Raw genomic sequence first — 576,716 nt, forward strand, 5'->3', positions numbered from 1 at the left:
GGAATCATTTTCGAAAGAGGAGAGGGGGAAGTCAAAGTGACTTTACTTGGTGTCCTCACACATCCCAAAAGATGTCATGCTTCAGCATAGGGTGCTGCTCCTCATAGGGCTAGCACTGCAATGCCCTACAGGTTCCTCGAAGGGTCACTTTGTTGGAGATCTTTTTACTTTTCACATCGTATGAGGAGTGCGAGCTAGTGCATGGGGAGCTGGACCTTCATTTAGCTCCCTGTCCCTTCTTCTGTTTGAGTAAGGTTTTTTTATATCAAAGCCTGAATTTCACTAATATGACTGGCAGATGTAACATCCAACAGAAATGCCACCTTTCATGAAATCAATTTCAATTGCACTTCTGAATAGGCTCAAATGGAGATCATGAGTTGTGATAAGTGTTAAGCTGCCAGAGCACTGGATAGGAAGGTAAGCTCTGAATCGATCCTTCATAAACTCTTTCACGAGCCTGTTGGACCACAAAGACAATTGGCCAGAACATGGTCTGTATCTAGAAATTGACACTAGGTGCACCTTAGTGGATGCATGTGTAAGGCCTGATTTGGCGTGAAGTAGGGTCGAAAAGAAAGGATGAAAAGACTGAGAAGCACACCATGAGCAGAATCTTTTCCATTTTGCTGCATTTGAGTGTAAAGCACGAGCTTTCTGAAGGCTAGAATTGCATCCGTGAGAAATTGGTGAAGCTCCGAATGACATGTTTTCTTTGACCATCCACCAGGACAACTGCTGTCTTCATGTCAGAGGTTATCGAAATCATGTCTATGAAAGAACCCTGACATTGTGTCGAGCTGTTTCTGACCAAGTCTCATGCACAGGCAGCAAACGTGAATTAACTGGATGCAGGATGACATCACCCCAGGATGGATTTGTATGTCCTTACAGAAATTCACCCGTTTAAAGATAGTGATAGCATGAATACCTTCAAGCACAAAATCCTTTCATCTGTGGGCAATGCCTTTGACAGCTTCATATCCAGGATTGCTCTTAGAAACACAGGCAATCTAGAGAGGAGAGATGATTTTTCCCCGTTAAGGTTGAGACCTTGGGATTTGAAAAGTTGTAGACAGGTTTCTGTGGACTTCTTTGCTGACTGGAAGGAGAGACCTTCCATCGTCCAGTTAGGAGAATACCTAGTGACCAGACCGTTGGAGAAAAGCCGCCACTGGTGCCATGCTTTTGGTAAATACTCTGAGGGCTGATTTTAACCCAAAGGGGAGAACCTTGAATTGATAATGGCACCCTGCCGCTTCAAACCGGAGAAACCTTAAGTGCTTCGGATATATTGGAATGTGAAAATATGCGTCCAGTAGATTCAGGAAAGAGACAGTTCCCCTGTGTTCATCAGCTGCAAATTCTCCTTAAGAGATAGCATCCTGAAGGGTTGTTTTTTGGTTAACGTGTTCAACAGCCTCAGAGCCTACTCGCCTCCACTTTCCTAACTGCTTTTTGATCAGAAAACGTGGGAATAGAAACCTAGGTTGCACCGAATGTGCAGCACCTCCTCTATTGCTTTTTTGGAGTGAAGCCATCAGATTTCTTTTTTTGAGAACTGGAAGATGACTATGTGATGCATTCTACGGAGGACTTGGGGGCTTTTGAACAAATTCCAGGGTGTGACCATACTGGAATACATATAACACCCATTTGTCCGAAGAGATGATTGTCCATGGATTGAAGAATTTGCATAACATGTGATCGAATTGAAGTGTGACTGCGGTGTCAGGGGCCTGTGGTACTTCATTGCCTCCTTTTGGCATTCTGAGACTTTCCTCCTACTGATGGGTGTTGACGCCCCTGGCTGTCTGGAATATGTGGACGTTGTGGTTTGTCTGTAGGAGCTAAGCTGAATATTGAGAGCGAAAACACGGTTGGAAGTAGGGCTTAAACCTCTGCTGGAATTGCAGTTGACAGATACATTGGCCTCTACCCCTGCCCCGAAAGGGCTGAAACGGCCTCTGCTGCAAGTTACCCAATGACTCAGTAGTGTCTGCATCAGACACAAAGGTCAAATGGCATGTCCAGTATTTTGGCCTGTACCTCTGGGCGGGATGCAGTCACTTTAAGCCAACTTTGGCGTCTCAATACTGCCACTTCAGACATCTGCCTGAAGGCTGTGGAAATCTAGGATTTCGGAAGAGGCCTTTTCACCTTCCGCCAGGATCTTTTACCTCCTTCTTGTGTTTTTGGAGATACTCCAACAGAGATGAGATGTCAGACCACATCTGCCGGTCGTACGAAGATAGCCATGGCATTGAAGGCTTGGATTAAAGTAGCCACCACTGCGGAGAACCTCTTGCCTATATTGTCAATCCTGCGGCCTTCCTTATCCAGAGGGGCTATGCATGGCAAGGAAGGATTTTTTGCTCTACTCTGAGCACCTTGCATGATGACTGAATCTGGTAGAGGATGACCAATAAGACATGTGGGGGAACCCTCAGGAGCTGTGTACTTTTTGCGAAGAATCACAGGTGCCACACATGCTGGTGTCTTCCACAATTTTAGGCTTTCCTGACATATAAAATCCGTAATAGGGATAGCATGAGTGGTGCGTTCCTGCTTTAAAATCATAGAGGAAGCACTCTGTTTTTTAGCTGACATAGGATGGTCAAAGCGCTTACATGCTCTCTCAAGCAGGTCGTGGAAACTGTTGATATCCACAGGCCAAGAATCAGCTCCTGGTGGGGTAGGAGACACTGGCATTGGTGTGATGTTATCAACCCATTCATCATGGACATTGGGATGTCTGGAGTCACCCTCTTCTAAAAGCTTGTCATCACTGTCTGGGAAAGTATCCGGGATAGATATTGGAGGCTATATAGGTCTGTCTTTTTGAGGCCTACGCGTGCTCTGTGGTGCAGGAGTAGTGTCAGGGACATCCTGCCTCGGTGGAGGCTGCAGAGTGATGTTGGCAGCAGGGAACTGCTTGGAATTGTCATTTAGCATCATGCTTAAGTCTATGACCAATGTAATTGGAATATTGATGGATGGTTCCTGAACGTGATGTTGCTCATCCTCCTGTTCCTCATAAGGATAATGCTCCTGGAAAGTATATTCCTGAAAAGCAGGATGTCCCCTGTCAGAGAAAGAGTAATCGCCTTCAAGGTAGGCCAACAGATCAACTTCCGCTTACTCGTCCTCTGAATCGTGACACTGCACCCTTTATTGTGAAGGACTATATGCAGGGCCAAAGATACCCTCATCCTCAGATTCCTCAAAGTCCAGGAGGCATGCTCCAGGCAGTGGAGAAATCTTTGAAAAATCCTGAGTCAGAGAAGGAGTTGTACTCTTACTGTGAATATAGAAATGTCTTTTCTGCCCGTCAACGGGATCATAGACAGTGGTGCAGATAGGAATCTGGATCGACAGGACATCAGCAGGTATGGCAGTCAGAAGTGAAGTGGTTGTCCAGAATATCTTGGTTGTCGAAGATTGTCTCATCGATAACGTGGCCGGCGTCTTGATCATTAACATAGTGGAAGTCACAGTTGACGGTGCAGCTGTTCCTGGCGACACAGATGCCGTAGACGATAAGTTCTTCATCGACGGTGCTGTCTACAGTCACTTTTTCTTTGAAGAGGGCTCCTTGAATGGGGTATGAGCAGCAGATAGAGGTGCTGAATCAGACCTTTGATAAGGAGGAAGGGCCAGCCGGCTCCTTTCTTGATTTTTTTTCGTCACTAGTCGATCTGCTGAGAGACCTAGAGTTTTTAGAGTCTGTTGGAAGATGATGATTCCACCTCTTTCCTCTTTCTTGAGGAGGTATGAGCCTGAATCTGAGTCAGAGATAAATTTATTTTTCTGTAGCCACAGAAGCAGTCTACATTCCCGGTCTTTTGAGGGCTTATACAGTAAAAGTATGGTAGTACGTGCATTCCTTCGGTTTATGGTGAGGATAAAGACCGTAGAAGCATTCTTTCTGTGGCTCCTCAGAATAGAGTCTGGAATTTCTACAAGTCTTGCAAGGCCTAAATAGCCTTTTTTTTTTTTTAAGACTCAGACATTCTGTGAGAAAGCACAGCCAAACACACTCTTAAACTGTACCTCAGATGATGGTAGGAGGAGTAGAGATGAACTGGAAAACTGCAGGTCACAAGGTTAAGAGTGACAGTGTGACTGAGCAAAACTCAGGGAGACTCCCCAATACACGACGTGCGGTAAGAAATCTGAGGTATGGTGGCTCTGCAGGGGGGTGAGTGCTTCAGGGTCTGTGCTCTGGATGGCTGACTTTTGGGTGTATTAAAGTCAATGTGAATTGGCTACTAACTGCTGCTGTTTTTCAATGGAATGTAATGCTAATTCTTTAGCACTGTTTTTATTACAGTGGGAATACAACAATCAAGACGGGGAAGATGCAAGCATGTGAATCGATAAAAGATACAATACAGGAGAAATGTGGTTTATACTGTTCCTCTTTAATCAACTCTAATAAAATCAATTTTATAAAAACGTGGAATTCTCAAATTAATAGTCCATCATTTTATGACCACCATGCCACCTGAGATTAGATCCAGCCATATGAAAATCAGCCTTAACCCTGCTCCAATAGGAGCAGTCAAGCCCAAGCTGCCAAGCCACGTCCTCTGATCCAGAACAGAAGCAACGCAAGACCAGTTTCAGACTCTCTCAACCTCTGCAGTTGGGTGCAGGTTTGTTCAAGTGGCACAGTGAGCAAAGGAACTCACAAAAAGTATGTCTGGTGTCTAACAAAGAAAAAGAGAAAAATAGGAGACAACAGAATGAATCAGGGTCTTCAAAATGAACTCTTCTTTAAGGATGAGAAGCCTCACTTACCTGAAGGTGACATGCTTCATCATTGGGTTCCCTCCACACGCCAGGATCGCAAGGTACCTGGTATGGGTTACAACTCATCAATAGAGAGGACCAGAGGAGTTTTCAATCAGATGAGCAGATGTTGATATAGAGTGAGGGGTAGTGTGCACAAAGATAAAACTATCTCCATATGGGATTAATTGGATTAATTCAAATGTCCTCTGAGAGAGGGTTAAAACCAGAGAGGACAGGGGGTTTGTAAACAAATATACCCCCCTTTATGTGATCAATATGTTTCTGCCTGTCAATGACCCCAAACGCGGTTCCAAGGCATTCGTCAGGACCCTAAAGGAGAGTCACTGTGCTTAAGAAATCGAAATATTGTTACCGGCTTCACAAAAGGTTAGCCTGGCGGGCGTGGTGGCCCAACAGAACTCCGGGTCCAACGACATTGTAAATTGGAGATATAATCCACTCTCAAGCCTGTAAAACATCCTTTTCCACAGAGCTGTACAGTCACTGCAAAAAACCTCCACATCATGCCTGGCGAGAGTGGATACTCACAGTGTGTTCACTTGAGCACTTTTTCACTGTAATTTTATACTTAGTCTATTTTTTGAAGAGTAATTCCAATAGAACCTGCTCTGTTGAAAATTAACTAGTGGGTTATTTGTCTTGTTCACTACTGGATTAAGATTTTTAACTCTTTTGGCTCTTGTTCATCAAGTGATTCTTTGACTAGTGATATTACTATATTTTCTCACTTGGAACCCTTGTTGCGTACGTGCATCGTAGTGCCCCTGGTTCCAGGTACTGTTTGAGCTGCCCTGGCTGTGTATAGGTTTTGACAACCGCATGGCATTGACCTTGGTACTGCTGGTTTCAGACAATGTCAGCGATAGAATGCAAGCAGAACTTCGAGTTTTGTTTCCTACTCAACTGGTTGTCTTTCCCCACAAGAACTCAGCAGTAAATTAGAAACGGTTTATGGCTTAAGGGTAGTATACAGTCATTTTTTACCCCTGACATTGTGGTGAATCAACGTCCATGAGTTGAGAGATGCATTGGATTGTATTTGCAACTGCATATTACTTCATACATCTGGAGAGGTACCAAGGCCAATTTGCAGAAGAGTAGCACGCCATTCTGGGAGTGTGCCGGCATTGGAGTCTCTCTCCGATTTGGTCTATGAGGTAAGTGTTTTCTTTTGCTGTTGCACCCTAGTGTGCAGTGAATCAAAAGGAGTGATAGAAAGGAAATGGGCTTACATGCTATAGTATTAATGTAGATAAAGTGTAAATGTGAACACCATCCAACTACTGGACATCAGCATTACCACCCAAACATAGTAACAGCAACCGTGTGCTGTACGCCAATTGACTCATGCTTACCTCACTTCAAATGCACCGCGGTCTTGGATGTCCTGAACACATACCAATTACACCCAAGGGGTGCTCCTGAGTTGCCCATCTAGTAGCATGAAATAGACCACCACTGTTTTAGCAGCAAACTCCCGATTTATTGAAACTGATTGATTTGCGAGTATACTGAAGCTAATCCCATCACATAAAGTAAATTGATTGGACAGGCAGGCTTTTAGCGTGCCCCAGGCAGACGAGGAAACTGTGCGCTCCACTAGAAAAGAAGAAAACGTGTACGACATTTACAGAAAACCGAACAACAGCCAACTTTCTCCCACATTATTTGTCATTAGTAAAATCTCTTCCACTGCCCACCACCCCAACCCCTCAAATATTAAACACATCTCCAATACAAACACAGGTTTATAATAATATAAAGTCAGTATAATATAGAATATTCCCAGCAAAAAAAGTTGTTTTCTCAACAACGTCTTCCAAAAGTCTTTTTTAGTTTTGTAGGAGGTTTGAAAACGTGTTAAAGAAAATAAATAATATATTTATATATTTATATATAATATATGAAAGCATACACACAGCACTCTTACTGAGCATTAAATCGAAATAAAAAGTACAAAAAGGCAGATGTCGGAAACACAATAGAAAAAAATCTAAAAAGAACAAAACCATTAGTTATGGCTTTAAGATTTGCACATCACAAAGTGAGAAAAGATAGCCTTTTCGAAATATTGGAAAAAAATTCCAGTTTTTGCATTTTCATGTACATGTCAATATTTTTTGCATTTTTAGCTGTTGTGAAAGTGAAGAGTGCAGATCATAAGTCGTGCGGATTGCAGATATAGACAAGAGTACATGGACGGGTCTCCAAGAGGCCACGTGCTCCGGGACTGAGAAGCCAAATTCTGCACTTTTTTTTGGTTAAATAATAAGTCCAAGTTGCTCAGAATTTGTGAGAAAACTAAAGTGACAGAAACAACCCCAACAAAGAAAAAAAAAGTTTGCATGGATGAAGTCACAATTTCTTTCACTGCGTTTTCTTCAATGATAATTAACTTTGTAATGCATTGCTAAGATACTTGGGACTTTAACTGCTTCAAAAACATAGTGTTTATCCCCAGCTGAGTGGTACCCTCTGTGACTACCTCAACAGAACGAATGGCTTAATCAAAACCTGCATCTTGAGGTTGCGCCGGTGATTTCTATGCAACGAAACCTGTAACAGTGAGCTATCTTCACAATGATTGCAAGTACACTATATTTGATCTAGGGGGAAGTACAGCTTGTGGGCCAAATGTTTTCAAAGTACCCGTTTCGCTTCACACAAACCATAGCATGCTAACTTGTGTCTAGGGCAGGATGAGCCACGAAGATACAAGTCGCACTCCGTAACCAAGAGCCACCATACCATGTTGGGGAGCCAGAGAGTATTGCCCATAAGAACGGGAGAGGCAGTGTCTTTGAATTCTCAAAGTCCATTCACAGATGGGAACAAGCATGCATAATATGCAATGTTTAATGTAGGGGTTGCCCTGAATCCAGTGCCCAAGACCAACAAATCTGGTCTGTTTTCGATAGCCTAATAGAAAAGCAGGTTTGTCTTCTTGCATTGGCAACGAGGGACCGGATTGCTTGTAGGCACTTGTGTGAGTTAGCGAGTGCATTTAATACCCATGACAAATGGCAGATTCGAGGCACCAAAACTCGAAGCTTCCCAGTTCCTGACTTCGTGCATCCATCATGCTCTTATACAGCACAGAAAGGTCTGACGTTATGTTCATTCAGTCCTTAATTTGAGCTGGAACTGCCTATGAAATTGCCGGTAACTGTCAAATGTGTAGTGTGTTTTTTTTTAACTGGAAACTACACTTAGGGTCACTCGTTTACCTCATCAAGAGGACACACATTTGGTTAGCTCCCCAACGGATCAGAGCCGAGTCGCAGTGGTGTACCAGCCTACATGGCAACTCGGAGAATTTATCCTCAAACATGTACCTTTGAAAAGCTTGGTGCGCCGGCTTGTGGAGAAACTTCGATTCCCTGAATGCCAGTCCACCTTCCGAACCGCAGTACAAAAAACAGGTGGTAACTGCAAGACACACGTAAGGCCTGACAATTCATTGTTGCTTTCCAAAATACAAACACTGGAACCCCAGACGAGAAGATTAGGGCTCTCAGCAGCAAAGTTCTGCCATCTGATGTGCTAGGGCCCTCCCGAAGGAGTCTCGAGTGTCTTGAACACACTTGTTCTCAAAATATTCCACAGCAACACTAAGTGAGCAGGAAAGGATTCTCCAAGACAACAAAAAGCGATGTCCTCGGCCTAACTGGTGCTTGAAACAACTGGTATATTTTGCCAGAAATGCCAAACATGGGGCTCAATGGCCATTTACTTGCCAAAGAGAAAGCTTATGAAAGTCCTCACTGAGACACTAAACAGAGGCCTTTAATGACCAAATGTGACATCTGCAAAACATACAGCATCTTACAAGACCCCTTTCAGTGTGTCCCGTTGTTGAGCTCTCTTAGCTGAAGTCTCCTTAGTTGTTTTCTCTCTCGAGCCCTGACCAAGATTATCGCCATGTTTGGCCTGATAGCCCACTATCTAGAAGTGTCCACGCCACAACAATAAATTGCATTTTATAGCACTTCACACTGTGGGTCATGCCCTGATAAATAACAGGTATTGCTACTACCCTTTATAAAGATTTATCAAACTTGCAGAGGTGACACCCAAGTTTCCCAAAGTCATCAACGAGCACTTACTCAGCCATCTTGCAACAGATGTTTTTTTTATTTTTAAACTCAAATGTATTACATTGGTAGTGCATTGCCGTGTAGCAGGAGCACACGTCTAGATTTCCTTTCCTCCAAGCCATCTTTGGGATCACCAATTAAACCACACGCATTAGGTAAATTATGACAAAATGGTCTTGTTAGCGGCTGCCTAGTGCACTTCAGAGAATAACTGCCATTGGCTATCTGCATTACCCAAAGTGTTATACAGCTACCAACATTCATTTATTCAACTAAAAAGGACAAGAGACCTAAATCAATCGAGTTGAAACGTGACTAAAAGCTTCGGTGCCAGATTCCATTCCACAGAACTGCCTTGAACTAAAACTTTATTTACGTCTTAATAAATAAAACTTTTTCAGAAGTCTCTGCCATCATGTGTTCAATGCTGACATTTCCTCACATCTGTGGGCTGCTCTAAAGCGAGCAATCTTGGTCACCTTGGGTGCCTGAGGAAAGTTGTTTCAGTGCACAAGCTCCTTTTACAAGGATTTGAAAAGGAGTATCCTCTAAGCGCAGCCATGTTCCAGGGGTTGAAGATTTCCTGAACGATTACTCTAAAAGACCTTCAACCAGTCACCTATGATGGTAAAATAAATTCTGACAGCTTGATTGGTTTAATGCAGATTTCCTCTTTGATCCACTGTGCCTTGAATGCAAGTTTGATTTTTTTTCCTGCACAATAATTGGGGATTTGAATAAAATTACAAATATGTATAAAATCACAAATCAGTCTTAGGAAGTGCTAGATATAGCTACAGTTCTACTCATATAGCAATGACATCTTCGACGATGTGCTACCACAGACCTCACTGAAGTCCATGAAACACCTGGTGTCCTCCAATCAGACACCGTTAACAGTCAATATTTCTGCTCATTGCATGGACGCTCGGAGGAGGCAATGGAGTCCTGAGGTACTCCAGTTTGACAACCTTCCCACAAAGCACTTACAAAACTCATCAACTGCTAAGGACCTATACGATATTTATATTTAAGTAATGACTGTATGTCAATTATAAAGGTCTCTATGCCTGGGGGGAAAATTATGGTCTTTTCTATCAGCACACACCTACCAAACTCATTTACTCACTCAAAAAGAGACTGATAAAATATACAAAATAAATCAAAATAAAGCAGAGCACCACATAAAATACAACAGAAAATAAGTTTGCCTAAGAAGTATCTCTTCAAAAGCTACACCTCAGTCAGATCTGAAAACGCATATGCTGAAGACAGGAAGGCAGCTTCCTATTGGGGTTAAGAATGGAATGTCTTAACAATTCAAGTTTTTTTTGCTTTTTTCCAAATGTGATAACTATGCCTATAAATGTGTGAAATAAGCCTTTTTTGACTTCTCCCTAAATTACTTTCTGATGCAAAGTGTGTAATGCGGAAGTCACTTCCCCGTGCAATCATGTAATATCTTTTGTAACTTGTCACTTGGGTCTTCTCAGGAGCTTTGTAGCAAAATCTCCTGCAGGTCCAAGTGTGTACATCACAGATTACCCACAATGCACTTCGGACCTTCTACATATGCTTCTATCAACATAGTCTTTTTTCGTCTTGGCTTGGAGAATTACAAAAGAAACTTGAAAAAAATAACATTTAAATCAATATATACAAGAACAAATGATTTTAAAAGTAAACTACGTTACAGAGGTCAGTGATTCATAAAGGCAGACTTCTAGGTGTGCGGGATTTCCCTTTTGCAACTTAATACATAAAATATTAGAGCAGGATAGTTGTTGTAGGAGGGGGGAGGGAAAGCTTTAAAAGGAACTGTAACGCATTTGACTAAAAACAAGTGTGCAGGAGAAATAAGAAGACATAAGAGCTGCACCAAGTACAGGAGATAAACACAGAAGATCTGCAGGCCCACAGACGAGCAGCAGCATGTGAGAGCAGTTGCAGGCCTGGACACATTAAGAAATGATTGTGTTCTGCGCATGGGAAAAAAGGTTCAAGTTAAAAAGATTTCAATATAGCGATTAGGGTTTTCAAACAAGCTAAAATTAAGAAAACAAACCGAGCTTTCATCGTAAAAAAAATCTTTTCTGAACTCCAGCTAAGTTTTGTTTGCACAGTTTGGCCTGGAAACAATGAATTTCTCTTATAGATCAGCACCTCGGTCCCCAAAGAAGACCGCACAAAAGTAGGTTATTTCCCCCTGTCAGTAGAAGAAAATGTTGGCTGAGGGTGGGACAGAGGGGACTGACCCTTATTTTCTTGCAGGAGCTCTCAGCACAACTGGGCTGACCAATTTCAAAGTCCAGACTACAAAGCTAGCCAGCAACACCTTCAAACCGCTCCTCCAGAGAGCAGTGCAAGGCTTTTAGTAGTTAAGGAGAGCAACCTTCCACTGCTAGTTTGGAGCTGCTAGTCAAAGGGGTCTTAGAACAGCTATCAGAGCCAGTGGCCTTAATAAAAGCTGGTGACCTATGTGGACATTTACCATCCATAGCTTCAACTGTTGGGGTCCTGCTAAATCACAACAATTCCAGGAAATCAAGATTTCCAGGGTCAAAAAAAGCAGTTTGTAGGAACAATAAATAAATATATATATATTTAATTCATTGGTTGTCACTATTAAGGCATGATTGCACTCTGTTCTTTTGGCGCCATTCTCCTCCCTGCGTATCGTTCCCATTACCCAACACCGGTCATCAGACCTCAAATTCCTTTAAAGCAATCCTATATCTTGAGGGCGAAAAGGGAAGGATCTTGCACTGATGCTTCTGAACGTGAAACTGGCGGGATTCAACCCCGAGTGAAAGTTGTACGGAACAGATGAGCCTGCCCTACGTGGATAACATGACAGCAAGTCATAAGGAGGAGCAAGCACGTCTTCGTAGAAATGACATGCTTCACAACCAAGTGAAACAGTCATACCACACCGCGTTCCTGTTCACCAGTGCCTCTTGGTTCCATCACGTTTTAATATTAAACACAGCCATTAAAATGTGTGAAAAAATGGCCTGGAAGAATGCCCCACAAGAAGCTCAGATTACTTTTTCTAAGTCCGGCAAAACACATGATAAACAGAGACAACTGTAAGGCTTCTCTTCAGCAGTGTTCTCAGACTATGCTCAGTGCTCATAATTTAGCTTCCTTTCTGGTTAAATGAAACCTGTAGCGCGGCAATCATAAATATACTCTACAAGGACCATTCTCTTGGAGGGGAAAAATGAGAACAGCCATATGCCACAAGGTCTAGCCACAGAGAATCTAGGTCAGTAGCTCATCAAAAGCAGTAGGATTCTCTTTCTAATCCAAAGGGTGCAATCATGCAGAGTTAACGTGCTTGGTGTGGGAGGAAGACCGCCACTAGTCCAAATATCGGTTAGATGCACAGAAAATTGATTGGTATTCAGGGAGCATCAAAACACTGATGGACTACTGCTGCTTGAACAGGACGCAGCTCAATGGATAAAGAGACATCCCTTGCCTCCCTCAAGCACTGCAGGCTTACAGCTCGTGACATTGCACGTGGACTGCCACTTACATAAAAGTAACAGTAAAGAGTCAGGAAAGGTCAGCCTAAAGCGGACTGCAAACCCTATGAAAGTTTTTGGGGGTCTGGGATAGTTATCACTTTGGTTGATACAATGAAGCATTTGCTATTGGTCCCACTCCCAGAACAACTATTTCCTTATTCCTCATCGACAAAAAGAACTGGGTCTTCCTAGACATTCATGCCTGTAACTAAAAGTGTTCCTGTGTAGAGCCGGAGTACGATTAAAGTGTACAGTCTTCACTAAGACTGTACCTTGCTGCATTGATGAGAAAAAGACTGCAATCATTTAATTAAATCTTCTGAGTTCATTTAATGGCACACTTTGCTAAACTCAATGGCACGGAGACCATGACTGCTCACCACTCTCCTCGATCGCACGCCACCACGAATGTTTGCCTCCACATATCTAAGACTGTCCATTAGCTATCTCGATGAGATATTCACAAGGCACAGCTCCTACAAACGAGGGTTGTTCCAGCATGTGACTGACAATCCAACCTCCTGATTAGGACCAAAATGAGCAAAGACTCCTCCCAAAACACTGAAAAGAAACTGTCAGAAGCTGGTTTGCCTGTTCGTGAGCGCAGCCTCGAACACAAAAATTAAATAAATAAGAATAAGGTGATTTAATTTTATAGACGCTTTTGAGCCAATGATGGGGCAGGTGTTGGGAGGAGGAACCATGCCTCCATCCCTGGACCCTAATCACTGGTGCAGCAGTACACTCAAGTGTACCTAGCCCAATGCTGCTGGGCACATCCTGTCCCACTGCCTCACTACAACATGAGCTGGAATCAATCCATTAAGAAATGAAACACAATATGAGGCGTCCCCATCATCCCAGCAACTTAGGCGCTGACGCTCGCCACACATACTCCGTGCTTATACCTTCATAGACTTTGGGAACTGTTTGCATAAATCCAACCGGCCTCCACCTAGGCAGGCAGTGTGCAACCAATCAGATAATGGGTTGGGGAGAGCTGAAGGGAAATAAGAGCTTTTATGAAGGGAGCCCCTCACCATTTTCTTCATGGAACAGGAAAGCTTATGTTTTGTTTTAAAACAAAAAAAATCCACCAAGACTATTTTACTCGTTTGTACACGGACAACAACAAGGCTACCTTGTTTTTCTGGCTTCCATGGCGCCCCTTAACTACTCTAGCTTATTTCCCTAGGTGATCCAGGTAAAATCCTTATCGTTGTCCCCAGAGTTTTCATGTTCCTGTGGAGAATCGTCCTTGTCGTCCTCGATGATGATATCATCTTGTGAAATCTCAACGTCGTCCTTCCACTTGATGTCATCATCATCGTCATCGTCGTCCCCAAGGATTTCCTCATCCCCATCCTCTTTCATATCATCTGTGTACTCGAGATAGTTTCCCTCTCCTGGATACATCTCATCTGGCGAGCCCTCCTCCCCATTCTGATCCATGTGGCCAGGCATTCCCCTTCCAGAACAGTCCAGGCAAACACCGTGGCGTCGAGAGCCGTGCTTGATGCCCACGCTGGCTGCAGACATGAACACTCTGCTACACACCTTGCACACATACTTTTTGTCTTTGCTGTGGACCTACAAAAGAAGAACACACAATGTTACAGCAGCAAGTTATATTCTAGCACACCCAGCAGTATAACTCAATTCCCCTCTAGCTAATGTAATGCAGCAGCCTACTTCCATGTCTCCCATTCCAGACACAGCAATTAAGCAAGATATTTAGAAACATTTACCACATATAATAAATGTTTGAATTTATAGTATAAAAGGCAGTGGTTTGAAAAACCTTTTTTTCAACCTTATTTCACAGAAACCCTTGAGTTATAGAAAATATTTCATGGATCCCTGTGAAATAGGAGTTTCACAGTCATCAAGGCAGCCCAAACCACTCAGAGCTTTACTACTGTCCATTGTTTAAACAATATTCTGTTCAGAAAAAAAAACTAAACATAATTCCGATCAGTGCTCATTGTTAGTTGAAACTTGCAGAAAGCACATTCAACAAACTCTCCCTTCAGACAAAACGTGTCTTTTATTGAAAGCGGAGGGTATTTTTCTTAAACATCTACACTCCTAACTACATAATTGTTCTATTCCTTTTGTGAGTGCTAAATTTCTGTTTAATAAAAATAATGCGTTATATTTGAATTGCTGTTAATGCTGTACCGTATTTACATCGCCTTCCATCTTGTTTAAACGTCATCCTATGTCAAGTGATATTGTTGATTCTGTTTCTTACATAAAAACCTCAATAGTTTCACAAGTCAGAAGAAAACATTCTCTGAGAAAGCTTTCTGAATGTACCACGCCAAGGACAGACTCTGCTCATCCTAGTTCTGTTAACATTCTATCAGTTAAAGTGGATAGTGAAGAATCGGACAGTGAGCGAACCATAGTGTATTGATGGTGGGAAAATCATAGAATGTATTCTATGCAGAAAAGCTTTCTTTAGAGCGTTTATTAGTTTAAACGTAACACATGTGTTGCCATGGAATGTACGAATCCTATTGTCCAAAGCCCCAAAGGAGTGTGCATTTCTTTCACAAAATAGACTCCTATTCAAATTCTCAAAAGGCAACTCTATGCTGGATTGATTACTGAGCTGTAGGGAGCTCTATACTTATGATTTATAGGCTATGCTGCTAATTTACTGATGACAATCTGCATTTTAATACGTACATAAAGCATTTAAAAAAGATCTAGTGTCTGTCATTCTTATGAGAATGTTTCAGAAATATTATGTGGGCCATGCTTATTTAAAGTGACAGCTATAGTAAGGGAGCACCAAAGTCCGAGCTACAGGGACTACACCACTCCGAAGGTTGAAACTGTGGTGCTGAAATTGCATGGCTCTAATAAGGAATCTAATAAGAGCCAACACTTGTAATATAGGGAACCAAACAGTGTTTTTCAATATTTTACATACAGCTTTGGATAAACACTTCCCTATTTGAACGAAAACACCCGTTGTTAAAGCAAAATGCTATAAAACAAGTACGCAGTACACAAAAAGAAAATACACAGCAGGTAACGTGTATATTATGGTCCAATATTGCCATATTGATGGTCTGGTGACATCTGCAAACAAATTGGCTTTGTAGTTTATGATTTTACCAGAACTCCTCAATGGTAATATAGCACCATATTACCCTTCAAACATCCAAACTCCAACCTCAAAGGAACTCAGGCAAACAGGGAAAGTGGCTCATCCAGACATGGATTCTTCAGGTATGCTTTTTTACTTTATTTTTCAGGCAAAGTGCATCGTGCTAAGAAAAACAAAGGAGATATTTATATAAGAAATGGGGGTCTCTTGTTGGCAATGGCTGGCCACTGTCCAAGTAGGGACCCTTCTTCCTAAGTCAGAGTAAGCGGGCTACACCCTTTGATAACCCCTGCTCAACCCTGTGGTAACGTAGCACGAGTGGTTAGGCTTATCTCCGAGGCAGTGTGTGAAGCATTTATGACAATACACAGTAACACAGTGGAGAACACTACAAAGGGACACCACACAAGTAGTTATAAAAAATAAGTATCTTTATATATAGACTTAACACAAGACCAATAACAGTAAAAATCCACAGTACTAGAAAATAGGGTTACTCTTGAAAGGCTGCAAAAATAGTTCAAAGTGTGCAAAGAGGAGTTCAGTTCAAGGCAGTGGTCTCTGTGACCCTTTCACTCACAAGATACCTGGATTCTGTAGCAAAGCAACCAAAAGGAGTTGTAGCGATGATTTTCCTTACGCTAACCAGCGATGCGTTGAATCCTTGCCGCAAGGGAGTATGATGCGCTGATTTATGTGCAGGACATAGCGACAAACTTCCACACACGCTAAGCCGGCGATGCGATGAAATCCTTGCCGCGAAGGGAGGATGATGCATCGAGCCTGTTGCGTGTGCGATCTTCTTGCGATGAAAAGAAATGGTGCTCCGTGAGGGAGCGACGATCCTGATGCGATGCGATGAAAATGGCGAACGCTCGGCGTCCGCGCTGCGATGTCGTGAAGCGATGAACTCGATGCAATGATCTTTGGTTAGCGAGCGCTTTGAGGCCCGCAAACATGCGATGTGATAATCTTCGGGTTAGCGAGCCTTTGGCAGCCTGCAGTCAGGCGATGATCTCCGGTAGCGAGCACTCAGTGGCAGCAGCGCGAAGATTTTCCTTACGCTCTTCAGCTGCGGCGGTTCGCTAACGGGCGTTAGCGACGATTTTCAGCACTATCTACTCCACAGTAGAACTAGAGGCCCTGGAACTCACAGGAGCCTCACCTGCAGATAGAATTCCTCGCTGGGAGGAAACAGGAGGCTGGTGGTGGAGTCTGATGTGTCTGAGACTCCAGCTGGAGGCTAGCTCTCTTCTAGCCCTTGGGTGATTGATGTAGCAAAAATAAAAATTCCTTCAAAGTCCTTTTCCTCTTCTTCCAAGTCCAGTAGTAACCACTGCAGGCCAGTCCAAGAAACAGCACACAAGCACAAGGACATTCCTCTCCTGCAGATTCCTTCAGTTGGACAGAGGTTCTTCTTGTTGTCCAGAAGCAATACAAATTGTAGGGGTTTCAGCACAGATATTTATACCCCAAAAGTCTTTGTTCTAAAGAGTCACAAGTCACTGAATCCAGCCAGAACCAGTTCTGCCCAGCCCTGGAGCACTTTGTTTACCAGGCTGCATCCTTCCTTTCAGAAAGAGGGGGTCTGCCATCAGACGCACATTGGGAGGTGGAGCCAGCATTCACCTTGCCAGGCACAGCCCTATTCAGGTCCAGGAGCTACCCCTCCCCATACTCCAATGCAGATCTCTCTATTCAACCCAGGTCTGACTCAGCCTGCCCTGTCCCTCCAAAACCAGACAGCCAATACACAACAGCAGAGCACACTGGAAGGCTTAGGCAAGAAAATACCTACTTTCTAAAAGTGGTATTTTCAAACAAAGAATATAAAAATAAACTTCACTAAAAGATGTATTTTAATATTCTGAGCTCAGGCATACTAAATTCGTTTTTTCTACCATGTTCTGTGGGTCAGTTAGGACTATAGAATGTAATAGCCAAACCTCCCATTCTGGCCCGTGGAGAACAGGTAGCCTTACAGTAGTGAAAAACGAAATTGGGTGTAATTCACTACCAGGACATGCTACATACATCAGGGCATGTCCTACCTTACACATACAATGCACCCTACCATAGGGGTGGCTTACATGATGCCAAGGGAAGGTTCAGGGGCTGGGACGTGGGTGCACTTCACAGCCAAGATGGCAGTTCTAGACTGCAGGCAGACACTGCAGTGGCAGGTCTGAGACACACTTTACAAGCTGCTTCTGTGTGGTGGCGCAAACCAGCGCTGCAGGCCCACCAGCAGCATTTGGTTTACCAGCCCTGGGCACACACAGGCCACGCTACTAGGGACGAACAGGTAAACCAAATAAGTCAATCATGGATATACCAATTCACATGTCATCTTTACACAGGGAGCATTCGCGCTGTGGCACTGAATGGCAGTGGCACAGCGCCCAGAGCATCTATTACCAGCAAAAACAGAGGAGACGACAGCGAAAAATGGAAGGAAGACCCACGCCAATGGTGCCAGGTCTAACAATATACATACATATACACACACACACATATATACGCATGGTGGTTGTTAGCAAGATGCACTTTGGCTGAAAATAAATTTAAAAAGTATATATCGAACTGTGCCTTTCTCAATGTAGGTTCAAAATGAAGGATTTCAGGTCACTGGTTTTGAATATGCTTAAACCACTCCCATTGGTGGGACCATTAGTTATCAATAACAAAGGACTTCTTGTCCTCCACCACTTCTTCGCCCCGCATGCTGCCATAATTGAGTAGTTTTTTAGCTATCATATTCCACATTTATTATACCTGTGGGCGCAACAAGATATTCTGTGTGATCAAAAAGATATTTTCATATTTAGTTCCAACCCGACGGCGTATGTAAGCACATCACATGCATGCTGGCTGCTTTTCAAATATTGCCATGTAGGATTGTTCTCACCAGTGGCAGCAGGGACAAAGCCATCTGTATGGAGGCTTGACATCGCAGCCTGCTGCTGTTCTTGATCAGCCAATCAATGAGGCTGGGAAAGATTTAAAATGTCCTCCCTTTGCAAATGCGCAGCCACCAGTAGTAGTGACTTTGTAAACAACCTTGGAGCAGTGGTGAACCCCAAAGGAAGTACATTAAATTGGCAGTGTTGTCCACTTACCACAAAGAGAAGGTAATGTGGATGAGCAGGAATGATGGGTATGTGGAAACAGGCATCCTTGAAATAGAGCACAGTCGTGAACTCACCCTCTTGGAGGCAGGGAGTGACTTCCTGCAAAGTTGTCATGAGAAAATGTTCTGATAGAATGTAGCGTTATAGGGGACTTCGGTTGAGGAAAGGCCTGTGAGAGCTATCCCTCTTGAGATGAGAACGTTGAGAGAGTGGACACCATTACCTTGGTGTTGTGTGGACACCCTTTCTATTACATCCTTCTGTAGGAAGGTGTGCACTTCCCCCCTGAAGTTGAGAGAGTTATTATTTGCTGAGTGTGTGTGTACAGGGAGGGGGTGTTTGGGGGTTTGTGTGTAGTTAAGAGGCAATAACCATGTTGGACCACCACTAGAATCCACTGGTAGGATGAGATTTCCTCTCAACAAGAGAGGAAAACGTGTATCCTCCCCTGGACAGGTGATATGTGATCGGAGGGGAGGCAGGGCAAGTCAGTGTGTGAAGGTGGCAGCTCTTATAATGTAACCCCTGGTATTTCTGTAGGAGTATTTATTGTACTCCATGCCTGCTTGCTGGTGGAAGGACTGCTACTACCTCTGGTAGGAGTGTGGCTGCTCAGGTAAGGTTATTTTTGCCCCCCCGCCCTTCACTTACCGGAAAGTTTATGAAAGGAGCCCCTGTAATGTGTAGTTTGTAGCATCCATATAGACTTCGCTGTCACAGTATCTTGCTTTATCTTCTCCAGAATTCCATCCACCTGAAAAGGTGCTCCACATCAAACAGAGGTTGTATGAGATGTTGCTGGATCTGGAGCTTGAAGTCAGCGTTATGGACCAGGCATGGGCTTGTAGCAATTCTTCTAAAGACTGTTTAATGCATACTGAATGCTCGAGTTAAAGATGAGCTTGCCGCAGACACCATTTCCTCCCCTTGTTTTCTGAACCCTCTGGGAGATGTTTTATGAGTTCCTGCCTCCCCTCCCACTGTACTCTATCATATAAGGAATGCATTGTAATTAACTATTCGCCAATGTGTCACCGCTTCCACTACTACCCTCTTGCAAGACGCAACAAACGTTTTGCTCTCCTTGTCCAAAGGAGGAGGAGCATCGCCAGTGGCCTTGGCAGAGGCACCCTTGTGGGTGATGTAGACATCAAGAGAGTCGGGAGGACCCTGGCCATTGATGTATGCAGGGTCAGTAGGGGAGGGTATTTTTATTTTTTATTTTATGATCCTTTGGCTCATTACCTTGATAAACCCCTTCAATTTGGCATGGGCAACCTTTAACATGCCCTTCAACATGGTCATGAATTGGACAGTGCACTCTGCTTTGGAGAGCTTCTCCACAAGAAAGAAGTTGTATTCTTGTGTGACATGCATGTCGACCTTAGGAGAAGCTGCAGCCCTCACCTTGTGATTGGTCTTGGTGTCATCAGGGTTGGAGGTCCTTACTGGGTAGCTGTCTAAATCAGATCACTTCAGGAGAGCTACATTATAGTCAGCCTATGGATCATCAGTGGGACCTGGACCTGAGGGCTGGTTGGTGGTGGCGGTGTGGGGAATGTGTATGGATGTGGTGGGTGCGAGGAAGGCTAGGTATGGTGGTTGCGGTAGAGGTGGACTTTGTGGCAGATGAACGAGACTGATGGCTCTATCCTTCCATTTCTTTGGTGCTGGTTCGGGGAGGGAGTTTTGGAAGAAGGTTCCTTCCTCAAAGTTCAGTCTCCTTTTTCGAGAAAGAGGGTTCTGGAGGTGCCAGTGGTGGCGGAGTAGCTGAGATTTTGCTGATAACAGGGTGGATGAACAACCACTTGTCTGTCGAGTTCCTGTTGATTCTTTTGAGGATCGGAGAGTCAACCTCCTCTTGTCGAAGCATCAACAGGGGCCTCGAGGTCGACTCCAAGTCGACAACGGTACAGCAGCAAACAAAGTTTGGCCAGAAACTTATCCAGAGGCGGAGCCTTCTGTGCCTGCTTCGAGTGGGAACGAATGGTGCTAGGTGCGCCTTTGGAGTGGTTTGGGGCCTTGGTTTGGCATTTGTTCTGTGCTCAGGGTTCTAGGCCAGACTCCCGCAGGAGAGGTGCTCTACTTCACCATGGGACTTCTTATGGTGTACTGGCTTGGTGGTATGGGCCTTGGGCCGATGGCACACACTCAATCTTATGCATGGTCTTGATGTGAGGGCTACTCCTCTGTCTGCGCCACATCCTCCTCCTCGAGGTACAACTCAATCAGAGACGGTCTCCGGAGTGAGTGTCCGTTGTGGGCCAGCAGACCAGCGCTTCCTGTTCTTCGGCAGCAAGTGGATCTTCTTCCTTGAAAACGTCTGGGGTCTCTGAAGAGCTCTGCCGATACATCCTACTGGGTGCCTAGTGCATGTACTTCGGTACCTGAGGGTCTTCTTGGACCTGAAGGTGAAACGTGAAGACCAAGAGATGGCATTGTGGTCCGAGGTCAGGCACAAGTTGCACACTTTGTGGTGGCCTGCCCACAGATATTTGGAATTGCAGTTAGGGCAGTTTTGAAAAGGTGTCTGTTTCATCACACATGCAGCATTCCCTCCTCACGGAGGACTAGAGATGGTTCTTGGACCCTGGGGGGGGGTGCAAGGCTCTCGACGCTCGGGCGTCGACAAGAGGCTTCAGAGGTGGCGCCGCGGCCAGGGCTACTGACTCCAGAATCTGGGGATCACGGTTCGATCCCCGGCGGCAGATTAGCCCAGCACAACGTGACTCTGGGCAATAGCTTGCTTAATCTTCCTGACAGCCACCAGCGCCTAGTGACCATTACGGGTGATTGTTCGCGCTTTACAAATGTGGATTATTATTATTAGTGCTGCCGAAGATATTCACTGGTTGAGGAGACTAAAGGACCAGAGCTTATTCAAATCTGATGTGATCGAAAAGGAACCAAACAAAGAGGACAAATCTTGTTATAGGCACAATGAACTATGAGCTCACTCTGTAGGCTTCCTAACAAGATGGTGGGATAAAAACAATTTAACAAGGTGTGTGCCCATGCCCAATGTACTCAAAGAAGAGACGTCATGCCACATCTTGGTAATCGAGTGACTTCTTGTAAAAAAAAACAACTTGCAAACGTCAGAGTCAAACTCTCCTTGGGAGCAGAATGCTAAGAATTCACATCTACAGTCACATAAGCTACGAAAATATATATATGTTGATGTAATTGCCCAGTGGCGGCCACCACCGGGTAATTATAGTTAGGATTCCTTTTCCATTTACAAGGCACTTTTTGGTTGGCTAATAACTTTGGGAAAGTTTGGGAAGATTCATCGAACTGCGCCAAAGTTATAAAAAACACAAATTTACTTCAGTTTCTTCCTGGAAAGCATCGGAGTGATCTGCCAAGTAGGGGCAGAGAAAAAGGGGGGTCCCAAAAGTAAATTTCCCTGTGCATTTTCCATAAACTTCTTTAAGCAGCGCTACCATAAAAACTAGTAAAAACAATTACACCAAATTTGGAAGGAAGCTAGATCTTGGTACACAGAATGTGCTTTTTGTGATGGATTTGGTGTAAATCGGTTTAGTCGTTTTTGAAAAATAAAGGTACAAACATATTTGTATATCTGGACCGTTGGGTCCGAGAGACTTCCGCGGGAGCACCAATTAGAAAACAGACTTCTGACTGGCACAGGGAGTTTTTTTTGTCCCTTAGGCTACCTAGCAGGAGTCAGACTCACGCGGGAGAGCGCGGTCTGATTGGCTGCCACCAACATGAGAAAAATGTTGCTGGCAGCCATTACAGGACTGGGAAACTTAGTCCCCTGGCCTGAAGTTTAAAAGAAAAATAGTATAAGGGGGTAGGGAAGAAATACCCTACCCCTCCCCCACTCTGGCCAAAATAACATACATTTGGTAAATGTTGCTGCAAACCTGCCTAAAACCTGCTGGATCGCCGCCCAAAAAAAAAAAAAAATAATAATAAAACCACAGCTGCCTTTTTTTAATATATATTTGAGGGGGGGGGGGGGCTCATTTAGGGACACCATTCCCAGAGCCATATATATTTAAGGTGGAAGGGGCGTGCTGCCCCCTCACTGAGCAGATAGTAGCCCCAGAAACCCCCATCCTCAGGAGCTGATTTCACAAAAAAGGGGAGAGGGGTGCACAGCCCACCCTCTCTGAGCCTGTGAAGGGCTTGACAACCCCAAGCCCTGGGGCAGATTGTTTTTCCAAAAAGAGGGAGGGGAGGCCCCTCCATGAGCCTTAGATCTTGGGATCACCACCCTTCAGGGCCAAAAAAAAAAAAACAGAGGCGATGGGGCTGCGCAGCCCTCCTCCCAGGACCTTAAATAGGCCTTGGGAAGCCCCGTCGCCCAGGGCTGTAACAAATGAAAAGGGAGGGGGCCACGCAGCCCTCCTCCCTGACCCTTTAATGGCCATGGGGACCCCATGCCCTGAGGCCAGCTCACTTACTGTTACCCCGGGAGCCCACCTCCAGGACAGTTTCCCTGTCACATGCCAGGCCCTGCGGCTAACCTTGCAGCAAGAGAGTAGCTGATGCACGCCCTCCTTGCCTTAATATATATGTTTTGGCCATGGGGTCCTGAGGGCCATACCAATGCAGCGTTGCCAAAAGCTGTGCGTGGCATGGGGTTGGCAGCCTTCGGTGGGTTTGCACAACATGTGGCCTAATTAGACTAGAGAGATGCGCTCATTTTCAAAACGAAAACCGTTTTTGGGTAGTAGGGAAGGTACTTAACATTTACATCAAGACTGCCATATTTAAGAGAATAAAGATATTTTTTGACAAGTTATTATATGCTTTGCCTGTAACAATGGGCATTCGAAGTCTGTCTGCGCTAACAGCAACACGTAAAGTAGCACCTAATGGGTGAAGTACCCATAGGGCTGCAATATTTGCATCTGCGCCATACACAAAACACTTTCCATGTTTGCTTAAGTCTTCAAAAGATGCTCTGTTAGTGTGTACATGTTTTCAGTAAAGGCTAGACACTTGAATTTGAGAAACTCAAGTGTTCCGGCATCAGATTCAGCAATGGCAGGCTGGAGTGGAGTAGTCAACCCTTTCACTGTAAGTAGTGGCGAGTGCCTATTGAAGGCATGTGAAACAAAATGATGTGACGCTTTCCTAGAAACTGCTCCATTTTATTTTGATCAGTTTGCAGATTGACAGCACTCCGTGGAAAAGCACACACACAAATGTCTACAGTATCAAAAAATGCATCCGAATCAGGCCACTTAATGATTACCTTGATCCGTGCGAGCCAAGATTATTTGTTTTTGTTGAGCTATCTGAAGTTTATGTAGCAATAGAACAAATCTATAACTTTGTAGACAGGCCACGGTAAAGCCGAAAATTGGTTCACTTAAAAAATAAATAAATAAATGTTTCTCCTCAGTGTAAGACTTCTAAACAACAGCAAGCTGGGTGCAAAAACACTCCAGTCGGTTGGGTTCAGTTTTTCCATCTTCTGTTGGATTTTTAGGAGGCCCAGGGCAACCCTGAGCTTCTTGACTGGGGGAGATATTCATAGCTTGGTGCTTGCAGAAGACACGTGGGGTTATGGAGGATTCAACTATAAGACCCGAAGAACTATCACATGTGCATCCTTTCATGCTTTTCACTCTCACAGGATGTGTGGAACCAAAGACCATATCGTGTTCCACGGTCCGCTCCTACATTTCCATGGTGCAGCGGCAGAGAAGACTGGACTGGCTAGAATGGTGTGCTTGGCTGGCTATCTGTGAAAATTAAAACTGAAAGGCTTTGAAAGCAAATGATAGCAGCGCATCATCTCCGGTCTGGCCTAAGACCAGACTGTTGCAAAGGCCTTCACAAAAAAGGAATTTGGTGGCATACACTTTATGAGTTATTGGAGTCGAGAACACAATGCCCTCCGTGAGGCTATCTTTCTACAACCAAACTGTGCAAGCCCTGGGAGGACTAAAGAGTGAGTGGATCAGCAGCTAGGCAGCCTGAAAATAAACAAGATTGCTTATATGCAACAATGAGTTGCAATCGCCGGTCCTTTCTATAGATTCACAGGATCTGTAGAATATAGAGGTCTACATCTGGAAGTCCATGCAGCACATCTGTATGTCCATGGTGGCAGCATCTGCTTTTAAAATTCCCAAATCAGAGAATACCATTGAACTAACCAGTCTAATGAGGGACATTTACTAAATATCCATCACTACAAAGGTCTGCTGAGATCAGGCTGATTACAGCTTTTAGTCAGACTACAGAGCAATTACACGACCACTAAATAGTAAAGAAGAAATGGGGATTTTTTTTTTTATTATTTTGTCCAATCTAAAATGAAATTGAAGAGGAAAAAACACAAACGCAAAAGTAAAGACGGACAAAGACAAAATACACACCAGGCCCATGATATACAATTATAAGTGACAATGAAGCACATTAAATCCAACAATTCTAAGTACAAGGCAAAGGGAGAGTCATTAATGACTACTGTAGAAAGATGTATAGGAACTGCCACCATCTCACTGGAATTCCCTCAACCCCTAGGAAGATCCAACATGCATCTCTCACAACATTGTTTTTCCCTTTCTCACGCACATTTTACACCATCGATCTGTGATAACGTGCAGCTCTTTCAAAGCACCACAATCCAGACCTTCCGGCAATGGATTGTCATATGGTAATGCCAATGTCCCTGAAACATACAACAAAAACAGATCTGCCCTTCGAGCACTCCTCAGGTCGAATCTGCTGATGTAGTCATAGGCAAGACTAAACGAGCATCTTTGGCAGGAAGCCCTACTGCAGTAGTGTTGCTATTGCATGTTAGCACCTGGATGGTGCATAACCAGCCTTTAATACTCCATTGCTGTGCCTTTCGGTAGTCTGGGCTGTGACTCCCATTGCCTTTTCAAGGGACCTTGATGTCACACGTGAAAACATATTCTGAGAGGTGAGTTAACATGGGAAGTGAAAAAATAGCAGAACGCCTTTATCTGCAGCTCAATGGTACAAGAATCGAAGATATTCGAGTAAGAAAACATTCCTGGTCCAAACACATCCAAGAATGAAAGTGGGAGACAGCTCACAGAACAAAGACTTCTCCTACGTATCCGTACTCTGATTTATGAACCAATTAAAAAATAGAGGTGGGGTGCGTGTTGGGAGATCATAAGGGGGCAGAAGAGGGAGCAAGGGGTCGGTGCACCGGTGTGCCTGCAGATCCCAAAAGGGGGAAACAGTGGGGCTTGTGAAGGAGCAGGCAGCGGCAGCACCAGATGGCCAGGCAGTCACTTGAGAAGACAGACGCTTCAGGAAGGGACGGGGAGCACGGCTTTGGAGTCATGGCAACAGATAACATAAGCCCCCTTGATCATTGTAGTTTAAGTCATTTGGGCTAATTGCCCGCCTTGAACTGAAACACCCCCTTTTGGCAAGCTAAGAAATGACAACGGCATCTGTGGCCCTGGCAGACAGGCGCCTACGGCGGAGGCAGGGTGACTGCCGGGCAGGGGCCGAAGGGAAGGTGCTGCGCGTTCACTGAATACGACCCACTTGTCGCTGAATGAATCCCTCCGCATCCTGGAGGGAAAGAAGCCGCAATATCAAGTGTAAAGAGTCCCCTTTACACAACCCCTCCGGGAGGCAGACGGCGGCACACCATCTGCAGAGAGGGCGTTACGAGGCGGTCTAGCCACAGGCAGCAAACTGGACTTGGAAATTCTGAAAGCACATTTCAAACCACTGACAGACACACACACGGATCCTTAAGTGACCGCCTTCACAGGGCTGTTGCTCGGTATCTGCACCCGGGGGCATAGATACCCTCCTCTAGGGCACGCGGGAGGCGAAGGTCCCCAATTCAAAGAGTGGAAGCCGTGGGACTGGGGGGTTGGAAGAACTGCAGGGCTTGAACAGATGCGAGGGTGCTGGGAGGGAGGTGTGGAGGGCAGAGCAGAAATAAAAAGGGTAGTGGACAGTGTATAAGCGCGACTGAGGGGGGCAATAAATGTGAGCTGTTTTTAGGTAAAACGTGGCTTTCTGCGTGAACTCAATAATCAATGCCACTATTTCTTTGGGAGGGTGGGGGCTCTTCGTGGCATGGCATTTCAGCACAGAACAGGTTTGCAATTCGCTGTAAACAGGAAGTACCGGACTACCTGAGAAATAACCAGGGCCCTTTTACCGACAGTACAAGTAGGTCGCCAAAAGGAAACGGTCACTGCAGTTAACCGCGGCTTTTATGTCGAAGATCGAGCAACTGTGAGCACCCTGTCAGCAGTGGACTGGAAAGTGCGAATGAAAACCGCAGAAGCCTGCAGGCGGGAGGGATCTGGGGCTACCGGAAACAGACGAGACACTGCGGAGCCTCGTCCCGGACGCAGGAAATTCCACGTGAGGCAACGGAGAAGGCCTCAGCCCTGCTGACCTAAAGACATGGTCCGGTAGCAAAGGGCGCCAGACTTCGAGACCTCGGCCTGTGGAAGTGAGAGACCGTGCCCCATGAGAATGAGAGGATCCAACCGCGTGGGCTCAGAGGCCTGGTCAGGCAGGATACAAGCGACCTCGGCCGGTGAAAGTAAGAGACCTCGGCAAGTGAAAGTGAGAGACCTCGGCAAGTGAAAGTGAGAGACCTCGGCCAGTGAAAGTGAGAGACCTCGCCCTCTTGGAATGAGAGGCCCCAACCGCGCAGCCTCAAAGTCCTAGTCAGACAGGACATTTGAGACCTCGGCCAGTGGAAGTGAAAATACCTCTCGCCCCGTGGGAATGAGAGGGCTCAGACTTTACTACTTCAGAGGCCTGCTCTGGCAGGACACAAGGGACCTCGGCCAGTTAAAGTGAGACAACTCGGTCAGTGAAAGTAAGAGACCTCGGCCAGTGAAAGTGAGAGACCTCGGCCTCTTGGAATGAGAGGCCCCAACCACACGGCCTCGGGTCAGGCAGAAAATAAAAGACCTCGGCCTGTGGAAGTGAAAATACCTTGCCCTGCGAGAGGGCTTAGACTTTACTACTTCAGAGGCCTGGTCAGGCAGGACACAAGAGACCTCGGCCAGTGAGAGACCTCGCCCTCTTGGAATAAGAGGCCCCAACCGCTCGACTTTGAGGTACAGTCGGACAAAGAATGTGGCAAGGGCCCAGCATATGCAAACGTGCAGACCTCGCTCGTGGCTGCACAGGCTGAAAATAATATAGGAAGCAGCAGATGGCTGCCCTACAGGCTTGGCCGATCCTCCTCATGTACTTCTCTTCTGATAGATCATCCATTCGGTCAACTGGAGAAAAACGAAGGGCACTTCGCAAACCTGGCTTCTGGACGAAAGACACATGAAAACACTGAGCTAAGAATATGGCTGTGGGCCAGAAAATAAAATGGTTTATTGGAATGGGCAAGAGCACGGCGTCTCGGAATAAACAAACCTTTAGCTGAACACCATTATAAACGATCCCTTCCTTGAACCTCGCATTCTTTACAGGATTTGATTTTCTCTTGGTCACTAAAACCTATCATCACTAATTTTAACATTTCAATAAGCCCTTATCCATGGTCCGTCCACATGGCCACCACATTTTCCATGTCTAGCCACATACTAAAGTGTGCTGTGCTACATGCCTCGAGGTTTTTTTTGTTGGTTTTTTTGTTTAAATAAATCTGTTTTTATTAGTAGTATGCAGATAAGAATCAATGTACAGACATTATATTACAAACATCGATGCAATATGCTTTTGCCCGGCCGGGAGAGCAACTTGGTGTAGTTCCCTGATCATATCCTGGCTCTGTTGCAAGTGCATCTGATTCACGGAAGAGAGTCTGTTCCTCTGTTGTGGCAGAAGTACTAGAGGTCACTGTCTGCCTACTGTTTGTAGTCGCAGGGGGATCTATTCTTCAGATCGTAATGCCCTCACACACCTGTTAGGGTGTCATGCTTCATCATAGGGCGCTCCTCGTCAGACCGGCGCTGCAATGTGCAACGGGCCTGGTGGCATCTTTAGCGGAGTTCTTTTGATCTGAGATTGCAGTATGTGAAGGGTGTGTGTGAGTAAAGATTGAGTGAATCTTAGTGTATGTTCTGAGAGACAAGGTGATTTAAAATAGGCTCCAGCCCTATGAAAATTTAATTCGGGGATAAGGGCTGGGACTAAGTAAAAACAGTGGGGCTACCACAAGGACTCAAGGTATCTAGGTAGCTATTGGGTGTATGTGGTTAACATGTTTCGTGTTGTTAATGCTCCAAAATCGAGCGACACTTCTTCAGGACCAAAAAATGGATGTGAAGGGTCCCCAATGATGGAGGACCAATTACCGACTCCCCTAAATAAGGGGATGTACAAGAAGTGAACACAAGCTCCTAACTCAGGAACCCGCAATGTGTCTCCACCTCAATTAGGTGGAGAGTGAAACTTCATAGAAGAGGGGGAGGCGGCCCGACCACTGAGGCGGACCCATGAAATCACTGAGCAGGCATTACCGGAACTCCAACGCGTCTCCCCAACGTCTCAATATAGTGCAATATTCTGGGACCCTTTAAGCCCCCCCTACCCCCGACAAAATGGTCCATTTGCAATTGCATCCTGTGGTCACATTACATGCCTTGACTGTTAAGTACCTTGAATCCCCTTTATTCGAAAGTTAGAGTTGGTGGCAGGAGCAGTCCTCCTTACCAGTGAAGAGATGAACGGTACAAGGTGCCCATAAGGCTCTGGACACAAAGAGTGCTGTCCTCTAGTCCCAATGCTGTGCCTTTTCTGCAGTAAGTTCGAGTTGGACAACAGGCTGGAGTTGTGGTGGGCAGGGTCAGCTATAGGGTGGTGCCACTGGTGCGGCAGCACTGGGCACTGACCTGGAGGAGGGGCACTGACCTCAGGGGGGTGGGGCTGTAATCAGCAATTGGGTACGATTTAAAAGCACATGCTGCAGAGTTCCTGGTGTGTCCAGCTTCTAGGCAGCAATAAAAATGTCAAGATAACTCTTGTGGTTAATGTTCATGCTAGAGAGAGAGAGATCAGAATTTTGTCTAGTGGCAGTTTTGACTTGCCATAAAATAGCACCCAGGGTTAATATGCCTGTTGCAGAGAACAGATCTGTATTTTATGTAGATAGCTGAGTGGATTAGTAAAGCCAGACGGTGCTTTAAAACAAGTGAAATTAATTTGAGAGAGGATCAATGAAGAGATGAGGGACATTTTTGCGGGGTGGTAGTGAGACAATCCGAGGAGGTCGTCATATCGGGGGCGTCAAAAAAAGATAATCCCACCGGGTGCCACCAGCACTAAAGCCGGTCCTGGTGGTGGGTGCAGTTCTCCCCCTCAATGGAGATCTGAATGGTACATGCAGCCGCCATAGCTCTCGACCCAAAGAGATCTGTAATGCAGTCACCACCAAGTGAGTCTTGTCTGCAGCATGTCCGAGCCAGGCAGCAGACTGCAATTATCCACAACTACAGAAGACATGAGGTCCAGGGCGCTAAAGGTTTGTCCCACTGCATCCTCTATCAAGAGAACCATTAGCATCGCAAATTAATGTGCAGAGTCTCCTTCCTGCGTCAGTCTTTGCAGCATCTCTGCCCTGCAGCGGACATGGAAATTCACTGGATGGAATGTTGCAAATGTGTATTGATTGCAGCCCTCCTGCTCTCTCCGGTTCACTCATCTCCGGAGCAGCAAACAGCACCCTCCGACTGCAGTAAGAGGAGATTACTCCGTGCAGAAGGAAGGTGAAGGTAACGAGAGCCGAGCCATACAGAGCCTTTCCCTCATTAGTCTGAAATGTTTCGCCCAGAGCACATCCCGGGGAACAGTCAAGGTAGTAGGGGGAAAACTGATCTCTGCAGACGAATCCATGGGGTTATGAAAACAAAGCAAATGGGAATCAGGAGGACTGAGCCTACCTAGGAGTGAGGCGCCAACAGCAGCACACCACTCCCTCCTCCTACTCTACAGGGACAACAACCATAACGAGATCGTGTTGCTAACAATGAAGGGTATCAACAGAACACTGCTAGGAAAGGCTGCCAGGACAGAAAGGCTACAGGATCTCTGGTCTTAAAAACCACCAGGTATCAACTAGAGGGCGGTGCAGCTACCAGGCACAGGGCTCTGACCCAAAAGGCTTCGGGACAAGGGTACTGGGAATGAATCAAACACCAAATTCAATAAAGTGTGTATTTCTTTTTTTTTTTAGACATGTGATGTCATTGGCTCCCAACACTCCTACCTAAAATTTGTGAAACAAAGGTTATTCGGCAAACAGTATCACAAGCAAGCACAAACAATGGATTTAATCCAGATCTGTGACTGGGGGGTGAATGTTCAATAATGCGTTGCTATAGTTGCCCTAAGAGGGGAGGGTATGAGCAGGCGTGGGTCCCCACGTTCGCTATGCCACTGGATTCAAGCGACTGGCTGATGAGGTTAGATACCCCAAAACCAGTCCTAGAATGCTTGTTTTCCAGTCCACCAAGGACCCGGCCTGGCCGTTCGGACTGGACTGTTCCCATGGGGAGCAGGGTAAAAAATGATTTGCGCAGAGCCCAAACTGGGGTGACATGGTGAGCAAACACAACAATGGATTTAACTCAGATCTGTGACTGGGGAATGTTCAACAATGTTCAGCAGTCTGTCCATCTTTGCGTGTTGGTATAGATTTAAACCAAGCAAAGACACTTCCTTGAGTAAAGCTCTACTTTTATGTCTATAGTTTGGTATAATTGCATTCATCTATCTTTTCTGTATAAATGAGCAAAGAATCCTATGGGGCTTAAGAAGAAAAGTTACTTTTGGCACCCTTCCCAGAATTTTTTTGGGCCTCTTGACAATCTGAATGAAGCCTGTGATGAAGAATCAAACGTGGATGAATTTTTTAATAAAAATTCTACGCAGATTCTTCGAATGGCGCAAGCGAACAAAATATGCCTTTTAAATGTAAACTTTGACCTAACAATAATTGCATATTGCCTATTTCCAGTGTTCTATATCCCAACATTCTGCAGCTGATAATCTTGTAGCTCAGTATGTTTAACTTCAAGAATCTGGAATTCACAACTAGATGTCTGATGATACTTGAAGGGGTAAATGCATATTTTCTAGTAATTCAATTTCAAATGGTTTTATGGCAGTGGTTCAAGGACCACTTGGGGGGCTGAAAGGCTCACACAGGGTTCTGCGACTATTACAAAATCAATTAAGATTAAAATGAATGCATCAAAATTAATAAAGTAAACAAAAAAGCAAAATTGAAGATGTGAAAACTTTTTCTATATTTCATTGTGAATTAAACCAAATATTTCACTATTTGAGCATTTGTTTAGTGTACACTTATTTTTGTGCATTGTTTTGAGGATCAAATCATAGAAATGCCTTAGAGGTGGTGTCCCCAGCCTCCAATAATGACTCGTGGCGTGGTCCCAAGATTCCAGTAGTGATTTAGTGGGGGGGTACAAGGAACTCAAAATGTTAAGAACTGCTATTTTAGGGTACTGACCTTTGTACAAGCCTTGGTGGAACAAAACATTAACTAGAAATATAAATATGAATAATTTCAGCTAATTTCGGGTTGTAAGGAGTATAGCACAAACATGTAGTGTAGTACATGGTCATTGTCAAGGTGGACTAACAAAGTTTTCCCAGGACACTTCGCTGCAATGAAATTGTATGATTTATAGGCTTACTGGAAAAGAGGATATTGGTCTTTATGCTTAAGGAAAATGTTACTTACCCAGTAAGCATCTGTTCTTGGCATGTAGAGCTGTAGATTCACATGCTTTGCATACTCCTGCCATCTAGTGTTGGGTCCGGAGGTTTGCAAGTTGTTTTTCTATGAAGAAGTCGTTCCTAGTCACGAGGTAAGGTGACTCCTCCTTTCGTGATAGTGCGCATGGGCATCAACTCCATTGTTAGATTGTTTTGTCGCAGAGGGTGAGAAAGGAGATAGTAAAGGTAGAATAGAGATGTCCATGCATATGTAAGAGAAGAAATAACTACAACAGGTATAGGGACCCGGGGAGGCGGGTGGGTGCATGTGAATCTACAGCTCTACATGCCAAGAACAGACGCTCACTGGGTAAGTAACATTTTCCGCTCGAGGAATGTGAGCTGTAGATCACATGCTTTGCATAGACTATACAGCAGTATTCTCTCAAAGTGGTGGCTAACCTGTAGCTGTTGCCATTGTTTGAAAAAGTGTTTTAAGTACTGCCTGGCCTACATTAGCTTTTTGTCTCGCTAACAAATCTATACACTAGTTTTTGGTGAATGCGTGCGGTGTAGACCATGTTGCTCCCTTACAAATGTCAGCTATGGGAATACTCCCTAAGAAGGCCATAGCAGCCCCTATTTTGCAGGTGGAATGCGCTCTAGTGGGTATTGGCAATGTTCTTTTTGCTTTTGTATAACACGTTTGGATACATTTAACAATCCATCCTGCAATACCCGATTTAGAAATGGGATTGCCTTTGTGTGGTGGAAAAAAAAGGAACAATTATAATGCAAGACTCCATCACGCCTAGCAGTTTCACGAAGATTCTTGCTGGCATGATTGGATGGGCTGAAATTGAGTGAGAAGGAACTGAATACTGTGAATCCTGGCTGTACTGGGAGAGGCTAGAGCTGTGTGAGCGTCTATTGTGGCTCCTAGATAAGTTTGTGTGTTGGAAGGCTGTAGATGAAACTTCAACGCATTCACTATAAACCCTAGTTGGTGAAGTCAGTGAATAGTGGTTTGAGTGTTTTGGAGACACATTAGGTAAGTACTGGCTTTGATGAGCCAGTCACCCAGGTATGGGAAGACCTGGATCTGTTGTCTTCTCAGATGTGCTGCGACTACTGCCAGACATTTGGTAAATACCCTGGGAGCAGCAGTGACTCCAAACGGTAGTACTTTGAATTGGTAATGATGACCCGCTATGATGAATCGGAGGTATTTGTGATGAGCGCGATGAATTGGAATGTGGAAATATGTGTCTTAAGTCTAGAGTAGACATAAAATGGCCCTGCTGTAGAAGCGGGAGCACTTGAAGAAGTGGGAGCACTTGTTGAAGTGTCAACATGTGGAAATGCTCTGACAGTATGCAGAGGTTTAGTTCTCTGAGAACTAGCATAGGTCCCAAGGATCCATCCTTTTTGGGGATGAGAAAGTATAGGGAGTACAAGCCTGTCCCCTGATGTTGTAACGACACAGGTTCTATGGCTCCCTTGGAGAGGAGAGACTGGACTTCTTGCTGAAGTAAATGTAGTTCTTCTGGGGGCATTTTGTGAGAACGTGGTGGTATATTTGGGGGATTGGTGGAAAGCTCCAGGCAATAACCATGTGGGATAATTCCTAACAACCATTTGTCTGAGGTGATAGATTGCCAAAAGGGGAGGAATTTTAGAAGACATCCCCGACAGGAGTTAAATGAACAGGGAAAAGTGTTGTCAAGTAACTGCTTGTTGGGGGAGGGGGAATTAAGTGGTGTGGAACCCTTGCCTCGACCTTTGTTGTGGTTACCTCTATATCCTCCTCTAAAGAAACCCCTTGTAGAGGAAGATTGACTTTTTTTTTGTAAGAGGTGGCAGTATTGTCTAAGGACATTGTTTTTCGACCCTCCACGATAGAGGGAGCACCGATTAGAGGGAGACTGCAAAACTCCCATAGACTTGGCTACCTCTATGTCTTTTTTCATTTTTTCTAATGACTGATCGTCTTCTGGCCTAAAGAGATGTTCGTTATCAAAAGGAGTATTTAAAATAGACTGTTGTGCTTCTGATTTGAAGCCAGAAATTCTCAACCATGCATGTCTTGTTAGTAACACACTAGTGTTGATCTCTCTACCTGTGGTGTCTGCAGCATCTAAAGCGCATCTTATTGAGGAATTGGATCCTGGGATTTTGGTTTGTGTTCATCTGGGAGGTGTTGTAGCAACTGCACTATTTCGTCCCAGTGTGCCCTATCATATCTGGCAAGCAGGGCCTGGGTGTTGGCAAAGCACGATTGATTTGCTGCTGGGGCGGCTACTCGTTTACCAGAGGCATCTAATAGTTTTGGCTCCTTGTCTGGAAGGGGAGCATCACCTGTAGTCTGTGAATTGGCCCGTTTACGGGCATCAGAGACCACCAAAGAGTCTAATGGTAAAGGTCCTTTAATAAAAACTGGATCTAAGGGAGCAGATTTATATATATTTTTTTATCAATCCTGGTGGTGAGAATGCGAGCCCGCACTGGATCTTTAGAGATGTCGTCGGCATGCCTCATCATGCCTTTAAGCATAGGTAGAGTGTGACTAGCCCTTTATGTGGAACTGAGCAGTTCAAATAGGAAATCTTCCTCTAAAGATTCCTTGTGCAACTGTACCCCCCTGGAATTCTGCAGCTCTAGCAAGTAATTCTAGATATCCTACATTGTCGTCAGGAGGGGAAGGCTTTGCAGGGTAAAGATCTGGGCCGTTATCTGAAGGTGAATCTGTGTGATAATCCTTCCAGGGGTCTATTGGTAAAATATCCCCCCCCACCACCAATCTCTATCATAATCATCGACAGGTGGTGGTGGAGAATAAATTGGCGTAATCAGTAAATGACACAAATGTGGAGAGGTTGGTGTAGGGCTACGTTGTGAAAGAGATTGAGGGGAAGGGTTAATACCCACATTCTTCCTCTTGAAAGGAATAAAAAAAAGGTGTGTCCTCCGACTCAGGTTTGCGTTTCTGAGGTGACCTGGTAAGAACATGTCCTGTATCTGGATTTATATAAAGTTCCTTTTGTTTTGGGTCCAAATTGGGTGTCGGGGCGTCGAAAATCGGATCCTGCAGCTTCAGGAACAGTTTTTTTTTCTTCGGCGCCGAGGATTTCGGTGCCGGAGTAGATTCACTTTTCGGTGCTGAAGGAGGCTTTGTTTTTAGTATCAACGATTTCGGCTCCAAAGCGGTTTTCGGCTTTGAGCCTGAAGGTTTCAGCTCAGTGCCAAATTTCGGCTGACTCTATCCCAAGCGCAAGGCTTAGAGACGTGTTTCGGTGCCGAGCCGGAAGGCAGGGCGTCTGAAACATCTGGTCGGTGCCGACCATGGCTCGAAGGCGGGGGTGGGACTGAAGCCTTTTGTTTCGGCCGAGTTGGAGTTAGGGTTAAGGAGCGTTCTGTACTCACAGTACGTTGACCTTGTGGCAACTCTTCTTCCAATTCAGAGTCAGATTCTGGAATGTAGACAAGTTCCTCTTGTTCTTCGGACCCTTGTGCGTCGAATTCGTGCTCAGATCCGTCGCCGAAGATGTCCGGCGTGTATTAAACGTTTTGACTCTACACTTCGCGACGTCAAGCCTGACAATCACAGAGCATTTCCTCCGATCGGTACGATCTGCACGCATCGCAGACCTGTTTGTTGTGCTCCGGAGACAAGCACAAGTGACGCACTTCATGCAAGTCGGTGCGCGGATACTTGGCGTGGCACCGAGGGCAGAATTAGAATGAGTCCGTTCCATCCACTGGGAAGTGGACCGATGAGGTTAGGCCGGACAGACTTCCTGGAGATCTGCGATCGAAATAGAGGTTTTCCTCGATGGATATGATACGCGGATAAGTGGGATACTAGTTCGAAACAATAAAGACGCGGGTACAGTTGATTTCGCACCGAGGGGAACCCGAAGAACGGCTTTGAACCGGAGCGCAGCAATACATGTCCAAACCCGATGGAGGAAAAAAAACTATTTGAGTCGTTGCCCATGCGCACTACCACCGAAAGGAGGAGTTACCTTATCTCTTGACTAGGAAAGACTTCGAAGAAAAACAACTTGCAAACATCCGGACCCAACACTAGATGGCAAGAATATGCAAAGCATGTGATCTACAACTCACATGCCTCGAACTTATTTACCTTACGTAAAATGTAAAAATACCTTGGAAATGGACACTGCCAGACAGCAGAATTTTAATTCTTTACTAACCGCTTTCTTCCTTAGCGGGGTGATGCCTTCAGCTTACCTTGCAATTATGTCCATGTGAAATGCTGTTATGTCCACTCATAATGGTCTTTCCTGTATGCCTGACTTTAACCTCTAAACATATCTGCTCCCACACATCTTGCCCAGCTTTGACACCACAAAGATGATCTGAATTCCACATGGGCACAGAAAATGTTACCCAGGGCTGCGACTAGAGGCAGACCACTCACTGAAGGGCACGAGCCAACCCCTGACTCTGGTTCTGCTTGTGGTCCTCTTGGACCCTCGAGTCTGAAAACAAGTTGAGCCTTAATGTGGCCTCTAACTGCTATCCAAACTCTAATTTCATGCACCAACATGAAAGACAAAACATTAACCTTTGATGTGAAACAGGGACAAGAAAGATACACCAGCCCTTAATTTGAAGAGAAAAAAAAAATAAGTGCACGGGCCCTCTGCAGGAGGCCACTGCACCTTGCACCACCCATTGCCCTCCGCCAGCACTGCCAATGACAGTACAGGTACTAACCATCACACTCCTGTACGTGTGACGATTCGGTCTATTCTTATCCCATAAAGCAGTAAAAATGGATTGGTGGGAGACAGGTATTTGTCATTTTTAATGTATGTGAAATTATTAAACAACTCTGTTGTGCTCATTTAAAAATTAGACAAACAGTGCGACCATGTGGTGGTCTGTCAGAAGTGCCAGTGTTAACAATTAAGTGCCAGTGCAGAGCACCAGAACCCACTGGCTCAAATTAAGCGCTGGATACACCCATCTAGTGGCTTAACTGCAGAATGTGCAACTAGAAAACGTGGGATTGATCCCAGCTTGTCCAGTTTACCAGACTATGTGATTTTGGGCAAGTATTTTATTTCACCCTGCGCCTCCTTTTTGCTCATTATTGCATATGAGAGCACCTTGACATACTTGAGTTCAGGATGTGCACTGTACAAAATCCTCTCTTGAGTTTGATTAAAGAGACTAATCTTGCTCCATGTAGAATGAGAATGTTGGTCACATTTAGAGTGCCCATGACAACTTACTTGCCTCTTGGCTCACTGATGGTATTGGCGTTCGGGGAGGGAGAGGCATGGATGTTTCTAAGTTAATCTTTAAAAACTATCACTTTTAATTAAAGCCTCTCAAAACAGCAATATAATCAGATGTACTAAACTGAACGCTTCTGCATGTTAAAGACAAGTTTTTGAATTTTGAAGAGACTTTACCATATTTTCATACTATGTCTGTTGAACGATTTACATACCAAATATTTTTATGAATTTGCTCAGGTACAATATCTTGCAGCCAACTCAGACCCTTGGCTCTGGTTCAGGTCTGCCCATTAATTTGTTGGCTCGCCCACTTCTACCTACGACTGCATGAAAACCAAGCAGACCAGATGTATACATGTGATTTGTGGTGGCACTAGAAGGGCTTCTGGGACGGGGACACACTGGGCCACAGATAAACTTTTGGACCCACCTACAAAGGGCAATTGTGAAGAGTGTGTTAATATGTGTGTGTGTATATAGCCATATATGTTTAAAATCTGATGTGTGTGTGCGTGTGCATATATATATATATATATATATATATGACATGGAGGGTCAAGATTTAAAGGAAACATGTAGGCTCATACATTGCCTCAAATACTGCTCTGCAGTTAAAGGTAAATGGACAAATACAGAGCATTACCTCAAATACTGCTTTGCAGTGAAAAGTAAATGGAGAAACGTGCGTGGCAAGGGGTAAGTCTGTTTTCTGTGTTGCCTCTTAGCACATTCAACAGCTAGGGTCCAAAGTGGGGTGAAGGTTTAAACAAAGAACTGGGGTTGGAACAAACAGAGCTGGGGAATGGGCCCCATCTGGCCCTCTTCTAGCAACACCACTACTCGGGAGGTGACAATTGCACTTATATTTTCACACACGAGTTGCAAATATCCTGCCTTTTCTTTCCAGACCAGGTCCAAAGGGTGTCTTGTAGGTTTGCTGCTGACTTCTGGTGTCTGGCTCTAGGTTGGATGGCACCACAGCTGCATTTCCTAATTTGTGGCTTACAGTGAGAGGGTGGTCTGCGCAAACACACCCCTTGCCCATCCTGGGTCAGGGAAGCTCTGCAGTCAGTATTTAGGGGTGGGTAAGTCACTGAAAGGTCGAGCCAGGCTTGAGCCTGAAACTTGGCTATGGCTCAGCTCGAGGTACTGTTGGAACCTCTGGCCGAGCTTTCAAGTGGCTTCTGCCTGGCATCCTCCCTCTACCCACGATGTGGCCTTATGGCCAGATCTTCCAGCTTTGAGACTGGGAGAACAGGCTTGAGTCTCGACATTGTCTCCACATTGGCTTGGGATTCTGGGCTTCTCTGTGCCTATAAAAATGAATATGATCTTGTGTAATGTAACTGGTGCTCAGGTAAGGCTCTCTTGTTCCTTTGGGTCGAGTTTGTGCTATCTAAAACGTGCACAAAGAGATAAAAACGAAGTGGTAATATAAAAATTAAAGGAAAGGCAGATATATACCCATTCAGTGGCTGATTTGTACAAACTGCAGCCAGAAAACCTAGGTAAAATGCAGCTTCCCTGCTTAAATTGTGAGATGTTCGGCAAATACTTTGCTTCACCAAAACTCCTTTTCTTTATTATGCCGTATGGAAGAACTTTCAAATCAGTGAGTTCAGACTACCAGTTGTACAAAAACCTACTGTGTTAGATTTAATAGACTATAAGATTGCTCTATAATAATCTGGGCCACATACATGACAACTGCCTTGCCACTTAGTTCAGTAATGCTTTATGCTTAAAAACGATCAATTCTCGGTGCAGTGCTATAGTGTGACGTACTAACGTCAAAGCTTTCATGTGTTAAATACACTTTTTTCATTTTGAAGAGGCTTTGTCATATTTTACGCTTTGTTTGCTGTATGATTGCAAGGCAAACATTTTGGGGGTTTGGATCATGCACGGGCTCTAAGAGCAGAGGCAGACTCTTACCTCAGGGTCGCCCTGATATTTTGTTGCCTCGCCCAGGGCTTTAAGTGGGCCGGGTCTCACCGGTGCTGAGCACTGTCGGTTTTTTAAAGGAGGCTTCAAAACGGGTCTCTATCGGGCTCTGTTTTGTGCCCTGGCACAGGCGGTCCATGCGGTGACAGTCTGCTGCTCACTTCTCACTAGTGAAGAGAGTCATTTTCTCTCTGGATTTCCCTTCCCTTTTTGAAACTCAAAAGCAGCAACACCGTTGTGGTGTCACCAGGGCTTTAAGTGTTAGCTTTTTCAATATTATATACAAGTCATAGTTGCTGCTTATTTATCTAATGCAACTAACAATCATTGACAAAGTCAATAGTCCTGACTTGTTGTAGGTATGTTGTTACTTGTTTTATCGTATATCTGGAGGCAATGACAGAAACAGCAAAATACAAGTCAGGCAGCACACTATGCTAAGCACAGATTTTTAGCCGACGTGTTTTTAAACCACGTCCTTAATTACATTGGCCACACCCCTTTGAGAACCCCCCCCCCACACAATTTTTTCATCTCACTTAAAGCCCTGGCCTCGCCCACGTCTGTCCGTATTACAGTGGAGTGAGTACACAAGCTTACCAGGGTATGCCGCTTCATGTGCTCGCGCCGCGTGAACTTCTTGCCGCAGATCTCGCAGGGGTAGGGCCTCTCGCCTGTGTGCGAGCGCATGTGCCGCTTCAGGATACACTGGTGCATGGCCGAGAAGCTGCAATACGGGCACCTGAACTTCTTCCGGATCACCGTGAACTCGTTCACTGAAAAATAAAGCAGGAGATACAGGTCAACGAGGCTGCATTAACTCGAGCACGTGCACAGATAACACAACTGCATACAGGGAAGTCCCCGCAGACAACGACTTCCGCATAACTCTGCTGTTCACCCGTTAGAAGGTTCATAGCTGTACGGGGAAAGCCTCACAGGCCACACACCTCGAGACTTGAACCCCTGGCAGAAGCAGGCAGACCTATCTTGACAAGGTATTCAGCGCCTCTAGGCACGGTTATTCCGAAACAGATGAGTGCCAACCTGCTCCACATCCCTCACTGGAAGTCCACTTACAACACTCATACACAAAAGGGTTTTAGCACAGACCATCAGACTGAATGAGATTAACATATTGGCTTGAAGAACAGGAACTAGTCTGCTACAAAGAGCAGGAGACACAAACTGTGTTCACTGCAAGGAGGCTAAATCAAAGAAGCACTGGCAAAGCCAATAGTTCCTGCATTTGCTGTAAGCCTTTTGGGTGTGGAAGAAAAACTGAATGACATAATACATCAATTGATGATTAGCTACCTGTATTACAGCCAGATTCAACAAGCAACATTAACTTGCATCAGACTCTTGAGACGTCCTGGGTTATAACGGAGGGCAGGGTTGCAAGTTTCGTGAAGTCTATGGACTAAGTAAACCATTATAATTTCAAAATTCAACTGTTAAAAGGGTGGAGGGCTAGCAGTTTCACTGGACTGGGCACTACTTAGCTGCTTGTGGCAAGACTCCCAGACCAATAACTGTTTTACCAAACTAAGTTCCTCGTCTTGAAGGTATTGAAACCTACCTCAGAAAACTGATAAGGGAGGGAAAAAATCATTCTGACATCTTTACAGGTTTAAAAAAATGTACTGCCCCCGAGTTCCCAGATTCACCCCAAATCTGCCATGTTGACATCTAAAGTAATAGCATTCGTCTTTTTCACTACTTCATACTGCAAGAAACCCATGTTTGCTGAATCATTTTCTGATCTTTATTTCCTGGTAAACCACATGGACTCCAAGGAAGCCTCGACACAGGTTTTGGAGAGAGGACTTGCAATATTTCAAGTTCGTACTTTTCCAAGAACACTGGATGTGAAATTTTACTATGGTAGTTGCACGGGCCCTTTCAATGACTTGGTGTGGAGGCCAGGACCGGCTTTTCATTTGTGAGATCAAAGAGGCAAAACGTACCCACAGAATAGGATCTCTGGTCAGGAGCACCTCTGCCTGCTGGCCAGGTTAATTTCAGCATGAAGAGTCAAACGCCACAGAGGGCTCTGCCAGTCCTGACCTTCTGGAGTGTGAAGTCAGTAAAGAAGATCCTGGCCAAAAATGAAGCAGCAAGACCTGGCAGAGAAGGACCCACCTGTTAGAGCTATGCACTTGTCAGTTCTGGCACTTGTGACCAGCTCACATCAGCTCTTCTGAAAAGAGCCCCATAGCTGCAAATGCAAACTTTGAGAGAGCTCTGTCCTGTAGGTTCAGTTTGTTCTTGACTTCAGTACAAGTGGGCGTAAGTTGTAAAAGTATCAGCAAGCAATGGGGGCAGTGCTGAGCCAGTCACGGAGAATGTCGCAAGACGAGGAATTTGTTTAGGGTTGTTAAACCCAGGGTTCAGGAAGGGGCGAACACAAACTTCCTATGATACCTTAACCAGTCATACTACACAAAACCTTCAAACTCCAAAGGTATTTATCTTGCAGTTAATTCTGCTGAATTAAAGTGTTTTTTTTTTTAATTTTATTTTCAAAAAAGCACTACAGAGACAACTCACCCCAGAAGCACAATACTCTCCTTCTGAGGAGCACTAGTTGCCTTCTTCTGTCCGGCTCCCAGACTGCTGGGTAGCCGCATCAAGACTCATGTGCACAGGTGGATCAGAGGTGAAATGTCTCCTGCATTTTTCTCGAACTTCAAATAATCAGATTGGAATGGAAGATTTAGGTGGCAGTTCAAAACAGGGTTCAATCACCATCACAGTTGTACTTGGGCAGCAGATTTTCCTGACCTTAGTCCCACGCTGGTACCTTGACAGTCAGCGAGTTGGGTGGATGTTAAGTGTTCTGTTAGTGTGGGATGCTAAACTATAATGGTATATTATGCGCTATATAAATAAAGAATGAGAAAAATTGCTGATTCTACAATATAAATGTTTGATCTTATCAAGCACAAGTTTTGCAGAGAATGTCCCCTCTTTGATACGCAAGAGTCTCCCACCTGTGCTGCTCCTCCTTCAGTTTTACCAAGACTAGGTCCCACCTTTTTTCTCAATGCCCTAGCCTGCTCTAGCCCACAGGGCCCGACTGGCTAACCAAAATCAGCCTTGGCAAAAATGCTAAAACCAGTCCTGCACCCTTTGTCTCCTTCTACCATTGCCCTCTTTCTATCCATCCAGTCTCTCTCTGTCCTCTCCCCTTGCTCGATTTCTCTCTACCTTCCACCTCCCTCCATTTCACTCTCCTGTAGTCTCCTCAGTGCTTTCTACAATTAACATCAGGGAGCTGGGAAGAGTGGCAGAGGCACCAAGGGCAGCCCTGAGCCTTTAAAAACGGTCTCCAGCCCACAGGGGAATTGCCCAGCCCTGCTAGCCCATCAGCCGTAAACGACAGGAGTGCAACAAATCTTGTATAGTCTTTTGCACTCCTACTGCACTCTGAAATATCTGCATCTCTAAGGGGAGTTGCATCCCTCTTACTTCGAAGTGGTCTTCCTACCGCTTTAGGGGAAGTATTCATAAAACAGCAGTTTCCCGAGCCTGAATTTTTGTCTAGGCTCCTAAATGACTTCATATGGCCTGCGTGGTCTCCTCCACTTTGGATAATCCAAGCCACTCCTGGTTCTAAACTCTCTCCAGTCCGTAAACCCCAGGCTGTATGTGTAGAGTTTCTCTGGGTGTCTTCCATTCCATCTCAATCTCACTTTTGCTTACAAACACACAGCTGTGACTGTGTTGTCATCAGGTGTATTGTGGCTTCTACGGTTGGCCATGGTGAACCAGATAATCACTAATGGTTGTGAGGGAGACCCATAACCCCTGTGGATGCCTGGGGTGTCCTACGAGAACCATAACGGGTACCTTTGCTGAGAACAGATTATGTAAGTGGTTGTCCAGTTTAAACGTTTCTACTTTGATAGAGCTTCCCAGCAATAAAGCCTCAAGATCCCTACTAGAGCTCTGCATTTTCAATTAAACCCATTCAGGACCGGGTCTAGACTGTCCCTTCTCTTTCACCCGAGTATTTAAAATGATTTAGCTTTACCTTGAAACTCTGTTGTCTCTATAGTGCCTCACTGGTACCTGGCACTTGGAGCGGCATGGGTTACTTCCAGTTTATTGCACGGTTTGAATGCCACCTAAATTTGTATCCGTCCGTTCCAGACGCAAAGCATGCCACTTTCACATTACAACATGCGGTAATCGCCACAGAATAACCTTTTTGCAAAATACTACTGATCCCCTTATCTGTAAATATTTCTAATTTAATTAACAAAAATACATCAAAGGCATGCCTAGAGCAGGAGTAGCACCTGGTTAACATCTGTGTAGTGTTTCCAGGTCTTGCTCCCACACTTCTAGACCAGTCCCCAGGATGAGGCTGCAGAGAACAGAGGTTTTCTCACTCACCTCAACTAGTTCCTTGTGGCCACCTACACAGGAAGCCCTGCTTAACCCAGGCAAGGGGCATTTAAACAAGCTGGGTAAAGGAATCTCGCCTGCTGTTGATATACCATCCCACAATAAGTCTCGCTGCCACTCCATCTCCAGATGAACCTTTTCAGCATACTGCCGGGTGAGCACCCCGGACACTCTGGCTCCAACAACCATCACTTTCAAGTTGGTAATCTGAGTCCAGACACTTTCTTTGATTTACAACCGGAGAAGAAACTACAAAACTAAGCCATAGAACTTCTATAAAATTTGAGACAACTCAACTCGCACTGTCTGTGACTTACGGTGTAGTGCATCTTGCCGCTTATATTCTCTAGTCGCTTTATTATTCAGTTTCCAAGATGGAAAGTAAGCCCAGTAGTACTAGCGAGGGCCTCAACTGACAAAGGGATGGAGGCTGGGATGAACTTGAGAGGAATGCAGTAAAGCTAAAGTAATATTTCCTTATAATTAGGCATGTCTCCCATCTAATCCAAACGTGTGGGCAGATATCCCCAAGTAAATTAACAACGGAAAGCCAGGCCGGGTTTTGAGCTAAGAGGATTTCCAAGTGCTCCTTCGGCATTTCAGCCATTAGCACTAAAGCTAGCCTCCAGACAATACTGCTTTTAGATGGCAAGTAGCTGCTGATGTCACAAACAAGGGACATGCGTTTCCTAATCCATAAAGCTAAAAGTGATAAAAAGAGACTAAGGTGATAGGATATGCGGACTCACAGCTACCCTCATAATCCAAGAATGAAATATGCTCTTCTAGCCTGAATTTATTTCAAATCTGGAAACCCGCATTTTGTGAGAGCTTGGAAAACTGAAAACTGAGGTAAACTCAGATTTACAGGTACTGCTTGACGCTTGGTAGTTTTAACAGCCATACGCTTCACAGGCTATGCTAGAGATTCATATTCTATATTTGGTGCAATGTGCAATTGCTACCATTATGACAGAATATTTTGCCAGGGCAGATCATGAGTTACGTATGGAGAATGACTACCCACCTCAAGGAATAAAAACAATCTGTTTCCGGGTGAGCCTTCAAAGTCACTAACTTAACCTGAGCTCATCCCCCTAGTAGCTATGCCACAGAACACAAAGGCTTGACTTAGGTCAATTTGTAAAGTATTTATGCAGTACCAAAACAGTAGTAAAGTCAAATTGCAAAAAAGAAAAACATAAATCAAATTAGAACAAATGACTAAACTTTAATAAGCAAAATGACAAAAATCCAATAAGGGAAAACAGAGATTTGAAGTGGTAAGGTTTTAGCAGTAATGGTACAAAAAAGAGCTAAGCGTAAATGATAGTTTATGGACGTGGTAGACCAGGACCAAGGCACAATTTCAGCATGACCACAATGGAACACGATGTGGATACTTCAACCAGGTTCGCCCTGGTCAAAGATTTTACCTTCTGAGTTTAGTCCTTTAAGTCCCAAACTATCACAGGAGTACACTTTGTTAAGTCCCCAGGAACTAAGTGGAGGCACTTAGTGACACAGGGTGTCAGGCAAGTGCCACAGCAGGGCCCAGTTGCCACTGATTAGCTGGGAATTTGTAGGAACGACCCCTTGCAGTTTGTATGTCTGTAGCTTGAACAGGAGTTCAGCCTTACGACCGTAGGATTCCAGATCTTTGTCCTGAGTATAACAAGAGCAGAACCAGCCCTTCAGGGTTCTTCTCAGGTCGCAGACAGCAGGATCATACTCTTCTGATCTACTTCAGGCCCAGGAGTGGTCTCAAGTGGGTGCCTGGGGATTTCACATTTCTGCCTGGCACAAGCTAGTGGGTTGGAATGACTCCTGGATACACCTTAACCAATAGGGTAAAAGTTTCGAAGGCCAACCCTACCCAATTTGGCCCTTTACAAGACGGCGAAAGTCCTGGGCCACATTAAACCAGGACTGGAGGTGTCTGTGGGGAGTATACTATTGTAATCTTAGAGTCCTCCCATATCTAACACCAAAATCTAGTTTGAAGCAGCTACGGCATCCACAAAAAAACTCCAAGACAGAAGACTGACTTCACCAGTGAATTAGATTTTTATTAACTATTAAAAATAATGTAATTATTTTTTTCTAGTTAGTCAAATTTGCGACTTACAATATTAGGATTGTAATTTGTACTCTGGGTTTCTGCATAGGACAGCTAGGCCAACCAGAGCAAAAAAATAGCTTTTGGGCACTAGTCATTGTAGAGATATGGCAAAATTACATTTGTACATGTCCAACTTTTAAATACCATGCACCCTGCCTTGTGGGCGACAATCAGGCATTTGTTAAGCGCGACTACTCACCCGTAAGGGTCTCAAGGCGCTGGGGGTGGGGGGTGCAGGTTCCAGTCCATCAAGGAGGGGGTCCGTTGAAGAGCCAGGTTTTGAGGTTTCTTACAAAGATGGGAAGCAATGTTGTCTGTCTGAGGTGGAGCAGAAGGGTGTTCCAGGCTTTGGCCACGAGGTAGGAGAAGGAGCTGCCTCCCAATCTGGTTAGGTCTCCCCTGCATAGGAGGAGACCTTTAGAAATAGATTCAGTTTTTCAGGCAAAAACGTGCACGCATTGCATTGCCTCAAATGGCAACGTGTGCACGTTTGGCGATTCCCTTGCGGGAGCGAGCTTTGAAACCATCGGTTTGTAATTAACACATGGTTTCTGCTCGCACCCGCAAGGGAAACAGGCGCAGGCCCCCTCCCCCCCCCCTGCTGCCTCCTCTTCTCCTCGTCGGCTCAGTGACATCCGAGTCCTCTGCATCACGGTGTTGTTAGCAACCATTTCTATCACCTCTCGCAGGTGCGAGGACGACCGCCAACGCCAGACGTGTGAGCGCGAGAGCCGCGAGATTGGGTTCAGAATACGGGGGCGCGCTAAAATATGAGGAGACAGAGACGACCCTGCACTCAAGGGACGGAAGTGCTGCTCAGCCGGGGAAAACAGGAGCGGCTGTGACTGCTCGAATGCAAGTTGGAGGGTCTCATTTCCGGCGTCGATGCCCAGCATTTCCATTTCTCCATCTGGCATTTCTGAGGTGCTAACTTCGGTCTCCATGGTGGTACAATCAAGATGGGGTGTGGGAAGAAGCAGCACAATGGTTGGCAGGGGGAACCAGAACACTTTCACGTGGGTTGCAGATCTACAGGAAAAAGCCTGGTTTCGAGGTAGCAGCCACACGACAGACCTGCAAATAATGCATGTTTGATGGAGGAGGTGTGTTTAGCAATGCCCAATGGGAGAGGAGGGTTTGCAGAATGGTTCCTATTTTCAGAATGCTTTAGAAACTGAAAATGAATTGGCTTTCATACAGAATACCAGTATACTCTCTCACCAGGTCTTTCGAAGCAAAATACAACGAACAACGCGTTAGACAAATTTAGGTAATAAAAGTCATGCAAACTAAAGTGTAAGTCGTATTTACAGAACATTATGTGTATAAACTAAATCGTCAAACTTGTATAAACCACACTGCAACTGAGAGGAACGTGGGTCTGGCAGACCTCTTTTCACCAGTTCGCCAGGCTGCTGTGTCTTCCAATAATACTCTATGCAGAATGGCAGTGAACATCAGCCATCCATCCACACTGAGATACAGATCAAAATGGCTGCCATGAAATGCTGCAGGCTAGCCATGTCCCAGCCAGCAAGTTGGTCCATCTACCTTTGTCCCATGATTGACTATGATGGTGAATCATGGTGAATCTCGGGTACAGCACAACCAAGCAGGGGGTATGGAAGCTGCCTTCATGGACCGCCCAGCCCTCCAAGTCCCCTAGGACCTCCTGTAAGGCAGCATCCATCTATCATCGAGCTTCAAGGAAAACACTTACATTTGTAAGACTATGGGCTTGAGCCACATCACACCTTTCTCTAATACAGCCTAATAGTATTCTCTGATAGTGGTCAAATTGCTATTTTGTTATGTTGTAGTTGGTACTTAATTTGAAGAAATGCTTGAAGGGTCCCACCGTCTCTTATTTTTCATCACGTTGATCCAGAACAAGAGAGAAAGACAGAAAAGGGGGAAAGAATGGAGGAAAAGAGTGGCAAAAGTAGAAAGCAGAGAATAAAGAACAAGTTACTTACCTTCGGTAACGCTTTTTCTGGTGGATACAGTATCTGCCTGTGGATTCCTCACCTTGTGAATATCCCCTGCGTCAGCAACATTCGGAAACTTTTGTAGCAGTCCACGCCGATGAGGTCGAAGACGACGTCACAGAGGCACGGCTCCGCTCGCGACTCCGCTGACGTCACCGGCTCCATAAGAAGACCTCCTCGGCGTGATGACGTCAGTTCCGCCCCTTTTTTCCGTGCCTTCGAGGCACACGGACGGACTGACAGCAATATGTACATAAACAGTATACACAGTACACAATATGCATATCAACACACAGTGTGGAGAAGAAACATCAAAACACTAGAAATAACCCAATGCCTTTGACAGATGTAAACACATCTGAAACACCATCAATAGAATTATAGACAAAGTCACTGGTATAGAAGGACGGACAACGGGGAGGCGGGTGGGTCAGTGAGGAATCCACAGGCAGATACTGTATCCACCAGAAAAAGCGTTACCGAAGGTAAGTAACTTGTTATTCTGATGGATACATCTGCCAGTGGATTCCTCACCTTGTGAATAGATTCCACAGCAGTCCCCCACTCCCGGAGGAGGGTGTCCACCCTTCTATACCAGAAAGTCCTGAAGGACGGATCGCGCAAAATGTCCGTCCCTCCTCACCTCGGTGTCTAAACAATAATGCTTTGCGAAGGTGTGGAGGGAGGCCCAAGTTGCCGCCCTACAAATGTCCTCCACTGGAACACCTCTAGCTAAGGCAGATGTGGAAGACTTTGCTCTGGTAGAATGAGCCCTCAAACCCTCCGGAGGCTCCTTACCAGCTAGAGAGTAGCAGATCTTGATGCATAGCACAATCCATCTGGAAAGGGTGCGCTTGTGCACTGCACGACCCTTTCTGCAGCCAGCAAAGCCCACAAAGAGCTGGTCATCAATCCTGTAGTCCTTAGTCCTGTCCAGGTAAAAGCTCACCGCCCTCTTAGGGTCCAAACGGTGAAGTCTCTCCTCCTCCTTGGAAGGGTGTGGGGGAGGATAAAAGGAAGGAAGGGTAATGGACTGCCCCAGATGGAAGGGAGTTACCACTTTAGGCAAAAACGCAGCCCTGGTCCGGAGCACCATTCGTTCAGCATGCACAGTCAAAAATGGGGGTTTTGAACTAAGAGCTTGAAGCTCACTTACCCTCCTTGCCGAGGTGATTGCAATGAGGAACACTGTCTTAAAAGACAACCGTCTCAAGGGACACTTATGTAAGGGCTCGAAGGGAGAACCCATAAGATAAGTCAGTACAAGATTTAAATCCCACTGAGGTACAATAAAGGGAGTAGGAGGAAATTTATTCGTAAGGCCCTTGAGAAACCTAAGCACAATAGGTGATTTAAATAAGGACGGCTGATCCGGCAGGCATAGGAAAGCCGACAAAGCAGATAAATATCCTTTTACAGTGGCCACAGCAAAGCCTTGCTGAGCAAGAGAAAGGGCAAACTGTAAAATATTAGACAAACGAGCCTTCAAGGGATCAACTGACCTCTCTCCGCACCAGAGAACGAATTTAGACCATCTATAGGAGTATATTGATTTGGTGGAGTGTCGCCTGGCCGATAAAATAACGTCCACCACATCCGGCGGGAGAGAGAAAGAATTCAGGTTGCCCCGTTCAATCTCCAGGCATGAAGGTGTAAGCTCTGGAGGTGGGGGTGTAGAACCTGCCCCTCCGACTGCGAGAGGAGGTCTGCCCTGAGAGGGAGACGGAGCGGAGGGCACGAGGAGAGGTGGAGAAGATCTGTGTACCACACCCTTCTTGTCCAATCCGGGGCGATCAATATGACTTGGGCCCGGTCTTGGCGAATCTTCCTCAGAACCCGAGGAATCAAGGGTATGGGAGGAAACGCGTAAAGGAGTTGTGAGCTCCAATCTATCTGAAACGCGTCCCCCAACGCTCCCTGCATAGGATACTGGAGACTGCAGAATGACGGGCAGTGAGCATTCTTGTGAGTGGCGAACAGGTCCACCCGAGGAGTTCCCCACATCCGAAAGACGTGAAGAACTACCTCTGGATGAAGCCTCCACTCGTGATCGGCGGAGAACTGCCGACTGAGACTGTCCGCACGCACGTTCAGAACTCCGGCCAGATGATTTGCCATCAGACAAATCCGATGGTCCTGAGCCCAGAACCATAGACGCAGGGCCTCTCTGCAGAGACAAAGAGACCCCACACCTCCCTGTTTGTTTATATACCACATCGCGGTCGTGTTGTCTGTCAGGACTTGAATCGACTGACCGCGAAGGGAAGGAAGGCCTTGAGTGCCAAACGTATCGCCCGTAATTCCAGAAGGTTGATGTGCAACAACCTTTCTTCCGGAGACCAAAGACCCTTGATCCCCAGATCCCCCAGATGAGCACCCCACCCTAGAGTGGATGCATCCGTTATCACCGTGGCCACCGATGGAGGTAGATGGAAGGGCTTTCCTTGGGACAGATTGCCCTCCACGCTCCACCAAGATAGATCCGCTGCAGCTTCTCTGGAGATCCTCACAGACTCCCTGAGATCTCCCTTGTGCTGATACATCTGCTTGCGGAGGCACCACTGGAGTGCCCTCATGTGCCAGCGTGCATGGTTGACCAACAGGATGCAGGAGGCGAACAGACCGAGCAGGCGAAGGACCTTCAGAACTGGAACGACCGCTCCGCTGTAAAATAAAGGAATCATTTCCTGAATGTTGAGAATCCTTTGAGGAGGAGGGAATGCTCGACACACAGTAGTGTCCAGTACCGCACCTATGAACAGGTTGCGCTGAGAGGGCACCAGGTGAGACTTGGGCACATTGATCGAAAAACCCAATCTGAACAACAACTGAGTTGTATCCCGCAGATGGCACAGCACCTTCTCCGACGACTCCGCCTTGATCAGCCAGTCGTCCAAATAAGGGAAAACCGAAATTCCCGACCTTCTGAGATGGGCTGCCACCACTGCCATCACCTTTGTGAAGACTCGAGGTGCCGAAGTAAGACCAAACGGGAGGACCGCAAACTGATAATGCTGCGACCCTACCGTGAACCGGAGATACTTCCTGTGCGACTTCAGAATAGGAATGTGAAAATACGCATCCTGCAAGTCGAGCGACACCATCCAATCCTCCTGATTCAGCGCCTGAAGAACCTGCGCAAGGGTGAGCATCTTGAACTTCTCCTGTTTCAGGTAAAAATTCAGGATTCTGAGGTCCAATATCGGACGCAATCTGCCGTCCTTCTTCGGGATCACAAAATACCGGGAGTAGCATCCCTGACCCCTCTCCTGCTCCGGAGCACCTCTATCGCACCTTTCTGAAACAACTTCAGGACTTCCTCCTGTAGGAGAAGACGGTGGTCCTCCGAGCAAACCCCTTGGCAAGGAGGGTAATTTGGAGGGAATTCCCGAAAGGGAAGGGCGTACCCATTTTCTACAAGATCCAGAACCCAGAGATCTGAAGTTACAGACTCCCAATCTTGTAGAAAATGGGTAAGCCGGCCCCCCACAGGACCAGCATGATCCGGAATGCCGAATCTAGGGCTGTTTTGCGGTGGTGGGAGGGGCTGAGGAAGAGGAGGAGGAGAGTTGACGGCCACGTGAGCGACCTCTAAGTCTTCCTCTATATCCCTTGGAGCTTTGCTGCTGCTGCTGCTGCTGCTGCTGCTGCTGGTCTATAAGAACGAAAACTCGCCCTACCAAAACCTCTGTACCTCTTGAAAGTACCTCTCGGCTGGGATTGAAGGCCCAACGACCTAGCCGTAGCCTTACTCTCTTTGAAGCGCTCGAGAGCAGCATCAGCCTTCTTCCCGAACAGACCAGACCCATCAAAAGGTAAGTCCAACAAGGTTGACTGGACATCAGAAGAGAATTCGGAGGACTTAAGCCACGCACCCCTCCTGGTGGCGACTGAAGACCCCATGACCCTGGCAACTGAGTCTGCTGTATCCAGGCCACTCTGAATAACCTGGCGAGCAGCCGCCTGGGCATCCGATAGTACTTCATGGAAGCCTGCTCTATCCTCCTCTGACAGCTTCGGTGCCAACTTTTTAGCTGAATCCATAAGCGCATGGATATAGCGCCCCAATAAGCAAGTCGCATTAGAAGATTTTAATGCCATACTGGCTGATGAAAAGACCTTCTTGGCCGATTGGTCTACCTTCTTGGCCTCTCTGTCCCCTGGGACTTGAGGAAACGCACCTTTTGAACGTCCAGAACAAGCAGCCTGAACGACCAGGCTTTCAGGTGAAGGGTGTGATGACAAAAACTCAGGATCCCCTGGAGCCACCCTATATCTCCTTGCAACCACCTTGGACACCGCAGGAGCCGAAAAAGGCTTGCGCCACACATCCAACACAGGCTCCAATATTGCTTCATTAAAAGGCAACAGCGGCTCTGACACCGCAGTTGGAGAGTGCAACACCTCAGTCAAGATATTAGACTTGAATTCAACAGATGGCAATTGAAGGTCCAACAACTCTGCAGCCTTTCTGATTACAGCATGATAAGGTGCCGCGTCTTTAGAAGGTTCATCCGATGGAGGAGTGATCTCCCACTCCGGAGACAAATCAAACCCACTTGCCTCCTTCAACTCGTCAAACACCTCATCGGATTCGACCAATTCCCCCTCTTCAGCCTCGTCCATAAGATAGCGCCTCTCCTCCAGCACTCTCTGCGCTCCCTTCTGGAACGGATCCGCACCTGCGGCGTCGGCGGCGCCGTGATCGAATCCGACGGCGCCGGCAGAGGCGTCGAACGCGGATCAGCTGGAGCAGCCGGCATCGAACGAGGTCGAGCCGGCGCCGGTGAAGAGGGAACCGGCGTCGATGTTCTCGGCGCCGGCATCTGCCAAGACGGCGTCGCTGGGAAGAAAGGCATAAACGGTGCTTGAGGATAAACCTGCGGCACTCCCAGATTAAAAGCCATCGGACCCATCGGACCCATAGGTGCACCAGAGGTATACATGGCCCGAGAAAACACCCCGTACATCGCATTGAGATAATGCGAGGGGTCCTGACCTGGATTAGGGAAAGCTGGATACTGGTCAGGTAACACCGGACTCGGGCCAGCCGGCGCCGACGGTGGAACTTGCGGCATCACAGACTCACCCGGAGCCTGATCATCCTCATCCTGGGCCGGAGTCGGAGACGGAGCCGAAGGACCTGCAGGATCTGGAGAAGCCATCGGCGCCGGAGAGGACGCCGGCACCGGCGATTCAGCCGGAGCCGGAGAAGACTCAGGAGAAGGAGCAAGAGGCGAAGCCGGGTCAGGAGAAGGAGACACTGACTCCCTTCGACGCCGAGCAGGTGATTTAGACTTCGACGTCGAGGCCTTATGATGAGACAAATGCCTCCTCTTCTTCTTATGCTTCTTGCTCTTTGAAGCATGTCCCGAAGTCGACTTGGAAGCAGACCTCGACCTGGATCTTCTTCTACCTCTTTTCTCCTTTTTCTTCATCCGGGCGATAAAGAGCTTTGCCTCTCTTTCCTTAAGAGCCTTCGAGCTCATCTTCCTGCAACAAGAACATCCTTCAACATCGTGGTCCGATGACAAACACCAAACGCAGTCGTCATGCGGGTCAGTGATGGACATGTGTTTGCCACATTCACGGCAAGGCTTGAAACCAGACTTCCTTGCCGACATTCTCGAAGAAAGACAGAGAAACTTCGGAATAAACACAAAGTAACAGGTAAAGCTACCAGTAACGATTCCCGAAATCCGTTGGCGTCGTCGGCGCGGAAAAAAGGGAACTGACGTCATCACGCCAAGGAGGTCTTCTTATGGAGCCGGTGACGTCAGCGGAGTCGCGAGCGGAGCCGTGCCTCTGTGACGTCGTCTTCGACCTCATCGGCGTGGACTGCTACAAAAGTTTCCGAATGTTGCTGGCGCAGGGGATATTCACAAGGTGAGGAATCCACTGGCAGATGTATCCATCAGAAAAGAACACACAAGAGTGAGATAAAGGGGCAGGGAGTGTCTGGTGGTGGATGAAAGAGGCTTGAAGTGGAATCAAGAGTAGACAGTGTAGGTGTTCGGTAGCACTGGCCACGGGCTACTGAAAACAAGCATTGGCATAGCCAATAGGTATCGCCTTTGGGACATTAGAAGTGTTTAGTTATCCAGCACAATATCCTTGGTGCAACAACCAACTGTTGCATGGCTAAACACAAGGTCCCAAAGGCGAGACCTATTGGCTATGCCAATGCTTGTTTTTCTGGTGCGTGGGACCACGGCATAGGAGAGCTGGGCTGATTGTAGGGTCCTTTGGGGTGCGTGGAATTGGAGTCGGCTGTTCAGGTATGCTGGTCCGGTGTCGTGGAGGGTCTTGTGTGCGTGGGTGAGCAACTTGAAAGTGACTCTTGCCTCGATGGGAGCCAGTGGAGTGTGCGCAGGTGCTGGGAGATGTGGCAGTGTTTTGGCAGGTTGAGAACCAGTCCACTGGGGACATTTAACTTCCAGGCCCTGGGTACACCTTGTACCATATTTTCAGGACATATAGGTAAGCTAAATAATCCAATTAGGAGCATGCCTGTTCGACCATGTTAAACAGGGAAGCACAGGCACTTTACTACTGATTAGCATGGGTAAAGTTCTAAAGCCAGCAAAAATATAGGGTCCAGTAAAGGCAAACAACCTGAGGTGACCACGCTGAGAAAAGCAAATTTCTTGCATACATGACACCTAAAAAGAATAAACGGAGTTCCAGACCTAAAAGAACATAGCCATTAGATGTCTCAGAGACGCAGAAAGAGAGCACCATGCCCACAAACCGGCTTCCAAGATGCAGGGCCAGGATGTTCTGGGAGCTTCCGGCTCATGGCAAGCCTCCGTGGACTTTTCTGCCAAGGGCGGTTACTCTTCAGCAAAGAATAAATAACGAATTCTCTCTTCTCCAACGAGTGGGAGTTGGAAATGTCCCATTCTCACCATGTTCAACTTAAACCGCTACACAGTACAATATGATCTATTCAGACACTGAAGCCTCAGTGTGGAAGTTTTTCGAGTATCTCCTGTACAAGTTGTTTATAAGTAAGACTTATGAGCTGAAGAATTGCGAGGAGACTAAATGTTCATTTATTAAATGCATGCAAAGAGAAAAATATCAACTGGTCTTTCAGGAATTATGCCTCGACACCATGGGCTGCACTTGGCCACGAAAACTATGGACACTGGCCAATGACAAAACCACTCCAGCCTGTTAAAAATACACCACTTTAAGCCTGTCAAAGATCTAGGGAGAGAAAGAGTGGACCGTTCGGTGTCCTTATCCATATATGAAAATCAGAAACTTTCCGAGAACTTGATATTTAAGAGCGCTGAAAAGATAATGTCAAACCAGTGAAACAAAGACCACAGTTTTAATTTTATTGCACCAATTTCAACACTGAAGGGGGGAGCGCAGGATTAACTTTTTAAACCTCAGCGACTCTGGCTTGTCCTTTCCAATCGCTTTAAAAATAAGTTCTTGGCAGGGCCCAGATGCAGGAAAAGAGAGAATCAAAAATAGACAGATATATTTTTTAATGAAAGCGTTTAAACTATATTATATATATATATATATATATATATATATATATATATATATATATATATATTTCTTTTCAGCTAAACAGGTTTCTACATTGTGTACTTTAAGAGGCCTGACATAACAATCCAACTTAAAGGCTCCTTTCTAAACAGGATATTGCACCTTCATTTGAAGATTGTTATAGGCCTTTACAGGAAACAGTCAGATGCTCAATAAAAGCCATGGTGGACATCGAGGTGAAATGGATGTTTTTGTATCTCCCCGAACCATAAGCGGTTACATAACCCGATGTGCCAAACAGACAACAGCCATGATGTGTAATTGCCCTCAGCCCCCACAACATGGGCCCACATAAGGCTTTGTGAAATGTGACGCAGAGCCATCTCTTGCTTCCCTCCTTGAAGCGCTAATTTGTCAACGGTTTACCCATGTTGGAAGTTGTGCTTCCTGCGGAGCAGAAAGTCAAAGACAGCAGAGGTACACGGAACACACAACGGAAACTCTAGCGCACAAACACAGCTCAGTACACACCGTGAGGGAAGAAGATGTGTCTCTGTTCAATGCAATGGTACAGAGGACCAGACACACTAAACCACTGGCACACAACATACAGTACTTTGTAATTCTCGAAGTAGCTAGCTAAAAAACACCAAGTTCCGACCATATCCTTTCTTTTAAAGAAATGAATTATAGTCACAATGATAAAAACAAGCATTTGCAATGCAATAGGTCTCGCATTTACCAGAGTTTAAGCTATTGGTATTGTAAATGATAATGCCTTTTATTTATGTTTTAAAAACGAAAACAAAAATATAAGATATTGTTATTTGCAATGTCAATAGCTCAAACTCACGTAAATGCGACACCTATTGCATTGCAAATGCTTGTTTTTAAACTCAGCAAGGATTAAGATGTTCCTTGGGCGCTTATTGGTTTGGACACTGTGCATTCCATGATAGGCTCTTCATGTGCCAGAGTCTAGTCCCAGAAAGAACCACAGAAACTGGGAAAGAGATCAATACAAATGTAAAAAAAAATGTTTGTGAAACGTTATCAAATACAGTTACGTATTTGTGGACCCATGCGACCAGATCCTGGCCTTCAGTTTACTCCCTGCATGTAGATGTAGTACTCCCTGCATATAGATGTAGTACGAAAACGATAAAAAAAAAAAATAGTTTTCTTAGTAAATCATTGTGACTAGGATCAAATCTAAAATGTATAAAATGTTAAACATGAAATAATATTTTCGGTTTCTAAATATCGAAATAAGGCTGCAAAAAACACAGGAACAATAGGATGAGAATATACGTTTCCACCCATATGTTACCATCCATTGCAATGTGCTTTAAATCATGGGTGTCCTACGCATCCATAGGCAATAAAGCCAATCAGAAGACACCCACATTGCAAAAATAACAAGAATTTAATACACCAAGAAGTCCGGAAAATATCGGCAATTGTAGTACCGGAAAAAAACATGCAACATGAATAACAACTGGTCTGAAAACCAAAGTGACACACCCATCTCATGCAGTCTGCCCTTTCTGGAATACCAGGTTCCAAAGAACAACTTGCAGTATTCCTACTGCCTGCCCTAGATGACACTGACCACGTCCGCGAACCTTCAGTTTCATCTATAGAATGCTACCCATATAAGACTTCACCGATTTAGGAAGCCAGGCCTCCCTACCCACTGAAGCATGTCTCTTAGTGCCCCTAGTACTACCTAGTAACCTCCACCTGACTAGAAGCTGCTAAGTGGCACCACTGCATGTGTGATACTTCTTACATGTCGTTCCCTTTTGGACAAAAGACAGTACTTCGCAACGTGGTATTCTTCACGCCACACTTTCAATGTTAAAAGCAAAAACTACGAGTCCCATAAATCAACATGTTGTAGTACATTCAGGTAGGAGTGGTTGAATTACTGCATCACTCATGCCACGCTGCTGCGACCACTTGGAGTGCCGCTTCTTTCACCCAACTACACTAGCACCCCAGTGCACCGCAACGGAAGAGCAAGTCAAGGAGGGTAGACTGGCCGCGGAAACAACAGAGGGGAGGCGTGTACAAACAGGAGCTAGAGCGTCTACCTGACTAGAGCAACTAGAGAGCGATGAAATAGAGAGTCGCTCCAACGGCTAGAGCGTCTCCAGCAGAACCGAGCTGGTGGGTGGGATTGAGCGACTCCAATGTCACTCACAACTGTAGTTTGCTTTCATCCCGCTCCGTGACCGTTTACAGCGGCAGGAGCTAGTCCGGGTCTAGGGTTGCTCGAAACGACCAGCCCCCGGCGGAAGGCATGAATTCCATGGTGCTTCAGTGTTAAGTTTGCGATGGGCGCTGAGGAAACACACCCTGTGCAGGCAGGCGAGGCGCATTCAGGGACCAAGGGCAGAGAGAGAGACACAGGAGATTAGAGCCCCTGACGTCAGGGTCCCACCGCGTTGGGATTGGACCCAACCGCGGGCGTTGCCTGGTAAGGAAGGGGCCCGTCTGGCCGAAGCAACGCTGGGAGTGGAGGAGGCGCGGGGCATCTCTTGGCAACCAGGCCTCCGTGCTTCCCCCCCTGTTGCCGCCAAACACTGTATCTGGAGCCGGGGAGCAACTATACTCTTCTGGTAATAAAAATGGGATGCCAGAGCGCACCAAAGGGCCAGCCACATTGCAGGATTGGTGGACTCATCCAGACTTGGAGGAGCATCCTGGAGCTGCTGGACAGACTTTGTAGGCTTCTGTGCCCAGTCTCCGCAGTCAGAGCTGTTCTGTGTAATGGAGATGTGACGTATGTTCGCCTCTGCCTAGGTGCTCACACATGCTCATGGTACCAATTGAGACACAACACAAGAAATGGGTGTTGTGTGTGATTTACCCAATCAGAGGAGACCTACGCTAAGACAAGCGGCAGTGCGGCCGCGAAAGTGATCGCGATCAAACATCAAAGCGGCCGTGCGGCTGCGAAAGTGAAAGCGAATGGTGTGCAAGCTGCCAAATGGTGCGCGCGCCCGGCGCACATGCACTGTATTTGGAGGCCTGAAAGCACTCGTTTGCACTTCCAGATCCCCCATTTACAAAAGCTCTCGCGAGAGCAGCGCTAAAGCGCTGGCTCAGACGAGACCTAATAAAGAACACAAAGAACTGGAATGTAAAACACGTAATTGCAGTTGCACTCAAAACATTTGAATGCCTGAGCTCCTAGTGGCCAGTCCGCTAATCGCCCAGCTTACTTTGAGGGACACCTCAATCAATCAGGATTTATAAAGCGTGGCTAATCACCAGATAGGTTATCGAGGCATTTCGCGTGCAGGTCCTGGAGGCTTATCCCAACAGCCAGGTCTTGAGGGCCATTTGGAATTCCAAAAGTGATGTGATGGTCCGGTGGTGCATAGGGAAACTGTTCTAGGTCTTCAAAATTATATACATTTAAATCTGCACTTAATTTTAATCTTATGGAATTGTTTTGGCTGGATGCTTAAGACAATGATTTCTCATTTAGAACGTGACACTAGACACTGGTGACCAGCTCAAGCACTGAACTTTAACTCAACTGTGAAAAAAGAGGAGGAAGGCCCTTAAGCACAATCATGCTGTACTAACTGTGCTTAAGTAATGCAACTTTGCACTGTTGCACACATAGGGAGTCAGAGATTCTGACCTCAAGACAACTTCTGTCTAGCCAAATCTTATGTTTTTCTGACAGCTCTAACAAAAGCAAAACAGTAATGGAGCTACCTTTACTTATTCCAGGTGCCTTAAATGGTGTTTTAATCAATCAAAAGTTGTAATATTGTGACAGGAATGGTAAAATGCCTTTCTATTTTTTTTTTTTAGGCTCAGTTGTAAAGCATTTCAAAATTGAGGAAATGGGCTCATCCTATGAAAAAACAGTCTGCTAGAAAAACAAAACAGGCATTTGCGTTAGCAGGTTTAGGGTGGGTGGAGGTTTAAACATGCTCCAAATAAACTAGCAGCTCACTCCCTAAAGGCTGGGAACTGCCCAGGAGGTTCTTTCTGTTTTGCATCATTCATGTGGAACTCTAAGCTTGCAAGGGTTTGGTTGGGAGCCAGTAAACCAGACAACTAAGTTTAGCTGTCGAAAGAACAGTAGAGGCAGGTGTGTGGCTGGGTCACGCCATGTGCAACGAGAGTGGTCATCATTGAAGCAATAACATCCCCGATGTTGCCACAAGTCACCAAATTAGATTACTGACCTCGACATTGGCAGGGATAATTATGCAGCTCACTCAAATCCATTTGACTAGTAAGATAACCATTTTGAGAAAATCAATCGTGTATTTGCATTGTTTCCCTATACTAAATTTATTTTATGGCGCAGAACTGTGATGGCTAATGAATCAAAACATACAATGCATGCCAAAGAACAAATTACGGTTGTAGACCACAAATCAGTGGGTTTAAACAGATTCAAGTCATGCATCTTTTTAATGAAAAAACAGGCGTTTTTCTCGAATCGCTGTAAGTTTATTTACTTACAGTGGCCCAAGAACAGTGTGTGGCTTGAGATATTTACTCACAGCTAACAAGAGATGGGACAGCTGCATGACAAGCATTGGCAAGGCAATGGGTCTGGCTTTATATACAATGGCATTCACAAATGCTGTTTGTGAGTGATGCATGTCCAACTGGTGTTTGTTTATCACTATAAAGCCTGCCCTACTGCCTTTGCCAATGCTGGGAAAAGGGTAGCAAAAAAGGATTTATTTCTTTACAGAATGTGCACAGAAGAGAAAGAACTGAATGTGACAAGTAATGTCATGAGTGAGTATCTTTTTCAGGTGTAATATAGTCCTTTATGCATTCCAAGGTAATTACTTCCTGCAAGGCGGAAAGATGCACCAAAGAGCCAACATGAGTTGAGCGACATTGCTCCTCTGTTTGTAGCCAAAGCCCACTTTCTGTACTTTTTAAAGAAGTGGTAACAATACGTAAGAATACAGCTGCACAGTCAAGCTACATCCAAAACGTGATCGAAGGTCTACTAAAATACTAATTGGCTAATGTGGCCTCCGATGGACTAGTGCTTAACATGTGCCACTCCTGCAAACTGATGACGGCTGATTAGCCAGAAACCGGTCCCAGGATGCTTGTTACCGGTGCAGGGAAGACATGGCTTGGCAGTTCGGGCTGGACTGTTCCCATGAGGCACAGGGTCAGACTGATTTGCATATGGCCATGTCTGAACTGGGGTGGCGGAGTGAGCTAAAGAATGATGATGGATTAAACCCAGATCAGTTGACTGGGGGTGAGTGCTTGCAATGTTCAACACTCCGTCCATCATCCCCTTTGGTTTTACTCCTGCAAACAGGTTTCCTTTTTTAGTGATTTCAATGAGTGGCGATTGGAACATTTAAAAAATGCACCAGTTTTAGGAACTCACAAAATCCCACCTCTCTCATGCATGCAGTGGTATATCTCAAGCACAATCATTAACGAAAGTCCATCAAAAAAGGTCAATATGGCATCTGAAGTATTGAGAAACACTCTGGTTTGATAACATTCAGCAACACACAAGTCTTAAACGTATTAAATGAAGCAAGAGAGGATCCCGAAGCACTCACTGGAAGAAGCACCCAACTGCACATGGACAGCATACAAAAAGCAGAGCTGTGGTTTAGACTTGACTTATATTGTGACATTTCTTTCTTCGCTTTCTTCATTTTTCCAGAGACAACAGACTGCATGGAGAGAAACACGTGGGTTCGTACAAACAGAACTAAACAACTGTTGAGAATTCTTGAATGATTCACAATTGCATTAAAAATAAACCAATTTTCTAGCCCATAGAAGCACAGCTTTAAATGGATAGCTACTGTCAGGTACATAGTACCTGCGCTTCTTAAATATAACAGGATGGGTACCTGCGCTTCTCAGCATAGGTGCAATACCTATAATGGAAGAGTACCACCACCAGGCCTTAAAAAATCAGAAGCAGTTTACCAGATCTGCAGGTCTAGGGACTTGAACAACATACTGGACCCAACTGTAGTGAGTTTGACCCATAAATCTGTCTCAAACGGAGTGATCCTAGGCAAATATTTTATTTCAGTCACCTTTTTCTTCATTATCACATATGAGAGGATCTTCATTTGTGAGCTCAGCAAGCAGGTCTGCTGTACATAAAATTCTGATTTCATTTAGTATTCTAAACTATTGCTCCGTGTATAATAAAAATGTAACCCACATATATGGTACACATGGCCCCTGACTTGCCTCTTGCATCGTTATCATGGCAGGGGCAAGATTGTTTCTCAGGTCATATTTAAATACTCTGTTTTAATAAATATATTACTAAAGCATGATGTGGTAGCTCATTTGCCGACAGGCATTTTTTTTATTGGAATGGCCACAAACTTTCCTACCAACATGGAATGTGGGCAAATCGTGTTTCAGCAAATTTTTATCATTTGCACATCAAGTAAAATATCATCAAGGAAAGATTTGTTTTGATCCTATTAAAACCTTTGTTGCCATATCACTTTAGAATTACAAAAAAGTGCTTTCCTAACCAATGAAATATTTGTACAATTCATTCACAAGCTACTTAAAATGTGGTGAATCCAGCACTGTCAGACAGTTCTCTTTACAAAATCATCTAACTCTGCAGTCAGAGAAAGAAAAGTAAACATCAATCTCCAGGATAGAATAAGCACAATTTGTTAGAATACAACTGACATTTGACCCCGGTCTTTTAAGGCTCAGCAAATGTGACAAAATAAACACAAGATTTAAAAACCTCTTTATTTCACATTCACTTTCTCAATGAATAGTACTCCTGTTATTGGTCCGCTGGAGTTCTCTACCACACTGGGCCAGTAGGCCCGAAAAATAGCCAGCCCTGATAAAATCTGACTCACCATAGTGAGTGGGTGAGTAGTAGATTTCTCAAGGCCTGATCACCTTATAATAGCAAACAGGTACTCTAGGAAATCAAATACAACAAGAGGAAGGAAAGCCTAAAGAAGGCGATTAATAAGAAGTAAGCAAATGAGTAGCAATGAAGCCGACCAATGGTAAGCAATATGCGTCCTCTAAGCCCACAGTAAGATAGCAGAAGGTCTTGCAAGAAACAGACCATGTGCTCTTAGGCGAGATCTAAAAAAGGGAGAAGAAAAAACACTATTGTCCTTCATGCAACTCCTCAATACAAACACATGGACTGCTGAGTTAGAGATCCAGGCTCTTACTGTACTACACAACTGTCACGCTCATGTGGGTTCATTACATATTTAGTAAGCATTTGCAATGCAAAGGGGAGCTAGGAGGACAGTGGGAGAAGCAAAGGCAGAGGATGGATATTCAAACACTGGAGTCCAACAAAAGAAGTTTGGTTCCTAAAGGCTACCAAGGTCACAATAAATAGAAAGCAATTTAATGGGAGCGGGCTTGAATCTTCCGCAGGATCTAGTTCCACAGGATGGAGGCTTGCACTGCGAATCCACACAGTTAGTCTCAATTAACAGAAAAGACTCAGCTGAAGTAGTATACCATTAGCACACAATTTAGCAAAGATACTTTAACTTCTGCTATATCACTCTATAACCTCATGGCTGACAATATTAGCACCCACCACTAATGACAACAAACCAATGGCAAAAGCCTACTATCAGGCTTCTAACTTTTTTTCCACAGTGTAGGTGTGAAGGACTGACCATGGCTGTGATAAGCTTTACAAGCATGTGGTGACTCTCAAAGCAGATTAATGGCTTATTACCAATCGGCAAACGTTTGACTTCAAGGTTGTACAGTGTTTTATTATAGCTTTGTGTAATGGTCTTTTGTAATTGCATCTGATGTATGTAAATAAACACAAAGGCCAGAACGGAAGGCTACAGTAATTTACCACTTCCTGCACCAAGAACATGTGCCACAATGAAAGAACGTCAAAGGATGTAAAAAAAGATGTGCTTCACAGCATACTCAAAAACAACAGTTGATGGACAGAATGCAGAAAAATGTCAAACATTCACCCCAGTACAGAGATCTGGACCTAAATCCATCGTTTTATTGCTCACCATGCCATTCGAGTTTGAACACAGCCATATGCAAATCAGTCTTGACCCTGTGCCTCATGGGAACAGTCCAGCCCGAACTGCCAAGCCAGGTCCTCCCTGGACTGGAACCAAGCATCCTAGGACCGGTTTCAGGGTTTCACCCCTCTCCAGCCAGGATAGCTTGATTCCAGTGGCATGGAGAGCACGGGACTCACGTCTGAGCATACCCGTCCCGCTCGTGGTGACAAATGCAAAAACAACACTGGGCACTGGCAAAGTCAATATGTCTGGTGTTGGCAGGCTGGTACGACAAAACACAAAATGCCGTTATTCACAGTGCAAGAAAACCAATAGTTGAATTGAGCGCCATGAGACCCTTACGGGTAAGTAGCCATGCTATATCAACCCCTGATTGATTGACTGATCCATCGCTACATGTTGCAGCTGTGAGGGCTGAAATAAAGTCATTGGCGGATGAATAGACCAATAGATAGAGAAGATTGTCTAAAAGCCCCTGCATGTATGTTTATATACTTTTATTTATAAACCTTTTAGATTCCAGAAGCTAGCTATCAGCTAAATTGTCAACAGGCCAAACCTGAAAAAATTACTTTGCACAAGGTATACAATGCTTGAAGGTAGTAACAATGATCTCCTTTATACCTAGTGAGTTATGCTCACGGACCTGCAGGAGAAGTATGTTCACTACCCTGAGCTCGACATTAATTGTTCTACACAGAAATACATTTTTCTCAAAACTGAGAGAATATATGAAAGTCCGGGCTGATAACATTCACTTCTGCTCTGGAAACAAGTGGTTAGTCTGCAAAATGCAGAACCTACACGAGAATGAAGTAAGACCACGTCTACAATTACAATTCCAGTAATCATCTGACTGTTAAGTGGATGACTCCCAAGAGAGTAGGTCAAAGCCCAAATCCCCAGTAACTGAGATCAAAACTACAACCCATCCAGATGTTGAAAAGGAGAGCGTACCACCAAGGTTGCTAAAAAAAAAAAAAAAAAAAAAAAAAAAAAGACCACCAAGCATTAGCAATGCCAAAAGGTTTGACAGTGCATCTTACAGATTTGTAAAGAGCGATTAATCATCCTTAAGGGTATCTGGGCGCTGGGGCCGTAGGGGAGATTAAGTGAGCTATTGCTCAGTCACATGATGCTGAGCTGCCACCAGTGATCGAACAGTGAGCCCCCGGACTCCAGAGTCAGCCGTTCTGGCCGCTGCGTCACACCTCTCCCAACTTCAGTCACTGATGGATTTAGAAACTCGAAAAGTAATCATACATCCATGGTCACTCATACTTGCAGTCATCCATAATTTCAACCACCACTGGCTCATTCCTTAATTCACCCAGCAGCATTGAAACAGAAACTCAACAAGCATATGAAATGTAAATTAAAATACAAGTAGAAAAAAAAGTGTCACCAACTAAACTCGGTGACCAAATGCTTGCAATATAAAAAATACATTAAAAAAAATATATATACCAAAAGGCAGCCGTTTTGTACATAATTGCCCAAAAGTTCCAACACAGCTGCCGTGTTCAAAATGTTGGCCATCTATGGGAGATAAAACAAGGACAGACTATTCACAACAACATTCCATGATGGCTGGCAAGTAAACAATGCACTGGTAGCTTCAAATGAAAGCAAGCCAACATTATGCCTCTATACATGGCAGCCATCTTGCAACGGTAAAACAATAATACATTGTGGACATTCCATGATGGCTACCTTGCAGAAGAAGTTGCTGCATCGGATGCAACACACTGCAGATAAAATAGGCGCCAAACCCGTAGGACTGTGTGAGGAGTTGTGGGACACTAAAAAGACGGTGAAGGCAAGACATGAAAGCGACAGATAAACCAAAAAGATAGAAAAAATAAGGACTGCTCCACCAGTCCAGGCACTTAAGAACACTCATTTTCAAGTCGATGTGCATATGTGATCAACCAAAATGCTGCTACTCGCAGGGAAATGTCTGAAAGGCCAATGACAGAAATCGGCTAACATATTGCCCCAATGAGAAAGCTGTCAAGTGGAAAATAGAATGTGAGTGACTGTTGAACAGACAGAAACGGGCTGACCCACAGACCCTCGAGTTTTTCGTTTAACTATATCAATGGCCTGGCTCACAACAACAGTTAGCAAGGATTGTGACAGCGCAAATCATTTACTTCCTAGGTCTGTCCAAAGGGGTACCCAATCTAAAAACCCTCATCTACTACATTAATCTGTGAGATTCAACATAATAAAATCTCTCTCTACAGGCTATAATACAGTATCGTAACAATCCACCTTTAAAGGCTTATTGTCTTTAAGATACTATGTTCACAATAAAGTAAGTAAGGCTACTGGCATTGTTGCAATATTTCGTAATAAACAGGTTGGACCTAAGGTATCTGACATAACTTTTCCTAAATAACCAATCATGCCTAAAAGGCCTTTATCTGCGCTTGCAACCATGCCCAATAAAGGTCTTATGTATTGAACATAAGGTTTTCTACAACGTAACCACAATACAAGTACACTGCAAAAAAATTGAAATATTAACATAATATAAGCTGGCAAAACAATATACAAAAGCTTTAAAGGACCCAACAAGGATTTTAAATGAGCAAATATACTGCCATGGTTTTATCAGAGGGGCCAACCAACCTCGGACATCTTTCCTATTAAAGTAATCTATGAAAATCCATGTAACAAAATACCGCTTTTAAGGCTTACCACAGTAGGATAACCATAAGCTTAGCGAAAGAAGTCAATCTTACTGTCCAGGCCCCTTTCAAAATAAACACAGACCTACAGCAGTTGACAACTTTTCTCAGTGAACCAATCTGATCTGTAAACTGCATCACTGGCTCGTTCCTGTAACCTTCTCAGGCCTACTGTGTTTGGCAGATGCTTTCTGACAAGGCAACTGTAAGACATTGTCCAAAAATAAAAATGTGCAAAGCTACATTTAGCAAAACAATATACAACCCATCTTAAGGTCTAACAAGGATTATCACAGTGCAAATCTTCTATCCTCAAGTTTACCGGAGGTGTAACCAACATAACCCCCCTGCTTACTAAATTAATCTGCGAGATTCCAAGCAAGAAGCAGGAAACTACCAGTCATATGTATGAAATTATACATATATCTATATTACCTACTGGCAGTCGCCAGGAGTTAGTTCTCCTTAGAACATGGTTGCCGTAGATAAAGGATTTTTAACTAGCCTATATCTTTGGCATCGTTTGAAGAATCTCCACAACATTTTCCACAAAAAAAGTATCGTTGTGAGTCTTTTTATGCATGGAAAGTTTCGGGGTTATAGGTCAAGGGAGGAGCAGGGGGTGTAAAAAATACGATCTCCAATATTAATTCCCAAAGGAGCTTTGAACACAACTACAGCCTGAACCACTGGACGGAAATACACCAGATTTGGCAGGAAGGTAAATTTTGGTTCGCAGATCACGTTTTGTTATTTGGTGTAAATCCGTTCAGTAGTTGAGAAACTAAAGAGAAACCAAACAAGGATATCTGGGCAGAGTTTAAGCAAAGATCTCATGGTGAGATCCGATTGACTGTCAGCACCTCAACCAGAAAGTGCTGGCAGCCATCTTGGGACCAATATACAAGATAGCACCCCATTGAAATGCATTGTAGTGAGTGGTAGGCTTTGAGGGTCACAAAAATGAGAAATCATTTGTTGATGGTACCATACTAATTTTAGGAATGGTGGCGTATTCTAAGGTGATTATACCTTGTGAAAAAGCCTTCTGCTGGGACTTCATTCAATCATGTTTGAGAGAAAACAGTTTCCCCATGATTTTTCCAGAGGTTGTAGAATGTGCTCCAGAAGCTAAAATTAGATCATATTTTCTGTAAATTCACACTGTTTCTCAGCCATATGAGAATGAAGCCCGACATTGTCAATAAAACACATACTTCTAACAGGAGCAGCCTGTCAGTTGATTCCCGTGTTTTCTACTGCAGTCTCCTAGAGTGTTCTAAAGAACAACTAGAGCGCTAACACCTTAACTTATGACAAAAGTATGGCACACGTGACGCCAGCTTGATTAAATCAAACTGGTAAAACTTAAACCATTTAATTTAGAAAGCAACAAAATGAGGGGTTTCGTTTTGTCATAGAAATCATGGTTAGTGCTGTAGAAAGAAAAATTAGGACACGCTTTAAGTGAGTTCTCAAATATATTCCTTTTTATTTCATTAAAACATTCTGACATGTAGACTGAAACATGCACTTTCAACACCAGCAGCAGACTGCCAGTTAACTCTCTGGTGATCAGCAGTTTACTACAGAGCAACTAGAAAGCTAACATTCTGAATTTTTGGCAAAATTGACCACTATATTGATGGAATTGAAGTGGAAAACTGAACGTATATTCTACTGAGGATACTGCAGTAAATGAGACTAGGGAGCTTCATAACAAATAAGTCTCCCAAGATGGCCACTAGAGAGAAAAGAGCCCAAAGGTAGCACGCATCACCCAAATGTAGCCCAAGTGTAGCCTAATGTCAGAAGTGTGCAAAACACTTTTTTTGAAGTTTTATATAGCAAAGACTTGACCCGAAAGTATTTGAGTGCTTAAAATGAGCATCACACAAGGCCATATTCCTTTTGGGCTTTAGGCATGGGGAGATTAAGTGATCACAGGATGTCAAGCGGACACTGAAACTCGAACCTGGTTCCCCAGTTGCAAAGTCTGAAGCTTTGGCCGCAACGCCCCATTCTCTCCCCTAAGTGCAACATATAATCAAGCGATCAATTGGATACAAACAAAAAGAAAATCAAGATCGCAAATAATTTAAAAGTGCTTGATCACTATTTAAGAACTCGGAAAATAGATCTTCATTTCAGTTTTTTAGAGCACTAACCATAATTTATATGGGAATAAGATCCTCTCATTTTTATAATTTCTAAAGGAAAAGCTTTAGGTATTATAGTTTTGATTACATCAAGATGACGCCGGGCGTGCCACACTTTTGTAATAAATTTAGAATTTAGCAATCTAATAGTTCAATAGAATACTGTGGCGAGGCAGATGTTAGGGGAACAGACTCAGATAATTGAGTGCAGGGAGGAGAGTGCCGAGGCAACAAGTTGATCATGCCCTGGGCAGGCGAGAGGGATAGTGGCAGCACAAGGGACCAAGAAGGGCAGGGAAAAGGTAGGCAGGGGCAACAAACCAACCATGCAGGATAGGCAAAAGAGGCTGTGGGAAGATAACAGACCATTGAGGGCAGAAGGAAGAGGCAGTGGCAGCACAACCATACATGCCAACAGACCAGATTAAGGCAGGAGACTCCCGATGTTTTTAAGCCCAAAAGGGAATTATTTTAGGTCTCCTGCCTAAAATCTCCTCTTTTAAATGTAAGTCAATGGGGAAAATCAATTCCCCAGGTCTGGTTTTTCAAAATCTCCCTCTTACCAACTTCAAAATGTTGGCAAGTAAGGTACAGTGGATCACTGAGGGAAGTGGGAATGGGGTAGGGACATGGGCTTGGATAACAGAGGGAAGGAGAGAGATGGGCAGGGGCACCAAACTGACCTACAGGGCAGGTGTCAGGGGTTGCAGCAGCACAATACACTACACAGGGAAAGCGGGAAGGCAGTGCAGCACAAAGGACAATGGAAAGCAATAGGAAGGGGATAGGGACATGTGCATGGACAGCAGAGAGGAAGGAGGCAAGGGCAGCAAGCTGACCATACCGGACAGAGGGCAGGAGGTAGGGGGCAAGGGAATAACAACGGAGCAGACAAGGCAGGAGGGAGGGGATAGGGGCCTGCACATGAAAAACAGAGGCAGGGGGGTAAGTGGGCTGGGCTGGAGCAGCAAGTTGACCATGGAGGGCAGGTGATGTGGGCACTGGAAGCAGAACACACCATGGAGGGCAACAGTGAAACTATAAATGGCATACACACAAGCAAAGGTGGGATGGGGGGCCAGGGGTAGTAAGCGGACTATACAAAGCAAGTTGAAGGGGCTGTGGCAGCACAGAAGGCCATGCATGGCAAGAGGGAAGGTTAACGGCAGCACAATGGCCGTGGGAGGCAAGAGGGAGGGGGCAGGGGCATGCACACAGGACCACAGAGGACAGAAGAGATAGGTAGACTATGGACACAGTCAAGAGAGGGTAGGGACTTTACAACAGACCATGTGGGGTAGGCAGGAGGAGAAGTTACTGCACAGAGCATGGAGGGCAGAAGAGAGTGGCAGCAAAACGAAACATGGAGAACAGAAAGGAGGGGATAGGGCTTGGAACTCAGACGGGCAGGGTGCAGGTGTCAGTGACAGGCCGCAGTCATCTGACCATGCTAGGCAAGTGGGAGGGGCAGTGGCAGCTCAAAAGAAAACTCAGTAGACAGGAGGGGCAGTAGCAGGCACATGGAACATGGTGACCAAAAAGGAGGGAGCGGAGGCAAGCACACAGACATCGGAGGGCGGGAAGAAGGGTGTATTGTGATGGGCATTTTACTGAATGTTAAAAAAAAAAAATCAAAAAGTACTGAAAGTGCCAAAGGTTACAGGGACGTTCTAATTAGGTTCAGATTTTACACGCACAACAACATAGAAATTCAGCTGTTAGAGTTATTTCAAAAACCTATAACTTGTGTCCTGCCATGCACTGCCTAATTACCCCAGATATGACCTCTCCTATGATTAAGATCTCTCTCTCCAACACAATAAACCACCCTTCTGAAAAGGGTCAAACAAGGACGATCACATTGCAGATCCTCACCACTAAATGTTTGTCAGAGTTACATGGAATCTAAGACTATAATAGTCTTAGATTCCATGTAACAAAACATCTGTCTACAGACTTTAACAGCGTATTAGAAATCCACAGTTGAAGGCCTTTTAGATATAACAAAAGCTTTTCACAATCAATTGATCAGGCCTACTACAGTTGTAACTTTTGAAATAAAAAGATCAGAAGAAAAACAACAAGTAATGCATATCGACAATCATTCAACAAAGTCCCAGCAAGTGTGAAGATATGAACACTTAGGACCCTATTCTGTATCTAATACTTCCCCTCCTGTCCAACCTTTTGACCCTTCAACTGGCTATTTGATGCAGAGAGGATAAAAACAAGGAGTCAAAAACGGGGAAAATAAACAAGGTCCTTAGTAGAAGGAGTGTAAATTAAAGAGGTCTTCGTGATCCCCCTGAGACCAAGGAAAGAAAGAAATAAGTGTCAGAGCTTCCAAAGGGTGCGATTCCTGACAACATCTAATGAAAGTCCATGGTAAATTTGCAAAAAAAAGTGCCGCAAAAAAGAACTGGCAAAAAAAAAAATGGAGGGGAAGGGGGAGGAGAAACTGAAAACTGAAACTAAAACTGAAAACATTTGCTGATGCTCCTACACAAAAGAATTGTTTTCACACTATAAAAACTATTATATAAAAACTTATAGAGCAGACACACGCGGTGCGGATCAGTCACCAACATCATGGAATGGCAGTATCCGCAGGCCTTAAAACCGGGCATCCCTCGTGCACCTTACGGAGTCGAAGACTCGAAAAGACGTCGCCAAAAGTTGAGAAAAAGGTAGTCAAAAAATGACTAAGGTACCGCTCTTCCCAGATCTGCGCTAGCTGGCGCGGAAAAAGAAAGAACTGACGTCAGCGAGCGAGGGCGACGTCTAAGTAGCTGCCGCAACATCATCCCAGCGACCACGACAACGAATGCAGACCAGACAGACGCCACCTTTCGATGCGCAGAGGTACTGCAGACGAAAAATCTTTCCGGATCCAGTCTGACGCCTGGGGGTAATTCTAAGGTAAGGAATCTATAACTAACTAATGTTTCTTTCAGATAAGACATTCAACATCAATAGCAATCTAACCAACCCTAAGATTTGAAGAAACTCACTTTGTACGATACTGAAACAGTGTGGGAAAACCTACTGTCATGCCAATCCAAAATAACCAAACTATGAAAAGCATAATTGTAAATGTGTCCCTTCCCTCGCATTGCTCTGCCCTTTACTTCATTCAATCACGAACTCCAAGCACACTATATGCAGATTAAAAATTGCCTTTAGCCCAGTAAAATTTACCAAAACTGAAGTATTATTACAACTGAAGGAATGCATAGAGAAACACAGCCAACTCAAAGACCACCAAACAGTATACAGGAGAAGGATGAAAACGTGTTAGCCAATATCCGAGGACGTGCTAAGCACCGCCACAAAAAACACCAGACAACACAGATTCACCTTGACTATCTGCAGCACAAGACACAGCAGATTACAGATTCAATTAAAAGGCAAAGAAATAGAAATAAAGCCTCAGCCTTAGGTTCAAAGCAACCTTTCTTCCGCACATGCAATAAACTCATACTCATACAGAGGCTTGCCAGCACAAAAGTCTTACCTGGAGTACTGCAGGGGTCATGACTAACACTGCTACACTTAATTATACAAGTCCACTTGCGTAGTTAAATGAACACCACTACCCAACCACAATCACAGAGGTGCACAAATATCCACATCAAAAACTGATTTGGCATATAATTGAGAAGTTATAACTAACACACTAACACACACACACACACTAACACACACACACACACTAACACACACACACACACACTAACACACACACACACACACACACACACGCACACACACACACTAACACACACACACTAACACACACACACACACACACACACACACTCCCCTCCCCCCCCATAACACAGTTCTGACCACCACACTGCTGTAACCACACTTTAAGGGGGTGGCAAGGGTTTAAGAAAAAACTGGGCAGCAAAGGGATGAACAGCCAAAATAGATATCTGTAGCTGTGACGATGTCAAAGACAAACCAGCACTGGCATAGCCAACAGGTCTCGCCTTTTGGCATTTATAAGTGTGTAGCCATGCAGCACATTATCCTCGGTGCTGTGCCGCCAGGGATTGAAGAGCTATACAATTACTACACTCTGTTTTTAGGTCGAGCCTGGGCAGTGCATGCGCTGCTCTGCAAAGCATGCTGTATTTGAGTATGGACATGAAGCTCTGCCCAAATTTCTCATTGGCTTGAGTCATTGTACTTTGTAAATACTGGCTTCCGATTCGTTAATAGACTTGTTAGTCCCTCTTAGCACCGCCTTGTCTTCATTTGTAACCTCCCATGAGGACTGGCCCTTTTACTTCTGTTGTTACACGGTATGTCTTATTTAGTCTGTCGGCACTATTTTCTTTCATGAGTTTCTCCTACTGCAGGCACAACATGCTTTCCTGCAACATTTAGCACGCCATGCACGCTTTGACTTTCCAAGCAGCGGACGCTTCTTTGAAATGAAATAGTTCTCGCATTTACAAGAGTTTGAGCTATTGGCATTGTAAATTACAATGCCTTTTATTTATGTGTTAATTATCTAAACAGATAAATAAAAGGCATTGTCATTTACAATGTCAATAGCTTAAACTCTTGCAAATGCGAGACCTATTGCATTGCAAATGCTTGTTTTAGTATATCAGGGTACACTATTCCAGTGTGTGTGGCCTATGTCTGACAGCACTAAGAGCACCCAATGAATAATGCACTGTTTACATTCTGTCTGGCTGCGCTGAACTCATGAAACACTATTTACAGAGTGCGTTTTGTGTATGCAGTGAGCACACAATACCAATTGTGCAGGATTGGGCCAATAAACGTTCCACAGGTTTACAGTCTGCTAAATCTGATGGTAGCAGCAATATGACGTATCATCTAAGATACCAAAACTCCTACTGGAAATACAAGTCACATAGACCGCAACATGTAGAGTGCAAAACTGAACAGTGTTTTGCGAAGTCACACTATGCCCATCCCCCAAATGTGAAGTGTGTACAGCATCTTCCACTGGAGAAACCTTTACCTAGGTAAACACAAAAACTCACAGCAAAAAAGCAGTCTATGGTTACATCTGCACAAACCAATTGCCAACTTAAAAAAAAAAACTAAAAAAAACATCTTCATTACTGAATTCCAGTTATAATTCCTTTGGTCAATCACTGAAAACAAATACAGGTAGGGAATTCATAGGCTTGACTACTGATCTGACCGACGAGGAGCTGCCATAAAAGAGCAACAAAGGTTTTTTAAGGATGCATTCCTTGCACAACCTACGAGTCTGTAAATTAAAATGAATACCCCAAGGCCACAAGCAGAAAGAGGGGCACAGTATGTTAAGGCTACCATAACAAAACAGTGAAGAATTTCCCTGGAACCTTCCAAGCCAAACCTATTGTAGCAATTCTAATGGCACACAGTGGCATTGCAATACAGTAATGCAGAGCACGAGAATGGCAAAAGGAAGGGTTTGTGATGCTACTAAACACTTAAATGCCAGGCAGCCTCAGGCAAATAAAACAAAAAATTAAGTAAATCAAACCACAGGTTAGCAATCATTGTAAAGACTAACTCCTCGAGATTCTAGGCACGTTCTAAAAAGGTATGGTGCTTCTATGTCAAAAGATTACAAACATTAGTGCACATCAGTTCATACTAAACCGTTTGAAATATAGCTTCCAAACACAGGGACGTGACAAAAACCTAAAGATGGTAATGAGAATGTGCACCAAGGCACTGAACTTCCCAGTATGTCAAGCAAACACATGCAAAATAATTGTGAAAGAAGAGAATGGTTCGATTTTGGAACGGCGGGGAAATGTCGTCGATATGTGTGAATTTATAATTTTTTTGATTAAGTACATTTCAAATGCACAAAGTTTGCCGAGTTTACATAACTAACTTGGCCCTCCTCTGACTGGTTCATTTTGAAGAAATACGCACTTGCCACCTCAGATTGCAGTACACAGGATTCAATAACAATGGATATTTGATAACAAAGCAGACAAAAAATTCTACTACATTAAACCAAACTTTAAAATCAGAGTAAAGTCTGCTAAGAGCCAACGTGTTTGTCTTGTTAAATACGGTTTAAGAAAAAGAAGATCTCTGGAGTCCGTATATTACTAAGTGGTGACTGTGAAAAGTCATTGCCTCACAGAAGCAAGCGATTTGAGAATATCTAGGAGTTGAGCATGGTTTTGAAGCCATCAAAGCAGTGATCGGTCAATCACACTAGACATGAATTCAACAGTCCATTAAAACAAGCATTGCCATTTACAATACAAATAGCTTAAACTCTCGCAAATGCGAGACCTATTGCATTGCAATAATGGGCCTTCTCGACCGCTTGCTAGATTTTAAATATCAGAGGAAGAGACCAGCCTGCAACGTCTTCCAAGTAGTTTTAAATAGTGCAGTGAAGAAGATGTGTAAGTGTTGTAAATTACACAGACACAAAGTGTGAAGTGAGAGTTACATATGATCCGAGCTATAAACACTAACAAAGTGCTCCAACACCTTTTGCACTGTGATTACACTGTCGCGGCTCAGGTGGAAGAGCGGGTGGGGGGGCGGGGTCTAATTCCTGCCCTCGCCATGATTTGAGTGTGCAGTATGGCATTGCGTAAGGTCATTGCTATCTTTGGCCTAAAAAACACTCCAGCTGTAGTAGGGCCCTGGCTTCACTTCCTGGTGCAGGGCAAGCTGTGCTTCATGGCACACATGAAGGGAGGGAGGGCGAGCGGGATGGTCAAGGCTACAGCTCCGGCCTCGTACAGTGCCCTTGCTATTACTAGTGAGCGAGAGGCGCTGAGGTGGTAGTGGTGGTATTGGTGGTGGTGGTAGTGGTGGTACTGGTGGTGGTGGAACTGGTAGTGGTGGTGCTGGTAGTGGTGGTGATGGTGTTAATAAAACAGGCTTTTGAAAACAACCCGTCAGGCGGCTTTAGTACAGATGACATGTAACACAGATGTACTGTTGTCCGCTTCAGCCCATTAGCACACAATTATGTGCTACCTGGAATTCACATGACTTAATTCGCTAATCCTTTTTAATTCCATTTTACTTGGCCTTTTATTTATGTTTTAAAAACGAAACCAAAACGAAAACAAAATAAAAGGCATTGTTATTTGCAATGTCAATAGCTCAAACTCGCGTAAATGCGAGACCTATTGCATTGCAAATGCTTGTTAGATTAGTGAGTGGAAACGCTCCCTTTCGGTCCGTGCGAGAAATTAATTAAATAAACAAGCGCGGCCGCTATAGTGAAAGTGGACCGCGCTGCAAATTTTAAAAAAGACTAGTGCTTACCGACTTATGAAGGAGATAGTGTAACGCCACAAGTTAAAGATCCAGTTCTCATGGGAGGTAACAAATGGCGACAGGGCGGTAACAAGGAGGGACTAACAAGCCTCATTATCAATCAGAAGCCACATTTACCAAGGACAATGACACCAGCCAATCAAAAATATGGACGGAGAGAAGGCGATGCTTTCACAACATACTCGACTGCTGCATACCTGGAGACGGGAAAGCAGCGACCTGGGAGGGGTGGTGGGCAGGCACCAACAAGGGTATAAGGAAGCAACAATTATGGCAAAGCAAAACCAGCTTACACAAGCAGAAAACAGAGAAGAAAATAGTGCTAAAAAACAAACCGATAAGAAGTAAAGAAAGTGGGTAGTGAAACAAAAGCCAAAAAAGGAGGATTCCTTACCATAGAATTACTCCCAGGCGTCAGACTGGATCTGAAGAAATTTTGTCAGCAAAGGTGGCATCGGTCGGCTTCGCGTTCGTCATTGGCGTCGTGGTCGCCGGGATGACGTTGCGGTAGCTACTCAGACATCGCCTTCGCGCACTGACGTCAGTTCTTTTATACGTCATTCCACGCCAGAAGCACAGAGCCATGCAAGACACTGAGCACTGATGCACAAAACTAGGGCCCTAAAGGGATTCCCTGACCCTAAAAGTCAGTTCGCAGAATGGGGAGGATGGGTGGGGCGGTAAGGAATCTATAACTAAACTATGTTTCTTACAGATACATCGTTGCCGAAGGTAAGTAACTTGTTCATCTGGAAGAAACAGTTATAGATTCCTTACCTTAGAATAGATACCCCAGCAATACCAACCCCGGAGGTGGGTCTGCGAACCAAGTTCACACCAGAAAGTCCTGGAGAGCCGAACGGCCCAAAAAGCCGTCTCTGTGGACTTGGCTGTCCAGGCAGTGATGTTTTGTGAACGTGTGCAGAGATGCCCAAGTAGCTGCCTGACAGATGTCATTGAGGAGGACTTCTCGTCCCAAAGCAGTAGTAGTAGCCGTCGCCCTGGTGGAACAGGCGTGCAACCCCGCTGGAGGCTCCTTCTTTGCCAAGGAATAGCAAGCTTTAATGCACAAAACGACCAACCTAGATATGGTCCACTTGTGCACGGCCCCACCTTACTTGGCACCTACGTAGTCCACAAAGAGCTGGTCTTCCATCCGGAATGGTTTGGTGCGATCCAAATAAAAGGAAAGCACCAGTTTTGGATCCAGACGGTGGAACTTTTCTTCTTCTTTTGAAGGATGCGGAGGCGAAAATAAGGTGGGCAAAGTGATGGTTTGGCCAATGTGGAAAGTAACAACCTTAGGAAGAAAGGAAGGTCTGGTTCGTAGTACAACCTTGTCCGGATGAACAGCCAGAAAAGGAGGTTTTTGAAGAAAGGGCCTGGAGCTCACTCACCCTGCAAGCAGAGGTGTTTGCAACCAGAAAGGCAGTCTTTAACATAAGAAGACTAAGAGGACAGTTATGAAGTGGCTCAAAGGTAGCGCATATAAGGTAAGTCAGAACCAAGTTCAAGTCCCACTGAGGTATTACAAAGGGAATAGGAGGAAAAAGATGAGTAATGTCCTTGAGGAAGCGATTTACAATGGGGACTTGAAAAGAGAAGGCTGATCAGGAAGTATAAGAGGCTGAAATGGCCGAGCGGTAGCCCTGAAGAGTGCCCAGAGCAGAGCCCTGCTGGGCCGAAGGAACAAGAGAACCTTCCAAAGAGGGTCAGAAAGGGGATCCACAGCCTTTGCTGCGCACCATGCCACAAATTTGTTCCATCCACAGGCGTATACAGTCTTAGTGGAGGGACACCGGGCTGCCAAGATAACATCACAGACTTTCAGAGGCAAGTCAAACGACGTTAACTGCAGCCGCTCAATCTCCACGTAAGAGGGTGGAGGTTGGACAGGTTCAGGTGGAGGACCGTCCCCTGCTGCTGCGACAGAAGATCCTCCCGAAGAGGCTGTCTGATCAGAGGATCGATGGCCATGTGTAGCAGCTCGGGATACCAGACTCTTCGTGCCGAATCCGTAGCCACAGGAATGACTTGGGCCCGGTCGCGCTTGATCTTCTTCAGCACTGGGCAGAAGTGGCATAGGCCGAAAGGCGTATAGAAGACCGTAACTCCACTCGCAGCGAAAAGCATAGCCTAGCGAGTGCCACCTTGGAAATTCCAACGCAAAGAATTGCTGACATTGCGTGTTCTCTTCGGTGGCGAATAGATCTCACCAAGGCTCTCCCCACTGCTGAAAGAGACCTTGCGCCACCTCCAAGTGAAGACGCCATTCCTGATCCATCATGCACCTGCGGCTGAGTTAGTCCGCACTGGCGTTTAGGGAACCTGCCAGGTGTTGAATCACCAGGGATATGCCCTGATGTTCCAGCCATGTCCAGAGACGGACAGCCTCTTGACATAGGGTCCACAACCCCACCTCGCCCTGTTTGTTGCAGTACCACTACTCTTCCCCGGACAAAGGGAAGGAAAGTTTTTAGTGCCAGACGGATCGTCCGAAGTTCCAGAAGGTCGATATGGAGCCCAGACTCCACCGGAGACCAGAGGCCTCTGATCTCCGCCTGCCCCATGTGACTGCCCCATCCCAGAAGTGATGCATCGGTCACCACTGTGAATTCTGGTTGTGGAAGGGAGAGGGACCCGACGTCGACCCAATCCTGGTTCGTAAGCCACCACTGCAATTGGTGTGCAGTGCCCTCCGAGATCTGGATGCAATCGGACAGGTTGCCCTGATGTTGAGCCCACTGGAACTTCAGGTCTCACTGCAGAGCCTGCATATGCCATCTGGCATGGTCCACCAGAAGGATGCAGGATGCCATCAGGCCCAGTAGCCGGAGTGTCATCCTGACCGAAACCCGGGATAGAGGCTGAAAGATCAGAATCATAGCCCGAATATCCTGGTCTCGCTGTTCAGGGGGTTAGACCCGAAACTGCGTTGTGTCCAGAACCGCTCCGATGTAAAGGAGCTTCTGAGAGGGAGTCAGGTGTGACTTCGGCACGTTGATGAAGAACCCCAGCGAGTGCATGAGGTCGGACGTAGTCTGGAGGTGGGAGAAGACAACCTGGGGCGAGCCCGCCTTCAACAGCCAGTCATCAAGATAGGAGAAGACTGGAATCCCTGATCTGCGCAGATGAGCTGCGACCATCCCTATCACTTTCGTGAACACCCAAGGGGCGCTGGTAAGGCCAAAGGGGAGCATGGTAAACTGAAAAAGTGCTCGTGGCCTACCGTGAACCTCGGTTAACGCGGGAGGATGGGGGATGTGAAAATAAGCATCCAGCAAGTCCAACGCTACCATCCAGGGTCGAGGGCAGACATTACCTGAGCTAGCGTCAATATTTTGAACTTCTCCTTCCGGAGGAAGCGGTTGATGTTCCTGAGATCCAAGATAGGACGCAAGCCTTTGTCCTTCTTGGGCACCAGAAACTAGTGAGAATAGCAACCACGACCTAGTTCTGGGACAGGAAATCGCTCGATGGCTCCCTTGGCCAAGAGTGCAGAAATTTCCTGTTGGAGAAGGGCCAGATGATCCTCCGACATGCAATGGTACTGAGGTTGCATGGACAGGGGGGTAGTCTCGAAGGGGAGGGAGTAGCCCCTTCGGACTATTTGCAAAACCCACCTGTCCGACGTGATGGTGCGCCAGCAGGTGAGGTGATGGCGAATCCTGCCGCCCACTGGCGATTGGTGGCCCTGAAATGTCAGACTAGAAGGGTTTAGAGGCTGCTGCAGAGGGGGCTGTGGTGGACTGGCCCACCCGCTGGCCCCCAGAACCACAGTGGTGGTTCCCACGTCCCTGGCTGCGCAGGGGCTGAACAGCTTGCACTGGCCTGTGGCTCTGGGCAGGACGTGGCAGGGCACTCCTGCTGTAGCCACGAAAGGGGCATAAAGCAGACTGCGCAGGGCGGTTGGTGGAGAGGCCCAAGGACCTGGCCATAGCCAGAGAGTCCTTAAAGCACTCCAGCGCGTTGTCTGCCTTGTCGCCGAATAGGCGACGGCCAATGGGCATGTCCATAAGAGTGGTTTGGATAGCCCCGGAAAAACCAGTCGACCTCAACCAGGCTTAGCGTCGAAGGACTACCGACGTAGAAATCGTCCTGCCTAGTGAGTCGGCAGTATCCAGCCCACAGAGGATGGTAAACTGCTGCGTCTCTCCCTTTGGCAACTGCACGGGAGAGTACCACCTGGGCCTCCTCCGGGCACTGGAGCAGCACTTGAGCCACCGTATCCCACACGGAGTGGGTGTAACGGCCCAACAGACATGCGGTGTTTACCGACCGCAGTCCCAAGCTGGAGGAAGAAAGCATCTTCTTCCCAAGATGGTCCAGCTTTTGGGATTCCCTATAAGGTGGTGCGTTAGGGAATGCGCCTTTGGAGGTGGAGGCTTGGACTACCAAGCTCTCAGGGGTGGGGTGTTGGGAGAGGAAAGTGGGATTACCTGGGGCCGGGCAGTAGCATCGGGCAAATCACCCTATCCACAGCAGCCCCTGTGTTGGGCCTGGACCAGGTGCCCAAAAGGATGTTGGTGAGGGCTTCATTAAACGGCAGCAGGGGCTCCGAAGAGCTTGCTGCCGGTTGAAGCAACTCTTTCAGGAGGTTAGTCCTGACTACCATTGTAGGTAGCTCGAGGTTGAGAGCCTCAGCCGCCCTATGCAACACCACGGCATAGGATGCTCCCTCCGAAGCCACGGTAGGAGACAACATGTCAAGGTCTGGTGATGTATCCAGACCACTGGCTTCCTCCAGTTCCTCTCTCCAGTCAGGTTCAAAACCCAACTGGTCAGTTAAAGGGTCTCCAGACTCCTCCCAGTCCTCCTCCCCCTCCTCTGGTCTCAAGCGTAGAACAAGGGCACAAAATTACCTGTTGACGCCGGTCCGGCTCCTTGTCTACCTCGAGGTGGAGGCCAGGGTCAACGCCGGCTGGGGACACAAACTGCATCGGCTGAGGACGTGGTGCTGGTGGATTCGGCGCCGGGGGAGGTGTAATGAGGTCAACCGACGCCGATCAGATCCAGGCCTCGTTCAAAGGGGACCCTGCGGCGCTGGGGCCGGAGCCGCCGGAGCCCCAGGGCCCCCAGCCGAGTCCGCGTGGCCCGAAGGCAGGCTGGCAGAGTCGGACTGCCCAAAGATGGCATGAATCGCTTTGTAAGATTGGCAAAGCTGGGCAGCTGTCGCTCCAGGTCCCCGGAAGGGAGGGAAACTCGAAGTCGACCCTTCGGGCGCCGCATATGGAGCCACAGAAGGGGCACCACCCGCATCCCTGGTCGCGCAGTCCGACCAACGGGGAGAAGTCTAAGATCGACGATGATTCTTCAACTTCTTCTTGTGCTTCGACTTACCTGAGGAGTGCGAAGACTTGGAAGAAGACTGGTGGTCGTGGCTCCACGACCGGTCCCTCGACCACCCACGCAACCGGGACCTGGAACGGCACGGAGCTGCCTGCCGGGGCCTCAAGAAGCTTTCGGGACGGCTCCTGCAAAGAATTCGGATTAATGGTCCGGCAGTCAGAGCACGACTTGGGATTGTGGGAGTGCTCCAGGCAGAAGAGGCACACGCGGTGCGGATCCGTCACCGACATCAGTCGGCTACAGGAACCGCAGGCCTTGAAACCGAGCATCCCTCGAGCACCAGGAGTTGAAGACTCAAAAACGTTGTCGACAAAAGTCACCAAACAGTCAGTCAAAAAGTAACTGGAGGTACCGCTCTCTCCGGATCTGCACTGGCTGGCACGGAAACTGAAAGAACTAACGTCAGCGCGCGAGGGCGGCGTCTAAGTAGCTACCGTAATGAACGCAGAGCTGACCGACGTGACCTTATGACGCGCAGGGGTACGGCTGACTAAAAGATTCCCCGGATCCACTCTGACGCCTGGGGGTAATTCGAAGGTAAGGAATCTTTAACTAACTGTTTCTTTCAGATAAGGTATTGTTTGCTTGTCTCTCCACGCCCTTTAGGGACAGTCATATTAAAAATTGTCACAAACCTGGCTATAGCTTCACTCATCATATTCACCCCACTCTTCTGCATCCCAGCATAAATTATTGTGACCAGTCTGCACAGGGAGGGCTTCGTAAGGGTTGCCTCAAGTACATGGAATGTAGATGGGGCCGCTGGGAAAGATTCATGAATCGTCTGAAAGGCAGCACGCAGTTGGTAATCTATAAACTTGTCCAGTAGTCATATCAGGTCCCTGCAGGGCCTGTTGTAGTGTGATTAATGGGTCTTCTGGGAATACCGCATCCATGGTAGCCAGCTGCAGATTGCGCAGCCAAATGCGGGTCCCAGCCCCAAGGGTAATGGGAAAGGAAGGGTGTCCAATAAGTGTCACTGAAGGGGCAAATAGGCAGCTCAGTCAAGCTTGCAGTCAGAATTCATTCCATGCCCACACCTTACAAGCCAGTGTCTTACCGCCCCCCCGGGTGCTCGGGGGGGGGGGGGGGGGGGGGGGGCTGCATGATCACGTTCAGGTTATGTGTGCGCCTGAAAATGCGTAGGGTAAAGCCAATAGTGTACAAATTGTGCCTGGGTATTATAGGAATACAAATCCATATCTGGAGCCCAGCCCTCTGTTCGAGAGGGAGTGTCATTATCTCCCATGCAATTCGAGGCTGTCCACGTGTGCAAGCAAGGGATACCAGGCAATATTTGAGCTGCTGGCGGAAATATAGCAGCAGGGATAGTGGCTGGTTAATGAACAGATATACATTTTGGGAGGATCACTATCTTAACAATGGCTAGCCTCCCAGTTTGGGATAGCAAAAGCTTCTGCCAGCTCTCCACGCGCTCCTTCAGCCATGTCATTAAGCATCCATAATTAGTTTTCCACAGATCTAGGTCCCTGCTGAGTCAAATTCCTAGATATCTCACTGTCTCTTTCGTCCACTGAAGGTGGAACTCTGAGACAAACTTCACTGTCACATCTGTCAATGGGAATATGATTGATTTGGTCAAATTTATAGTGATACCCAATATACTACCAAACCTGGAGAAATCTCTAAGTGGGTCTAAATTATCTCACGGGTCTCCCTCATAAAGAGTGACATCCTCTGCATACATGGATACAAGAATTGTATGAGGTGTGAACGCCAGGCCCCGATGGTAGTGGTGCTGACACAACAGAGCAGCAAGTGCCGCTATGGCAAATATGGGCAATAGGGGGCACTCTTGCCAGGTACCTTTTGACACTGGAAAGGGACGAGTGATTGTCCAATTGATCTGAAAGTGAGCTAAGGCTGAGAATACAGGAACCAATTAATGTTATAACCTTGGGGCTCACTCCAAGGTGTGCAAATAGGGCAAAGAGATTAGGCCATTCAAGTGAATCAAATGCCTTAGTGGCATCCAATAAAACCGCGGCTGCTCTAAGGTCAGGGTCATTAGCATGGACTAGGGCAAAGAAGGTACGCAGGTTGTAGGTTGTTGGCCTACCGCAAACAAGGCCAGACCGATCCGGCAGCACAATAAGAAGCCAAAATCAAGAGTAGCTGTGAGGATTTTACTATCCATGTTAATCACAGTGCTGGGGGTTCTTGTTGGGTTTAAGTATTGTAACGATCAGTGCCTCCATCAGGGAAGGGGAAAGAATTCCAGCAGTGAGGGACTCCTCATACATGGCGAGGAGATGTGAGGCCAGGGTATGGGCATACTCTTTATAGAAGGCAGCAGAGAGGACATCCAGGCCAGGGGCCTAGTCTCCAGGCACTGCATTGATGACCAGGACAACCTCTTCCACTGAAAAGGGGTCGTCTAAGAATCGCCTTTGGCACCCCTCAAGCTACAAAAGCTGCACAGAGTCAAAATAGGAGGTGAGGTCTGGAGGAGGTGTGGCCGGGTAAAGGGTGGAAAAAAAGTTGGTTATTTCTCACTGTATGGGCTCAATACCAACATGCTCTTAAGATTGGTCATCCTGTAGCTCGACTATATAAAATCGCTTGTGCAGCAAATTGGCCAATGTCTTACCCGCCCTATGAACCTCACCATGTCACCGAGTGGGGGACTATTTTCCCAGATAATGTGTTTCCCTATGCGCTGCTTCCGCGTATTCAGCGACCTTGCCACGGATAGACGCCATTGAGGATACACTGCAATCTGCAAAATACTGGAGATCTAACACACAGGCCTCTTCTTCTAGATGCACAACCATATTGCAGGCCTGTTTCGCTACACAAATTCCGCTTATCACAACTTTGAAGGCCGTCCACAGGGAAGACTGTGACGAGACTGAGCGCTCATTAGGCTCAAAGTATTCCACAATAGCTGATCAGGCTTCCTCTCTAAACGCCTGGTCCCGCAATGCTCCAGCCGGGAGATGCTACGCACCACAATCCGTTGGGACCATCTCCTACAAACCGGTGCAAGGTCAGCAATGTCCATGGCAAGTGTGTGACACTAAAAGTCCAGGTATCAATATCGTGCGTGGTTGCCAGTAGTCAATTCGTGACCATGAGGTGTGTGTAGCTGCTATCCATAAGCCCTCAACGCTGTCCTAGTGTTAGGAACACCAAAGATCAGTGCGGCTATTGTCAATCATTAGTAGACGTGACTGTGCAGCTGCCTTTGGGTGCAGGCATCGGGAGTCTCTAAATTAATCAGCCTCTGGGTCTCAGACTAAATAAAAATCCCCGACAAACCCACCAAAAGAGCCCCAGGCCCTACTGCACCTGCATGTCTCCAAACCTCCGCAAATAAATACGATTCATCTACCATTGGTCAATAGGCAGACAGGAGTCGGAGTGTGTGTGTGGCCCTGCGGTGTGCCAGAGATCAGGACATATCTACCCTGCTGGTCACATAGGACTCAGCGCGTACGCTGTGTGCCACTGCAAACCCTTACAAATTAGTATAGCCGGCATAATTGGAATAATACGCTACATGACGTTCACCTATCCACCCCGCTTGCAGGTGCACCCGAGTGCTCTCCGTAAGATGTAGCTCTTGTGTTATACAAATATCTACGTTGTAGCTCTGCAGGTATGCAACAACAGGTCGCGCCTTCCACCTATCATTGAGGCCCCTTATATTCCAGGTCACGCCTTTCATCGACTGCATTGGAATCATTATGTTGGTCTGAAAGCTCCTGCCGCACATACATAAAGCACAAAGCGTGAGGGTTTACAACATTACGCTGAGTAGCAAGAAAGGGGAAGAACAAAACAACATTTTGCAATCTACAGGCTGCCAACAGCAACAAAACCTCAACATTCCGCCCACCTCCCACTTTGCCCCCCCCCCCGACCCTTCCCCCAATCGGGCTAAATACCACCAACCCACAATCCATGTGACACTCAACAAGCAAGCAGTCTAAATAGCCTGGGACTCATACCGAGTAGGCGAACCAGAGATACGGCACTCTCCCAGCCAGTAAAGAGCTGGGTGGACTGAGGATAACAAAGTTGAGGTAGCCTAGGCCCGCCAGGTGGGCCATCAGACGCAGCCTTCTGTGTCCGTCATGGTCACCAACCCTGCTGAGTTAGGATGTTTCTGCAGCTAGTGCCACCAGGAAGGTGTCGTAAAATGGGCACCGACGTCGTTAAGCAGCCTCCCAACAGGCATCACTCAAAGGAAGCACATCACCTGGTCAAGTTACATTCAACAACAGTTCAACTCAAGAACAACTCAATAGTCTATAGCTCAGTGAGAAATCCACGGAGGACCTGTCTTCAACCGCCCGGTAGCACTTTCACAAGCAGCATTTGCAGGAGACGCACCCCCGCCATCAATTTCGCTCAGATGCCCCAGTTAAGCATCCTGTGCAGCAGACAGTTACACAGTCACTGGAATATGTTTCGCAAATTTGGCAGCTGCTATCGGATCTGTGAAGTAGTGAGTTTTTCCTGAGTGGTGTATGCGTAGCTTGGCCAGATAAATCAGAGTACTTGGCATCTGCAAGCTGTAGTGGGCGCCTGATTGATAGAACATCCCTCTTGGCAGCCTGCACAGCAACCGTGAAATCCGGGAACATGAAGATCTCATTACCTTGATAATAGAGTGGCAGCTGAGCTTTTGTCAGTTGCAAAGCTTCATCTCTATAGTTCAACAGCCCGATTATTATCGGGCAGGCCAGAGCACCCAGAGGAGGGCATTGACCAAGTCAACTGTGGGCTCTTTCAACTGCTTCCAGGTCTTCGTTCTTGTTACAGTTGACCTCTAGAACTCCGTTTCTCACCCGCCACAGGCAGCCCATCTTCTACGTCCGATGTACAATGCTCGAGTTGGTCTATGGGTTTGTTGTGCTCCTCAACTTTTTTCTTAATTGAGGCGATCAAACCTGTCCGTCAACAGTTCAATTTTAGTATCAACAGCGGTTAGACTGTGCTTAAGGTCCAAGTGCTTAGTACCGATGTTCAACTTCAGAGTTGAGGCCTCTCCATCGCCCTAGCTGGTGATAGTCAGGAGGTGAATCAGTCGTTCAAGTCTGCCTTCGATTCTCAAAGGAGAACTTAGTGGTTCGCTGGACAACACCTGGTACATGATGGGGAAAACTGACATGAGACAGTCTAAGTCAATAGGTGGGCAAGCATAGTCGTGAGGTCTTCAGCTTGTTGTCACTACCAGCAGGGTGCCGCCTAACTCCCAAGAAAATGTAGTGGGGGGGGGGGGGGGGGGGGGGGGGACAAGCAGGTCCCAATCACACCAGCAGGGAAGTGGTATGGATCAGCTACACACCACAGATGTAAACTGGCAATCACGCCAATGAAACTGCTTTGCACAGCTGTAGCTCACAGAGAGGAAGTCTCAATATTCCGTCCGAGCCACACCTCACCCGGTTCTCCAGTCTTTGAGAGCATGAGCAGGCCAATGTACATCAACAGATCTTCATAGCTCAGCAGCAGGATTCAGCAAATGCACACTAGTCGCACACTATCAGCCCAAAGAGCTGGGGTGGGGTAGGAGGGCACATCCAAGTCCACATGTACAATCCCTGGTCTCCAGGGTCTAATTAAAGCCCCACATCGGCAGTCACTCTGGTCGAGGGATTCATTTGAGGTCCAAGTCCTTATGCGACAGTAGTTGCACCAATACAGCCTGCACCACGGGGGCAAAGCAAGGTACAGCGCTGCACCCAGGATCAGGCTGCTGTCCTGCCTCTTCACTGCAGCGCAGCCAAATGATTGCCCAGTGATCCTCTCAGGCCACGGTGAATCAGGTGGTCCGCACACACTTGGAATTAAGTCCGGGTGCTGCTTCCGACTCGTCAGTCCATCACGTGATACCTGGGAACTTCCCACACAGCAACGGGAGTGATTGCAGGGGAGTCCCACCCACCAATCCGGCCTGCCATGCCCTACTGACATCAGGCAAAGCGTCCTCTCCTACACCGGCCCATTAGGAATCAGGCTTCCCGCCGGCACATCGACACTCACCTGGAGGAGATCTGGCCAGCGCCCGCATTGTTCTCGCAGGTATAGGGCCGCAGGCCACAGCAGTTAATCAGTGAGCTCTCAAGTGTGGGCCCACCCCACGGTGCCAGCCGCAGCTCAGAGGGTCACAGCCAGGAACACAGGTCCAACGCAGTGCGTGATCCGCACCATCCACAAGGCGGTCCTCCGCTCACATTCGTGGCTTTTTTTATTCAGCAATGTTCGAAATGAGCAGGCACCCGCCGGGCAAGCCCCGATGCCTCCGATCAAGCAGGATAACTGACGGATAAAGAACTACAGCCGGTAGAGCTTCACAAAGTGGTAGCCATCTTGCGACTGGGCACTCTAGCTCCTCCCCTGTGTTCTAAGTAAACTTAGATTCTTTTATTTGGGTATGTAACGGCTATTATTTACAGGGATAGGAAATCACAGATGCCTGGTATGAAGTACGCACAAGCCACAAAAAAGCAATTACTATTTCATGCAAAAGATTACGATCCACTAAGCTCCAGCCAAGCAGCTCTGATCAGCCACTGCGTAGCTCATCTGCCAAGTTAAGTGAAAAAGAAAAACACTAGTAGTACATGGTCAAGAGCTCTAGAGAGCCCTGGCCCACAGCTGTGAGAGCTCAAGGTAGCTACCTACTCTTCAGGAAACCACTAAAAAAGAAACAGCATGACAAAGATCTCAGACACCAACATCAATGGGTTAACACTATATGAAGATTAGCTGTGTGTTGGTGATTAACACCAACTGCACACCAAACGATTACCACTACTGCTCCCACCAACAACCCTCATCCCAGGAAATCAGCATAAATGCATGAGAAGCAGTAGTTCGAGTTAAATAAACTACCAAGCTATTACACAGGAGGCAATATAATGCATACACTTGGCATTTGAATACGACCTGTATGGCATGCTGCATCTAAGTGCATGCTGGCAATAACATTACTGCCAAAAAAAAAAACCTTCAAACTTCGTCGCTTTACTGACATTGCCCCGATAAAGTCATTTCACACACAAAAGAAGTGCATGGTATTGGTAGTAACACGCTCCAGTAAAACACCATTTCTTTAAAACAATCATTCATGCTCATACATAATAAAACAAACCAATGTTCACTGTGCATGGTAGAACTGGATCAATAAATCAGTGGCCATGCACTATCATCCAAGGCAGCAAAAATCAAAACTTGCCTGAACTTACAACTGTTCAAACACATCCACGAGTTAGAATCTCACACCAAAATTAAAAAAAACAATAGCAACAGTGAAGTGGGCCAACACCCAATCCCACAGCAGCAAAAGGTGAGGATATACCATTTTGCCAGCAAACCGGTGACTGTACCAGCAGTATACTGCAGTTGGCACGCACAAGAGGTGTGATGTACTGGATCAGTGACAGGAGCGCCTGCCTACATCAGTGGGGTAGGGGCATGATGGAATGGGTGACTGCAGAGGGAAAACACATCAAACTAACCAGAAAGGATGAGAAGGTGTAAGACTAGCTCCAAACATGGAGGGACCTGTTGGACAAGTTTGTAGGGGAGAAGCGGGCAGTGCCAGATGTTTGCGGTAGAGGGTATGAGAGAAACAGAGCGCACAAAACTGGAGTCACTTATCAGCTGCATGTCTTGCGTAAAGAGTTCAAAGGCTATATCGCATTCAGGAACAACTCGTTTTGGTAATCGAATGTGAGGTGTTTTCTGCTTTATTATAATGATACAAAAATCAATAAAGATATTTTTGAAAAACCCATGTCATCAGTACTTCGTACTAAACATATCAAATGAGATCATGTAAATGTCACGTGGCCAACCAACACAGTGTGGAAATTGTCTGCAAATTCCTCGGATGAGTAACTGTGTAAAACAATTCCTCGTCCTGCATTTCACAGCGCTGCTTCATGTTGGCAATAAAATCATAATTAACATTTCTTAACAAGGACCATAAGTGCATGGCAGCTGGTTTACTGACCCATGAGCTCTGACGACCAGGTTGCATGGACCTCCAACCTCCACCCAAGACTGCCCTGCTCCAGGAAAGTCTCCAGCTTAACCATATAATACTAAATCTAAAGACCTAACACTCTACAAAGTAAGAAAGTTGAGAAAAAAACAGCCATCACTAGCACTCTGGAGCGACCAATGTACCAGGGGCTTAAACGTGTATGTGTCTGTGGCACATGCTCACTGTTTTAATTTTTATTTTTGTTATGGCTAGTAGCCAATCAGTAGTCAAATGTTGTAAAATCAACCAGATGTTGGTCAACAGATCCCATGGAGAAGCGGACTTAACCAAGCGCTAACAGTGGATTTGTAGGAACAGGACTGAGCATTCGTGACCCTAAAAACTGTAGTTAAATCACGTTACACACAGCCCTTGCTTTTACTTACCCTGCTCTAAGACGCAATGCAACTGCATCCTACGAGCAGTGAAACGCTCTTTTCATCCTTGAATACAGTGCACATAAGTTCAGCAACTTCTAGTTATTTTAACATTTCTCGGGTGATTTTCCTTAAAATGTGCCAGCAACCAGAACCTCATAAAAGTGCACCAGCAGACCGAGGGAGAAAGCGTCCAACAATTTTCATAAAGAGACCACTGAACCCAAAACAGACTGAAGTCCACGGAAATGATCACCTGAGGTCAACAGTAAATGTACATTCATTCAAAGGGGGACATTTCAGATAATGTACGTGAACCACACATGTTCAATAAGGACGTTCATTACTTGTGATGCAAGACATTTTGGAATTAACACAGCAATTAAGAATTCACTGGTCTACATGGACGAACATCAAAAGATATTCAGAATGTGTGCAGTGACAGTGACGCTTCCATGAAAAGCATACAGAACTGAGAAATGGCATTAGCGCCTCGAATACCCTCGCACACAAGCCAACAAATGCAGAATGACTATACCTCTGTAGGGAAATGCAGTAATGCATTTACCCATTAAATATGAAAACTGCCACAACTGCAGTTCTTTTAGAAAAACAGCATATCATTTTAAATTTCTAGTAGGCGACATAAATGTTCCAAAATCATTGGATGGGTACTACCCAATGAAAATACAAAGTTCAGCACTCGGTGGTAACAGAAAACCAGCCAAAGGGAGGTTACATCCACTAGGCATGCAATGGGACAGCGTCAAAAGAGAGCAGCTTTGACGAAGTGAGTATGGCATAGCCGGCACCCCGGGCACCAAATCCAGACATATTACCGTTTTTTATCATACTTTGACTTGATCCTCCCTTTACCCACAGTATTTAACTACAAGCGCACCTCCCCTCCCGTGATGAAGCTCATGGGGCCATAATTAGGCACCCAAAGTGTACGTTACCTAGAACTATGACTTTCTTAGAAGATGTTGAGAATTCGTCACATTGTGGTTTCTCTCCTACTTAGATAACATTTGATACATCGCGCTTAAACATCAAAAATGGCACTGATCTCCGTCAGCTGACAACTCGCTTAGAGTGTGTGTTTTTTGTTATGTTTTGTAATGTCTTGTACGTCTTAAAAAACAACAAAAGTGCAGCACGACAAGCACGTGAAAATAACAATAAGCAGTCGTGCACTAAGTGAAAACTATATCACTACCTAACCTTTCACGAGTGTGTTGAAGTGGTTTTAGTATATTAGAGTATATACTATGAATAATAACTATGTTCTTACTCTAACCTTCCAGATCGTTTTTTTAAAGGAGAATACCAAGTAGGTATGTGATGAATCTATGTTGACCTAATGTATATTAGCCCTCGACATTGACCAGGATGACCATATAAGGTATATAGTTAAGAGTGGTACAAGGGATCAACACCCTTCGTCCTGAAGGGAAGCTTTGGGGTAGGCTTTGAAACATGTAGACCTGAGATGAAGCTGCCCACTACAGCACCCCTTCCTCCATTCTCCCACTTTTTATTGATACCAGCTATAGGGAGTATTAAAGTTTAGTTTTTCACGTATTTTTTATCTCACTATTTACCTGACCCTTCCACTCTCACATCAAACACATAGTATCACTTCACTAGTAAGTGCTCCCACGTCTCCGGTCATAGCAAGCCCCGTCCCGCAGCGGGCCGGGAAGAAGCCGATGATGAAGCATGCCACCTTTTGGTGGGTGAGGGTTATTTTAGAACGCATATTGTTTTTCCTATTTAGGAAACCCAATAGTTCTCTTTGGTTCAATCACTTTTGTAAGGATAGTATTGTTTTCAAATTAGAGTGCAGTTTCTTTGTTTTTGCATAAAGAAGCAGATAAACGTAAATTTTCGTACCTGGTATTCACGTTTTGTGCCTGATCAGCTAAACACTGGAAAAAAGATTGATTACCTGGACCAAGCATGCCTGCCTAGGCAGAACCCTTCCTCTCGGGTACTCTGTCTTGAAGTCCCTAGTTCACATGGTGGTAACCTTCACCAGTTCCCTTCATCGGAGTAGAAGGTTTCAGAGATGCAAGAGTGGCAGATGCTTCATACAACGAAAAGGACAGCCTGTCAACTAAGAGTATCTGGAGTCACCATTATGGGAACTTTGACTCACTCTTAGGCCCTAGTTCTCTTCAATTTCCAAGTAGAGGTAAATTACATAGCAAGACCTGAAACACTGAGGAGGAAAATGCCAGCACAGGCAGCCAATCATTATTTATTATTATTATTATATAAATGTATATGGCGCACAGCTACCCCGAAGGGTTTCCTGGCACCTGCTAGAAAGGAAAGGGGCCAAGTAAAGAGATTACTGATTGAACAACCAAGTTTTTAGTCCTCTGCGAAAATGCTCACAGTGCGTTTCATTACGTAAAGTCAATCATTTAAGCAAAGAAATGTCTTGACTCCTCTAGGCCAAACTATGCAAACCCTCAAGAAGAAGCAGAGTTTAATGCCCAAACAACACATGCATGTTTGCTCATACAGCAGACTTGTATATGCAGCCAACATGCACATCCTGGGAGAATACAATGTAAGTCACTTTGACCCTGGCAACATGTGAAAGAATATTCAATAGTAGTGACACAGACAGTGAGGAATCTGGCAACTGTGGTTTTGAAGGCAACCTTCCTTACATCCATACCACCTTAAGAGGACAAAAAAAAGCCCTTCTCAAGATTGCAGATTGATGATTCTGACCAGATAGAAACCAAGGGCACGCTTGAGAGGATGCATCACATGTACAGCAAGGAGGGGTCAGGGCATGCGAAGAGACTGAACTAAATCTCCTTGATCAGTTGAACATGCTTGGAATGAAAGATGGGTATGTAGCACAACTTTGATCCAATAGATCCAACAGAAGGCTATACGGTTCAGAAGCACTTAGGGCTTGCCGCTCACTTGGACAACTCACAAAAGTAAAGCCTTTCAAAAGGCTGTTCTACCCAAGAGTACTTTTATGTCACAGGGAGCCACCAATCGTATTCTTGAGCATCTGGCAAAAGGACAATAATAAATTGCTTTTACATAGGCTTCACATAGCAGTTTTGTGGTTTCAATGAACTTTAAAATGATCTGTGTCACTATTACCCAATTTAATAGTAAACCATTGATCTCTGACAGATGGAATCATGGATTAATCATGCCAGGATTTGTAGGTGTGATGTGCACATCACACAGATGCCAACAACAAATGCATACTTTACTGAGGCATCTTGCGGACATATTAGAGTAGACTGACAAAATATCAAGAAAGCCCACGTTAAGCAGAGGCAACCATACTGCTCACAATATGCTCAGCAAGGTCTATGTAACGCCTAAAAATCATCTCACAGTCTATACTTGTGTCGCCGTTGTCTGCACCTCCATCTCCCTTTCAATGACCTACATTTCTCAGCTTTCCTCTATGAATCAGTTTCCTTCTAATTGCTCTCACGCTACAGTGTCTGCCCGACAACTCATCCCCTTTCATAGATCTCACCTACAAAACAACACATGTGCAGTCTGTTGAGAGACATAATATCTAAGCTTACAGTTGTGCTTAGAGCCAGCACCCATTGCTTACTATTGGTTGGCAATATCTATCTAACAAGCAAATAAACCTGCAAAACTTACACTTGTAAAAATCCTGGCTTTCATTCTAGTGTGAACTTGGATTCGGACTTCTCCAAACAACTGTAGACAACAATTTAAAAGATTGTGGCTTTCAATTTTTAAAAATCCAATAATGTTTTTGACATACTATCAAAGAAATGAATGAAACAACAACAGAATGAAACAGTTCTATATCTGCACTCACAAAATGTGGTCATTAATGCCAACATACAAAACAAAACATCTTGTAAGTAGGACACATGGACTTACGAGAGAGGGAGTGGGTTCCTTTGGGCAGGTACTCGAAAAGCATGGAGCTGTCATCAGCCAGCATTTCTGCTTTTAGAGACAGCAGGCTGTTTTTGCTCATGAGCGCCGCCCGCAGGTTGGCAGCAGACATTGCGTGCGGCCGAACATCTTCCTTATCCAGGCCTAGCGTTTGCGTCAGGTAGGTCGGCTCCCCTCCCACAAGCACCTCTTCTGCTGTGGCGTACACATCAGCCCGCTCCTCTCGGCTGTCTGAGCTGCCAGGCTCGATGACCGTCACATCATCATTGTCATTACCTACAGGAAAGGAGCAGAAAGGAAGGTCAGGCAGCAGAAATCCTAACATGTGCAACAAATGAGCGGGCTAAGGAAGGTAACAATTAACTTTCTGGCCTCTGGCAGCACAGAGATGAGTTAAATAAATGAGTGAAAATCCTAGTCCAACCACAAAAAGCTGTCCACCACTTCAACTGCCAAGGCGAGACCCATCCCTAGAGACAAATCTTTCACAATAGGAACGTAATCTTTTCACAGTGCAGAGGGTGGCGGCCAGGAAAGCTGCCAAGTGGCCTGATGTCTAGTGCTGCACCTTCAGTCGGGCATAACATTTTTAAATTTGAGATTTTAATTTTAGTTTTCAACATTAAAATGTATAGTCTTAAACATTCCATATGTGAGGTTATGCAACTCAATAAGTGAGGTCTGTTTGAAGATGTTTTAGTTAGTTCAAAGGTGGATCTCTGACCACACACCAAATACAGTCTTTGTATTCAATTAACTATTAATGCATCCAACAGCACTTATAAACTATTTCACACTTGTACAGCTGTTTAGTCACACGCGACAAGAAGTCACTTGACAGCAAAGGCTGGCGGGATGTGAGATTTTAGTGGGTATTTAAAGTAAACCCCGCCTGGGGGCAAAGCCGGTGTACACTGAATTTGCTGTGCATGCTTTCACTGGACAAGGATTTTCAAATTGCAGTAGATCCCCACCTGATGAGATATCCAAAGGGTAAAAAATGACACCACCTTCATCTAATTCTCTAAAGCAGTGCCAAGGTTTTGAATTCCTTCACTTCCTTACATGTTATAGCATTTCTGATTATTTTTCCCAAAATAGTTTAAAAGTAAATTTTTTTTATTTCAACAATTACTTGAGTAATTTACTTGGGAGTCGATTCTAATCTTGTATCACAAAATACCAGACTGAATATCCATATAGGCTATTTTGAGAATGTAGAGTCTGGATTCCTAAAAATTAAGATACATATTATTATTGTTAAACGTTTACTTTGATATAATTTATTGTTGTATAGAAAATCATATATCATTTTGACAAGAACTGATCTACATTGTATTTCTTTAAAAAGATGCATTAAAACAACAAAATGAAGGATGCATTGGAAGCTATCCTCTGAACAATCTGACCACAGCTCAGTTAATTCACTGTATGTATGACAATTTGGCATCTTCCCCATGTCACCCAAGCAGTTTCACTGTGGTCTACCATGGCATTACTGTCTTACTCGCAATCACAAATGCTAAATACTGGTGTGTTTCTGCCTTGCCTCACCCATAGAAGGCGAAAGGGGGTATGAAAAAGTGAATCTGTATGCAATAGGGTGGCGATGATTGAAGCTCTGCACAAGGGATCAACTATTAAAGTGAGCATCATAAATAAATCCCACAAGTACTAACTCCTTAATAAAAGAACAATACATGCGTTTACCGAAGCATGGGGGTGAGTTATAGAAGCAGGGCTACAAGGAGCTATCAATTTAAGCTAGGACCAGCACCCAATAGCCTCAATAGAGCAAATCTAGCATACCTCTTTACTCAAATGATTCCTGAGAAGGAGCCTTACAACAGCGGAAAAATCTAAATAAAGATTGTTATATCCGATACCTGAAAAGTAAAAATTAAAATACATGTTGTAAAGCATTCTACAGACTTGGCTCTGTTTTTGTATTTTAACATTTTATGGAGGTATCCAAAAAAGCCTTCAAGAAGCAGGTATTTCCTGAAAAGTGCGCTTCAGTGTCGGAGGAGGACAGATATAACAAGCACTGAAAATGCAACAGGTCTCACCTTTTATTAAGTTAAAGCCATTTGCTTTGCTATACAATACTATTAGCCAAGCAAATGGCTTTAACTTAATCAAGGGCGAGACATTTTCAATGGACTGTTTTTGAACATGAACTTAGGAAAACTGATGCCCTCCCTCCACCATGATCACAATGTCACCAGTGAATTGAGGCAGTTGTCATGGTACCCTATCTGTGGCACATATTTTTATCCGGCCCGAGCCTCCAGTGTCTCGCCTACCTCCACAAAGCATGCGCTTGAAAGAAGAATCATTGGGGGTTGTGGGCAGCAGATTCCTTCTGGAAGATTACCCTTTGATGTTCTGGGGGCAGGGAATGTAGATTGACTCTGTAGGGGCACTCTGTTGGGGTCCTGGAGGCTTGGGTTGCACCAGGTGCAGGAAGCCCCTGGAAGCCCACCCAGCTACTGCTTGAGTTGGGGTAGAGGCATTTAGAGACCGGCAGTCGGTATTAACACATCTACTTCAGGGCAGATATCGGTGTCTGCACGTTGTATCCCTTTATCAGCCCTTCTCCCTCTCTCCTCTGTGCCACCAAGTGGCCACATATCATGTTTGATGCCTTGAGCAAGTCCCAGAATGCTAAGTAATGTCCATTAAATTGCACTCGATAATGGTTGAGCTAGAGTTATAGGGCTAATAAGGATGACTGTGTTGGATAGAGTCATGTCTGTATGTGTTAAATACACTGCCGGAGTTTAAGTTTGTGTGTGTACGGGGAGGAAGTGTTAGCTTTACTGAATACACAACATGCTAGGAGACTGATTGGGGAGGGGAAGGTGTGGAGCGAAAGGGGTCTGTTTGCCTATAATTAATACATTGCTATGTGACTGGCTTAGTGCGCGGGGAGGGAGTGCACGGGTGGAACCATCTTGGTTGCTACCAATTTACACTGTCGGGAAACCTGCTCGGCGCAGGGCGGGGCAGGTCTGGCTGCCTCTAATAAACCCACATTGCCAAGGGGCTGGAAACATTTCTGTGCTTGCAGTGGCTGTGGAGGCGAGGCAGGGACATGATGTGTAAGAGTGACAGACTGCCTTTAAAAAAACACACTTCGTGAGATTGGGTGTGCAGGGTCACTGGTGCAGGTGGAAGACGAAACCCACCTTGCTTCCCCGCACAGCTTGTCCTTCCTTGGACAGCCTCCCTCCGGCAGAACCTGTGCGGACTGCAAAGCAGGCGCCCTTCAACGGACACTCAATAGGGGATTCTCCGATGTGTTCAGGAGAGGCACAGGGGCTGGGGGATGCCAGGCGCAGTCCCTGGTATCACAGCACTGAGGGCGGGATAAGTCTCCGGTACAGCGGTGCTCCGGTGCACACTGAGGCCACCCGTAGGACACACACAGGCAGCCTTCTCCGGGAGCAAAGTCAGCTGACCCCCAGGAAGTAGCAGACATGTTTCAAAGGTGCTGTAGTAGCCATCAATATAGCAATGCAAGATCGACCTGTTTTCACCTAAGGGGGCGCTGTGCGCTAATGTGCCTCTAAGAGCTTTAATATAGTTATCTTGTACTCCAGATGCCCGGGTTAGGCAGAGATGTCTAGACCATAAATGGAAATATTCCTTTTCTCGTACAGTACACGGATGTTAATTGAATACCGCATTAGCCCTTACACTAAAGGGAACAATTTTCGAGGCACAGGGAGATTATGCAACAAAGTCACTAGCCCCCACCTTCTCCTTTCCCCATGCACACAAGGAGTACAGAGTCGAGGCAGGCTCGGCCGAGAGCGGCGGAGATGGGCGGAGGAAGTTGATGGAGAAAAGAAATTGTGGCGAAAAGGAAAGGGGAGTCGGCCACACGCCGGCGAAGGAACAGACTGGACTGGGGCACACATGCCGTGCAGAGATGGGCTGTTGGAATGAGTGGCATCAGACTGAGAAAGTATACGTGAAAACTAGATGAGGGGAGGGAGCAGTGACCGTGACATCGTGAAATGGCGAGGAGGAACGTACAAGGAGCGCATTGAACAGGGTATATCGTTTACGATATGTTATTAAATGGAAGCTTGTTGAGTGAGGTAAGACCGAGTGAGCGGCAGCAGCTGGCAGGCTTTCAATCATACGGGTGGCAGTGCATGAGTGGGCGGGGCCTGGAAACATGCAAATCTTCCGGTCCTTCCCTTTACGCCCGTGAGGAGAGGGAGGACTACGCTGTTTCTGAAGTCAAACAACTGTAATACGCTGAATAAACAACAAGCGGCCGTGAAAGTAACCGCGCAGTAGTGCCAGGAAGAACAGATCGCGAAAGTGAAAGCGATCGCTTTGTGCCAAGCGGCATTTTAGTTGCTAGGACAACAAAATGGCGTAGGACTGTCCACAGTCCCACGGACACGCTCATGCTGTTTGCAATGGACAAATGGCGAGAGCAGCCATTGTTGTCCATTGCAGACGCGTGCATGAGAGCCCTTGCAGAATTGATTCCAAAAGATGCTCTCCTGGCGAGAGCAGCACATGCGCTGCTTTCGCCAGGCGAGACCTAAAAATAAGCAACTGCTATCTGTAGAAAATACGTGGACAGTTCTGGGAGACCGTGATTTGACTTTGTCGACACATAATTCTAGCCACAGGGATAAGTAGTACCAATAATTGTTAGCTAACTAAAGAAATTAATTGCTACATGCATTAAAAAGTGCACTTGTATGGGTGCGGGGCGACCCGGTGCTCAGGGGCTTTGAGTGGTCTCCATCCCGATCCGATCGCATTGCGCTATACGCAGACGATGTCCTCTTTTTCTTTACTGAAGCGTGGTTTTCGGGGCCCCGCATCCTACAGACCCTCCGAGAGTTTGACCTGACCACTGGGCTTAATACTAACCCCTCCAAGTCCATATTGTTTCCGGTGTGTGGGAATCAGGGTCGCGAAACATGGGCAGAGCAGCTATCTTGCGCTACTACGAGATTTATGTATCTCGGTATTTTTATGTCGCTCTGCCCACAGATTTCCTGGGCACACAATATTAACCAACTCACTATGAGCCTTACGGAGGAAACTGCAACATGGTCTCCCCTCTCGCTCTCATTGTATGGGTGTTGGGCGATTTTTAAAATGGTCTCACTGCCCAGAACACTTTATAGACTACAACATTTCCTATATGCTATACCGCGAACTTGGTTCGCACAAATCAACGCCATCTACAACAAATTTCTCTGCAATGGAGGCGCTGTAGGTGTTGCTTTGAGTACGTGCACGCAGTCAACATATAGCGGCTGCGGATGTGTACGCTTACTACGTGGCCTCCACTTGTTAACTGCAAATGAGTGGTGGTATAATTCACCTACGGATCCAGCGTATGCACTAGAACATATGGCAATGGAGGGCACCCCCCCTCCTTCAACTCCTGTATAGCATACAGAACCTGGACTTTCTATCCCCTGCCAGCGGCACAGTGATCCGGCTTTGGAGATCTGCAGTTAAACAGATGGCTTGGCATAGTCGCCTGACTCAGGCGACCCCGCTGTGGCACAGTACAGATCTCCGCTTGGTGTCGCCATTAGCGGGATTTCGAGGGTGAGACTTAGTGAGAATATCCACGTTAGGTGACGTAATGCGAGGTACCACCTTAACATTTTTCCAACAGTTACAGACAGAGTTTTAGCTACACAAATCTCAATTTTATAAGTATCGCCAGCTGCAACATGCTCTAACTCTGCTACTTCAGATGATTGAGAATTTGCCCGAATTTCACCCGTTGGAGAGACGTTTATTAATGGGTGATTTAGGCGAACATAAGATTCATCAGATTTACCAAACGCTGACGACGTACCCTTCCACTACCCTACACAAGACTAGACGTGCTTGGTTAGCAGACATACCAGATATGACCGATGATGACTGGACAAAGTCCATGACTAACCCTCGCAGTGCGGCGGTGTCATCGTCTCACGCAATTTAAATATATGCATCGTATGTACTATACAAGGTCCCGTCTTTGGAAGATGGGCGTCATTCAGTCCCCCTTATGTCTGAGATGTGGGATAGAGGAAGGGACTTTTATACATACCGTCTGGACCAGGTCAGCACTGCAGCCAATCTGGTGGAGGATTGTGGCATGTCTGGGTGAGGTGCTGTAGTGGGATCTCTCACTAGATCCGAGATTACTCTTGTTGCATAGCACTGATTGGATAGGTGGGAACCGGTACAAGCAACACTTGTTGTTTTTTATGTTACCATTGCTAAACTGGATATTGCACAGGCATGGAAGAGTACGTCGCCCCCGACGATCGGCAGGTGGAAAAAGGCCATTGACAACTGCATGAGTGCTGAGATTGCGGTGTTTCAAGCTCGTGGCTGTCCCCAAAATCATAGGAAAAAATGGTTGAGATGGGCGGAATATTGGGGCATAGAGTTACCTCCCCTTCTACCACTAGATCCCGGACAGGACACGCTCCTCTAATGTTACTGGTCATTGAGCAATCCGGATTATCAATTGAAACTTTTAGAATGTTCATCCAATTGGACAAATATAGATTTGTGGGATTTGGGACTTACACTGTACTGGCAGGTTTTGCAGGAGTAAAATCTTTTTCAATTGTATGTTTATGCAGCCATACGATGTCTTCAAACTGTATCCTTTGGGCCATTGCCCGGTATGTATCATGCAAACGTAATAATAAAATACATTGTTTAAAAAAAAGTGCACTGGTTTGCGCAGGATACTGTGCACATGAGTAGGAAATAAACCTAGCTCGTCACCTATTGGGTCTTCCACAAACTCACTTTTTACTGTTAAAAGGGATTTGTGAGACAAAGGTGCTAGCCAAAGTCTTGGTGAATAGATTGGTGACCGTTATCACATCGCTGGTCCACCCGGATCAATCTGGCTTTATGCCAGGAAGGAATACAGCCCTTAATATTCGGCGCCTACACAATGTGATGGCTCGTCGTAAATATATTGAGGAGGATGTGGCAGTGCTATCTCTTGATGCCTCAATGGCATTTGATTCTATCGAATGGCCGTATATGTTCGCGGTACTTAAAAAGGTGGGACTGGGCCCTAAATTCGTAGCCTGGGTAAGGCTCCTTTATACCGGTGTGCTGGGACAGGTGAGGGTCAACAACTATGCCTCCCGGAAGTTTGAGCTACGAAGGGGTACTAGGCAGGGATGCCCGCTCTCTTCGCTGATATTCTCTCTTATCTTGAAGCCTCTTGCGGCCTGGGTGCGAAGGGACGTGATGGTGCTAGGGCTGCGGTAGAAGTGGAGGACCGCATATCCTTCTACGCGGATGATATACTGTTATAACTAGCATCCCCGTACAAATCAATCATTGCGGTATTGGACATATTCACAAGTTTCTGTAAATATTCAGGATATGCTATTAACTGGCACAAATCCACATTATATATGTTGAGAGGCCCAGCCCCCCGACTCCCGTCGAATTGCAATATAGCAGTGGTGACGAAGGGGTTTCGCTATCTGGGAATCTTTGTTACACCAGACCCAGATTGTTTATATAGCTCCAACCTGGCTCCCCCTCTGGCTAGACTGCGAGCCGACGTAAAGCACTGGAGGTCGTTGCCTTTAACACTTTTGGGGAAGGCTGCACTCTTCAAGATGCTGGCCCTTCCTCGTTTCCTTTAAATACTACATAACTACCCGCATAGAGTCCCGGATTTGTACTTTAGAGCAGTGGAAGGTGAGATTCGTATGCTGCTGTGGGATGGGAAAACCTCCAGGATTGCACTGAAAAAACTGACGAAAGGGTGGTGCGATGGAGGCATTGCACTCCCTGACCTACAGTGTTATTACTGGGCTGCGCAACTGGTTGCTGTCAACCACTGGATGCATCATCCCCCCCCCCCTCCCCGACGACCCAGCGTACGCGCTTGACCGTTATCAAACTGACCGGCCCGGATATCTGAGGGCTCTATACACTGCCGATAGGAAAAAGAGGGGGAGGTTCTTCGGACCTACTCAACATACACTAGAGATCTGGCACTTAGTCAATTCCCAGCTGGGGTGGGCTGGAGTCCTCTCGCGGGCCACACCGTTGTGATTCTCCCAGAGGCTCGGCATGCTGTGCTATCAGCCCGGGTTCGACAAGTGGGACCTTATTGGGATTTCGGCGGTGAAAGACTTGGTACAGAAGGGAGCCCTACTTACTTTTGAGGACCTCCGGAGGCGCTACCATATGGCGCAAGGAGAGGTATATAGATATTTGTAGATAAGAAATGCGCTGACAGCGGCGTTCCCGTCTTTTAAAGATATACCAGAAACGTCGCCACTAGAGGACCGTCTATTAGATGGGCCTCTTAATTCAAAGGCAATATCCCTAACTTACAAAAAGTTGAGCAATAAATTACCAGACACATTTCCAAAGCTTAGAGAGCGGTGGCAAGACGACTTAGACCCTATAGATGACGAAGACTGGCAAACGGCTCTCATGTCCCCTCGAGAAGCGGCAATCACACAAAGATTCAGGCTGATTCAGCTTCGCATATTGCACCGATCATACATCACTGGGAAAGTTCTGGCGAGAATAGGAGCTAGACCTGACGACTTATGTATGAAGGGATGTGGACAACAGGCCACATTTTATCATACGTTGTGGAGTTGCCCAAAGATACGTCCACTTTGGGATGGGGCCTCAGAGCACATGCAAACCTCCCTGGGGAAAGACATAGTACTAAAACCACAACTGGGACTGTTGAACATATGGGAGGCAACTGACCTCACGGACACTGAACAGCACTTCATAACACTGGGATATACGTTGGTGAAGCGAGAATTGGCCAGAGGCTGGAGGGGAGTAGACCCACCACGCGTCACCTTGTGGGCTAACAAAATGGATAGATGCATGCTAGCAGAGACCGCAGTTTTTAAGGCTCGGGGGTGCCACAAGAAATAGGATAAAAAGTGGTCGCACTGGAATGCATATCGAGGGAATCTCTGTGTATCGCCTACTGTCGAAATGGAGATGAATAAACAACTAGGATGTGAGGGGAGGGTATAACATTTACTGAGAACTAATGGCTGTTCCTTACTATGTTGAACGTCTTGGATATGTCGCCCAATCATGTATGTATGGCTGTAATTGAAACCAATAAACAAATATAATTTAAAAAAAAATTAAAAAAGGGATTTGTAACAAGGCACCCCGCCACAGTGGACAAAAAGTACAGTTTTGTGGGTGAAGTAGATTTGTTTCTAAAACATCCTACTGCGGTGTGCCTGAAAATAACCTGGAACTAATGAAGCACCTTTTTGTGGCCAAGCTTGATGCTCACAGATCTCTGCTGCCATTTAAAATATTCCAACTCATCTAAAGTGAACATTCATGACTTTATATTTTGTGAAGGATGGTGTATTTGGTGAGGGCGTATTTCAACATGCCTACATCTACATTTGTGTACTGAGGTAAATATAATTATGCAGATTTAACCTCTTTTGCTCAGACTTTAAGAATAAAGGTACATTTAGGCTGCGATACGTGGCATCAAAGTCATACCTGCCAACCTGTTGTTTCATGAGTGGGGTTGACTTTGGTTACTTAAGAGGTTGTTCCCATTCAAATGAAAGAAGGATAAACGATTTTAGAACGCCGATGCAGGTTTCAAATAAGGGCAACCCTATTAAAGTCTATGGAGGCCTGTTGTTCTCTATGAAGGTGGGAGGGCGACACCTGTCAAAGGCGGGTAAATTGACAGATATGCAAAGTACACTGAGAATGTTTTCTTGAACCAGACTGTGTCCCTTCATTCACACCCAGAAGTGGCATCGCAGGTTTAATAGTTTACCACTTCCACACCATGTTTTGCTCTTTAGAAATTCCAAGTTAGTCAATGCCTCAAAATGGCTAACTGGAAACAGAATATAATTTCAATTTGCCTACGTGCCCTTCACCTACAGTCTTCAGATCTTTTTCCAGTGAACTGAAGACGCGCTCCTTTAGAAACAGTGCCATCTAACCATATGATCTGATAATTTCTCTATCTTCTGTTAATTGGTTCATGCTAAATTAGCATCAATTTACGGAAGCATTTTCATCGTCTTCATGTTAGTTTATGCTCTACCTAAGTTCCTACTTGTCTGCATCTCTGCTTAATCGAATGACTCTTGTTCATTTTTACTGCTCCTTCATTCACCCATAAAACTTCCTTCAGTTTGTTGATACGTTCATAATGATGCTTTGTTAAGAAAGTACCACAACTCGTCGACATACCTTCTCTATCAAGAAGCAATGTAATGAGCTCGCAAAGCTGGATGGTGGAACCTCACCTTGACTCACAATAGTCAGCACACCATGTTGTTTTGGTTATTCATTTCTTTTTAATTGTGAGTGAAAATTAGTCAATAGAAGTCCTGCTTGTTTCCAATTTGTAGCATACAAAGATTTTATACCTGGGTGAGGAGAGCTTTACAGTAAGTGTCACAGGCAAGTTATGAGTGATACTCAGCATCATTTTGGACTTTTTCCCCCTTTGAATTTGTGAGGGTTAAGCTTTGCCTTAAAACCTCACTATCCAGCTCTATTTTCATCATATTTCCTCAGTTTGCTATATACCCCATTGTCATTCCCAACCACATCATCTACTGTGTGGATTTTTCATGTTCTTACTATTATCTGCAGACACCCGCTTTGTTTGTTTAAATGCTGTCAAGTAATAGGTTTCTGACTGTTTTACATGCGTATTGGAGACCACTTAGAAATCCTTGTGGGTAGAGTTAGCACTATATTAGATAATTAAGAACACGTAAAAATATAAAAATAAAAAAAAGCAGCCTAAAGCTTTCAGTGAGTGAGATCAGGGCATTGAAACCCAGGTGCGACGGTGATGAAGGGAGTCGCCATCCTTCGTTTTAACAAGCTTATTTCATGTCACATGGCTCTGGTCAAGATGACGGCTGTGAAAGGAGTGGCGCTCCCTCACTGCAGACAAGATATCAGCAAAGGAGCCGCCGAGGGTGAACCTGGGTAGCAGAGGGAAGGCGGCGAAGTCAATTACTGGATAAAAGGCTAAGAGGCCTGGCTTTAGGTGAGCATTTAGGCCAACAGAAAGCGGATTAAGACGGGGGTGATGGCGGCGTGCTGCCCACTGCCGCTTTAGAACAATCCCAAATTATAGAAAGAGGCACTGGTAAATAAACGGCAGGGTGGGGAAATCAAATTTTATAAGAGTATCACTCAGTAAAACTGGAGCCCTTAGAGCAGCAGTGAACACACATTAATCACAATGTCTGTTTCTAATGGGTGAAATGTGCCAGCATTAAATGAAAGCCATAAAAAGCTTTACGTTGAATGACTGATTAGAACTCCTACATTAAGGAGGAACTTTCATATGAGGATGAGCGTGAAGGCGTTAATCTCAGATCCAACAGGAACTTCACCAAACATTTTTCATCGTATTTTGAGGTCAAGGTAAGAAAACAACCTTTAAAACTGCAATCACAATTGTTATCTAATGTTCACTGCTCACGAGTCTCTCCCACTAGACTGTCTACCATCATCGGCATCATCCTAAATTCAGGGGTTCCAATGTAGGGACAAGAGTTTCAGGACATCAAAATAAGATACATGTACATATACGAATCTAAATAGAATGTAGCTGTTACCCTGAAAATCTGACATGGATCCAGCCCTCCTGGGCCTACACTGAACACTTCTGCCATAGAGGAGGCATGCGTGGTTAAGCAGACAAAACTCGCCCTGCAAAGTGCTCCCTCTTCAACTATCATGGGGCACGCCTTTCCAAACCCCCACCCTCTGACGTCATTCAGGTTAGAGGAAAGTACCTAAACCAGTGAACACAGCAACAAGACAAGTGTGTTCACTGGTAAACTTACAGATTATTCGCTTCTCCTTGGAAGCACAAAACATTCTTCATGGTTCTCGTAGATCGTAAATGGTAAGACTTAAAGGTTTTTTTATTTTTATGTTGAACTTCAAACCAATGATCCATAGCTCACAAACCATTGTTTCTTGCCTTCCAGACACCTTCTCCCTCCACTCCTTGTGATTCCAGACAAAAATTCCCTCATCAATGCCTCTAACAGACTCGTACATTTAAGGCGCCAAAACACCCATTACATCACTTCCCTTATGGGGAACCTGAACACATTCGTTCTTGAGGGAGCTAAGAAACACACAGGCACCCCCGAGGTCAGGGCCGGCTTTAGGGCAGTGAGACTGGTGCGGTCGCACTGGGCGCTGACCCGTGGAGGGGGGGCACTGTGCTAAGCAATATATTATGATATAAGGGATGAGGGGCACTTTTGAAGGTGGCAGTGAGAGATGCCAAGGAGGTGTCATGGGACGTGGGGGCGCCAAAAGGGATTGTCGCACCGGGCGCCACCAGCGCTAAAGCCGGCGATGCCCGAGGTGTTAATATACCGACCTCTCAATAAACACCACTGTCAAAACCGGAGTAGGGCGCATTTAGGGGACCATGTACAGTAACTTACCTGGGTTGAGTCTGTCCAAGTTTGAGATCGTTGGAGAGGCGTGAAGAGGGCTCAGGGCGGGAAAACCTGCTCTCAACTGGCCGGTTCCTGGAAAAGAGAGAAGGCAAAATCAAGAGGTTAGGCGTGAAAATGCACTGGAAGCATCAGAAGAGAGCACAGTCTGGATAAGGCTATAATCTATGGAGGGACCCTGAATTCTGCAATAGCTGATGGGAGGTTAATTTACGGACTCAGCGTGGACTATTTCTATAAGCAACATTAAATGTAACCAAGTTAGTCTGAAGACTTTGAGGTAGCTGCCTTCAGCTCACAACCAGCTGAAAACTCACAGAATAGGGCAACCTCATCTCACAGCCATCACAACACACAAAGCTCATAACCATCGTAACACTCAAAGCATGGTGCGCATTATGCTCACTTTCACAAGACTCGAAGCTTGGTACACCATTGAACACAGAGACATGAAGCGAGAGGTGCCCTCAGGCCACAGCTGTTGTAACATACAACACTCGACATACAGTGAACCCTCATGTCACAACTATCTGAATGATGTTAGACAAAACTGCAAAACCCAAAGGAGTAACCCTCCGCTGACCACTGTTGCAAAACCAAAACCATAAGGCGTCATCGTATCACAACCATGGCAACACCTGAAGTATGATGCACCCCTAACTCACAACCGTTGACACCTGAAGCATTAGGTACCCTCAGCTCACCCACAGCAACACCCAAACCATGATGCACCCTCAGCTTACAAATATTATAAGAGCATGACGCACCCTCAAGCTCACAACCATGGCCACAGCCAAACCATAATACACCTTTGGTTCATGACCATTGCAAGAGAACGAGCATGACACTCACAAACACTGCAACACCAAAACCATGATGCACCCTGAGTTCACATCTCAAGAGGAGGAGCATGGCGCACCCTCAGATCACAACCACGGCGACAACCAAACCATAATACACCCTCAGGTCACAAACATCACAACACCAGGAGCATGATGCACCCTCGGCAACACCAAATCCAAGATTCACCCTCAGTTCACAGCCATTGGAAGCAGCACCAACATGACGCACCCCACGGTTTACAACCACTGCAACACCAGAAGCATGACGCACCCTCAGCTCACAACCACTGCAAAACCCAAACTGTGATGTACCTTTAGCTCACAAACACTGCAACACCAGAAGCAGGTAACAACTCCCACCCCTATTTGACGATTTCTCCATCGTATTTAAACAGGTTTACATTATTGCAAAGAGCACTGAAGCAGCAAACATCGTAAATACATATGGTCTAATGGTGCAATTTCCGCCAAAAGGGAGACAAACTCTTTAGATGGTTCAGCAACTATGCAAACAGCTATTCAGGATCGTAACACTTAACATTCTATCAACAGAATTGTTTTTATTCAATAGCCATCACCTACGTGATGTGATCAAAGAACAGTTCTGATTTGCGCATGTCTGTTATAACAAAAGCCAATACACCTATAAACAAGCATTGGCATAGCCAATAGGTCTCACTTTTGGGACCTTATAAGTATTTAGTTATGCAGCACAATATCCTTGGTGCAACAACATCAACTGTTGCATGGCTAAGCACTTATAAGGTCCCAAAGGCGAGACCTATTGGCTATGCCAGTGCTTGTTAAATAATTGCATTATGGTGAGATCAATAAAAGTGGACAGAGTTATCTTATTTTATACTTCTTTGAAGGAAAGCCGATAACAATGAATTTTAACTTAAAATTTTATTTTGTTGTTGATTTATTGTTCTGAATTTGTATTTTTGTTTGTATATTTTATGTGTGTGTTTTAATGGTTATGGACCGTCTTTAACTGAAATACATTTAAGTAAACTGTAAAAACCTGTGGGCATTCAAGTGCCAAAAGGAAGTAACTTGATTACTGGCTGGAGTACAACAGTATTGTGGCCATGGGAAACCATTGATAAATAACAGTATAAATAGAAGATATGGCCTAGTCCGCCCTAGTTGCCCGAGGTCCCCATGAGAAGCGTGACCATAACTTATTGGATAAACTACTGTCTGAGGCCTGGGCCTGTGAGTGAAGTTATCCAGTTTCATAACATGTACTGGTTGGAATCTATGTTTCCAAAGCTCGTTGGGCCTTGCTGTGAGAGAAAAAAAATCCCAGGACTGCATTTGTAATTGCTTTCCATTCCGAGTCCATCCATGGCGGTCCCGTATAGCGTAGAAGGAAGTAGGTTTTACAGCGTGGTATGGGTACTGTGAACATTTATTTTCGGGATTCTCTGAAGCAGATTTGACCCCTGGGTGAGCGTAAACCGAGAACAGGGGAGGCAGAGCTCGACGTGTACAGCAGGAAGGAAAAATGCCCATGGGTTATGGCAGTGTGAACGAATCCGCATGTATTTTGATGTTATACTAAAAGAAAAATGCGTGCTCCATGAAGTGTGTAGTGTAGGATAAGCAACAAAGACACACAAAAACACACAAACACAGATACAAACATGTACACACATGGAAACTAATAAAGCATCAGACAGAAACAAAGACACACTATACCAAAATGCAATAAAAACCCGCATATCAAAGACAACACACATATTTAAGAGCAGGGAAGAAATTAACACACCAATCAAGTGCGGTTAATTATCTTAAGGTTATTACACAATTACTAAGCAGTCTGCCATGCAATTTGCCATGCTATCTGTTCTATAAAGCTCCAGGAAATTGTCAAGTAATAAGCTAAGCATGATGTCCTGAGCGGTCCTTCAGTGCTCATGCAATTATGGAGTAGTCATGTGGAGGGTAATGTAGGCAGGCAGATATATGGTTATTTAAGCCAGCGCTCATATGTTTTTTGGTCATATCATGCCCTTACACGTTGTATGAGGCAGGATAATGTGACTTCACTATGTGCTGTATAGCACCAATAAAATAACAGCACTGAACACAACATTCCGCTAAATTTAATGCAGGAGAATATCTCCTCCTATGTGTAGCTCCCTAATTAAAAATAAGCAGTACGCTGACTCCCCAGCGTTTTGGGCAAATGCACTCTCCTTATTATAAGCTTCTGAGCATTAGGACCTGCAGTTGCAGTAAGTGGGAGGGTCGCAGACGTACGTATGTGCTGCACAGTTGAACACCGTGTTTTGACATATGCTTCTTTGGGAGTAGCTGAAAGGACTACACTTACCCTAACCCCCTACCTGTGCCCCTATAGCTCATTACTTTTTCCAGGATCCTGCTCTTACTGCTTCTCTACAACATTTTGAAATAAGCCAACAGTCTGCCACTCCAGTGCGTCACGGATTGGTGGATTTGGAGGCTGACGTAGCTCAAGTGGGTGGAGCCGAGCTGCCCTCAGAGAAAGGCAGTGTACTGCCTTGTTAACGGAACAGGAAGTCGCTTCATTAGTAACGAAGCCCAAGTACAACGTCAAGAACAGAACCTTGTTCAAATTTTAACACATATTCAGCTGGAGTTGGTGGTGGGGGGTGTGTGAAAGATCGTCACATCAAGTGGAACAAAATTGTGAGGCAAGCTCCTTACAGTCTCGCATCATACAAAAATGGTTCTGAATACTCGACCGCTAGGAGGTGAGGGTGGGGGGCGATGGCTAGGAGCCGAACCTGAACAGCACCAAAGAGCAAGCATGAACGAAATAAACATGAACAAAATAAAGAACAAGCAGGATGGAGCACGCCACGGCTTGCATAAGAAAAGAAAGGCGGCACATGCTTTATGCCTGGTGATACAGCAAGCCCAGGAGTTGTCTGTGTGCACGCAAAAAAGATATTAAAAAAAAAAAACACGTGAGTGGTGAGCGAGTTGTGTGCACGCGCAAAAAGGACATTTAAAAAAAACAGTGCGAGTGTTGTGCGCACGGCAGCAGCAAAAGTGAAAATGATAGCGCTCCAGATGGTACCTCGGGTGCTGAAAGCTGGCGGCTGCGCGCATGCGCGTAACCGCAAGCGCTAGGCCAGCAAAAGCGTGTGGCAGCACTTTTAAAAGCCACTTACTAAGTGTCTTGCAGCGCATGCGCTGGCTCAGGCGAGACCTAAAAAGGAGGCCTCAGCTTGCACCAACTTATTGCAAAGCAAACTTCCTACTCCATTGGAGGTTTTCAAATTACCTAATTAGATTGTTTAGCCAATACCTCCCTCCCCCGTGTAGCTTTAGTTAAATGCAATTTGATGCCTCCCTAGCACAAGTCCCACAGGGCATTCACGCCCTTTTCAAATGAACCCTCTCTCCCTGGATGCTTCGCCATCCAGTTTTCCCTCCATCCAATTAACCTTGCTCCATTTTCACCAGCGCTCAAGGAAGGCATCGCTGTCACTACTCGTATCTCGAAGCCAGCCTACCATTCACCGGGCCAAAGCCAATGGGCAACGCTCCAATTGAGATAAAACCGTCACGGCATCGGGAGAGGGCTGACGGGGGTGGTTTCTCAACCTCTTGCCTTGCACTGTCCTTTTCAAATAATGGTGAATTGAGAGGAGCAAAAGAAAAGGAACATAGAGAAAAGGTACATAATAAAAAGGACGACAGAGGGACAAAAGAGGAAGCAAGAAACAAGTAATGAAAGGCAAGGGAAAGGAAGCAGCAAACCAGGTAAGTGGATAAGGCACCGCAGAATAAAAACAGCAGCATGAATGTCTGTAGGATAATAATACACGTCAGCATTTGGAACCAGTAAAGATTCAGAAAATAAAATAAAATATCGCCGGAGTTTATGTTCCCCGTTTAGTGGCATCGAAAAGTTGGCAATTTTAGGATGGAGACAAATAAAATAAAAATTGCTTACAAAAATAAGGAGACTCTTGGCTGAATCAGGATCGCTGACCTGAATGGATAAGGTACCCCCAAATGAACACAATAAGGATAATGGAGGCCCCTGAGGAACTCCGCGGCCATGTAGCACACAGGGTAGCAAGCAGTGTGTTTTTTTAAGGTCACAAGTCTAAGGTGACTTTCAGCAGGCTTTTTAATGCATCGTGTGGGGGATGCATCCACCCCCCTCCAGTGGGTTCCCACATAGCCTCATTAATTGCCCAGAGGGCCTACAACTTGCCCCAGTTAAGGTGCAAGTATTCTTTGGATTCAGCGACGTTTTATAAAAATGTATTCAGTCTGCAGGTGCCAAAATGCAAAAAAAGTAGTTCTCTATGAATTACTCGCAGCTCTTCAATCCTGATCTTCCTTTCTAACGAGGGTTAATTTGCGTCTTCACTGCTCATGGAAGGCTAGTGCAAGCTGGCAGCACTGAGGGACCAAAAGCAAGTGAAAGTCAGCCCCACACCAACAAAAAACTATTGGCAAAGCGGGAAAATTACACAAAATGCAAATCTATAATTTAACACTATATTTTAGCACGAATTGCAAACCCATGTCAACCCTTCTCATTCTGCAGGCTAACACATGAGAGAGGGTAACAGACACATTGTCTTTTCTGGCAAAGCACACTGCTCAAGTTACAGCCCCCAACCATACCTCCTCCTGCTACCTTGACCAATGTTGCTCCAAATTGGAATGTCGGACTGCATGCTCCGGCATTCGTCCTAGATCTATAGAGAAAATCAAACTCGTAGACCTTTTAGGTCACATCTTTCGGCCCTGGCAGTATTACAGACATATATCACTTTCCCATTGTATTTCTCAGTGTTACTGCAGCCGAAATACATTTATAAAGGATTATGAAAACAAACTCTAATTGAAGTAATTTGCAAATGTAATCCGGCCAGCCTGCATTTTCTTATATTAACAGACTTCAATAAAGGGATTAAAAAAATTCTTGGAGCAGTATAAAGCTTGCAAAGGAAGAGAAATGCAACATTGTTTCCATTGACTGAGTCCCAAGGAAATTTAGCAAGATCCGATTCTCTGCCTGCAACTTTAGGATAGGAGATAATACTATCTACTATCCTAAGCTGAGCTGCGTTAAACCGAAACCTAACCAAATAGTCCCTATGACAAACATAAAATATAAATAGAGCTTCATACGATTTTTGGTGGATAAAAGTTGATAAGGAGCAATTCTCGTCTTGATACATTCTAGTGCTCTCTGTTCCTTGCTAACATAGTAAAAAAAATTCAAACTTGACAGTTGCTTTGACAAAATACATTCGGAATTCTTAAAAGGCCGCCCCAATAGGGTAAATTTCTCCTTTATATATGTCAGTCAGGGAATGTTACAAAACTTTACGTGTCGCAGACATTCTGATGACACAAGTCAGTTAAAATTTGTTTCAGGCTTTGACCAAACAAAAAGCCATAGCATTAAGGGGGAAACTTTAACATAATCCTCCAAATATGAGAAACTTAATGGCAGACACACCTAGCAGAGCTAATTGGAACAGATAAGTTCCATATGAATTTGAATAGATGCCCTTCATAGAGGGCGGATGATACACCAAACTAGCAACAGAACGTGGGAAGGAAGAAATACACTTCCGGTTGGTGACAAAGCCCACTCTGTATAGTTTAAGTAATTGATAACAATAGGTATTAAGCAATACTCTGTCTATACTTGTCATCCCTGGGCTGGAAACAGAGGAGAGTTTTTCTGGTCGATCAATAACGCAAATTGCAGAGTCTTGCAAACTACCTTCTCGTGGCAAACAGCTGGAGACTGAGCTTTGCCAGCCAGCCCTTGAAGAGTATAAGTGAACAAACCTAAATAAAACACACAGCCATTATAGAGAAAAATTCCGTGAACACCCCAGTGTGGGGCGAATGGTAGTCCTCCATATTCTTGTTGATCCTAGTTGTCATCCAAAATCTGGCTACCAAGACCTGCGCTGGCAAGATCACACAGAAAGACTCCACAAGGGGAAACTGATTTCAGTCATACAGGTCTAATGCTGAACTGATTCCACTCCTACAACATGTTACTCTACTACTTACAAGAGTTCTGTGAATTATTTTTGCATTGCTGGACGATACACACAGGTCCTTTAGAGAGGTGGATGGCATATACCTTCCTTGATCAAGCTGAGTGCCCAGTGGTCCGGAGTGTCAGACACACTAGAGAAGAAGCAGAATTTCTTCTAAGGGGATTGTTTGGTCCTAGATGTCTATCCAAGCATCTTGCAGTCCTATAAAGGATGCCAGTTTTAATGTGGATGGCCTGGATTTAGAAATATCTGCACTCTTGTTGGAAGCTTGCTGTTTTCCTTTAGACAGCAATCAAGCCTGCTGGGCTTGTCCGACCTTGTGTGAACTTTTATAACCCCCCCCTTTCGAACTAGATAGGGATACAAGGATTTTCACCACTTACCTTAAGTCCTTGCAGAGTCTCCCGCTAGCGGACAGTGGTTGCCCTGATTCTGGAACACTGTTTAAACAATCTCCATGACCAGCAGCTCTGGATACAGCAATTCAATGCTGGAGTAGGACACTACATCTATAAACCAGGGAGTCCTGTGGATATCAAAGTTTCCATGGCTGCTGCCGTCACAGGAAAATTCTATAACTAGTTGACTGATACTTTTCTACATCATGCTGTTGTAAATAAAGCTGTGCTCTTCTACAGATATACCCCTAACCTGAGATTGACATTTATTCTGTGTTAGAGATTTCCTAGATGTAGGAGAGTAGGGTCTGCTATCCTATGGTCACCCCAAATTTTTGCTTTTTGCTTCACTGGTTTTTGACATATTGAGGCTGTGGGCCTGCCAATCAGACCCCCAGCCTGCTGTTCTCTCTACTAAATTAAAACTATGCACCCTAGGTGCATAACCAATTGGAAGTGGATCACCCTGTCAGCCCCTGTACCAGTGTACACTAGGTACCCAGGGCATTGGTGTACCCAAGGCCTGCCAGGGGCTGCAGCATGTATTATGCCACCCCAGGCTTGGCCTAACAATCTGACACAACTGGCTGATCACTCAGCTGGGGTAAGTTGGTGTAATCACCTCTTACTTAGGTGTAGTATACCTATACCTAACCTTAAATGGGACACCTGGTAACCTATAAGTCACTCCTATGGCAGGCCTTAACAATCCTGAAGGCAGAGTGCTTGGTTCCATGTGAGATGGTGCTCTGGCATGAGCTGAGCCTGTCTGCAGTGGTCGGAACAACTTCCTTCTACTGTTTCCAGATATCGTCATACCATATACTCTTAAGTGCATTATGAACCTCGCGGTTAAATGCTATCTTTGGTTTGGCTTTATCAAAACATGTCGAGTAAGGTGTCATACGAATTGGAATACTAACCCCTCGCCAATTCTGGCGACGGGGTTAGCATTCCACCCTTCTAGAGGGACACGACATGTACAGTACCTGAAACCCGGGTAAAATCAGACATAGCCTCAGCTCCACAAAATGGATGCTGCCACCACAGACACAAGTCTGCCCTCCTGCTGCTGGGAGTCCTTCCAGCTTGGGAGGTGTGGACAAAGGGTTTCCTGCCAGGGGAGGTGCGTGCACCACCCCAGACAGGATTTTGTGTATTGGTCAGGCAGGGCTTGAAAGAAACCAGACATGCCTGTGGCTCACAAGGAGCCTCGGTGCATATGCCAGTTCAAACCGGTCCTGGGGCACACCAGTCCCGGGCCTGGGGCGAGCTGGACAAAGGATTGGGGGTGTAACCACCCCCCTTCCTGGTCCCACCCATAGGGAGGGACCTAGCAGGTAGTCCGGCCCCTAGAATCCGAATAAAGGTAGGAGCTGTGTCCTAAGACTTCAGACATCCTGGAATCAACTTAAAACTAAGAAGAAGACGGGAACTTCGACGCTCTGCTGCACAGAGGACTGAAGCCAATCTCCCCTGTGGTCAGGGAGTGACCACCTTGCTAACGCAAGCACCATCCAGCGAATCACCGTCTGCTTTGCCGCCGCCTCCCGCCGGAGCCCGAGCCCAGAGACTGACAAGACCTGGACCTCCAGACCTCTCACCGCCCGATCCACAGTCCCTGCAAAGAGGAGACCCGTGGAGGCACCGAGACACGTGGAGCCAGCCATCTTGGAACGACTACGACAAGCTGACCAGTGCAACAACCGAGGCTCCCTCCAAGTTGTGCTTTGGGTCCTGAGAAGCCCAACCCTCGAGCAGCATCTGCACCAAAGGTGAGCCCTCCAGCATCTCCACGATCTGCGTGGGGCCCTTCTGCATTTTGCCACTCGACGCGCCTAACCGGTTGCTGGCCCGCTGGCTAGTGGCCATCTTGGCGACGAAATCTACGACAAACACCGCTGGTCTGGTTGCTCCAGACTGGCCCTTGCTCCCCTCCAAAGGAACAATCCCTCTGACCTTGCTGGTCAGAGCCAACAGCTGATTTCCGAATCCTCCTGCAATTGCTTTTGCCAAGGCTTGTTTGCTTCGATCAAGTCGCCGACACCGCCGACAGCGAGAGCCTGCGTGGGACAGCTCGTGAGCCGACTCCTGGACGTCGTCGACCTTCAGGGACCACGTGGCTGCGGAGACAAGCTACCCCTCATCACCTGTTTGCACCCGACATCGCCTGGTACCCACCTGGTGCCACGCTGGTCACTGGCTAGTGACTGTGAACACTGTCCCCTCTGCTTACAGGTCTTCAACATCTCCGATCCACTCTTGGATCCACTGCATCTCTTCCCGACCGACCGCCTGCAGCATCTTTGTCCCAGGCTCAACGGAACAGATAGAAGAAACCCGACGCACTTTGAGGCCTATGCACCCGCTTCCTGTGGGTGAGGTAAAGCTGGTACTCCGGTGCCCATGTGTAGTAATACATCTCTAGTGCCTGTGTTCCAAATCTTAAGTTCCTAGGTCATCCGGAAGATTCCTTTTGCAGTAACTTTGTACTTTTTACGCACCCATTGAAACCTATGGGAGCACGCGTGTGACTATTTGCTCTGCACACGCCACCCGTGGACCTCCTGGTCACTAACTGACGTTAGCTCCTTGTAGGCCCAGCGATTCTAGAGGCCCTAGGCCTTTTCCCTTTTCTGTTCGTGGTACTTATACCACTATTTTAGTATATGGTTTGAGTGGCCACCAGGGCCTATCCATATAAAGTGCAACTTCTGTGTATTCTGTGATAAACTTGTTTGACGATTTGTGCTCCTGTGCTCATAAAGAGACTAGGGGTTACTTTGAGAAATAAATACATATATATTTTGAATATATATCTGTGTGGTGTCCTTTCATTGGTATAAAAGGGGGTTACTATTGGTAAAACAGCTTGCTTAACACGCTTCACGAGTTTAGCCTCAAAGACTGCTTAGCCTACGCTACCACTAGGGCAGCTAGTCCGAAAAGGTTGACTTACAACCACACCATAAGGGTTGCTTGGCATGGTACAAGGTGGTCACTAGAACTAGTGAACAGCATATACCAGGCCAACTTCCCACATTGGTGAGCAGCGGTTGGATTTGAGCTTGCTGTGTTTTACCATTGTAATCTCTTGGTTACCAATTGAAAGATCACATAGGTACCTGTAGGTACATATAAAACAAGATTAGATATACATAAGTTCTACTGAACTTAGTTGTTGTAGAGCAAAGGGAGTAGCACACCCTGACTACAACTACTAGATAGGTTTAGTAGGTAAACACAAGTGTAGGTAGATTGCAACACATCCACCCACACTTAAGAGCAATGGCCGGGGCAGAGGGGTCCACTGTACCCATCTCTGTTGAGAGTGACCCCCAGAGGGCACCATCCAGCTTTGCTACCCTTAATCAGAATGAGCTCAGGCATTTGGCAACTCTTAGAGGCCTTAAACAGCCCAAGAACCCAAACTCTGCTGAGCTCAGAGAGCTCTTACAGAATGATGAGAATCAGAGAGCACTCAAGAAAGCTTCCCAGTTAGCCCCCTTAGGGACAGGAACAGGAGGCCCCCCTTCTGAAGATGCCACTGAAGTACCCCTTCCCAATAGTCACCCCTTAGATGGGATGCCTACCACAGAGGATGAGAGTGAAAAGGATACTGACAGTAGTGAGGATGAAGGGAGAACTAGCCCAGTGCCAAGTGTTAAACTTGGCCCAGCTAAACCAAGGCTATTGGGGACTGACAGTGGGTTCAACCCACTGGATCTCCCCAGTGGACTTAACACAGGGCTGGGAAGGCAAAGGAATCGCTCAGGTGACTCCAATGCTTCCCATGGCTCTAGAGGCTCTCAAGGTCACTCCAGGAAAAGGATGACCACCCCTCAGAGGAGGGAACATGAGGCCAGAATGCAGGAAGCCCAGCTGAGGATCAGGAAGCAGGAGCTAGAAGTAGCCCTGATGGAAGAAAAACTGAACAAGGCTAGGCAACCTAGAGAGAGTGGGTCTATACCCACTGGTGGCAGCATTGTCCCTAAGGACAAAGATAGGGTTTTCGACAATAGAAACCTGTCTAAGGTTGTGCCCCCCTACAAAAGTGGGGATGACATCCACAAGTGGATAACTGCTCTTGAGAGAGCCTGCAAAGTACAGCAGGTTCCTGAAGATCAGTGGGCAGCAATCCTCTGGCTCTCCTTTGAGGGAAGAGGCAGAGACAGACTCCTCACTGTTAGAGAAGAGGATGTCAGAAACTACAGAGTCCTGAAGAGTGTTCTAGTTGATGGGTTAGGCTTAACCACTGAGCAGTACAGGTTAATGTTCAGAGACACCCAAAAGACACAGACTCAGGACTGGTCTGAATACATTGAATGTGCCACTAAGGCTTTGGAGGGTTGGTTGCTGGGAAGTAAGGTATCTGATTTTACAGGATTGTATAATCTGATGATGAGAGAACAGATTTTAAATAACTGTCAAAACCAGCAACTGCATCAACACTTGGTTGACTCTGATCTGACCTCTCCCCAAGAATTGGGAAAGAAGGCAGACAAATGGGTCAGAACCAGGGTTAAGCAAAAGAACCAGAACCAGGGCCAAGGGGGTGATCAGAAGAAAACAGACCAAAAGGGTGGAGATCAGAAACCTAAAGACCAGAAGTCTTCAACAGGGCCCCAAACTACTACTAAGGAGGGTGGGTCCCAACAGTCCAAAAAGAAGAAAGAAGGTCAGAAGAAACCCTGGTGCAATCATTGTAAAAATACAACTCACTGGACTAGTGATTGCAAAAAGGGTGGAGCCCCCAACACTGTTGCCCCTAAGGCACCTGCTCCCAGTACTACTGTTAGCAGTGTTGGTCCCCAGACAAAGGGTGTAGTGGGAATCACTATGGGAACTGAAGGAGATTCTGACTTAGACAGAACCCTGACCCAGGCAGTCTTGATCTGTGATGGGGACATTGATTTGTCCCTGACTGTGAGCCCCAGTAACCTGGGCAAGTACAGACAGACTCCTTTAATTAATGACAAAGTGGCTCAAGCCTACAGGGACACATGTGCCAGTGTCACTATGGTGACACCAGGCTTTGTGGATCCTGGACAGTACATACCAGGTGAGAACTACCTGGTGACCAATGCCAGCAATGCCACTACTTCACATAGTGTGGCAGTTGTTAACTTCTCATGGGGAGGGGTAACTGGCCTCAAAAGGGTTGTGGTTAGTGCAGACCTCCCAGTAGAATGTTTGTTGGGCAATGACCTAGAGAGTTCTCTATGGTCAGAAGTGGAGTACAGGACTCATGCAGAGATGTTAGGTATATCATCACATGTCCTTGCTGTGACCAGGTCACAGGCCAAAAAGTGCCTCACTGAACCACAGGTCTTGGATCCTGGAACAATGGACCAAGCACCTACCAAGAAGAAGAACAGGAGGGTCAAGGCTGTGCCTTCCCCCCTGCCTCAGAGTGATGATCAGCCTTCCCAGGAAGCTGATCTAGAGGACCCTGAAGGAACTGTCCCTGAAGAGCTTGAACCTGATCAGGTTGAGTTTCTGGGGACAGGGGGACCTTCAAGGGCTGACTTGAGGCAGGCTCAGTTATCCTGTCCCTCTCTTGAACCCCTCAGACAGCTGGCTGCTGCTGAGGCTGCTGGGAATGCTCAAGGTACCCATAAAGTGTATTGGGATGAAGGGCTCCTTTATTCAGAGGCTAGAGACCCCAAGCCTGGTGCAACCAGGAGGTTGGTCATACCTCTGCAATTTAGGGGCTTCCTTCTTACCTTGGCCCATGACATTCCTTTAGCAGGACACTTAGGCCAGAACAAGACTTGGGACAGGCTTGTCCCTCACTTTCACTGGCCTCATATGAATGAAGATACAAAGGAGTTTTGTCGCTCCTGTGTTACCTGCCAAGCCAGTGGCAAATCAGGTGGCACAACAAAGGCCCCCCTAATACCACTACCTGTGGTGGGGGTCCCCTTTGAAAGAGTGGGAATAGACATAGTGGGTCCCATGGATCCTCCCACTGCATCTGGACACAGATTTATACTGGTGGTAGTGGATCATGCCACCAGGTATCCAGAGGCAATTCCCCTTAGGACCACTACAGCTCCTGTTGTGGCCAGGGCCCTGCTGGGAGTATTCTCCAGAGTGGGGTTTCCTAAGGAGGTAGTATCTGACAGAGGTACCAACTTTATGTCAGGATACTTGACAGCTATGTGGAAGGAATGTGGTGTCAACTACAAGTTCACCACCCCTTATCACCCACAATGCAATGGGCTTGTTGAGAGATTCAACAAGACCCTAAAGGGTATGATCAAAGGATTACCTGAAAAGCTCAGGCGAAGATGGGATATCCTTCTACCCTGCCTTCTGTTTGCTTACAGAGAGGTCCCACAAAAAGGAGTTGGCTACAGCCCCTTTGAATTGTTGTTTGGGCACCCTGTGAGAGGCCCACTGTGTTTGGTGAAGGAAGGATGGGAGTTACCTCTCAAAAAGCCTAAGCTAGACATAGTGGACTATGTACTTGGTCTCCGCTCCAGGATGGCTGAGTATATGGAGAAGGCATCTAAAAACCTTGAGGCAAGCCAGGCCTTACAGAAAGCTTGGCATGACCAAAAGGCTGTCTTGGTTGAGTATCAGCCAGGACAGAAGGTATGGGTGTTGGAGCCAGTGGCCCCAGCAGCACTCCAAGACAAATGGTCTGGACCCCATACAATCCTGGAAAAGAAGGGAGAGGTCACCTACTTGGTGGACCTAGGAACTCCCAGGAGTCCCCACAGGGTACTCCATGTTAACAGGCTTAAAGCATATGTTGACAGGGCAGACATGGGCTTGCTCATGGCTACAGATGAGGGACAGGAGGAAGAGAGTGACCCTCTCCCAGACCTGTTGTCTCAGAACCCTGAAGATGGCTCAGTTGAAGGAGTGACCCTTGGAGGCAACCTCACTGCCCATCAGCAGACTGAATGTAGACAGGTTCTACAATCATTTTCACATATGTTTTCCTTGATACCTAGTCAAACTGACTGGTGTACCCATGTTGTGGACACTGGTGACAGTCTGCCTGTAAAGAACAAACTTTACAGACAACCTGACCACGTCAGGGACTGTATAAAGGCTGAGGTACATAAAATGCTGGAATTAGGTGTCATTGAACCCTCAGAGAGCCCCTGGGCTAGCCCAGTGGTTCTGGTCCCCAAACCTCACACCAAAGATGGCAAGAGAGAGATGAGGTTCTGTGTGGATTACAGAGGACTCAATGCTGTCACCAGGACAGATGCACACCCTATTCCAAGGGCAGATGAGCTCATAGACAAACTAGCTTCTGCAAAGTTTTTGAGCACATTTGACTTGACAGCTGGCTATTGGCAAATCAGGTTAGCTGAGGAGTCTAAGGCCAAAACAGCATTCTCAACCCCAGGTGGGCATTATCAGTTTGTGGTGATGCCCTTTGGTCTGAAGAATGCACCTGCCACCTTCCAAAGGCTGGTGAACCAAGTCCTTACTGGGTTGGATGACTTTTGCGCAGCATATCTTGATGACATTGCTGTCTTTAGTTCCACCTGGGAGGATCACCTGATCCACCTGAAGAAGGCTCTTGAGGCTCTGCAAAGGGCAGGCCTCACTATCAAGGCTACTAAGTGCCAGATAGGGCAGAGTAAGGTTGTGTATTTGGGCCACCTTGTAGGTGGGGGCCAAGTTCAACCACTGGAGAGTAAGATACAGTCCATCAAGGATTGGTCCCCTCCAACCACCCAGACTCAAGTTCGAGCTTTCTTGGGCTTGACTGGGTATTACAGGAAGTTTGTTAAGAACTATGGGTCCATTGTGACTCCTCTTAATGATCTGACATCCAAGAAGATGCCCAAAAAGGTTCAGTGGACAGTAAGCTGTCAAAAGGCATTTGATGACCTGAAGGAGGCCATGTGCTCTGCACCTATCCTGAAAAGTCCTGACTACTCCAAAGAGTTTATTGTCCAAACAGATGCTTCTGAGTTGGGTGTGGGAGCTGTGCTGTCACAACTTAATGTAGATGGTCAAGACCAACCCATTGCTTTTATTAGCAGAAGGTTGACCCCCAGAGAGAAGAATTGGTCAGCTATTGAGAGGGAGGCCTTTGCTGTGGTGTGGGCCCTGAAGAAGCTGAGGCCATACTTGTTTGGCACTCACTTCAAGATTCAGACCGACCATAAGCCCCTCTTGTGGCTAAATCAGATGAAGGGTGAAAACCCCAAACTGCTTAGGTGGTCCATTTCCCTACAGGGGATGGATTTTACAGTGGAGCACCGGCCAGGTACTGACCATGGGAATGCAGATGGTCTCTCCAGGTACTTCCACTTAGGACATGAAGACGAGACTGGTCAAGGCTAGTTTAATGTCCCAGCGTTTGGGGGGGGGTTGTGTAGGAGAGTAGGGTCTGCTATCCTATGGTCACCCCAAATTTTTGCTTTTTGCTTCACTGGTTTTTGACATATTGAGGCTGTGGGCCTGCCAATCAGACCCCCAGCCTGCTGTTCTCTCTACTAAATTAAAACTATGCACCCTAGGTGCATAACCAATTGGAAGTGGATCACCCTGTCAGCCCCTGTACCAGTGTACACTAGGTACCCAGGGCATTGGTGTACCCAAGGCCTGCCAGGGGCTGCAGCATGTATTATGCCACCCCAGGCTTGGCCTAACAATCTGACACAACTGGCTGATCACTCAGCTGGGGTAAGTTGGTGTAATCACCTCTTACTTAGGTGTAGTATACCTATACCTAACCTTAAATGGGACACCTGGTAACCTATAAGTCACTCCTATGGCAGGCCTTAACAATCCTGAAGGCAGAGTGCTTGGTTCCATGTGAGATGGTGCTCTGGCATGAGCTGAGCCTGTCTGCAGTGGTCGGAACAACTTCCTTCTACTGTTTCCAGATATCGTCATACCATATACTCTTAAGTGCATTATGAACCTCGCGGTTAAATGCTATCTTTGGTTTGGCTTTATCAAAACATGTCGAGTAAGGTGTCATACGAATTGGAATACTAACCCCTCGCCAATTCTGGCGACGGGGTTAGCATTCCACCCTTCTAGAGGGACACGACATGTACAGTACCTGAAACCCGGGTAAAATCAGACATAGCCTCAGCTCCACAAAATGGATGCTGCCACCACAGACACAAGTCTGCCCTCCTGCTGCTGGGAGTCCTTCCAGCTTGGGAGGTGTGGACAAAGGGTTTCCTGCCAGGGGAGGTGCGTGCACCACCCCAGACAGGATTTTGTGTATTGGTCAGGCAGGGCTTGAAAGAAACCAGACATGCCTGTGGCTCACAAGGAGCCTCGGTGCATATGCCAGTTCAAACCGGTCCTGGGGCACACCAGTCCCGGGCCTGGGGCGAGCTGGACAAAGGATTGGGGGTGTAACCACCCCCCTTCCTGGTCCCACCCATAGGGAGGGACCTAGCAGGTAGTCCGGCCCCTAGAATCCGAATAAAGGTAGGAGCTGTGTCCTAAGACTTCAGACATCCTGGAATCAACTTAAAACTAAGAAGAAGACGGGAACTTCGACGCTCTGCTGCACAGAGGACTGAAGCCAATCTCCCCTGTGGTCAGGGAGTGACCACCTTGCTAACGCAAGCACCATCCAGCGAATCACCGTCTGCTTTGCCGCCGCCTCCCGCCGGAGCCCGAGCCCAGAGACTGACAAGACCTGGACCTCCAGACCTCTCACCGCCCGATCCACAGTCCCTGCAAAGAGGAGACCCGTGGAGGCACCGAGACACGTGGAGCCAGCCATCTTGGAACGACTACGACAAGCTGACCAGTGCAACAACCGAGGCTCCCTCCAAGTTGTGCTTTGGGTCCTGAGAAGCCCAACCCTCGAGCAGCATCTGCACCAAAGGTGAGCCCTCCAGCATCTCCACGATCTGCGTGGGGCCCTTCTGCATTTTGCCACTCGACGCGCCTAACCGGTTGCTGGCCCGCTGGCTAGTGGCCATCTTGGCGACGAAATCTACGACAAACACCGCTGGTCTGGTTGCTCCAGACTGGCCCTTGCTCCCCTCCAAAGGAACAATCCCTCTGACCTTGCTGGTCAGAGCCAACAGCTGATTTCCGAATCCTCCTGCAATTGCTTTTGCCAAGGCTTGTTTGCTTCGATCAAGTCGCCGACACCGCCGACAGCGAGAGCCTGCGTGGGACAGCTCGTGAGCCGACTCCTGGACGTCGTCGACCTTCAGGGACCACGTGGCTGCGGAGACAAGCTACCCCTCATCACCTGTTTGCACCCGACATCGCCTGGTACCCACCTGGTGCCACGCTGGTCACTGGCTAGTGACTGTGAACACTGTCCCCTCTGCTTACAGGTCTTCAACATCTCCGATCCACTCTTGGATCCACTGCATCTCTTCCCGACCGACCGCCTGCAGCATCTTTGTCCCAGGCTCAACGGAACAGATAGAAGAAACCCGACGCACTTTGAGGCCTATGCACCCGCTTCCTGTGGGTGAGGTAAAGCTGGTACTCCGGTGCCCATGTGTAGTAATACATCTCTAGTGCCTGTGTTCCAAATCTTAAGTTCCTAGGTCATCCGGAAGATTCCTTTTGCAGTAACTTTGTACTTTTTACGCACCCATTGAAACCTATGGGAGCACGCGTGTGACTATTTGCTCTGCACACGCCACCCGTGGACCTCCTGGTCACTAACTGACGTTAGCTCCTTGTAGGCCCAGCGATTCTAGAGGCCCTAGGCCTTTTCCCTTTTCTGTTCGTGGTACTTATACCACTATTTTAGTATATGGTTTGAGTGGCCACCAGGGCCTATCCATATAAAGTGCAACTTCTGTGTATTCTGTGATAAACTTGTTTGACGATTTGTGCTCCTGTGCTCATAAAGAGACTAGGGGTTACTTTGAGAAATAAATACATATATATTTTGAATATATATCTGTGTGGTGTCCTTTCATTGGTATAAAAGGGGGTTACTATTGGTAAAACAGCTTGCTTAACACGCTTCACGAGTTTAGCCTCAAAGACTGCTTAGCCTACGCTACCACTAGGGCAGCTAGTCCGAAAAGGTTGACTTACAACCACACCATAAGGGTTGCTTGGCATGGTACAAGGTGGTCACTAGAACTAGTGAACAGCATATACCAGGCCAACTTCCCACACTAGAGTATTAGTTTCAAATTATCATCGCGTAAGTAAGCCTCGAATGATGACATTTTTAAGGCCCTGTGACTCCACTGGTAAGTTACATACACTTTAATACCTGCCCATTAGCCCTTGACTGCCAAAGGAACCAGAGAAAGCGCCTCACACATCCAACAAGTGTCATGATATGGATAATGCAAGGAAAGGGAAAACCGGCACGTAGAAATAAGTTTCTAAGATGTAAAAGAGGATGGGAAATTACAAGACAAAAAAAAGATCAAACTAAATGGTTTCAGGGAAGGCGAGGTGGAACTAGACTATGAAGCAAAAAGCTAAGGAGAATGCCATGCGGCTAAGAAATACTGAGACTAACAACACCACAGACATCAGTACAATAATACAGAATCTGATGCCACTTGCTTTCAAGTTAACTAGTTCGTAGCATGTTTCACTAAGAAGTAGGCCAGCCTTGAATTTTATGGCACGACACGGAGGCCAACATTATGCAAATCTCCTTTATTGCCACAACTCAGCAGTAACAATGAATAGAATATAGAACTCAAAGCAACATTCCATATAGTATATAGAGCATGAGCACACATCAGTCTTCCTTCTTTGTTGCTGCTGCTCACAAGATAAGTACCCTCACTTTACTCGTACTTATTTAATTATGTATGACAACCTCAGTCTCTCTTATCACATAACTGGGTCCTATTGACCCTACTATGCGATACCTTTCATTCCCTATCCCCTCTTAAGAGGTTATTGTGTGTACCAATTTACTGTCTTTTTCCCTCTTCTCATTAGAGACTTTTTAAGCTGTACTCGTATATCCTAATATACCCATGTGTCACCGCTAATCCGCTATTATCTCCGGTAATTTACGCAACGAAGATCCGCCTACATGCGTGCTTTAAAAGTATTATTATTTACCAGGTTGCCTGGCAACGCTTCAAACGCGAGCCAGGATCGCGAGGAAAACATCCCACCGCCTTCCGCCTTTAATACCTAATCCCTCACCGCATCTAGCGCGCGACGCTTCCGACCTCACCCCCGCTCCGGTCTCGGCTCCGCACCCCGCTCTCACGGCGAAGGCCTTCTCCCCTCCCCACCCCGATGCGCACTTCAATCGCGCATCACGGGGAGGGGAGGATTAAAGGAATGCACATTAGCAACAACCACGCACGCAGGAAACGTGCGTGGTTGCTATAACTACACAGCAAACATTTGGCAGTTGCTGTTAACCGGAGGAAGACTATACAGATTCAGCGTTTATAATGAGAAAACGGCCCCAAAGCCTAAAAATAACCATAATTCACCAATTTTTAACAAGAATTTAAGCCCAAAACTTAAAATATTAACAATAAATATGTATTTTTATCCACAAAATCGAAAATAATTATAATATATAAAAAAAAAGATTGATCCCTAATTAAATTTTAATTAATTAAAAAAAAAAAAAAAAACAGAAGACGACAGAGGACAATGTCCCTTGTTCCAGATACTAACCTGGAAGGTAAACTGGAATCCTTGGTCTCTAGGGCCATGGATAAAGCCATGGACTCTTTTAATGAGACCATAAATAAAAAATTCGAAATGCTGTCAAAGGCATGGCCCTCAACCAGTTCTACCCATTTTTACCCTCCTAAAGAAAGGGCAGTTAAGGCCCCAAAGAAAAGAGCCGCAGCAGAAAATCCTGCTGTTTCTGCAAAAAAGAGCAAGAAAAACAAGAAATAATTATGAATCTCGCTTCTCAGGCGGTGACCAGCACGATGCCTCGGGCATCACAGATGGGCGTCAAGGAACCCCCCCATACAAATTGACAGCGAAGAGGAGGATGAAGCAGAAATTAATCTCTCCTACTCATCAGAATTTGAGCCGGAAGATGAGATTATAGATGATAAAACACAGGAAGGCTCTGAAGAGGCAAGCAAGGCCCCAGGCTCAAAAATGAGCATTACTGACCCTTTCGGGGAGAACATGTTTGACCCCCTACTGATCAAACACCCTTTGTCCCCAGAATGGTTCCCTTCTCAACATGTCGCCGAATACATTACCTTTTGGCTCAGAAAAGAAATCCCTAAGGAAGTGAGATCAAGACTGAGGTCTGAATGCCCGCGCCCTTCACTTCCAGATAAGATCACTATGACCCCTGAACTTGACCCTAAGGTCGTGGCTTTTATTGCCAAGGGCGCAGAAGACCCTAGGAAAGGGATTGACAAGAGTCTAAAATCCCGTCAAGACCGACTCATGGACACTATCGGACCAATAACAAAATTTTTCGAACTGGCTGAAAACGCTTATGTGGACGGGACACCAATAGACCCCAAAGAATTACGCCAATGGGTCCAAAGAACAATCTGCTTGATTGGCAACGCTAACACTGCCATTTCAAATGAACGAAGGAAAGGCATCCTTTTAAAAATTGACCCCAAACTAATTGAGCTAGCGAATAAAGAAGGAGGAGCCTCTTCTCAAGGACTCCTCTTTGGAGAAGAATTCATTCGCGACATGGCCAAATATGTGGGGGCCTTTAGCTCTATTCAAAAATCTCAAAGAGAGATTAAGAAAGTATTCTTTCAAGATAAAATTTTTGGAAGGGCCGGGCGAATGCGGGGTCGATTCCCCGGCCGAGGACAATCATCTTCCAGACCCTTTCTGGGACGAGGCACAAGATTCCAACAGACAAGCTTTTATGGAGGCCAATGCTTCTTTCCATCAAGATAGAGAAGCCGGTCAAGACCTTTCCGAGGGGAGAGAAGAAACCGAGGATTCTCAACAGGTAAGAACCTCGAAAGACCCTTCAGATACCCCTATAAAGGTGAGAGGGAGACTAGCCCTTTTCTCTGGGAATTGGCCCATGATGACACAAGACCCGTGGGTTCTAGACACAGTCAAGGGTTACAAGATAGAATTCATCGACACCCCTATCCAAAAAATAAGACCCCGAGAAATATATTTCTCTCAAGAACAGAGAGAATTAGTCTCTCAAGAAGTAAAAGAGCTTCTAGCCAAAGGGGCAATAATGGAAAGTTCACAAATTGGCATTGTGAGCAACATTTTCCTAGTGGAAAAGAAAGACAAAGGTCAGAGACCTGCGATAAATTTAAAAAGCCTAAACGAATGGGTATCATATCACCACTTCAAAATGGAGGGAATACACCTCCTAAGGGACGTTTTGCGAAAGAGCGACTGGTTATCTCGTCTAGACTTGAAAGACGCCTACCTAACTATTCCAATTTGGCAACCTCACAGGAAATTCCTTCAATTCATTTGGGAAGGAAAACTTTGAGAATTTCGCACCCTCCCCTTCGGGCTCTCTTCAGCCCCTTGGTGCTTCACCAAGGTATTACGACCGGTAGTTGCGTGGCTAAGGCACAGGGGTGTAAGACTAATTATTTATCTAGTTGATATCCTCATAATGAGTCAATCCAAATCAATGGTAACTTATCACACAGATCTTACTATCCGTCTACTTCAACATTTAGGCTTCGTAATAAACTCAAAAAAATCGTGTACAATCCCATCCCAAGAGACGTAATTTCTCGGGTTCATGGTCAACACATTGAATGCAGAACTGAAACTTCCAAGGGAGAAGATAAAGAAACTTCGAAAAGAACTGAGAAAGATACTAGCTTTGAAATCTTTTTCACTCAAATTCTTAGCCAGGATCCTGGGGTTGCTTTCTTCAAACATCCAGGCAATTTTTTCAGGCCCCCTACATTACAGAGCCCTTCAGAGACTGAAAGCGAAAACTCTCAAAACCAACCTCTCTTATTCCCAAATGACTCGTCTAGACCAAGACTCGAAGAAAGAACTGACTTGGTGGCTGAAGAATGCAGAAGCCTGGAATGGCAGAGCCATCTTCGGCGAAGCACCAGATTTGATAATAGAGTCAGACGCGAGCAGAGAGGGATGGGGTGCCACTTGTGGCAGTTGTTCCACAGGAGGCCGTTGGACACAACTCAAGAAAGAACTTCATATCAACTGCTTGGAATTACTAGCAGGCTCGTTTGCAGTTCAGAGTTTCACCCAAAATTCAATGAAATGTTGCATAATGCTGCGCATGGACAACGTCTCTGCAGTGAGATATGTCAACAAGATGGGGGGACCACACTCGAAAGGCCTTACCGATTTAGCAAAAGGTTTCTGGAACTATTGTTTGAACAAGGGACTCTGTCACAGCACATTCCTGGTTTGAACAACGTCGTAGAGGATTGGTTTTCAAGGAATTTCAAGGATTCCAGCAATTGGAAACTAGACGAGAGAATATTTATGATAATACAAGACAAATGGGGTCCGTTCGGGACAGATCTTTTCGCGGACAGACTGAATACACAGCTACAGAGCTTTTTCAGTTGGAAACCGGACCCTCAAGCATCCGGGGTGGATGCCTTCCTCCAGAACTGGCAGGGCTTAAAGCCATATGCCTTCCCGCCGTTTGTAATGCTCCCTCGCCTTCTCCTACACGCCCGTCGCTACTTACAGAATATGACGGTAATAACACCTCTTTGGAGGTCGCAAGCGTGGTTCCCACTCATTTTAAAGATGACTGTGGACTTCCCGATCCTATTACCACCTTTCATGGAAATTCTTCGGGGCCCAGAGGGCGATTCTCATCCTCTCATAGACCAGGGTCTCTTGACTTTGACGGCATGGAAGATTTCAGGCATCAATGGAAAATCCCAGGCCTTTCGCAAGATGCTTTCCAACTCATATCGGAGTCTTGGGCATCTGGAACAAGAAAGGCATATCGACTGGCATGGAATAAATAGGTTCGCTGGTGTATTCAACAACACTATGATCCCGTTTCAACTGATTTAGTTCACGTAGTTAATTTTTTATCAGAACTTTTTTCTTCTGGCCTATCTTACAGAACAGTTAATATCTATAGATCCGCAATTGCTGCAGGCCATTGCTTGGTTAATGGCGTATCAGTGGGACAAAACCTTTTAACTAAGAAAATTATGAGAAGCATGCGAGTTCTTAATCCTCCAACTCCAAAATATACCGCCTTATGGGATGTTAGAAATGTCCTACAAGTTATATCCTCTTGGGGGGACAATGTTGAACTTTCTCTTAAACGTATCTCTTATAAACTTACTGTATTACTTTGCCTAGTTTCTTTTAGACAAACTTCTGATGTGAAAGCTGTGGATGTTTGCAGCAGAGCTTGCCAACCTGAGGGAGTCTGTTTTTATCTTAGGAAAAGAACTAAGACTATGTCATCTTCGATTTTCTATCCTTTCTTCCCTTTGAATGAAAGTTTGTGCGTTGTCAAATGCTTAAAAGAGTATGAAAAAAGAACCGACTCCTTGAGGGGTACTGGATCCCAATTATTGATCTCTCACAGATTCCCACATAAAGCTGTATCATCTCCCACGCTTGCAAGATGGGTGAAAGAAGTGATGAAAGAGAGTGGTGTTGATGTCTCTATCTTCGGCGCACATTCCCTCAGAGGCGCTTCAGCTTCTAAAGCTTTTATGTTAGGAGGTGGACTGCAAGATATCCTTCGAGCCGCTGATTGGTCGAATGAAAGTATGTTTAAAAAATGTTACTTTAGGCCAATTAATAATGTGATTGACAATGTGCTTAATTCACTTTAAACTTGCATAATGTTGGCCTCCGTGTCGTGCCATAAAATTTAGATTTTTCACAGCCTGGTGGGCAAAAAATCTGGATTTTAATAAGGACACGGAGGCCAAGATTATCCCACCACTCTTGACCCGCCCAGGGTTTATTCATCTTAACCTATTGTGTCTTTTTTCTTACAGAATAATCCGCCTATGCATTACTCCTGTTTAACGATAGTTCTTCAAGTCATTTTCAAGATATGTTTATTGTTCGCAGCATTGGACTAACACAAAGAAGGAAGACTGATGTGTGCTCATGCTCTATATACTATATGGAATGTTGCTTTGAGTTCTATATCTATTCATTGTTACTGCTGAGTTGTGGCAATAAAGGAGATTTGCATAATCTTGGCCTCCGTGTCCTTAATAAAATCCAGATTTTTTGCCCACCAGGCTGTGAAAAATCTAAATTATTGTCAACAATAAATGTAAGTATCAGAGTATAACTTTTTTTTTTCCTTTCAATCACAGTGCAAATAACTTGTGTGTGATCGCTATTACTTTAGTGTGGTTTAAATTTTCCAGAGTTTTTTTTATATAGCGCAAACTTGACCCGAAGGAATCCGGTATCAGAGCACTTTACACAAGCACCAGTTGCATTACACAAGGACACTTTTATTTTTGTTAGGGACAGGGTGATTAAGTGATTTGCCCAGAATCACAGGATGCGGAGTGTCATTTCCGAAACTCGAACCCGGTTCCCCAGATTGGTGGTCGACCACCCTAGCCGTTAGACCACATCCTCTCCCCATTAATAGTGAATTAATAAAAATAGTAAATTAAGAGTGAATACACACACAAGTATGTGCTTTGATATGCACGTGCAATTTGTCTTGAGATTTCAAAAAGACCCAAAGGTTACTCTTTACAGCAGCTCAGAAATTTTACAGGCAAGTGTCACAATGGAAAGGAGAGCAGAGCAGGCACCAAACAAGAAACCTATGTTAATGTGAAGCTATACACTCAGCCGCGGCCCGTGCAGGTAAGAGTGGTGAGGCAGGGATTGACAGACAACAACGATGAGGGAAAATTACTTCATTTTCCCTCGTGGTGGTCTATCGAACCCCTTCTCCCCTCCTCGCAACTCTGACCCACCGCTCTTCCCTACATGGGCAGTGGCTGTATGCACTCATTAACCAATACAGACAGTTACTTGTGAGATCCTCAAAGCTGAGAACCCCTTCCTTCTCTTCACCAAATTCCATTCACCATACACTGGAGCATGGAGTAAAGACATCCATAATTCAATAATTTGGAGACCAGTTTTTTGATGCGGTCTAGCCTTATCCTCATACTGGCACCAAATGTTATCAACGGAACACAAAACAAAACGCAGTGCACGTCTTATTATATTACATTATAGCAAATGGAAGCCAAGTAACTTTTCTACTAATTTATCATCCCCTTCTAGATAATTTTCTAAATGAATTCAGTGCTTTATGTATACAAACAAAGAATTTAATACTACTGGGTGACTGTGCTTGAAGCTTCAGGAGGCATACTGTTCTTCTTGAAAGAATTTGAAACTCTTGGCCTAAAACTTCTGCCATCTATTTGGCTGGTCACTTACATGATCCTATTCTCTAACTGGTACCTCCTTGAAGTCCAAGAAACCTTTGCCTCCAAGTCAGATGGATCATTTTGCAATCTCATTCCTTTTTTTTCAGCTAACCCCTGTGAGAAAGTGCCATCTTTCTTTTATGGTATGCCCCCACTTGTTGCTGAATTGCTGATGTACTTTGACTGAGTGTGCCCTGGGCTCCTGCCAATCAGGTGCCCAGGGCCTGTGTTCCTTCCCTAAAACTGCATTGAAGCCTAAACCCAATTCGAATCTTTGGCCACATGTCAGCCCCTGGTAAATGGTACCATAGATACCCAGGGACCTGTGACCAGAGAAGGCCCCTAAGGGATGCAGCACTTATTGTGCCACCCTTAGAGGCCCTGTACCCTGACACACACACACTGCCTTTGCAGGCTGAGTGTCTTGGTGCAGAACAAAACAGTCAACTTGGCACACATCCCTGTGTGCCATGCCCACAAATCCACTGCCCTGGCATACCTCAGTCAGCCCTCTAGCTGGGTGCACTATGCCAGTGGTGAGGGTACAGGTGCATGAGCCCTGTACCCCTACAGTACCCAGGTCCATTCCTGGGCATTGTAAGTTCCGTACTGCCATTAAGAGTATATGGTGTTGGGAGATCGTCATCACGAACTCCACAGCACCATGATGGCTACACTGAAGACTGAGAAGTTTGGTATCAAACTTCTCAGCATATTAAACCCACACTGATGCCAGTGTGGGATTTAATGTAAGATGCACGACAGAGGGCATCTTAGAGATGCCCCCTGAACCTAACTAACAACCAGTGTCCTGCCTGAGAGGCTGCCTAGACTGCCACCCAGCAGACATGTCGCTGGACCCCTGGGTAGAGAGCCATCCGCTCTCGTGGGTCTGCAACAATGCACATTCTGGGCGAGGTGCTAGGTCTCCTCCCCCAGGATGGGCAGGGGAAGCTTCAAAGGCATGCCGCCTTTGTGAGCTTCTCCAGGCCAATTGCTGTACTCAGCAACTGACCCCTCACCGGTTCTGACCCCCAATCTGGCGGGAAGATCGGCGGCAATACCAAAGTGAGGAAAGGGGGTGTGCCAGCCTCTGCCAACCCAACCCCTCAAGTGGGGGAGGCGAGGTGAAGCACAACTCCGGGCTCTCGCCATCTTGAGTATGGGGAGCCCTACCCAATCAGGACTAGGTTCCTACCCCCATCCCACTGGAAAGTGGCAGGCTAGGGGGTGTACCCACCCCAGGGAAGGGACACATTAGTCCCCGACCTCTACCTATCTGTAACGCCCCTAAATGTAATATTAAGGGGCACCCTGAACCTTCCTTCCTCAGATCCCGATTCCGAAACAAGAAGAAGAACAAGAAGAAAGAAGACCTGCCGTGCAGCTGCTAACAAGAGGACGACACCAACAGCAACCTCGAAAACCCCGGAGGACCTGACTGACTTGTGACTCTAAAAGACTGGGACTCCCACGAGCAGTGGTTCTGCTCAAAGCAAGTAACAAACCCCCTGGTGCCAGCCAGGAACTGAGACTCATGCACACTCTGCACCTGCCGAGCCCGGCCTGTGCCTGAGTGGGCAAAGACCACGAGGACGTCCCCCCGGTGACTGTGAACACGAATCCAGCACCCAAGGACACTCAACGCTCCGGACGACGTCTGCAGCCGCAGAACCAGGGATCCCTCCAACCGCGACCAGCAGAGCGTAAGATTTCCTGACGCCAAAAGGCACCCCTGCACCCTGCGTCCCCCTGTGCCCAACTCCTGGGTGCCTACATAACATAAAGCTTCCGAACTTGCATCTCGAAGTGGTGTTCGCACCTGAAGAATCTCCGTCCCCGAGCTTGCAGCCATTGTTCATCTGGTAGCTTCTCCATTGAAATCCATTGAGCGCCCGACGGCTCAAAAGCACCCTGCACCCAGCCGCCCGGGTGCCCCTGGAAGTGCAACATCTATCCTATTCTACTTCCCCACTTGCCCTGTGTAAGTGACCAGGAGCCCAGCTCCCACAGCTGCGTGGTCTGCCTGCTAGCAGCCACCCACCAAGGGCCCCCTGCCCGCCATAGGCTAACATTGGGCCTAACTCACTCTGCACCCGGCTGCCCCTGTGCTGCTGAGGGTGTAACAACTGTACCTACCTGACCCTGGGAGACCCCTGAGTCTATGCTCAGAACCTTAACTCTGCCAGTCGGGTACTTACCTGAAAGCCGATAACCTACATTTTCTCCATAAGGCAACATTGACTGGTTTCACTTGGAAACTCTTCTAAGTGTCGAGTTTTGAAACTTTAAAATATTCACTAAAAATCGCCTGATCAACGAAAACGAAATTACTCACCCGTTATCAGGAGAGCTCCCAGTGCAGGATCTTGGTGCCCAGCACTGACCCTGAAAAGTAATTACAACTGTGCTTATCGATAACTTGATTTTCCTCCATAGGATAACATTGCCTGGTTTTTGCCAGAAATTCTTCTAAGTGTCGATTTTTGAAACCTACAAATATTCCTTAAAAATCACCTGTGCAACAAAAGCGATTTCTTTCAACTGTTTACAGGAAATGCACCAGGGCTGAATCCAGGATCCAACCCTGAGTAAGAAAATCATACGTAAAGTAATTGAAATTGCATTTACTTGAAACTTGCCATTGAGCTCAATGTTATAATTGTGTTTAACTTGTGTTGCCTATTGCAACAACTGTAACCATTGCATTTAAAAGTCTATTGCTATTTGAAAGCATTCAACTAGAGCATCTTATTCTGAGAAAGTATTTTGATACCTATTGGTGGTCCTAAAATAAAACAATATATTTTATATACAAAACAATTGGCCAAGAGTTCAGTTCTTGAGTGTGTGAGATCATTTGCTGACTGAGTGTGTACAAGAAATGCTTTACACTGTCATCTGATACTGCCTTACTGCTCGACCAAGCTACCACTTTAGAGAGTAAGGTTCTATATAACTTTAGCCTCTGCCAAACCTATGGGGACTGTGGACTCTACACACTGAACCTCACTTTGGTTCAGTATATACAGAGCCACTTTCTTACATTGGTGGATCAGCGGTGGGATACAAACTTGCATTTGTTGGACTACTTGGTTACCATCTGATCACGCGACAGAACTCTTAAATGTGCCTTTAGAAATCTGATTTCCTAAATTGGTCTTTCCAAAATACTAAAAGTCTTGTCAGGGCCTTGCTTAAGTCCCCTTAGAATTTTAGAGAAATAAAAGTCACTGTAATCAAGGGTAGAGGGTTAGAACTGTCAGGTTAGAATGTCTCAAAGAAACCCAGCTATTAGTGAAAGTAATACCATGCAGGACCTGGTGGAAGAGCTCGACCTCACACCTTACTTACACTTATCTTTCAAGGAAATGAGGTCCTTATGCAAACTAAAAAGTATACCAATGGGCCTGCAACCAACCAAACAAGGGCTCCAGGAGCTCCTGGCTGAGTATGCAAAGGACCACCCATCTGAACATGGTGATGACCAGTCAGATGAGGAAAGGGAAGAGGATAAGGGGGATAGTGACCCACCTTCAGTCATCCCTAGGGAGGAGAGGGCCCCCATACCCTTAATTCCAAAAATCAACCTCTGGGGACCTAGAGACCAAATAGGTGGACTGGGTCTCAGAGAACACACTGGGGAACTCCCAAGTGAGGAGAACAGCTTTTTAGCAAAGCTGGCCAAAAGATTGGATCCAGAGTCCAGACTCCTGGCTATAGAGAAAGGAAGAAAGAAAGGAGATGGGTTTAGCACCCATCAATGGTGGCAGCAATACTAAAACTAAGGATAGGGAGGAAACTTCTGATCCTAAAATCCCCAAAGGGGTTGTCTCTAAATTTGAGGAAGGTGATGACATCACAAAATGGTTCACAGCCTTTGAGAGGGCTTGTGAAATGAGAAAAGTAAAGAAACCTCTCTAGGGGGCACTCCTGTGGGAACTGTTCTCTGGTAACTGCAGAGACAGGCTTCTGACCCTCTCTGGGTCAGATGCAGGGTCCTATGACCTCATGAAGAAGACTCTGATTGAGGGAATTTTCTTACAACCCCCTCCTCGTTACTAAAAGAGGCTGGAATAGCTTCGACTTAGGGTGTAAGTGAAAAGCTTTCTGCCCGCAGTCCACTGGAGAAAATACTTCAGCTAAACTTGATGTGCAACTATTTGAGTCAAAAGATTTAATCTTAATTTGAAGCTCACTTGTCTTAATATTACTAATGTCCAGTCCCTTGATAGCTTGCTACCTTTTAAATCCATAAAAACGTTTTTGTTGTTTTTTTAAAACGGGACGCAAAAATGTAAATCCCTGGTTCTCTGATGACCTCTGGAAAAGTTCATAGGAGGAATGTATGGCAGAAAGAGGCTGGCATCAACCTTTTGATAGTCTACTGAAATATGTCTCTCGCAAAGTTACAACAAGAAAAAAATCATTGCAAAAACTATACTTAACTAATCACCCAATTACAGCTCAAAATGAATCTAAAGTATTATTCAAAATTGTAAATGAACAGCAAGACCCGGTGGGATCTTAAACCAGCATGATACGATCTTCTGACCTTTGTGAGCATTTCTCAAGCAATGTTACAGAAAAAAATGGTTGTTGTATGGGACTAGTATTTTTTTCAGTATAAGATGACCTCAGAAGCAGCACAGATGCTAGAAGTCCTGCTCTTGGACACCTCAGCTGTGTTTCATAATATAAATCATCATATTTGTTTTTTAGACATGGGCATGAAAGGCTTGGCACTCATATGACAGAACTCCTTTCGAACTAATAGGACACAAACTATATGTATTCATCTAAAGCGCAATTTGAAGTGCCGAGGGGGTCTATTCTTTTCCCACTTCATTTTTATTCCTACATGCATCCCCTAGCACTGCTCCTACGCCACATGGGACCAAAGTTATTCATCTATGCGTATGACACCCCACTTATTTATGGAGTGTTGCTGGACCAAGCTACCACGCAGACTACATTTAATCTATCTGAAAGCCTTACAACTATTAGATGGTGTATGTTCTCTCACTACTTTAAGTTGCATCGAAGCAAGAATAAACGTCTGCTTCTGTTTATTAATAGCAATTTAAAGGCCCTCCAACAGCCGAGATTTATGGGCACATTTCCACTTCCAGCAAAATCTGTGCATAATCTTGGCATGCGCATTAACGTGGATCTAGGCACAGCTTCACATTTCAAACACTCATTAAAAGTATACTTCTTTCTCCTCAAGATACTCCATCAAATGCTCCCTTTTTTTTGTTAACTCCGCAGGGAGACTAAGACCTGTGCATTCAAGGTATTTGTGATATTGTTTTGTTGCTTTCCTCCTCTTCTGTTACAATTTATGTTGGTTAACAAGGTCACTGTTGGCATTTACATATTGCATAATCGGCTTTTTCTTCTCTGTTTGCATGAAGATATTTCATTGTTGAAATGTATATGTTTAATTATGAAAATATTAATAAAGAAATGCAAAACAAAAAAAAAAAAGACTACCGATTGTTACTGCCCCCATGCCATCAAGAATAGATTATGGCAATGGCATTCTCCTCCAAGCCCCTAGGAAACAGATAACCATCTTATAATTTGTTCAAAAGGCTGCAGTACATCTTATATGTGGGCTAAAAAATAAACAAGAGTTAGTAACAATGGCCACTAAGCATCCTCGTTGGCTTCCAGTACACTCACGTGTAAGGTATAAGGCCATGTGTATTGCGCACAATAAATCTAGTCCCAAAAACCTGTCTTTAACTAGGACAATTTTATAGTGTATCACACAACAAAATCTCAGTCCTAATCAGCAATTCCTCCTCCAAGTACCTAAAACGCAGACACTGAGACTGGGCTTTTCTCCAAGACAGTAGTGAAAAATTGGAATTCATTTCCAATAAACGTTCACAAACAGCCTGAAGCGCCTACATTTAGAAAGGCTTTAAATACTTTTTTGATTAATAATCATACATTTAATAAAAATGGATTGGTACAGCACCAAGAAACCTATCCAGATAAACGCTGTGCTCTAAAGATGATCAACATGAATTATCTGAGGATCCTGCATCTACAACATTCACTCATTAAGTACACAACAATGAAACTATACCTCTTCGGCCAGTATGTGGCCCAAGGAGCTGCATTTAAGGTCACTTTGCCACAATACCCATGCAGCTGCTACATGTTTCATGGAGTAAGATCTAATTAGCTTTGCCCAGAAGATTTTTATAGGATTGCTCTGAGGCGCCCCTTTGCATGGGATTAAACAACATCACAGGTGTTAACTATCTACAAGACAGAATCCGGAGTAACCCAACTGCCTGCAAGAAACTCCAGGAGAATATTAGGCTGGCGAAAAATAAGAAGTGGGGTTCATGATCTCTGTCGATTGCAATCCTGCAAGTCTTGCTGCAAAAACATGGTCATCAGGAACTTCAAGTACCTACCAGAGCCTAAATCAGCATGCCGTTCATTGCTATTTACACAGACCACATTTTCAGGCACTGGAATTGGCTTAAAGCACCTGTTTCCAAGCAGGCTTATTTTGTCACACACAAATAACTAGTATAACAAGGTTGACGAAAACCTGCAGTACCTAAATATAAATGGGTCCCTAGTTTCCAGGCTGGTATTAGACCATAAATAACTGGGTGAGTAGGATAGCCTACTCACAAGCTCACTCTGAAAATGTAAGAATCTCTTCTACGATGATTGCCATAAAGCATGAAACGTACAGTTTTCCATTATTTTCCAAGCAGTAGTTAACTGTGAACATTAAGGGTATTGGAAGCACTGACCAGCTAAAAAGAAAAACTACTTAGTGCAGCTAGTATTGCAGCTGTGCACGCCTGGTCTCCAATACTGTACAGAATGGTTCATGTGTTTCACACTTAAAAATGTTTGCCCCATCTTGCCAGCTACTAACGAATGTAGCTCACGCTCCAAAGCATTTCCCTTTAGGTATCCCATGTTGGGCTACTGGCCCCAAAGACCTCCTTCCATCAAGGCACTTCCCTATGCTCAGAAAGTGCGCCTATGACCACACAGTGAGAAAGCCTTTGTGAACACACTCGTGATTTTTTTTTACTTGGAATAAGTACAGGATGAAGTGATGGATGCAGCATTATGGTGCAAGAGTTCAATTAAAGGATGCTTGGCTGAGTAGCACAGATGTAACTATTCCTTTCAAGTCGTTTGATGTTATATAATAATCTGATATAACTTTTTTTTTATGTTTAAGTTACAACAAATATTGTACTATCATAGGCCACCTCTGTCCCTTCTTGCCAACTTACCGGTTTCTAAAATGGAGGATCTGAGGGGGTGGGTGGTTGATTCAGTGGGTGGGGTCACTCTAGGGGAGAAAGCAGGTCCAACATATAAAATTATAATGAACCCAATGACCACTCTACCTGGTGGAGGACTGCAGGGAAAGGGATGTAATAAGCAAGTGGGGATAGGACAAGAAGGAAGGAATAGGAAGGTCCCACAGAACTGGTCCGCCCAGTTGAGAGCACGTTGGACAGCCATTTTAGCTTCTTCAGCCTCATACCCTTCTCACAGACATTGACAAGAGGACTGAGGAAACTTTAGCATGGCTACCGCCTACAAATGGTAGGTCGAGAAGTACAGGACAGCAGTTTAGAAACTGAAGAACATCCATGATGTAAAAATGAGGCATTGACAAACACCATCAAAATTCTTAAAACCACACGGTGCACTCACATGCAGCCCAATAAAAAAAATGTATGGACGCATGTTTAATTTGAAAAAAAAAAATCTTTACATTTAAACCTAAAGTTGACAAAACGTGTAATGTATGTAATATACTGCCTGTGTCAAGAAGTGAATCATAACTACTGCAATTTTTTTTAAATTTCCACATTGCCCAAACAGAAAGGTGCACAGGAAAAAATACATATCAAAGATGGAAATTCCTGCCTTTTTCCTAAACATGTTTAATATTTAGAAATACAGACAGCAATGCTCACCAAAACTCACAGTAAAGGTCAAATAGTGAACAGAAAAATAACCGAGAAACCCGAAACGTTTCGACGTTTGCTGCTATAAGTGCCCCACACCCATTATCTACAGTTTCCACCCCAGCGTTGAGGCACAGGGAGAAGCCGTGGGTGTGTCAAGGTTACACCCAACTAACCCATTGTAAGCTTCGGGGAGTCCAGCCAGAAGTTGAGAATGGAATAATAGAAAACCCACATTCCTTCAAAGAGAACTAGAGCTGCCTAGGGCCGATATCTCTGTGCGACGTTCAAGAGCGGACATAAAAAACATTTAAACTAACCCACAAAAATAAAGGTGTACAATTTTGTATAAGTCTAACTTTTTAAGCACAATGCTACAAAGCTTCGAAAGACTGTTCTCCAATCCTAGGTTTCTCCAAACCTTTCCATCAGGATGTGGGTAAGATGTTATCATCATCTTAGGGTATGGGTCCATCCATAAAAAGACAAAAAAACGAATTACACACTTCTTAAAGCAAACTTTAGAACGGAGGTACACAAAAAAAATACAAAATGAATAAGTGACAGGCAGAAGCAGTTCATGTAGCCATGCTCTGCATATTCCAAGTAAGAAAACGCATTAGGAGATCTATATATCTGCTGAAAATAAAATACATGCGTTGAACTGTTCTCATAGTGTGTGTGTGTGTGTGTGTGTGTATGTATATATATATATATATATATATACACACATATATATATATATATATATATATATATATATATATATACACACACACATCAATCTGCAAAGTTTCACCTTTAACGAAGGATCCCAACACACGGGGTAAGTACAGCTATTGCAATTATTAATATTCAAGGCTGCAGCTTGAGGGGGTGAAACCAGCATAAGCATAGTCCATTCAGCCGACGCGTTTCGGGCCCCTGCCCTTTGTCACAGGCTGTGTTCGTAATGGTGCTTCACGCGTTGGGTGCACCTGTGTTGAAACAAGTACCCCGCCTCCGTGGGTGTTTCCGTTACACAGCCTTATGGTACTTGAAGTGTCACCTGTATTACTCCAGTGAGCCGCCTTGAAGACCATCACATTTCAATAAATGGATGCACTCCAGGACGGGTCATCTACCCACCAGGGAATATTTGTTTTATTTAAGAAGGGACAAGCAGCCCTACTTGGGGAATACTGTAGCACACTACAATACCCAGAAGGCCACGACGATGGCCATGCCCACTGTGGCAGGTATTTGAAATTCAGGATGTGCACAGGGAATCGTACTTCCACTCTTCTCACAATGCCACTGAAGAAGGGATCAAGAAATTCCTGAAACGCGTTTGGCTACTAATGAACATTGATGACCAGTACCTGGATGTTTGCCTGCTTGCAAGTTGACTAAATAAAAGACGTTTGTTACTCACCTTCCTGAGGCGTCACTCCTTTGGGGCTTACCTGTGTGATGGATATAGATATATATAGGGATATCGGATGGAAAATTGAAGGATTGTGTGTGGGGGAGGGGTATCATGTTTGACCAGCTAGCCATAGATCAAGCTATTGATCATGGAGAGTTAAAAGGAAACATTACAAATATGCCTGAAATGGGGTACTGCTAAAATACATCAAGTGCACCCTCCCTGCACACAAGTAAGGGCTGTAAACCCACTGGGCAGTAGAGGATTAACAGCAGCAACAGTGATACTGAGTTCCATAAGAAAAGGTGGCCTTTTTTACCAGTCATCTGCTAGAGAGAGGGCTACTGGTTATCTTCCACCTTTTTTTTCTATTGGTCTGCCAGTCCACGGCAATCACGTCCTTTGCTCATTTGTGTGGGAAGTGAATGAGGCATCAGAATGCATATATGATTGCACCAGGAGTGCATGGTGCTTGTGGGCTTGCCTTCACAGGCTTTCATTCTGAGTATAACAGAATCCACTGGTACATAAAATGGAGGAAGAGAAACAAATCAGACAGCTAATGTGAATTGGAGGGCCCTTTTCAGACATTCCATATATCTCTGTAGTGGGCCAGACTAGATAGCGTTTAGTAGAGGAGATAGTGCATCCCACTGCAGAAAGGAGTTCCCTTTCCTCCCTGGGCGGAAGACCTCACTCACTGATTAATAGGTAGCCGAGTGGGACAGCATGCATATCTTTAGTGTCCTTGTTTTTGGTCTCTCCTAAGTTGAGACTGCCAGTTCCACCTCACCACCCCCTTGCACTTTTACCCTTGACAAAAACCATGACTAGACCAAGTTACCTTTAAATGACTAAACTGCGACCTACCCAGAACCTGTTACAGAGGTAAACAACTGAAATACACAAAGTCTGACAGAAATATCTAGCCACAGTATCAAAATGTCCTGATCAGATGCCTGGGCTCCCACACCAGAGGAGACTGGGAAAATACTCAGAGCGTCAGGGCTTGGGTAATACTGCTACTCCCCTGGACGAGTAACTTAGGAAAACTCGACAAGTCTGCTGGGAGAGGCTGCCTGAAATTTGCTTAACAAGTGACTAACTTTTTAGAGTGGGTGATGGAAGTACCATTGGATGAGGAGGACGCTTCTGTGAAGGGGAGGGGCAGAGAAGGGTCCTAGTGAGGTGACGAAGCCACCACTGAGATATAGAGCAAGCTGCACCACTGTGCCGTGGGTGGAGCTCGGACTACTAAGCGAATCAACAGTCATCCATACCATCACCTAGATTGAAAGGTTTTGGCTGAGAATGACTGAACGGGTTCTGAAGAAGTTCTTTAGTGCCGCAAAGTACTCCAGAGCTGAAAGAAGCCAAATGCTGTCCCAGATGAATCGCAAGAAGAGACTTGCTCTAGAGATGGACATCATTGCTGCGACCTGGGGTGGGCACGTAGCTTTTCTGGGTTGGGACTGAGCCAGAGAAGAACCCAGGCCGCAAGACTGAAAGCACCCCAATGCAGCCATCTCTCATGTGAGCACTGCAGTTTCTGATCCAGAAAAAGGCGCTAGCGGAATTGACACAGAGCACAGATTGGTCAGCTGGGCCCTATCATTACACTAACCTTTCTACTCGATGGGCTATATCGGAAACCACCCTCCAGTGCAGTGTGCTCCCGTCGACAAAGATGCCAGCAGATGTGCTGGGGCTCAACATTGCTGTACAGACTTTGTGGACAGCAAAATAGCCCTTCGAACCTTATCAAGAGGAGCAGAGAGGAGCTGTTATAACGTGAAGCACTGTGAAATGCATCTCCATCACTGCCTTTAGTACCTTAGCGATTCCATAACCTCTGGGTATCTGGCAAAAATACAGTTCCTGACATAATCTGTCTCCATAGTTATTGCGGGTACTGTTCCCATAAATACCAGTTAGATTTGCTCACTGTAAATTATGTCAGTACATTAATACTGATTGTGAGTGAATGCCTGGACGTACAGTGATTTGTTAATTTTTATTCAATACTTCTTAAGTGCTGAGCTTCTAACTCCACGCCATCTCCTTGGGTAAGCCTTCGACTGCCGAATTTTGCTATCCAGAGTCAAGTGCTAATGGGGTGCACCTGGTGATCAGTTCTGTGTCCAATAGGAGGGTTAGGTCCTGGGACCCCCAGTGGTAAACAGCCTAGTCATTCAAATTGAGTGCAGTAACCCGGTCCGGCAGAAGGCTCTTGAAAAAGTACCTACAAGGACGTTAATCTAATTACTGGTGTCCCAATCACAGGAGGGGTGGGTTTGTCATTTATGTAGGTTAAAAGAGTGTGGACAAGCATTTTGGCTTTAGATATCAGTGAATTCCAATATCCAGGCAAAAAAGGGCAAAACGTTTCGGTGGTATAGAAGGACCAATTTAATTTTGCAAGCTGTTTGAACATTTTGCACTTACAAAAGACACACAGTAAAGTGTTACCATAACAAAAAGACAGCCGAGTGGAAACAAACTCACAAAAGTAGGCCAAATGTGCATGGTGCAGAACTGAGTTTAACGCTCTATTTTTTAGTGCTTGCCCCCTTCCTCCCACAAATATAGTGAAATCAATCACTTTCTTTTGCAAGACTACCCACATCCTGGCATCAGTAGAAGGTAGCGCTCACACTCTGTGTCCACAGCCCACGAACAGGCCAGATTTTCTGAATATATTTCTTTGGACACACCACTTAAAAGGAGGAGCATAGTGTTTTCAATGAATTTCACCTGCCAACTTATAAATTACAGAAGCCTGCTCTTTTCAAGCTAAAATTCACTGAGTCAAGTACGTAAGTTCAAATTTGAATAAAAATAACTAAAAATGTGAACTAATTAATGCTGCTTCTGACCTGTATATGCCGCTCATAGCCTCTCTTCTCCCTCTCTTTAGCCTCCCCAAGAGTGCATTCAGGTGATCTGGTCCTCATATGATCCTGCTCGTCTCTGGCAATAGCAGAGGCTCATATCAAGCTTTAATCAGCAAAAGACCAAGTCTAAATAAGCAACAACTAAGGAACTGGAATCAGCAGCGCAAGCATCACAAAGATTATAAGGCTATCCGCTTCTGGATATTGCAACGCTCCTTAGAATCAGGAGCAACTGAAAAAATGATTGCAGCAATCATCACTAACATTTTCAACAAAGTTTAAGGCACTAATAGTGGGTCTGATGACAGACTGGAAAGGACAGGTACAATGTTATGCTGTAGCTGCTGCCGAATATGGAAGCAGCGGCTAACTTAGAAAATGTCTGAGTCAGTCTACCTTAAAATGGTCTCACAAGGACTGAAAGATGAACTGGGGGAAGTGTGTTCACCGTGCAGCATGTCGAGTAGATGACAGCAGATTATGAGCTGCAGGTGGTTGGTTCATCGTGACCGCGGCAGCAGTTAGCCATGTTCAGCGCCAGCATGCCCCACCGAATAGAGGCTTTGCCTGCCGTCCTCTGGCTAGCAGCTGAATGCAACAAGCTTGCTGTAGGGAAGACACTTGGCACTGGAAGATGGTGTGCTTAGACCAAACACCGGAAGGTTGGGTATTATTCCAGATACTAGCACCCATCACCTAATTATATATACCCTTAGGGAAAAAAAAACACTTGCGTTTAGACAAAATGTAACATTGCTAAAACGGCAATGCTGAACGTTAACCATCAACACCGGGGACCCCTTATAAGGTTTAAGGCTGTTAAATTATTGGTTGACCCCCTTTATCGCCGCAAAAACTTTCAGGGGGGATGCAGAAAGATGGAAAGCTTAAAGTCTGAGTCTAACCTGCAGCTACGAAAAAAAGTAAGCATTGCGCTATTTTCTAGACAGGAGCAACTCTACCCAGAACCACTTGTCAGAATTGGATTGAAATATTAAAAGAAAACACACACACACCCCGATAACGGAGGATTTGTCCTTTCTTTAGACACGGCTCGTCTAAAGAAAGGGACGCGGCCGACATTAAAGTTAAAGCGCCGCACGGGCGTTTTTACAAATGAGCATTTGCAATGCAATAGGTCTCGCATTTACCAGAGCTTCGTAAATGCGACAACTATTGCATCTTCAATATGTAGGCTGAGATACACCCTCAAACAGCATGAAGAGGATTTTGGGAATTGACAGCGCTATTCTCTTCAGTCACTGCCCACTGAGCAACGACCTAACGGGGCAATCTGTTAATAGAGAACCAATACACGTACCCTCATAAATGGATTCCGTTTTTAGGTCTCGGCTAGCGAAGGCTGCGCTTGCGCAGTCTCGCTCGCGAGATTTAATGTTTTAGGAGTGGGGCTTTAACCCGCCCCTTTTTTTCCCTCTTCTCCATTGGCTGGCCTCTTAAATGCTGGTCAGCCATTGGAGAAGAGCTTTGTCTCTCTAAACAAGCCCCGTCTTTTTCGGATTCGGGGGCGTGTTTTTTCTATTCTTTCGGTCCTCTGGAATGTAAACATTCCAGCCAATGGCAAGAGGAAAGAAAGAAAAACACGCCCCCGAATCCGAAAACGCCGCTGCGTTTCTCCGAGGCATTTCTGCTTGACCTCGGAGAAAGGCGGCGGTGTTCATGGCTTAGCTTAGGGAATTTGGGATGTTTCGGGTTTTTCCATGCCTATTCTATTAATGCGGCCTTTTACCGTTATAATAGTGCGCCGTCTTGCCCGATTCAAAGTCCAGTTAACTGCAGTTGTATTTAATTAATATTTAGATCATGAAAGCTGTTCTAGAATGTTGAATGCGAAAAAGATGCTCGCCAAATAACATGCAAACGTCAACCTGCGTATAACATATTGGCTGAATGAGATGCTGTCAGCATTACTTAATAAGGTGGGAAATAAGATGCTAATTTCTGCTCGGACGCCGGGTGGTGCAATACACACATTTGTGAGTCTGGCACATTTCATGTTCCAGTTTGCAAAATATTTGATCCTGAATCGAAGAGCACTCACTAGCTTGTGTCGTGGAGCTGTTGTTGCACTCGTTCCACCTATAGCAGCCCTGGTCCGGATGAGAGTTTACACTGCAACCCGTCCACGCATCTCGCGAGAATCGCTCTTCCTGTCGCTGAGCGCTGTAGGCTGCCCGCACAGCTCTCGCGAGATCAGCCCGGACCCATCATGGCGGAAGGTATTGCTTGCTTGTTCAGTGTGCGCCAGAGCTGGGTTTCAGCGGGGTGGTGAGAGGGTGCCTGTGGTCCTGTATATGCACCCAACCTCCTGGGGTCACCCGCGTACCATTCCACGGGTGAGCGGCTGGGTTAAAAGCCAACTATTTTACGTGTACTGGTCCACTCCCTGCTGAGGCTGGAGCCGGCTAAGCGGTCATCTCATAAATAGTGCTGCTGAAATTTGTTATCGATATGTCTCTCTCCCAACTTTTACACTTGTGCTTGCATCCTCTCTCCCAGCAAAATACAACTACTTTGCCTTCAGCAAAACCTGAACTTGCCAGTTACAAACCCTGTAGTCTCAGGAGATGATAGTATGGCTTTATTCTTCGTGGTCCGCATTCCAATATTACTGTATTTTTGTCAAATCCATGAGGCATGTTTTGCCTCTGGCAGAATAAACATTGCAGTGTCTCTCACAACAGACTTGTGCACAATGTTTCAGTTGTTTTCACGTGGCCTTTATTACCTAGGAGGATCACTAATTGTAATTTTCTAAAACTGTATACTTATGATTGATGTTTAATGTTCTTCCTAGAGAGAGATCGGAGTTTTGTCTAGTGGAAGTTTTGACTCCTGGAAAGGTAGCACATAGGGTTAATGTGCCTGCATGAAAGAACATGTACCATGCAGATCACAAAGTGCACATAATGTAAAAGGGTCAGTAGGCTACTGCGTGTATGTGGCTCTATTTGTGTGTGGGTTGCTCTATGTGAGTGGCTCTGTGGGTGGCTCTGTGTGTGTGGGTGGCTTTGTGTGTGTGGGTGCAAATGCAATAGGTCTCGCATTTGAGAGTGATTAAGCTATTGACATTGTAAATAATGCCGTTTCTTTAAATGTTTTAAAAACAAAAACATAAACAAAAATAACGTCATGAGCAATGCCAATAGCTCTAACTTTAACAATGCCGAGACCGTTGCATTGTAAATGCTTGTTCAAACTGATATAGGATATTTACCGGTGAAACGAAAGCATCGAATTAAGTTGAAAGGGCTTCATATACTGGCAGAATAATTGCCAAAGAAAAAAACTTCGTTTTAACATAACTGACTAGTAGCTGTGTCAAATTACGCCAACAGCAAAAGATAATACCTGATACAAGCAATCTAAAAAAAATAAAAACAGAGAAACTTTAAGATAAAATCGCGATATTAAGAGATATACAGAACACTTTAGATTAGTCTTCGCCTTCTGACCACGAAAACATGGGTACACAGGAAAACATGGCTACACACAAACATGTATTTGTAGTAGGAGGGCAGGACAAGGTTGTGCCTTGGCACAAAAACGCGTTTTCCCTCAGTTTTCATTTTACGAGATTTGCAATTCTAATCTTTGACGCCAGGTGGCTCTGTTCCCACTGGTTCAGAAAAGCAAATACGCAACATGTAGGTCAGTTGTTCCCCACACGTTGTCTGACACAGTTTCACAAGATCACATCGGCTATTTTCACGAACGCCTGGTTCATGGATGCTGCTGCCGTAATCCAAAATGATCCCCACACAGACATAAAAAGCATGCGGCAACACACCCAATCATTTCCTCCATTTCAGCGCCAGGCAGGATAATGGCGGAAGGACTGGTCGCAAACTGAAGGGGAATTTTTTTTTTATCCATTCCGGCTGAGCCACAAACCTTCCCCCAACCCTTGCATATACTGAGGAAGGATCTTCGCGTAATGCCGACCTTGGAAACGTGCGTTTCCAGGGAAACAAGCTCAGTGCACACGCTGTGGAGTAAAATGTCAGATCTGAGGTTGTACAGTCCTTCGCGCACCTTCTGGGTCCCTTCAGAAGCAGCGGGAACCCAGGGGCTCGGGGGCCAGGGGACTCGTACAGTGAGGTCAGGAGAGGACAGGCAAGAAGAAAACATGATTTTATGTCATGCACAGCGCTCATGGTCACAAAAAATGCCTTGCAGCTCCATATATTGCGCCATATTTTTTATAGCACTTTGCATAGTGCAAACGAGACAATGGTTATTGCGAAATAAAATAGCAGCAAAATCAGAGAACGGATAATTAAATCGTTAGGTTCCAAATAGGAAAACACAACTGCTCAACATCATACTCACAGAGCACATCAAGATAGAGACTGGTTCAGTAGGTATTACTTCATCAGTAGGTGTGGTAAGTTCTTCTTGAAGGATTCAAACAAGGGATCAAACAAAGGATCAGAGTTCCTGATCTGGGGCGCCCTTCCCGAGAAAGATCAGGAGGTAGTTCTTGGTTTCTTGAATCAGGCGATTCCAAGAGAATGTATTCAAAAAGTCTGAAAGAAAGACTTCCTATATTTAGGTGTGCCACAATGCGGAGCGTCACGGGCCGAGGCTAATCGGCATAGGTGTGATCTCGTTGAAAACATCTTGCCCGAGACATCAATCTTGCGGCCACGTTGAAAGGTTCTCCAAGCGGCACCATGCGTATATAGGGGATTCCTGTGAGTAGAGTGTTCACATACTCCAATCTGAAGAGGACTAGTGGTCGGATCATATTTTTTAAGTCTAGCTCGGGAAGCAATGTTTTTGATACTTTGGAGATGTTTGAGAAAGTAGTGAGCATTCTTAGCAGAAGCGCATATACAAGTTTGTAGGTTCAAACTCCTGTACAAGTAATTTTGTACAGTCTTTGATGGGTTCTGCTTCAAGTCTTCCAGGTGGTAGGGACAACCAGGCTTGGATGTCATTTACAGTTAGATCTAATAGGAATACGCCCTCCTGAGGTGACACTTTCAGATCAAGGTAGAAGCTGCAGTGGGTTGGGTTGGTATGGATCTGCTAGGATCCCTTGCTTTATTGGGGGCAGATTTGCTGGGACTGGTTGTTATAATAAGAGCAGAAATGGCATAGGAATGCTCCCCTTATCACCATTCTCTCTTTGAGAACGTGAAGCCGGATACTGTGATTGAGCTTGTGGAGTGCTGCTGATAGGTCGAGAGGTATGAGTAGGAAGGAGTCTCCTTTGTCATGTAAGTGGATAACATTGTCCACCTTGAATAGCAAAGCTATTTCTGTGCTACAGCCAGGTCTGAAGCCAAACTGAAAGCTATTAGTAAATTGCGGTCTCTCATAAATTGTGTCATTTGAGTAAAGATGCAGCCTTAGAACATTTTGTCCAGAAACTGAGATTGGTTATATGGCAAAAGTTGTTAAAAACGTCCACATCAGGTTTTTTCAAGTTTGGGGTACCCTGTCCTGTTTTCAGGCAGTTTGCTACTGTGTACCTACCTGGAGTCAGCCGATTGACTCATCGCTGATACAGGGCTAAGTGGGTACTAACCTCTTTAATTAGTGAGAAGGTGATTAGATCTGCTTCATACAATACTTATCTTGTGTTAGCTATTGTATTACTAAGCTTGCTTTCATTCACCATACTTAACTTGCTCCAGGTTGCATTGCTTTTTGGAATTTAAAGTAGGGTATGGATTTATGTTGAGTTGATCGGGAGCAACATTTTCATTCTGTTAGTGCTTTGCATCTTTCTTAGAGGAGTTAGGCAATTTTCGTAGTTGAGCCGTTGTATTGTTTGATATTATTCTCTGGGATGTTTTGTCTCCTGAACTAGTTCTATTCTTAAGAATGCAGCTTTAGATTTGGGGTTTGAATTTTCTTCTCTCAAAGTATCGAGAAAACGATACACTAGCCTGTCCCTGTCATCCTCCAGTCCCTTTCTGCAAGCAGACCCTTAACATATGGCCCTATACAACGATTACGGCACACATTGTAGTTCCATCCAGGGAGGGAGGACGGGGATGGACATAGGAGTAGAATTAAGTCAATCCAAGTTGTCTAACTATATTGTACTGCACTGTCCTGTCAATCGCCGCCTAGTTCCTTACAGTAATGTCACTGGGTTTTGTATTTAGTTATAGACTGATCGGGATATGCAGATTTATTGCGTTTATTGGATGCATTTTTACGGTGGGGTATGTTTCCCACTCGATTTGGTATGTCATTTGCTTTGCGATATATGTCCCTTTTAGAAATTGTACTGTTTGTATGTTCATACATGTACCGAAATAAAAACAAATTAAAACCAGCATTTACAATGCAATGGTCTCAGCATTGTTAAAGTTAGAGCTATTGGCATTGCTCATGACATTGTTTTTGTTTTTAAAACATTTAAAGAAACGGCATTGTTATTTACAATGTCAATAGCTTAATCACTCTCAAATGCGAGACATATTGCATTTGCACCCACACACAGAGCCACACACACAAAGCCACCCACACACAGAGCCACTCACATAGCCACCTACACACACAGTTACCCACACAGAGAAAGCCACCTACAAAAAGCGCCACCCACACAGAGCCTCCCACACACACAGAGCCTCCCACACGCACACAGAGCCTTCCACACGCAGAGCCACCCACACACACACAGAGCCACCCACACACACACAGAGCCACCCACACACACACAGAGCCACCCACACACACACACAGAGCCACCCACACACACACAGAGCCACCCACACACACACAGAGCCACCCACACACAGAGCCACCCACACACACAGAGCCACCCACACACACAGAGCCACCCACACACACAGAGCCACCCACACACACAGCCACCCACACACACACAGCCACCCACACACACACAGCCACACACACACACACACACAGCCACCCCCACACACACAGCCACCCACACACACACACAGCCACCCACACACACACACAGCCACACACACACACACACACAGCCACCCACACACACACACACAGCCATCTGCGCTCCCTCAACCGGCTTGTGAGTGTAATGTCCCATGTGCTTGTGCTGGCGTCACTAGGATAAGCTAGTCCCCATTGTTTGGTTTGTTGCGCGACTGTATACAGATGTCGCCAGTTAAGTAAACGCACTTGCTGTGTACACAAAGATCTATGCAGCCGGTGCATCAACCCGGTGAGACATTTTATAAAGCAGACAGTTTGTGTCCTCTTAAGTAGGCCAATATAGATCCATTAACACATTTGGAATGGGCTTTGTTTCTACTTTATTTGGGGCACAATTAATAAAAATAAAAGTTAACTGTCGGACATCAGCCCTTTTGACTCTACCCCCATTCTGCTGCTACTCATTGACCCCCCGATATATGGGATTCCGGAATATATTTTCCATTTCCAGCCCTGTACATAACCATGAGAACTGTTTTGTTCGCACGTAAAACTTGTCACTGGCATTGTAAGAGTTGTTGGATAACGGCAATTTATGATTAAAACACAAAATGCGTTTCATGTTCCAAGGTGGAGAGTTTTTTCAACAGGAGAACCGTTCGTGTTCTCAATAACTGTTGACTTTCAAAGCTATTGCAGAAGGCATGCGCAACACTACAGAATAAGTTAATCATTTTACAATCCCTACAGAGCTGTTTTCAGGGCGATACAAGGGTCAAACTGATGCGAGCGCTACTGACCTGCAGAGGTTGGGAAGCCAGGAGGAGAAGGATGAGAAATTCCGGGCAAGCGTGTCCAAGGCTTTTGCAGGAGGGAGTCCACATGGCTGGGGGGTCTGTGCTTGTTTTGAGCAGGTCCAAGAGCGCTAGCTCGGTGCCACAGTTTGCGTTGATGTGTATGAAGGAGGGGTCAGCTCAGTCACCGGTGAGTCAGGCGTGCGTCTGTCAAGGGGAGGGTCTCCCCTCCGGATGATGCGAAGCGTCCCTCCCTCAGAGTCTGTCACCGCCTCTCCAGATCCCAGTGTGCGTGCGGCTCTACATTGAAAACACCCTTTGCTGCCTGGCCCCTCCTGCTCACGCCACCGGTGACTGGGGCCTCCTGACGCCAGGGAGCCTTCATCCTCCAACCAGCGACGAAGAAACACTGACTAGGCCAAAGCGGCCGGCCTTCAATGAAGGACATCTAAACTAACTAAAACATTGCTGACTGAGGGCTTCATTCATCTCATTGCTAACTGTCCGCCATCTTTGAGTGGACGATTTCACCACCAAACATCTGTAGGATAGATGTAAAATAGAGTAAAGGTATACCTAACAAGCTTTCTCTACTGACTAGGATCTCATTTAATGTATATTTCGATAGTTTCCTTCTATATTATACATACACTATTTTACACAAATTCGTCTACTAAATAAGATTTTCCATTGTAGCGTAATAAATGTATTATTTTAGCGACGGTAATGTATTTGAGATGACTAAATATTTCTTTAGAAGATATCTTTCGTCAACTTCGTGTGCTGTGGCATTCTTAAACTGTAAAGGGAATATGGTTCCGCCGGGACATAATGATCAATCGAATCCACCTCCATGCCTTTTCATTCAGTTTCATGTGGCTGGTGCAGCCGCCTTCTTTTCGCCTTCATTCACCATCTGACAAACAACAAGCACACCGCCGCCTTTCTCCGAGACGAAGCAGAAATGCCTCGGAGAAAGGCAGCGGCGTTTCCGGATTCGGGGGCGTGTTTTGCTTTTCTCTCCTCTTGCCATTGGCTGGAGGAGATAATTAGAAAAGTTGAAAAAAACACGCCCCCGAATCCAAAAAGGACGGGCCTGTTCGGAGTGACGGACCTCTTCTCCAATGGCTGGCCAGCATTCAAGAGGCCAGCCAATGGAGAAGAGGGGAGAAGAAGGGCGGGTTCAAGCCCCTCTTCTCCAAGTCATTATGTCTCGTGAGCGAGACTGCGCAAGCGCAGCCTTCGCTAGCCGAGACCTAAAAAGTATCTAGAGATTCCTGGATGAAGGATATTGTCTTCAACTACTGTCCAATAATCTGAGCTGCCTTCTTTCCTCGTTCAGTTCCTTGCTGAACCATTCAGAAGAGAACTTATTTTTAAGCCTACTCAGCTTCCATGGGGCCAAATCTTTCATGAGTGCCCTCATTTCATTGAGATGATTTGTTATGAGAATTAAGGGGAAAAATGAATGGGATTTTGCAGATGTAATTTGATATCCCCAGCCAACTCCGGGTTGTTGATGTGTGTGCCTTGTATCAATGACACATTGTTGTGATCTGACCGTTTGACCATTTCTCTGGTCTTCAGTCAATGCAGGGAGAAGCAAGCGAGACAGGGGACAGACCAGTTGACCAGTTATGTGGATTAAGAAAATATTGTACCTTTGTTTTCATTGAGGAGGTTCATGTGAGTCACCTGCCTACAGAGTTATATAAGATTGTTGGTATTGAGGCAAGCCGTTAATTGTGTTATCTTGGTATCAGACATCATTCCAGTGTAAACTGAAGTCACCTATAATGATGTCATTTGACAATAAGGTAAGCTATGGAATGAGCTCCATAAATTCTTCAACGAAATGTTGGTTTTCGCCAGGAGCGCAATAGATAATATGCATCTTGTCAGATTTGGATTCTGAACTCAGCAGATTAACTCCCAGGCATTCATAAGAGAAGTATTTTCATACTTTGAAACACCAGACTTGCATCCAGGTGCTGGTGAGGACAATGTGGACCAAGTATGTCAGGCAGCAGGATGGAGTGTTTAAATGAGGAATAGGATGTCATGGGCTAGGATTGGCTCAGTTATCTCTTTACAGTCCTTTGTGGAGGATGTGCAGTTAAATATGCACTTCAAGTTGGACTGTATTAATTCCGTGGAATGAGGGGGATCTGTCAGAGGGTAGGTTAGATTATTTGCAGTAGGGCTTCCCTCAGACTGAGGAAACGTCAACTTCATATTGCCTTCTATTACCTGGATGTTAGTGGGTGCAGAAAAGGAAAGGCAGGGGTGTTTGCATTGAAGGCCTGAAGCATGGCTTTGATATCCCCCTTAATAGAGGGATGGGCTACCTTCTGGCTGAGCGAGTTCTTTGAGTTCTTTGCTTCTCTGCAAAGTTGGCCAAAGTAGACTGATTGTGTTCGATTTTAGGAATGTTGATAAAAGACAGGTGCAGAGCTTTTCTTTCTTTATAGAGGCACCTTTTGTGGTTTTGAAATCAACCAACAGTGATTTGATGGCCAACTATAGAATCTAATTTGGTGCAAATGTTAATAGTATATAACTGAAGGGGAGACTAATTTAGAGGTGAGGCTGTTGGGTTTGTTGTGGTCCAATCCGCAGGAAATGAATATGGAGGGATGACTAGCTTGTGATAGAGCTCTGTAAATAGTTTTATAATAGTTTGATTATCTGGCATAGCTAATAAGAGACAAATGATCATCTATCTTTGGGAAGTGGTCCTTTCCAAATGTATTGTTAATGTGCCGAGAAAGGCATTGACATGTCATGATGGTACTCTGTGTGAGAGAGGGTCGCATTGGAGGTGTACTCTTCAGGTAATGATTGGTTTCATCAGCAACGTTTTGGATGCAATTTCGGGACATGTGAGGCAGCCACATTTAAGGCTGGGGCGGGGAGTTTTAGACCTAGGGATGATGGTAGCATGAGATAGAGTGCTGGTTGGGACGTTAGGGCTGGGGGTTAGAGACATTGAAGGGCCCAATCTTACTAGATTGAAAGAATGTCTATTTAGTTGGCCATTCTGTTCTGTCTCAGGAGTAGCAGTGTGGACGAAGTAACAAGTTAAAGGACTGGAGTAGAAAGTAGTCGGGACAGTAACAGAGAAGGGTACGAGTAGCAACACACAATGTATGGGTGAGGTGTGGACAAGTCAGACTGGCAACAGACAGTAGCCAGTAAAACTTTTATATTTTGAGAATGTACCAACACCAGTGGATGGTTTAAACCGTAGGGCATTGCAGCCCCGGCTCAACGAGGAGCCCTGCCCAATGATGAAGCATGACATCCTTCAGGGTGTGTGAGGGCATCAAACAAAAGTCTCCATGACTTTTATCCCACCTTTTTCTTCGAACGACCCCACCCCACACTCACTTTCTCAGGAACAGTGACTCTCCTTAGTAAACTATTGCATATGTTTGCAAAGGGATGGAAGGCTTGCTAAGGCCAGAAGTACTGGCATTGTCAATGCTTGCTTCTTTTAGTACTCCATGGCAGTTCACATGTTTTTAGGTCTCGCCTAACCCAGCGCATGCGCTGGTCTGGCGAGACATTTTGTGAGGGCTCCAAAAAGTGCTACCAGGCCAGCCTAGAGCCACAGTGCATGTGCGCGGGCACGTGCTTTACCGCGATTACTTGCACTTTCGCGGCCGCTTTGATGTTCTCCGTGAGGCTTCAATAGATTGCAGCAGTTAAAACAAGCATTGGCATAGCCAATTGGTCTCGCTTTTGGGACCTTATAAGTGTTTAGTTATGCAACTGTTGCATGGCTAAACACTTATAAGGTCCCAAAGGCGAGACCTATTGGCTATGCCAATGCTTGTTTTTTTTGTTTCTTTCCTTATCCCCTATGTGCAGCTTCCGACTTCACACCCCTGACCCCAGGACTCTGAATTTTGCTCCCTTATGTTGCTTTCCCGCCACTCCCGCCTTTTTCTTTTTATAATCCTGTTCCCCACCTTTTACTCCACCGCCCTCCCTCCTCCTCCTCTACAACTCTCCTTGGCTGTGTTTAGTTGTTCACATCGCCTCACCACTTCTCTGTTGCTAGACTGCCCTTTAAAACTAGACTAACTTTTTAAGAAAGCCGTGTGGCACCAATTTGCCATTGAGCCCCTGCATGGGCATCTGCCAACCTGGAAAGTAACATTAAAAAACAAAATGACGCTGTGCCATTATGTATTCACACGTCATCACTTAGGGGCTGCCAAATCAAGGCGACTTCAGCCCGCTTATCCACCACCGAGTTTGTTTTTTGCTGATGCTTAACTTCATTAGCAAAAATAAAACACTGGCCTCTGCAAACGTAATCAAGTATTGGCAAAGCCAACAGTGCATTCATTTTTAAAAGGTGAAACCAAATGGCTTTGCCAATGCTTGCTTAAAGAGAAGTAATTGTTATACACTTTGCTTCCGACAAATGACTAAAGATATGTTTGGCTCTTATTTTTCATTTCCAGCATACGTGGCCTAGATTTCTGCAAAATATTGGTGGTGGTCACAGGACAGTTTAAGTTCTAATGAGACATTTTAAGCAATACAGAAACTATTAACAGCTAACATGATACAGATCGTATGCCATGAGAACGTGCTTAGAGTTTTGCCTGCAGTGTCCCGATCATGATTGAATTGTCTAGAAAACACATTGAAAAGCAAAGTATTAATACATTTCTCATTTTCTCGCTGGCTAGAGAATGGTACAGTCAGAATCCAGTGTGGAAACTCGTACAAAACAGGGTGGCTTGAAGACCTGGTGGAAACGTGTGCAAGCGTTACAGCAGTTATGTAATCCGGGATACAGTTTTGCAGAAAACTTAAGATAGGACCAACATTCTTATAGATTCATAGAAGTGGCCTGCTTGTTACTCAAAGCCACAGCTAAACTTCACCACATGTATCTGGTGCACACAAATATTTAACAAGATCTATGATCAGCACACAAGGGCCAGATAATGCACACTGTTGCATAGGTTAGGAAGATTTTGATACTCCAACTGGGCAGTTATCAGAATAGGGCAGAACTGAGGACTGCTGGGCATAGGAGGAGGTGGAATCAAAATTAACTAGAGAAAAAACACACAAGTGACAGTGCACAATATTAGATCTGGGCCGTGGAAGCAAGTAAAATGTTCAAGACTCTTACGGACGTGACTAGATGTGTAAGAAAAGACTGAAGACCTAGGATAACCACTGAAAGGGAACAGGTCTGTTCATACGTGCCGGGTTCCTAGCAATACCAGGTTAAAAACAATAAAAATAACTACAGCCACCAAACAGAGCAGGGGCACACACTTAAGAGATGATACAGAGGACTGTTGCATTGGATACAGCTTTGTAAAGCGGGAGATTTCTTTTATGGATGGTCACGGATAAACTGGTAGAATTGGTTGGTAAATCCCTGTTGTGCACCCTCAATCCATCCATAATCAATGCCACTTCCATGGAAGAAAGTCAAGACCGACGACAATAAGTTTATTAATCTGGCCCTATTATTAGCAAAAAGTGAAAATCTGCTGTGGCCTGAAAGTCCTGGGGTGGTCCAACTCTGCTGGGTGCCTCTGCCACTCATCTTCGGTTTATAAAATTATAGTGAAAAGGAGACCCAAGGTAGCTCCAATAAGACATCCAGGTAAGGAGAAGATGAATGACTCGGGTCAAGCATACCGGTTTATAACACGCATTTACAATGTTACGCCTCTTTTGGGACAATTAATCCAATCAGGCGCAGATAATGGAGCCCACCCTCCCACAATGGGGTTGGCGAACAGATTTCTCAAAGTCCCATTCCACACCCCTTTACCTTTACTGAAAGCCAGTTGCTCTTACACCTTTGAAGCAAAACGTAAAGTTACTGCAATTGGGTTCTAGTCACCATACAAGAACTGAACATGTAAAGTTATTTGCCAGTAGATCAGTGCAGAATTTCTTTGGCTTAAAAAAAACAAGCATTTGCAATGCAACAGGTCTCGCATTTACGTGAGTTTGAACTATTGACATTGCAAATGACAATGCCTTTTATTTTGGTTCAGTTTTTAAAACATAAATAAAAGGCATTGTTATTTGCAATGTCAATAGCTTAAACTCGCGTGAACGCAAGACCTATTGCATTGCAAATGCTTGTTTAGGATTTGTTCCCTGCTGCAGTCTATTTACCCACTGTTGTATTATTGCCAGACTTACCCAGATGCGTCCATAAATTGGATCTTTTATCCTGAATTTTGACAGTCTTTGTCCATAATTTTGCATCTATGGCAGGTAGACAACATAGAGGTAGTGGGTAGAACTATCACTTATATCTTGACACCAGCCCCCTCCTTACATGGGGAAATATATTTTTAGCTGGTAGGTCTGGAATCCCCTAATGCTGTTGCGATTGTTTGTATATATAAATGCTGTTCTACCGTGCTCCGGATTGTATCGGAAGACAAAACGAAAGCGATATCGCGTGACACTGACTCCAGGAAATTGTAAAATGAAGTCCTTCTTCAGTTCCCGCGCCTCAGGGGTCTGATTTTAGTGATGTAGCCACATCCTAGGGCTGAGTCCTCTTTTTGTGTCTACCCTGCTTGTCAGTGGCGTGGGTTGCTGTATGCACTATCCAAGGGCACACGCCGAGTTCAGCCGGTTGCAAAAGGATGGTTCCAATACCTTCGCTTTCTTTTTGGCTTCTCAGGGCAGTGTGGCGGGGTGCGCTGGAGGCTGAACTGCGGTTCTTGCAGGTCCTGGGGCTGCACCGACCACCTGGTGAGTGTGTGTAGTCTGTGTGATAGTGATAGGCAATCATCTGGACCCAAACCGATTAACAAGATTGCTTGACCTTATTGGCCACAGTGGTCGAAGTCTCTTTCCAATCGGACTCTTCCCTTTGTAATGCTCACGGTGTAAGTTTTCACTTATTTTCTACTTCAAATAACGCGTGGAATGGGAATAGTCTCTGCAAAGTGAAAACGACACAACTGCTTCATCAGCGTGTAGCTCAGCATCTTTTTACTCACTTCCGAACTACTAAGAAATGAAGGTCAGATTCCGATGGAATACACAAATGAGAACAAAGTGTGCATCCAGTATTTTTCACTGACTAATTATGTGGTAATAAAGGGCCAAATTATACGGAAGGCTAGACCAAGTTATCTGGCAAGGAAAGGGAATTTATGTTTTTTTTGTTTTATGTTGCTACTGTAATATTTCAACACCCGCCTTGAAACCGGATGGATGAAGCTCTGTAGAAAACGCAATTGTGCAATGAGAAAGAAAACTGCAAATTCAACAGATCCCGCAAAAAATGTTTCTCAACAAATGTTTTTGTCTGTCTTGGAAGCACCTGAAAGACACCCTTTTATCACTGTGCTTTCTAACTGTTAGAGTAATAATTGGCATATGGAGCCCACACGTACTGTTTCTATAATAAACAAGCGGCTGTGAAAGTGATCACGAAAGCGATCGCTATTGTAAAACAAACATGCTTGCGAGTGGTGCTCTCGCCACAGCGAAACATGTGTTTTCAATTATCGCGCCCGTGTCTGGGCACGATAAATGAAACCACATGGCCTTTGGTGCGCGTAATAGACACCAATAGGCCATGGGCAGAGCAATGCGCCCACCTTTGGCCAATTGCATGCTGTCTTTCATAAAAAGACGCACGCAAAGGCCAATAGCGAGGCACAAAAGGAATCGCACACGCTCGTGCGTGTACAATTCCTGGCTCGATTTTGAAACCCCGTACAAGGTCTCTCGCTGCACGAGCAATGCTACGCACTGCAACGCTAGGCGCGAGACCTAAAAAAGGTAAACTATGATCTATTACATATCAAAACCCTGGTTTGAAGATGGGGAGCTATATTCTGTCTACTCAAGCTCACATCAGAGATTTAAAACTCCACTAAAGCTTCTTCACATCTACTACAAAATGACTCATTTGTTAAGCCTTGCAATTTTCTCTGCAATAACGTCCTGCCATCATTCTTCAACAAAATTGAAGCTCTAAGAGGAGCATGAACTACTCCGTCCCACTACTCAGAGACCCTCAAACCAATGCCTTCCTACCCCAATCCTGGAGATTAAACCAGCCACAGAGGACAAACTAAGAATGAACTTCAGATCCTTCAAAAAAAAACCTTCCCATTTTGTGTTGGGTCTCTTTACATCTGCTGCTCATCACCAGCCTACTCGCCAGTGGATCGATTCCTCAACCTCTCAAGCATACCATCATCACTCCCATCCTAAAGACACCTTCAGTGGATCCTAACAATATTTCCTATAACAGAAACCTCTTGTACTATCCCGTGTTACTAAGGCAGCTGAAGCAGCAATTGGTACTTGCCAACCTGCCTCTCGTTTGGAAGCAAATGGCCTTGTGAAAGACTTAGTCAGGTACTAGACCTTATAGGAGTAGGGCAGAATTACTTAACATTTACGACCAGGGAATACCCTGTAGATAGGAATTCCACACAACCTCTCATTTTAGTATCCTGGTACTGAGCAATCTTTGCAGGTGCAATCCCAAATACTCCACCCTGGGCCCTTTTTATAACGCTATCCCCAAACATAACACAATAAAAAAAGTAATACAAAACAAAAAAACTTACCGGCAGCGGCAAGCTTTTCTGCTCCTCCTTTTCTCCATGCAGCACAGGCTCCCAGAATGCTCTTTGGCCAATCCTGAAGCTGCTCTCGTGTATGAGAGCAGCTTCAGGATTGGCCTGAGCTTCCTCGATTTGCACTACAGGACAGACGGTGCCTGCTCTCTCCAACCCAGCTGCGCTGCATGGTTGAAGAGAGCTTTCAGTGGGGATGACAGTTTGGCCACCCTGAGACGGCCGGCCAAACAGTCATGTGCAGTGAAGGGTCAATGCGCATGATTGTTTGGCCGGCCTGAGACGGTCAGCCAAACTGTCATGCGCAGTGAAGGGAGAGCACCTACCACTCCCCTCACTGCCTGTCACCCCCCCCCAAGACTAGTCAGGAAAGGAACAATAAAAACAAGTGTTTAGTATTGTTTTAATTTTCGTGACGTTTATTGGAGTGGGGCGCCGTTCCTTCGCCGTAGTGGAGGAGCTACCACTGGTCTATTCATCTAAACTTAAATTGCAATATAAGCGGTGGTACTAAGTCACTGAAACCAATGAGTGCTTAATTAACAGGACGTGTAAATGTTGTGAATGAACATGTGCATTAATGTATAGAAACTGGGAAAGTTTGGGAGGTTATGGATATGTCAGAGAAGTGATTTAGAGCAATAATTCTTAGCCTGTGATCCACAGACCTCTTGGGCCCTCGACGCCTACTCAGGGGGACAACGAGTGCATGGAGTATTCAATATTATTAATAATAACGTATATATAAACATATATTGAGTAAATGGAGAGAGAATGGAGAGGTAGGGTGGACGACCGTTGTGAAGTATTGGAGGTGGATGGTGAGTAGATTGCTGGGAAGGAGCTCGGCTGTCAATCTGTCTGGGATGACTATGCTTTTATCACCTCCAACATTCCTTCACACATGCCAGAGACAGACGTGTGAGCGCCCTGGGCAACAGTAACTACTGGCCGGTTCTACGTGAGCATTTACATCTAGCAGAGCAATGCTTGACGAGTGAGTTAATTATGCAAATGACTGCACGTCTGGCAGCGGTCAACGAATTCTTAACGGTATCAGCAAAGGCCTGCCAGCTCGCGCAGCGCCACTGTGTCACGCGAGATGAGCTCTCTTCACACAGTCTCGCGATGTGCACAGGGCGAGCCACAAAGCTCTACCCAGAGGAGCTGGGATGTCCGCGGCTCTGCACTGTCCATTAAGCGTTTCGCGTCATCCCCAGGACAGCAGAGGGGGACAAAAGCTTTTGTACTTTTTGAAAGGGGAGGCTTCTTAGGTGCAACGAGCCCAAAATCGCACATCCTCTGTTGACCCACCGCTTCCATTGCCCCTTTAGGGCGTCTCAGACAGTAACCAGCAAAGCGCCTTGCCACCCTCTTCAAGCTGCTTCTCACAGGGTGAATAGGTTTTCGGGGTTGGGAATGCGGATAATCAGAGCACCGGCGTTCCTGCACTTTCGTAATACACAAAGGCGCTGCTCAGTTTGAAAAAATACCACATCTGCAGGGCTGAAAATGTTGCTCGAGTGTAATCCATCCAGGCAGGGCCGCTTCTAAAGCTCAAATAATTGCGTACGGAGGTCCGACACCTGTCATTCCAAAGATCTGCGCGCAATTTCGCATGTATTACTAATTCTACTGCTATAAGACCCCAAAATAAAGTGGTTCTTTTAAAAGAGATGTATTGGAAACGAATAAGATTCAGCGCAGCACATTTCAAGGCAACCTCTAAAAGGGTCGTAAGCAGGAGTAAAAATAGAAAGGGGTAGACCCTCCTGCTCAGACCAGCAGAGGATGAACGGAGTGCATGGACACCGGAGAGGGTGGGGAGTGAAGTGAGCAAGAAGACAAAAGCAGCTTACCAGCAACACTAGGCAGGTACCTCAGGGAGCAGAGCTCTGGGTGTCGTGTCTACTCGCTTACAATGACGACAGACACGGAGGGTTCTCTATTCATGTGCTTTATTGCGTTCCTTACACCAGCATGTCTTTCCCTCAACTGCCGACCTGACCTTCCCACTCCGCCTCTTCCTGTCATCCCAGTCCTCCCCTATCTCCGCCCATACTGCTCCGCCCACACAGCCACTAGACCCCTCATCTCTACATCTCCCCCTTTGTTAGCAACGAACGGGGTCACCAAGAGTTACATCTCCTCAATCAGCCGCTTGGGCTGACGGATAGTTTGTCGTGGACGGAGTGTGCGGCTTTCAGGCACTGTATCTGATTCGGTTCCGGGTGTCTGCCCCACTGGACTGTCACCCTTGCTCTGTGCCTCGGGTTGCAGAGTTTTTGAAGGTGCAGGTTGTGACGCTAGAGTCTCTTGCAGGGCCGGGCTGCACTTCTGAAAGTGAGACACATTCCGGGTTACACGCCTGGTGTCTGACTCTGCTGTCAGCATGGTGCCTTTCTGACGAGTGACCGTCGGAGGTTCCGCTCTGAACCTGCTGTCTGTCTTCTTGCATTGTTCTTGCTTGACAATCACGCAGTCCCCTTCGTGGAACGAGAGAGAGCGAGCCCGCCGTCTGCCATCTGCGTACGCTTTCATGCTTTCTTTGCGAGCTTTGTCGGTGGCTTCAACCTCTCGATGAATACGGTTGGGAGAAATGGGTCGCAGCGCTCCCTCCCAAGTGGGTATCCGGGTCCTGACCGGGCGCCCCAACATAAGTGTAGCAGGGCATTTGCCTGTGGTGGCATGCGGCGTCGTCCGGTAGGCTCGGAGTACATCATTGAGGGCTGCCTGTGGGTCTCTTTTGTCCAGAGCGGCCTGTTGGAATGTCCTTTTTAAAGTGGCCATGAATCTCTCCGCTGTGCCGTTGGCCTGCGGCCATAGTGGTGTGACCCGTCGGTGTCGCACATTCATGAGCGTCAGGAAATCACTGAATTCCCGGCCATTGAACGGAGGCCCATTGTCTGTTTTCACCTCCGCGGGTAGGCCCCAGGCTGCAAAGACTTCATCCAGGACGGTGAGCGTGGCAGCTGCGTTGGTGGATGGGACGAACCGGGCGATGGGGAACCTTGAGTACTCATCTATTATAACTAACACATACTTGCCCGATGACATGGGGCCGTAGAAGTCCATGGCCAGTTCTTGCCATACCCCTGGTGGCAGGGGCGTCATCCGGAGTGGAGCGGGTGGGTCTCCTTGCCTTACCACTTGGCACTGCAGACAGTCTTGTAGGGTGTGCTCTACCATTTTGTCTAGGAAGGGGAACCAGACACGTTCACGAAGCGCTCTTTTCGTCGTGACTACTCCTCGATGACTTTCGTGTGCCAGGTTGACGACTCCCTGTCTCAGTTGTTGGGGTATTACAATTCGAATGTCTCGCAGCAGTAGGCCATCAGGTGTGACGGATAGTTCTTCGCACACGTTCCGGAATGCTTGCCACTCCTGACGCCTTGTGATATCCCCCTTTTCGTCCTCCGACTCTTCGTGCCGCCACCTGTTCGTTCGGACCCTTCGGATCACCTGCTGCAGCATGGTGTCTTGCTGGGTGGCGTCCAGGATGGCCTCTAGGGGGACCGCCGGTGGCCACGCTTGGTCCACCACAAAGTGGACATACTCGTCTGCCATGGACGGTGTGTGTCGCTGTGAGTCTTCCGGGTGGCGCGACATATAGTCGGCCGGGTTGGCAGCCTTCCCTGGCTTGTGCACTATTGTGAATGTGTATTCTTGCAGACGGAGTCCCCACCTCTCGATGCGGGGTGGCATCTTGGACCGGGGGTTGCCATAGATGGTGACGAGGGCTTGGTGGTCTGTTACCATGGTGAAATGCTTCCCGTAGATGAACACGTGAAAATGCTCACACGCCCACACCACCGCAAGGCTCTCCTTTTCCGGTTGGGAGTAGGCTTTCTCCGTGTCGGAAAGGCTCCGGCTGGCGTGCGCCACAATGTGGCGGTGGTCCGTGTCCTTGTCATATTGAGCCAGGATGGCTCCTAGCCCGACGGGGCTTGCGTCCACTGTTATTTCAGTCTTGCGATCTGGGCTGAAATAGGCCAGACTTTCCACCGAGCCCACCGCTCTCTTTATGTCCTGGAAAGCCTGCTCGCATTCGGGAGTCCACTCAAAGGCCTGTCCTTGCTTGGTGAGCGTGCGAAGTGGGTGACTTATTGTGGCATAGTCCTTGATATACCTTGAACAGTAACTCGCCATGCCAAGGAAGGATCGCACATCACTGACGTCAAGTGGACTCTTGGTGTTGTTCAGAGTACTCACTTTGGCAGGGTCTGGTTGCATTCCGGCTCCTGAAAAGATGTGGCCAAAGAATTTCAGTTGCGACTGATGGAACTCGCATTTCTCCTTATTGAGCGTGAGGTTAGCCTCCAGGAGAGCATGGCAAACCCTGTCTAGGGCCGTGTCGTGGGCCTGGAGCGTCGCCCCGTAGACTAGAATGTCATCGCTGTAGTTCAGCGTATTTGGGATGTGATGTATCGTTTGCCGGATAGCTTCTTGGAATATTTCAGCGGCTGATGAAATGCCGAAATTCAGTCTCTTGTATCTGAATAACCCTAGGTGCGTTGCAAATGTTGTGATATAGCGGGAGCTCTCGTGTAGTTCCAGCTGATGATAGCCTTTGTTTAGGTCCAATTTAGAGAACACCCTCGCCCCATTGAGGGCGGCAATCATGTCACTTAAATGAGGTCCGGGATGACGCTCTCTCTCAATGGCGGTGTTGGGCATTCTCATGTCCACACAGAGCCGCACTTTCCCGGGTGTGCCTTTCTTTGGTACGATCACGACGGGAGATACCCACGGTGTGGCGCCCTCCGTCCGTTCGATGATGTCGGCGTCCAGCAGGTCTTGTAGCTCATCCTCCACCGCTTGCTGGAGGTGGAACGGAACTTTCCGCGGGTGTTGGGCAACCGGGCGGACCTGGTCATTTATGTGAAGGCGGATCTGGCCTCTGTTCATTTTTCCGAGTCCAGAAAACAGCTTTGGGAACTTGTGCACGGTGTCATTTTCACCAGTGACGCGGTACAGGATTTCCACCAGTTTCAACCGTTCAGCGGTTGGCAGACTGAGGAGACAGTCAGCTTCCGGTCCCTCGATGACGTGAATCACGGCCGGAATGGATGTTGTTCGATGCCTTAGTGTCGTTGAAAACTTCCCCAAGCATGGGAGCGGCTTCCTGGACATCCAGGTGTAGACACGCACATGTGCGGGGTCGAGCCGAGGCCGAGGGTTCATTTTCTGGTATTCAGTCACTGGGATGTAGTTGAGGGATGCCCCGCTGTCCATCACGAACTTTGTGGGATGCGTGCCAACGCAAATGTCCAACCGAGGGTATTTTTTGAGCTGATCGGGATCGGCAATCATGTTTGCATATTCTACAGAGTATTCGTGTTCACTCGAAGGTGATTCGGAGTCTCTTGAGGGTGATCTTCTAGACCATCTTGAAGACCGTGACTCCCTGCTGGACTGGGAGGATTTGGAGGAGGACTTCCGGCGGTCACGTACCGCTCGCGCGTGGTGGCGGCGTGTCTCACCTCTTGGTGACCTCGTGGAGGCTTTTTCTTTCTCCCGGCGGTAGTCACCGCACATGGTCTCAAAGTGATTGTTGCGACCACACTTGTGGCACTTCTGTCCCAGGGCCGGGCACGCTCCGATGTGTGGGAAGTCGTACCCGCATCGGTAACATCTTCTCAATGGCGCCTTCTTCCCATGATCCTGGCGCCTGCTTCTCTTCCCCGAATCAGGCCGTCGATGACCGGGGCGACGGTGGTGTCTCGATGGCGGGCGAGCTTGTCGTTCCCGCTCTCTCGACCACCGGCGAGGGCGGTCGGTGCGTACTTGACAGACCACCTCCTTGCGGTCCACGCGTCCTGCCTCCATTGTCTTGGCTTGCTCTTCAGTCTGATCATGGAGCCTCGTGATCTCTTCTATTTCATCCAGCGTGTGACTCTTTTTTAGTAACTTCCTGCGTAGCGTCTCCGACTGGCAGCCGTCGATCACCCGTAGGCGAATGGCGTCGTCCGTCGAGAACTCGTCGAACTCACAGTGGCGCGCCAGGCGCCGCAGCCTTGTGATGTATGAGCCCATGACTTCATCTTTTTCTTGTCGCGCTCTTTGGAATACGTATCGTTCATAGTCTACATTCTTTTTGTGCACAAACTTCCGATCCAGGGCTGCGCGCACGTTCGCATATGTTCCCACGTCCGCGGCGGGGAGTTCCTTTATCATCTTGCTGACATCCTTGCCCACGAGGTTTCGAAGTGCGATCAGTTGATCCTCGTCCCCTGTCACCTTCGAGCCCTTAATGTAGTCCTCAAAGTCTTCAATCCACTCTTCCCAGCGCGGGCCCATGCTACTCCCAACCACGAGCGCTAGGGGTTCTGGGGGGCGCAGGTGCGACAGCCCCATGATGATTGGCTTCGCATCTTGGTGCGCTGGAGAATGGGCTGGGGACCCCTGATTCGACATCGCGGTGTGCGCGTGATGCGCGCAGCGGCAGCGCAGAGCAGGCCCAGGGGATCCCTCGTGGAGTCGTGCGCTGTATTTAGGTAGGTCCCCACGTTCTTGTTATTTTTTTTTTTTTTTGTATTTGCCTGTGCTTGATGAAATTTCAATGTTGCCTGACTTCAAAATGGCCGCCCGGGCCTATTTGCATGGGGCGTCTGGGAGTCCGCCTGACTTTAAGATGGCCGCCGGCTGGGGAGCGTGTGTAGACGTCCCACGTGGTGCCGGGCTCTCGAGTCATTCATTCCGGGGGCAGCGCGCTGCTTGGACGGCTCCTCTCGTGGTCAGTTTCATTTATTATTATTCCTTTTCACTCACGGCTTCACAGGCGGGCGGGGTCCTCACAGTCACTGCTCCGATCCGGCCTGGGAGACACGCACGTCGGCGCTTTCACTTTTTCCTTGCCTGTCACGGCGGCGGTCCTCTTCTCCACAGAGCGCTCGCTCCTTCAGCTGCTTGCCACGGCGGCGGTCCTCTCCACCGCAGAGCACTCGCTCCTTCAGCCGCAGGCTCTTCACACGCTGTCACGGGTGGCGGCGCTTTCGCTGGTTTCTTGCTACCAGCCCCTCGCCAGCTTACTCGGCGTGCTGGTGTTTCGGGAGAGCATCCAGCTCCATCCCACCCTCGTCGCCAGCTGTCGTGTCTACTCGCTTACAATGACGACAGACACGGAGGGTTCTCTATTCATGTGCTTTATTGCGTTCCTTACACCAGCATGTCTTTCCCTCAACTGCCGACCTGACCTTCCCACTCCGCCTCTTCCTGTCATCCCAGTCCTCCCCTATCTCCGCCCATACTGCTCCGCCCACACAGCCACTAGACCCCTCATCTCTACACTGGGAGGGAGCCATCTTAGGACTGGGGAGTTGCCTGGTACCAGGCCCCAGTCTCCAACCAGTTAACGGCAGACACAACAGTTACGCTTATTCGGTCTGTGAACGTCTCTGTTTTAGAAAGACGAACTCTCCAAGATCACTACAAGCCGGCATAAAGGAAGCCTTGAACATGCAGAGTCCAAGCTGTTAATGTGTGTTATTAAATTAAAAATGGTCAGCTGAAAGAAGCTGATGGGAGGACGGAAAACAAAAGAGTACGAAAAAGACTTAGCTTTTTCAGCCCTTGGAATGTGGATTTTAGAATAAGCTGATTTGCACTCTATACGCAAGGAATCCTGGGAGTGGCATTCTGGATGGAGGGCACTATATTATATATGCATTTACATATATATGCCCCATAGGGCTGCCAGTGTGCAGAAGGTGCACAACAACCTCACTGACTATACTTCGGGTTCAAAAAAGGAACACAATGATAATTGTGCATGAATACACATACCCTCACATTCATTGAACGGCAAAGTAAGGCCAGGCAATGGGGAGAGAGAAAGTTAATATGGCAGTGGGAAAACAGTGTCCCTACCAGACAGCTCTTTAGCTAGAGGTAGGTAAGTGAACAATCTCACATCCATCCTAATTTAGACATATCCGTTTATGATTAGATATGTGTGGTTAACATGCTTTTGTAGAACTTGTCTGAATGGTCCTGATCCCTGTTGGAATGTGGGTGCTCTTTTCGGCTGTGGGTCGGACTCTCCTAGAGCCGATTCAAAGGTGTCTGCAGATTCTGTATTTACAAACATTTTATATTTTTTGGAGGAGAATCATATTGGATAGTGGCAACAAGTTACAATTCACTAATGTATTATTTACTAATGGATTACATTAGAGAACAGCTGGCTAGATACATTATGGACCTGTGTGGAGCTTTAGGCCTAGACTGCAAGTGACTAGGATACCAAGTCATGTCTTGTTCGTGCAAACACCTCATCTGCAAATGAAGTGATGGTGGGCTAGAGACCTCTTCAAGAGAAGAGACCACATTGCCTTCCGTACAGCAGGTGAAGGAAAACATCAGGCTCATTGCCTGCCTTCCCCACCCCCGCCCCAATAAGATTACCTCTTTTGTAGGCATTAATACTGGGCCAGTGGACCACCTATGGGCGCTCCCTGAAATGTCTGCATAGTGACTGTGGCGTGCAGAGCTGTGTAGGAGGGTCTGTTGGTTTCAACGCAACTTGTTTTGAAGGACCATCTGACAGCTACAATTCAGAGGGATACGGACAGAGTCTTCAAGTACAACTGTGGGTTAGAGCCAGGCTAACCTGTTCACCACACACCAGACACAACCATAGATGGATATAAAGGTACCCAACTTGGGCGATATCACTTAACTGGTATTTCCAATTGTATTGCTTGCACTCTCCCTACTCAGAACTATTTTAGGCTCAACTGTAAATAACCATTTTTTCCAAACTGCAGTGTTTGTTGGGGCCCACGTTTGGAGGAAATAGTTTAAATCCACTTGAAAATCTAAACAGACTCCTAGTGGCTCACCAGGGTCCCGAATTGTACAACTGACCCCAAGGCTGGAATTAGTGCTTGAATCTCTTGAACGTTATTGTGGGAGAGACACTGCAGACTAAGACAGCTTGGCAGAAGCTAGAGTATTGTAGCCCCAGAATGAAACAGTACCGGTAAGTACTGACCTAGGCCATTCCTCACTTGTTGGGCTTTGTCTGTACTTCGTCTTCTGCAGGCGGGTTTAAGAGATGGTAGACTCAAGCAAGAAAGCCTCTCTCAGGGGGACCTAGAAAGTGCCATCTCTGCCCCAGAGAATACTGAGATTCAATGCATCCAGTAAGGGGCCGGCAACTGCGAGAGGCAGAAGTTAAAGTTGACCAGCAAAACACTATTGGATGAGCTTGAAAAGCCTTTTTAGGTCGAGCCATGGCAGCGCATGCCCTGCTCTGCAAGGCATGCTGTATTCAGGTAGGGGCCCTAAGCTCCGCCAACTTTCCGCCAATATTTTTGTGTATTTGTCCACTGTAAACTGTGGCTGTTCATAGGTCAATAGGATATGGTCCCTCGTTAGTACCGCCTTGTCTCATTTTGTAACTTCCCATGGCAACACCCCCCGCTCCGTGTGTTGTTACTCGGTAGGTTTTAATTACAGCCTCCAAGCACTATTTTCTCAAATAGCTTTGTCGTGCCTGCTCGAGCAGGCAGGACATGATCTCTCCTAACGCTTTTTAAAATTTTTATATCACGAACGCATTTGCAATGCAATGTCTTTTATTTGTCTGTTTTAAAAACAACACATAAAAGGCATTGTTCTTTACAATGCCAACAGCTCAAACTCTCGTAAATGCGAGACCTACTGCATTGCAAATGCTTGTTAAAACATTTGACTTAAGCAAGTTTGGAACTGCCACTGCTCTACCCCGTAAGCTTCAATGCAGTGCCTTCATTGCGGGGAAATATTGACTTGTATCACTTAAGAATATTCTCTGACTCCGTTTATCTCCTCAGTACAAACAGATCTATCTCATTGCTAGCTGAAGTACAGAAAAGGTGGGAGCCACACCCAAAGGAGAAACAAAAATGGAAAAATGTTTCCCAAGCATAGGAAAGCCAGCAGCAATTGGAGCGTTTTCCCCTGCGGCAAGCAGGCGAGCTCGGAGCTCACGGTCTCTGCTGCTGACAAGACATGGGAGAAGTGGGCCACTCATAAAACCCAAAGCAAACAGTGGCCACGTTAGCCTCAGAAAAGCGTTGGATGTTCAGTGTACTAAGGAGGTGGGGTAAGCACGTCTGTGTGTGCAGACAGGCCACACTCCTGCTCCGCCTTGTAGGAAGCTTGACAGCAGTGCAGCTGGGGCAAAGGAGGAAAGAGCACTGGGGCAAGGGTGGGGAGTGAGCGAAGCAGACGAGTCCATGTTTCAAAGTCTGGCAGCCTGCTTTGAGCATTCACAAATCAATTCAATCCCGCCTTCTGAGGAAATACGCTCTTTGCTAGCACTCATGAATGAAGACGTACACTACCTGTTCTAAAGGACTGACGGGTTTTACACGTGGATATTTAGCACCGCAAACTAAACATTTAACGCAACAGTTACAGAAATAGTCCCTTGGTGGTCCTGTAACTGAAGGCATAGATCGAAAGTAGGACTTACAAAAGCCTAAATGTCGAAAAAAAAGTAATAACTGTTCATGTATTTATTATATAATGTTATATAGTTCAAACAAGATCAATGTCAACAGCACGCTTTACAATGACGTAAGCAGCCATACGAAGAATTACTTACAACTGTGCAGGTCAACATACAATATCAGTGAGCAGGTGGAAGTAGGATAGATAGAGATATATATAGTGAACATCTGTCACAAAGCCTTGCTAGAAGGTAAACGTGTGATGGTAACATATCCTGAGAAGTGGATTGGCCACACAAAACAACATACAACTTAACAGTGGGATTAGAGTCAGCCCACCGTTTAGCGCTGGTATGCTTTCTCGTCCATTGGTATGCTTTCTTGTCACTTTCATTTGCTTGTTTCTCACTCGATGGCTTTCTTTCCTCTTCTTTTGTTTGTCCCTCCCTCGGGGCAGAGCTTCTTTACCGTCCTTTTAATTAGACGACTTGCATCCTTCCACTGTTCACCTTCAGGGAACTACGTTTTTCTTTCTCTTTCAGCTCTACATGATATTACTTGATTTATTGCCGTCTCTCTTGTGTGCTACTTCCTCACTCAGATAGCCCCTCGAATGTTTCTCCATTCTCCCCTAATCCCAGACTCGTCTATTGATTTCTCCAACCTCTCTATTTAAAAAAATAAAAATGTATTCCCCTACATCCAGCTCCTCTGTTGCTTCTCTGCCTACTCTCCACTGCTCTGCCTCCGTTGACTTCTCACTCACCTTCTCCTCGGTTTGCTCCCCACCCTTGTCGTCACAGCACTTCAAAAATAGTTTTCTTTTATATTTTCATATTTTTGGAAAGCACAGAAGCTGCCATTTGCTGCCACTTCCTCAGTTTTTGAAAAGGGGGTATACACACTGAATTATAAAAAAAAATACCTTTCCAAGTGGAGTCCACCATCTTGGAATGGTAAATACAAATATGATGAGGCATACGCGCACATACATCAAGATAGGCTGCCCTAGAGGCATGACAAGTGCACGTCATCACGCTATTTTTTCATTTTTGCAGATGTTTCACTGTATCAGTAAAAACATTTCTTTGCAACTAGGTTTGATAGTAGTGGGGGGGGGACATTTGCAAATTGTATAGGACAAAAAGGAAGACCTACTGGCTTTACAAATTCTAGCTCACAGTGTTATGTAACACCACATGTGGATCTACGAAAATGACAAAAATGTACTATTGTGTCTATATGCAATGGTGCTATTACTTCAAGTGAAATGCATCCTCTACTATGAACTCGTTTATTCCGTTCTATAAGTCAGTGAAAGTGCCAGTGCTTCAAACATTCATCTTTACCTAAAGGCCAACTAACCTTAACCCATACCCACATACTGACTCCTAACACAAACTACACTTTGACTTATCCCGGCACTTAACCTATTACAAAACTTTAACGTTCTACTACCAACATTTTAACTCCCTAAATGGTTTTAATGCATTTTTCAACGTATTTAGACCACTGTTTTCAAGCTTTTTGCGTTCATACTAAACTTATAACCTTTGGGATTTCAAGTTTTTGCTCATCCTAACATTTTTCATACTTTTAACCCAGTAGCCAAATTAGAAAAAAACAGGAAATACAATAGATTATAAATAACTGCACCTGCATTCATACTGTAATTGTCAGATCTAGGGTGTTGGAAAAACTATCAAACTAATTTTGTCAAAGAAGGTAGGTCTGGATTTAAAGTCCCAATGTATATAAATGTAGGCATTCACAAATGCTGTTTGTATGCACAAATAAAGTTTCTCACGTTAAAGTCTCCACTGTCTGCTTTGCTAGATCTAGGAAAAACTAGTAAAAATGATGGCTGAGGAACTGAATATGACAAACAGCAAAATACCCAACTGCACTTTTCAAATGTTAAACAACCTCTCATTCATTTCAATGGAAGATCACTCTGAAGGCTAAATGATATACCAAACACCCATCAGCATAAGGTGAGACAGTAATAATCTTCAGTGTGGAGCCAAAGCCCTGTATGTAGATTTTAGAGAACTTGTAACAATAAGTCATGTAGACAGCCGGGCTGCCTAACCATATCTAAAAAGTAGGAAAAATAAAACTAACCATTTGTCAGAGAGGCCAGTTTTTAATCAACAATGGTTTGGAAGCATCAGTATCCACACAGGAGGAAGCTATACAGAAACAAGCATTTGCAATGCAACAGGTCTCGCATTTACACGAGTTTAAGCTACTGGCATTGTAAATGACAATGCCTTTTATTTATGTTTCGTTTTTGAAACATAAATAAAACACATTGTCATTTACAATGACAATAGCTTAAACTCACGTAAATGCGAGACCTATTGCATTGCAAATGCTTGTTTGTTAAGCCTCTATTATTCCAATGTATGCGGTTTTGGTTGCTTTATGGTGGATCCATACCTATGAAGAGGAGCTGAACTCTAACCAGAAGTACAGGAAGCAAGCCTCCGCTAAATGATGGCTGCAGAGAAGCATCTACAGGGTTGGGGAGCACAAAGAAACATCCAGAATCTTGCATACCAGCTAACCAAGACTACCTTAAGGTATTTGATTGGCCACCATGGCTGGCAGCATGCAGGAAGCATTTCAGGATTCGTAGTGAATCTGCATCTCCTTGGCTTTCTCTGGCCCATTCCCTGACTTTGTATCATGGACGCCTCCATCACCTGCATACTGAAACTGCATCCAGCCATTAACAAGTGTGTTACTTCAAGACAGGTAGGCACGCGGTGAGTACTTGCCAATTTCCAGTGCTGCTATACCTGACTGGCACTCGGGAAATCAACTAGAGTAAAGAATGATGTCCTGTTGAGATACATACAGTGTGCTTCTTCCGCAAGGATGTTCAAATTAATGCATAGGATAAAGAATGGGGACAAAAACTCCCTAGCAAAGTAAAATACTGGCTTACCAGTCTGGCACCAAAGTGCAGTCTTTTTTAGGCAAATGTGCACATTTGATCAGGCAAAATGGTGTCTTTCACAGTGCAAGAAAGCCAATGGATGGAGCATGCTACGTAAGCCACTGCCCCATGCGGCTTGCAGTGGTGGGAGGAAGCAAAATGTGAATGGCAGCTGAAAAGACCAATGGACAATGAGCACTGACCTAAAGTCACACTATGTATGCATCTTTTATTTATAATTTTTTATCACTACTCCAGACCCAAAAGGAAGGGAGTACGGATGAATCAGCAGACGGGAGGGAAGCAGAAGCGCACTCATCCAAATCTGATATTCTTAATATCACTGAATAGATACTGCAAGAGATGAGTCGGACTTTTCGGACGATACCAGGAAAGTCAAGCAGTGCACATTCCCTGTGTACGAAATCTTAAAAAGTATTTGTGTTGTTCTTGAACTATTGTTCAGGTCTAGGTGGCAAGGCTGTAGTAACCTGCTTAGACTACCATGAACGGTGACATCTAAAAATCTTTTATGGCATGTTCAGTTCTTGTGACTTTTAGCATCAGCGCTGCTGCCATAATGGTAGTCCAAAAAACGGAGTCAAAATTAAGGGTCTAGCGGTTTAGGCAGTGCCTTTCCCTGGCTTGTCCCTTGCACACAAGAGAAGACCTTGCTGCAAACTTCAGACACCAACGTTGTGCTGGGCAAAGGTCAGCGACGACCAATGCACAAAAATACCTGGACGAAGACCCTATTCAAAATAGACGTCAAGAAATACTGCAGGGAGATAAAACATTCAAGAGAGACCAATGCCAATACTTCCGTGTACTATGATCAATACGTGGAAAATGACAATTCTCGAAGCCGCGTCTCAAGAAGGAACTATTTTTAAGTTCAGGGTTCGATCATCGTGTGGCTATGGTGATGCTTCGCAAGTTCTGAAAATTCTGCCTACTTAGCCCTTTCCTGCAGGGAAAACCATACATCTGTATACTTTGAAGTATGCCACATCAGTATTCGATGCAGAAACTCGCAAGTGCCTGACCTGGTTCTGGTGGAGCCACGTGTAGAATTCTGCAGAGTTATGCAGCAAATTACTATACGAGAGGATTTAAAAATAAAATCTGTTAAGGCTCGATGAATAAACATCAGTTGCCGAAGCTTGTGGTGCGCCTGCTGTGCCAACTGTAACCGCTCTGCGCTTCTTACTGTCACATAAGCATTTTAACAAGCGCTCGCCATGACGTTTTCGTTTGGCTTTTTCTGCCGTCCCACTTGGACGGCCTCGCCTGCTAAAAAGGTTTCTTATCTTTATGGGGCCATGTGTTTGGCCCCATAAAGATAAGAAACCTTTTACATCAGAAGGAAAGCAGGCGAGGGCGTCCAGGTGGGACGTCAGAAAAAGCAGAGCGAAAACGTCACCAACAGCTCTTTCCCAATGGCTGGCCGCCGTTTAGCATAAACGGTGACGCCGGCCAATGGGAAAGAGGGGCGGAGCTTAAAGCCCTTTACTGAAAAATCCCCAAAACCTTAAATCTCGACAGCGAGACTGCGCATGTGCGCAGCCTACGCTAGCGAGACCTAAAAACGCAAGCTGCATGAAAATGAGTGAGAGGATGCACCCTCCACTAGTTGTGGAAGAAAAGGAGTTGCTCAAAATGCAAGAACAGACACTAGGAGACATTGAAGGAGTCCCTTAAAAGCAACTTAAGCGCCCAAAACGAGACATGCCTTAGCACCCAAATCAAAGGGCTACACTGTAAAAATATTAAACTGAGCTTCAAAAAGTACGTGATTTATAAGAGACTTGCCTTAACAAATCATGATGGGGAAAACGTGGTATTAGGAATTCTATAGGATACGTGTGGGTAGACAAACTGTCAATGTTTGTTTTGCAAAGGCAAAGTCAATCATTCTGGCATTGGCTGTCAGGCTTTTGGCTTTGATTGCCATTTGGCTTTATCAATGTACGGGTTGTTTTGTTAATCCTTTTGTAAATTTTTATTGTTGGGGGAGCTGCCATACCCCGCAGATATATACAAAATTTCCTATAAGCAAAAATATTTTTCAAGTCTCAAAAAGCACACAGTATGATAGTAGCCGCTATCATACAGGGATTTACTTCGTCTGTGGATCTGCTTCTTGCGAAAGAGCAGAATGCCGTAATTCACAAGAAGGTAGCCAATGGCTGGAGTGGGTTGACAAATTACCCCATGCTATGTGTTGTAGTGGGCAGAAGAAAAATGTTAAAGAGAACAGACCAATGGAATAAGAGTCTGGCTGAAAACCCCTGTAATAATTTTCAGTATATAATAATATCAAACTGTTTTGGCGAACGCCAGCCCTGAGAAGAAAATTCAACTGTAATAAAAAGCACCTCAGACAGCTCTAAAGCTCCAACAGTTTACTTCGCCAGCAAGGGGGCAGCCACCTCCCAAGGGCAAAGAAAAAATTCACAAACAAAATCTGTACCAGCCATCTTGGCTTTAGAAGCAACCTGGCTGTTTTCTGATAAAGTCACATTCTCTTGACAATCTTGGATGTGCACCTGAGCCCCAGATAAAGTTCTGACCTATACGCCAGCTGTCATCATGGAGGTCACCACGAATTCAGGCAAAATAGCTACCATGATGCACTGTGAAAGAAAGTCCTAATAGTTTAATGCAGCAACCTAGTAACAGACTGCTCATGCTCAGCGGTTATTATTGCTGCATAAAACTAAGGGGCAACAACAACATTGAGAAATAAGAACGAAAAAAAGAGGAAAATATTAAAGCCATATGCTAATACTCTACGGCAATACAAAATAATGAAGGCACTTCCCTACAGAAAACCAAAAGTGAATATGGGAAAGAAAGCGAGTATATCGAACTCTATTGGATCACTGCATTTTACTGTTATTTACTTATTGACTATCAGAAACATTGGGAAGTGGAAGCCTGAATAGTCAAAGGGGAAGCTGCGTATATTGGTTATCCACCTCGTACGTAAAAAAAAAAACAAACAGAAATTGTACGTCTTATGGCCGTAATTCAAGACATGAGAGCATGCATTTATTTTGTCTGGACGTTGCTTTTACATTTCATGACACCCTACAGAAATAATATTTGGTTTACCTGGCATGAAAGGGACCTCCATCAAGAGAGTGGTTTAAATGATACCTACAAAGAGCAAGTCATAGAGCTGCCTAAGATTAGAAGAAAGAAATCTCTTTCAGTAGTGTCCACATGCTCTCGAGGGGAGTGTGCCACTCCATCTTAAAAAGGTGACAATGGATTACCGAAGGAGATGTAAATACCGGATTATCAAAGCTAATGTAGAGGAAATCGGCATACCTAAAGCCAAAGGACAAAAATAAACAGCAAATAGGGATATTGCTCAACCTCAGAAGTCACATTAAGTACTCGTTCAGGCTCTCAGTTTTGGGAACGTTAGCTTGAAACTTTCCCTTCGTCTTTGTCCTGTTCTTAGCATAATAATTTAGGTTAGAAAAAAAATTAACAAGCATTGGCATAGCCAATAGGTCTCGCTTTTGGGACCTTATAAGTATTTAGTTATGCAGCACAATATCCTTGGTGCAACAACATCAACTGTTGCATGGGTAAACACTTATAAGGTCCCAAAGGCGAGACCTATTGGCTATGCCAATGCTTGTTTTCTTACCTATTGTTAGACATATTTTTAAGTTGATGACTTAATGGTTATCATATACACTATAATAAAATATTGGACTATGTTCTGTTCTTGCAAACAAATAAAACATAACACGAGACAAGAAAAAAGAATGGATTTTAGAGAAATACATGTATTGTTTACGGTATTTTGTTTAGAAAGGCGGCATTTATTTAACCAAGTAAATGATTTGTGCCATTGTGTCATGTTTTCCTTTCTGTCCATAGGGCATAATTTGCATCAGTCATGTGTGATGTCCCATAAAATAAATTATCGCCAAAAGTTTGGTGACCAGGGAGCAAAAAGGAAAGTTGCTCCACAGCAGTATTGGGGACCAGTGCAGTGCTTACCAATGAGATCCTGATTGTTATTTTAAGGGAGAACAATGTATGGACTTGCACAATTTAGTAAACTGTACCTAATTGGATAAAATACCGTTTACCTTTCTTAGTGCACACTGCAGAACGATTGGTGATGCTTTCTAATCTAGTCCTCACAGTGCACACTTAAAACCAGCGTTCTTTTGAAGAATTGAGATTTGCTTCACTGTTTACTGCCAACAAACCTTGCTCCGCGGGTCTTTCAGGATGCCAACACTCCAGTGTCAATTTGTGTAACTAATATACACCCAGGGGGAGTCCTACTGAAATGAGGGAAGCCTGCTTCAAACCAGCCCTGGTCTCCCTACTAAGGTCTCGCCTTTTCCAGGTTTAAGGCTGAATGATATCCCTTATGATACCGCTAATAATCCAATTTGTCAGGACAGATTCTACCATGTTATAACTTTTATTTCTTCCACATATTGTACTCATCAATTTTATAACTAGAAACAGAAGACATAACCGTGTTTTCAGAAACGTTGTAGTCTCCAGTATCCACTGCAGAATTTGTCTGACACGTACACGTTGTCGCTGCTCTCGGCTGCTCAGAAATATTGAAATTGAGTCATAATGATAACCAATTAATTAGACAATATTTCACCGTCATCCACCGAAATGCTGTGTCAAAGACATTGCTCCACCAGATATTCAACAACAAAGGGATTAATTCAATAACAAAGGGATTAATTTAGATAGGTCAGAAGTGAAATGAGGTAAGCATGTCTCCTGTAACAGTACATGCTGCATTATTGAATACAGGCGCACAGAGCCACGGGCAATCACAAGCAAGCGTACAAAACGGCTCATCCTCAGCTCGAGAGAGTGACACGCCCAAGCAGCACCCGCTGAAAAAAGAGGATTTGAACAGATGGAGAATTTTTGGATGTACCGAGAGGACTACCCGGAAGATTCGGTAAGGGCATGTTGACCATCTAATTTAGCATTGGCACAAAATGTTAATAGCAAGGGGAACTTTGCCCAGGGGAACCTCGTTTTGATGTGCTTAGATAAAGAGGAACAGCCTATCCAGGGTTGGAAGGAAAAAGAAGCCCGGCACTAAAATAAAAGTGGCCTATCAGTACATCTGGTGGCTAAATCAGTGGCCCACACTTGCAATCGGAACGGTTTTGAATTTGTAAGGACATGTTGTATAGGTGTTTGAACAGACTGCATGGATCTGTGCTTGTTGCACGAAATGGATGTATGTGCTAATAACAGATATCAACAGTAAAAGCAGTCCCACCACAACATAAAATAGTCAAACTGTCAAATCATTGACCCACACACCGGAGTCTCAGACCAGCCCCTCTGGCACTGCCAGACTGCCTATAGGCCAGTCCGAACCTGTTGCACACTAGCAATGCTTTCTATCACAGGAAGCGACAGATTAGGGTGTTCCCATAAATCAATGTGCAATGTTTAAAGAACAAAACCCCTCTATCTGCTCGTTTTCCACTGTTGTCTTCTTTGTGAGCACAAGGGCTTGAAACCCTGCCGGGCGTGCGCGCGGCGACACGTGGCGTGCTCCAGAGCCCAAGTCACAGGCAGTCTGTAGCATATTGATGGCTTCGCAGCTCTTATTGTACCCAAGGAAACCTCGAGACTAGTGCCTGGTGCAGGGCATATTGAATCGCGCGTTGCAGTCAGCTAATGTGATGCACTGGAGCTGACTTAACTAGAGAACCATAACGACAAATTAATCTGAGATCTCAGTTACCGTGCAGCAAAATAAATCATGGCAATAAAAAAAACTGTTTTAGCCAAGAAACGCAAACCAATTAGTAAAACAAAGCACAATTCCTTCGAGATTACCGCTTCAACGAGGAATGTGTATGAAGGCATATCAGCAACAATGGAGCAGCAGCTGAGCTCGTTCCCCTGCAGAGGACGTGTGAGCACGTGGCGGCGACAGGTGCACCATGCAGGGCTACCAGCACTAAAGTAACGAGCGAGTGGGGAGAGTGCGGCTGAGAGCACACACAGGGTTTCCCTTGCGGGAGCGAGCAGGGGCACCATCTGTTTGCAAGTTAATTACAAACAGATATTGAAAGCAATTCAATGCGTGCACGTTTTTGGGCGAAAAAGGGAATCTATTTCAAGAGTTCTCCTCCTATGCAGCGCATGCGCACTGCGTAGGCAAGACCTAAAAACGGTTTCCATTTAAACCGTTTAAGCTCAAGTCTTAGAAGTAATGAAGTTCGATAATGCATAGAAGGCAATTCATATTAAGAATTTTGAAGACTTTGCTTCTTCACCAGGAACTCCTTCATTTACATTCATATGTATGTGGAATAAAGTGTTCTATTAAAAATTAAAAATAAATCTAATATTAGTATTGAAGTATGGTTCTCCACGCCAGTCTGGCAGCATTCTCTGCTATGAGTGTATTATGAAACCTAATTTTGTATAAACTTGAGTTTATGACTACTGAAATCAATTAACTGGCTGAAGAGCTACAAAAACAACTGTGATATGGACAGGAAAACTATGAATTAACAACTCAAGACCTAACGTTTTTGAAACGAGGAGCCAGAACAGCATGAATGTTTGAGCCAAGATATGGTGGACAAGGTGATCAGTGTTTTTTTTGTTGTGATTGCTCTTTCTTATTGAATGTATTAGTAGGTACAGTAGAGAAGGTTCAACAGTTACAGAGCTTACAAGAAAGGTTCATGACAAACTAAAAATAGTTAAAGCAGCTGTATCTGCGTACAAACGATTATTGTAAGATATATGCTAGTATGTGAGTAAATAGTGCACAACAGTATACCTGGCTACTCCTTGATTTAACTGCTTCCCAATTGAAGCAAATGACCACTGGAATCAATCCAAATAGATCTGGTTATATATTTAACCTTTTAACATCTCATTTTATAAATCTTTTTCTTTTTTTCAGATAGTCTGGTATGAGACATACACTTGTTCATTCAAAAAAGTGAATATACGCTGGGGGTCGCGTAAATAGTTAGCATGGAGGAGTCTCATTCGTTATCAGAATTAACCAGACAAATCGCTCCACCAACTAAGAACGGCCATTCAGTATGTGAGCGAAGGCAGCAGCAAGCAGAAAAATCAAAAGGGACAAACCAACTTTTTTTGCAAACAGTAAATAATATAAACATTACTTTTTTGGGGTGCCTTAGATTCTCAGCCATTAGCCTAACATTACCTCAGAGGTGAAAAAATTACCAAAGCACAGGCTTAAATAAGATCCAAAATGACAAAAGTCCAATAGAATATGGAGTGCCAAAAATTCTAAGTGTCTTTATTTGCGCTACCGTCCACCATTCTGGCACTCCATATGCTATTGGACTTTTTTCATTTTGGACTATATTTAAGTGTGTGCTTTGGTATTATTATTTTCTAATTTTGAGTGTTCAGGAACCTGTGTTCTACATTCACCCTAAAGTGACGGAAAGTACATACCGTGTAAGCACCAAAATACTTCAAAGATTGCAAATTAATAGTGGACCCTTGTATTGGATGCTCTAAATGTGAACTTGCTAGACCACAGCTAACGTTCTAAGTTATCATTACCTCAGAGGTGGTTCAGGGCAGAACACACGAGATCTTCTAATATTTGGGGATGAAAAAGTGAAAGAGCACACACAGGATGACATGCCTAATTGCTATCATTGCTCTGAGGTCAAGATTAACATACCAAAAGAGACAAAATCCTGCTGAAGTTCAGAGTTCAAATACATTCTTAGAACTGACCGCAGATTATATCTTCTAAAGTAACTCAAACATAATCCTTAAAGAAATGTCAACATGACACCTGCTTGCAGGAAAGCTCCAAACTGAAGAAACTGGGGACAAATGGGGCACTTCTAGTTGATCACCTTAGAAATCAGGCAAACTGGCTACCCTTACTTCACCCCCAAGAAATAAAGAACATATTTATCGAGTTCTGAATAGCGCAAACTTGATCCGAAGATATCCGGGCGCCTTCAGAGATGTCAAAGCAGCAGTTACACGAGTTACATATGAGATCAATACAAATACATAGTAACAGTATTGCACAAGAAGTATACGATAGACAGTAGGATATGTGATGCATTTCCAATTCCACTAAGAGAAACTGTTCTCACATCAGAATACCGGTCACACGGAGGAACGACTAGAAACACCCAGACAGACACACTGAAAACAGAACAAAAAACTTGCAGACTAAACACACTATCTCTAGTGAATAAAGTCATCAGGTTATTGGACCAAGTGCTTACTAAGTTACTAAGGCCGATAAACATTGTGCCCTTGAACTTCAAGAGTGAGATATTTACTCATCAAAAGAAATGATCTCATGAAAACCAGTCAACCTATATTTAGCGTCTAAAAAAAAAAAAAAGAAATCAGACTTACCCAAAAGGAGACTAGAGATGGAGCATCAACATTTAGGACAGCTAAAACTACAGTTCCATCACCCAAAAAGTTAAATTCATCTGTGCATTTAACCAGGAAGATACCTCCTAAGAAACTATTGTTGCTATTAAAAGCTAACAAGGAGGACAGGAGTCCAAAAGCATAGCCCCACAAATGTAGGTACAGTAAAGGAAAAGTATGAGTGGTATTTATCCATTCATGTCAATCCATTATTCTTCAAGGATCCACTGTTTGAAAGGGATTTTAGTCTTCAAAACAAGACTTTGATGTTTGATAGACCCTCTTTCAAAACTCGCCATAGATTGGAATTCTCTTCTCTACACTCCTGAACACACATCTTACTTTAACAGCAACCATCGATTTAACTTGAACTGCCTTCACAGCAACTAGCTCTATTCTATTCTATCCTAGGTGGCTGAAGTATATAGGTTTGACTTGCACCAGCATGGTAGTTAGATCCCTGCGGCATTGCAGCCATCTCCTGCTGACGGTATTAATTCAGTGCTAATTATGGAGAGAAAGCTAAATTATGTCAGAGATGGCCAAATTCCCCATACACACATAGCTGAATGCTTTAAAATCAGTAAAGGGACAGAGGAAAAAGAAGACAGCGGAAAACACGAGGTGCGAAAGAGTCGACAAGAATGATAGTTGAAGACGATCCAAGTTATTGATCCTTTAAGATAAACTGGGGTGCACTGGATAAAAGGACAAATGAAAGAAGATCACTTCCCCAACTGCAGGACAAAGTGGCTTTGTATTATCATGACCGGTTTGCTTATATGAGGGAGTCACTTGAAGCCACTATCAGACTGAACAATTTCATTCAAATGATCGAGGTAGACAGGAAGGATAGAAAGGAGGGTAACATGGACGAGCAAACTCTTAAGGGAGATTATGAGCTTTTCCTTATATAATGTAAAGTTGTAATTCACAATTTCAACTCAAAACACAACTGACCGATCGATCATCTTTGTAAGGTTAAAATCTCACTACCAAATAAATACATTCAGGTATTAATGGGACAGCAGCTTCATCTTAACACTGAATCTGCAAATAACATGGTAGACGTGCAAGATGACAAGGTGGCAAAAAAAAAGACCTGTAGATGCACCTCAAGAATTTGTGGGGCGAGACGGAGGCGATACTGTGACAAATCCAGGTTGGTGACAAATATATTTGATAACAAGGTTTGATAATGCTTGCCTGCTGGGTTTTATGCTCTTGCTTTCGTTGGTCCCAAAGAGGTGTGTCCATGTGCAGGTTTGTTCTAAGACGTTAATATTGGTGGCTCTGCTTATCTAGCATCATGTTGCTGTATGTATTCTGTCCTCTACTGTCCTGAGGCCATCAATGGAGCCACTACACCTCCACAACTTGAGCTTCAGAGCGCTTCCTTCTCAGAGAGTTCAAGTCATCTTTGTTGAAAAGCACTGAGGTACCCAGAATGTGAAAAGTCTACAAAATGGTTCTTTCAAACTAATCCAGTTGACAGCAAAAAACTTCTTATACTGTTTTACAGTGCTTTAAATAGCCCCCTAGGTATAAAGTACCTGTGCATCCCATTTTAATGGAAGAGGAGTATGTTGCAGTGAGAATAGTATCAGAATGTCTTTTTGGAACAGCTGGTGTTATTTTCACCTCAACATTTCTAGTCCAAGCACTGTGTGACCATAACGAAAACACTATGCTGACTAAAAGTTGGTACTACTAGGCAATAACAACAGATACCTAGAGACAGCAATACACCTAATTCAAATGATTAGACTTCAATTTTTCAGGTCAAACACCGCTTCTATAGTTTGTAATACTAATACAAGGCATTCCTGCTTTATTGTTCAACTTTCCTAATTCACCTAAAATGGAAATAACAATGACTCATGGGCTTGTCCTCCTCTCTCAATACCCAAAAAGGTACTACAGACCATTTGATCATTTCTGCTGCAACCAAAGAGGCTGCGTTCCAGACTACATAAGCTCAGATATTGCAATTTTCCACATTACACAGAGAACAAGTAGAGGATTAAAATGGTCAGTATTGTTAATACTTATAAGATAATGGACCATCTGAACCTTTCTCTCGCAGGTTGCACAAGAGCTCTTCACCTACACACTGAGCTGTCTGACCAGCACTGACATTTAAAAATAAATTGAGGCGAGTACAAAACAGTGCCAGGGAAGTCTACAAAAAGTCAGCAAGCAAAGAGAAAGCGGAGAGGCTAAAGTGCGAATGCCTCGCAAAAAGACAATCTATGTTCTTTTATACACTAGCGTTATTTAGCTAGGGTCCTACTCACCTTTAAAGCATTGCCATTTACTCATGTCAAACATAGTAATTAATGACAACCCACAGTTCTGTTCACATTTTTACACTGATACCTATGGCTCTCCTCCATACATGCACCATCTTTCCAAAAAATCCAGGACCCCTATCAAGAGCTCACAGTGCTGCAAAATACACCTCACACTGAGGTGCTCACTCACCCTTTTAAGGTAAGGTATTCACCAAGTGCTAAAGAACAAGTAAATGCACGTCACACTTATCCGGCCCACAGAGCTCCTTCATCCAAAAATCAGCATCTCTGGACACGCTGTCCAGCAATAACACACATTTTATTTAAGTACCTAGCAAATATTCTCTCCAAAGAACATGCATAATAACCTTCCATAATATCACCTAGCAACACACAAACCTACACCACAATCAGTTACTGGGCAGGCAACAAATACATCCTACTTTTCTAAAAAGAAAGTAAACCCAAAAATTTTAAAGTAGGGATTTCTCAAAACACATCATTAAGGTTGAACAAAAACAGCTAGGGGAAAAGATCTAGGGGAAGGGGCAGAATTATGGAACATCAACCCCTGATTACCGTCAACGGACAACATTTTCATGTAGGTGAAAGGCAGACATTTTCCGCTACTACCATTTTTTTGTGCTCTGATCTATTGCAGAAGACAACATTTTCAAGTAAAAAACACAAACACCAAAATGTAATCTTTCACTTACATTTTCAAAAAAGGAACCATCCGAGGTTCTCATTCGGATCACCTGACTAGAGCTGTATAAAGACCCTAGGCGGCTCAAATAGTGCATAGAGCATTTGTTAATGGACAAGACGCTTTAGGTGTGCCAGAGGACCAGCTTTGAGGTAAGGGAGTTGGCTTGGGCACTTGTACCCAATTTCTTAAAAGACAAGTTGAGTCTACAAGGAGGCGAGCTACACAGTTTTAAGTGAGTTGCTCAACAGCAGTGTAGTCAGGGCTGCTGGAGATGGGGTTCACTCAACGTGGCGCTCGCTTGAAAGCGGGTGACCATCAGGGCGACATGCAGGCAATGAAATATCTAAAGGCTGGAGGCAGCGGATTAACTTCAGCAGTACATTATCTTTTTACCTACATGCCAAGGTGGCAGGCCATCTCCTGGCCCACTTAGGTAAATGAATGTAGTATGCCAGGGCCCAGGGATTTAAGAGGGAGTCAAAAACTGAGTTGTTTCTAAAACAGCATGGCCTATGTGGTTAAGGGCTTGACAAATTTGTAAAGTAAAAATCGGTGCTGCTTAAAGTGTGCCGCCCAACTGGTATTTTGCCGCTTTTGTGTTTGCAGTTACTGCATCCAGATACATAAACACAACAGATGAGATACACCTAAAACAAGCAAACAGGACTATTGGCTTGCTCAATGGTTGTTAGCTGTATAAATTAAATGACAACGATTTTGTTGTAAAGGATACTGAAAATGCTTCAATTATGAGACTGAATGAATAATTAAATGAGGTCTGTGGAGTGGGAAGTAGTCTTCAGTGTCTCCATTACTCCCGTTCATTAGTCACACCACTTTCTTCTCCTGTCTATCTTATACACCTGCACCATTTTCCTCTTCACGTCTATGTAAAATCCTCTATCTCCCAAACTCACACCCCATTTCTTTCCTCTTCAGCAGTCCCTTCACTTCCCCTGTATGTACTAATTCGTATCTCCCTTACTTCACCACCAAACAATATGCTCCCACACACCTACAAGCACTGCATTTTCTTTTATTCATCCCTTCTCAATATATTGACAACTGTGTGCTTCCTTCAGACACCTTTGCACAGAACCACAGATGCAACTGGCATACGTGACCATTGCATTGATTTGTGCTCTGCCGAGATGCCAAGGATTGGGTGACTATGTATCATGAACACCTTTTTGACCCATTGACATCAACTGTGAGGCATTCACTGCCTTCAGCTACAAACCCTTCAATCACAGTCAATTATAAGCACACGAACACAACTCAGTTCAAAGTATTCACAATAAAAGAATAATATGCTTCAATATCAAAATTACAGAAATACAACATCCAAGAAATAACATGCACTCGTAGGAAATTAAAGATTTACAAGTTACATGTAAACCAGAACTAAAGCACGTACTTGGATCCCCTTAACGTGTTCAGAAATCGACCAGAGTGTTTTTGATGTAAAGGCGAGAGAGGACATGATCATAGGGCCCAAAAGGGACACGTGTCAATGTTTTCTTTTGATTACTACCGGGTCTGGAACCAGGGGAGATCTGGCCCATTTAAAGTCTTGCCGGGACCACGAGTGCAAGATGCAAATACCTGGTTTATATCCACAAACCGACCATGAAAAGACTTTAAACGTACCTCACTGGTTCGGATAAGTTTGGACAGGTCGGCCAGACATGGCCACTACTAACCAACCCCCTTACCACATATGATGTGCCAAGTTTCACCTCTAGTAAAAAAGGATTACAGCCTAGCAAGTAGGACTGTAAATAGAATCCACAAACTCTGTTGATATTACGGGATGACTGCCATCAAAACAGAACCAGAACTCAAGCATTATGGGATAGTTGTGTCCAAAAGACATAATGCACCACTTCTTACATAATAACAAAGAAAATATTAGGTCATTTTGTGGGCAGTAGGGTACCCTGCATGGTAAACTGACATGTACCCCTACCCCGAGTGACAACTGGATGTGAAACTAGTCTCCTTACTTGTTCTTGCCCAACAAAGAAAGCATGCATGCCTAGGCCTTTCATGATAATTCTGAGGTTTGGAATCTCATCTATGAACTGGAGGGGCGCACCAATTGTACATACCCTCTTGCTTGACAGGGGTCATCTGTCCAGGTCCTCGGTTGTTGACAAAGTAGACATGGCAGTGTACCATTTTTCAGTAATAAAACTGATCACCTTCTCTTTATCAGATGGAGTGTGGTGCCTACAGGCCCCACTTGTATAAATTTGTGCTTATATGTGGCACCCAGCTCCCAGGCCGAGATCAGAGTGCATATGTGTAAGTGCAGATGGTAGCAGGACTTTGTGCTGATAAGAGTGTGTGGTTGCTGAGACCAGATGGATCCAATTTGAAATGCCCCTGGTTTTACAAGCTCAAGATGGAGTTTGGAGTGCAGCTTCCCCAGACAGTAGATGCGTAATGTCTGAAGTTGAAAGGAGGAGCCCTATATGCTGAAGTGTGGAAGGATTGAGAGGGATGCCTTTAGAAAATCTACCAGGACCTTTAACCTCTTCAGCGCGGCGCGGATTTCCGCGCCACGCTGAAGATTCCGTGCGCGGGCGGGGCCATGACGGAACGGTTCCGTCATGCGCACAGCGCAACCGACGTGCATGACGGAACCGCTCCGTCATGCGCGTCGAAGGGGTTAAGCAGAAGATTGCCGATTAGGCCTTCTGTAACACTGCCATTTGGTTACTGTTAAGGAGTTGGGGGCGAGTCCGCAGAATCTGCTGTCAGAGGGAGGAAAACGTTTTAGAAGGGCTATTCCCTTTTGTTTTTGCCAAAGTGCTACTTCATGAAGGCTGATGACAGCCAGGTTCAGCGGGTTCACAGTTGAATGTTGCCATGTCCTGGAAGCCCCTGCTTGGAGCCAGCGTAGTCACTAACCTCTGCTCTGGGAACCATCAGTTTTCACATAGACTATCTATACTGTAGCCAGAAATTGTACATTTTAGAAAGAACCCGCCAAACCGGTTCCTGGACTTTGGACAGTGGATCAACATCCCATTTCTTGCTGGAAAATCAGAATTAAGAAGAGGCCCAAACCATTCCACGTTTTTCAAGTTCCAAATTCTTCTTGCCAAGGAAGAGTGTGCTCTGATAAGTGTTTGAAGACCTAATATGGTCCAGGGCTGGTGTCTGTCCATAAGAAAATCTCCCAGAGGTGAGGGGATATCAGCTGAAGTCGGAGTAAACGGCTTGAGAGCTGTTGGTCTGTCTAGCTCCTAGAAACCAGCATGTCTGCTGAAAGAGGGACGAACAGTGCAGGTGTGGGTCACCCAAAAGAGCTGATTTGCTAACAGGAATGTAACCAGCACCGACCAGAGTTACATGTGGTCTTCCCAGCCTTCCTGCAGAGTTTGTGGCAAACTATGTAAAAAATCTGCAAACCCCCAAGCAACAGCATGGCATCCAGAATCAGCACAACATGACTAGAGGAACAAGTTCTGCCACTGCCCTTAATGTGGTGGAAGACCTGCGAGGCCCAACACATCCGTAGCAGGACACCTAAACTGTCCTGCGTTCCACAGCTGCAGAAGACAAGTGACTGCTGTAGAGGCAGGCTGTGCTGATCTGCATTCAGCATCAAGACCCGAAGAGGTAGATAACTGTACGTGCAAGCCGACTGTGTGACCATGAAGGGTTCACAACCGACCCCCAACGCTGTACACCATCCAAGGAAACGCATAACACAAGGCATGAATCTAGAAACTGAAAGACTGTGCCTTGGTCATGCAAAGATGCCAATGCACGTTAGAGAGTTTAATAATGGCAATTAAGAACTCTCTTTAATCAAGATACAATAGAAGCTGAACTGAGTAGTTTGTCGAACAGTCCAATTGTGATCTTGCACCTTTGACCTGCCTTCTGTTACAACTTGATAGTTAGGTGTGAGATTCCTGCAGAACTTGGCAAAAGTCCATAGCAACATTTTATAGAACCATATAGCTAAAACCCCATTAATAGGTGTAGTACTCTGATTTGCGGTAATATTTAAGCATGTCTCTTTAATAAGACAAGAACTGGGCTGAACAGTAAATTGTGTGTGTTATTTGAATGCTTGAGTTCTGATTCTCTATCCACCATGCTACCTCCCCGAGACGCCTTGTGACTGCTTACCTCCTTATCCCTGGGAGTAAAGTGCGGCTGGAGTGCACTTCTTCATGTTTGGAGAATCACAGAATAAAGAATCCAAGGCTACCAGGGGAAAACAACCACAACCACCCTGGAAGGTGCCTGAATCCCTTGCATCCCCCCCCCCCAAAAAACTGGGTTGATGGCGTCGCAATCACTTTATTTTAAGTTGCAGGTTGCTCGGTGTGAAATTTAGAACATGAACATTGTACAGCCCTAAAAGAATGTTTCTTGGACACAATGTTTGAGCAAGGTGCGTTCGCTACACCATAAAACAGGCTACTTTTCTCGGTGAGATGGACTTTTTCTCTTTCACTTGGAAGTGAGACATCAGTCGTTACAAAGGTTCACTGGCACAGAAGACAAGGGCTAAGAATGGACGAAATCCAAATGGGTCTCAAAGGAAGCAAATCATCCAACCTAGAAAATGCAACCCAATCCCTAGAGACAAACAGCATATGGGCACCCTTTCCTCATCTGCCAGCGCTTTCAAGAACCCTAGTCCATTACTACATGCTGAACTTGATGTGACAATAGAACGGTGCTTTTTCTTCCTATGGCTTTATGCCTGGTGGTGGGCGAATTCTCAAGACACATGTTCACTGCACCTAAACAATTCTGATAACTTATACTGGAGATAATGCGTCCTCTTACAGACAGCAACCACAACAAGAAAAAAAACTAAAAACAAGGATTAGCTGTAGTCCCTCAGTGTCATATACAATCTAAAGTCCAGCACTGTATCTACATTACCCAAACAAGCACTGGAAAAGCCAATGGGTCTTGCCTTTGCCAACACTTTTTAGCCAGTAATGTTGTACAGCATCCTAGTTGATGTGCAATACGGCTAAAGAAAAAAAAGCTCTATGGCGTGGCTTATGAATAGTTTATAGGCACGCACACACCATGTATGTGGGTGACACCTCTGAAGTGACACCACCAGTTTTTTTTTTAAACATTTACTGAGTTGGATCCGTAAATATATACACATTTCTTTTTAAGTGTGCCATGAAATGACTGAGCTAATGTTTATTTTAGCCACACTGTACAGCACCACAGATGCTGTAAAACAGGACTTTAAAAAACATAAAGGGATGAAGTGGTCACTGTCATTTTGTAGTCATGTTCATGGGTTCAATACACATGCCCACACCTACGAAAGGACGTAGGGAGAGCAAGGAAGGACAAGTGACAACGTGCAGGAAGGAGAGAAGAGGGCAAGCAACTACACTGGGTTGGGGCATGCAACAATGGGGAGGAAACAGAGGGTAAATGGGGCAAGCAACTACACAAAGGGGAGGGGGTGACAATAGACCAACACCATGGACTAGGGAAGCCCCTGTAGGATCTTGGTAAGCCCACAATATATCTTTCACAACTAGACTGCTTGCGCTGTCTTGTAAGCTCCACCTAATCAGCAAAACCATTAGTGCCGATGTAAGGCCTGGACACCGTACTTAAAAAGATATGACCTGAAGAACTAATTTCATACATCAGATGTGGACAATGCTGTCTGCAATGTCATGAACGCCCATCTGTTCTATTTAAATCTTCTTGGGTCTCCATTTCCTTTTGGAGGATGAATCGCAGTTCTTAGCACCAAGATGACCTTGGGGTGAATGTTCACGTTTCACAAGTGAACTCATTCACTCAACTCAACTCGCTCTGCACCTCCAAGTGCGAATAGAGGAATTTGAAATAATTTACAGAGGACATTGTTTGTTCTGACCAAGAAGGCGAGAGGCAGGCTAAACTGCCTAAAAGGAGGGAACGCAGGTAGGCATGTTGAGCTGCAAGCCACACCTTATTCTGTGAGGCAATACACATTTAAAGACAAACAGTATTATATTATTCCATCAAAACAGCCTCTCCCATCATTTATTCACAGGAGCTCAAAAGACAGAAGGATACACCAAAATGATCATGAGGGTTCCATTGTCATTTCCTGTGGGCACCTTGGTTTAGAAGAGGTTCATCAAAAGGCAACACCACTTTTAGAAGCTCCAAAAAAGACACAAGGTGCTCCCTCCCCCTAGGTCAATTCAGTGTTTCTAGGCCTTTAGCCACTGTGGACAGTATTCAATAGATAATTGCACTGTTTACGTATTTTGCTGTTGGCTTCTTCAGTTGGTTTGTATTGTACTGTCCAAGATAAACCGCACTGGATTTACTTAAAAGCAAGTTAAAATAATACCACATGTCTTCTGTACTTAGACTGTCTAAACCAGACGTAAAATTCAGTTTTATTCAATTGTCATACGCCTAATGCAAAACTTCAAATACTATAAAACTATATAAAAATTATTTTCCACAAGACAAAACAAAAGCAAATGCCATCACTTTTTACCTTGACACTTTCATGTGTAGCTATGAAGAATAGGATCATCTGGCCTTATCGCCACATTTCTCAAAGAGGTTGCTAAGCTGCAGATCACCGTTTACCACTTTAGTATAATGTGGTGATGGCTTTTGCCTGGGGTTCTGGACTCCAGAGCAAGTTGGGCCATACAGGCAAGCATAAAATACATTTTAACCTAAACAGAATTCAACAGGCTTTTTTTCTTTTTAACGAAGAAATAGCTTCAAAGAGGTTGCAAGGGAGGACATTTCTTTACCCAAAAACATTTTCTAAGCCAAGAGGCCAGGCTTGCATTTTGAGCACTGACTAAAAGTTTGAATCCCTTGAGTGCTATGGATGTGCTGGACATGTCCTCAGGACCAGTGCTCAGGTGCTGAGGAAATGTCTAGCACGTGGTAGCACCCACCTGTGATGAAAGCGCTGGTGCTCGCCCTGTGTGCCCTCCCACCCCAAGTCACCTGTGTCCACCAGGGATAGCACTTCTGCTGCCACACTCAATCCCTCCCTAGACGATCGGAAGATATCAGTGCGCAAAGAGCGCAACAACATCATCAACATGGGCCAGATAAGCGCTGGAAGCAATTTATTTCCTGCGACTCCAGGGAGGAGGACCTGTTTCAGGTAAGTCCTCGCTGCCGAGAGGGATCGGGGAGGGTAGAGAGACACTGGGGGAAAGAATAGAGTTTTTCCTTTCCCCCATGCGTCTCTCTAAAGTACATTCCTGCTGAGCAATCGCAGGTGGGACCGCAACTGCGCAGCAAGAATGCACCACTAGAACACAGGGAAGTTGTTTTCTGGTGTTTGGAGCAGCCAACTGGGCAAGAGTCACTCCTGTTTGTACTAGACCATCTTTTGGCACGGATCGCTGCCCAAAAATATTGGGGCATGCTTTGGCCATCACATTTTCCAACTGTTTATTGATAATGTATATTTGGATGATTTTGTGGAGCAGACTTATTTGTATGTAGACCAGTTTTTGAGGGACAACAGTGCCACACTTAAGACCCACTCTAGAGCTAGCCAATAGACTCCCACAATTCTCCTAAGATTAAGCAGTTCTAGGGTTTAACTTTGTTGATGGGATGGGGCGTGGCCAAGCCGCGGGCTGAGATGGCCGCGCGGTGTTGAAGCTCCGTGGTCGACTCAGCGCCAAATCTGTTTTTCCCGACATCCTGATGCGGGCGAAGGCTGCCCGGACCCGGCGCTGACTCCCCTGCTCTCCCGCAACAGCCCGGAGTGGTGATCCGGCCCCGACAGCGCCCGGAGCGACCAAAGAACGCCGGGGCCTAGCGGACCCGATGCCCAAGATGGCGGCCTGACTCGGCGGCCGGGGAGGTTAGTGCGGCGGTGGCGGCCGACGGTGATGCGGGTGGCCGGGGGGTAACTGGGGGGGGGTCTGGGCGCTGGGGCGGGGTCTGGTGTGGGCCCGCTTCACCCCCTTCGCCGCCGTTGGCCTGAGGCGGGTCGGGCGTTGGGCCGTTGCTCGGCGCCGCGGCCGCCTCCTCCATTGCTGGCCCCTCTCGGGTTCCCCGCGCTGTTGCGGTCTGGGGGGCCTGGGGGAGCGACGACACGGCTGACTGGCGGTGGGGGTGGGCTGGAGGGGATCTGCGCGGACCTCGGCGCCCGGGCCGCCTCTGCCCCCCTTCCCTGGGACCTTCTCGGCCGCCCCTGGGGTTCGCGGCCTGCGCCGTCCGGACGCCCTCTCCCCGGTCCTGAGTCGCCTGGCCGTGTCTGCTGTCGCCCGGATTGGTCCGTGTCTCGGACCCCCTGAGAGGCGCCCCCTGGTCTTTGGCGCGAGGAGGACACCTGGTGGCGGTGCGGCCTGTGCTGGTGCCCGGGCCCGGTTGGACGCGTGGCCGGTGCTGGCGGGGGACCGCTACGTCGCCCGCGCTGCGGGCCGAAGAGGTGGTGGAGCCGTTTCTCCTTCCTAGTCATCGTCCCAGTACCCTGGAACCGCCTGTTGGCACCCTACCCGCAACTGGCAGTCGTTCCTGGTGGGGGCATGGGACGAAAGGACCCCAAACAAAAGACTCTGCCCTTTGAGAGGCTCCACGATCAGCCTGCGGACCAACGCCCAGACATGTCGGACCCTGCTGGAGGCCAGTCCGCTGGCCCGGCGGCTGCCGCTCCACCCCCTGAATGGCTTCAAGAGATGCGTGCTGGATTCAGGGCCCTCGATGGGCGCTTTGATGCCCTGAACAAAACGTTAGAAACGATGGGAGCGAAGGTCCAGGCCCACGATAAGCGTTTGGGGGAGGCCGAGACCCGGATATCTGCGGTGGAAGATAGCGCAGCGCAGGACACTAAACGCCTAGACCGGCTGGAGCGCATACTAAAGGAAGTGGCCATCAAGAACGAGGACTTGGAATCGCGCAGTCGGCGCAATAACGTCCGAATCACTGGGCTTCCTGAATCCACGGCTAACGGCAGGCTGGATGTTTTTGTTGAGCAACTGTTATCGGACATTTTTGGGAGAGACTCCTTCACACCGGGCTTTGTGGTTGAGAGGGCGCACCGCTCACTTGGGCCGCGACCTAACCCGGGGCTCCCTCCCCGCCCTCTGATCGCCCGGATCATGAACTTCCGAGACCGGGACACGGCCCTGAGGCTGGCCAGGGAGAAGGGCGAGATCACCTGGCAGGGCTCGAGACTCTCGTTCTACCCTGATTTCACCGCCATGGTACAGGAGGCTAGGCGTAAATATGTTGGGGCGAAAGCTGCGCTCCGCAATCTGGGCCTCAAGTACGGTATGCTGTATCCGGCCCGGTTGAGGGTTGACATCGATGGCCGACCGCGTATATTTGACAATCCTACTGCGGTGCAGGAGTTCTGCCGAACATATAAACCACGCAGGGGCCCTTCGGGGGGCGATGAGGATGGACACACTCCACCGCACAGTGGTGCTGCGCTTAGCCAGGACCTGTTCTCCGGCTCTGGGCCTGGCTGAGTCGGTGCCCGCAACGCAGCTTTGACTTCTTTTTCTGTCTGTTTGCAATGGGAACGTTTGAGACACTTTGCTATGTCTTTGTTTTTTCTGTGGCGCTGGGTCGGCGGCGGGTCGTTGCCATTCCCCTTTGGTTGACACCGCCGGGAGCATTTTTGACCTACAATGCCTATTTTTTGTTTACTTGTTTATCAATGGTTTTGCTATTTGAAACTTCGCTTTTCTTCCACAGGTTGGGGATTGCCTCACGTTTGCGTGATGTGGCTGGGTGGGGGGTGGGGGGATGGGATGGGTAGTTTGGATATTCTTGACATGGCTGATCAGATTGTAACTTTGCGAATACACGGAGACGCTTCTGCTTTCCTGCTCTCATTGTTAGGGATATGGCAGCAACAGTACACATAGGCTTACATGAAGCCCCCCAGGATCTTTCACTCATGTCATGGAACGTCAGAGGCCTGAACAATCAACGGAAATGTAGGCAGGTACTACACTATCTGAATCGGCACAGGGTCGACATTGCCTTCCTGCAGGAAACGCATTTACACACCTCTGTTCCCGCTCGCTTTGCAGCTTCCTGGGGCGCCCACAGATACTTCTCCAATTTTAGCAATTACGCCCGAGGCACCGCGGTGCTGATTCACAAGAGAGTCCCGTTTCACTGCCAGCTGTTCCGGGGAGATCCTGAGGGTCGCTTCTGCATAGTACGGGGGGTGTTGATGGGTCATGCTATCATCCTGGTATGTGTGTATGCCCCGAACACTGATTCCCCGGAATTTTTCCACGCACTGTCTGCCCAGCTTGCGGCGCTTGAACCTGCGGGCCTCATTCTTGGCGGCGACTTTAACTTATTGCTAGATGCAGCTTTGGATAGTACATCTGGGGCTGCTCCTTCCAAGCCCAGGGCGCGGCGCGCTCTTGCGGACCTCTGTCAACAGTTCTCCCTAGTAGATATTTGGCGCAGGCGCAACCCAAACACCACTGACTACACACATTTCTCGGGGCAACACAACACTTGGACCAGACTTGACTATTGGCTGCTGTCCCCGGGCCTGTCCCCATGGTTTGGTGGGCTCCTTACTCTCCCTAGAACGTACTCGGACCACTCCCCTGTCTTGCTCCGCTTGGATGTCCCACGCCCCGATGGTTTTGAGCGGCAGTGGCGATTCCCTGGGAGAGCGCTGCTGGATGACTTATTTGTCCACGAGATTTCCGAAGCAATAGAGGACTACTTCACGATTAACACAGGATCTGTAGACTCACAGGCTGCGCTCTGGGAGGGGTTTAAGGCCTACATCAGGGGGGTTTGCATAGCCAAGCACTCTGGGGTCCTGAAGGCACTACGCGCAACCATTAAGCAACTGGAGGCACAGCTAGAGTTGACTGACGCTGAGGCGCAGCGCGGGCTGGACGGGGACGTGTCCGCTAGGCGGCTTCGCCTCCTGACTGACTTCCGGGAGGCTGCAGACAGGGAGATACTGTACCTTGGGAAGTACCAGACGGCGCGCAGATATGGTGAGGGAGATAGACCGGGACGCACACTGGCTCAGGCTTTGAGGCCTCCGTATGGTAGGTCCTTGATAGTTGAGGTGAGGGGCGTGGATGGCTCGCTCCGCACAACTCCCACAGCGATCAGAGACGAATTCCTGTCCTACTTCTCCGACCTATACAAGACCAAGTTGGGGGAATCCCCAGCCTCTCGTGCGGCCTACTTGTCCGAAATCGCACTTGTGTTCCTCGATAAGGGCATGCAGGAGTTCATGGCTGAGCCTATTACTGTGGCGGAGGTGCGCGGGGCGATTAAGGTGCTTCGCGGGTCCACGGCCCCCGGCCTAGATGGCTTCTCTGGGGATTTTTATAAGGCGTTCTCTGATTAGCTGGCGCCACAACTGATAGAGGTATATGCGGAGGCTCTGGAGCGCGGCTCCCTGCCGGCCACCCTCAGCGAAGCGGTGATAGTTCTCCTTCCAAAACCAAACAAGGACCCGACGTTGTGTAGTTCCTATCGGCCCCTCTCCCTTTTAAACTTCGACTACAAGATCCTGGCAAAGATAGTGGCCAACAGGCTCTCTCAATTGATGGAATTTATCATTTCGCCCGTCCAATCGGGCTTTGTCCCGCGTCGCTCTACGTCTTTAAATCTGCGAACGCTTTTTACGGTCCTCCATAGAATTAACCCTGCCACGCCGGCGGCGGCGGTCCTCCTGGATACCGAAAAGGCCTTCGACACTCTAGAATGGCCTTTCTTTCTCGCCGTCATGCAACGTATGGGCATGCCGGAGACCTTCCTTGCCACTACGAGGCTTTTGTATAGCCGCCCCACGGCCCGATTGCGTATCAATGGCACGCTGTCCTGTCCCTTCTCTTTAACGCGTGGTACGCGGCAGGGCTGCCCACTCTCACCACTATTGTTCATTTTGGCCATTGACCCCTTGATCCGACATTTCCAGGAGCGCCACCTCCACAGGGGTCTCCAGTTCCGGACGGGTCCATTGCTAGCGTCCCTCTACGCAGACGACACCATACTGTATGTAAGAGAACCGCAGGTCAACCTTGCCCCCCTGATACGGGAGATCCTCCGCTTCGGCGCACACTCCGGGCTGGGCATCAACTGGCATAAGTCCGTCATCTTCCCCTTAACCAGCAGCACCTCCCCATGGCAGTGCGAGTACCCGTTGGAGTGGTGCTCTGACTCTGTTCGGTACCTGGGTGTGCAGATCCATCTCAACACGGACGAACTTATTCGCCTCAACTATGGCCGCGCTTTGGACAGGCTGGAGACACAGGTGGAGGGATGGTTGGAACTCCCGCTGTCTATGTCGGCCAGATTTGCAATCATAAAAATGATAGTTCTCCCTAGATTTTTATACCTCTTCAATAATATCCCCGTCCCCATCACCCGGGCCTTCTTCACCGCGTTGCGATCCCAGCTGATCAGGCTGGTATGGGGCGGGAAGCACCCCCGGATTGGTTGGAAGACCCTCATGCTCCCTCCTGATAGGGGCGGCCTCGGGGTACCGGATCTGTATTTGTATTATCTGGTGGCGCAATGTGCGCACGCCTATGCCTGGTACCACCCTGACGCTCGTATTCCGTTCCTGCGTCCCGAGGCGGATTTCGTTCTCCCGGGCCGTTTAGCGGCGGTGTTGCCAAAGGGGGTCCCCCGAGACCCAGTTGATATCCAAACGGTGTCCACCACAAGTTGGGCGTGGCACCGTCTTACTCGCTATCTAGCCCAGCCCCTCCTTTACTCCTCTTCTCTTCCACTTCCTAATCCCGGCTTGCTGTCTGGCACGGGGGAGGCTCTGGTTCAGCGTACATTGACCAAGTTTCACCTTGCTACGGCCGGGGACCTCTACCCGGGGGGCCACATATTTTCGGTCTCGGAGGAGGAGCGCTTCAGTGAGGCCACGTTCATGGACAAATTTGTCCTGCGCCGGCTTTATTGTGCGGCTCGTTCAGACATTGCGGGATTCCCTCTCGAGCCAGCATCCTTTGAGCCTCTAACTCTCCTCATTGACAACGACTCGGGTGCCCATATGGTATCTAAGCTGTACAAGGCATGCGCGGCGCTGGTTCCATGTGAGGATGGCCGGTTGAGAGCGGCCTGGGAGGCGGACTTGGGTAGGCCGATCACAGATGAACAATGGACCGCTTGCTGCAAAGTCACTAACGCGATCTCGCTAAATAGTCGGCATAAGCTCCTCCATTATAAATTTCTTCGCCGCTGCTACATGACCCCAGCTAGGCTCCACGCCATTGACCCTGCGCGCCCGCACACATGTTGGAAATGCGCTGCACCACACGCTGACTTTGCACACCTGTCCTGGACGTGCCCCAGACTGCAACCATATTGGACGCAGATCCACGAGATCCTTGGCGCTATGTTGGAGCTCACGCTGGTTCCCACTCCAGAGGTTGCATTACTGGGCTATACAGTGAACTTCCCCAAGGGCGTCCGCAGGCTTGCCTCCCTGGGCCTGCTACTCGCCAAGAGGGAGGTGGCAAAACATTGGGGCGGTAGGTCGGCCCCCACGGCCGGGACATGGCTCACGTCTATGGCTTATTGCAGCACAAACAGCGAGATATATGCCAGTCTCCTCCCTGCAGTTGCGCGTCCCAAGGATATCTGGGGCCCCTACAAGACCTATATCGCTAACCTCCCGTGCGCTTCCCCACCGCGTGCCAGCTCCGGAATAGTACCCACGGGAGTGGGGTAGCTCTGATGGTCCTCCCTGCGGGGAATTGGGGGGAGTGAGTGCTCGCTGGGCGGGCTGCATTAGTGGACCTGTGCCAAAAATGGGGGTGCCCGCTGCAGATGGTTGGGGAGTCCTGACTGAGTCATTTCCCTTCGATGGGCACGGGCGGATGAGACGGGTGGGCTCTGGATGGGGGGTCTTTCTATGGTCTGCTGCCATAAAATCGAACTGCTGTTTGTATATGAGGGGGGAGTGTAATGATGTATCTCCGCACTTGTTCCTACAGATCTGCACAGCCGATATTCTTGCATTGTTATGTTTTTCAAAACTCAATAAAAAAAGTTTACAAAAAAAAAAAAAACTTTGTTGATGGGATTGCTAAGAAAGCCATCACGGTCTTTATATTGGTCTACTGGTCCCTTGATGGCAACTGTTATATTTCCAGCAACCACAATTGTTTCTGCAGGGGATGCTGCATTTTGTGAATAATGCTACAGCGTTGCCACAAGATCATCCCGACTGTGACTGTCTCTTCAAAATTCGGCCAGTTTTTGACCATTTAGTAAATCGCTTCTCAAAGATCTATGTTCCAGGGAAAGATAGATCTGTGGATGAGTCTTTGGTCCTGTAAAAGCGCAGTTTGGTTATCAGGCAATACATTACCAGAAAGAGAGCACATTATGGCATTAAGATGTATATGTTCAGTGAAAATGCCACTGAATAGGTGTATAAGCCAGGGTGTTCTGCAATTGACCCTTCACCCCCTGGTTGCCCTTCCAATTTTGAAGTTAGTGAAAACATTGTGTGGGAATTTGCTAGAGGACTTTTTAATAATGGTCACCATTTATATGTGGACAATTTCTACCCAGGAATGGCATTATTTAAGGAATTGTTCAAGGTGGACACTGTGGAAGGTGGCACAATCCAATCGAACCATATAGGTTACCCAAAAGAGCTTATGTGTAAAAAAACACACCAAGAGGGACAGAGCAGTGCCTTGCGTAGTAACCACATCTTAACTTCAACCGTTGTTTGAAATTTATGCGGAGTACAAGATGTTAATTTTATTGTGACTGCTGTTATTTCTTATCTCACTAAAAAGTCACCCTTAAGTTACATGCCTGAGGTAAGGAAATTTTTTGATTTGCGTAACCCCCACCACTTCCTGCTCATGTTATGTACTGTTCCCAGGTTTTATTTTTTGTTAGTTAAATAAATTCTAATAGTGTCCATCTGAATAGCAACAGACCCAATGTCGACTGAAGTTTTGTGGTTATAATTATGTATTTTGCTTCAAAGGGACCACTATCTCTAATAACTCACTACTACCCTTGGTCCCTTCTGACTAGAAGGGTCCCCTTGTATTGGGTTTATAGCATGTGAATCTACAGCACTGCATTTCAAGAACAGGCGCACAGGGAAAGTAACATAATCCGTTCAAGGCATGTGTGCCATAGATACACATGCTTTGCATAGAGAGTAAAGAAGTTCCTCTCCCAAGGCAGTGGTTAAGTTGTGGAGGTTGCAGTGGTTTGAAAAATAGTTTTAAGTACAGCTTGGCCGACATTAGCTTGTTGGAGCGCACATACATCCATACAATAATGTTTTGTGAAAGTAAGTGGATTAGACCAGGTTGCTGCTTTACAAATTTCAGCAATAGGTATGTTCCCCAAAAAAGCCATGGAAGCTCCAACGTTTCTAGTAGAGTGAGATTTTGGGGAAGCAGATAAAAGTCTTTTAGCTTTTATATAGCATATTTGGATACATTTAATTAACCGTTGTGAAATGCTTGATTTTGAAATTGCCTTTTCTATACGAGGAGTATAGGCAAAAAACAATTGGTTTGTCTTTCGAAATTATTTTGTCCTGTCAACATAATACATAAGTGTGCTTTTAACATCTTGTGTGTAATGCTCTTTCAGCAACTGTGTCTGGTTGCGGGAAAAAAACAGATAAATCAATGGATTGAATAATATGAAAATTGGAAATCACTTTTGGGTTAGTTCTAAGCACTAATCTATCACTATGCAGTTGAAAGAAAGGCTCTTCAAGAGTTAAAGCTTGAGTTTCACTGACTCGGCCAAGAGAAGTGATAGCAAGTAAAAATGCAGGTTACCTTGAACAATATTGCAAATGACAAGAGTGTAATGGTTCAAAAGAAGGACCCATTAATCTTGTGAGGACAATGTTTAAGTTCCATGCTGGAGCAGGTGGGATTCTAGGAGGAATTACCCTTTTAAGCCCCCACCATAAATGCTTTAATAACTGGTATTTTAAAGATTGACAAGTGCTGCCTGCTCTGCAGGTATGCCACAATAGCTGCAAGATGTAATCTTTTAGAACTGTATGCCAACCCTGCAGTTTGTAAAAGCAATAGATACAGAATACTAGTTTGTACCTTTGCATGAAGAGGGTTGATGTCTTGTTTGTGACAGAGCATTACAAAAAGTTTCCATTTTGCTGGATAACATTGCCTTGCGGTAGGTTTATGAGCCTCTTTAAGAATGTTCATACAATCTTGAGGTAAACTTAAGTATCCAAAATCTAAGACTTCAGAAGCCAAATTGCAAGAATCATTTCTTTGGGATTTGTGTGTCTTAATGTCCCATGGTTTTGTGTGAGAAGATCCGGGTTGTGATGTAGCTTCTCGTGTGGGACAAGAGGCAGTTTCATGAGTGTTGAATACCATGGCTGACGAGTCCATGTGGAAACTATTAGTATCAATGTAAGAGATGTTTGTCTGAGTTTCCTGACCACTAACTGAAGTAGTGGGGGAGGTGGAAAAGCACATGCAAATATCCCTGACCAGTTCATCCATTGCCTTTGGATTGATGGTGGTGATACCTGCTTGCAAAGTGTGGGAATTCGTGCCTTCTTTTATTGCATCATGATAGATCATGAAGTTGACCCAATGACGGAGTCCGTTGTTGAGAGACTGTTGTAGAGGTCTCATATTTAGTCTGGTATGTGCGACTATGTATATACAAGATGCCATAGTGCTCAGAAGTCTGAGAAATGTTTAGGCAGGAATGTGAGTTCCTAGTTGAAATTTTTAATTAATGTTAGTATGTTGTGTATTCGGTCTGTGTTTGGGGATGCTAATGCTAGATTTGTGTTGAGCGTGGCCCTTAGCAACGACTGGTCCTATTGCTCCTTTTTGCAACAGAGCGGTTATTTCTTGTTGCAGAAGGATTTGATGTTGCATGGATAGTTTGTGCTATAGAGGTGGAATATTTGGAGGAGTTGTTATAAGCTCCAGACAATAATCATGTTGGATAATGTCTAATACCCATTGGTCTGTGCAATTGAATTCCAATTTTTGAGAAATTGTTGAAGACGACCCCCAACAGGTGTTGGGTGTTGTGGGGAAAAGGTAAAAAAGTAATTGTTTAGTATTGGTATTTGAGGAACGGTTATTCATTCCTCTACCACTGCAGAAGGTATTTGTTGTTGAGGTTTGCCCCAATTTTAATATTGTGACCCGGAGGTATTTGTGGAAGCTGTCCTTGCCACTTGTTTGTAATTGGGCCTACGAAAGGAACTTCTGTAGGTGTGTGGAGCTCCCACTGATTTTGCTACCTCAGTGTCCTTTTTCATTTTCTCAAGGGATGGGTCCATATGAGTGCCGAAAAGATGTTACCTATCAAATGGGAGATTTAATATGGTTTGTTGTACTTCAGGTTTGAAACCAGATGCCCTTAACCATGCATGCCTTCTTATTAGGGCACTGGTATTTATACCTCTAGAAGCGGCTTTGGCTGCATCTATTGCACACAAAATTGTTGGTGATAAGCTTGCCTTCATTGACAATCTCTTGACCTCTTTTTCTGTACTCGTCTGGGAGGTGTCGGAGAAGCCCCTCCACTTCGGCCCAGTGGGCCTCGTCATATCTTGACAGTAATGCTTGACTATTGGCTATACGCGAATGATTAGCTGCTTGTGCCGCAACTCTTACCAGAGGCATTCATGAGATTGGACTCCTTTTCGGGTGGTGGTGCTTCTCCAGTTGTTTGGGAGTTAGCCCTTTTCCTAGCATTGGACACCACTAAAGAGTTTGGGTTGACCTCTAATTAAAACGGGGTCCGATGGTGGTGCTTTGTATTTCTGATCAATTCAAGGAGTAATTATTCTTGCTTTGACAGGCTGTTTATAAATTTCATCTGTATGAAGTGTCATACCTTTGAAGAGTGGTAAATATTGAGCCCCTCTTTGTGCAGTAGACAAAGTCTCAAAGAGGCAATCCTCCTCTATTGAGTCTTTATACAAAGGTATCGGATGAAAAGTGGCTGCTCTAGCTGGGAGATCCTGATAAGCTGAATCGTCATCAGCTGGGGATGGATGGCTGGGATATAAATCTGGATCAGTGTCAGCATGAGGGTCAATATTATAATCATTTTGGGGATCCCCTGGTTGTGTTTCATCTGCAATATCCTGATCATCCTCTAGTGTTGACGGAGATGACATGTTACCGGATTAGATAATAGTGGTGAGTGAGGTGGTGGAGGTATTGATTGTGGTATAGGTGAAGTAGGAATGGGAATGTGCAATGGACTATTTGCAGCATCCTCGCACTCCTTTAGGAGTTGAGCAGGAATGTCGAAAGCCTCCTCAAAACTCAACTGCTTTTTAGGAGTATGTTGTTTTGGTGGTTGTACCATGATTTTCTTTGTTCCAAGCTGAACTTGAGTGTTTTCTGTTTCGGATTGAGCTTTTGATGAAATGGCTCGATGATTGGCTCTGGGGGAGATTTCGGACCAAAAACAAAGCATTTCAGTGGTGGAAGGTTTGTCATCGATGGAGGAAGTTTTGATTCCAAAATAACAAGTCTTTTTTAAGTGCTAGACCAAAGAGTGAGGTGTTTTGGTCTTGGATGGAAGGGTTCTAGAGGCCTCTGCTGCAGGCCAAACTTTCAGAGCCGAGCCGGACGGTGCAGTTTCCAAGTCATGTTTTCGGTGCACGCCATGGCGTGTGCGCAGTGGCGACCTGTGAGCAGTTTTTCAGTGAAAGTTGAGGATTTGGTTCTCGGAGCAGGGGTAGAAGTACCCACGGTACATTGCTTCTGTGCTGACTGAAGAGCAGTCGAGTCCTCTTCTAAATGAGACTGAATCATAGATGGAAAGTGATTCCTCCTGTTCTGCTGAAGCCTCTTCTTTCTCATCTTGTTGACCGAAAATGTTGGGGACATCGTCCATTTGCTTGCCCTGCATCTCTTGTTGAATAACCCTTCGGTCTCTAAGAGTCTTTTTAGACTGGAAAGACTTACCTCACAGGTGCCTTCTCGAGGTTAGGGTAAGAGGCATAAGTTGCAAACGGGATGTTGGTCAATGTGAGGGTCTTTGGAGCGCCACTTCAGACAGAAACGTAACGGAGTGTTCCGTTAACAGGTCATTCTCGAGCTTGTTGGCAATGGAGAAGTGTTGCCCAGCCAGGCGTGGCCAGTAGGCCAAGGGAACAAGTCGAAAACCTGCTTAGAAAAGTCTAATTCTGAGAGGTAATAAGATACGGATCTAAACAATAGCATCAATAGATAGAACAGACCGAAGGTGACTCAAACCGAAGCACGAGATACTAAATCCGAACCTGTACGGGATAAAAACTAATCTGAAGATGGCGTCGATGACCATGTGCAGTATTACCAAGAGGAGGAGTCACTCAGTCTTGTGACTCGAAGAAAACTTCTTTCTTGGAACAAAAACAACTGGTAAACATCCGAGCCCAAAACTGGATGGCAGACTCATGCAAAGCATGTGCATCTAGAGCACACATGCCTCAAACATTGCTGTTTTTAGTTGTAAGTTTTATTTTTTCATATACTTGCTTTGTGTTTGTGTGTGTGTGTGTGTGTAATCTATTCATTGTGGGAGTGTTTTAAATGAAAGTGGCTTGGAGAATCATGGTGATGTCAGAGTGGCATTTGGCTGGCATGTGTGCAGACAGGCGTTTGGCTGCCAGTGTGCATATGTATCAAATCACTCCACACACAAACCGAACCGAACGTCCACACATTCCACCAGCTTCCAGCAGGGGGATTGCCGAGTCTGAACTGGCATCTGGCTGGTGGTGTGTTTGGCTTTCTGTATATGGTTGGCCTCCGGCTGGCTGTTTGTGTATATGTGGTGACTTGCTGCTGGTCACTACATACACACTGCCAGCCAAACGCTAGTCCACACACTCCGTCAATTGCCAGACGGTGTGATTGCAGTGTCAGCCCTGGGGGAATATGAAACTGATGGGCCCTTGAATGGCGCGGTTTGTTGAAGTGACTGTTGTAATGTGCTGGGCCCGGGGCTGGCAGAGTGATTGATTGTGTGTGTGACACATGAAAGGTGTGTGAATGGCCTGTAAGGTGGTTGGTGCATTGTCGTGGCTTTACAGCGAGTCACTGGTTCATTATTATATAATTATGTTTTTAACATTGATTTCTGTGTTTTCGTGAAATCTTTTGTTAATGCAATTTACATTTTGAACTTTTCACTCACCCCTCAGGCCAAATCTAATCAGTATGTGTGTGTGTACCTGAGTGGTAGAGGATTGTGTAGTAATATTTACCTTTTCTGTCTTTCTCTGACAGGCTGTACATTAGCTCTAAATCTACCAACTCTAGATATTTTTGTAAACTAGACATCCGGGGGACTCCGGGGTGGCTCGCATGGATCCCACAAGTTTTTCATACCCCAAAAGCCCTTGAAGTCCTCAAATATAGGCTAAAACAGATCTTTTCTTCATATTTCTGTGACTCAAAGTACTGGAATCTGCGGGGAGGCGCACATTTCCTGCCAACTAGAGTTCTGACATATCTCCTGATAAAAATGGTACCTCACCTGTGTGGGTGGCCCTAGCGCACACAAAAAGACGCAACATGGCATCATCAACAAAAGCGGTAGCTTGAGTTTTTGGGCCTAGGTTCGGCAGGGAAGTGTGGTAAAAAACCTTTTTGGGACCCACGTGAGGCAAACCACCCTGGTCTCCCCTGGGTGTCTAGTTTTCCATAAATATCTGGGTTCAATAGATTTCCCTAGGTGGCCGTCGATCCCCAGCCAGAAAAAAAACTTTGCTACCCCCTTACCAAATCAGATCATTTTTGTGATGGGAAATATTGACGTCTCCACACTGTCGCGGGCACTAGGCCCACCCACAAAAGTGAGGTACCATTTTTATCGTGATACTTGGGGGAATGGTAGGTGGTATGGAATTAGGTGTTCCCTGCAGATTCCAGAACTTTCGATCACAGAAATAAGAAAAATGTATATTTTTTAGTCAACGTTTGAGGTTTGGAAAAGCTTCTGGGTAGGAAACCTAGTGGAAGCCACAAAAGTCACATCACCCTGGATTCCCCTAGGTGTCTAGTGTTTAAACATGCACACAGTTATGCTAGGTTTCCCTATGTGCTGGCTGAACTAGAGCCCAAAATCCACAGCTAGGCACATTGCAAAACAAATGGTCAGTATTCAGTGGAAAAATATGTGATGTGTCCATGTTGCATTTTGGGGCTTTTCATGTCGCGGGTACTAGCAGTTACCCATACAAGTGAGGTACCGTTTTTAATCGGGAGACATATGGGGAAAAGAATAGTAGAACATTTGTTATTGCAATTTGTATTTCTTTGCATTTGTGCCGTCCACGTCTAAGCCAGTGTGTAAGAAAGAAGACATTTTAAAAAAATGCCCCCCTGAATCACGTTAGTATGGGTACCCACAAATTGAGAGATGTACAAATCACTACTAGTCAAAGACTCCGTACCTTGTGTCTATTTCAGAAATACACAGGTATCCTAGATGCCCATTTTTTAACCTTTATATTTCACCATATAAATTCCTCTACATACGGGGCTATCCAGTTGTGTACCTCAGAGATATATATTATCTACTGGCGGTCGCCAGTAGATAGTTATAGTTAGGACCGAGTTTCCATAGGAAATCTCAAAATTCTATTTTGAATAACTTTGGCGCCGGTTGACGAATCCTCGCGAAATTTTCAAAACAAATGGGGCGCTCTGTTCAGCTCCTACCCTGAAAGTCTCGCGGTGAATCGTCTAGCGGGGGCCGAGAAAAAGGGGGGGGGGTCCCAAAACGCGTTTTCCCCATGTATTTTTCCATAGGACCTTTAGTTGCAGCTACAGCCCGAACGGCTGAACAGAATTACTTGAAATTTGGCAGAGAGGTAGCCATAAGGTCAAGGAAGTGCCTTTTGCAGGTCTGGTGTAAATCTGTTCAGTATTTCCTGAGAAAATAGCATTTAAAACCATATAAATATCTATACGCGCGCACCGTGCGCGCACCCTGCCGTGCGCGAGCGCAATTCTGATTGGTTGTTAGATGTCAGTAAACATTCGAATCGGTCGAAATCAGGAAGTGTCGGCCGCCATTTTGTCTCTCGCAGTCTGAGGCAGTGAAAAGCAAAGGTGGAGAACGTGAAAAGGGGGCAGGGTGGACAGTTCCTGACATCCTCGCCTTTGTCAGGGGGTCACTGAAGGACCCCCCAGAGTGAAATTTTTCTTTTTATTTTTACGAAAAATCGCGAGGTGCGCGCACCGTACGCGCACGGCACGCACTACGCTTCGCCCACAGCGCGCGCACGGTGAAAATAAATAAATATTAATAAATACATAACTTAGCATTTAAAAAAACGTACAAATTCACTTAAAAAACCATAGGTTTCACACATGTTATAGTTAGCTGGACATTTCACTCGTAAAAAAGAAATGCAATTCCCCCGTTATAGTTCGTGCAGGCAACTATAACTCACGCGACCACAATCCTCTGCTGATGATGTCAGATATTACATATATTACAACGTGGTCAAAAATGGGCGTTTTTTCCTATACATTTTTAATAGTTTTTTTTATTTCAACAGTTAGTTTCTTTGGGAAACCCTTGAGGTGTCTACACAAATGACCCCTGGCTGAACACAGAATTCAGTCTACTTTTCAGAAATCTAAAGCTTCCCAAAATCGCCGATGGGTTTCACCCTTATTTCCACCACAAACTAGAAGGTTGACATAACAAAAATAGGAAAAATGAGCTAGCGCTTTAAAAAACGCCAAACCTGTGGTTAAAAATATATATTTTTTTTAGCTCTGTATGCTCCTGAAAGCAAGCAAGATTGTGACTTTAGCACAGCAAACCTTTTTTGGATGTCATATTTAGGAAAAGAAACACTTTTACAGAGCATTCTCCCCCCCCCCCCCCCCCTTGCCCCCCAAAAATGTAGTTATATATTGGCTAGATCTTCAGGTCCCTCCTGGGGAATCATAAAACCCTGGGTACCTCTGGAATCCCCCAGATGCTGGGGGGGGGGGGCGCGTTGAAAAAATGCTATGGAAGCCTAAACGAGAACTACTCCAAATAGCCAAAAAAAAGGACTGAGCATTCTAGGAGAAAAAGACTTCGTAGCCAAGTGGTTAAAAAAAAAATATTTAAATTAAAACTTTCGGTAAAAAGCAAAACAAAAGACTATTGATTTCTGTATGCAATGCATATTTAGATGGATAAATATTTAAACGTGATGATTCAGTGTACTTTTGAGCAGTAAACCCGTCCTTCTTGCACTGCAGAGGAAAATTGAAAACTAGACAGCATGGCAGTGAAGGGTTGACACTCCTCTGTGGAGAAAAAGCTCATCCCATTCTACATATTTTAGAGCATTAGCAAGACATAAAACGTAAGTGGCTCTGGAGTACCACTTCAACAAGTGGATTTAGCCACACTTCCTTCTCCAATATATCTGGGATTCAGCGACCACAACACGTGCATTCAATTCTACATTTAAGCTAGTCATTGCCAATGTTTCGATTTTCTTAAAACAAGGCAAACATTACAAAAGTAAAAAATATATTGTTTTTCATCACTACAAACAGGTCATGATTATGAGTTTTCAATAACATTTAGTTTAACATGATAATAAGCTCTTACAAGGTGGTTAATTATTGAGGCATCCGTTTAAAATTCACATAACGTCATTATGCTGCATAAAATGAGGAAATGCTTTTCTGAGAGAACAGCGAACAGTTCTGCTCATGAACAAGGGGCTTTACATTCTTCTACTCCGGGGGCGGCTGGGGATTTTTAGTTTTTTTTAATTTAAAGCAGCAAATCAGACTTTTACTCCCATTCGGTTTGTGGGTGTGCAGCAGGGGAAATTCTTTAGGAAACTACCCCCGACAAACACTGAGATGCAAATGGCTCGAATAATTACGTTTCCATAGTGGGCGAGGTCATTTTTATTCCAAAACAAAAAGAACAAGAGAGTTACTTGTGAAGGTGGTTCACTTTTTGCTAACTCCACCGGAATTATAACCTCATCGGAAAAGAAATAAAAATCAGTACTTCCAATTTCAAACTGAGAAGCATCATCTGAAGGAAAACATGTATGCTAAAAACCAAAAGCAACTGAGGTCCTTCAGTGACATCTCCCTTACAGTATTTCTTTTATAAAATAAGAAATAATATCTTTACCCCTCTCCTGGCCTTCAGGCAGCAGAATGTACAGTTCAAAAGTTCCAAACAGGAGTGGACAAGTCGAATACTAACGGGGTAAAAACACTTTAAAAGAAGCCAGACGTTCAGGGAAAACTCGACCAATACTGAAGTTAGTTAGGGATGAGTGTGTGGGAGTACGAGATTCACTGAATTTTATCAACAAATATTTAAAAACAAACTGTAGTGAAAACAAAAAAAGAAAAAAAAGAAAACCACCTGCTTTCTATTTAGAACAAATATTGAAAAAAAATAATGTGTGTGATGGTTCAGTTTACTTTTCGAATGTAAAATAGTCCCTCATACACCGAAAGGCAAGCACTACAACAGAGGAAGAATGACGCAAACTGCATTAACGGAGAAAGACACCTCTCTGTGCGGAGCTGAAATCCAACCGTTGTGAAAAAAAAAATTGGCAATAGGTACTGAAGACAACTGTATTATTAAACCAGACCTAAAAATAATTACAGTATACCTGGTCCAGGCAAAAACACCATTACCATAAACATACATGATGCCAGCTTTTTTCTCACTCTCATCTGTCTCTCATTTGATAAGACAACATAAATGACCGATCTAACTATTGAGCAAACATTAACCTATCCCTAGCTCAGTGCAAACTGTGGAAAGGGAGGCACAGAGATACCGTAAAGAATATATGGAACTAAACAATCTGCTTCACTATCACCAGGACTTAAGCCCTAGAAAAGACACCGCATTTGACCAGGCCAAAATCTTGGAAAAGGCCCTCTTCATAGATGGATATAAGATACATCTTCAGATTCCCCCCCCCCCCCCCCACATCTCTTTTCAGCAGATACAGCGAAGTGAAACCACACTATACAACTAGAAAGGAATATAGAATGGGATCAAGTTTGAGGCCCGCCATAGAGTAGAGACAACCCTTTCTCCCCAACCATCTAGTATACATCAGGAATGACACAACCCTTATACAATTTATTAAAGTGCAGAAGACACCTCTTTAAAGAACTGTATATCCCTGTGAACAGTCACCTAATACTCCCACAACTCGGCCTCACAATTACCTTCCTCCCACGAACTGCTCGCCAATGTCTAGGTTGCACAATGCAAGGGTGCATGCTAGACATAATGGATCGGCGTACCACAAAGAAAAATCGGGTATTAGGACACTGCACACACGGATTAGGGGCGCAATACTACAGAGCAACTGAGGGAGCCATACTGCAAGAGGCACCAGGGCTGCTATACCACACTGTGGTCAATACCGCATGGAGACACCAGCTCAGAAATTCATAGGAAGTATGAAAAGAATATGCTTTCATAAGAGGGATACTAGAGTGTCATTTAAAAAAAGACGCTAGGAAAATGTGGCATTTACTTAATCAGAGAACATATTCCATGGAAGAGAACATTTATGTAAAGCAGCAAAGAAACCATGATATTGTAATGACATACACGAGTTCCAGTGAGTAATCCATATATACCTGGGACACACAGAGTAAGCACTACATTTCCTTTAGCTAACATTTTTTTTAAAAAGTCTAAGACTACAGCAGCGAATTATAAAAACGAACAATTTAATTGCTACCAAATACTAAATTCGATCCCATGGAACACTTCTTACTTTAGGAGTAGTCGAAAGACACAGAGAATGCATTTAAGTACCTTTCTATGAGAACCATAAGTGGATCTCCATTGCTATACAGCACCCTACAGTACAAGAACATAAATAATCCCCAGTAGGGCTGCCAGGCTTTCTGTAAATGGAAGGGGGCTGCAAAGGGTCAACTGTGATGAAACCAACCACTTGTGGTCCCCTCAAGCCTTCGTGATAAGCAATGGAAAAGGAAAACACCCCAGCCCAGGAAAAAACTGCTGCCTACTCATGATGCACAATGAATTACTCATCCAAGAATGCATAACTGATACTGGTCGACAGGAGATGCAATTTCCTGCACAAGCATTATTTAAGAGGGATCAGACATTTGTAAAGAAATGTGGGAAGGATTATGTGAGATGCCGAGACTTATTTCTTAATACCAAGATAAGTTTTACTCCCTCGTTTTCATATTTGGGGGTTATGTTTTCGCAGGTCGGGACATAGAAGCACGCTATTAATGCTAGGAAATTAAACTTAGTAAAATCAACTGCTGCACCGTATAATTTTGCCCACAAACTCTGTTAATAAACCGGTTAATAAAATGTTAACTATATAGAAGACCAAGCGTGCAGCAACAGCTTTGTTTGGGACAGAGCTATGGGGACTCAGTGATATGAATTCTCTCCAAATTGTGGAGAATGCTTCATTTAGAGTTACTTGCCTAAAATTCGTCAGTCAGAACTTGATATGCCATTTTTAGTTGAAATAGCTCATACTCGTCCTATCCTGTTGTGGCACAAAGTGTGGTCCTACGCTGATTCTCACCAAAATTGCAAGGTGATGGAAGACTGTATTAAATTGACAGCATTCCTTCAAATTCAATGGCTGAAAAAAATGACAGACTTGCTAGGATTTGGGGTATCCAGAATATTTTTCAAGACCTGAAACATTGCAGCCTGTTTGCAGGAAAGAATCAAATAAGATGTGCCTTATGATGTTCGAGGAAGCAAGGTTGACCACTGAACTTATCATATCTATCGTAATTAGTAAAACTCACTTTGGTCAGTTTTGCCTTACAACTACATCTTAAGTTTGTCCATAAAACCCAGCATAAGTTTGTCCTGACATGCTGTACACTGGATATTTTTCGACTAATGACTTTGACTCCAAATGATTGGTCTAAAAACGTACCTAAATGCTCATGCGACAACACATCTACTCAAAGCACCTTAAAAACTCTGTTTAAAAAAAAATCCATTTTAAGGCTCTGAGGAATCTATACATTGTACCGATTTTACGTAATTTGAATTTTCAACGTCACCATGCTTTTGCATTTAGAAATATTACCATCCCTAGCAATGTGCTATTATGTGGTAAGTTATCTGTGTACAGTTTAATAGCGTAGAAAAATAATTTTATTGAATGATTTTAGGATTGTGAGAACTGTTTAATTTTTTTTATTTAGAAAAAGTTTGCTTTGACGATTTCTGATGAAATCGAAAAAAGTATACTTTGATTTGACAAGCGATCAGAGCCCATTTGTTGCTGCTGCAGTCAATGATATGCTGGACTATGCTTTACGACAGACCAGTTACTATGTATCGCAACCTATTCGGTTTACTTGCCACATACATTTAAAGATTACAACCTTTAAGAAATTAGCGCTCATCAAAATGCATATTTAAGAGTGCACCATGGTGCTTAGAAAGGTCTGCCATCATTGAAATTTACAAATGAACTCAAATTAAGAAGTAAAAGCTTGCTTACTGTGAACTCTATACTGTGTGCACTTCAAACCTCTAGTGCTCTAGAAATAATCAGTGATTCAGAAACGTGTAAAGCCTTAGGCGCATACACAAGGAGGCTCTGTCCTGTAGTGCCTGTAGCCGAGCACCCCCCATCTTCCACAGAATGATTAGGGACCTCCACAAAAGGCGTATTCTAAAGCCCTGGTGAACCCGAAGACTGCCAGAAAAAGAGCTCCAGGCAGAGCAACATCATAGACACCCACCATGCACCCGATTACCCGCTTGTCCCAAGGTCAGACAGTTTGGGTTGTGGTGGCTTGCCCCCACTTTCGGGCATCGAGAATTAAGCAGGCGGAAGGGTGGCACGTAAAAGGTGCAGGTCAGTAAACTCTGTTCCTTTAAAGAAAGACAACTTTTAACAGTTACTTTGCAACTTTTAAACAAAATGAACATTTGACTCGAAGCTCGGGGAATATGGTAGATAACTTTAAGATCACCTATTTTTATCTCTTCTCATCAAACAAACTCTCGGATAAATCCTGTACTCCGAGAAGCAGACACCCCACCACAATTAGGAAAAGGTTGTTGGCATTAGTATTCTTTTAAGAAAGATAAAACCCCTTCCCTCCCCACCTTGTAACAAAAAGCCAGTTGGAAGAGACGTCTCGCTAATGGCACTGCTAACACTGTGCTTCGTCCTGTACATTTACTGGGGCTCGGACCAACGTCAGGAAAACCATTATTTATGTCCTCCAACCTGCCCCTAGTACAGGCATTCTCAGTTTCCATGGCAGCCAGAAGGAGATTAAGACTACTGGGTCACGCTAACCCTCCAAGGGGCTGGTCAATTTTCTCAAGCAATTCCAAGGAACATATCTGCCAAAATCGAACGACTGAGGCCCAGCCAAACGGTTTCTGCTGACCGACTCACAAGAGGGAGTAACCGTTCGAGCGTTTACCCCCATGAATATTAAAGGTGCGCCTTGCACCGTACGCAGGCACTGGCAAACAACTCCACTGATGTGGCAAGTAAAAGGAATGGTAAAAGTAGCATCCAGTGCAGTGAAAAGAAACCCATGATTGTAAGCTCCCTAAGGTGACATATGTATATACTCTCAGCATTGTGCACTTTAGCTTCAATGGATCCAGATCCTACTCTTACTCCAGAACTTGAAAGCAACTTTGTCAGCCAAAGACAGACAGCCCTAAATGTCTTACCAAGACAGTAATGTCCGGTCTCTCCAGCCATCTATTAAATCCCATGACTTTCTGTGTACTGGTCATACTAGCTTCCAATGGCACCTAAAGCGGAGCTTTACACCGGAACATTGTGCTCAGACACAGATGAACAGCAGCAGCAATATTATTGCAGAAGCCGAGTCAAACAGGCATCAGACGGCCTATAAGGTGATCTCAGCATCAGGAGATCCACAGCTTCGGTTTAAATGCAGGTAATGTCATGCACAAGCATACGCATGCCCAAAACATCTACAGCAGGGGACAGTATAAGGTTGCCAAACCAAGTGCCACTCACTCCTGCGGTCTGCCTTTCCAAGGAATTCAAAATGACTCTCTCCTTTTCCAAGGCACCCCCCATTCCCATGGGGGTACATTTTCAAATTGGTAACATTCACAGACACGGAGATGTGCAAAGAGTGCACCAGGTAAATAAGAGCATGCCAGGGGCTACATTATGGTTATCAAGCAACCTGGCTGTGGTCAGAATGTTAGTGCTTGCTGGCACTTTATGCCACCCTAAAGCCACTTCAAAGGGGGCAGAAAAGAAGGAAAGGCAGTAAGACGACTTATGAAATGAGCGATCTTCCAAAAAGCGCTTTTACAGTAATTTGGGGATATACAATATGTTGGCACGAAATGAGCTCGAGTGTGACACCTAGACAGCATGAAGTTTCAGCGCAAAGGAAATGAATACTTTCCTACAGTGCATTTCCCTTTCACTATGGCATCAGGAGGGTGTGAAGGTGCAAGGTAGGGAAAGTGGAAAAAAACCTGAAGAAACAACTGTTTCTATATAATTTTAGACGATTGGACAACTCTTTTATACTCACCAAGTTAGGACACAAGAGGGGGGAAAAAAGCGAACATGGCCATCAGCGGAAAAGGTCTCCTAAAGGGAAAGGAATGCTGAATTCCAAATGCACCTGGATTTGGGCAGCACGTCATGCACATTTCAGCCAGGATGTGTACAAGTAAATACAGGCTCCTTCTGCTATCTGCCTTCTTAAACCTTTAAAAGGGAATGCTGACCACAGCCGCCAGGTTCCAAGAGGGCTTACATCAGGTCTACTACTGCCTGGTAAGACTGTATCTGGATAAGAGCGCAGTGATTGGTGAAGGAGTGGTCCCAGAGGCTCAAGATACCTCTGCTGTGCTCCATCAATGGCACAACACTGCAACCGAAGCAACTCGAAAATGGTCTACGTTGGGCCCTCTGTCAATCAGTAATGCCCCACAACACTACTGTGAATGTTCCCTTTCGATCGAGGATATAATCCAATGTTGCATTAACGGTGTCAGACAAACACTGGGGGTGCACTGTTGGAAGAGCAGTTTCTTTTGATAAATCAGTGAAGTTTTACATTGGGTGTTAAACTGCCATGGTCAGGCTCTGAAATGAAAATAAAACCATCAGGAAACAGAGTACCTCCCAGGAGAATCGTACCACATACTTGTCTCCAACAATGACGGTTCCCACACATTCGTTCAACAGGTTGGTGAGACAACGCTCCCACAAGCTGAAAAATATTCACATCAGCAAAACAAGCCACTGACCAAAATCAGATTCGTAAAAATGAAAGACCCTCATTCAGACTTGCCTACATCTGCGGCCACTGGTTTCCAGAAGGCTGCTGGAATTCTAGGGGCAGCATCAAGCACCACTAGCCCTCCAAAAATCAAACGTGAGGATAACTTTAAAAAAAAAAAAAATGTGGTACTCTCTATGGCATGACATTTAATTTGTCAATGTAACTGAACATCACCTTCTGAAGTACATTATCACACTGTCACTATGCATTATGTTCACGTGTAAGGGACTTCAAGACATGGAAATAACGGACCACTGCAAATTGTTCTGTCTAATAAATGGTCTAGTAGGCAAAAAAAGTGATAGCCAGTCACCACTCTAAGGGTATTAGACAAAAAAAATGACCACAAAGAGAAAGAACACAGAATGAAATGCCAGTCCTAACTACCAGCAACAACAGAAGAGATGACTTTGCATGGTTTGATAGCTTAACTGTTACATACATCAGTTTACTTATGAAAAGGTATTAATGCACAGCAGACGTTTAGACACCTTCACAACTTATGCAGAGCTCCTTCTATTGGGTCAAAACAGTTAAGATTAACCAAAGTAAACATCACACTCAAAACAAAGTGAACTCACCCGTCTCATCTGGACCGGCGAAAGACCACACAAAAGGTGGACCAGGCGAACCCGTTGTGCTGTCTCCATCCACTTGCTGCGTGATGTGCCGGACAGTCTCTTTATTTTTACGATTCTTCCGTCGTCCTCCCGATTGCCAGCCTTCCCCTGAGCCCTGTTCAGAGAATGCACCAGCAGTGTCATCTTTGACAGGCCGCAGTTCATTCCCATTATAATGGAAAGGAGACGACTCCTCATCTTTGATGCGCAGTGGTCCGTATCCCACGTCGCTGGACCACATGGACTGGGATGAAATGTCATCATGGCTGTCTGCTTTTGGCTCCTGGTCCTCCTTGCCATAACTGCTTCCACCCTCATGACAGCTGGCAATGGCCGAATCCCCAGACGAGTTGGCTGGACTTGTTCGCCGGGCCAGCCATGGAGAAATACTCCGACCGGCCACCACGGCAGAAATGAGAGCATCCGTCCCTCCACTGGAGGTAGCACCAAGGTCATATTCCACAATCTCGTCTGAAGACTCATTCTTGATGCTAATTTCAAGTGCAGCTTTGATGAAATTGTGGCAAGCTTGGACAATGTCCGTCATCTGGAGATAACTGGCAGCAGACATCACCTCTATGACATTCTTGCTGGTCAGCGCCAGGTGCGCAGAGTACATGAAGTCAATGATGGCCTTGAACCCGGCCGCAGTCACAATGTCTAGATGAGTAACTGTTGCCTGGTCAGAGGTCTTCTGAACCTGGCAGTAGAGTGTTTTGAAGTAACGACTGCTGCCAAGAAGCACGTTCTTGTGAGCCTTGAAGACCTTGCCTTCCACAATGACGCAGACGTCGCAGAGGATGCCATGCAGCCGCTGCTCGTTCAGCTCCTGGAGCAGCTGCCGGTAGTGGGAGGCAATCTCCATATCTTCTTTGCGGTTATTCATTTGCAAATCGTTTCTTAGTTTCCCTTCCACGAAAACTACAAAAGGGAAAGAACCGGAGAAAAAGGTGTTAACCAAAACAATGAGAAGTAAGTGAAGCCTATTAGGGGGGAGGCGGGGGAGGTTTAGGAAACAGCAAGGGGAAAAAAACCAAGCAGAATCTGTAGACACCCAAAACCTAAAATTACAGCCCAACAAACTTCCATCTCACCAACCAGGAAGCAGCAGCACATGCTTAATGAACCTCTCTGGCAAACAGGCAGGCACAGGGGGAGATTTTCTCTAATGATAGGGTTTCAAACATTCAAAAGGTTGTGGGCAGCTGAAGGCTAGACTATGTGCCACGCAGGAGGATGCAGCGGTGTCATGGAGGAGTACGTTCTCAAAACGCAAAAACTACATCCCACTTAATGTCGCTATCGTACAATTTCATTGTACTTTGCTGCACAATGGTTCAAGTACATTCTGCAAAAGGAATCTTCGAGGTACAGGAAAGATACCACCCCACCAAATTAAAAAATGAAGGCTATGTCATTTTAGAATTGGATGTCATTAGGTCAGATCAAAGTTGAGCATTTTGAAGTTTCCCCATATGCACTAAAAAGACTGATTTACTCACAGAAACAAATACAAATAAATAAGATGCAGAAAAGTAAGGATTGGGGATACGTTTACTATATTTTCCACACCACCTGAATGATAGACATTATTAATAAAGCATTACTGAATATTTAGGTACTGCACACCGCAAGATCTGTTGATGCTATCCCCCAGAATGGTTTCTGATTCCTTAACTAAAGGATGCAACAAATCAAAAAGATTAACAGTATTTTATCAACGATGACCCCATACTTAAGGCCGACTACAATCACATTTCTAAGCTCTTGATTAAGGCACAAAATACAGAAAGAAGTTACATATCAACTCCAAAAATCACTTGGTCTTCTACTCCTCCAATACAGCACTACGCAGTTTCATTGTATAAAATCTGCTCTCATGGACCCTTGCAAAAAACACTCTGAACTAGTTGATCGCTTGTATATCGCTTTACTGCATCCAAATGTTGCTTCAAGGTACTGAGCAGCTAAGGTGCTATGTCCACCGCTACTTTCACACTGAGCCCCACTCGCACAAGGATCTTTTGATCTCTGCTTGCAATCAACAATGGATAGCACTAAACGGTAAGAGAAGGGTTGTGGGCACTGGAGACTGGCCCTTCGAGGTCCAGATGTCATGGCTACTTTTATCATGGCCATAATCATTTAGGGATACAAAATCCAGTCCAGAAGGCAAAAACATTGGACTGATGATTAACCATATGCTGTCAAAAGTTTTACGAGAACAGCATGTGGGTACTAGAATCACCACAAAAAGTAAACTCCTAACTTGAATGGGGGTGGGGGGGAGGGACCGAGCTTACTTGATGACAATAGCAGAGGTCTCTCACTAGGCCTCCAGGAAATCTTCAGCTGGATGTCCACGAACCAGCTAAAGTTAAATGGGGAGAAGACAGAGATTCTTCTCCTGGGGAAAAATAAAGATCTGTGGCAGGACACCCACTGGCCAACATCTTTGGGCGCCTTCCCCACCCCGGCTACCCAAGCTAGGAATTTGGGGGTGTGCATTGATGATTCATTATCAATGAAACAGCAGGCCAACAAAGTCGCTGGTGTCTGCTTCACGATCCTTAAATGGCTGAGGAAGATTATCTGGATGCTGCCTGAGGATACCCAGAAGACCGTAGTCAATGCACTAATTACATCTAGGCTTGACTACGGTAACATCTTATACCTGGGTTCCAATCTAGCCGTGATCAGGAGATTGCAGCTGGTCCAGAACTCCGCAGCCAGGTTGCTGTGCAAGATTCCTAGGACAGCAAGGATCTCGAAGCATCTGAGGAACCTGCATTGGTTGAGGGTAGAGAACCGAGTTCGGTTCAAAGCCCTGACATACATGTTTAAGATCAGGGCACGAACTGCACCAAAATACCTGCAAAAATTGGTTAGGCCTCATGTTCCTGCACGCAATCTCCGTTCTTTAAATGGAGCAACTTTCGTGGTTCCCAGATTCAAACTGGCCCGAATGGGGGGGAAATCTTTCTCCCATCTGGGACCAGTTCTTTGGAATTCCCTCCCCTTAGCCTTACGGAAGGAGGAGAATTTTGCCAGTTTTAAGAAAAACGTTAAAACTTGGCTTTTCAATAAATAATTGTGGCCCTTGAAAGTTACTGCCTCTATGTTTTGCCCTCTTAGCCCTGGCGCCGGGAAACCCTTTGTGGGTATCTGTGCGCATTACAAATGCAAAAAATAAATAAATAAATAATAATAGGGTTACGGAAAAGGTTTCCTTTGACAGCCTCAGAGCTTAGACCATAACACCATGCCAAATTGTTATACAAGGCCACCAGTCTGATCTATGGTCTAAAGTCATGGGATCCAATCACATCAATTTTGAGGCTGAGAGTACAGAAAAGGGTTCTCTTCAAGATCCTGTGTCTGGTCCAAACGGCTTTTCATGGATCAGTTCACCGCCCGCTACCTCAAAACATCAACAATGCTATATAACAGTCTTTGAAGAGCTTTTGACACAATCAAGCATACATCACCTAAAGCCATTCCTCAGCCATTTGGAATTAGACCCTTGGTTAGGTCAGGCCCCAAGTTTGGGAACGTACCGCTCTCCTAGTTCCACGTTACTATGACCCACTCTCTTTTATTGACATTGCACACACCAACATGATTGCTGAAGATTTTTAGAATTTGGCTAAAGGCAATATAAAGGAGTTATCGGGAATAAGTCAGCATGTGCTCTGATGGGATCGTTAACATCCATAGGCACATTATAAATTACAGTAAACAGTTGTGGTAGGATTTAAACCTGTGACTATTAAGTTACACAAACATCTCTACATACACTACTCAACCCATATCATATGAAACTGGCCAATAGCAAAAGCCATTCAATGACGCACTGCCTAGTGTAAAATATGATTATTAGACATTACTTGAACCGCCGAAAGAGGGGTTGAACAAGAAACTCAGCATAGACATCTTTGAAAAAATAATTTTTAAGTAGAACACTTTTCAGTTTACATACAAATAAAGACTATTGCGTTGGGTCAAAATGTGTTCTGTTTTCATCAGGTGGTCAGGACAAAAAACATCTGCATTTAAATATTGTCTCACCTATGTAACAGCTATTGGCTTCGCCAATGTATTTTAGTCCTGCTTTACACCAGAATGGCTGCTGTTCAGCATGGCTAAAAGGTAGTGGCGTAGAGGAGAGTGCGGTAGAGTGTCATAGAATGAAATGCAAAGAGTAGAGGGTTGTGGTGTGGCACAGAGTGTAGTTGCGCAGAGTGGCGTACAGTTGTGTGCGTAGGCTAGAGTGGACTTGTGTAGAGTGCACTGGCGTTAAGTGTTGCAGAGTAAAGTGGCATGGAGTGCAGCGGAATAGATTAGAGCATTCCACTGTAGAGTGAAATGGCACAATGGTGAAGTGAAATGGGGTGCTGCAGAGTGCAGTGTCGTAAGGTAAAGAAGAGCGCCACAGAATGTAGTGCCATAGAGTGCATTAACAAAGAATGCAGGGGCGTAAAGTGCAGCGGAGCAGAGTGTACTGGTTTAGAGTGCACTGGTGTAAAGTGTTGCAGAGTGCATTAGCACAGAAGGCAGCGGTGCAGAATGGCGTAGAGAGCAGTGGCACAGTATGCATGGTGTGGTAGCACACTGCTCTAGGAAAGTGGGCTATTAGGTAGTGAGGCTCCACTATGCAATAACTTCACGTTACTTCAAATATGTCCTTGAATTGACAATAATAATTCCCTAGCTCGGTCCTGGTAGTGTGGCACAGAGCAGTCAGGCTTTAATAGAGGAACATGTGTTAAGCATTTCAGAGCACCTACTTGGATGATAAGTGACTGAGACAACTCAAAGGAAATCAGAAACCAATTTATGAAAACAAAGCAGATATTTATATAAATTTAAACACCAAAACGAGTACAATTGGATGAGTATAACCGGGGTTATAGATTTATAAAGGGAAAATGAAATCCGTGCATTTCACTCCTGCAAAATGTTAACATTACGGTCAATGGGGAGATGGACTAGTGAAAACGGTCACTGGCCGGTCAAGTTCCATAGAAACAACTGAGTGGTAAGGTGAGGTGGGTTTCAGGACCAGTCTCAGACAGGCAGTTGAATTTTACCTGGCTCGTAGGGCCTGGGTGCAGAGTAGTCCTGGCTATTCTTGTGCTGAAAAAGTGAGCCACAGGTGCAGACTTTGCCGCTTAAATGGTGCTGGTGAGGAAGGGGATATAAACTCTCGACAACAGGGCGTTAAATTGAAGATGCTACAAGGTTCCCTCAGGCACGGCGTCAAAAGAGGTAGTAGTAGCCTGGCTGGCCACCAACAAGCCTTAGTAACAGCAAGTTCGACCTTTGGTTGCTTTGACATCCTGGAGTCCAGGGAAAAACGGTAGCAACCTGAAACTTGCTGGAGGTCAGGACTACATTTCCCATAATGACCTAGACCATTTACTTTTGGAAATTCCCTCTGCAGGCCCGATGGCCAGTGATTCTTTGGATCCAGAAGTGCGGTTCTTGCATACAGGGGACTAGTAGGTTTAGTCCACGGGAGTTCTGGAGATCCCATCGGCTTGCGGAGGGATTCCTTTTTCCTTTGGAATCGGTCTCTTGTCCAGGACGAGTCGCAGTTGTGCAGTTGCAGGTTGGTTGCCACAGGTGCAGTATTCAGCTCCTTTTCTTTGTGCAGGTCTTGAAGTTGCAGACTCTGGTTTCTTTTTTGTCCTTTGATTGCAAGGTAATCGGATCTGAGGTTCGGGTGCCAAGGGAGCCACATAAATCCTAGATTTTTGAGTGTTAGGTGTGTTGGAGATAGTAGCCAAAGGGCTACTAGCCCCAGTTGCTAATCCTCCCCTCAGGTGACAACTTCAGGGGAGGGGGGGACGGTCACCTTTTCCACTCAGATGCCTCTATTCTGCCCGTTTTAAAAATGGAAGAAACCTCTACTCTGCCACTTTTAAAAATGGCAGAAACCTTTGGCCGTACAGAGCATGTAGCCCGACCCTAGGGGTGTGGTCAGCCTGAGGGCCTATGCTTCCCGACTACCTAATTTTCCTGCCTGCCCAGTTGCAAATGTGCCTGGGGTTGGCTTTTTGCCTTCTTGGGAGAAGCCTACTTACATATCAGAAGTAGTGAGCTTTGAAGCTCATCACTTTTATATATGCCAGTTCACAAGCCATCCTGTTTGGGGTGGAAAGGGGCAAGGTAATACCTCCCTTCCCAGAAGGCCTTTGTTTCTGATGCCTGGGAGCGTTCACACCTTGTAGCAGGGAGTCAGATTCTTGTTGTGGTAGCAGTATTTGCAGGCTGTCAACCAGGGCACAGGAAAGGCTGAAACAACCATGTGGCCTACCCCTAGCGTAGCCACCTTGGTGCATGCCACATTAAATTAGACTCTGGGAAAAAGTTGGGTTTAATGAAACAACTGTCATGTTTGGTATCAAACAACTTTTCGGTGGGTCCATAATGAAGCGGACAACTTGGGACTGTCCACTTGCTAGCCCATATTCTATGCCCCTAATGGAAGGAATCTACCATATGGACATATAAGCCTGCCCTTATATGTCCACACCTTTAATATAATGCACCCTGCCTACTGGACTCAGGAGACCTACCTTCGGGATGGCTGGCATATATTAAAAATAGTGCTGTGATTTGGCCACTCATGGTGAGGGGAAAGTAGAGTTTGAGCAGTTTGCACTGCTCATACAGTCTGCAATGGCACGACTGCCATTGTCTTTTTACTTGTGTCACTCGGGGTGGTACAATCCATGCTTTAGGAGCTGGTGACCACTTTAAACTTCTATTCCTTGGGTACCAGGGATTTATAAGGGGATTCAAGTCCTTGCCAACGGGGGGTACCAATTCACATGCATCATATTTTAGAGAGATCACTGGCGCTGGGGCCTTGTTAGCAAACTGAAGTGCTCTGTCAGAGTCAAAACCATCAGCAATGGAGAAAATACTTTGGGTGTGGCAATACAAAAAGGGTACTTTCCTACATGCCCCCTCCTGCCCAATGCCCCCAGACGAAAGACCACGCACAACTAACCTCCACCCTGGCAGTTATAATCCAAGTGGAAGAATCAGGAAATCTGGAAACGCCACCTGCATTGGCATGGGCAATCCCAGGTATGTCTTCTACTGAAAAGTCCATACACTGTAGGGGAATAGACCACCTAAACAACTAGGAGTTCTCTCCTCTCATCTGCATTCACCACCTGAGAGGTCTATAGTCAGTTTGAACCTTGAAGTGAGTCTCAAACAAGTATGGTATCAGCTTCTTAAGGGACCAAACCACAGCAAAAGCTTCCCTCTCAATGGTTCCAAGTTCAAGAGTCACTCTTATTAGCCCAAATGGACAGGTTAGGTAAACCAATTAAATAATTTGCCTTTTGTGCTACCACCTCTGTATATCCACTAGTAGTCCAATGAGTCTACACTGAATGGCTTACATTAGTTAACTCTATTATCTGTATTAACAATTAAAAATGTCTCCTTAAGTTATTAAAAATATTTATTTATATGAATTGTTCAAAAGTTCTACAATATACAAATCAAAAGATATACAATAAAAAGATTTTAAAAAATTGGGAAGAATGGAACTGTAATCCCAATATACACAAGATGGCACACCAACACTGCTCTCTAGGGAGGAGTTGCCTGTGAATAAGGTTAACTGGTTGATGCTGGCTTTCACCATTTGTTTGTGACAACACTGCTCCAATTCCACGTTCAGAAGAATCTGTTTGGACAATGAACAATTTCCACAGTCTGGGGCTTTTATGCAAGGTGCTGAGCACAGACTCTTTCAGTGTGTTAAAGGCCCTTTGTCATCCTGTAACCCAGATAACTTTCTTAGACTGCTTTCTGAAGGTGAGCTTAGTGAAAGGGGCCACACCATACCCTTTCACAAACCTCCTGTATCCCAGTCAAGCAAAGGAAAGCCCCGACTTGAGTCAGGGTCTTGGGAGCCTCCCAATCCAGGCTGGTCTGGATTTTAAGCTCGAGAGGTTGTACTTGGCCTCCACCTACAAGGTAGCTCAAGTAGACATCTGAACTCTGCCATATCTGGCACTTGCTGGTCTGGATAGTCAGGCCTGCCCGCTGCAGGGACTGTGGTACTTCCCTCAGGTGGACCAGTTGATCCTCCCAGGTTGATCTAAAAACAGCAATATCATCCAGATATGCTGCTGTAAAGTTGTTCAGACCTGAAAGAAGAACAATAGTTACTTACCTGTAATCTGTGGTTCTCCAGTATTGGTGTCTTTCATAGATTCACATGCCTGAATCATTCCCCGTCATCGGAGTGGGAGTCCCACGGTACATAAAAAAGCAATAATTATGCATATAATAACCAAAAAACCTTGGTAACATAAAGCCAGGAAGTAAAGTAGCCTAAGCTACAAGGAAAAAAAACTTCCACACCCATGACTATCATAGTCATTATGTACAGTCCAAACTGCAGCCAATCAGGCGACAGCACCCACCAGAATGTTCTCCCCAGAGGCTCAGGCTCTCAGATTTTCTCACACAGGAGTGAACCATAGTATAACAGCCTAACCAGCCTCTGAGGGGAGGAGGGCGGGTAGCATATGAATCTATGAAAGACACCAATACTGGAGAACCACAGATTACAGGTAAGTAACTACTGTTCTGCTCTAGTATTTAGGGTGTCTTTCATAGATTCACATGCCTGAATCAGAGTAGATAGCAGTACAGATCATCATGCTCATAAGACGCTCCTTATGTATCATAGTAAATACACATCACCAAAATATATAATCATATATAAATACATCTGCGCTGAACATATGCAGAACAATTTCAAGATATAGAAAAAAAAACAGTATGGAATAAGCGTCTTATAGAAAAGAGCACTGTGGAGGAGGGAGAACAGAGGCTCACCTTATTTGAAAAGATTGCGGAGAACAGCTTGTTCCACTGACGCGTCTACATCGCTTGAGGCTTCCAGACAGTAGTGCTTGGTAAAAGTGTGTCTGTTGGACCAGGTTGCCGCTCTACAGATCTGATGAAGAGGTACACCGGCAAAAAGAGCGGTGAATGAAGAAATTGCTCTTGTAGAATGCGCTCTTGGCGTTGCCTGCAACGCTCTTCCCGCTTGTTCATGGCATAAACAAATTGCAGCAGAAATCCAAAGAGCTATGGTTGGTTTGGAGACAGAATGTCCTTGGCGCAATCTACCATATGCCACAAACAGTTGGTCTGATTTACGTATTGTTGCTGTCCGTTGTAAGTAGAAGTTGACACATCTTCTGATGTCAAGGGATTGCAAGGCCCTTTCCGCAGCTGTGAGCGGATTTGGGAAAAATGTCTTTAAAATTATAGGTTCATTAAGGTGGAAATCCGCAGGAACTTGGCATGAAGCTGGGATTAGTGCGTAGCACTACAGATTTCGATGTAAATTGTAGAAAAGGTGGATGAATAGTGAACGCTTGAAGGTCACCGACTCGTTGCTGTCAGAGCCAATAGCAAAGAAACCTTCCAAGAAAGGAACTTTAAGTCCACTTTATGAATAGGTTCGAAGGGGAGCCGCATAAGTTGTGTAAGCACTACATTAAGGTGCCAGGATGGAGGTGGACGTCGAATAGGGGGAAACATCCGAAACAACCCCTTGAAGAATTGCTGAATGACTATTTGAATAAAGAGAAATAGAACCATCCTGCCGAAACCTTGAAATTGCCGCCAAGAACACCTTCAAAGTAGAATGGGAGAGGCCCGATCTCGCCAAACGAAGAAAGAACGGTAACAGTTGTTCTGGTTTTGCATGAATAGGGTGGATATTGACATTGACACCACATGCAAAACCTCTTCCATTTTAGTTTGTACGTTTTAATAGTAGCAGGTGCTCGAGCATTAGCTAAAACTTCCTGACAGTCCGCAGGAATATTTAGGTGTGCGAATTCAAGGTGTTGAGGAGCCATGCCGCTAATCTCAAAGATGTTGGGTCCGGGTGACAGATCCGTCCGTTCTGGATGGACAGAAGGTTCGGTATTGGCCGAAAATGAATGGGTTTGCACTCCGAGAGGAGGAGAAGTTCGGTGAACCAGTATTGGCGAGGCCACCTGGGAGCTATAAGGATCATGCGGCAAGGTTGTTTCTTGATCTTGCGGGAACTCGTGGAACTAACGGAATCGGTGGAAAGGCGTAGGCATATATTTGCGACCAGTTCGCATTTCCGCATGAGTCTTTGTGGGGAACCCAACTTGCAAAGGATGGGCATTTGCGGTTTTGGCTGGTCGCAAACAGGTCGAAATCTGGGCGCCCCCACTCTCGAAAAACTCTGTTTAAGGTTGGTTGATGTAGCTCCCACTCGTGGTTGGATGTTATGGACCTGCTGAGGGAATCCGCTAGAACATTGGCGACCCCTGGGACATGAATGGCTGAAAGGCTAATCTTGTGACGAATCGCCCAGTCCCAAATCTCTTGAGCTTGTTGAGATAGTAGGGCTGACTTTGTCCCTCCCTGCTTGTTCAAGTAATGCATACTTGTAGTATTATCCGTTCGAATTAGTACAGAGGTTCCTCTGATGATGGTTCGAAATAACTTCAGAGCCAAGAAAATGGCTCGTAACTCCAGAAGGTTGATATGCCACTTCTTTTGCTGGAAAGTCCATCTGCCGTTGACTGTCATCCCTTGAAGGTGCGCCCCCCCATCCCTCGAGGGAAGCATCTGTGGTTATGGTGAAATCCGGCATTTCGACCAGAAATGCACATCCTTCCTTTATGTTCTTTATTAGGCTCCACCAATGAAAGGCTTCTCGCATCCGAGGAGTGATGCGAACGATGTCCTCGAAAGACCCCGAAATCTGGAGCCATTGAAGGTTGTGTTCCTCTTGCAATGGCCTCATTCTGTAACGGCAGTTGGGTATCAGAGGGATGCAAGAAGAAATCATCCCTAGGAAGGAGCGAGCGAGATTGCAGCTCTCGAGTTGTCTTTCTTTTGAGACGAAAGCCTGAGCTAGCCTTGTGTCCAGTGTGGCTCCCAGAAAAGTCTCTCTGTGATGGAGTCAGATGAGACTTTTCGAAATTTATGGAGAGACCCAGAGATTGGAATAGTAGCAGACACTTCTGAACATGTGCGTTTACGGTTTAAAAAGAATTCGCCTTGATAAGGCAGTCGTCCAAGTAAGGGAAAATTTGAATGCCCTGTAGACTAAGGTTTGCGGTCACTGGTGCTATGACCTTTGTAAATACACAGGGTGTTGAACGAAGACCAAACGGAAGGACTTTGAATTGAAAGTCTCTGCCAGCCACTTTGAACCATAGAAATTTTCTGTGGCAGGGTAGGATTGGTACATGAAAATAAGCGTCTTGGAGGTCGAGGGTGGCCATGTGTTCCCCCGCCGAAAGCAATTGGAGTATTTCTTGAAGTGTTAACATTCGGAAGGATAATTTTTTCAGGTATTTGTTGAGGGCGCGAAGGTCGAGAATGGGGCGCCATTCTCCCGACTTCTTTAGAATTAGGAAAAATCTCGAATAGAATCCTGTTCCTCTTTGTAAAGAATGGACCTTTTTGATTGCTCCTTTCCGAATCATCAGATTTATTTGGGGAAAAAGCTCCTTCAGATGAGCAGGAGGTGGTCCTTTGGGAGGAGAGTTTGGGGGAATCTTTGTGAACTCCAGAGCGTGGCCTCTGGCCACTATAGTCAAAACCCACTTGTCTGTTGTAATTCTGGACCAGTTCGAGTAAAAGTGGGATTTTCTTCCTCCAATTTTTGACTGGGGCAACGGCAGAGATGGTGGCAGTTGGCGGATCTCATTGTTTTTTATTTGAATCCCGTCCACGATAGGATTGTTGCCTTCTTTCTTGATTGCGAGTAGGAGTTACCTCGTTGTCCGTATGATTGCTGTCTGTAGGTTTGAAACCTTTGATTACTTTGAGAGGTTTGATAAGATCGTTGCTGATTGTAACCTCCCCTACTGGAGAAGGATCCACGTCCTTTGGCACCACGAAAGGACGACTTACGAAATTGCAGGCTACCAAGAGACCTCGCTGTCTGTGTCTTTTTTAATAGCCTGAAGGGCCTCATCAACATGTTGGCCAAATAGTAACTCCCCATCGAACGGCATGTCGATAATTTTGGTTTGGACCTCCTGGCGAAAAGATGTCGATTTCAGCCAACCTGGTCTCCTCAGTACTGCTGCACCCGCTAATTGTCTAAATCCTGTGGATGCAACATCCACGGCTGCGTTGATGATTTCCGCAGAGGTATACTCTTCCCTCCTGTAAAATTTTCAAGGCCTCGGACTTGGAGGGTTCTGGCAGCATGTTAATGTAGGGGGAGATGTCGGACCACATTTGCCTATCGTATTTCCCTAATATGGCTAGGGAATTTGCAGCCCGGACCGTCCTTGCAGCCATAGTGGAAACCTTCTTTCCAATCGAATCCAACCGTCTGCCATCCCTGTCTGGCGGAGCGGGGTTCCTGGCCCGTCTCTGCGCCGCTTGGGCGATGAAAGTCAGCTTTCGGCTGGCCGATGAGGCATGCAGGTGAATCACTCGGCGCCTTATATTTTTTGTCTAACCGAGGCAAGACTGCAGGAAGAGAATTGGGTGCTGCCATGATCTTCAACCCCTCCTTCCAGATAAAATCTATGATGGGAATTGTCCTGATCTGATTTCGTGGTTGGTCTTTAAAATCATAAAGAAAGCAGTCATCTTTCTTTGTCTCCATAGGTATGAGAAACCTCTTCGTTGCCCTCTCCATAAGGAGATGAAAACCTCCGATATCCACAGGAGGAGAGTCCACGGGAGCTGGAGCAGACGGTGATGGAGTTTGAATTTGGTATTCGTCCCACTCCGACAGAACAGATTGATCATCCACCTCTCCCTCTTCCCTGTCATCATCTGTTGTATTAGCATCATGGGAATGACGAGATGGCACTGAAGAAGGTGGTCTAGGAGATTGTAAAGAGGTTACAGGAACCCTTGGCATAGGCGTGGATGGAAGAGACTCCGCCGATTCAGATGGAGGAAAACGACGATAATAGTCCTGCAACATATATTGCAAATTGTTAAGCAAGTCCAAAGGCATTTGTGCTGTGGGAACTGTGACAGGAGCTGGAGCTTGAGGCTCAGGACAAGGTTCTTCCTCCAGGTCATCATCCTGGTATTTTATAAACAATTCCGATGGACTCCTAGCAGTGCGGAATCTATCATCCTCTCCCGATTCCTCTTCTTCTTCCTCCTCAGAATCTAATAATTGCTCAGGCAACTTCAATGGAGAAATGGCTTCCAATGAGGAGCCACAACGTTGTAGTAAAGAAGCCGCCGTTGTAGACAGGGCGGAGGAAGCATAGCCGATGTTGCAGACCAAACTTGTAAATCTGAGCAGGAAGACAAAAGAGGCGTCGACGAGTGTGCCGTCGACGAGATAGTCGATGGAGCTGGCGTCAGAAAAGTGAGTGTCGACGAAGCAGCTGTTTTCGTTGACGAGGCAGTCTTCGTCGACGAGAGGTTCGCCGTCGACGAGGCAATCTTAGTCGACGAGGAGGTAGTTGACGACGAGGTAATCTTCGCCGACAAGGAGGTCGTCGACGACGAGGCAATCTTCGCCGACGAGGAGGTCGTCGCCGACGAGGCAATCTTCGCCGACGAGGAGGTCGTCGCCGACGAGGCAGTCGTCGACGACGAGGTAGTCTTCGACGACGAGGTGGCCTTAGACGACGAGGTGGCCTTAGACGACGAGGTGGCCTTAGACGACGAGGTGGCCTTAGACGAGGAAGTCTCCATCAACGAGGTGGCCGTCGACGCAGCAGTCGTCAAGATCTTTTTAACCCTTACCCTCGACGGAGCGCTGACAAGAGATGAAATCTCCTTTGTCGACGAGATGGGTCCAACAGCAACAGAGACCAGCGTCGACGGAGAAGAAGCCGATGCCATGATGGCGACGAGAAGGTAACCGTCGACGTAGAAGTAGCGTCGACGATGATAATCGTCGCCGAAGGAGCCATCGACGCCGGAACTTTCTGCGGAGGTAAATCTTGGTCAGGAACTCTTTTGATGCCAGAGACTTTCCAGTCTTTCTCGGGGGTGTAGCAGGCTTAGATTTTGAAGGTGGAGAAGCCTTTTTTGAAGAGGAAGTAGAAGGCAAGCTAGAGCCCTTAGCAGGCAGGACTTTTCTCAACACCTTAGCACCAGGAGATAAGTCTTCCTCAGCCATCCTCTTTCTAGAGGGCATAGATGAACCAGAGGCTACACTTTCCACCTCAGATAAAGGGTTATCCTTGTCCTTGATCTTGTCCTTGATCTTCTGTAGCCACAGAAGTAGGCACCCTTCTCTATCTCGGAGGGTCTTCTGAGGGAAGGTCCTGCAGATCTTACAATCCCTCACCTCATGATCCGGATAGAGGCAGTAAATGCACTTCCTGTGGGGGTCTTCAGAAAATAGCCATAGCTTCCCACAAGATTCTCAAGGCCTAAAGAGAGACCACTTAGAAGATGACATCTTGAAGATAAGCAAAAAAACAGGAAAAACTGAAGCACTGAGCAGAGCTCAGGGAGACTCCCTTCACACGACGTGCGGTAGAAAATCTGAGAGCCTGAGCCTCTAAGGAGAACATTCTGGTGGGTGCTGTCACCTGATTGGCTGCAGTTTGGACTGTACATAATGACTATGATAGTCATAGGTGTGGAAGTTTTTTTTCCTTGTAGCTTAGGCTACTTTACTTCCTGGTTTTATGTTACCAAGGTTTTTTGGTTATTATATGCATAATTATTGCTTTTTAATGTACCGTGGGACTCACACTCCGACGACGGGGAATGATTCAGGCATGTGAATCTATGAAAGACACCCTAAATACTGGAGAACTATTTACCAACCTATGGAAAGCGGCAGGAGCATTTTTCAATCCAAAAAGGAGTCACCTTAAACTGAAAGTTGCCTTCAGAAGTAGTAACGGCTGATCTCTCCTTTGCTCCCTGGGTGACCCCAATTTGCCAATAACCTGATGTTATGTCAGAGGTACTCAAGAATTTGGCTGCACCAAACTTATCGATGTGCTCATCTGCTCTTGGAATGGGGTGTGCATCTGTTTTAATGACTGCATTAAGACTCTTGTAATTCACAGAAAACCTCATCTCTTGTTTGTCACCCTTTGAGTGAGATTTGGAGACCTGCACCACTGGGCTAGCCCAGGGACTGTTAGAAGGTTCTATCTCCCTTAGCTACAGCATCCCGCTGACTTCAGCTTTGATGCAGCCCTGGACTTTGTCAGACAGTCTGCAAATTTTGTCTTTAACAGGCAAGATGCCAACTATGACTACATCATAAACACGGTGCGGAAACCTCCGTGCCTGTCACACAGTGCACTGTTTTCAAGTCCCTAGGGCTTCTTTCAATATTACAACAGTATAAACTCAGAAACTGTATTTTTCATGTAATCAAAGGTATTCATTTCTTATTTTATGAATATGCCAATCCTTAGAGTTGTTGAAAAAATTGCATTACAAACGAAACGTAAACAAAATCAATACAAAAATCACATGGGGCGTACTGACGTTATGTACACATCGTTATAATGGCGTCTGGCTATCGGATTCACACAGTCGAGGGGGAGATGGAGAGTTACGAGCACTTTTCATATTCTTGGTAAGTGACATCAGTGGCCTTCTGTGATAACACGGGTGAAGTTTTTTTTTTTTAGAGGGACAGTCGATTGACATTCTAAATGTGAAAGAGAGAAAATGTCTATCAAGTTTCTTCTTCTTTATGAATAATCGCCATATAATCAGTGGGGCAGATAATTCACTTTCACCGGAGGACTTCCGCTTTTTAAGGTTTAGATATATAATACACAGTATTACTCACACATAATACTACGTTTTGTCCACTCAGGAAGAAATTCGGCTTTGTGCTACATGTTCAGAATTTTCTGCGGTAATTGAACGTTCGGGGTTACGGTTGAGTTTCAAATGGTAATCTGGGAGACGCTTTGAATTGCATGGTTAGAGCTCACGGAGGATAACGCTTTCACAATCATTTAGGAGGGTTGCACAGTCCGGAACTATTCACATTTTTTATACACACTCAGTAACCTCGAGGTGGCTTATGTCACACGACTATGACAATAGTGCGAGATGCTGTTCTTATTCATTCACCGTTCTTTCTTTTTTTATTCACTCACTTTCCTTTCATATTTGCTACACCCTAGGTATAAGGTTTTTCACTATAACAGACTTGTTTGACAGTGGCAGCAAGTACAGATATCTGATTTTGGTCCATTGGCGGATTGTTCTTACTTGTAATACATTTTCTCTATGTTCCAGCTGGTGGCTACAGATACGACATGAACATATGTTACTAATTTTGAAACATTGAGCCCCTGAATCAGGGTTATACCCGAAATGCATTGGGTTTGGTGTTAAAATTTATCATCAGTCTATATACATTAGTTCAACATATAATTTGTGTATTGATTTTGTTTACGTTTCGTTTGTAATGCAATTTTTTCAACAACTCTGATGAGGATTTGCATATTCATGAAAATAAGAAATGAATGAATATGAATCCCTACTCTCGACCCAGAGGGTCACTGATCATCTAGCAGACATTCACTCCCTTTTGCTATCATACAACACCACATAAATGACTCTTTACCCTCGCTGGTCAATAAACAAACTATTCATTTCAACCCAGAGAGAACCCAGTCTAACCTTAGAACTATAAACAAGCATAATTTGCTACATGTCCCTATAACCCCAAGAGGCAGTTGCAACCACATCACACTTCAAGGCTATGCTTCTTAACTGCAGATAAGCAGTAAAACATGCAGCTGACATCGCCGATCTCATACTCGCACAAGACCTTTACCCCTTATTCTTAACAGAAACACGGCTCAAACCTCCTCAACCATTCTGAACATTCTTATGACTCCCAGCAATGACATCAGAATGGATAGATCTAAAAGAGCTGGTATAGCATGCATCTATAGCTCTTGCTCAAACAAACTGCTCCAGTGTCCTCCTGTGAATACCTAGGGATTGAAGTATGGAACAATGACAAGATGTTATGCTAACTTCATACGATTTACCACCCCCCTGGAATAGCCTACCTTTCATTGAACAATTAGTGGAGACTATGACGTACCCCAAACCAGATTTTCCTTGGGGATTTCAAACTTCACTGAAATTACCCAAATGGCTGCTTCAAATCCATCCTTGCTGACCTCAATCTTACCAAGGTTTGTTATTGCCCAACCCATAATAGAGGCTTCACCTATGATCTAATCAACATCAAGGAAAATGACATACAACTAGAACCCATATCACCCTGTAACTGGTCATAGCCCTTCCAAATCTCCAACTTGGATAATGTACCGATTAGACAAGGCCAAACTCGCAGAACAAAAACAATTGTCCAGAGACTTTAGAAAATTCAGCATAACCTAGCAAACTTACATTAGCAACAACCTCCTTCCTCCACCTTCAAACATGACATATATCACTATTTCCAATCCATGTCAGATATATCTGATAAAATGCTTCAAAGAAACCCAGTAGACGCTACAAACCCTGGTTCAGCGGCGACCTCAGCAAGGTAAGGAGGAAATGAAGGCTTGCTGATAGAGCATGGAGAATATCTCCTTCCACAACACACCTTCAGCACTGGAGGTAAATATGAAGCTACTATAACAAGCTCATACGTAGTTCCAAAGCAAACAACTTTAGGACGCAACTGGACAATGCCAAAAACAGACTAATAAAACTTTAAGAAATCAATCAGCAAGTTAGCTGCAGATCTAACCATCACCTTAGGGATAATGTGACACTCCCAAGTGGTAGTTAAAATGTACCTGCTCATTTAATTGAAATAACAAGGTAATCGAGTCAGATCTACAATTCGCCTCTCAACATCCACTAAACTCGGCCCAATCCAATTCCCTCCCTATGCCTTCCAGGATGTGGTCCCTCTCTCCGATTTGCCGACAAAAAATAATGCTGCATGGATTAATTTCCAACTTCCTGACGTAGCGGAGGCACTCAAAACAATATCAACTAAACCCTCAAGCCATTTTAAAGATCTAACCGCCAAACTCAAGGAGCTTAGATCTTCCATACTCCCACTTGTATCTAAATTGTCAGTGCATCTCTGTCCCAGGCCACAATTGCTGATTGCCTTAAGATAGGGCAGGTTCCCCCCCAATCCCTAAAAAGCCAAATGCGGACTTGTCTGACGAACAATTTCCATCCTATTGCTAACACTATGACACTAGCAAAACTACTAGAGAAATGTGTACACATACAACACTGCAACCACATCGAACAGTTTCAGCTCCTTGACCATTGCCAATCTGGCTTCAGAACAGGTCACAGCACTGAAACTGCTCTGATGTACATTGTAGAGGACGCCTTGAGACTACTAAATCAGAACAAACCCAGACTGCTTACACTCCTTGATCTCTCCTCTGTGTTTAATATGGTCAAACATGAAAGCATGATAGACCTTTGGAGAAAGGATGGCTTTATCTGGTCCAGTCTTAAGTTGGTTATCCTCTTTCTTTCATAATAGAGCTTAACGAATCAAATGCAATCAAACCCTGTCGGACATTATTCCGGTCTCTACTGGAGTACCTCAAGTATCCACACCCTCACCCACTCTTTTCAAGTTGTTCATGGAACAGCTTAGAGAAATTCTTGCACATTCAAATATACAGTACCACACGTACGTGGATGACACACAATTCTACTAGATCTTTAGGCAATACATTGGACAAATATAGCAATATGCAAGATCACATCAGTGCAACTTCCAGAGTAGCCAATTACCATTTGAACACTAAGGAAAATCAAACCCTTCTTACCCCTACATGACTTTCAGTTAGCAGTCTAATCCACAGTAATCTCCCGCATACACTACAGGAGAGCCACTCTTGCAGTATTACCCAAAGCGAGGCTGGCTCTGTTAAGGGCCACTCTAAATCAGCTGCAAGGCACATCATTAGATCTAGTAAACACGACCACATTAAACCTGACCTGAAGCATCTCAAATGGCTCCCATTTGAAGATAGAATTAAGTTTATGATAGCCTGCATGACCCATGAGGCTCTCTATCACAACACTACTGTCTATCTGGCAAAATAACTTGAACTATTGGGTGGGAGTCGCTCCCTAAGAAGTTCTGACTCTCTATTGATGAAGCCACAGAAGGTCAACCAAACAAAAGAATCGGCAAATGGTTCAATTGGTGGGTATTACCAGGGTTCTCACACACAATAGGTCATGACCCAAATGTGGGTTGTGGCACAAACCAAAACGGTGGTTTCACCCAGATACGACCTTATTCAAAGTAATGAGCTGTGTGATTGGTTTTATGCTCTTCTGTATATGGATTTCGGGGGTAGTTGAATCCCCAAATTCAGTTTTTCTGCATCATATATGCTGAGAAAATGAGTACTCGTCTGTGGTATTCTTTTCTTTTTATTTGAAGTCATGTGCAGAGACGGAAGGACAGACGACACGAGGGCTGACAAGCCAGGGCTTTCTCAAAGCTGAAGGCGGGGTAGTGAGGTTATAGAGAGATAGGTATGTTAAGTGAGTGGTGGGTAGATAGGGAACAGGACAGTTGGAAAGTCATGAAGTTGAAAAGAGAAGGTAAAAAGGTGTGAACGATGCAAAGGACGAGGAGAAAGAGGGTAGGCATGAGTTACGAACGGAGAGAAAGGGACAATGATAGGACAGAAATAGGATAAATGGTTGATATAGTGAGGGAGGGGGTTCGTGGGTTGTAGGTGACACATTATAAAGCCCGGAGTGTATAGATGAATGTTGGAAGTGAGAAGGAAATAGTGAGTCAGATGGCGGGAGAGTAAAGAGAGGAGGGACGAGAAGGTAAGTTGAAAGTGAGAAAGGGTACAATGTAAGTGTTAATTCAAAAACAGTTGAAGTGCCCATGTTAAAATTAAGTCATTTCAACACAAATCATAAGTGTATACATTAGATGGCACACAGTAGTTACAGGGCCGAGATGTAGTTCTGAGACAAGCAAAAGTGTTAATGCCATATTATTGAGACACATGTGGACGGAGCCATATCCAAAATGTCAAAAGATCATAATATATTAATTTAGATATTAATCATAAGTGGTACATACAAACATAGAAAACGCTACAAATCTAAAGTACATTCAGCATAAATCAATATCATACACCAGTAACATAACCGCAGTAGCAAGTGGCCTGTGTAATATAAACGGTAAGGCAGTATTAAACATAGTGAGTAGCGCAGGTAAGTACAAATGGTCACAATAAAAGATATTGAAATTATAGGAGTAACTCGATACAACAGTATTAGACATAGTGATAGCGCAGGTAATTCAAGAGGCATAATTATTGATATTGCTATTCCGCAGGAAATACACTCTCTAAACAAACAAAGTGATAGGGGTAGTCGTGGACTGCCAGTCGAGTTCAATATATCAGGATAATCATGTTCGGCAAGTGTAGAATATCTGGAAAGGGTAAAAGGAATTAGAGCAAGGGAGAAGAAGGTGGGAGAGGCAGAACCAGGGAGAAACGCAAAAAACACCGGGGAAGTTTTGCATCGCTATACTAGAAAAGTCACGCCCTATTGAAGTCGTACCCAGAAACAGTAAGTATCGGCGAAAAATGCAAAACTCACTCCGGGGGAGTTGTGCGTCAATACAATAGAAAAAGAGGGCGCGATGCCAGAAGGGTCAGGATTGTCCGGGTAGACAACAAGGTGTCCAAAATACAGGGAAAATGCCAGAGAGCAGACGAGGAATGACTGCCCGGGCCGTGCAGGAGATTCATGGCTCATGGTAACGGGGAAATCGCTTCTCCTCTGGTCTTGCCCCTAAAATATTGAACGCAATTCCTCATGAAACAAGGTCTAATCCAGAGACTACCTCCTTCAAACAGAAATTAAAATGCTGTTGCTGAATAGATACCTTTAGATGTAATCCTGATTTATGTATTCTAAATAGTTTGTTTTCCTTGTATATATTTGGTTTCTTGCCTGTTCTTTTTTGCTTTTGCTGTTACAACCTATTTGCTATTTGTACAACATACTACTAACTGTACTTTTATCTCTGTACTGCCTGTTTTTTCTGTGTTTAATTTGTTTTGCTATTTGTAAAGTGCTCTGATACAGGTCATGTTTGCGCTATATGAAACTCCTTAAATAAATAAACGAACTGCCTGGTTACTGAGCACATTACAATGCTGATTCCTGTACAACAATATACAGTTCCTTTAAGTGTCGGAGCAAGAAAACCAAACAACCTTCACATCACAGCACTGATTTAAGCCCTGAAATCACAACTCTATGTATGTATAGTAGATAGAAGTTATCTTCCAAAAGCACCACTTTTTTATTTAAAAAAAAATAATAATAATCTCATTGAAGTGTACAATGCCTCTGAGCTGGCCATCCCAAGCTACCACAAAGGAGCGAGGCGTTCTTTTTCACTACACCCTTCTCCCTGGAGCCAGGAAACACGAACCTGCATTGCATAATGCAGAGACTTCAAAAGGACAGATTACTGGCCTGAATAGGTGCATAGACTACAGGGAACAAGAGGGGGTTGAATAGGGACTCACATCGCTCCAACAAACTATAAGAAACAAAAACAACCAAGGAGGGCAGAAGCCCATTTTCTGAAGAAAATCATATTTACATTTCAACAATATCTAGAAAACTGGACGAAAGCACTAGGAGAGGCTCACATACCATGTAAAGCTAAAAAAAAAAACTCAATTAAAGGTTATTTGCTATTCTTTTAGTCTTCAGCCATAGAAAGTGAGCCAACACTGCTTGTGTGCGATTCTTCAGCCTAATTGGATCTTTTCTCAGTTCTTTCTGTGCTCAGTGACTCAACGCAGCATAAACACTTTACTACAAAAAGTGGTAAGAAAGTGCCTATTGTTCTATGATAACTCCAAAATATTTGGACTGTTGGTCTGATGCTGCTGGCTTTTTAAAATCTGAAGTGCACAGGGCCTTGCAGGCCTGGCCCCAGTGCATGTGCTCTGACCCTTAAAGTGCATGTAAAATTCACTACTCCCAGATTGGCATATTTACCTTACCTACAAGTCCCTAGTATATGGTACGAGGTGTGCACCCAAGGCTAGTAAGTTGAATGTCACTAGTGGCCAGCAGCACATATAGTTCCACCTCTGCAGTGACAAAGTGAAAACATGGCTCTAGGTCTGCTATCGCAGCCTAGTCGGGCAGCTTTCAAACTGCCAGCCCAGCCTGGCAAAATATACCCTTTTCCAAGTCAAAAACCTTCCTATTTAATATAAAAGTCACCACTAGGGAAGGCCTTAGTAGCCCACATGGCAAGGTGCTAACTATTAAAGACAGGTGCATGTTTATTTTAAACTTTAACATGCCCTGACAGTGAAAACTCAAAATTATCTTTTTCATTGTAGCAAGGTCGGTATTCCTACCATCTAACATGGAGTTTCCCTAACCCACACGCCAAGTGCTAACTTTCATTTGAGACCACCAAACCTGGTATTCCAAAGTATCAAGTACATTGTTACATTAAATCAGACTCAATTGTGAAGTTTGATTTAAATCAACAGTTACTAAAAAAAATTGACTTTTGAAAGTCATCACTTTCTTGCCCCACACTTCTAGTAGTCACTGACTACCTGGATCAGTTGCCACGCAAGACAGCCTGCTGCCACCCTGCTGAGTGGCGTGAAGCCTTCCCAGGAAGGAAAACAAAGGGTCGGCTGGTGGGCAGGGATATGACCTCCTCCTGGTAGAATGGCCCCAGGACGGTGGCCACAGATGGCCCAGCATCAAAGGGGCTACCGCCTCAGAGAGGCAAATGTGAGTCACACCTTAGCTTGCCCGCTTCCTTGTGTAGGGAGACAGGCCGACATCTCAACCAGACAGGGAAAACCGTGGCAGTACCAGTTTTCCAAGAAGGGTGGCTAATTATACTGGACACACCTCAGTGGTGTGCCATAGCTCTGATCCAGGGAATTAGAGTCCAGACATTTTGGATGTGGGCACTACAGGACTGTTTAGTGCCAACCCTACAGGAAATTAGGTAAAAATGGGCAGGGTTCCCCATGGGAATTGTACCACCATTGGCTAGAGAGTCTTCACCATCCACAAATTCGAAATTGTTATAGAAGTGGCATCCCGGACTACCATTCTCAGAAACTGCAGGACTCGGAAAGAACCGAAGAGGGACTGCCCTTGCTGAACCTGTGGGCCTCAGAGGAAAGGCTGCATCAAGGAAGACTGCATCTACTGAATCAAGACAGGTCTTCAGAAAGGAAAGTGCTGCTTCTGCCGTTCAACCTGTGGTGAGAGACACTAAGGGCTAGAGCTGCTTACACTCATGCCAAAGACCAGTGAGTGGACTCCAAGGGAAACTAGCTAGGCTCCAGCTAAGCTTCAGGAACACAAAAGCTAAAGAGACCTGCATGTGAAAAGTGCACAGCTGATCAGTAGCTACTGGATTTGATCTTACGGGCTGCACTAGTGGACTCCAGGGCTAGTCCTATCTCCCAAGAGGTGTGCACCATGTGCTGGATCTTTGGCTGGGGCTAGAGTGTACCTTTTTCTTCCCAAGAACTTCAACTTGCAAGCCCAAGGTAAAAGATAATGTTTTTGGGCACAAAGTCCAAACCTACGACTACCGTCTCTCGTCAGTTCATGGGTAGCCTCAAACACCATTGAGAACCAAGACTTCATCTGACCGCTGGACTTTGCCTGTTCAGTGACATCATGCCTAGCACCTGCCTCAAGGTGCAGAGGTCTCCACCAAGCTCACCGTCAACAAGATAAAAATTAAAATCAGATATGCTTTGGAGAGACAAGGTAAAATCCATACCGGGAGCAGCCCGGCGCACACATTGGACTCAGCCGAAAACTAAGAACTTGCCCATAAAGGCTTTCTCTCGAGGCTTACAGACTACCACCAACAGTGAAAAGCAGCAATTTACAAAACTCTTGAAAACTTTGATTGAAAAGCAGCGATTGAGGAAGATTTCGCAAAAATTATAACTCTAATTCCCTTCTTCCAATTGTCATTTTGATGATTTAAATAGAATAGATGCTATTTTTATAAATTGGGTGGGATTTTTATTGTGTCATATTTCTTACTTACAGGTTGTTTTGCTACCGATAAATTCTTTGCACTTGTTTTTGTTTGAGTTAAGCCTGACTGCTCAGCATGGGCTGAGCTAGTTTGAACCCTAACTAGACGAGACAAAGGATAGTAAAATTATTAGTCTGTGAGATCTTAAACACCCTAACTAATAATCAACTTTTCATCCCAGTCAAAAACAGATCAGAGCCAGCACAGCAAACTAAGTCTATGTGCTGGCATTCACTCACTCAATCATTATTTATATTACGTCGCTTATCACACCTGGGGGTATCCAGGCGCACAGGAATGGAGAGCCCTAGTCAAAGAGCAGGTCTTGAGTCCCTTGCTGAAGTCAACGAGTGAGGGGGAGGTTCGGCGATGGAGTGGGAGGTTGTTCCAAGACCTGGCGGCGAGGTAGGAGAAAGAAAAACCTTCACTGTGGCTCTGCCGTTTATGGGGACATGTGAGAGGAAGGCGGATCGGAGTGATTTGGTTGGCTGGTGAAAGGTCAGGTGGTGGTTGATGTAAGAGGGGCTGACGTTGTGGAGGGCCTTGTAGGCAAGAGTCAGTAGGTTGAACTGGCATCTCTTCTGGACAGGGAGCCAGTGGGGACTTCTGAGGTAGGGGGTGATGCTGGTGTGTTTGATGAGGTCGAGGAGGAGTCTGGCTGTAGCGTTCTGTATAGTCTGGAGCCGTTTGTGCAGATGGGTTGTGATTCCGGGGTACAGTGCATTTCCGTAGTTTAGTTAGCTGGTGATTAGGGCTTGAGTCACTGTTTTCCTGGTGCTGAAGGGGATCCACCTGAAGATATTATGAGGGTGTGAAAGCAGGCGGAGGCTACTGCGTTTACCAGGTGCTTCATGGAGAGATCGCTGACCACGAGGATGCTGAGGTTGCAGGAGTGGTTTGCGGGGGTAGGTGAGGGTCAGAGTGCAGTGGGCCACTATGTGTCATCCCCCGGAGAGGTGTTCTTTCCGAAGAGGAGCACTTCCATTTTGTTCATGTGCAGCTTCAAACAGTTGGATCTCATCCAGTGGGCGACGTCGGTCATGGCGTTCTGGAAGTTAAACCTGGTGGTGGCGGTGTCTTCCGTGGGAAATAGAGAGATTGAGTTGTCAGCATAAGAAATTTTGCTGACTCCGTGGGAGCGGGCTATGACGGCCAGTGGAGTCATGTAGACTTTGAAGAGGTGGGGCTGAAGGAAAATCCTTGGGGGGACTCCGCAGATGATGCTCTTGGGTTCGGAGGTGAATGGCGGTAGGCGGATTTTCTGTGTGTGCCCTGTGAGAAAGGAGTTAAACCATTTGAAGTGTTTCCTCTGATGCAGAAGTGGTGAAGTCTGGAGATGAGGATGTGGTGGGATACAGTGTTAAAAGCTGCAGAAAAGTCGAGGAAGATCAGGGATGCTGTTTTGCTGCAGTCGAGCCTGGATCTGATGTCGTCGGTTGCAGCCATCAGGGTGGTCTCAGTGATGTGGTTGGAGTGGAAGCTGGACTGAGCGGCATCAAGCAGGTTGTTTCCTTCTAGGTGATCTGTGAGCTGGCGAATGATGGCTTCTTCCAGGACCTTGGCCGTGAAGGGGAGCAGCGAGATGGTGCAGTAGCTCTTGAGGTCGCTGGGAATCGGTGGAGGGTATCTTCAGGAGGCATTTCACCTAAGCGTGTTTCAGGGAAGGTGGCAGTGGTGATGGATGAGTTGAGGATGTTGGCGAATGTGCTGCAGATTTCCTTCAGTCCCAAGTTGAAGGTGTGTTGCGGACAAGGGTCTGTCGATGCTCCAGAGAGGATGGAGGTCATGATTGATGTGATGATTGGAGTGGTGAGTGATGTCCAATCCGTGTAGTGGCTGTCGGGATTGTCAATGTGTGTCAGGAGGTGGCAGAGGCCGGTTTACTGAGGGTCGAAATTGCTGTAAATGTCTATCTTTTTTTTTTTTATAAACAATTTTTTATTAAGCAAAAGAAAAAAAGACATGGTACATTACTTGGGTAATGAGGTATACGAGTCCACTGTTAAAACATGGCAAATGCAACTTGTACAGTACAATTTGAGTACAGTCCACCACCCTGCCACCCCACAAAAGTGTGAATAACATATCTGTTAGGTCGCAATCCGCACCCGGGCACTTAATCATTTGCAATAAAGAGTCCCCTCCCTTTCGTTGACTTTCAATGGAGCAGGCATGACGCTCACATCAGGGCAGGTGTGTCCAGCAGGAGGCGTCGATCTCGCCATAGCTCGATGGTTGGGGATACACACAAGTCACCTGTATTTGTTCCACCTCCCCCACTTATGATCCCATTTTTTGGGGCACCCTCTGTGCTTGAAAACGTCTTTTTCAGCAATCATTGCCCTGTCCATGTCAATAGCCCTATCCGTCCGGGATGGAGCGGTCTCTACTCCCCATTTCTGCGCAATATTGCGTTACGCAAGTGACCACCCAGTCTAAGACCAAGCTTGTTCTGCTTGTGTAAGATCCGTGGCGTCCCACATGTTGAGTAGACAGAGCCAGGGGGTAGCCTTCAAAGATTTACCACACGCCATCTCCATCTGCTTCGTAATGTTTCCCCAATATGTTTGCATTTTAGGACATTCCCACAATATGTGGAAGAAGGTGCCTGGCATATTACAGCGCCGGTTGCACAGAGGGTCAGGTCGTCTTACCATTTTAAACAGTGTGTGTGCGTCAAAATAAACGCGATGTGGTATTTTCAGTTGTACCAAACACAGGTGCAAGGGAATGGCCACCTCCCTAGGGGACGTCAGGGCATCACGCCAGTCCTCGTCCTCGATCTCCCCCAGATCCACCTCCAGCGCTGGCGTAATCAGGTCATGGGGTCAGGTCGCTTGTTTAGAAGCTTCTTGTATGCGAGGGATATGGCCTTCGATGGCATGGGGTCGAGTAACAGTCTATCCTCCAGCGGGGTGGATGCAGCCAGAGGGCCCTCTTTAGGCAGGGTAGCAGCAATCGCGTGGCTAATCTGTAGGTATCTGTCAGCCTTTGTACGAGCTAAGTGGTATTTAGCCTGCATATCTTCAAATGTTGCTAGCTTACCTTTCACCCACATGTCGCCCACTGACGAGATTCCCATCATGTCCCACTTATCGAATCCAGGGCACTGACTAAGTTGGCCTAACATGTCAGGCTCCCAGAGTGGGGTCGCCTTGGTGAGTTTGTTATGCCAACCTCATTTCTTGTTGACCCCATGCCAGGTCTCGACTGTATGCGCCGTGGGCCCAGTAAGTTGAAGTTTGCGTGGATATGTGTAGAGGGCCCGATTATAACCGCCCTTACCCAAAAGCCAGTGGTCAGTACGAAAGTTCGGGTCATCATGCTCGCCGTGTGCCCACTTGTTGATGGCGATCAATTGAGAGGCTTGATAGTATAACTTAATATCAGGCAATGCAATGCCCCCATCATACCACCCCATCGTCAGCTTATTGAGGGCGATCCGTGGGGCACGTCCCTCCCAATGCACGTCCCTCCCAGAGCACCTCCAGCACAGTGGCCTCCAACCCAGTGAAGTAAACGCCGGGGATCGTGGTGGGGGAGTTCTGTAACACGTAAAGAAAGCGCGGTAGCGCTAGCAGTTTAAAAAGGGCTGCCCGTCCCAGGAGAGTAAGGGGAAGAGAATGCCAGTGCTTAACGTTAGAGCGGAGGAGAGTCAATGGTGGGAGCAGGTTAGACTCATGAAACATTACCCGGGTCTGGGGTGATAAAAATGATGAGGTATTTGAAACCCTGTGAAGCCACTGGTATGTTGTAGCCCCTAGGGTTACACCGTGGGTCACCACAAAGGACATACAGCTGCGACTTGGGCTAGTTGATCGTGTATCCAGAATGGGCTCCAAATACCCAGAAAATACGTAGTTTGATTGAGAGATCGCGTTGGTGAGGCTAGGTAAAGGAGGATGTCGTCCGCATATAGGGAAATACGGTCTTCATGGGCGTCAGTCCACTGCAGCCCTCTAATCATCGCATCTCCCCTGATCCAAACCGCCAATGGTTCGAGGACCAGTGCGAAAAGAAGGGGTGACAGGGGGTATCCCTGCCTGGTACCCCGTTGCAGCAGAAACGCTTTTGACACATGGTTATTGACAACCACCTGCGCAGAAGGCTGGGAATAAAGGAGTCTAACTCATTTAATGAATTTGGGGCCAAACCCCATCCGGTCCAAAACTGCGAATAAGAACTCCCATTCAATAGTGTCAAAAGCCATTGTTGCGTCAAGTGACAGCAAAATGGCATCTTCCTTTATGGTGTCGATTCGTCCCAAAACCCCATTAAGACGGCATAGGTTTAAGGCAGTATTGCGGCCTGGCATGAACCCAGACTGGTCAGGGTGTACCAATCTGGTCAAATACAGGAGAAGCCTATTGGCCAATACCTTGGCAAGAATTTTAGCCTCTGCTGTGAGGAGGGAAATCGGACGATAAGATTTGCAGTCCATTGCGGGTTTGCCTGGTTTGTGTATTACCACAATGGAAGCCAGCCTGACCTCAGGGGGGTAACACCCCAGTGTCAAAACATATACATGCTTAACAGGTGGGGGGAGAGCTTGAATGCCATTGGCTTGAAAAGTTCAATCCGGAGCCCATTAGATCCCATGGCTTTACCAGAGCGCAAGTCTTGTATGGCCTTCTGGATTTCAGTCACCGTGATGTTGCCCTCGAGAGAGTCCCTGTCATGTGTAGACAGACAAGCTACTTTGATGGTAGACAAAAGTTCTGAAGCCATGGCGGACTGTGAATCCTCGGCCGGTGTGTACACCGAGGAGAAATATGCTGCAAATGTATTAGTGATGTCCTGGTGGTCGGTGAGGAGTTCACCATCTGCACCCTGAATTGAATGTATCCATCTGGATGCTTTTTCTTTCTTTTCCAACCAGGCCAACTTCCTGCCCGTACGCGCGCCATGTTCGTATATTTTATGTCGAAAAGCAGTGTATCGAGCAGTGGTAGCTTCATTTAGAAGCTGAAGGTAGTCTAGTCTCACCATGTCCAGCAAGTGCTGAGCCTCTGCATCGGGCATCGATGCAAGGGCGTTTTCTCTTACGAGGAGATCATCCTCAAGTTCAACCACATGTTTGGTGAGTTCCCTCCTGTGCCCTACCATAAGTGACAGAGCTCTACCCTTTATAACCGCACCATATGCCCCCCCAGAGCACAGAAGGCGACGACACCGACCCTACGTTTTCATTGAAATAACAGTCAGAGTCCTTAAGTAGAGCCTCTTTGATATGAGGCACCCTAAGTGCCCACGGGTTTATTGTGATTGTGGAGCGACTCTTGGGTTGCCCCATGGCCAGTGTCGTCAGAATTGGAGAGTGATCTGAAATCCCACAGGCTAAACAATCGAAGGCTACGAAAAACAGGATATCCTGAGCAAGCGTGAATATATGGATGTCTGCTATCTTGTTTTGGAAGTAGTCTGCCAGGGAGTTGCAGAGGTCTTGGGAGGGGCAAATAGTGGTCTCTGTGGTGAATGGGCAGAAGAATTCCTTGCAGATGCTGAAGAGTTCTTTTATGTGGTTGGAGGTAGACTCGATGAGGGGGATTAAGGGGTCCATTCAGGCTTCCTTGAGATACTGGTGGTATTTGCTCAGGGCAGATTTAAAGGTAGTGAGGGGGGGGGGGGGGGGGGGACACTTGCTGGATCACCATCATCTTTCCAGCTGCTTACACTCTCGTTTGGAGGCCCGGAGTTTGGGGATTAACCAGCTGGAGTATTTGCTAGGTCTGCAGGTGCTGGCCGTGTTCATGGGTGTGATCGTGTCGGCGCAGTTTGAGATCCAGTCTGAGAAGTTTTGCTCTAGGATGTTGGTAGTGTGGGGTCTGGTGGTGTTGAGGGCGGCAGCCTAATGGGCCTCCGTGATTTTGATCCATCTGCAGTGGTGGGCATGGGGGTGGGTTGTGGTGAGCCTGCGATGGTGAAGTGGATTATGCTGTGGTCTGTCCAGGCGAGTTCAGTGGCATGGCTGAATTTTATTCTGTTGACTGCTGTAAAGATCGAGTCCAAGGTGTGTCCTGCAAGGTGTGAGGGGCCGGTGTCTAGTTGCTAGAGTCCAATGCTGCTCATGTTTTTGAGGAGGCTGGCGGAGTTAAAGTCGTTGAGGTGGAAGTTGAGGTCGCAGAGGAAGAAGAAGTGTGTGGAGTCAAATGTCAGGGAGGGGAGTTTGGAGATGGTGTCGCAAAAGCCAGGGCTGTGGCCCAGGGGTCTGTAGGCAAGAGTTCATCTGACGCTGGTGTTTGCATCAATTGGAATTTGAAAGTGGAGTTGTTCTATGATGTAGAGGATGTCCTCTTCGGGGAGGTGCTTTGGAGGGTCTCCTTGTGGATGATGGCGATACCTCCTCTGTGTCTGTTAGCGCGGTCTCTGTATCATTTTGCAACCATGGCACATTGCGATTATGTTGGGTGCTGAGAAAGGTGTGAGCCAGGTCTCAGTAATGAACATCACTTTGGGGGTGGAAGTGGTGATGGTGTCCCAGATTCCCGGAGCGTGCTTAAGCGGGATCGGGCATTGAGCAGCATGCACTGGAGCAGTTCCGAAGGGATGGAGGTCAGCTGTGTGGATGTGGCAAGGGTTTCGGTGTTGCAGGTGAATCGACAGCGGTGGAAGGCGAATAGTCCTTCTGTGGATCTTGAGGAGAAGGAGGAGATGCAGCAGTTGTTGAGGCCTCCAGGGTCCAGGGCTAAAAGCGGAGGGGCTGTAGCGATCGATGGCGGAAAAGCCATGGTTCCAAGTGCAGGGCGCAGTCCAGGCATGGATGAATGAAGAAGGGCTTGCCTGTGGCGCGCTGGCTATGCGGCCACACAGCAGTCTCCATGAAGTAGTCCTGGAAGGCGCTGGGGTAGGGAGGGCAGGCGCTGCCTAGGCAGGGAGACGGCGGTTGCTAAGGCAACAAAATACGTAGAAATGCAGGCAGGAAGCAGAAAGCAAGTGGTTGCTAAGGCAACCAGCAAGAAAAGCAAAATGCAGGCAGAGGCAGGGAGCGGTGACCTGGAGCACAGGGTCAAGGACTGCTCATAGGGATCACGCAGGGGCCTCCATGAAATAGGCCTGGAAGGTGGAAGGGACCGGTTGGGAGGCGGGAGCTGTGATGGTAGGGGGTTGCTAAGGCAACAAAATAAGCAGAAACACGAGCAGGCAGGAAGCGGAAAGCGAGTGATTGCTAAGGCAACCAGCAAGAAACAAAGCAAAATGCAGGCAGAGGCAGGGAGCAGTGACCTGGACCACGGGGTCAAGGGCTGTTCCGGCATTTAACTACAACTCCTTCTAGAGATATTTCAAATTTATAATAAAGAGAATGGACCTAAAACAGGAGAGAGCCAGCGGTGAGTACTTGTTTGATTGAGAGGATGTGTCAAACAGAGCTCTGATGGGTGCCTATTTTGATGGTTCTTATGAGCCACTGGAAAGTTGCTTCTGTACACAACAGCTGCCTGGCCAAGGACAGCCCTACAAGCAGAGCCCAAAAACAGTCCCACTGAACCATCAACTTCCAAAGGGCCCAGAACAACCACTAAAATGCATCTGTAAATACGCTTTTACAACTAACACCCATCATGCGACCCAGGAGGATCGAGAAGCACACATTCGTGTTCTGAATTTACATTGAGGTTATGGCTATCCTGAACAACCATACAAACGGACCCTTAACCTCAATTTAGCTTTCAAACACACAGGGTTATAAATCAAACTTAAAATTGAAATGTTTGCATTTTGAGACATTGTCACTGATACAGTATGCATCTTAGCAGAGCTCGATTTCTCGACATTTGGGACAACCAAATGTTTTGACATTACCTTCTGCACTATCTTCGCCCTACACCTGCCTCCAATTCCATGAACGCTTTACAAATGTTTTGGCCTAGACAAACCAACAAGACTTGCCATAATCCCTTCCAAATCACAAATATTCCAGTCATATCTCTACCCCCAACAAAAAAAATTATATACATACACATATATACACACATACATATATATATTACTTTTATGACAAAGTGCAATCCATGTACTTGTGCATTTCCAACTCATACCACGTATGGAGTATGTTATGATTATACACATTCTGCTTCCTATGCCAGGTATGTGCAATCAGAATACCCTACATAAAACTATAGACTAGTAATACCTGTGTAGAAGAAGAATTGCTCTAATAAATGGCATCTCCAATGCTTTAATCATTATGCCAGGCTCTGAGCAGATGACAGATACTGGTCAACTGACCAGCAATCCTGGTACCTTCATTGGGACCAATAACTACAGTAACAATGGAAGAACTTGTCTGTATGCCTAAGAATCCACAAATGTATTATCACATCATTGTCCGAATCAGAATAGCGAAACCTATGTAAAAGATATTCCTACTTTCCAAAGGACAATACTGGAAGGCATGATTACCCCACTGTGTGAGATATCATTAAAAAAAAAATCACTGCATGAAGTGTTTAGAATAAACAGCAAAAAGGAATACAGAGAGTAACTTCCTCGCACCTAAACTCTCCTACCACGAGGTGTTAAAAGTTCACATCACATTTGGGTAGGGTACAGGTGCAGACTTTATTGTGCCACTAAGGATTCAATTCCTCTTTCAAGTGATTTTGGCACTGTATATTCTTTCTGGTATTCTACCATAATACATTTTAAACATCAACCTTCGCTTATATTGACTCCATATTATCAACAATCACTTTTTGTTAAGATGAGCAGATGTGAAGTTAATAGTACATTTATTCTTCACCATGTCTGCTTATCTTGACAGTATGTTGGCAATCAATATTGTGGAGCAGATATCCAGGATATTCTTGACCTTAGTACGGTTACATACAACCTTCTTTTCACTGAATATTTTACCCTGCAAAGAAGATGAGACACAGAATTGTTGGCAGAGACTGTGTATCCATAACCTATTTTAGCACAAGAAACAACCTCCAGTTCAGATACTTCCATTAGAAGAGCTGCGGTTTATTATGGGCTGGAACAAACTAACTGCCGGCTGAAGCTGTAGTAGCTACCTGGAGTTACAACAGTTTCTAGTTGAAAGATTGATCAGTTTACAAACTAGGCTATCAAAAATCCAATTTCATATTCACTTTTTTTTAGGTAACCTTGTTGCCTACTGTAAGTTATGGCTAATTACTCTTTTGTGGAACATGGGTTATGATTGCGTCTGTCAAAAAAACAAATTGTGTCTGTCTAGAATATCGCTCTCTCGAATTTTGTTTTAATTTCTTTGCTATAACTGCAGTCTGAATCTAAAAAATTACAAGCAATGACAATGCCAATACGTCTGGCTTATAAGTGAAAAGGCCTCGTCGGTCACTGAAGGGTTCAGCTACTCAATAAGTCATTATAAATGCAGTCTGTTCCTCATTCGACCATCCTCCGACTCATTTGTGCATTCACCCACTTCTGCAATCACAATAAAACACACAAATTCAACAACACATGCAACAAAGTCATAAAAGTTATAAAAAGAAAACAGGATGCTGCAAAAATCTGATGTCATATACTTGCAATAACAAATCAAATTAAACATAGCAGCAGGTGGCGGTCTTGTAATCGTACTGTTCAGTGTATTGATGTATTGACATTCCAGCATGGCAGCCATGTTTATTACTAACATGCTGGCCATCTTGGAATGGTAAAACAATAATATATTAAAGACAATACCATTCCGGGATTGCAGAAGAAAAACATCCAGTTGGCACTTTCTCTGGCACTGTAGAAGGCTTTGACATATGAAATGAAAAATAAGGAAAAAAATAAAGAGTACCTACAAAAGTAGAAAATTGAAGAAGCAGGGGACTGGCCCACCAGCCCTCACACCGACACCAATTCTACTCTATGCAGATGAGTATATGTTAACAGACAAATGCAATAAATTACTAGGCGATAGAGCCAATGGCTGAAGCAGGCTGCCCCAACGGCACTATGCTGTCATCAATGAAAGTGGAGTGTAAACAACTCTCACACAGACTAATGGAACAAAAGGACTGATCCAAAACAGAGTGAGTGTATATGTATCCACACACATATATACACACAAACATACATATATACACACAACAATACATACATCTATCAATATGTAGATGAACAGCTCAGTGGCAGTTGCCACTGTGTAGTTATGGTTCAGCCATAATAAAAGTCATTTTTAAGAATGTAAATTGGAATTTTGCCTACTATGGACGGTCTGCACAAAGTCTGGCAAATGAAACGTTTAGTGACTCAAGGTCTAGCATGCAACCTACGTGCGGGGGAATAAAAAGAACAAAGACATGAACGTATAACATTAGTCAGAAAGCATGCATTTGTTGGTTATTTATAAATCAGTTCTGTAGATTAGGAGGTACACACTTAAAAAATACTGAATGGGCTTGAAAAGGTTAATACCTTTGTATATTTCTGCAGTTTAAAGTCGCATTTCAGTGAATCATGACTCGTCAACTCCATTTAATTATTTTACGCATGTGATTGGCTGGAGAAGGGTTTCGTATATATTTTTTTTTGCCATGTTGAAAATTGTTAATCTATTTCGATCCAGAAGGCATTACCCAATTGGGGTTGAGGGCATGCAGTACTTTGGGTGGAGGCCTGCAACCACTCCGCCAGTGTGCATAGCTGAAAGACGTGTACATCTTGTTTAGCGACCCGCAGCTGGTTGGGTACAGAATTTAGTTGCAGTTCAGACACTACAACCAACCCCTTTTGTGCATTTCCAAAGTCCATGCAAAGAGGGGAATAACTGCTGGTAGTGGGCTGGGTATGGCTGCAAGTGGGGCATTGCTACCAACTCCTGCTGTACCCGATCAAAGGCCTTACACAGTATGGTGGGTAGCCATGGCAAGATGGGTGCAGGTCCTAGTCACAGGCCGTGTGCAGTAGGGCTTGGTAATAAAGTGTATTATATGTTTAAAAATAGATAGATCGATAGATAGATAGATAGATAGATAGATAGATAGATAGATAGATAGAAGTTCCATGAAAAAAAAACCCAGTTAAAAACTGGCCCATGATTCTGGCTCCAATGCACAGAACCACTGAAAGATAGCCATACTAATAAATATATACCACAAAGGCCCATTTATGATCGCCTGTATTATATATTACACTGTCCATGTTGCAGAGCCAGCTCACCTCTCTAATAATCCGTTCCTCTTCCAAGGCTCACAAATCGATAAGGAGTGGAGCAAACTGAAAATCTCAACATACCCTTTACCAAAAGGGTTACATTCTTACACAAGATGAATCCTGTTTTGCTCTTTAATCAGGGACTGCTCAGTCCCTTCTTCCAAAATGCTTTACTTTTTTTTTTTTTAAAAAGACGTTTTCCAAATCCAGTTTAATTAACACAGATTACCCTACTTCGCTAAGGACTCTACTCACTACATTACTGCACCATGTATTCTTTTCTCCAGGCCTAGCTTTTGCACCTTTCAGAGACCCGTTGCCACTGAAACAAGACCCTTGCTTTAAATAAAACGTATACAAAATACACAAAGATCTGAACCAAAAAGGCCCAGTTTGCTCAGAGGCATATCTCAGTGCAATTAGCAAATCAGCCCACATCAAACATCTGACATCTCATCTCTAAGGGGCTTGGGATGAAGATGCAGCAGAAAGATGATTATAGCCTGTAAATGTGTGGCATGAGTGGCACATTAAAGTTGTTTTGGGCATCCAACAGAAATGGTTATTAAACATTTCTAACGAGGAAGAATCTTTGAATAAATATGATGCAGTCTTTTTTTCCCACCAGCTCCCATCTTTAATTCCATCTACCTACCGTTGCACCCCACCGCTCTCAGTCTGTTCTAATGCATATTGTGTGTGGTCTTACCAAAAACAGAGTGTCTTGGAGCCCGAACACTGCTTACCAATGGTTACATTTCCTGTCACTCATTGGCCTTGGGTATTTCAGAACCAATTTGTCTTCTGATACCTTCCTTCCCCCTAATGTTAGGTTCTTTTACTTGACTAGTTCAGGTTGTTCTTTGATACTCATTGGCCTGTGTCTTACTCGTGTCCGAGTTTTCCTTTGGGTTAAGCACTCCGAGTGCTTTTTTTTTATTTAGCTGTCTCCCGGGTGTACTACTCTTACTACACACTGTGTTGCCATCTGTCATCCATATGATTCTCTGAGCTCCCCTCCATGATGCATACACCTGTATAAAAAAAACAGGCCTTTTTGCAGGTTTCCTTTCCACCTTTTTGCCCCGATTCGGGCTACTAGATGCTGGTTTTTGGCTGACAGTGCACTGATGCCTGCTGACTAGGCCCCAGTTACAGTGCTCTCTACCTAAAACTGATACATGTGAATTAGTAACCCCAATCGGCAAGAAGTTTAACCCCTTTATAAGTACCCAGTACATGGTACCAGGGATTACGCAGGGCATGGGAGTTCAAGGAATCACTAGGGCCTGAAGCACTGTTTGTGCCACCCTGAGTGTCCCAATTAAACAGGATGTCATCAGTCCTGCCATTGTAGACTTCAGGAGCAGTGTAAACTGCTCAAACTCTACCTTGCCCTCATCATGTGCGGCAAAGTCAATGCACTACTTTTACTATAAGCCAGTCACTCCTAAGGAAGAACTCCTGAGCCCAGGAGGCAGGGTGCATTATATTGAGGGTGGGGAAATCTAAGCTTGCACTCAAGTGTCCCTATAGTCGCCTTTTCAATTAAGGGCTACATAAGTGATCAGCGGTCCATAGGATAAAATTGGCTGGCAACCAGGCACCACCCCCTCAACCACCTCAAATTCCCCCCCTCCCCCCACAAGGTTGGCAGCTCCATTATGGTACCTCTGAAATGGGTCACGTTTGGTATTAAACACCGTGCCTCATCGCCCCAGACAGGATTCTTGTGTCGAAATTAATGTGGCATGCACTTAGGTGGCTACCCTAGAGGTTGTTCATCTGGTTGCCTCAGCCTTTCCTGTTCTCTGGCTGCCAGCCCGCAGCTGCTGCAGTCAAGACAGCAATCTGACCCCCTGCCAGGAGGTATGAACTCTCCCAGTAGTCAGAAACAATGGCGTGGACGAGAAGGAGGTCACACCTCACTCCCTGACAGGTTGGCTAGTGAAGCAGCACATCAAGGCGGCGAGCTTCAAAGCTTACACCCCTTGTGATATGCAACCAGGCTGCCTCCCAAAGGAGGAAACTGCCTTCCCCCTGGCCCCAGAAACACTTGCACCCGGGAAGGCAGGGAAATGACGTAGTCCAGAGGCGTACACCCCCACAAGTCTTGCCACACCTCTAGGGTGAACTACCTGATCTGTACAGCTAAGAAAGGTTTGTCATTTTTAAAAGTGGCAGAATAGAGGGTTCTAGGTAGAAAAGGTGACATACCCTCCAGATGTGGTCACCTCAGGGGTGGATTAGCAGCTGGGGCTAGTATCCCATTGGCCACTTGCACCCACACCTCTAATTCCCCTAAATCAGGGATTTAAGGGGCACCCCTGGCAGCAGAACCTCAGTTCTGATTACACTTGAATCAAAGGACAAAGAAGAGACCCAGAGTCTGCAACTACAGCATCTGCACAAACCAAAGGCAAGATACTATGCACCTGTGGCACCATCCTGAAACTGCACAACTGAGACTCGTCCAGTACCAAAGACCAGTTACCCCAGTCAGAGGGGCTCCTTTGAGAGCCAAATGCAACTCCAGACTCCGCTGGATTAGTGGTACTAGACCCCTGCAGACCGCAGGTAAAAACAATGTACCAGAACGGAAGAACTGAAAGCCATCAGGCCCTCCAAGGGATTAGCCAAATGTAGATGATCCTGTGCATTGTCGGAAACGTAGTCCTGACCTCCAGCAGCTACTGTTTTCCCCCGGATGTCACAATAACTTCTTGCTGAGCTTACCGCTGCAAAGGCTTGTTGGTGGCCAGTCCAGCAACCACCACCTTTACTCGACTCTGCAGTGCCAGGAACTTTGTAGTACCTTAAGCAGACTATAGCAGAGTCCCCATTGTCGACGTTTGCGCCAGTTTCCTCACCAGCACAGTGTAACCAGAAAAACCAGTGCCCTCGTGGATCCCGTTTCAACACCTAGGACTGCCAGGACAACTCTGCACCCGGGCTTCTCGAGCCAGGTGAAATCAAACTGACTGTAGTGGTCTGGCCCTGGGAATTGCAACACCTTAACTCTCCTTGGGTGCCACGCAACACGACCTGCCAGTGACAGATTGTCACTAGTGCTTTATCCCCATTGCCCGCACTGCTGAAATTTTGCAGAATTGATTTGCGCCAATTTATTTTTGCTTCTAAAATCCCTAATTCCGCTTATACTTATCCAACTGACTTTGTTTTGGTGTTTAAATTTATATAAAAATCTGCTTTATTTTTATAAATTAGTGTTCGATTTCTTTCGAGTCGTGTCAATTACTTATCATCTATGTTGGTACTCTGAAAACACGTTTCTCTAGTAAATTCTGACTGTTCCTCGTTACTCTACCAGGACTGATCTAAGAATTAATTATTGTTAATCCGAGGACTATCTTTGGGGTACTGTGAGAATGTTACCACACAATACTCCACCTTCCAACACACCCTCATACTTTCATCCCAACCATTGCTTTCTTGCCCGTGAGCTTGTTTCCCGCCAGTTGTACGTTGCTCAATCACGCCACCCATATATTCACCCATTGCCTGCTCAACTGGGTGCTTCTTCCCGGGACTCTCACCCGTTTCTTCCACTCCAAGCATAGTTTTTACTCACCTGCTTTTTAACCAAAACAGAAAATACTGTCACACTTATTTTCTTTTCACTACCAATCCAACTCAGACCGGTAACTTAACAGAAAAAAAGCATCTATGTAATTTTGTAGGCGAGTGCACAAATGGTGTGCATGTCTACAAACTGACAGGGGCGACCTGATCATAGTCTTTTATTCTTTAGCCCTGCTGCACAGCATTGTGGATGCTCTGCAACATAGCTAAAACTACTGGCATAGTCAACAGATCCCAAAGGAGAGATCTGTTGGCTTGAACGGTACTGGTTATAAATATTCCTTCCTACTGTAGAGTCCTTGGAGCAGTCATACCTTACATCCACAAAAGGTGATTTGTTATCACTAAATAAATAGCAATTTAAATAACTGTCTTTCTCAGCAACAAATATTGGCAAGATTGGTTTTTTCTAATGAGATGATTCTGCGCCCCTTCTCCGCTCACTTGAATTGAGGAGGTCTGCTAGAGATTTACCCAGGGTCAAACCAAAACAACGATCTTTATTAAGCCAGTGATAGCTGTGACTTCGGTTTATTGCCAGAGCATAGGTGATACCCACAGTTAAAGCAAAGGTAAGTGTTAGCGCTAGCAGGGAAGTATAGCGCACTGCCAGCACTTCATGCATGGAACTGATGGCAAAGAAACACAATCCATTTTCTGAACAAGGTAAGCATTCAAAGAAGCATCACAGGTAGTGGAGGTTGTGAAGAGAATTCATTGCATGCATATGAATTTTCTGGTAAAAAGTGCAGTGCTTGGCTCAGTTACTAGTCATTGTGGACGCCATACCAGTAATGCGAGGCAAATCAGTGCCAGAGAAGTCACAAGGAAGAAATACAAGTATAAATGAACAACTCCGCCCTAAAAAGGAAATAATGGTCCAAACGATTAGATGCTACCTACGAGAACTGTCACCCAAGAGTTTTAAGCAAAGCAGTCTGCTAAGATTATGGGATACAATGCAAGTCACGATTTTAAAGTTTGTTAAACCTCAGTCTGAAGCAGATAGAAAAACAAGTACTGGCAAAGCCAATAAGTCTCACCTTCCTGATGCAAGCGACAAGCTATTGGCTTTGCCAATGCTGGTTTGTAAAGCATAGTTTAAATATTTTGTTTAAGTTAAAACATTTTACTGTACAGCAGACAAAGCAAACATTACGGTAACTCAAAACTACACACGGAATTCAATATTTTCAATTGTTATAAATGGCATGGCTTATTTTTATTAATACCTTTTACTCAGGAAACCGAGAACAGAATCGAAAAAGTATAAGGAAGAGTACGGATTTCAAGGAAAATGTTAGCCAAGGCAAAATTTACTTTCAACAGGGCTCGGTGATGAAACCAATTCACAGTCATTAAATCTGCCCCAGTGCTCCAAGGAGCAGATTTACAGGCTGCTCGGGAAGAACCGTCTCCTTTTCAGTCATACTAAGTGCCTTCTGCCTTAAGCGCCATCTGCAAAAGTGCAACAGCCAGCTCCTCCCCAGCACCAAAAAGCGTTTGTGTGCTAAGGTCTGGGAGTTAAAGCCATATGTCGAATGGGTTATCATTTGAGGGTGAAAGCATTACATAGAGAAAGAAAACACTTGCTCTCCCATGGAGTCCAGAAAGAACAAGCATTTACAATGCAACGGTCTCGGCATTGTTAAAGTTAGAGCTATTGGCATTGCTCGTGACATTATTTTTGTTTATGTTTTTAAAACATTTAAAGAAACGGCATTGTTATTTACAATGTCAATAGCTTAATCACTCTCAAAAGCGAGATTTATTATGCGAGCATTATTTGGGAAGTTTAGCAAATCCATAATTATGAGGAAAACGCTGCAGCATCGCAAAATGCCAGTGGCCCAGACTAATATGCATGATTAGTATGTGGATTCCATGCCCATTCCATCTTTGTCCTCTCTGCTGAAACTGCTGTCTGAAGTGTCAAATTTTATTAATACTAAACAAAAATCGCACTACCGTGCCAGGGCCAGACTTGGCGTTGATAATGATTGTTTGAAAAGGGAACTTTGAAAGGATACGAACTTGACCAATTCTGGTTTCAAAATATAAGAGAACACTGTAGAGGCATGCGTCTACCGACTGTTATATATAATTTGGGATATATTTCTTAATCTGTCGAGTTCAGCCACTGCATGATTATATTGCTGTCTCTTTTTGAAACTCAGGAGCAGTAACATTGTCGTGGTGTCACTAGGGCTTCAAGTGGATGCTTTTTCAATATTATATACAAGCCACAGTTACTGCTAATTTATCTTATGCAACTAACAACGATTGACAAAGCCAATAGTCCTAACTTGTTGTAGGTATCATGTTACTTGTTGTATCATTATGCCTGGATGCAATGACAAAAGAGACAGCAAAATACAAGTCGTATAGACCCCGCGCAACACCGCCCCCCACCCCCACCCATTTGTTTGTATCCCACTTAAAGCCCTGGGTAGGATACTCAACAACAGGGCCGAACTGGAACCCCAAAGTAGGCCTGGCAATTATGTCGGACCAGCTGGAGGGTAATGGGGGAGGTTAACTGTGAAGCACTTTTGCTACAGGAAACGCCCGATGCCCGGGCAAGCCAGCCCGGCCCTGCTCAACAACCCCGTTCTCTCCCGCATTTACCTGTGATCAGGCGCGCAACACCCATTGAACTCAAAGGGCTTCAGCCCCTCCCCCCCCCCCCCCCGTCGTGTGTGGCAACCCGGGATGAGACCGCTTCCCGGGCAGACACAAAGCCGCGCCGAGCACTTCACAGGTCTTTAAAAAGACCATTTGCATGTTAATGAGGCCTCGCTGTTGCTTCACCCCTTCTAAGAAGCCCCGCAGCTCCACTCTGCCTAGATTCAGCCCCCCCACCCCCGAAATCAGCGCCACTCTGCCTACTGTTTAAAGATTCAGTCCCCCCCCCCGAAATTTTCGCTTATCCCCCCCCCCCCCCCCCCCCCCCGAACATTAACTAGCAAGTGATTTCGCTGGTCGCTTTTTCACAAGCTCTGAACTTGGGCAGTGATGTTTCCCCTTGATAGAGAAGTTTCAGTTTCTGTATTTGGATTCCATGCCCATTCCTTCTTTGTCCTCTCTGCTGAAACTGCTGTCTGAAGTGTCACATTTTATTAATACTGAACAAAAATCGCACTACCGTGCCAGTGCTTGCGGCCTGAAACAACAAGCGAAGTACCAGCAGCAACCCCAGAGGACCGAAGTTGCTGCGGGACCTGGAGAGCAAATTACCCGAGTCACCTCGAGGTGCAGGCATTCAACGCTGACTCTACAGCCTCGAACGGCCGAATGTAAAGCTATCGGCTGGGCCTGCCGATTCCGGACCCGGACTGCGGAGCTTGTCGGATCCGCACTGAAGTGCACTAGGGGACAGTGCGGGGACGTGCTGGTTCCGAGTCATGTAATAACCCGGACGGATTGGCCATTGCACTCGGAGGCTGTGGTGGAAGTACGCGGTTCGTCGCAAAATGGCAGACGAGCCATGGCTGTGATTGTCGACATAGGACGGCTTGACACAGCCGTAATCTTTGGTTATTTGCCTATGTGGGATCTCCGCAGGAGCACAAAGCGGGATAGTGTAAAACAAGCCCAGGGCACCGGAAGACACCACCGCAGCATCGCCAAATGCCAGTGGCCCAGACTAATATGCATTCGCACTCACTTTAGACGTGAATAAAGTAGTGTATTCAGGTCTGCCTGGCGGGGCTTCAGAGTGAAAAACAAACTAGTAAAGAGGGCACCGGAAGACACCACCGCCTTTCTCCGAGGCACAGCAGAAATGCCTCGGAGAAAGGGAGCGTCCTTTTCGGATTCGGGGGCGTGTTTTGCTGTTGTCTCCTCCCTGAGACTTCTCGCAAAAAACACGCCCCCCGATCCGAAAAGGATGGGGCATAATCGGAGTGACTGACCTCTTCTCCAGTGGCTGGCCAGCATTTAAGAGGCCAGCCAATGGAGAACAGGAGAGAAGAGGGGCGGGTGCAAGCCCCTCTTCTCAAAGTCATTAAATCTCGCGAGCGAGACTGCGCAAGCGCAGCCTTCGCTAGCCGAGACCTAAAAAGGAGTTCCCTAAATGCGAGCAGTGGAAGGATAAAACTCATCCAATCAAACTGATCTGATGGTAAAGAAGCTTGACATTAGGGGGAGGGGGGCCACAAGCGGGAGAAGAGCCAACAAGTAAGAAGCAAGCAAATGAGTGGCAAGACAGCTAAGCAATGGGTTGACACAAAGCCCACTTTTAGAAGTTTTTGGTCCACAAAAGGTCTTCTGACAATAGAAAGCTAAAAGCTGTCTGCAAGAGAGACCTAAAAAAAGTACTCCAAAGAATCACAATCACGTTCGTCGTCTTCCAGAAACGAATGCATCTGTACAAGAAATTTTAAACCACAGACAATACTTATATTAATAAGCATTATGGTTATATGGGAGAACTAAAGGCCTCTTTCAATGATATACAGGCAAAAGACTAACTTTAAAGCAACGAGAAGTTTAATGAGGGGTTCACAGCATCTACATTAGGAAACAATTAATAAGATGCGAACATACCAAAAGGTGAAAAGGCAGTCTTCATTTGTAAAGATAGTGCTCGAAAACAGCAGGCGCAGAGTTGAGCATTTTATCATGAGATTGGTATAAGCCTCCGCTAATGTCCTTTAAACATCCTACATCGGAAGGAAAAGCAATAATACAAAATTAATACAGCATGCAATTTAGAAACTGACCAAGTTACAAATTTTTGGAGCTACGCATTAAGACATTGGTTCTGGCAGTACCCCATCCCCAAATTCAGCCACAGTATTATGGTTAATGGGATAAAAAAACGTAAATCCACCATTCGGGAAATGTTTTCTGGAGCATCATTCAGTAAGAACAAAGTATTTAGTAAGTACTAAGTAGGGACCAGATCTGTAAATACTTCTAATTTACAGTGAAAAGAAGAAAGAAAACACGCACAGATAAGCATCAGACAGGTCAGTTGGATAACATCAAAATCAAAAGCTAGTACTGACAAAGGACCCTTGGACCAACAATGAACATGTTACAAAATGGACTCCAACACTGCCCAAACCCCAAGCATGGTTTCAAATTAGTTCAGCTGGAAAGTCCCACATTTCATTTACAAAAACTTGTTTCAGAATGAGCATCACCAAGGTTTACACATCAACAGGCTCTACTGCCCACACAAGCTCCCATCCCTTCTCAGAAAAGAATGACCAGACCTAGGAAAGCAAACATCAGTGTTGATATTTTGATGTTTTTATTTTCTTAAATTGAAGCCATACATCACAAGTGATACTGAAAGACAACTGAATATTTTAAATACTGGGAGTTATTTCGAAACAACTGTGCCTTCAATTTTAATTAAATGTCTACCTGCGCCTCTTTGATTGTTTCGTACCCAGAATTTGATTACTCTCACCACGACTACACAGCGCACACCCACCTCTTGATTCCCTGGATGACAGAATGGTTCTCTTAACAGCACAAAACTAATCCTGATAAGCAATAACCACTGGGTTAACCACTAACCTTATCTTCCAAAGCACAGTGCTGCCCAGTGTATATCGCTTCAATGCCTCAATTAGAGTAGTAAGCAAAACATAAATGTGATTACAATAAAATGTAATTATGAAAGTCCTACGACAATGGTGTGCATCAAGCTAACGCTTAACCTTTCATCATGGACTCACAAGGACTTGCTGGTAAGGCCTGCAAGAACACAACAAGCATTTGCAATGCAATAGGTCTCGCATTTACGGGAGTTTGAGCTATTGACATTGCAAATGACAATGCCTTTTATTTTCGTTTCCGTTGAAAAAAAAGATAAGGTTTTGTTATTTACAATGCCAATAACTTAAACTCGCGTAAATGCGAGACCTATTGCATTGCAAATGCTTGTTGGTGTTTTGTGTCGCAAGCTTTCATTGAGATTGCAAGACTGAAAGAAAAGCCCTTTCTGAGAGCCTCCTCGGGCGGCGAAGGGAGGTGTGAAGTGTGAGGAAGCAACCATGGCCGGAGTGTGCCTGGGGCGCACCGCACTGGAGGGGGTGGGGAAGAGGGCCGGGGAAGAGGGCCGGGGAAAGGTGCCCTTTACTGGTGTGTGAGGCGGCCAACTTTAGCGAAATGTGTCCTTCAAAGGGCCAAACCTCGATGGGCTGCAGAGGAGGGGGCAAGGGATGTGACATTCACTCAGACCGTCACGAGCGCAGTGCCCGGAGAGCTTACCCTCAAAGGGCATCACAGAGCTGGGATAACCGTGCCCTTCCTTCGGTAGGAGGTGGTAGTAGTAAGAAGGGGCCAGCTAGCATCATTGCACCCTTTTCATGTGCAAAGGGTGTGATGCGTCTGAGGAAAGGGAGTGCCTTGTAGAATGACGGGGCACACAAACAAGAGCTAGGCGCTGTGAGGGTTGGGAAGGGGTCGCTGCCCGTCACTAGGGCGAGCATGACAGGAGTAGTTAAGGGCAAAGTAGCTGCCACTGTGGCTGCTTTCATGGTAGGGCAAAACTGAGAGCTTCGGGGGAGGGGGTTATGTGTGTGTTAGGTGTTAGGAGTGCAGCGTGAGGGGCAAGGAGAAAAGGGCCCTTTATTGGTACAGCTGATGTGAACGGACAGCCTGCAGGGGCCGCAGCAGGACACTTGCTCATCGGAGCAGAAATTAAATGTAAGAATATAGCGTTTTTGTCCTCCTGGTTTCAAAGCCATTCCAAGCACTCCTGCACACTCACTGGAGGGAATCTCTCACTCTGGGCATAATCTTGCTTTTAATCAGTCTCGTTGACTCAGTGGAGTTTCACGTCAGTGGTGACTGAACATGGCACAATCTCTCACCGCAGCTTCGATTTCGACATCCGCGATTTTCCAAGCAGATCTTCCTGAAAGCATCGCACAATCATGAATTCACATGAAAAGGTGCGAGCTTGTGAACAGATGTGCCTTCGCATTTAAGGGTGGGCACTGAAAATGAAAGTTATTGCGCATGAGTGTCTATGCGCACATACACAGTCCACTAACCACGGTGTCACTTCTCGAATGAATGGGTGTCTTTCATACAAAACTAAAACAAGCTCTCGGCATTGCGCTTGCGGCGGTGAAAGTGAAACCGAACGAGCTGACAGGATGATTAGCGGCTGTGAAAGTGAAACCGAACGCGCTGACACGATAATTAAAAACAAGATGGCGAGGGACTGTCCATAGTCCCACAAACACGCGCATGGACAAATGGCGAGAGCAGCTATCTTTGTCCATTGCAGACGCGTGCAGGAGAGCCCTCGCAGAATGGATTCCAAAAGGTACTCTCAATGACGAGAACAGCGCATGCGCTGCTTTCGCCAGGCGACACCTAAAAACAATGAAAATTGTCACGTAAATGCACTACACTCTGGGTAAGACAGAAGTCTTGCTTATTTGTGTGAGGTATCCTCCATTTCAAAAAGGCCATAATTAACTCTTTTTAATTTTAGGTTAACCAGACCATCAACAGGGCCTTCTATATGTAGCGAGCCTCAGGGGCAGGTGGTTCCACATCAGGTACCCAAAAGCCTTCAATCACACATTCTTTTCAAACAGGATTTTCACCAAGTAGTGAAAAAAAAAGTCTGCTACCTCTTCTTGTTCCGGAGTAGTGGACTGAGTGCCCTGGTGTTATCTGATCTTTAGAACTCTTACCATTATGATCTGCATCCCCGGTTTACATACGGTAAAGAATTGCCCTAAATTGGCTTTTACTTATTAAAAAGAAGATGAATAATGGATTGTATTGTATTGCATTCCATTCTTTTGGCATTTACACAGCGCTTTCCATACAGTTTCTTAGACCTAAAATGTCTCTTGATTCAATCTGACAACGACCTTCCCCTTCACCTCCGAACATCATCTTCTCTCCTCGAATTCAGAAAGGGACTCAAGACCTGGCTTTTCGACTGATCCCAGAAAGAACATAGCACCTGGCTACCCTTGCAGCTGCTTAGCTGTGCTCTACAAATCCAAGTTGATTGACTGATTGATCATATTGCATATGTTTTTAGCTCTTTAACCACTTGAGAGGTTATGAACTGTTCATATTAGTAACGGGTGCTCTGTGCATATGCTCATAGGGGCCAGAGCAAATTATAGTGGGGTTCCACTGCATTATCATCGTCCCCTACATTCAATGGTTGGTGCCACCAGTTTGTTTGGCTTGGCAGTTTAAATTTCAAAGGTCTCTTGTTAGGCAGGTAAGAGAGCCCAGCAGCTCCTCAGGCAGCAACAACCGGGGAATCCCTTCTCCAACTAGTTGTTGTACTGTGGCAGAAAGAAGAAGGTCAAAGTTTCACGCACACTTCCTTTCCTTAAGGACCGCTGAAGCTTGTAGGAGCTTTCTGAGACAGATCAAATACAAAAGACAGATCTGTGCATGTGCAGTCATTTTGATTTGCACGTGCCACAAGTGGCAACATGATCTCATGAGCTGTTAGAATTTGCTGTTAACATTGCTAAGTCACTTTCCTTGCTTTCGTCTTGTATACAGCGACTCTGAAAAGGGTCTGGCCTGTTATTCTTTCCAGTAACTTGAGGTTCCTTGGCTTGAAAAAGCCTGCCACATGGAAGTCAAGGAGAGGTATGGTTCTGCCATGATGTCAAATGGAGTCTGTGTCTGCATCTCAATACAGCCTACTTGTTTTCGAGAGGTGTTGCCAATGCCGGATGTTGTAGTTCTAATTACAAAGATTTTTAAAAGATCTATCATTGACTGATATAATCTGCATTGACTTATCAGTCAACTTAAACATCTGAAAGCATCACTAAGGGTTTCTGCTTGTGAAGGTTGATATATGATCTGCAAAGGTTTTTCAGGGTCTCCCACGGATTGTTTATTTGAGACACTGGTATTAGATTTCGCAGTATCCTATTTATTGGAGATGGGAGTAGGCCATGAAGGACTTTTTGGGCCCCTTGGTGGGGTGCTGTGACAATTGCTTAACTCTGAATGAATGGGGGGGGGTGTAAATAATGCCCTGGAATTTGATCTAGACTGTCTAGCTTTTCTCAAAGGTGGTTCCCCCCTCTTCCTAAAGAAATTTCTGGTACATAAATGAACAAAATGACATTTGCTCAGTTACATTTTCAACTGGATTTGCTAGCCAATGGCCGTCTTTACAGGAAACACCAGTGCATAGGAAGTTTCCATGTAATTTCATGATGCATAAAGCAAGGAGAGCGCTCCACTGAAAAACTATTAACACAGTAGCAAAGTGGTGCTTTTCAAAACTATTTCTCTAAAAATATGCTGAACAGTTATTACTTTTAACCCCGTAACTGCAGAGGTTTTTCCTGACCCAGTGCTGAACTTTTTTTTGATGTTTAGGAAACTTCATGCATAACCCTTCATAACTTTTTCCACAAAAAGGTATGCAGGACAAGTTTGTGTCCTTTCTCACTCTAACCCATACTGCACATTCTAAAGGTACCCAGACTCTGCGGATACCCCTCAAAAGAACGTAGAAAATAGCCAAAATATAGAAATGTTTCTGGAGAGAAAAAAAACACGGGTGAAAAGTGCTGTGGAAGAGAGAGTATGTTTTTTATTCTATAAACAGCATCAACAAAGGGTTTGATGTGCTAAAATTACCATCTTCCCAGCTTTTACGACAAGCAGAGTTGTAAACAATTTTTACCACAGTTTTTGGGTTTTACCTGTGTTTTTATGCTACGCATTTTTCCTAATATGGGTGGTTTCAATATACCTGAAAAGTTTGTGATGGAAACAGATGTGAAACCTGGGGTGAACCTGGATAAAGCTATACATTTCTGAAAACTAGACAAAATTCTAAATTGAGCAAAGGCTCATTTGTTTACTTCATTCATGGTTCTCCCGTAGAACCTAACAATTGAAATACAAAATGTTGAAGAATAATGAGTAAAAAAATAGGAACAAATAAAAATAGATGCAACAGTCTTAATCTGTTTTTTTCCCACTAATTGTTAATTTACGAAAGTAATGCAGTGTTACAGCCCTCAGTCACTTATGGTGGCAGGGATAGGTTATGCAAATTAGTTGTCCAAACCCCAAAGTCAACAACAGAGCTGCAGCTAACAGAGTTTCATTGTGCAATTCATATGGTAAAATATAAGGTGCTCAAGATGCAGAGTTTAGGATAAGTAGTTGTTTGTACAAATCTGAATTTGGACATGCGACTCAAACAGCATTTAGCCAAATGCGTTTTCATGCACCCTGGCTTACATTTGGAGATACAAAATGGCAAGAAATTCATTAATAACACTTGCTTAACTACTGTGTTTCCACACTTCTCCAGATAAAAACTGTATCCTATTTGTGTGGGCGGTCCTATCACCCGAAACGGGAAAGACACCAAAACATAGCGCAGGGACATCAAATTTTCAGCATTTAAAAACAAAAAAAAAAAACATTTTGGCAAATGGGAAGCAAGGTTTTTGGGCCAGTGTGCTCTGCCCCTACTAGGGAATCCTGCAAAACAGGAACTGAACAAACAAGGAACCACAGTGGTCACTGGTAGGATCCTTTCCTGCTGCAGACTGCTAGGCCCAACCACACAAGTGGGGTACCACTATCAGGAGAAGTGTGGGAACGCTGGATGGAAGAATTTTGTGAAACCTCACAGATACTAAAACTTTACCTCACAGAAATGTGGAAAATTTGTAATTTTAGCCAAAGTTTGTGGTTTTTAGGTCATCGGCTAAGAAAATGTAGCAGGATCCAAGCAGCAAGATTGGGGGAATGCCACCCTCAAATCTGCCCTAGGGAACAGAAAAGACGGTTGGTGCCTTTTTGGGGTTAGGGGACTGTCCAATGCTTAAGTGGGCCACCCACCTCCCCTCTCCGCCCCCCGCACACTTACCTCCGTCTAGTGGGATTTTTGCCCCCATCCTCCACCGTGCAGTGGGAAATGGGGGGGGGGGTGGGGACGGGGGGGACCTCAATCTGCCTTTGGGGGCTAAAAGACTGTTGGGGGCTTTTTAAGATGGCATCTAGTACGCTTTGTGGCCCTCTATGTTGGGGGTAACATCACATCATCCAATTCCCCCGCGGGAGCCAAAGAAAAGACTGTTCAAATACTAAAATATAAGGGGGGGGGGGGGTGGCAATTGCCCATACCTGGGTGCCCTCTCCCTCCGAAAGGTGTCTAGTGGGAGAAACCTTGCTTGGGGATCGTGGTCCTGCAATGATCCCAACGCACGGATCCACTCGGGAGAGGTACCACTGGAAAGAGGATGTTGGCCCTGTTAAGCAATACCTCTCCCGTACACAAACGTGCTCAGTGGGTAGAGTTATGACAATGAACAGTGATCAATGTTAAAGCAAACTGAATAACAGGGCCGTTTGTCTTCACTTTCTTTACTGCAAAGTCAGCGCAATGTGGGTCACAGCAAAAAAAAGGGAGAAAAAAAACCACCTCAGAAATGCGATCAAAGCTTTTACCTCACGCTCTACTATTTTTTAAATAAAAAAATTCTTCTGGTATAAACCCTGAAGGATTTTCAGGAGTAGTGGGGTTGACGAACCATTCACGTGCACTGCATCGGGAACACACTGTGGCACATGTTAATATTCATCCACTGCAGAAAGAGATTAAGGACGGTTGAAATAGTTTGGGTGTGCAATTGGACGACCTCCAGTTATTATTTCCAACATGTATAAGGTACCTATCTTCACTTTTATTAGCTGCATCTCTGTAAGGCCTCCCCAATGAGGATAGGAGACGTGAGGACTTTGTACAGATTTATTTGCCTCTAACCCAGGAAAAAGAGTTGCTTTTAGTGCTGGAAGCCTGCCCTCTTCCGCAACAGACATACAGCATGCACGTTTGAGGAGATATCCTGCCCTCTTCCGCAACAGACATACAGCATGCAAGTTTGAGGAGAAATTTAAGGCACGCTAGGCAGCATAGCAGGACTGGGTTTGGTATGACCAAGGTTATAAACCCGATTGATTTCCCATGAGAAAAGATGGCAATAGGCCCAACAAATATATTGCGGGAAAAACACATTTAGGTCAATAAGCATTTTTAGATGAATTATTACTACTCTGTTTTAAGGCCTACAGAGTTTTATTTCACTAGATGTAGACTCATGGATTACCATAGAACGCACGTTTTGGGGTTTGTTAGACTCTCCGACAAACAGTAGGGACAGAAGGTATGCTCTTTGATAATCCTCGTTAGACCTTCTAAGGAGAGATGGTAGTTTAATTTGACAGTGCATAGTAGTTCTAGTTAGTGTTACCTGGTTAGCGAGGAAAAGAGCATGTAACGAGGACTACTACTTATTATAATTTGAAGGCATTGGATAAATTGTAAATGAAAGTTAGAACTATAGCTTTAGAATTTTTATGTAGTTTAAACTTGGTTTGCATAGGGAAAATACGTTTTCCGAATTATAACTAAGGCTCCAGGTTTTCAGGGATTTTTACAGATAAATACAGACAGAAAACAATGAATTTTCTGTCTGCATTTATTTTTAAAAGTGGATAAATACAGAAAATTGTGCTGCTTTTAAGAGACTCTCCACGCTGTCTTTTCATGAATTATAGCCTAACAGAGGAGCAGATGGACAGCATGGGAAATCAATAAACAGGATGAAATTTCTTTAAATAAAGGCATGTTTCAATATACATTTGTGGTAGAATGCTAATATTTACCAGTGGATGTATTATGTAATAGTTGGCAGCTTAAATAACTAAAACACAACAGTCAAAGTAGGAGTATGCATCTATCAGTTAAATAAATATGGAAATGTACAGTTTTACAACTTCATTTATAGGCAAAACACAAAATAAATATGGATAAATACATATAAAGTGGCCCAAAAATATAAATACTGACAGAAATGTTAAAACTAAATATTACAACTACACACTTTACCCTTTTTTTCCATTGAATTTCAATGGTTTAAAAAAAAAAATGTAAATGTGATTCAAATCATAGAGTCCATTGTCGCAAGTGGAGAGTCACGTGGAGTGTCGTACAGTGGAGGAGAGTGCTGTAAAGTTGTCACAGACTGGAGTATTGTACACTGGAATTGAGTAGAGTGTAGTGCAGTAGCACAGTGTAGTAAAGTGTTATATACTGAAGTGGCAAGGTGTCTCGTATAGTGGAGTCAAGTATTGTAGCTTGGAGCAGCCAGTTGTGGAATGACGTGTCGAGCAGTAGAGTAGGGTGTCGTAGACTACCAGGATGGAGTACAGTGTTTTAGAGTGGAGTAGGGTGAAATAGAGTGCCACAGTAGAGTGGAGTATTGTGCAGTAGAGTGCCAGAGTGGAGCATCATGCAGTAGAGTGCCAGAGTGGAGTATCCTCAAGTAGAGAATCGTAGAGTACAGTGGAGGAGGGCGTTGTAGAGGGGAGTGCCATGTCATATAATTGAGTGGCGTGTCGTCGAGTGTCATACAGTGTAGTACAATGGCGTAGAGCGAATAGGCATAAAGTAGAGTGTCAGAGTGTAGTACAATGTTGTAGAGTAGAGATTCATACAGTGGAGTAGACTGTCAGACAGTGGAGCGGTATAGAACGGAATATAGAATGGTGGCGTAGAGTGGGATGAAGTGTAGTATTGTGAAGTACACTGACGTGGGGTAGTGTAGATTAGAATAAAGTATCCGATTTGAGTAAAGTGTCAAATTGGAATACCGTGTCATACAGTAGAGTGTAGTGGGGTGTCCTACAGTATTGGATAGTGATGTAGACTATAGTAGAGTAACAGACTAGTTATTTTTTCTAGAGTGGAGTGGTGTATACATTGTTGTGGAGTGTGGTACAGAGGACTGTCATACAGTGTTATAGAATACAATGAAAATGGAGTAGCATTGAGTGGCAGACAGAGGAGTAGTGGAGTAGAGCGGAGTACTGTGTCAGAGTAGAGTGGAGTCAAGTGGGGTGCAGTGGTATACAAAGTTGCATACAGTGGAATAGAATATTATAGAGTTGTACAATGACATACATTATAGTACAGCGTTGTACAGTGGGGTGAAGGGGTATAGACAGAAGCAAAGTATCAGAGTAGCATACAGCGTAGTAGAGTGTTGTAGAGTGGAGTAGCATGGAGAACCGTAGTGTGCGAAACAGTGGGGCTGTGTAGAGTGATTGTTGTATAGTAGAATAGAGTGAGGTAGCGACTGGTACAGTTGAGTAGGGTCGACTGGATTGGTGTGCACTGATGCGTCCTAGAGTAGACTGGCATGGAATGGAGTGTGTTGGCGTGGCGTGGGTAGTAAACTGTTATAAATTGGAGAGGGGTCTCGTACAGAAGAGTGTAGTGCTATGTCGTATAGGAAAGGGTTGTATAGTGGAATAGAGTGTTGTACATTGAAGTGTACAGGCATAGAGTGGAGTATAGTGTTTAACAGTGGAGCATACAGTGAGAGTGGCGTAGTGTGTAATAGCATACAGTGTAGTAGCACGCAATGGAGTGACGGAAACTGTAATAGTGTACAGTCGAGTGGCGTAAAGGGTATTAGTGTACAGTGTAGTTGCATACAGTGAAGTGGTTTAGACTGGAGTAGAGTATTATGGGGTGGGGAACAGTGTAACAGCATACAGTGGAGTAGAGTGGAATACCATACAGTTGAGGGGCAAAGACTGAAGGTGCGTACAGTGTAATAGAGTAGAGTGGCGTAGAGTGGAAGGGCGTCCAATGGACTATCGTAGAATGGAGAGTCCTAGAGTGGAGTACACTGGAGTGGTATAGAATCGAGAAGTGTTTAAGGGAGGGGCATACAGTGGAATAGCATAGAGTGGAGTGGCATACAGTGGAATGGCGCAGAGCGGAATAGCATATACTGGAGTAGTGTACATCAAATAAAATAGGCAATGGGAAAACAATTGGTGAAAACGCACATTTTGGGCCCCCCCCCCTTTATCTTTGCAACCCCCTTAACGAATCACCACAAAAATGATCATCTCAAAATGCTATAGGTCTGGAAAGTTTTGTTTTGATTCGTCAAATGGGTGGAAAGTCTTTTGGGAGCCTATATCCAACAAATTCCTATCTTTGAGAATACCAACTATAACTACAGAGTGGCAATCAGATTTAATGCAATTAATTTTTTATCTATGTATTTATGTATTTTGTTTACTGGTTTGCATAATCAAGTGACCATAAATGTATCTTTTTAGTTGTTCCTATAATAATTCTGAAGCGTCACATATGCAGTCCAGTTTATTTTTTGGGCTGCATTACTACCTTTAGTAGAATTGAGCTACAAATGAAGCCCAAAGTGAATGAAACCAATCGCTGTTATAAGAAAAAAAAAAAGATTCTCTGTTTTCCTAATGACCAATTACCATGTCCTCCATATAATAGATTTTGTAGCTCACCGATAGGTCACTTTTCCATTTTGTTGCACAGGAGTACATAAAAAATGTTTTTTGTTTGGCACAGTTTTATTTTGTGAGCCAGACAGCATGCAAAGAAAACTAATGTAGATTAAAATATATTCTTTGTGTACATTGTATTTGTTTATAAGTTTCCATTATCATGTGATCATAAATTGGTCTACAGTTGTTCATTTAGCAAATCTGAAACTTTAAATATACAGTCTAGTTTCTTTTTTGGGGCTCTCACTATTTGTAGTAATATTGTGCTACAAGATATTACTGTGTTAAAAACCGTATAACTTAAAAGCATACATATTCTTTTTAACTGGTATACCCAAAACAATCATCTGCGCACCCTAACATCTAATGCTGCCAAATTTCACCAAAATCCGACTGGTCATTTTCGCACAACGTGAAATACGTCTATGTAAAATACTTTGGATTTAAAGCCCATTTTGGGTACCCCCTTTTTTGCTTTGCACCCCCTTTACCAAACGCCGCAGAACTTTCAGTCCTCCGACAATGAAACGGGTGCAAGAGGTCTGCAAAGTTTCAAAGACATCCATCAAACTGGTGCAAAGTTATTTAGGGACAGAATTTCAAAACAAACCCCAACTCTGGTGACCCCAACTATAACTTAACAGTATATTATGTTTTTTTTTTTTTTTTACAGATTAACACAAAGGGTCTTTGGGCCACTCCCATTGGCAATTGATCTGTAAGCGTTACTAACAGTGTGCTTCCACCCATGACAATGAAACGTCATGAGCCAATTTTGGTCAGCCCACTTCTGCCACTGGCTCCTTTGCCCTGTCACAGCATTAATCTGATCACACGTGTACAGCCCCCTACAGCAAAAACCCTTTGGCTGCCAATTTACAGTACCACATTATGGATCAGTGTCCATATGTTAATGCTATTTGAACTTGTATTTATTGCTCATCAATGCAAAGTCTTTATTATTAGGGTGGGCGCTCTAAATAAAGGTTGTAGGCTGGGAGTGCACTACAGATAGTGGATCCAGTAAAAAAAAAAAAAAAAAAAAGATTTTACACGCATTTGCAAAGTTTAACAATATGAGGCTGCATATAATGCTCCCAGAATGCTTTATTTAGATGCAAATATTTGCAGAAGCTTGAAAGCAAGATTGTGTTAACAAAAAAAAGCAACTAGGAAAAAAAAGGTTTTGCTACATTACTGTGAAATTTTAAGTACCATTTGTTTGAAGCATCATTTAGTCAAATTAGTCAAATGTGATGTGTGCTAGTATTTCCCACAAAATATTCATAATGGAAAGTGGGAGACCGGCCTCGTGGCGTGGGCCCTCCCGACCAGCAAGCCACCCTGCAACCGCACCGATCCTCCATGTCACAGACTTCCGGCCACCATGGCCGGCCAGACCCCCAACACGCATGCCCGGCCGAGGGAGAGTGAAACCCCCCCAAGCCAGACCGAGAGGCGCCGACCCTGTCACACCTCTGGTCTATTCCCCAAGGGAGGTTTTGATCGACCACCAGGCCCCCGGTGAGCGGCCGCCTCGCCTGCTGGGTGTCTGGAGTCCCTCCCGGACCCACCTGAACAGATCAAAGGGCCGAGCGACAGGAAGCCCCGACACACCGCCCCCCAGGCACCAAGACCCCTCTCGGCGAGGACCCCGGACTTCAAAGAGGAGGGGAAGTATAACAAGGGGTGCAGAAGGGATGGGAGGCAGAGAAGACCGGGACTGACGAGAGCCTGCTGACCTGGTCGCGGCTCGATCGCTCCCCGAACCGAAGAACGCTACCCGAACTCTGAACCAACTGAGCCCTGCTGACGCGGTCGCGGCTCCCCGAACTCTGAACCATCTGAGCCCTGCTGACGCTGTCGCGGCTCCCCGAATTCTGAACCATCTGAGCCCTGCTGACGCTGTCGCGGCTCCCCGAACTCTGAACCACCTGAGCCCTGCTGACGCTGTCGCGGCTCCCCGAACTCTGAACCATCTGAGCCCTGCTGACGCCATAGCTGCTCCCCGAACTACGAACCTCCTGTGCCTGCTGAGTGACTCGCGGCCCTCCTCCAAGAGAATCGGCAGAGATTGCCGAGAGAAGCAACATCCCCGCGGCTCGAGGATTGAGAGCTGTGCGCCGGATCCTCCGCAGAGACACTGACTCAAAGACTGTCCCGCTACCCCCATACCCCCCATCACGAGATCGCCGCCACTTGTGGCACTAATTCTGTACCTGCCTTCCGGATCATAAAGGTCCCTTACGACTAACGATAAAGTATATTGTCTTACGAAGAACTACTGTGTGGTGTCCCTCTAGCAGAAGAGAGTAAGCGCAGCGTGTGCGATCCTAGGTACGAGACCCTTCCAGGAAGGGCCTCCCCGCTCTTGCTCGGCCTAACTCTGGGAAAGGTGGGTCTACGGGTGGTCAGGAACGCATTCCGCAGCCTCCCCGGTGAACGCCTTCCAACATTTGGTGGCAGGCGACGGGATCCGAGCCAACACCTAGAGATCGTGCAGAAAACGGCTGACGCACTACCAAGAAGAAATGCAAGGAGAAACCTCCCTAGGTGCCGCAGGTACCGACACGAGCACGACATTCCGAGAGGACCAGTTGGAATCTTATACGCACCGAGAACTGAAACAATTTTGCAAAGACCTTGGAATCGCTACCACCGGACTAAGCAGGAAAGAGGACTTCCAGGGAGCATTAAAAACCTGGGTCGGGGCAGGAGCTCCCCGGACACAAACAGAAGGAGAGCCGCCAAACGAACCACGAAGCACCCCGGGGAGGAACGGTGCCCCCGAGGGGGGCCTCTCCCCAGAGGAGCTAGCGGACTGAGAAAGAGGTCACCACCACGAACTAGAACTGGCAAAATTAAAGATCGAGGGAGAGCTAAAACTGGCCGGAAAGAAGCTGGCGGTAGAACAGTTACGCCTACAAGGAGAACTCGAGGAAAAGAAACGACAGAGAGAGCACGAAGAAACAAAACTCCAACTAGAGCACGAACGTAGCCTGAAAGAGATCGAGCTCAAGGCTAAGAATGCGGAGGCCAGACCCTCGGAAACCCAACCCCTCTCCTCCGCCGTGGAACCAAAGGTCCACATCCCCAAGGATGTGGAGAAGGAATACTATAAGAACGACGACATCCAGCAATGGTTCAAGGCCTACGAAGTCGCCATGACCTCCCACCGAGTCCCGCAGAAAGACTGGGGGGCTGGGCTGTGGGGCCGGTTCCTGAGCGAGGGAAAGAGATACCCTGCTGGACCTGCCCTCCACGGTGCTGAACTCCTACAGTCACATGAAAGAGGCCCTAGTAGCCAGATATGGGCCCCTGAAATGTACCGGCAACGATTTAGAGACTGCAAGAAGATACCCGGTACCACCTGGGTGGAGTACGTGAACTTTTACAGCCGGGCCTTGGACGGGTGGATCAAGGGCAGCAAGGTCTCCACCTTTGAGGAGCTGTTCGACCTAATCGCATGGGAACACTTGTCCACCAATTGCTTTGTGGAGTTGCGCCAGCACCTCCTGGACAGTAAACTCACGGAGCCTCGAAAACTGGCCGTCGAAGCTGACCTATGGGTAAACACCCGGGCCTCCCGGGGTCCCGTGGGAGACTACGGTTGCCACAGTCAGGGACCCCCCCCGCCAGAGGGGGGGAGTCACCGGCAAGTTGAAGGTGGCAGTCCGAACCTCCCAGCCCGTAGACTGCCTCCTGGGCAACGACCTTGAGAATTCCCCGTGGGGACAAGTGGAACGAAGAGCCCATCTCGAGATGATGGGCCTACCCGAATGGGTATGCGCCACCACGCGCTCGATGACTTTCAGATTGCCTTCCTCCGAGGGAGGGGAGGCCATGCCGCTGAACACCGCCACCATCCCAGAGGTCCAGGATGCACCACCCGAGCCAGACGGCCCCCTTCCGGACGAAGCGACCGTTCCCGACGAGGGGTCCGTGCCTCCAGACCCCAAACCCCTGACCGAGCTCGGGGACCTGCCAGAAATGGCCCAGTGGCACTGCGAGGGAAGCCCCTCCCGAGAAGAATTCTGCCAAGAACAATCCACCTGCCCTTCTCTAATTGGACCCCGACAGCAGGCCGAGGCCCAAGCAGCAGGCGACCGGACCGGCACCCACTGGGTATACTGGGAAAACGGCCTCCTGTACAGCGAACAGAGGTCGGCTGAGTTGGGCTCGGCCCCAGTACTGGTGGTACCCCTGCGCTTCCGAAGTCTCCTCCTGGGCCTAGCCCATGATGTACCCCTGGCCGGACACTTAGACCAAGATAAGACCTACCAGCGACTCGTCACCCACTTCTATTGGCCCAAGATGCGAGCGAATGTGGAGGCCCACTGCAAGTCCTGCCTCACGTGCCAGGCCAGCGGAAAGAGTGGGGGGAAGCGCAAGGCTCCGCTACAACCCTTCCCCGTCGTCAGTACCCCTTTTGAGCGGGTAGGAATCGACATCGTGGGACCGCTGGACCCCAAGACCGCCCAGGGCCACCGGTTCATCCTCGTCCTGGTGGACCATGCCACCCGCTACCCCGAAGCCATCCCTCTCCGCACCGTGACGGCCCCCGTGGTAGGCCGGGCCTTGATGGGGATCTTCTCCCGCGTGGGGTTCCCCCGCGAAGTCGTGAGTGATCGGGGCACGAACTTTATCTCCAAATACATGAGGTCCCTATGGCAGCAGTGCGGAGTATCGTACAAGTTCACCACCCCATACCACCCCCAAGGGAATGGCCTAGTCGAGCGATTTTAACAGGACACTGAAAGGAATGATCATGGGCCTCGAACAACCTCTACGCCGGAGATGGGACGTCCTCCTCCCATGCCTCCTGTTCGCCTACCGAGAGGTCCCACAAAAATCCCTGGGGTTCAGCCCATTCGAACTGCTATACGGACACCCCGTCCGGGGACCCCTGAGCCTGGTCAAGGAGGGTTGGGAAACGACTCTCCGGGGGACCCCTCCGGATGTGTTCCGATACATCTTGGCGCTCCGCAACCAGACCCGGAAATTCCGATAACTCGCAGAGGCGAACCTCGAGGCTAGCCAGGAAGAGATGAAGCGCTGGTATGACCAGAATGCTACGCTGGTCGAGTTTCAGCCGGGCCAACATGTCTGGGTCATGGCCCCGGTGAAACCCTGCGCCCTTCAAGATAAATGGACTGGACCCTTCCGCTCGACCACCTTGAAGAGCCAAGTCACCTATCTCGTCGATGTGCAGTCCCCGCGGAACCCCCTCCGGGTCCTCCACGTGAACCGCCTCAAACCCCACTTTGTGAGGACGGAGTTGAGTTTACTCCTGGCCACCGACGATGGGGCCGAAGAAGACACCGAGCCCCTTCCAGACCCCCTGGGGGCGAAAGAGACCGATGGTTCCGTGGAGGGGGTGAGACTGTCAACCGCCCTCACAGCCCAACAGTCCGACGACTGCCGCCAGCTACTAAGGCAGTTTGCGGACCTCTTCTCCCTAACCCCTGGTGTGTCCACGACGTGAATACTGGCGACAGCCCGCCAGTGAGACACCGGGCCTACCGGGTCCCTGATCGGGTCCGAACCTGCATCCAGACCGAGGTAGCGAAGATGTTGGCCCTCGGGGTGATTGAACCCTCCGACAGCCCCTGGGCCAGCCCGGTAGTCCTGGTTCCGAAAGCGGCTGCCCCTGGTGTCGCCCCCGAGCTGAGGTTTTGCGTGGACTACCGAGGACTCAATGCGGTCACCCGAGCGGAAGCTCACCCTATCCCCCGCGCAGACGAGCTCATCAACCGCCTCGGGGCCGCTCGCTACCTCAGCACCTTCGACCTAACTTGTGGATACTGGCAGATTGCCCTCACCGAGGGAGCCAAGGAGCGCTCCGCCTTCTCCACCCCGGATGGGCACTACCGCTTTAGGGTGATGCCGTTTGGAATGAAGAATGCCCCGGCCACCTTCCAGCGGTTGGTGAACAGGGTTCTGTCCGGACTAGAGGGGTTCAGCGCAGCGTACCTCGACGATATAGCGGTATTCAGCTTCCAATGGACCGAGCACCTCCAGCACCTCCGACAAGTCCTGCTGGCTCTGCGCCAGGCCGGCCTCACCATCAAAGCCAGCAAATGTCAAATTGGGCACGGCTCCGTAACATATCTGGGGCACCAGGTGAGAAGCGGACAGGTCGCCCCCCTCCAGCCAAAGATCGACGCCATCTTGTCCTGGGAACCCCCAACGACCCAAACGGAAGTCCGGGCCTTCCTGGGCCTCACCGGTTACTACCGGAGGTTTATTAAGAACTATGGCAGCATCGCAGGCCCCCTCACAGCGCCAACCTCCAAAAAACACCCCAAGAAAGTACAATGGACTCCCCCATGCCAGGAAGCGTTCGACACCCTAAAAGCCGCTATATGTACTGCTCCGGTGCTTAAAGCCCCCGACTACGCCCAGGAGTTTGTGGTCCAGACGGACGCCTCGGAATACGGCATCGGGGCAGTCCTCTCACAGTTCAACGACAAAGGTATAGATCAGCCCATAGCCTTCATCAGCCGAAGGTTGCTGCCCCGAGAACAGCGGTGGAGCACAATTGAAAGAGACCTTCGCAGTAGTCTGGGCCCTCAAAAAGCTACGGCCCTACCTGTTCGGAACACACTTCCGAGTGCAAACCGATCACCGACCCTTGCGGTGGTTGATGCAGATGCGAGGGGAAAACCCCAAACTGCTACGCTGGTCCATCTCCCTCCAGGGGATGGATTTCACTGTGGAACATCGCCCAGGGACGGACCACGCCAACGCGGACGGCCTGTCCAGATTCTTCCGCTTCAGCGAGGAGAACCCCCAAGTGGATGGGTAGTTCTCCCCGCCTTTCAGCTGGGGGGGGCGCGTGTGAGACCGGCCTCGTGGCGTGGGCCCTCCCGACCAGCAAGCCAACCTGCAACCGCACCGATCCTCCATGTCACAGACTTCCGGCCACCATGGCCCAACATCCCGATGGCCGGCCAGACCCCCAACACGCATGCCCGGCCGAGGGAGAGTGAAACCCCCCCCAAGCCAGACCGAGAGGCGCCGACCCTGTCACACCTCTGGTCTCTTCCCCAAGCGAGGTTTTGATCGACCACCAGGCCCCCGGTGAGCGGCCGCCTCGCCTGCTGGGTGTCTGGAGTCCCTCCCGGACCCACCTGAACAGATCAAAGGGCCGAGCGACAGGAAGCCCCGACACACCGCCCCCCAGGCACCAAGACCCCTCTCTCGGCGAGGACCCCGGACTTCAAAGAGGAGGGGAAGTATAACAAGGGGTGCGGAAGGGACGGGAGGCAGAGAAGACCTGGACTGACGAGAGCCTGCTGACCTGGTCGCGGCTCGATCGCTCCCCGAACCGAAGAACGCTACCCGAACTCTGAACCAACTGAGCCCTGCTGACGCGGTCGCGGCTCCCCGAACTCTGAACCATCTGAGCCCTGCTGACGCTGTCGCGGCTCCCTGAACTCTAAACAATCTGAGCCCTGCTGACGCTGTCGCGGCTCCCCGAATTCTGAACCATCTGAGCCCTGCTGACGCTGTCGCGGCTCCCCGAACTCTGAACCACCTGAGCCCTGCTGACGCTGTCGCGGCTCCCCGAACTCTGAACCATCTGAGCCCTGCTGACGCCGTCGCGGCTCCCCGAACTACGAACCTCCTGTGCCTGCTGAGTGACTCGCGGCCCTCCTCCAAGAGAATCGGCAGGGATTGCCGAGAGAAGCAACATCCCCGCAGCTCGAGGATTGAGAGCTGTGCGCCGGATCCTCCGCAGAGACACTGACTCAAAGACTGTCCCGCTACCCCCATACCCCCCATCACGAGATCGCCGCCACTTGTGGCACAAATTCTGTACCTGCCTTCCGGATCATAAAGGTCCCTTACGACTAACGATAAAGTATATTGTCTTACGAAGAACTACTGTGTGGTGTCCCTCTAGCAGAAGAGAGTAAGCGCAGCGTGTGCGATCCTAGGTACGAGACCCTTCCAGGAAGGGCCTCCCCGCTCTTGCTCGGCCTAACTCTGGGAAAGGTGGGTCTACGGGTGGTCAGGAACGCATTCCGCAGCCTCCCCGGTGAACGCCTTCCAACAGAAAGTCAGTGTAAGCAGTTGCAACAAGGATTATGGGAAACATGAAAATAAATAAGCATTGGCAAAGCCAATATGTCAGCATTGGTGGTCAGACTTTTGGTTTTATCAGTGAGTGTCTTTTTGGCATGGGTTTTATAAAACGTTATTGTTGTGTGAGCTGCTGGGCCGTCACTATTGTAATAAACGTTGGCAAAAGCAAAAATATTTTTGGTCTCAAAAAGCACACATTGCCATAGTAGTTACAGAAACTTAACAAAACTACTTTATTGTGCACATATGCTTCTTGTGAAAAAGTAGATTGTGATCACTCACAAAAAAGCCACATGGCTAGAGAGAGAGAGAATTTTAGTAAAAACAAAAAGGTCTTGGTTAACTCCAGACCTAATTAAGGGCCCAATTCTTTACAAAAAAAAAATCTAAAAAACGTCACCCATGGGATGATACATCTTTGCATTCGTGCATATTTACGCATTTCATGAATTCACAAGAATTCACAGTAGTAGACCAGGAAATCATATTCCTAGAAAATGTTTGTGAACTGTATTTTAGCACGAGCAAAAATGCATGCAGATTTGATCATGCTAAAATCTGTTGAGCGTTAACAAGTTAACTTTTTCTTCAACCACTTTTTTTACCAACCCCGGAAGATTTTACACTTCTGACCCTAGTCAGGAGTGAATTTCCAACCTCTCTCAGTATAGGAAAAAATGAGAAGATCTAATGAAAACCCTTAAAACACGTAAGTTAGTAAGTTTGCACAGACTAAAAAGGGGCATTCGAACCCGTGACCTATCGCTTACCGCAACCTCCAGCCCCACTATGTAGATCTGCAGAAAGGTGGCAAAATAAGGAAATTGCTAGCATTCAAGCACTATTATTGTATTAGCCCGGACATAATCAGAAAGGCTATTATCCGAGCTCTTATATAAGGAGACTACTGCCTTATTTCACTGCACTAAATGGCACCAAAGGGACAAGTAGATTTGCTTTACAAGACAAGTAAAGTTAGGAAGAAAAATGTCCCATCAACAAGTAGGTATTGTATTAAATTCCACACCCCTGGAGTATTCTTCAGCTACCCAGACAGTGCTAACAAACAGGCCACTTGCTTGCCACTCCTTTTCGTGTAAAACCATTGCCTCTAAATTGTGCGACCATCATGGAATGGAATTGTTCATAGTGTATTATTGTTCTACCATTCCATGAAGACCAACACTTTTTTTTTCTAAACACGATGCAATGTTAGAGTTTAAAACAATTACACACTGTACAATTACAAGATGGCAACCCTCTACTACGTTTAATTTGGATTTATTATTGCAAGCATATGCCTGTAAGGTTTAGTCGGCAGCATGTTTTTTTCTACTTCACCAGTGGCAGCCTTAACCTAATTAGCTAAGACTTCTGCAGAATCAATCATATACAAAAACACACTACACATCACACAGAAGACAGCCAGTAGCCACCCTCTAAGCCTCAGGAAGTGGTCTGGCCTATGAAGCCTTCAAGACACAGGTGAACGCTTCTAAAAAGGTGAGAATAGCAAATAGCCGTGCAGAGCAGAAAAAGAGTAATACAAGTAAAGGGCATTTAGTGGCCTAGGGAGCACCCTACTCAAGCATGTGAGACATAGCAGAAGCATTTGAAAAGGCGTAGCCCCCACCTATCACGAATGTATACATGCACGGCATTCGGCACTGTTATGTGATCTACAATGCAGTAAGAGGGACTTCAATGGTATAGGGAGAACTGAAAATACATATGAATTATATTCAATACCTGCTGTAACAGCTATGGGGTTGCACTGAGATATAAACGTGTCACAGTAACCAAATTCAAAAGAACTCTTTTTCAGAGATAGAAATAGAAAAAGCTCAGCAGCTTCAAGACTGATCTACTAAGGACATTTTAACCCAAAAGGGGGTCATGTTGGCATACTCACTCAAGTGATTTCCTTTAAAATGTTTACTCCATAAACGGTGGCATAAAGTATTGAGTAATCTACAATATATCGAAGTAAACAACAGCCTGCACTTCCACTAAAGCACTGGCTGTTGCCTAAGAGTTGCTGAGGTCACCCAAAGATCAATGAATACTTACAAAAGAGGTGTGTACGGAGGGTGAAGGGCAGGGGCATAAAAGGAAGTACATTTACATTGCTATCAATTCATGACTTCCAGTTGTTTTTAAGACTACGTTTTCTGATACAGCGATATACATTGGCCTCAGTGGCATTTTCTGTTGTGCTAGGATATAGCAAATAAATGCACCAATGGTAGTTCTGCCAGAAACAAAGAGGAAGCTATAACTTGCTATGCCTCTTTAGTACAACAAATATAGGGAAATGCCAATAGGACTGGCCTAGACAATTGTGTGGTGGTTATTTTGCTTTCCTTGTTTATAGTAAACATATGCCACACAAACAAATATAAAAAATAAATGCCACAACCTAAACGGGTCAGCCATATACATTTACATATCCAAAATTATCCACTGCATACAATTTTAAGAGAACAATACAAGTGTTTGCTAGCAGGCAAGTATACTTACATTAGTCAAACAAAAACACATAGATGAGTAAAAATAGATAAATAAGAAAAAATACCATCAGTAAAGTATGGGGCTACTAGAACTGATGGCGAATGTACGCATGTGAACCGGAAAAATGCCGTCACTCGGAGCAAGACAGCAAGTGACTGGAGTGGACTGCACATCTAAACAGAACAACTGAAATAGCTGACCCAGAGTATGTATATGTATATATATATTTTTTTTAATATATAGTTTTTTTTATTACATGAGGCCAGACCTAAAACAAATCATACTTTTACAAGTAAATATCGGTCCTTTCTTGTCAAAAACCTCCAGCATAAACTGAGGCGTGCTTCACCAGCCTCGCCAACCATCCGGAACTACAGTGCACAGCTCCAATAGAAAGTATTTTTGAAACATACAAGCTTTTATTCAATATTTCTACAAACGCACAGCTTCACCTAAACGGATGAAAGAACTAAAGAAGGGCAGAAAGATGCAGCTTGCCTCACACGCCAAGGACTGGAAGTCTCAGAACGGTCACTGCCTCAAGGGCGCGACGAACAAAATCAGAGTCATGTGTCTAATTACCCCACCATTCACCTTGAAGTGACTACACTTCTTGAACCTCCTTTCGAACCCCATATAAAGGCAATAAACTTCTTGAGTAAGAATCTATTAGACCCAAGTAAATTATGCAATAAAAACGTATTTCATTATCTTCGCCAGTTATAATGGTTCCTCCAACAATGATGCACCTTAACTCCTATAACGATTTTACATGGAGGATCAGCCGAAAAGCACTCCTCTCCAAATGTCCAACCTGGTTACCCAGCACACATTCAACTTTCAATCTTTTCATAACATAATTTCCGCAACGAAGTTACTTTGTGTAAGAGAAAGATAGCAATTCCACACACTATGAATAAGCACTTGAATGGCCTCGAGATACATAGCCAAGGTACTGTACCCAAACAAACTGACCCACTCCATACCATTTGGTTATTTCTTCTGCTAATCATTTCATCCTTTCAAATGTAGACGGTTCAGCAAGGTCCCTACATGTTCTGGTCTGCACCCTCTCCACTCACGACTATGGATTTCAAAGAATGCCTGCAATTGTAAAGAGCATTAAAGACTTCCCAGTAATGAACTGGCAGCAATTAATGCTTTTGCATCTTTAATCTACCAACCTGTTAAAACCCCTGTGCCACCTAACTGGCCAGCTATACACCCAAGACTGGGCCAGGATGAGTGCAGAAAAAGCAGATAGCAACACAAGAGAAATGACCATTCTTTCCCTGGCCGAAGTTTTTCATTCAAAATCTTGGGAGATCTCACCGGGGTTCTTCCACGGACTCAACTAGATGATCCATAGGCCACTACACAGAAACAGAACATTCCTGCGCTTCCTGGAGGGTTTTAGTGAGACTTAGCCTTATGAAACTATAGTGCTTGTAAGTGGCATAGACCACTATAACAAAATTTAAAAAGCTGAAGTTGATTGTATCTTTTAACCCCCAAAGATTGCACAACGCAGGTTGATTGTCTCCCTCTCCCTATTAACAAGCATTGGCATAGCCAATAGGTCTCACCTTTGGGACCTTATAAGTGTTTGGTACAACAGCATTAATTGTTGCATGGCTAATGATATTGTGCTGCATATCTAAATACTTATAAGGTCTCAAAGGCGAGACCTATTGGCTATGCCAATGGCTAATTAAAATAAAAAAAATAAAAAGAGAGCCGTGCACGCCACACGCGTGCTTTTCCCAGTAAAAGAAAATGCTTGCACGAGTGAATAACTAATGCTTTTAAATTTAGAAACACAGCTAATTTTACCTTTCCCTGTGGGAGAATACAAACCCTCAAAAAATTGACAGAGTGCGCGAACTACAGAGTTAATGGCGTTGCGTGCGTGAATGGCTAATAAAAAATAAAAAAAGAGACCCGTGCACAAGTGAATAACTACGGCTGATATTTAAAAGCAATGCGGTGCGTGCTTATTAATACATTTAACATTTTGATTTAGAGCAAGAAAAAAATAGAAGCATACAGCATGTTTATAGGACTTTGCCCTCAAGATGCCCCCTCCGACCACACTCGAACCGTTTGGCTCACTTGCAATATTTCACACTGCACTTGTATCCAGATAAAATGATAAACAACGCAATACAGTGACTTGGGTGACTAACAAAATGTAGCACATGGCTTGAGTACAAGAACATATTTTAACTTCGTGTGTGGGGGAGAGTCTATGAAATAATGTATGTAAGGGGTAGACACTAGGCATTTATAAGGTGAGGGCCACGACGTAGGCGGGCAGGACTCATGAGCGCGTTTACTATGGGGGACGTGAGGGAGTAATACAGGAACAATGAAAACACCAGTTAAACCAGTGGACCCATGAATCATCGAAGTGCACAACGTGTGACTTCAGAATCCAGCTTTGAGATGCAACTTAAGTGGAAGAAAAGCAAACTATTGTCTAATAGAGCTAAAACAAATCTAGCAAAATGAGGGTTTGAATAAGCCGCACAAACATACGAAGAACTCTCATGCCACATCAAATAAGCACTGGTGTCCACGCTAGTCCACTTTCAAGATGCCAAGCATTTTGCAGTCTACTCAAATTAAAATAGACGACCGATGTTGCACAGTAGCCCATGACTATGATGGGGGCAGAAACAATGAAAAGACGGACGAAGAGGGTGTGTGCAATGAAGGATGGCTGGGAGGGGTGGGGGAATGGTGAGCAGCACTCAGAGAGGTGGTCGGTGGGATGGGAAAGGTGCAATATAAGGCTAATATTTGTAAGCAATGTGGAAATGTTAAAGCACATTCACTAATGCAAGATTTCTTGCCCGGGAGTGTTGCGTGTGTGAATGGCTAATTAAAAAAAAACTATATATATATATATATATATATATATATATATATATATATAGTGCAACCACAAGCGTGCTTGTCCCAGTAAAAGAAAATGAGTGAAACAAAAAAAATTTGACAGAGTGCGCAAACTACAGAGTTAATGGCAATGCGTGCGTGAATGGCTAATAAAAAATAAAAAAAAGAGACCCGTGCACAAGTGAATAACTACGGCTGATATTTGTAAGCAATGCGTATATTTAAAAGCACATTCACTAATGCTGATATTTTAAAGCAATGCAGATACAAGGCTGATATTTAAAAGCAATGTGGAAATGTTAAAGCACATTTACTAATGCTGATATTTCTTTCCCGGGAGTGGTGCTATTTTAAAGCAATGCGGATATAAGGCTGATATTTAAAAGCAAAGCGGTGCGTGCGTGTATGCGTCCGCGCGCAGTGTGCTCTTTTTCAAAGCACATACTCGTGCTTGTGGCGCGCCGCTGCGCACTCCCGCAAGGCGTATGCCGCCACAAGCAAGAGTATGTGCTTCAAAAAAAGAGCTGCACGACGGCTAAAGGTTCTCCTTTGCAACGCATGCGCGCTGCGTAGGCAAGACCTAAAAATATGAATAATTCAGAGAGAAACAGACATTTTGTTTCTTGGGAGTATTAGAGGCTAAATTGCGAAATGCCCTGGAACACCCAAATTCGAGTTGAAATTAAACTTTTTTAAACCTAAGTCAAAGAAATCACCTTCCTGGAACGATTCCTCTGGTTATCAAGAAACCAAGAAGACAGATTTGAATATCTTTACAAAATAGCACTAAACGGGTCACATCAGCGGTTTGCAAAGCACCTAAATGTTATAATTAATCTTATACAGACCCTTAAATATCTAGGTATACAAATTTATCATACTGAAGAAAGACCTTAAGGAAGGAAATCTGGATATGGCCACTCCCTCCGTCTACACCGGGTCAAGTGGCAATATCCAAAATGTTGGTTCTCCCCAGTCTGCGGTTGTTCTTCGTTGCCCTCCCACTTGTGCTCCCCAGGAGTTTCTTCCGGGAACTGTACGGGTTACTGCTTGAAATTATATGAGGCTCCAGACACCGTCGGGTTCCCTTGAACACGATACAACGCCCAATCACTGAGGGAGGCTTGGGGGCACCCCAATATGAACTAAATTATACAACAAGAAATAGCTCAGCACACTTGTAACTTTTCAGTCTTGGCAACCCACAGTGAGGTACAACTATAATACAGTTGTTTGCTTTAGTAAAAAATCAATGTTATTCTGTTGGTATTGAATTTTCATCTTTTATTCATTTTGCAACCGCGAACGCGTTTCGTCCACAATTGGACTTCTTCAGGGCTACAGAGATATATAAAAAAAAATACTATTTACAATACTGAATATACAAACATTTAAAAAATTTACAAGAGTATATACAATGTTTTAATTTTTTCAAAACAGAATACCAACAGGACTTGGTTAATGATTTTTTTTACATAAAAAACGTACATTATATCCAGGGTGTGTAAAAAATATATGCAGACGCCTGTAATCCCCTGCCACTTCCGTCCAGGCTTCCTGTTGCTCCCCTCACCCAGTTACTGCGATTCCGCCGCTCCTCCCAATATCGCTTCCGCATCCACCAACATATATTGTTGTATCTGACCTGAGTTTCTCCCGTCGTGCTTCACTCCTAGAGAAGCGGAGGTTATGAGCATCTGCTTTGACAGGGCGCAGATCACCTGTACAGTTTTTGGATCAACTTAATCAAGGGAACAAATATTGCAGAGACACTTCTAAGGGGTGCAGTGGAACCAAAATCCCAGGTCACTGACAATGGTGTCACAGTGGAGGTCAAGCACTCAGATTTTTTTCTTTTTTCACTGAAGTACTTAACTCACCCCCTCTGCCATTAGACATCAGCTGTTCCCCTGCCATCTCAGAAATGCTGCAGAGTGAGTGACAAGGGAGAAAAGCGATTGCTCCTTTTTTCTGCACCACAAGTTTTACATTTGACACAAAGAGCTACAGTGTTAAAGCATCACAATGTTTAGGGCTGACCTATGAGACAGCTTTCAGCTGTCTGTAGACAAAAGCCTATTGTAACAACATCGCTTTAAGTGAGATTAAAGAAGGTGGGGGTCTCCAAAGGGGTGGCTTAAGTCATTATGGGCGTGGCTTAAAATATGTGAACTACAACCCTGTGATTTACCCAGCATGCGGCCTAGCGACCATTTAGGTGGCTCTGGGTTTTCGGCTATTGCATCCAGACATATTTCACAACAGCAAACCTTTGCCTAAAACAAGGAAACCTATTGGCCTGGAGAGTGATTGTTCACAGTTTGATACAAGAGTAATAAAGATTTGGTTGTAAATTATTACAACAGGTAATTACAAATACTAAAAATGTGACCATCAATGTGAGCACTGCAGAGAGGCCAAGGATAGAATGAGCACCTAATATGAACACAGTTATGGTCCACTGACGCACAACGAAGTAATTGCAAGTGTGTGATTATATACCACAATCAAGTTTGAGCTGTAAGTGTAAGTTTCATGTGAAAGGATTGTTCAAAAAGTGCTGTTGCATGCCAAATTATGGTCCACATGTATTTTCGAAAGCTCTAATTGTAAACAGACGGACTGCAGATCGTTTTATTGCAAATAGATGCGTGAGAGACTGCAGATTTGGATACGAATCGGACGAGGGGAGGTATAAAACTGAGTCATGATAGTTATTAGGTGTGTATATCTCTTATAACAAGCATATACTGTTTGCAATGTAATCACCTGCCTGCCTAGGTCATAAACAACAGTGACCATCGTTGCTTTGTTAAAATATGTATCATATCACATACTTCATGTACTGCATCAGTTTTATTATGATAAAAGAAACTAATAAAAATTGGTTTAAAAAAAAAAAAAAGCCCACTGACGCACAATGGCTTCCTCCCCAGCTCAATTGGGCACAGCTATGAAAAACCAGAACTCACCCGTACATCTTATGTGACTCCGCTCACATGTACCATAAAAGCACTGGAAAACTCAACAGCTCATTTTTTTTTTTTTATTAGAGTCTAGACTTTTAGCTTTGCCACTTAGTAAAGTCAATACCAACTACAATATAAAATAGCACTAAAGCAAAGTGAGTTTACAGATTCAAAGTCTTTGCTTACCTAAAATATACAATGTATATATGGCAACCTGCTGCTAAAATCACTGGTAACGCCAATGGGTTCCAAAGGCACGATGTATAGGCTTTGCCAATGCTTGTTTCACTAGCTATCGAACCTGCCACATTCCAGAAAACAGTCTAAAATTGTAGTATTCGGGTTGGAAGGACACACTATCTCCCTCTACGCTGATAATGTGCCACTGAATTTCCAAGACATGGAGAGGGATCTGGAGAGTGCGTTGGGATCTCTGAAGGCATACAGCAAAGCAACTGGGTTAGACATGAACGAGAGGCCCTGCTTATTCCCACTTAAACCAAGGCAGGAGCTATGCATAAAGAAAGAGCTTAGCTCCCATTTACTAGAGAATTTTAGACCTTTAATTATTTAATGGTCAGAATTTTTTGCAATGATACCGACGTAATAGAGAGCAACAAAACACGTGCTCTTGCCAACACCTGGACCTCTTTTTTTTTTTTTTTAAATAGAGTTTTATACTTGACCCGAATCAGGTATCAGAGCGCTTTACATGGCACCAGTTGCATAACATGAGGACACATTCATTTTTGTTACGCACGGGAAGATTAAGTGATTTGCCCAGAGTCACAGGATGTTCAGCATCATTGCCGAGACTCGAACCCAGTTCCCAGATTCGAGGTTGACTGCCCTAGCCGTTAGCCCTACTCCTCTCCCCATACCAACTTCTCTCCTCCTATACCCTATTGGAATAAACTACCATCGTTAGGGATGGGCAAGAGTGCCACTGTTAAAGCTATTTTGTTGCAGCACTTCCTCTATCAGTTTGCCACTAACCCAGTTCACTCCAAACACTGTTTTATCGAATTCGAGATAAATTTGAAAGACCCAATACGAGGCAACAGGAGACAAACTTGCTCCTGTCAAAATGCAATGCCCCATCAATGTGGGTGGTTTTGCTGTTCCCACCTTTGAGAACTACGACCTAGTCGCTCAGTTACGATGGGTAGCGCGATCGTGGCAGAGCCCACTTCTCCTGAGCCAAATACATAGAAGAAACAGTGGCGAGCAAATCAGTCCTGTCCGGTATCAGACGAACCCAAGTTCATAAGCTGAACAGCTGTATGCTACTGAAGATGCCAAACCAATGCTTGTGCAAAGTCCTATGCAAAACATTGACTAATGTGGGTGGCACTTGCCCCTAATCTACAGCTTTATGATGCTTCCCCATCACCCAAGCTTAGACAACTAATCACCCACATAAATGCGTGTGGGGTCAAACACTGGAATTCCCAATTTAGAAGATCTACATAAAGTCCCCGTGCTACACATAGTTTGGAACATTACAACAGGAGCTCCCCATCCCAACCCTGCAATTCCTGATACTCAAAGCTGATGGAGGTCTGGCGTGGCTACTGCATACGGAAGGTCTACCAACACACACTTAGTACTGGATACACTACTGGTCTTGGGGCATGCCAGGAAAGCGGCAACAAGAATATACAATGCCTTAATGCAAATGACCAAACCCAACATTCAGGCACTGAAACCTGCATGTGAAATGGAACTAAAACAGTGAAATATCAGGATAGGGGAAAAATAATAAATAAAATAAAAAGTCAACTTATTCTAAAACTTTCTCCAGAAAGGCGAGGTTCAAGTTAAAGCACTATAACAACTCTAACATAATATCTAGCATCACATCGACTACAAAAAAAGAATTCTATACCCCGAGTTGTAAATAGTCCAATGCAGAAATGCAGTGTTTCAGGAAACAAGTTATACAATCAATGGTAAAACCCACCACCATACAGCTGGATCACCTCACAGCTTATATTCCCTCATAATAAGTAAAGCAGTTTCAAAATTCAGGTTTTAGACCTGGCACTTTTATTCGACTAAGGCCATTGGCACAAAAATAGAAGCTAGATAACCCTCCAATATGGACGCGATGGAAAAGGGAACTCCATAACTGGTTAGAGGCAGAAAGAAACACGGTCACTGAGCAGCCAACAAGAAAAAAACAATGAAGTACACAAACACGAATAAGCCATAACCATGTTAAACCTCCATGGGGGGGGAGGGGGGGGGGGGAGGACAATAAACCTCACAAAAAGCACATTATCTTACTCTGGGAACCTCGACATTCTGGGGTGCGGATACAAAACTAAACTCTTAGACTACTTCCTCTATCCAATAAATACTGTACGCCACAACCCCCTTTACTTCCCCATTTCCCCCAACAGGTCTATTGTTGGTCCGTGAACGCAAGAAACAATTATAAAGTCATACCACTATCACTTGCCTTTCAGAGTCAAAAATATTAGCCTGTCAGACCCTGTAACAGCGACAAAACCAATATCACATAAACGTCAATTCTGCTTATTTGTATTTTTGGCACATGATTTACCTTCACTATAGTTATATAATATCACAAGTTTTTCTTTTCTTTCTTCAGTTATACTTTTTCTGCTCTTTCGTTGCTGGCTCTCTTTTTTTTACCCACTATAAACGTTCGGTCAAGTAGGGACTTTAATAGAGGACGGCAGGAGAAAGAGTTACCTGTCCCAGAAAATAAACTATTTAAGCCTATTTTTTGTAGAAATCAGTCGCTAATATTTGAACCAAATTAAACAAAAATAAAATTACATTACAAAAGTATGGAAAGCAAGAATATTATCACAAGGCTGCTCTTTAAACCCCACTGGTTACAAGACAAAAGAAAACATGTTGCAGAAACAAAACCGTTAGCATCCATAGCGCAGAAAAAATGAGGTGAGGGCTCCAATGGCAGATCCTTGTTCACTGATGGATATATTATGAATAACAAAAGACTCACAGCATAATAACCCTGTCAACTAACTGTGGTGACAGTGGGCTGAGCCAATTACACCATTAAAGTAGACATTAACAGCAATGCCGCATACAAGACGTAAAACACCATGATATCTGCTGTTCATACACCTTGAAGGGAGTTTAGTGGGCAGGGAAGACTTTCGAGAGCCTAAAGCGTGGCTGCTAATTCAAGCAACACATTTTAAAGATCGGCATGGTGTTAAAGGAGCTGGAAAAAAAATACACCGCAAATAGAAGTAAGATAGCCCAGCAGACCTATACATTACAGCAAAGATGGGTAAATACCTGAAGGTCAGAGGTTTGAAACCCACTGTGTGACACTAAGCCGGTCATTCGTACAAGGTTAATGAAATAAATACCAAGACTTCTGGGTACAATAAGAAAGCTTGAGATATTGAAGCACTATTCTCCTTTGGCCAGGTAACTACAAAAAGAAAGTCGACAGTTAAATGAAACGAGGAAAACCTACCAGATTAAAATGTATGATTGAAAGTAATAAAGGCAGCAACATGGACAGGCAGGGTCAGTGTTAGGAGAAAGCATTGAGGGAAAGGACAGACATACTACAGATTGATTAGAGGAGCACATGTGTTACTCCCCACTGTCACTTGCTCTCTCTACCAAAGATTACTGTGAAAGACTCATATGGTTTTGCTTCCTTGAGGTGATCACTACTTTCTCTTAATCTTTAAACTTCTCTTTTTATCCTTGCTATGCATTGCCTCTTAACATACCAATTATGCACCATACATTATGGCAATTACACATTGGCCTAGTAACTAACTGCTTTTTTAATGCTTAGTGCTAATTTAATATATTAGAATACTGACTGTTCGTCTAGTATTGACCTTTTCTTGACTCGTGACAACGGGTAGATCAAATAGATGTAAAAATTCCCATCATACTCCTTTTTTGACACTCAAAGTTTATTACACAGGCGTAATCTTGCTTAAGATCCATTTTTTGCCCACGCGTTTTTCGCACTGTGCGGAATGTTGGCTATGCATGCAGGACAGGATTATAAATACTTTGGTAGGCCTATATATTGAACGTTTGCCATTGGTTTTAGGGCGTATATTTCACCGTAAGAAGTCTTTACTGTGAATTATTTACAGTAATCTACAGGGCTGACTTCATTTGAAGGAAATTTAGCTTTGCCAAAGAAATAAAGTTAAATAAAAGCTTACCACAGCAATTCTTTCTTTCAATGCTGGTATATAAAAAAAAAAAAAAAAAAAAAAAAAAATCAAACGACAGTGATGCTACCAGAGCATTAACCAGCACACCTGACAAGCTCACCCTTGCCGGCCAAACCGTGACGCAAACACCTACCTTTGAATTACTCTTCAGTCTTTGAAAACAAAACATTATAAACCCAAAACCCTGTGAGCAAAATAAGGAAATAGTCTGCCCCACACTGCACTTTATTTTCTCATTTTCAGTCTTGTTGAATCTACTTTATTTCAATGTACTAAAAAAAAGAAAAGAATGTAATTTTAATTTCCTTACAACACAGCTTTACATATAAAGTTTGACTTGAAATAATACTAATTATACGGAAATACATTTTAAATATTAGCACATTGTCTATTTTAACAAAAAGCGAAAGGGCAGATTTAGACTTTGCCTCTGTCGCGCCGGCTCTCAGCCGGTGCAGCAGCGCCAAAACTGTGCAAACACCGCCTGCCTGATCACAAGTAAAACTCGTGCCGGCGGACCGTCTTTTAGCCTTTCCCACTGCGATGCCTGAAAAAGAGCCACTGCAATGGGAAAAATATTCCAGTACGGAATAAACTGTGAATTCCATGCTGTGCTGAAACCAGGGCTGAAATCAGACAGGGACCATTGCGGGGGGCTGCCCCCTTTGTTTCCTCACCACCAGCCTTTTCATGGAGGACTCACGCCCATGAAAAAGCTGGCAGCGGTGACATTCGTAACATGCTGGGCAGGACTGTACCAGTCCCGCTCAGCATATTGCATTGCCCCTCCACTGGGCCACCACCAGGGAAGGCGGTTCCCTGGGGCAGCAGTTGATCCACCGCCAGAACGACTCCGAGAGTTGTAATCCAGCGGACGCTGGGTTGCCAGTGGTGCGCCACCACGAGTACGGTGGTCGTAAGAAGGTCCTATGTTCTCAACAAATGGACAGAGTAGTCAGTAGTGGCAGGCAAACAATGAATACTAAAAATAAAACCGAGGAGGACACTCAAATTGTCCAAGACTTCCACAGAGTACTCAAATCAATTAATAAATCCTGCCATATAAAAATACATACCCAATAATGGCAATATTGGACCATATTACACATCATGGGATTCACATGACTTAATTATCACTTAGTCATCGGGGTTTATGATGTCATCAGAATCTCTTGATTACAATACATGCCCATACTACACAGTTATCCAATATGTATTCTCTGTATATATTTATTCACTGGCCAGGAGGGTGGGGGGAGCACACAGACAATTAAAGGTTAGTTACGGTTCTGCAAACACAAACCTGAAAAAACCCTGAAACGTACCCCTTAACTCAAGCCAACAGTTATATTTTGCTCTTTGCTAGACAGCCTACTTTTCTTGAACCCTTGTCAAAGTGATGCATTGAGCACAGCGGGCAGCATAAATGACAGCTTGTGCTCCATTGTCATTACGGGGACTCTTCTCCCTGGTGAGTATTACTTTCTTTTGTTTACTGCATTACCTCCTCGGGAACATTGTAGATTATCTCTGAATGTTGTTGTCCTGTATCTTTCCTGCTTCTATGACAAACTCCCATACTTCTTGTAATGCTTCGATGTGAGGTGTTGTTGCATGGTTGTTCCAAAGTACTACTGTCCTCAGCCCACAGACTATTTCTCACGGTCAAAAACTCAGCAGGCACCAAATAGTACCAATGACTGCAGTCTCTGTATCAGGACCACAGACTATGGGTTCTAGTTTATGTGAGATCTTGAAAAACAGCCCACAAAATGGACAAATATTTTGTTCGATTTCTTTTTCTATGAGGGTCTCTATGGGTATTCCCCTTCAGGGATCTGGAGGGGTCAGGTTGTGCTTTTTGCACTACACAGGATATTTGCCCCCACACAATCTCAGTTCAGAGACTATGAAGGTGAAATGGACTACAGTAGAAAAAGTAATTTTGTCCAATGGGAGGCCTTTACTGGTTAGGTCTCGTCTGAGCCTGAGCCAGCGCGCATGCGCTGCTCTGCGAGACTTTTTGAAAGGGGCTTGAAAAATCTGACCACACGCTCGTGCGGTCAGATTTTTGTCACAGGCTATTGGCCTTTGCGTACGTCTTTCTAGGAAAGACAGCACGCAATTGGGCAAAGGCGGGTGCATGTCCTGCCTTTGCTCCGCCCACAGCCTAATGATTGCGGTTACCCGCACGGGTAGCATCTGTTTTGAATTATCGTGCACAGACACGGGCGCGATAATTGAAAACAGATCGCTCGCTGTGGCGCGCGCACCACTCGTGTGCTTTTAGAACGTCAGTGGCCCTGTTTGTTGTGCAGAGTCTACAAAAAGGTGAGTCCTATTTGCATTGCCGATGCGCACGCACCACTCATATTTCTGGAATGTCTTGAGCTTCCCCTGAGAGGAGTGGGAGAAACCGGCGACAATAAACCGGAAGAGCAGCAAGTCCGTGAGGTGAGCCCCTTCCTGCTCGTGGTGTGTGGTGTGTGCTGTGTTTGGCTGCAGTGTTCATCCTCTGGAGTGTCGGTGTGTGGATTTGTCTCACTTCACTGCATGTGAGGTTCCATGTCAGGCTTTTCAGCCAACAGGATGCATTATAGGATTTGTAGTTTTGCTTTTAACATTGCAGGAGCTCAAAATACATTTGCCTCTTGGTTTCTCTCACTTCTCCCTGCATATCAGTTATTAGCAGCTTCATCACTGACACACTGTGTGACTTTGGGCTTTGTTCTGGCCCTCTCGCTCACGTAGCCAAGTACAGCTGTTAGAAGCAGGTGGAGTTAGCAGCTGTGTTCATTCATTCGTTCACTGTCACAATCTTGGACATAGGTCAGGAACTGTCGATAGATTGGTTAGCAACCGGTTTTGCCATTCCTTCGTGTCTCTACTTTAATATGTGCGCAAAACAGAACATGTGATGTGAGGTGTTTGTTAGCAGTGTTCGCTGAGCTTAGACACTTTGCCCTCGGCTTCGCGCGTCTTTTCATTGTACTGTCTCTCTAGAAATGCAGGTCAGCAGAGTCATCCAGGGACCAGCACTCCTGGGTGTCCGCGCCGCGCCAGTTTCTGTGACGGTGACTCCTTTCCCAATGTCTCAGACTCCCATGTGTCCGGCTCTGTCTCACAGTGTCCCAGACTCTCTTGTGTCAAGCTCTCTCTCGTAGTGTCCAAGACTGCCTCCTGTCCATCTCTCTCCCCCAGTCTCTCAGACGTTCTTCTGTCCATCTCTCTCCCCCAGTGTCTCAGACTTCCTTCTGTCCCCCTCTCTCCACCAGTGTCTGAGACTCCCTTCTGTCCGTCTCTCTCTCTCCCAGTGTCTGAGACTCCCTTGGGTCCGGCACGCATTCTTCCAGCACTTATTTTGTTCATGTCTCAGTTCAGAGCCTTTCTTCCTTTTTCCCTTCAAACCCCCGAGATGGCTTTAATAAAGAACGGGGCCGGTCTTTGCTCTCCTCGGCAGGGGGGGGGGGCTGCTTTAGAAGTTAGTTTAAGCAATACTCAGAGCCTGGTGAGAGAACACATTTAATAATGAATTGGTTACTATGGTTCTGTCCAGCTCTAGGGCAACACACTGTTCGCGGCCTGCTGATAGCTGCTGTTCATTATAGAAACGGTGGGATGTGATCAGCTTTTCCCAAACAAACATAAATCCGGTTTCTCTCCGCAGCCTGGAAATGGCCCTTTGTTGTAGCTGGAGCCATCTTCGTCTGTTTTTTTTTTTAGACCTGCACTGATTTGTGCTGCATAGCTAAACACTTATAAGGTCCCAAAGGCGAGACCTATTGGCTATGCCAATGCTTGTTTTTACATTTGGTCTCAAGACAGCCAGTGAATCTGTTGCATTTAAATGACACTTGGAACCCTTAGCGGCTGTTTGTCTATAAAGGGCCTGAGCACTTGGAGAGGAGAGACCGATATCTAGAGTATTCCTTGACTTTAAAAAGAGCTGGGTAAGAGAAGAATTGTGGAGTACAAGACCTTTTGGGACACTTGCTTTAGATGAAATCATAGTCGGGATTAGAATAATAATCTAATGAGAACTACATACCCTACAAGGTGGCATGAGGATGTATACTGAAAATAAATATTGCTTCTTACCAGATAGTTCTGTAAACATTCATGAGAGTTTGTATACTGATTGAAGATTAAAAAGGGAAGAAAATAGTACACTGCACTCTAGCCCTGAAGAAGCATCTTACAACCACAAAAAACATGCTGGCTGGAGTAGATTTTAACAATGTGCTAATACTGAAGATCATGTTTTGAAGACTGATGCATCTGAAATAAATATCAGTGTTACTGGTGTTTATTGAATGTGCTTTATATGCATTTATTGTCTAATGCTTTTAATATGTCAGTGTTTTGTTATTAAAAAAAAGAAGGGTATCTATATACTTGTTCTAATAATTATTAAGGGGTGTGGAATTCCTATAGCCCGACGCCCCAGACATATTGTTTGGAATCAAGGGCAACAAGTTTTCATGTGTATTTTGTCCTTGGGACAAGTAGGCCCAACTCCCTGCAGCACAAACCCTTTAGCTGTCAGTTTTCAGCATCACATTATGGATCAGGGAAGGGCATTGTCGGCAGTTAAGGTAATATTTTTGTCCATATGTTAATGCTGTTCAAACTTGTATATATGGTTATTTAACTGAAAGCTTTATTATTAGGACGAGCACTCTAAGTAAATGTTGTAAGCGATTGACTGCACTACTGACAGTGGTTCCAGTATAAAAAGGTGTACAAACATTTTCAAATTTTAGCAAAATGAGGCTTTGTATAATGCTCTGATTTGATGCAAATATTTGCAGAAGCTTGAAAGCAAGATTGAGTTTTTTTTGCTTTCAAAATAAAATGTTCATAAAAACACAAAAGCAGGAAAATAAACATTTCACTAAACTACTGTAAAATTTCAGGTACCATTTCTTTGCAGCATCATTTAGTAACATGTGTTGATGCATGCTAGTATTTCCCAAAAATATTCATAATGGAAAATCAGTGTAACCAGTTTCAATAGGATTATGGGAAACAAAAATAAACATGCATTGGCAAAGCCAGTAGGTCTGAAATTGGTGGTCAGCTTTTTAGTTTTGTCAATGTGTGACTTGTTTTGGCATGGTTTTTGTAAAACCTTATTGGTGTTGGAGCTGCCGGGCCCTCACCATTATAACAAACATTGACAAAAGCAAAAATAGTCTATGGTCTCAAAAGGCACACACTGCCAAAGTAGTTACTGGCACTGAACAAAACTACTTTGTGTGCCGATATGCTCCTTGTGAAAGAGTAGAATGCTGTCGCTCACAGTGAAGCCAGCTGATACAGAGAGACATCATTTTTAATAAACGCAAAAGGTCATGGTCAACGCCAGACTAAATTAGGGGCCCAATTATTAAAGAAAGCCTCTAAAAAGCACCCATGGTATATGTACTTGCATTAAATGCACCTATATAGCTTTCGTGAATTCCTATGAATTTACAGAAGTAGGACAAGAAATAGTACGCCTAGAAAATATTTGTGAACTGCATTTTAGCATGAGCAAATATGCATGTGTAGATTTGCTCATGCAAAAATCAAAGTGTTTGCAAGTTCACTTTCCCTTCAACCATTTCCCTCCACCCACCCCAACTCCAGAAGAAGGTTTACGTCTGCCATTGTCCAGAGTAAATTTCCAACATTTCTCAGTATGGGAAAAGATTAGAGAGTTGCCGAAAACCCTTTAAACGTGCAAGTTAGTAGGTTTGCACAGACTCAAAGGGGCATACTAACCCTGGAACTATTGCTAACCCCTACATTCAGCCCAAGTATGTAGATCTGCAGAAACGTGGCAATATAAGGGTATTGCATGTATTCAAACACTACTATGGTATGACCCCTGACATAATCAGAGAGGCTATATCAGAGCTCTTAAATAATGAAATTGCTGCCATAATTTGTCGCCGCACTACATGGCACCATAGGGACAAGTGGATTTTGTTACAGGACAAGTAGATTTATGAAGCAACCTGCCCCATGGACAAGTAGATATTTTATTAAATTCCACATCCCGACATTGAAAAAAAGATATACAAACGAAGACTGGTTAGTGGATTTAATTGAACTATATCTACAGTGCCCACAATGTTTGTATTTGTTTTGATTTTTAGATTAAAAGCCAGTAGGGTTTCTGATCAGTAGGCAATAGCAAGCGCAGGGCCACTTTAATCAGATAACCCACCGTAAAAGACATTATTTCATGAAAATGATTCACAGCCTACAGCAGAGACTATATAAGTGTGTGAACCCTTTCTACCACACCCTTTTTAGGTATCGCCTAGCGAATGCAGCGCATGCTCTGCTTTCGCCTAGGCGAGACTATTGTTGGTTTGGTTCGGAAGGGAGACAAACAATGTGCGCGCAAGGACAGGCGATGTGCACACGCATGGCGTCTCCTCTCACATCGCGCGCTCACCCGCTCCCACCGCACGCTCACACGCTCCCACCCGCGCACTTGTTTTAATAGCCTCTTTCTTCAAGCTCTACCCGGCCCCGTTCCACTAATACTAAGTTACGAAACAGAATGCCGCTAACTTATACAAGCATGCTTTTGATATCTAGGCAGTGCATTTGATCTTCTGCTTAAGAAAGTGAAATAGGACAGGACACTTTCCTAGGAAAATTGAAAATTAGACTGCAGTTCTGGATGAAAACTGCAGTACGAAATGTAATTTCAGTGGCGTCTGCTGGTTCAAATGGATGGGAATGCAAAACCCCTAATACCAATGACAAAATCATAAGGTGGAAACCGAGCTGAACCTGATTTTCTTTGGCTCATTTAAAGCTTTGAAATATTCTGGGGCCCAAAGTTTCTCCTTCATGAATGCCTCAATGGTGTGCGCTGAAGGCCTGGACTACAAGTACTCACTGAGCATGCTGCAAGACCCAACTAAACCCATCCCGTAAGTCTTGGACAACTGATGGGGCCGCATAAGGGAGCCATTATTTTACATTGAACTGCAATATAAAGGCTTCGTAGGATGCTTGGTAGAGAGATCCTTTTGTTATAACCCTATCCCCATAATCAATGAAGCGTCCAGGCTACTTAACCAGAAGAAGAGAACCTCAAACACAACTATATGTGGATGGTATGGTAGACCCTAAAGCCAGAGACCCACTATCTGCACTAGCATAGAATTTAACATATGCCTCAGCCAGAACCTAGCCATCAGATCTGCTTGTTCTTCCAGGACTTTCAGCTCTACCTGATGCAGTAGAGTAATAGGAGAAAATGCAGAAGGAGGTCTGCTGGCCATTGCAGAGTACACTCATCTGTACCCCAAGCACTTGTTGGACAGCAACTCATCATATAATGCTCTAAACAAGTCAAGGATTGGATACCTAAACAGAGGTCCTATCACTTGGGGTAGCCTGAGTTTGCTAACCAGCCTTTGGACACAATGAAATTTCTTTAAAGCTAGTCTGCACCTACGTTGTCCTCCTCACAGCTATGCACTGCATTCATTGATAGTTGGTGTTCTTCCACGCACCTTGCCAAGCCGAGTTTGAGTTGCACCAAAGATATGGACCAAGTGTCTGCAGTGTTGTCAATGGACAATATGAATACTGTTTTGTCCAACCTGACCTGCGCTTGACAGCTGTAGTTGGGTATCTATTGGAGACGAAGTCTGGTGAGCCCTGAATTCCCTGCTAATTTACTTCATTATGAGAATGGTCTCGTATCCTCCCGGGCATCCCAGACCATGATTTGATTGAGAACTTGAAGCCTCTTTCCAGCTCCTGCACTTTGTAGTAATAGGGACTTCGGGCCTTGAACTCATCTGCCCTCAAAATCAGGAAGGTGCAAGAATTTGTATCCCTGGATACTGAGCTTTTGATTACTAGGACCTTCTTGAGCCTAGAGAAGTTCCATAAAGTAAGCCCTAAGGCTGCCTTCTATTCTGGTAAAATATGTTTTGCACCTCTGTCTCAAAATTTGCCCCGTTGTAGGTGGGTGTTGTGATGACCAGAGACATTTCTCTTAGTTGACAAACACAAACCTTGTCAACGTCCTGCCTACTGTGCTCATGTTCTGGGTAACTCTGAATAACTACAGAAAGAGGATGGGCCAGTCACCCATGAAGTTAAAGAGTTGATATCCCCTGGTAATGCATGATATCTGCCACTACTAGCAGCACCTTTGTGAAGACCCCTGTGACAAAATGAACCTAAACACAGATTTAATATATGACCCTTCTGCTGTGATCTTCCATTGCATTATTCTGTAGAAAGCTCTCCTTTTTGTCTGCTGCTGAGGCTAAGGCATGGAGCGTACCCCTTTTTCTGCTGATAGTGACAATGTTGATGAAACCACTCAGTATGCTCATTCCTTACTTTTCAAAAATATATTTGTGCTGTTTAATGTTTATTTTATCTTCTCGCGCCTTGCATTCTCCTTGATGTAAAACATATAAATGTTATTTCTTTACGTGCAGCTGCATGGGATTTTTTGCTAAATCCCAAGCAAATATGTTTTTACTTTTAAAATGTAATATCGGCAAGACAAGAAAAAACTATCCCGGGTCAAAAATAACCGTTGAACATATGTTGCAGAAATGGGAGGGCAAAGTACGCTGGGTGCCTTCTTGTATTCCTCCATATATGGTGGGACCAGTGCTCACCTGTGGATTAGAAATTGATTCAGTAAAAGGAAAGTCCCCCTTATCCGTGATGGCCCTGCATCCCTGATAAGATTTGAAGGACTGACATGTTATAAAATAACATACTAAAGTAACAATGGCTCTGTCGGGTGAGAAAATTCCTTAAGCAATTGCACAAATCATTGGTTATTCATAGAAAACGATCAGTCATAAGCAACACACACAGAAAAACATGTAGGGTATTTTGAGGTTTTTTTATATAAATTACGCCATTCATATATAAATACCCAAGAACATTTGAAAGGCAGTCAAACCACACCGTGAAATACAGTTTGTGACAAGGTGACATGAGGTGCTCAGTGATATAGTGCGTAATATGTACAGAGTGGCTAAAAAAGGGGTTAGAGGACTCGGGAGGCCAGAAGGCGAATGTTTTTAGTAGTTCTGCGAACTGAGTCAATTCGTTTTTGGCAGACTCCTGCAATTGGTCCAGTGGATAGAGTTGACGTTTCAACCCAGGGTCTGCACTACTAGGTGCAGACCCTGGTGCAGGTCTTCATCAGGACAGGGGAGTCATTAGCGCGATGTGCTTCAAGCGTTAGTCAAATGCGTCTGGTAAAATCTTCGTGATGGATCGATGAATGGTGAAGTGTTGGTCACGGGCGCGAGTCCTGGCTCGTCAGTATGACTTCAACTTGAGAACTGCACCAGATGTCCCGAGACCTCCAAGGGTACTCGCCCCATCAGTCTAATCTGGACATTTCAACGAGTGAGGTCACTGTGGAAGATAGCTACGCTCCCAGAAAATTTACTGTCACTATGAGTCGCCTAGGATACTTTCTACAAGTCCATTTGGGCTTCTTTTAGGCTGTCACTCCCCTGTCCCTGTACTGATGAAGACCCGCACTGACTATATAGTAGTGCAGACCCTGGGTTGAAACGGCGACACTATCCCCTGGACCAGTTGCAGGAGTCTGCGAAAAATGAATTGACTCAGTTCGCAGAACTACTAAAAACATTTGTCTTCTGGCCTCCTGAGTCCTCTAACCCCTTTTTTAGCCACTCTGTACATATTACGCACTATATCACGGAGCACCACATATCACCTTGTCACAAACTGTATTTCACTGTGTGCTTTGACAGCCTTTCAAATGTTCTTGGGTATTTATATATGAATGACGTAATTTATATAAAAAAACTCGAAATACCCTACATGCTTTTCTGTGTGTGCTGCTTATGACTGATCGCTTTCTATGAATAACCAATGATTTGTGCAATTGCTTAAGGAATTTTCTCACCCGACAGAACCATTGTTACTTTAGTATACTATTGCCCAGGTTCTGAGGGATACTGGGTTACCACATTGTTACGAAGCTATGTTATAAAATAACAGCAGATAGACATGCACTTTGATATTTCAATAATACTTATTAGCAATTAAATGGTGTAATTTCCAGCCATTTTTAAACGACGGTCCTGAGCGAGATGCGTCCCACTTTGGAATAAAAATAATGAAACCCAAAATAATTAACAATAATACCGCACTTCAACAAATTAAGAGGTGATATTCGTATATATTATATGTTGTACATAGCAAATGCTGCATGTGTACGGAGAGGGGTGTAGAAGAAACAATGTATTAAGCTGAGGTTTTACTGTAAACATTCAGAAGCAAACTAATTATGGTAACACGTGATCAACTACCAGCAGACACCGCTTCAACAATGACATTCTGATCGCCAATGCATAATTAGGCTTAAAAACTAGTGGCCCGACTTAAAAACAGGATGCAAATTGCACACCAACTCTTGGTATTTGCCTGTAAGTTTACGGCGCAACCAATGTACTAATACGTTGCGCTGTAAAATCTCCAGTCGCAGGGAGTCACAGAATACCTTGCTTAACGAATGATAAAGACCCGGGAAACTAGTTTCGACCCCTCTCCCCACTATTGGCTTCAAACACAGGGACTGTGCTTCTTTAACCCATCTGGAATACACTGGGGGCGTTGGAGCTTGGAGGTAGACAGTCAGGTCCACTGGGTTATCACTTCCTTTGAGGAGTTTTTAACTAATCACTGACTTGCAATTCCAATTTCTGTCCCAAAACATGTATGCTTCTCATTGAAGTTCACACGAGAAAGGAGGCCCATTTCATGCCCCTTCATAATGGTAAACCGAAATGAGTCAGTAAACTCCTTTTGCGTTTTGGTTCGAGTTTTCTTAGTTGCAAAAGGGGTTTAGTATATTCCGAAATTTCATTTTGTTGTTAACTGTGATTTTGTGAATTGCAGGGTTTGTAGCCACAAAAACATTTTGTACTTCTGTCCTAGACCTCCTCAAGTTCCTTATACATCTTATGTTAATTCCAGAAAAAACAAATACTTTTTAGGCAAATTCTTCAGTGTCTGAAAAACATTTCCCTTTCCAGCATCATGAAGATTAGTTCAATGAAATAAGGGTCTCACCATTAGGTATTTAGATCACATTAGAGTTTAGTTCGTAAGGAGTCAAACGTTCGTAGGCATGCACGTTCTTGGATGCTTACAATGATATTTAGAAGTGTCTGCAGGTGCTCAACTCCTACCTTGATTATTTATTAGTAACCTTCATTAGTCCTACTCTTCCTCCACAGACGCTTCAATGACGAAGGTGATCTTCTGTGAAGGAAACCTGTGTTGTACCACTACTGAAAGAAACGAGCTGTGTCTACTGCATTGTATAGGCGGCATAGTAGACTAGAATATATTCTTCACTACCTGAAAATCCCCAGGACTCGGGGTCCAAATCCTTGGAGTACGCAAGAGGAGGGCAGTTGAAATGCAGAGACTGTGTTGAGAAAGAATATGAGTAATGAAGATTACATGCAAGTAATTCAGGCACTACTCATGAGTCCATTTTCCTTGCCTACGTCTTCACTAATAGAGGCAAACCAAATAACCACATGAGAGATGTCTCAGATCCATAAACTTTAATGCTAAAAGCTTTGCAAAACACCAGTGTACAGAGACCCTTTTCCTACCCTTGAAAGTACCTTATTCTCTGCCAAGAATCTCAAACAAGCATTTGCAATGCAATAGGTCTCATATTTGCGCGACTTTAAGCTATTGGTATTGTAAATGACAATGCCTTTTATTTATGTTTTGAAAACAAAAAGCATTGTTATTAGCAATATCAATAGCTCAAACTCGCGTAAATGCGAGACCTATTGCATTGCAAATGCTTCTTTTAAATGCAAACATCTCAAAAACTAATTTAAATGGTTTGACAAATACATGGTCGCTAAGAAAAAGATTTCCTTTCATGACAAATATTGTACACATTTAGTTATCATTTTTTACTGTCGCTGTGAACATTAATTTCTTTATAGAAAATAATATGGCTAACTACAATTTTGGACCACCCTCACTATTTATTTTTTTAAACTTTATTTTCTCCTTTACGGAACTGCACTAAATCCAGAATTCCAGACCATAGCTGCTTAGGCTAAGCGAGTGCCAAATTTGGTGTAGATCCATCGAGGGGTCCAATGTTATAAGCAAATCAAAAATACCCTTTCATTGGCAGGAGCAGCAGAACAACTACACAGTGGGAATCACCACTGTGGGGGGAGGGAGAGGGAACACACCACCACTGACAGTTGAAACAGTCCAGTCTCTCCTCAATTGACGGAGCCAGACGCTTGCCTGGTGGTGTAAAAATAAAAGTGTGTACTACCTTGTCACCACTCTAAGCATGTATTACAGTGGCAATAAAGAAGGGACAAAAACAAAAAGTGGTGACACATGGATTAACTTAAGGGTATGTAAATTGTGGGGGAAATTAAAAAGGACCAATGGTAAGCATCACCAACCAGGATTTGCGGGTTAAAACGGAAAATTATAATGTACATGACAAAAGCTGAGGGTGGGGCGGCATTGGAAACAATGACTGGGGCAACCACAAATGTGATTTTGAGTGATGATCAAAATTATTAGAATGAGCCAAATCCATCACTGTCAAGACTGTCATATAACGGATGCGCTTTTGTGAAGCCTAAGAGTGTTAAAGATTTTTTTTTATTAACAATTAGTACTTGCTCAATTACGTTGTTTGTGCCCTTCTTTATATAAAGAGCAAAGTGTTTTATCTTGAAACAAACAAGCATCACATGATGTTGGCAATGCGTATGGGCCATGCTTCATGTATTTTATTATATGTGCAGAGTGTATTACCGTATTTATTACTATTGTCGAGTGTGAGGAGAGGCTAGGACTTAATGGTGAAGGTTCAAGTGGGCCACATCCTCCTCCACATATTAGCAATGTTAATACATGAATGTTACTTCGTCTGTGTATAAAATGTAAGCAATGCTATTTTTCATGCGCATTTGCTTTAAATGTGAGCAGTGACAAAATCATATTAAACAGGCCTCCTGATGTTTCACAGAGTTGGTTCCTGAGGTAAGGTAACTTTAAAATGAAATCCTTGCTGCAGTTAATGTTGCTTTTCATATGTTAGTCCCACTGTACTGTGGTAATAGCATCAAATTTGACCTCTGAACTACAGTAATAAAATGTGTGAAGGAGCGCTTATTAAAACAGTTGCTAAAAATAATGTATTATTGGGTGACATTTATTTTTACTGTCATGACATGTGTTTATATACATGTATAATATATACACATGTATTTGTAAAGCGCATGTTCACCCATAGGGTATATTGACGCTGAATAAATGTTTATTTTTTACCAAACTCAATGGTACTCATAAGAACAACAGAAGCACTTACTGTTTCTTCTCCTCAGTCGCCAGTTCAAGGTGCATACCTCTGAAGTTAAATAGAACTACATAATACTTTGTCAACGCTTTCAACATGTCATGAAAGGAGGTTACACTTGTTTGCTTACTTTGACTTCGGGTTGAGCGAGCAAAATTCAAAAACTCCTTTATGCTGCTAAGATATTTTTTTCCATTTGAACAACCCTCATGACACGATCATGCATGACTTTCATAGGTGAGGTATACCATCAGATATAGTTTTTCAAGCACACCATCAGCAAAACGAGTTTTGTAAAATATGCATAATTTTTACACGAAGAAAATGTGGGAATCTGAACACCCTTCGATTTTGCTAGGTGTTCTATGGTCATTAAGTGTACCTTTTCTACACATACTTTCATGCAAAAACTCATCTGCCTCAGTTGCACAATAAGATTACACATTGATTCAAGAAGAGCTGGAGTACAAGTGCCTTGGTTGCAAATGTTATAAAGTGCAAAATCGTAGTGAGATAAACAAGCAGATCTGTTATTACAAACACATGCTACTAATTACTCACTAAGAGGTGAAAAAAAAATACTTCTGCTATTTCTGGATAATCTTGATCGACACTAAATAGTGATCGTGGGTCGACTGTTGAATTTAAAACTGTTGCAAAATAGTAAAAGCACAGAAAGAAAATAGTGTGTGTTTTATTTTCAATGCAAGGTGCTCCACTAGCTTGATTTTGTGTAAAACGTCTGTAACGACTGAACACAACAAATAATTGAAACCACTACGAAATCTAGGCTTGGGGAGGATAAGTATTGCACATTTTGACCATTTATGGGATTGGTTTCTATGGTGTTAGTTGGCGACAAGAAGCTTATTCCTTGCACAAGGTCCTTAAGAGAGAGAGAGGGGTGTGCAGAGTGTTTGACTCACAAACTTTACCCGTTTCTTGTAAACATTATGATTAAACCCATTCGTTCGTAGAGTGGGATGTGGGTTTTTAAGTTAAGAAACCTGCTTCCCTACGGCCTTTAAGATGTTTCTAGAAACCATCTTAAAAGTGGTTGGTAGCAGCCCATATAAAAAAAAAGTGCACCTCAGTATGAGGAGCATAGTCGGATCCCTAATTAATAACGGTAATGACAGAATTACCAGCTGCTACTGAATGACATCAAAGGGGATAAACACTTGATAAGAACCAGAATATTAAAAATCTATTTTCTCTCCCAATTAAGGGTCCTCTCAAACTAACATGTCCTCTTGGAGCCATCCAAACAACCGACATAAATTGATAGACAATTATTAAAAGGCGAACAATTTATTTGGTTTGAAGATTCTTCGTCATTAGCAGCACTTCACTCCACTCTTTTCCTCACTTTTCGTCCCAACTCTTTTTACAACAAGCAGCTTTGAGAACGACTCTTTCAACAGTGTTCTCTATTTACTAAAATTGTCGGCAAAACCAAGATCAAATTCATTTAACTACAATTCACCAGTGCTTAACACATGTAAAAGCTGTACTTGAATAACATGGTACATTAGCTTTTAACGTTCAAATCCGTTTCTAACATCAATCTTCTATGCGAGTACTTTATCGTGAGGCACCTGTACCTTCATTTTTAAACTTCAATAAAAATACGCTCTCTTTACTCATTTAACAATTTCTTGAGAAAAGAATTTTGAAAAATGACTGCAAATCCCCACCACTGAAGACCTAAATCAGCACACCATATTTATCTGCTAATCCCCACAACTGAAGACCTAAATCAACAAACCAAGTTTAGAAGGAAACAGAGCTTCCTCCACATAACTATGAAAAATGCAATTCAAATGTAGGACTCTGTGCAGTTTCCCTCGCATACTTCCTGTATTTTTCATGTTGAAAGCTGGACCTTTGCCTGTCTTAAATTTTGGTGGCGGGGGCGAGAATTCGCCAACATCTAACTTGACTGCAAACTATAGAGGAAAGCAGTGTTCAAATTCACTTTCAAGAAAAAAGCACGCCCATGGTAAGCACCAACTTGTACTCCCAAAGAACAGGCACTCATGAGGTAGCATTTCCAGTTTCAAATTTAAACTAGTCATATGCGTGGCACGCATAGTACGTTTGAAAACGGTCAAGTATGTGAAGGGCATATAATAAGGAAACACGCAAGATTACGCATATATGATAAAAGATTTGAATTCTGTAAATAGGAACTTTGGTAGCCCTAACAAAATACCCATTGGAGGCAACAAGAAGAGGTCAAGGAATAATAATAAATCCAGATTCAAGGCGACCACTTTTAAATTGCTTTTGTGGTTTCAACAAATTTTAGTAAAACACACAAGGTGGTTAGAGTAGAACATAACATAAATAAAAGCTGTTAGGTGACAGGCCTTCTCCAAAAGGAGCAAACTAGATCTAGTACAATTATATAAAATGATTAAGGGTCGTAAGAAAACAGCCAGCGCAAAAATCCAGATCCCAAATGATGTAATGAGTCCCAGACATCTAGATATCTACAAGTACGTACACTGACTAACAAATAAAATGAAGGTTATCGTGATGGTAAAAAATAATCAGCACACCAAATGGTATTGCACGTGTAGCTGACCTTCTGTAACCCAAAACAACTAAATAACGGGATACCGTTTCCTTCAAAAGTCAGACACGTCTGCACAAACTGCAAACTCTGTCGGAAACGCACACAGGCCACGTCGTACATTACATCTAAAACAAACTCCAGTATATCTTTCAAAAACTGTAGAACTCTAAGACAGCTAGCGGAGTTCGCAGATTTGACATTTTAAGTTTAGCTATCAGACATTTGTGGTAGTGCTAGGGAAGTTGCCATGTCAGCGACCACAGACAAAGGGAATGCCAGCCACACACACCTTTCCAGCTGCACAGTAACCAAGCCGGGGCTCCACGGCAGGTGGGGAGGGGGTGATGCTCTCTGCACATGGAACTGAAAGGGAGGATTCACAGACTGAGCACTGTAAGAGACCTGCTGGGTCAGCGCCCCCATTCCAGTCTCTAATTAAAATGGAGGCGAGGCTGGGCAGATGTGTCTGGCTTCAAGGGGAGACATTTGCCCAAGAGAGGCCTGGCAGAAAAATACAGTGCGCTGACTGCAAGCAGGAGACAGCCTGGGGATTATTAGCTCAGCCCTGCCCGCTCTAGAGAGGTGGGGGTTGGGAGTGCTTCCATGGGGTCACGGAAAGCTCTGGGGGTTGGGAAGGGTGCCAGACTACTGCTGCCCCACCCCCATTCTCTACTTACCTAGGGCGGTGGATAAGCTTCGGGTTCATATAGGCCCTAGTCTCATGGGCTGTGCCAGACTCAGACAAGGAGTAAGTGGCAGCCCCCACCTCCTTCCCAGGGCTTGGCTGAACTGAAAGCAAGCGGTAGAAGAGTAATAGCTGCCTCCATCTGCCTCTTCTTTCCCAACCTTAAATTAATGGTGGTGAGGAAGGCTCACTCTTTTCTTGTGTGCTAATCTAGGGAGAGGTGATAGGTACCGAAAGAGGGAGTTGTGCCCTTCCCTTCGGCCTTTCTGGGAAGAGAATTTGAGCCCGTCTCCGCCAACACCCACTTTGAAGCAAGGGTTGCCAATTATTTATTCCAATGGGTTAGTGTGGGTGGGGGCTGAAACACTTTACCTCTCGCCCAATCCATTCGACTGAGGGGATTGCTGGTATGTGTGGTGCTGTCGCACTGATCCCAGACACCCACCTTTGAACGAGGGTGGCTGTACCCTCACCGAATTAGAATGAGGATTATATAATACAAACTAGCCGCTCTGCTCCCTGCGGGAATGGAGTGTCTGCACCTTAATTTTAAGCAATGTAGAGTGGCACCTTAATTTTAAGCAATGTAGAGTGTCACTAGATGGTGGGTGCTCCTCATAACAGATGTACCACAGGCCAACAATCGATTTCATGAAGGGGGGGGGGGGCGGAGGTTTAGAGGGCTGTAACCCGAGAATGCTAACAGGGTCCTATTTACCCAGCAAAATAACTTCTTGGGGGCATATCTGTTCTCCGAGGAAGGGGTGGCAGTTGAATGCATATTTCAGAGAAACCAATAACACTTTCCCAACACAGGCCTCTCTACACTAAAGGGCAATGTGACGCTAGAGCACCAATAAACAACCCTTCCACACAATCCGTACAACTCTCCCGTGGACCCTAGACAAAAGCCTTCACACCTTAAAAAGCACCCACGATTCTATTCAATATCCTCGCAATGCCCACCTATGCTTTATTCACCTGTGTGGAGCCCCTAGCCATGTACACAAACCCACACCGGAAGTCCATTCACCCAAACCTCCACACCTCCACCAAGCCCTCCCCCCGCCTCACCTGCACACTCAACTCTGCCAGTCTGGGGCAGAACAGGATCTCTCTCGTTCGTGGGTGACCTCTTACAACAAAATCCCCTCTCACCTGCACCTCCTCCCTCAGCTCTTTACCCGAAAAAAAAATATATATATACATCTGTCTTCTCCCAGTCCTGTTCTCACCTGCGCCTCCCCATGGACTCCGTCGTTTCCCCTCCGAACCTCCCTCCCCCCCGGCCGTCAGTCGCCAACGCTCCTCTCAGCCTGTCCAGTCCCCACTGGGCCGTGAGCCCCCGGCGCGCACTCCCGACGCCAGAAGGGAACGCGCAGCCACGAGTGGAAAGGAGGGGAGCAGACAGTGCGCGTCACCGAGGAAGACGACGCGCGTGCGCAGAAGAGAGCACACAAGCCACAGACAGGTCACAGACATGACAGCTCTTTTGCGTTGCGCATGTGCTCAGGACCAGGTCGTTGCCGTGTCCTCAAAGGCGACCGTCTTATAGTCAGGCAGACGTCACTATGCCTTCAACGTTCTACGGAGAGTCTGACAGCGAGTCTTAACTGCAAGCCCCGTAGAATACTTCTGAGGCGTTCACATTTTGCCTGATTTTAACATGGTCACTCATTAGGACAGAACTCCGTCCATGCTCGATCACTGTCGGAGACAGAGCGTCGCCGTTTAAAACGTGGTCTGAGGATAAACGGGGCGGGGCCAAAACATACGTAAGTAACGGCTTATTGCTGTGTGCCTCAAGCCTCGTTCTCGATTATTATCCGTCTGGAAGTCTACCAGAGGTTGATGAAGCGATTGTCACGCCTTACCCTACTACTCATGCGCAGTATCTCAAAACACTCCGTAGAAAATGTGCTGGTGCCAGCTGGTGTGTTTTTTGAGCGGCTAAACCGCTCTCAAACGTCCTTGAGTTCGATGCTGTTCAAGCGTCCTTAATTCACGATATCCAGTCATAACCAATCGGCATAGATAAGAAGATTTACCCAAAATCTGACTGTCCCGCTGTCACTGTTGACGGAAGAAGCCTGATGCGCACGCCGGAAACGCACTACTTCAACACTTTCATTATTCCCCTGTCCTTCGTCCTCGTCAGGTACATGAGGAATATCAAGGAGAGGCAACAGGACAATAAATGCTAACTATACCCCCCCCCACCCTTCACTGAGGTCTGTAAATAGGTTAGTAGCATCCCCACAGGACTTATTGATTTGTTTTCGTGTTGCCAGTGAGAGATATAGGGTTGCCACCTGGCTGATTTTTTCGGCCTGGCTGGTATTTTAATGTCCCGCCCGAACTGTGCAAAAGTGAGCAAAATCGCCAATAGACACGAGTCTTTCTCCTTCTATGTACACACTTTAAACAGTAATTATAAGGAGAAAGCGCACTAAAGTGTGTTCTGGAGCTAAGTGATTCAATTACTGATTATGTAAATAAAGTCAGAAAAGCCAAGTTAAAATTAATGCAGGCAATTTTATATAAAGTTCTATTTAAATATCATGTTGTTAACGCTTTAATAAAAGAGATAAGACGGGATCGGGGTCACGTGAGTCTCAATAGATGGACGCCCCATGCCAATAATGAAAACCCTCACAGGCCAAAGTCAGAACTAGAAAAAGTTTATTCAAATTTAAAATTCATTATAGTAGGCAACACGCAGTTATTTAAATAAGTATCAGCAATTCCTCAAATAACACCAATTGCAAGAAGGAACAACATAAGGTCCAATTACAAATTTGCAAACATTCGTGACAAGAATTTTCAATTCTATTAAGGACACGGAGGCGAGGATTATGCTTCTCATTTTCTTTACTGAAAATCTCAGCAGCCAATCAGAAGTAGAAAAAACAATAAGTACTACAATACCCATAAACCTAGTGGGTATCATGTCACAACCATAGAGTAGTCCCCTATAAATGGAGCACAAGAGAATACCACTTCCTCTTTCTTTGTGTGAAAAGTTAAGTCAAAATATAGTCACAGTCTGGAATGCGAGGAAACTGGAAAAGTCCATTCAACCAAAGGAATCCAAAGGCCAAAGGCAGCAACGAAAACGTGAAGACAACTTCAAAGGAACAGCATGTCCTGGAAGACAACGAAGATCCTTCCTTAAGATGAAAAGGCAGCAGAGCTCACTTGAGATCAGAACCTGGAAATAGAAATATAAAGCCGTAATACCATATTCCCAAGAAGGGATATAGCAAAAAGGGAGGGAAAAAACATGAGCATAAATATACATTTCATTATAAAACAGTGCAAATCAAACAGTACAGTACTGAGTATGGGTGGGATAATCCTCGCCTCCGTGTCCTTAATAGAATTGAAAATTCTTGTCTCGAATGTTTGCAAATTTTAAATTCTATGTCAGGACCGGAGGCTCCGATTATGCTTGTTCAAAGCTGTGCCACCACAACAGATGCAACATTTACAATAGGTTTATAATAAAAAGTTTTAAATGTAGATTCAGAGGACCAATCAGCAGTCTTCATAATGTCTACTAAAGTGACTCTCCTAGAAAAGGCCTTGGATGCCATAGCACCACGAGCAGAATGAGCACCAAATTTGGAAACATCAATACCAGCTTCGCTCATGAGCCAACGCACCCAACGTGCCAGTGTAGCTGGGGTCACTGGACGAAAAGGTTTCTGGAGAGCAATCAACAATTGACCTGTCAAATCTTGACGAAAACCTGCAGTACTTACCTCATAATCTCGGATACATTGTACCACACACAGTTTGGGATTGTCAGGAAACCCGGGATATGTGACAGAAGTGGTGTTAGTTTTAGTGCGTCTTGTGACCAAAAAAGTAACACCCTCAGGGGAAAATCTACGACCCGCTAGATCGAGAGCGCGAATATCCGATATGCGTTTACATGATACCAAACAAAGTAGCATCGCTAGTTTGGCAGAAAGCTGTTTGCGAGACAAACTCTGATTGACAGGCCAGGAATCCAAGTAACGTAGTATAATGGAGACATCCCAGAGCTCAGAATACTTAGGACACGGAGGTTTTACCAACCGGATACCCCTAAGTAATTTACACACCAAAGGATGATCACCAATCGGTTTGCCCGTTTGCCCTCAAGGGCCACTTGACCTGCCGAGATGGCTGATCGAAAATTATTAACAGTACGATAAGCAAGACCTGAAGCGGCTAAGGACGCTAAGAAGTTCACTACCAAGGAGACATCTGCTGCAGAGGGATCCACATCCCGTGAAGAGCACCAATCACACCATCGTTTCCATGCTGAAGCATAACGTTTGTGTGTGTTGGGGGACCAAGCCTCATTGATAAATCTGGTAGCGTCTCCCGAAAGGCCAGGGACTTACCAACGATCCCCGAAATTCGCCAAGCGACCAGCCGTAGTTGACCTGATGTTATCAACGGATGTGGAGATTGGAGAGGGCCTAACAATAGATTCCAACGAAGGGGAAGAAGAACCGGAACTGCACATAACATTTCTAGAATTACCGGGAACCATGCTTGTGCCCTCCACAGAGGAGTTATCAGAATCAATTCTTAGCGATAACATTTGGTTCTGGCTAGTACCCTGGGAATCATTACAAACGGAGGGAACGCATAACACATCACTGGAGGCCATATTTGCAGAAAAGCATCCGTGGCAAGAGCCTCCGGATCCGGACGCCAGCTGAAAAACTCCGGAATTTGTTTGTTGAGTCAGGAGGCAAACAGATCGATCCGACAAGGGCCCCATAACCTGTCCAACAATCGAAACATTCGAGGGTGAAGCCGCCAATCGCTGAAATCTCGGAGATGTCTGGAATTCCAATCCGCAACTTGGTTGCTGCACCCTGGAAGGTACTCCGCCACTACAAAAAGACTGTTCTGAAGGCAAAAGTGCCAAAAGTCCTTGGCAATTTCTGCCAGAAGACGGGACCGAGTCCCCCCCAGCTTGTTGTCATACCGAACCGCCGACACATTGTCCATGCGGAGAAGGATGCAACAATTTGTCTGGCAGGGAGAGAGACAACGAATCGCAAAGGAGCCCGCTAATAGCTCCAGACAATTGATGTGAAGGTTCAATTCTTCCGGAGACCAACGGCCGCCCATCGACACTTGACCGCATCGGGCTCCCCAACCCCACCGACTGGCGTCGGATTCGATTACTACCTCCGGAGTGGTGCCGAATAGGGGTCGACCGTTCCAAGATTCCATATGTTCCAGCCACCATAACATCTCCCACCTCGCCTCCTCTGAAAGAGGAATCTGATCGGAATACTTGAGGCTTTTCTGGAGATGGCGGATTTTTAGGCGTTGAAGCGCTCAGTAATGAAGAGGACCCAGAAAAATCGCTTGTATAGAAGAAGCCAACAACCCTACGACCCGGGCTACTGACCTCAAGGACACAGTCTGCTTGTTCAAAATCAACCTCAACTCTCTCTTGATCGATCTGATCTTCTGTTGGGATAAGAGGAGTTGACAAGATAGGGAGTTGACAAGAAAGCCCAGAAACTCCACCGACTGAGATGGAATCAACATTGACTTTTGAGGGTTGATCAAGAATCCTAGATCCTGCAAGAGATCTGTGGTCCAAGCAAGATGTTGTAAAACAAGACGAGGACATTGACCTATGATGAGGATGTTGTCCAGGTAAATAATGAGGCGAACGCCCCTGACCCGAAGAAACTCGACCACAGGCCTCAGAAGCTTCGTGAAGCACCAAGGTGCTGACGAGAGGCCGAAAGGAAGGACATTGTACTCGTACCATAGACCCTGCCATTGGAATTGGAGAAAACGATGATGAGGTCCGAAGATGGGTACTGACAGATAAGCATCTTTCAGATCTAGACGGACCATCCAGTCCCCTTCCTGAAGATCGCGAAGAAGTTGGATCCCCCCCATCTTGAAGTGACGATATACGACCCATCCATTGAAGTCCTTGAGATTTAAAACAAGCCTGGATCCACCCCCTTCTTCTGAACTAGGAAGACGTTGCTGACAAAGCCCTGAGGGTGACGAACCGTCTGCTCTATGGCCCCTTTTTGGAGAAGCGAATCTATCTCACTGGAAATGAAGACCCGATCTAGATGGGAAAAAACCATCGGACGTGGGGCAAGACTCTGAGAGGGAGAATGAAGAAATTCTATTCTGTAGCCCTGCACCGTATCCAGGATCCACGCATCCTGCAAGATCTCTTGCCATTTGTGGAGAAAAAACTGGAGATGGTCCCCCAATAGAACCTCTGAAAAGGGAATTAAGCTCACCTGAAGGAGTGGCATCGCGGTGACCTCCTTGGTTGCCTCCAAAACGTCCTTTTTTGCTGGAATTACGGGATCCCCCTGTGGGGTAGAAATTGGCGGATGAAGTGGACTCCTGATATTTTCCACGGTGAACATCATAGCCTCGCTGGGTGCCTCTTTGGAAACCTCGGCCGAACGACCGCCCCCTGTATCGTACGGCCCTTCCAAAAACCGGACGGAAAGCCCGCTTTAAGGAGCCTTGTGCTTTATCCAGACCACTGAAGGTCACGACAAACGTAGTTAACTCTTTTAAAAAGGGTTGACCAAAACGGAGACCCTGAGCCAAAGGGCCGGACTCCGAGGAAGACAACTCAGCTAGTTTGGGATCAAGTTTTAAAAGGATAGAGCGGCGGCGCTCACTGGACATGGCACAGTTTGCATTGCCTAATAAACATATTGCCCGTTGGGCCCAACCAATTAAATCATCTGGGTTGATAATCTGCCCTGAGGCTTTGGCAATATAACCCAAATCCAAAATCTGTGTGAGGGGGCCGGACAAATCCAGCAACTTATCCTGGCAGGATCTCCATGCTCGATCAAGACCTCTCTTCGGATCCTTTGTATATTTTTTAAGATATGTAAGCATGGAAGGATCCACATCAGGAGTATCCGCTACCTTGTCCGCTAGGTCTGGGCGTGGACATTCAGAACGCAAACGCGCTCTAACATCCTTGTCAAAAGGTTGACGTAAGTGGGAATGGACGTAGGTCGCAACTTCATCTGAGGGGAGCCATGAAGAAGAGTTCGGATGGACAATTGTAGAAGGCTCAAAGGTCAATAAAGAGGGATGCGAGGGGGCGTCCACAAACCGCTCCTTGCGCGATTTCTTTGCTGGAGGAGGAGAAGACTCGGACTCCGACGAAGTACCAGAGGAGGTATTACCATCATCTCCGGGAGGGGAGCTAGAAGGAGTAATTTTGGACGTAGATCCATAAGAATGGTCTGAAGCCATGGTTTTAGCGAGTTTCGCGAAGTCTGAAGAGTGTGGGTTCTTGCGTTTAACCCCAGAAGAAGTGCGGGGCGATGAGGCTGGAAGCCATCCCTGCTGTAAGGCATAGTTACATAAATGGCGCTTCAACGGTTCAATAGCCCTGACCATCGCTTTATTAACGGAGTGCTGAACTCCCACATCAAGAGCTTCGACGAGCTCATACTCCAAAGACCCAGAGGGTTCCTCCTCAAAATAGTCTGTCTCATCATAATAAAACTCGGACATTGTACTCACTAAAAAGTGACAAAATCTACCCACAGGAGGAAATAAATGGAGTAATATGCACTGTCAGAGGTATCAAGCTGTAAAAATAATGACAGTGATAAATAAGGGGAGTGGCCAAACCCCAGGCAAGCCAAACAACATAGGGATGAGGAGATTCCAATGTGAAAATATGTAAATTTTTAAAATGTGGAGGGAGGGCTTGCCAAATAATGCCACTCTAGGCAGAGCCTATGCAAATTATACAGCCCAAGCCCTCTGGTGGACTTGGACGTCACTGGGGAGAAAAAACTGGCAAGTTTTGTGGGTATAGAGCACTTAAACGCTGCCCCTGCGTTCAAACACCGGTGCTGTGTGAGGAGAAAGTCGCCGGTAATGTAAATATGGCCGCCGCGCAAGCGCGGACGGCCAAAACAAGCCAGAAGAAGGACTGCATTCTCAACGCGCGCGCGTCCTCACTCCCCCTGCTCCCACTCCACTATTAAGCTAAACGGGCGAGAAGCGCCCGTAAGCGGGAGGTGAAAAACGCGCTCCCAAGGCAACCGAAGCGGCCGCAAGAAACAAAGCGGGAAGCTCAGACACTCTGCCTGAAGTGCGAAAGAGCGCGGTGCAAGCAGGCATTTACCGCCGAAGCTACAAAGTTCAAGAATAGACGGCAATGCGAGCAGCGCGCACCGCAACTACAAAGCCACAATAAGTAAGCAATTTTTTAAAAACACTCATAAGAGAAAAAAGGGTGAAAGTACTTAACTGGCTGCGGAGCAGCAAAGAAAGAGGAAGTGGTATTCTCTTGTGCTCCATTTATAGGGGACTACTCTATGGTTGTGACGTGATACCCACTAGGTTTATGGGTATTGTAGTACTTATTGTGTTTTTTCTACTTCTGATTGGCTGCTGAGATTTTCAGTAAAGAAAATGAGAAGCATAATCGGAGCCTCCGGTCCTGACATAGAACTCCAAAGCAAGTAAATAGCCAGATTAAAAGCAAAGGGACTAGCCTAAATATACTCAGTTAAAAAAATTAAGGAAAGTCTAGTATTAATCAACAAGCAGAATGAATGATATAAACTGCTTAGTTTGTAAAACAAGAAGAGTTTAAGTATACATTAGGCAGATTAGCTCAGTCTGCACAATTCGCACAAAGTGTCTGTCACATCGCCAAAATAACACATTTTATAGGTTTCAAACAGTAAAAGGCACTATCTCGACATGGCGAGATTTGACATCATGGGGCTGTATTAATAATGTAACTTACACAGAAGCCAGTATTAAAAGAAAAAAATGTGATAGATAATTTTTTTTAGAAACACCTACTTTTGGGCATAAATATAATTTGCCGACCATATGAAACAACATGACATTTGTGCAACAACTGACTGCTTACAGCAGACCCGGGAAAATGCCTTGAATATATTGCAAATACAGGAATATGCTAAACATGGCTTTCCTTTTGAGGAACAGAAGTTAATACGTTTCTGTTCAGCAGATAAGCACTATCACAAAATTAATTTTATATCACTTATTTAAAAAAAAAAAAGGAAAAACACGGAGGAAAAAAATACACGTAGGAAACTCATGGATGCAATTTTAAAAGTCACATTTTCTCCTCTAAAAAACAAATGTCAATGGAGACTAACTTTGGCATAATCATTTTAATTGAAGCCTGATTATACTAACTCAACACAATACAATCAAACATTATTTTCTATTTATTAAAGATACTCTGACAAAGTATTGACCTTTGCAGAATATTAAATTGTGAATATTTGACTGATAGTTATCCCTGGGAAATTTGGCAATCCTAGATTCAGAGATAGCAGGGCTACATCCTTCAACAATTGTGCAAAGGTTTCTCTCCCTGCTGGGCTTAGGGGAGATCTTCTGAGCATATGTGAGAGCTGCAGAACTTTGGGGCATGTCAGAAAGGAAGTCCAAAGCCATATCAGTAGGATGGTGCTACCCAGCTGTGCGTGTGTCCTATCATGGAGAAGATGAACCTTTCAGCATTCTTATGATGCCCATGAGGTGGATTTTCTTAATTCTTTTTTTGTTTGTTGGTGGTTTCGGACTTTGGTAAACTGGAACTCACAGTAGGTTTCAGCTCCCACAGGGTGACATGTTGGTTTAGTTAGTGCATGTGTGATGAAACAGTGTTCCAGAATGACAATTTTAGTTTCTATGACTGCGTCAAATGGTTTGGTCTGGGCATGCGTATACTTTCATTTCATGCATGTGGAATTGAGCGCAAGTGTTTTAAAGGTTCTATAGGGGACCTCTCCATTTAGGAGGTAAGTGTTTTCTGAGAGTCAGGATTTTTTGTTGCTTGCCAAGTAATCTTGTGGCTTTATAACCTTTCTAAAGAGAAAGCAATTAGGAAAAGAAGGAGACCGTTCTCCATTGCCATTCTTTTCTAGTGGCTCTGCGCATTTATCACCATCAGCTTAGTGGAGTAGGGGAGCAGACAAGAAAGAGAAGGATATTAAGAGGCTAATTTTAGAAACATTATCCTCTTTAAAGAAAAAAAAGTTGTGTCAAAGGCATTTCAGATCACAAATCCATGTATTCTGAGCTGTCTGAATTTGATTTGTCAGCTCAAGGCTTATTTTCTTCCCTTACTCAAAGGGGGAAATATTTTTCAAATGATATGGGCTCTCCTGTAAAAGAGATTGCAGTGTTCTTCCAGGGATACTGTCTTACACTGGTTTAAGAAACCCCTGAGTTCAAGCCTGCGATCTACTAGTATTTGATGACCAAATGGAAGGATCCAGAACAGATTATCTTCCCTGGGTTCCTGGCAAAACTTTATTCCATGCGTCTGTGGAAGAAAAGCTCCCAGACACTGTCCATGTGGAACCAGCGGTGGTAATATAGTGGGTAGATCCACCACGGCAAAGGAGAAGATCCTCAAGGATTCAGCACATCAAAAAGTAGACACTGCCCTCAAGCTCAAATTTGGCAAAGTCCCCTAGGGAGTATGGGATCTACACGTCATAATCCCTGCTATCTGATTTCAAATAACTCCGCAAGGCGATACAGAAAGGGAAGGAGTGTTCCAGACTGTTGGAGAAAACGGAGAAGCAAGTCAATTTCCTCTCAGATATTTATTTTGATTACATTAGAGCATCATGAGTAGTATCCAGATCTTTGATACTGGCAAGACAGAACTTGTTTCTGAAGGACTGGAAAACTAACTGTGCCCAGAGATCTTCAGCTTTAAGGATTCCTTTTGAAGGGACCAGGTTTTGTGGTGTAGAACTGGAGTGTAATCTGCAAACAATTCTTAAAGAAAATCTTCTTCCTTTAGAAATTATGGCATCAGGATTTTAAAGCACAAGTCTTTTTCTAGGAAGCCATCTAGGAGGCAACAACATTTTAATACTTCAAGATTTCAACCAAAATCCTTTTCACAGAATTTTAAAAAGGAACCAAAGCAAGACTCGCCCAATAAAAAAAGTAAAGGATAGGAGGGTATCACACCTCACCCCTAGATTTTTTACAACAGCTGAAGGTGATGGCAGAGGCGGGGCATGATCAGGCCAACAATATAGCCACCAATCCTCATGAAAGGACCCAAACAAAATAATCCCAGTCCTATCTGTAATGCACAATAAGTGACTGGCACAAAGCCATTCAAAAACCGCAGTAAGGCGGGCCTTGAGAGGACAGCATTTAATCTTGGCCACCTTTGCGAAAAAGTTGGGTGTCATCAGCAATAGACACTACCTGAAAGCCAAATGATTACACCAAAACCAAACAGGGGTCAAAAAGACCTTAAAAGGGTTGGACTAAGGGAAAAACCCTGGGGCACCTCAATTGGAAGGGTCTTTAAACCAAATGGAAAAAGGGCCATTTAAACAATTTGACCCTGATTTTTCAAAAATGATTCAATCCAGTTTAGAGCTCAACCATTGACTTCATGAAAATTAAGGTGCTGCAGAAGGAGCTCATGTAACACAGTGTCAAACGACGCTGCCTTCCTGCCCTGATCGAGGGTTAGTTTGATGCATTCAGACCTTAAAACTTGCTATATTAGTTTATATTGAGATATCAAGTAGGATCAGGAAGGTAACTTCTCTTTTTGTTACTTTGGGCCTTTCTGGACCGGGTAAAAAGACTTCTAAAGCAACTGGTAGCAATCACTTCACCACCAAGATTGGAGAATGTGTAGGGCTGATACTTGGTCCCCAGACCACACCTTCATAGGACATTGCAGACTTCAAAATGTAAAAGGAGTACAGAACAGCATTGTTATGGGAGTATTACAGTCGGCAATTATGTGGACATTATCTATTCTGGTTATGGGTTATTTGTTCACTGTGCAATAAATAGCAATTTACAAAATCACTGTAAATAGCATTATATTGTTACTGATTTGTTGATTTTGTTTCAATGGCCTTATGTATACTTAGTGTAGGAATGACTGAGATGATGATGAGTGACGTAGACTTAATGACCGGATTACTTAATGTTAACCTTCATTACTTTTAGCCCAGCTCGTCTTTGTGCCAGTCATTATGAAGGTTCATGCCTTTGATAGAGCTTTGGATTGCAAGAAGTGCTGGGGTATGCAAACCTATTTATGGTACTCATCTGAGGGTGAGTGCGGTTATAGTTAGCATATCTTTGTTTCCTGTCATTAGAAATGGTGACATCCCTCATTTAGTAATGACCAGGACGAGAACGAGTTGAACTAAGAGCAATGAAGATTACTAGAAAGTAATCAGATGATTACAAGGGTTTTTATTGGCTTCAGAAGTGAGGCAGCTATCAGCGGAGTTCAATGTACTGAGTGAATATAAAATGTTCTAGCTGATAGGAAGGAAAGTATCAATTCTATTAAGGACTCTATTGCAAGCAATATGCATTTCTTTCTTGGGTTTATTTTAATAGCAGTCATTCCCAAGTTCATTCCGTTAACAAACTACGTTTCCCAAGAGACAAGAAAAAGGATTTTACAAAATGACTATAAAATCCACAAGTCACACAATCCTTTCCCATATATCTCTGTGTCACATTTGTTCCTTTTTCTCTTCATGTGGGGATCCTAACAGTTATTCCTTCAGCTTATCACTGTTCTGGTCTGCACCTAGGGAATCAATGTAAGCCCTGATATCCAGTTAATTGATAACGTCATATTGTTATTACTAAAAACATTGTATCCATATTTGTCCCCTCAATTGGGACGAAAAACAGTTGAATACATCATTACCAACTTAAAATGATCAATCTCCATAAAAGTACAACAATCTGACAATAACACCATTGTTTAATACATTCTAATCTTCATGAGTCAAAGTCAACATTATCAGAAAAAAAACTTACTTCCAACAATGATTTCACTCTGGAGGTTCTGAATCATTTTCATAGAGATTATTGGCTGAGATAATCCTCACCTCTGTGCCCTTAATAGATTTGAAACTTTCCTTCTCAATAGCTAGAAAATTGTACATTCTAGATTAGGATTGGAGGAAAGGATTATGCATGTTTAAAGCCTACTTACGGCCTGTGCTGTTGCATTGGAAATGGGTTTGAAGTAGGATTTTGAAGGTTGAGTCACATGACCAATAAATCTCGGAACCCTGTTAAGTGGGGCGGGGCATCCAACAGGGTTGCCCAGTCCTGTTTGCCATGGTCATAGAACCCTTAGCTCTCACACTTTGTACCGGGCGACATTACAGAGGATTGCACATCGATGGCCCTCCTATGTGTTTCCCTGTATACCACTGGCCTGTACCTGCGGGGGAGTGCTCAGATGTAGAGCGTGCGTATGAGGCATTGGAAATGTTTGGTGCTCTCTCGGGACTACGTGTAAACTGGGGCAAGTCAAATACATACCTGGTGCACACCTCAGTGTTGCGGGACCACCCAAACCTCCCCCCCCCCGAACTAGGTCACACTTTTCATTAGGGATCGATGCCTGGGCATTAACGTCTACTTTCTGAGGTCACTCTTTTAGAGGACAATGTGAGAGCAGCAATAGCCTCTTTCGCTGTCGGTTCAGTTTTGGTTGACATTGATCCTATCAGTAATGGGATGGGTAGTACTGTCTAAAATGGTCTTTCTTCTGTGGCTATTATATTATTTCTCCACTCTACCCATCCCTATCCCTAAATCTTTGTTCCGTGAATCAGACGGTCTGCTGACGCACCTCCTCTAGGGGACGGAGATGCATAGTATCGCTTTAGACAAACTGCGGCTGCCCATAGATAAAGGCGGGATTGCTGTCCTGGATATAGAACTCTATTATCTCGTGGCACAACTCAAATGCGCAGCTCACTGGAGGGATCCATGTTAGGGCAGACTGACTCCTTGCTCCAGGTTCATCCCTACTCGCCCTGCCCTGCTGGCCCCTTTGCTTGTGCCATGCCCCAGGTGACGAGTTCACCCGGAGTGACTGTTGCTCGCGACCCTTTGCTTTACATGGGCCGTGCTCTTCAACATATGCAGATGAAAGTCTCATTTGTTAAATCACTTACCCTGGAGGTGATGGAGTAGGTAAAACAAAATTTTGTATACCTCCTCTAATTTGCATGAAATTAATTACGTAGTCATTCAAAATCTAACTCGTACTAATTGGTTTGAAGTGAAATATTACTAATCAACATTTACCCCTTGATAAACACGAGATACACGTGGGACTAAAATGCTAATTGTATGGCAGACCAATTAATTAATTAACTATGGTACGCAAACTAACTTTAGATTGTGGTGAAATAGAAAATTGCATGATTTATGTTGCTTTTGTGATGGTTTGTGCTTCCAGTACCACAAAATGGTGAGTATTATTGCTTTAAATGTTGCTACAAGCTAGGTAAATACAAATATACATTGGGATTAGTGTGGGTTTAAACATTAGAATCTCCATTTCTATATTTTAATAACTTTTTTGTCTGTTTTTGCTTAAGTTGGCATTCGGGCCTACTAGGCCGCAGCACCTAAGATGGAGTCCCTACAAAGCCGCCACCATGTGAGCGCGATGACTTCTGCCCAGAACCGGATGGCTCTGGAGATCTCCAAGTGACCTCAGCTCTGTGACACCGTGTTCCTTGTCAAGGATATGAGCGTGGTGGCCTGCTAACTGACGGACGGTGTGAACAGCAAAGGGGACTATACAGAACCTGTACTGAAATGTCTTCTCTTCCTCCAAACGTTACTTTCTAAACTTTCGCCTGGGAGCCGAATGAATAGTATAAAATTTGCACTTTTCTATGCCAAGTCTCATGGAAGAACCAGTTTACCCTGGGAAACTTTTATAAAATTACAGATAACCCCGGACTGTCCAATCAGAACATTTCTCTACCCCTAAAATGTTCCTGGCAATACTTTTACTCCGTTACTCAAGATTAATGATCATTCCTTTGGTCATGCCGTGATAGAATAACTGGCCATAAACATCTGGGCTTGAAGGCGACCGAAATCGCAGTAGTAATGTATATCTAACTTGATATATTCAGGTGGGGTCTCCCTTCACATACTGGTCTGTTTAGTCATTTGGACTCGGAAGGTAGCGCAATCAACAATTTAAAAGCCCTCACTCATGCTTACACAACCGTACGTCATCTAATAAAGACGTCTTATTAGAAAGGAGATGGTTCTCTGTTTCCAAATATATTATTAAGTAGGCTCGGTAGCTCTACACACGGGTATGCACGAAAGCCGTCTAGTCCGTCCCTATCGCAGCGATCCGGGTCCAAATGACTAAACAGACCAGTATGTGAAGGGAGACCCCACCTGAATATATAAAGTAAGATATACATTACTACTGCGATTTCGGTCGCCTCCAAGCCCAGATGTTTATGGCCAGTTATTCTATCACAGCATGACCAAAGGAATGATCATTAATCTCGACTAACGGAGGAAAAGTATTGCCAGTCCTGAAGAAGTTGGTCTCTATGATTCCATACCACCGAAACGCGTCGACACATGAGTTCTTGGTATAATTTGTTTTGGGACAAAAACTTTAGAAATTAGGGTGAATTATTCCCAGTTCTCTTTTTGTCCACATAGGTCACAAATTAACACTGCCGAGACACAATTTTGATGTCAGTTGTTGCCTTTCCTTCTACATGATGTCTAATTGTCATTTTTGTATGAGACATTGAATAATTTTTTATTGTTTTAATGATAATTTTTTGGGTGTATATTGATATGCTCTTTCATGCAAACTGTGTTTACAATATCATTTCTTTGTATCACCCATTGTTGTAATGGGACTTTTAATGTGTTAATAATCTCAATGTGATAGTTTTTTAATAAATGAAATTCTCCTTAGTGTAAACTTTCTCACATCTCATCTGGAGTGGTTTGCAGAGTGTGACAGTTTGGAGTTGATGAATCGGATTGAATGGTGTAAGTGGATAATTTAAGGTGAAATTTGTTTAATTAGTCCAAAGAGAAAAATCTATTTAACTACACATTATTATTAGATAAACAAAATTTGATTTAATAAGAAAAGAGTTTGTGGTTCTTTAATTGATCACAGAAAATAATCAAATGTTTCCTAGGCTTTAATTGTGTTTTAGCTGGTTCTAATTCACCATCAACCAGTCCAACTAATTGGTCCATCGACCAAGTGGTGGAGTGCCTTGATGGTAAAGTCAGGATTCTATAGTTTCACGTGTATATAATGTATATACTGTAAAGAAATTTAATCCTGATAGGTAATAAGGTACCCACATGTCCAGCGCTTTTTCTCCTGTGTACGGATTTGAATGAGACTAGTGCGTGTTGGTGTTATGGGCCCCACCAATGAATGAGTGTATGGATGAGTTGTTGTGATTACGAATCTGTGACATAGGGAGAATATGTAAATTTGCGCTGCATCAGATTTCTTGGTAGCAGATTGATTGTTTTATTGCATTGGTTTGGTGATTATTGATTTATGTTTAACACTTTATGTTGAGTAGTGTCTACGTTAAATGTAGTCGGAAATTTGAAGCTTCCGGGAAGTAGGGAGTGGATTTATGTGGCAAGAGAAGTCACATTGAATTGAACATTGTCTGGTTTCAAGAATTGTGATAATACAGAATTGTGTTATGTTAGGGAAATCTGTGTGTGAATGTGAGTGAGTGGTATGGTAATAGGTTCTCTTGTGACACTCTGGCCTTAATTCTCAGGATCATTGTAGTCTCCACATGTGTTTTATCCCCAGAGAAACAGTTTACCTTTTGCTTGTTAGAAGGGTAAGGTAGAGGGAAGTGCTACTTTATCGGTGTAATGGAAAATTCTGTTGTAGGGTAGAGGTAAGCGCTGCCTACTGGAAAGACAGAATTCTTGTGTAAATAAACAAAACTATCTCTTTGGTTTAGTGAAACAGGCAATGGAGATGTTTTATGTTGTTACTAACAGATTTTGATTAAAGAAAACGTAAGAAAAGTTTGCCGATAAATTTTGTAAAGGAGGGGTCAGCAAGAGCAGGATTAGCGAGAAAGGCTGACGTCAGAAAGACCGCGCTGGGATTGGTCAGCTGTAAAGAGACGAAGCTTTCACTGATTGGTGCGTCAGTGTGAGGCATGCTGGGAGTGGAGAAATTACCGGTGTGACGTAGATGCCCAGGATTGGTGCGTTAGTGTGAGTCACGCTGGGAGTGGAGGGTTTCAGGAGTGACGTAGACGCCCAGGATTGGTGCATTAGTGTGAGTCGCGCTGGGATTGGACTGAATACGGAGAAGCCGTGAAGGAAGTGATTTGAAAAGCTTAGTTGATTAAGAAATTTCCAAAATAAAAATGATGTACTACGATCCACCTGAGAAAGAGAAAAAAACATTGTTTGGGAAAATTAAAGACCTATTTAAGAAGGTTAAACCGATTGTGGCTAGGGAAGGACAGATACTTCCTCCACCGAAATCGCCTGCATCTTTTATGGTAGCGAAATACGGTTATCATACATGTATCTGGTTAGAGAATTGGGCAAAGTATACCAAAGAGGATGGAGTACTAGCATTTCCAGAAAATGGTTCGTTTAGTTTGGCAGTATTACGAAATTTAAGAGCTAGAATGATGAGGTTAGAACCGAAACCAAGACCTACCCAATTCGAGGCTTTGACTGAATGGGAACAAGAGATATATGAAAGGGAAAGGCATCAGAGTGGGAGAAGGTATAATTACATGTTTGGTAGACATTGTGGTCAAGAAAGTCAAGATGACAGAATGAGAAGATGGCAGAATGCGAATATGACTGATGGTATGTTTCCTCTGTGAAAGGCTGAAGAGACGAGTGGCAGGAAATGTACAGAAAAGAGAAATAACACAGGGTGAGAAGGTTACAGATTGGAGTGAGTGAATCAGAAGATGAAGTGCTGGAAGACATGTTTTATAAAAACCCACCTCCATATCAACCGAATTCCACGGTAATGACGCCGAGTGCACCGGCAAAGGAGACTGTAATGAATAACAATTTTGAGCAAATGCCACCTAATTTGGGAAAAATTAATCAATGTAAAGATTCTGAAATGTCACAACCCGTTAGAACTGGAAATGAAAATTCAGCAGAGTTAGCTAGAACTACACTGGAATTAACTGAGAAAATTAGAGAATTAACTAAGAATATGGAAGCAGTGACAGTACCTGTAACTATAGGACCGGTGATATCTGTTTTTGATAAACAAAAAGATAGTGAGCATTGTTTTACAGTCCCATATAATTGTGGTATGCAAAAGCAGAAAGAAAGGAGTGGTTCCGGAGGAAATGAATGGAAGGGTATGGCAGGAACATGAGGATTAAGTACCCCTAAAAATGTAACTGTAAATCAAAGTCCAGCGAGTAAGAAACCTATGACAACAGAATCAGCAACCGAAACCCCAGAGAGAATGATAGATAAAATAAGAATCGAGACAACTCCTGTAGGACCAACATCGGAAGAATTAAGTGATTGGTTAAGAAGTTTACAGAAAAAAGATACACAACCACAACCTTTAGATGTAGCAAAATTAAAAGTAACATTAGAAGAGTTATTCGTAGGAACAATTCCAACTGAAAAATTAAAAGCATATCATGATGAGGAGTTAATGTTTCTCTGCAAAAGTATAACTTGGAGAGCAAGGACTTTGCATGAAAAGTTAGAAGAGACAGTGAGTGAAATGGGAATTGATTTTGAGAAAATACAGTCATTACAAAAGCCATATAGGGTGGATTTTTCCGAAAAGGATATTGAAAACTTGAACACCACAGGGAGGTTGACCCAAATTAAATAACTGACTGCATTGCTGAGGAAATGGGTGATGTGGATCGATGGAAAAGTAGATGGTTCACAAAGAGAGAGGAAACTACAGATAAGGCCTTCTCAGCATTCCCAGTGAGAGAAAAGGAGCCAGTGGTAACAGAATGTCCCATAAGAGAAATTCCTGGAGGAGGATATGTGCATATTCAATGGACTAGACAGGATATTTTGTCATTTACCCATGATTTTCCAAGGTTAAGAAAAGAACCAGTTGAATGGTACCGGCAGGTAGAAAGGTTTGTCAAACTTTCAAAGGTGTTGTGGATAGATCTGAACGGTCTTTTTGATATAACTGTACCTGCAGATTTATGGGCAGAATGTAAAATTACAATAGATTGGCCAACGCAAGAGTATCCTAGGGATCCTAAGACGGGAGCCCCTGATCCGGAAGTAATGAAAAAATATGATCAGGTAATTACTTTTTTGAAAAAGAAAGTACAGCCGAAAGAAACTGACTGGGTAAAAATTGACAGAACTCACCAGGAGGCTAAAGAATCAGTACATGCGTATTACAAAAGGTTATTGTTGGCTTTTAAACAATACAGTGGAGATGAGAAATTAAGCGAAAAGGATTTGAGTCATTTTGTGTACCGATTTGTTTATGGTTTAAAGCCTGAGGTTAGTGAAATGATTAAACAGCATACAGTGGATTGGCAGAACAAAAAGATAGATGAAGTGTTACGCCATGCAAAATATTTTAGTGATGAAATTGCAGCTAAACAGCGTAAACTGAAAGAAAAGGCGATGTGGGCACAGGTTAAGGTAACCGAGCGACAATAAGCCTAGTTGATCGAGCAAGCTAATGGTATGGGGCAAGCAAAACAAAAACCTAATATTGGAAAAGGAAAAGGACAGATCAGCATAGAGGAAGCTAAAAAGAAATGGCCATGTCATAATTGCGGAAAATTAGGGCATTGGAAATCCGAGTGTAAATTGCCACCGAGAGCTAATGGTGATAATTCATCATTGAATCCACAGGTGCAGAATGAGGTGAGTTGCCAACCACCGCGACAGCAGCAGGTTGTTACCCAACAGTGTCAGGTGCCAATGCCACCTTTTCCACAGCACGTAAATCCTCAAAGATACAGTAATGAGACCGGATTCTACACTAAAGAACAGGTAACAAAGCTACTGCGCGCTCGTGCCGTTTCGCAGTATTGGCTGCAACGCGATGTGAGTCAGAAGAGAGTTATTGACTGTGCCTAGGAGAGAAAGAGGAGTGCGTACTTGGCGCAACTCTAGAGGTAGGCCAGACAGGACCCTTTGTGGATGGAAAGGTGAATGAAGCGAACATTACTTTCCTAGTGGATACTGGTGCTACTCATTCAACTATTAGATCAGCTGAAGTTAAAAATCTTCCTCTCTTGGGTGAAACAATTCAAGTAGTCGGAGTTTCAAACAGACAGATAAAAGCTTATCTTACTGATCCTGTAAAGGTTAAAATAGGGAAATTCACTGATATGCATCGATTTGTTGTGTGTGACACTAGTGCTGTAAATCTGTTGGGGAGAGATTTGTTGTGCAAGATGAATTGTACCATCTTCTGTACACCTGATGGTATAGCTTTTGAAACTTCTAATGAAGACATATTGTATAGAAGGACAATGGCAAACTTAGAACCTGAAATCACTGAGGGATTGGTTGTATTTGATCCGGAAGGATTGCCTCAAGGGTTTAAGGAAACAGTGAAAACCGAAGTGTGGGATTTCACAGGAGAGGATGTTGGATTAATGAAAAGTGTAGATCCTGTGAAAATAATTGTAAAAGAAGGAGTAAATTACCCGAATATTCCTCAGTATAAATTAACACCAGAGATGATTGCAAGAGTAACGCCTGTAATAGACAGAATGATTGAACAAGGAATTCTGAGAGAGATAATGAGTAGTCCATGTAACTCTCCGATCAAGGGTTTAAAAAAGCCAAATGGGACCTTTAGGATAGTACATGATTTGAGAAAGGTGAATAAAATTGTTGTTCCATGCTGTCCCATTGTGCCGAACCCTTCAGTAATTCTATATCAGATTCCCCATGATGCAGAATGGTACACAGTCATTGACTTGTGTCATGCTTTCTTTTCTATTCCATTGCACCCTGATAGCCAACTAATTTTAGCGTTCCGGTTCGGTGAACGTATTTTGGCATGGTGCCATATCCCTCAAGGGTATACAGAAAGTCCATCAATATTTAATCAGATTCTGATGAAGTCACTGGAAAATTTAAAAATGCCTGAAAGTTCAGTGCTTGTGCAATACATTGATGACCTATTGGTGGTATCGAAGACGCGAGAGGCATGCGTGGTTGACACAGTTGCACTGTTGAATCATTTGGCCGATGGAGGACTCAAAGTAACCCCATCAAAATTACAGTTTTGTCAGAAAGAAGTACAGTACTTAGGTCATAAGATTGAAAAGGGCCTGAGAAAGGTGACTGTGGACAGAATTAAAATAATAAAAGGAATGAGAGCACCAATGACACAGAGAGAAGTCAGAATGTTTCTTGGAATGGTGGGATATTGTCGACAGTGGATCAGCAACTTCTCGCTGATTGCAAAACCACTGGTACGCTTGACAAAGAGTGATGTGAAAGATCCCCTTGAGCTGAATAAAGAAGAGATGAAAGCTTTTAAACAACTGAGAGACCGCTTGTGTGAAGCACCGGCTCTTGGAATGCTTGACTACGAAAAATAATTTGAGCTCTATTGCAGTGAGAGAGAAGGGTGTTCTCTTTCCGTATTAGTGCAGAGACATGGAAGATTGAGACGACCGATTGCGTATTTTTCAGCTGTATTAGATCCGGTGGCTGTAGCTTTGCCTGGTTGTTTGAAAGCTGTAGCAGCCACTTGTAAAAGCTTGGAACAAAGTGAAGGAATTTTAATGGGGTACCCTGTGAGAGTGTTTGTGCCCCATGATGTGGCAATCCTTTTGACAAGAGGTAAAACAAAGTTCATGACGCATAGTCGTCTAACTAAATATGAAAAGGTGATTTGGGTGCTACAAATGTGAGTCTTGTAAAATGCAGTAATGTGAACCCATCGACATTACTACCTGATGCTGTGAATGTGGAAGTGAAGGATGAGGTTGATCATGATTGTTTGGAAGTGCTTGATTTTTGCACCAAACCGCGTCCGGACATAAAAGATGTGCCTCTGAAAGAGAGTGACTATGTGATGTTTGTAGATGGGTCATGACTAAGAAATGGAGAAGGGACTTTGAGTGCTGCATATGCTGTGTGTAATGTAGCGACTGTGTTAGAAGCAGCTTGTTTGAGAAGAGTACGATCTGTTCAAGTTGCTGAGTTGTTTGCACTGATTAGAGCATGCAAGTTGGGAAAGAATTTGTGAGTCACTGTGATTACTGACAGTCATTATAAGTCTGGAGTGGTGCATGACTTTGGGCAGATCTGGTCCCAAAGAGGTTTCTTGACGTCGAGTGGAACTCCAATCAGAAATGCAGAAATAGTTGGAAAATTACATGAGGCGATACAGCTGCCTAATCACATTGCTGTTATAAAATGTGCTACACATAGAAGGGGCACTGACTATGTGTCAGCCGGCAATGAGTTTGCCAATGACCTAGCACAGTATTGTGCACAAACCCAAACTTCATTAAATCGTAATAGGGAGAAGGAAATTGATTTATGTCCCTTGCTTTTTACTAACACTGTAAGTACATGGGATGAAGTGAGACAGTTACAGGAAGAGGCATGGGAAGAGGAGAAGAAAGAGTGGATAAAATCAGGATGTGCACCACGAGAGGCAGACAGAGTTTGGGTTTACCGCGATGGAAGACCAGTAAAGCCTAATAGCCTGATCTCTACCATGGCACGAATGTACCATGGGCAGGCTCACATAGGTAGGGATGCCATGATTAGACTTTTTAAACAGACCTGGTATAATGCAAAGTTTCGGCTTATAGCTGAGAGCCTTTGTCAGAGATGCCTTATATGCCAGCAATATAATCCAGGAAGGAAAACTGTAGTGAGCTTGGGAACCATAGGACGGGAGGGAGGTCCTTTCACTCTAATGCAGCTTGATTTCATTGAAATGCCCTCATGTGACAGGCTAAGATATGTACTGGTGATTGTCTGTCTGTTTTCACGTTGGGTGGAGGCTTACTCGACCCGAAGGAATGATGGAGTTACTGTAGCAAAACTCCTACTGAGAAAGTTCATTCCTAAGTTTGGTTTCCCAGTAATGATTGAAACAGATAGAGGAACACATTTCCAGAATAAAAATTATTTGTGAAGCATTGAATGTACAACAGAAACTCCATTGTGCCTACCGACCAGAGGCTTCTGGAGTGGTGGAGTGGTGGAGCAAATAAATGGCACCATAAAGAACAGATTGGGAAAAATGTGTTTGGCCACAGGTCTAAAATGGCCAGATGTCTTGCCTCTTGTCCTCATAACAATAAGGTCAATTCCTGATAGGAAGTCCCCATTAAATTATCATGGGCAGAGTAATGAGACGTTTTCATTCCTGTCAACAAACTACTGCCTATATCTGATGACTTTGTCTTGGATTATTGTAAAGGATTGGCATTCTGTGTTTATCAGGTTGGACCAGATGTGACCACTTTTGAAAAGAAGCCGGCTCATGACTTGAGTCCTGGAGATTGGGTACGCACCAAAGGACACAGAAGGAGAAATTGTCTGGTTCCACTCGGGGGAAAACCACGACAAGTGATTCTGACAACAACGATTGCTGTGAAGTGTGCAGGAGTGAAGAACTGGATTCATGCCAGTCACACTCTTCGAGTCCCAAATCCGGAAGATCAATCTGAAGAGGAACAACAAGACGCATCAGATACCAGTTCCGAATCAGAATCCGAAGAAACGAGAACAAGACAAAACCCAGAAGCAGGAGAAACGGGTTTAAGTCAAATTGTTGGGCAAGAAAATATACCACTAATGAGGTGACTTGAAATTTCTGAGACCAGCTCTGAATCGGAGACAGAACCAGTGGGAATACAAGAAAGAATAAATGAGAATACTGGAAAAACTGAACAAGTAATCTTTGGAAAGGAGGTCCCGAGTACAAGCACAAGAGAAATTCCGTCCGAAATCATAGAGATAGAAGGTGAAGAATTAGAAACAGAGAGTGAGGGTGAGGTAATTGCAGAAGACCCCTGAGGAGGTGTAGGGACACAACACACCCAGGTAGAAAAAGGGACAGTTAGCAGGAAGATTGCGTGGAAAAAACACGAGGAGGGATAGATACAGACAGTGAACCTGAAGTCTTGAGGATAAAATCCAGAGAAAGTAAAATCCAGACAGATACAGAATCTGAAGAAAGTGAAGAAGAAAGCAAAGGTGGAAGAACTTTGAGGAAAAGAGCTTGGAAAACAGAGTGAGAAGGGAAAGGAACAAAATTAAAAAGGCCGTTAAAAGAAGATATTTGGCCCAACAGAATCAAAAGAGTGAGATACCGACTAACCAGAATAAAATCTGCTAATGCTGAACAAGTGAATGAAGTGTCTAGTCAAGAAAAATAAGAAGACACTGATCAGAAACACTTGCAAAGAGCAAAGAGGATAAAGAAACCGAATCAGAAGTACAAGTCACAGGAATGGACATATGTGGCACTTCCTGATATACAAGAGGAAGCTGATAGCCAAGAAAGTCTAAGAGTGACTGTGCAGAAAGTGGACGAAGGAGAGGAAGATTCGGAGTTATCTTGTCTGACACCAGAGAAGAAACGGATGATCAGGAAGTTCTGAACAAAGACTGTGAACCTAAAGGCAAAGACGATTCATACATGGATTGAAATGACAAAGGAAATCACAAGGAATTAAAACCCGGACAAGACACGTGACCAGAAAAGAACCAAGCAGGCAATCACAGCCTTAGGTTTAGACAAAGGTAAATTGTAGAAGAAAAGAGGCTAAGTCAATAGACACTGATCATTACCGAAATGGCAAACAGAGGAAATAGTAATCCCACATGTGGGTTTCTCTGAAGATGGTGTAAAATATGTTTTTGTTGTACAGGATTACTAATGCTTGTCTGGATCATATTAGCAATAACAATTTTGTTTAAAGTAACCTTTGAAAATATAGAAGAACACACATTAAATGTAACTAATAAGGAAAAGGTTGATGAAAGTCATGTTACCAAACTGGTAGATAGAACAGAACTTCACAAAGATAAGTCCATAAATAATTTTTCTAATAATGTTTTTTCAAAGTTGTTGTACGAGTATGTAAAAACCATGGAGGTTAGAGACTGCTTCGTTTGCATGCAGTTACCTGCAACTGTATCAAAAGGTGTCACTTATCATCACCTTCCTTTGACATATGGGATAACTTGTAGTGTCTTAGCTAGTTTGTTTTTATAAAACAGGAAAATTAGAGTACTATTACACTGATGTAGATAATATTTTCTCACAGATTCCTGTAGTTCCTGAACTAAACAAGGTAATTCCTGGTAGAACACTAGGTGAATTTTTCCTGGAAACAAGACAATTAACTTTAGAAGAAGTGTTTAAGAATAACCTCGTGGTTTGAGAAAAGAAGAGAAAACTTTCCTGAACATGGTAGAGGAGTGGAGAATTAAGATGCAAAAGAAGGCGTCTGGGGAAAAGATGGAAACAACATTTTGGGATGTTGGGAAGGAAAATCATTTAAAGGGGGAAACAAATCCAGCAATGGCTTTAGATTGGCCCCAGAAAGGGAAATTGTGCATCAGTAGAGATAATACTGTATATGATAATTATTTTGTAGGTGCAAGTGAATGCCATGACTTATATAAAATCATGGGAGGATGGGGATTTAAAGGAGGAAATCATCCGGTATTTCCTGGAATATATTACATCTGTGGGAACAAAGCTTATTATAGGTTACCGGACCACTGGTATGGGACATGTTACCTAGGCCTGGTCTTATCAAAAATATTTCATGTGAAAAGGGGAGAGGACGGTTTGCACAAAATAGGTAGACAACTAACCCGTAGAAGGAGGGAAAGTTGGTCAGAAATTATAGGTGATATTTTTGGAGCACTGATACCAGCAGTTGGAATATCTCTGAATGCACATAAAATTAGAAAATTGTATACAGTTGTGGATCGTTTATCATCCAGCACAGCTGGAGCGTTCTTAATGGTGAATACCGAAATGGTTGTCATGAAAGCTATGATTATGCAAAATCGACTTGCCCTTGACATTATATTGGCCAAAGAGGGAGGAGTCTGTGGAATGCTGAAAGTGCAACATTGTTGTACTTAGATTCCTGACAAAAGTCAGAACCTAAAGAAATACATTAAGAATATAACTGATTTGCATGAAGAAATTGTTCCACTGGAGGTTGAAGGTGTATGGGAGAAACTTGGTACGGGTTTTTCTATTATAAAGAATTTATTAACAAAACTAGGTAGTTCCTTTGTAGGTAAAATACTGATACCTGTGACCTTTGTGATTATTTTAGTGTTAATATTAAGATTAGGATGTGTGTGCGTGAAAAGAAGAAAATTACAAAATAAGATAAAAAGAGAAAACAAGAAAAGAAAAGAGAAGGAAATAAGAGAAAGAGAGATAGAAGAAATAGAATTAGAAGAGTTGCAAGAAAATGTGTACAAGAAAACAAAAGAGAACCAAATGGGAAACACTATGATTTAACCTAACAAATGCAAGAGACTGAATAAAACCATTTCCGTAGAGAAATCAAAATATTTAGGGCCTCATGTAGGAAGCCAAATACCGGTCGGTAACGGCCGATTTTCGGTAATTATACCGTTACCGACCGGTATTTTGGCTTTTGAGATGTAGGGGGAGAATTTCATGATTCGGTATTTACCGAATCGGTAAAATTACCGAATCGGTAATATTACCGAATCGGTAATATTACCGATTCGGTAAATTTACCGATTCGGTAAATACCGAATCATGAAATGAGATGTAGGGGGAGTGTGTGGTGGGTGTGGGGATTCGTTATTTACCACCAACTAAAGGTTGGTGGTAAATGACGAAAAGGTGACAAAAAGCATTTTTGTGCACGTTTAAGTGTGCAATGTGGCAGACATACATGCCCTTAGGGCATGTATGTGCGCCACATGTGCACACATGGCCGAATCAGGGGTGCAACAGGGTGTCAATGTGACACCCTGCCACCCTTGCATGTGCTCCCCCATTACCGAATCGGTATTTACCGATTCGGTAATGAGGCATACCTTCCCATCAATGGGAAGGTATGCCTCATTACCGAATCGGTAAATACCGATTCGGTAATTACCGAATTTTTCCGAATCGGTAATATTTACCGACTCATTACCTACATTGCATTTACCACTTCATAAATACTGAATCGGTATGATTCGGTATTTATGAAGTGGTAAATGCAAGCCCACCTACATAAGGCCCCTAGTGATTAGTGGTGATGTTAAAATCACCAAACGTGGGATTGATGGAGCAGGTAAAACAAAATTTTGTATACCTCCTCTAATTTGCATGAAATTAATTATGTAGTCATTCAAAATCTAGCTCGTACTAATTGGTTTGAAGTGAAATATTACTAATCAACATTTACTCCTTGATAAACACGAGATACACGTGGTACTAAAATGCTAATTGTATGGCAGAACAATTAATTAACTATGGTACGCAAACTAACTTTAGATTGTGGTGAAATAGAAAATTGCATGATTTATGTTGCTTTTGTGATGGTTTGTACTTCCAGTACTACAAAATGGTGAGTATTATTGCTTTAAATGTTGCTACAAGCTAGGTAAATACTAATATACATTGGGATTAGTGTGGGTTTTAACATTAGAATCTCCATTTCTATATTTTAATTACTGTTTTGTCTGCTTTTGCTTAAGTTGGCATTCGGGCCTACTAGGCCGCAGTACCTAAGATGGAGTCCCTATAAAGCCGCCACCATGTGAGCGCGATGACTTCTGCGCAGAATCGGATGGCTCTGGAGATCTCCAAGTGACCTCAGCTCTATGACACCATGTTCCTTGTCAAGGATATGAGCGTGGAGGCCTGCTAACTGACGGACGGTGTGAACAGCAAAGGGGACAATACAGAACCTGTACTGAAATGTCTTCTCTTCCTCCAAACGTTATTTTCTAAACTTTCGCCTGGGAGCCGAATGAATAGTATAAAATTGGCGCTTTTTTATGCCAAGTCTCAGGGAAGAACCAGGTAACCCTGGGAAACTTTTATAAAATTACAGATAACCCCAGACTGTCCAATCAGAACATTTTTCTAACCCTAAAATGTTGCTTGTTAAAATGAAGTAAGAGGGAAAAAGGGTATAATATGCCCTCATCCGCCAAAGGGGGGTGGTTCATCGGGTGGATCTGTCATGGCGTTGGGTCTGCATTGAGCTGGTGAAGATTTCCATGGTTTACCTTGGGTTTCTTTGATTTTCTGGAAATTATTTTGTCTGATGGTTTGATCACTGCTGTGGGTCGGACAGCTTATCCCGGATACTATACCAGAGGATGCTGATAGCTCCTTGTTTTACTGAGAAAGTTGCAGACACGTACTAATTGGTAATTATTAAATGCGCTTTCTAAATCTATGCTTATTTACCAGATTTTCGATTTCTCTTTGAAATAAACTGAATTTATACTATGACCTGTAGTGCATAATTGCTAATGCAGAAGTAATTATTATTAGATAAACAAAATTTGATTTAATAAGAAAAGAATTTGTGGTTCTTTAATTGATTACAGAAAATAATCAAATGTTTCCTAGGCTTTAATTGTGTTTTAGCTGGTTCTAATTCACCATCAACTAGTGGTGGAGTGCCTTGATGTTAAAGTTAGGATTCTATAGGTGCACGTGTATATAATGTATATAATGTAAATAATGTAAAGAAATTTAATCCTGATAGGTAATAAGGTACCCACGTGTCCAGCGCTTTTTCTCCTGTGTACGGATTCGAATGAGACGACTGCGTGTTGGTGTTACGGGCACCACCAATGAATGAGTGTATGGATGAGTTGTTGTGATTACGGATCTGTGACATAGGGAGAATATGTAAATTTGCCCCTTTGCGCTGCATCAGGTCTTACTGCCTCTACCTCATTGGGGTGATTTGTCCAGGCTGCATGGCTGGAGCCAATGCTGTATGGCTACTCATGGAGACTGCTATTCCAATGAGTGATTGAGAATCTTTTGTGACCTCTTGGAGAAATAATGGTTATTCTGCTGTATTTCCTGCTATATTCTGCAGTTGTCCTACGCCAGGCCTGGGTGGCATGTGTAAGCAGTAGGCAGCAGACATGGGTCAAGCGTTGACAGACACCGACTGGTGTTATATTCTGACATGGGACATTCACTCCCCAGGTTTCCCGGAATCCCTGTTTCAAGCTGATTCAATACTAATATTTACACAAAGTGTACTAGACGCTCAAACGTATTAATGTGAGATTTCCGGAAGCCCATACATCCTGCCCACATTGTCGATTGGAAGATGCTGATTTTTACTATTTGGTGTGGAGCTACCCAAAATGAACACCCTATTGGGACTCAGTACTGTGCTTTATTAATGCGGCCACCAACAGACCACTGGAGGTATCTCTGGCAGTTTGCGTGCTGGGATTGTTCCCCAGGCCCAAGGTGAGGCTAATCACTACCAGGTTTGCGTACCTGGCATTGATCCTTGCCAAAAGGCAACTGTCCATGGCCTGGAAATCTCCCTCTGGTCCCTCTCCACAGGGGTTGTGGCGCAAAATGAGGAAATGGCCTGCGTGTAAGGGGCATTGCTGAGGTGGGATGCACAAGAGGGCCACTGTAGTCCTGACCATGCTCAGGCAGGGAACAGATCCTTCAAGACTGCCCCTCAGAGCAGGTCCCAGCAGACAAATGATTGGGACCGCTGGCATTTCTGGGGTATTGTTGGATCGGAGGATGTGGGTGCTAATTACTGGAACAGACTAGGGACTTTGATAGATGGTGCTGGTGCTGGATGGACTCTACTGGTTTATATGCCTCCTCTCAGCCCAAGCGCACCATTTTTGTTTTTCCTGCTTAAGCTTAATGTCTGCCCGGTGACAGTTTCTTTTGATTTTACCTTACTGGTTAATTGTAGTTTTCCTTCCCTTTTGTTCTTTCCCCTTTTTATTTTCCCTCCATGATGTCTTTGCTTCTATCCTTAACTGTTTTACACATTGTTGATATCTCCTTGTCCAGTTATGCTGCCTTTGTTTTATGCATGTCCTCAATTACTAGCAGACCATTAGTTACGATGCCAGCACTGCTGGTAGTTATAACTGCTATGGTTCGTATAGTGGACGTAACCTCTATTTCTGTTTCATTCGGCAGTTACATGTCAGTTGATGTACCATTATCATACTGTCAAGACCTTCAATAAAATGATATTTTTTTTAAGTCACATGACCAATCTGCAGTATTCACAAAGTTCTCCAGCGGTCCTCCTACTGCAGTCGATTTGGAAGCCATTGCACCTCTAGTCAAATGGGCCCTGAATCAAGGCAGATCAATTCCAGCCTCGTGAATGATCCACTTTACCCATCTGGAAAAATATGGTGATGAAAATGCTTTAAAAGGTTTCTTTATAAAGACAAGCACTTGTCTGTCTTCTGACGAGCTTGAATCCACTATCATATTCTCATATTCCTTAATACACTGAACCACAAACTGAAGGCTGGACATGACTGACCTGGTGTTCGTTTTCATTCTGCAAGCAATGATAAAAGTGACATCATCTAGCGTAAACATACATCCTGAAATATGCAGTGCCTTTACGTCAGACACACTCATGCATTGAATCATATGCAACAGCATAGCTATTTTGCTAGAAAATTATTTTCTTTGTAGGAAAGTAATATCTTCTTCTTATGGTTACCCCCACTTTTTGCTGATGTCACACTGTTTTTGGACTAGTCTGACTGGGATCCTGCTATTCAGGACCCCAGTCTATCTGCTTTCTCCCTTAAATGCTATGTATGTACTTTAGGTCCATTCCAGATTGGATACTGGGGTACCCTTATCAGTCCCTGGTATATGGAACACCATGTACCCAGGACATAGGTACCCCAGAGGCCTCCCATGGGCTGAAGCATGTATTATGCCACCCATGAGAGGCCATTCAAATTGACACGACAAGCCTGCTACAGCAGACTATGTAAGCTGGTGCTTGCACCACTTACTTAAGATATAGGTTCACTATATCTATCTAAATCACTACACTTAAAAACATATCAGTCACCCCTATGGCAGGCCTTATCAATCCTGAAGGCAGGGTGCTGGGCTTTACGTGAGAGGGTGCCCCTGCATGAGCAGAGCCCCTCTGCAGCCTTCGGAGACCATTCTCCGGAGTTGTCTGTGATACAGCCAGACATATATGTTTAAGTGCATTATAACCTCACGGTAAATGCTAACTTTAAAACGGCTGCTTAGAAACATGTTGTGTTTCATGTTAAACACCTTTGAATCATACCTCCACACCAGTAACTGGTGTGGGAGGTATGATTCCACCCTTCCAAACGGACATCTGTGGGTCACCAGTCTACCCGGTACCAACTTTCTCGACCCGGGCAGCACAAAATGGACGCTGCCAGCCACAGACACGATTCTGCTCTCCTGCTGCTGAGCCAAGCTTGAGCAGAGAAAGGCATGACAATAGGCATCCTGTCTCAGGGAGGTGTGACCACCTCCCAGACAGGGTTTAGTGTATTGGGGCTTGGTGGGTGAACTCTGAGAGTATATCCAAAGCGGGGTACAGAGTTCCTCAAGTACTAGAAGGGGGAGATGCGGTTGGTAAATGCGAGGTTCATTCACCAAGGTATGTTGGTAAAAACAAGGAGCCAGGGGAATTCCGTTAGGTGGCACTAATGCTCTCACACACCCAGCAAGCTAGGAGTCATGCTTCATCATATGAGCATTGCCCCTCGTCAAGTCGGCGCTGCAATCCTTGACGGGCACCCAAAACCGGGGCTCTTTATCGGGGATCTTTTGTTCCTGCCGATATATGCTTGGGTGTGAGGGGCCTAGTAAGATAAATGTAGCAGAAGAAGGAAGTGTGTAATAAAAAGGGTTGGTCAGTCCTAACAGTTCTTTATTCAGAAGGTAGACTACCCTATTAAAATGTGTAGAGTGGCTAAATGCTAGAAATAAGGTGTCTAGGCGTGAAGCTCTACTCTAAAATGATCGACATGTTTCTTGCCATGTTGGTCAGAAGGATCTTAGGCAATTCATCAGGATCAGGAGCTGTCTACATTAAAATGGTGATGTGTACTCTACATACCACGTCCGATGCTGCGACCTGTGAAGATGAAGTAACAACATTAACGGTAAAAACAATGGCATCTCTACCTTGAGTACATAATGTCAACAATGGTGTTTACACACAGCACCGTGTATAACGTGACGATAACAACCTGCTTCAAGGTGCACTATTTCAAAGGAAAAGTGAACAATAAGTGAAGGGGTGATTTGGTGTATTAGAACTACTAATACGTTAACGCCGTTCTCAATGGTAAATAAGGTTCACTCACCTAATACATTGACTAAATACGCTCGCAACGGAGCTGGCGGCTTTAAAGGACACCGATTGGGTCCTAGGGTAAAAAAAGGGGGGAGGAGGAGGACGGGGGAGAGAGAAAAGGGACAACTACTGACAATCAAGGTACAAGTGAAAGAGCGATCGAGGTTGTTACCTCTAGGTGCGTTCTTATGATAATATCGTTCAAAGTTGTCGACCTTGAACTCAGAACACATCTCATTTGTTACTTAGCTAAAATTGTCGAATCTAGTGGCTGGCATGGTCAGCTTCATACAGGCTGTAGCCAATCAAATTCACTCGACCACTTAAAAATATAATGAATGACAAGGGAACAGAACTTTAGCCGTACTCAACAGCGCTAACGAGCGCTTCACTTTCAGACCTACCCAAGCCGCCAGTGGCTGGCATGGTCAGCTTCATACAGGCTGTAGCCAATCAAATTCACTCGACCACTTAAAAATATAATGAATGACAAGGGAACAGAACTTTAGCCGTACTCACCAGCGCTAACGAGCGCTTCACTTTCACACCTACCCAAGCCGCCAGTGTCCGGGGTGGTAATGGACAACTGCCGCTACCATTGAGATATACGGCAAGAAGTGGGTGTGAGTCTGACGTCATCACGTCTCCTCACGTAGCGTGATGACTAGTCTGGTTGCTAGGAGACCCATTCAGACGCTAGTGCGTGTCTCTATGGCGTCTAAGGGTTAGACACTATTGGTTGCAGGATACGTAGATTTTGACGTCCCGCGGTAGTCTTATCGACCGTGTTGAAAATAATGGAAGGGGGCCTGTGTGGAGGATTGAAAGGTAGGCACTAGATTCTACTTGTAGTTGTGATCTATACACTGATTTTATTGTGTCATGTTATCGCTAAAGATAACATCTACCTGTTTGGAGGATCGCACTCAATACAAAGCTAATTTGCGATATACACAAGAAATTGTATGGCAGTGTCTGTGATTCACTGATAGTATGGGTATGATTTTTAGCAGTCCACTGTTAGAATACATCGACTTGTCACAGACCACACAGTTGAGTGTCTAGTTTATGGAAGAGCACTCCAAGGGATATCATCATTGAGTCCGATGGTGTCACATGACAGTCTATGCACCCATCTTTGTTCTACTCTAAACAGGGCATTTTTGGAAATGTGAGTGTGGGATTCTAGAATAACCCAATGTAATGAGTCGGGAGAATGGTGTGATTCCAAAAAATGCCTATAGAGTTTGGTTGTGGTGCGTTGGCAACGTATGTTGCTCCTGTGTTCTATTATACGGGTTTTGACTGTTCGCATAGTCATGCCTACGTATTTTAACCCACATGGGCATGTGATCAAATAAATGCATTGTTTGGTATTGCAATTGATATGTTTCTTGATGTGCCATTTAAAATTGGTAAGTAACGTGACCTCCTTTGTGATTGTGGTTAAATCACAGACGGTGCAAGTACCGCATGGAAAATGGCCACGAACTGGAGGTAGACACCAAAGAGTGGTCTGTGTTGGGGTAACCTTTTTCTTAGGTCTAGTGTGAATTAGCATGTCTCGGCGGCTACTTGTTCTCTTATAAGCAAATCTGGGTCTTGGTATCTGAAGATCTCCTGTATTGAGAATCCCCCAGTGTTTCAGAATGGTTTTCTTGGTCCTTGCTGAATTAGGTGTGAATGATGTAACACATGTCATGATGTCCTCAGGTGGTTTGTGGTGTACCTCTAACAAGGACTCTCTAGGATTATTGAGGGCCCTTTTCATAGAGTCTCTTACTACTTTATGAGGATAGCCTCTAGTCTTGAGGTTAGTGGCTAAGGAGGTTGCTTCTTCTTTGTAATCTTTAATCGTGGTACAATTACGTCTAATACGTAAGAATTGACCAACAGGGAGGTAGTCTCGAAGGGCTTTGGGATGGTAGCTTTGATATAAAAGCAGACTGTTACGATCAGTGGGTTACTTAAATAAGCTGGTTGAAAGCTGTCCCTCTGTTAGTCTGATGTTAAGGTCCAGAAAAGCAACTAGTGTATCCGAGATCGTGTGGGAAAACTTGAGAAAAGGGTTCTGTTGGTTTATCCACTGTACGAAGGTTCTACAAGTGTCAGTGGAGCCTTTCCAGAAGATTAAAATGTCATCAATGAATCGTTTCCAGAGAACAAGATGTTGTCGAAACGGGTTCCGGTCAGTATTGATGATTTTTGCCTCAAAGGCTGCCATATACAGGCAGGCTAGACTAGGAGCAAAGGTGCTCCCCATCGAAGTTCCTTGACATTGATGGAATAATTGCCCCTGATATTCAAAGAAGTTTTCGGTCAGTGCTATGGAAGCCAGGTCCATTATGAATGTGACCGGAGTAGGGGAAGACCATTCCAATGAATTTAAAGCCATCTCTACTACTGTGAGGGTATCACCCTGAGGGATATTCGTGTAGAGGGCCTCCACGTCTAGGGTTATTAATAGATCAATGCAAGTAGGGTCTTCTATTGAATCAATTGTTCTAAGGATGTCTGTTGTGTCTCTGATAAAAGATGGTATTTGTCTCACCAAAGGTTGAAGAAAATGGTCCACAAATTTGGATAAAGGCTCAAGTATGGAGCCAATCCCTGACACTATGGGTCTCCCTGGGACCGGACTAGTACCTTTGTGTATTTTAGGCAAGGTGTAGAAGTAAGGCGTCCTAGGTTCTATGGCGTTTAGGAATGTAGCCTCTTTTTTACTTATCCACCCATTGGCAAGTGCCTCGTGAACTAATATCGAGATGGTATTAGTGAGTCGAGGTGTGGGATCAACAGAGATGGGGGTATAGTACCTTTCATTGTTTAATTGGCGTTTGCATTCAATGTCATAGTCTTCTCTAGCCTGGATCACAGTGGCCCCACCCTTGTCCGCCTGTTTGATGATAATCGAATCATCATCAGCCAGAGTGTTTGCTGCTTGTATTTCTTTCCTAGATAGGTTGTGGAATGAGGTCGGTGAGGGAGTAAGGGCCAAATCCTTCAGTACCGCTTTCTCAAAGGTTAAGATACCATGGCATTGTGGGGTGTAAAAGTAGAGGGGATGCTCAACCCTGAGTCATCCTCCTGGTGGACAGGTTTGTCTAAGAAATATGCCCGCAATCTTATTTTGCGGAACAATTTCTGAACCTCGCAGACATCTCTAAACTTGTCAGTATTCGGGGTAGGTACAAAGCCTAGCCCCTTCTGTAGTATTGATGTTTCTAGGTCAGATAGACCACGTTGTGATAAGTGGACCACTAGTCCTTCTTGTTCTGGGTTTTGCTCCTGGTGTTCATCCCTCCCATGGGGGGGTCCTGGCAGTGGACCTGTTTTTGGGCGCCTCTTCTGTTGCGACCTCTTCCTCTGCCCCAGCCTCTGTCTAAAAAAGGGGGACCGTTGTTAAAAAATTGCGGGTGCCCTTGTTGAAATGGTTGATACTGCCAGAAGGGGGGTGGAGGAGGACCTGGGAATAAAGGAGGTCCCTGAAAAGTGGGAACATTATAGTTGTAATTGGCACGTTGTTTATGTCGGCCAATGTTGGGGCCCCAACTACCCGTGCTGGAATTACTATCAGAAGAACTTCTCCTGTCCGAGTTGTCATCGGAAGAATAGCTGTTCTTAACTGATGTGTAGTCTGACTTAAGGTAGGGGTATACTTTTTCTTTATCGAATTTTTGAATATCTTTCTGTAGCTTAGTGATTTTTTGTTTCATGAGGTACTCTTTGTTCTCAGAAATCTCTGCGTTGATCTCAGCAAGTTTATTCTTATAAGCTGAGATCGTGATGGTAGTTTTAAGTGCACCTTCAGCGATCTGTATCCTTACCAATAGGGCATCTGCCAAGCGTCTAGCTGTGTTGACGATGAGTAGTAAGAGGTCCCTGGTGCATTTCCATGCAATCAGGGACCACTCCTTCTTGAAGGTAGTGTCATCAAGAAACAGTCTGGGGAAGTTGTTAACAATCAACCCTGTGGGTGCGATGTTAGCACGAAGATATTCAGTCATGAGAGCGCCATGTAGAGTAATTTTGAGCCACTCTCTTTTCAAAGCAGTCAGTGTGTTCCAGTCCTCTGACTGGGACCCTGATGCGACACTCCCATCAGCTCCAAGGAGAGAGGGAGTTCTGTCAAGTATGTCCGAGACAACCTCGTCTCCGAAGCTGAGGCCTTGATTGTCCATAGAGGAGGAGAAGGGGGAAAACTATAGGGAAGGGGGGGGTTTTGTTATTTTTGGTCCAGGCTGGCTCTAATTGCTAAGCCGCTGGTAACCTCTATATTAATGTCCCACGGGGTCAACCGTGCAAAACCAGTAATCCAAAAAGGGGGACAGAGGGGCTATATTTAAGGAGGTCCAATGTACAGGCCCCAACAGACTATATCCAAAGCGGGGTACAGAGTTCCTCAAGTACTAGAAGGGGGAGATGCGGTTGGTAAATGCGAGGCTCATTCACCAAGGTATGTTGGTAAAAACAAGGAGCCAGGGGAATTCCTTTAGGAGGAACTAATGCTCTCACACACCCAGCAAGCTAGGTGTCATGCTTCATCATATTAGCATTGCCCCTCGTCAAGTCGGCGCTGCAATCCTTGACGGGCACCCGAAAACGGGGCTCTTTATCGGGGATCTTTTGTTCCTGCCGATATATGCTTGGGTGTGAGGGGCCTAGTAAGATAAATGCAGCAGAAGAAGGAAGTGTGTAATAAAAAGGGTTGGTCAGTCCTAACAGTTCTTTATTCAGAAGGTAGACTACCCTATTAAAATGTGTAGAGCGGCTAAATGCTAGAAATAAGGTGTCTAGGCGTGAAGCTCTACTCTAAAATGATCGACATGTTTCTTGCCATGTTGGTCAGAAGGATCTTAGGCAATTCATCAGGATCAGGAGCTGTCTACATTAAAATGGTGATGTGTACTCTACATACCACGTCCGATGCTGCGACCTGTGAAGATGAAGTAACAACATTAACGGTAAAAACAATGGCATCTCTACCTTGAGTACATAATGTCAACAATGGTGTTTACACACAGCACCGTGTATAACGTGACGATAACAACCTGCTTCAAGGTGCACTATTTCAAAGGAAAAGTGAACAATAAGTGAAGGGGGTGATTTGGTGTATTAGAACTACTAATACGTTAACGCCGTTCTCAATGGTAAATAAGGTTCACTCACCTAATACATTGACTAAATACGCTCGCAACGGAGCTGGCGGCTTTAAAGGACACCGATTGGGTCCTAGGGTAAAAAAAAGGGGGGAGGGGGAGGACGGGGGAGAGAGAAAAGGGACAACTACTGACAATCAAGGTACAAGTGAAAGAGCGATCGAGGTTGTTACCTCTAGGTGCGTTCTTATGATAATATCGTTCAAAGTTGTCGACCTTGAACTCAGAACACATCTCATTTGTTACTTAGCTAAAATTGTCGAATCTAGTGGCTGGCATGGTCAGCTTCATACAGGCTGTAGCCAATCAAATTCACTCGACCACTTAAAAATATAATGAATGACAAGGGAACAGAACTTTAGCCGTACTCAACAGCGCTAACGAGCGCTTCACTTTCAGACCTACCCAAGCCGCCAGTGGCTGGCATGGTCAGCTTCAACCAGGCTGTAGCCAATCAAATTCACTCGACCACTTAAAAATATAATGAATGACAAGGGAACAGAACTTTAGCCGTACTCACCAGCGCTAACGAGCGCTTCACTTTCAGACCTACCCAAGCCGCCAGTGTCCGGGGTGGTAATGGACAACTGCCACTACCGTTGAGATATACGGCAAGAAGTGGGTGTGAGTCTGACGTCATCACGTCTCCTCACGTAGCGTGATGACTAGTCTGGTTGCTAGGAGACCCATTCAGACGCTAGTGCGTGTCTCTATGGCGTCTAAGGGTTAGACACTATTGGTTGCAGGATACGTAGTTTTTGACGTCCCGCGGTAGTCTTATCGACCGTGTTGAAAATAATGGAAGGGGGCCTGTGTGGAGGATTGAAAGGTAGGCACTAGATTCTACTTGTAGTTGTGATCTATACACTGATTTTATTGTGTCATGTTATCGCTAAAGATAACATCTACCTGTTTGGAGGATCGCACTCAATACAAAGCTAATTTGCGATATACACAAGAAATTGTATGGCAGTGTCTGTGATTCACTGATAGTATGGGTATGATTTTTAGCAGTCCACTGTTAGAATACATCGACTTGTCACAGACCACACAGTTGAGTGTCTAGTTTATGGAAGAGCACTCCAAGGGATATCATCATTGAGTCCGATGGTGTCACATGACAGTCTATGCACCCATCTTTGTTCTACTCTAAACAGGGCATTTTTGGAAATGTGAGTGTGGGATTCTAGAATAACCCAATGTAATGAGTCGGGAGAATGGTGTGATTCCAAAAAATGCCTATATAGTTTGGTTGTGGTGCGTTGGCAACGTATGTTGCTCCTGTGTTCTATTATACGGGTTTTGACTGTTCGCATAGTCATGCCTACGTATTTTAAGCCACATGGGCATGTGATCAAATAAATGCATTGTTTGGTATTGCAATTGGTATGTTTCTTGATGTGCCATTTAAAATTGGTAAGTAACGTGACCTCCTTTGTGATTGTGGTTAAATCACAGACGGTGCAAGTACCGCATGGAAAATGGCCACGAACTGGAGGTAGACCCCAAAGAGTGGTCTGTGTTGGGGTAACCTTTTTCTTAGGTCTAGTGTGAATTAGCATGTCTCGGAGGCTACTTGTTCTCTTATAAGCAAATCTGGGTCTTGGTATCTGAAGATCTCCTGTATTGAGAATCCCCCAGTGTTTCAGAATGGTTTTCTTGGTCCTTGCTGAATTAGGTGTGAATGATGTAACACATGTCATGATGTCCTCAGGTGGTTTGTGGTGTACCTCTAACAAGGACTCTCTAGGATTATTGAGGGCCCTTTTCATAGAGTCTCTTACTACTTTATGAGGATAGCCTCTAGTCTTGAGGTTAGTGGCTAAGGAGGTTGCTTCTTCTTTGTAATCTTTAATCGTGGTACAATTACGTCTAATACGTAAGAATTGACCAACAGGGAGGTTGTCTCGAAGGGCTTTGGGATGGTAGCTTTGATATAAAAGCAGACTGTTACGATCAGTGGGTTTCTTAAATAAGCTGGTTGAAAGCTGTCCCTCTGTTAGTCTGATGTTAAGGTCCAGAAAAGCAACTAGTGTATCCGAGATCGTGTGGGAAAACTTGAGAAAAGGGTTCTGTTGGTTTATCCACTGTACGAAGGTTCTACAAGTGTCAGTGGAGCCTTTCCAGAAGATTAAAATGTCATCAATGAACCGTTTCCAGAGAACAAGATGTTGTCGAAACGGGTTCCGGTCAGTATTGATGATTTTTGCCTCAAAGGCTGCCATATACAGGCAGGCTAGACTAGGAGCAAAGGTGCTCCCCATCGATGTTCCTTGACATTGATGGAATAATTGCCCCTGATATTCAAAGAAGTTTTCGGTCAGTGCTATGGAAGCCAGGTCCATTATGAATGTGACCGGAGTAGGGGAAGACCATTCCAATGAATTTAAAGCCATCTCTACTACTGTGAGGGTATCACCCTGAGGGATATTCGTGTAGAGGGCCTCCACGTCTAGGGTTATTAATAGATCAATGCAAGTAGGGTCTTCTAACAACTTCCCCAGACTGTTTCTTGATGACACTACCTTCAAGAAGGAGTGGTCCCTGATTGCATGGAAATGCACCAGGGACCTCTTAGTACTCATCATCAACACAGCTAGACGCTTGGCAGATGCCCTATTGGTAAGGATACAGATCGCTGAAGGTGCACTTAAAACTACCATCACGATCTCAGCTTATAAGAATAAACTTGCTGAGATCAACGCAGAGATTTCTGAGAACAAAGAGTACCTCATGAAACAAAAAATCACTAAGCTACAGAAAGATATTCAAAAATTCGATAAAGAAAAAGTATACCCCTACCTTAAGTCAGACTACACATCAGTTAAGAACAGCTATTTTTCCGATGACAACTCGGACAGGAGAAGTTCTTCTGATAGTAATTCCAGCACGGGTAGTTGGGGCCCCAACATTGGCCGACGTAATCAAAGTGCCAATTACAACTATAATGTTCCCACTTTTCAGGGACCTCCTTTATTCCCAGGTCCTCCTCCACCCCCCTTCTGGCAGTATCAACCATTTCAACAAGGGCACCCGCAATTTTTTAACAACGGTCCCCCTTCTTTAGACAGAGGCTGGGGCAGAGGAAGAGGTCGCAACAGAAGAGGCGCCCAAAAACAGGTCCACTGGCAGGACCCCCCCATGGGAGGGATGAACACCAGGAGCAAAACCCAGAACAAGAAGGACTAGTGGTCAACTTATCACAACGTGGTCTATCTGACCTAGAAACATCAATACTACAGAAGGGGCTAGGCTTTGTACCTACCCCGAATACTGACAAGTTTAGAGATGTCTGCGAGGTTCAGAAATTGTTCCGCAAAATAAGATTGCGGGCATATTTCTTAGACAAACCTGTCCACCAGGAGGATGACTCAGGGTTGAGCATCCCCTCTACTTTTACACCCCACAATGCCATGGTACCGGTTGAGATCTTAACCTTTGAGAAAGCGGTACTGAAGGATTTGGCCCTTACTCCCTCACCGACCTCATTCCACAACCTATCTAGGAGAGAAATACAAGCAGCAAACACTCTGGCTGATGATGATTCGATTATCATCAAACAGGCGGACAAGGGTGGGGCCACTGTGATCCAGGCTAGAGAAGACTATGACATTGAATGCAAACGCCAATTAAACAATGAAAGGTACTATACCCCCATCTCTGTTGATCCCACACCTCGACTCGCTAATACCATCTCGATATTAGTTCACGAGGCACTTGCCAATGGGTGGATAAGTAAAAAAGAGGCTACATTCCTAAACGCCATAGAACCTAGGACGCCTTACTTCTACACCTTGCCTAAAATACACAAAGGTACTAGTCCGGTCCCAGGGAGACCCATAGTGTCAGGGATTGGCTCCATACTTGAGCCTTTATCCAAATTTGTGGACCATTTTCTTCAACCTTTGGTGAGACAAATACCATCTTTTATCAGAGACACAACAGACATCCTTAGAACAATTGATTCAATAGAAGACCCTACTTGCATTGATCTATTAATAACCCTAGACGTGGAGGCCCTCTACACGAATATCCCTCAGGGTGATACCCTCACAGTAGTAGAGATGGCTTTAAATTCATTGGAATGGTCTTCCCCTACTCCGGTCACATTCATAATGGACCTGGCTTCCATAGCACTGACCGAAAACTTCTTTGAATATCAGGGGCAATTATTCCATCAATGTCAAGGAACTTCGATGGGGAGCACCTTTGCTCCTAGTCTAGCCTGCCTGTATATGGCAGCCTTTGAGGCAAAAATCATCAATACTGACCGGAACCCGTTTCGACAACATCTTGTTCTCTGGAAACGGTTCATTGATGACATTTTAATCTTCTGGAAAGGCTCCACTGACACTTGTAGAACCTTCGTACAGTGGATAAACCAACAGAACCCTTTTCTCAAGTTTTCCCACACGATCTCGGATACACTAGTTGCTTTTCTGGACCTTAACATCAGACTAACAGAGGGACAGCTTTCAACCAGCTTATTTAAGAAACCCACTGATCGTAACAGTCTGCTTTTATATCAAAGCTACCATCCCAAAGCCCTTCGAGACAACCTCCCTGTTGGTCAATTCTTACGTATTAGACGTAATTGTACCACGATTAAAGATTACAAAGAAGAAGCAACCTCCTTAGCCACTAACCTCAAGACTAGAGGCTATCCTCATAAAGTAGTAAGAGACTCTATGAAAAGGGCCCTCAATAATCCTAGAGAGTCCTTGTTAGAGGTACACCACAAACCACCTGAGGACATCATGACATGTGTTACATCATTCACACCTAATTCAGCAAGGACCAAGAAAACCATTCTGAAACACTGGGGGATTCTCAATACAGGAGATCTTCAGATACCAAGACCCAGATTTGCTTATAAGAGAACAAGTAGCCTCCGAGACATGCTAATTCACACTAGACCTAAGAAAAAGGTTACCCCAACACAGACCACTCTTTGGGGTCTACCTCCAGTTCGTGGCCATTTTCCATGCGGTACTTGCACCGTCTGTGATTTAACCACAATCACAAAGGAGGTCACGTTACTTACCAATTTTAAATGGCACATCAAGAAACATACCAATTGCAATACCAAACAATGCATTTATTTGATCACATGCCCATGTGGCTTAAAATACGTAGGCATGACTATGCGAACAGTCAAAACCCGTATAATAGAACACAGGAGCAACATACGTTGCCAACGCACCACAACCAAACTCTATAGGCATTTTTTGGAATCACACCGTTCTCCCGACTCATTACATTGGGTTATTCTAGAATCCCACACTCACATTTCCAAAAATGCCCTGTTTAGAGTAGAACAAAGATGGGTGCATAGACTGTCATGTGACACCATCGGACTCAATGATGATATCCCTTGGAGTGCTCTTCCATAAACTAGACACTCAACTGTGTGGTCTGTGACAAGTCGATGTATTCTAACAGTGGACTGCTAAAAATCATGCCCATACTATCAGTGAATCACAGACACTGCCATACAATTTCTTGTGTATATCGCAAATTAGCTTTGTATTGAGTGCGATCCTCCAAACAGGTAGATGTTATCTTTAGCGATAACATGACACAATAAAATCAGTGTATAGATCACAACTACAAGTAGAATCTAGTGCCTACCTTTCAATCCTCCACACAGGCCCCCTTCCATTATTTTCAACACGGTCGATAAGACTACCGCGGGACGCCAAAAACTACGTATCCTGCAACCAATAGTGTCTAACCCTTAGACGCCATAGAGACACGCACTAGCGTCTGAATGGGTCTCCTAGCAACCAGACTAGTCATCACGCTACGTGAGGAGACGTGATGACGTCAGACTCACACCCACTTCTTGCCGTATATCTCAACGGTAGCGGCAGTTGTCCATTACCACCCCGGACACTGGCGGCTTGGGTAGGTCTGAAAGTGAAGCGCTGGTGAGCACGGCTAAAGTTCTGTTCCCTTGTCATTCATTATATTTTTAAGTGGTCGAGTGAATTTGATTGGCTACAGCCTGGTTGAAGCTGACCATGCCAGCCACTGGCGGCTTGGGTAGGTCTGAAAGTGAAGCGCTCGTTAGCGCTGTTGAGTACGGCTAAAGTTCTGTTCCCTTGTCATTCATTATATTTTTAAGTGGTCGAGTGAATTTGATTGGCTACAGCCTGTATGAAGCTGACCATGCCAGCCACTAGATTCGACAATTTTAGCTAAGTAACAAATGAGATGTGTTCTGAGTTCAAGGTCGACAACTTTGAACGATATTATCATAAGAACGCACCTAGAGGTAACAACCTCGATCGCTCTTTCACTTGTACCTTGATTGTCAGTAGTTGTCCCTTTTCTCTCTCCCCCGTCCTCCCCCTCCCCCCTTTTTTTTACCCTAGGACCCAATCGGTGTCCTTTAAAGCCGCCAGCTCCGTTGCGAGCGTATTTAGTCAATGTATTAGGTGAGTGAACCTTATTTACCATTGAGAACGGCGTTAACGTATTAGTAGTTCTAATACACCAAATCACCCCCTTCACTTATTGTTCACTTTTCCTTTGAAATAGTGCACCTTGAAGCAGGTTGTTATCGTCACGTTATACACGGTGCTGTGTGTAAACACCATTGTTGACATTATGTACTCAAGGTAGAGATGCCATTGTTTTTACCGTTAATGTTGTTACTTCATCTTCACAGGTCGCAGCATCGGACGTGGTATGTAGAGTACACATCACCATTTTAATGTAGACAGCTCCTGATCCTGATGAATTGCCTAAGATCCTTCTGACCAACATGGCAAGAAACATGTCGATCATTTTAGAGTAGAGCTTCACGCCTGGACACCTTATTTCTAGCATTTAGCCACTCTACACATTTTAATAGGGTAGTCTACCTTCTGAATAAAGAACTGTTAGGACTGACCAACCCTTTTTATTACACACTTCCTTCTTCTGCTACATCTATCTTACTAGGCCCCTCACACCCAAGCATATATCGGCAGGAACAAAAGATCCCCGATAAAGAGCCCCGGTTTCGGGTGCCCGTCAAGGATTGCAGCGCCGACTTGACGAGGGGCAATGCTAATATGATGAAGCATGACACCTAGCTTGCTGGGTGTGTGAGAGCATTAGTTCCTCCTAAAGGAATTCCCCTGGCTCCTTGTTTTTACCAACATACCTTGGTGAATGAACCTCGCATTTACCAACCGCATCTCCCCCTTCTAGTACTTGAGGAACTCTGTACCCCGCTTTGGATATAGTCTGTTGGGGCCTGTACATTGGACCTCCTTAAATATAGCCCCTCTGTCCCCCTTTTTGGATTACTGGTTTTGCACGGTTGACCCCGTGGGACATTAATATAGAGGTTACCAGCGGCTTAGCAATTAGAGCCAGCCTGGACCAAAAATAACAAAACCCCCCCCTTCCCTATAGTTTTCCCCCTTCTCCTCCTCTATGGACAATCAAGGCCTCAGCTTCGGAGACAAGGTTGTCTCGGACATACTTGACAGAACTCCCTCTCTCCTTGGAGCTGATGGGAGTGTCGCATCAGGGTCCCAGTCAGAGGACTGGAACACACTGACTGCTTTGAAAAGAGAGTGGCTCAAAATTACTCTACATGGCGCTCTCATGACTGAATATCTTCGTGCTAACATCGCACCCACAGGGTTGATTGTTAACAACTTCCCCAGACTGTTTCTTGATGACACTACCTTCAAGAAGGAGTGGTCCCTGATTGCATGGAAATGCACCAGGGACCTCTTACTACTCATCATCAACACAGCTAGACGCTTGGCAGATGCCCTATTGGTAAGGATACTGATCGCTGAAGGTGCACTTAAAACTACCATCACGATCTCAGCTTATAAGAATAAACTTGCTGAGATCAACGCAGAGATTTCTGAGAACAAAGAGTACCTCATGAAACAAAAAATCACTAAGCCACAGAAAGATATTCAAAAATTCGATAAAGAAAAAGTATACCCCTACCTTAAGTCAGACTACACATCAGTTAAGAACAGCTATTCTTCCGATGACAACTCGGACAGGAGAAGTTCTTCTGATAGTAATTCCAGCACGGGTAGTTGGGGCCCCAACATTGGCCGACGTAATCAACGTGCCAATTACAACTATAATGTTCCCACTTTTCAGGGACCTCCTTTATTCCCAGGTCCTCCTCCACCCCCCTTCTGGCAGTATCAACCATTTCAACAAGGGCACCCGCAATTTTTTAACAACGGTCCCCCTTTTTTAGACAGAGGCTGGGGCAGAGGAAGAGGTCGCAACAGAAGAGGCGCCCAAAAACAGGTCCACTGGCAGGACCCCCCCATGGGAGGGATGAACACTAGGAGCAAAACCCAGAACAAGAAGGACTAGTGGTCAACTTATCACAACGTGGTCTATCTGACCTAGAAACATCAATACTACAGAAGGGGCTAGGCTTTGTACCTACCCCGAATACTGACAAGTTTAGAGATGTCTGCGAGGTTCAGAAATTGTTCCGCAAAATAAGATTGCGGGCATATTTCTTAGACAAACCTGTCCACCAGGAGGATGACTCAGGGTTGAGCATCCCCTCTACTTTTACACCCCACAATGCCATGGTACCGGTTGAGATCTTAACCTTTGAGAAAGCGGTACTGAAGGATTTGGCCCTTACTCCCTCACCGACCTCATTCCACAACCTATCTAGCAGCAAACACTCTGGCTGATGATGATTCGATTATCATCAAACAGGCGGACAAGGGTGGGGCCACTGTGATCCAGGCTAGAGAAGACTATGACATTGAATGCAAACGCCAATTAAACAATGAAAGGTACTATACCCCCATCTCTGTTGATCCCACACCTCGACTCGCTAATACCATCTCGATATTAGTTCACGAGGCACTTGCCAATGGGTGGATAAGTAAAAAAGAGGCTACATTCCTAAACGCCATAGAACCTAGGACGCCTTACTTCTACACCTTGCCTAAAATACACAAAGGTACTAGTCCGGTCCCAGGGAGACCCATAGTGTCAGGGATTGGCTCCATACTTGAGCCTTTATCCAAATTTGTGGACCATTTTCTTCAACCTTTGGTGAGACAAATACCATCTTTTATCAGAGACACAACAGACATCCTTAGAACAATTGATTCAATAGAAGACCCTACTTGCATTGATCTATTAATAACCCTAGACGTGGAGGCCCTCTACACGAATATCCCTCAGGGTGATACCCTCACAGTAGTAGAGATGGCTTTAAATTCATTGGAATGGTCTTCCCCTACTCCGGTCACATTCATAATGGACCTGGCTTCCATAGCACTGACCGAAAACTTCTTTGAATATCAGGGGCAATTATTCCATCAATGTCAAGGAACTTCGATGGGGAGCACCTTTGCTCCTAGTCTAGCCTGCTTGTATATGGCAGCCTTTGAGGCAAAAATCATCAATACTGACCGGAACCCGTTTCGACAACATCTTGTTCTCTGGAAACGGTTCATTGATGACATTTTAATCTTCTGGAAAGGCTCCACTGACACTTGTAGAACCTTCGTACAGTGGATAAACCAACAGAACCCTTTTCTCAAGTTTTCCCACACGATCTCGGATACACTAGTTGCTTTTCTGGACCTTAACATCAGACTAACAGAGGGACAGCTTTCAACCAGCTTATTTAAGAAACCCACTGATCGTAACAGTCTGCTTTTATATCAAAGCTACCATCCCAAAGCCCTTCGAGACAACCTCCCTGTTGGTCAATTCTTACGTATTAGACGTAATTGTACCACGATTAAAGATTACAAAGAAGAAGCAACCTCCTTAGCCACTAACCTCAAGACTAGAGGCTATCCTCATAAAGTAGTAAGAGACTCTATGAAAAGGGCCCTCAATAATCCTAGAGAGTCCTTGTTAGAGGTACACCACAAACCACCTGAGGACATCATGACATGTGTTACATCATTCACACCTAATTCAGCAAGGACCAAGAAAACCATTCTGAAACACTGGGGGATTCTCAATACAGGAGATCTTCAGATACCAAGACCCAGATTTGCTTATAAGAGAACAAGTAGCCTCCGAGACATGCTAATTCACACTAGACCTAAGAAAAAGGTTACCCCAACACAGACCACTCTTTGGGGTCTACCTCCAGTTCGTGGCCATTTTCCATGCGGTACTTGCACCGTCTGTGATTTAACCACAATCACAAAGGAGGTCACGTTACTTACCAATTTTAAATGGCACATCAAGAAACATACCAATTGCAATACCAAACAATGCATTTATTTGATCACATGCCCATGTGGCTTAAAATACGTAGGCATGACTATGCGAACAGTCAAAACCCGTATAATAGAACACAGGAGCAACATACGTTGCCAACGCACCACAACCAAACTCTATAGGCATTTTTTGGAATCACACCATTCTCCTGACTCATTACATTGGGTTATTCTAGAATCCCACACTCACATTTCCAAAAATGCCCTGTTTAGAGTAGAACAAAGATGGGTGCATAGACTGTCATGTGACACCATCGGACTCAATGATGATATCCCTTGGAGTGCTCTTCCATAAACTAGACACTCAACTGTGTGGTCTGTGACAAGTCGATGTATTCTAACAGTGGACTGCTAAAAATCAATCAATCAATCAATCAATCAAATGATCTTTATTCGGATATGTTAAAAACATCCATAAAAGTACATAAAAGTTATTTCATACATTCTCATACAAAAGTGCAAAGTCAATGTGCAAATATGCAAAGGATACTTCTGAAAGCTAACAGGCCAAATCCATTTTGTTCACATCAGAAGCTCAATAAAATACATCTTTAAAATATATAAAAAGATCATCCCAATGAATAGTAAAAAATAAAAACATATATTCGACACATATTGTCGTACACCTAATGGGCAGAAATGCAACATACAAATAATAAACAGGCTATCAGGCCACATTCATTACAATATGTAAACAGCCGTTATACAGGTATGTAAGATAATAGACACAATTCAAATCGTATTCATTGAGGCACGGGAGCGGACAGCAGTTTGGAGAAAGTGACTGACTCTATAAATTACATCCTCATTGCTTAGTGTCCGCAAAATTCTAAAGGCCTCTTTGAAATCTGTCAGGGCATTGACTTTAAAATAGGGAATGAGAAAATATTTAGTATATTTTTTATAAAAGCCGCAAAACAATGTAAAATGCATCAAACTTTGCTTACCGCCTTGGTTACATGGGCAGGGTAAGTTTCTTAAATTATAGGAGTAACCTAGGGGGAAACAGAGTAAGTTTACCACGCTCCCGTCCCTAAATCTAAACAACAGGCTCCTGTTCCATCTGCCCAGTACCTCACACAAATAACCTTGGGGTTTGTTAGGTGGCCTAGTACAATGTTCTTGTATGTGTAGGTACCCAAGGATGGCTGGCTTTCTAAATTCAATATTTTCTCTATTCGTTCGATACAAATCAAATAGGCCCTTTTCACTATGAGCTTATGTGATGGGTTTATTGTGTCAGGTGCAGAGAAAAGATGCCCCATTTCTACACTTTCTAAGCTCATCTGTACCGCTTTAAGCCAAGGGATGTAATTTACCCGCTCACATTTTAAGCAGTCTAAGATTATGTCGCGGGTCAATGAAGCAGCTTGGTTACGCCAGATTTTTAACCAAAATAAAGCGGGTCTTGATTTTATAAAATCCTCTATGTAGGGGAGGTTCAGTTCTCTGTGGCATACGTATGACGGAGCCGAAATGACCCCCCCCAGTACCTTCCTACAGAATTTATTTTCTTCTACCTGAATATTGGTGCAGCTCGAGTATCCCCACACCTCGGCGCCATAAGTTCCTGTAGGGACGCACTGGGTTTTATAAATTTGTAGTAGTGATGAGGTGACCTCGGCGTGCCTTGGTTGGCGTAGAGTGATTAAAGAATTAATGGCTTTACCCAGTTTGTTCCTCCCTCTGGCAACATGTGGTTGCCAGGATCCAAAATCAGAGAACAGCAAGCCCAAATAAGGGAAAGTGCAAGTGCTATCTAGGATATTATTCCCTGCCATTATATGTCGAATTTTATGTTTCTTTGGCCCACAAGACATTATATAAGATTTTTTAAAATTTGTACATAAGTCGAGGTCGGCCATAAAAGAAACAAAGCCTGAAATTAAAGTGCGAAGTGCATTAGGTGTACGGCCTATGAGTACCGCATCGTCGGCATAAAGAAGTACGGGTAAAGAATTGCCATTGACGAGCGGGACATCAGTAGTTAGTTTGTCTAGTGATGAACTTAATTCATTTATATATAAAATAAAAAGTAGGGAAGCCAGGACACAACCCTGTCTTACACCCCTACCAATTAAAATCTCGTCCGAAACCTCACCATCATTATTAATGCGAACACGAGCCTTTAAATCTCTGTGTAGGTAAGCCAAAAATTGGACCAGAGATTCATCTAAACCATAGCTCAGCAAGGCTGTCCATAGACGAGATCGGTTGACAAAGTCAAAAGCAGAGCTTAAATCCATGAAACCTAGGTAAAGTGGGGATTTTTTTACTATAATATATTTATCTAAAACTAGGTTTAGGTTCAAGCACTGCTCAACCGTCCCTACGTTGTTTCTAAAGCCTAGCTGGCAAGGGTGTAAGATTTTGTTTTCCTCGGCCCAAGTGCTAATCTTATTAAAAATGACCCTGCCCAAAATCTTCAGTGTATTATCAATCAGTGATATTGGGCGATAGCAGCCAGGGTCGAGTCTATCGCCTTTTTTAAAAATAGGGACGATTGTACTGTTTGACCAGGTATCGGGCAATGAGGTAATGGACAAGTTGTTAAAAACATTACACAGTAATGGGGACCATAGGTCGGGCTCTGATTTTATTAAGTCGATGGATACTCCATCAGGCCCTGGCGCCTTGTTTCCTGCGCTTTGAAAGATTGCATCCTCCACTTCTGTTATTAAAATATCCGGGAGCTTAAAAGGTTGGCGGTTTTCAGTGGGAGGAGTCGATGCCATATAGATATTTGTGAAGTGCTTCACCCATACGTCCCCTGATATACTACAATTTATGGGGGTAATATTGGAACCAAATGTTTTCAGGTTTTTGACCTCTTTCCAAAACCCAGCAACATCCTTTGTTGCTGCAGTGCGTACAAGTGATTCCCAATGAGTTTTTAGTAGCTCTTCAGATCGTCTTCTTAAGTTGCATTTATAACTAATCCTCAGGGACCTCACCAATGCTAGATTGGGTGGATCAGCTTTTAGAGCAGCTCTCAAATCTCTGTTTGCTCTAGAGCAGGAGTTATCGAACCATCTATGATTAGTATCAGAATTGATTATAACTGGCTTAGATATCTCCTTTTTTATGGTCCTACACAGCTCCGTGAATGCTTCTATGATCGCATGATCAGGACACTCGAAAGATAGACAGGTGAATACTAATCTGGATTCGGATTTGATGACTCGGGCTAGCACCCCCTTGTTGTCAATCCCCTTCCAGACCACCCTGAGTTTGTCTGTTGATGCGACTAGGTTTTTTGCCCCTATTTATATCCGATTCGCCCTCTTATGGGGGAGTTTCAGAGTGGATAGAATCGGGTGATGGTCACTGTGTACAGACCTAGCTACTTTAGCCTCTAATAAAAGATCCACAAGTGCGGAGGTCATGAATACATAATCAATTGTGGATGCACTCCCATGCCCGACATAGGTGGCCACGGGACAATTATTTTCCATGATGTTGGCCTTTTCCATAACATTAATTAAGTCCCTTGTGGCCAAATGATTGGATAATTCTTTGCCTCTTTTACAGGGAGGGGTTTGACGGTGAATGTGTGCATTAAAATCACCTCCTACACATATCCCATCAAGTTTACCGCACTTTTGTCCTTCTAAAATATCATCAATAAAATTAAACAACCTAATAAAATTCATATTGGGATGTGTTTTAAAATCATTATTATAAAAATTTATTAAACATATTCTAACGCTACTAATGTGAAGCAGTGCCTGGAAGTTCCTGTCATGCGTTTCCAATGCGCCTATTTTAACCCATATGGATAGTCCCCCACTTGGTCTGCCCAACGCAGGAATAGGTGCGGTTTGGTTGAAACAACGGTATCCATCAAAAAACAAAGGAGTGGTGCACCAGGTTTCCTGAAACATCAAGATGTCAATTTTGGAGACCCAGTCCACCCAATCCCCGTTTGTTACTTTAGCATTTAAACCTGCTATATTCCAGCTCAGGATTGTCAAGTTATTAATAGGTGTTACCAAGGGGGAGACATAGCTTTTATCCTTAACCGCCTTGGCGGCATTAGCAGTCGTTTTGGTTGGATCCAAAGATAGATCCCCTGCTGGATCAAGTATATTAGATTGGTTTCTACTCAATGGGTCAAAGGAGATAATTGATGGTCAGTCCAGAGTACCCAGGTCAGACAATGCACTATACCTATTATGTAAGGGAAGAGGTGGTAAAGTAAGGCTAGGTAATCTATGATGCGGTCTATAAAAATAGCCCAATGGCAAAGAAGTTATGTCACTGGGAAGGGGGAAACGCATGTTAGTACCACCAAGGATAAATTTGACTGTAGAGGGATTTCTAAAATTGATGACAATACAGTCCCCTTCTATATTCTTGGGTGATGGCCCAACCCAACTCACCCGTCTAGTGGTCAAAATTTCTCTCATAATGTTAGGGCCTACCCCTTTATGTTTACATAGCCAGTCTGTGCATTTGTTGTTTAGTTGCATCCATGACTCGCTCTGCCCCTCCCTTAACTGTGGTACGCCTGCCAAGATTATTACATAGGGGCAGGCGTCGGGGGGGCAGATGAAGGACAGGCCCTAAATGCATTATTGGCCTAATGGTAGTTGTGTGGCCCTTATCTAATCCAGTGGTAGTAGGTGCCTTCCTCCCTCTGGATGACAAAGTGGAAGCATCATTTGACGTATTACTGACCTGACTAATGTGGCGTGTTGGTTCTACCTTCCTCCCTAAGGATGACAAAGTGGGAGCATCATTTGACGTATTACTGACCTGACTAATGTGGCGTGTTGGTTCTACCTTCCTCCCTAAGGATGACAAAGTGGGAGCATCATTTGACGTATTACTGACCTGACTGATGTGGCGTGTTGATTCTGTAGCTTTATTAACGCCTCTGGGTACAGTGCTAGGGGTGGTCGTTTTATTAGAAGCATTTTGTCTTTCAATCAAAGTGCCCCTATTTACAGCTTCTAGGTCTTTAATAAAGCGCTCACCCCTTGTTAAGTCAAGACTGATAGCCCCCTTCCTTTTTGCGTCTTCATTTTTTTTTTTTTTTGAAAACCTTTATTGACAGTTCAATAGAGAACAAGTATGGGCCTACAACCCCCCGGGGCCGGCCGCTAAGCAATCAGAGCAAAAACAGGCAAGTGTAAACACAGGCAGCACATCGGGGAGTAGAATCGTGATGCTAATACTGTGAACAGCGTAGGTAGGGCACCAGGAGAAAAAGGTTTTCGTTTTATAATGAAACGAGGCAGAAGGATCAGGTGCCAGACAATTTTCAAACAGCAATTACAGGTATGCAGAGTAATAGACGTAAACGATTTACAGCAGTCTATTAGGTCAATGGCGCAAACACAAGAACATCAGGATGAGGAAGAATATCATAAGCAGGTGCGCCTGCGGTCCCCCGCCAGAACTCCCGGAGAGCACCCCGGAAATTGTGATACACATGGAGCGGCAACGAGTCATAGCAAAGGAGGTGTATCACACTGATCCCAGAAAAAGAAAAACAAAAAGAATCAGAGAAGAAAAAGGAGGCCATAGAAAAAGAGATAAAAGACGAAAGAATCCTCTCCCCCAACCCCCCACCCTGCACCTCTGCAGATGAGTACGGCCCCCCCCCCCCAGCAGTGTGCCTGTCGCCCTGGAACCAGACCCGAAATATAGGAGAATAGGGAAAAAGAAGTAGGAAAAGAACCCCACCAGACGGGGGGGTAGAGAAAGTATTAATAAACTGGAGGAGGGCCTTCAAAACATACCCCCGGCTTCTCCTTCCCGCACGGTAAGTTTCCCCCAAAGTGAATAATAAACAGCACAAAAGCGATCTTCTCAGTGAAAGATGGGGAGCATTATGCACCTATTATGCTGTTAGCTATGCCAGGAGAGCACGCAACCCCTGAGCCCGCTCGTCCACTAGATGACCACCCCTGAAGGATCAGCCTTATCCCTGACCACTCTTTGGAATTCTGCCCATGCCTACCCCTCGACTCAGCACCATATCCGACGTTCCAAGGTAGAGGATTGTCCAAAAACGTCCGAGAAGCGACGCACACAGGTGGGGTGGAAGTCTCTGAGCATCAACACAGTCCGCAGCGTGGAGAAACAGGCTTCCCAGTGCTGCCCCAGGATATGCACTGCACTCAAGGTCCAGGAAGGCAGAAGCAGCCAAAGCAGACAATAGTTGCTGGAGTTGTCCCTGGGTCGCAGGAGGGCACGTACGGGACGAGGCTACCACATCCCACTCAGGTCCAATGCCTCCAGGACAGATCAGGCCCTCAGCTGGACGAACACACTGTAGCGTCCTGGCCTGAGTGTCCAGCCGTGCACTAACCTCAGGGGTGGCCGCCAAAGTGTCCTCCTGTGCGCAGTGTGGGTAGTCCCTGTGTACGTGCGGACAGGCGGGCCGCCATTGCCCCAACGCTGACGCCACACCGTCGAGCTTACCCCCCAAGACCCCGACACCATGAATCAAGGAGGAGTGAAGAGCAGCAAGGGCCTCGAGGAGGTCGCCGTACCCCGGCACAGCTCTCTGCGATCGCGCCGCCACACTCCCAAAAGTCGCACTCTCACAAGCCCGCTGCGACCCAGCGGACAGGATGGTAGGCTTCATCGCAACAAGATGGCCGCCAAGTATGCCCGACCCTCACCGGGGCCGGGACCCTGGGACAAGCGTCTCGATGGCCACGTCGCTGGTGACCGGGTTCCGGGGGCAGGCGAAAAGTTATCCGTTGCGTGGTCACGGGCAACAGTCGTCCCCACTACGGACCCGCTCCCGTAAAAATCCGGGGGTGGCCCGCAATGATCAGGGCAGGATACGGGCGGCGGCCGGGCAGCTCACCATCAAAGGCAGGGGCAGCCACCGGAGGATCTGAGAATTGCACCCACGGGCATGCACTCGGTCCACTACACTTGACAGTAGAAACGACCACGACGAAATGTAGGCCGAGTTTGGCACCGCTCCGGTGGACCGCCTCCGCCCAGTCACAACAGGCCGCTGTTGTTGAACTGCCACCCGGCCACAGCGTCCACTTGAGGTCCCGGCTCCAGGGCCGCGCAGGCCGCAAAGTTCAAATGAAAGTTTCTCCGGCGATACCGCAGCCAGAAACCTCGGAGTCACACAGTCGGGTGCCACTCTCCTTCAGAAACACGACCGCGTAGCACAGGTTGAGGATCTCGTGCAGGATATCCGTGCGGGATGCGGAGGTTCACGGAGCCGGGAGTCTACGCTGCCTTCCCGGTCGCCATCTTGGCTCCTCCACCTGCGTCTTCATTTTTAATCATGGTTTCAATGCGATCTAATCTTTTAAAAATATTATTAAACTATTTGATCATTTGAGATTCTAACTGTTTAAAAATAGTGTCCACAATAGTTTCCATAAAATTAACATTTGACTTGTTAAGTGTGGAGCTTTCACTAACTGGATCAGTCTGTGTACATGTACAGTTTATGCCATTTCTGAGGGGGGTAGTGTTCAATGGTCCTTCAGCCAAGTGCACTTGTTCAGTCCTGGCATTACTACCCTCTATTGTTTTTTGTTTCCCTCTGGTCCACATGCTCTGTGGTGTGGGTTGATCCTTATTGCATGTGGCTGGTTTTCTTTTGTTAGTTGACTGTTTTGTGGGACCTTTTTTCCTTGTCCCTCCAGTGGGTTTAGTTTTCGAGGATGCCTGGGAGATAGGGACATATTCAGTGATATCAAGCTGAGAATCAAGGATAATAGTGTCACCTTCCTCCTCAGGGGTGATAGATGGTGGATGAAACATGTTGGGCTTAGTAACTATTACAGTTGGGGATAGGGGTGAGGTATATTCTGTACTGGTGTCTCCGGGCTCAGAGTGTGTGCGTAGGAGCCCCAATGACATCCGTCTCTCAGTGCTCGCGATTTCATTTGCGACCATATTAAAGGCATTATCCAGCATGCTTTCTAATGATGAAGGTATGATGGGATGTGTCATTGCCGATTTGCCAGTTTGATTTGCAGGGCACTTCCCACTGATAGACATTTTCCGTTTCTCTCACCTGGTGATCCCCGATAAGTCAGCTTAGATGGGTGGCCCGCCCGACCACTGTTGACCTCTGAGAACCTCAGAGGGCCCGCCCTTTGCCCGGGCTTAGCCCGGCGCCGCCCGCGTGCGTCCCGCGACGCGGGAGGAGCCGCGGTCTTTTGTGCGCCTCCGGGCGCGTTTGGCGGCGTCCGAGCGTGAAGGACCGCAAGGCAGGCTGGGGCTTGTAGTCTCCCCCTCTCTCTCGGCCGCTAGATGCTACGGCGGCGGGGGGGGGAGAGGCAGCTGACGAGACCCCGGTGTTAGCAGCAGCGGCGGTAGGGTTACTGACTTCCAATTTCAAATTTCCCGCTCTCAGGAAGGAGCCGCGGTCTTTTGTGCGCCTCCGGGCGCGTTTGGCGGCGTCCGAGCGTGAAGGACCGCAAGGCAGGCTGGGGCTTGTAGTCTCCCCCTCTCTCTCAGCCGCTAGATGCTACGGCGGCGGGGGGGGGGGAGAGGCAGCTGACGAGACCCCGGTGTTAGCAGCAGCGGCGGTAGGGTTACTGACTTCCAATTTCAAATTTCCCGCTCTCAGGAAGGAGCCGCGCTCTTTTGTGCGCCTCCGGGTGCGTTTGGCGGCGTCCGAGCGTGAAGGACCGCAAGGCAGGCTGGGGCTTGTAGTCTCCCCCTCTCTCTCGGCCGCTAGATGCTACGGCGGCGGGGGGGGGAGAGGCAGCTGACGAGACCCCGGTGTTAGCAGCAGCGGCGGTAGGGTTACTGACTTCCAATTTCAAATTTCCCGCTCTCAGGAAGGAGCCGCGGTCTTTTGTGCGCCTCCGGGCGCGTTTGGCGGCGTCCGAGCGTGAAGGACCGCAAGGCAGGCTGGGGCTTGTAGTCTCCCCCTCTCTCTCGGCCGCTAGATGCTACGGCGGCGGGGGGGGGAGAGGCAGCTGACGAGACCCCGGTGTTAGCAGCAGCGGCGGTAGGGTTACTGACTTCCAATTTCAAATTTCCCGCTCTCAGGAAGGAGCCGCGGTCTTTTGTGCGCCTCCGGGCGCGTTTGGCGGCGTCCGAGCGTGAAGGACCGCAAGGCAGGCTGGGGCTTGTAGTCTCCCCCTCTCTCTCGGCCGCTAGATGCTACGGCGGCGGGGGGGGAGAGGCAGCTGACGAGACCCCGGTGTTAGCAGCAGCGGCGGTAGGGTTACTGACTTCCTTGATCTATTAATAACCCTAGACGTGGAGGCCCTCTACACGAGTGTTTGATTGGTTCTGATGCTCCGTCCATCACCACCCCCTTTTGTACCGCTTTGTACCGCTTTGTTCGCCATAAGTTGGCAGGGTATGCTCAGACGTGAGTCCCTTGCTCACTTTGCCACTGGATTCAAGCAAGCCTGGCTGAAGACGGCTGAAATGCCAGAAACCGGTCCTAGGAAGCTTGTTTCCGGTCCAGGGAAGGCATGGCTTGGCAGTTCGGGCTGGACTGTTCCCATGAGGCACAGGGTCAGACTGATTTGCATATGGCCATGTCTGAACTGGGGTGGCAGAGTGGGCTAAAGAACGGTGATGGATTAAACCCGGATCTGTTGACTGGGTGTGAGTGTTTGATTGGTTCTGATGCTCCGTCCATCACCACCCCCTTTTGTACTGCTTTGTTCGCCATAAGTTGGCAGGGTATGCTCAGACGTGAGTCCCTTGCTCACTTTGCCACTGGATTCAAGCAAGCCTGGCTGAAGACGGCTGAAATGCCAGGAACCGGTCCTAGGAAGCTTGTTTCCGGTCCAGGGAAGGCATGGCTTGGCAGTTCGGGCTGGACTGTTCCCATGAGGCACAGGGTCAGACTGATTTGCATATGGCCATGTCTGAACTGGGGTGGCAGAGTGGGCTAAAGAACGGTGATGGATCAAACCCGGATCTGTTGACTGGGTGTGAGTGTTTGATTGGTTCTGATGCTCCGTCCATCACCACCCCCTTTTGTACCTCCTTGTTTTTACCAACATACCTTGGTGAATGAACCTCGCATTTACCAACCGCATCTCCCCCTTCTAGTACTTGAGGAACTCTGTACCCCACTTTGGATATAGTCTGTTGGGGCCTGTACATTGGACCTCCTTAAATATAGCCCCTCTGTCCCCCTTTTTGGATTACTGAACTCTGAGAGTGCCAGAAAGTCTGCACTGGGGGCACATTTGGTGTCCCTGTGCATAGTCCAGCTGAAACCAGTTCTGGGAGCCATTGGCTCCTGCTCTGGCGTGAAACTGGACAAAGGACATGGGAGTAGCCACCCCTATGTCCTGCCCCTTCCCTAGGAGGGTCCCTAGAATCTTTCCAACCCCTGCCCATGGATATAAAGTTGGTTACCTGGCTACAGGACTTTAGATTTTACCTGGACAAGATTCTGCTAAGAAGAAATCAAGTACTTTGACTGCCTGCACGATGCTGGATGACTGAAGAATCTCCCTTGGAGTAAAGGAGTTACTCCCCTGCAAAAGCAGGCACCTAAATGCATCTGGCCGGTTTGCTTCTCCCGAGCTCCTGAGGACTCCGAAGATTTCAGCAACACAGGAGGTGGGTTCCCGAAGGTCCCTGAGGTAGATCTGACCTCTCAGCGATTCTGAGACCAGTATCCCTCGTGGGGGCCGTGCAACCCAAACCCCTGTGCACCATGTACATTTGCAATTGCATATGCTTGTTGAGGATTCCCGAGCTTGTGCATTGTACTCCGTGTAGTCCTGACCCCGAGCAGTAATTGCACGGAAGATATCCGGCCTCCACTCACCGAGTGTCCTGTGGGCTGGTACTTTGCAAACTAACTTGAGGTCTCCTCGCGATCCCTAGTCCGTTGGTCTGTGGGTCCTGGCGAGGGTCACCTTGTTTGTTCTTGGGCTTACCTGGTTGCTCCAGATGTGCCCTGACTCTCCATTGCTTAGGGAGTCCCCTGGACCTTGCTGGTCCACACCGTAACCTGTTTACTCTGACTGTGTGGGTTGCATTTGCCAAGGCTTGTTGGTGCTCCAGCCGGATAGCGACCCCTCAGCACTCGACATCCTTCGTGGGACAGCTCACCTCCAGATCCTGGTTGTCCTCGATGTCTCCTGGTCCTCGTGGCTGCAGAGTCAAGCAACCCTTCTTCGCACCTGAAGCATCCGACATCGGTGGGCATTCGACTACCGAGCCAGTGTTCAGCTGAAGTGACCCAGACTGTGTACCCTGTGCTTTCAGGTTCCTCTCACCTAGAATCCAGGCTTGGATTCCACAGGACACTCTTCGCCCTCCTGGCAGCAGTACTTCTTTGCAACTCTCCATTGAAAACGACAAAGGTTTCCGACCCCACTTGACCCCTATGCACCCGGCTCCTCTGGGATAGGTAACAAGGGTACCTCGGTACTCACTGGTGGGTTGGCCTTAGAACCTCCCATGTTCCAAAGGGTTTGCTCGAAGTCCTCGTAGAAGTGTCCTTAAACTGTAACTTTGCAACCGCAACTTTCCCATAGAGTTGTACGGAGCACGCGGTCGTGTTTCCTCACTGCACCCGTCCTCCATGGGCTCCCAGTGTCACTCCTCTGGGTGGTTCCTTGGGGTCCCAGAGATTCTACGTGCTCTAGGCACTGTGTCTAGTCAAATCGTTATTCCATGTTTTTAGTATATGGTTCGGTCTCCCCCTGGAGCCCGCTGTGTAATTTGATACTTACAAATGTTCTATTTATTCAGTATTGTGTACTTTGTGCCCTAGTCTCGTATAGAGACTAATAGAGAGTGTTATATTAATAAATACATATTTTTACACAACTACTGTGTGGTTCACCTTTCATTTAGTCATTCAGGAGGTGATATTCTGGTAAAACAAGCTGCTTTACATTCCTTCAAGATTAAGCCTGAAGGCTGCTCTCCACAGCTACCACTAGGATAGCTTTCTAAAGGTTATCTTTGACCTCATACATCATAAGGGTCGTGTGGACTGGTACAGGGTGCCCACTTTAATTAGTGGACAGCATATACCAGGCCATCTTCTCACATTCTTGATTAAAAAAATCATTATCCTGACACAAGAGAAACAGATTCGAAACCAAATCAAGTCCCAAAGACTGGAATACATTGTGGAGGAAATCCACCTTTCCTGCGTAGTCATCCCAGATTTTTCACATTTTTCTGGACCCTGTTTTAGCTGGAATCAGAACTCTGTGCATATTGCCTGTGCTAATCAGGAGTAAATTGTGTGCGCTCCCCCGGTAAACATCGTTAAATTGGCTTCTCCCTAATTGACTTATTTAACTTGCCTATGGGTCTCTAGCGTATGGTATGGAAAATGTACCCACGGCCTGGAAGTTAACTGCCACCTGTGTACTGCTGCACTTATTGTGCCATCCATTACAGTGGCAGTGGAAACATGGCTTGAGTCCTCCCTTTTGTAGACTGACAGCAGCAGCTTAAACCCTGCTGCCCAGAACTATCAAAATCACCCTTTTGCACCTGGTAGGAAAACACGATTTAAAATATTTAGGGTATGGTGCATAGTATTCAAAAGTGGAACGAGTCTGACTTTAGACATGACATGTTACCCCAGTGACTGGGCCCAAAACAACATTGTCACTGGTCAGGTTGTAATGGGCATATAGGAAAAGTCAAAATATAGATTATACACGTCTTTCTATAATCTTTGACCTGCATCACGTACAGACTCCATTCAAATGCTTACTTTTATATTTAATAAAATGAACATGTAACGTTTATATAGTTACCTTTACTCTGCCTGAAGGTGCTAAAGGTTAATTTGCATTTGCTCTCCAGCCCCTACCCATCGTGCACTTGGCTTGAATAAGGTGTGAAAGAGGTGGTAAAACTCCTCTCAGAGCAGAGACATTGGCCTGGAGTGGTGTGTTGCTTTTCGTCACCTGGTCTCAGAGACCAGTTGATTTGGGCCCAGGAAATTAACTTCAATGGGTACTGCCCTTTTTTCCCCATAGTCAGGCTGGCACCAAACCCAGTAGGAGGAAAGCTACCCCAGAAGCGGTTTTGAGTGACCACAGTGGAATGGACTGCTCATTACTGTGGCTACACCTCTGAGCGCGCACAAAGGCTCTGCACCAGGGAAGAAGGATTTCTCTATCTTGAATTTTGAGAGAGGGTTTTTACAGGTTTAGCTGTAGTGATCATCTAAATAAGGAAAAGGGTATGACAATGATCTTTTATTTAAGGATATAAGTACTAAAGTGTTTCTTCAAAACAAACGTAAATCCAACATTTTCAGTTCTTGTTTTCTTAAATTTTCTGTTTGATGCTACAGATATCTTGTTGTTTGTGTTCTTGGTATGGTTTCTTCTCACCTTTGTTTTATACCTTCTTCCCAGGTCTTTGTGGATGGACAGTTTGTGGTAACTCCCAACCCTAGAGGCAGAAAAGACACGCCTTACGTGATTATTATCACCCTGTCTTTGTATACCATTCCTTTTTCTCCATTTTCTTGTGTTTTTCCCTCTCTCTTACTAGTCTTTTGGTCTAATTGAATTTTCTTCTCATGTAGTTCTTTGCTCCTCAATGTCTCTTATGTTTTTCCCTGTCTTTCTTTGTCTGGACTAGTTGATGTTACCTACCGGAATATATATATAAAAAAATATATGAAGTCTTATTCACCACCTTGCTGGCCAGTAACACTTCCCGGCTTTCTCTGTGTTTTTTTTTATAAACTGACATTTCTCTAAGAAAAGAAAGACATACAACAGGTGACATCACCCTGTCTTCTTATTCCCAGCCTTTTTCTCTCCTTTTCCCCCCCTCTCTCTCTCTTGCTAGTCTTTTGGCCTGCTGAGGTTTCCTTCCCATAGATATTTATTTATTTTTAGGTTTTATATAGCGCTAGCTAGACCCGAAGGTATCAAAGTGCTTTAAATATAATGCAGGATTGTTCAATTGAAGTACAAACATATATACAGACCAAGAAAAACATTAGGCATTCAAGTTAGTTACAATAGGAGTACATTAGAACAGCATACGTTAATAGCCAAATGACATAGAGGAAGCTTTAACAATCAAATGACCGCCTCAAAGGGTCTAGTAGGCTTGGGTGTGATCTTTGGGAACATAAGTAAGTTTGTTTGCATACTAAAGTATTTGTTGAGCAGTAGGTATTTAGGGCCAGTTTGAAACAGGAAAAGTATGGGTTACAGCGGAGATCTCTAGGGAGTGAGTTCCAGATCCTAGTGGCATTTCCAGAGAATTAGCGTGTCTATGAGGATTTATTTTTCAGTTTGGGAGGTATGAGAAGAAGTGAGTTGGAGCTTCTCAGGACCCTGATTTTGCTCCTCAACGTCTCTGCTGTTTTTTTCTGTCCTTCCGTGCTCAGACCGGTTGATTCTTCCTAACACTATTTTCTAAAACAAACTATAAAATCAAATTTTCCACCTTCCGGGCCTGTAACACTTTCCAGCTTTCTCAGTGTCGGTGGCCTTTTTCTTAAAGTTTTTATGCTCTCCTCCTTTTACATTCTTTCTGCCCATCTGATTCTTTCCCCCCAAATTAATTAAGATGAACTGTGAGAAGTTGGCCTGGCATATGCTGGTCACTAGTTATAGTGCTCTCCTCCTTTTAGATTCTTTCTGCCCATCTGATTCTTTCCCCCCCAAATTAATTAAGATGAACTGTGAGAAGTTGGCCTGGCATATGCTGGTCACTAGTTATAGTGGCCACCTTGCACCAGTCCAATTCGACTCTTATGGTAGATAGGTTTAAGACAACCTTTTAAAGAAAGCTATCCTAGTGGTAGCTGTGGAGAGCAGCCTTCAGGCTAAGTCTCAGAGGAATGTAAAGCAGCTTGTTTTACCTTATAATCTCTTGAAGTACCAAATGAAAGGACACCACACAGGTATATATATCAAATATGTATTTATTACTAGACACACTCTACTAATCTCTTTATGAGATTAGAAGCCAGATACATATTTAAATGTCAACGTTTCACAATAAATTAAGCACAAATATGGCTGGAGCCCTAGGGGCGTATCAGACCATATAAAAAAAAAAATGGTATAAGAATGTCGACTTGCAAAATGTCAATGCCTAGGGCCTGGGGAATCGCTGGGGCTTCACTACTGCAGTGTTAGCAGGTAAGTAGCAGGCCCACGGGAGACGCGTGCAGTGTGTGAACACAGCCGCGGGTTCCCTATTGATTATAATGGTGCAAGTCGCAGTTTGATTTTTAATGTTCTAGGGTACTTCGAGGAAGTCTACAAGCAAGCTACTTACAAGGTAAGTTCTTCGAGGGCCAACACACACTAGGGCACCGGAGTGCACGAGTTACCTCACCCAGGGAAGCCGGGTGCATAGGTGTCTTTTGGTGTCGGGTCGCGTCGCTGTTTCTATGGAGACCAAAGAAGACTTGCTGCTTGCGTCGACTGAAGAAGTGTCCGGTGGAATCCAAGAGTGGATTCAAGATGCTGAAGACCTGAAAATTGAAGGGACAGTGTTCAAAGTCACTTGCCAGTGACCGGTGGCCAGGAAGATGGCTGACCACGTATGTCGGGTGATTTCAGGTCGTTGATGGTGTATTGACTCTTCGTTCACGAGGTCCAGGAGGGATCGACGATGACCAGCAGCTGGATTCGGAGTGTCCCACGACGTCTGCAGCTGATGGCGGTGTCAGCAACCGGATTGGAGCCAATAAGCCTTGGCAACTGCAAGTCTCGTGTAGACTGAAGAAAGTCGATGGTGCAGACCAACAAGGTCTGAGGGACTCACCCAGTGAGGGTGAGTGAGGGCAGGCCTGGAGCAACTAGGGGAGCCCTTTTAGTTGATAAGAAAGTCTTCGGGGGACCCACAAGCCAACGGGCAAGGGATCGCGAAGGCGCCTCTTCAGGAAATGCTTCACAGGAGCCCACGGTCACTCGGGATGGGGTAAACCTCTGATTTTCGCTGCCAAACCTGCTGGAGGCTTGGGCCTCAAATGGTCCAATGCACAAGTTCGTGGAACGTCGTGAAGGGTTTGCACTCAACAATAGTGCACAGTCCCCGGGTATTGCTGTTCCTCGTCACTCGTGGGGTCTACTCACCACAGCTCTGCTGGGGACTCACAATGGCCGTCGAGAAGTCAGGAATTCCACTTCCGGGGCAGCAGGGACTTCGAACTCCGGCGGGAGTGGGAAAGTTTGCAACCGTTGATTAAGATTTTTGGTGCCTGCCAAGCAGGGGAGTCACTCCTTGACTCCAAGGGAGATTCTTCTGTCTTCCAAAGGTAGTGGAACGTCGAAGGGCCAGGATTCTTCTTTGTAGAGCGTCGTCCAGGGTTATCTGATTTGCAATGGCAAAGTTTGCTATCTTATAGTGAAGATAGGGGAGGAACTAGCTCTATGACCACTCCTCTAGGAGGGTCAGGGGAGGGGGTGGTTACACCCGCATCCCTTTGTCCAGTTTCACGCCAGAGCAGGGACAGGTAGCCCCTGAACCGGTTGGAGCTGGCATATGCACAGAGGAGCCTACTGCTCCCCCATTGCAGGACTTCAAAGCACTCTAGGAGTTCACCCACCCAGCCCCAATACACTAAATCCTGTCTGGAAGGTGGTGACACCTCCCTGTAACAGGATGCCTTTTGTTGGGCTTCCTCCACTGCGAGTTTCAGTCAGCAGCAGGAGGGCAGCCCAGTGTCTGTGCTGGTGGCATCCATTTTGTGATGCCAGGGCTCTATAGGATTTCTATCGTTTTACATGTCGTCCCCTGTAGAAGGGTGGGATCATGCTCCCACATCATGGACTGATGTGGGGGTATGATTCCAAGTTGTTTGACACCAAACACAACATGTTTTGATGTAGTCATTCCAAAGTTAGCATTTTAATGCACTTAAGAGTATATGGTTTAACCGCATTCACAAACAGCCATAGAGAATAGACTCTGGTAGCTGCAGAGGGGCCCTGCTCAGGCAGAGGCACCCCCTCACATTGTAAACCAAGCACTCTGCCCTCAGGATTGATAGGGCCTGCCATAGGGGTGGCTGATAGGTTTATATGTGTGTGTATGGTGAGATATAGAAACCTATATCTCAGTGAGGAGTGCTAACACTATCTCACACAGGCTGCAGCAGCAGGCCTGTGGTGTCAGTTTGTGAATGCTTCCCAGGGGTGGCATAATACATGCTGCAGCCTCTGGTAGGCCTGTGAAGTGCCTATGCCCTAGGTACCTAAGGTACCATATACTAGGGGCTCATAAGGTACCACAGTATCCAATCAATAGTGCATCTAATATGCACACCAAGTCGTTTAGAGAGAACAGAGAGACTGGGGCCATGATTAGCAGGGACCCAGCCTGACTATAGCCAGAAACCAGTGTATACATCAGAAAAAAAGTGGGTGCAACATAAGTGCAGATCCTACTCTCCTACACACCCCCCCCCCCAAATGCAGGGACATTAAACTAACCTTGACCAGTTGAGTCTTCATGTTCTAAGTGTAAACACCTTGAGAGTCCATCTGCATTGACATGTTGGGTCCCAGGTCTATGTTCCACTGTACAGTCCATCCCCTGTAGGGAAATGGACCACCTGAGCAATTTAGGATTTTCACCTTTCATCTGTTTGAGCCATAGGAGGGACTTGTGGTCAGTCTGAACTATGAAGTGAGTGCCAAACAAGTATGGCCTCAGCTTCTTCAGGGCCCACACCACAGCAACGGCCTCCCTCTCTATAGCTGACCAACGTTTCTCTCTAGGGGTCAGCCTTCTGCTTATGAAAGCTACTGGCTGGTCTTGACCTTCATCATTAAGTTGAGACAGTACAGCTCCCACACCCAGCTCTGCAGCATCTGTTTGAACAATGAACTTCTTTTTGTAATCTGGACTTTGCAAGATGGGGGCAGTGCGCATTGCCTGCTTGAGGTCATCAAATGCCTTCTGACAGCTAGCTGTCCGCTGAACCTTTTTGGGCATTTTCTTAGAGTTCAGATCATTTAAGGGGGTCACTATAGATCCATATCCCTTAACAAACCTCCTATAGTACCCAGTCAGGCCTAAAAAGGCTCTAACCTGTGTCTGGGTGGTTGGAGCTACCCATTCCATGATGGTTTGGATTTTGCTCTGCAATGGTTGAACCTGGCCTCCACCCACAAGGTGGCCCAGGTACACAACCTGACTCTGCCCTATCTGGCACTTAGTGGCCTTGATAGTGAGGCCTGATTTTTGCAGGGCCTCCAAAACATTCCTGAGGTGGACCAGGTGATCCTGCCAGGTGGAACTAAAGACAGCAATATCATCTAGATAAGCTGAGCAATAGGTTTCCATACCAGTCAGAACTTTATTCACCAACCTCTGAAAAGTGGCAGGTGCATTCTTCAAGCCAAAGGGCATTACCACAAAGTGATAGTGCCCATCAGGGGTTAAAAATGCTGTTTTGGCCTTGGCGTCATCAGCTAACTTGATTTGCCAGTAGCCAGCTGTTAGGTCAAATGTACTAAGATACTTGGCTGAGGCCAAAGTGTCTATAAGTTCATCTGCCCTGCGAATGGGATAGGCATCAGTCTGCATTGAGGCCTCTGTAGGCCTCTGTAGTCAACACAACACCTCATTTCTTTCTTACCACCCTGCGTATGAGATTTAGGTACAAGGACTACTGGGCTAGCTCAAGGGCTATCTGAAGGCTCAATAACACCTAGTTCCAACATTTTCTGGACTTCCGTCCTAATACAATCCCTGAGATGGTCAGGTTGCCTGTAGATTTTACTCTTCACAGGCAGACTGTCTCCAGTGTCCACCTCATGGGTGCACCAGGAAGTCTGACTTGGGGTCAGGCTAAACATATGTCTAAACTGGTGCAGCACTTGTCTGCATTCAGTTTGCTGATGTTCAGTGAGGCTGCTTGCCAAAGCAACACCATCAACTGACCCATCATCAGGGTTCTGTGAGAGCAGGTCAGGGAGAGGGTCACTCTCCTCCTCCTGGTCCCCATCAGTTGCCTTGAGCAAGCCCATGTCAGCCCTGTCCACATATGGCTTAAGTCTGATGACATGGAGCACCCTAAGGGGGCTCCTGGGAGTTCCAAGATCCACCAAGTAGGTGACCTCTCCCTTTTTCTCAACAATTGTATGGGGGCCACTCCATTTGTCCTGGAGAGCTGCTGGGGCCACAGGCTCCAACACCCACACTTTCTGGCCTGGCTGATAAACAGTCAGGACAGCCTTTTGGTCATGCCAAGCTTTTTGTAATTCTTGGCTAGCCTCAAGGTTTTTAGTTGCCTTCTTCATGTACTCTGCCATCCGGGAGCGGAGACCAAGTACATAGTCCATCACATCCTGTTTGGGAGGTTTGAGAGGTAAGTCCCATCCCTCCTTCACCAGACATAAGGGTCCTCTGACAGGGTGCCCAAACACAAGTTCAAAAGGGCTGTAGCCAACCCCCTTCTGTGGAACCTCCCTGTATGCAAACAGAAGGCAGGGAAGTAAAAGGTCCCATTTTCGCCTAAGGTTTTCTGGGAGGCCTTTAATCATTTCCTTTAGGGTTTTGTTGAATCTCTCAACTAACCCATTGCATTGTGGGTGATAGGGAGTAGTGAATTTATAATTGACACCACACTCCTTCCACATTGCTTTTAAATATCCTGACATAAAGTTTGTATCTCTGTCAGATATGACCTCCTTAGGGAAACCCACTCTGTAGAAAACTCCAATGAGGGCTCTTGCTACCACAGGGGCTTTTGTAGTCCTGAGGGGTATAGCTTCTGGATACCTGGTGGCATGATCCACTATCACCAGTATAAATCTGTGCCCAGATGCAGTTGGAGGGTCAAGGAGAACAACAATGTCAATCCCTACCCTTTCAAAGGGAAAGGGAACCCCCACCACAGGTAGTGGTTTCATGGGGGCCTTTGTTGTGCCACCTGACTTGCCACTGGCTTGGCAAGTGACACAGGAGCGACAAAACTCCTTGGTGTCCTCAGACATGTGTGGCCAATGAAAATGAGGGACAAGCCTGTCCCAGGTCTTGTTTTGGCCCAAGTGTCCTGCCAATGGGATGTCATGTGCTAGGGTCAAGAGGAACCCCCTAAACTTCTGAGGTATTACCAACCTCCTGGTGGCTCCAGGTGTAGGATCTCTAGCCTCAGAATATAGGAGTCCCTCATCCCAATAAACCTTATGGGACCCACTAGCACTCCCAGCAGCCTCAGCAGCAGCTTGCTGTCTGAGGGGTTCAAGAGAGGGGCAGCACTGATGCTCTTTGCTCAGATCTTCCCTGGAAGGCCCCCCTGCCCCCAATAACTCCACCTGACCAGGCTCAGGTTCCTCTGGGGGAGTTCCTTCTTCAGGCTCTGCTTCTCCTCCCTCAGGAGGGGAATCTGAGATCTGAGACAGAGGGGAAGGCACAGCCTTAACCCTACTGCTCCTCCTCTTGGGTAGCATCTGGTCCATAGTTTCAGGATCCAGAGCTGGTTCAGCTTTATGCATTTTGGCCTGTGACCTGGTCACAGCAAACACCTCTGCAGGTATGCCCAACATCTCAGCATGAGTCCATAATTCTACTTCAGACCAGGCTGAAGTCTCCAGATCATTGCCCAACAAACATTCGACAGGGAGGTCTGCACTGACTACTACCTTTTTGAGGCCAGTTACCCCTCCCCAGGAAAACTCACAACTGCCAGACTATGGTTGGTCCTGACATTGCGTGCATTGGTCACCTGGTACATTTCACCCAGGATGATCTGTGCAGGGTCCACTAGATACTCTGCCACCATGGTGACACTGCACCTGTGTCCCTGAATGCCAAAGCCTGTTTGCCATTAATAATAGGCTGCTGTTTGTACTTGCCCAGATTACTGGGGCTCACTAGGAAGGACATATCAAGGTCTCCCTCACAAACTAGGAATGCCTGTGTTGGTACTCTGACTAGGCCAGAGTCCACATCAGAACCCAGGGTCAACCCTACTACACCCTTATTCTGGTTACCACCTCCACCAATAACTGCACTAGGGGGAACAGGTGCCTTAGGGGCTGGAGTGGTGGTGGTTTGGTCTTTGGACCTGGTACAATCAGAAGTCCAGTGCCCTTTCTGTTTACAGAATTTGCACCAGGGCTTCTTTTGGCCTATTCCCTTTGTAGACTGTGAATCCCCACCAGATGCAGATTTTTGGGGCCCTTGTGAAGACTTCTGGTCTTTTGCCTTATCCCCACCTTTATCTGAGCCTTTAGGATCTTGCTTCTTGGTGTCACCCCCTTGGTTCTGGGTTTTCTGCCTCACCCTGGTTCTGACCCATTTGTCTGCCTTCTTTCCCAATTCTTGGGGAGAGGTCAGATGAGAGTCCACCACGTATTGATTCAACAACTGGTTTTGGCAATTATTAAGGATCTGTTCTCTCATTATAAGATTATACAATCCCTTAAAATCAGTAACTCTACTACCAACTATCCAACCTTCTAGAGCCTTGGTTGCACAATCAACAAAGTTAGTCCGATCCTGAGCCTGTGCTTTCTGGGTATCTCTGAACTTCAACCTGTACTGTTCAGTGGTTAAGCCAAACCCATCTATTAATGCACTCTTCAGGGCTTCATAGTCATTAGCATCCTCTTCTCTAACAGTGAGGAGCTTGTCTCTTCCTTTATCAGAAAAGGAGAGCCACAAGATTGCTGCCCACTGTTTCTGGGGGACCTGTTGAACTTTACAGGCCCTCTCCATAGCAGTTATCCATTTGTGGATATCATCCCCACTCTGGTAGGGAGGAACAACCGTGGACAGGTTTCTATGGTCTGGAATATATTCTCTACCTCTAGGGACACTGTTGCTGCCACCGGGAGTATCTAACCCCTCTTTTCTAGAAGCTCTCTGGAGCTCAAAGGCTTCTCTATCTAAGGCCAATTGCCTAGTTACAAGGGCAAGCGTAGCTTCCTCATACTGGAGCAACTTGTACCTTCTTTCAGAGGAGGTCTCTCTATGTAAGTATGAGTTCATCTGATGGACAGATTCTCTGTTAGAGTGATATGAATGGTCAGATTCCCTTGAATGGGACCTAGGCCTCTCTTCCACTCTGTCAGTCCTCTTAGGGAGTGTGAGAAGTTGGCCTGGCATATGCTGGTCACTAGTTATAGTGGCCACCTTGCACCAGTCCAATTCGACTCTTGGTAGATAGGTTTAAGACAACCTTTTAAAGAAAGCTATCCTAGTGGTAGCTGTGGAGAGCAGCCTTCAGGCTAAGTCTCTGAGGAATGTAAAGCAGCTTGTTTTACCTTATAATCTCTTGAATTACCAAATGAAAAGGACAACACACAGGTATACATATCAAATATATATGTATTTATTTCTAGATACACTCTACTAATCTCCTTATGAGATTAGATCCCAGATACACATTCAAATGTCAACACTTCTCAATAAATTAACCTCTTCAGTGCCCCGCCCTTTCCCCGCCCTGTGCCGGGCGTTGAATTAGCGGGCGGGGTTCATGACGAGATAGTCTCGTCATGGGCACAGCGCAACCGCGCTCCATGACGAGACTATCTCGTCATGGGCACTGAAGGGGTTAAGCACAAATATGGCTGTAGCCCTACGGGCGTACCAGACCATGTACTAAAAAAATGGGTTAACAAACTCGACTTGCAAAATGAAAAGGCCTAGGGCCTTGGGAATCGCTGGGGCTTTACTTCTGCAGTGTTAGCAGGTAAGTAATCAGCCCGGTTTGTATTTTAAAGTTTTAGGGCACTTCGGAGAAGTCAACAAGCAAGCCACTTACAGGGTAAGTATTTCGAGGGCCAACACACACTTGGGCACGAGTTACCTCACCCAGGGAAGCCGGGTGCATAGGTGTCTTTTGGTGTCGGGTCGCGATGCTGTTTTCAATGGAGATCACTGAAGACTTGCTGCTTGTGACGACTGGAGAGGTGTCCGCTGGAATCCAAGATGGATTGAAGTTGAAGAGGACCTGAAAATTGAGGGGACAGAGTTCAAAGTCACTTGCCAGTGACCGGTGGCCAGCAGGATGGATGACCACTGATGTCGCGTCACTTCAGGTCGTCGATGATGGGTTGTCTCTTCGCTCACGAGGTCCAGGAGGGATCGACGATGACCAGCAGCTGGATTCGGAGGGTCCCACAATGTCTGCAGCTGATGACGGTGTTGGCAACCGGATTGGAGCCAACAAGCCTTGGCAACTGCAAGTCTTGTGTGGAGTGAAGATTGAAGATGGTGCAGACCAGCAAGGTCTGATGGACTTACCCAGCAAGGGTAAGTGAGGGCAAGCCCGGAGCAACCAGGAGAGCCCTTGAAGTTGATGAGAAAGTCTTCGGGTGAGTCACTAGCCAACGGGCAAGCAACCGCGAAGACGCCTTTGCAGGAAAAGTTCCACAGGAGCCCACGGTCACTCGGGACGAGGTAGGCCGCTGATTTTCAGTACCAGACCTGCTAGGGACTTGGACTACAGATGGTCCAAAGCACAAGTTCGTAGAACGTTGTTTAGGGTTTGCACTCGAAATCAGTGCACGGTTCCCTGGTATTGCTGTTCCTCATCACTCGTGGGGTCCAGACGCCACAGCTTCGCTGGGGACTCAAAATGGCCGCCGAGAGGTCAGGAAATCTGCTTCAGGGGACGCAGGGACTTCGGACTCCGGCGGGAGCGGTGAAGTTTGCAACCGTCGATGAAGAGTTTTGGTGCCTGCCAAGCAGGGGAGTCACTCCTTGACTCCAAGGGAGATTCTTCAGTCTTCCAGAGATAGTGGAACGTCGAAGGGCCAGGATTCTTCTTTGTAGAGCGTCATCCAGGTTAATCTGAATTGCATTGGCAATGCTTGGTATCTTATAGTGAAGATAGGGGAGTGATTAGCTCTATGACCACTCCTCTAGGAGGGTCAGGGTAGTGGGTGGTTACACCCACTTCCCTTTGTCCAGTTTCGCGCCAGAGCAGGGGCAGGTAGCCCCTGAACCGGTTTGAGCTGGCATATGCACAGAGGAGCCTACTGCTCCCCCAGTGCAGGACTTCAAAGCACTCGAAGAGTGCACCCACCCAGCTCCAATACACTAAATCCTGTCTGGGAGGTGGTGACACCTCCCTGTGACAGGATACCTTTTGTTGGGCTTCCTCCACTGCGAGTTTCAGTCAGCAGCAGGAGGGCAGCCCAGTGTCTGTGCTGGTGGCATCCATTTTGTGATGCCAGGGCTCTATGAGATTTCTACCGTTTAGTACAGTGGGTACATGTCGTCCCCTCTAGAAGGGGGGGATCATACTCCCACACCAGTTACTGGTGTAGGGGTATGATTCCAAGTTGTTTGACACCAAACACGACATGTTTTGATGCAGTCATTCCAAAGTTAGCATTTACCGCGAGGTTATAATGCACTTAAGTGTATATGGTTTAACCGCATCCACAAACAGCAGCAGAGAATAGACTCTGCCAGCTGCAGAGGGGTCCTGCTCATGCAGAAGCACCCCCTCACATAGTAAGCCAAGCACCCTGCCCTCAGGATTGTTAGGGCCTGCAAGAGGGGTGACTGATAGGTTTATATGTGTGTGTATGGTGAGATATAGGAACCTATACCTCAGTGAGGAGTGCTAACAATACCTCACACAGGCTGCAGTAGCAGGCCTATGGTGTCAGATTGTGAATGCTTCCCAGGGGTGGCATAATACATGCTGCAGCCCCTGGTAGGCCTGTGAAGTACCAATGCCCTAGGTACCTAAGGTACCATATACTAGGGGCTCATAAGGTACCACAGTATCCAAACTCTAGTGCATCTAATATGCACACCAAGTTTAAGGGAGTAAGCAGATAGGCTGGGGTCCTGGGTAGCAGGATCCCTGCCAGACTAGTCAAAAACCATTCAAACACCAGGAAAAAAGTGGGGGCAACCATATAGTCAGATTCCACCTTCCTACATAACCCCCCCCCCCCCAAACAAAAGGAGATAAGGCTAACCTTGACCAGTTAAGCCTGTAGTTCCTGAGTGGCCATATAAGGAAGAACCTGCACTAGCATGGTTGCTCCCTGTCTCATGGTCCACTTGGGAAATCCTACCCCAAGGGGTTTTACAGTTTCTCCAAAGTCTAGGGAAATTACCTGTATTGTTTTCTGGTACAGAAGTAGGCTGGTGGGATGTCTGAGTCTGGAAGTGAGGCCCTATTTGGGGTGGTCTCAACCTCCTCAGGACACTGGTCACCATGGACGCCTTTCTGTCCATGACTGTGTCATATCTGGCCCTAAGGGTCAACCTCTGGCTGCCTACAGCTGGGGGTTGGGTCCCTCTGGTTGGAATAGTGGAGGGCATTGGAATGTTTGGGGCAACTATGCCCCAGGTTTCACTGTGCCCAACAAAGTCCATCTGGGGGGTACCTGTACCTAGGGGTAAGGGGGATCCCTCAGTGTGTAGAGGAATATTCACCTGGCTAGAATTACTCTGCTGGGTGTCCCTAATCTGCTGATGAGGGGGTTCCTCTGGACAGGGGCCCACTAGGGGTCCACTGACCTCCCTGACCTCTGCAGCCCTGGGCTGACTGAGGCAGGGTAGAGAGGGGCAGGATACCTGCTCCAGACTGGGTGCCCCCTTGGAAGGATCCCCTGCCATCAGAGTTGTGGCCAGGACAGGCCTGACCACTTCTGGTGCAGTTACTTCACAAGGGGCAGGGGCAGTTACCTTAGAAAGCTGGCCCTTACCTTTAGTCTGGTGGGGGAAGGACTGTTCCTCACCCCCTATGCTCTCTGTTTGTGTGAAGTGATCCAAAGTTTCAGGCTTCACTCCCCTTAATTTCTCCTGGGGTGGAGGTGAGACCCTCAGGGTCTCATCCACTCTCCCAGGGATGCCTAACATTCTTAAATGGGCATTGTGGTCTACCTCAGCCCAGGCTGAGATTTCCAGATCATTCCCCAGTAGACAATCCACAGGCAAGGTTGGGGACACTGCCACTCTCTTTGGGCCAGTGACCCCTCCCCAGCTGAGATTTACCACTGCCATGGGATGGTCTGTCCTAATTCCATTAATATTGGTCACCTGGTAGCTAAACTCAGGTAAACGCTGTTCTAGGGGCACTAGTCTCTTTGTCACCATGGTGACACTAGCCCCTGTGTCCCTGTAGGCCACAGCCTTCTGACCATTGATCATGGGCTCTTGTCTGTACCTGCCCAAGATATTGGGACTCATGGTAAAGTTGGCAAACCCCATGCCACCATCACAGACTAGAGTTGCTTGTGTAAGGGACCTGGTTAGGCCAGAGTCCACCTGAGTTCCCCAAGAAAACCCAACTAAGTTTTTGGGTGCACTCCCACCACCTGGGGGATTACTACTGGTAGTAACAGGAGGTGTTGGAGCTACAGTGGGAGGAACATTTTCTTTATTGCCATTCTTTGGACAGCTGGAGTCAGTTTTCCAGTGTCCAGGTTGCTTGCACACATGGCAATATGGTTTCTTATTGGAAGAGGAAGGATTTTGGGACCTATCCCCAGAACTGGGTTTTTGGGGCCCTTCAGAGGACTTTTCTGTTTTATTATCCCCACCTTTCTCTTTGGGCTTAGTGGAATCCTTCTTCTGGTCACCACCTTGGTTCTTGGGCCTAACCCTGGTTCTGACCCATTTGTCTGCCTTCTTTCCCAATTCTTGGGGAGAGGTCAGATCAGAGTCCACCAGGTACTGGTGTAAGAGTTGGTTTTGACAATTATTAAGGATCTGCTCTCTCATAATCAAATTATACAATCCTTTAAAGTCAGTGACTCTACTGCCAACTATCCAACCCTCCAGAGCCTTGGTAGCACAATCTACAAAGTCCACCCAATCCTGAGTCTGTGCTTTCTGGGTGTCTCTGAACTTCAACCTGTACTGTTCAGTGGTTAAGCCAAACCCATCTATTAATGCACTCTTCAGGGATTCATAGTCATTAGCATCCTCCTCTCTAACAGTGAGGAGCTTGTCTCTACCTTTATCTGAAAAGGAGAGCCACAAGATTGCTGCCCACTGTGTCTGGGGGACCTGTTGAACTTTACAGGCCCTCTCCATAGCAGTTATCCATTTGTGGATATCATCCCCACTCTGGTAGGGAGGAACAACCTTGGACAGGTTCCTATGGTCTGGAATGTAATCTCTGCCTCTAGGGACACTGTTGCTGCCACCAGGGGTATCTAACCCCTCCTTCTTAGAAGCTCTTTGGAGCTCGAAGGCTTCCCTATCTAAGGCCAATTGCTTGGTTCTGAGGGCAAGCCTAGCTTCCTCATACTGGAGCATCTTGAACCTTCTTTCAGAGGAGGACTCCCTGGGAAAGTTGGAGTTCCTCTGGTGAACAGATTCTCTTCCAGAGTGGTATGAATGGTTAGAGTCTCTTGAGAGGGACCTAGGCCTTTCTCCCACTTTGTCAGTCCTCTTAGGGAGAATTCCTCTGTTCTTTTCAGACCCATCTGGGCCTGGCCCTTCAAACGCAGACTCCAGGTCATCTTGATTTTCATCATCAGACCCAGAGACTATGGTTGACCCACTCCCTGATGCAGACCCACTAGCTCCTAGAGCTTGTCTCAGGTCATCTGCTACTAACAGATCTATCAGGTGTTGTGATGAGGGACTCCTGCCCACCCTCAGTTGTCTTTCAAAGCATAAGGCCTTCAGGTCAGTGTAGGCCATGTCTTTGTACTGAGATGGGGTGGACCCACTGGCTCCACCCTGGTGAGACATACTAGTGTTATGCAGTGTTGTACTACCTACACTAGTTGAGGCCTACTGAACCTAGCTTGAGCTGTAGCAAGGGTGTGCTTAGCCCTTCACAAACAGCTCTAAGTTCAGTAGAACTTATTGATACTAGCTTGACTTTATATGTACCTTGAGTACCTTAAGTGGTTTTCAGTTAGTAATTCAAATAGAGATTTTCTGGTAAAACAATGGCAAGCTGGAATCCCACACGCTGCCCACCACTGTGAGAAGTTGGCCTGGCATATGCTGGTCACTAGTTATAGTGGCCACCTTGCACCAGTCCAATTCGACTCTTGGTAGATAGGTTTAAGACAACCTTTTAAGGAAAGCTATCCTAGTGGTAGCTGTGGAGAGCAGCCTTCAGGCTAAGTCTCTGAGGAATGTAAAGCAGCTTGTTTTACCTTATAATCTCTTGAATTACCAAATGAAAAGGACAACACACAGGTATATATATCAAATATATATGTATTTATTTCTAGATACACTCTACTAATCTCTTTATGAGATTAGAGCCCAGATACAAATTCAAATGTCAACACTTCTCAATAAATTAAGCACAAATATGTCTGTAGCCCTACGGGCGTACCAGACCATGTACTAAAAAAACTGGGTTAACAAACTCGACTTGCAAAATGAAAAGGCCTAGGGCCTTGGGAATCGCTGGGGCTTTACTTCTGCAGTGTTAGCAGGTAAGTAATCAGCCCACGGGAGACGCGTGCAGTGTCTAAACACAGCCGCGGGTTTCCTACAGGTTTCAATGGCGAAAGTCGCGGTTTGTATTTTAAAGTTTTAGGGCACTTCGGAGAAGTCAACAAGCAAGCCACTTACAGGGTAAGTATTTCGAGGGCCAACACACACTTGGGCACCGGAGTGCACGAGTTACCTCACCCAGGGAAGCCGGGTGCATAGGTGTCTTTTGGTGTTGGGCCGCGATGCTGTTTTCAATGGAGATCACTGAAGACTTGCTGCTTGTGACGACTGGAGAGGTGTCCGCTGGAATACGAAGATGGATTGAAGTTGAAGAGGACCTGAAAATTGAGGGGACAGAGTTCAAAGTCACTTGCCAGTGACCGGTGGCCAGCAGGATGGATGACCACTGATGTCGCGTCACTTCAGGTCGTCGATGATGGTTTGTCTCTTCGCTCACGAGGTCCAGGAGGGATCGACGATGACCAGCAGCTGGATTCGGAGGGTCCCACAACGTGTGCAGCTGATGACGGTGTCGGCAACCGGATTGGAGCCAACAAGCCTTGGCAACTGCAAGTCTTGTGTGGAGTGAAGATTGAAGATGGTGCAGACCAGCAAGGTCTGATGGACTTACCCAGCAAGGGTAAGTGAGGGCAAGCCCGGAGCAACCAGGAGAGCCCTTGAAGTTGATGAGAAAGTCTTCGGGTGAGTCACTAGCCAACGGGCAAGCAACCGCGAAGACGCCTTTGCAGGAAAAGTTCCACAGGAGCCCACGGTCACTCGGGACGAGGTAGGCCGCTGATTTTCGGTACCAGACCTGCTAGGGACTTGGACTACAGATGGTCCAAAGCACAAGTTCGTAGAACGTTGTTTAGGGTTTGCACTCGAAATCAGTGCACGGTTCCCTGGTATTGCTGTTCCTCATCACTCGTGGGGTCCAGACGCCACAGCTTCGCTGGGGACTCAAAATGGCCGCCGAGAGGTCAGGAAATCTGCTTCAAGGGATGCAGGGACTTCGGACTCCGGCGGGAGCGGTGAAGTTTGCAACCGTCGATGAAGAGTTTTGGTGCCTGCCAAGCAGGGGAGTCACTCCTTGACTCCAAGGGAGATTCTTCAGTCTTCCAGAGATAGTGGAACGTCGAAGGGCCAGGATTCTTCTTTGTAGAGCGTCATCCAGGTTAATCTGAATTGCATTGGCAATGCTTGGTATCTTATAGTGAAGATAGGGGAGTGATTAGCTCTATGACCACTCCTCTAGGAGGGTCAGGGTAGTGGGTGGTTACACCCACTTCCCTTTGTCCAGTTTCGCGCCAGAGCAGGGGCAGGTAGCCCCTGAACCGGTTTGAGCTGGCATATGCACAGAGGAGCCTACTGCTCCCCCAGTGCAGGACTTCAAAGCACTCGAAGAGTGCACCCACCCAGCTCCAATACACTAAATCCTGTCTGGGAGGTGGTGACACCTCCCTGTGACAGGATATCTTTTGTTGGGCTTCCTCCACTGCGAGTTTCAGTCAGCAGCAGGAGGGCAGCCCAGTGTCTGTGCTGGTGGCATCCATTTTGTGATGCCAGGGCTCTATGAGATTTCTACCGTTTAGTACAGTGGGTACATGTCGTCCCCTCTAGAAGGGGGGGATCATACTCCCACACCAGTTACTGGTGTAGGGGTATGATTCCAAGTTGTTTGACACCAAACACGACATGTTTTGATGCAGTCATTCTAAAGTTAGCATTTACCGCGAGGTTATAATGCACTTAAGTGTATATGGTTTAACCGCATCCACAAACAGCAGCAGAGAATAGACTCTGCCAGCTGCAGAGGGGTCCTGCTCATGCAGAAGCACCCCCTCACATAGTAAGCCAAGCACCCTGCCCTCAGGATTGTTAGGGCCTGCAAGAGGGGTGACTGATAGGTTTATATGTGTGTGTATGGTGAGATATAGGAACCTATACCTCAGTGAGGAGTGCTAACAATACCTCACACAGGCTGCATAGCAGGCCTATGGTGTCAGATTGTGAATGCTTCCCAGGGGTGGCATAATACATGCTGCAGCCCCTGGTAGGCCTGTGAAGTACCAATGCCCTAGGTACCTAAGGTACCATATACTAGGGGCTCATAAGGTACCACAGTATCCAAACTCTAGTGCATCTAATATGCCCACCAAGTTTAAGGGAGTAAGCAGATAGGCTGGGGTCCTGGGTAGCAGGATCCCTGCCAGACTAGTCAAAAACCATTCAAACACCAGGAAAAAAGTGGGGGCAACCATATAGTCAGATTCCACCTTCCTACATAACCCCCCCCCCCCCCAAACGAAAGGAGATAAGGCTAACCTTGACCAGTTAAGCCTGTAGTTCCTGAGTGGCCATATAAGGAAGAACCTGCACTAGCATGGTTGCTCCCTGTCTCATGGTCCACTTGGGAAATCCTACCCCAAGGGGTTTTACAGTTTCTCCAAAGTCTAGGGAAATTACCTGTATTGTTTTCTGGTACAGAAGTAGGCTGGTGGGGTGTATGAGTCTGGAAGTGAGGCCCTATTTGGGGTGGTCTCATCTCAACCTCCTTAGGACACTGGTCACCATGGACGCCTTTCTGTCCATGACTGTGTCATATCTGGCCCTAAGGGTCAACCTCTGGCTGCCTACAGCTGGGGGTTGGGTCCCTCTGGTTGGAATAGTGGAGGGCATTGGAATGTTTGGGGCAACTATGCCCCAGGTTTCACTGTGCCCAACAAAGTCCATCTGGGGGGTACCTGTACCTAGGGGTAAGGGGGATCCCTCAGTGTGTAGAGGAATATTCACCTGGCTAGAATTACTCTGCTGGGTGTCCCTAATCTGCTGATGAGGGGGTTCCTCTGGACAGGGGCCCACTAGGGGTCCACTGACCTCCCTGACCTCTGCAGCCCTGGGCTGACTGAGGCAGGGTAGAGAGGGGCAGGATACCTGCTCCAGACTGGGTGCCCCCTTGGAAGGATCCCCTGCCATCAGAGTTGTGGCCAGGACAGGCCTGACCACTTCTGGTGCAGTTACTTCACAAGGGGCAGGGTCAGTTACCTTAGAAAGCTGGCCCTTACCTTTAGTCTGGTGGGGGAAGGACTGTTCCTCACCCCCTATGCTCTCTGTTTGTGTGAAGTGATCCATAGTTTCAGGCTTCACTCCCCTTAATTTCTCCTGGGGTGGAGGTGAGACCCTCAGGGTCTCATCCACTCTCCCAGGGATGCCTAACATTCTTAAATGGGCATTGTGGTCTACCTCAGCCCAGGCTGAGATTCCCAGATCATTCCCCAGTAGACAATCCACAGGCAAGGTTGGGGACACTGCCACTCTCTTTGGGCCAGTGACCCCTCCCCAGCTGAGATTTACCACTGCCATGGGATGGTCTGTCCTAATTCCATTAATATTGGTCACCTGGTAGCTAAACTCAGGTAAACGCTGTTCTAGGGGCACTAGTCTCTTTGTCACCATGGTGACACTAGCCCCTGTGTCCCTGTAGGCCACAGCCTTCTGACCATTGATCATGGGCTCTTGCCTGTACCTGCCCAAGATATTGGGACTCATGGTAAAGTTGGCAAACCCCATGCCACCATCACAGACTAGAGTTGCTTGTGTAGGGGACCTGGTTAGGCCAGAGTCCACCTGAGTTCCCCAAGAAAACCCAACTAAGTTTTTGGGTGCACTCCCACCACCTGGGGGATTACTACTGGTAGTAACAGGAGGTGTTGGAGCTACAGTGGGAGGAACATTTTCTTTATTGCCATTCTTTGGACAGCTGGAGTCAGTTTTCCAGTGTCCAGGTTGCTTGCACACATGGCAATATGGTTTCTTATTGGAAGAGGAAGGATTTTGGGACCCACCCCCAGAACTGGGTTTTTGGGGCCCTTCAGAGGACTTTTCTGTTTTATTATCCCCACCTTTCTCTTTGGGCTTAGTGGAATCCTTCTTCTGGTCACCACCTTGGTTCTTGGGCCTAACCCTGGTTCTGACCCATTTGTCTGCCTTCTTTCCCAATTCTTGGGGAGAGGTCAGATCAGAGTCCACCAGGTACTGGTGTAAGAGTTGGTTTTGACAATTATTAAGGATCTGCTCTCTCATAATCAAATTATACAATCCTTTAAAGTCAGTGACTCTACTGCCAACTATCCAACCCTCCAGAGCCTTGGTAGCACAATCTACAAAGTCCACCCAATCCTGAGTCTGTGCTTTCTGGGTGTCTCTGAACTTCAACCTGTACTGTTCAGTGGTTAAGCCAAACCCATCTATTAATGCACTCTTCAGGGATTCATAGTCATTAGCATCCTCCTCTCTAACAGTGAGGAGCTTGTCTCTACCTTTATCTGAAAAGGAGAGCCACAAGATTGCTGCCCACTGTGTCTGGGGGACCTGTTGAACTTTACAGGCCCTCTCCATAGCAGTTATCCATTTGTGGATATCATCCCCACTCTGGTAGGGAGGAACAACCTTGGACAGGTTCCTATGGTCTGGAATGTAATCTCTGCCTCTAGGGACACTGTTGCTGCCACCAGGGGTATCTAACCCCTCCTTCTTAGAAGCTCTTTGGAGCTCGAAGGCTTCCCTATCTAAGGCCAATTGCTTGGTTCTGAGGGCAAGCCTAGCTTCCTCATACTGGAGCATCTTGAACCTTCTTTCAGAGGAGGACTCCCTGGGAAAGTTGGAGTTCCTCTGGTGAACAGATTCTCTTCCAGAGTGGTATGAATGGTTAGAGTCTCTTGAGAGGGACCTAGGCCTTTCTCCCACTTTGTCAGTCCTCTTAGGGAGAATCCCTCTGTTCTTTTCAGACCCATCGGGGCCTGGCCCTTCAATCGCAGACTCCAGGTCATCTGGATTTTCATCATCAGACCCAGAGACTATGGTTGACCCACTCCCTGATGCAGACCCACTAGCTCCTAGAGCTTGTCTCAGGTCATCTGCTACTAACAGATCTATCAGGTGTTGTGATGAGGGACTCCTGCCCACCCTCAGTTGTCTTTCAAAGCATAAGGCCTTCAGGTCAGTGTAGGCCATGTCTTTGTACTGAGATGGGGTGGACCCACTGGCTCCACCCTGGTGAGACATACTAGTGTTATGCAGTGTTGTACTACCTACACTAGTTGAGGCCTACTGAACCTAGCTTGAGCTGTAGCAAGGGTGTGCTTAGCCCTTCACAAACAGCTCTAAGTTCAGTAGAACTTATTGATACTAGCTTGACTTTATATGTACCTTGAGTACCTTAAGTGGTTTTCAGTTAGTAATTCAAATAGAGATTTTCTGGTAAAACAATGGCAAGCTGGAATCCCACACGCTGCCCACCACTGTGAGAAGTTGGCCTGGCATATGCTGGTCACTAGTTATAGTGGCCACCTTGCACCAGTCCAATTCGACTCTTGGTAGATAGGTTTAAGACAACCTTTTAAGGAAAGCTATCCTAGTGGTAGCTGTGGAGAGCAGCCTTCAGGCTAAGTCTCTGAGGAATGTAAAGCAGCTTGTTTTACCTTATAATCTCTTGAATTACCAAATGAAAAGGACAACACACAGGTATATATATCAAATATATATGTATTTATTTCTAGATACACTCTACTAATCTCTTTATGAGATTAGAGCCCAGATACAAATTCAAATGTCAACACTTCTCAAAAAATTAAGCACAAATATGTCTGTAGCCCTACGGGCGTACCAGACCATGTACTAAAAAAATGGGTTAACAAACTCGACTTGCAAAATGAAAAGGCCTAGGGCCTTGGGAATCGCTGGGGCTTTACTTCTGCAGTGTTAGCAGGTAAGTAATCAGCCCACGGGAGACGCGTGCAGTGTCTAAACACAGCCGCGGGTTTCCTACAGGTTTCAATGGCGAAAGTCGCGGTTTGTATTTTAAAGTTTTAGGGCACTTCGGAGAAGTCAACAAGCAAGCCACTTACAGGGTAAGTATTTCGAGGGCCAACACACACTTGGGCACCGGAGTGCACGAGTTACCTCACCCAGGGAAGCCGGGTGCATTGGTGTCTTTTGGTGTTGGGCCGCGATGCTGTTTTCAATGGAGATCACTGAAGACTTGCTGCTTGTGACGACTGGAGAGGTGTCCGCTGGAATACGAAGATGGATTGAAGTTGAAGAGGACCTGAAAATTGAGGGGACAGAGTTCAAAGTCACTTGCCAGTGACCGGTGGCCAGCAGGATGGATGACCACTGATGTCGCGTCACTTCAGGTCGTCGATGATGGTTTGTCTCTTCGCTCACGAGGTCCAGGAGGGATCGACGATGACCAGCAGCTGGATTCGGAGGGTCCCACGAAGTGTGCAGCTGATGACGGTGTTGGCAACCGGATTGGAGCCAACAAGCCTTGGCAACTGCAAGTCTTGTGTGGAGTAAAGATTGAAGATGGTGCAAACCAGCAAGGTCTGATGGACTTACACAGCGAGGGTAAGTGAGGGCAGGCCCGGAGCAACCAGGAGAGCCCTTGAAGTTGATGAGAAAGTCTTCGGGTGAGTCACTAGCCAACGGGCAAGCAACCGTAAAGACGCCTTTGCAGGAAAAGTTCCACAGGAGCCCACGGTCACTCGGAACGAGGTAGGCCGCTGATTTTCGGTACCAGACCTGCTAGGGACTTGGACTACAGATGGTCCAAAGCACAAGTTCGTAGAACGTTGTTTAGGGTTTGCACTCGAAATCAGTGCACGGTTCCCTGGTATTGCTGTTCCTCGTCACTCGTGGGGTCCAGACACAACAGCTTCGCTGGGGACTCAAAATGGCCACCGCGAGGTCAGGAAATCTGCTTCAGGGGACGCAGGGACTTCGGACTCCGGCGGGAGCGGTGAAGTGTGCAACCGTCGATGAAGAGTTTTGGTGCCTGCCAAGCAGGGGAGTCACTCCTTGACTCCAAGGGAGATTCTTCAGTCTTCCAGAGATAGTGGAACGTCGAAGGGCCAGGATTCTTCTTTGTAGAGCGTCGTCCAGGTTAATCTGAATTGCATTGGCAATGCTTGGTATCTTATAGTGAAGATAGGGGAGGGACTAGCTCTATGACCACTCCTCTAGGAGGGTCAGGGTAGTGGGTGGTTACACCCACTTCCCTTTGTCCAGTTTCACGCCAGAGCAGGGGCAGGTAGCCCCTGAACCGGTTTGAGCTGGCATATGCACAGAGGAGCCTACTGCTCCCCAAGTGCAGGACTTCAAAGCACTCTAAGAGTGCAGCCACCCAGCTCCAATACACTAAATCCTGTCTGGGAGGTGGTGACACCTCCCTGTGACAGGATACCTTTTGTTGGGCTTCCTCCACTGCGAGTTTCGGTCAGCAGCAGGAGGGCAGCCCAGTGTCTGTGCTGGTGGCATCCATTTTGTGATGCCAGGGCTCTATGAGATTTCTACCGTTTAGTACAGTGGGTACATGTCGCCCCCTCTAGAAGGGTGGGATCATACTCCCACACGGTATGATTCCAAGTTGTTTGACACCAAACACGACATGTTTTGATGCAGTCATTCCAAAGTTAGCATTTACCGCGAGGTTATAATGCACTTAAGAGTATATGGTTTAACCGCATCCACAAACAGCAGCAGAGAATAGACTCTGCCAGCTGCAGAGGGGTCCTGCTCATGCAGAAGCACCCCCTCACATAGTAAGCCAAGCACCCTGCCCTCAGGATTGTTAGGGCCTGCAAGAGGGGTGACTGATAGGTTTATATGTGTGCATGGTGAGATATAGGAACCTATACCTCAGTGAGGAGTGCTAACACTACCTCACACAGGCTGCAGTAGCAGGCCTGTGGTGTCAGATTGTGAATGCTTCCCAGGGGTGGCATAATACATGCTGCAGCCCCTGGTAGGCCTGTGAAGTACCAATGCCCTAGGTACCTAAGGTACCATATACTAGGGGCTCATAAGGTACCACAGTATCCAATCTCTAGTGCATCTAATATGCACACCAAGTTTAAGGGAGTAAGCAGATAGGCTGGGGTCCTGGGTAGCAGGATCCCAGCCAGACTAGTCAAAAACCATTCAAACACCAGGAAAAAAGTGGGGGCAACCATATAGTCAGATTCCACCTTCCTACAGGGAGGATTCCTCTGTCCTGTTCAGACCTTTCTGGGTCTGGCCCTTTAATCACAGAGTCCTGGTCATCCTGATTTTCATCATCAGACCCAGACACTGTAATTGACCCATCCCCTGGTTCAGACCTGTCAGCTCCTAGAGCTGACCTAAGGTCATCTGCTATTAACAGATCTATCAGGTGTAGGGCTGAGGGACTCCGTCCTAGCTTCAGGTGTCTTTCAACACACATGGCCTTCAAGTCAGTGTAGGCCATGTCCTTGTACTGAGGCTGGGTGGACCCACTGGCTCCAACTTTTAAGGACATTCTAGTGTTGTGCAGTGTTGTACTACCTACACTAGTTTGTGGCCTACTGAACCTACCTTGAGCTATAGCAAGGGTGTGCTATCCCTTCACAAACAGCTCTAAGTTCAGTAGAACTTATTGATACTAAGCTTGACTTTATATGTACCTTGAGTGCCTTTAGTGGTTTTCAGTTAGTAATTCAAATAGAGATTTTCTGGTAAAACAATGGCAAGCTGGAATCCCACACGCTGCCCACCAATGTGAGAAGTTGGCCTGGCATATGCTGGTCACTAGTTATAGTGGCCACCTTGCACCAGTCCAATTCGACTCTTATGGTAGATAGGTTTAAGGCAACCTTTTAAAGAAAGCTATCCTAGTGGTAGCTGTGGAGAGCAGCCTTCAGGCTAAGTCTCAGAGGAATGTAAAGCAGCTTGTTTTACCTTATAATCTCTTGAATTACCAAATGAAAGGACACCACACAGGTATATATATCAAATATATATGTATTTATTACTAGACACACTCTACTAATCTCTTTATGAGATTAGAAGCCAGATACACATTCAAATGTCAACGTTTCACAATAAATTAAGCACAAATACGGCTGGAGCCCTAGGGGCGTACCAGACCATTTACTAAAAAAATGGTATAAGAATGTCGACTTGCAAAATGTCAAGGTCAAGGGCCTGGGGAATCGCTGGGGCTTCACTACTGCAGTATTAGCAGGTAAGTAACAGGCCCACGGGAGACGCGTGCAGTGTGTGAACACAGCCGCGGGTTCCCTATTGATTATAATGGTGCAAGTCGCGGTTTGATTTTTAAAGTTTTAGGGTACTTCGAGGAAGTCTACAAGCAAGCTACTTACAAGGTAAGTACTTCGAGAGCCAACACACACTTGGGCATGAGTTACCTCATCCAGGGAAGTCAGGTGCATAGGTGTCTTTTGGTGTCGGGTCGCGTCGCTGTTTTCTATGGAGACCAAAGAAGACTTGCTGCTTGCGTCGACTGAAGAAGTGTCCGGTGGAATCCAAGAGTGGATTCAAGATACTGAAGACCTGAAAATTGAAGGGATAGTGTTCAAAGTCACTTGCCAGTGACCGGTGGCCAGGAAGATGGCTGACCACAGATGTCGGGTGATTTCAGGTCGTCGATGGTGTTTTGACTCTTCGTTCACGAGGTCCAGGAGGGATCGACGATGACCAGCAGCTGGATTCGGAGTGTCCCACAACGTCTGCAGCTGATGGAGGTGTCGGCAACCGGATTGAAGCCAACAAGCCTTGGCAACTGCAAGTCTCGTGTAGACTGAAGAAAGTCGATGGTGCAGACCAGCAAGGTCTGAGGGACTCACCCAGCAAGGGTGAGTGAGGGCAGGCCTCAAGCAACCAGGGGAGCCCTTTTAGTTGATTAGAAAGTCTTTGGGGGACCCACAAGCCAACGGGCAAGGGATCACGAAGGCGCCTCTTCAGGAAATGCTTCACAGGAGCCCACAGTCACTCAGGATGGGGTAGGGCTCGGATTTTCGCTGCAAAACCTGCTGGAGCCTTGGGCCACAAATGATCCAATGCACAAGTTCGTGGAACGTCGTGAAGGGTTTGCACTCGACAATAGTGCACAGTCCCCGGGTATTGCTGTTCCTCGTCACTCGTGGGGTCCACTCGCCACAGCTCTGCTGGGGACTCACAATGGCCGTCGAGAAGTCAGGAAATCCACTTCCGAGGCTGCAGGGACTTCGAACTCTGGCGGGAGCGGGAAAGTTTGCAACTGTTGGTTAAGGTTTTTGGTGCCTGCCAAGCAGGGGAGTCACTCGTTGACTCCAAGGGAGATTCTTCTGTCTTCCAAAGGTAGTGGAACGTCGAAGGGCCAGGATTCTTCTTTGTAGAGCGTCGTCCAGGGTTATCTGATTTGCAATGGCAAATTTTGCTATCTTATAGTGAAGATAGGGGAGGGACTAGCTCTATGACCACTCCTCTAGGAGGGTCAGGGGAGGGGGTGGTTACACCCACTTCCCTTTGTCCAGTTTCGCGCCAGAGCAGGGACAGATAGCCCCTGAACCGGTTTGAGCTGGCATATGCACAGAGGAGCCTACTGCTACCCCAGTGCAGGACTTCAAAGCACTCTAGGAGTGCACCCACCCAGCCCCAATACACTAAATCCTGTCCGGAAGGTGGTGACACCTCCCTGTGAAAGGATGCCTTTTGTTGGGCTTCCTCCACTGCGAGTTTCAGTCAGCAGCAGGAGGGCAGCCTAGTGTGTGTGCTGGTGGCATCCATTTTGTGATGCCAGGGCTCTATAGGATTTCTATCGTTTTACATGTCGTCCCCTCTAGAAGGGTGGGATCATGCTCCCACATCATGGACTGATGTGGGGGTATGATTCCAAGTTGTTTGACACCAAACACAACATGTTTTGATGTAGTCATTCCAAAGTTAGCATTTTAATGCACTTAAGAGTATATGGTTTAACCGCATCCACAAACAGCCATAGAGAATAGACTCTGGTAGCTGCAGAAGGGCCCTGCTCAGGCAGAGGCACCCCCTCACATTGTAAACCAAGCACCCTGCCCTCAGGATTGATAGGGTCTGCCATAGGGGTGGCTGATAGGTTTATATGTGTGTGTATGGTGAGATATAGAAACCTATATCTCAGCGAGGAGTACTAACACTACCTCACACAGGCTTCAGTAGCAGGCCTGTGGTGTCAGATTGTGAATGCTTCCCAGGGGTGGCATAATACATGCTGCAGCCCCTGGTAGGCCTGTGAAGTGCCTATGCCCTAGGTACCTAAGGTACCATATACTAGGGGCTCATAAGGTACCACAGTATCCAATCACTAGTGCATCTAATATGCACACCAAGTCGTTTAGAGAGAACAGAGAGACTGGGGCCCTGATTAGCAGGGACCCAGCCTGACTATAGCCAGAAACCAGTGTATACATCAGAAAAAAAGTGGGGGCAACATAGGTGCAGATCCTACTCTCCTACATGAACCATGCCAGCAACAAAAGACAGGAAAAATGAACAAATAAACCCAATACCTCTGTGTGCGGGCTCTTCCTTATTTTCCTCTGTCATTCCAGTTAGGATCTTTTCTCTGCAAATCCCTTCTCCTTTTCGGACATGTCTTTCCCCCCTGGATCAACCCTGCATCAGATGGTGTGATTACGCTCTTACCCGGGCACCCACCTGAGTAAGCCACGCATCACAAGGAACATGTTCTAAGAAGGTGGAGTATTGTGTGGAGATGCCTTGGATTCACAATAATTAATCCTTAGCTCAGTTCTGGTAGAGTGGCAAAAAGCAATCAGATTTTACTAGAGGAACATGTGTTAAGCATTTCAGAGTACCAACATGGATGATAAGTAATTTACATGACTCAAAAGAAATCTGACACCAATTTATAAAAATAAAGCACATTCATACCTTTATCTAGACACCAAAACAAACAAGATCAGATACATATAAGTGGAGTTATGGATTTTAGAAGGAAACATAAATCATAGCAATTCACTACTGCAGAACTTTTACAATGCGATTAATGGGAAAAAGTGGTAGTGACAATCAGTCACTTGCAGGTCAAGTTGCGTGGAACTCGAGGTTAAAGGTGATGTGGTTCCTAGGACCAAGCCACGACAGTCAGTTAAATTTTACCTTGCTCCAAAAGCCTAGGTGCAGAGTATTCCTGGCTGTCCTTGATCCTGAAGCAGGAGCCACGGAAGAACTGGTTTTACAGCTTACATGACACTGGTGGGGAGCAAGGTGAAAAAAGTCGACAAAGACACTGCTGACATCTGATCAAGGTTTTGCAGAGTTCCCTCAAGATGCAGTGTTGAGTAAAAGTTGGTGGTTGCTTGACTGGCGACCAACAAGCCTTGAAAGCGATAAGCACAGTAGAATGTTAACTCGGCGTCCAGAGGAACACGGTGGCTGCCTGAAACATTAAGGAGGTCATGACTGCATTTCCCACAATGAGCAACTAACCTATCCCCTGGTAGTTCTCATAGTCTAATTGGAAAAACCTGGAAAGGCCATCTGCTTTGGCATGGTCAGTCACTGGTCTGTGTTCCACTGAAACGCCCATACACTGTAGGGAAATGAACCACCTCAACTCTCCTCTCATCTGCCATCTGAGAGGCCTATGTTCAGTTTGAACCTCGGAGGGAGTCCCAAACAAGTTGGGTCTCAGCTTCTTCAGGGACCAAACCATAGCAAAGGCTTCCCTCTCAATGGCACTACAATGCTGCTCTCTAGGGAGGAGCTGCCTGCTGATATAGGCAACTGGTTGATCCTGGCCCTCGTTGTTTGTTTGTGAAAACACTGCCCCAATCCCATGTTCAGAAGCGTTTGCTTGGACAATTAACTCCTTTCCATAGTCTGGTGCCATCAAGGCAGGTGCTGAGTGCATAGTCTCCTTCAGGGTGTTAAAGGCCTATTGGCGTCCTGTGGTTCATGTGACCATCTTAGGCTGCTTTTTATTCAGTGAGTGGAGCCACAATGGTACCATACACATTTACAAACCCGCTGTAGTGCCCAGTCAAGCCAAGAAAAGCCATGACCCGGGTCTGGGTTTTGGGAGCCTCACACATCAGAATGGTTGGGGTCTTGGGCCGGAGAGGTTGGACTTTGCCTCTACCTACGAAAAGGCCTATGTACACAACAGAACACTGCCCTATCTGGCACGTACTGGCCTTGATAGTTACGCCTGCCTGGTGCAGAGCCTGTAAAACATCCTTTAGGTGGGCCAGGTGATCCTGCTAGGTGGAACTAAAGACAGCTATAATATCTAGATATGCTGCACTAAAGTTGTCCAGGACTGAGAGAACTCTATTCACCAACCTGTGGAAAGTTGCAGGTGCATTTTTCTGACCAAAAACCATCACTTCAAATGGAAAGTAGCTCTCTGGGGTTGAAAATGCTGACCTCTCTTTTGCTACCTGGGTGAGTCAAGTCTGCCAGTACCCTGATGTTAAATCAAAAGAACTTAAGAATTTGGCTGCACCCAACTTGTCAATAAGCTCATCTCATCTTGGTATGAGGTCTGCATCAGTTTTAGTGACTACATTTAAACCTCTGTAATCCACACAGAATCTCATCTCTGGTTTTCCACCTTTGGAGTCGGGTTTGGGAACTAGTACCACTGACCTAGCCCAGGGACTGTCAGAAGGTTCAATCACCCCTAGCTCTAATATCTTGCTGACCTCTGTCTTAATGCAAGCCCTGACTTGATCAGACAGTCTGTATATTTTATTTTTGGCGGAGGCTGTCACCAGTGTCCACATCATGGCTTCACCATGTATTCTGACCAAGAAAAGAGATCAGTGAACTGGCCTGGGACTTGCCTACAGTCAGCTTACTGTCTGTCAGTCTGAGAGTATGATACCACAACACCCTCTTCTGAACCGTCTTGTGGGTTGTTTGACAGTAGGTCAGGAAGGGGTTAACTTTCCTCCTCCTGGCCTTCATCAGCGGCCATGAGCATGGTCAAATCAGCTCTGTCCTGTTGTGGCTTTAGGCGATTTACATGGAGAACTCTATAAGGTCTCCTAGGGGCGCTTAAGTCTACCAAGCAGATAACATCCCCTTTCTTCTTCAAAATGGGAAACAGACCACTCCTCTTGTCCTGGAGGGACCTGGGAGTGACAGGCTCCAACACCCGCACCAGCTGCTGACTTCGTTGGTACTGAGCCAGTACTGACGTTTGGTCATACCAGTGCTTGATAAGCTCATGGCTGGCCTCCAAATGTTTGTTTGCTCACTTCATGTACTCAGCCATGTTGGAATGCAGGCCCAGTACATAGTCCTCAATGTCCTGTTTGGGCTCTTTGAGAGGTTTCTCCCAGAGTTAGAGGACCCCTTACAGGATGGCCAAACAAAAGTTCAAAAGGGCTGAATACATCCCCTTTTGTGGCACTTCTCTGTAGACAAACATGCGACATGGTAACAGACATCCCATCTCCTTCTGGGTTTTTCATGGAGGCTCATTATCATGCCTTTCATGGTTTTGTTGAACCTTTCAACTAAACTGTTTGTCTGAGGATGATAGGGTGAGGTGAACTTTTAGCTCAAACAACATTCATCCCAATAGGGTTTAGGTATGTAGACACAATATTTGTCCCTCAATGAGAGACCACCTCTTTAGGAAACCCTACCCTGGTGAAGATACCAAGGGGGGCCTTTGCCACTGCAGGGACAGTGACAGGCCTAAGGGGAATTGCCTTTGGGTACCCAGTGGCATCATCCACTACCACTAGAATAAATCTGTTCCCAGATGCAGTTTGAGGGTCAAGGGGGCCATTGATGTCAATCTCTACCCTCTCAAAGGGAGTCTCAACCACTGGAAGTGGAATAAAGGGAGCCTTTGGTTATGTCCCTGTCTTACCACTGGCTTGACAGGTGACATAGGAGCGACAAAGCTCCTTCACTTTTTCAGACATCTGAGGCCAATAGAAATAGGCAACCAACCTGCCCAAGGTTTTGGTTTGTCCCATATGTCCAGCTACAGGGATATCATGTGATACGGTCTGAATAACCTCTCCTGGCTGCCCCTGGTTTGGGGTCCCTGGCCTCAGTGTACAGAATCCCATCTGCCCAGTACACCCTATAGGTACCACTGACATCTCCCTCTTCTTGCCTTGCAGCTCGCTGCCTAAGGCCTTCAAGAGTTGGGCATGTATTTTGCCATTGGCATAGGTCCTCTCTGGATGGTCCCCCTGCCAGGTCAGGCCAGGCTCCTTCTACTGCAGTTCCCTCCTTAGGCACCAGGGCATATCCCTCAGGAGAACTCTTTCACTGGTCCTTTGACCTTTTTGGAGATGATTTAGCAGTGCTCTTGCCATTTCTCTTGCTTTGAGTGCTTTGGTCCACTATTTCAGGATCCAGGCTCCCATGACTTCCCTGATGTGCTTCTTTTGCTCTTTTGATAACACACACCCACTCAGGAAGACCCAGCATTTTAGCACACATCTTCCTTTCAACTTCTGCCCAAGAAGAAGTCTCCAGATCATTTTACAACAGACTCTCCACTGGGATGGCAGTGGACACAACCACCTCCCCACTCTAAGCTTACAAAGGCGATTGGATGGAACTTAGTCTCATTGTCAGCATTAGTATCTTGGGCCAGATGTATTAACGGGTTTTACCCATTCTGTGTCTATGGGAAAATATGTTCATACATATGGCCCCTGGTGATTAACACCATGTATCATTTATTCTGGGGAAAACAGTCTACCAGTCACCATAGTGACACTGGCACATGTATCCTTCTGAGCTTCTACCTCAGTCCCATTGATTTTAGGCCTTTTTCTATACTTCTCTAGGCTTGGAGGTAAGACAGCCAGTGCTTCAATATCTACCCCACTTAGGGAATCTAAAGTAGCCTCAGTGTATCCTCTGCCACTCTTAAGTACACTTCCACCCCCACTCCTTTGCTAGCCAATCCTTTGGATTGTCCACCACTAGGGGACATTTTGGAGCATGTTGCATTTATTTGTTCAGTCCGGCTTGATGACAGTCATGACATAGCCCAGAAGCCTTTGCTGGGTCTTAGTTCTAACCCTGATACCCTTTGCCTTTGGTCTGGGAGAAGTCTTGAGGCCCACTCTCACGAGAAGAACTTGGAGGGCTGTAGTCGCGAGGGCTGCCGGGAGGGCTTAAGGGACCACAGGATGCGGTAGTGTGCAGAACCTGATTTATTAGTGTTCTCAGAATGAATGAGGATTATCAGGGTTGTAGGTATTATGTCCAAACAGAAGGGTAACATAAAGATGTAGGAGATGGCTTCTCTCCAAAAGTCCTGGTTCTGGTCCGTCAGGGTCGAGATCCTCTGTGTCTCTCTCTCTCTCTCTCTCTCTCTCTCTCTCTCTCTGGTATGCGGCGGGCAGGGAAGGGAAAAAGAAAACAGGTCGGGGTCAATAACTGGTCTTGTGGCTTGTTTCTGGTCTTTACTACCGTCACCAGTCCATACGTGCAGGAAGGGTTGTGCAGGATTTAGAATTATAAACTATCGTCACCGATGCCCTACCTCCCCGTACCTTACCACCACCCCACCAGAACGATCCCCTGAGGGGTACTTGCCTTATGCCACGGCCTGTCTCCAGGGCCGTGGCGTCAGGACCCGGGGCGTCTTCTCCCTCTTTCAACCCGCCGGGTATGGATGCAGTGTAAAATAAACTCTTCTGACACCGTCTCCTCTGTTACTCTCCGCCGTCCTCTGCCTCTCTGCTTTTCTCCACAAGCTTCGTCCGTCTTCCTCCGATATCGCGTGGCATTTCCTCGTCCTCCGTGCCTTTTGTGCGACTTCCATCCGCCTTCGTCAGAGACTCCTCCCTCCTCACTTGGGCCAACACTAGACCGCTACCCACTTCCGCTATTGATGGACTCGGCACGTTCATCTCCCACTTCCGGTCCACCCCGGCGCCGTCCTCCTTACAAGGGCCTTTTTAGAACTCCTTTTTATCTTTTTTGTTGCTCACCTCCTTCCCCTCCTGGGAAGTCTGAGCACCCGTCTAGTGGTCGCTCCCACCTTGGTGGGTCTGACCTATTTGTCAACTATCCTTCCCATCTCTCTGGGAGAAGACAACTTGGAATCCACAAAATGCTGTTGCAATTTTTCTGTGGTGCAGTTAGTCAAAATGTGCTCCTTCATAATGAGATTATAAAGCCCATCATAAGGGTGTATCTCATTGCCTTTTATACAGCCTTCTAGTGCTTTGACTGAAGAGTCCACAAAGTCCACCCATGTCTGTTTTTGACCTTTATGGGCATCCCTAAACCTCAATCTATACTCCTCTGCGGTGAGTCCAAATCTTTCTAGCACGGTCTCCTTCATATGCCGATAGGACTCAGCCACATCCTCGTTAAGGGTCAGCAGTCTATTTCTGCCCTTCACTGAGAATAACTCCCACAGTAGAGAGCCCTAGCGCTGGTGACCTATCCTCCTCATTTTGTAGGACCTCATAAAGGATGCAAACCATTTGTAAATGTCATCACCATCACTAAACCTGGGGACCATGCCTTTGGGGAACTTAGGGTCAAAAGATTCCTCCGCCCTATTAAAATTGCTGCCACCATTATCTTTGGACTTCAAGTCTATCTTGACCCTTCTTTCTTCAAGGCTAGTCTCTTTCCTCGAGTTCAGTCTTTTTCTCCTCTAGTGAGGGGAGATCAAGCTCTTCCTCAAGGCTTGCTACCACCTTCCTGTCACTTCCCACTGGTGAAGGGGGTTTGGGAAAGGGTGGAGAATTGGGGTCTTCATCTTCTTTCCCATCATCATCAATTTGGGCTAGGACCTCATCCTCACCCTCTTAAGGGTCTTCTTCGGAGGAATGGCCCTCCCTTTGAAGACTTTCCTTCTCGTAGGTAATGAGGGCTTTTTCAAGTTCCTGCTATTTAGCTGTAACTCTATAGCTAATGCTCCTTGCTTTGCACAAAACTCTCAGATCACTGATCCTCAGGGCCGGGATGACTGCGAGGTCGAGATTTTACTAGCCTCTATTGTGCCTAACATTTTACTTGGGAGTTGGGAACTTTTTAAAATTTCCAAAAACTTTAAAACTTTTTGCTAACTTTCCTAACCCTTTTTAATGTACTATTGGGATGAGGGTCTAGACAAAGCCCTTGCATTCCAATTTAAACAACAACAAAAAATAATCTGAAAAAATAATTTTTGAGTGTAAAGTCAGTTCAGTTCATAAGGCTTTATTCGGAGCTTAACACAAAGTCCATAAAAGCACATACATTACATTTTAAAAAAACATCATTTAAATACAATCAAAAATGATAGACCCTTAAAAACATCCTTTATGCTACAGGGTCAAACAAGCAATTAAAATACAGTTGAATAACAATTAAAAAATAATACTAGGCCTTGCCTTAATGGCTTGGAGAAGAAATGTAGCAGTAAAAAAGCAGACATCAGGTGGGGGGTTAAATAACAATTTCATGGTGTCTTTAACTGTCCTAACTCCATATTTCTTAAAAACAGGTTTTAAAAAGGCTATACGAAGGTTGCCATAGAGTGGACAGAACAATAAAAAGTGCATGGTGCTTTGTGCGGTAGTGTAATCACAAGGGCAAGGGCCAATCGGGTGCTTTTTGATACTTGGGAACGCCACTAAATGGTGAACAATCCCAAAACGTAATCTGGTCAGAACGAACCGATGGGAGGGTCTGGTTACGAAGCTCAAATACGGTTGGTAACCTATTGAATCGCAACAACTTCCGTAGAGCATACAAGTAGTTAGGTTACTACTGGCCCTCTCACGTCGCTCAGACTTTTGGGTCATAAAAACAGATTTCATCTCGCTTTTGGTCAAACTAGAGGCGGCATAACTATCCTCAAATAAGTTAAGACCATAAATCTCCAAAAAACTACTCGTGACAAAATTAACCCATGGAATCTTTAGATGGTTATCAATCGTGAAACAATCCTTAATAATATCTCTGTTTAAGGAGGTCTCTTCCTTTACCCAAATTGCACGCCACAACAGAAGTGGTCTAAGGGCGACAGAATCTGAGAGATGTTGGATTCCGAACTCCCTGTGCACCAAATCCGTAGAAACTGAAATGGGTAAACATAATAATCTTTTTAGGAAGAGATTTTCCTCCACTTGTAGACTCCCGGTCAAAACGTGCCCCCAAACACCCGCTCCATAAAGAGCAATTGAAAGACACCTCATCTGGTAGATTTTCAACCTATCTCTAAGCCGCTTATCCCCAATTTTTTTGGAAACAACTTTTTGTTTTATTAAATGGAATGGAACACTCCAGCTTCAATACACAGCTTGTTCGCCTACAACCACAAGAGCCGGCAGCAACCTTCTTCAAACAACCAAGGGCGAAGGCCCGAAAGATCAAGATTACATGCCATGTCTTAAGCACAAGCACACATGCAGTTCCGTCATGTAAAGGGACCCCCGCTCCCGCCATTCAAAACCCGACAGCAGTAGCAACCCTTACAGTGGGGGTAGGTTCCTGCAGGATGTTGAAATCTGGAACTCCCTCTTGGCTTCTAAGTTTCATATATAATGGCATTAAATGCGCCGAGGCCCCGGCCTCTGAGGCAAAGTTTTGTCCAAGCTGTCCAACCCCGGGCGAGTGCCCCACCATTCCCGCCTCGCATCAAGCAACCCATGCTCACACAGCCGGCATGCAAAGACCGGGGTGTTGGTCCATGCATGCCCAGCATCAAACCCTAGGGACCTAAAAGGTACGGGGAGGCAGAACCGCTATCAGGCAAGCCACGGCTACGTAAAGCCAGCCCCCAGGCATTTCAGATGCGGCAGTAATAAGGTGATGCACGGGGTCCCGGGGGCAGACCCTGATGCCAGGAGTGTCCATAAGGCGGTCAACTAACTGAGGGGGAAAGTGAGACAACAGTGGGAGGGTAGGGAGGGCACCGCCTAGGCGGAGGGGGGGGGGGGGCGAGGGAGGGCAGAAGGCGAAAGAGTCAGTAACGCTACCACTAGGCTAATCGGCTGAGGCCGCAAGATCCCGGGTTTGCAGGTTCGGGGCCCCCTCTCCATGGGGGTGGGGGGCGGCATCCGGCCCCCCCCAGTCCATCCTCAGGCAACCCCCAAAGACCTCCTGGATCCGCCGGGCAAACAGCGTCCTCAAAAAACCTCAAGGCCCGCAGCCGCGGCGGTTGCATCCGAGCATGCTCCAACCGCCCTAAATGATCTACCAGGGGCTTCCAGAGTTTCCCATATTGAGTCTCACGGGATTGAAGACGGGCTGTGAGCAGCTCCATTGCCACCACCTGCCACAAGCGGGTAAACCAAACGTTTATGGAGGGCGTCTCAGCCTTTTTCCAGTATAGCGCCACCGTCTGCCTGGCGGCGCCCAACATGTGGAGGCTAAGGTGCCGATCCCGCCCCGTCATAGCTTTCACAGCCACTGGCCTGAGGCCCAGAACAACCACCAGTGGATCCGCAGGTAGGGGGTACCCCAGCACCCGTTTGATATGACTGAGGATCTCTTTCCAAAAGATCGCTAGGAGGGGACAGGTCCACCAAATGTGTATAAAATCTCCCGGCGCCTGCGTACATCGCCAACAAAGAGGAGACGTCTTAGGGAACATCTTCTGGAGCCGAACCGGGGTGTAATACCATTGAGTCATCACCTTATAGGCTGACTCCTGCTGAGGGATGCTGCGTAGAATTTCAGGGATGTCCCTCCACAGCCTCGCCCATTGAGAGGGGGTGGCACCCGAGCCAGAAACAGTCTGCCACCTCAACTGGTACAGATGGGGAGCCGGCCGCTGTGCGTGTTGCAATACCTGGTAGATACGCGAGATCAGCCCCTTATATGTGCCGAATGTCCGTGCTAGTTGTTCGAACGGTGTGTAGGACCGTGTAGCCGCCTGCGACAGGGAGGAGCCCTGGATCCAGTGTCGGAGCTGGATGTACTGGAACTTGTCGTTCTCCGAGAGCCCAAATTCGTGCTGGCATTGCGCGAAAGACTTAAAGCCCCCCCCTGTGAAGAGGTCCCCGATCGTCCTACAGCCAGTCTCCGTCCAATTGGCAAAGAAGGGCGGACGACATGCAGGGGGGAACTGCGGATTGCGCGCAATTGGGGTGTGCGGAGATGGGAAGGAGGTGAGACCCCTGCGAACCGCCACCTTGTCCCATATCTCCAGGACCGTTCGAGTGGGGACAGCCAGATAAGCGCTGCGATGGCGCGTCTCCCGAGGTAGCCAGGCATGGTCCCACAAAGGGCGGCAGGTGACTGCCCGATCCATGTGGAACCACACCTTTTCGCTCTCCCACGCCCCCCATTCCAAGACGTAACGAAGATGCGATGCCCAATAGTATTCAAGAAGATTCGGGCACGCGAGGCCCCCCCTGTCACGGGGGAGCATCAAGAGCGTGTTAGAGAAACGCGGTTTCTTCCCACCCCATATATCTTTGGAAGAGGTACAAGATCTTTGGGAGGATGGACATCTTCACCGTGTTGAGTCTACCCAGCCAAGATAGCGGCAGGGTTTTCCACGCACGCAGGTCCGTCTGGACCGAACATTTATACTCCTGCCAATTGGCCTGCGTCCAAGTGGCCAGGTCCGGGGTCAGATTCAGGCCGAGGTAGCGCACCGACTCGGTCGCCCATTGATAGGGAACACAGGACCGGAGCGCCACGAGATCCCCATCTGGGATCGTTATATTGAGGGCCCAAGATTTCGCATGGTTGATTTTGAGCCCGGACGCCCGTTCAAACTCTTGAAGCAGCAAATGGACCGCCGGCAGGGAATGCAGCGGATCCGATAGGGTGAGAAGGAGGTCGTCTGCGAAGAGGGCAATCTTATGCTCCATCCCTCGGAGGGAGATGCCATGGATATCGGGGGACCGGCGTATCATGATGGCCAGGGGTTCCACCACCAGGGCGAACAGTAGGGGGGACAGGGGGCAGCCCTGCCGGGTACCCCTACAGATGGGAAAGGCCTGCGTAAGCTGACCGTTCACTCGTACCCTAGCCACTGGCGAGAGATAGGGGGCCATAATGCGCGCCACCATCTTCGGGCCCAGACCCACTCGCCGTAGAACCTCCCGGAGGAACATCCAGTCCACCCGGTCGAACGCTTTCTCCGCGTCAAGCGAGAGCAAGCATGCCGGTATCCCCCAGTGTCTGGCTTTTCCGACGATGTGCGCTACGCGGCGCACATTGTCGGCCCCCTGACGGTGTTGGATGAACCCCACCTGGTCCGGCTCGATGAGATTGGGCATGTGGACACTGAGCCGTTTTGCCAACAGTTTAGTGTACAACTTGAGGTCGGTGTTTAACAGTGCAATAGGCCGATAGGAGGAGCAGAGAGTATGATCTTTCCCGGGTTTCGGGATAAGAGCGATTTCGGCCATTGCCATATCTGTCGACGGGCCCGTCGCCTCATCAAACGAGTTGAAAAGGCGAAGAAGATACGGTTGAAGTTGCGGCCAGTAGGCACGGTAGAAGGATACCGGCAACCCATCCGGGCCTGGCGCTTTACCCAGCGGAAGATCCAGCAAGGCGCCAGCCATTTCCTCCGACGTGATGGGAGCCTCGAGGAGGCCCGACTGGTGCTCACTTAACGAGTCCCAGACACAGTCCCCCATGGCAGAGGCTATCAAATCCGGCGCTGGGGTGTCAGCGGTGTAGAGTGCCGCGTAGAAGTCGTGGAACATTTGGAGCTTGGCCGACTCCGTGGTGGCCCAGGAGCCGTCCACCCGTTGCAACTTAGCAATGTGAGCCTTGGCCGCCCGCGTACGCAGGCGTCGTGCCAACACGGCTCCCACCTTGTCCCCGCCCGCATAGTAACACTGCTTGAGCGCCAATAAGGCACGCTCTGCCTTATTCGTCCTGTGTGCGCGGAGCTGGCCGCGAAGGATAGCCAGGCGGCGTTTGCGTGTCATCATCGGACTTTCTTGATCCATCTTCTCCAGCAGTTTGACCTCCCTCTCGAGCTTGTGCTCGTACAGGCGAGACTCCCGTGCTCTCGCGGCCGCAATAGCGGTGAGAGTGCCCCTTATGGTGGCTTTAAAGGCATCCCACAAAAGGGGAAGGGGAGTCCCTGGTAGGTCGTTGTCCGCAAAGTAAGCTAGGATAGCGGCCTGGACTTCCTCCCTGTCTACCGGGTCCCGGAGTACGTGGTCTGGAAACCTCCACCGACTCGGACGCGGGGGACCAGTGCAGCGCTCGCGGAGACTCAGTTCCACGTGGGCGTGGTCAGAGATAGAGATGCTGGAGTGTGTTGCCGTTACGGTGTCTTTAAGCAGGGAGTGCGAGACCAACAGCAGGTCTATACGAGAGTAGGAGCGATGCGCATGCGAATAGTACGTGTAGTCTCGCAGGCCTGGGGAATGGTAGCGCCAAACATCCACTAAATTGAGGGCACTGAGGGAGCTCTTCACTGCCGCAGACATGGCCCCCACTCCATGAAAGGTGCCCCCGCAGCGATCCAGCCCCGCATCCCACACCAAGTTGAAGTCCCCCCCAACTATGAGATCAGTATCAATCTGCTCTAAATGATCCCTGATCAGCCTGCGTAGAAAGGAATCTTGGCCCTGGTTGGGAGCATAAAGGTTACATAGGGTGAGAGTGCGATGACCCCTCATGACCTCAACCCTCAAGAATCTACCCTCGCTGTCCCGTAGCACCTTAGAACCCCCCGGGGTAATTCCCGCCCTGCAGAGGATGGCCACCCCCGCCGTCTTGGTAGTAGCCGAGGCCCAGAACTGTCGGGGATATCGAGGGTGGGCCATACGGGCCACGTCAGCCTTAAGGAGGTGGGTCTCTTGTAAGAAAATGAGGTCAGGTTTCTGGAGCAAGAGGTAACGCCACACTTGGCGACGCTTATTGGGCGAGTTGAGCCCCTTCACATTAAGGGAGAGGACCTTCCAGCACGGCTCAGTAGTCATAGTCCCAGATCCCCCTGGCATGCTGCATCCCTCTCATACCTCCGCCCGCCCGCCCACCCCCCCCGCCACAGGGGTACCAAGGAAGGAGAGAAAGAAGGGAAGGGGAAAACCAAAGAAAACCACATCCAGTCTTAACCGGCCAACCTGGCCAACATGTCCTAATCCAGTCTAAGGAGTAGCCAGGCCTCGCGGCACAAGCTGTCCCAGAGATGTCACTCTCCCATGGATAGGCGTGGGGGTTTGTCATCGCCCGGCCAATAGATCACAGAACCAAAAGCCCGCTCCGGGCCACCGCCTCTCCTGTAGGGACGTCGTGTCATGCCGGATAGCAGGCCAAATCAGGAGTGGAGCACCCCAGGGAGTCTCATTTGAGGGGCGAGACCTGTGAGCCCATAAGCGGCGAGCCGCCCTCCAAGGATTTGATGTGCTTGATAATGTCCTGCTTGTCCCTTGATGATCTGCTGCCAGCTGGAGAGGAAGGGCGCCGGGATCGACGCACCGTGGACCACTGCGGTCCCCGAGGGGCCCCACGATCAGCAGCACTGCGCCGCGCCGGACTGGCCGAAGGGGAGTCCGGGATCTGGAGCAGCTGGGCCGCCTCCCGGTAGGAGCGGAGCACTCGGCGCTTGGATTCCCACTGGAAGATGAGGGCGAAGGGGTGGCCCCACTGGTAGCGTATATTAAGCTCTCGCAGCTTATCCGTAATGGGCCGAAAGTCCCTGCGACGTCTGAGGGTCGTAGAGGCCAGGTCCTGGAACAGTTGAACCGGCGCGCCTTTATAGCGGATTTCAGGCTTGTCTCTGGCTGCTTTGAGTATCGCTTCCTTCTCCACAAAGAAGTGGACCCTCGTCAGAATGTCAGGGATGAGTCCAGGTCTCCCAGGCGGTCCTGATACCCTATGCGCTCGGTCCAGGGCTGGCGGCGAAGCATCGTCATCCCCGCGGATCTCCTGAAGCAAGTCCGCCACAAATGTCATTATATCCTCCCCTTCGGCCCCAATCGGAACACCCCTGATGCGAATGTTGTTTCGGCGCCCCCTATTTTCCAAATCTTCCTGTTTGATCTGGAGCTCGACATGCTGCTCCAGGGTCGCCAATCTCTGCCAAAGGTGTTCCTGATCCTCCGTGTGGGCGTCCAGAGTTTTTTCCATATCATCTACGCGATCGCCCAGATCTCCTACCTCCTTCCGAAGGTCCTTGACGCAGGCCTGGACTTCCGTGCGAAGGGACCCAATCTCAGACTTGAGTTCCTGCATGAATGTTGCCATGAAGGACTGTGTGACTGGTTCCGCCGGGGATCCCCCCCTGACGAGTTCGCGCCCGACTTCCCCCATAGGTCGGCGACTGAGGTGTCCTTGGTCGCCGGGGGTTCCTTCCCAGGCTTCGTGCGGGTCATGCTGTACACCGGCCTGTGTCAGACCGCGCCGGGCAGGCCAGGTCCCCCGGCTGGCAGGCCGCCCCCAGGCAAACACCGCCGAGCGCGCCGAAGCGGGCAGTAGGGCAGAAACCCCGGATCGGCAACCTCTCGCTCCCAGGGGCCCCTCCACAGGCCCCGTCTACACACTTCCTAGGCGGTGGGGTCCCCGCAGTGAGCCGCGTGTGGGCAGTCTCCAAGCCCCGAGGTCAGCACCAGTGTCCCGGCTCCCGTTTAAGTCTAATCAGGGAACCCACAGCTTCCTCCGGCCGTCCAGGCCCCTCCCCCGTGGGCGCGGAGACCCCCGCGGGACACCCCAGTATCGGCAAGGCGGTCAACAGTCTAGGGGTCTGCAGATCACCCCCCGGAACAACTCACTGTGCGTTAGCCGTCGTTGCAGGGCTCCGTCGTCGGTCTTCTACGGGCTCCTGCCCCCTTCGAGCCAGCCACGAGGCCCAGCGCGGACAGATCAGCAGCCGCCGGTCTCTCCTCGGGTCCCCAGCGCCGACCCAGGGCTCCAGCGGGAGCGCAGCAGGCCCCCAGCAATCACAGGGGCACAGGCGGGAGCTCCAGGACACGGCTCCCAGCCAGCTCGGGGCAGATGCAAGCTCCCAGCGGGACTCAGGGCCTCTACGCACGCCCCCGAGGACGCTCCCAGGGCCCGGCCCCGGTTCTCCACTCAGACTTGCCTCAAACCATCAATCCCTGGAGGCGGCGCAGGCCAGGCGGCTGACCTTCGTGCGAGGCCCCAGAGACCTCAAGGATCCCAGGAATCACCAGCGATCCAGCAGGGGGCTCCCGGAGATACGGGCCCGTCACCCCACCGGACTCTCCTAGGGGCCGACCTCGACCTCCGCTCCCGCCTCAGAAAGTGGCAGCCCTCTTCAGCAGCGGTTGGCTATTCCGGGTGAGCAGCTCCCCTCCGGAGTCCACGGCCCGGCTCTCCTCGCGGGCCCCTGCCCCCGTCTCACCCCTGCGTGTGCTGTCTCTGCGGGCCCGGCCGTCGCGCCGCTGCCCGCCGCCTCTCCAATCCGCGCCACAAGCCGGCTGTCAGTCGGGAAGGGAGGCCAGTCCGGAGGAAGATGGTGACCGCCACTCCGCGGCTCCGCCCACGGAGACCCCGAGACCTGTATCCCAGGCGGTCTGGGGCCCGCTGCACCACAAGATAGTTCCGAGGCTAGAATAGGGCCGCTCACTGCAAATCGCCCGGCCCGCCGGGCCTCCGACCTCTCCCCCTCCTCAGATATCGGGCGCCATAGGCTGTTGGTGTTCGGCGGGCCAAATGACGGGCAGGACAGTGATCTCCGGGCCTTCTCCACCTCCGAGTCCCGCGCCCTCTGGTACCGCCAGCACCTCTGAGCCCCTCACAGGGTGCCCCTCGCCTTCAGCCCCACTCGGGCATCGATCAGAGCTCCGTCGCTGCCGCGCAGCCGCTTTAAGAAGGCAAATTGTCGCGGCGGCGGCCCGGAGACGAAGCAATGCACGTCTCACTCCATTCCTGGCGAGACCACGCCCCCTTCCTATCCCCAATTTTTTAAGCGAACGTAAACACCCCGTGGGCACATTTCGCCATTCTAGCCCTAACATGGTTGATTTCACTGGACCAGCTACCTGTCTTGGAAAAGGTTATACCTAGGTAGTTAAAAGTGTCAACCGTTTGGACCTTGTGCCCTTCGATAAAATAAGAATGCGGTTTTTTACGGCCCTTACCACATTCCATAACGAAGGTTTTTAATTTGTTAATCATCAGCTTCCTTTCCTTAATGAACAGAGAAAACCTGTCCATTAGGCGTTGTAGGCCGATAGGGGTCCTAGAAAGAAGAACGGCATCGTCCGCATAAAGTAAAACTGGAACATGAAAATCGAGGATTTTTGGTGCGTCTGCCACAACAGTCTTTAAAACAGAGTCAACCTCATTAATAAAAAGTGTGAAAAGTAGGGGGGCGAGCACACACCCCTGTCTGATACCGCGCCTAATGAGAAACTTTGGGGTGCACTCCCCTCCAGGGCCGTATCGAACACTTGAGCTAAGGTTAGCATATAACCTAGCCAGGAAATAAACAATGCCCTCCGGTGCCCCCATCTCAAGTAATTTCTCCCATAGGATCTTGTGGTTTACCATATCGAAGGCACTGCTTAAATCTGCAAAGCAAAGAAAAAGGGAGCCTTTCTTGGCCTTCGTATGTTTCCCTATGAGTAGTTCTAGGTTGAGGCACTGTTCTACTGTCCCTCGTCCCTTCCTAAAACCGTATTGGGAATTTGCCAAAATGTTATTCGATTCGGCCCATTCTTCTAATCTGACAAGAAGCACCCGGCTCATAATTTTCACGGAGGAATCTAGAAGGGAGATTGGACGGTAATTCTTAGCATCCCTTCTCTCCCCCTTCTTATAAATAGGAATAATAATAGATTCCTCCCAGGTATGCGGGACACCGTAACAAACAGCTGCATTAAATACTTTGGTTAATAGCGGGCCCCATATCTCAGGTTCTTTTTTATAGACATCTATGGGCACCCCATCAGGTCCCTGGGCCTTCCCTCCTTTACTAGCAGAGATGCAATCCTGAACTTCAGATGAAGATATATCTAAGGGAATGATTGGCCAGACACCTCCCCCTGCATCCAAAGGTATAGCTGAATCAAAGATCAAGGAAAAGTGAGAGACCCAACTTTCCGCGCTGACGTTTGCCGTCAGTACAGGCATCTCCTCGTTCTTTAAGAAGGGACAATTGACTGTCGCCCAAAATAGGGAGGAATCTGATGTTTCAGCAGCCTGATCTAGCTTGTCCCATGCCTCTTGTCGTAGTTCAGCCTTTCTGTTAGTAACTGCAGCCTGGTAGGTGGCTCTAAGCTCCCTGATCAGGATTTTATCCCTTGGTTTGACTGCCAGAGCCTCTTTAAGGCCCTTAAGGGCGATGGTGCTAGCATGGTCGAACCACCCCCTTTGCCGGCATGACTTACCCTTAAGAGGCTCGGTAAGTTTAGCTTCTATACTGAGATTAATATTAATAAACTTATGCAAGATTACATCAGTTAATTCTCTGCTCTCTAAAATAGAAACAATTTCGTTAACGCAATTGGTAATAATGGAGTTGGACAGGATATCCGCCTTATCCCCCTTCCACCTGATTCTGGTTCCGTTGGGTCGATGTGGTTCGATATTAACTACTATATTTGGTTTAGGGCCATATTTTGCCTTCCAGAGGACGGCCTCCATAGTCAGGCAGTTGTGATCACTGATTAGATTATCAACTACCAGGGGGACTGTACACCATGGGTTAAGGCTAGAAGAAATACAAATAAAGTCAATAACAGTATTAGCATTTCGGCCCGTGAAAGTAGGGAGGGTTTCGCCAATAGCGCCTTTCTTATTACCCAACATCTCCATGTCATAAGTCATCAGAATTTTGTTTAATGAATCACCATAGGGATTATGGGGAAAATGAGGGACGCCCTCCCCCCAACAATTTACAAAACCACAGACCCTATTTGCAGAAAATGGGCAAGCAGAAGTATTAAAATCCCCAAGCCAAATAAAATCAAAGACAGTATCATTTCCCGAGACAATGTTTGCCAGAGCAGACTCTAAAGCGAACACTACCTGTTGCCTAGTATTATCGAATACATTATTATAAAAATTGATTAAAAGGATATTTCTATCCGGCTCCTGACAAAGCCATAGAATCTGGGAATGGGCCCCAATCAAAACATATTTCTTTACAGTAAGTGGTACTTCCACTGAGATCAGTGTCAAGAGCCCACCCTTAGCTCTTCCCGAGTTGGAAGCCACAGCCGGCAGTTGGTAAGAAACAAAACCATTATAATTGATGGGGTCCACACTCCAGGTTTCCTGAAAACATATTATGTTAAAAAGATTGATAAAATCAAACCAACCTAAACAAGCGTCCTTATGTGAGAGTCCCGCAACATTCCAGCAGGCAATTGAGCACGGGCCACAGTTAGCTGGAGGGGTCAGGTTATTTAATACTGTCCAATCCCTATCATCGGAGACCTGTCTTTCGGACTCACAATCCACTGGAGAATCAATAAGGCTACCACAAGTACCAATAATATTGATAGGCTCGACAAGATCAGGTACCCCGGGAACCATACTACGCCTCCCCTTTCCCAGGGAAGCGTCCTCGATCCCTATATCAGCTAAAGGGGATACCAGTCAGTCGTTACAATCAAGCCCGCTCAGGGGCTGGAATCTGTTGAACGTAGGGATAGTGGGGCCAGCACACAAGTTCGGGTCTCTAAGCCTCCACCGGTGACACTCAGCATCAGATTGGGTAACAAGGTCTCTATAAAAGTACCCAAGGGGGCGTAGAGAGATACCTTGGTCACTTGTAGGGAGAGATGCGGCTTTAATCAATACAGTGGAGGTAAGTTGTGGGTTTCGAAAATTAATGACAATACAGTCTCCCTCACAAGTCTTACGGGATTTGCCAACCCAATTGGTTCTTCTAGTGCTTAAGATATCCCTTGATAGGGCTACAGGGAAGCCACACCGTCGGTGAAGCCAGTCCACAGTCTTATTCTTTAATGACGAGTGGGATTCACCAAAGCCATAATTACTACCGGACTCTCTAACTGGGGGAACATTTGTCAAGACTGCCACGAAAGGTCCACATGTCGGTGGCAAATCCGGTTGAGGGCTACTAAGACTGTTAGTATTTACATTGGGGCCCATCTGCTTCCCTGGTACTGAATCAAAGGGTGGTTTAATGAGACCCGGCCGCTGGGGGGCAGTATTGGGGACAGCAGATGGTACTTCACAGACATTCCCATTACAAAAATTAGAGTTTCTGCTACCGGCCGTTAATGGGATTGAATTAGAAGTGATTGGGATTACCTCTGCAGGTCCTTGTTCATTAACATTAGTTTTGGCTCCTGTACCAGCCTTAATAAAAGAGTCCAATAAACCTCCCAGTCTGACTACTTCATCTGTGATTGTAGCGAGTGGGGTTTAACCAATAAATCAAACTTGACATCTATGGCGTTAATCAGGAAATCAAGTTGCTCATTATCTAGAGTGATCTTAGTACCATCCAATGATGCTAATTGATCTCGTTGAATATTGGATGGTATGGGGTCAGCTCTCTTAGTGGGGCGGTTCCCCCCTCGTTTAGGCTGGATAATTTTACTATAATTCCTACATGAGCGTAATAATCTTTGTGGCCTAGGGGCCGTCAAGCAAGGAGTAGGTGAAACAGCTTGGCCAGATTCCGGGTCATTAGAAGGGCCGGGGGTATCCCTAACCACGCTTGTGATATCCGTTGGAACACCCAGAATCGAACAATCCATAGGATCTAGAGATGTAGTAACATCTTGATTGATACTAGACTGGGGGACCAGTCGGTTAAGCGGGGGAGGACTCGTGCATTGTGACCCTGACCGTCCTAGAGACTTCCTACGTTCATGGTTGATTTTGTCAACCATCTTGACCAAATAATTATCCAGAGTAGTGGACACAACTGCAGGTTTAGCTTTAGACATTGTGGCTGGGCCTGGCCGGTACCAAATCCTCACAGCAAACTGATACCACAGAAAGCGAGAAACTAATGACTTTCTCTAAGTGTAGCTGCCTGTCCCAATTAATTAATCACGTAGTACGGCCAAACACCTTATTACCCGATCCTGATAACAATACTGTCTGGTCGGGTCCAACAGCAAAATAAGCGAATTATTAACATGCAATAGACCAGTATGCGGCCCCCTCCTTCCCCCTCCTGTCCCGGACTGTCACAGACTGTCCGCCCTTTGTCCGGGCTTCGTCCGGCGCATCCCGCACGCGTACCGCGTAGCGGTTATCGGTGAGACTTTAATAAGATGAGTGGGCGGGGAAGCACAGGTGTTGCGCCGCAGGGGCTGGTGGGGGACTGAGTCCCGTTAGGCTTCCTTTCCTTTCCCCTCTCTCCTCGATGGCGGCAATATGGGCCCCTCCTGAGGCGGCAAGCTACAGGCAACAAACAGCGTCCTGAGGTGAGGATACAAAGCGGGACCCGCGGCAGCGGGTTCCGCGAGCTGTTATAAGCCTTCACTGCAGTAGATGGGCGGGGAAGCACAGGTGTTGCGCCGCAGGGGCTGGTGGGGGACTGAGTCCCGTTAGGCTTCCTTTCCTTTCCCCTCTCTCCTCGATGGCGGCAATATGGGCCCCTCCTGAGGCGGCAAGCTACAGGCAACAAACAGCGTCCTGAGGTGAGGATACGAAGCGGGACCCGCGGCAGCGGGTTCCGCGAGCTGTTATAAGCCTTCACTGCAGTAGATGGGCGGGGAAGCACAGGTGTTGCGCCGCAGGGGCTGGTGGGGGACTGAGTCCCGTTAGGCTTCCTTTCCTTTCCCCTCTCTCCTCGATGGCGGCAATATGAGCCCCTCCTGAGGCGGCAAGCTACAGGCAACAAACAGCGTCCTGAGGTGAGGATACGAAGCGGGACCCGCGGCAGCGGGTTCCGCGAGCTGTTATAAGCCTTCACTGCAGTAGATGGGCGGGGAAGCACAGGTGTTGCGCCGCAGGGGCTGGTGGGGGACTGAGTCCCGTTAGGCTTCCTTTCCTTTCCCCTCTCTCCTCGATGGCGGCAATATGGGCCCCTCCTGAGGCGGCAAGCTACAGGCAACAAACAGCGTCCTGAGGTGAGGATACGAAGCGGAGTGTAAAGTCAATAGAGGATTTCTCATGCAAAAATCACTTATGACCAAGTGGTACTGCGAAACTTCAGGATCCGAACATGGTAACACCATAACACCAATGTAGGAAGGCAGAGATGCTGCTTAGGCTTCACCATGCAATACTCTCACAATATCCCAAGATGCTCATTCGATTCAACTTAGCTTAGTCCTGGTAGAGTGGAAAAGAACAGTCAGGCTTTACTAGAGGAACTTGTGTTAAGCATTTCAGAGTACAAACATGGACGATAAGTAATTGAAACTACTTCAAAGAAATCAGATACCAATTTATAAAAATAAAGCAGATTTTCTTAATTTAGACACCAATATGAACAAGATCAAATACATATAACCAGAGTTATGGATTTTAGAAGAAAACATAAATCACAGCAATTCACTACTGCAGAATGTTTACATTGTGGTCAATGGGAAAAAGTGGTAGTGACAATTGTTCACTTGCAGGTCGAGTTGCGTGGAACACAAGGACGGTAAAGGTGATGCAGGTCCCAGGACCAAGCCACGACAGTCAGTTGAAATGTTACCTGACCTCGAGATGCCTGGGTTCAGAGTTGCCCTTGCTGTCCTTGGTGCTGAAGCGTGAGCCGCGGGAGAGCTGGTTTTACTGCTTAGATGGAGCTGGTGGTGAACAGCGTGCAAAAAGTCAACAACGAAAACATTGCTGATGTCGGCTGAAGGTTTTGCGGAGTTCCCTCGAGGTGCAGCATCGAGTAAAGGAGGTAATTGCTGGACTGACCAACAAGCCTTGGCAGCGGAAAGCACAGTATAATGTTAATTCGACATCTGGAGGTCCTGAAAGCTTCTCTGGGAAATAAATCTTCCCCTATGGAGCCCTTCCTACGCATCCTGTTCAGCTCGGTTTGGATATCAGTGGGTTCAGTGAAAAGGTATAACTCTGTTGAGTTGGTTTACAACTACCCTGTGTGGTTCTATCTTGTTGGATTGGATCTTGCCCCTTATCCTACATAGGTAAAGGTGAATGATACATTTTACTTTCTCGAGGACTACCTCTTGGGACTGATAAAGCTATCTGCGCCTACCACGTATGGGATCAACAAGTAAACATAACATGACCTGGCTGATGCTTCGGAGCCGACTATGGTCATGTGTTGGCACCTGGTGTTATGTGTTATGTAAAAGGGTGCTGCGCAGCGCATGTGGGATGCTGGTGTTCTGTTTAGTGTAATTGTAAGTGATATGCGAAAGGTCCCTACATGGGCGCTACAGTTCCGCATTAGTGAATCTTTTTCTAATCGGCAGTTCCTCGGCAGTCCTCAAGTGTGAGACAACCCATAGTAGGCAAAGTGTAGATAAACACAGAAATATATATAACTTTTGTTGTGATATTGTAGTTTGAGGTGTAGGTCCCTTGGGAGTCATTTGTGCCCCTCCAGTGGCAGTGCCTCTGCTGGACAGTTTGAAAATGCTCGCAAGTTTTAGTCCAAAGGTGTCTTCGTCATGGAGGGAGTTTGACTGTGCGTTAGGAAAGTGCACACACGCGGAGGTTAAGCAGACCCCTTGCTGAGGGCCTCTTGATTTTCTCTCCTTCCATAGATGCAAGTTTGAAAATGTCGTTTTTCTTTTTGGGTTGTTGAGGCTGATGAAGAAAAAGCCATTGGTGCACTTATTGTTTTCGTTGTTACCTGTTTCGAAAGAACTTTGTTTGGTAATTCAGTTAGTCAAATGTGCTCCGTTATTGATAGTTTCCAGAGACCCTGTATTTTGCTTCAGGGTGTGGTCCCATCAGCCCACTAGTCGGAATCTAATGTGGCATCAGAAGGCAACCCTTGTTAAAACATCTTTCAATGGTTTATGGAGTGAGGATTATTGTTATCCTCTAGACCAATCTTACTATTATAAGCCGTTGAGCCCCCACCCCCCCAATCCTACTTGGGTAGTCTTTTGGGTAGTTGACAACTCTAGTCTGCGTGATCGGACTGATGTTAGGTGTGTTTGTGAGGTGGTTCTCAGGAGGACAGGGAGTGATGGGACTGTGGTTTGTAGTAGGAGTACTATGGGTAAGGCTCAGTATCGCTGTAGGTGCGTGGAAGAATAAGAGGAGAGGGTATGTTGTCGTTTGGTATTGCTGGTGTGCGCCACATGCCCCGTGAACACGTTTGTATGCCTGTGTATCTCTCTATTGCCGGCACGTGGTGCATAACGTGGCCTCCTTCGTGGTCTCGGATAGCTAGTTGTGCTGATCTCGACTCCACCTTTGATCTAGAATATTCCGTTTGGGCTGCTTTGGGCGTTTTTTTACTTTTAGTTTAGGGCATTTTCCTTGAGCTGCACCACTCATTGTTTCCCTTGCCCCGTGGAGAGAGGGTCCAAGGCTGCTCTGTGGTTCTCCCCTCCTCCCTATACTGCTCCCAGTGGTAGTCAGCAGTTAAGGCCAACTGTTTCCTGGATGGTGCTTGCAGGGTTGGAGCAACATAAGTGGAATATGCCTGGAAGGTGGTTGAATCCGGACGGAGGTGTACCCGATCCCCTGCGATCTCTCTGAAGCGGGGGTAGAGACTGGCATTCCCCTCGGGCTATACCCCTCCTTGGAAGGCTCAGTGAGCCCCCTAATGGAGTCACAAGCTTGTCATTACATTGTGTACGTGGTGACCAAAATATGGAAATTGTTTCCAAAAATGGGAGTAGGAATAACATTTCGTATGGTAGAGGAGCGCAGAATGCCCGTCAGACGGTACTCACCAATGGAGCCACCACTGACCTTTAGGCGTTCCGGGACAAAGACTAAATACGGGCTAAAAATGCCAGCCCTGTGGGGGCCCACTGTAACCCTGGAAAGATCTGCTGAGATGGAAAAAAACAGAACTGTCCGCGCAAATCTGAGATGTGTGGTCACCCTACACTGAGGCTTCTAGGTTTAATGACTCCTGCATGTGGGGGGAACTGCAGAGTTTTATAATCTTACCATTCTTGGTGCAAGACGAGCATTGGTTCCCGTCACAGAGGATGGCTTTGTTCATAGCTGAGTGGGAGGCCTCCATTGCATTGGAGACTTTTGGAGACATTTGGGGACGTTGTTGGAACAGCGCGCCATGAAGGAAACATCAAGTTTGGACTTGAGGCCCAATGAAATGGGAGACCTTTTGACTTAGTAATTGGAGTGCGTCCCAATAGACTTAGGCTGCGGGACCTGGGTGTTGGCCTTTTAAGCAGACCTTTTAAGCAGATTGCTTTCCCGCCCTCTCGTCAGATAGCCCTCGGGTGTGGCCAGCGAACCCTGCCCTGGGGAGTCAGCCAGCAGAGTTGGGCTGTAAAGGATCGCAGGATTTAAAGTCATGAGACCGGTTTTCAAAGTAAAGTATGCCCTTATGTTCAGATAAGCCTTAATAGCTCAATGTTTCTTTCTTCTTCTTTCTTCTGGGTGTTGGGGACTTCCGACCTCCTGGCAGGAACATTCCCTCAAAGAAACGAAAAGCCAGTGGTGAGTCCTTGCATATATACTTAGGAAGGTTTTAGGGGGGTTAGCCATGTTGGAACACTGGGTGATTTAGTATTGTCCCACCACCAACACCAGGAGTGTTTATTCAATCTACTCGGTGACACCCAGTTACTTCACTAGATGTCTACTGCTAATCAAATGGGCACAAAGTAAATAGTGTATATTCAAAGACAAGTGAAAACACAACATATGTACTTAGAAATTGCCATGCAGAGGTACCTTGTCAAACCTTCTCATTTCCATCCTCCACCCCTTATGAACCTTCTTCCTGCCTAGTATGCGAGTGTGTACCTGACTAAGCCACATCACTTCTGGAATGTGGCGGGCAGTACGCAATGCCGGGGCCTCTCTGCTCCTTCCCGTCTTGGTTCCAGGAAAACAGTAGTAGTTCCACTTAATTCTACGGGTCCTGGGAGGGTTCTCCAGACTTCTTCTCTTGTATCCCTGTCACACATGGAACAATCCTTCTGTCGTGAATGGCCTCCAAATGCTGCAACACGTTAGTCTCCTCCGGTGTGCACCAACCAGATGCCTTCTCCCTGTTCTTTTCAGCGCGGGCAACAATGTCGGCGTGTCTCTCTCAGACCGCTCTACTTCTGAATCTCTCTTATATTCGTGAATATTGTCTCTCTAAAAAGGACAGAGTCCCATTCCAATTTGTGGATTAGCCAGTACATATCCGTCTTTCCGCGGGGCCCCGGAAGTATAAATGGCCTGCCCGTCTGCATCTACTCCTCAACAATGGGTTGTAGGAGAAAAGAGGAGTGGGCAGGTAAGGGTTCATTTAGAACCACGTGCCAAGGGATAGGTTCCTACTCCTCACCCTTTACAGGATTTGTCTGACAGGGGCCTACTTTTCTATGGGCACTTTGGGCAACCTAGCTATTCTGTATTCCCATGGACTCATCGTTGATACATGTACTCGAGGTGGATATCTGATTGACACGACCCACAATAACCCTGAGTTACTGGAAATAAGTAGAATCTTTGGACCCAAATTCTGTCTGTGGTCTTTTCTGGAAAAGGAGGTAGAGGGATGCTGTTTGTTTTTACTATCGAGGTGAACTACTGGGGTTTACTGTTGCTATTATTATTATTATTTCCTGTCTTCGTCTACTGAGTGGGGGACCTCCTTTACTGTTGATTTTGGCTATCTGATTGCAAGAAGGCGCTACCTCCCCACACTGTCACCCCTCCCTACTGGGGTTGTGGCCCCGGTCCCTGTTGTGCTGGGTTTCCTGTCTGTGGCTGCTGCTGTCACATGCTTGCCCAATTCCTAGACCCCTGCTGTGGTTGTAAGGCAACCGCTGGACCTCACTGTGGCTGAGTGTAGGGCATGTTCTGTTTACCGTGGGCTTGGCACTGAGGAGCGGCGTTTGTGGTGGCTTGCCATGATTCACTGGCCTCTGCTGTTTCTGCTGCCCATGGTAGGCTTTTATCCGGCACTTGTGTTGAACAAGTTTTGCTGTGTCTCTTTGTGCCTGCTCCTCTCTATCCTTCTCTTGCTTCTTCTTATGGTAGTGCAGTAGACAAGCTTGTATATCCCTCCAGGGTTTGGTATCTAGCCCAACTACGCTGACTAGCCTGCTTGGTATCTTAGTGAGTAACCCTTTCTTAAGTATATTGTAGAAAAATGTGACTTCTGGGCTCATATCGGTCCACGGCTGTCCAGTTTCTTGTTCCCATCTCTCCCTCATTCTATCCAGGACATCGTACATCGTTTATGCTTTCCTCTGGCTTCATGGTCTCTGCCATTAGCCCTCCTACATCTGAGGGGTCTGGGAATATTTCTCTCAAGGTGGCCAGATCGGTGCTGATGCGTATTAAATGCAGCCCTGTTGTGCTGGGTATCTGTTAGAGTGATTGCTGGAATGCGAGCTTGGGCAAACACTGTGTTTGTCTGCTTTCAAATTAGACTGATTAGCAGACTCTTAATGTCTCCTATCATTAGATTGACACCTGCTGTGTTTTTCTCAGAGCACGTAATCCACTTCCCTCACACGAGTTATGCCCAGTTTCCTGGGTCCAGGTTTTCCCTACATGAATTCTGCCCTGTAGTGCCCAGGGTCAAGCTAGATGCACCTCCCACATTCCTTCCAGCTACTACAGGTGTTAAGAAACCACTTTAGCACTAGGAAACAGTTGAACTAAAAAAACTTTGAGACTGAGGTGTCAACTCTGCCCAATTAGGATTAGCTATGTCACAAGAACCAGACGCCCGGGAGTTATCAAGGGCTATACATATTATTACACTATATTCACCTTAGGTAGCGATCAGCTATCGACTAAAGGTGACTTTCACAGAAACGCCTCCGAGGCCGCCTTATGACTGATACAGTTGGGATATATAAAATAAGAAATATGCCAGACCCTGTCAGTGGCAGAGAGCTCAGGTTATCTTTTTACGCTTCTCCCTAGTTTGCCATACGCAAAATGCTTTACACTATGTTTTAGGTTTGGATGTAGTCTCTTACCCTCTGTGACAGCTGCTTCAGGATGGACCTCCGCCCCAGGGATTCAGTAGAACTTCCAATCAATTGCGGTGTCTGCCCACCTTTCTCGTTGCACAATGTGAATCTGTCTGGGAGGGGTCACCTTCCTTCAGCTGCAGTCGGGTACAAGGTCCCTATCCTCCTGACGGGCTCACCAAAATGTTGTTAGAATCAAATTTCCTTAAAAAACAGAAGACAAGAGGCGTTTGGCAAAACAGGAATAGTTTATTTAATTAAACAGTGCAGCCGGGAGAACAGTAAAAGGCACTAGGTCTCAGGACTGTCTCCATTTTCATCAGGTCTTTCTATATACAATATAACAACAAGCAAAAAAGGTTTCCAGAGTAACATATATGGTGAGGAATGTTGATTGCTGCATTCAGACTCATAAATTACTATTCGCTGATTACTACAAGTGGGTCTTGACCTGTGTGGACACAGTGTGGCCAGTGGTGAATGTGTCCAGATGTCCGGCATGGGGAGCGCATGATCACTATGTGTCCTAGGCAATGATTGGCTATGTGTTCCTAACTCATGTGGCATCTGACTTCATCCTGTTTTTAGGAGCGAGTACTCCCACCAGCCATGTGAGCTTTATTGGGGCAATCTCCACTGACCATAGTAATGTCGCTGCGCCTATATGTGGAATTGATCAAGAGTACCCTGCCCAAGTGTTTGTCTGCCAGCTATGCACCCTCCCACCTGTGACACATCAATCAGTAATCCTGGGCCTAGGTCGCAGGGCATGCCTGACTACGTTCTTGCATGTTGAGGTAGATGTGGGGTTCAGAATGGGCTATTCTATCAATAAGGATTATAGTTCGTTTTTATTGATGAATGCCTCGAAATCCATATTAACAAGACCTCTGTCTGAACTACACTGGTAGTTGATTGTGCAACCTGGATGCAAACAGATTTATGTCGCAAGTACCCAATCTGACCACTAGGTCTTCTAAAACCACACAAATCAGCTTCCAATTGCTGGTGTTTGAGATGCCTCTGTAATTCCAATCCACCATTTCGTTCTGATGTCCCAGAAGGTATTCTGCTGTCACTGATATCTGCTTTTCTCAAGTTCCTTGAGTTCACACCTCCCAGTCGGTTGATATACCTCACTGCTAAAACGTTGTCCATCCTCAGAAGCACACAGCAAGTCACCTTGTCCTTAGTCAGGGATTTGATGGTGAAGGAACCAGCCAGGAGTTACAATCAGTTTATGCGAAGTTTCAGTTACTTTTCTGACTATCTGCCTGCCATCGAGGCTCCACAGTCCTACCGGCTAAAATCCAACTCTTATTACCATATCTGGGGAGTTTCTGAAGATTGCTGTCCCTTTCCAAGACTTCACGTGATCGAGCCACCAATGCTTCTCTGCTCTGGCATCTCGTGATAACGGAACTTGCTCTGAGTAGGTAATTTCTCTTCTCAGGTGAGACACCTCTCACCTTTGAAGGGTCCTATAGTGTAAAAGATTGCTTGTTTTGATGTGGATAAGGGACCCACTATCCTCCCTAGACATTCTTTGCCTTCTCATGACCAGCTTGAGTTCTTTTAAGATCCTCAACATCTTTTTCTCTGGAAGACTCAAGGTAGCCATCACCAAATCTAGTATGAACCCCGAGAAAATACATTGCCTGAGTCGGATCCAGATCTGACTTTGCTTGGTTTAACATGAAACCTAGTGTCTGTAGTAAATCAATAGTGCTACCGACATTTGTTGATCAGAAGAATGGCATCCAAGTAAACTATCAGTGTGATGCCCCTTGTTCTCATACATTCTACCATTGGTTGTAGTAGCTTAATAAAGCCTCACAGGGCCAATGACAGACCAAACAGCAGGGCTAGAAATGTGTACACCAGATCCCTCCATATAAACTGAAGGAAACTCCTGTGTGGGGCAAACATAGATAATGTTAAGTAGGCATCTTCAATTTGAGTCTGACCATCCAGTTCCTGGAGGAAGACATCTATTAGGAGGTGGATCTGAAGTAGTAGTAGATAAGCCCATTGTTGAATTCTTTGAGATTTATCACTGGCCTAAACCCCTTGTCTTTTTTCTCCACCAGAAAACGTTTGCTTGGGAAACTCTTGGGCTGGGGTACTACTGACCGGTAAATCTCTGCCTTGTTTGCCAGTTCCATTATTTCCTTGTCTTAAAGGTCCATTTCAGGTTTGAAAACTTCAGAGGCCTAGGTTGACAATCCTGTAATGGAGACCCATAAAACGCTATGTGGAATCCCTGTATCATTTTCAGTATCCACAGGTTGGACATGACTTCCCTTCATTTGTGCGTGAACCATTGCAACCTCCCCTCATCTAATTCTAGAAGGGGAAAACAGATAATCCTTACTGGAATATCCTCCGGAGGCATTTGCTCCAACTTTGAAGTTTCCTCTTTTGAGTCTGCCTCTGCCAATTCCTGTGGAGGGAAAGGAAGTTTCTGACTGACGTGCCAACCATTGTTCCTTTTCACCTGTCCCCGGAAGAAGGCTTGTTGAAACGGATGCAGGGAGGAGTGGCCCTTGCCTTCTCTGGTCCTGGAGAAAACCTTCCTGGTGAAATCCATCTTTATTAGATATTTGTGCCTTAGCCCGGCTGAAAAGGTTGTCATAAACATCCCCAACTCTTTAATCAAGGGGTCTCCAAATAAGTTGTTCTGGACAATGGCAGCTGCTGCAGACATTGAGGAATCCCCTAGTTTCAGGTCAATTTTTTGATCAATGGAGACCTGTGTTGCTCTGCTAAGACGGCACAATTGGAGTTACCTAGCAAGGACACTGCCCTCCTCACCCATCAACGCACCTTATCTGTGGACATGGTTTGAATTGAGGCTATTGGCTCTTCACTAACTCCAGGATCTTCATTAGAGGGCCCACCACATCAAGATACTTAGTTTGTAGGACCTCCATGATCTATTGATTTCTTTTTGGGGGGTACTTTGTGAAGAAAATACATATTTTAGGCTCAATATCAGGCTTGCAAGTCACTTTGTCCCCAAAGAGAGTCTGGGGCATTCCACTCATCTCGCCCTAACATTCTTCTTTAAAGTTTGTCTGATCTTTTTGGTGATGTGGTCTTCCACTTTCTGGTCCAGAACTTATTCCGTAGATCTCAGGTGATATATTTGGTCGGGGTCAAACATATCAGATTGGGACACTTTCTCCATCTAACAAATTAGGGGCTAGATGTACGAAAGTTAGAAATAGCGATTTCCTAATTCCCATTTCCTGCGAACCGCAATTAGGAAATTGCTATTCCTTATGTATGAAACTCATTAAGATTCATTTAGCAATTCAGAGTGAGTCGCAAATAGACCTACCTCATGCATATTAATGAGGTAGGTTGCAATTTCGACCCACTACGATTCGCTGCCATCACAGGGATGGTGGCCTGCTGGTGTCAGCAGACCACCATGTCTGTGATTGCTTCTAAATAAAACATTCTTTTTTTTTTCAAATGCAGCCCATTTCCCTTAAAGGAAACTAGTATATGTTTAAAAAGAAAAAAAAGTAACTTAGAAGTTTCATTTTAAAGAGTAGGCAGTGGTCAGTGGGGCCACTGCCTGCTCTTAAAAATATTGTTTCCAACCATTCTAAAAGGGGAAGGGGTCCCTTGGAGACCCTTTGCCATTTGCAAATGGGTTACCACCATTTTTCAAATGGAGGTAAATTGCAAATGTTTTGCGACCACATTTTAGTCGCATATTTTAGTCGCATAGCATTCATATGTACCATTTACATTCGGTATTAGGAAGGGACGCCCTCAACACGCACCTTCCAAATACTGAATTGTAAAACCCAAATTGTAATTCAGCAACAAGATACCTAATTGCAATTTGGGCTTTGTACATCCCAAAAAGCATTTTCGTGGTCACAAACGGCCTGATTCTGTTAATTGGGCCATTTGAGACCACAAAAATGCTTTTTGTACATCTATCCCTAGGTTATTAATTGTGAAGGGTGTGAGTCCTTCACAAATAATAAATCCACAACTTTTTCTTTAGTTAGAACAAAGTACCCCATTGTAGCACGTGACTCTCTCGGTGTAATTGTATTTGCATTTATAAAGCGCTTACTACTGCTGACAAGGCTGTGACAGCTGCTTCAGGATGGACCTCCGCCTCAGGGATTCAGTAGAACTTCCAATCAATTGCGGTGTCTGCCCACCTTTCTCGTTGCACAATGTGAATCTGTCTGGCTGGGGTCACCTTCCTTCAGCTGCAGTCGGGTACAAGGTCCCTATCCTCCTGACGGGCTCACCAAAATGTTGTTAGAATCAAATTTCCTTAAAAAACAGAAGACAAGAGGCGTTTGGCAAAACAGGAATAGTTTATTTAATTAAACAGTGCAGCCGGGAGAACAGTAAAAGGCACTAGGTCTCAGGACTGTCTCCATTTTCATCAGGTCTTTCTATATACAATATAACAACAAGCAAAAAAGATTTACGGAGTAACATATATGGTGAGGAATGTTGGTTGCTGCATTCAGACTCATAAATGACTATTCGCTGATTACTACAAGTGGGTCTTGACCTGCGTGGACACAGTGTGGCCAGTGGTGAATGTGTCCAGATGTCCGGCATGGGGAGCGCATGATCACTATGTGTCCTAGGCAATGATTGGCTATGTGTTCCTAACTCATGTGGCATCTGACTTCATGCTGTTTTTAGGAGCGAGTACTCCCACCAGCCATGTGAGCTTTATTGGGGCAATCTCCACTGACCATAGTAATGTCGCTGCGCCTATATGTGGAATTGATCAAGAGTACCCTGCCCAAGTGTTTGTCTGCCAGCTATGCACCCTCCCACCTGTGACACATTAATCAGTAATCCTGGGCCTAGGTCGCAGGGCATGCCTGACTACGTTCTTGCATGTTGAGGGAGATGTGGGGTTCAGAATGGGCTATTCTATCAATAAGGATTATAGTTCGTTTTTATTGATAAATGCCTCGAAATCCATATTAACAAAACCTCTGCCTGAACTACACTGGTAGTTGATTGTGCAACCTGGATGCAAACAGTTTTATGTCGCAAGTACCCAATCTGACCACTAGGTCTTCTAAAACCACACAAATCAGCTTCCAATTGCTGGTGTTTGAGATGCCTCTGTAATTCCAATCCACCATTTCGTTCTGATGTCCCAGAAGGTATTCTGCTGTCACTGATATCTGCTTTTCTCAAGTTCCTTGTGTTCACACCTCCCAGTCGGTTGATATACCTCACTGCTAAAACGTTGTCCATCCTCAGAAGCACACAGCAAGTCACCTTGTCCTTAGTCAGGGATTTGATGGTGAAGGAACCAGCCAGGAGTTCCAATCAGTTTATGCGAAGTTTCAGTTACTTTTCTGACTATCTTCCTGCCATCGAGGCTCCACAGTCCTACCGGCTAAAATCCAACTCTTATTACCATATCTGGGGAGTTTCTGAAGATTGCTGTCCCTTTCCAAGACTTCACGTGATCGAGCCACCAATGCTTCTCTGCTCTGGCATCTCGTGATAACGGAACTTGCTCTGAGTAGGTAATTTCTCTTCTCAGGTGAGACACCTCTCACCTTTGAAGGGTCCTATAGTGTAAAAGATTGCTTGTTTTGATGTGGATAAGGGACCCACTATCCTCCCTAGACATTCTTTGCCTTCTCATGACCAGCTTGAGTTCTTTCATGATCCTCAACATCTTTTTCTCTGGAAGACTCAAGGTAGCCATCACCAAATCTAGTATGAACCCCGAGAAAATACATTGCCTGAGTCGGATCCAGATCTGACTTTGCTTGGTTTAACATGAAACCTAGTTTCTGTAGTAAATCAATAGTGCTACCGACATTTGTTGATCAGAAGAATGGCATCCAAGTAAACTATCAGTGTGATGCCCCTTGTTCTCATACATTCTACCATTGGTTGTAGTAGCTTAATAAAGCCTCACAGGGCCAATGACAGACCAAACAGCAGGGCTAGAAATGTGTACACCAGATCCCTCCATATAAACTGAAGGAAACTCCTGTGTGGGGCAAACATAGATAATGTTAAGTAGGCATCTTCAATTTGAGTCTGACCATCCAGTTCCTGGAGGAAGACATCTATTAGGAGGTGGATCTGAAGTAGTAGTAGATAAGCCCATTGTTGAATTCTTTGAGATTTATCACTGGCCTAAACCCCTTGTCTTTTTTCTCCACCAGAAAACGTTTGCTTGGGAAACTCTTGGGCTGGGGTACTACTGACTGGTAAATCTCTGCCTTGTTTGCCAGTTCCATTATTTCCTTGTCTTAAAGGTCCATTTCAGGTTTGAAAACTTCAGAGGCCTAGGTTGACAATCCTGTAATGGAGACCCATAAAACGCTATGTGGAATCCCTGTATCATTTTCAGTATCCACAGGTTGGACATGACTTCCCTTCATTTGTGCGTGAACCATTGCAACCTCCCCTCATCTAATTCTAGAAGGGGAAAACAGATAATCCTTACTGGAATATCCTCCGGAGGCATTTGCTCCAACTTTGAAGTTTCCTCTTTTGAGTCTGCCTCTGCCAATTCCTGTGGAGGGAAAGGAAGTTTCTGACTGACGTGCCAACCATTGTTCCTTTTCACCTGTCCCCGGAAGAAGGCTTGTTGAAACGGATGCAGGGAGAAGTGGCCCTTGCCTTCTCTGGTCCTGGAGAAAACCTTCCTGGTGAAATCCATCTTTATTAGATATTTGTGCCTTAGCCCGGCTGAAAAGGTTGTCATAAACATCCCCAACTCTTTAATCAAGGGGTCTCCAAATAAGTTGTTCTGGACAATGGCAGCTGCTGCAGACATTGAGGAATCCCCTAGTTTCAGGTCAATTTTTTGATCAATGGAGACCTGTGTTGCTCTGCTAAGATGGCACAATTGGAGTTACCTAGCAAGGACACTGCCCTCCTCACCCATCAACGCACCTTATCTGTGGACATGGTTCGAATTGAGGCTATTGGCTCTTCACTAACTCCAGGATCTTCATTAGAGGGCCCACCACATCAAGATACTTAGTTTGTAGGACCTCCATGATCTATTGATTTCTTTTTGGGGGGTACTTTGTGAAGAAAGTACATATTTTAGGCTCAATATCAGGCTTGCAAGTCACTTTGTCCCCAAAGAGAGTCTGGGGCATTCCACTCATCTCGCCCTAACATTCTTCTTTAAAGTTTGTCTGATCTTTTTGGTGATGTGGTCTTCCACTTTCTGGTCCAGAACTTATTCCGTAGATCTCAGGTGATATATTTGGTCGGGGTCAAACATATCAGATTGGGACACTTTCTCCATCTAACAAATTAGGGGCTAGATGTACGAAAGTTAGAAATAGCGATTTCCTAATTCCCATTTCCTGCGAACCGCAATTAGGAAATTGCTATTCCTTATGTATGAAACTCATTAAGATTCATTTAGCAATTCAGAGTGAGTCGCAAATAGACCTACCTCATGCATATTAATGAGGTAGGTTGCAATTTCGACCCACTACGATTCGCTGCCATCACAGGGATGGTGGCCTGCTGGTGTCAGCAGACCACCATGTCTGTGATTGCTTCTAAATAAAACATTCTTTTTTTTTTCAAATGCAGCCCATTTCCCTTAAAGGAAACTAGTATATGTTTAAAAAGAAAAAAAAGTAACTTAGAAGTTTCATTTTAAAGAGTAGGCAGTGGTCAGTGGGGCCACTGCCTGCTCTTAAAAATATTGTTTCCAACCATTCTAAAAGGGGAAGGGGTCCCTTGGAGACCCTTTGCCATTTGCAAATGGGTTACCACCATTTTTCAAATGGTGGTAAATTGCAAATGTTTTGCGACCACATTTTAGTCGCATATTTTAGTCGCATAGCATTCATACGTACCATTTACATTCGGTATTAGGAAGGGACGCCCTCAACACGCCCCTTCCAAATACTGAATTGTAAAACCCAAATTGTAATTCAGCAACAAGATACCTAATTGCAATTTGGGCTTTGTACATCCCAAAAAGCATTTTCGTGGTCACAAACGGCCTGATTCTGTTAATTGGGCCATTTGAGACCACAAAAATGCTTTTTGTACATCTATCCCTAGGTTATTAATTGTGAAGGGTGTGAGTCCTTCACAAATAATAAATCCACAACTTTTTCTTTAGTTAGAACAAAGTACCCCATTGTAGCACGTGACTCTCTCGGTGTAATTGTATTTGCATTTATAAAGCGCTTACTGCTGCTGACAAGGCGTTGAAACCGAGCGGAGGCTGCTCTGGAAACCCAAGATTAGTGGTTAGTCCTGTATTCTTGGTTATTATTTGCTATTCAGATTAGTCCTGTGTGCCCATGAAACAATTCCATGCATCCACTCAAGTTTCTTTGTGGTGGATTAAATTAATGGAAGTTATTTGTGATCATTAATAGGGTGTGGTTGGAACATGCACGTTTAGTGGGATTAATAGATGATCAAGAGACGGTTAGGAACTGTTAGATTACAGGGGTATAACTTTCAGAGGTGGAGAGGTTGTGATCTTGTAAATAAATTGTGAGTAGTTTGCAGAAATAGAATAATAGAGTTTATGGCAAACATGCATTTGAGAGAATATTTTGTGTTCAGAGAGAAGAGACATGCAGAACATGGAAGGGAAGGAGTTGGCAAAAGAGAGGCCCTAATAATACGTTTTTCATGCCAGATTTTAGGGATATAGCAGATCTATTTTGAAAAATCATGCAATTGGAGGATGCTGCAAGAATGTAGAAAAGTAGAAACAAACATTATTTGCATGTGAAGATAGTGCTATATTCGGAATTTTTGATTGCCACTAGAATCAGGCAGTCTGTCCACTACTAAGCTACTGCTAGACCACCACTCCAGCCAGGTCAGGTGATGAGCTCAACGGTTGGAATGAAAAGTAATGGCTGGACGCATGTGTAGTGAATATTGAGAGCTTAGGCTGTGCTCAAAGGAAGCAATGAGCTAAAAATCAGCAGTGCAGGAAAATACATGGGTAACAAATGCACATATTGAATGTGTTGGAGAAAATGTCTTCTGATGTTCATCCGAAAGTTTGGCTCTCAGTATTAAATTACAAAAAGCAAAATGTGATCCATTTGGATGCGTCTGGTTTGGCATGGTAAAAGTACAAAATATAGGGCGAGTACAGCTTCCCTAGACAGTGGAAGTGTGATGCTTGCACTTCTGTGGCTGAAGGTTAGAGATCCGGATTTTGAGGTGTGGGAGATGGTAATTGGACTCCCTTTGCCAAAAAAGGCATTATAAGCAAGGGGCTGCTGATTAGACTTCCTGAAGCACCACCCTTTGGTTAATGGAATCTGTTGTCCTGGGTGAGAGGTACCCTTCATCTTACACAACAAAAGACCCATTCTATTGTCTTTCTTGATCACACTTTCAGTGCAGAAACAATGCACCTCTTTTTGCCTCTGTTTTGGGTGCCCCAGGCCAAAGACCACTCTGCTGTGAGGAACATCACTACACAAAGACTTTGGTTAGCAGCCTAGAAGGACATTTGAAAGGAGGACCACATTCACCATAATGAAACATCAACATATTTTAGCCTCAAACGTGCTAAAAAGCAAGATTTCAGGAGACAAATTGCAAACAATCAGCCATTATTGCTTTGTAGCACTGGGTTGCCTTTAAGGAAATTAACTAGCTTTTTGTTATTTTGACACTCTTTATTTGCACATTTCTGTGGCATACGTGTTTCCCAATAACAAAAGTGTCTGCTGAGTCTCTGTTCTCGACGAGCAGACACTACACTTGTCGATGACCCACAGTGCGTCCCTCTCTCCTTGGACCATAGAATCTTTTTTGCCCAGTGGTCGAAGGGTGGCTTTCCTCCACATACAGCACCTCTTGAAGTTCTTCAGGGAGATGCCCGTGGCAGCTGCGACATAGGGCACCAGGATAACTCGCGAATCTTGACCATAACTATGGCGCTTTATTCACAAAGAAGAAGATCCTGTGTGCCGCAGTGTCTCTTTGAGTAGCCCAAAAGGAACTGTGCCTGTGCTAAGATTGTGAAACACTGAGCACTAGGACTTTGATCATTTGTGAAGTTGGCTTGTAATGCTATACCATCACTTTTGTAATGTGCACCACAAATGTAATAGTGAATGTGTTGAAAATGGAGCATAGTGAGCACCAGGATTGTGATTGTGTGAGCATTGGTGGTGTGATAATGAGCGATTCAAAACGGTGATGTACCCCAGAATTTGAACAGTGGGCACCACATAGGCTTGTGCAGCAGTACTGGGGCCTGTCCCACCATAACAGTGAACATCCGGATTGTGGAAAAGTGTGCGCAATAGGATCATGACAGTATGGGCACCGAAAGTATATTGATGAGTGGAGCAAGACTGCTCTAATGTGGGCACCATGGCAGTGAGACTGCTTCATCTGGCTTATTATACGGAGTACCAGGACTTGGATGGCTTGTGCATTAAGAATGGTAAAGTGTGCGCATTATGATTAAGGCTCAAAGTTTTCAATTTTTACAGATAAATAGAGACAGAAAACAATGTGTTTCCTGCCTGTATTTATTTTTAAAAGAGGAATAATATAGAAATGTGTGCCTCTTGTGGCCGACTCTTCATGCTGTTTTTTGGTGATTTCCAGGACAACAGCTGAGCAGATAGACAGTATAGGAAGTTTAAAAAAACAGGTTGAGATTTCCTTAAATACAGACATGTGTTAATATATATGTATTATAATGCTGATATTTACCTGTGGTTGTAGTGTTTCGCTATATTTGGTTGCTTAATTTGCTAAAACGCGACTAGCAGAAAAGTATGAGTGCATGTTTATCAGTTAAATAAATGTGGAAATATACCATTTTACGACTCCATTTATTTGCAAAACAAAATAAATACCAATAAGATGCCAAAAAGTAAATATGGATAAATACAGATGGAAATGTTAAAAAAATAAATACCATAAAACCGGAAGCCCTAATTGTGATTGAGATACTGGGTGCATCAGGATTGCAAAATTCTGAACATCAGGGTTCTGACATTGTGTGCACCAGGATTGTTATGGAGCACCATGAACATGAACCACACGTGCATCTTTATACCCCCCTTACTGTGACAGTGTATTGGTGCTTATGTGTTATTATATTGTATGTACCACAGTTGTGAAGTAAGTTGTTTAAAGAGAACTAAGGCGCAGAACGTACTATGATTTTGATACTGCATGCACCAAGTTGTGAATATACACAAGGCCATTTATGTGTTTCTCACTAAAACTGTGAAAGTTTATTGGACCAAGATTCTGATACTGTGTGTACCAAATAAGTGATACTTCGTACAGTAAGAACGTTATTTTGAAAGCTCAGGGCACAGTTTGGCGTTAAAAAGAATTGAACGCTAAACCGTGACACTCGTCTCACTGGTGACAACCACGCACCAAGCGAAGCAGAGTAGGCAAAGGCCTACTCAGGGGAGATGCTGTGTATACAACAACAACACACAATAAATAATTGTCCAGTCAATGCTTTTCCTTTTTAGGTCTCGCCTAGGCAGCGCCTGCGCTGTCTCTTTTAGACATGCTGCATTTCGATATGGACTTTAAGCTTTGCCCATTTTCCACCCATCTTTTTAATTGGCTCCTATTACTGTCCTTTGTAAATGGTAGCTTTTGATTTGTGAATAGGTTTAGTAGTCCCTCCTTAGTCCCTCCCTCTCGTCTGTCTTTACCGCCCATGAAGACAGACCCTTTTACATGTGTTGTTACTCAGTATGTTTTATTTACAGTTTGTCAGCACTACTTATTTATTGACTTTCTCCTAGCTGCTGTTGCAGCGACAACACGCTCTCCCACTCTTTATTTCTGCAACACGTCGGAATTTATAACTCAATAGTAAATATTGAATGTTTATATTAATTTTATGCGAAAGACCATCGTCTAGAAAAATCACATTCTTATACAAAAGTTGTTTAAACTTTCTGTAATTATCTGGCATATATTTCTGCATCAATCAACAAAAGAACCTGACCATTTTAGGACACAAAAACTTTCTTAGTAGACGGAAGGGTACTCTTCTAGTATCCTCCCCCAACCGCTGGTTTCAATCAATTACCAGTCATGTCCGGTCCGAAATGTCCCATGTAAAAAAAGGTAATCCTTTCCAAATGTATCTATCCCTTAGAAGGTGTATAAGAAGGAAAGAAAAGAAAAAAGGGTGTGAAGGAAAGAAAGTACCTCATGTACGTAAGTCTAGTCAGGAGTTGAGGAGGAACTAAAACTTGGAAACTACTTAGGAAAGTCGTCTATTGATTTACAATGATTGTTTTTACCCGGTAGGTTTAAACGGGACACAGTGAGGCTTTACGCATGTCCCCAGAACACAGAAATTGATTACGGTCACGATATTCCATTTTACCATGAGACGATATTACGGTCGTACTGACGTGCACCCATTCGGGCAAAGAGGTGAGCTGAATTAACTTCTTTGGGTCCAGATGCTCACTATTATTAAGGGCAGCTAATGATTAGATGTTTTTTACCTACGGGCCTTTTATACTGGCATTTCTTTAACCGGCTGTTACATTCAGAAGTCAAGCGAGTAATTGATGAGCAGGAATTTAACATTACGTCATTTGATAATATAATGAGACTCTGAATCAGATCCTTCAGGGGGTTGTCATTTCTCATCTTGTGCTGTTATTTTTTTCCTTGTGGCTGTCTTTAGTATTGATTGATGCAAAACCAGTAAGTGCTATTTACACTACACACTTTTAAATATCACTGTGGTGAGGGATGTACGAAGTGTTTAAGAATTTCACCAGTGCAACATTTAAAATTACTAACACCGATCCCAAGGTGCATCTTCTGAAATGTTTTCCTTTTCTTCTTGCAGAATACCCCTGACGAAGGGACCAAGCGTCCCGAAATGCATTGGGTCATGCAATTTTTTGTATACAACAATTCTGTTACACCTTAACGTTGTAAAAATATTGTTTGTTTTTATGTAAATAACTAAATATTTGATTTTACAGAGCATACTGTGCTTAACTGAATTGAAAAGAAGTTTAATTAAATTTGTGTTTAATGTACATATTGTCAAATCGATAGTGCGTGTTGTAGCCCTAGCCGCCATTTTGGGTCTAGGCCACTTCTTTAGTTTCATAGCATATGCTCCGCAGGCATATTTTTCAAAACAGCACACATATCGAGATACACTGCTTAATTTCACAAACAGTATGCGCTCTACACCAACATTGTTCATTATATTTCTCCTGCGCACGTGGAGAGCAACACCTTTAGAAAGATGTCTTTTGAATCCATAGCAAATATAACAGAAAATCATGCTTCCACTAAAGCTTATACAGCAGAAGAGGCAAATTAAGTTTACAACTTGATCAAGGAAACAAAATCATTCGATGCACAAAATGGCTCGGTCACTCAACAATTACGCCAACTAGAATATCCACAAGGAGGGAATTAAACCAACGCCTACACGCGTCAACACTCATTCAATACCACTGTGTGAAAAGGATCCCCCGTGGCCTCAGACTAGCAATTCGACCTATGCTATTCAGACTTCACAGCAACCAAGAATTTATGGAGAAATGGTACTCCATATTAAATAAATGTTCGCTGGACCTGATTCTGTTAATAATTGAGGAATTGTCAAAAACTATTCACGATTTGGAAGAAGAAAGTTTTACTCTTAAAAACAATTTGTCTGAAAGAATGGAGGAGGAACCGTGGGGAAAATTTCTTGAAGACCTTAACCAAAAACTAGAAAAGTATGTCAAAGAATTACAAGAGACAAAATTGAGAAAATTCAAAAGGGATACTATTGATTATAAACTTAATGAGGCCTACACATGGGCAGAGGTATATGCCCAGAGACGATTTTCAAAAAGGAATACACAAACATCTTCTGAGGAAAGCGTTGTCTCTGAACACGACACTGACACAACAAGAGTACCTTTGAAGAGCACTGAAGGATCCAAAATTACAAGCAAACAAACAGAAGAGAAAATCTTAGCAACAACCTCTAATGCCTCTTTTTTAGAAGGAAACAATGGCTCGTGCGGATTAATATTTACCAATACAATGTATAATACATGATAACGATCCAAAAAAGGGTGAGGTGTGATGTCAGAAAGAAAGGCACAGCCATACACATTAGGTCTTTTGTAGAAAATATTTTTCTTTTATATAACAAAAAAGTTTTGTAGGAAGTGGACATAAATTCACAATACAAGTTGACAATATTCATACAATTTTCAAATAGTGTCCCAGTGAAAAAATTAACCTAAACAAACAAATAACATAAAGTGCAACATACAAAAAGGTTTCAATTTTTCATTACGAAGGCAATCATAAACAATTAATAAATCCAATTATCAACACTCAAACATTCTGAGTGTCGACAGAATGATTTGCCTTTCACGTCAACGGCGTTTCGACCCTATTCCAATTAAAGGGTCTCGTCAGGACAGTCTAATATAGGGACACCTACGAAGGAATAATAAAGAAAAATACTTGTAAAAAAAAAGGGCTCTTTTATCTCTAAAAAAAGGGGGGAATTTTTTAGAGGAGCATTGATATTAAGTCTCTCTACCTGGTCGTCTTGGATGATATTTAACGTTTTAGTGTTCAGTGACACCGTGCTCAATGTGAAATAAAATACTCACAGGAACCCAGCCGGGTGCTGCGTGAGAACAATAAAAAACTATTAATGTCAAACTCATTATCTAAAAATGATTATCAAGGTGCTCATGCTTTCCTCTTACCCCTGTGAGAGAAGACTCACGAAGAGGCAGTAGCCCACTGGTTGAATGTCTAATGTTGAATGTGCTCAGCGTAAGGGTCTGATAGCATACGATCACACACGGGGGCTGCAAACGCGAACTGCTAAATAGCTGTCGCTTATTTTCCAAGAGTCCAATCAACTGTAACAAGATGTAAAAAGGAAATATAATCGGCTCCTGGGGTTGGAAACTGACCAATTATTTGCAGAAATAGCCTGGATGCGAATCATTGTTTGAAAATCCTGGGCGATATATTGATGCCTATTTGCAACTGTTTGTCCAGAGTTGGAAAACTTACGTAGAAGATACATCAGACTTTTTGCGGAGTTTGAGTGCATTAAATGAGGAGGTAACCAAAGATTGGATTCTCTGTACCATCGATGTTGTTGCATTATATACTTCAATACCGCATGCAAGCTGTTTGGAACCTGTGGAATGGGCATTACTTAGACAAGAAAATCTGGTTGCACCTAAATGTTTTATTTTACAACTATTGGAGTTCTGTTTACAGAACAGCTATTTTACATGGAACGAGAAGTTTTACATTCAGTTGAATGGAACTTCTATGGGATTTCCGGGAGCGGCAGCCTACGCCAACACGTATATGGTAACATTTGAAAATGATTACATTCTTTCGGACTTGACGTGGCAAGAAGGTCTGGTATTTTTTCGCCGGTATATTGATGACATCTTCCTCATTTGGAACAAATCAGAGTCATCGTTGATCAACAACATACACACACTTAATCTAGTAGATTCGAGGATACAGTTTACACATACCATCAATAAAAATGCACTCTCTTTCCTTGACGTCTGGATTGAAATAGAATCAGGTCAAATTAACACACGTGTGTTTAAAAAACCTACTGACAAAAATAATGCTCTACTATATAGTAGCTTTCATCCACCATCTGTGTCTCAGTTTCTAAGAACTCGACGCATTTCATCCAATAACAAGGTATGTGAAAACACATGGCAGCAACAAAAAAACAACTACGTTCAAAGAGGATATCCTGAAGATCTCCTGGAACAACAATTGAACAAAGTCATACAATTTTCCAGAGAACAACTGCTGAAAAAGGTGACAAAAAAAATCTAGTAAACGAATGGTGTTCGTGTCAAAATATTCTACTGTGTCGACAGAGATAAGGACTACCATTCATAAATGTTGGGATCTACTAGAGTCAGAAACAGATTTCAATAAGCTGTTTTGTGAGAAACCCATGTTTGCGTACACAAGAGCGCATAATCTCAAAGAAATTCTATCCAAAAAGAAACTGCAAATAATGACGCAATCCACAATAACAAAAAATGGAACACGTAAGTGTTGGAATTGCATTCACTGCAATAATATCATCCCTGGTGAAATTTTGTTTACATCCCAGAACCGGGGCAAAAATTAAACTACAAAGTAGTACTAATTGCAATTCTGAAAAAGTTGTTTACGCAATTAAATGCCCATGCGGGCTGTTATACGTGGGAAAAACTGAGAGAAAGATGAAAATAAGACTAACTGAACACAAAAGTAAAATTCGAACAAAGAGTACCACCTCCAGTCTTGCAGTACACTTGGGAAGAACAACGTCACACCATTGAGCAACTCAAATTTCAAACTATTGAACAAGTTAAAAAAACTCCAGGCAGAGACAATTCTAAACACCTTTTACAGAGAAAAGTTTTCTGGATTAAGAGACTCCAGACCATGATGCCCCAGGGTCTTAATGACAAATTGGAGATGGCATGCTTTTCTTTAGAAATGCACATTAGCATTCTGATGTATCACTAAGGGATCCACACTAGGTGGTTATTCAGAACACAACCACACCACTGAGGTTTATTCATATCACTATAAATAGAGACATACACAGGGGGATGATTTATTTGTCAAATAGGCTTTATGCTAATAATGATGTTCTTGAATGTGATAACCAGCAGATTTTGTGTTTATGTTAATGGTTCAGACAAGAGCCTCGCCAATCCAGTGAATTAAGGACTTACAATAATGGTCTAGTTATATCTTCATCTCTCTAACTACCCTTATTTATTGTGAATACTCATGCTGCATGTATCTCTTATACTATTATGTTCGGTTCATTGACAAACACACTAATGCACTATATGCACAACCTCGTCTTTGTTCGCAGCACTTGTATGCCGAGGAATCGTTGGCTGTATTATTATTATTATTATCGTTGTAATTTATTCATTGTTTACATTGTTTCGGGTTAGTTATTGAATTGTCTGAGCTACATACTTGTAGTCCGTTTTCAGTGTACAGATTTTCCTCGTAATCACGTCATCACGCCGCTACGACTACCAGGAAGTCGAGTCTAAATGCAACGGGTAGACGGCAGCAAGTTATAAGATGTGAAGTATACCACGTTTGCGTTAGCGTTTTGTTTGTTGAATTTGGCGGAAGGAGAGAGTTTTGAACGGTGAGCACTGTAGATGTATATCTAATCTGAGTACGTAAGTCTAGACAGGAGTTGAGGAGGAACTAAAACTTGGAAACTACTTAGGAAAGTCGTCTATTGGTGTACAATGATTGTTTTTACCCGGTAGGTTTAAACGGGACACAGTGAGGCTTTACGCATGTTCCCAGTAATTGATTACGATCACGATATTCCATTTTACCATGAGACGCTATTACGGTCGTACTGACGTGCACCCATTTAGGCAAAGAGGTGACCTGAGTTAACTTCTTTGGGTCCAGATGGTCACTATTTTTAAGGGCAGCTAATGATTAGACGTTTTTTACCTACAGGCCTTTTATACTGGCATTTCTTTAACCGGCTGTTACATTCAGAAGTCGAGCGAGTAATTCATGAGCAGGTATCGTTATTACGGGATTTGATAATATAATGAGACTCTGAATCAGATCCTTCAGGGGGTTGTCATTTCTCATCTTGTGCTGTTATTTTTTCCCTTGTGGCTGTATTTAGTATTGATTGATGCAAAACCAGTAAGTGCTATTTACACTACACACTTTTAAATATCACTGTGGTGAGGGATGCACAAAGTGTTTAAGAATTTCACCAGTGCAACATTTAAAATGACTAACACCGATCCCATGGTGCATCTGCTAAAATGTTTTCCTTTTCTTCTTGCAGAATACCCCTGATGAAGGGACCAAGCGTCCCGAAATGCATTGGGTCATGCAATTGTTTGTATACAACAATTCTGTTACACCTGAACTTTGTAAAAATATTGTTTGTTTTTATGTAAATAACTAAAGATTTGATCTTAGAGAGCATACTGTGCTTAACTGAATTGAAAAGAAGTTTCATTAAATTTGTGTTTAATGTACATATTGTCAAATTGGTAGTGCGTGTTGTAGCCCTAGCCACCATTTTGGGTCTAGGCCACTTCTTTAGCCTCCAAGACTGAGCCAGATCCCAGTCTTTGGGTCAAAGAGGAAATATCCAGTGTAGTGTGACAGAGGGCACGTCACCACTGAACAAAGAGAATCCCAAGTCCCAGTAAGTCAATGCGTAAACTGATGAATGGGTCCCCAGCTTCCTACAAAGTGCCTGGCTCGAGGAAAGACATTTGCTAAGTGTGGCTAGGTCAATGACTTTGCAAGGGTGTGCTGCAGTGTGGAAAAGGCAAAAATATGGGTCAGAAACCAATTGCAACATAATCAGTGAAAAACATATTTAAAATGCTGGCAAGAGAATGAAATCTGGTCAATGAATGCAAGTCAGTGCCTTGTGAATCTTTGCGTCATGGACCAGGCTATAGGAATGATTGCGTGTTTTGTATAAAACAGAGGGCACGGAGTTTGGATGGCACCTTTATCCTTAGCCACCAAATCACTTAACATTGAGGTGCCACAGGACTCATCTCTGACCCTCACAAAATGTAATATCTACATGGTCACCATGGCCCTAATGGTTGAGTCATTTGGATTTAAAGTAGTTTCCTATACGGATGATGCCCACTGGTCCTTTCTTTTGAGAAAGGGTAGGCTGCTGATCAGGGACCCTTTAAAGCCTTTTTAAGGGTAGTTCTTGGCTGGATGTGCATTAGTAACCTGAAACGGAATTCTTATAAAACCTAAATTCTTCTGTTCGGATCCATCCAAGCTAAGTGGTGGGAGAACTGCTGTCCCAAGACTCTACCCCTCTTTTCCCTAGCCTGACCTGGGGGCTAAATTTGACAATACATTTTTTTTCTAATCCCATGTGTCTTCGGTGGTGGGTTCCTGTTTTGCTGTAGTCCGTCGTGCCCTAAAATGTAACATTTTCTTCTTCCATTGTATTCTCGGAAGACAGTGGTCCATACGGTCATCACTTCGAGATTGGACTGTGTATTAACTACGCAGAGAAGGTAAGTGGTTTCTTTCTTGTACTTAATTTCTTGTGGCTATATGGTTCAGGAGCAAGAATGCTCCCACAACGAAGCTTCAACAACAGTCCTGTATTCAAACCATTACATTCCAACATCCCACATCACAAGGATAATAAAACATTCTAATACAAATACATAATGCAGCATCATAGAACATAAGTTATCAATACCACATATATTCCCTCCTTCCCCAAACAAAACAAAACACTAAAAAACAAAAGCTAAAATAAACAAATAAGAATTAATATAATAACACATAAAACTCTACGTGCCAAGACGACTGGGAATAATTTTGACTCTGGAACTTCTCCTTGCACCACCCTGTTGAGGAGATACTAAAGACTCATTACTCACCCCAGGCTCACTCATCACCTCATCATCAGGCTCAGCAAACTTCAAGCTTGGTCTCGCTTTAACAGTTCTTTCAAGATTCCACAAATGTCCACAATCAACTAGCACAGCATTCCCTTTGATTTTTAACAATCAGACCATCTCTCCAAATGTACTTCTCCCCTTCTTGACATGCACAGGAGACTTAATTTTAACCATCTCCCCAGTGGTCAGGGGAACCAACTTGGCACCTCTTTTTTGTCAAACCAACCGTTTTGTGTTACCTGAGAAAAGGACATGTTCTCCTTCATCATGAGTATCAACCGTTTCACTTGAAAATCAGACTTTAGCCACTTTGACATCCATCCAGGCCTGAAACTAGCCCTCCTCCCTCTCAAAGGGAGTCATCTTCGTAGATTAGTGAAAAGGAGTTCTGTAGAACCAAATCATGCTATTCAATGCCTTGGACACATCATGGTTATAATTCTTAGCCCATCTAATGCACTCTCATACCACTGGGTTCATTGTCTCAACGAGGCCATTGGTTTGTGGGTGATACAATGAACTCTTCAAATGCACAATCCTACAAGATTTTTTTTTTAAAACATACATCCCTCTGCTCAGAAATTGAGTCCCATTATCCGACACCAGAGCTTCAGGAAAACCCTCCCTCAAGAATATCTCTCTTAGAAATTGTACTACACATTCAGTATTGGGTTCTTTCACCATTTTTATCTCAGGCCATTTGGAAGTATAATCCATGAGCACCAAAACATATTTGTAGCCACCAGCCAACACATTATAAGGCCACATAACATCAATGCCTACCCATGGTCTGACAGGGCATTCAATGGGAGTAAGAGGAGGTGTCACAACCTTAAAACCTTTTTCAGCCGCACCACACAGAACACAACTGCCTACTAGTTCATCAATTTCGCTGTCCATACTTGGCCACCAAAATGACTCATGAAAACACGCCATTTCATCAAGGTCGCTCCTAGATGACCGTTATGAGCCTTTATAATAATGACGTGCCTGAACACATGAAGAGGCTCAGCGTATCAGCACGTAACAGCAAACCATCTTCTAAAGAAATCTCATCCTCAACTTTACAATTTGGTTGGAGTAATGGAGGTAAAACCTTTTCACGAGGCCACCCAGCCTTGACCAAGTCACACACCTGCAGTAGAATCTGATCCTCATTGAAAGCAATCACCCATTCAGTTTTAGAGCACATCTTAAGCTCTGGAATCTCCAATGCGGCAACTAAACAGTCCTCACAGTCTTCCTCAAGCAAATCACCTAACCGAATGTCATCACATTCATCACCTCCAGAAATATGAGATACATCAAAATGGTATTGGAGAAGTTTGGAGACCTTTTTCAAAATTCTGGGGGTGCAACACTTGCTCATACCACCGCCTAAAATGCTGACCAGGGGTTTGTGATCAGTTTGTAACGTGAATTGTCTCCCCCAAACATAAGGACACAACTTCTCTACGCCCCATGGACAAGCTAACAGCCCCTTCTTGATAACTGAGTATTGCAATTCTGCTTCCCTAAGTACCCTAGAGGCAAACATGATAGTATTTTCCACTCTATCAGCATTTTGTGTCAAGATAGCCCCTAGTCCCACTTGGCTGATATCTACAGTGATACAACACAAATAATCTGAATCCAAGGGCTTCCAGATCTTGCTGTGCCTCAACATAGACATGATCAGATCAAACTTTTCCACGCAGTCATCATTACATACAAACTTGACTCATTTTTTTATAAGTTGCTGATAGGGTGAACTTTGCTTTCAAAATCAGGAATAAACATGGAATAAAATTGTACAATCCTAACAAGGATTTCACACCCGGTTTATCTGTTGGAGGTGGAGCATCAACTATGGCATCCACTAGACCTGGCCTGGGGCTGATAACCTCTCCTGAAATGAAACGACCCAAGTATTCCACCTCAGAGCAACAACATCTGCAGTTTATTAGCCTTAAGGACAAAACCCTTTTCCATAAAGATGTCTAGGACCTTCTGTAACACATTGTCATGTGATGCATTATCTCTTGCAAAAACAAGGACATCATCTTGGAAAACGAGGACGCTGTTTACATCTTTTTAAAAGTTAAACATAAACCTTTGGAAAACTAAAGCTGCTGAAGCTAGACCAAACGGCATGCAACAGTATTGGAAAGTGCCCAAAGGTGAGGTAAAAGCAGTAAGGTGGCGAGATTAAGGATGAAGCTCAATCTGGTGATAGGCTCTGACCAGGTTCAACTTGGTAAAATACTTATCTCTCTTTATGCAAGCAAAAAGATCACTTATTTTTGGTAATGGATGGAGTCTACCCAGATCTCCTTGTTAAGAGCACCTACAAGCACCCAGTTGTCCACACCTTTTACGGGCAACTACAAGTGGAGAAAGTCACAGGGAGTATTCCGTGGGCTCAATTATGCCCTTAGCGCAAAGACACTCTAGATCTTTGTTCAAGTCCTCCCTAATACTAAAAGGAACTCCCCTTCGTTTGTGCTTGATAGGAATCACACCCTTCTTCATGATGATTTTATGTTTGAATCCAACATTTTTTCCTGACTTGTTTCCAAAAACAGTGGGAAATGTTTCCTTTCACTTCAGACCACTTTCATCACAGTCAACAACGAGAACTTGTTCCTTGGTCCCTGGTCTCAAAATCACTCAAAAAAGACCTTGGTGGAACCATCCAAGAATATTGAGTCCTTTGATGGCCACATAGATCTTCCCCTTTGAACATCATTCATCTTCTAAGTAGCTCAATAGCACAACTCTGCGAACCTCGTAGGAAGCAGGAGAACGATCAGGAGGAAAAAAGTTGTCTCTCACCCCACGTTTCTTCAAAGATTTTTTTGTATTATCATTGTAATCCTGGCTCCAGAATCAACAAGAAGCTTGAGGGGCTTCCCCCACAACTACCTCTACTATGGGTTCAACACAACTTGAAGGATCACTTTCCAAAGGTACATCACCTGAAACATCACACACCACAGATATGATTTCAGAGTCAGACTCACCTTCAGACTCAAGTACACATACAACACTTTTCTTGTCCGATTTCTTCTTTATACAAACTTTTGCAAAATGATCAACTTTTCTGCAGTAGTTACAAGGTTGAATGCAGGACACCTCCCACCTTTAGGATGAGGTGAATTTCCGCAACACATGCTCTTACACACACCACCACCTGTGTTGTTGATCCCTTCGGAGTCTGCAGGAGCTTGGGATCAGCAGACAGGTCAGCAGTGTTGAGGTGCCTGCAAATGCAGGGATATGACTCCTTCACTTCAAGAGAGATTATCTTCAAGTGTCTTGGATGCTGCACAGATCCTGTATTGTGCACAGGCACAGACGATGCAGCAGACTGAAAGGAAGACAAAGTCAGGCCCAAACTGTTGTGTTTATTATTGTTCCAGTCTCGCGTCCAGCCTCGCGCTGTCTCCTTGCCGCGCGCCCTCGCCCATGGCACTATGACGTACCCCAGTTCCATTGTGGAACCTTGGGTGAGGGTGGCAGTTGGTGGACAGTTGAAGGAGGACTGTTGTACTGACGAGACGCCTACTGGTGTCAGGGCTTATACTTCAATAAAGACTTCTGCACTTACCTGCCATTCTACATTTGGTCTTTACAATTTTGGCGACGAGTGCCCTGACACCACGACGGACCTGCGTGTGTCCTCAGCACACCTCTGCCTGCCTGAAGAATTGTCCCCTACGTGGTCATTTCTTCGAAGGCGTCAGGAATTCATATGCTGCGTTACTGTACCTTCACCCAGACATCCACATGTGTAAAGGGATCGGATGCACCTACTTCCACTTCTTTATGTTTGCACGGTGAGATCCATGCTTTGTGCGAGTCGCTTCGTATTTGCGCTGTTGCTTCACTCTTACTCCGTCAGTGACTCTGTGGCTCTGTCCCGCTCTGTTCACGCATCAAAGAATTTGATTCAGCGCAAAGGAGATATTATACTCCTGTTGTAAAACCGCCTCTCTTTCCAACGCTGCTCCTGTTGCTTCAGTCACTCAGCGCCTGTTATTCACCTCAGAATTTCATCTGTGGGTTCAACGCGAAGGAAATGTAAAACCCCTGTGGTGAGACTGTCTCCCTTTCCGACGCTACTCTTGTTGCTTCAGTTACACGGCGCAGGCGATTCCCTCAGGATTTCATCAGTGCACACTTGTGACGTCACTGGTACGCAGGAAGGGTCGGACATTTTCTCTTGGGCTACTAGTGCCACCTAGCGTCCATTTTGGGAACTATTTTACCGACGTCCATATTATCCTTCATTGGCAATTGCACTTTCCTTTTATCCTCACAGTGCGCTTTACACAAACGAAGTCCAGAGAAGTCCAGAGTGCCCAGACAGTAGAAGTGCAGTGGTTTCAGTTCTGAATCTTGTCCACGATGAATCTAGGGACCTACACCCAGGTGTGCCATTAAGTACTCTAAGGAAAGGGTTGGGAAGATTCAGGGGACCCTCCCAGGGGAGGGTCTGGACAGGGGGGAGGTTACTCCCATGTCCTTTGTCCAGTTCCGCGCCAGAGCTGGAGCCAACGGCTCCCAGGACTGGTTTGAACTGGACTATGCACAGGGACACCAAATGTGCCCCTCATGCATACTTTCAGGCACTGGCAAGCGCACCCACCCAGCCCTAATACACTAAATCCGGTCTGGGAGGTGGTAACACCTCCCAGTGACAGGATGCCTATTGTTCTGCCTTCCCCTGCTTGGGCTTGGCTCAGCAGCAGGAGGGCAGAAATGTGTCTCTGGTCGGCAGCAACCATTTTGTGCTGTCCGGGACTAGAAGGCTCGTACCGGGAACACCGACAGCTTAACGGAGGGCTCTTCCAGTGCTTGGAATCATACCTCCCGCACCATGTACGGTGTGGGGGTATGATTTCAACATGTTTGATACCAAACATGATAGGATTTGTTGCAGCTGTTTTCGAGATGGTCATCGTGCGGTCACGCGATGCCCCTCTATATAGCATATGGCTGCTCCACTGACAACCCGGGAGAATGGACTCCGTAGGCTGCAGGGGTGTCCTGCTCGTGTGGGGGCACCCACTCACTTAGAACCAAGCACCCTGCCCTCAGGATAATAAAGGCCTGCTAGAGGGATGTCTTTTAGGTTTTAAGTGCAGTGACCCTTATATAGAGTAAACCTATAACTTTTGTAAGTGGTGCATGCACCAGCTTACACAGGCTGCAATGGCAGCTCTGTAGTTCCATTTTGAATGATCTCTCATGGGTGGCATAATACATGCTGCAGTCCATGGGAGACCTCTGGGGTACCTATTCCCTGGGTACATGGGCACCCTATACTAGGGACTGATAGGGGTACCCCAGTATCCAATCTGGGGTGTACCCAAGTACATAACACAACAGTTTAAGGAGAAAGCAGATAGACTGGGGTCTCCATTAGCATTAATTCAAGTCAATAAGAGGCAGATCCTACTTTAATACACCCACACTTTGGGAATTAAAACTTTCTGGTTTTCTGGGTTTAGGGTGTCCAGCCTTCTGTTTGATTTTGTGCCCCCAACCACACCCACACTCTCTAAATTCTTGTCCTCCAATTCCCTCCGGTGTAGGGACTGGGCAGGAATGGTTCAACGTTCATGTTTAAAAACTATCACTGCTAATAAGTACTTCTCAGTGCAGTGCTATAAAGTCAAATAATAATGTCAAAGCTTTCACATGTTAAGAAATATACTTTTTTTAATCTAAAAAAGTCTTTATCATACTTCCCCCTATGTTTGCTGTATGATTTACCAAGCAAACATTTGACAGGGCTCGGCTCGCCCACCTCTGGTTGTATCTGGGGCTTCCTAGCTGCCTGATTAAATGGCTGCAAGTTGTTAAGAATCCAGAAGTACATCCAATCCTGATGATCCCTCAGTGCTCTTCTGTCTCGTCCCATCTCAGGACTCTGCATTGGCTGCCAGTCAAGAGGAGGATTCTTTGCAATTCCTTGATGCTGGATCATAGGGCCTCTCTTAATTCATTGCACCAAGAACAATTCCAAAAACTAACACCAGTGCTGAAACCGAGTCCCACCGAGACTCAAATTTACAACTGCGAGGGCGTTCCGCCTACACAAGTACAACACTAAGGGCAGTATGCAAATGTAATGTTTTATGTTGTTCTCGAAGGTACAGGGACATTGATAATCAGTAGAACCATGTAAGACTTGGGTCTCATGTTCTGTTTTGAACAAGTAAGGGATTGTCTCCTCAGGAGCAAACTGACAGATTTTGAACTTTTGTTCCAAGAGCTAGGATGTCTCAAAAATACCATAAACACTCTTCATATAGACAGAACTCAAAAGGCAGTAGCTGTGAGACACTGTCAGTGTTGCCTCTGTCCCTGCAGGGCAGCCATGGATCGGCCAATATTCTCTTGTTAATTCAACCACCCAGAGGTCAAGCTCATTCTGGTCAACATGGCCATGCACAGACTGATGTTTTTAGGAAGACACCGCCATGCAGACGCCAATCTTCGTCAGGTCAATACAGCAACACACAGACCAATCTTCTGTGTAATCCATCCACAGACAGGCAGATCTTCTGGGAAATACGGCTATACATAGCCTGTTTCAGAATCAGATACCTGCCTGATGCCTGCTTCGGCGACCTCAGGACGAGTCGTTATGGTTCTTGCCAGGAACCATTTTTGGAGAGACTGTAGGCCAGAAGACACTGGGGCATACAGATCTCTGTCTGCAGTCGTCCTCTTTAAGTCCAACAAGCACTGGAGATACACTTTACATCACTCCCCCTGGACAGTCACTCCTCTTTAGAGTTGGAAGGCTCCTTCATTCTCTCAGCAAGCAGACTGATTTCTAGGCACTTCAGGACAGGTATACCGCTCTTCCATCAAGGGGTCAGACTCAGGTGATGTCCATTCCCCTCTCGGAGATTGGCTCTCAGGCAGACACTATCCCTGGCTAGGCAGAAGCCCTCTAAGTACCCTGCGGCGCACTCCCTTCCTTGGCCATAGAGGAATTTGAGCTTAAACAACCAGTGGTGCAGTGGAGTCCCACTTTTATACAGCAAAAGCAAGGCATGACTTGTGTCTACTCTGAACTTTCAGAACTGGTTTGGGATGATTCTACTTTCAAGTGTCCTTTCTAGACTACTCCCCAAACACAGCCTTTGCGTAGTTTTGCTTCTCACAGCAGAGTTCTCCTGCCTTGTGCACCCACAACAGAGGCACAAGGAGGTGTGCGTTGTCTGCACCTGGTTGTCATCAGGCAACTGAAAGCGTAATCAGAGAAAGACAAAAGAGTGGCCACACCTACGCCTTGCACAACAGATTCTGCAGTCCCACCCTTCACCCCTATCACCAACCAACTGGCAGTTCAGAAAGACTAATCAGCAGCTCCATGCTCAACAAAAGGTCTTATTAAATGTCTAAAGAAGCCTTGTAGCCTCTACCTTGACTTAAATGTTTAGGTCTCTTCCCTCCATCTTCGGGCATGTCAGCAATACAATTCCATTTTTTGGGAAAACAACCTCATTTCCATCTTTTGCAAAATGCCAGGCAAGGGTGTCCAAAATGGATCTTACAGGCCTCCGTTACTTTGGCTCACCCACACATGGCATTCTCTACCACGCAGGCTATATACACAACCATGCACTACATGCGCGTGGGATGTTAGTGTTAGGATTTGGGTAAGTGTATAGAAGCAAAACTTCATGAGTGGGCTGAATGGGTCTGCTGTAGTGACACAGACACAAAGATCTGGTCATAAATATGTATGCACAAAACACAGTACACCAGTGCTGTATGTATTAAATCCATGACAGGGTAGTGGCCCACTACCTGTGAAATAAGGGCACACTGAGTGAGCCCTTCTGGGTAACAGGACAGTTCCAGGACCTCTTTCAAGTACAGGGACAGGTCTAGCTAGGCCTTTGCACATGCTCTACATTAGGGTGACCAAACCAAAATCAACAAGCATTTGCAATGCAATAGGTCTCGCATTATTGAAAGCTAGAGCTCTTGGTGTTGCAAATGGGAGTGTTTTTTACTTTTCCATTTTTTGTATTTAGTGTTGAAGTTATGGTTTTCAGTAAGTGAGGAGCAGCAAGACGAAGAGGAAGAAAGAGGGGGAGGGGCAGCGCAGGAGAAGTGAACACTGTCGTTCAAAGAAAGAAGAGAAAACGAAAGTAGCGCTTCACTGGCAAATTGTGTAAAGTGGCGCTCATGTGTTTCAATAACCACCTGCTCACCTCTTCAAGTTTCTTGGCATTGTCGGTCACGAATACAGTGCTCTCTTGACACAGGATGCCATGCTTCTTGTGGGGTACAGTTTTCAAGGAAATCCAACCATATCTACTCTGTATAGCCAATAGATGTAGATCCCAGCTGCGGCTCAAGTCTCATCTTGAACCTTATCCCGCCAACGTCGAACAAGGAACAGTCTATAAATTTGCTCCAACGCGGCAGCCATGGTTCACCATTTTCAGGCATAATTCCACCAATACCATAGCTTCATGAAGTGGAACGCGGTAGAGCGTTAGTTTCCGATTAACTGGAATGATTGTGTAGCCTGACTTTCACACACGAAAAGCTGTAGTATATATCGCAGTACAACTTATCACGAATATTGTGATAAATGTCTTTATGAAGTTTTCTGCCTGCCTTTTTTCTCCGCCTGTACTTGCCATTTTGAGAAATGCATAAATACATATCTATGCTAAATGGCTGCACCTGAAATGAATTCACAGCAGAACTGCTGATGTTACTAAAATTCGACCAGACTTTCTTTTGCTTCCTTGCCAGTGTAGTCCATGTATTGTCAGAGTTCCGTGCTTTTGATGAAATGTACTCGCTTGCCTTCCTTGTGTATTTCTGTGTTTCCCGCTGTGGAGTTGCTGCCCCATAGCTCGCAGTTCGCCTCAGCCAAATACTAGGAGCGTTTTTTTCCATCGCCGAGGTACAGGTGCCTTTGAGTGGTATGGCAACTACACTAAGCTTTGCGGTGTGCTGCACAAGTACATCAAAACAAAGGGCAAGGTGTGCTCTGCTCTAACCCCAGACACTTTTGTATCGCAACTAAACCAAGAGTGTTTTGAACAGGGTGAAAGGGCAAATAGTGCATGTATGAGGGACAGAGGTACAGGGGAGCGTGTGTTTGTGAGTAAAGGGTTTCCGAGATAGAACAACTACTGCTGAATGTCCCTTCTTTCACGACCCTTCAGAGTGCAGCCTCTTCCACAGTTTGGTGCTTGACAATTTGGCTGGACTTCAAGATAAGCGACCTCCCTCGGGTCCGGTGTGCCGCGGCACCCTCTACAATGAGTTATGTTGCAAATGATCATCCGGATGCATTGATACAGGGGAGCTGACTGCGAGTGAGGAGACCGGCATGACTTGTGTATGCCTTAACTGACTGAGCCCGAGAAGAGAACTGCTCAGTGCTGATTCCAGGCTTTAAAAATCGGGATTCCCCGCCTGAATCTGGGCTATTGGCATGTACAACTAGGGTGCTTATGAAAACATCCTAACTAGGCTGCAAACCTTCCTCGGAACACGCTTGTAGAGCAAAACCTTTGCTTCTGTTAGCTGCAGTGCCAACCATTCGAAGTTGCAGAGCCTCCGCCCCCATGCATTTTAGCATTATTTTCCCTCCCACCACTGGCAGGGGTCAGCCTCCCTGTCAACACAGGCCCTGACCTCTGCGTCAAAATGTGATAATAGTAGCGGGCTCTAGGTGAACAGACAGCCGCATCCAACAATACGGGTAAACAAGGCCCGGATGCGCGCTCCAGGTGCATCGCCTCAGGCTGCGCGCTCGGAGAAGGCTTTCCGTAAACCCATTTTCCGGGGCAGAAGTGAGGCTTCCATCTTGTTTAAAAATGTGTTTTGTCCCTCTTTTCCCCCCGCCTGCCCTGCCACTGTGCTCCGATATCACCCGCGACTTAAGGGATCAACATGTGGGCTGCACCAAAGACCCTCTCTCACTAGTGCTTGCAAAGGTGCTTTATCTGTTGTTCACATAAGGTCTAGCGATAGCTGCACTGTCAAGCCAGATAAAAGGCATTTTTTCTTGTAAGCCAAACTTACACATGCAAATAGTTTTGCGACCCTTGCCCTCCGGGTGGAATACAAATCCCGCACACCCTCCCTCCCCTGTGGCTAATACAGGCCCTTCTCAAATCAACCATGATTCTTTATTTTAAATTGTATTTATTATCGCTGCTTTCTGTCCCTTTGGAAAATGTTGGGTTTTGTTTTATTGTTAGGTGGGTAAGGAAGGCAACAGATTATATGGACAGAATTTATAATTAAGCAAACAAACCTAGCTGCCGAGCAGTAGAAAGTGTTCTCACCCATGGAAAGGAGCTCAGCTGTGGCCCTTGGGGAGAAACACTGGCCCTGGTGAGGTGAGCTGCGAGCAGGCACAGCATGGGTGACTAAAAGATAATCTGCTCTGCTTAGATGACCCATAACACCCTGTTGAAACGCACATAATTTATAGACCCGAAAAGGCTGGATTTATGCTCCGATCACAGGAGAGAAATGCAAGCACACAGATTGGCAGTACGTTTTCTGTATATTCCTAAATCTCTAATTTTTATAGCAGCGGACAGAAAAACAAGCTGCATACAGTGTTCGCTATGCAGCGGGGACGTAAATCACTGTTCATTTTAGCTGCAGAGTGCGTGTCCTTCCCAGGAAGAGTGCGGCTGCTCCAGACTTCCACAGATTCAATCACATTTTACGGGTCAAAAGTGAGGCTTCCATCTTGTGCGTGGCGTCGCAGGGCATAAATTAAAGACAAAGAAAGTCACTTCAAACAAGCCCACGAATGGTGCGCGCGAGATGCGGGAGCTGCTGGTGTGCGCGCGCGGTTGCGAGCAGCAGCATATGTTTCCAATTATCACGCCCGTGTCTGGGCACGACAATTGGAAACATATGCTGCTGCTGCGCGTAACAGACACCAATAGGCCATGGGCGGAGCAATGAGCCTGCCTTTGGCCAATTGCGTGCTGTATTTGTGAAAAAGACGCACGCAAAGGCCAATAGCGTGGTCCAAAAGGAAAAGCACACGCTCGTGTGTGTGCGATTCCTAGGTCAGTTTTGAAACCCCCTACAAGAGGTCTCTCGCTGCGCGAGCAGTGCTGCGCACTGCAACGCTAGGCGCGAGACCTTAAAAACCTGGGTACCGGATATTCGCACTGAGGGCAGGAGAACACGAAAGCACACTTCATCTCAACAGATAGGATTTCCTCTATCATGGGACGAATGTTTTTGAGGTATTATCTTTGACAAAAATAGACTCAAAAATGTGTATATTGAATATTTTATTTGTTTAAGAGTTTTTTTTGTGAACTGACAATCCAAAGATATAAGGAAGTATGCACTTCCATTAACAATCTGTGCACAAGGACATACCAGTCAATAGGCAGGAAAGGCAAGCCATCATGTTTTACCCCATTGAGTAAACAGTCGCTTCTCTAGGGCTGAAAAGTCCAATATTTGGAGTCCATAATTAATCAAAAAGAAACCCGAGATTTGGAAATGGAAAAAAGAAGACTGACAAAAGGAACAGAAGTGAGAAACAAAATTAACAAATATAAATATAACTGTAAAGACATAAGTATTACACACGATTACTACTCAAATTCACTTTGGTAATTTGATCCTACCATTCTTCGATTCATTGTATTATTTCTAACTTCCTATTAAACTACAATGAATCAAGTAATCCCCCTTAAATAAACCATAGTAGGCTACTGCACACCCTCACATGGGTTCAGCAACTCAGGGACTGGAATGAGAAAGTATTTTTTGACAGATTAGCCATTACAAAAATATACGTGCATAATGCATCATTCACTTCTCCCTTTCTTCTTTTGTTGCTTTCACACCCTTTTCTCACTCTCTGCCTTCAACTTGTTCCCTTCACTCACTCCTTCTCTGCCAGTTACTTGTTCTCCTCTCCATTTTCTGCCCGTCTCTCCTCCATCTTCTATCTCATCTATTCCCCATCTCCCGACTTTCTTTGTTTATCCCACTTTTTGCTTTCTCAACTTCCCTATTCTTCTTTGTCCCTCCCATTGTCTTCTCCTCCTCTTTAATTTCATCCCTCTTTTTATTTTTCTCCTACCCGTCTCATATCCTTTCTCTTGCCTCACGCTCTCCTGTCTTCTTCTTCCTCCTTTCTTTCTATCTCTTCCCCTCCTCTGAGTGTCTTTTCATCTTTCTCCTCCAATCATACCCCTTTCCTTTGGTCTCTACTCTCCGTTCCATCCCTCCTACGTTTGTCTCCCACCCTGCGCCTTTCCCTCTCCTTCCTCTGTCTTTATCCTTCCCACACCAAGCCCCGTTTGTATTTTTTCTTTCTCTCCATCTCTCACTCTCTCCTTCTAGTCTCTCCCCTCTAACCCTCTTCCTCCTTTTTGTCCCTCTCTCTCTTCTCCCCCTCATTGATGCTGAATTCATTTCATATATGGTGATTTTACCTCTTGTAATGTGAAAAGCTCGCTGTTACATAGTGTCATGTATGTATGACCTGTTATGCTAGTCATGGCTTTTTAACCAACTCTGGGGTTGCACTAATGGACATGCACACTCACTTTTCCAAGCAGGTGAGAGGCATTCGACACCTCTGCTCCGATGGATAGACTGAGCATCGAAGCATGTACATGATCCAGGACATCTGCTTCTAAGCACTGCCATCAGACAAGAGGGCCAGACCATCGTCTGAGAGGGGGACAACATCGGTACAGAATCCTGATATCACGGAGAGTTGTCTGAGCCAGAACAGACCTAAGTTCGCTACAGCACACCCTGGTGTGAAGAGTGAAATAAACTATGAATGGATGGTGTCAGCCTTTGTGCCCTATGACCCTTGGTAGCAAACGAGTCACAAAACAGCATGGAGGAAGGAGGGGGCTTGCAGACCAGGGCATCTACAGGCAATGTTGTCTCCTCTGGCAGGAAGCACTGTGTGATTCCAGACATGCAGATTAATACATTCTTTGAATTGTGCAGAGATCAATGTACCACCAGGTGTTCATGGGGTGGGCAATAGGTTTCCTCGTGTTTCTTTCTCCCTTGTTTGATCCTGGGCTTTTCACCTGATTATATGAAAGGCGACCCTGGAGAGGTTCTTGACTTGTACACAGATATTTGTGATGGGCCCAGCTGTTGTTGTGGTTTCCTACACCTGGCAGTCTGGTGTGTCAAGGGTCTCTGAGCTCTTCCAACTAACTCTGGTCCTTGTGAACTCAATTCATTGTAAACTTTTTCCAGGTTGCTGAATAACAAGCTTGCCTTTTTAAAACATACATAGATCTAGTACAGCCACAAAGCATGCTTGCTCATTGGGCTGTGAGCGGTGGCTAGTTTAACTTGGGGTGGAGTAACAGGGACATGCTCACCGCTGAGACGAGGTAGGCCCTGAAGACCATGGGTGAAGTGTCAGAGTAGATAAGTTGGGAGGGACTGAGTTGTCTTTCACTTAACTCCATGGTCTGGTGGCTGGCCGGTGGTAGCTCAGAACAAAGCCCGCACGCTCTCATGCCTTTGCTGGGAGAAGTGCACTTGTGCACCGGTGCTGTCACACTAAATTTCAGGAGAGTGTCCGGCCAGCTCCAGGATAACATTTGATGATTGATGGGAGAGGTTTGGACGGTGAACACACAATGATGTCAGAGCCCATAAAGTACCCTGTCACCTAACCTGCCCTACTTGAGAACCCACCCTCTAAAATATGGGTACTCGCAAGAACTTTCCAATGGGCCAAAAAGTATAATTGGTGGTGCAACCAAGGGCCGTATTGATGCCAGCAAGTTGTGGGTCAGATGGGTGGGGAGAGGAGGAGAGGGGGTAAGAGGAGCAAAACTTGTACATGGTGTGAACTGTGAGTCTTGGAGTTAGTTTGATGTTTTTTTTGCACACTGCCCTCTAAAGTCCCTAGGAGACACATAGGATTGCCATAACTGTGTTCTGTTATATCTGAGTTGCTATCCCTCTTCCGCACCCTGGAGTAAGCCTTCTCTGCTTGCTATTCCTACCAATGGCGAGTCAAATGTGCAAAGGAAGTAACCTAATCATTGAATTGGAATTAAAGAGAATCTTAGACCTCCAACTCTCCTTATGACTTCATTCTTAGTGCTTAGGCTCAGTTAAGGTTGCCAATGCTATAAAATATTATTGACAAAGACCTCCAAACAAGGTGTGCAATTCACTGAGATGTGCAGACACAAATATCCAACCCACACCACTAGACATGGGACAGTGGGAATGTTTTAGATATGGATCCATGAGACTTGACATTTAATCCCGGCTTTACCACTCTGCCAAAATGTGCGGGTTGAGAACTCTGTAGAAAAGGTCTGGGCAGGTTCCACAACACAGTGACGTTTCTTCGGTGACAGTAGTCATCAGTCTCACCAGCAGAAGCGCTCCCACCCCAGTCATCGTGTAATGAGCAAGATGGAAACTATAGCACCAGAAGACATGGCTTTTATTAATCCCAGTCTCCCCTTGTGACAAATTGTGTGCTCTTGGGTAATCACTTTTTGAACATATTTCTCTGTTACTTTTCTCGCAGAGATAGGAAGAACTTAAATAAAACTAAACTTTGGCAGTAAGTATGTGATAAGAAAACTGGACTGTAACCCGACAATCTTTGTAACCTAACAATTATTTGATGTTATCCATGGCATAGAGAACACCCTGTCTCATAGTCGACTCTCTAAAATATGGTGTAGTTAGAAAGTCATAGGCCTTGAAACATGGAGTTTTGCACTGTTATGTTGGTATTCCAACTTCACAAAATTGTTTGATCATGGCAAAATCATGTCCTTTCAGATGTCTTGGTCCCTTAATTGCCATTATATGGTAGAGGAGGGTAAGCCACCGAAGGCTCGAGCCAAGCTAGAGCGAGATACCTGGCTCTCACCCACCTAGAGATTCTCTTGGATCCTCTAGGCCAAAACAAGTGAAGCCTTCATGTGGCTTCTGTCTGCAAACTTGCTCTAACCTCATGTGCCAAGTATTAAAGATAAAGCTATTGATGTAAAATAAAGATAACCTTTGTAGTAGCTGAATTGCACAATGTGAATCTAGAAAACCTATGATAAATCCTGCGCTCCTTGCTTCATCAAACTGTGTGATCCTAGGCAATCGTTTTATTTCAGATTGCCTGCTTTTTCTTCATTATTACACATGAGAGCACCATAAAATGCATGAGTTCAGGGCGTAGGTTGTACAAAAACATCTTGTGTTTGTCTTAAAGTTTATAAAGTTTTCCATGTATAACAACAACCTAGGCCACATAGAGTTTGTACATGGCTTACTCTTCTTGAGCCACTAATGGTTTTGTCAGCAGAGATGCCTGTAGGGCATTAATGTTTCAAAGTTCCTGTTTGAAAACTATCACTTCTAATAAATGCCACTCAATACAATGGTATATGCTGATGCACTACGATGAAATACTTCCACAGGTTGGAGAAATACTCTTTTTGAAAATACTTTATCATATTTTACATGTTTGCTGCATGAGGCCTTAAAAGTTGAAGGTGTTTCTAAAGATACATACTGCAGGACACCTACTGTTCTCCTTTTCTTTTTGTTTAAAATGTTTATGAACATTAGTGCTGTTCACCAGGGCCACATGCAAAGGTCAGGAGGGCTGCAATGAGTAAACCTGCTGTAAATAGAGGGAGAGCCAACTAGGGCATTGCTGAGCCAGGCACTGCTGAATAAAGCTTAACACCCAGTTTTTATTTGCTCAGCTGTGCCAGTCTTGCCAAGTGTCGTGTTGCCTGACAATGTCATACAACATGGCACTTGGCAACAGTTGAAGAAATTGCATTAGTCTAATACTAGATGCGTGGTGCTTGGACAAGTTCCCTAAATTGTAAAGTGCAAATTTGCAAATGGCTAACCGACATGGCTAACCTGAGTGCTATTAACAGCTGGAGTGTGGGGTCACGATTAATCCTTCATTTATAAGCAGAACCCAAGGCAAAAATAAAAGAAGATTGGATCAGAGAGCAGAATTTTGGTCTCAATCCTGATGACCTACCCTGGCGTAAAATCTTTAACTCTCCACCTCCATTGCGGAAACTAGATTTATACTAAAATAATAAAAATAAATAAAAATCCATGAATTAATAAATCCATGTAGATTTCAAAGGGTCTCTGTTTACTAAGTTAAATCTACATGTGTAGATTTTCTACAAGTAAATTTACTCTTACACTTTTGAGTAGCTTTACTACTTTTGGCTATTCATAAGTGTAGAGTTACATGTTCACAGCCTCAGAAATATGGGGTGTGGTCAGTAATAATTTCAAAATGATCATGTTACTGCTAGTAGTGACTTTAGGACCGTATTTGGCATCCCACACACTTAGAAGAGACCTCAGCAGTCAGGGAGGAGTTCTTTCTATGGTAAAGTATAGGGAAAATGTAAACATTTTTTTTTAAATTAGAAAAATATTTTTATGTTACATTTCCAAGTGAATTTTATATATTAATTTTACATTTAAAACAATTAAAAACATGTTGTAGCTTCTGTTAATTCTCCTGAAGGAAGGTCTAGACCTTCCCCATGTCAACTTTTTCGCTACCTTCCACCAAAATGTAAATGCAAGGATCAGAATTTCCCGAACGGGGAATGTACTGAGCCATTTAATTTAGAAAGAAGAGTCCATCAAGGATGTATTATAGCCCCCATCTTATTTATCCTTTACGTTGTGTCCATACCTAACGTCTTGTGGTCAAGATGTCCCAGTGATAGATAACCTCCAAATACTAGCATTATTATTCGCTGATGATGCGGTACTGATTGTGCGCACGCTCTTGAGCTTGTCCCATCTTTACAAAGGTTTTCAGTATTTATGAGGGACTCTTGATATGGATATACTCTAAATCTCATGTAATGGTTTATGGCCCCAAGAAGTCCAGCATTAACTCCATGTATGTCAGCTCTAATTTTTTATCTTCAGTGGCCGGTTTCTCTTATCCGGAAATTATACACTAGCACTCACATACATTTTGAAGAAAATGTAAATTCATCCAGTCAAATGGCACTCTTTTTAACCTGTCTCCCCGTTAGGTGGGATACCGGTGACTGCTTTTTTAAACATTTTTAAATTACAATGTGTCCCAATAGCAACCTACAGGGCTGGCATTTGGGGTTATGTTGATGTTAACAGTATCCAGATAGGAGGAAAACGATTTTGCAGGAGGCTTTTATCTCAGTTGTTCCAATTTTGTATGTCTTGAGGAGTTAGTACTTTCCTACATCGAAGACAGTATTAAGCTTGCACCTTTAACACTCTGGATATCTGTATAGAGTAATCCTTGTGCCCAGTTCAATCATCAAGTAATACATTATTGTCTTAGATGTGGGCAGGGGCTGAACATTGCCTGACTAGCTTCTGTGAAAAAAATCCTTCTCCCAACTAGATAACCCGGATCTCTTTTCTAACCCTACTGGCATAATGAAGCTGGATAATTCCTGGATTAAGCACACTTTCATGGATGCCAGGTGTCAACATCGAGATCTTAGGGAAACCACAAAGGAAATTTAAAAAAATAGTACCTTCTCTTACAGACAACTATAGGCATTGAACCCTACTTATTGTATAGTTCAAGTCAATGAAAGAAATCCCTTCTGTTGAGATTTAGAACCTGCTCTGTTTGCACTTTGTTATGTTTTCCATATGGCTTCTGTGGGAATGCTAACCGCCCACCTTGTCCGTGTGATCAAGTCTCAAGTCACATGTTACCGCACTTTAATTTTTTTGCAAATTTTATGGGAAATTTACAGGGTTGTTTTTATTGCCTATCTTAAAAGTTTACAATTTTAGGTCATGTAGGACAGCTCTTATCTTCCTTCAGAATCTTAATGATGCAAAAATATGCTTTGCGGTTTCCAATTTTTAAAAAGTGCTGTTCACTGCCGTAAGTCCCTTTTTTGAATATTTTTATATTTTTACTCTTTGTATGTTTTACACAATTGCTGTTGTAATTAGTTTTGTGTTTTTATGATTAAGTTTCTTAATCAAATAGAGATTTTGATACATTGATAACATGTTGCAACATTTATAACTTAATATTACATTAAACGTAATTATTTTGGATAAATTAAAATACAATTATTTTTCTGAGGTATACATTTAAAAAAAATCCCCCAAAGGTAAAAAAGTTATGTTTCTTTATTCCATTTTAAAATTATTAAAATTGATGTAAAAAATGACGTATATAATTAAAGGTAATTTAATTCTTTTAAAAGATGAATAAAAAATTTAAAATAAAATGTTTTCTTCATTTTATTAACATTAAATAAAATTAGCATTTGTAAATAGTTTAATTAATTTTAGCATTATTTCTAACGTCTACATTCATAATTTTCAATGGGAAGGTGTTGCAGTGCTAATGGTTGGCTATATGTGGTCCTGGACTTAGTCCAGCTATGAGCTTTAGTACATTTATGACTGTTTTAGTTCGAACCTACTGGATAGTGTATGCGATATCTGTTGGAGCCCGTCTATTGCTTAAAACTGGTTGGTTTCCTATCATTTGCCTACTTCCTATTCTTGTCCCGGGTTGTCAATCTTGTGTGTGCATTGCCTTTTTACCACTCTTTTGATTGGCAGGCATCTCTGCTTCCACTGCTCGCTTTTCAAGCACTAATTTTTAGGTTTCAACAGCACAGCACTTACGAAATCTCTTGTAAATAAAAATAAATCTTAAAAGAGGCTTAGAGCCCGCCCATGACTTATCTGTACTTACCATTGGTTGGCTCCCATGTCACTCTCGTTTTCCTTGCCACCAATTGGTTAGCGCCTCCTTGTCACCTTCGGCTTTCTCCTGGGCTTAGAGTCTTCATCCCTGCTATGGAACAAGGACCAAGTACAGCTTCCTGTGGCCAGTGTCCTTCCACTGGCCGCAGGCTCCTGCTGCAGGTACTCTTTTTTATTTTTCGACTGCACTCTTTCAAAGTGCAGGTCAGCAGTCCCTCTACCATCCCTCCTCCCTTTCTCTGTTATTTTGAACCCATCCTCCTTTGTTTTTAACCCACCACCTCCGTCCGCGCTCTGCCATTGTTTTGAAACCACCCTCAGGCATCCCTGTCCTTCTCCCGCTCTTCGTTACTTGTTAATCCCAGCAGGAAACCCTTATGACTGTGACTGTCTGATAAGGTTGTGTGTGTAGACACGATAATCCATTTACGCTGTCACCACCTTTTCCACGTGTGTCCGTGGAGCTTCCACCCTTACACCAAAGCGTTTTCCATTTCAGTGGAAAATGGGGCTGAAAGGGAGCAGCAGCATCTATGGCATGAAGATGACCTTGTTCAGTGCTGCTGGGAACCACCCTCTCGTCCTCATCATCTTCCCCTTGCTTTCTATTCGCCTCATGGGAATACTAAAGCTTAGGCAAGAGGCTCACTGTTCTAGACACCACTGGAGAGTCTTTCATAAACAATTGATTGACACGTTTTTCCTGGGCCTGTGATCAGAGGGCTGGGACAGGGTTTTCACCCAGTTTTGCTTGACTCGCTGCTTAGTTTATATTCAGGTTTGTGATGTTTTTGTCTTTGCAGTAAAACGTCACTGAAGCATTATTCCCGGCACTTTACAAAACCTCCCAGTTTGTTGCCATTGAAGGCACTTGCGTTTTTAGCAGGCCATTATGAAGCCTACCCCATAGAAAAACGTTGGAGTTTCAATAGCTTTGTAAGCAGCTAATAAAAGCATTCTTTAAAATAGCTGATCACAGTTGAGGAGTGTTGCAGACGCCTCAAGACCCACAGTCTTGCAAGCCAACTCTCTGTATGTGGCAGTAACTTTGCTTTAGGTAAAATATCGAAATTTCAGTTTTTTCTTCCTCCCAAAGTAGAATTGTGTCACAGTGCTTTTTTTTCTTTACTTCAAGCCATGTTGCACAGCAGCCTGCGCTGCTGTGCAGCAGTCTAAAACTACTGACAAAGCCAATAGATCTCGCATAGGCAAAGCCTGTTGGCTTTCCCAATGCTTGTTTCTTTTGTGTTCAGCACTCCGTGAGAGTGAATGTGTTTTTGAGCTGTCTCCCCTGCACTCCATGTTTCACTCTGTCACCAGCGTGCTTCTCCCTGCCCGCTTCCTGTTGCGCTCCCCATTGTGCTTCTCCTAATTGCTTCCCCCAGTCAGTTTCATCCTTTTCCCTCCCCATTGTTGCCTCCCTCCACCCGCGCTCTCCAGGTTGCTCTCGCCAACCCCTGTGTTGCTTCCATCCCCCCCTCCACTGTGTTGCTTCCCTGTCCGGTGTTGTTTTCGTACCCCGCTGCCCTTCACCGTGTTGCTTCTGATTCCCATGTTGCTTCATCCACCCCCATTGTTTCCACTCCCACCACCTGCTTTAAAAAAAGAACATTTTTGCACACTTTTTTTTTCTTTTTAGTTACTGATCGAATTGAGATTAGAGAAATTGGCCCAGTGCATTCGGAGAACCTAGATGTGACATGAGCGACATGAGATGCGTCTGCTCCTCTCCTGCCTGGTCACAGTAAGGATCCGCTTGGTGCTCCCTACCGGGGCGCCCAAAGGGCATGGCGGTCTTGGTGTTAAGCCAGAGAGGCCAGACTGGAAGGCCTAGAGGCTCATGGTCACGGCAGTGGCTAGGGCGCTCGTACCACACATCCTTGGACATGCGGAGCATGCCGGCTTTCCCCCTGGCTTGATTGCTGTGCCCCCCCCTTGCCCTGGCTGCATGCTCTGCTCCTCCCAGCCTGGCCCTTCTCAGGACCCAGCTCCTGGTGTAGGTCACTGGTGAGCCCTGATGGGGGTACGAGGAGCAGCAGCAATGTAATGTAGTTTATAGGTCAGGGAGGCAGGCTGAGGGGGGCTGGCTTCCTTAGTGCAGCTTCCAGCTGAAGGCCTAGGATCCAGGGCTTGACGAGGAGGTTTTGAGGAGGCCATAGGCCTTGAGGAAGGAAGCACTGTGTGGAATTAATTTGAATGGAGCTGCACTGAGCTGTACCTAAATTAATGCACACATGACTGTTTTCATACTACTGTGACTTTTTCAACAGCTTGGTAAAAATGTTGTGTAAATTGAACCGCATTATATCACATTTGAGTAATCTGAACGAATCCACCCCCCAGCCACGTGTTTTGGATGTGTAGTTTGGTGCCACTGCCCAACAGGGTTTTCTTTTATGAGCCCTAGAGAGTTGAGGACGGAGTGTTTTGTACAACACCGACCCACTTGGCCCCATTGGACTATTTCCAGCTTTAGGACTCAATTAGCTCATACTGTGGTCACAGAGACCACGCCAACCATTGTTGGCATTTAGTCTGTGGCAGAAATTGTACAATTCTTGCGGTTTCTTTAGCGTGAATAGGCTCCACCTCTACTGTTTTTCAGTGCATGTCCTTTATAGTTTTAGAATGCCCCCCGTAGTCAGGGATAATTTTAGGCCTGATTTACTGTTTTGGGTTCCCCAATTCATTCTCTCCGTCAATGTAATTCCCAGGTACTCAAATATAGAAACCCTCTCTAGAGGACTTCCGTCCAGAGAAGGGCTTGGGCGAGTGGTGTTGCCTACTTTAAAAACCATATACTTTTTTTTTTTTAGGTTGATTTCCAGTCCCCGCTGTTTACAGAAGACGCCAAAGTTGTCCAGGGTTCTCTGGATTCCCATAGGGGATTTGGCTAACAAAAGGGTATCATCTGCAAACATGAGGGCTGGAATGGTGCGTTTCGCCAACCTGGGAGCATCGAGTTTTGCCCCGGCGTTCAGGAATTCTACTAGGCCATTAATATAAAGGCAGAAGAGAGTAGGGGCCAGGACGCATCCTTGCCTGACCCCTCTCTCAACAGGCAGGGGAGATGAAAGTTCGCCATTTTTACCAAATCTAATTCGGGCAAAGTTATTCTGATGTAACCCTTTAAGCTGATGGCAAAGATACTCTGGGACACCCATATCTAATAAGAGTTGCCCAGAGTTTGTCCCTTGGTACCAGATCGAAAGCTGACTTAAGGTCTACAAATATAAGATAGAGGCTGCCACCCTCGATACTGACTGTTTTTCAGTATATCATCTGTAGTCTTAGAATCTGGTCAGTTGTTGATATCCCTGCTCGAAAACCGGCTCAGAGGGGAGTAAGGATGTTATGTTCCTCCATCCAGTTTTGGAGACGCCCCAATAGGACACGTGCAAATATTTTTTGACTTACATCTATCAAACTAATCGGACGATAGTTTGTAGGTAAAAGCGGAGAGCCCTTTTTATAGATTGGTATAATTTCGGCTCCTACCCAGGTGGTGGGAATTGCCGTACCTTGGAGAATAGCGTTGAACAGGGAGGATAAGTAAGGGGCCCAGACAGTCGGCTCAGAGCGGAAGAGATCACCAGGGATCTTATCCAGCCCTGCGGCTTTTGCTGGTTTAATCATGCCCAGAGCCTCAGAAACTTCTCTTAGCGATCGGTGGGGTTTCTGCAAATGTTGAGCAAGGGGGGGAAGTGGTCTGTGCACTTGTCCTTCTCCATCATCAAGCCTCGTGTAAAGTGATTTAAAATGGGCCTTCCATACTTCTTCGCTGATATTAGGTTCTATGGCTGTTTTTCCCTCCTGGGACCCTGAGTTAATGATATTCCAGAAGGTCCTTAAGTCGTGATTTAATAAGGCACTTCTGAGCTTATCCCACTTTTGCGATTCCCAACTTTTTTTGGCCCTGGCAATGGCATTCTTGTATTTTGCCCTCGCAAGTTTAATCGCTGGCCTAGCATTGCTTTTGATGGCGGTGACAAGGAAGTCCTTTTGCCTCCCGGCAATTTAAATTAAACCATGGGTGTTTGTTTTTTTTGGTCGCCCTAGATTTTTTATTTAGGTAAAAAAAAGCGGCCATGGAGGTTAACAGCTCTTGGTGATATTTTGCGATTATTAAATTTAAATTCTAGGTAGACGTACCCTTTCTCTCTGCAACTTGATATACAGCTATGAGATATGGGAGGATTTGTTGGTAAAGCATGGCCAGTTTATCTTCTGACTGAGAGAATTCGCCCCAGCGGACTCTCCTACCTCCATTGGCCTGGATCCGGCCTGTATCTGGAGCTGGCAAATTAGCAGATGATTTGTTAACAAACGGTGTAGTTATTACTAAAGTGAGGGCATTATGGTGGCTATCATAGCGAGGACTGATTTTAAAATCTAACACTTTATGCCATGATTTCACGTCTACCATGATGTAATCGATAATGGAAGTATGCCCCTGTCTATTAAAAGTATGAATCCCGGGCAAATCGGATAAAGTACAACCGTTACAAGCTCTCAGTGAAAAGTTTAATGTGAGGGTGCTTATCTGTAGAGCTAAAGGAGTCCATACCCTTATAGATGGAATATTATGCTCTGGGATGGACCAATAGCAATCCTCTTCACAGAGCGTGCCGGGGACTAGACCATTCAGGGGTTCAAATTGGCAGTTAAAGTCGCCGCCAATAATTACCCCACATTTTGCGGAGATAGTTGTGAGACAAGTTGTTAATTGGTCGAGAGTGGGGGACTCTTTCCCTCTTGGTACAGGGCAGGAATATACGTTAATTGTTACATTGTTTAGCCCCGAGTGGGAGGTAAGGAGTACACAAAGGATGTCACGAGAGAAGCTCTCTAGCTGTTTTGCCTCACAGCCCAGATGTACTGCAACCCAGGTACATAGGCCTCCAGATGGTCTGCCCTTCCCCACATGTGTAGCTGGAATACTGAATGATGCATAACCCAATCTATGTATATCATTTTTGGCCCATGTTTCTTGGAACATGCAGACTTCATGCTGCTCTATAAAACAACCCCAGTCCGGACTATCCAATTTAGAGGGTAGTCTAGCTACGTTCCAAGAAAGGATTTGTAAACTAGCGTGGCCTTTTTGGTGTGTTGTGCAAGAGGGAATTGTAACTTGGTTCTCCTGACTACCCTGAGGGAGATGGTAGTGCACCATTCGCTGTGCTATACTAAGTCCATTAACTGGGTCGTGCGCGACCTTTGGAGTACATGGGGTATGTGCTACATCCCTCTGAGCTGCAATCGAGGTTTGAGTATCCTGTTGTGTGGGATCAAGGGTTGGTGCGTTATTGCTAGCTATCTCGTGTCTGCTCCTGGTTGACCAACACTTTCCTTCCTCACTTTCTGATAACATCCCCAGGTTCTGCTTTGGAAGTCTTTTCCTGTATGCCCTGGTCCCCTGCTCACTAGCTTGTTCAAAGGATTCTAATGGGAGCTCCTCGCTCGTGAGTCAATCTACTGCTTCTAGAGGGTTGAATCTATATGCTACCGGGATATTAAAAAGAAGGGGGAGTCGGTGGCCCTGTCCTAGTGGAGAGAGATGATTTTCCTTCAGCCAATCTCCCCTCCAATGACCATGTCTGGTTCTTACCGGTGAAATAAGGGCAGGGGGATAGAAGTAACCTAACGCTAGAGAACTAATGCCTCCCCTGTCCCTCTGTTGGAAACGATCCAAAAGGAATTCCACAAGCGCTGTGTTTTTAAAGTTTACCACAACGCAATCACCAGGAATGTCTTTGGGTCTCCAGCCTACCCAGCCCACTCTGCGGACCATAATGATATCATTTATATCTCTATAGGAGAGTTGTTTGTGGGTGGCTAGCCAATGTGAACATTTATTTTTTAGGTCACAATATGACTCTCTACCCCCCTTTTTCAGCTCCAGGACCCCTGCTAGTATAACTACGTAGGGGGTTGACTCCGGGGGAAGATTGATGAAAGGGAGAGTAAACCCTGGGACTTGTCTGTTCTCATACGGAACGTTTTTATTCGCTGGCCTCTCACTACAAGTATTATTTGGTTGGGGTCTAGGTAAGGTCAGGGCATTCTTACTTCCTGCCTGTGCCCCCTGTTTGGATACCGGGTGATTTGGACTAGGTCCTTTTCCTGGCCCTTCAGCATTTATTAAACCATATCCCCCACCTTCCTGGTTAGAGTGGCTTGTTGGATTGGGGATTAGTATACAATCAGTCGCTAAGGGTTCAGGGTTTATACCTGGGGGGGCCAGAATTGTGTTTGCAGGGTAGGCTGGTTCCTTTGACCTCAGGGCTGTCACATTCTTGTCCACCCATTGCTCCACTAAATTTGTAAGATTGTCCACCCTTTCCCAAAAGTTTTTTAGCTCATCCTTCACGATGGTCCTCACTTGTACCTGTAGGTCCACCATCACATCCATAACCCAGGCTGGCTGCTCCTGGTCTGGGTGTACTGGTGTATCCGAATCAGCTTCCCTGGAATCGCCCGACATAGCAGGGACCATGGGTAGTTTTTTGCGCTTTTGCCCCAATAAAGCCACATTTTTAAGTTTCTTTACTTTCGGGCGAGCACCCTTTCGGTGCAGGACGTCCGTATTGACCGCCGCACGTGTCTTGGGGGGGAGATTGAGAGTTCCTGGGAGATGGATGCAGGAGAACCTGGTACATCATGCAAGCTAGCAGGTAGGGCAAGATCAGGAGTTAATGACAAGCGTCTTTCAGTTAATTCAATCTCGGTAGCAACTACTCCAATTGCTCTCTGTAGCATTCTGTCTATGGAGGTTGGTTGGACTGAGGAGGTCAGTTGTGGGTGTGCTATTGTTGATTTCCCCATACCAATCCGCTTACCCATATTTATAGTCAGATTAGGCTATAAATCGAAGAAAAGGGTTCCAGGAACAGCGAACTGACCTTGCAAGATGATTCGGCTGGGATCGGGATCCAAAGCGCTGCGGGGGTCTCCAGAAAAATAAAAATCAGGAGTAGTGGCCCAGCCCAGCCTCTTTCGGCCTCTGACGGGCGCAGATGCGGGAGTGCCGGCGAAGTTTATGTGCGGCGCCGGGAGAGTGACATCACCTCCCACGCCGAGTGGAAACAGGGCCTGCTGAGGGACTGAGTCCCACCCCAGCGCCGTGGATCAGGCAGCCCCGGTCCTGCCTTCTGCTGCCGCTGTTTGTTGGATTTAGCCCCCGTGGGGCGAGAGCAGGTAAGGGGTCTTGACGGGCTCACCAGCCCAGAAGTTGCTTCCAAGGGGAATATCCCACGGCAAAGGAAAAATAATCGGATCCGTCATGATCAAGGAAAGGCAGTTCCAAACTAGAATAACACAGGAGCTACAAGAAATGAGGAACTGGACTGTATTATACTTTGACATTAAAAGTGGAGGGAAAAAAGGAAAGAAACCGATACCCCTAAATACCACTTGCTGAGGGTGTTTAAAAATTGTCCATCACTTAAGGATACATTCTGAAGTGATTTGAAACAAGTGGGCTTTATTGGGGGGGGGGGACACCAAGGAACTTACTAAGGTAACGTTGTTCTCTTTGGCAATAATGAAGACTATTCTTTTGGCAAACAAAACCTTAGCGGCACATGGTTTAACTATGGTAACATTTCAAGAAAAACATGCCCCATGTAATCAGCCTTCTTAACATGCCGCACAGGGTTACATGCAAGTCAAGTCATATTCACTCAGATTGAGTGGAGGGGGAATAGATAGATTTGAACTGCATAAGAATAAATTGGCCAGGGTTGAATTTGATCATAACGGTAGCCTTTCAAGAAGGATAAATATTAAGAACCGTCCGCCTCAAGGATGTGTGTTGGCCCCAACACTATTTGCGTTATATGTAGCAGGTCTACCAAAACCCTATTAGAATCCCAGTTTTTTTCAATCAGAACGGGGGATAAGCAGGTTTTGTGTCTCCTACATGCCTATAATATTGTAATTATGGATCAGACTCCAATTGGCCTTGAGAGAAAATTGGCAGTCTGCGAAAAAAAAACTTATTGTCAATTTAGAAAAAATGAAAATTGTGGCATTTGGTAAAAACAAACATGGACATGAATGGTCCATTGGCCGGACAAGGATTTGGGAATGGTTTTTAATAAATCACTTTTATAGACCGCGTGCAAAAGCTACCTCTTTAGTTGGAGGTTTGAAAAATTTAAACAAAATTATGGAGGGCCCTCTTTTCAGCCTGTATTAGTGGCTTATAAAGCTATGGTAACGCCACCATTTTTCTATGGGGCGGAGATTCTTAGCTTGAGTGGTTATTTGGGTTGGGAAAAAGAGGAAGGATTATATTTAAAAATCATTGTAGCTTTACCAAAAAGTGCAATAGTCTTGGCTATAAGAATGGAAACCAGTTTGATATCATGGGCCTCCCAATGCATTTCATCAGTATTTCCTAAGAAGTGGCACAATCAACCATGTTTTGATTCCATCCATCTATTTGTGGCACCATCACACTCAGCCACTGCATAGGGGCCGGTACTGTCCGGTACGGAGTACTGGCACTTTTTTATTTTGAGATGGAGAGTACCGGCATTTTTCAAGAGCGACGTAATACTCTTAATTGGAGTGTTCCGGCACTTCTCAGAAACAAGCAGGTACTCTGCTACAGAGTACCTGCACTTTAATTTTTCAATTTAAAGCACTGGCTAGAACCATACCCAGCAGTCAAACTTTCCCAGCTATTTTCCCATTCTTTTTTTGGGAAACAATCCCAGCACACACTGCCATGTTTTGGCCTTATCATAGCTTGTGTCTCATGGCCAGTGCAATATGTAAGCTTGTCCAGTAAGTCTGACCAGAAACTCTGCACTCCCGGTCATGTCCGAGCAAGATGTACAAAATCTGCCTCGTCCATCTGGCAACGCATGCAACAAGAGCACCCCAGGTAAATATTGAATACTGCTTTCTGCTCATTTAGCACATTATTTGCAAACTCAAATCTTTTCAGTAGATATGACCTGGACCATTTAATTACAAAAGATCTGGTGGTTGATGTTTCCATTCCCAGGCCTCCTCTCTTTGCAAATCCTCAAAGAACAACTGACTCTGGTAAATTACTACTTTAAATTCAAAAGATCCCTAAAGACTGGCATCTTCACCATGGAATTTGGATAACCTTATCTCTCTCCGTGATAGTCCTTTGGTTGGATCCCTAAGTCCTGATGGTCGAAGCCTAAGAGTGGATTTCCCTTTCTCACTCGGACCCTCAGGAGTCTTGCTTTTCTGCAAGGCACACTACGAGGAACTCCATCACAGCTCCTTACATGTTCTAAGGTACAGCACCCTCCGCCTGCCTTATTGCTCAATTCAGTTGCCACTGCCATCTACAGTCCCCTGGTTCCTGTTGTGCTTGTTCCTGTGAGAAATACCAAATTCCTCTAATCAGTAATATTACCCAGATATCTCTCACTCATGCCGACATTTTTCCCACTTTCCATCAGTGTTACCCTTCTTCTCTTACACTAACTGTTTTACCAGTATGTGCCACCACAGCGTATCCCCTCCCGCTGGTGAGCAGCTACCATGTCCTCTGTAGCCACTTCACTTCTTCTGTCTCCACCCTCTCTTCTCTTCTCTACCAGCCATCTCCCTCTTTGCCTAATACAATTCCACGTTAATCTCCCTTCCTAAAATGTACACTTACTGGCCCATAAAGAGACCCCGAGGATAGGTCTAAAGTCACTTCCCTTCGTGCCTCATACAAATCAGGTGTGTGACACAGAAAGCGACATTTGAAACAGGAGGCATGGCAGGATCTCATTGTGGCTATTAGTTGTATAAATAGCTCTAAATTTTGGGAGATTTTCAATCGCCCATTTTTTCCAGAATTAGGGATGCGGTTATCACAGCATATCTCCCCTGACAAATGGGTTCGGGATTTTGAAGACTTGTATGACGCTCATATCCTGCCCGCTTTGATTCTCTGTCTTATTTTGTTTTGTGATCAGACAGTGGTTTTTCTCTAATATTTGCCTGGGACAAAGTTAGAGATGCTATTCTCAGCCTTCGTAACAATAAAGCCCCTGGCCCCAAAAGGGTATTGCTGTACTTAAAAATGTAAGTCCAACATTTCCTTACCATTCACATAAATGCTGCTTTCAGACATAGACTTCCATCTCTTGGGTTTAAATCACTGGTTGTGCCTATCTTCAAAAAAGGCTCTAGTGACGACTCTTGGTGTTATTGACTCGGTGATCAATGTTATATGGAGAAGGATATTTTGCAGGCAGATGGTCTGGACTAAAGACTGTCATGTGCTATCTAAGTTACAGTATGGATTCAGACCAGGAAGAGGGACAGCAGATCACTGTTTGAACCTGTATTTACTCATGAATACCTACACTGTGACAAGATTGGGAGTGATACACTTGGCCTTCATGAACTTGAGCTCAGCTTTCTATTGAATAAACAGAGAGACACGGTGGCTCATTATGTTGGGTATGGGGATTGACAAAAACATTGTTCTCTTCCTGCATGATCTGCACTTAAACTTGAACTCCTTTGTAAGGTATGGTCAGAAGGTTGAATGCACCGAGCACTTTTTGCTTAATGGTGGGGGGGGGGGGGGGGGGGGGGTGTTAGACAAGGTTGCATTATGGCCCACTTTCTATTCACCCTATCCATAAATAGGTTGGAGCAGGTTTTAGCCGCTGGGGGTCGTGATATACCTATGCTAGGTAGGTAGTGTGTTGCAGCACTTATTTTTGCTGACAATACCATACTGGTCTCTACAACAGCCCACGGTTTAACATTTTTATTAGATACCATTGTCAGCTATATGGAAACCTTGAATTTCACTATAAATACCATTAAAACACACACTATGACAATAGAACCGAAAAATACTAAAAGTAGATCCTTTTTTCAACAATGGCAGAGCACTTAGCAAAGTGAATACGTTCTCCTACTTTGGAATGCTGTTTCATTCATCTATTGATTGGACACTATTGAGCAGGGCTAGGAGAATGCTTTTGCATGTACTGCCACTGTTTAGGTCTCGCAGACCTGCGTTGCAGCGCGCATGCGCTGCACACACTGCGAGGCTTTATGTTATCAAGCCGATTTCAGAAGTGGAGTCTCGGCTCCGCCCCTTCTTTCCATTGGCTGACGTCATCTTTCATGCTAAACACTGGCTTTCGATTGTGAGTGAGGCTTTTTAGTCTCTCCTTGTTACCGCCCTGTATCCTTTTGGCCCCGCCCACCTGTACTGGATCTTTTACATGCAGCGTTATACTAGCGGTGTTATACTGTCTCTGAAGCACTTTTTTTTGCATTCGCGCAGACTTGCTACTTTGCCACCAGCCGAGGGGCTCGCAACGCCAGTCTCGCTATTTTACGTCGCAACTCTTGTGACGTCAAGGTTATTCGAGCCGAAATAAGGACACTGTGCAGGCTTAGAAAATTAATTATGTTTGTCTCGCGTACGGACACTAGAGGTGACAGGTCACTACGTCAGGAGCAGCAAAGTCACACCCCAGGAGCCGCCGAGTGATATCGTCCACGCAGTCTCGCCGCACACCAGGCAGCCAGCCGCATTGCAAATGCTTGTTTTTCTTTACTTTTGCAGCAATCGTGGCACCCGCGCTTTACTTTAACATGGTTAAAGATAAAGCGTGGGTGCCGCGATTGTTGAAAAAGTTAAGAAATAGATTTTTTCTCAATTTCTTAACTATTGCAGCAATCGCGGCACCCGCGCTTTACCTTTAACCATGTTAAAGTAAAGCGCAGGTGCCGCCAACGTGTGTGCGTGTCTCTAATGAATGACTTCCTGCCCCGTGGATTAAGAATCAAATTTGTAAAATGTATCAGTCAGTAAATCTGAAGGTCCTGGAAAACTACGGCCCCTTGATCTGGAACTGCGTTTTCACTTCATTATACCACGCCTCGCAGACAACTCTCACCCCCAAAAAATTTGCTAAATCCCAACCCCCACCTAGCATTGAAATAAATTCCTCCACCCATCAGTCCCTAAACCAGCAACAGCCAAACTTCCGTAACATTTCTCACACCCCGGGGGTCTGTGTTTTTTTGTTGTTTTTAACACCAGCTGTCACAGGCTCTTCCTCCTCCTCCCCCCCCCCCACTCCTAAGGTTCAGCTGCGTCCTTCCGGACTCAAACTCAAGCTGTGCAGGAAGATTAACCCTTTCAGGCGGTTACTTTTTCTGCACCAACTCGGACTGTGCTTTAGTAGAAGCTGCACCTTTTCAGGGCAGCGTTACACAGCTAGGTTAATGCGAGCGCCTTAGCCGATCTAGCACCTAGTACTTATTTTAAACATGGAGCTACATGTTTCTAAAGTGACTGAAGTATTTTCATGTAAAGAATGGATGTAGAGATTATATACTGCATGCTCCCGCCCCATGCGAAAGAAAACACAACGGGCTGGGTGACAGTGGGGTGAGGGGTGTCTTTCAGCTCTGGGGTGCACTATCGCACACAATATTGGTTCCCGAGACTCGACTTGATCAGGGACACACCACAGCAATAGCTTTGCATACAGCACATCATGCGGCACGTTGTGGTTTCTAGGCATTGTAAATGTCTTCCAACCCTTCAGTGTTCCACTTCCCTTACAAAGAAGCATTTGCAATGCAATAGGTCTCGCATTTGTGAAATTCTAAGCTATTGGCATTGTAAATGACAATGCCATTTATTTATCTGTTTTTAAAATCAACACATAAATAAAAGGTTTGTCATTTACAATGCCAGTAGCTCAAAGTCTCGCAAATGGGAGACCTATTGCATTGCAAATGTTTGTTTTGACTTTGCTGCTAGGTTAGGGCATAAGTGTGCACCAGCTATGCTTTCAAATCTATAAGGCTAAGTGTGCGTCAATAGCGGCCTAAAGTAGGGACCTTTGGATGTATGCTAATTTAATGTTTTTACAAAATGTTGAAATTATTATTTGAGAGGCTTACTTGAACTCCCCGGCAGCTTACCCACGTTTATTGGCCACGAAGAGTTGAGGCAGGGCTTTGTGTCGGACATCATTCGGCTGAGCCTCTCATTTTATGGTTAGCTATTTGACTCAAACCTGATCTTGAACTCAGCAGGAAGTTTGTCAAGGATGTTTTGAGTCTTGATCATCCCCACTGGATACTGTGGCTTAGCTACGCCAAGAATGGCCCTTATGATTTAGGATGCACAGTCTTATTCAATAATCCTGAGAGCATTGCAGAACCAGATATAGCTTAGGTAAAAATGCTTTTATGAACCATCAACGTGATGTAACGGAGTCTACCGCTTGGCTGATATCATCTGTCAGGTTATTTGTATTGTAAAGACTACCTTATTTGTTGAGCCATATTTGTTCATTGAAATGCCCAATTCTCATTGATTCTTGTTAACACGTTTTAAGGTAAATATGTTTCATTTTTTTAAGTCGAGCCTGGGCAGCGCATGCTCTGCTCTGTGAGGCATGCTGTATTCGAGTATGGACTAGAAGCTCCGCCCACTCTCCGCACATATTTTTCATTGGCTTGTGTCATTGTCCTTCATAAATGCTGGCTTCTGATCCGTTAATAGGCTTGTTAGTCCCTCCTTAGTACCGCCTTGTCTTAATTTGTAACCTCCCAAGAGGACTGGCCCTTTTATTTCTGTTGTTACACAGTATGTCTTATTTAGTCTGTAAGCACTATTTTCTTTAATGAGTTTCTCCTACTGCAGGCACGACATGCTTTCCTGCAACATACTGCGCGGCATTGTGCACTTTCACTTTCCAAGCAGCCCGGGACAATGGCGGACGCTTCTTTGAAGTGAAATTGGTCTCACATTTTCAAGAGTTTGAGCTATTGGCATTGTAAATGACAATGCCTTTCATTTATGTGTTAATTATCAAAACAGATAAATAAAAGGCATTGTCATTTACAATGCCAATAGCTTAAACTCTCGCAAATGCGGGACCTATTGCATTGCAAATGCTTGTCATTGTGTGTCCTTAAGGGGATGACCTAGTGACGTGGGTCGCCCGCACTGTCTGAGATTTGACGTCCAAGCAAGGCACTCTGCACTTTACCTTGATTTGTCCAATTTGCAAACATATGTGGCTATCCTTTTTAAACCTCTTTTAGTAGGAAGAAATTTTACTCAGCCACACCTGCTCTATTGTGTTGACAGTTACTCAGCAATGCTCTAACTTGCTGGCATATTTCTTGCTTTTTAAATAGAGCTGTCAGACTAAGGAATTCTTTGCTGACTGACTGATGTAATGCTTTTCCTTTTTTTGTTTGGTGTTGCAATGGTTTTACCTGTTTCTCTGACGTTTACGGTTTTATTTTTAAATCAATTAAATTATCTGATGATTATGAAAATGCCCACTATTATCAAGTCATCATTCTTACTTCTCCTCACCCCACTTGTATCTGCTCCTCATCATTCTCGCTACCATGAATTGGCAGTTTATCTCTCATACCCTTGTTGGTCCAAATCAGGGCACCACTCTAGCCCATCACCATCCATTAAGATCAGAATGCCTGAGATACCATCGACTCCATCAACTCACTCTATCTTACCATCCCTCCTCCAGACTCTTGCCTCCCCCGAATGGGCATCCTTTAGCCCAGCCAGCTACCCAAAGACCTGAGACTGCTCTTCCTTGGAAGCCCCATACAGCATATACACCACACTCTAACTGACCTTTTTCTTTCACAGCCTTCACTTAGACCAATCTTCGCCTACCTGAATTTTCATGCAGGACTTGGCCTTCTCTCCCTCGCAAGCCGCCCCAATACTATGACCTCTTCCTCCCTTGTACTTATCAACTAGCTGAGACTCTCTGACCTGTCTGCCTATGTGACCTCTTCCCCTTGGCTTACAAATTTGCATCACCATCTTTCATCCCCACTCCTTTCCTCCAGCCCATGGGCTTCCTTCTCACTCTGATTCTACGCAGCCTAAGACCCTTCACACCTAGTGCTACTTAAAGCACCATCCACCCCTGCTCTGCAGTCACTGCACTCACCTTGTCTCATTGTGAACACTCTGTGCCATCTGCACTGCACTGCAAACATCTCCTTCACCACACAAGCAGCATGGACCTGGTGACCCTCTGCTGCATTCGCTACTGCTCATGGGGCATTCCATGGCCATTCAGTTGCAGAGACCGCCTGATGCTAAAGTCTCTTAGGTCTTGGCGGTGGGGAATGTCCTTGAGCCTTCCTGCCTGCCTTAACACGGAGCTTCTAAACAGAACAAATTTTTCTTTCAGAGCATGCCTGCCTGCTTCCATTTTTAACATGCTTGACCTGGGGACAAAGCAGCAAACACGTCATGCCATGACCACCACCACCACCGGACCTACAGACCGTCTCACTGTCCTCCCCGCACAGGACCCGCCACTGCTTCGATCAAACCATGGGACAACATGATGGTCCTCACCCCTACCCTCAATCCTCAACAAGCCTGCATCACTGAGACCCCACTACTAATTACATCAACCACCTCTTCTTTATCACTCAGTGCACACTCCGTGAAGCCATATCACGCAGTCTACTTTCCACCTCATCCCAAGTGGACAACCTCACACCCTGGCCTACCTATCCACTACCGACGGACAACAAATACCCAGTTATGCAGTGAATGGAAGAAAGAGACAGCCTTTCCGGGAACACCAAACCAACAAATAAAATATACATCCATGGCGATTCCAGACAGTCAAGGACAGAACAACCATTGGACTGCACTAACCTAGCCAAAAAGCCCGTGGAGATTATGGGTGCCCAACTCCACCAGACACCCAGATTATGGGTGTCTATATGATTCAATAGTTTGGGGGGTTCCATGCATATGTGCAGTGTATGATGTGTGGTGGGATACTTCAACACTGCATTTAGCTAATCTACAGTAAAATTGTTCATTTCTAGTTTATTGTTCTTATATGTACAGTAGTACTGCATTGTATTATACTCACAGTTTTATAATGCTACTTACCCTGAGAAGAGGTCTGAAAATATTAGTGCATGTTAAGCAGTGCAGAAATGCGTTGGTGTAAGAGGGCTAAGTTGTAGTGTAGTCAGTGGCGTAACAAAAGTTTAAGGGGCCCCCCTGCAATGTACTCAGAGGGGCCCCTGCTCTGGATTTTAACCGGAGCACTCAGACCTGAACGCTGTGCTGAGGGGGCCCCCTGCAGGGGCCTGTGTTACCCCCCTGAGTGTGGTCATGGTGGGAAGAGTTTTGGTGTCACTGCATGAGTGACCACAGTGATGTTCATATTGCGTCTTTGGACACTGTGCCAGGGCGTGTTTTGATGAGGAGAGAGGTATGGTATGGTAGAGTGAGAGATACACCGCATTCAATGCACATTCATTCATAGATTCCCCTGACTGAGCAGGTGTCTTTGGAATCTACGTACGGGCGCCTGAGGATCAGCACAGGGTATGCACTAGAAACCAGCAGTCACCAGCAGATGCCCTACAATAATACCCTGGAGCAACAGGTGAATGACCCACAGCAATGCACTGTATCCATCCAGTCAGGGCAGATGATTGAAGTCCATACAGGAGTAACGAAGAGTATATATCATCTGCTCCCTGGGGAGAAACGTAGTCTTAATGATGCTCTTTATGGGTTTTCCAGGAGTGATTTAAGGCGTGTGCTGATTACAGCCTACCAAGATAAATGCTACATTTGTTCATTCAGGAGTGATAGAACCTTACATACAACCACCCAATTTTAATGTTGATTAGGAACCACCCAGGAGTGACAGATATGCAACCCGGAGGAGTACCATGGTAACAGTCAGCCTAGAGCATAGTCAGCAGTGTAAATGCTCTATAATGTCTTACAAGAAGTGACAGGAGAGTGACAACCCGGTATTGATGGGATACAGTCAGCCGTCATAACTGACGTAATATACCTGTTCAGGTGCTTCAGAATGCTACCTGCAGGTGAGCGACTATAGTGAATGCTTGTTGGACGCTATTACAGAGCCATACAATGGCAATCTGCAGGCACGCACTGGTTACAGGAAGCCATATACACAAGGTCACAGTTGGGCCTGCAGGTCCACTAAGAAAGACTCCAGACAAGCGAGACAAACAAATGTGTCATGTTACAAATCAAGGAGAGAAAGCCACATTCCCAGCTGAAATGAATATGATCATCACTTTGGAGTTCATCAAGGAACGGGGAAGGTTAAAACTAGGAAATACAATAGGTGTCACAGTAATGGGTATATGGCATTCCCCAGAGACTGAGGGGGGCACAAGGATTACCATTGGCACATTTGTGAAAGGTCTTTTGGGCTCTTCCATAAGCGATGAAGCCATGACCCTCTGCTGTAGGTGAGATTTGGAGAATCTGTGCAAGAAATGTATCTGGACTAATCAGAAAGAGATGATCAGGGGTGACACTTAAGGGAGGATGAAGGATAAAAATAGCAGCATTTCTAGCCATATGCACTTTCCAGGCCCAATCAGGGAGACACTTCCAAAATAACGCCCTGAAAGTCATTGCTAAAGGAAGTTGAATGGTCAAAGAGATAGGGAGGGCCAGAACATTAGCAGGAATTCTCCAACTGGGAAGGAGCTCATGTACAGCCTGGCTGCAAATAGTACAAGCAAGCAAAATCAATATAAAACACAACGGTGACTTATGGCCATTCTGCACCACCAGACATCAACAGCACTTCATATCCAGAGCTTTGCAACCTGGATCCAAATCTGGCCACCATGCACAATAGCTGTGAACCTTCAAGTGAAGCATCCGGGCAAACGGAGGAACCTTCCCGCACAGTAAACTTGGTAATGGCAGGGTCTTTGTGATGTCTTTTGCCAGCGATGCCCTTCCATGTAGGGTCACTGCTAGGACCTCTTTTTACCAGCATGCCCTGTGTTTTAATGTCCTAGTCGGTACAAAATTTAGGAAAAACATCTAAAAACTGTATTTTTTCGACTTGTCAGTTCTACTTTAAACAACAAATATACAATGGAATATATAAGAAGAAATCACTTTAAAATGTGTCCTACATCTACCTTGATGATCCTTGACTCATAGTTAAAGTAAAGAAAAGCACCAGAGCCATGTCAAAAATGATTACAGGGGTTTTATATGAAGTTTATTCAAGTATCATGTCTGGGTATTTGCTGAATCATAAATGTGTAAAAACGCCTGGCATTGTCCTCAGGGAGTGGGAAAGGTGGCAACACTACTGCCATGTAAGATAGGAACTCCAAATGTGTGAGAATCGAGCTAGGGGCGGTGGTCCAGACAGGTAAAGATGCCTATGCATGGCTAGAAGTCTCCAATTGTGGGAGGTGGGCGGGTAAACATGGGAAAACCAAATGGCCAAGCAGCAGTAGTTGATCAGGCCTCTCCTAGCATAGACATATATCTAGAAGCTGCAGAAATAAAATATCTCAGCAGTGCAAACATGCAAAATCAATTTTAAATATAGCTCAATAGAGATTTATCACCAATCAGATGACTGCTGGTAAGAGACATGGGAGCATTGGACACTGCGAAGAACATGCGCATCAATGAGTGTAGCTAAGCGCCAGGGACGCCCTAAGGAGTTTGGGAGCTGTGGGCCAAATGTATTTGGGGGGCCCTTGTTCGCGACAGCTTTGAATGAATGATTCGATTTCAGCTCTTTCTTGCCCTCTTTGGCCCTGTCACTGAGAGTGCACAGGCACACTCGTCCAAATTCTAAATGTGATTACATTCAATATTCAGAGATATTGACGTGTTTTCAATATTGTAACACAGCAGCAGGTCACTGATGTTACTGCAAATATTCTCTGTGACACCCTCCCATTTCTCATATGTGAGGTCCTATTGTCATCGAAAATACACTTTTTTTTATTAGATGTTGTATGAAACAAACACATTTCTCTGTAAAATGCCTGTAATAGCCTCTCACATATCGCCCATATTAAACTACATTAAAGGAAAACGGTATTTAAAACAATCTGTTTAAGAATTATCCAAGGTCATCAGGGCAGGACTCTGCAGAACACAGCTGGCTCAATCAGGGCCCCTGAAAGGCTGGGGCACTGGGCCAGAGCCCACTTTGCACATGCCTTAAAACGCCTCTGCTAAGCGCAGCACTTACCCCGGGCTATCCCTTTGGTGCTTCTTGCACTGCCCTTGCTACTCTTGTGGGTCACAAGAATCACCAAGGAGGTGGCAGGAACTGGAAGCTAACAGGGCAGTGAGAGCCCGGCCTTCTTTTTGCAGTTTAGCAGACAACTGGAGGCTGTTGGGAGGCTAGTGGCGGAACAGGGCATCAGCCATGGGATGTCCTTGGCCTGGGTTCAAGGGTTCATGATAGCTCTTCCATTAACTCTGCCATTTTTGTGAATCTAAGTTCAAAGCTTCAATCTCTTTCCAGCACTTCCGGGCTTCTTGCAGAACATATATAACCAGTGTCGTTTTGGTCTTCCGACTTGGCATGGATTTTCACTTAGAATCATTATTACAGTTGGCAGAGGCTGACTTCTGAACAGCTTGTACTGAACAACTGGCATGGACATCAGGAATATTGGCTAGAGCCATTTTACTTAATGTGTGTTTTGAAGTCCCCGGGGAAAGTTTCCTCCACCAGAGGGATAGTATTATGGAATAAATTCAGTCAAGGGATTCGACTCCATATTTAGGTCTGATTGCAAGTTTCACAGGACTGGTGGGGTGCAAACTCTGCACACACATTTATTGTTACTGTCTGGTAACATCCTGCCAGTACTGTGCAATTACGAGTTAAACCTCTTGGAATGGGGAATGTTCCCACCGCTTGCTAGAGAAAATGTCAGGGTGAAACATTAAAGGCTTGGTTGCTACTCCAGCAACAGCTTTGCACGATTTTACTGGCCTCAATTACCAGCTGTTCAGATCGGGTCCAATGTTACCAAACCTTGGAAACTTTGCGCATAGGCACATCGGGTCAGTTATGACCAGGCAGAGCGATATCTGAACCAGAGATTCCGCTCCACCTGACTCGTTCTCATGCCCTTAGAGTTTCCTCTAGAGATTATAGGATTTCAGCTTCCTCCAGACTCTAAATAAGGCCCATAGTCTTTGCTATGGCAAGACAAGTTGAACACAGTGTATGTGGGGGCAGGACACTGCAAGTCACCAATAAGTACACTTGTGGTAACCAGCGGTAGCTCCTCCGCAATGGCGGAGGAGCGTCGCCCCACTGCTTGGCTCAGAGCCAGCAAATGTAAAATAAAACGATGTTCTTGCATCGTTTTATTTTGCATTTGCCGGCTCTTAGCCAGCGGTGTTGGGAGGGGTGGGGCCGAGGCATGTGGGGGGATTAGGAGTGATACACACACTCCACTCCCTAAGTGCTTATGTGTGTTTAGCCGGCTGCCGCAGGCCGACCAAAACACACATGTACACTTGGGTTTTCTCCAGCCTAGCTGCATGGAGCAGCCGGGCTGGAGAAACCCCCACAGATTTCCTGGTCTGAGCAGGGCGTATTTCCTGCCTGCTCAGACCAATCCCTGCACTGCTCTGCAGCGCGGGGATTGTATGGGAGTCTGTCCCATGGGCTGCTGGGACCCAGGAAGAGAGGCAGCGAATGCAACACTATGGTGGAGGCGGCCGGTGGCAAAAGGTAAGACTTTTGATTTTTTGAAAATATTAAACCCCACCCGCCCCACCACCCTTTGTTTATGGAGGCCGCCGCTGGTGGTAACTGCTTGGGACCACTGTAATGGCACATAAACACAGAAGCCCTGCAGTCCGTTTTTGTACTGGTCTGGGGCTGTTTGTGGCCTGTAATAGTAATAGTGATGAGTTACATACTGCAAATTCAGTTGCTCATTTCTGTTTAAATAACAAAATCCTTGGCACTTGAGCAGTTGACCTGTGACAGAGAAAACTTTGGACCCTGCTGAGATTTGAACATGTGTTTTGCATCTTGCACACATTTCTCCTGTGGGCCCTCATGCCACAAAGCATATCGCATATTATCCTGCCCTACTTCAACTTAAAACTTCCAGGTGGTGTTCTTGTTATGTAAAACACAACCATAAAACTGGAACATACAAGAATTTAGAGTTGATATGTACCTGCAGTGACTAGCTACCAGGACCTATTTTCACAGTAAAGGGCCATAGCATTTTCTATGAGGAAAAACAAAGGTTTCTAATAAAATACTATTTCTGCTAATTTAGGTTTGGGATAAGCTACAAAGGTGATTCAGCTACTGTTTTTCTTATTTATTAAAAAACACAATTCACTAGTGAAGTTGGATTTTTATACTAAGTATTCAGGAAAAGTAACTTTAAAAAGTTAGACTTTGTCTACCTGAACGTTCAGTTGGCTGTTTAGCTTTAACCTGGGAGCAGCTGGCCCTGCCAGTGCTTCCCCTTAACGGAATGTGAAAACTGGTCCCAGCGCAGAACCAACAGCTTAGGGCTTTTGGCAGGAAGTCCTGGGTGTGAGGTATTTGACTCATCTTATCTCAGGAAGGGCAGCTGTGGAGAGCTCAGGAACTTCATTAACTTGACAGGGACTAGGGTGGGGCCTGCCCTTTCATACTTTTTTTAATTGATATTTTTTGTTAAATTCAAAGGCAAACAATACAGTACATTTAGTATGCTCCTAAAATCAGCTGTAGAGAAAGCACAAATTTTAGCCACAGTGATCCACGGTTGCAGAATACCCCCACTCCCTCACCCCCCCCAGCTCCTTACATCCTAAACCCCCACTCCCAGCTCTGCAGAATGTAAGCATAGACGTGTCTATCCAGAGGGAGTAGATGTTGGTACATTATCAGCAGATGTGTGGGCATCTGCCCGTCCTTGGTAGGACTGGTGCCTGTTAGCGGGATGTACAGATAAATGCATTTTGAGGGGAGCCCATATATCTTTCGGCTGAAAAGATATTGGAAGCATTAGTGTATGTTTCTATATGATGATTGCAAGAATCCAGTCAGTCGCTCTAGTAGTGTTCCGACTTCGCCAATACATTGCAACCGTACACTTGGCTAAGAGTAAAGCTATTGCCGTAAAGTGCCTGATTACTTTGGGTAAGTCTTTGACATATCGTAGCAGTGTTACATGCTGGTGAGGTGATAGCTTATAGTCTATCATTTGGGCCAGCTGTGAAAGAACTTCTCCCCATTAGGATTGAAGTGAAGGCATTTCTACGCCATATTTAGAAAATCTGCAAGCTCAGCACCGCTATCGGTACAATTATGAGGACAAGATGGGTCTATAGAGTGCTGGCGAGCCAGCGAACTATAGGCCCTGTGTAAGTATTTGAAGTGTAAAGATTTATAGCGATAGTTTAGAGATGTGCGAACAATTTGGGCAGAGACATATTGTCAATTCAAATGAGATAAAAGGGATACCTAAATCGCCATCCTATGCCTGCCTGGCTGGGCACCAATCGCTCGATGTTACAACGCATTGGCATATAGTTGAGATACTCATCTTGTTGTATCTGTGGAGGTAATCAATTGAGTCGACGGAGGGAGGGCAATTGGTTCAGTGAGATAGCCTGGGATCTGTTACCATACCATACTATGGAGTCTCGCAAACCTCAAAATGTCTAACGCCCTGGGCTTTAAATTATTGTAGTGTAATGAACTGCCCCTCCATGTATAAGTGGCCCAGCTCATGGAGCGCCATCTTACGCAGGGTAGTCTGTACAGTGCTTTCTAAGGTGAGTGGCAGGTGAGGGTTATTCAGGAGGGTAATCGCCGGAGAGTATAAAAAGGGGGTCCCCATTCTATGGCACAGCATTTCCCACGCCCAGCTTGCTGTAGCAACCGTTCTCACTGCTCTCTGGGGCTTTGTCCGCTGCAGGGAAAGGATGGTCATCAGGGGTGCTCCTTCGATCTGCTCCTGTTTCAATGTCAAGTAGAGGAGGCACGCGTCAGGATGGTACCAGTAAGTCACATAGTGGCACTGAGCCACGTTATAATATAGTTAGAAATCAGGAACCTCAAAGCCTACACATTCATACGGGAGGGTCAATGTGTGACAGTTTATCTGAGCAGTCCTTCCAGCCCAGAGAAAAGTAATCAGTAAGGACTTGAGGATATGGAAAAACTGCTTGTTAAGGTGGACTGTGATATTTTGGAGAAGATATAAAAATTTGGGCAAGACCACCATCTTTAACAGTGACACTCTGCCCGCTAGAGACAATGGAAGCCTCGCCTAGGTATCGAGTTGGCGCTGTAAGGTATCTATGGCCGGACCGTAGTTTAAACAAATAATATTGTCCACCTCCCTATGTAGGATGATTCCCAAGTATTTAACCAAATCCATGACCCAGCGAACCGGGTATGCCAGCAGTCATGGCCTTGTATGGTCAGTGAGTGGAAATATATCTGTTTTGTTCCAGTCTGTGATAACACCAGATTGCTTACTGAATCTGATAATTTCTTGAATCAGAGGGGACACTTTAACGTAAGGACATCTATCGAAAAGCAGAATATCATCTGCATACATTGACAATAATAGTTTCCCAGGCCGGAAAGCAGCCCTCTATGTAAGTGTCGCTCCTGGAGGTGATGGGCCAGGGGGTCCATAGCTATTGTGAACAGCGAGGGGGATAGGGGACAGCCCTGTCTGGCGCCCCTCTGTATTTGGAGTGGTGCAGGTGGAAGGCCATTCAGTGTAACCATGGAATTAGGGTGAGTGTCCAACAGTCCGATAAGGGCCAAGAATCCGTTTGGGATCACAAATCACATAAGTACTTACATTAGGAATGGGCACTCCAGGGAGTCAAATGCCTTTTCGGCATTCAATAGTATCACTGCCGCCTGAAGCTCTGGGTTTAGTTGATGTAAAATAGGGAGCACTGTACAGAGATTAATGCAAGCGGACTGATGTGGTACAAAGACAGTCTGCACCGGGGAAACTATTTTGTCCAGGAAAGGGAAAGCCAAGAGGCAATAACTTTAGCTAGGTTTTATTATCACAGTTTAGGGTTTAGGGAGCACTAGATTGCCGCCTCACGCAGAGTTGGAAGACATTCAAGATATGATTGAGTGCTTTGTAAAAATTGATGTACAAGCCATCCGACACTGGTGCCTTGCCCCTGGCTAGGGGATCTATGGCAGTGACTATTTCCTCCACCAAAATAGCATGACGCAGTAACTGTTGGTGACCCTGGCCCAGTCAAACCAAGGCCACCTCATCGAGGTAGGCGGATATATGAGCAGCAGAGTCCGTAAGTCGAGTTTCATAGAGACGCCGATAATAAGTTACAAACCCAGCAAGGATATCATCACTGTCAACCAGAGTCGCCCCAGTTTGAGATGTAATAGTGTATATGTTCTCCTGTTGCCTGTCACGGCACAGGAGCCACGACAGGGTCTTACCTGGCTGCTCTCCCTCTCCATATTGGAGTGCTTGAGCATATTTGCAGAGGTAGCATACCTCACAGTCTGCTAAATCTCAGAACCCTTGAAGCAATTGGTGGTAGTTATGCAGTTGTTACTCCAGGTCTTTGATCTTCTGCTCTAGTGATGGAAGCTGTTTCCGTACATTATGGAAAATGCCAGCATGTTTAGCCATTACTATCCCCCCTATAAAGGCTTTAAAGGTCTCGTTTAGCATGGCATTTTTGTCAATTGTTTCTGTGTTTAACTGGAAATATTCCAGTATGGCCGTACGCAGTTCATCACTGAAGACCTGGTCTAAAAGAGAGTCTGTGGGCAAATACCAGCGTGGGTTGGATGAGCTGCAGTTTGACCATAGAGTGGTCCGAGAGCGTGTACGGTAGGTGGGATTCTTCTACAGCTCATGCTCCCCAGTCAGGACTAGAAAGCTAATAATACAGTTGAGGCAAGGAATTATGCGGATAGGAGTAATGCGTGTAGTCTGTTTCAGAGGGGTGTCTCTGTCACCAAAGGTCACAAAGCCCAAAAAGGTAGATAATATATTTTAGGACTCTCTGTGATTTAGTGTGAAGGGGGCATCATGAAGCTGAGCTGTCAATGTCTGGATTTAACACCAAGTTGAAGTCTCCTCCCCATAATATAGTATCAGTCCTTGAGTGTCGTAATATAGCAAGTATATATAAAAAGAATTGGGGCGAGTCAACATTCGGCGCATATACGTTCACTAGGGCCAACTTCACAGTTTCCAAAGAGCCAATCAGGATCAAAACCCAGCACCTCGTATTTAACAAATGGAACTCTTGTTGTATAGACATTTTTATATTACTGTGTGAAAACTTCAACAAATTCCCAAATGTCTACAGAAAGCTCATCATTCTCCTTAAGAGTAGTTTGAAATGACCTGTGTTCTCCTCTCACTGCAACGACTATGCGCGGGTTATGCCCTTCTATCCTCGGTGGCAGTGGTAGGGTCTTTGTATGGCAGACATGACCTTTGTGTCATGAAAATGCAGTTGGTGTAAATTTGCCGTAAGGGTAAAATATATGCATGATGTTTCCCTATTGAAAATTGGTATTGATGCTCTCTATTCCCAATTATGGCTTCCAAAAATATTTTCGAACATGCAGTATTAGAAAAAAATTAATTGCAAGTACGCATTTATTTCAGCTTCTTGTGAACACAGCAACTTTTTATAGCTACATTTAGTAAGCTATAAACATAAAGTAAGTGTCACAGAAATAATAAATAACCTGTTGTTTTACCGTATTTGACATAAGAGCTACTATGTCAGATATTATGAAATCATAGGCTTCCCTGCACTTTTCTACAGAAACATTCCATAGGGTATTGTACCGTATTGGCTTTCCTTCATTTTCTTTTTTTTATCTGTTTCTTTAAATTTTTTGTAGGGCCTGGTAGCTGCAATTTGCTACTGGGCTGCTACTTTTTCTTTAATTTGCTTTTGCACATATTGTTTTAATTCAGCGCCCCACATCATCTTCACCCATCTTAAAAGAGCAGATTAAAAGATAAAAAAGAAAAAAAATGGCACCCTGAAGCATTCATGTGCATGCATGCATTTATATATGTCTTCGTTGTATGTTTTTTTTTTTGCGAACCCTTCCTTCTTCTATCCATCCACTATCCTTTTCAATCCAAAAAACAGACTAACACGTCCACCGCTCAAATTAATTTCATATTTCCCTAGACAAATTCACCACTAATCCTTTTTTGGTTCCGGAGTAGATTGCTACTCGTCGAAAAGCTCTTCAACGCATCATCAGGGGTAGGAAGTGCTATATAAATGCAATTACAATACAATACAATGCTGCTGTGGAACAGCATATGTAAAGAGTTCGTCAAACACAATAAACGATACATGGGTACCATCCACCTAGATCATGGTTTGGAATAAGTTTCACAGAAGAATAGTAAATAATCTTCTGTCTCATCAGCAAGCCAACATAGAGGCAGAAATTGAATTTATCCGGAGACGACGACCATGTTGAAATAAAATTATCGATTGGCAGAATACCATCCCTAAAATGAAAAAAAGAGAGATCTTGCATGTGAAGGACTAATGGAGTTTAAGGATTCCACAGCCTCCAATGCATTTTTATGCAAACGAAAAGACCTGGTACGGCTACCCGTGGAGTTAGATAACTCAATACAGGCAGCAAATTGTGGCAAATACCTATGTTTGATGACAACTGTTGTGGATGTTGAAATGGAAAGTGCATTATATCAAAGACTGATCAACCCCAAGTTGATTTACGACTGTTTGACCAAGACTAACCATGGGATCTTACGGATACTGTGAAGGTTAAAGATATCACTAAGGGCTTCTATGTACAGTTGTAGCTCCTCTATACACCATATGCGAAGCCAATAAAATGTGACCCTTAACCTAGCCAACTCTATAATAGGCTTAAGAGCAAGATATGGCCCTATGCTTCACAAGTGCCCTTATAAAGTTGTTCTCTCAGGGGAGAGGATGTGGCATAATGGCTAGAGTGGTCGATCTCAAAGCTGGGGAACTGGGTTCCAGTCTCAGCAGGGACGCTCAACATCCTGTGGTTCTGGGCACATCACCTAATCTCCCTGTGCGTACCAAAAAGAAATAAATGTACGTATCTGTAACGTAACTGGTGCTCATCTAAAGCGCTCTGATACCTGTGGGTCGAGTCCGTGCTATAAAAAAAAAACTAAGGAAGCAGGGGAACAGTGACCCCATAACTCTGCTCCATACAAGGCAGCACTCCTAGCTTGGTAGTTGTATATTCATATATTTTTGTAGCTGGAAGAATCACATAGAAGGGAGCCCTCTTGGCAAATCTGAGAAGGGCAGAAGCCTGATGCATTATTAGGAGGCAGCTCTTGGAAATTTGGGGTGCTCATGACTCTGAGTCCAACATTCAAATCGCTAAATACTCAAATTCCATTAGTCTCTCCAGCGATTCGCTACCCAGTCTAATAATTCATCTAGTGTTTCTCTGCTTGTGGTAGATCATCAGCCCGTGTAGCTCACAAAACAGATGGAACGTGTTAACAAGGGTTTGCAAAAATTACTTTTTTGAAGGAAGAAGGGTGTCAGCTACGAAAAAACAGTGCTTGGACCCTCTGGCTAGCCATAGTTGGTGAATAATTTGCACATTTCATCAAAAACTGTAACTATTGATGAATAAAAGGAAAAGAGTCGGACCAAATCACAACCCTGGCAAACACCTTTTTTAATAGCGATTTTCTGAGTCAGTTCGCCCTTTGAGTCCCACCAAATCAATGCATAATTCCTCTCATGAAGGTGTATAATAATGTTGAGCAGGCTATTTGGGATTCCCAGGCCAGAAAGTACCTCATGTAATTTTAGTCTTGAGACCAGGTCGAAAGCTGCTCAAAGATCGATGAAGGCAACAAAAAGTGCCCCCACCACCAATATCAACCGTCTTCCACTTGGCCATCAGAAAACGGAAGACGTTTTACAGTTCCAGTCTTAGGCCTAAATCCAGCAGGTTAGAGCCTTATTTCCTTTTGCTCCACTTCAGTCACTTACCCAGAATGTGTCTGCAATTTTTTTTTTGTAGATTATCTATAAAACTTAATAGGACAGTAATTGCTAGGAAGGTTTGGGCATTCTTTTTTAAAAAAATGTTATGATCTTGACTCCTTTTCAGGTTTGGAGCACTGTAGCACCAGCAGCTATTGTGTTTGAGACTATGTTGATATAAGGTACCCATATGTGCAGATCGGATTGTAACATATCGGATTGAATCTTGTCCAACTCAGGGGCCTTCCCCTGAATCTGCGGAGAAACTGTGGCTAATGTCTCCTTGAGGATAAAATAAGGGTGAGAGTGAACTTGGAGTTTGGGCAACTCTTGACCCATTTGGAAAATGTCTCTTGGTAGACTGCTGGCCTAGGCAGGCGAGCTTGTCAAAGTGGGCTACCCGCTCACTCAGTTGAAAAGACATTTCCAAAGGTTTGACCAGGTTCTTGCTCCCCTGGCTCACTATCTGTCAAAATATGTTATGATCGCTATTAATAGAGGCTTCTAATAGACCATTCCATTTCTTTTTTTCTCCAATTTGCTTGTGCAGTCCTTATGGTAGCCCTATATAAGATTCTAGCGTCCCAAATCGGGGACCTATCTCTTTGCTTTATGATGATCACAAATGTTCCCCTTGCCACCCTGCAATTTGAGGAATACCACCTTCGCGGGCTCTTGTGTTCCTAAAAGCCTGCTTATAGTTCTTCACAAAATGATCTTTTAGCACCGCAAATAAAGTATTATGCTTATTAAGGATCACACTGTGGTTATCCCAATTTTTATGCATCTTATACAGATAGCCACATTAACATAGATGCCTTGAATAGCCCCAGGAGAACAAATAGCATTCCACTTAACATTTCAGCAGTTATTGGTTGCTGCCAAAACGTTCTCGCAAGGCAGGATACCCATTAACAGGACAGACCGTGTTAAGTCCTGAACAGTTGAAATCGGGGGGTTGTGTTCACTCTCGTCCCTATATACCACTACCATGTCCAACATATATCTCCATATCCTGACATGAAGGAGACTATAATCAATATGTCTTGTTTACGCCTCTTTCCGAAAGGTGTGGGCAGGGATGGTATTGGAGGGGGAGCAGCCATTACAAGCTTGCAGGCCATGAGAGAGGGATACATTAAGAAATTGCACAGCAACCCTATACAGGTGACTTATCAGAGGAGTAATTAACCCTGGAATACCCCAGAGTGCATCCTCGTTGGAACACAAATCTTGGATAATGCCATTTGGTTCGTAAGTTAAATTCAGGTCGCTGCATTACTAACTTAATGAGAGCTAGATCATAAGGCAAGGATCATATCCAGTAGATGGCTAGTTGGCAATTCCTTCTGGCTGCTGAGACTCCCATTGTAGATGTCAATCAACAGGAGAGGCGTACCTGTAGGAGGAGTTAGTATCATCCCCTGGATGTTTGCCGAGGAGAAAGACAACTCCGTTATAAAGTAGGCCAATGCGATATTTAACTAAATAATCAATACAAAATATTGTTGTCCCTCTTGCACATTTGCAGCTGAAGTGGAAAAACTCATAAATCCTCTACTATAAGCATTTTCTAGGGCCCATGTCTCCTGGGAAATTCAAATCCCTTGCCCATCTATAAATAGGCCCCACTCTTTAGCCCCTAATTTTGAGTTGAGCCCTGCTACATTCCAACCAAGTATTGCTAGGTTGGTTGCATGGCTTGGTAGGAGATCAGAGGAAACAGCAATAGCTGCTGCACGCCTTAATAGGAGAATCAGAGGAAATAGCAATAATTGCCAGGGACTTAAATGGAGAGGAGCTAGTCGGGCCACTAAGGTTCGTCAAGAATTTAATATAGGGAATCTAACATCAGAGGAGTGGTAGATTTTATAGCATCCAGTTGCCGACCGGTTCCCCAAGCATACAACAGTGGGAAGGTAAGATGCTGGAATATTCTAAATCATTTAAGGCACAAACGAGTCAATTGTTCTCAGGGAAGTTGTTAAGTACCGAGAAATAGTTGGCTGTGGGAGTATAATAAGGAGTGGCCGTAGGGCATTGATGTAATCTTTGGGGCTCAGGCTGAAGATGGCAGTAAAACTTTACCAGTGGAAGGAGTTTAATAGCACTTTGGCTCACAGGATATTGAGCACACTTGAACAGCAACCCATGCACAATACTTGTGAGCCTAAAATGAATAACTACACAGCCCCCCTCGAAATTCTTCTTCAAAACATCCACCCATTCAACAGTGCGAACCACAGACGCCGCAGAAACGGGGAAATCTGCTTTAGTTTAGCCAATGAAGCATCTTGGGTTTTAGATCGAGCCTGGGCAGCGCATGCGCTGCTCTGAGAGGCATGCTGTACTGAGGTAGGGACTTGAAGCTCCGCCCACTCTCCGCCTAAATTTTTCATTGGCTTGTGTCATTGTCCACTGTAAACTGTGGCTGTTCATTGGCCAAAAGGCTTAGTAGTCCCTCCTAGTACCGCTATGTCTCATTTTGTAACCACCCATGAATACACCCCGTTACGTGTGTTGTTGCTCGGTAGGCTTTAATTACAGCCTCCGAGCACTATTTTAACAAATAGCTTTGTCCTGCCTGCTGCAGGCAGGGCTGGACTGGGAACCAAAACCGGCCCTGGCAAAGAGCTCGGCCGGCCCCCCCCGTTTGCCAGGGCTGTTTTTTTCTGCTTTTGTTACATAGGGATGATATTGCAGCTATGCTGCAAAACCTACCCCAGTAACAAACCGGCCCCCCAGGGGTCCAAAACCGGCCCCCACCCTGGCGGCCCACCGGGGAAATGCCCGGCACCTGCTACAGCCAGTCTGGGCCTGGTTGCAGGCAGGACAAGCTCTCACCTAACGCTTTTTAAAATTTTTATAGCAAGCATTTGCAATGCAATAGGTCTTGCATTTGCGAGAGTTTAAGCTATTGGCATTGTAAATGACAATGCCTTTTATTTATCTGTTTTAAAAACAACACATAAATAAAAGGCATTGTCATTTACAATGCCAATAGCTCAAACTCCAATAGCTCAAACTCTCATAAATGCGAGACCTATTGCATTGCAAATACTTGTTTAACTAAGCAGGAGATACAATATATATCATTCGGAGCTAAATGCGGAAAATTTGACATCACTTACATCATAGGGACATGCCTCTGGTGGAAGGTTGATTGTGGGGGCAGGGCGTTTCCTGGTGAACGAGATTTCCTTCAGCCCTGTGATCCCTCGCCATTCCCCTCCGGAATCCTGTTGAGTGGCAGAAACTGCGGACTGGTTTGCCCTTAGTTGTGGCAGATGGCAGCCGCCTCTTCCTTTTCACTGGTGTACCTATATCTGGGGAGAGAGGAGATCTGGGCAAGGATGTATAAAGTATAACTAGGTGCAGGACGTCCTCTAAGGCTAAGGGAGTGTTTCTGTCAATGATAGGGCCCCAGGGGGTGGCAAGCAATGGGATAGAGAGCAAACCTTTTGAGCCAATGTACCAGATGTAAAAAATAACCGACGTTCTGCCAATACAATTTCTTTGCTAATTACGCCGATAGCACGCTGAGGAAACCCATCCAATGAAGTGTTTATGGGAGTGTAGGTGAATGAAAAATTGTCTAGCAAGCGCGACAAAGAATTTTCAATTCTATTAAGGACACGGAGGCGAGGATTATGCTTCTCTTTGCTTTACTGCAAAACACAGCAGCCAATAAAAACAACTTTAAACTCCAGCATACCCCGGAAGTACAACCCCCTCCAGTAGTATGCCCCAATCACTGTCAGTACTTTAGTATATAAAGTCCGAATCACAACATCACTTCCTCTTTCTTTGCATGAAAACTCTTAACACAGTCCACCAACTTGACCGTTGAACACTGGACCACCGATTTCCCCATCGACGTGCGTCCAAACTTGAACTTCGAACTTCCTCTCCGGAAACGCTGTCATCTGTCCACTGCCAAGATGAGTTGTCTCCCTGATGAGCCGTATCATCCTCGCCGATGCCAAAACTCCAGAACCTCAAGGTTGCTTGGTCTGTTCTCCTGAAATGGAAACTTACACCGTAACGTCCATACAAAAAGACGTTGAAGGCAATGTATAGGATTACCGGGTGGGTACAACATTATAGCAAATACACAATAATGCCATCATTCCAAATGCTCGGGTGGGATAATCCTCGCCTCCGTGTCCTTAATAGAATTGAAAATTCTTTGTCGCGCTTGCTAGACAATTTTTCATTCTATGGCAGTCCACGGAGGCTCCTATTATGCTAGTTTAAAGTTGATTCACCACCACCGAAGCTACATCCACAATAGGTTTATGATAAAACGTTTTGAATGTGGAATTAGCCGACCAGTCCGCCACAGTCATGATATCTTGCAACCGGGAACCCGCCCCAAAAGACTTAGAGGCCATAGCTCCCCTAAGGGAATGAGCTCCAAAAATGGAAACATCCACCCCCGCAAGACCCAGTAACCAAGTGACCCACCTGGCCAGGGTTGCAGATGTGACCGGGCGAAAAGGTCTCTGAAGAGCAATTAATAATTGTCCTGATACATCAGATCTAAATTCCCTAGTACAATCCTCATAAACCTTCAAACACTTGACCAATTTGCTGTGATGAGGAAAGGCAGGGTATGTAATACACAGAGAATGCGTTTTAGTACGTCTGGAAATCGTAAAGGAAACTCCCGAAGGAGTAAATACTCTACCTGCCAAATCCAATGCCCGCACATCCGACACTCGTCTACATGAGATTAGACACAGTAGGACTGTCAATTTTGCCGATAATTGTTTCCTAGACAGGGCTTCATTATTCGGCCAGTTCCTCAAAAAACGCGAAACCACCGAAACATCCCAAAGTACGGTGTACTTAGGTTGAGGAGGGTTCACTAACCGAATCCCTCGCACCACCTTGCAAACCAAAGGGTGTTCCCCCACCGGTCTGCCCTCCACATGCGGATGGCCCGCCAAAATTGCCGATCTAAAGTTATTCACCGTCCGGTATGCCAAACCGGATTTGGCTAATTCCGACAAAAAATTCATGATTAGATGAATGTCCGATCCCACGGGATCACTCTGTCGCTCACCACACCAACGAACCCATCGTTTCCAAGCAGATTCGTATCGTTTGTGTGTGGAGGGTGCCCAAGCCTGGGATAAGAAAAAGAGAGTGTCTTGCGAAACTCCCGGCACCTGCCAGCGACGCCTGAAAGTCTCCAGGCCATGAGAACCAACTGGTTCTGCAACACTAACGGGTGGCGAAGCCCCTGAGGATCCGTGAGAATGTCCGGAAATGAGCGAAGTCGAACCGGAGGCGCACAGACCAAGGTCAAGGCGGTTGGAAACCATGCTTGCGCTTTCCAACAAGGTTTAACCAGGACTAGTTCCGCTTTCTGTCTGCGAGTTTGTGCAAACACCCTCGGGATCATGGCAAATGGTGGAAAGGCATATAGAATGCCCGTCGTCCACAAGTGAAGAAAGGCATCCGAGCCGACCGCTAGAGGGTCCAGCCGCCAACTGTAAAACCGTAGAAGCTGACTGTTGAGTCTGGACGCAAACAGGTCCAACACACAGGGTCCCCATTTTAGATTCAACGCTTCGAAACTGCTGGGATGCAGCTTCCAATCGCTGCTGTCCCGCAAATGTCGTGAATTCCAATCGGCAATCACGTTGGATGACCCGGGAATATATTCCGCCGTCACCACCAGACGATGGTCCAGGCAATAATGCCAGAAGTCCTTGGCTATCTCCGCCAAGAGACGAGATCGGGTCCCTCCGAGCCGATTTATGTATCTCATCGCGGACACATTGTCCATGCGTAGTAGAATGCAACAAGAAACCTTCTGCGGGGCAAGGGTTCGAATCGCGAACGCTCCCGCCAGAAGTTCCAAGCAGTTTATATGTAATTTCAGCTCCTCCTGAGACCAACGACCCCCCGTCTCCATGGTCCCGCACCGCGCTCCCCAGCCCCATCGACTCGCATCTGATTCTATCACTACATCCGGGCTGGAGGAGAAAATGGCTCTGCCGTTCCAGGCATCCATATGGTCTAACCACCAATTGATCTCCGTACGAGCCTCCGCTGAATGGGCTATCTGTTGTGCATACGAGAGACCCTTGCGTAGATGCAAAATTTTCAATCTCTGAATGGCCCTGTAATGCAAGGGACCCGGAAATATCGCCTGAATGGACGCAGCCAACAGGCCTACAAGGCGAGCCAGCGTCCGTAATGATATTGTCGGAGAGGCAAGCGCTCTCCTCAATTCCTTCCTGACTGCCACTCTCTTCCTCAAGGGAAGTAGTAACTGACACGGGAGAGAGTTGATCTGAAAGCCCAAAAAATCCATCGATTGCGATGGAGTCAGAACCGACTTCTCTAGATTCAAAAGGAAACCCAGTTCCTGCAACAGTCGGAGCGTCCAAGACAGGTGACTCATCAAGAGTTCTCTCGACTGTGCCATAATTAGAATGTCGTCGAGATAAATTATCAGACGTACCCCTCGTTCTCTCAACCATTGGACTACCGGTCTCATGAGTTTGGTGAAACACCAAGGGACGGAAGACAGACCAAAGGGCATCGCGGAAAACTCGAACCACTGGTCGCGCCAGAGAAACTGGAGAAACCTTCTGTGTGGCGGGAAAATAGGAACCGCCAGATAGGCGTCCTTCAGATCTAAGCGAACTAGCCAATCCTGTTCTAGAAGGTTGTCCCTCAGTAAATGGATGCCCTCCATTTTGAAGTGGCGATACACCACCCAAGCGTTGAACTCCCTGAGATTCAACACTAAGCGAAACCCTTTGTCCTTCTTCGGGACCAAGAAAATCGTGCTTACAAAACCCCGAGGATGGGGAATAGACCTCACTATCGCGCCTTTTTGGAGTAGCGCTTCCACTTCCCTGTCGATGAAACTCTGTTCTTGTAGGGAAAAATGTAGGGAGCCGGGCACCTGACTCTGAGTCGGAGTGGCGTAGAACTCTATGTGGAAGCCCTGCACTGTTTGTAAAACCCAGGGATCGACCGTAATCTCTTGGCACCTGTGAAGGAACAACGCAATGCGACCTCCCACCATGCATTCTGTGGTATTCAAAATCGTTACCTGAATAGGAACTATCTCCGGAATTTTGTTGTCCTCTGTAGGCTCCTCTGTGGCCTCGACCTCGTCCACCCCTATTGCGGGAGGGGTAAAACTGCGACTTCTGACCACCTCTGCCTCTTTGTTCAGCACCTCGGGAGGCCTGGTTATAACCTCGGCCGGACCCTCGACCTCTGGCGCGTCCGGCCCTATCAAAAACAGCAGTGTGGAACACCTTCTTGATGTTAGCCTGCGCCTTATCAAGTGCTGAAAACGTGGCGACGTATTTGCCCATCTCTTTGACAAATTTATCGCCAAACAACATGCCATTGGCCAGGGAACCCGGTTCCGTCGTGGCCATCTCCGCTAGTTGAGAGTCTATGCGCATCAAGAAGGAGCGCCTCCTTTCTGTCGACAGCGCCACATTGGCATTGCCCAAAAAACACAGAGCCCGTTGGGCCCACTCCATAACCTCCGACGTGTCCAATGGAACGTTTTGATTCTTGGCGTTGACCGCCGCGTCCAATATCTTGGTAAGGGGGCCTGAAACATCCAACAGTTTATCCTGGCACCCCCGCCAGGCTCTATCCAAACCCTTTTTCGTGTCCTTCGCAAATTTGCGCATAAAAGTAGCCATATTCGGGCCCAACTCTGGCGTGTCCGCCACCTTTCCATTCAGTGAGGGTCTCGGGCATTCCGACCTTAAGGTGGCGCGCACCTCCTTTTCAAAACCCTGTCGTAGGTTTACCCCCACATAATGGGCCACCTCAGGACAAGGAACCCACTCTGAGGAACGAGGGTGTATAAGACTCTGAGGGTCAAATAACAGATTTTTGGGAGCCTGACTATCATCTGCCTTATAAGCAGTATGTGTCGCCTTTTTTGCTTTCTTTTTAGTCTTCACCGACTCAACTTCCGAGTCAGAAGTATTTGTAGTAGACGGAAAAGAGTCATCCGTGGTATAAGCAGCCATGGAGCCATGGTCTTTCATGACGTTTTTGGCCATGCGCGCCAAAACCTTGGCAGAGGACTGTGAAGTCCCCGCGTCACTATGGTGAGTCTTCATCTTCCTCTTGCCATATTTGAGGAGCGGCTTAATAAAAGGTTTTAGGGCTTTTATTAAAGCTTTATTAACTGAACCCTGGACGTGGGTATCCAGGGCCTCAACCAAATTCTCCTCCAATTGTTCTGGTTCCTCATATTCTTCATAAGCATCGCATTCTACCCACTGATCTTCCTCTTCGGCGTAGTACGCCATAGCTTCAAGCTGAGAGGACTGGAGGAGATTCAAGGGGGGGAGCAGCCCAGGGGTTTGTCAGAAACCTGTCCCTAAAATTTTACACCAAAGAACTGAGAACCTACAGGTTCTGAAATTATCAAGGTGGAAGGAGAAACCCCTATTTTAACTCCCCTAGAGCAAGCTCTATGCCGGTAAAACGCTCCGGTCAGCGTTCAGATAATGAGGCCAGAGATGTGTGCAGTCTTTCACCCTGTGCGCGAGGAGCCGTTAACTCGTAATAGACGAAAAACGGGTTCTCGCGCACAGACACAGCGTCCGGGGCAACGACGCGACCGCTCTCTGAGCACGAGCGTGTCGTGTCTGCCTCCTCCTTCTCCACCGCCCCCTAGCGCCCGCAAAAGGCCAACGACGCGCGCGCGCTGCCTCACGCGACGGCCCCAGAGGGAGCCGGAGACACGAACAAACACTTCAAAAATGTTGACACCGGCAGCGCCGTAACATCATAGAACAATACAACAATCCTGAATAAAAGCCTAAACCAGCAATAACATCTGTACCACAAGAAACTTCCCCACAATTCTACCACAACGAGAAAGGTAAGGAAAAGAACTTATCTGCTGCTGCAGCAGCAAAGAAAGAGGAAGTGATGTCGTGATTCGGACTTTATATACTAAAGTACTGACAGTGATTGGGGCATACTACTGGAGGGGGTTGTACTTCCGGGGTATGCTGGAGTTTAAAGTTGTTTTTATTGGCTGCTGTGTTTTGCAGTAAAGCAAAGAGAAGCATAATCGGAGCCTCCGTGGACTGCCATAGAATTGGTTGCAATCTTACTTTTCCCCGTTATTCTATTGGTATGTGATATTGAATTATGTTAAATACATGTTAAACGTTTGCCCCTTTGATCCCCTCTCCCCTACGCTTCCTTGGTTCTTTCTAGAACGTTGCGTTCTGAGGATTCTAAGGTAAGCGCCTGGGTCATTGCTCGTTGAGTAGGACGAATAAAGAAACGTCTTCCCTCGCCAGAAGTCTGTCACCTCTTCATGTTTCCAAGTCATATCACTCATTCATTTGTGAAAATTACAAAATACAAGGGGGCAAATGAGGTACCTCTAAGAACTGCGGTGAAAAGATGGCGCCAACACGTGTGGCCCGACATTTCTGGGCCATGGAAAGCGAAGACGGGCCAACCATGGGCCCGGGCGTGTCCAGCTCAGCGGAGCTACTAGTGGCGCTAAATAGCACTTGGTGATTATCTCGCCACGCCCCTTCCAAGTTAACAGAAAGGCTCCTGGAGCTTGGACTTCCTCCCGTGGAACGGGGATGCTGGTAGCCTAAATAGCGCTTGGTGATTAGCTCGCCACGCCCCCTTTAAATCAGCAGACGGTCTCCTGGAGCTTGGAGTCCCTCCCAGGGCACCAACACAGGCTTCTACTAGAATTGAACATGGCAGACGCTCCATAAACAAATGCAATAGATACAGGCACAAGTACCAACGTAATTCAGACTATTTGGCAAATAGTCTGAATTACGTTGGTACTTGTGCCTGTATCTATCGCATTTGTTTATGGAGGGTCTGCCATGTTCAATTCCAGTATGTCGAGCCGGCCCACGTTACATTTTAGGCGATATAGCCCTAATTAGGCTCTTTGTGGATGGTGGTGTTACATTGTCATAAACAATAAGTGATCGGCAAAGGCAAAAATAATACTGTACGGCAATTTTCTGTTCAGAATGGTCTCAATAGAAGTATTCTAAAACTGAAAAGACTGACATTTAGGAGATGGAGACAGCTATTTCTTTAAAGTGTAGGAGAATATCTATTTTGAACAAACAACCACCTTTAAATAAGAAGTGTTTCATTTACTAAGGCTATGACATGCAGTTGGATGAAGCAGAAAATGGATTGAAACAACAGTTTGACAGCACAATTAACTCTGCTATCCTGTAAGGCATGGGAATATGAACTGAATTCATTTTTGAGACTTTAAAAAATAGTAGAGAGACAAGAGTAGTTGTTGGCATAAATATTTCCACACTAATGCAGGTTAAGTCAGAACTAGGTCTGTGGAACAGCACGTGAATGTTCTCCTGAGTGTGTTTTTGTTTATGCTCAGAATGGCCACAAGGACTCAGAGTTCGCTTGTTCATGACATTAATGGAAATCTATTTATGTCTGATAAATCTGAAGTCTCTGTACTAAAACCTACTACCACTGCTGGAAGTCAAAATGAACATATTAAAGATTCAGTAATTACCCATGCTGACTGTCTTGATAACTTTCATTCCACCTCCTTGACAATCCAATAAATATTATAGTAATCTAGAAAAGTCTAAACATGGGAATCCATACAAGAAGCTTCTCAAAATGACTTTGAATATGGTTGCCCTCTAAATTCTACTAAAAAGTATGCAACCAGTTCAATAAATATTGCTATGGATTAGTGTTCGGTCGGTCATCTATCAATCAGCATTTGTAGAAGGCACCACTGTCACCCCTAGGTGTATCTGGGCGTGCCGTGTCTCAGTCGAAAAGCCAGGTCTTGAGTTTCTTTCTGAAGTCCGGCAGGGAGGGTGCTGTTCGGAGGTGGAGGTGCAGGTTGTTCCAGGTCTGTGCTGCGACGTAGGAGGAGAAGCTGCGGAGGATGCAGGGGTGCGTGGGCGAGAAAGGCAGAGCGCCGGTGTCTTTCAGGCAGGTAGAAGTTCAGTCGAAGGTTGATGTAGGACGGTCCTTGGTTGTGAAGAGCTTTGTATGTGTGCGTGAGGATCTTGAACTGGCATCTTTTCTGGATGAGGAGCCAGTGGAGGTGAGGGGTAATGTGGGTCCATTTTGGGAGGTCCAGGATGAGTATGGCTGTGGTGTTCTGTATGGTTTGGAGTCTTTTGCGGAGCTGGCTGGCAATTCTGGCATAGAGAGCGCTGCGATAGTTGAGGCAGCTGGTGATGAAGCTTGCGTGACAGTCTTTCTGATGTTGATTGGGATCCATCTGAAGATTCTGCAGAGCATGCAGAGGATATGAAAGCAAGAGGAGGCGACTGTGTTGACTTGTCGTTTCATGGTCACTTGGGTGTCCAGAATGATGCCAAGGTTGCGTGCATGGTAAGTTGGTGTTGGTCCGAGTTCTGCTGGCCACCAGCTGTGGTCCCATGCGGTGGTGTTCTTCCTGAAGATCAGTACATCTGTTTTGTCTGAGTTGAGTTTGAGGCAGCTGTCTCTCATCCAATTGGCTACGTCGGTCATGGCTTGCAGAAGTTGAATTTGGCGTTTGATGGGTATTCAGTGAGCGAGAGGATAAGTTGGGTGTCGTCAGCGTAGGAGATTATGTTGAGTCTGTGGGATCTGATGACGTCTGCGAGTGGGGATCATGTAGACATTAAAAAGGATGGGGCTCAGGAATGATCATTGGGGTGCTCCGTATATGATGCCCTTGGGTGCAGAGGTGAAGGGAGGCAGTTGGATGCTCTGTGTGCGTCCTGAAAGGAAAGAAGCAAGCCAATTGAGGGCGTTTTGCTTTATGCCGATGGTGTGGAGTCTGTAGATGAGGGTATGGTGGGAGACAGTGTCAAATGCAGCAGAGAAGTTGAGGGGGATCAGGGCCACAGTTTCTCTGCGGTTGAGGTGAGTTCTGATGTCGTCTCTGGCGGTAATCAGTGCGGTCTCTGTGCTTTTGTTGGCACGGAATCCTGATTGTGAGGCGTCGAGTAGGTGGTTTCGTTCCAGGCATTCAGTGAGCTATTCGTTGTTGGCTTTGTCGAGTACTTCGGCTGGGTATGGGAGCAGGGAGATCGGTCGGTAGTTTTTGAGGTCGCATGGGTCGGCAGAGGGCTTCTTTAGGAGGGTTCTGACATCTGCATGTTTCCATCCATCTGGGATGGTTGCTGTGGAGATGGAGGTGTTGAGGATGCTGGTGAGTTCCATGCTGATTGAGTTAGCTCCGAGGTTGAATAGATGGTAGGGAAAGGGTCAGTGGGTGCCCAAGAGTGGATGGACGACATGATGGCTGTGGTGGTCTGAGTGGTGAGGGGAGACCAGATGATTATCATAAGGCTGGTGTTCGCTGGTTGATTGAGGTTGTAAAGGCTGAGGGTAGTGGGTGGGAGTCGAAGTTGTTGTAGATGGTGGCAGTCTTTCTGTGGAAGTAGTCTGAGAGGATGTCGTAGAGTTCTTGGGAGGGGTGGATGGTGTTCTCTGTGGCTGCCAGATTGGAGAACTCCTTGCCATTTTTGAAGAGTTCTCTCATGTGGTTGACTGCTGTTGGTTATGGCTGCTCTCTTGGCTTCCTTGATGCACAGGTGGTAGTCACTGAGTGCTGCTTTGTGGGCGGCTCTGTCAGAGGCATCCTTGGTGACGCGCAATCGCTTTTCAAGTCGGTAGCAGTTGCGCTTTGTGGTTCTGAGCTCTGGGTGTACCAGCTGGCTTGTTTTGAGGTTTTGTCGGTTTTTGCTGGTTTCAGCTGGGCGACTCTGTTGATGCATTAGTTGATCCAGGCGGAGAAGTTATGGATGGCCTGGTTTAGGTCTGCTGAAGTTTCAGGTTAATTGATGCTGGAGGCCTAAGTCCATTGAGTCTCAGTTACCTTGCCCCAACTGCGGTGCGTGGCGTTGTTATGCTTGGTGATGGTGTGCTGGGCGTCTGTGATGGTGGCGTGGTCAATTCAGGTGAGCTCAGTGATGTGGGTGAATTTGATTCTGCTGCTGGAGGTGAAAATGGTGTTAAATGTGTGTCCGGCTTTATGCGTGGGTTCGGTGACTAGTTGGGTGAGGCCGATGTTGTTGAAGTTCTATAGGAAGAAGGGAGAGTGTGCATTGTTGGGGTAGTCTGTGGAAATTGAGATCGCTGAGCTAGATGTAGCGGTGGGAGTCTATGGCAAAGGGGCGATGAGGTTGGAGATGTCATCGCAGAAGGCTGGTCGGGGTCCCTGGGGTCTGTAAGCGAGGGTGCCTCTTATAGTGGTCTTAGCATTGGTTTGTTGTCAGAAGTTGAGGTGTTCCATGAGAAGCGTTGGTTCATCGCTTGATGATGCATTGGATGGTTTCCTTGAAGATTATGGTGATGCCCCCGCCGAGTTTGTTGGTGTGATCTCTGTGTATCATCTTGTAGCGGTTGGGAGTGGTGGTGGCGATGTTGGGGTTCAAGGCAGGGTTGAGCCATATTTCACAGATGAAGGCCACATCAGGTGAGAGGGTGGTGATAGTGTCCCAGAATTCCATGGGGTGTTTGCAGAGGGAGCAGGCATTGAGGTGGAAGCATTGGAGTAGTTCCGGGAGGTTTGAGGTCTTCTGTGCTGGGAGAAGAGCAGAGTCTCGTGCGGGCCAGTGGTTCTCTGCAACAGGAAGAGCGGTAGTGGTGGCAGGTGAAGGTTCTTTTGGTTGACCGCAGAGAGGACGTGAAGCAGCTGTTGTAGCGGCATCTGGGTTTCAGGGGCCAGAGCTCCTTGGAGGTGTAGCAGTGGATGGTGGGAGGGCCAGCGATTATGTTGCCTGACACAGTCCAGGCACAGACTGGCTTGCCTTTGGCACACCTTTGGTGTGCCAGCAGTGTGGCCACGCACCAGCCTCCATAAGTAGAGGCGGGAGGGGGTAGGGAAACGGCGTGGGAAAAGAGGTGTGAAAACAAGCAAGGACACATGAGAAATGAAAGAAGGCCAAAAGCAGTAGAAATAATGGGCACAGGAAAACAGACTATAAATGCAGCAATACAAAGCTTATAACGTAGACAGACTTACAATGAAAAGCAACTTACTTAAAACAAACACTTTACCAAATTTGACAGATGTGGGAACAGGATAAACATAGCTTACAATGCGGGCCAAAAGTGGAGTGCACTGATTACAGGGGAGACCTGGGGCTGAACAGCGGTTCAAAGAGAGCTTGGGGCTGAGGTGGTGCCTCTGTGCTACAAGGAGCAGCGGCGGGAGGCATCTATCTAGACCTTAGAGAAGGTCAAGGGCTACTCACTGGAGCCGCCCAGCAGCCTCCATAAGTAGCCTGGGAGTTGGGAGGGGCTGGCTGAGAGGGCTGGGGCAGGTGCGTAACACAGGCCCCCGCATCCCCCGCAGTGCTGGGGGCCCCCAAGCTCCAGGGGGCCCCCTCAACACTGCACTTCGACCAGGGAGCTCCTGATAGAGTGCGGAAGGGGCCCCTTCACATACCTAGCAGGGGGGCCCCCTCAATTATCGTTACGCCACTGGGCTGGGGGTACGGAAACGGCACGGCAAAAACAGCAAGGAAACAAGCAGGGACACGAGAGAAATGAAGGAGGGCCAAAAGCAGTAGAAATAATGAGCACAAATATTTAATGATCAGATGCTCTACATAACAGAACAGATTTTTGTACATAGATTAGTTCTGGTAAAACTTAGTACCAGGACATCTCCTGGGGTGGGGGGTTGGGGGATGGGGAGCAAGGAATATTGTATGTTTAAAATAGGCTCTGGAGAGTCTTTACCTTTTTACCTTGTTTATTATTGTGATGATATGAAAGACCATATTTTGTTAGAAAACAATACACCAAGGCAAGTGTGAGACAATCAGCAATGTCTGTGAATAGATCATTTCAGTTGATTTGTTTTTTATTCTCCTGCAGATGACTGATTAATAATGTAGAGCTGATCTATATTGTAGCAGATAGTTTAAGCGGAAATCATTTGTTTTCATTCAATGATCCGAATATGCTTCTTAGGTTTTTTGTAAACCTGTATCTAAAGTAACTTTAAATAGTGACTTTTTAATTTATGGATTATTTTGACAATATTTTTGTACATTAAAGGGTATATATATATATAGCACATTTATTAACTGATATTGGGCAGCGTGTGATTCATCTTAAGCAGTCTAAAATTGTGAATTGGAGCAAGCATTGAGTTGATGTCAGCAAATATGGAGAACTATTTACAGAATTATGGCAGGTTGAGACACTAGTTTTAACAAAATTGCTATTTTGCATGGAATCGACACAATTTGACTGACTGCCATCTGTGAAATTATCTAGTGTAATTCTGATAATGTTACCAATTTTCTTGCTGCCAAATATAGATGTGAATTTTAAACACAAGTATTCCGAAAATTGTTTGACTGTTTATATTCAAAATCGAACAACTTTATTTGTATTGCCGCCTACGAGTGTTTGCCTAAAATGAGGACTGTACCTTTAAATGACGAAGTCAAGTCGGGGTCAGCAACACCTGTGGGCATCAGTTAATAAAAGTGCTAAGGTCATCGTGCATATTCAGGTTGACAAAGGCTGCCAAGACAGCCGAAAAGCGTTCCTGTTATTTTAAAAATATGCTGCCAAATAAAAGGATCAATCCATGTTCGAGTGCGGGCTTCATTCAGAATAGGAGTGGAGGTGCTTACATGTAAAAGAGGCGTTTGTGGCATCTGCCTCTGAGCTGCACCACCGGCGGTTTGGAAGCAGCTAACAAAGCCAGACTGGAGTAGTATATATTGTGCTTGGGATTGAAGGTGACCTGAACAAATAAAGAAGATGTCGAATCCTGAGCCACTTCGTGTCCGTGCCTTCTTCCATGGTGCTACTGTGGGAGGTGGTCGTTTGTTTCCCTCCCTGCTCCCGCCTCCCAGCTGCCCGTCCCTCTCCCCTCCCCTACATATGCCGGCCACTGTGCGGTCGCGCAGCTGGCGCGCCAAAGGCGCACCTAAGGCAAGCCCGTCCGTGCCTCGACCGCGCCCAGCGCCAGACTCCCTGGGCCCCGCGAACCCCACAGGTCCCGACGCCGCTACGACGCTGACACCCTCCATGCACTCAACGACAGCCGAAACACCACTTGCTTCCAGGCCTCCCCGAAGATCACCCATGGACCCTTCACCTGCCGTAGCTGCAGCTTCTCCAACCAGCGCGCACCAGCTCGCCCTGCCCAAACCAACACCGCAGGCAAAAACCATCTCAGCTGCATACTGCTCAACACCCGCTCAATCCACAAGCACGCCGCCGAACTTTGGGACCTGCTCGACTCCTCCGCCCCGGACGTCGCCTTCCTGACGGAAACCTGGATGAACACCTCCTCGGCACCGGACATAGCTATCCCCGACGGCTACAAAATCACGCGCAGATACCGGAACAACAACAAACCTGGAGGAGGAATCACCATCATCCACAGGGACACCATCAGAGTCTCAACCAGCCCCGAAGACGCCCTCAACATGGCCAAACACCTACACTTCCAGATCCACATCAACAACTACACCACCCTCAGAGGAACCCTCGTCTACAGACCCCCGGGTCCCCGTTCACAGTTCAGCGAATCCATCGCCGACCTGTCATGCCCCGGAGTCCTGCCTGCCCCGGAGTCCTTTCCTGTCGAGTGTATGGGCGTGCATAAAAGGAGCGTAAACGCTCCCGAACGCGCTTAGCGTTCTAGTTCTGGGCCCCATTTCCGTCCGCAGACACTCACCTGACTTCCGGTTGTTGTTGTTTCCTGTTTCTGTAGTGTGTGCGCTTTGCCGGCGTTCCTTTCACCGGAGCGCGAGTAATCCTCCTTCGAGCCTTTCTTGTTGGTGCCATCAGTAGGACTTCAGGTCCCCTTAGTAGCAGCTATTTCCCTCCAGCTGTCTTCCCATTGCTAAGAAGAAGATATCAGGTACACCGAACGCGGAGTCGCGTTCACATCTCCGCCCACCGGGTGTTTCACCCGGAATCTCGGAGCTATCGAAGCCATCACCTTTCCTAACAGAGCTTCGTATCCACGCTCTGTTTTGACAAACAAAGAGGCATTTACTTCTTCGCCTCACATCCATTCCCCTTTTTGTTTCACTCCTTGATAGTTTTCATTTCTCTTTTGTTAGTCCTTCCTTAGCCCCGTCTAAACTTGTGGGGGTTCCTACTTTAAGACATTATTTAGTGAGAAGACGTGGGAAGACTTGTGTGAACCACTCGGTGATAACGGATGGCAGCTTCTGAATCACGGTAACGGCGCTCTGGCGCTGCCTTTTGTTTCTACTGTAATGAAATCCCCGATCTATGTGTGAAAAGTCAAAGAACTGTGTGAAGATTACTTGTGGTTCACTGACCTATATGCCTTACCTCTACATTAGGTGTAATCCTTCCACTGGCAGCTGAGGTAATCCTTACACGTTCCTGTTTCACCATATCATAGTGGGGGTAAGTGGGGAATCTTACACGTACATGAGTTATAGTGATGAAAAACAACGTCAGCCTGAATACAGGTCTTTCTTTTGTGCAGGATCCTCTTTAAGGTTGTTCTACGCATGTACCGGTCATCTGGAATAGGCAGCAGGATACAGTAGAGTTCTTACCGGCTTAGCAGTAGAATGGTATGTGAGACAAGGGGTTGGAATTAAAACATTGGAGAAGTCTCATGCTTGCAATACTGCATTAACATTTCTTTCTCTGCAGTAATATTCAGCCTCATCTGCACCAGAAGTGGAGCCCTTGGTCTTCCTGAGGTTTTCCCGCCTTCCCTTGTTTTGTTTCCCTGTTTTCCCCGGGTGTGCCCTCCGTTTCTCTAGAGTTTGATAGAGTCGGGGGGTCGCCGGGGAAGGCTGTGGTATTGTCTCCGGATTCCTGGCGCTCCTGCGGAACCTACTGGTATTCCTTACACGACCTCATCAGCACGCACACCATCGCCTCCACAGACTACATACTCCTCGGAGACCTGAACTTCCACCTAGAGAACGCCAACGACAACAACTCCATAACACTGATCGACAACCTCACCAACCTCGGACTCAAACAACTCGTCGCGACACACACCCACTCCGCTGGACACACGCTCGACCCCATCTTCTCCGCCAGCGGCCACGTCACCTTCAGCCACACCACTGAACTCCACTGGTCCGACACCCACTGCATCCATCTCCTTCATGAAACACACCACACACAATAAACCGCAACGCCTCCCGCACCGCAGCTGGAAAAAAGTCACCGAAGACCAGCTCATCACCGGACTTGCCCAAGACCCTCCTCCCGAGCCCTCCGACGCATCAGCCCACAACTTCGGACTATGGATCGATGACTGCGCCAACACCCTCGCCCCAATCAGGAAACCCTCCAACAGACACACCGACACTAGAGCCATCTGGTTCAACTACGAACTCCAGAGCTCCAAGCACACAAGCAGAAAACTCGAGAAGCAATGGCGCAAAGACCTGACACCAGACAACCATGCAGCCCTCATGAACGCCAGACGCAGACACCACCAGCTCATCAGATCCGCCAAAAGAACCTCAAGGATCGCATTGACAACAACGCACACAACAGCAAAGAGCTCTTCAACATCGTGAAAGAACTCGCTACCCCCAGCTCCGGCTCCAACGACATCCCACCGTCACAAGAAATCTGCGACTCCCTGGTTACCTTCTTCCACCACAAGATCGCAGACATCTACAACAGCTTAGACACCCAAACGCAAACGACAGATGCCGACACCCCAGCATCAACACCCACCGATCGCACCGACCTCCTGCTTTCCTGGAACAACGTCAACGACGAAGAAACCGCCAGAGTCATGAACACCATCCACTCCGGCTCACCCTCCGACCCCTGGCCCCACCACATCTTCAACAAGGCAAGCACCATCATCGCACCCCAGCTTCGAAAGGTCATCAACAGCTCCTTCGAGACCTCCACCTTCCCAGAGAGCTGGAAACACGCCGAAATCAACGCCCTCCTCAAGAAACCCACAGTGGACCCAAAGGACCTCAAGAACTTCCGACCCATCTCCCTGCTCCTGTTCCCGGCAAATGTCATCGAGAAGGCCGCCAACAGACAACTGACCCTCTTCCTGGAGGAGAACAACATCCTGGATTCCTCCCAATCCGGCTTCCGCGGCAACCAAAGCACTTAGACCGCCCTCATCGCCGCCACTGAAAACATCAGGACCATACTAGACAAGGGCGAGACCGCGGCCCTCATCCTCCTGGACCTCTTGGCCACGTTCGACACCGTCTGCCACCACACCCTTCGCACATGCCTCCACAAGGCAGAGATCCGAGGCAAAACCCTGGACTGGATCACCTCCTTCCTCACTGGCAGAACCCAAAGAGTCCGCCTCCCCCGTACCGATCCGAAGCCACCTCGATCACCTGCGGCGTACCCCAAGGATCATCCCTCAGCCCAACCCTCTTTAACATCTACATAGCACCGCTCGCCAACATCGTCCGACAACACCACCTCAACATCGTCTGGTACGCCAACGACACGCAGCTGATCCTCTCCCTCACCAAAGACCCGGCCATCGCCAAATCCAACCTCCTCGTGGGAATGAAGGCTGTCACAGAATGGATGAAGACCAGCCGCCTGAAACTGAACTCGGACAAGACGGAGGTCCTCATTCTCGGGTCCACCCCCCCGCATGGGATGACTCCTGGTGGCCGACTGCGCTGGGAGCTGCCCCGACACCCACTAACCACACACACAATCTGGGGTTCATCCTGGACTCAACACTCGCCATGACCCAGCAAGTCAACGCCGTCTCCTCCTCCTGCTTCAATACCCTCCAAATGCTCCGAAAAATCTACAAATGGATCCTCACCGAAACCAGGAGAACGGTCACCCAGGCATTCGTCAGCAGCAGGCTGGACTACGGCAATGCACTCTACGCAGAAACCTCGGCTACACTCCAGAAGAGACTCCAGCGCATCTAGAACACCTCCGCACGCCTCATCCTCGGACTCCCCCACCACAGCCGAATCACCACCCACCTACGAGACCTGCATTGGCTCCCGTTCAACAAGAGGATCACTTTCAAACTCCTAACCCACGCACACAAAGCATTCCACAAAGCCGGACCAGCATACCTCAACCAACGAATGTCCTTTAACACTCCAATCCACCAACAATGCTCCGCCAACCTCGCCCTCGCTACGTCCCACGCATCCGCCGAACGATCACCGGCGGCAGATCCTTCTCCCACCTCGCCGCAAAGACATGGAACACCCTCCCCCCATCTACGTAAGACCCAGGACCTGCTGACCTTCAGGAGACGACTCAAGACATGGCTGTTCGACCAGTAGCTGCCTATCCCCCCCCCCCCCCCCCCTTAGCGCCTTGAGACCCTCACGGGTGAGTAGCGCGCTCTACAAATGTTCTGATTGATTGATTGATATACCATTGTTTTATTGCCAATAAATCTGTATTCACAGCGAACCCGAGCGTGCTGGAGTCTGTCTAAATCTACTGGCAGGCATTTGGAGTGGGGATATATATATATATATATATATATATATATATATATATTATATATATATATATATATATATATATATATATATATATATATATAATTCACTGAAAAAAACATAGGTTTCAGGGGTGTTATAGTTAGCTGGACTTTTCACTTGTACAAAACCATTGAAATTCCCCCGTTATAGTTAGTTCAGCTAACTATAACTCGCGCGCCCGCAATGCACTGCTGATGGCGTCACATATTACATCACTCATGACATGGTCAGTGACATCACTCATGACATCACTGATGACATCTCAAATGACATCACTGATGACATCATCCAGTGAATGTGTGTTTTTCTGAAAAATAAATATGTTTTATATATGTATATCTCAAGGTCGATGGAAGAATAAATGGGTATATAAGTGTCTAAATGGATGATTTGTTTTTGAAAAATTGATTGTGTAACTGACTGATTAAGTGTATCATAGTGAATACATGGCTTAGTGAGTAATGTTTAAATATGTAAATATCTGTGTCAGTCTCTCACTTTGTGTATAAGTGGCTGCATGGGTTGGTGAGTAGCTACATGGGTGTCTATATAGGTTATTAGTTGGTTTTTTGAGTATCAGTACGAGTGTCTGAGTGTCTGCATGGTTCGGTGGGGGGTATTACGTAGTGCATAGGTGCATGAATGAGTGACTCACTCTTTGTATGTGTTGAAGACAGCATGTGTGCAGGACTGTATGGGTGGATGAGTGTGTGTATGGGTGTGTTAGTGAGTGAATGACTGTCTCAATAGTGTCTTTATGAGTAACTACATATGTTTTAAACTAGTATATGTGACTATTGGTGTATATAAGTGAGTATATGTGAGAGTGAGAGATTGAAAGAGTTCCTGTATGAATAAGTATGTGTTTCTATAAGTGATTTTTTTAAAGACTAAGTATGTGTAAGTTTCCGTAGAAGTAAGTGTGGTGGTGTGTGTATAACTATATGCAAATAAATGCATGTTTGATTCTTTATTAGCATGAGTGATTATGTGTGTGAGTAACTCTATGGATGAGTGGCATTGTGTAACAGGATGTATAGGTGTATGAGTACATATGATGAGTGAATACATGTATGAGTGACTGTATAGGACTGTTGGTGAATGAGTGGATGTGTATGTGGATCTTAGAATTACTGAAGAGGTTGTTGTAACTGGTATTGGTATGTCCATTGTTTTGAAAAGTTTAGTCTCTATTTTTGAATGTGTGTATCAAAGGTTATATTAGGGTGAGAAGAGGTCTGCCACTCTATCACAAGGATGATGTCATCAGTGATGTCATTTGAGATGTCATCAGTGATGTCATCAGTGATGTCACTGACCATGTCATGAGTGATGTAATATGTGACGTCATCAGCAGTGCATTGCGGGCGCGCGAGTTATAGTTAGCTGAACTAACTATAACGGGGGAATTTCAATGGTTTTGTACAAGTGAAAAGTCCGGCTAACTATAACACCCCTGAAACCTATGGTTTTTTCAGTGAATTTCTGAGGTTTTTTAAATGCTAATTCCTAACTATAACGTGCCTGAAACCTATGGTTTTTTCTGTGAATTTCAAAGTTTTTTTAAAAATGCTAATTTCTAACTATGCCTACAGAGATAGGACATGTTAAGAAAGAAGAAAAAATGCACAGAAAGAAAAAAAAGAAGTGCAGAAAGAAGCAACAGAAGTCCTCAAAGACGAAGAAAAGTGCAGGAAGAAGGATAACGTGCAGAAAGAACAAAAAGAAGAGCAGAAAGAAGCCTTGTTGCAAAATCATCCTGTACCCTCAACTTTTTCAGACGGATACTGGTGGTAAATGAGTCTGACTAACCAGTCCTAGAGCCAGTGCTATGTTAAAAGACACTTAGAATACAGTGAAAACACCTACATTACACTAGGGAACATTATGCGTTGGGGTCCCCCTGTGATTAGCATGACCTCCTCTGTAAGCCCCTAGTATATAATAGGGCAGGGGGATTAAAACTACCTCTTAAAACAGGCCACAGGGCGTTTTTGCACACGTTAACTCAGGCCCCGTCCCCTCCCTTCACCACTGTGTAAACAGGCCCTGTGTCCGTTTTTAGTTGGGAGATTAAGTTCATTTGAATCCTGAGGGTCTCTAGGGTCCAACTAGCCCACTAGGTACCTCCAGTAAGTGCCACAGAGCTGCGTTGCAGAGAGGTGTAAAAAGTGGCACGGCCTGGACCACCTCTCTGCAATGCAGCTCAGTGGCGCTTACTGGAAGCACTTGGTGGGCTAGTTAGCCCCCAGGGGCCCTCAGTATTGAAGGAAAATTATATCCCCAATTTAAAACGTGCCATAGTGCGTGTTTGCACACGTCACCTCAGGCCCCGTCCCCTCCCTTCACCACTGTGTAAACGCACCCTGTGGCTGTTCTAAGTTGAGAGATTAAGTCCCCTTGAATCCTAAGGGTCCCTAGGGTCAAACTAGACCACTAGGTACCTCCAGTAAGCGCCACAGAGCTACGCTGCAGAGAGGTGTAAAAAGGGGCTTGGCCTCAGAACACCTGTCTGCAGCGCAGCTCCCTGGTGCATACTGGAGATGCCTGTTGGGCTAGTTGGCCCTCAGGGACCCTGTCAAGAATTCCTGTGATACAAGGGAAACACGCCCTTATGTAAACAGGAGAGCTGTTACATAACTCAAGGGAAACACGCCCTTATGTAAACAGGAGAGCTGTTACATAACTCAAGGGAAACACGCCCTTATGTAAACAGGAGAGCTGTTACATAACTCAAGGGAAACACGCCCTTATGTAAACAGGAGAGCTGTTACATAACTCAAGGAAAACACGCCCTATAAAGGGAGGAACCGGGAGGTACAAGGCTGTCGGATATTGTGTTTACATCGACGTACCTGCTTCGTGAAGAGCAGTGTTCCGGAGTGGTGCTCCAGTAAGGCAAGAACGGAGGTAGGTCGAGTCGTTACTCCCTGGGCCGTGTCTTGCCCCATCGTCACCTGTGAAGGACCCGGAAGCTCTACCGGTCAACCATTGAGCTTCGCTTTTTGACTCGGCTGAGTCCAAGCGCAGTGGAGCTTTTGCTGGTTAGAGTCGTAACTCCCAGCCCGACCAGAGACACAGGGACTGCCAGCTGTAACGCACACCAGGAGGTGTTTGCCGCGTTACAGACTCGGAAGTCCACAGGATCGATCGAGCGGCTGCTCTCGGTTCAGTCTTCTTGCTTGTGATTGGGGTATCGGTGACGCATCACCAGGAGGTGACTCCGCGTCCCGGTGCAGTCTGAGGAAGAGGTGGAGCGGCTGCTCCCTTCAGGTAGAGACCCCGGCTGGGTGTTTCCCTGACTCCTCGATTCTCCCCAACACTCTTCGTGCCCCTCACAGCCTACCGATTGGCATTGTCGGCCATTTCATTTCTGCCCTCTGTTGGCATACGCCGGGATCGGCGTATATGCAGAGGACGGTTAGGACCATCCGTGCTGTGGGCTGGTAACGTATTTAGCCTGGAGGATTCCAGTGACTATAACTTTTGTTTGTTCTTTGTATTTTATTTGCCTTCATTAAAAGAACTAACCCTTCACAAGTGGTTGCGTCCTCATTGTCGTGTCTGTTAAACGATCCTGAGACGTTCAGGGCGTTACAGACCCTCAGTATTGAAGAGGAATTAATTCCCCAACTTACAACTCGCCAGGGGGCGCGTTTGCAGAGTGCTGCAAGGAGGGGGCGTGGCCTCCGGCACGATGCCAGTCTTTTATTTATTTTAATTTTTTAAGAAGGGGGCTGTGTGGTTCCCCTTCTTATTCTAATTTATTGGCCCTGATGACCCCATCCCCCAGGGCCTGTCTCCTAATTATATTTTTTTGACCCCGATCCCCAGGGCCGGCCACTGTTTTTTATTATTTTAAAAAAATATATATTTATAGACACACCTAGGACATGCTGGACAAACCGTACGTACCTATCACCATGACGATTTGCGTGATATTCATTAAAAGGCGACTATGCATACAATGAATCCACGTGGAATGTATTTACACCACTAGTGAAGCTCTGACATGTCTGATGCCCTACCGTGCCTAATCCCGGTAGACACCCTTGTCATTTATTTATACAAACATGGGTAGCTATTGACGGGCACATTTAATACACATGCACACCAAGCCATTCAAAGGGGATTTGACAAAAATTCGACCAAAACTATGCAAGAAACCCCCCTCACGGTTAATAAAACACACATCCACTGCCGGATGTGTAATACTTTTTATTTTACTCTCTGGAAAGGGGACGAACATCACTTGAGAGTCACAGCGCGCTCCTGGCAGAGCCCAATGCTGTGTTACACCCACCATTGCCTGCTGAGTGCCACACACCTTTGTGTTGTATTCCACTAGCTAGTGCATATGCTATGACACTCTCTAGCCCATGTGCACTGTAACACCACCCCGTGAATATGTCATGCCACACTTGTCTTCACACGGGTTATATTGCCCCATCTAACGTGCCTTCCTCGATGCCTATGTTATAACGCACAGTGCTATGCCATACATATTACAATCTGGGATCCATATCTTTGTCACAGTGCATATGCAACGTTACACTCCCCAGCACATATTTTATATTACAACTTTAGAGACTAGTTAGGTTACACAACACTGCCCTGTGCATATTACACTCCAAGGCGCATATCGCATAGCACGCGCTAGTGCCTGTGCTATCTCGCGCTCTCCAATGAATCTGTCATTGCGCACAATGTATTGCTATTATATTTCACGCCCGGTTCATCTTATATCACACTTTTTGGTGCATAGTTTATACCATACACTATATCTAGTTTTCATTTTCAATCGTGCTCTCAGGACTATGTTCTATATAACACTGTGTTCACCTACCCTTTTCACGGGCATTACATTTTGCGATAGGGGGTGGAGGGTCAGGGGGTGTTTCTGCCAAGTGAGCCCGGAGTCACAGTCACAAACGTCCTCTTCTTCCTGAATAAAAGTGAGATTATGCTGCATACTTGTTCATATTTTAAGTAGTTCGCACAGACACACGTTTTAAAAGCAATAAAGTTCCTAATACCCGCCTTCTCTGAACAGTTAGCTTGCTGCCCCATCCCCCTCCTCCCTATCCTCTGTTGTGTGAATCCATGGACTAGCCTCCTCCCTCCTGCCATGCATGGTCTGATGTGCTGCCACTGCCCTCAATTTAGTATGATGTACCAGTCCACTCCTCCTGCCCTCCATTGCCCAATTCTATGCCCCATCATTGACCTCCTGCTTAAACTCTGTGCTTAGCTTGCTGCCCCTATTCTCCTTCCCCCTGCCCTCCGATGTCTTTGTGTATGCCCCTGCTCCATCCTTTTTGCCCACCATGTTCCATGGACCTGCCACTCCTATCTACTCTGAGTGTTCTGTTGAGCTGCCACTCACCTCCCACATGCCTAGCATTGTCAGATGACTGTAACCTGTCCCTGCCACCTCCACCCTGCCTGTCCACATGCCATGCCCCTATCCTCTTCCTCCTGTCCTACATGGTCCATTGTACTGCCACACCCTTCTGCCCTCCCTGGTCTGTTGTGCTGCAACTGCTCCTCCTGCCTGCCCCGTGCGGTCTGTTGTGAGGCCCCTTCCCCTGAACTTTCTTGTCTGTGCACAGGTCCTGACCCTCCCTTCTATCCTCCATCGTCCTTTGTGCATGCCCCTGCACCCTCCTTCTTGCCCATCATAGCCATTGTGCTACCACTAACCCTCCCACTTGCCATGCATGGTCTTCTGTGCTGCCATGGCCCCTCCCACCTTCCCTGTGTGATCAGTTAGCTGCCCCTGAACCCCTCCCACCTTCCCTCCATGGTCTGTGTGTATGCCATCACAGTCTCACTGTTGCTCTTCATGGTGTGTCTTGCTTCTAGTGCCCATCCTGCCTGACCTCCATGGCTATCTTGCTGCTCCTGCCCTGCCCCCTTGCCCCCAGCCCTCTGTTTACATGTGCAGACCCCTACACCCTCCCTCCTGGCTTGTCTGTTCCATTGTAATGCCCCTGATCCATCCCTCCTGCCCTTTATGGTCTGTTATGCTGCAGCTTTCTCTCCTGTCTGTCCATTATGGTCCTGCCTCTTGCCCCTCTGTTCTCTGTTGTCCATGTGCATGGTCCTGTCCCCTCCCTCTTGCTTTCTATGGATTGTTGTGCTGCACTCCCGTCCCGCATGCCCTGTGTGGTGTATTGTGCTGCTGCAAACCCTGATGCCTGCCCTGCAGGGTCAATTTGGTGCACCTCTCCATGTCCCTCCTGTCCTCTGTTATCCAAGTCCATGTCCCTACCCCATTTCCTTCCATGATCCAATGTACCATACTTGCGAACATTTTGAACTTGGTAAGAGGGAGATTTTGAAAAAAAACTGGGGTATTGATTTTCCCCTTTGAGTTACATTGAAAAAGAGATTGTAGACAGGAGACAGATAAAATAAAGCCCATTTGAGCTTAAAAACATTGGACGTTTCCTGGCTGAATCGGGTCTGTTGGCATGTATGGTTGTACTACCATTGCCTCTTCCTTCTGCTTTGTTGCCCCTGCCCCCCTTTCCACTGCCCTCCATAGTCTGTTGTGCTGCCACGGCCCTTCCTGCCTGCTCAGTGTGGTTAAATTGTTGCCTTTGCACCCTCCTACCTGCCTTCAATTTTCAGAGTCCGTGCCCCTGGCCTCTGCCTCTCAACAGTATCCTAATGAACAACTAGATGGCTAACATTCTATATTTATTACAAAAGTGTGGAAAGCCTGACGTCATCTTGATGTAATCAAAACTGTAATACCTAGAGCATTTCCTTTAGAAATTACATATATGAGAGGGTCTTATTGGCATCAAAATTATGGTTAGTGCTCTAAAAGACTAAAATAAGGACATATTTTCTGAGTTTTCAAATAGCGAGAAAGCACTTTTAAATTATTTGTTACCTTTATGTTTTTTTATCCAGTTGACCACTTGATTAAATGTTGCACTTAGGGGAGAGGATGTGGTGTTACTTCCAGAACTGCAGACTTTGCAACTGGGGAACCAGGTTGGAGTTTCTGCTTCAGCTCGACATTCTGTGATTCTGGTCAAATCACTTAGTCTCCCCATGTCTACAACCAAAATGAATTTGTTCTTGTGTGATGTAACCAATGCTCATGTAAAGCACTCCAATACCTGACAAGTCTGCACTATATAACACTGCAAAAACACAAAATAATAAGTGTTTTGCACACTTCTGACATTGGGCTATATTTGGACTACATCTGGGTGATTTTGGGCTACATTTGGGCTCTTTTGTCTCCGGTGGCCATCTTGGGAGATGTATTTGTTATGAAGTTTCCTAATTTCCTCATGTACTGCAGTCTCCTCAGTAGGAAATGCTTTCAGTTTTTTACTTTGATTCCATCATGAAGGTATTCAGATATGTCACACATTTGCCATAAATTCTGAATGTTAGCACTCTAGTTGCTCATTAGATCACTGTAGTAAAACTACTGTTCACCATGGAAGTCTGCTCCTGGTATTAAATGTGCATGTTTCAGTCTGCATGTCAGAATTTTTTAATGAAATAGAAAAGGATTTGAGAAGTCACTCAAAATGTGCCCTCATTTTCTTTCTTCAGCATTAATCATAATTTCTATGGCAAAATGAACCCCCTCATTGTGTTCCTTTTTAAATTAAATGTTTTAAGTGTTACCAGTTTATTCCAATCAAGATGGCTTCAGGTGTGCCATACTTTTGTCATAAAGAAGACAGTAAGCGCTCTAGTTGTTTTTAAGAACACTCTGGGACATTCTGTCATTGGGCTATACTTGGGCTACATCTGGGTGATATTTGGGCTACATTTTGGCTCTTTTGTCTCTGGTGGCCATCTTGGCAGACTTATTTGTTATGAAGTTTCCTAATTTCCTCATTTACTGCAGTCTCCTCAGTAGGAAATACTTTCAGTTTTTTACTTTGATTCCAAAGGCATTCAGATGTGTCACACATTTGCCATAAATTCAGAATGTTAGCACTCTTTTTGCTCATTAGATCACTGTAGTAAAGCTACTGCTCACCAGGGAACACTGCTGCTGGTATTGAAATTGCATGTTTCAGTCTGCATGTCAGAATTTTTTAATGAAATAGAAGAGGATTTGAGAAGTCACTCAAAATGTGCCCTAATTTTTCTTTCTGCAGCACTAATCATACTTTTTATGGAAAAATGAACCCCCTCATTTTGTTCCTTTTTTAAATTAAATGTTTTAAGAGTTACCACTTTAATCCAAACAAGATGGCTTCAGGTGTGCCATACGTTTATCATAAGTAGGACTGTTAGCGCTCTAGATGTTCTTTGGAACACTCTGGGAAGCTGCAGTAGAACATAAAGGAATCAACTGACAGTCTCTGCCCTTGTTGGATGTACATGTTTTACTGAGAATGTCAGACTTCATTCTCACATGACTGAGAAAGATAATGTGAATTTACAGAAAATAAGCTCTCAGTTTAGCTTATAGATCACCTTCCAAACCTCTGTGGGAAAAGCATGAGAAAATATTTTTCTCTCAATCATGATATCCCAGCAGAAGGCTTTTTCACATGGTGAAATCACCTTAGAACATACCACAATTCCTAAAATGAGTATGGTACCATCAACAAATGATTTATAATGTAACTAAAGTCTTAAAACCTTCTATTAACTGCAATGCTTTTTAATGAGGTGCTATCATGTATATTGGTCCCAAGATGGCTGCCAACACTTCTTGGATGAAGTGGTGACAGCCAATCAGATCTCAGGATGAGATGTGTGGTTAGGCTCCGCCCACATATATATATGATTTTACTTTTGATTTTCTCAGGAACTACTGAACAGATTGACACCAGACCTGCAAAAGGCACATCCCTGACCTGAGGACTACCTCTCTGCCAAATTTCAAGTAATTCTGTTCAGCCGTTCGGGCTGTACCTTGGACTAAAGGTCCATATGGAAAATTGCATGGGGAAAACGTGTTTTGGGACCCCCCTTTTTTCTCAGCCGCCGCTTGACGAATCCCCCCGAGACTTTCAGGGTAGGAGCGGAGCGGAGCGCCCCACCTATTTTTTAAATTTCGCGAGGATTCGTCAACCGGCGCCAAAGTTATTCCAAATAGAATGTTGCGGATTTCCTATGCAAACACGGTCCTAACTATAACCATCTACTGGCGACCGCCAGTAGATAATATATATATATACTATCAAGAATAATGAGTCAGGAATAGAAGCAATGAAATTTATTTAAGGCCCACTTGGGCGTAGTACTTTTCCTAGATTTTGTTTATCATGCTAATTTATCCTTTTATCATGTTTGGGATTAGAAATGTTCCTCTTTCCATTAATTTAATTTTTTCACTAATCTTTTGAAAATATTTTTTTACCCACTTGGGTTTAATTCTGAGAAAAGAGATTTAATGTAATTAAACATTACATTAATTTTTTGACTGAGATACCTAATCTTTTCTCACTTGAGATATATTAATTTGGTACCTAAGTGTGAGAAGAAGATATTCAAAAAATGAAGAAAACTTTATTGCAAAACTTTATCAAAAGTAAATTTCTATAAGAGTAACGGTTGTTGAGGAGCAGCCACAATATAAGTAACATTGATCATGTTTTGAATTCATGCACTTGCTCGAATTTTGTTAAGCAACAAGCGTTTTCTTTCCTCTGTATGCATTACTTTATCGCATAATCAGATCAGGGTACCATTATGTTTGGTCTTCATTTACCGTTCTAAGATGGCCGCCATGTAGCTGGATAGTGATAGATACAAACTGCTATCCGCTTTTGCTGTTGATGTTTTGAACGCAGCTCCGATGTTTGTTTGTTTCTTTTTTTATGTATTTAAACTGTTGAATGGTAAACAGTCGGTTACCCGTGACCAAGACGATACGGTCGTCGAAACGCGTTGGGTATTTATTTAGCTTTCATGCACTGAATTAAATCTTGGGATTTACAAAAGACGCTGTTTGTGTATCATTGGGGAAGGAGTGCATACGTGTATGCGATACACTTGGTGGAACTGGAATCTATACAGGACTCCCTCGGACCCTGCTTTGCACCGCCGCTCTGTGTCCCGGTACCCGAGGATGTGAAAATTATATATATATATATATATATATACACAAAAAAGCACACCACAGTTTGAGGCGCCTCACACGGTATGTTTATTCACCTTTTCATTGGCAGGGTGGCGGGGAAACAACAGCACCATCTTTACAGTGCATGGCCATACGCGTTTCGGGATAGTCACCCTTGTTCACTGGCATCCGGTAGGGAGAGAGAGCAGCAAAGGTCTTTCCGCCATTCTTGCAGCGGTTTAAAATAAGTCCAGCCTCAGTGGGCGTGTCTCACAGTTGAATTCTGGTCTTTGTATTTCTAATCCATAGTGGTTTGCTGCTTTACCCCCAAGTGGCTTAAAACCTGTAGTAGGTCACTGGTCCAGCTGGGGCTGGGCCCCCGCTTATGTTGGCCCCACCAACATGGTCATACCGTTCCTCTGTAGCTCATCATCATAGACGCTTAGGAGCCGCACATCCGCAGCGGGGCGTCTCGCGATCTGGAGCCGACCGCTATAAATCCACAAAAAAGCACACCACAGTTTGAGGCGCCTCACACGGTATGTTTATTCACCTTTTCATTGGCAGGGTGGCGGGGAAACAACAGCACCATCTTTACAGTGCATGGCCATACGCGTTTCGGGATAGTCACCCTTGTTCACTGGCATCCGGTAGGGAGAGAGAGCAGCAAAGGTCTTTCCGCCATTCTTGCAGCGGTTTAAAATAAGTCCAGCCTCAGTGGGCGTGTCTCACAGTTGAATTCTGGTCTTTGTATTTCTAATCCATAGTGGTTTGCTGCTTTACCCCCAAGTGGCTTAAAACCTGTAGTAGGTCACTATATATATCCACCATCACATTTCTTTCAAGAAATAATTGGCGCGCACTCACAAAGCTCTGTATTCTTGATCCCCAAGATCTTTTATTCAGCTTATTTTCGTTTCAGAATTGAGGGACAAACCAACGCGTTTCGCTATCCACTGATAGCTTGATCACGGTTAGTGTTGCTCCTTCAAACCAACCAATAAGAATGGTGATGCAAAGTCATGTTATTCATACATTGTCAATCATCATTAAATGCTTTTACCCTAAAGGATTCTGGTCCTCGTAGTCAAAACAACCCAAAAACAACCATAAGTTAATGCATATAAATTGTAAACATTGTCTTTTTCTCATGTCTATGTGTATATACATATGTGAATGTCCTCTATTGAAATCCTTTAAACATTAACTGTGCCAGATTGCCTCGACAAAAAATATTTTGGTGTATGTCACACCTAACGATTTTTTTAAACAATAAGCATTTATATTCATGTAAAATTTGAATAAAGTTGCAACCTCATTGAGTATCACTTCAAGCCCTCCAGTGGGCTGTTATTATGATTCATGGTTGTTTCATGTTAGGGACACCGGGTTTATGCATCATGTGAGTGACTGTATTTATAACTCAAAATTGTTAACCTATGTAAAAGATATCCCAAAATCTCCTTCCTCTATCCAGGTCACATTGTAACTAGGAAACCAACAAAAAAGAAAACAATGTTTCTTACAGGTGCACGTACAGTTCCTCACTCTGGTTTAACCCCCAGGGGGTGTAAGTTCTGAAGTTCAATATTTGCCGTGATTCACGGCGTCTCAAATTCTTTTCTCTGTCTCCCCCTCTTTCATTTGCAGGGATTGTCTCCAGACCATAAAAACAGAGTAATTTCCAGTTGCTGTCATGGTGCGTCTCCATGTGTTTGGCAACGGCGTTACTTCTGTCTTTATTTACCGTTGCTCTCACATGTTCGAGTATCCTTTTTTTTAATTCAAACTTAGTACTGCCAATGTATTTGAGTGAACAAGGGCACTCGATCACATACACCACAAATTGGCTTTTGCAGGTAATCAATTCTTTTATTAGCCATTTTTTGTAGTTTTTGCCATCGTGTATTGGAACTTCTGTTGTGTTTTTGGCAATTTGATACCCTTTACACATATTCATTGAAGGATATGTAGCGGTGCTCTTTCAAATGTATCAGCAGTCATATCTTTCTGACGGACAGCTCTGTGAATCCCCCTGTTAACATTGCTTCCGCTATTGATAACATTGTTCTCTGTAAGACGGCAGCAACAGCAAATACTAAGTAGTTTCGTGTCTTTGGAGGGCAAAAAAGAGTAAAAAAGAATAATGGATAAACGTGATGCGCAACGTAATGAACAATTAGCTTCCTTTTTTGACCAGGATGCATCGTTAAAGGAACCGAATCGCAGGGAACGGAATGCAGAACCTGCAAAGACAGATGTCCGGAGCAAATTAAAATTGTGGGAAAAATTGAGCAAAAAGGAAATCAACAAGTGGTGGGAGCTGACTACCTTGAAAAAATATTTAGAGGTCCGACGTGTCCCAAGAGGACTTCGCATATCATTGATGCCTAGTCAAACAGATGCCAGCAATGAACTTTTACAAGAATGGGGTGATTATGTACTAAATTCATCACTGGGCCTGATCGCCATTCTAGTCAAACATATCGAAATAGCACTCATCAAAATCAAGGAGGAATTATCAACCTTGGAAAAAGAATTATCAAACATGGAAATGAATTCTGAAATGACTAAACTAAAAGCAGACCTTGATAAATATGTGGATAAACATGAAGAGGTGGTCAAATCAAGGAAACAGTCTAAATTTCAGCGCGACAAAGAAGATTATGCGCAGGGACGCATTTTCACATATGCTAGAAAATTCGATATATTCAAGGAGCAGCGACAAGGGGAAAGAGGGGCAGACAGCTCCGCAAGTCTAACATCACTAACATCAACAGGAGGTAGTGACATTGAAGGCGAATCAAGCGAGGAACATACAACGAGGAATTTTTTAGGAGACATGAGACTGGTCCTACAACAGAGACTCTGGGAACAGAATCAATATCAATTTCAAAACGCAAGAGGAAGAGGCAGAGGGCGAAAATGGGTACAACATACCCCAACATCAGCAACAAAAAAACAACAAGACGTGGACAAAGAAAAAAGTGGGTCAGAGGAGACAGGTACCAAAACCAGAAGTATGCGACAGAAGACCTCAAAATAGACTGGACGGCTGTCCCGGAGGATAAAGAAGAATTAGTTATAATGAATTTATCCAACCACGTACTCACAAAGGATACCATTTCTCTACTTAAACACGGCATTAATTTCTGCCCGATACAAACAATGGACTTGGCACAAACCAGAATTGACATATACAAATATGTCAGGAAGTTTAAATTGGCCAAAATGTTCAAAGATAATCAAGAGATGACAAAGATCATGGAGAAACGTAAAATTATGGAACCAAGTACAAAATCATCCTTACAAACCACAGATATGCCGGCACTTTTAACTTTAATCAATTTGGATGTCATGAATGAACCAGAAATGATCGATGAATCCACAGCATGCCCGCAACTGGGTACTGGTCTAAGTGGTAAAAAGCCAGCCTCATGCTTCTACCCGCAATTACCACCAGGGAATAAGATTGATATTTTCCAAGAGGCAGTAGTACAGGAAATCTACAACATTAGAAGTTCAAAATACAAAGATAACTTGAAAAAAGAAGAAAGATTGGCTCTTAAAACTCTGACAGAGGATAAAACCATCACCATAAAAATGGCGGATAAAGGAGGAAACATCGTTATTCAAAATACAGAAGATTATGTAATGGAAGCACATCGGCAACTGGATAATAAGGAATATTATTCCAAATTAGACAGGAACCCAACAAAAATCTTTAAAGAAAGTTTGGACAAAAACCTAATCAAATGGCGAAAACAAAACCTAATTGATGAGGATGAGCAAAAATTTCTAATGACGGAACATCCAATCATGGCAACCATATATTTCCTACCTAAGGTCCATAAAAATCCCCAGAGACCTCCAGGCCGGCCAATTGTGTCAGCAAAAGGATCTTTGATGGAACCTGTAGCCAGTTACATTGACCATTTCTTGATGCCCTTCGTGCTCAATTTAAATTCATATGTACGAGACACAACTGATCTGTTAAAACATCTACAGGAACTACCATGGCATGCGTCATATCTGTTAATCACGATAGACGTGATATCTCTATATACTAACATTGACAATAACATTGGACTAACTGCATGCAGGTTCTTTTTGAAAGAAAGAGACATCAAATTTAAACATCACAATCAGATGTTGATGGATATGATCCAGATGTGTCTAACTCAAAATGTATTTTTTTTTTGGTGAAGAAATTTACTTGCAAACCAAAGGATGCGCGATGGGTTTCTCTTTTAGCCCGGGATACGCATGCCTAACCATGGGTTGGTGGAAGCAACAGATAGCATGGCATCCCAACAATGATAAATATGTGGAAAAGATCATGAAGTGGTTACGATATATCAACAACCTTTTAATAGTGTGGGATGGCACGGCACAAGAATTTGAGGAATACTTTGAAATTCTAAACTCCACAGATGCCAACATCAAATTTACGTATAACATCAGTAATGAGAAAATCATCTTTTTAGATACAGAGATTTATGTTGCCAACAATAAATTAGAAACTACACTACACAGGAAAGCAACATCTACCAACTCAATTCTACATGCCAATAGTTTCCACCAACCAGCAGTAAAAGACAATATTCCATATGGGGAATTCTTGAGGCTACGCCGAATCTGTTCAGAACAACAGGAGTGGTTACAACACAGTCAAAATTCAGCCATCAGATTCAAACATCGCGGATACCAAATAAGTACCATTCAGAGATGCTGGAGGCGTGCTAATGAAAAAAAGAAAAAAAGAGATCAATCCTTTTGAACACCAAGAAACAAGATACAAGCATTGATTTGCATCAACTGACACCAATAAGACTCATTTTGGATCATTCCAAGGAAGCTAAACAAATAGGTGACATCTTATGCAGGAATTGGAAACTCTTACAGTTAGACCCAACAGTTAGTGAAATTATGGGGAAGCATCCTAACATCACGTTCCGTCGTGCTAGGAACTTACGCGACAAACTAGTACATAGTCACCATCAAGATTACACCAAAAAGAAAGGAACTCAATGGCTGATAACGAAGGGTTTCAAAAAATGCCACTCGTGTAAAGTGTGTCAAATTGCCAAAAACACAACAGAAGTTCCAATACACGATGGCAAAAACGACAAAAAATGGCTAATAAAAGAATTGATTACCTGCAAAAGCCAATTTGTGGTGTATGTGATCGAGTGCCCTTGTTCACTCAAATACATTGGCAGTACTAAGTTTGAATTAAAAAAAAAGGATACTCGAACATGTGAGAGCAACGGTAAATAAAGACAGAAGTAACGCCGTTGCCAAACACATGGAGACGCACCATGACAGCAACTGGAAATTACTCTGTTTTTATGGTCTGGAGACAATCCCTGCAAATGAAAGAGGGGGAGACAGAGAAAAGAATTTGAGACGCCGTGAATCACGGCAAATATTGAACTTCAGAACTTATACCCCCTGGGGGTTAAACCAGAGTGAGGAACTGTACGTGCACCTGTAAGAAACATTGTTTTCTTTTTTGTTGGTTTCCTAGTTACAATGTGACCTGGATAGAGGAAGGAGATTTTGGGATATCTTTTACATAGGTTAACAATTTTGAGTTATAAATACAGTCACTCACATGATGCATAAACCCGGTGTCCCTAACATGAAACAACCATGAATCATAATAACAGCCCACTGGAGGGCTTGAAGTGATACTCAATGAGGTTGCAACTTTATTCAAATTTTACATGAATATAAATGCTTATTGTTTAAAAAGATCGTTAGGTGTGACATACACCAAAATATTTTTTGTCGAGGCAATCTGGCACAGTTAATGTTTAAAGGATTTCAATAGAGGACATTCACATATGTATATACACATAGACATGAGAAAAAGACAATGTTTACAATTTATATGCATTAACTTATGGTTGTTTTTGGGTTGTTTTGACTACGAGGACCAGAATCCTTTAGGGTAAAAGCATTTAATGATGATTGACAATGTATGAATCACATGACTTTGCATCACCTTTCTTATTGGTTGGTTTGAAGGAGCAACACTAACCGTGATCAAGCTATCAGTGGATAGCGAAACGCGTTGGTTTGTCCCTCAATTCTGAAACGAAAATAAGCTGAATAAAAGATCTTGGGGATCAAGAATACAGAGCTTTGTGAGTGCGCGCCAATTATTTCTTGAAAGAAATGTGATGGTGGATAATTCTTCAGTGTGGCTCTACTGAGGCGTCGCACCGGATTTACAGAAGCGCCAGGGGTCCAATAACACGGAGCCAAGTCAGTGCATATATATATATATATATATATATATATATATAAATATATATATATATATATATATATGTAACTTCCCGTCTCCTGGGAAAAAGACAGAGTCGAACCACATTAGTGTGCTGCAATTGTTTTATTGACGCTCAACCACCACAACCGCCTGACGTGTTTCGGCCTGACACAGCCTTGATCACATGACGCGCTTTGTGAGCCACCTCCAATTTTAAAGTGCAAAAAATGCTATACATGTGACATGTTGGGTATAGACATAAACAAAATACTACACATTGCCTTAAAATTGAGGTTCCATCTCATACCTGTGCAAAAACCGCCATAAATATCAGGGGAGTTTACATACTGTAAATATGGTTTCAACCTTGCTAGCAGGCACAACAGATATCACTTTGCATGAAAGCAATTAAGAGTAGCCTTTGACTGGTTTAAATTTCAGTCAAGTTTGAATTTCATTTATAAATGCAGGACATGGCGAAGTGTGTTTCTCATCACAGGACAAGTCTCAAATGATCTATCTAACATGAGGTTTTCATGGTGCTAACTGTTAATATTGACAAATTATAACACCAGTGCACTGGTCAGCAGGTAGACAGAATACACTCAGACCAGGAATCATGAAATCTGAAAGTGTTGCCTAGTGCGATATTGTTTTGTGAATCGATTAGTTTATACGTATTGAACAATGTTTTAGTAGTTTGATTGTTGTTTATATAGTAGATTATTGTTGATACTGGGAAGCCGGAAATGCATTGGGAGTAAAAAAAACTGGATGGGGAAATATAACGAATCGAGACAAGAAACGGATGTAGATGAGATAATCATGGATATCATCAAAATGGATTTATTTGCATTGACTGGATCGTGTAAAATTTGCACCAATTGCGGTTGCTGACGATGGAATAAAAATTATGAATAAATTAAGAAGCAATAAAAGTAAAGATTTCTCTCACATTGGTAACTAATGAATGAAGAGGGCTAGCTGAAAGCCCCATAAATTCGCATCGTATACCGACAATTTAAGTGAATCAAAAAGTCTTGGCTAACGCCGGACCTAAGGACCATGGGGTGGGAAAAAAAGAAGACCCACTCAGATTAAAGACCTGGAAAGTTGGACAGTAACTGCAGAATAAACAATAAAATAACTGGACGAGGATGTGCCTGGGTCAGGGCCCAGGGAGAAAAAAATATGTACTTCGCCAAGTGTAAAGCTCTGACGTTATAAACGATGAGGGTGTCCTGTGATGCAGATGCGAAAATGGTATTTATTAAACTAAGTGTGAGTTGCAGCAGTATGCTGTTGAAATGTTAATAAAGGCGATTAAAAATGAGAGAAGTGATATCGAGACAGAGATAAGGTCACTGGGAAAAGCCATTTCCCTTTGTTTCTGAATAGTGAGCATTAAAATCCTCTACTGTGTCTGGGGACATTTTTATAAAAATGTAGTTTGTGATTAGTAGTGTGCCAGAGCCAGTGTCATGACCTCCTTGAACTGGTGACCGTGGGTGGTAGGGCAGGCCTGATACCGAAGCAGGTCTGTAAGTCCTACCCAGTAACAGTGTCTGTGCTCAGTCAGTACATGGCCATTACCAGGCCAAGTGCATGCGGTTTATGTTTAACCTTGTACAGTAGAGTGAACCTCCTCTTGCGGTGCTCTTTGGGGCCATGCAGCCTGCACCCCCCTCCTGCAGCAGAGCAGGAAGCGGATCTGACGCAGCGTGAGGACATGTCGTGCTGCTCCCTGCATGTTTCCTTGTGCGGGATGGTTATTTTGACTTCTTTGTTTGCTTAGTACACAGGAAGTAGTACGGGCTGCACGTTTGTGCTGTCAAGAAAGGTGGCAGGATTATTCCCACTATAAGTAAAATGAAATTCTGCTGATTTCAGGTCCATTATCTTTAATACTGGGACATATTTGCAGAGCTCAGCTACAGTCTGGTGGGTTCTGTCGCCTCCTGCTGGCGGCACCTTACCTTGTTTTATGGCAGCACTGGTCTTCACCGTTGTTGTTACAGCTTGGTGGGGGTTGTAATGTCATGCTTTGCTTATTTTCTATCTCCTACGTGTAGCAAAACTAAACATAAACGTATTGTACGGGCCACCTCTCTCAGCCATTCATGGGAACAATGGCACCCACCATGTGGCGTAAAGGCCAGAGCTGTCGATTTAGGAACTCGGGAAAGAAGTTCCACTCTCGGCGTTGGCTGACAATCCTGTGGTTTTGGGCACATCCCTCAATATCCCACGGCCTAAAAAGAAAACAACACAAATATTAACCTGTGCTTGTGTAATGTAACTAGAGCTCAAGTAAGAGAAACGCTGAATACATACCTTCAGGTGAATTCGCGATATATACATAAATAAAAACAAAAAAAGACTTCCGGGCTGGTCCGGGCAGGTTGACATTCAAAGCGGGACACAGCTGCAACGCACCCGCACTCCTGGCAACATTCAGTGGCATAGCGGGGGTGTCACTGGCCTTAATGCAAACTAGGAAGTTGGGCCCATTAGGATAGTAAAATACAGTCATAGATGGGGTGCTACTGCTCCTGTTGCACTAAGGATAGCTACTGAGAGAGTGTAGGCTCTTAAATGCTTACAGCATTGTATCCCAGATAGGATTAGGCATTCCGAGAAACAGTGGTGTGATATGGAATGGCCATGCGTTTTACTGGACACAATTCAAGCGTGTAAAACATGGGACACTTTAGGGATGTAAGAACCTGCAGGGAATTTTGCCTTCCAAAGTCTGCAGTAGAGTGCTTTGCCTGCTAAAGTATGTTAACAGAGATGCATACCTTTCTTTAGTTCAGAAGTTAATCTGTAACCAAGAGTAGTGAACCACTGAGCTAATGTAAACCTGGGTGTAGGCTACAATAACATTGACGTGCACAATTATAGATCAAAGGAAATTCATCTTGGTTTAGCCATTTGCAGAACCACACTACGCTGTGTGCATTGATTGTAGGTTGAAAGATATCCGCACAAGACCACACAATCATGACTCAACTTCTTACGTCAAAACGGATGCTTTAAAAAGGCCAGTCTGTTCTATGTCATAAAACAACCTTGCATTGTGCCCTAAGCCTAAAACACATGGCTTTGCTAGGACTTATCAACAAACTAACTCCCACCAGCCTTAAATAACACCTAATGAACTGTTGTCTAACTACTTGGCCTAAAAACTCTATCCCTATGTTCTCTTCCTCTGCTAATCTCCCTCAGTACCTCCTCTTGAGAACATCTTGGATCACCTCTCCCTTCTTGTTGCCTTTACCCTCAGCTGGCTAATCCTTGTAGACACCAAGTCAACCTTCCCGCAACGCCTAAGTCTGCCCATAACTCTGCGATCGAATGCTAAATCCTGTACTCAAAACACTTCAAAAGCCCAACTTTTTGATGAACTGTCACACCAGCGGCAATAACATGCCCACATAACCAGAAATCATGACTACATTTGTCCAGGAAACTGTCTTGGCCTACACTGCTACTTATGCATCTTCAAACTCACCATCCCTAAATACTAGTGAGGATGGATGGGTTCACCCTAATTCAATCCTCTAATTCTGCTGAGGAAAGAAAAAAGAGGAACTCTTCCCTCTCGTACCCTTACTTAAACCCTACTCTTGTTATGTTAAAACCATTTATAGAGCGCGCAGCTGCCCCAACGAAGGGGCGTCCCGGCGCTAGAGGCAGTTTCCAGGCGAGATACGGTTAGGCTGTGGAAAAGAGAAACGTTTTGATAGCTTTACGGAAAGATATCAGACACTCTAAGCTGCGGATTTTCAAAGGGAGTGAATTCCACAGCTTGGCTGCGAGGAGACGAAAGGACTTGCCGCCAGCTCTAGATCGAGTGACTATACCCCCACCTGCCTCCTGCTCCTCTCACCTGAATACCCTGGCAATAACATGGGGCTGTCCTATCTGACCGCAGGCCTCTATTGGACAAAACAAAGGGGGGAGAGGATGTGGCCTAACCGCTAGGGCGGTCAACCTCAAATCTGGGGAACTGGGTTCATGTCTCGGCAACGTGCTCAAGATCCTGTGATTCTGGGCAAATCACTTATTCTCACTGTGTCTAACAAAAAAGAATGTGTCCTTATGTAACGCAACTTGTGCTCATGTATGGTGCTCTGATACCTTCGGGTCAAGTTTTCACTATGTAAAACTCCGGTAAAAATAAAAAAGCAATAACAGCAAGCACCTTAAGATTGAAAAAGCCTCTGTAATGTGACAGGTCTGTGCTATGTCTTAAAACCAGACATGGTTATACCTTAAAGAAACCCGATCTTTGATAATACATATCAAAAATCTAATAACCCCCTCCCCGACCACCCTCTGAGCCTAATGACCTCCAAAGGCTTTGAACTCCTGTCTTCCTTAATATTGCTGTCCAATTAATTACTCTCACATTGCTTCCCCTCCTGAAAAGTTCTCTTCCTTGCCATCACCTCACATGACCTTTTTAAATATCTTCCACTCAGAGCTTGTCAGATCACCGCCACCTCTCACACGAAGTGGCTCATCTGACCAGAAACCAAGCAAGTCTTTTTTATAACCCTTCAAACTGCCAATACCTGCACACCCAGGAGCTTTCTGCCCTACCCAATACTTTGATCTGTCTCTTTACTTATCCAACTTATTGCCCCTTCTAAATTTCTTTGTCTCTACCACCACAATTATTCCCCTCACAATCGTGCTACTGTCTCCCCCTTCCCTAGCATGGTCATTACTTACAAACAACAAATGCACTCCATCCTCGCAAAACACCCCTTCGTCCCCAAACCTAAATTCGCCGTTATTAATCCTCTCTAAACCTTCCTTTCTCTATAACATTGTAATTTCCCTGTTGACACTAGCCCTAGCCTTAAGAATTTCTACTTGCATTTACACCCCCCTCCATACCTACCTAGTGGTACTGCCCTTAATCTCCCTTTTAGCTGTCTTTACAACTCTTTTAAAACAAGCATTTGCAATGAAATAGGCCTCGCATTTGCGAGAGTTTAAGCTATTGGCATTGCAAATGACAATCCCTTTTATTTATCTGTTTTGATACTTAACACATAGATAAAAGACATTGTCATTTACAATGCCAATAGCTCAAACTCTTATAAATGCGAGACTTATTTAACTTCAAAGAAGGATCAGCCATTGTCCCGGACTGCTTGGAAAGTGAAAGTGCACATGACACACTGAATGTTGCAGGAAAGCATGTTGTGCCTGCAGTAGGGGGAACTCATTAAAGAAAATAGTGCTTACAGATGAAATAAGACATACCGTGTAACAACAGAAGTAAAAGGGAAAGTCCTCACAGGAGATTACAAATGAAGAAAAGGCGGTACTAAGGAGGGACTAACAAGCCTATTAATGAATCAGAAGCTAACATTTACACAGGACAATGACACAAACCAGTAAAAAATACGGGCAGTGAGTGGGCCGAGCTTCAAGTCCATGCTCGAATACAGCATGCCTCGCAGAGCAGCGCATGCGCTGCCCAGGCTCGACCTAAAAGGCACACCTGGCAACTGAACCAGCCACAACTATGTTCAAGCAACCCCTACTCTTGTATAGCCCAGTAAGGCTGTATAAGAGGTGGCCTCAATGTAACCTCTTCTTACCTCCACCACTTCACCTGGATACTTCCTGCACTATACTCCGCTGTCCTCTGAAGAGTATTTCTCTTGCTTGCTCTGCTGTTCAATTAACAGATCAATGGCTATAAATCCAAATACTCTTCTGCCCATCTGTTGTCCATGGCACACAATCCACATGTGGGGGGGGGGCATTTGGCCATGCAGGTGTAACACACCCATCAGATATATCTCTTGCTACAATTCGATTCCCATCTTCTGATATCTCTGGCTCAAATCTATGAAAACCTCACCATACTGGCCTCTGTTGCGGCTTCAATCCTAAAAGACGGTGAACCAAACTGTAACCATAGCAGACACAACTTAATTAAACACACCCTATATACACACTGCAGCTGATAACCCATCAATGGGTGCCTGGTTGTCCCCTTGGTACCTAAACAAAACCCCTGCCCACTAACATTAATGCATTCCTGAAATGCTATACACTGACACATCATTTTAATCACATCTCCCTAGTGCTACCTTCCTTACTACTCCCACCTCACCAATCTTTGACTGTTTCAAATTATTCACCAACTTCCAACCAAAACCCCAGCATCCAATTTCCCCTTTCTTCAACCCCTATGTATCCCTACCTACTAGTAGCTCAGAGACAGTAAAAGCTCAAAAACACTCCTTCATGAACATCCTAAACAAAGCAACCGCCCTCTCTAACTCACTTACCTCCTCCCAAACTACCTAAACCCAACCCTTTAGAATTTCTAATGTTGCCGGTCTCCAATTTTACACTCTGCCATCTCTGCACCTAATCTTTCAACAGTTGTTGCCCCTTCTCCACCGCTGTATGTTAATAAGCCTGAATCCACTTACCACAGAATGCCACATTTTTTGTGCAGTCTTCACAAGCGGTCTTATCAAACCCTCTACTAAAGAACACAGTACATCATCGTGCCTCTCATCTGCCTGCCTTTCTCGCAGACCTGCTCCAAATGAATTGCTGTCATGCCGGTCTATAAGCCATTCTAGTTGACAGCAATAATGACCCTTTATCTGTTGTAGTAGCTTCACTCGTCTGGTTCCAAAAGCTCCAAAGGCATATTCATCCTGGAAAACTCTGCATCTGGCACCAGCCCATAAAACCTCTGATCCGGTGAACAAGAGAAAGCATCTGCAGTGTTATTATCCATATCATGACTATGTTGTGCCTGCAAAACAATGTTGGGGATCAGACAGCCCTGAAATGTTCCGCTTAGAGCCTTCAATTTGTCCAATGATTCCATACTTTTTGATGCAAACTCATTGATCTTTATTTTTGTTGATGATGACTACCCCAGTGCAAACTGGAAGTGGTCCCTTTCACTACCTGTTGATCTTCCTAGGCAGTGCCTGTCTGTTAGCCACTGCTTCCGCTGCCCCGTCATCTGCCTTAAAATTGACCTGTTGTATCATGGGAATCCTCAACCCACAACAGTTGGCTGCAAGTACCAACAATAAAAACTCCAGGAAAGCACAGGTTTACACCTCCCACAATGATTTATACAGCCAATTCTCCACATGCTACCTGCCCTGTCAATACATCTCTAAACTGTATGGAGCTATCTGGATTCTCCACTCCATCTTGCCTGTAATGTCACTACATTAAAATGTCTCAATCATGACGTCTGCACCTTCAAGACTTCCATGACTACTACCCTCAGCCTAATCTTGTGATGCTTTAATACGCCTCTGGTCAGCAAAACCCATCAACATACAAAAGGATCTTTTTGTTCACACAACTCTGTGAGCAAAATGTACATGTGCCAAAAACTGCACCTTCCACAGAACTAGTTGGACATCCTGCAGTGTGTCCTTAATCAAATAATGCATGACCCTGAATATTTGATTCATCATGGGTAACCTTGCTTCCATTTTCGCAGAATCCAACTTATTCTTCCCAAAAGAGATGATTTAATCTGCCTTTCCTTATTTTATGGTGCAAGCCGTACCCTATAAAACATCTGCAGCATATTTAATGCTGCGTTGTATTCTAACCTCTTCCTACAAAGAAAAAATCATCCAGATAGTGTGTTACCTGTTCCAAACATGAAACGGAACTGAAGACCTATTACACAAAACAGTGGAAATCTCAAACAAATGCTTGGAAATGGACAACCCATCTGCAATGCCTTCTCAACATACGTTTCCCCTTTAAACTCAAGACCCAGCAACTGAAACTCCTGCAGGTAGACCAGTAGTAATGTCACACTCATCCATCTCTGACTACCTACAGCATTTCCTCACAATTTGCAAAGCAGCATGTACTCTAGCGTGATGAACTGTACTGCCCTCCTCCACATGAAATTATTTACAGACTGTGCTCCCAACCAAGACAACTGATAAATTATGATAAATTATTCTAAACCCCCCTGTTGCCTTAGTGAGGACCACACCCAAAGGTAACACTTGATAACCTAATCTTCAAAGGCTCCACTACTTCACCCTCCTCTACCTCCTTCAGCAACATTTTCTTAACCACATCTGGCATGGCTAATGCCGAGCTCATATTTTCTGCCTGGTGTCGCACCCTCTGGGCCCTGTAAACCAAGCGAAAACTGTGGCCCCCTGGCCAATTCAAGCTCTTTCTTCTTAGAGCCCTTTATCGCTGGTATTTCCCTCTGCAGTAGCTTAAATATGTCCATCAAATCACCTTTCCATATTTTGTCTTCTGAAATCATAATTAAATGAGACCCCTGGGCATTGATGATCCCTATGTATAGCACTTTTTGTAGTTTTACCACTTCCTTTTCAGCATTTCAGCTGCTTTACATCACTCAGCAACTTCACTCCCTCCATCCTGGAAATACTTCATCACTGGAACCTCTGCACATTTTCCTTTCTACCCCCCTTCTTCCCATCCGTGCTATTTAATGCACTGTACCGCCATCAACTGGTTCTGTCCATAAACTTCTGAGCTGTCTTACTTTCCCATAAAACCTACCACTTCTCCGTCTAGCACTACTTCTGCCCCCCAAAACCTACAGTTCATATCTGTGTGCACTTCTGACCACTCCATCCTGGATACCATCTTAAGTCCTTCTCTGGTTCCCGTTACCTGCCCTAAGGGGTATCATCCTTTTTTCTTGTAGCTCTTATGCACCATCCTCTGATGACTCTCCACCTTTCCGCCCCCAGATGGGCTCCAACTCTGATTGCTTCTCTGCAAAACACGAGTTTGTTTCCTCTGTATTATGAAAATTACCCCTAGAACTTTGGTTCTTACCCCTGCCCCTTCTATTGTCCACCACTGCCACCCTCGACCCTGAGCCACCCTGGTCATGTTCTCCATGACTAGCTCACCCTTCTTGACCCTGACCTCCCCTTAATCCATGTCCTTCTTTTCTTCACTTGCACCTTCTTCCATCGTCTTCTCATAGTCCAGTACCACTTCCTGACTCTCCCATTAAATACATTCTCCCCCTCAATCCATTCATCACTCTTTCACCGTATCAACTCTTCCCTGGCCTATCCCCATCAACTGTGGATAGGTTAACCACTCGTGTTATTGTCATATTATTCGCAGGGGCTGTATTGGGCCGGCTCCTCTCTCCAGATTGGTGCAACCAATTGTATCAGCATTTGCTTTGGCATACCAATCAACCTTGTAGCTTTTCGCTGCCTCTCCCTGTATAATCTTTCCTGAGTCGAGATTGGAATGCATACCCAATGTTCCTATGGGCCACACTAAACCCTGCTTTCTCTACTCTTTACCCTACAGTCTCCTTACCATTCCATACTCAATTCCACCTCCCCACAGTCCCTCCTACTACTTCCCTGTCTCGTCACGTTATGTTAATTATTTGATAAAGCGCAAACAGTTGCCTGGAGGCGTCAAGGCGCTACTGAGTATCGGAGCGTGTGAGCAGAGTTAATAGGTGTTTTCAGTGACTTACGGGATGAAAGTAAGTTTGTCTGAGATTTAATATGCAGTGGCAGGGAGTTCCAAAGTTTAGAAGTCACATAAGTGGCTCCACACTCTTTCTCTTTCGTCCATCCACCATCTACAGACACTCTGCATAATTTGCTCTATGCTTCTAGCCTGCTCTCTCACCAGCTTCTCTCTCTGCTTGCATGCTTTGTCTGCTCACCCTTCAACATTCCCCTCCTTTCCTCCTTAATTGCTCTCTTTACCCCTTCTCCTGGCAGTGGCCTTCCCCATTATCAGTGGCAGTGCAATACTCCTCCTTATTGCCAGGCCTTCCTCCTGCCCCTAGCTGCTGGCCTTGCAACCCAAATCCACACAGCCAGTCCACCCTCAGCATCTTCTTCAATGGCACTAGAGATGGTCACCACAAACAGGAAGGTGCCATCTCTCCATCCATCAAGATCAGCCCCCTTGGTACTCAAGCCTGCACGTTCACTCCTAACCTTCACTAGCGGGCTAGGCAGTAAGAATTCCAGCACCCCAATCCCACCTATGAATCCTCCCGCATCCTCATCAAACTCTTCCTCCTCCATCCTGGGAGCAAGGAGGTTGACAACCACACTCATAGCTTTCTTCACAGCTAATGTCAACCATCTGCCTTGGCCTTAATAGTTTGAACCTTTGGAGGTACCACTACCACTAACCCCTTCAAAACCAACCTCCCAGTGCTGCCACCCAGTGACAGCTTTGCCTCCAACCCCTAATCCAGACCTAAAACTGGCTGCACAGGGAAAGAGGACAAGAGGAAGCCTTCCTCTGATTACCCTTACCTAAACCTTCCACAGTGCCAACCCCTTTGCCACTTGTTGACCATTTTTTGCCCCGTCTGTCCTCAGGCTTCCATTTCACCATTTATCTTCGAGAATTACCATTATTTACCGCAACTATTCCTAGCATCTATTTTGTAAAATGTATTTCAGTTTTCTTAGTGTCAAAAGGAACATCCTGCAGCTTTGGCAGGATGAGAAGTGACGTCACCGCAAGGATGCGGAAATAGCGAACAAAGCACCTGGGCCCTAGGTGTGTAGACCCACTCCACCCCAAATAGAGACTTTTTTGTGCTAAACCAGGGCACTGCATGCAGGTTTCAGGAAAGATCAATATTACTGTATGCTTTAGGAACCCTTGCATTACCAGTGACTACTAGGGCAGTTTGTGAACCATGCCCCCGATACTCACTTTTTGAGGGCCGTCTGGGGTTTTCTTCATTGTGCGCCCAAGAGAGCAGCGACTGGGTTTTGTTCATGCCATTCACCTCCCTTTCGTCCTCCATGTTTACTCATCTAATTGCATGGAAGACACATAAATGTCTCAGCTGAATGAGAGTAAAATAGGAGGCGCGTGTTAAACTCACTCTTTCTTTGGTTTCTCATTTATTTGGCCTCTGTGTTGTTTGAGGGTTGTCTGCCTTTGATTGAGCAAGTTGTTTTCTACTGACCCTGCTGAGGGATCTTGGCTTTATTCCAATTTTTTTCCCTCGAAATCTTTAAGGCTTAAATGTGTTAATATTAGACGAGTTTTAACTGCCAGATCTACCTTCAGGCTTTTCTCAGTGAAAATGTACACACCTGTAACTTTCACAGGCTACTGTACCCTTAACCTCCGAATCTGTAAGAAATTGGGTTATTGGTTGAGAGGGTTAAGTGCCCACCTCAAATAATGATCACAATCCTTGTCAGAATGAATCACTAAAGCAAATAAAACCGGAGTTCAACTCCCTGGTAGCAACGGCACAGAGCAGACAGCCTTAACTTAGAGACAATGAGTAAAGAATTAATGCAGTACTAAAGCAGTAATAAAGTCGAACTGCAGAACAATAAAACATCCAAAATGAATTAGAAAGGTAGAATACAATCTAATAAACAAAATGACACCAAAATGATAAAGATCCAATACGGGAAACCGGAGATATGAATGTTTAGAGTTTTAGGTAGAAATGGTGCCAAGGAGCACAAAGTGCTAAAGATAGTCAATGGTTGTGAATGAACTGGACCTAGGGGCAATTCGACGCTACATACGATGGAGCACAAGTCAGACTGACTTACTACGTTTGTCCTGGTAAAAGGTTTTACCTTCTGACTTTAGTCCTTTACATCCCAATCCACATCAGAAGTATGCTTTTAAAGCCTCCAGACCACAGTGGAGGCACTGTGAGACTCACAGGATGACAAGCAGAGGCCAAACCAGGGTCCAGTCCAGGTCCAGCTGCCACTGGTCAGCTGGGCAGTTGCAGGAAAGGCCTCTTGCAGCTTGCTGTATTCCTGTAGCTTGAACAGGAGTTCAGCCTTATGACCCTTAAAGACTTCTTCTTGCCCTGTGTACAAGAGGAAGAGCAGGTCAACTCTTCCAGACTCTCCTCAGGTCTCAGGCTGCAGGTTCAATCCTCATCTGATCTTCCAACGGTCCAGGAGTATTCTGACATGGGTAGCTAGAGGTGCCACATTTATACTTGGCATAGTGGGTGCAAATAACCCCTGGGAAAGCCCTAACCAATGGAGTAAAGATTCCAGTGGTTAACCCTACCCACTTTAAGCATTTTTAAGATGGCCGAAGACTATACTTAGGCTCTGATGGCTGGGTATGTTTGTGAGGAGTGTACTATGGGAATCCTAGTATCCTTTCACATCTAACACTAACATCCAGCTCTAGGCGGTCCATGTACCCCCAACAACTCAGAGACAGAAGTCTGGTAAAATCAAAGGTGAGCTTTCAGAAAGCAGACAGTGGATACACACAAAGGGATTTGGCATCCTGTTTCCCACCTTTGACGTGTGCCTCAAATTTTATATGTTAGACCCCAGCTGACCGGTTAAGAAGGATGTGGTCTTCAAGCAGGATTTGACACTCAAATGTCAAAGAGCATGCTGACAGCCCCACCCCAGTAGTCACTTTACACCAGTTCTGGAGCGTCTCTCCCTCCTGCTGGAGTTGGTGCCTGGCTGACTAGCTGCCTGTTATCCCCCCAGTCTCACATAATGGTCACAGTGACTCCAGAGTGAGTACTTAATTGGTTGTGAAGTTGATCTGGAGGTCCTACAGATAGTGACACACCTTCATTGTCACTGGTATATGTCCATCAGGCTTACAATGTTTTGACATTTGTTGCCTATAATGTCCATTTGAATTTTAATACTGATATTCAGCCTTCTCTGCTTTGCATTAGGTTCCTGATCAGTAGCATTGCCTCTACATTGAACATGTAGGCCCAGAAGCAATGCAGGCACCAGTTTTGGTTGTTGATTGGGACTGACCTCTATTGACATGGGATGGCTGACAGCATTCCAGTCCTTTCATAGGTAACAGTTGTGTACAAGGACTGTGTGACCAGTTCCGCCCATGCTGAGAAGTCAACAGCCAATACAATTATTTTGTCTGCTGGACATCAGTCCCTCACAGAGCAATCCATCTGTGCATTACTGTTTTTAGGATTTTTCAGGCTATTGGGCTAGATTTGGACTGCTCGCAATAGTTTGAAAAAGAGAAAACAGCCAAGATGAAGACCTAGCAGCATAAATGCTTTAACCAATCTCTGGGTACAGTTGCATGTTCTGATATACCTTTCAAAAATAAGTTCCCTGTGTTTGATGCTGAAAGAATTGTACAATAAAGAGCTGCAAAAATGCCACAAAATGTACATATTTGTACTGCAGAATTTGCTAATCTATGTTCCAATATCTGAGGATTCTATAACAGCATTATTCTACTGATGAGGAACCATTATATGTTGTTGTTATCCACTTGGTTCTGCTATAGTCAGTCAGACGTATTGTGACTCTTTCAACTGTTTGCATTGTTGCTTTCGATGCTCTTTATGAAAGATTGAGCTATATTATTTGTTGTAACCTAGTCCATTCTGTAAGCTTGTCGAGCTTAGTGGCCCACCCTAGGGGTGGGGCTACCTGAGGGCTACACGCCATGGAAATACTAGTTTTGCAACTTTTTTCCCCTCTCTGACCCGCCAGCAACTTGTCTATTAAAACAAAAGGGGAGCCCCTCCCAAGTGTGTACACTCTCTGCCCTTCAAAGGCAGCTTTGCCTTTGAAGCTCGCCTTTTGGGCTCACACCCTGTTTGGCTTTCCTGCCAGGTAGAGATTCATAACTCTACCTGGCAGGCCCTTGTTGTTAATTTCTGGGAGTCTTTCGCACTCCTCCCCAGCAGGGCAGAAAGCTATTTTGTGACCAGCAACCACAACTGGCCACTGGAAACTTGGGCAACAGATTGGCAATATTTTAGAGTTGGCTTGTATTAAATTCGACTTAAGCATTAAGTTGAATTTAATGTCACAATTATTTTGATACCTTGAAGTATCCTTTTTAATAGTCCCATTCAGAAGTTATTACTGCTGAGTTGTCAGCTGGTAACCCTGCACTCGCCAATGGGAAACTAACCATGTGCACAGTAAAAACGTCAATTTAGGGTTTTTACTGCCAGAACATGTAGAACACATGTTTTGCTTCTTAATATATTGCACTCTGCCTTAGAACTTGATAGGCCTGTCTGAGGTGTGAGAAATTTGCGCTTTAAATGGCAAAGGCGAGTTGGCAATTTGTCAACTGTTCTGCCAGCCTGCAGTGGCGGGCTGGGAGTTGCGTTTTTCTTTGTGACACTAATGGTGGCACAATAAGTGCTGCAGTCCACAAGGCACATCTTAACTTACAGGCCCTAGGTAATCTTGGTACCATATACTAGGGACTTATAAGTAAGTTAATTAATTACAATTAGGTATAAGCCAATTATCCATATATGTTTTAAGGGTCAGAGGACTGGCACTGAAGCCTGGTTGGCAAGACTCAGTGCACTCTCAGAGTCGAAAAACCAGCAGCAGCAGACCAAAACTTTGAGGGTATTCATGCACTCCCTTACACTTCCCATGTAGTTTCAGGTAGGTAGAATCCAGGCCTTCACCTTCAACCTGAATGCCAAGTGGTTGCTGATGGCCCTCATACTTGCCTGAAGTTAGTTCCTTAGTTTTGCACAGAGATAGAGGTATCACCAATAATCTTCTTGTAAGGTTGTATGATTTGTTGGGGTGCCAACCTGGAAATCAGTGTAATTTTTAGGTCAAAGGTTACCTGCAGCTGTCTGGTTTGCTAAAGACATCTTGCGGACGTTCAGAAAGCTGACATAGGAGTGCATTCTGTCCATTGCTTACCATTAGCTTTGTGGTCTGTACCGCCCATTTGCTTTTAGGTCAGGCTACAAGGAATTGAGATAGGGTGTCCCACAGGGCTCGGCCCGAAGTCCCACTTCATTTAACATATATATGCCGGGTTGTGGGACTGTGGGGCTTTAATATAGTATCATATAAGGATACACTTATTTGACTGTCTCTTCGCTCCGATAAATTGGAAGTACTTGCATTTGGCAACTCTGCCCCTCTGGACTAGTCAAGGCCTTTGCCAAAGACCTTGGTATGCCTCTTGCTCCCACCTCAGTGGTGAGAAGCCTGGGAATGAGGTTCACCCACAACAACCTCTTTCAGGGGGCTCAAGTCACTATGAAAGACCTTCAAATTCCTATCAGTTCATACAAGCAAACTTATTGGGCACACTTTAGTGACCTCCAGGTTGGACTACACCAACTCTCTCTATTTTTGGTGTCCTTTCTGTACTATTAAATAAACTACAGATAGTGCAAAATGCGGCAGCTCATGTGATCCTGAACTGCCTCAGAATACAATCAATTTGGCCTGGACTAAAGCCACTTTACTGGTTACCATTGAACAAACCGATCACCTAGGATATTGCAGCGTAAAAAACAAAATTTGGAGCCTAAAACCTCTTAATTTGAGGTATTTTTGTGTTAGGTGGAAAATGCACCAGCCACAAAATTACTGCATGGCCTGTGCTCTGTCGCTGCTGGAGACTGTGATATGTCACAATCTGCAACCTCATGGAGTAACAGCACCTCAAATTGGAAGATGTCTGTTGCCACAGACTACAGAATACAATAAGAAACCTGTTCTTTATGGAATCAGACAAGCCACTTTCCTTGCAGTATGCAGGGCACAATTGTTGAGGAGGGCACAGTAGCAGGGGTGGGGGACATAAGAGTCTGGGGAGCAAAGGTAAGAGGGCTATTTGACTTGGGCCGGACTAGGAACACAAACCAGCCCTGGAAATTGAGTCGGGTCAACCCTGGAGGGGGTGATTGGGGGGGGGGGGTGCGTGCGTGGAAACTACTGCAGATGCTTTTGTTACAGGGGGCTAATATTGCAGTATTGCAGGGGCGCCGGTGCCCGCGAAGGCCTGTTCGGCCCTGCATATGACGCATGGGAGGAAGGGGGCAAGAGAGGGGTCACTGCGCAGCAGGGGAGTGGGGGTTGGCAGAAGAGAGGTATAAGTTTGCGCAATATAAAAATAATGCAAAATTTAAAAAAGAGGAGACATGGGGGAGGTTAGGGGTGAACAGGAGAAGGACGGCAGCAGAGGGGGGAAGGGTTAAGAGAGAGTACTGGCAAACTGCACTGGAGGGTGTGACATGAGGTCCAAGAGTCTGCAGAGTTGGCAGGGGATAGGCCGCAGGCGAAATGCATAGGCGGGGGCTCTGTGCATTTCAAAGGCAGGCAAAGGAGGAAGCTAACACCTCTGCTGCCTGCTAGCCTGTTGCATACCCTCCTTTTACTGGCTCAGTAGTAGCGCCGAGCCAGTAAATGGATGGTCAGTTTTTTTTTTACTTCAATTTTGCTGGCACTTACGTAAAAATTGGGCACAGGGTCAAGACTGATTCGCATATGGCTGGGTCCAAACTGGAATGGCATGGTGAGCAAAAAAACGATGGATTTAGGCCCAGATCTCTGTACTGGGGTGAATGTATGACATTGTTCTGCATTCTGTCCATCAATAGTTCTTTTTGCATTTGTCACCCCGAGTGGGACGGGTATGCTCAGATGTAAGTCCTGTGCTCTCCATGCCACTGGAATCAAGCTATCCTGGCTGAAGAGGGGTGAAACCCCGAAACCGGTCCTAGGATGTTTATTTCCAGTCCAGGGAGGACCTGGCCTGGCAGTTCGGGCTGGACTGTTCCCATTGGGCACAGGGTCAAGACTGATTTGCATATGGCTGGGTCCAAACTGGAATGGCATGGTGAGCAAAAAAACGATGGATTTAGGCCCAGATCTCTGTACTGGGGTGAATGTATGACATTGTTCTGCATTCTGTCCATCAATAGTTCATTTTGCACTTATGTAAAAACAGCATGATTTTTACAAAAGTGCTGATTTCACTAAATTTTGGGAAACTGCAAAATCGTGATATCCTGGGGGCTCTGACAAAAGACTGACATTTAAGGTTCTGTTGATCACTTTTAAAGCCGGTCACAAAAAATGGCCTCTTTCTGACATTTTGTGAAAATGCCCCGTCAAAAATATGTGATCTTCTAACCAGGGTTTTCTCTTTATTCTCACAGTTCCGAAGTCAAGGAAGGGCAGTCGCACCTCCTCTCTACTGGTGGCAAAATTATGGAATGAGTTACCTAAAGAACTAAGAGCGATTAAAGCAGAAGATAAACTCAAAATACGTCTGAAGGCCTGCCCTTTGAGTTATGTTTAACTAAATGTTAGGCTAGCCTTGCTGGTTTGCTCCGGGGCGCTTCCTTTCAAGAAGAAGTCGCGTTCTAGAAATTTAAAATCATTCATTCATATTTACATATGAATTTCTTGTATATGGTTTTAAAGTTCTAATATATGCATATAATTGCTAACAGTAAGTAACATAAGGATGTTAGTAGTATTGGTTAATTTACAGTTCTACAGAAAAGTTAAGTAAACGCTCCAAATCATCTCCTCACAGAAAAATTGAAGCAGTGGAATTTTACATAGTTATCCAAAAATAGAGAGAAATGGTAGCGTACATATATATTTGAGATATTTATTTGACATTTATTTTGTTTTTAGGAATGACTTGTTTCACTACGAACACGCCTCCATGACGCCGGAATCCAAGAGAAAGCCCTGGACTGGACCTCCTCCTTCCTCTCCGGCAGAACACAGAGCGCCCGCCTCCCCCCTTTCCGCTACGAAGCCACCGGCTTACCCGGCGTACCCCAAGGATCATCCCTCAGCCCAACGTTGTTCAACGTCTACATGGCACCACTCGCCCACATCGCACGACGGCACGACCTCAACATCATCTCCTACGCCGACGACACCCAGCTGATTCTCTCCCTCACCAAGGACCCCCACACCGCCAAAACCAACCTCCACGAAGGAATGAAGGCCGTCGCTGTTTGGATGAGGAACAGCCGACTGAAGCTGAACTCGGACAAGACGGAGGTCCTCATCCTCAGATCCACCCCCTCGGCCTGGGACGACTCCTGGTGGCCGACTGCACTAGGAACACCCCCAACACCCGCTGACCATGCACACAACCTGGGAATCATCCTCGACTCTACCCTCTCCATGACGAAGCAGGTCAACGCCGTCTCCTCCTCCTGCTTCAACACCCTCCGCATGCTTCGCAGGATCTTCAAGTGGCTTCCCACCGAAACAAGAAGGACGGTCACCCAGGCCCTCATCAGCAGTAGATTGGACTATGGAAACACACTCTACGCAGGAGCCCCGGCCAAACTCCTGAATCGGCTTCAACGCATCCAGAACGCCTCCGGACGCCTGATCCACGACATCCCTCGCCGCAGCCACATCACACCCCACCTGAGAGACCTACACTGGCTCCCTGTCAACAAGAGGATAACCATCAAACTCCTCACCCACGCACACAAGGCACTCCACAACACCGGACCAACGTACCTCAACAGCCGACTCAGCCTCTACACCCCCACCCGCCAGCTCCACTCCGCAGACCGCGCCCTCGCCACCGTCTCCCGCATCCGAAGTGTGACCGCCGACGGCAGATCATTCTCCCACCTCGACATGGAACACCCTCCCCATCCGCCTGCGGCAGACCGAAGACCTTCTTACCTTCAGAAGACTTATCAAGACCTGGCTCTTCGAACAGTAGCAGCTTCCCCCCTCCCCCCTCCCTAGCGCCTTGAGACCCTCGCGGGTATGTAGTGCGCTTTACAAATGCCATGATTGATTGATTGATTGATTGATTTCACATCGAAGTGCAGAGTGGTTACACAAAGTTAGCAGTCGTAGCTGCCTGCTGCCCATTCTACATGGTGGATTCAGTGCGGGGAAAAATAAATAATGACTATATAAATGTACTCTTATCTTCTGCTCCTGTGCTGCGCCTCGCTGCTCCTCTGCCCCCGGCACTGCAGATCCCATGAGCACAGGCTCCCAGCTCACCATGCAATCCCAGCGCTTCTCTCATGCTATTACTCCCAGCTTGAGAGAAGCGCCGGGATTGGGCGGAGTGGGCCAGTTTCACGCTCCAGCAGGGACTGGCTCCTACGCCAGGCAGATATCTCCAAGGAATAGCCTGGTGATATCCAAGAGTAAATGTCGGTTTGGCCAGCTGTGGACGGCTGGCCAAACTGACATGCGCCCTTTCAGAGCCCACGTCTCCTCCTCCACCTGCTGGTGACGCTGCGACCTGCTCCCCCGGCCCAGGGGCAAAAAAGAGCACTGGTCCTACTGTGTCTTGTACACAAGATTAGAGCAACCTTACACCTAGATGCGGGAAGGGACGTTTTATTGTTCAAGTGGAATGAAGTGCATTTTTCCTCACTTGGTTAATTTGAGACTCTGTGGAGAGGGTGGAGTCCATAATAACTTCCAAGGTTCTTACTTCCGTTAATGGTGGTGATGTTACTGCGGATATCATCCACAGATCATAAATCTTCCAATCTTTGCATGCGCTAATCTCAACTCAAGATGCAGTAACTATAAGGTGATTTGTTATCATTCTGTGTCTTATAGCTCAGAGGCGGTTACCTAGTCTTGAGTTTCCAGGACTTCTAGGGTTTTCCAATTCTACGAACAATCTGTTCATCATCAGCAGAGTTTTTGCATGTGAGGTTAAAGGATCTGATGGGATCCAACAGTGGACTTAGCTACACATTGAAGAGAAGTGGTCAAATGCTCGAGCTGTGAGGTACTCCTGCCTTCATGTTGAACATTGGAATGGGAATGTCCATTGTGTGGCTGAAATGAGCATGGATCTTTGCCCTTAGCTCCACAAAACTAGCATTTGAACATTTTTTAGATGTGGGGAATCATGTCTGTACTTTGATGTCTTGTAAGAATGGACTGAGAGCTAGTGCTGGGCTATGTGGTTTAGTGGGGAACACAAAGTGCACCCGTCTTACCGTTGGCTGCCACTACTGTCCTCTCACAGTATTGGGAAACACACGTAGTGGTGGTGGCAGCTAATTATAGTAGTGGGGACAGATCTTCTTCGTGTCATCTACACCCTGAGAGTCGCCTACCGACGTCTCCTGCTTTAAAAAACAGGTTCCACCATCCCCTTTTACCAAAGTTCTTCACTCCATTCATGTGCATGCGTATTTGCTATGCAGATGAGTGAGCATGGAGTATGCTTGTGTCTGTAACTGTATGGATACAGGAATCCATTTTGGATCTCCTGTGTCAGAGTGTTTCTCGAAATGTAGGATGGAGAGAGCATTCCCATAAGGGAATGTGGATTGGAGATGTTGGCTTGAACATTCCAGACATTTTTTGATGTGGGCCAGCTGAAGTGAAAGGAATTAGGGAGACAATAGCCTCTTTGAAATGTAAGGTAGGCATTAATCCCTTCCGTTCCATTTTTCACCAAAGTTATGCAAATACTAGTGTTGTGTATCAGCCAGTTGAGGGAAGCACAGCCCTTTTTAGGTCTCGCCTGACCCAGCGCATGCGCTGGTCTGGCGAGACTTTTTGTGAGGGCTCCAAAAAATGCTACCATGGCCAGCCTAGAGCTACAGTACATGTGCGCGGGCGTGCGCTTAGGAGCAGAGGCTGGCAAACCTCGTCATGCTCATTAAGCGCCCGCGATCACTTTCACTTTCGTCCGCGATCACTTTCGCGGTGCCCCTTTGTTGTTCTCGTTCAAAGAACATCAAACATCAAAGAACATGTTGTGTTAATGCTTTGCTGCGCCCGTTTGACTTACAATGTGCTTTCTCTTTCCACAAACTCGATGTTTGTGTTCCTTTATTTTGAGATGCTTTTAGTATTACTGTTTTGTGACTTAAAGAACATTGAGGAAATGTTACTGTGAAACTGGACAACGTTCACAGTGTTTATTTCTGATCGCCGCGGCTGCTTCATGTCCCATGCATCATTCAGGGAGTCCTTTCGTTGGCGCTTTCATGAGGACATGATGAGGAAGCTGGAAACTTTTGGCACATTCTCTTTAAAAGCACAGCATGTTGGCGACTGGTTAATCGATTAGACCTATGTAGCGCTTTAGATCTCAAAGCGCTATGGTGGGTGCAGCAGTTACAACTCATGAAATATGGGGTGCAACTCACAAGGAGGGGGCAGGTTTGAGTGCACATTGGCTGCAATCGAACTCTTAAGATGATGGGCTGTGTGTATCCATTATCAGCACTCAGTCTTCGCTAAGTGATCTTGTTTATTTTGTTGTTCTGTTAATGCTTTGCTGCGCGCGTTTGACTTACTACGTGCTTTCTCTTTCCACCAACTCGATGTTTGTGTTCCTTTATTTTGAGATGCTTTTAGTATTACTGTCATACACACAACCACACACACAACCACAAGCACAACCACACACACAACCACACACACACAACCACAACCACACACACAACCACACATACAACCACACACACACAACCACACACACAACCACACACAACCACACAAACCCACACACACACAACCATACACACACAACAACCACACAACTATACACACAATACACACACATGTACAACCACACAACCACACCCACAACCACACACACACAACCCCAACCGCACACACAACCACACACACCCACACACACACAACCACACACACAACCACACACATACACACACAAACACACACCCACACACACAACCACACACACAACCACACACACAACCACATACACAACAACCACACAACAGCCACACAACCACACACACACAACCACACACACACACACGTACAACCACACACACATGTACAACCACACAACCACACCCACAACCACACACACACACAACCCCAACCACACACACAACCACACATACCCACAACCACACCCACACACACACAACCCCAACCACACACACAACCACACACAACCACACACAACCACACACACAACCACACACACAACCACACACACACACAACCACACACACAACCACACCCACACACACAACCACAACCACACACAACCACCCCCACAACCACACCCACACACACAACCACACACACACAACCACACCCACAACCATAACCACACACACAACCGCAACCACACACACACAGCCACACACACACCCTCAACCACGCACACACAACCACACAGACCACACACACACACAACCACACCCACAACCACACACCCACAACCACACACAACCACACACACACACACACAACCACACCCACAACCATACCCACACGCACAACCACACACACACAACCACACCCAACCACAACCACACCCAACCACACCCACAACCACACCCACAACCACACACACAACCACATACACACACAACCACAACCACACACACACAACCACACAACCACACACAACCACACACACACAACCACACATACAACCACCCACAACCACAACCACAACCACACACACAACCACACACACAACCGCACACACACACACAACCACACACACAACCACACACACACACAACCACACACACACAACCACACACACACACAACCACACATACAACCACACCAAGCATTGGCACCGCCAATAGGTCTCACCTTTGGGACCTTATAAGTGTTTAGCCATGCAACAGTTGATGTGGTTGCACCAAGGATATTGTGCTGCATAACTAAATACTTAGAAGGTCCCAAAAGTGAGACCTATTGGCTATGCCAATGCTTGTTGTGTCATTTGTCTTGCAGGCATCCTTCAGGGAACACCAGGCTTAAAACACTCCTACCTGTTGCTTTCTGAGCACAATGCCATCTGGCTGAATAACTAGTTGAGAGGTGAAACCCACTTCCCTGAAAATACAAGTTAGGGTAAGGCGAATACACATTTCTAATCTACAAACCAAGTGTAAATATGGGATGAAATCCCTATATAAGTGTTCCAGGGATTTTCTCACTGAAAGTCATCAGACAGTCCACAGCAATGAACTCGAGAAATTATCTGAAGTCCAGGGCTGGTGCTATTTGTAATGCAGCTCCTTTTTCAGATCAGAAACACTGCTCGAAGTTCTGCATTTACGGTGACAGCAGTTAGTATGGGGAGCAGTCTAGAAGCTAGTGGCCATCAGAGACCAGAAGGCATCATTGGAGGTGTCCTCACACTGAAATGCCATGCAGGAGTCAGCCACAGTCCCCCTCCTTGGAGAAAGAAGGGACTGTGCATGAGGGTCTGAGCAAGAGCATCAAGCTTTGAGCAATGTATGAAGAAAGATCTCTTACGCTTGGAGCTGTGATGATCCATATTGTTTTCACCTTTGACAACACTCCCTCACTTGTGCACCACTTAGGTGCTCTTCAGTAGGTCTCCCGCTTATCTAGGGAAAGTGCAATCCTGAAAAAAGACACTGTGAGCCTGAAATCAGGGAGAGGTGTCCTGTTTCCCATCTTGGAGAAAGAAGGGACGGTGCAGGACGGTCTAAGAGCATCAAGCTTTGAGCGAGGTATGAAGAAGGATCTGTTCCGCCAGAAACTGTGATGAGGCATGTTGTTTTCACCTTTGCCCTCACTCCCCCACTTGGGCACCACTTATGTGCCCTTCTGTAGGTCTGCAGTCCACCTAGGGAAAGTGCTAGCCCCAAAAAGAGACCCTATGAGCTTGAAACCAGGGAGAGGTGTCCTGTTTCCCGCCAGCCATGATCTGTGACTGCAGGGCCTTCGCCAGGTTATGTAATTCCAAAAGAGAGAGTTGCTTGAAGGAATAATGTTGAGGACTCTCTCTTCGAAGTGATTCATCTAAATTTGGGTTTGGCTTCAAAAAAGGTTGATTGGATTGAAATAGTGTTTTTGCTTTTGTGACTAAGGGATCTGCCATTAGGTCAAGGATATCTGTTTGAGGCGTTGTTGCCGAGGTGCATTGTGGGATGTGGAATTCTGATTTAGTGGAGTTCATTGTGGGGCACTTATTGTTCGAAATCCTGTATTAGTGCATCATCAACTCAACACTATTAACTGGTGGATTTTCATGTGCCTTTAACACATCCTTCATTAAACTAATACTAAAAAACATAAGGTCTTGAATAGGCCAACCCATCAAACTACAGACCAATATCAAACGGTGCCTACTAGATAAACTTACAAAAAGGCAGCTTTTACCCAGATCTATTCTTAAGCAAAAAAGACAAAGCAGAAGGATTTCCGAACTGGAAAAAGTATGGAATCAACATAAATCGCCATCTGGGGAGACCTCAGGAACTCCGTAGACACTAATGCTCAACTCATACTTGACCTGTTGTCTACAATTGACGCAGATGACCACGAAGTATTAGCCCAAACACTTTATAACACTACCCAGGGCACGATGCAAAACCGGATGAAAACCTACCTAGCCGACAGATCTCAAATCATCTCATTACTTTCTTTTAGCACCTTGCCGCTCACTTGTCAAGTTGGCATCCCAAAAGGATCAACAATTGCACTGCTACTTTTTAATGTCTACTAGCTCCTCTTCCTGACTTTGGGAACTATTTCAACCTAACTATGCCATCAATACTCTGATCATGCTAAATCTGGAACAGCCTTCCGAAATCATGACCTTGGGATTGAGCGAATGGCTAATGAACATTGGATGCCCGCAGAGTCCTCTAAATTTTAAAATCCTCAAAATATTCCCTTGCAGATTATGACAACCATATATCCTTCTGGCCCCTGACAATGGGGCAAACTCTGATATTGAGTAAACTAAAAAAATGCTTTGTTGTGATCATGGGCTCCAACCTCTCACTGCGATACCAAATCAACAAAGTTACACGAGACTCATTGTCTTATGATGCGAAGACTTGGATGTATCTTGCCCTAGTTAGGCCCAGGTGTGTTTGAACTTGGGGTGTGGGAGATGCTGCAGCACCCACAGATATCATTAAGGTTCAGCTGGAGAAGGAACACTAAATGGCCATTGAAGAGTGTTTCTTCCAGCAGCATTAGCAGTGTTTTCACATACAGACTGTCAAGCTTAGCCAACTTATTTTGACAAATTGCTGCTATTTTACATGAAAATGTATTGTTTTCCTGTCCGTGAGTTTTCCGACTTCAATCTAGTGACACTGCCTGTGATATAGTAGTGTGTGAAAAAAGGTGGGAACATGTCTAAGATTTTGGAACACACATTTATAATTTAAACATTTGTTTGCTTTAAAAAATAAACATTAAAATCTTTCCAATTAACCCAACACCATGTTTAAAGGGTACTACAGTTTTGTGTGGTCAAACAACCCAAAAAATAATGTTTACTTTAGTAGAATCGAACAACCCAAAACACATCAAGGTTGCTTCATTAGATGCATACAAGATACAAAACACCTATAAATAATGTCTTGTGTTCACATTTGGCACACTCCCTCTTTAAGAAGCAGTTACTTTTTTCACACACGTAAGCCTTTCGAGATGTGACATTAGACCCAGCAACCCCACTCGAATATTTGTTCCAGCATTTTCTGCCTGGACCTCCCATGCAGGATGTATGTGCAGAGGAGATTTACATTGGGCTCTTTAGTAAATTAACCTGAAAACTACAAAGAATCTACAACGAGGCAGCCAGACAAGCCCTTAACCTCAACAGTGGAGCCTAGATCACCTCCATTCTCAGAGCTCTTCGGTAGCTACCCCTTGCAAGAAGAACATCCTTTGAAGCTCTCTGCAAAACACACCGGCCAATCTCTGGGATAGGACCAATCTTTTTACAATTCAGACTCATATCATACATCCAAAAAGAAACACCGGGTGAAGGGTGACTCTGTATGTGGTAATTCCCCTTATAAATAAAATGCCACAGTGGAAGCTCCTTCTCAGTTCAGACATGCAAGTGCTGCACTAATGCCCCAAGAATGATACGAACCATCAACAACCACTCAGAAGTCAGAAAAGAAATAAAGACCTGCATTTTCCCAAAGACAGAGTCTAGTTGGCTCTCAGGCCACAATACGTGGCTGACTTGTGTATTCTGCTTTGATCATATTCTCACAATCACATTCATTTGCTTACAACCATATATGTAAAACGTGTGTACACTCAACTGTGTTAATTCGGAAGCACACTCTCTGGGCCTCCCGCACAACACCGAATCCCAACTCAAATAAGCCTTGCTACAACCAACACCTTTCTCCCATTCAAGCAACAGTATAGTGGTACCTACTCACATGACCATTTTGAACGTGCTTTGAGGCCTGGGCAGGAGCCAGGAAAACACTATAGGAATGCTGTTGTGCAATACATAATCATTCAATCATGTCACCCTGGTGCCTCTGAAAGGCCAGTCGCGCCTGGGCACAGTCAGCAACATACCAAGCACCCCTTCAACACATAACTGACACTCTTCCAGCCCTGCCAGCCTTTCTTTGGCATAGGCCTGTCTAAAAACCTCCGTTTCTTACAGGCCTGTCTGCCTCTGCCCGGAATTCCAAATTGCTGGGCACGTGGCTGGTATTTCTTGGATAGGCGACAACTCTGCAGTGGGTGTGGAGCCAAAATGCGCCCTGCAGGGGCACACCTCCATCATGGACTTACTTAACGACAGCTCCCCCACCGCACAACGGCAGGGCTAGGCCCCGGGGCATGAGGGGTTAATAGCCAGCGTTCTTCGGCACACTGGGGCAAAGGTCTGGCCCAAGTATAGGGCACCTGGATTCCTCGCGTGGGGGTTGGGAGGAGAGAGACGGGGAGGGGGCGGGGTGGGGTGGGGGGAGTTTAAGGGATAGGCCCACACGGAGCCAACAGTGAGCCGTCGGCTCTCTCACCTCACATTCCTTCACCTTCCTGGGAGGCGTTTAAGTCCTCCATTCCTGAAAGCGTTGGGTAGGGTGGAGGGGGTTGTGCCTCGCAAGATGTGGAGTGACGCTGGGAAAACTGAGTAGGAGAGGGGGGACGAAGAATTCTGCACGACTCCGAGGCCTGACCTCTGTTACACATTAAGAACTGCAGCAGAAAGGCCAAATTCCCCGAGAGCACGCACACACTACCCCCCCCCCTCTCCGCCGCAGCCCATGTAACCAAGAGTTCACTGCAGAGGTGCATGTTTGTATGCAAGTACCACTTTAGGACTGAACCACCCACGCTAAGCCAATCCAGCCGAAGATGGGGGTGTTCTCATATCCAAGCACGTTTTTAATTTTAATAGACCGCCCGATTTCTTTGATGTGTAACATTAACTTCTTTTGAGGTGAGGCCTACCAGACAGCGCTAGCTGTTTGCACAAGACCTGTTGTGCTTTGCCAAGAATGTACAGGTGCTTCAGCCAGCCCTTTGCTTACCTGTACTGTTACTCTCATATGCTTGTTTCTTATTCAGTGCTTCCAGGTCTCAAACGTGTCCATACTTTGTTTGCCTTTCCCCATGACCATCCATAGCCTCTTTACCATCTAATTGGTTGGCTTTTATCGTTCCCCTGCTCACTTTTGGGGAACTTTTTTTTCTCTTTGGGTAAACACTCCTCCATAGTGCTGCTGTTTTTTGGCCTTTTTATCTCCTTGTGTCCCCCACCCAAATGCCACTCCACGGTCTATCTCTTGTATAGTCCCCCGCCCCTCTTGCACACCATGTTCTCCTCCGCGTGTGTTTCTCTCTTACTCATGTGTCCCCAGTTTTGTGTCCTTCTCGCTCTCAGGTTTTTCTACCCTATCATGAGCTGCATGTTCTTCTCTCTCCTGCTCCTGTGTATCTCTCCCTTAAGCAATGCTTTACCTCTCCTCCCATTTGCTCCTCTGTTGCCCCCACCCCTCCAGTCTTTTGTTATTGCACTTTTGTGCTTATAAAAATCTGATTTTATTTATATACCAATCCAAGTGGATTGGTATATAATCGATGGAAAGACAGATCAACGCAGTCTCACCCGCCTGTTTCCTCACCCTTGGCACGCTCCACAAGATTTTCAGGTGGCTCCCATCAATACCAAACGTACCGTCACACAAGCCCTTGTCACCAGCAGCCTGGACAACGGCAACGCACTCTATGTAGGGATCACCTCCTCAAGAGACTGCAAACTATACAAAACTCAACGGCCAGACTCATCCTAGACCTCCCTAAACGAACCCACATCACCTTCCACCTCAAGAAGCTCCACTTGCTCCACATTCAGAAGAGATGTCAGTTCAAGATGATGATCCGCACCTTCAAAGCCCTCCACAATCAGGGACCAGCGTACATCAACCACCAACTGAACTTCCCCCTTCCCTCCAGACACCTGCGCCTCGCTTCCCTCTGCCTCGCCCACACACCCGGCATCCGCTGCAGCAACAATGGAGGAAGCTCCTTCTCTTACCTTGCTGCGAAGTCCTGGAACGACCTCCCACTTCACCTACAGACCTCATCCCTGCTGGACTTCAGAAAAGGACTCAAGACCTGGCTGTTCAACTGAGCTCAGCACTCTCAGCGCCTGGATACCCTCTCTGGCGTTTATCCGTGTTATATAACTCCAGCTTGATTGATTGCACATGCATACGACAGGTCTATATACTTATTTATTTAATGACTGTAATGCACAGCATTGGAAAATAGCCTGATTCTAGTGCATCACCAAATTTCATTGGCAAAGCCAATATGTTCCAGAGGCTAAACCTATTGGTTTCCTATGGTGCGTAAGAGGGAGCACTATCCACAACTCATCTGCCCTAAAGTATGAACGCAGGTGCACACAGCAGTAAATACATTACCAATGACCCGTGTTCTTACCTTCTCAGAATGATTTGGGGAATGTCTACATATAAATGACTGTTCCCCGGCCCTAATGGCCGTTTTTATTACTCCAGAACCATCTGAGCCCAGTGAGTCCTCAGATCTGTTTACCGTGGCCCAATGTTTAGGCTGGTGGTGTCCTTGCTTTTGCAGGAACATCCTTCACACTTGTCTCAATTTCTGAAAATGGCTTCCAGTCGGTGTATGTCTTCAGCGTGCCTTTGTCCTAGCAGCCCTAGCTCCTTCCTCCTCTTGACCTCTTTCATCCCCTGCAGCTGACAGTCCTCCTTCCTGCTGCTCCCCCTGCCCCTCTCCTTCCCAAATTAGCAGCACTCATCTCCCTCATCTCCCCCCGGCAGCCCCGGTTCCTCCTCCCCCACCGTCCTCCATCTGTGCGCGCCGAGCCCTGCCCGCTTCCTCTGTGGCCTGAGGCTTCCCCTCGCTCACCAGGAGCGGAGGAGGCCATTTTAAAGCGGGAGAGAGATTAGGCGTCCGGGTTTCCGGGTCTGGAGGGGAGTGCGGACGTGAGGTGCACGCGCTCTATGTGCGCTTAGTCGCAGGGCACTGAGGTACACGCTAGGGCAGGAGAGGCCACGCTCGTGGCCCACACTCTTGCCAGGAAACGGCTATTCAGGAAAAAAATATCAGTAGGGTTCCTTCGCACCTTCATGGAGATGGGGGATCTGGGAAGACACTACACTATGCAGGCAGATGGTGAAAAGGGGGTGGGGGGAAGTGAGTGAGGGGGAGGGGTAGGGACTGGGAGAGCAGCCAGGTAGGTACACGAGGAACATGAGGAAAAGGTCTACATGTGGTGATCAAAACAACGCACAGGTAAACGTTAAGGTCGAGCAAATAACATTTTTAAAAAACCTCAGGAGGAAATTGGGGAGAGTCGAAGGGGTCAAGGACGGAGAGGCAAGTGAAACTCAAAGAAATGGGAAGGTGGATGATCCTAAAATGTAGGGAACTGGGGCATTATATAAACTTGGAGGGAGGCAAGGCCAGCCCATGGAACGAGCAAAGAAGGCCTGGGGAAAAGAGAAATGGCTCAGGGGAAAATGTGAAGGGGGAGGGAAGAACGAGGAGGAAACGAGGTCAGTCACAGTGAGGGGGAGTGAGAGAAGAAAGGGGTGGATGGGAAGCCGGAAAAGTGGAATAGGAAGGGCGGGTAGGGAAGGAAATATCAGGCGGATCAGAGATAAAGGTCCCCTGAGAGAGAGAAAAAATAGCGAGAGATGGGTGGCGATATCATGGGTAAGAAGTACACGATGAGAGACGTGGAAAATTGTAGAACCAGTGAAGGAAGAAAGAGAGGGGTCAGCGGTTGTAAGTAGATGTGTGACTATTTGCGTGATGCATCAACATGGTTTTTTTGTTTTGATTTTTTTGAATCTTTTATATAGCGCGAACTCGACCCGAAGGTATTGGAGCGCTGTACATGAGCACCGTATTTACATTACATATTCAGGCACGGGGAGATTAAGTGATTTGCCCAGAATCACAGGATGTGGACGCGACCTCGAGGCTCGAACCCTGGTTTCCTGCACCAAAGTCGGCAGTTAAAGCCGGCGGACCACATTGCAAAGGCACTGTTCATAATGAGGGGCAGTCTGCTTTATTTAGAATAATGAGGCAGGAATCGCACTGAACCTCATTGCTATCAATAACAAATGCTGCAACTGTAGTCTACAAGGGAGAGCAGTTGCAGTACTTAATTTGAGCCGGTGGGGCACTTATTTTTCCCCAGCATATATTCGCCAAGCTCAAAAGAGGGGAAAACACACATATCAGAAAAACAGAGGAAGACATGAAACCCTTCACAAATGGAGAAAGCAGGAACCAGAAAGAGTAAGATAAAGGGGCAGGTAGTGAATTAAAGAGGCATGAGGTGCGTTTAAGACTACTAGCCTTAGTATTTGGTGTGATGATGTTTAATTGCACCGATTGCGCGCTTCTAAGTAGAGCTTCGGGTACCAGCACTCTTTGTTTTACAAATTAAGCACTGCATTTGAGATGTGCCAGTATTGCAGCTCATGGTCATAAAGGGACAGGGGTCACAAAAAGTGGCACAGTATGAAATGGACGTCAGGATGAGCATGCAGCAGTCCTAGGAAATACTGTCTGCAACAACCTTCGGATGCTTGCAGCCTGAACCAGAACAGTATAAACTGTGAGATATTGCCAGTTGACACTTTTCAAATAGTTACTACCTGCCCCTTTCCTGTCAGTAACTATACCATGTTGTCCAGACACCATGAGTGATCTGAAACATTTTGTGCATTCCATTGTGAGTTTTAAGAGGGGGAAACACAGTCTTGCTCTCATTTCTATTATGGCTCACAGCATGCAGTGTGTGCATTTCTCAACGTAAAAGCAGTGGTGATTTTCAGTACATTTTGTGCATTGTAAAATAGGACTTTTAATTCACAAAGTCAGCCTGTTGGAAGGTGGAGTATTATGTGGTGATGCTGTTTAGGCTTCACCATGCAATACTCTCACAATCCCCAAAGATGTTCCTTGGATTCACAATAATAAATCTTTAGCTCACTCCTGGTAGAGTGGCAAAGAGCAGTCAGGCTTTACTAGAGGAACACGTGTTAAGCATTTCAGAGTACCAACATGGACGATAAGTAATTGACTTGACTCAAAAGAAATCAGACAGCAACCTATAAAATTGATGCAGCTTTTTATCTTAATGTAGATCCCAAAACAAACAAAATCAGATACATGTAACCAGAGTACAGTGAAACTTTATCATTGCTGTTAATGGTAAAAACCACTAGAGACAATCGGCCACTTGCAGGTTGAGTTGAATGGAACCTATGAAGCGTAAAGGTGGTGCGGGTCCCAGGACCAAGCCACGACAGTCAGATCAATTTTACCTGGCTGTGGAGCCTGGGTGCAGAGTTATTCCTGGCTGTCCCTCGTGCTGAATGGAAGCAGTGGGAGCGCTGCTTTTACCGCTTACATGGTGCTGCGGGGAACAAGATACAAAAACACAACGGGCCGCTGCTGATGTCAGACGAAAGTCTAATGGAGTTCTCTCTAGGTGCAGCGTGGAGTGTAGGGGTCAGTTGCAGGATTGGCGACTAATTAGCCATGGCAACGGTAAACACAGCAAATGGGAACTTCGATGTCTGGTGGTCCCAGGGAACATGGTAGCTTCCTGTAACTTTGTGGAAGGCAGGAGTACAGTTCCCACAATGCACTAGACCATCTGGATTTAAGCGATCCCTCAGAGGGCCCGATGGCCAATGATTCTGCAGATCCTGAGCGTTGCTTTACCAGCAGTTTGCAGGGGACAAGTGTCACTAGTCCAGGGGAATCTGAGGGTGTTTCAGGCTCTCACAGGGGTCTCTGTCTGGGTGAACCGAGAGTTAGCCTAGTTTGAGTCTTGGTCAGGCAATTCCAGGAGCGTTGCCACAGGTGCAGAGTATCCCTCTTTTTGTTTGGGCAGGTCTTGTTGCAGACACAGGTCTCTTCTCTGCCCTCTTCGTTGCAAGTTGATACAGAAATGAAGTTCTGGTGTCAGGGGTAACCCTTGAATCCTAAATTTAGGGGTGTGGGTGCAAGTGGCCAATGGGCTACTTGCCCCTGTGGCTAATCCACCCCTGAGGTGACCACATCCTGGGGTGTAGCTCACCTTCACTACTCAGAACCCACTATTTCTACCTCTTTGAAAAATGGCAGAAGTCTTCCTTAACTGTACAGACCAGGCAGCCCACCATAGAGGTGTGGCTAGCCTTTTTGGGGTGTACATCTCCTGCATACCTAATTTCGCACATGTCAGGGAGGCAGCCTTGATACCTATCAGAGGTGGTGTAGCCTTTGAAGCTCACCGCCTTATATGCCACTTCACTAGCCACCCTGGGGGAGAGGAGGTGTGACTTCCTTCCTGCTCAGGCCTTTGATCCTGACTGATGGAAGGGTTCACACTGCCTGGCCTGAGGTCAGTATCCTTTCTTGGCAGCAGCAAGCGTGGGCTGTCAGCTCAAGCACAGAAAAGGGTGGGGCAGCCAGGTGGGCAACCTCTAAGGTAAAACAACAGTTGATGGACAGAATGCAGAACAATGTCATACATTCACCCCAGTACAGAGATCTGGGCCTAAATCCATCGTTTTTTTACTCACCATGCCATTCCAGTTTGAACCCAGCCCTATGCAAATCAGTCTTGACCCTGTGCCTCATGGGTACAGTCCAGCCCGAACTGCCAAGCCAGGTTCTCCCTGGAATGGAAACAAGCATCCTAGGACCGGTTTCGGGGTTTCACCCCTCTTCAGCCAGGATAGCTTGATTCCAGTGGCATGGAGAGCACGGGCACCCACGACTGGGCATACCCTTCCCACTCGGGGTGACAAATGCAAAAACAACAGTTGATGGACAGAATGCAGAACAATGTCATACATTCACCCCAGTACAGAGATCTGGGCCTAAATCCATAGTTTTTTTGCTCACCATGCCGTTCCAGTTTGAACCCAGCCATATGCAAATCAGTCTTGACCCTGTGCCTCATGGGTACAGTCCAGCCCGAACTGCCAAGCCAGGTCCTCCCTGGACTGGAAACAAGCATCCTAGGACCGGTTTCAGGGTTTCACCCCTCTTCAGCCAGGATAGATTGATTCCAGTGGCATGGAGAGCACAGGACCCACGTCTGGGCATACCCTTCCCACTCAGGGTGACAATGCAAAAACAACAGTTGATGGACAGAATGCAGAACAATGTCATGCATTCACCCCAGTACAGAGATCTGGGCCTAAATCCATCGTTTTTGTGCTCACCATGCCATTCCAGTTTGAACCCAGCCCTATGCAAATCAGTCTTGACCCTGTGCCTCATGGGTACAGTCCAGCCCGAACTGCCAAGCCAGGTCCTCCTTGGACTGGAAACAAGCATCCTAGGACCAGTTTCTGGGTTTCTCCCCTCTTCAGCCAGGATAGCTTGATTCCAGTGGCATGGAGAACCTCTAAGGTAGCCACCTGGTTGCATGCCGTATCACCCTCGACACAAGATTCATGTTAGGGGTGATGAGGCAGGTTGTTTGATATCAAACAACATATTTAGATGGTACCATAATGGAGCTGCCTACCTCAGGTTAGCCCGGGTGCCAGCCCATGTTATCCCATGGACCATCTATCACTTATAGTGTCCTTTAATGGTAAAGGCCACTATAGGGACATATAATCTTGCACTTACATGTTCACACCTTTAATATAATGCATCCTGCCCCCCCGGGTATTGGGAGGCCTTTCTTAGGGGTGACTGGCATATCTTAAAAATAGTGCATTGACATTGCCACACATGGTGAGGGTAAAGTCGAGTTTGAGCAGTTTGCACTGCTCCTGCAGTCTTCAATGCAAACACAAGGAGATGATGGACAGAGCGCTGAAACGTTTCAGATGCTCAATCCCAGTCACAGATCTGGGTTGAATACATCATCATTCTTTAGCTCACTTCGCCACCTCAGTTCAGACCCACCTATATGCAAATCAGTCTTGACCCTGTGCCTCATGGGAACAGTCCAGCCCGAACTGCCAAGCCAGGTCTTCCCTGAACCGGAAACAAGCATCCTGGGGCCAGTTTTGGGGTTAAACCCCTCATCAGCCAGGATAGCTTTTTAATCCAGTGGCAAAGTGAGTAAGGGACCCGTGTCTGGGCATACCCTGCCAACTTATGGCAAACTAAGCAAACACAAGGATATGATGGACGGAGCGCTGAAACTTTTCAGACACTCACCTCCAGTCACAGATCTGGGTTGAATCCATCATCGTTCCTTAGCTCACCTGGCACCTCAATTCAGACCCAGCTATATGCAAATCAGTCTTGACCCTGTTCCTCCTGGGAACAGCCCAAGCCTGGTCTTCCCTGAACCGGAAACAAGCATCCTGGGACTGGTTTTGGGGTAATGTTGGACTGGAAAATACTTCCGGTCGTCTCCTCCTGTTACCATTATGCTTAAGTTGGCATTTGCGGCACCATTTTGAAGCTAGCCGCCATTTTGTGTCATGATTGAAAATGAAGTATCTATTTCATTCTGTCTGCCTCAGCAGAAAAAGTAGCCTCAATTGTTTCTTTTATTATTCAAGGTTGAGCTTCGTTGCACTAATGAATAGCTCTGTTCTGTGTTTGCATGCCTTTCTTCATACGTGGCCCTGCTCCCACTCTCTGAGAGACGGGCACGGGCTGAGTGACCTTGAAGCTAAGATAAGGTGTTCCTGGTCTCAGGATGGTAGCTCATCCTTCTGTGCCTGTTTTGTTAACCTGCTCCAATTGGAAATTTCCAGTCTGGGCGGGTCCTGTTGGGTATTGGAAATGTATAATATCTGATGTTATGTTGGGGAGGGTCAGTCCCTCAGCAGCTATCTCAGGACACTGGTCAGACCGGACTCCGCTCGAGCGCATACAAATAAAGTAACTTTGGTTTATATTCTCTACTGTCTGACCGACTCTTCATTGTGTGGAAGGCTGAGAGGTGGTCGCGAGTGACCCGGGTGGCCCTAATCGGGTCACTTCCTTCTGTTGGCGCCCGAACAGGGACTCCATCGGGCTGACCCATCCTCGCCCGCGGACGGGTCGGGAGGACGAGGTAGCATCAGGTCAGATGGGTGGATCGGGGATCCCTGTACGATAGAGCCTAGTACTCGCAGCTGCCCCGCCTGTCTTATCGGGTGGTGCCTCACCCAGTGGTCATCCCGGCTGGAGTCCTGAACGGCAAAACCCTTGGAATTGACCGTTTGGTCTGAAGAGTCGGCAGTGGAGAATAACTTTGTTTGACCTGTGTGTACCAGGTGAGTTTTTCTTGATTCTTTGTGGATATGGCCATTTTGAATAATATTTGGCATGGTCTGAGGACCATTTGATTTGTACTTGGTAGGTCTGCGGACCGATTTGGATACAGAGTGTCTGCGGACACTTTGCCAGGCAACAGAATGGATTTGGCTTACTTTTGAAAATGCCTAGGATTTGGCCGGCTTTTGGTTTTGTGGTGTCGACTCTGATTTGTCTTTTTGGTGCAGTCTGAGGACTGACCTTTGGTTTTCTTTTTTTGGCATGGTCTGAGGACCAACCTTTTGAAAGATATTTGCGAATTTTTCGTCTGGTACGAATAGTGAACTTGTCCCCTCTTGAGATGCCTTGCTTGAGCAAATTGTGTTGTGAGGGATGCTGCTGTTGTTCCGCTGATGCTCGATTCGAGGAAAGGCAACCTGCGCCCCCAGAAGGCACCCTGAACCATGATATGTACGTTAAGCATGGCCATGGCCCTATTATGTTTAGTACATTATGGCACAAATATACTAGGGACAATGCTGAGTTGCAGTGGCCGCTAACAGGTACTTTTGATGAGCAAAAACAGAATTTCCAGCAGGATAAATTGTTTGCAAAACAAAGTAGGCAGTCGATGTTTGATTATCTTCAGGAAGCTAAGCAGAGGCGAATGAAAGCAGAAAAAGAGGCCTAAAGAGGAAAGATGCAGACAGTGACCCAGAAAGCAGGAGCATATGATAGAGAGAAAATAGAAAAGGGTATAGGGTGTGCTGATAGAAAGTTTCGATTGCAATGTGGCAAATCCTATGTTGCCCGAGAGGAAGGCAACACATTTGTGGAGGAACTGTTAGACAATTGACCTCCACCTCCATATGCCCCGCAGAAAATATACCCTGCTGTCTTGCAGCCCCAGTCTTCCGTCCCTCCTGCCTGTGCCTCTGGTTCTTTTGACCTGACTTCTTCGGCTACTGCATCTTCTGCTCTTTCTCTGGCTTCAAATGCCGCGGCTGCAACAACTGCAAATCTCCCTGCTACGCCTATTGTTTCAGCTTACTCTCTCTCTTCATCCCTCACACCCTCAACACAGCCATTAATGACTCTGGTGCCTGTCCCTTCAGATATTGTGTCCTTCCCGCATCTCCCTTCCCCGACCTTGCTAAGTATTGGGACAAGGGTGCGTGGACTGGACGAGGGGGACTAGGCGACTGCATGGGAGCAAATGGGGCGGGTGCTGATTCAATCTGATGTGGGAGATGCAGAAAAAAAGATGGTAGCTAATAAGGCTGTCCAGTGGGCTCGGAATCCAATTTATAGCATGGAGGATGTGTGGAGTGTGTTGAAAGAGTATGAACCGTTTGTACAGCAGCATGCCCCCAAGCATATGTTGGCTACGTTAATTGTGTTGTGGGAACAGTGTTTCAATGGTGTTGCACCTCAGATTATTTATGACATCCGGGACCGAGTTTATGCTGCTGTCATGGCCCCTAACGACGTTTTTAGTAATGTTGCAACGCTGATTGGTTACCGAGCCAGGTTACAGGAGAAGAGCCCGACAACAGGGTCCCAGTTTCCAATGAGGGAAGTACATCCTATTTTTCACCCTGAGATACCGGAGCTGCGGGATCAGCATGATGCTGTTGTTAGACAGCGAGTAGAAGCCCCCTTTCAAGAACAATGGGTTTATACTCCATGGAAAAGGAGTGAGGTTTTGTCTCTTAAGACTCAATTGCCCGATCCTAGAAAAAATCCGACTGCTTATTATAAAGAATTGACAGAGGCCGCATTGTCAACAGTGATGAGGTTGGCAGATATTGAGATTTTTTTGGCACTTGGGACAACATCAGAGCATGGTATAAGGAGAGGAAGCCTGGTGAGAAGCATAAGGCTGAGATACTAGCTATGAGGAGCAGAAAAATTGGGACACCCTCAAACGATTAATTAAGGTCAGGGAGAAGAGGGGCAAAAAGAACAATCATACTATAAAGACTCCCTCATGACCTATATTTCTTTCTCATATGATTCAATTGAATTCAAAAATTGGGCCATATAAATTATAATATACTACAGAAACATCATTATTTTTTATGTTTTTATTTATTCCTTTTTTTTTAAAGATGAAACACTTTTCTTTAATTATCAAAATTTTATCAATTTGTAATTTCTTTGTCATAGACATACAATAAATATATTCAACACATTTGTCTATAATACATCATGTCACTTATTACCATAATGTAATCCCTAGGAAAGGCTAAACACATCAAAAAATGTTTCTTTTTTTCACATTCTCTCATACATACATACCAGTTCGATCCACATTCGTACTACATTCATAATCACAACCACAGAACTCAAAAGATGAATGGGAGATATAAGAATGACAATAGTCTCCTTTGACCAACAGGACAGCTGCACAAAGCAGGATATAGATGTCAGTGGTCAATTGTCGACGCGTTTCGGTGGCGCAGGAGAAGAATAGCCACCTTCATCAGGACCCAATAAATAATCAATCAAAAATAGCAATGCCCAGGGAGTACTTGCTATCAACTTAATTACTGTCTATAATGTAATCAGTGTCGCCGTCCTTTATTTAGTGTCATTGGCTATAAAGATCTTTCTTTTATTTTAGAATTTGTTTTAACCGCTCATCCCCACTGATCAATATAATATAGGTAGAGGAACCCAAAGTTTTAATCTTTTTCTTGATTTATCAGGCTCTCAGAGAGTCATTAATCCTCCTTATATCATATCTCAAACTTCTTCGATAGACAAAGCACAAATAATGTGTCCTAGTCGTCGTGATACTATTGGTTTGCATCAAAGCCTCAAAATTTCCAACCGTCCGGGAGAGCCCACTCATGAGGTACGGCACAACCATAGTATGAGATACTAGCTATGCCAGGTCGAATTATTACCTACATGCACTCCCTTATTCCACCTAGAAGTGTAGATTGGGACAAGTTAACAGCATGTCGTCGGAAGAAAGATGAAAGTGTATCTGATTTTTTTACTAGGTTTGAAGGTGTGTTTTTGGACTTCAGTGGGCAGGATTTGTCAATGGAGGAAGGTGTCTGATTGTTCGTTAACAGATTTGTTACGAACCTGCTTCCCGAGATCGCGACTCGGTTGCAGGCTTCAGAGAGCACTTGGACTACCTCCTCCCCATCAGTGATATTGAGTATGGCACAGTATTATGAGCATAGAGAGAACGAAGACAAGGAGAAGGTGGAGAAGAAAAATAAGGAGTTGAAAACAAAGGTGTTGATGCAGCAGGTCTCCAGAGGGAACGGAAGAGGGTGCAGCACTGGTCTGGGCCTGACAGCTGCCCCACACTTGCAGAAATGCTGCGCCTGTGGGGCCGAATCAGTGTGCATATCATAAGGAGGAGGGACACTGGCGCAAGGAGTGCCCGGCGTTGTTGCAGAAAGTTGCGGCCCCTAGAGGACAGGGCTCTTGTGGACGTGGTCATGGAGCAGGTGGTCATGACGGGGTTCAGGCAGATGAGATGTCGCCCGGCCGCTCTGATCAGAACTATTTTGATCACCCTCGAGGGAGACAGTATTATCACGATGATTATGATCTGGACGAGGTGATGGGGATGTCTCACGGCTAGGACAGCCAAGGACAGTTCAGATACCTGTAGATCAGTGCGGTCCTTATGTCACCGCAGATTTGCAAGGCTCAGTTAAGAAATTCTTTATTTTTTTTTTTTTTTTTTTTTTTTTTTATTTTTTTTTGTCCTCATATCACCAAAAACTTCCACAGATTTGACAAGCCAGGTTTTGTTCTCGATTCCTGAGGGCCTCTTTGGCTCACTGTTTCTGTCTAGGCCCCATGGCCTTCCTCCCGTGTTGGAGGACTGGTGTAATCATAGGACCATGAGGGAATGAAACATTTTTAGAGATATTGCCTTGATCCATCAAATCAAATACCTTTGTTGTGCCCAACGTATCAATGGTTGCCAAGTACTGGGTTGGTTGCCTGCTCCGGTATCTTGGTCTAATCGTGCCGCTTTAAAGGCGGCTCTGAGCCAATCTTCATTACCAGGGGGGGTTTTGTCCTTCCATTTGATACATATTTCTCTCCTTGCCAAGATGATTAAATATAATATTAAGGCCATATGTTTCTGTAAAGGTACACCATCCGTAGACTCATTTTTACCAAAGAACACCAGAGAGAGATCTACAACTATATCCACCTCCAGAATAGATGTCAACACTTCCCCCACTCCTTTCCAAAATGTGGTTAACACCGGGCACTGAAAAAAAATGTGTATGTCATTTGCGTTTGTGAGACTACATCTTGGACACCTTGGGGGCGGGATAGGAGCAAATTTGGCTATTTTAGCCGGAGTATAGTATAGCCTGTTTATTACATAAAAATGGTTTTTCTTCAAGGAGGCAGGCTTTATGAATTTATACAGCGTCTTTAATGATGGATATAGTAGTTTCTCGATTTGGGCGACCAAAGGAGAGTCATTCCAAACTGAAATTGGGGAGGGGATCCTGGCTTCCTCAGCGTCTTGGATTTGGGCATACCATAAGGCTATTTCTTTCTTCTTTGGGGACGGATCTTGAAAAAGCTGTTCTAATTCCCCTTTTCCTCCTATATCGCCTTTTTCAGACTCATACCAGCTGTTCAATTGAAGATATTTAAACCTTGAAAAGGTGGGGCCAATTTTAGCTGATAGAGCTGCCCACGGTAGAATTCCCTCTGAGTCCACTAAGTCTAGCCATCGCTCCATACCTGAATTTTTAATCGGAATCGCCAGACTATCACACATTGGGGGCGGTGTCCCAGGCGAGTCCCATATTGGAGCAAAGTCCGAGAAATATCCAATTCCCCATATCTTCCTTAAATTAAACCAAGTTTGTAATGCTGATTTCAATACCTTTAGCCGAACCTTTTTAAAAAACCTTGGAGTACCAAATTTGTACAAAAACCCTTCTTGACTGTTGACACCTTCAGCCGTAACCATTTCTCCCAGTACTCTCCCCCAAGATGTTTGTTCGGGGTGAGATAATAGCATTCTTATCCCTTTAAACTGAAAAGCCATCAGATACCAGTTTATGTCAGGTAAGGCTAGTCCTCCCTTAAGGAGCTTCCTCCTAAGCTTTTTCCATGACATTCTGGCATTCTTATGCCCCCATATAAAGCTACCAATTTTACCCTGTATTTTAGTTATAGTTTTTCCAGGGAATGTTAAAGGGATTGCGTTGAATAGGTAGGTCAATTTGGGGAGTACAGACATTTTAACAAGGTTAACCCTGCCATATATTGTCAAGGGGAGGTTCTTCCATTTAGCGAAGAGATAGTCTATTTCTTTTTCGATTTTCCCAAGATTTAAAGAAGGAATCTTATTTAGGTCTTTAACTATTTTAATACCCAAATACCTGAACTCCTTGCTTATGGGGCCTCTAGTGTATATGGTGTTCCAACACATTATTTCAGTTTTGTCTGAATTGACACTGTAGCCTGAAACCTTGCCAAATTCCCTCAACATGGAGACCAGGTATGGAATTGTATGCTCTGGATCGCTGGTGTAGACTATCACGTCATCGGCATAGAGTGCCAGTTTGCATTCATATCCTAATGATCTAAATGGGATGATATCTCTGTCCAGTCTAATTGTTTGAGCTAAGGGCTCTATATAAAGATTAAACAACAGGGGAGACAGGGGGCATCCCTGCCTAGTCCCTCTCTGGATTTGAAAGCTAGGGGAAAGTGAGCCGTTCAAGAGAATTCTGGATGAAGCTCCTAGATAACAATGCTTGATAGTCCCCACAAAAACTGGGCCAATTCCCATTGCCTCTAAGACACCCCAGAGATATCTCCAACACACATGGTCAAATGCCTTGGCTGCATCAACTGCCACCACGGCCAATGGATCAGTTCTAGCCTCCGCTAGGTCGATATTGCCAATCAGCAGATGGGTTTGATCTTGAATTACCCTCCCCTGTATGAAGCCCTTCTGATCGGGATTAATTAGGCTGGGTGCCAGTTTCGCCAATCTTCCTGCTAATATCCCCACAAATATTTTATAGTCTGCATTTAGCAGGGAGATTGGACGATAGGAGTCTGCCAATAAAGGGTCTTTCCCTGGTTTTAAGATTAACATTATCGTGGCCTCACTCCATGATCTTGGCATTACCCCATTAGAACAGTATATTGAATTAAATAGCCTGTGTAGGACTGGAAGAAGATCGTCTTGTAATAGTTTGTATACTTCGTTAGGGAGGGCATCAAGCCCTGCAGCTTTTTTGTTCTTTGCCCGCTTTATTTGGGCCAATATCTCTTCTGTGGTAATAGGGGCATCCAGAGCTTCCCTAGAGGCCTCCGATAAAATTGGCAAAGATTTATCCACTAACCATTGAGATATCTGGTCTTGTGTGGGTTTAAGATCTTCTGTATACAAATCTGAAAATAATGTTATTAAAGCCTGTTGTATTTCCTCCGGATCGCTAGATTTAGTTCCACTGCTATCTATTACAAGTTCGTTGATATCATTCTTTGCCCTGTCTAATCTGGCCTTCCAGGCCAGGATTGCCCCTGCTTTCTCTCCATACTCAAACATCTCCATGTTTCTGGCCTGCCATTGTGCTTTGCATTTTTGATCTAAAAAAGCTCTAAGATTTTTCCTGGCCTCCTCTAAATTACCGTTTATCTTAACTAATTGCCCTGTATCACCGATTATGGCATTCCTCCTTTCAATCTCCAGAGTGCCGATCTTCTCCTCAAGAGCATACAGTTCTTGGGTCTTTAAGCGGTTCTTATGACCTATTTGAACTTGTAATACACCTCTCAAGTTAGCTTTATAGGCGTCCCATACTTGGTCAATAGAGGTTGAACCCAAGTTAAAGAAAAAAAACTCTATAGAGGACTTACTTATAGTTTGGATTATCTCAGCATCTGCTAGCATTGCTCTGTTTAATGTCCATCTTGCCCGAGGACGATTGACACATGCTACGTAGACTGCTAATAGGGGTGCGTGGTCTGATAGGTGAGTTGGAAGTATCGTTATACTAGTGGCGTTGTTTAATGCTTCTTTATTCACCAATAGGTAGTCGATCCGTGAGGAGTGACCGTATTTTTTACTGTAATAGGTGTATCCCTGGGTGTTTCCTTCCTTAGATCTCCATAAGTCAGCTAAATTCAAGTTTAACATTAAATTTTTCATGACTCTACGTGATTTAGGAGTTGTTGTAATATGACTTAACCTAGAGCTATCCTTTACTGGATCAAGCTTTATGTTAAAGTCACCTCCTACTATCAACGGAGGGGTTGCTGAAATTAGGCTTCCCTGTAGTTTAACCAGATATGATGGATCATCCAGGTTCGGGCCATAGTAAGATGAACATGTTATTTCAACTCCCCCTAGATCCAGGAGGGCAGTTACCCATCTACCTGAATGGTCCGTTTGGACAGACTTAATCTTACAGGGAACCCCCTTTTTAACAACAATAGCTACCCCCCGAGAGTTTATTGCTTGTTGTGAAGCACAGAAACACTGTACCCATGAGATTTTGGAGAAAAGTACTTGAAATTCCACTGAATTTAAATGTGTCTCCTGTAGTAAACATATCTGTGCTGGGGCAAGCTCTAGATACTTTAAAATCAGCCTTCGTCTACGTTCACATCTCAGACCATTTAAATTCCAAGAAATGTAATAAATTTTACGGCAATCATTCACCCTACCTGTTGTGGCCATCTATTACCAAATGATGAATTCTCTTTCTTAGAACTTTATCTATTAGTAAAATGATTAATTTGGTGAGGTGAGGCATTTTTTGTGTGCTTTTTTCCCCTAACTGCTCCCCACCCTGTGGACCCTCCCCCCCTACCCCTACACCCTCCCCTGAGTGCCCCTTCCCTTCGCTCTCTCTCCCCAACCCTTGAGGAACCCACCCTTCCATTAAGCTAAGCTAAGCTAAGCCTCTTTGGGTATAGCTCCCTCTTGATCTCCCCTATCAAAAAATAATAATTTTGATATCCTAGCGTCTTCGTGTTGCTTATATCGCAAGACCGACCCTAACTTAAGGCATGAATATCGCACTTGTTAACCACCCTTTTTTTTCTTGTCGAATTTTAGCGATGAATATGTCGACCTCTTCCACAGATCTCAGCAAATGCATCTGGTTATTCCACATTACCCGGAGGGTTGCTGGAAACCTAAGCTGTGCTTTTGCCCCCAGGCTATTTATTTCTTCCAGTCTCTTCCCCATCTCCCACTGTCTTGTGGCGGTTATGTGAGAGATGTCAGATCTTATAGTGAAGGAAAAGGCTGGAAAATCTGTAGAAGGCGAGGAGATGGGCCCTTCTTTTAATGCTGCAGTAAGAATAAGCTCCTTGATTGAGTATGATAGAAAGTTTACCAAAATCTTGCGCGGTTTTTTTTTCTCTATCCTTCTTTTGAAAGGGTCTCTATGAATCCTTTGAATCTCATAATTCAGGTCGATGTTCGGCTGGCTCTTGAGGACTGTATCCTTTAACAGTTTAATTATAAAGCCCTTTAGATCGTCTCTTTCAATCGCCTCAGGGACATTTAATAATTTTAAATTATTTCGCCTTGAGTGGTTCTCAAGTCGTTCCAGGTCCTCCTTCAACTCTCTGTTCTGGATGGACAGAGAATCTACCTTTGCAGTAACGGCCTGTAAGGAATCTTTCAGCTTTGGCATTTCCTCCTCGAGTGTCTCAGTTCTTGCTGTAATCTCTTCCATTTTCTTGGCTAACACCTCACAAGAGACCCGAATAGCTGCCTGATTTGTCTCAGAGACTGTAAATCTCGTGGCCATCTCAGCTTGATTTAATTCTGAGGTTGAAAACCTCGATGACATTTCGTCTCTCATGGCCAATAACAGGTCAGCTAGATTCCGCGTATTTGATACTGGGATGGCTATGGCGGGAGGGTCTCCCTGGGTGGTTCCTTGCTCTGTACCATCTCCCGATTGATCGTGGCCCTCGTTTTGACCCGTATTAGGACCCGCCCCCTCTTCGGATGTCATGGTAGAGCAGGTTATCCACCCGGAGATTGATCTCTCTAATAGGTTCTCTGTGTTAGTGGATCAGTTAAGAAATTCTTAGTGGACACAGGTGCAATGCATAGCTCTGTTTCTCGTTCGCTGGTCCCCGGGGCAGCTCTGTCTGGCCAAAAGAATTTGTCGGTAAGCTTTTCAGGTATACCGGTTGTGAGCCCCATTTTCAAGCCACTTGCCTTGACTATCGGTCCCTTTACTGTGGATTCGCCCTTTTTATTGACATCCAATTGTGGAGAAAATTTAATGGGTTTAGATTTGTTGAAGAGGCTGCATGCGACAATTTCTTGTTCTCCGGATGGTGTCTATATGACAATAGGACCAAATGTAGCGAGTTTCAAGCAGTGTTTGTCCAAAGATGGACCCCTTCCCGCTGAGTTTAAAGATGTTCCACCCACTTTATGGGCTACAAGTGATACAGGATTAGGGCTGTTGCGTATACCTTTAGTTTCTATTAGGGTCAAAGACAATGCTGTTCTCCCTCATATTCCTCAGTACAAAATACTGCAAGCAGGGGAGCGAGCTCTATTGCAGATTATACAGGATTTGATTAAGTCAGGGGTTGTTGAAGACACGACTGCGAATGTGTGTAATAGCCCTATTCTTCCCATTCTTAAGAGGGCACCCATGGGCTCCTCTGATGACCATCTTGATGTCTATCGTTTTGTGATCGATCTGTGTGAGGTAAATAAGATTGTGGTCCCTCAGTTCGCAGTTGACCCCGATATCACTGCTCTTCTGACTATGATTCCTTCTTCTGCCAAATTCTTTTCTGTCATCGGTTTGAAAAATGCATTCTTTAGCATTCCGATCCATCCAGATAGCAGGTATCTATCTGGATTTGCCCTAGCCAGCAGAAGTTTTAGATTCTGTCGGGCCCCTCAGGGGCTATACTGAAAGTCCTAGCATATATAGTCAGGCTTTAAAATGCCAATTAGATTCCCTCACACGTCCCCCAAGTAATGTATTACTGCAGTACATGGACGATCTCTTGATTGCTTCAGACACTGAAGAAGGTTGCAAAGATGCAGCGGTTAAATTGTTGCTACATTTGGCCCATCACGGACATAAAGTGCCCTTTTCAAAATTCCAATATTGTCGACAGAAGATCACCTACCTAGGTCACCTATTGTCGAAGGAGGGTAAGAGACTAACACCTGAACGTAGTAGTGCTATTGTCAAAATGCCTATCCCTAAGACTCAGAGGGATATGTGAGCTTTCATCGGCATTACTTCGTATTGTCGGCATTGGATACCTAACTTTTCCTTACTAACAAAGCTGTTGTTGCAGCTAACCACTAAAGACGTGCTTGAACCCTTGCCCTGGACGCCTGAATGTCAACAAGCTTTTGAGCAGCTGAAAGTTGTGCTTTGCTCTGCACCTGTGCTTGGTACGCCAGACTACCCTAAGCCGTTCGTGCTGTATGTACATGAGAAGTCTGGTTGCACACTTTCTGTCTTAACACAAGCCTTTGTTGGTAAGCAGAGGCCGTGTGCTTATTTTTCTGCTTTGCTTGACAACGTCACGAGAGCCCTGCAGAGCTGTCTAAGAGCGGTCTCGGCCGTGGCTGTTTCTATCCGACAATCGGCAGGGCTCGTCCTTGATACCGATATCACAGTAATGGTACCTCATGCTGTGGATACACTTTTGAATAAAACGAAGACACAGCACCTCACTAGTGCACGTCTGACAGGTTATGAGCTGACCCTCTTCGCTTCGCACATTAAGATCAAAAGATGTGCCACCCTGAACCCAACCACGTTACTACCCCTCCCTTCTGAGAGTGAGGAAATAGACATACATGATTGCATTTTTTGGACTGAAGAGGAGACGAAGGGACGGGTAGACCTGACTGATGTTCCCCTATCTGAACCCCAAGGGGAGCTATATGTCGATGGCTCTTGTTTCAAATTACCGGATGGCACAACAACTACAGCATACGCAATCACTACCTTACACACAGTAGTCGAGACATCACGACTTCCCTATCAATCGGCCCAAGCTGAAGAGTTAGTTGCCCTACTCCGAGCTTGTGAGCTAAGTGAGGGACTGACTGTCATTATTTATACTGACAGCCAGTGCGCCTTTGGAGTTGCCCACAGTTTTGGGCGGCTCTGGGCAGAGAGATGATTTCTGACTTCACACGGGTTAAAGATCAAGAACGGCCCATTGATACACAGGCTTTGGTCAGCTCTGAAACTACCCAAGAAGTTAGCAATAGTAAAGTGCAGTGCCTACAAGGTAATTACTGATGATGTGGGTAGGAGAAATGCATTTGCAGATCAAACAGCTAAGGACACAGCTCGAACGAAGATGAAAAATATGTTTGTGGCAGGTTCTGCTAGATGGGTACCCGAAGCTACTATGTTTGAGGATACACTGGATAGTGTTAAGGAAATACAGAGTGAGGCAACGATTGAGGAGTTAGCAATATAGCAGGAAAGCACAGCACGTTTAGACAAGGATGTGTGCTGGACGGATAAGTCAGGAAAGCAAAGGTGGATGTTGCAGGATGCCTATGTCCTCCCTGTAGTCACTATGGTGCACGGGCCAGCTCACATTAGCGCTAAGGGCATATGCAAGCTACTAGACCCTGTGTGGCAGAGTGATAACATCCCCAAGACCGCTGCTCACTTGGTAAAATATTGTATGGTATGCATGATGTATAATCCTGGAAAAGGCACTCCTAAACCCCCTGGTAATTTTGCACCCCCTTCCTTCCCCTTTGAAGTCCTTCAGATGGACTACATTGAGATGGAATGGGTCAATAATTTGAAATATGTGTTAGTAGTTGTTTGCGCATTTAGTAAATGGGTTGAGGCATACCCCACTAAGGAGAACACAGCCTTGGTGACGGGGAAAGCCCTCCTAAAGGACATTTTCCCTCGCTTCGGTTTACTTCGTTTGATCTGGAGTGACAACGGCCGTCACTTCAATTCAAAAGTCATCCAGCTGGTGTGTGATGGCTTACACATCAGGCAGAAGTTCCATGCTGCACACCGCCCCCAGTCAACAGGTTTGGTTGAGAAGTACAATGGTACTCTCAAACTGAAAATGGCAAAAATTCAGGAAAGCACAGGATTGAAATGGCCAGATGCTTTACCGTTAGCTCTTCTTTCAACCAGAGCCATGGCCCACACTAGGACAGAATTGTCCCCATATGAGCTCGTGTTTGGCTGCCCAGCAAATGTTTGGGGTGTCCCACGACCAAAACGCTTTTCGGATATTGAGTATCCTCTGTTAGTGGATTATCTCTATGAATTGACAAAAAATGTGCGTTCTATTCATCAACAGATCCAGGACACTTTGCCACTGCCAGTAGGGGGGCCCAGGCATGACATTCGACCTGGTGATTTCATCCTTGTGTGGCAAGTCCAGAGAAAGGGAAGCTTGGAGCCCCGTTGGAAGGGGCCACTGCAGCTCCTCCTCGCCACCAGAAGTGCTGTGAAGGTGACCGGTTGGAAGAATTGATACACATCAATCATTGCCGCAAGGTACCGTTGCCTCTTCCCTATGATCAGTGGGTGATCAATGGCATAGGTGACCACGAGACGGAGCAAGTGCCATGCTTCATCCCTTTTTCGGATGCCCGACTGACGTGGGTTAAAACGGATGAGGAGAATGACACAGTGTTAAATGAGGCAGTGCCCCCTGAAATAAGGGCCCTCCAGGATTCTCCTTCACCTGGCCCACCAGTGCTTGGGCCCCAGTCCTTTGGCCCCTCTGAGTTTATGTCCCTGTTTATTGACCACTCTATGCCCGGAGTGGCTAGGTACAATCTGCATCCCCGACGGAGGGACAGTGCACCAAAGGAGAAGTCAGATTAAGTAGGGATGAACTGCGAGGATGAAGAATAGGGTGCATGTACCTGTCTGTGGTACCAACGATAGCTTAGGGAAAGGGAGATTGGTGCATTGTCCAAGACACTGAACAGGATAAGCTGAGGGTGTCTTCCCGAAAATCCTGGACGACGTGGGATTTCTTCAACAGGCTGCGATCGCGCTGCCCCACCGTAGTGCTTAGAAACTCCACTGTAGATGAACAATAGGAGTCTACCAGCGAGGCTCTGAAGGACGCTGGGAACTCTTTGTCCATCCTTTTGTTTCCTTGTCACCAACCCAATTGCATTGTGTTTTTTCCCCTCTAATCACCATGTATCCTTTTGGTCGCCCAATTGTTAAGGAGGAACAGCCTTTTGCAGCACCACATTTGGAGGGGGATGGGCTTGGTTGTCCCAGTTGGTCGAAAAGGAGTAAAATTATTTTTATACTGATTGACCTGATTTCCCTAATAGCAATGCTTGGAATAATGTGGTTTCTAGAAGAGAAATACCCTGTGCACTCTTTGATTGGTACAACACCTGTCCCCCCTGAACATACGTTTATCAGCCTGACTCCTCACAAAGGTGAACACAGAAAGACGTATGTAGACAATGTATTTCTCTAAATGTTGTATCAGGCCCACGGTATGTCCAATGCCACTCACTGCTGGATATGTGAGTTGCTCCCTTCTGTAACACATACAAATGATGTATTGCTGTCCATGCCTTTTTCTTATCTCGCCAGCTGTGGAGGCTGGTTCCAGCTCTTTACTATGGTCTACACTCAATATCATTCTGATACTATGATATTCTGATACTATGAATATGACATTAGCCGATTATGAAACTGTCTCAAAGTATATACGTGTACATCAGGGGTTTACCCCAGGGGAGCAAGGGACCCCAGACAGCTTGCATGAATGTGTACGAAAGAGAACAAAATGTAACATGGCTTCAAAATGAAATGTCGGATTTTTGGGGTTTTAATGTCACTGAATATTTCAAATACGAAATATTACTCATGATGTGGCAATGCAAGTGCCGGTGGTTAACACGACAGCGAGTTTCTGTGTTAAAGGGAAAGGTAGAGTCAGGGTGGGAGTGTGCAATTACACCTACGTACTGAGCACTGTAAATAGCCCATCTTTGCTGCCTATGTTTAGCTTCCCGGGGGATGGTCTGGAATATGTTATCTTTCTTTTCTCCTTCCCCCATTGTATATAGCGCAATCCAATTATCATAGGGATCCCCGACTGCAGCCCAGAAGTGCTCATCTGTTTCGGGTTAGACAAGTTATTGACACCGCAGACGTAGATAAGACGGACACCACTTTGCAGCAGTTCATTGATGCTATGAAGGGTATTGTTCCCTTGTCCAATAGCCTAAATATTCATAGACTTACTAGGGTGGTGGAAGGGGTAAGAAATGCAACTGCTGGAATTCTGACTAATATTACAGCTGAGCTCCAGGCTACGAGACTCGTTGCTCTTCAAGACCGGATGATGTTAGGAGTCATCCTTGCTGAATGGGGGGGGGGCCTGCTGCGTCATCGGCAGTAGCTGCTGTGTATACATATCGGACCACGCTCCGAATGTATATGCTGCGATACAGAAGCTCCATATGCTTGCCTCCGAGATACACCAAGAGAATGGTACATGGTCTCTCACTGGGTGGTTTTGGGCCTTTTCACATCTTGGGATTATTTACATTTAAAGCACCTGCCTTAGAGTCTGTCAGCTCCAGACATCTGGGATGAGACTTTGTCATCAGAGGGTCAGGAAAGCCCTAGGACTACATCAGTGTCTGGATCATCAGTGCCTGCTGCAGTTGTTTCTCTTGTGGATCCTCAGCCTCACACCACAAGATCTGGAAGAGTGGTTTGAGCGCCTCAATGACTCATTTAGAAATTATGATGTATATACATTTTTGGGGGTTTGAACTTTTTATTTAACAAATGGGGAGATGTAGTGTGTTGTGTATAGTGGAGTGCTGGACCCCTATGGATCCTCACAGACTCTGTAGTCGAATGACATAAGTGATTGCCTGTGGTTATTAAATTCATGACGCAGTACTGGCCAGTTACCGTTTACACTCTCAGAAATAAAGACATGTAATACTGAGCTACATGTGTGGCGTGATTCATTTACATGCTATGGGGCTGGGGAGCACACTACAAGTACTTAGATATCAATCCACAAATTCAGAGAAGACAGACTTCCAATATGTGGCATTAAAAATAATGAGGCTTGGAGATGCCATCTTGGAATGTGCCTTCCTAACAAGCTCGCTTCGGGACATTTGTTTCCTCCTCACATTGCGCAAGGAAATGGAAGTTTTTGCAGGCACCATGCATCATCTGATGAAATCTACAGAAACAATCTACAGACGCACCACTGTCTATAATGAACGCTACATAGCACTCATTGACCTTCAGTTTGATTCTGGGACAGTGTCCAAAACAATTTCGCAATTTCACTTGGCGATCCTTTTTCAACTTGTATCCTTCCTTGCAGGAAGCCAAACCTACATGTGCACATCCTCTTCACTGTCGCTCGACAGTGACGTCAAAGAACCTCTTGATGATTAATTAGATGGCAATCTGCCTTTTTCAGTTTCTACTTGTCTCAACTGATGTTGCCGTTTACTTTGTGGGTGTGACTGGAATGGTTCTGGAACTTTCTTATAGACATTTTGTCTTCACTTTGTGATGCAATGGCAGCCATTTTGTCTTCACTATGTGATGCACCCACTGTAGTGAGTTCCCATGAGGAGCAGGGTCAAGACTGATTTGCATATAGCTGGGTCTAAGGGGTGTCATGGTGAGCTAAAGAATGACGGACTAAGCCCAGATCTCTTGATGGGGGTGAATGTTTCATTTGTTCCAAATTCCATCCATCATTTGTGTGCCTTTTGCTTTCTCGCCCTCAGTGCGCCGGATATGCCCAGACGTGGGTCCCGGGCTCACTGCGCCACTAGATTCAAGCTAGCCTGACTGATGAGAGTGATACACCAAAACCGGTCCCAGGGTGCTTGTTTCTGGTCCAGGAGGACCTGTCTTAGCAGATAGGGCTGGACTGTTCCCATGAGGAGCAGGATTAAAACTGATTTGCATATGGCTGGTTCTAAGCTGGGGTGGCATGGTGAGAAAAAAGAGAATGAATTTAACTCATATCTCTTGACTGGGGGTGAATGTTTGATTTGTTGCACATTCCGTCCATCATTTGTGTATCGTTTGCTCAAATCTGAACCAGTCATCTACCAACGTTGGAACAAACTACCCCTGCTAGTCTAAGGGGTCCAGGTTCCTTTCTCTGGATCTGAAGCAATGTTCCTAGGATCAACATAATTGCATCACGTGATGCATGATGGCTCACTGAGTTAAGATTCGCCTCTGACATTTGCAGTGGTAACAGTTTTGAGTTTGAACCTGGGCAAGGCAGACTCAGCATATCATCATACAGAGGGTGCTAATTTGAGTACCATAATATCGGGTAAGGCAACAACGACTTCTTTGCAGTGCTGAGAAGCACTAGTATGAAGCACTATATCAAAACCAAATTATAATGGCCATTGCATTTTGTGTTTGTCAACTATATTAGAATGCTTAGGTTGTAGAATATTATAACTTCAAGCGGGCTGTCTGGTAAATAATTCACGTTCATATTCTCTCTAATTTATTCGTCTTCCTTTAATAAAGTATTTTTTTTGTTTTCAAAATGATGCCATTAGCAGTGCCATATGCGAGCCCTTATCAGATGTAGATGACAGAAGTCAGGGACTAATTCTAACCCTTTCTGCTGGAAGCCTGAATAGGCAGGATTGCTTAACGTAAATGTTATATTTTATCAGGAGCTGAGCGAGAGACACCAGACTTGTGGAACATTCTTAACTAAATTGGGAAAATTGGAGAATGTTTGTCATAAAAATAATACATTTATAAATACAAAAAATGTTTTTCTATGTAGCTCTTGCTTCCACCGAATTGACATTCAGTATAGCTGTAAATAACAGAAGCAGCTTTCCTTTTCTCACACTGAGAGGATAAAAGGCTGAGTTGGCCTTGGCATTATTTTATCCCATAAGCTGGAGGTTGCAGACAGATCCCAGCATCGGATGTGTGATGCTCCTGTAGGAAAGTGACGTAATATGCAGTGAGGCTGGTTAGGCTTTACTGTGTAATACTCTTGCGATACCCCAAGATAGCTCCTTTGGGTTCACACTAATAAATCCTTATCTCAGTCCTTGTAGAGTGGCACAGAGCAGTCAGGCTTTACTAGAGGGACATGTGTTAAGCATTTCAGAGTACCAACATGGACGATAAGTAATTGACATGACTCGAAAGAAATCAAACAAAAATTTATAAAAATAAAGCTGATCTTTGTATCGGAATTTAGCCACCAAACAAAGACAATCGGATGCGCACAACCGGAGTTATGGATTTTAGAAGGAAAAATAAATCAGCGCAATTCAATAATGCAAACATTAAAATTGCAGCCAGTAGGGTGCTACATATCTTTACTCTTTTCCAGAAATATTCCGGCTACACCATTAACTGGGATAAATTCCTGATTTATGTATTGAGTGGGGACCCGCTGAGTTTACCAACGGATTGTGATGCTAAAATTGTTACAGACGGCTTCCAATACTTAGGAATTTATATTACGCCTGATTCCTCCGTTTTCCACGACCGAAACTTGATGCACCCCCTTGCGCCGCCTCCGGG

General features: G+C 45.4%; 1 protein-coding gene across 2 annotated transcripts; it reads right to left on the bottom strand.

Annotated features, from left to right (window-relative positions):
- Positions 1 to 8,933: 8,933 nt before the first annotated feature.
- On the bottom strand, positions 8,934 to 308,794 carry ZBTB46 (zinc finger and BTB domain containing 46). 2 transcript variants are annotated; one of them, XM_085619618.1, is made up of 7 exons: positions 308,596 to 308,794; positions 259,237 to 259,352; positions 215,841 to 216,800; positions 105,987 to 106,073; positions 93,478 to 93,771; positions 40,171 to 40,346; positions 8,934 to 14,038 (listed from the first exon to the last, which is right to left on the bottom strand). In XM_085619618.1, the coding sequence occupies exons 2-7, from the start codon at positions 259,259 to 259,261 to the stop codon at positions 13,640 to 13,642; spliced, it is 1,941 nt and encodes a 646-aa protein (XP_085475744.1). In that variant the 5' UTR covers positions 259,262 to 259,352; positions 308,596 to 308,794; the 3' UTR covers positions 8,934 to 13,639. The 2 variants fall into 2 exon arrangements, with proteins under 2 accessions (XP_085475744.1, XP_085475745.1); XM_085619619.1 differs by lacking the exon at positions 259,237 to 259,352 and having other exon boundaries at positions 308,596 to 308,791.
- Positions 308,795 to 576,716: the final 267,922 nt, after the last annotated feature.

The sequence above is a fragment of the Triturus cristatus genome, chromosome 7, assembly GCF_964204655.1.
Source record: "Triturus cristatus chromosome 7, aTriCri1.1, whole genome shotgun sequence".
NCBI lineage: Eukaryota > Metazoa > Chordata > Amphibia > Caudata > Salamandridae > Triturus > Triturus cristatus.

What these genes read in the sequence shown, in the direction of transcription:
- ZBTB46 (XM_085619618.1), bottom strand. Translation starts at nt 259,261, where the DNA reads ATGAAGACTGCCTTTTCACCTTTTG. An exon ending in GACTGCCTTTTCACCTTTTG is followed by an intron (nt 216,801 to 259,236) that starts GTATGTTCGCAT and finishes TCCCTTTTGTAG; the next exon opens with TTTTCGTGGAAGGGAAACTA. An exon ending in AGGAACCCACTCCCTCTCTC is followed by an intron (nt 40,347 to 93,477) that starts GTAAGTCCATGT and finishes TTTATTTTTCAG; the next exon opens with TGAACGAGTTCACGGTGATC.